Source organism: Homo sapiens, chromosome 9 (genome assembly GCF_000001405.40).
Source record: "Homo sapiens chromosome 9, GRCh38.p14 Primary Assembly".
In the NCBI taxonomy this organism is placed as follows: Eukaryota; Metazoa; Chordata; class Mammalia; order Primates; family Hominidae; genus Homo; species Homo sapiens.
In genome coordinates this window covers 68,656,503-69,115,253 of record NC_000009.12, presented here as the reverse complement: position 1 = coordinate 69,115,253, position 458,751 = coordinate 68,656,503, and the positions used below count along the sequence as shown (strand labels likewise).

Below are 458,751 nucleotides of genomic sequence, written 5' to 3'. Positions count from 1 at the left end.
CGGGAGGCGGAGGTTGCAGTGAGCTGAGATCACACCATTGCACTCCAGCCTGGGCGACAGAGCGAGACTCCGTCTCAAAAAAAAAACCAAAAAACAAAAAACCTTACCATTTGGCCAGACACAGTGGCTCATGCCTGTAACTCCAGCACTTTGGGAGGCCTAGGCTGGTGGGTGCCTGTAATCCCAGCTACTAAGGAGGCTGAGGCAGGAGAATCGCTTGAACCCGGGAGGCAGAGGTTGCAGTGAGCCGAGATCGTGTCATTGCACTCCAGCCTGGGTGACAAGAGCAAGACTCCAACTCAAAAAACAAAACAAAAAAAATCCTTACCTCTTACCTCCCATTCCAGGGGTTCTCTCTTAATGACAGTGTGGGGATCTATGGAAGCTATCAGGGTGCCCATGAACCCAGCACCCTGAAGTGTGGGGGAGTTAATGTTTCATGGTCTAACCTTTAACGAGTGGGGGACAGGAACTGATAAAACTTCCTCCCTTTTCCCCGCAAGATGAAGGAGCCCGAGACTCATTCTATACAACTCATATGGTCACACACAGCCAACCATTCAGGAACCTGAAGCAGCAGCCTATTCAGTGAGGCTCCCTTGAATTGTCTCTCCTGCTTCCCCATCCCTCACTTCTTTCCCTAGGATCACCACATTCTCCAGTCAAGCCTTTGTCTCTAGGCTCTGCTTCCTGGAAGACCCAAGCTAAGATGTGTATGTACCACTTGTATCTCAGAGTAACTAACTGAAGACTTGATGAGGGAATTATGTCAGTCAATAAATAAGGAATGACATTTGAATTACCAGCATTTTGTAAAACTCTAATAAAATAACAGATCCAGGCAGTGGTCATTGAATAGCCACTCACATCACAGAAAAGGAGATCACCAGGCATTATGTACCATCTGATAGAAATATACAACCACAAATGACATATTCTTGCCAAAAAGAGCAAACTAGTGTCTGACCCAGCATCTAGATCCAATTAACTGTTTAGAAAAACTCTTGAAATAGAGGAATGTGTTAAACAACACTACACTACTGCTAGGTACAGTAAATGAAGTCCAGGATGTAAAAAACTCTAAAAGAAAAATCACTCAGGCTGGGTGTGATAGCCCCTGCCTATAATCCCAGCACTTTGGGAGGCTGAGGCAGGAGGATCACGTGAGCACAGGAGTTCAAGATAAGCCTGGGCAAAATAGTGAGACCCTGTCTCAAAAAAAAAAAAAAATTAGCCAGATGTGGTAGTGCATGCTGTGGTCCCAGCTGCTTGGGAAGATGAGGTGGGAGGATCACTTGAGCCTAGGAAGGTTGAAGCTGCAATGAGTTGTGATCGTGCCACTGCACTCCAGCCTGGATGAAAGAGTGAGACCCAGTCTCAAAAAAAAAAAAAAAAAGAAAAAAGAAAAATCGCCCAGTTTCCTCAACATGCAGCAAGGCATTAAAAAAGATAGAGGAGGCTGGGCGTGGTGGCTCACACCTGTAATCCCAGCACTTTGTGAGGCCAAGGTGGGTGGATCATCTGAGGTCAGGAGTTGGGGACGAGCCTGACAAACGTGGAGAAACCACATCTCTGCTAAAAATACAAAATTAGTCAGGCGTGGTGACACATGCCTGTAATCCCAGCTACTCTGGAGGCTGAGGCAGGAGAGGCAGAAGTTGTGGTGAGCCGAGATCGTGCCACTGCACTCCATCCTGAACAACAAAAGCGAAACGCCGTCTCAAAAAAAAAAAAAAAAAAAAAAAAAAAAAGATGGAGGAGAAACCTACAGACTAAAATACTTAAGAGAGATCAGTGAAATACAATGTGTAAATCTTGTTTGGGTCTTGGGTTAAAAAAAAAAAACTCTAGGAAAAATTATGAGATATTTGAAGAAATTCTATATTCTCTAAGTTGGTAAAAATTTTAGGAAAATTATTTAATGGCATGTTTTATTCACATACCACTGATTTAGTATATAGAGTTGATGTTGCTACTACCTGTGTCTGAGTGGCATACTAATTTAATTTTTCTTTTTTTTTTTTTTTTTTGAGACGGAGTCTCACTCTGCCACCCAGGCTGGAGCGCAATGGCACGATCTCGGCTCACTGCAACCTCCACCTCCCAGTTTCAAGAGATTATCCTGCCTCAGCCTCCCGAGTAGCTGGAATTACAGGCGCTGGCCACCACGCCCAGCTAATTTTTGTATTTTTAGTAGAGACGGGTTTTCGCCATGTTGGTCAGGCTGGTCTTGAACTCCTGACCTCAGGTGATTCACCCGCCTCACCCTCCCCAAAGTGCTGGGATTACAGGTGTGAGCCACTGCACCTGGCTTTTTTTTTTTTTTTTTTTTTTCTTTTGAGACGGAGTCTCATTCTGTCGCCCAGGCTGGAGTGCAATGATGCTATCTTGGCTTGCTGCAAGCTCCGCCTCCCAGATTCACGCCATTCTCCTGCCTAAGCCTCCCGAGTAGCTGCAACTACAGGCGCTTGTCACCTTGCCGGGCAAATTTTTTTGTATTTTTAGTAGCGACGTGGTTTCACCGCGTTAGCCAGGATGATCTCGATCTCTCCTGACCTCGAGATCTGCTCGCGTTAGCCTCCCAAAGTGCTGGGATTACAGGCATGAGCCACCACCGCGCCTGGCGTTTTTTTTTTTGTTTGTTTTGTTTTTTTTAGGAGTCTCCCTCTGTTTCCCAGGCTGGAGTGCAGTGGTGAGATCTCAGTTCACTGCAACCTCCGCCTCCCAAGTTCAAGTGATTCTCCTGCCTCAGCCTCTCGAGTAGCTGGGATTACAGGTACCTGCCACCATGCCCAGCTAATTTTTGTATTTTTAGTAGAGATGGGGGTTTCGCCATGTTGGCCAGGCTGGTCTGGAACTTCTGACTTCAAGTGATCGGCCTGCCTCAGCCTTCAAAAGACCTGGGATTACAGGCATGAGCCACCGCACCCAATCTTGTTTAATTTCTTTCTGTATCTGAAATAAAATGAACATTTCAAAGAAGAATTGGATTGTTCTGGAATGTGTTCAGATAGGAAGACAGGGACTCTGGCAAGCATAGGTGGTAACTGACATCTTTGTTTTTCTTGTCATTGTAGGTCCATGTTGTATGTATTTCTTTGTCTGTGTTTTTCTGTAATCAGCAAAACAGCATTTTCCGTAGCTAATAAACATTTCCATTTTGACGACTGAGCATTGCAAAATCTGCCCAGGGAAATAAAATGGGACGCCTCCTTGGGTTACAAGGGCAGCACTATGAAAAATGGCGCAGGAACTCTGAGTTCTGACTTGGTGCTCAGCAAAGCCTCCCTCCCTGCCACTGGCAGCAAGACAGTCACGTAGAAGCAATCAAGCCTTTTTAAGAGACAAAGCTCTATTCTGTGCCTCTCGTGACAGGGAGCTCTTGTGTTCTGTATCCTGAGGTCCTGAAATCAATACTGAGCTTCACCTGCAGTCTGGGCAAACAAGAATGGGAAAGAGTCAAATCAAAGTGGAAAGTGGAGCACTCGTTTTGACAGGACCAATGTTTTCATTTTCTTTTCCTTAGAAATGGGGTCTTGCTGTGTTGCCCAGGCTGGTCTTGAACTCCAGGGATCAAATGATCCTCCCACCTCAGCATCCTGAGTGGCTGGGACTACAGGCACCACCGTGCTGGGCAGGACCAGTGTTTTCTCTTTTTTTTTTTAGACGGACTCACGCTCTGTCGCCCAGGCTGGAGTGCAGTGGCGCGATCCTCGGCTCACTGCAAGCTCCGCCTCCCAGGTTCACGCCATTCTTCTACCTCAGCCTCCCGAGTAGCTGGGACTACAGGCACCCGCCACCATGCCCAGCTAATTTTTTTGTATTTGTAGTAGAGACGGGGTTTCACCGTGTTAGCCAGGATGGTCTCGATCTCCTGACCTTGTGATCCGCCCGTCTCAGCTTCCCAAAGTGCTGAGATTACAGGCGTGAGCCACCGCGCCCGGCCAGAACCATCGTTTTCTTTGTAATGGGGGTGATGTGGAGCCCCAAAAGGAGCCCTGTTGGCTTTGCCACCTGCTGCCTGTGTGATGTGAGTTATGCATTTAACTTCTCCGAGTCTCACTTCAGTCTCCTCACCCTTTGACTCAGCACTCCATTCTTAAGCATCTATCTCAAAAAACAATACTTACACAAGTATTGAAAAAGATAGGCTAGGCGGGTGGATCACCTGAGGTCAGGAGTTTGCTACCAGCCTGACCAACATGATGAAACCCCATCTCTACTAAAATAATAATAATAATAATAAAATTAGCCAGGCATGGTGGCAGGTGCCTGTAATCCCACCTACTCGGGAGGCTGAGGCAGGAGAATCGCTTGAACTCCGGAGGTGGAGGTTGCAGTGAGCTGAGATCATGCCATTGCACTCCAGCCTGGGCAACAAGAGTGAAACTCTGTCTCAAAAAAAAAAAAAAAAGAAGGAAAGAAGTTCAAAAATGCTTATTCCTGTGTATCTGAAATAGCAAAAATTAAAATTACATTTTTAGCCACCAAAAGAATGGCAGGATAAACAATGTTACGCTATATGATGTGTTAAATGTTTTTCTGTATGGACTATTCAGATGTTTGCTTTGGTTCCAAAATGAGTATCCAATTAGTTAAAGTTACAAGTCTAAAACCCTTTCTCTAGGTTTTAACTTAACATGTTTGCTTGATTATTCCATTTTATAAAAGTAGCATTTTTTCACTTACATTTTATTATACAATATTTGATATATATAAAATAAGTAACATCTCTGTAAGCTTAGGAGTATATAATAAAATGAATACATGAACCCACCAAACAATTTATGCATAAAGCATTGCCATTGCTTTTAAAGCTACCATGTGCCTTCCAAATCCTAAACCCATCTTCTCCATCCATTTCGAGGTAATCACCATCCTAAATTATGCATTCATTTAAAAAAAAAAAACAGTTTTAACAAACATGTATGTCTTCCTAAACAATATGTTGTTTGGATTAGCTTGGTTTTGAGCTTCTTTATAAAAATGGAATCACACTCTATGTAGTCTTCTGCAACCAGCTCTTTTCACTGCAAATTATATTTCCAAGATTTATTCTGGTTGTTGGATATAGCTGTATTTCTTTTTTATTTATTTATTTATTTATTTATTGAGATAAAGTGTTACTCTGTTGCCCAAGCTGGAGTGCAGTGGCACAATCTCAGCTCACTGCAGCCTCCAACTCCCAGGTTCAAGTGATTCTCCTGCCTCAGCCTCCCAAGTAGCTGGGACTACAGGCATGGGCCACCATGCCCAGCTAATTTTTGTATTTTTAATAGAGACGGGGTTTCACTATGTTGGCCAGGCTGGTCTTGAACTCCTGACCTTGTGATCTGCCCGCCTCAGCCTCCCAAAGTGCTAGGATTACAGGTGTAAGCCACCATGCCTGACACGGAAAATTTATTTTTATTTATTTATTTATTTTATTTTTATGTATTTATAAATAAATATATAAATTTTCCTTTGGATAAAAAGATGCCCACCTCCTAGGTGGATGATTACCTTCAATTTTATTTTATTTTATTTTGATTTTATTTTTGAGATGGAATCTCACTCACTCTGTCATCCAGGCTAAGTGCAGTGATGCCATCCTGGCTCACTGCAACCCCTGCCTCCCGTGTTCAGGCAATTCTCCTGCCTCAGCCTCACGAGTAGCTGGGATTGCAGATATGCACCACCACACCCAGCTAATTTTTGTATTTTTAGTAGAGACAGGATTTCACCATGTTGACCAAGCTGGTCCCGAACTCCTGACCTCAGGTGATCCACCCACCTAAGTCTCCCAAAGTGCTGGGATTACAGGCGTGGGCCACCACTCTTGGCCAGACAACTACTTTGTTAGTGAACTTTAAAGAAAAGATTTCAGATGACGGCAAGATTAGATTTTGTATACCATAGGAGTGAGTCTTCTTTTCACTCACTAAGCAAATATATGTATCATTCCAGTAATTTGTGGATTTTGCATTCTAAGTATGTTTGAAGTTGCACAGCTACCAGCAAGTACATCTGGCTGGAACTCACCAAACCCTGTTTGTACTTAAATCGCTTCATAATTTCAAAAAGGGGTAACCATATAGCCCACCTCCCAGGATTACTAATTTGGTTTCTACCCATAGAAATTTGTACCTTCCACCCAGGTCGATTAAGTGGATTTTACATTCCTTTGGCTCTTATGATTTGATAATGTCTTTCCTTCCTCTCTCCCTCCCTCTCTCTCTCTCTCTTTCTTTCTTTCTTTCAGACGAGAGTTGTGCTCTTGTTGCCCAGGCTCGAGTGCAATGGTGCAATCGCAGCTAACTGCAACTTCCGCCTCCTGGGTTCAAGCGATTCTCCCGCTTTAGCCTCCCGAATAGCTGGGATTACAGGCATGCGCCACCACACCCAGCTAATTTTGTATTTTGAGTACAGACGGGGGATTTTCCATGTTAGTCAGGCTGGTCTTGAACTCCGGACTTCAGGTGATCCGCCCATCTCGGCCTCCCAAAGTGCTGGGATTACAGACATGAGCCACCGCGCCTTTTCTTTCTAATTCTTAAGACTTTGAGACTTGATGAGTTCTGCTTCTTTTCATATACTTCTCATGTTAAAACCACAAAACCCTATCAGATATTAATGGCAGTCAATGAATGTGGTAACAACCTAGTGGAAAGTATATGGGCATTTATTAGTCTTTCCACTATTTGGTATGTTTGAAATTTTTTCCTTTTTTTTTTTCCCTTTTTTTTGTTTGGAGACAGAGTTTTGCTCTTGTTGCCCAGGCTGGAGTGCAATGGTGCGACCTCTGCTCACTGCAACCTCCGCCTCCTGGGTTCAGACAATTCTCCTGCCTCAACCTCCCGAGTAGCTGGAATTACAGGCATGTGCCACAATGGCGGCTAATTTTTTATTTTTAGTAGAGACAGGGTTTCTCCATGTTGGTAAGGCTGGTCTCGAACTCCCGACCTCAGGTGGTCCGCCCATCTCAGCCTCCCAAAGTGCTGGGATTACAGGCGTGAGCCACCGCGTCCGGCTGAAATTTTTTCTATATAAAAATTTGGGGATTCATCCCACCAGTGGCCAAGTCTACGGCATTGAATTCAACCCTCCCAAAACTGTGGGCATTGATGATCTAACTGGGGAGCCTCTCATTCAGCGTGAGGATGATAAACCAGAGACGGTTATCAAGAGACTAAAGGCTCATGAAACCCAAACAAAGCCAGTCCTGGAATATTACCAGAAAAAAGGGGTGTTGGAAACATTCTCTGGAACAGAAACCAACAAGATTTGGCCCTATGAATATGCTTTCCTACAAACTAAAGTTCCACAAACAAGCCAGAAATCTTCAGTTACTTCATGAGGAGAAATGTATGTAACTATTAATAGTACGATGGGCAAATCTCCTAGTCCTTGCATTTAGAAGCTGGTTTTTCTAAGACTTCCAGTATGTATGAATTCTTTGAAAATTATATTACTTTTATTTCTACTGATTTTATTCTGGATACTAAGGATGTCTCGAATGAGTCAGATACTAAGATTCATCCTTAGCAATCATCTAGTGTGTTTTATGCAGTTATCCTTAAAAACATCAGCGATGTCTGAACTTTTAAAACATCTGTTAGAGCAAAATTAAAAGAGCATTTGGTAGTACTCTAACTTTTTGTTCAGTTAAGAAGTGGTTGATAAAGTTTCCATATTTTTCTGGAAAAGTTAAAAAAAAGTTACATGTCATTTGGGGAAAATGTCAGAAATTTTTGCATAGATTGATGCCAAAAAAGACTTTTCTAGCATTGTGGAACATGGTGAGACACCATATAAATTCCAGAAAAAAAGCTACTGGAGTTACAGATTTGTTGTAAGGTACAAATTCACTGCTGCCTTTACACTAAGAAATGTATATGCTAACCATATATGCTGTATTTATTTTGTTGTTAAGCATACTTTCAGTTTACTCATAATTTTCAATTTACTATAAAAATGTATCAATTAGCATATAGAAAAATATTACTTTAAGATGACTTGTTTCCTTTGAAAATACATTATGTACTGAGGGTTATGATTTATGTCAGAAATTTACATTATAAGTCCTTGGATAAGCACCAAAGTTGAATGAATTTTCTTTTTTTTTTTTTTCTTTGAGATGGAGTCTTGGTCTGTCACCCAGGCTGGAGTGCAGTGGTGCAATCTCAGCTCACTGCAAGCTCCGCCTCCCAGGTTCACACCATTCTCCTGACTCAGCCTCCCGAGTAGCTGGGACTACAGGGGCCTGGCTAATTTTTTGTATTTTTAGTAGAGACGGGGTTTCACTGTATTAGCCAGGATGGTCTCGATCTCCTGACCTCATGATCCGCCTGCCTCGGCCTCCCAAAGTGCTGGGATTACAGGTGTGAGCCACTGTGCCCGGCTCATGAATTTTCAACAAAATGTAATTAAAGTCTATATGTTTTCAGATGTTAAAAAAAAAGGCCGAGTGCGGTGGCTCACGCCTGTAATCCCAGCACTTTGGGAGGCCGAGGCGGGCGGATCACGAGGTTAGGAGATCGAGACCATCCTGGCTAACAAGGTGAAACCCCGTCTCTACTAAAAACAAAATACAAAAATTAGACGGGCGGGGTGGCGGACGCCTGTAGTCCCAGCTACTCAGGAGGCTGAGGCAGGAGAACGGCATGAACCCGGGAGGTGGAGCTTGTAGTGAGCCGAGATTGCACCACTGCACTCCAGCCTGGGCAACAGAACGAGACTCTGTCTTAAAAAAAAAAAAAAAAAAAAAAAAAAAGACTTGGGGAGGGGGATTGAATTGAAATGAATTTTAGTTGTCTTTAGTGGCTTTTCCTGATTTGGGGGTCACAACTTTTTAGTGTATTTCTGCCAGCCAACTCTAAAGAATGCTCTCCATTAGTTAAAAATGGTAAGCTAGTCCATATGGGCCAATATGCAAAGTTCTTCAAGACACATGGTTAAGGAAAAAGGCAATTTGCAAAACAATACATATAGTTTGACCTGTTTATTTAGTAAATACACATATATGCTAATAAGTAGGAAAAAGGCTGGAAAGAGGAGTAGCATCTTGGTTAACAGTGGTTAACTGGAAAGGTGAGAGACGTTATTTAGGGGAGTAAGGGAACAGTGGTGAAGACGAACCTGTACTTTATTTATTTATTTATTTGTTTGTTGAGATGGAGTTTCACTCTTGTTGCCCAGGCTGGAGTGCAATGGTGCAATCTTGGTTCACCACAACCACTGCCTCCCAGGTTCAAGCAATTCTCCTGTCTCAGCCTCCCGAGTAGCTGGGATTACAGACATGCACCACCATGCCTGGCTAATTTTGTATTTTTAGTAGAGACGGGGTTTCTCTATATTGGTTAGGCTGGTCTTGAACTCCCCACCTCAGGTGATCCGCCTGCCTCAGCCCCCCAAAGTGCTGGGATTATAGGTGTGAGCCACCGCGCCTGGCTATTTATTTATTTTTAATGGAGACAGGGTCTTGCTATGTTGGCCAGGGTGGTCTCCAACTCCTGGGCTTAAGTGATCCATCCACCTCTGCCTCCCAAAGTGCTGGGATTACAGACCTGAGCCACCACACCCAGCCCACACCTGTACTTTTTAATAATGTACTCTTTTGAATTTAATTAAAAGCCAAATACAGTAAAATAAACATAATGGGGTGGACTAGAAGATCTGCCAGTTACCACTGGCTGACACTTGCAGGGATCCTAATGGGATGGAGAAAGTCTTGAAGGGGACCCAGTGAGAGGTTGCTTTTAGGGTGTTCTGGTACTTCCTGAAGACTAAATAGGGGCAGCTGTACCTGTCAGAAACAGGCTGGCCAAGGTCACAAGGGTCACATGACTGCTGAGTGCTCTTTTGGCACTCCTTACCCCTCCCCAGCCACACCTGCCTGGCCTGAGGGCAGGGCTGCTCCTGAGCCTGGAGAAAACCTGGGTCCCTCCTCCCAGGAAGCTCCACCTTCTCTCTGAGCAGTGGCACAAATAGGTAAACACCCGACCTGTGACTACCAGTCAGGTGTTGAGAAGAAAGGAAAGAGGAATAGCCAACGACAGTCCCTCCTCCATGCTCAGCAATCACTGGGTGAAAGATTACTTTGGTCCTCTTTAACACACTTTACAGTCCACTCTACTTTGACATGATGTTGTAAGTCATTCAATTTACAAATCTCCATGGAGTTTAGAGTCAGTGGTTACCTCTAGATTCATGGCTAGAATGGCTTTAAAAGACATTTTTAACAAGCTTTTTTTTTCTCTTTTAAAGCCATCTTTAAAAAGTTTTTCTAAGAAAATATCAGTTCAAGTAAGTGGCATACTGTTTGCTTTATGGCATTTGGACTTTAGCAAACAACTCATAAATAAATATTTTGTGTTAGCCATTTGTTAACAGTCCAAAGATCACTGTAGTTTTATTTAAGCCTCTGGCAAATACAACTAATTTTAAATTCACATAGAAAAGCATAGTTTCTCTGAAGTTGGGATTACCTATGAATTTCCAGTGAGAAAGCCACAGCTATACAGATATAGATATAGATAGACATACACATAGATATATTCATTGGATGCCTTCATAGAAAATGAAGGTAATATTACTGATAGTGCGTAATGTAAAAACTTACTCATTGTGATGTTCAAAGAGTTGTGAACAATAATATAGTTCTGTAATAATACAACTGGTATTTATACGTATAGGTTAATAATTGAAATTAGAGATACAGCTGAATTGCAACTTTGCTTATTATCCATAGGGTAATAGTAGAGATAATAGGGACATGACCAAAATAATGGGCTCACATTTTAATGAGTATTTATTTGGCAGAGTATCCCTGTGATGTAAACTGTGGTTATATAAGTAGGCTAATTGATTAAAAATTCTTTCATTTGGCCAGGCACGGTGGCTCACGCCTGTAATCCCAGCACTTTGGGAGGCCGAGGCGGGCAGATCATGAGGTCAGGAGATTAAGACCGTCCTGGCTAACATGGTGAAACCCGGTCTCTACGCTAAAATACAAAAACTTAGCCGGGCATGGTGGCGGCACCTATAGTTCCAGCTACTCGGGAGGCTGAGGCAGGAGAATGGCGTGAACCTGGGAGGTGGAGCCGAGATCGCGCCACTGCACTCCAGCCTGTGCGACAGAGCGAGATTCTGTCAACAGCTCATTGAGAACAGGCCATGATGACAATGGCGGTTTTGTAGAATAGAAAGGGGGGAACGGTGGGGAAAAGATTGAGAAATCGGATGGTTGCCGTGTCTGTGTAGAAAGAGGTAGACATGGGAGACTTTTCATTTTGTTCTGTACTAAGAAAAATTCTTCTGCCTTGGGATCCTGTTGATCTGTGACCTTACCCCCAACCCTGTGCTCTCTGAAACATGTGCTGTGTCCACTCAGGGTTGAACGGATTAAGGGTGGTGCAAGATGTGCTTTGTTAAACAGATGCTTGAAGGCAGCATGCTCGTTAAGAGTCATCACCACTCCCTAATCTCAAGTACCCAGGGACACAAACACTGCGGAAGGCTGCAGGGTCCTCTGCCTAGGAAAACCAGAGACCTTTGTTCACTTGTTTATCTGCTGACCTTCCCTCCACTATTGTCCTATGACCCTGCCAAATCCCCCTCTGCGAGAAACACCCAAGAATGATCAATAAAAAAAAAAAAAAATTCTTTCACTTAAATCAATAACAACAATTGAAAAACACAACAAAAAAACCAGGGCAGGTGAAGGTGTGGTAAAGCTGGTACATGGCTATTGCCCATTGTAAACTGTCCCAGCTTTTTTTGTTTGTTTTTAAGACGAAGTTTTGCTCTTGTTGCCCAGGCTGGAGTGCAGTGGTGCGATCTCAGCTCACCACAACCTCTGCCTCCCAGGTTCAAGCAATTCTCCTGCCTCAGCCTCCTGAGTTGAGATTACATGCATGAGCCACCGCACCTGGCTGTCCCAGCTTTTTTAAAAAGCATTTTAATTTAAAATGCATTAAGACTTGCAAAACTGTCCAAATCATTTGATCCTGTAATTTCACCCTATCTTAAGACAATAGTCAAGGCTGGGCGTTGGTGGCTCATGCCTGTAATTCTAGCACTTTGGGAGGCCGAGGCAGGAGGACCACCTGAGGTCAGGAGTTCGAGACCAGCCTGGCCAACATGGTGAAACCCCTTCTCTACTAAAAATACAAAAATAGCTGGGCATGGTCGTGGGCACCTGTAATTCTAGCTACTCAGGAGGCTGAGGCAGGAGAATAGCTTGAACCCGGGAGGTGGAGGTTGCAGTGAGCCGAGATTGCGCCACTGCATTGCAGCCTGAGTGACAGCACAAGACTCTATCTTTAAAAAAAAAAAAAAAGACAATAGTCCAAATGCAGAGAAAACTATATGCACAAATCTTTTCATCAACACATTATTCATAAAAGCAAAAAAATGGCAACTGAAATATCCAACAATTAGGAAAAAATGAAGTAAATTAATGCAGTCACTAAAAAATTGTATATGCGTATATATATGTTAATCAGGAAGAGCATGTAACAACATTTATTCAATCAGCAAATATTTATTGAGCCAGCTTTACTATACCATGCTAAGTAAAATGGTGAAAAAGGTGGAGAAGATTTGGTCCTCATGGAACTTGTAGATAACACTTATGATATAATATTCAGTTGAAATTACAGAATACAAAATTCACCCAGTATGATTACCACGATGCAAAAATGAAATGCACAGGCAAAGGACAGGAGCAAAATAAGCCCTAGTGCAAACTGTATTTGTATTCATTCAGGGTAGTGACAGTACTAATGACTATTCTTCCTTTTACCATTTTAGAACTTATGGTAGATGTTTTTATTAAATATTAAAGTGATATAAAATGTGTAGAGACATCAAGAAATAATACTGTTACATTAAAAAACAGAATATAAGTAGAATAGCTGCATAGTATACCTGCAACTCTCCATTCAGATGAACAGGGATTGAAATCAATCGTGCAAGTATTATGAAAAGTAGTAGCATCTGAGCTAATTTATTTTCCTTTAACAAATGCATGTTAATGTTGTTAGTTCAAGGTCTTGTAATAATGTGTAATAAATATGTGTAATAAATAAATAAACTTTTATTTATTTGTTTATATGAGACAGGGTCTCTCTCTGTCACCCAGGCTAGACTGAAGTGGTGAAATCACCGCTCACCACAGCCTCGACCTCTGGGCTCAAGCAGTTCTCTCACTTTAGTCTTCCCAGTAGCTGGGACTACAGACGTGCGCCACCACGCCCAGCGAATTTTTGTATTTTTAGTAGAGATGGGGTTTCTCCATGTTGGCCAGGCTGGTCTTGAACTCCTGACCTCAAGTGATCCACCCACCTCAGCCTCCCAAAGTGCTGGGATTGATTACAGGCTGAGACACTGCACCTGTCCCCCACATGTACTTTTTTTTTTTTTTTTTTTTGAGACCTAGTTTGCTCTGTCACCCAGGCTGGAGTGCAGTGGCTCACTGCACCCTCCACCTCCCAGATTCAAGCGATTCTCCTGCCTCAGCCTCCCAAGTAGCTGGGACTACAGGCGTGTGCCACTAGGCCTGGATAATTTTTTGTTTTTTTGGAGAGACGGGGTTTCACTGTGTTAGCCAGGATGGTCTCGATCTCCTGACCTCGTGATCTGCCTGTCTTGGCCTCCCAAAGTGCTGTGATTACAGGCATAAGCCACAGCCCCCAGCCTTCCTATGCGTACTTTTAAAACAAATTTAGGCCGGCCGCAGTGGTTCACGCCTGTAATCCCAGCACTTTGGGAGGCCAAGGTGGGTGGATCACAAGGTCAGGAGATCGAGACCATCCAGACTAACACGGTGAAACCCCGTCTCTACTAAAAATATAAAAAAGTAGCTGGGCGTGGTGGCGGGCGCCTGTAGTCCCAGCTACTCGGGAAGCTGAGGCAGGAGAATGTTATGAACCTGGGAGGCGGAGCTTGCAGTGAGCCGAGATCGCACCACTGCACTCCAGCCTGGGCGACAGAATGAGACTCCATCTCAAAAACAACAACAACAACAACAACAACAACAACAACAACAACAACAACAAACCTTGTCCACTTTTCAAGGCCCATGTCTAAATTCACTCAGATTATTGAAGTCTCTCCTGACCTCACTCACTAGACATGGTCCCCAATGTATCCTCTGATTCTCTCTACCATACCCATGGTTTGCTTCTTTGCTAGCCTGTTGTGTATTATGCCTATGCAGTATACCTCTGGGGCTTGTCTTCCTCTTCTTCCCCAGGAGTCGTCTTTGTTATACACACTCATACATCCCCCCATACACATACTCCAGCTCCTAAAATCCTTGTAGATAGAGCTTATATCTGGTACCCTGACACATAGTATGTGTTCAATAAAAAATATGTGTTGAATTGTCTCCTCACCAATATATGATTTCTTTTCCTTTCTTTTTTCTTTCTTTCTTTCTTTTTTTTTTTTTTTTTTTTTTTGAGACAGGGTCTCATCACTCTATCACCCAGGCTGGAGTGCAGTGGTACAATCATGGCTCACTGCAGCCTCTACCTCCTGGGCCGAGGTGATCCTCCCACCTCAGCCTCCCAGGTAGCTAGGGCTGCAGGCAAGCTGACCACTCCCAGCTAATTTTTTATATTTTTTGTAGAGACAGGGTTTCACCGTGTTGCCCAGGCTGGTCTTAAACTTCTTGGCTCAAGTGATCTGCCTGCCCTGGCCTCCCAAAGTGCTGGGATTATAGGCATGAGACACTATGCCCGGCCAAGATATAATTATTTATATTAATAATAAGTCAAAAATAAAATAATGATTTTTCTTTTTTTTTAATTTTTTTTTGACAGAGTCTCACTCTGTTGCCCAGGCTAGAGTGCAATGGTGCACTCTTAGCTCACTGCAACCTCCATCTCCCAGGTTCAGGCAATTCTCTTGCCTCAGCCTCCAGAGTAGCTGGGACTACAAGTATGCACCACCACACCCAGCTAATTTTTGTATTTTTAGTAGAGACGGGATTTTACCATGTTGGCCAGGCTGGTCTTGAACTCCTGACCTCAGATGATCTGCCCGCCTTGGCCTCCCAAGGTGTTGGGATTACAGGCGTGAGCCACTGCGCCCAGCCTAAACATTAATTTATTGACTTGATATGACTAAATGTTCCCATCAAGAATGTTCTACAGATTCCTTCACTGATACATATCCACAGTAAGGAAAAAACAAACAGCCACTTACCCAGCCATCCTATGAACCACACTGTCTGGGTTGCTTCGTTGCTCACTTGCTGATTGGAATCCCAGGAGACAGAAACAGAGGTAGTCCAGCACATGGCCTGTTTGGAGAGCATGGTCCTCACTTTTCCTCAGGGATGGAACAGCCACAGGAGCCACGTTAACCTTCCAGGAGAAGGAGTATGTCTTGAGCATGGGTTTGGCATATTAAGGAGCCATGCCTGCAAATAAATTCCATCTCGAACTGAAGAGGCACTAACCGAGGAGCTGAGTTAATTATTCTTGCCTGTGGTTCCCAAGGCTACAACCTCCTTAGGATGCTGGGTAACAAGATCCTTTTCAACTCACTTGGGAGATATTAGTTGTCTGTTGCCTGCACCTGACCCCTGGATATGATTCATAGGGTTTCTGTCTGCTGCGGAGCCGGAGAAAGCAGCCAGCAAAGATATATTAGCTCCTATGTGGTGTTTTCACGCCCCACTGATGTGCCATAAAAACTCCCAGCTAAGGACCTCCTATTACGAATGCACCCGCTGTGTGTGAAGGAGGTGACTGATGTTAAACTCACATGCCAGAGAGAACTGGCCTATGAGGAAACAGGAAGAAAGTACTCTCTCTCACACACTTTTTTTTTTTTGAGACAGAGTCTCGCTGTGTTGCCCAGCTGGAGTGCAGAGGCACGATCTCGGCTCACTGCAACCTCTACCTCCCAAGTTCAAGTGATTCTCATGCCTCAGCCTACCGAGTAGCTGGGATGACAGGTGTCTGTCACCACGCCCAGCTAATTTTTGTATTTTCAGTAGAGACGGGGTTTTGCCATGTTGGCCAGGCTGGTCTCGAACTCCCAACCTCAAGTGCACTGCCCACCTCAGCCTCCCAATGTGCTGGGATTACAGGTGTGAGTTACTGCATGCAGCCAGAAGAAAGTATTCTCCATATCACTGCATTCACCTACTGGAGACTTCTTTCCTCAGGAAGCCAAGACCCAGAAGCAAAATGACTGGAAATCAAAGATGGACATTAAGAGCACATTCATCTTCTTCATCAGCTGCTGACAACTATTACTCAGGTGTGTAACATGTAGGCAAAACGTCTCTGCTATACCGGGGGCATGTCAGCAATTCGGTCCTGCCCAGATCTGGATTCTTTTTTTTTTTTTTTTTTTTTTTTTGAGACAGAGTCTCACTCTGTTGCCCAGGCTGGAGTGCAGCAGCACGATCTCAGCTCACTGCAGTTTCCTCCTGGGTTCAAGCGATTCTCCTGCCTCAGCCTCCCCAGTAGCTGGGATTACAAGTGCCTGCCACCATGCCCGGCTAATTTCAGATCCGGATTCTTGATTTCTAGAATCGCAGCTACTCATGAGACTGGTTGATGCAATTGCTTGCTTTTAGGAATTACGGAGAGGAGGGTTACATGGGTCCACAACCCCATAATATAATCTAAAATTTCACAGTTTTGTCTCTGAAACCAAAAGTTCGATGCCCAAACTAATTCGGCAGCAAAATCTGACCTGAAGTAATGTAAGTCTATTTATGATTCTCATTTGTTTTAGTAAAAATAGTCATACATTTCACTGGGATATATTCATGTGTTTGTTTATAGGATGTGACTCCAAGTCTTTCTTGGAGGTATCATGTCATAATATACAATATATGCAACGTATTTCGGAAAAAATTCTAAATTCCATAACACATAGCCCAAGAGTTTCAGATAAAGAGCTGTGGAACTGTAAACTTAAACCTCAGGGAGATCAACAGTTACCAGTGAACTATCCCACATGTCAAATTGCAGTTGTAGCACCTTAGAGTCTCTGCATTTCCTGCGCAAACATACATGACAATATATCTAATCCTAGTCCTGATTGGATACTGTATCAGCCTTGTAGAAAATTTTGCAAAATCATTATATACACTTCAACATTCTAACACTGTGAATTTGCACTCAACTGTGTTTACAGTGGCTGCCCTTCCTTAACAGGCCAAAAAACTCCATTTCCTCTTACTGCTTTTCATATCAATAAAAAAACAAGCATCCACCTAAGGCAAACATACTCAAATTTCTCTGTAAGTTTTCAGGGGAAGAAAATTAGGAGAGTCACTAAAAGGACAACAATATGGTCAATTTCTTTTGTATATCACCTAATTTCCTTTAGGTGGCTGTGGCAGGGTAGGGCTTGATTTTGTGACTCTAGTATGGTATCACCACAGCAAGTTAATCTTTCAAATATCCAGGTAAGTCAGAGATCATGATTTGGGTCTTTAACTGAACAGGAATTAGGTGCAAGATGTCGAATTCAGCCAGGCATGGTGGCTCACGCCTGTAATCCCAGCACTTTGGGAGGCTGAGGCGGGTGGATTGCCTGAGGTCAAGAGTTCGAGACCAGCCTGGCCAACATGGTGACACCCCGTCTCTACTGAAAATACAAAAAATTAGCTGGGCGTGGTGGCGGGCACCTGTAATCCCAGCTACTCGGGAGGCTGAGGCAGGAGAATCGCTTGAATCTGGGAGGCGGAGGTTGCAGTAAGCCGAGATCCTGCCATTGCACTCCAGCCTGGGTGACAGAGCAAGACTCTGTCTCAAAAAAAAAAAAAAAAAAAAAAAAAGATGTTGAATTCAGAACACCTGAAGGTTTTATGGATGGCAAAATTATTAGATTGGATGAATGGATTATGGCCTAGAGGTATTTCTGTTGACCGAATAGAGGAAATACAGGAATTTATCTTTTGCCCTCTGTACCCAATGTGCTCAATGATTTATGAGTAACTGCATTCGTCACAGGCAAAACATGTACCAACAGGCTAAAGGACATTCCAAAGGAAACTCATGACTCCTTATTCATATCTAATGGAAGAAGGAAACTTGGTAGGGTTCACAGTCTTGTACGTTTGTGTTCACAATCACCACATGCTGTTTGATGTAGGATCCCAGGACAGATACAAAAATCCTCTCCATGCTTAAAGCACAGTTCTTGTGCAGAGCACTGAATTGTCTGTCTCGTGGATCTGCATTGGCTTCTCTGCTACATGAATTACTTCTGGGAGGAACATGACTTCCCATCTGTTCTCCTTTACATTCTGAAGACGGGGTTTCAGCTACACAAACTGTATTGTATCATCTTTCTCCTGCACTATTGTGATAGTCTTAACTATTTCCAGGACCAGGAATGGAACATACTTCCCCTAAACTATGCAAAAGGATTCTTTTCTCACTTCATTCAAGCTTCTGCTCAGATGCTACTGTGTCACAGAGGCCTTCAACTACTCTATTAAAAAGAGCTCCACTCAAAAAAATTCTGGAGATGGATGGTGGTGATGGCTGCATAACAATGCAAATGTACTTAAGGCTACTGAATTGTATTATTATTATTATTATTATTTATTTATTTATTTATTTTTGAGACAGAGTCTTGCTCTCTTGTCCAGGCAGGAGTGCAGTGGTGCGATCTCAGCTCACTGCAACCTCTGCCTCCCAGGTTCCAGCTATTCTCCTGCCTCAGCCTCCCGGGTAGCTGGGACTACAGGCATGTGCCACCAAGCCTGGCTAATTTTTGTATTTTTTAGTAGAGATGGGGTTTCATCATATTGGCCAGACTGGCCTCAAACTCCTGACCTCATGATCCGCCTGCCTCAGCCTCCCAAAATGCTGGGATTATAGGTGTGAGCCACCATGCCCGGCCTTGAATTGTATTCTTAAAAATGGTTAAGAGGGTAAATTTTATGTTATGTACATTTTAAGACAATAAAAAGCAAAGAAAGAGAGAGAAAGGAAGAAAGAGAAAAGAAGAAAGGAAGGAAAGAAAGAAGGAAGGAAAGAAGGAAGGAGGGAGGGAAGGAAGGAAGGAAGGAAAAGAAGATACATTCTACTCAGCATGATCCATCTCACCTGCTTCATTTTTCTATTAGCACTTACTGATACTATAGATGTATGTGTCTACTATCTGCATTCCCCCAGTGAAAAGTGAGCTCCAGGAGAGCAAGTGCTTTATTTACTTTATTCAATCCTATATTTGTGACTCCCAGAACAGTGCCTGAGCATTGTAGAACTACTAAATGTTTTCTAAATGAGAGCAAGCAAGCAAGCAAAGTCCCAAACTAGTATTCCCATCTTTAGTTTTTCTCCCTTGGTCTAATCCAATTCATCTTAGACACTGACCACAGGGTTATCTGGGTTATATTTTTAAAACATAGATCCAGCCAGGTATAGCAGCTCTTCCTGTAATTCCTTTAATTCTGTGAGGCTGAGATGGGAGGATCGCTTAAGAGAGATATTACTCCTAATATCACCGTGGGTGTATACCCTGTGATATTATTTGTAATATCTAAGGGAGGTATTACTCCTAATATCACAGTAGATGTACACCCTGTGATATTATTTGTAGTATCTAAAGGCAGTATTACTTGTAATATCATAGGGAGGTATTACTCCTAACATCACAGTGGGTGTACACTCTGTGATATTATTTGTCATATCTAAGAGAGATATTATGCCTGTAGTCTTAGCTACTCTGGAGGCTGAGGCAGAAGAATCACTTGAACCCAGGAGGTGGAAGTTGCAGTGAGCCGAGGTCGTGCCACTGCACTCCAGCCTGGGAGACAGAGCAAGACTCTATCTCAAAAAAAAAAAAAAAAAAAAAAAAAAAAGAGGATGTAGGCCTGGTGCAGTGCCTCATGCCTGTAATCCTAGCACTTTGGGATACTGAGGCAGAAGGATTGCTTGAGCCCAGGCATTTGAGACTAGCCTGGGCAACACAGCAAGACTTCATCTCTACATTTTTTTTTTTCTTTTTTAAGGTTATGTCTTGCTCTGTCACCCAGGCTGGAGTGCATGGCGTGATCTCGGTTCACTGCGATCTCCGCCCCTCGGGTTCCAGGGATTTTCCGGCCTCAGCCTTGTGAGTAGCTGGTATGATAGGTACCCACCACCACATCCGGCTAATTTTTGTATTTTTTTTAGTAGAGATGGGATTTTACCATGTTGGCCAGGCTGGTCTCAAACTCTTGACCTCAAGTGATCCGCCCGCCTCAGCCTACCAAAGTGTTGGGATTACAGGGATTACAAGGTGTGAGCCACTGGGCCCAGCCCCTATAAAAAATTTGAAAAATTAGCTAGGCATGGTGATATGTACCTGTAATCTTACCTATCTGGGAGGCTGAGATAGGAGGACTGCTCGAGCCCAGGAGTTCAAAGTTACAGTGAGCTGTGTGATTGCACCACTGCACTCCAGCCTGAGTGACAGAATGAGACCCTGTCTCAAAAAAAAAAAAAAGATATGTTGAAGTACTAAACCCTAATACCTCAGAATGTGACCTCATTTAGAAATAAGGTTGTTGCAGATGTTTTAGTTAAATTAAGACAATGAGATCATACTGGAATAAGGTAGGCCTCTAATCCAATACGACTGATTTCCTTACAAGAAGTCAGTGAAGACAAAGGCACCAAAAGAAGAATGCCATGGGCCGAGTGCAGTGGCTCACGCTTGTAATCCCAGCACTTTAGAAGGCCAAGGCAGGGAGATGACCTGAGGTCGGGAGCCCGAGACCAGCCTGGCCAGCATGGTGAAACCCCGCCTCTACTAAAAATGCAAAAATTAGCTGGGTGTGGTGGCGCACACCTGTAATCTCAGCTACTCGGGAGCCAGAGGCAAGAGAATCGCTTGAACCTGGGAGGCAGAGGTTGCAGTGAGCCGAGATCACGCCACTGCACTCCAGCCTGGGTAACAGAGCGAAACTCTGTCTCGAAAAGAAAAAAAGAAAGAAAAATAAAGAAGAATGCCACAGGATGATGGAGGTAGAGACTGGAGTTACACAGATGCAAGTCAAGGATCGCCAAAGATTACCTGTGAAACCAGAAGCTGAGGAAAAGACATACAACGGATTATCTAGAGCCATCAAAAGAGCAGAGTCCTGCTCATACCTTAATTTTCTATTTCTGCCCTCCAGAACTGTGAGATAATAGATTTCTGTGTTTAAGACCCCCGTTTGTGGAACTTTGTTACAGCAGCTCCAGGAAACTAATACAGGGTTGGTGGTAAATTTGAGAGCTAATATGAACAACAGCCGGGCCCTGCTAACCATCCTCTACTGGGCCAAGGACTCCCTGACAGTGGGGTGCTGGAGGCCGCTGCTCCTGGCATAGGCTGGTACCATGTGCACATCTCTGCCCAACTTCTCGTCCAGTTCTGTCATATCGGGAGCTTGCAACCAGCCATTAGGGTGACCAATCAAGCTATTTCCTGGGGAATGAGGAATTTTCTGGGATTCAGGACTTTCAGGCCTAAAAATGGGAAAGCCCCTGGCAAACCAGAACAAGTTGGTCACCCTACCAGCTGTGGGAAGACTATTTATACCATGGAAACTGACAAATCCTACATACAAATCAGGGTTTTTCCCCTTTGGAGAATTGGTTAAATATTGACCAGTACACCACTCTGCCAGTAAGCTCTTGCAGTTTCAATTAGTCAAAGCCAAAAAAAAAAAAGCAAGCTTTTGCTAGATAAGTACTATAGTTACAACCCGAGCATTATGAATAACATTTTGTTTTGTTTTGCTTTTGAGACGGAGTCTGACTCTGTCACCCAGGCTGGAGTGCAGTGGCACAATCTCGGCTCACTGCAACCTTCGCCTCCTGGGTTCAAGTGATTCCCCTGCCTCAGCCTCCTGAGTAGCTGGGATTACAGGTGTGTGCTACCACACCTGGCTAATTTTTAGTAGAGATGGGGTTTTACCATGTTGGCCAGGCTGCTCTCGAACTCCTAGCCTCAAGTGATCCACCTGCATTGGCCTCCAAAAGTGCTGGGATTACAGGTGTGAGCCACCAGGCCTGGCCCATGAATCACATTTATAAAAAATGTTTAAATATAAAGCTAAAAAAAGGCCTCTCCCTAAACTTTACCTTCTCTTCCAGGTCAACGGTATTTATTTATTTAGAGCTACCAATATCAAAGCTCTTCTCAACTGGAAACATACAATTATAAAATCTTAGAATTCAACACAAGTTTGGAAATGTTAAAAATGGCCATTTTAAGGCCCCAACATCCTTTTTCCTAATAACTACATAACAGAAATACAGATGCTTCACACCCTTCTTTGGACTTACACACCTAGATCTAAGCCTTACAAACAATTGTACTTGTCACAATAATTTATGGAGAATCTGCAGTGACTTATTGAACGTTGGCACAGTGCTTAGCCCACCATATCTATGGCATAAATAAAATAACTTCTAGGTTGCTCCCTAGCAGCAATAACACCACTTTTCTCTTCCATTAGAGAAACTGTAGAGGAATTTGAGAGACTGAGTGAATCTTCACTAGATCCAGCAGCAGCGCAGAGGCCTCCCTCTCTCAACCAGGCACAGGCATGAAGATGTTCTTGTCAGAGGCGTGTGAACCAGAGCAACTTTATCTTAAATAGGAGCTGGGTAAAATAAGGCTGAAACCTACTGGGCTGCATTCCCAGACAGTTAAGGCATTCTAAGTCACAGGATGAGACAGGAGGTGGGCATAGAATATGGGTCATAAAGACCTTGCTGATAAAACAACAAGCCGGTGTTGGAGCCGGCCAAAACCTACCAACACTAAGATGGCCACGAGAGTGACCTCTGGTCATCCTCACTACTACGCCCCCACCAGCGCCATGACAGTTTACAAATGCCATGGCAACGTCAGGAAGTTACCCTATATGGTCTAAAAAGGGAGGCATGAATAATCCACCCCTTGTTTAGCATATCATCAAGGAATAACCATAAAAATGGGCAACAGCAGCCCTCGGGGCTGCTCTGTCTATGGAGTAGCCATTCTTTTATTTCTCTACTTTCTTAATAAACTTGCTTTCACTTTACTGTATGGACTCGCCCTGAATTCTTTCTTGTGCGAGATCCAAGAACCCTCTCTTAGGGTGTGGATCGGGACCCCTTTCCGGTAACACTCCGACAGCACCCTCCCTCCCTAACTCTCTAACTCACTCATCACTCTCCCAGTTCATCCTACTCACTGCCTGTAGCCAGATGATCTGCTTAAAATGTTCAGCTACTAGGTGGAATGATCTCCAACCTATATGGTACAGTAAAACAACAACAACAAAACCCAAGCAGTTTGTACTATGTACTGCCTTTTTTTTTTTTTTTTTTTTTTTGAGATGGAGTTTTGCTCTTGTTGCCTAGGCTGGAGTGCAATGGCTCCACCTCAGCTCACTGTAACCTCCGTCTGGGTTTAAGTGATTCTCCCGCCTCAGCCTCCTGATAGCTGGGATGAGGCGCCCACCACCACACCTGGCTAATTTTTTTTTTTTTTTTGTATTTTTAGTAGAAATGGGGTTTCACCATGTTGGCCAGGCTGGTCTCGAACTCGTGGCCTCAGATGATCCACCCGCCTCGGCCTCCCAAAGTGCTGGGATTACAGGTGTGAGCCACCACGCCTGGCCTATGTACTGCCTTTTATAATTTAAAAAGCAGTCTTATGTATGTTTATACAAAGGCAGCCTCTATAAGCATATAGTACACACTATGACCATAACTCTTTCCACAATGCATTTTATTGATATACTTTTCTATTTCTTTTCTATCTCTGTATTTCACTAGACCATGAATTCCTTGAGGGGAGGGAATGTGTTTGTTAACCATTGTATCCTAGCACGTGGCCTGGTTCAAAATAGGCAATCAGTAACGGTTGAATATATGAATTATTAAATAATGGCAAAAATACAGTCCTTCACAGTTTCCTTGTCCCAGTTAAATTTACTAAGCCAATTCTTTAATATAAACACAGGTCCATCAAGGGTGTGTGCCACTTCCTACCATTTTAAGTATTTTTTTTAATCAGGAAGAGCCAGAGGCAAAAGTCATGAAATTAACCACATGCGAGCATGCACACGCACAAACACACACACACATACACAGATAGGCGCAAACATCTAATTAGGAAAACCAAAACAAAACCAATTTACAAGCCTTGGCTCATCATCTCAATAGCTACTTGCACTAATCCTATAATTTATGTCTACTAAACACTGTTATTTTCCTTCTCTGGGCATTAGGCAACTTGGGAAAGGATTCCAGAAAAAATTCAACACTACTGACACTCATGATTATTAATATTATTAATACTGTTTATTTTTTTAATGGCCAGTCTTCTAAATGCTTGTATCCAACCTTAGAGAAGAATGTATTTTATAGGATTGCAGCCAAATGCAGCCCTGAACGCTATCTACTGGGAGTCTTCAGCCTTCCCAGTACTAACCTGACTTCCCAAAGCCCCTGGAGATCTCCCTTCTTTCCAAGGGGAGCCTTGGGATTCCTTCTTTTTTCACATCTCCTTGTCACTGAGACACCCCTGGAGCAGGACAAGGGAAGTGTCCACCTATTCTACCTTCCTCCTTTCTCAGGCCAAGTGTCATTTTCGGAGGGCGGGGGCAGGGAGTGGGGGGAAGGAGAGGAGGGGAGGGGTACGGGAAAGGGATGTAGTGGAGGGAGAGTTAATGCCTGGTTCTGCCTTCCTCCCTCCCCCAACCCAGCGGATTTCCTTCCCAGGGCAGTAGCCAGTGGCTCCAGGAAATAATTACCCTTATCAGCCCCCACTCTGAACAGTAAGAAAGGAAAGGTCTCAATTCTTCCCTGAAAAGGAAGGGAATCTCAGTCTACTTTTTGGTTTTTCAAATAACCTGTCTTAGCACCTCTAGGGCTCATCCTAACATCCCCAGGGCTCTTGATTTCTCTCCTGATGCAGTTCTTGGATCTTAGTTTACATAAGAATGCCCCAGTGGAGTCAAGGATGCAGCTTTTTCTTCTGCCCTGGAGTTTATCAGGGCTTTGTATGGTTAAATGACACTCTTTGGGGGTCTGATGAGTTTCTACCTTTTTGTACCACTTACACTTTTTACCTTGGGCATGGAGTGGTCCTGACAAATCTTTCTGAAACTCTGGTGAAAAATTCTAAGTGAGAGAAGGGGAGCCAGAACAGAAGCTGGGGTTTTCCTCCTGAGTGGTGAGGGGGCAGTGAACCACAAAGATGAAGACTGGATCTGGTGTGAAGGGATGGGGGCTGAGCTCCATTTACGTTCCAATGAGCATCTAGAAAGGTGTTTGTTTTACTGGGATGTTTTTATGGCACCCTGCAATATTTTAATTTTTCCCTTATTCATTCTTTTCTAAAATCCTTGGAAGATCCCACTAGGGCTGTTCTTGCCTTTAGAACTGTGAGACTAGTGAAGCAGAGAAGCTTCTCTAGGAGCAAATAGCAGGGTAGAACACCCCCACCTCCACCCTGACCCATCCAGACGCTGCTAACACAGAGCGGGAGGCCGGGTTGAACGTCCCCCTCCCTATTCCTCCTTTCAGGGTCGGGCACACACCTGGCTGGGATAAAGGAGTCAGGTCATTTGAAAGGCTCATCTCTCTATTACCAGGGGAGGGCGTCCAGGTTCCTGGCGTCTTGAACAAAGAATTAGATAAAATGCACAAAGCACAAAGAAAGCAAGGAAGGAATGAAGGGATTTATTGAAAATGAAAGTACACTCCACAGTGTGGGAGCGGGCCCGAGCATAGGGGCTCAAAGGCCCTGTTACAGAATTTTTGGGAGTTTAAATACCCTCTAGACGATTCCATTGGTTACTTAGGATACGTCCTATGTAAATGAAGAGGATGAAGTAAAGTTACAGGCATACGCCCTATGGAGAGGATATTTCCTGTCATAGCTGAAGTGTGAATCGGCTTATGTTTTCTGCCTCCAGACCCTATTTTCCTGCCTCATCTCTTTCTTTCTTCCATTCCCTGTGCCACACAGAAGGGTTCCTTTGGATTTCCAGGGACTGTCAGAGGTGTCCTAACCAGAGTGACTCCATCTTGAATAAAGGCCGAATAAAGCCAAACCTGCTGGGTTACATTCCCCAGGAACTGGGCACTCTTGGTCATGAGATGTTTATGATTGAGGGAATGAGTTAATGTTGCTAACTAAAGACTCAGAACTTATGGAAATGTCCCAGTATTTTAAGAACAAAAAGCATTCTTAAGGAATAGGTTTTGCCTTAAATATAATAGTGTACTCATAAATTCTTGCTGAAATCAATAGTAACAGGAAAATAACAGTACCAATAGCCTGTCACAAGCTGATCACAAGCCTTTGTAATAAAGTACACAATTCTTATACAACCTACATAAGCAAGCACTACATTTAAGGTAGCGCCTTCCTCCTCTTGTTTTCTGAGGATGCCCTACTCTGTAATTGAGTAGCCTCTAATTAACTATCTTAACTTCATTATACTCTGCGACTTACCCTGAATTCTTTCCCAGGCAAGATCCAAGAACACTCTTGGGGTCTGGAACAAGACCCCCTTTCTGGCGTCAGGACTGGGCACCAGATCTGGAAGAAGCAGGACTCAGGCCGGGTGCGTTGGCTCATGCCTGTAATCCCAACACTTTGGGAGGCCAAGGCGGGCGGATCACCTGAGGTCAGGAGTTCAAGACCAGCCCAGCCAACATGGCGAAACCCCGTCTCTACTAAAAATATAAAAATTAGTCGCCGGCCGGGCGCGGTGGCTCACGCCTGTAATCCCAGCACTTTGGGAGGCCGAGGCGGGTGGATCATGAGGTCAGGAGATCGAGACCATCCTGGCTAACAAGGTGAAACCCCGTCTCTACTAAAAATACAAAAAATTAGCCAGGCGCGGTGGCGGGTGCCTGTAGTCCCAGCTACTCGGGAGGCTGAGGCAGGAGAATGGCGTGAACCCGGGAAGCGGAGCTTGCAGTGAGCCGAGATTGTGCCACTGCAGTCCGCAGTCCGGCCTGGGCGACAGAGTGAGACTCCGTCTCAAAAAAAAAAAAAAAAAAAAAAATTAGTCGCCGGGTGCGGTGGCTCATGCCTGTAATCCCAGCACTTTGGAAGGCCGAGGCGGCCGGATCACGAGGTCAGGAGATAGAGACCATCCTGGCTAACATTGTGAAACCCCGTCTCTACTAAAAATACAAAAAAATTAGCCAGTCATGATGGTGGGTACCTGTAGTCCCAGCTACCCAGGAGCCTGAGGCAGGAGAATCACTGGAACCCAGAAGGCAGAGGCTGAAGTGAGCCGAGATCGTGCCACTGCAATCCAGCCTGGGCAACAGAACAAGACTCTGAGAAGAAGAAGGAGAAGGAGAAGGAGAAGAAGAAGAAGAAGGACTCTGCAGGTGGCACACAAAATTAGATGAAAAGAATAAGGGGACCTTAAAGGGGGAAGAAAAAAATGGGAAGTCCAAATGGAGAAAGATTCCTTAGATAATAGCTAGGTGATGTTATGAGGGGTCCTTGAGGGTCTAGAACAGGTCTCTCCTGCCAAGGGGAGAAGCAGGATGGATTGCGGAGAGCTAGTAGGCCAGGAGAGTGCAGTGGTTCTCTTTAAAGAAAAATCTCAGGACCCTTTATATTCTTGAGTTATAGAGGACTCCATAGAGCTTTTGTTTGTGTGTTATATCTATCCTTTTAATCATATTTAAAATTAAAACTGAGAAATTTTGAAAATGTTCATCTGTTCATTAATTTAGAAATAATAGCTGGGTGTGGTGACTCATGCCTGTGGTCCCAGCACTTTGGAAGGCTGAGGCAAGAGGATCACTTGAGCTCAGGAGTTCGAGATCAACCTGGGCAATGTAGCAAAACCCTATCTCTACAAAAAATACAAAAAAAAAAAAAATTAGCCAGGCATGGTTGCATGCACTTGTACTCCCAACTACTCAGGAGGCTGAGATGGAGGATCGCTTGAGCCTGGGAGTGCGAGACTACAGTGAGCCGTGATCATGCCACTGTATTCCAGCCTGGGGGACAGAGTGGGACCTTGTCTCAAAAAAGAAAAGAAAAAAGACATAACAATCATAAACTCACTTGTTTATATGGTTAAAAGAAAACCTTAGACAAATTAAATTTAACCGAGTTTAATTGAACAGTTTGAGAATTGGGCAGCCTCCTCAGCCAGAGTAGGTTCAGAGACTCCAGCACAGCCACGTGGTGGAAGAACATTTATGGACAGAGACAGAAAAGTGGCGTACAGAAAACAGAAGTGAGGTATAGAAACAGCCAGATTGTTTACAGCTCAATATTTGCCTTATTTGAAAGCAGTGTCAAGAGTTGACCTCCTTTGATTGGCCAAAATCCAATGTTTGTCACAAGAGTAGTTCACAGTCTTGTTTACACATCTGGGTAGGCTACAATTCACTAAGTACAGAGAAACCTTTAGGTCAAGCTTAAACTATATAAGGAGGCAGCTTTAGGCTAAATTTGATTTAACAATATTAATGACATATTTATGATAAATAACTATACTTTTGAAACAAAACATATTTGGTGTGAAGAATGGGATCATTGCAGGACTTTTCCTTAGTTCAGCTAAAGAGAAGGTTCTTGTCTATCCCACAGCCACAAAAATTTAGGCTTGCAGATGGTTTAAAGGGTGAGTAAAGCAGGGTTTTATTAAGTGAAAAGGGGAAATAAAGGGATGAGGGGAACAGGGATCCTCTGCAAGGCCAGAGTCTCCTGCTACAGTGCTTCCCACCAGGCTGCTAGAATCCCAGGTTCACATAGGAAGAGGAGGCGCCAGGCTCCTCCCTGCTGCAAACTCCCAAGGCTCCACCCTAGTAGGCAGGCTGGTTGGAGTTTCTCCAGGGACCCCCTCCCACCTGGCTGTCAAATAATTATTTTAGAGTTTTATAAAACTCTGAGAAATAAAAATGAAATCCTAAGTCCCCCAGCTGACTAAACGGATGCACCACCTCTTGGCCAAGGGGACCCCAGAGAAACCTTGAAAACTGAGTTCTTGCCATGATGTGTTGTTATACCCTCTCCATTGCTAAACGCCATTAGGATTTCCTTCCTACAGGTTAAACAGAAACCAGCCCTTTGGAAAGACGAGCTGCACCGCTGATATCAACCAATGGTCTGACACTGCCCCTTCCTTTTGCAGTTTCTGCACAACTAACCAGCATTCCTTCCTGATAACAGACTGCCCACAATGGAGTGGTTCTGGCCAGTTTACAGAGGATGTGCAGTGAGGGTTTCTGTGTCCTCTGTTTCACCTTTTGATATCAGAGGACAGAAAACTCCACCCTCTGATCATGCTAATGCTGCCATTTTTTGCACACGCGTCCCATGGAGAGGCATGAAGCTCAATTGAGCATGTGCATGTTTCTCCTTTCATGAATATTCATGACTGTAGTTTATTGAATATGTATATTTGGCCATCCTATTCAGCATAAATGCCCATCTTATTCTTCTGACCCTCAGTGTCTGTTTTTGGCTTCTGGCCAGAGACTACATTTCTTAGCCTGTCAGAATGGCCACCCTGCAGGCTGCAATCTTTTATGAGAAATGAAGCTTTTCTTTCCAAATTTATGAATCTCAGAATTCTTCAGCTGACAATTGTAATGTTTGGCTTAATAGAAAACAGCTGGATTCTTCTACTTGCCTCTTCATTCCATCTGTTGCAATATGTTGTTTTCATTGGAGTATATGAAGAAAACCCAGCTTAAAGAGTTATGTAGTTGGAAAAAGGAGAACATTACATATCTCTGAAGAGATCTGGGGGACCCAGATGTTCACTTTTTTTTTTTTTTTTTTTTTGAGACAGAATCTTGCTTTGTTACCCAGGCTGGAGTGCAGTGGCATGATCTTGGCTCACTTCAACCTCCACCTCACGGGCTCAAGTGATTCTCCTGCCTCAGCCTCCTGAGTAGCTGGGATTACAGGTGTGCGCCACCACGCCCAGCTAATTTTTGTATTTTTAGTAGAGACGAGGTTTCACCATGTTGGCCAGGCTGGTCTCAAACTCCTGACCTCAAGTGAACCACCCGCCTCAGCCTCCCAAAGTGCTGGGATTACAGGCATGAGTCGCCTCTTCACTTTGAAAGCTGTTGGGATGAAGAAGCTCTTCTCATACTCTAGCAACTCCATATGACATCTGTAATGATGGGTGAAAATGTGTAACTGAAACTTAATGCATAAATAATATTTTATAAATTTGTATTCAGTGAGCTATCAATAAAATGTTTTCTTTTTAAAGTTTTGAATTTATTGTTTATAATTTACCAAATAATAAACATATGTTGTTTAGCAAGTTGTTTTTTTGTTTTTGTTTTTGTTTTTTTTTTTGAGACAGAGTGTTGCTCTGCTGCCCAGGCTGGAGTACAGTGGCACTATCTCAGCTCACTGCAACCTCTGCCTCCCAGATTCAAGCAATTCTCCTGCCTCAGCTTCCTGAGTAGCTGGGACTACAGGCACATGCTACCATGCCCATCTAACTTTTGAATTTTTAGTAGAGACGGAGTTTCACCATGTTGACCAGGCTGGTCTCGAACTCCTGACCTCAGGTGATCCACCCACCTCAGCCTCCCAAAGTGCTAGGATTACAGGTGTGAGCTACTGCGCCCAGCCCATTGTTTAGCAAGTACTACAAGGCTTGTTTACAAATGTCAAAAGACAAAATTACAATGAATTTAGTTAAATGATCTAATTGGCTTTCATTTGCAATTCATGGATCAGGGCAGCCTGTCTTCTAAAAATTCAGAGAAGGTACTCCAGTGAGCTGGGCAGAGGAAGTTAGCTTTATAGGCAGAAAAGGCAGAAGAAAACAGAAACAGGGACCAAAAAGTGGACGGTCTTTTCAAAGTTACTCTCCTAATACGGTTAAAACAGAGAGGACTTCCTTATATGCCAGCTAAAACTGGCCTGTTTGGGGATTTGTCTATTATTTCTCTCCCCTAATTTCCCAGAAGGTAAGATAAACTACTTAGCTTTGGTTTGGTGACGTGGAACTTTAGCAAGAGTGACTCCATGTGGTTTGGTCTATTGGGGCCTAGTGCAGGAGCACAGTCCAAATCAATGGCTTCCTACAAATTTTATTTGACATAAATAATAACAGTTCTCCCCTCCTCATGGGCAACCATTTTCAATTTTTCTAGCTGATTATTTTGAGATTTCCCTTAACATATCTAAATAAAATGAGTTTTCAGGCCAGGTGCAATGGCTCATGTCTGTAATCCCAGCACTTTGGGGGGCCAAGGCGGACTGATCATCTGAGGTCAGGAGTTCGAGACCAGCCTGGCCAACATGGCGAAACCCCATCTCTACTAAAAATACAAAAATTAGCCAGACATCATAGTGTGCAACTGTAGTCCCAAATACTGAAGAGGCTGAGGCAGGAGAATCTCTTGAACCTGGGAGGCAGAGGTTGCAGTGAGCTGAGATCGTGCCACTGTACTCCAGCCTGGGCGACAGAGCGAGACCCCATCTCAAAAAAAAAAAAAAAAGTTTGAGTTTTTGGTTCATATTAGGAATTATCAGTCTCCTTCCCACTCTAGATGATGAGATTTTGTTTCCTTAACCATTTTTCTCCCCATTTTCTGGCCATAAACATTCACATTCCTCCAAATGTTTTAAACTGGATTGTTGGTCAAATCACTATTTAGCATTTTCATTATAATAATGATGAAAACAATACCCACTGTTGCATTGTGTAACATAACAGGACGTTTCCTATCCTGTACAATGCCTCGTGTTTCCTAGTGTTATTAATTGCTTTTCTGTTTTGTTTTCTTTTTCCTTTGTTTTTTATTACATCACATTTTTTTAATGTTGAGGCTAGTTTTATTACAGAATGTCCCTTCACCATGTAGGAAAGGAAAAATTTCTGTTCTACCCTCTTAAGTTTCCAGCTAGGCCTAAGAATTAAACTGACACAGGAAAGATTAACAGTAGAAAAGCACGCAAGTCTTATTACAATTTTACATGTACCTGGGAGTCCTCACAAGCAAATGTAGACCCGAAGAAGTCACCATAGCAGACAAGTTTATATATGTTTTAGACAAAGAAATGATAAATTTGTGAAGAAATGACAAGACAAAGGGGCTTGGGGAAATTACTAAGAGCTATATTGGGGATAAGTAGTGGAAGACAAGGGTTATTCCAATAAGTTTGTTCAGATCCATTTTGGCATTGATTCCCTATCTCTGGTGATAAGGATGTTTTTCTCTTTCTAGTAGAGGGAGGGCACCTTTATCATGGGAAATTTTCTAGCCTGTTTTTAGGTAGAAAAGAGGAGGTTGGAAAGCCCTTCCTGTACAGTCTGCTGTTTCTCAAGTGCTTTCAGCTAATAATAATCAGTATGCCAAAATGGCATATTTTTGGGTGATGGCATTGTCTGAACTGCTTCAACCAGAATTTTAAAGGCTTTTTGTTATTATTGAGAACTATGAAGCTATTGTGATGAATATTACTTTGTATATGACCTATTTGTCTTGTTTTGTTTATTTATTTTTTCCCTCTCTGGTTACTTATATTATCTTTTTTTGTCCCTCATGTTATGAAAATTCATAACAATGTGATTTTGTATGGGATATTTTTCTATATGTGGAATATACCTGGAATCTCATGCCCTTCACTTTAAGGAAATGTTCTTGAATTATTTCTTTGATAATTTTTTTTCTATCTTTTCTGTTCTCTCTTTCGTGATTCTTCTCATTTGGAAGTTGACTATTTCCTATCTCTTAGTATTTTTACTGTAATTTCTGAACAATTTCAACTCTGTCTTCCAACTCTTTCATTGTATTTTTAAAATTTCTGCTTTCACATGTTTAAATCTAAAGACTGTGTTTTTGTTCTCTAAAAAATTTACGAGCCTGTAGTCCCAGCTACTTGGGAGGATGAGATGGAAGCATTGCTTGAGCCCAGGAGGTTGAGGCTGCAGTGAGCCATGACCACACCACTGCACTCCAGCCTGGGCAACAGAGTGAAATCCTGTTTCAATTAAAATATGTATATACATTTTACTTAGGGAATGACTGAAACTTCATTTCCAATCCCTTCCCTATAGGTTTGAAGGCAAAATAATTGAAAGAGGGATTATTATGGGACTAAATGAAGAGTAGTCTAGTACAGGCTCCTTAGAACTTGAAAAAGGGGACTGCCAATAGGCTGAACTAAGAGATGGAGACCCCAACTCAGGAGTTATTTCTTTTTGTTTTTGTTGTTTTCCTTCGACTTTTATTTTAGAATCAGGGGGTACATGTGCAGGTTTGTTACAAAGGTATACTGTGTGATGCTGAGCTTTGGAGTGCTAATGACTCTGTCACCCAGATAGTGAGCAGGGCACCGAATAGGTAGTTTTTCAGCCCTTGCCTCTCTAATAGCCCCCACTGTCTATTGTTCCCATCTTTATGCCCATGTGTATTCAGTGTTTAGCTCCCACTTTTAAGTCAGAACATGCATTATTTGGTTTCTGTTTCTGTGTTAGTTTGTTTAGAATAATGGCCTCTAGCTACATCCATATTGCTGCAAAATACATGATTACATTCTTTTTTATGGCAGCATAGTATTCCACAGTGTATATGTACCATATGGTGGTATATATGTACACAATCTAATCCACCATTGATGAGCACCTGGTTTGGTTTCATGTCTTTGCCATTGTGAATAGTGCTGTGATGAACACATGGGTGTATTTGTCTTTTTGATAGAACAATTTATTTTCCTTTGGGCATATACTCAATAATGGCATTGCTGGGTCGACTGGTAGTTCAATTCAGTTCTTTGAGAAATCTCCAAACTGTTCTCCACAGTGGTTGAATGTATTTACATTCCTACCAACAGTGTATAAACGTTCTCTTTTCTCTGCAGTCTTGCAACATCTGTTATTTTTTGACTTTTTTAATAGTCATTCTTGCTGGTATGAAATGATATCTCACTGTGCTTTTGATTTGCATTTCTCTCATGATTAGTGATGATGAGGATTTTTTCATGTTCGTTGGTCACTTGTATTTCTTCTTTTGAGACATGTCTGTTCGTGTCCTTTGCCTACTTTTTAATGGGGTTATTTGGTTTTTGCTTGTTGATTTAAGTTCCTTATAGATTCTGGATATTAGACCTTTGTCAGATGCATAATTTGTGAATATTTTCTCCCATTCTGTAGGCTGTCTGTTTACTCCCTTGATAGCTTCTCTTGCTGTGCAGAATCTCTTTAGTTTAATTAGATCCCACTTGTAAATTTTTGTTTTTGTTGCAATTGCTTTCTAGGATTTAGTCATAACTTCTTTGTCAAGGCTGATATAAGAAGGGCATTTACTAGGTTTTCTTCTAGGATTTTTTTTTTCTTTTTCTTTTTTTGAGATGGAATCTTGCTCCTGTCACCCAGGCTGGAGTGTAATGGTGCGATCTGGGCTCACTCTGCCTCCCAGGCTCAAGCGATTCTCCTGTCTCAGCCTCCCGAGTAGCTGAGATTACAGGCACACACTACCATGCCCAGCTAATTTTTGTATTTTTAGTAGAGACAGGGTTTCACCATGTTGGCCAGCCTGGCCTCGAACTCCTATCCTCAGGTGATCCATCCGCCTCAGCCTCCCAGAGTGCTGGGATTACAGGCATGAGCCACCGCGCCTGGCTCTTCTAGGATTTTTTAGTTTGAGATCTTACATTTAAGTCTTTAATCCATCTTGATTTAATTTTTGTATATGGGGATAGGTAGCAGTCTAGTTTCATTCTTCTGTATATGGATAGCCAGTTATCCCAGCACTACTTTTTGAATAGGGAGTCCTTTCCCCATTACTTAATATTGTTGAGTTTGTCCAAGTTCAGATGGCTGTAGGTGTGTGGCTTTATTTCTGAGTTGTCTATTCTGTTCCGTTAGTCTACCTGTCTGTTTTTGTAGCAGTGCCATGCTGTTTTAGTTGCTATAGCCTTGTAGTAGAGTTTGAAGTTGGGTAATGTGATGCTTCCAGCTTTGTTCTTTTTGCTCAGGATTACTTTGGCTATTTGGGCTCTTTTTTGGTTCTATATGAATTTTATTTTATTTTATTTTATTTATTTTTTTGAGATGGAGTCTCACTCTGTTGCCCAGGCTGGAGTGCAGTGGCGTGATCTCGGCTCACTGCAACCTCCACCTCCCGGGTTCAAGCAATTCTCCTGCCTCAGCCTCTCGAGTAGCTGGGACTACAGGTGCCCGCCATCACGACTGGCAAATTTTTGTATTTTTAGTAGAGACAGGGTTTCACCATGTTGGACAGGCTGGTCTCGAACTCCTGACCTCAGATGATCCTCCTGCCTCTGTCTCCCAAAGTGCTGGGATTACAGGCGTGAGCCACCTCGCCTGGCCGCTATATGAATTTTAGAATAGTTTCTTCTGATTCTGTGAAAAATTACCATGGGCCGGGCACAGTGGCTCATGCTGTAATCCCTGCACTTTGGGAGGCCAAGGCAGGTGGATCACCTGAGGTCAGGAGTTCAAGACCAGCCTGGCCAACATGTTGAAGCCTTGTCTCTACTAAAAATACAAAAATTAGCCAGGTGTGGTGGCAGGCACGTGTAATCCCAGCTACTCGGGAGGCTGAGGCAGGAGAATTACTTGAACCCGGGAGGCGGAGGTTGCAGTGAGTCGAGATCGCGCCACTGCACTCCAGCCTGGGTGACAATAGCGAGATTCTATCTCAAAGAAAAAAAATAAAACAAAAATGACCTTGATAGTTTGATAGAAATAGCATTGAATCTGTAAATTGCTATGGGCAGTTATGGCCATTTTAATGATATTGATTCTTTAAGAAGATATTAGAGTGCCTATGATATACCAACAACTGTAGTGAGCCCTGGGAACCAAACATGAAAAGATTTGGACACTTACTCTCAAGGAACTTTCAGCCTAATTGTTGCAATATACCTGAGTCATGGAGTCTGAGAGTCTTGCCTTCCACATCCCCAACAAGGTAAGTTGGCTAATTATCAGGCCTTTGTATTTCAGAATGGGAAACCTATCTAAGCTTAAGAACAAACCCTAAAGGAATTTTTGAGGAAGTGGTGTGGTGGAGAAGAGAGAAATGAGACCAGGCAATGGGAATCCAGGAGAGAAAATGGGAAAGAGAGCTTAAAAATGTCCTTAGGAGGTTCAAGTTTTTCCGTGCCTGTGTGAGGTAACTCACTCCGTGGACACCCTCCCCACCTCCAACCATTCTTCTGTAAAATTTATATTTCTTGCTAACACTCTTGGAGTTGGGGTTATTTAGAGTTTATTTGAACAACTATCTTAAACATATAATTATAACACATTTATTTGACATTTATAGAGCTCTAATTGTGTGCAAGGAACTGTGCAAGATGCTAGGGCAACAGCAGTCAACAAAGGAGACACATAGTCCTAGCCTCATGGAAGGTACAGCCAAGCAGGGGTGACACATGGTAGGTCAGTGCTGGGAAAGACAAACATGGTATGCTGAGGACATGGAACAATCAAGGGCATCCAGGCAGAGGCTGAGTGGAGGAGGAGTTTGCAAGGCTGTGCCAAGAACATTTTTCAGGGTAGAATCTACCCCCCAGGCAGAGATGTGGGGAATAAAGACCAAAATGGAAACAGCACTGGCCAAGTCTGAGAGCCACGTGAAAATAGCACAGCACACTTAGGGATCTGGGGATTTGGGATTGCTGGAGTCAAAGTGTTGAGTGTGAGGGGGTAGAAAAGCATAATTATATGTAGAGTCAGTGCCTGAACAGTTCAGTCAGAAAAGCACATTTTTCAGGCTAAGAAACTTGGCCTTGGTCCTGCTTAGGTTTTACAGACAAGAGATTGCCTTTCTGAAAGCTTACCCTGGAGACTGTGTAGCTAGATGATGGGCTGAGAGAAAAGGAGGAAGGTGGATATAAGAAAGCTCCTGCAAAAATGCAGGTGAAAAATGATGAGGACCTCCACTGGGGACGGGCAGGAGAGGGCAGATTTAAGGGATGTTTGGTGAAACTTTCAAGGGGAACTGCTGATGGACTGGCAAGAGGAATCCCAGCAGGATCAGGTGGCTATGCTCTGGACGGTTTGCATAACTGTCAGTGGCACCATTCACTTCACATTGTAGTTATAATCTCTGTCAACAGTGGCACCTGGAGATGTGCAGTACACAGCCTAGGCAATCTTACAGAGAAATCCTGACTCCAAACTCATCTGTTTCTATTACTTTTGAGCTTTGGAGGGATTTAAAGTTTTTCTTTCTCTTAGGGTTTTATTTAAGCCATTTTCTTTTGGAAAAATCTCAGCTAGCATCATAGAGTGCGGTAGGAAAGGAATGTAATTGGGAAATGATATTGTCTTATTTTTCTATATAATTTAGCCACCTTTACACTTAAGATGGCAGACACGGGAATTACATTTTTTTAATGGAGTTTCCCTCTTGTCACCCAGGCTGGAGTGCAGTGGTGTAATCTCGGCTCACTGCAACCTCCACCACCCAGGTTCAAGCAATTCTCCTGCCTCAGCCTCCCGAGTAGCTGGGATAACAGGCGTGCGCCACTACGGCCAGCTAATTTTTGTATTTTTAGTAGAGGCGGGGTTTTACCATGTTGACCAGGCTGGCCTCGAACTCCTAACCTCAGGTGATCCACCTGCCTCAGCCTCTCAAAGTGCTGGGATTACAGGTGTGAGCCACCGTGTCTGGCCAGGAGCTAAACAATTTGAGGTCAAGATGTGGCGTTAACAATGTTCCCACAGATCACAGAAACACAAGTGGACAGCAGAGGCCCTTCTTGCACTAGTACTTCTACCTGGATGGGGCCTCAGAGGTCTGACTTTCCACAGGAGAAGAAAATCTTTGAGAGCCAATTTTACTGCTGGGTGCTGATGTTTTCCTCAACTGTCTAAATAAATCTTCAGCTAATAAACATTTCAATAAATCTGTTCTGGTGCCTTCCATTCCTTAAACTATACAGCCAGAGAAGATGGAACATATGAGCTTGGATTCTGTCTCTGTAGCGGATGCAGGGATATAAGTGAGCTGAGTTTTACACATTCCAAAGGGGCCACTGATCAGGTACTTCGGGATGCACTCCAAGTGTCCTGGCTAATTAAGATAAACCAAAGATTAGAAGGCATTTCTGGCTGGGTGCAGTGGCTCACGCCTGTAATCCCAGCACTTTGGGAGGCGGAGGCAGGTGGATTACTAGGTCAGGAGTTCAAGACCAGCCTGGCCATGATGGTGAAACCCCGTCTCTACTAAAAATACAAAAATTAGCCGGGTGTGGTGGCAGGCACCTGTAATCCCAGCTACTCGGGAGGCTGAGGCAGAGAATTGCTTGAACCCAGGAGGCGGAGGTTGTAGTGAGCCCAGATCGTGCCACTGCACTCCAGCCTGGGTGACAGAGCAAGACTCTGTCTCAAAAAAGAAAAGGCATTTCTTACTCTATACACAAAGTCATGAACTCGTCGTTTTGAACAGCATAAATTTACATGAAATTTCAAAACTTTGCCCCTCCTTCCCCTTTCTCCCTTGCTGGCATGTAGCTGTTTTAGTTTGTTCTAGCAGAAGATAACTATGTGCCAAGAATCCAACTGGACACGGACTAAAATTACTTTCATCTTAGTGTGTACCTTGGAAGCGTAAAGCGATTTTTCCTTGGCAACCTTGCATGGTTAGTCCACACAAACTCCATCACTATGAACATGGGTCTTCCTTTAGAGGTGGCAAAAGCATCTGTCAGAATTTGGGGCAGGTATAGCTGGATAAAGCATATTGTAAACCTATAATTTAATGCAAACTGTCAAATTTTAAATTGGCTAAAATAGTTTTAGAAGGTATGCAAAAGATCAAGTAAAATATAAGCATGGTAAGGCACACGATAAATGGTTCCAGGGAATCAGAATCTAATACGAAGTTAAGTAAACTGAGTATTTTGATTAAGTTCAAGGTTGAGTAGGGAACGTCATCCATATTTTGGGAGAAGTCCTCCAATGTGAATATGAAATTATGCTATGCATGTGAGAACAACAGTTGTCATGAACTGAGTACTTCTCACATCAGGATTGTGCTTTGCCTGTGGGCCCAGGCTCAACATGTTAGATATCTCCATTTTATAGATTAAAAAAAAAAAAAACATGAGGCCACTGTCAGTGTCTACAAACAAGTAAGAGGCAGAGTTTCGATTAAATTCTAAATTTGTGATTCAAAAACCCAGGTTCTCTTTTACACACCTCATTCCTTCTTTGTAATTCCAGAGAGCTAAATAAGTCATGCCAGAACATTTTATTTTCTATGTGGCTGAGGTTCTACCCACTCAAGAAGGTAAAAATAATAGAAAAAGCTTTCTGATGAACACCTGTGGCACACACCTGTAATCCCAGCATCTTGGGAGGACGAGGCAGGTGGATCACTTGAGCCTAAGTGTTAGAGACCAGCCTGGGCAACATGGTGAAACCCCATCTCTACAAAAAATACACAAATTAGCCAGCTATGGAGGTGCACACCTGTGGGAGGATTGCCCAAGCCCAGGGAGGTCGAGGCTGCCATGAGCTTTGATTGTACCACTGTCCTCCAGCCTGAGTGCCAAAGTGAGATCCTGTCTCAAAAAATAGAAAGGGGAAAAAAAAGTTTTCTAAGATTGTATTATGCAATTCCTCACCTCCTCCAGTATGTTACAGTGAATATTTAATAACCTTTTCCTGGAAACTCATCCTTCACATGGATGACTGGACCACACCATAAATGAGGCGATGCTCCCAGGGTCTGTGGTGGGGAGGCTATTGGTACACACAGTGGTACTTTTCCAGTTTGCTTGACAGAATATGATTTTGATTCTTCCCCTGGCTGCTGTTCATGTGTTTGAAGTCCCTTTATTTATTTATTTATTTATTTGAGACGGAGTATGGCTCTGTTGGCCAGGCTGGAGTGAAGTGGCATGATCTCGTCTCACTGCAACCTCCACCCCCCAGGTTACAGCGATTCTCCTGCCTCAGCCTCCTGAGTAGCTGAAATTATAGGCACGAACCACCACGCCCAGCCAATTTTTTAATATTTTTAGTAGAGACGGGATTTTGCCATGTTGGCCAGGCTGGTCTTGAACTCCTGACCTCAGGTGATACACTTGCCTCAGCCTCCCAAAGTGCTGGGATTACAGGCATGAGCCACTGTGCCAGGCCCCTTTTCTTTCCTTAAATGGGGATCTCCCACTGCCTTGGGAACGAGATAATCAAACCAATTAGAGCTATATGTAAAATGAAAGTAAAATAGGCCTGAAGGGCTGGCCCACAAGGACCCCATAAGAGCCCAGATTCCTTAACTTCCACTTTCATGTCAGAGCAGCCCCACTGCATACCTCTTTTGTGCTGTGTCCCAGATAAAGGAGTACATCATGTCACCGAGTTCTAAGTAAGTGGGGTGCACTGAAACTTTCAGTAGAAGCAAGATGCAAACACATACAAACATGTATGATGTTATTTATTTTCTCACTGGCACTGGCCTACTGCACTTAAACATTTCCATCAGACTCAAAAAATAATTTTATTTCAGAAAAAATATTTTACCTATTTAGCTTTTGTTTATACTGTTTTATTATTAATAGGTTTTTTTTTCTTTTTTTAAGAGATAGGATCTTGCTGTGTTGCCCAGGCTGATCTCCAATTCCTGGCTTCAAGCAATCCTCCTGTCTCAGCCTCCTGTGCAGCTGGGACTATAGGTATATGCCACTGCTCCCAGCTTGACTTAATGGAATGTGTTTTTATTCACCCATTGGAAAAGCCTTTGCTACATATTAATACAAACTTCTCATTAATAAACCCTCCTTTTTTTTTTTTTTGAGACGGAGTCTCGCTCTGTCGCTCAGGTACGATCTCGACTCACTGTAACCTCCTCCGCCTGGGGTCAAGCAATTCTCCCGTCTCAGCCTCCTGAGTACCTGGGATTACAGGTGCACGCCACCATGCCCAGCCACTAATAAATCCTTCTTTAAGTAAGAAAATAATATAACATGAGCATAACTTTGCATGAATTTTAATGTCCTGGAGGCTTGTTGCTTTGTATAAAGTGCAGGTCAGTAAAAATTAAAATGAGGTAATGTGGTATAATACGATTAACCCAGTAAGGGTACAATAAAGGATGGCTATTATTATTATTATATTGTTATTATTATTTTGAGACAGAGTTTTGCTCAGTCACCCAGGTTACAGTGCAATGGCACGATCTCGGCTCACTGCAACCTCCACCTCTGGGTTCAAGCGATTCTTCCGCTTCAGCCTCCCAAGTAGCTGGGATTACAGGCACCTGCCATCATGCCCGGCTAATTTTTTGTATTTTTAGTAGAGACGGGGTTTCATCATGTTGGCCAGGCTGGTCTTGAACTCCTGACCTCAGGTGATCCACCCACCTTGGCCTCCAAAAGTGCTGGGATTACAGGTGTGAGCCACCGCGCCAGGCCAAGGATGGCTATTATTTTCACATGAATTCAACTGAAATCACGATAGGGCAACACCAATAACAATGTTTCCTATATAGCTTAAAAACTGTTCTTTGTCATCCCCTCATCTACCCAATAGGGAATTAGAACTAGCCTGTTAGGTTGCTTGACAGGACCACTGAATGCTGGGAATCAACCATACTCTATTCTCTCATTTAACAGATGGGGAAGCAGAGGTCCAGGGAATTTGGGAAACTTGTCCACAAAGGGACAACTACTTTGTGGCTGAACTATGTCTAGGACCAGGGCTCTCTTTATCAACATGAGTATCTCCTTCCTTTATCTGCCCCTTCATGTTTACAAGGCACCTCCTCAGCTCCATGATTTTGTTTGTTACGCTACATCACTCAGCTCATGAAAACGGCTTTTTTTCCTCTTTTCTTGTCTTTGGAAGATTTTTTGCATTCTTGTAGCAGCTGATTCCATACTAACCTTTAAATTGAAAAAATATATATACACACAGACACGTATGTGAATATGTGGGAGAAACAGCACTAGGTCTCCCTGGACAACCCAGTGCAGGCCACACCTTGGCAGTCACAGAGCACAAATAAGAAATGATCTTCCCGTGTGAGTTGCTTTCGACACTTCAATGCTAAAGAGCTCAGAAGTGCTTACACTTTGAAAGAAGCCTGAAAACATTTGTAGGCTACCCTTTAATGTGTCTCATTTGGAGATAGAACAGTGAGCAGGTTGACCAGCTGCTCTTCATGTACTTCTTGCAGTAAATCCTTCAAAGAATGAAGAGTGAAGACAATTCATTTTCCCTCCTGGAATTTTTCCTTCTTATTATTTTGCTTTTTTAAAGGTTGTTATATTCAGGTATAGGCATAAGACATTATAAAAGATAAGGGGTATCATGTGAGGGAGGAAATCCGACAATCCAAAAAATCTTCCATAGAAATTAAAAATCAGAACTTGGGGGCAAGGTAGGAGGCAACACATTCTTTCTACAGAGCTGTGACACATAGCCCAACTGTCCTCAAAAGCAGGAATAAAAAAAATAAACAACAACAACAACAAAAAACAGACCTCAGCTGCATAATGAAGCTGGGGTCTTGGCCTGATAGCTTTTAATGTCCTTAAAACGGGGCTGGGCATCAAGCATCTTTTCCGGAATAGGCCAAGGAAGACAAGTCCAGTTTGGTTTTTAAGGCTTTAGTGAGCTCTGCGGCCAGCAGCTCATGGAGGGACACGCCGTCGTGGGAGTACACCCAGTTTTTCCCAGTCCAGTCATAACGCTTAGGTCCACTGGAAGACAAAACAAATGCATAGTAATTCCACAGCACAGCCCTTCAGATGAACCACTGATTCCACAAATGCTGCCCCCAAGAAATTGACTGGAGTAAAGCTCTAGAAAATAACACAAAATGAGCTAGTGTATATCTGCCTTCTTATCTTAGCATCTAAGAAGAGTTATACGATATATCTTCTGGAACAATTCCAAGAATGATTCTCAAAACCTGAAAAAACATTTGACCCTTACTGATAAGTCTCCAGGTATCACACTTTGATCTCCAGCTTTTGCTACCTCACATGTGATACCTGCTATGCTGGAGCAGTGTTTTAAAAATTAGGGCCATTTTTGTGCTACAGATGTAACTTGTGCCTTACCTATAATATTATTAGTTGTTAAGGTGAAATTCACATAACACATTAACCATTTAAAAATGAATAATTTGGTGGCATTTAGTACATTTACAATGTTGTGCAACCACTACCTCTGCCTAGCTTCAAAACATCTGCATCACCCCAAAAGGAGACCCAGTGCTGTTGTTCCTTGGTATCCATAGGGAAGGGGTTCCAGGATCTGCAGATACCAAAATCCGTGGGTACTCAAGTCCCTGATATGAAATGGTACGATACATGCATCTAACCTAGGCACATCCTTCTGTATGCTTTAAGTCATCTCCAGATTACTTATAATGCCTAGTACAATGTAAATGCTGTTAATAGTTGTTATATTGGTTTTTATTTGTATCATTTTTGTTTTGTTTTTTATTTTCAAATATTTTGATCCACGGTTGGTTGAATCAGATGTGGAACCCACAGATACACAAGGCCAACTATACCCATTAAACAGTTATTCCCCATTCCTTCCTCTCCTAGCACCCCAGCAATCACCTAAACTATTATTTTTAAAACATATTTTTCTTAATTCAGTGTTAAATTCATGACATTGAGAGCCTGGTGGGCTAGTTCATCCACCTCAAGCTCATCCAGTGAATAATGGCACATGCACGTTGCTTTGGGAATGCTGTATTCGTGTGGACAGATCGGAGGCTGGCTTCTGCCATGTCTTCTTATACCAGATGTACATTCCACTTCCTCATGGCCTCATGGATGATTGGCCACGGCAGCAGATAACACTAGTGCATGTGGCACCCTGATGGAGGTAAGAACAGAGTGCATGGGAGCCCAGAAGAAAGGGCACCTGAGTCTGCCTGAGCACTCAAGGAGGGCTTTTCCAAAGACTGAGGCTAGGATGAGGTCACCAGGAAGGGAAGCTTGGGCAATAAAAGTATCAAGGATTCCTGCATTATCAACCAAATGCTGGGGCTTGAACCTGTTCCCAGTATGGAGATAAAAATGAGTGAACCAAACCATCAGGGTCACAGGAAAAGGACTAATAAACCACACCAAGCCCAAGGACCGTCCCCTTGGCCCTATACTCTGATACTGCTATCGGGTTGCCAGGCAGAGCCTGAGTAACCTCTAGACCCCTCCACACTGCCTGAGGTGCTCTGAGCACAGGCACTGATGCCCACGTGTCCCTAGAATTCTCCTTTATTCTGCAACCTCCTCAGGGTGCGCAAGGTGGGAGGTAAGACTGCTGATTTCACAGGACCTGAAAACTTGTCAAATTAAAAAAAACAAACAAACAAAAAAAACAGGCTGCTGCAGTGGCTCACACCCATAACCCCAGCACTTTGGGAGGCTGATGTGGGAGGATTGCTTGAAGCCACGAGTTTCAGACCAACCTAGGCAACAAAGTGAGACCCCATGTTGACAAAAAAAATTATTTTTAATTAAAAATAAATAAAATTAAGAAAAAAAAAACAAAACAAAAATCAGAAATGCAGCCAGATGAAAGATATTTTGAACCAATGTGAAAGGCTGAGAGAAAAAAAAACAAAATTTTTTTTATATTAAACAACCTTTATTTGAAAAATAGTGCCTTACCATCCTAATGCTATCAATCAAACTTCAATAAGAGCAACTGCAGCATCAACCAATAACAGTTGCTAAATTAACAAGAGATCAGTCAAAAGTGCTTTAAAGGCAGCAGCACTGGCTGGTGTTTCCCTGAGCCTCTGGGCATTCAGGACCCAGGTACAGGGAAAACAGAATCAAACCAGCTGGTGTTCTGCATCCAAGCCCTCGCATCGTTACCTGCCTCCCTCCTGGTGGCCCTGGTGGCCCATGGTCCCCCTAGCACTTCTGAGCCCCTGTCAGCTGTGGGCGGGGCGCCAGGAGCCACAGGCCACTTGTAAAAGGTTGGAACTTGGTCTCATGGTCAGCTGGTTTCTTCCCATTGTGGTCATTTTCTTTTTGGAGTGCCTGGAGCACTCTCTCAATGGACACGGCGGCCCTCCAGCCTTCCTGGGCCGTTTTCTTTCTTTTTTTTTTTTTTGAGATGGGGTCTCACTGTGTCACCCAGGCTGGAGTGCAGTGGTGTGATCTCAGCTCACTGCAACCTCTGCCCCACAGACTCAGGCAATCCTTCCACCTCAGCCTCCTGAGTAGCTGGGACCACAGGCATGCATCACCACACCCGGCTAATTTTTGTATTTTTGGTAGAGACGGGGTTTCACCATGTTGCCCAGGCTGGTCTGGAACTCCTGAGCTCAAGCCATCTGCCTGCGTCAGCTTCCCAAAGTGCTAGGATTACAGGTGTGAGCTACCGTGCTTGCCCCCTGGGCCATTTTCTTACAGCAAATTGGAAGAGTCTTTCTTCAATTCCTGGGCCAGGTTTTGGGCCATCTTCATGTAGTGGTCATGGGTGTGACACATGTGGTTCAAGTTTTCATGCACCTTGCTTAGTCTCTGCTAGAGGTCGGGCAGTAGGCATCCTCCTCCGTGGACTCCCGCTATGGCCTCATCACGTTTTTGGTGCAGTTCAGGCAGAGCGGGCAGCATCAGCTGCAGCCTCAGGAGCTCCGTCTCCAGCTGTGCCCTTGCACCCTACAGAGGCCTACTCTCCAAGCTCTTTACTCCTTTGGATTTCTTCAGAGGGACTTGTAGCCAGGAAGCGGGGAGACCACCATGTCTGGTTTCCCTGTTCCCCTCCACTGCCAAGTCCCCATCATACCACCCTTGAGCAGAGGCAGGACATTCAGCGGGGTGAGTGTCAGAAAGTGACATTATTTATGCAATGTCTTGGGGGAGTGGAAAGAACTCACAGTAGCCGCTTAGCACGAGGAGGCCAGTTGCTTCACTCCAACATTCATGGCCTGTTTCATTCCTGCCTTGGCCTTTCCTTCTTCTCCTCCTTTTTTTGAGACAGTCTCACTCTGTCGCCCAGGATGGAGTGCTGTGGCACGATTTCAGTTCGTTACAACCTTCGCCTCCTGGGTTCAAGCAATTCTCCTGTCTCAGTCTCCCAAGCAGCTGGGATTACAGGTGCCTGCCACCATGCCTGGCGAATTTTTTGTATTTTTAGTAGAGACAGGGTTTCACTATGTTGCCCAGGCTGGTCTCAAACTCCTGACCTCAAGTGATCCGCCTGCCTTGGCCTCCCAAAGTGCTGGGATTACAGGCGTGAGCCACTGTGTCTGGCCCCTTCTTCTTCGCCTGCAAGCATTGCTTCTGTCTCGCAATTTCTTGGTCAGGCAGCTCTGCGGTTTGCTGATGGTCAGTGCCGTCATTCAGATAGTCTGCAGTTTGCCCCTGAAGATCCTCTCCATGGTGCTGTGAAGCATGCAGGACGCACTTTGCATCAGTCACTCGGGGAAGTTCAGGAGGCCTGCTTTTCATGCTTTTTCAGAAACTAACCTAGGTCCTGACACGAGGACCTGCTCATTTCATTTGGAACCCTCGAACAGAGGGTTTGGAGCAATCAAGGACTGGCCTCTGGCATGGTCAACGTAAGACCACCACCAGCCTGAGGTGCTGGCCGCATCTTGGCCCTGGCCTTTCTGTGGATCTCACCTTGGGCCGATTCTCCCCTTCTCAGCTTGTCATCTTCTGACTGTGAAGGCCACCACAGCAGTGCACGCCTGGGTCACCCAGGGTATTTATAGGTTCCTTGGCACTAGTCCTAAGATTCTGCACATCACTAGCACTGCCGCCCACAGGAGGGCCAGCAGCAGCTGAGTTGGCATGTCGTGGCGGCCAGCAGGCCCTCTGTGGCTCCCGAGGGCTCTGCAGCTCTGCCTCCACTTGCCAGTGGCCTGTGGGCCACAAATCACCACTCGGAACCCTGTGGGGTGTTCCGTCTCAAACAAAAACAAGGGCCCATCAGTCATTGTAGAACTTCTGTTGGGCTGGGGGGAGGGGAGGCACCCCATGTTCTAGAAAATTGTGTCCCTGATTTTGCTGTGCAAACAGAAAGTGACATTATTTATGCAATGCCTTGGGGGAGTGGAAAGAGCTCATAGTAGCCCCTTAGCACAGGCCACTCCAGGCTCCACCTGGCCCTACAGCACAGCTAGTGGGTCAAAGCAGGGCCAGGTCATAGCCCCGTGTCCACATGCGATCCTCTCAGGGTAGCATGGTGGCCTGCCTCTGTCCCTTCTGAGGCTCGTTACCAATTTCAAGCTTCCTTCTGCTGCAGGGAAGCCCGGTCCCACCTACAAAGAGTCTGTCTCCCTTGCTAGATTGAGCTCCTTGAAGATGGGACTGTGTTTTCTTCATCTCTGTATTTCCAGTAGCTCATCAATGCCCATTATACACTAGAGGCTAAGTCATTTTGGGCCCTGTTTTCTTGTTGACTCTATTCTGACTTAGGACATGTCACTTTCCCCACTGGACCTGCATATTCACATCTGTGAATAAGAGTAAGTGGGTAAAGACCCTTCTTGCTTTAAAGCCCCTCCAATACAGAGACCTCTGAAACCAGAAGCAGAAGCTGAGGAGTGGTGAATGGAGCATTTTCCCTGGCATGATGGCTGAGACCTGCAGATCTGGCTATGAGGGTGGTATCTTGCCAGTTGAATGCCTCTGCAGAATTTCACCCTACTTTTCAAAGCAGACTCAAGGATGATCTTTATTGTTGATAATTTCATGTTTTTGTTGTTGTTGTTGTTGTTTTGAGGCTTTGATATTGACACAACAGCTTCTGGAAATCTTTTCCACAGAGAGTATGGGGACTTCTTTAGCCAAGTTGGGCGGGTGCAGGCTCCAACTGCTCGGCAGCCACTGTCCGGGCCACAGCATGTCCACAACCTCCTGCTCCTCTACAGGGGTTTCTCCAGACATAACCGTGTGTCTGGTCATGCCATTTGCCACAGGTATAAAAACAATGACGACGGCCCGAAACTGCGGGATCTTCCCGCGGAATCCTGTGCCTTCGCAGGTACAGCTACACGGCGCTCCCGCGCTCCGGCCTGCTCCTTCCAAGAAGACAGGCGCAGAACGGCCTGGGTCCTGCTCCCCCGGAACCCCGCAGTCTGTGTGGGCAGCAGGCCGGGAGTGGGGAGAGCCGCCCTGGTGGTGAGGCCCGGAGCGGGACGGCTGTGTTAGGCAGCATCCTGGCCTCCAGTGACCAGCAGACTGACTCGGCCTCCATCCCCCGCTGGGAGCTGCCGTCTTGCCGCCACTTCCCACAGAAGCACTGAGAGCTTGTCCTCAGGGCCCGCTTCTCTGCCTCCCTTCCCCCGACTCCCATCCGGCGGTGGCCACTCTGGATCTGCCGGAAACGGCGCAGGAAGGGGAGGGGCCTGAGGTGGACCGGGGAGCCTGTGGTCTCTGGGTGTGGCCTGCTCTGGCCAAGGCACCTCTTCAGTCTCACCCAGTCTCAACCTGCCCCGTCCCCCATATATATATATATATTTTTTTTTTTTGAGGAAGATAGTATCTGTGACAGTAAACGGCATGCTCAGCAGATCTTTCCAAATTCCCATGCTTCTGAACACAGCTAGAGCGTATTGCTGGGCAGTGTGTCCAAATACGATATGGACGTTTTCAGTCTTCAGATATGGGGAAAGTTCTTTTGGGGTAAGTGCCTGCCCGATATCTACAAAGCCACTGATCCCCAAAAGTGATCGCTGGACCGAGCTGATCCACTTCGTTCCCCCGGAGATGAAGGATAAGAACACACAGGCTCAAGCACAGCCAGGGTCAGGAAGAATGACTGAGGCCACAGAGGCTAGTTGGCCCACAGAGGTTAAAATCCTCCAACCTCCAGCACACTAACTGGGTCTAAAAACCAATACAATCTGTGAATTAGGGCCTTCCTAGAATGACAGTGATTTCTAGTGCTGTTTTTGTTGAACTCTAGCACACTTCTTGGATGAAAGTGTGGGGAAAGGAAACACACTATTTATTCTGAACAAAGCATTAGAGATCACAGAATAATAAATGGGAAAATATTAATTACCTAAAAATGATGTCAATGTTAGGGGGTAGAGTAAGGTTATAATTTTTAAAAAATGCAAATACCGTTAGTCTTTCAAAGAATTCTATGCTAGTTTTATCTGGCCCTTTCCCAATTCACAGTCAACATGCTCTCTTTGGAAGTGCTAATGAATGACTGGATCTGAGAACGTTTTGTGGGCATTTCTCTTTTACTTTCTTACAACCACTTCAACAGCAGCCAGGCTGCTGAGGGATGAGGGATGTCTCTCCCTGCATGTTCTCAGGCTTTCAGATGCTATGCAGGCCACATTGTGTCTCCAACACAATCTTTTATTCCTCTAGATTGAAAGCACATCAATGGAAAAGGCAGGAGGGATTAAATGCCCTGGAGCAGCAATATATAACACTCTACCACCTCCACAGGGTACACAACCCCAACCTGCAAAGGGAATTCAAATAACCCTTTACCTGAGAGGCTCAAAACAAGTAGAGGTCAAACTTTAACTTGCTTTGAAGACAAAGTGCAACTTGTTCAAACGCTACAAGGTCAAAAGTAGCTTCTTTTAAAGTCAGGGCAATAATTTAATAGAGGAAAACTGTCTAGGCTGGATTTGGAAAAGTTATAAGCTACTCACTTCAGATCTTAATATCCTGATGCCTGCTTACAGTATCCAAATTGTCAGCAGGGAGAAGTTATGTAACTAGAGTAAACTTTTCTACTGAGAATGAGACAGGCTGCAAAATATCAGGAAAGGCTCACTTACAAGGATGCTAACATAAGACGATGACTTTTTTTTTTTTTTTGGGACAGGGTCTGGCCCTGTTGCCCAGGCTGGAGTGCAGTGGCGCGATCTTGGCTCACTGCAACCTCCACCTCCTGGGCTCAGGCTGAGGCTCAACCTCAGCCTTCCAAGTAGTTGGGACTATAGGCGTGTGCCACCACACCTGGCTAATTTTTATATTTTTAGTAGAGGTGGGGCTTTGTGACATTGCCCAGGCTGGTCTCAAACTCCTGAGCTCAAGTGATCCACAGGCCTTGGCCTCCCAAAGTGCTGGGATTACAGGTGTAAGCCTGCACCCAGCTGTGACTTTATTTTTATTTTCTTTACAGAGACAGGGACTCACTATGTTGCCCAGGATGGTTCTGAACTCCTGTCCTCAAGTGATCCTCCTACCTCAGCCTCTCAAAGTGTTGGGATTACAGGTGTCAGCCACTGTGCTCAGCCGACATTTCTTAAATGGTCCACAATGTCACATTTCGGAAGTCTTTAAGAATTACATATGTTGACTTCTGAACATACCTACATACCTGGATGGAGAAGATAGCCAGATTTGCTTGTTTGGCGTCTGCTTGTTGATCACATAGGTTCCTAGATCTCCACCCAGTTTGACAGTTAAGACACCACTCTAGGGGATTAGGTGGAAAAAAAGCATAAAGAAATTAAAACAAGAAAAAGTTAGCACTTTGTCATCATTGCTTCATGTTTTATCTCAACACTTTCCATTTCTACAAGTACACAAAATACACCATAAAGAAATGTCTTTTAGTATTTAGAAATAGGAGTTTGTGTAGGAAGAGCTTTGCTTTCAGAATCAGAATAGGATTAATCATAATGATGTTGTATCTCATAGAGCTTTCCCTGTTCCCTGTGAGGTCTGCAAGGTGAGAATGGTGGTGAAGCTCGGAGAGTTAAGTGACCTGTCTCAGGTCTTGGTGCTGGCATCTGGGACTGCTGGTTTGTTGCCCTCAACCATCAACCAGAACATACTAGAGGACATAAAAAAAATGCAGACTCTAACTCTATTAGAGTACCACGTCAACTCAAACATCAGACATGACAAGTCTATTACAGAGGAAGTAAAAGGAAGGTAAGGAAGTATGCAAACCATCTGCTTTGCTTGTCTTAGGAGAGCATTAGCTTCAGCTCTGTTGGTAGAAGGCAGAAACTCCAGATGAAGTTTTTTATTTCCAGACTCTTCCCACGCATCTAACAAGCTTCTCAGATACTCCTCCAAGGCTTTATTTTTCTCTAAAGAGCCTTGAATTCTTCAAAAGACTAGTTGGTGCATCTTTGACCAATAAATGCTCATTTAAATTTGAAAACACTCTTTCAACAAAAGAGTCCTTTACTTCTAAGGCCTGTGGTCTCTTTAGAATGGGTGAGATATGAAAGAAACAGCTACAGGGCTAGTTCTCTGTATTTGAACTGGTAAGCAGGGGGAAGCCTGCTGTTCCCCATCTTGTGCATGACTTGCAGAGATACACGGTGGCAGCCTTTTTCTGTGCATTCTAGAGCCTCCATCCAATCGAGAGGCTCTGAATGATTCTTATAACACACTTTTGCAAACACAGAGAGCTATTTAGGCCAGGCATGGCTCATGCCTGAAATTCCAGCACTTTGGGAGGCCGAGGCAGGCAGATGGCTTGAGCCCAGAAGTTCCAGACCGGCCTAGGCAATATGGCAAAACCCTGTCTCTACTAAAAATGCAAAAATTAGCCAAGTGTGGTGGCATGCGCCTGTGGTCCCAGCTACTTGGGAGGCTGAAGTGGGAGGATCACCTGAGCCCAGGAGGTTGAGGCTGCAGTGAGCTGAGATCACACCACTACACACCAGACTGGGCGACAGAGATCCTGTCTCAAAAGCAAAGCAAAACAAAACAAAAAACCCAAAAAACAAAGAGTTATTGAAATTCCAGAGGGTAGTAACAATAATAATATAACTGATAGGAATGGGACAAGGGGCACTACTGGGTTATTTTTTTAAAATAACATCTTTTTCTGATTCAAAAACAAATGTATAGAAATGATGGAGACGTCAGCAATGCAGACACTGATAAAAATATTAACCACTATTTACTCGGTTCCTACTGTGCCAGGCTTGGTGTTTGGCACTTTGTGTAAATTGTTTCCAACTTGACTACAATTGTTGGCGGTAGGATTCATTATTCCAGTTTCACAGATGAGGAAAACAGAGGTTCATAGTAAAGAGTACTCAGTAATTGGCAGAGCTAATCTTAAATCCAGGTCTCTGTGGGTCCAAAGACACTGTTCTTTCTATAAGATGAAGCATTCTCTCAATCCCATTAACCAGCGATAAAAGATATTCACTCTCAGGTATCAGCTGCCAGTTTTTGTTTGTTTGTTTTTACAACAGGGTCTTGCTCTGTTGCTCAGGCTGCAGCAGTGGCAGGATCATGGCTCACTGCAGCCTCAAACCCCTATGCTCAAGTGATCCTCTGACTCAGTCCCTGCCTCCAGAGAGCTGGGACTACAGACACCACACCTGTCTAATTTTAACATTTTTCTTTTGTAGAGATGAGGTCTCGCTATATTGACCAGGCTGGTTTCAAACTTCTGGCCTCAAGTGATCCTCCTACCTCGGCCTCCCAAAGTGCTGGGATTATGTTACAGGTGTGAGCTACTGCACTCGGCCCCATTTTTTTTTTTTTTAATTTTACTATAGTAAAAAGCACATAACGCTAAATTTACCATATTAACCATGTTAAGTGTACAGAACAATAAAGTATATTCACACTGCTGGGCAGCATAACTCTAGAACTTTTCACCTTGTAACACTGAAACTCTATGCCCATTAGACACTAATTTCCCCATCCCATAGCCCTTAGTAACCACCTGTCTACTTTCTATTTCTATGATTTTGACTAAAAAAAAGATGTTTTTTTAATTGAAAATAAAAATTATACATTTATGGTGGTGTTTCTGTGATTTTTGACTACTTTTGACTACTTCATCAGTGGAATCATAAGTATTTGTCCTTTTATGAGTTGACTGCCAGTTTTTGAAAGCATTTTTTAAAAGGGCTGGGATTATACAATACGTAAGTTTGTTTAAAAAAACATTTTTTTTCCTGAAACCCATTTTTACTGTTTTGGTATGACTATATTTCATTTATTTAAAAGTTTCTTAAAACTGAGGCTGCATGTGGTGACTCATGCTTGTATCCTGGCACTTCGGGAGCCCAAGGAGGGAGGATCGCTTGGGCCCAGGAGTTCAAGACCAGACTGGGCAACATGGTAAAACCTTGTTTTTACAAAAAATTACAAATTCACTGGGTGTGGTGGTGCGCACCTATAGTCACATCTACTTGGTAGGCTGAGGTGGGAGAATCGCTTGAGCCTCAGAGATTGAGGCTGCAATAACCGGTGATCACGCCACCACACTTCAGCCTGGGTGACACAGAGAACTTCTCTCAAAAACAAATAAATAAAAGTTTCTTAAAACTGTATAATTCAGGAGTTTTTAGTATTTCACAAAGTGTGCAAACATCACCACTATCTAATTCCAGCTATTTCCATTGTCCCAAAAAGAAACCCCGCACCCGTTAATACTATTTCCCACTCCTCTCATACAGAGTTTTATAAATTATTTTTCCATGAGATAAAGAGCTCATCCAACAATGATAGACTGGATTAAGAAAATGTGGCACATATACACCATGGAATACTATGCAGCAATAAAAAATGATGAGTTCATGTCCTTTGTAGGGACATGGATGAAACTGGAAATCATCATTCTCAGTAAACTATCGCAAGAACAAAAAATCAAACACTGCATATTCTCACTCATAGGTGGGAACTGAACAATGAGAACACATGGTCACAGGAAGGGGAACATCACACTCTGGGGACTGTTGTGGGGTGGAGGGAGGGGGAAGGGGGGAGGGATAGCTTTAGGAGCTATACCTAATGCTAAATGACGAGTTAATGGGTGCAGCACACCAGCATGGCACATGTATACATATGTAACTAACCTGCACATTGTGCACATGTACCCTAACACTTAAAGTATAATAATAAAAAAAAAGAGCTCAAAGAATCAACACACAATCATTGGTAATTTGTTCTCTTTGTGGCCCTTAAATGCTCCAGTTGTGTGTTGCACCCTATACTGGGGGGCCACAATCCAGCAGAAAGGGCAGAGGACTGAGTATAAGACGCGAGTTCCAGGTCTGGTCTCATCACTGATGAGCGGCGCCTGTCTGCCTTGATGTCTCTCCTGCCTCCTTCGAGGACTCAGGGCAAGAACTAGGGGCAGATGCGTGCTCAAGGTCTCCGCACTTGCGTCCATCACCACAATGCCTCAGCATACAGCAAATCAGGGGGTGCACATGCAACCACTGAAGCCAAAATTGACTTTTTCCTATCGGAATTGGAAATCTTTTGAGTGACTCCAGGTATCAGGCCACTCTTTTTCAAAGGGCATATTAATAAGCAAATGTGAGAGCCCTTCTAGCTCCACAGCTCTCAAGCTATTTTCACCCCCTGGCACCTTCTCTGCAGTCAACTTCCTCCCTCCCCACATGAGACCCACTCACCTCTACCCTGCTACCCCTCTGTGGGTCCCATTGCCTCGTGGTGCTTCCTGCCTCTGCATTCAGAGCTGCCTGACTGCTTGCTTGTCCCCTGACCTCCACTACTTTAAGCACCTTAGCAGCAGGAGATCTGTCTTTTCATGCTAGCATCTGCAGGTCTAGCACCTCCATCCCTCCTGCAAAAAGGACATTTGTGAATGAATGACCAACTGGTCAAATAGTGAATGAGCAGATGATGTCCAGGTAGTGTGATACCATCTGCCCAACTTAGGGCAAGGTTACACAGGGCAGAAAACCCCAATGCTCAACTTCCTCCCACCAGTCTGTTCACTGTAAATAGATTTTTTCCCCCACAGATCTTGAAACTATTTTGGAAGGAAAGTGGTGACAGGAAAGAAACTAGCTGCATTAGTTCAGCAGAAATTCTTAATGCTTTTGGAACTGACTACAAATAGACCAGATAAAGAGGGCTTTCTCTTCATCATCATCATTATTCCTTAGACAATCTGAGTCTATTTTGGGAGTGTGCATGCCCTTAAGTGCAGGGGGAATAGTCAAAATATGTAGCAGTTTCTGAGATGCAGGCACTAGCCAATTAGCACAGACAGTGGCCACAGCTGGTGAGTCTTTTTTTTTTTTTTGAGATGGAGTCTCGCTCTGTCACCCAGGCTAGAGTGCAGTGGCTCGATCTTGGTTCACTGCAAGCTCTGCCTCCCGGGTTCACGCCATTCTCCTGCCTCAGCTTCCCGAGTAGCTGGGACTACAGGCGCCCACCACCACGCCCAGCTAATTTTTTTGTATTTTTTTAGTAGAGACGGGGTTTCACCGTGTTAGCCAGAATGGTCTCGATCTCCTGACCTCGTGATCCGCCCGCCTTGGCCTCCCAAAGTGCTGGGATTACAGGCGTGAGCCACCACGCCCGGCTGGTGAGTCTTATTGACTCCTCCTAGTCAAGATCAGCCCTACCCATGTAGGAGCAAAAATAGCAATTACTGTTGTCACTAGCTCACTTGTAGAAATAGACACATATAAGATGGCATGTTGGGTCTGGAGACTTCACATACATATGACCTCCTTCATTTCTAAAGTAGATACCAACTTGCTAGGATGCACTTTTACCTATGCCATTTTAATTGATCCTCTTATAAATCTGAAGAGAGGAGGTTAATGTCACTCATCTCATAGCTGAGGAAACTGCAGCTCGCAAAAGTTAGATATCACTTAAGGACTCTTGGAAAGAAAATACAAATCCAGGATGCTAAGCCAGATCCTTTGTCTCCATATCCAATGAGATGGTGCCTCACTGGGCCAGGAACAGTGACTCACACCTCTAATGCCAGCACTTTGGGAGGCTGAGGCCAGTGGATCACTTGAGGTCAAGAGTTCAAGACCAGCCAGGCCAACATGGTGAAACCCCATCTCTACTAAAAATACAAAAAAAAAAATTAGCTGGACATAGTGGCACGCGCCTGTAATCCCAGTTACTCGGGAGACTGAGGCAAGAGAATCCCTTGAGCCCAGGAGGTGGTGGTTGCAGTGAGCTGAGATCGTGCCACTGCACTCCAGCCTGGGTGACAGAGTGAGATCTCTCTCAAAAAAAAAAAAAAAAAAAAAAAAAAAGATGCTGCCTCTGAGCAGGGGTTTTTAACTTGGGATTAAGTGGTCTCAGGGGGCTGCAGACACTTCCAGCTTGAAGCTGGAATGGTACTCCTGAGTATGTTAACTTAAGTGTAGCTAAAACTGCCTCCTTACCTATTTTGAGTTCGGATCTAAGGGCTTCTCTGTACATAGTGAACTGCAATCTACTCTTGTACCAATCACCGAGTTTTGGCTAATCAAAGGCGGCCAACTGTTCAAACCAAGTTTAAGGCAAACACCAAGCTGTAACCAACCTGGCTGTTTCTGTACCTCACTTTCATTTTCCTTTTTCTTTTCTTTTTTTTTAAGATGAAGTCTCGCTCTGTCGCCCAGGCTGGAGTGCAGTGGCGGGATCCTGGCTCACTGCAAGCTCCGCCTCCCAGGTTCACACCATTCTCCTGCCTCAGCCTCCCAAGTAGCTGGGACTACAGGTGCCTGCCACCACGCCCGGCTAAGTTTTTGCATTTTTAGTAGAGACAGGGTTTCACCGTGTTAGCCAGGATGGTCTCGATCTCCTGACCTCATGATCTGCCCGCCTCGGCCTCCCAAAGTGCTGGGATTACAGGCGTGAGGCACCGCACCAGCACCAGGCCCTCACTTTCATTTTCTGCATGTCACTTTCCTTTTTCTGTGCATAAATCCTAAATCCTCTCCAACCACGTGGCACACCGTGGAGTCTCTCTGAACCTATTCTGGTTGCAGCCTTCCCGATTTATGAATCATTCTTTGCTGAATAAAACTCTGTTAATTTGTTTAAAGTTTTTTTTTTTTTTAACAGGTGAGTATGGAAGTTTTTATTGGGAGAGGGACCAGAGCAGTCATCAGATTCTTAGAGGGAGGTCCTGATCCAAAAAAGATGAAGAACCCTCAGTTCTAAGACAGTAATATGCTGACACCTTAGTGAATAAAGAACATGTCAACAAGCAAATCCTTATTAAAATATCTAAGATGCCAGGACTCCACCTGGGAAAAAAAAGAGGTCAGCCTGGAGGTAACTTCAGGTAGTGGGGTGACTCTAACAGTCTCCAGGCAGATTTTACTAGGTCAAGTAGAGCGGACTCCACAGCTGCCTAGTGACAAGAGGTCCTTTCAGCTCTGGTAGAGTGTCTTCTGTAATGACCAGTGCCAGTAAGGGGTGATGCCTGGGCCAGACATTGGCATCCACCTGTTACCTGGACCACTTGATCAGACGACACACCAGTTAAGAAGCCACTTAAGTCTCCCACTCCACAGAGAGAAAAAAGAACAGATGTCCTCTTGGGTGTATCTGGATTACTGCTTTCATTTGTCTATGTGGCCAGTAGCGAGTTGGTAAAAGGTGTATAAATGCTGAGAGGCATCAACGAAAGCATGTTTTGGAAAAGTCTCATTTACATATGAATCAATATTTATTAAGTCCCTACTATGTACTTGGCACTGTTCCAGACACTGGGATCAAAGAATGGACAGTGTCCCTGCTGTTGAGGAACTCAGTGTGTTATAGGTGGTAGCTGACGTGTAAATAGACAATTATAACACAGAGGGATCAGTGCTCCACAGAGTCAACCTCAGAGTGCTGGGCAAGGGAGAAAGGAAGGACCGTGTCTGCTTGGAGTATCTAGGAAGGCTTCACAAAGGAGGTAACTTCTAGCTATATCTCAGGGGAGGAAAAGACTGCTCTCCCACAAAGCTCAAGTAATAATATTATCAAACATGAAATACATAAATTAGTTAGCACCTGAAGGACTCTAATCAGGAATTCATACTCTAGGGTACAGAGTTAGCATTTCAATGTAGTTAATCACAAGTCCAAACTATAGATGGCAGCCACTGTATAGCTTTAGCTTTCTAAATCTACACTTAAGCATTTGCTAATTAGTAAATGATTTGTTAGAAATAATTTTGCCCTTGAGTGATACTCAAGGTATATGAATTGGCTAGAAAAATATAGGCATCTCTTCCTTTGAAAGAATGGGTTACAGAATCTGGAAAGCCTACTAGCCTAATGTTGTCTTCAGAGAGACAATCTCAGGGCAGGAATCAGGAAGGTTCTCTGACCCACTACTGGGAGCAGAAGGTTTTGTCGCCTGGTTCAAATTGATTCAATGATGTGAGAAATAAAAACAAAATTCTAAGCTCCCAACTGACTCAACAAACTATCTTTTGGCCAAGGGGAGCCCAGAGATATCTAAAAAAAATTTTAAGTTTTGGCCATGATGGGAAAGGAGTTCAAACAGGACTCGTTCTATTCCCTCCCTAACTGCCATTAGTTTTTTTTCCCCTAAGGGCTAAATAGAAACTAGCCCTTTCAAAAAAATTATTTCAGGCCATGCATGGTGGCTCATGCCTGTAATCCCAGCACTTTGGAGCTGCCTGTAATCCCAGCACTTTGGGAGGCCAAAGCAGTTGGATTACCTGAGGTCAGGAGTTCAAGACTAGCCTGACAACATGGCAAAACCCAGTCTCTACTAAAAATATAAAAAAATTAGCCAGGCGTGGTGGCAGGCGCCTGTAATCCCAGCTACTCGGGAGGCTGAGGCAAGAGAATCACTTGAACCCAGGAGGTGGAGGTTGCGATGAGCTGAGATCACACCACTACACTCCAGCCTGGGCAACAGAGCAAGACTCCATCTCAAAAAGAAAAAAAAAAAAAAGACTCACTTCACCACTGGTATCAACTCATCACCTAATTCTGCCCTTCCTTTTTAGTGGTTTCAGCACAACTGACTAGCATTCCTTCCTGATAACCACTGACCACAGAGTGGTCTAAGACAGGGTCTTGCCCTGTCATCCTGGCTGGAGAACAGTGGTGCGATCATGGCTCACAGCTGCCTCGAACTCCCAGTCTTAAGTGATGCTCCTGCTTCAGCCTACCAAATAGCTAGGTTATGTAGATATGCAGTCTCATTTTGTTGCCCTGTAATACATGTTAGTGTTAAGTTTCTGCCTAAGGTGAACATGGGAGACATGCTGCACACGTTAGCTTACTCCACATGTGTGCATATTCATAGATCCTCCCTTTGTGAATATTCATAGATCCTCCCATAATCTGTTGAATATGTATGCTTAGCTACGCCTCTCAGCATAAATTCATGTTCCCTTTGCCCCTTCTTGGAAGTGCTTGTTTTTCAGTTATGGCCAGAGGCTCTGCTTCCTGCCTACAGGTAGTGGGACCCTCTTTAGAAATAGTCCTCCTTTCTAAATTTATAGATTTGTGGCTGGGTGTGCTGGCACACACCTGTAATCCCGGTGCTTTGGGAGGCCGAGGTGAGAGAATCGCTTGAGGCCAGGAGTTTGAGACCAGCCTGGGAAACATAGCGAGACCCATAAATAAAATAAAATAATTAGCCGAGTATGGTGGCATGTGCCTGTAGTCCCAGCTACTAGGGAGGCTGAGGTGGAACGATCACTTGAGCCCAGAAGCTTGAGGCTGCAGTGAGCTATGATTGTGCCACTGCACTCCAGCCTGGGTGACAGAGCGAGGCCCTGTCTCTAAAAATAATAATACTAAATACCATATTTTTATATAAATATATTTAATTAAATATAAATATATTTGTGACTTTTTCAGTTCAATAGAAGTAAACCAAAAGATGACTTTTGCCAGGTGCCGTGGCTCATGCCTGTTAACCCAGCACTTTAGGAGGCTGAGGCGGGTGGATCACTTGAGATCAGGAGTTTGAGACCAGCCTGGCCAACATGGTGAAACCCCATTTCTACTAAAAATACAAAACTTAGCCCTGTATTGTGGTACATGTCTGTAATCCCAGCTACTCAGGAGGTTGAGGCGGGAGAATCGCTTGAACCTGGGAGGCAGAGGTTGCAGTGAGCTGAGATCACACAACTGCACTCCAGCCTGGGTGACAGAGCTAGGCTTCAACTCAAAAAAAAAAAAAAAGAAGAAGAAGAAGTAAACCAAACGCAGCTGCTAGAATATTGGCACATTTGCTTCTAACAAAACATTCATGCAAAGTACTCTGGTCAAACTGGGGCTTCACTAATCCTATAAAAACAGGTTTCATGACTGTTTTTGTAGCTTGCTAATCAATGTCTGCATGTGTGGGCAGAGTTTAGCCTGCAACTTGGTTTCCCTGCAGTTACAGGCTCTAGTAGAGGCTAGGGGAGAGAAGGCCCTTAACTCCCCCACCTCTGATCAGGCTGTGGATGCTCAAGTTGGTAGGTCAGTTTGTAAGAGTTCCCAAGCAGCCCGGCCCTCTAGGGCTGCCTGTGCAAGCACTTTAAAGCCCTGCCCAGGCACTACTGCATTTTTTGCTGCTAACAGCAATTACTGAATCTACTTGAAAGGCATTCAATCCTTCCCTGCTCCATTGCTCCTTTTTTGTTTTTTCAATTCCCTCACTGTCCTTATAGTCAGGCTTGATACCTTCTCTAAGACTTGGTTGCCTCCTCCATTATGTGGAGTGCCTTCTCCATTCAGTGCTCCCGCTGCAATTTCCAATACTATTTCTATCGCTTTAGTCTGATGGCTGATTGTCCTCAACAATTCCATGATTGAATCCAAAATGCACGCTTCGTGACATTTTCTGGTATTAGTCAATTGCCATCAAGAGGATTAACATCTTTGAGGAGCCAGGCGCGGTGGCTCACACCTGTAATCCTAGCACTTTGGGAGGCTGAGGTGGGAGGATTACTTGAGTTCAGGAGTTCAAAACCAGCCTGGCCAACGTGGTGAAACACTGTCTCTACTAAAAATACAAAAATTAGCTGGGTGTGGGGGCGTGTGCCTATAATTCCAGCTACTTGGGAGGTTGAGGCAGGAGAACTGCTTGAACCCGAGAGGCAGAGGTTGCAGTGAGATCATGCCACTGCACTCCAGGCTGAATAACAGAGGGAGACTCTGTCTCAAAAAACAAACAAACAGACAAACAAACCAACCAACCCAGAAAACCATCTTTGAGGGATTTTCTCCCACTGGCAAAAAAGAACTACTTTAAGGCCTAAGCAATAATTCTAAACCCAAAGGCAGACCCTTGCCCAAATCTGCCACCTGGTGGCCAGTCGATAAAGACCAGCACTTCCCTGGCTTCTAGGATCTGGGGCTAATGTTTCATCCAACTCAGAAGTTCTCACACCAGGCCGGACCTGGTGGCTCACGCCTGTTATCCCAAAACTTTGGAAGGCTGATGGGGGTGGACCATTTGAGGTCAGGAGATCGAGACCAGCCTAACCAACATGGTGAAACCCCGTCTTTACTAAAATGCAAAAATTAGCTGGGCATGGTGGCAGATGCCTATAATCCCAGCTACTCGGGAGGCTGAGGCAGGAGAACTGCTTGAACCCAGGAAGCGGAGCAGTGAGCCGAGATTGCGCCACTGCACTCCAGCCTGGGTGACAGAGTGAGACTCCTTCAAAAAAAAACAAGTTCTCATACTAGCTGCATATTGGAATCATCTGTGGAGCTTAAAAATCCCAGTGCCCTGCCCAGGTCATGCCACACCCCAGACCAAGTAATCAAAATCTCTAGGAATAAGACCTAGGGATACACATTAGAATCCCAGGTGAGCTTTTCAAAAATATGCTTCCCAGGAATGCACCCGACCTACCCCATCACTGTCTCACAGGAGCAGGGCTCAAGTCTTTGTAATCTAAATAACTTTTGGGCAGTTATCTTATCCCTACTGAAGAACTACGGGTCTAGTTTGTTGTTCCCTCCATCTGCCTGCTGGACAAATACACACTCAGGCCCCTCTCTGATTTGCCTTCATGGGTATCCACTGAAGCTGGAAAATGAGGCTCAGAGAGGCTGAGTGACTTGCCCAGAGTCACAACAAGCCTGGTAGAGCTGGACTGCAGCTTGAAGCCTAGTCTTGTCTTATCTATCTTATCTATCTATCCAGCTATCTATCTATCTATCTATCTATCTATCCATCCATCCATCCATCCATCCATCCATCCATCCATCTATGACAGAGTCTCGCTCTGTCACCCAGGCTGGAGTGCAGTGGCGTGATTTTGGCTCACTGCAACCTTCACCTCCCGGAACCCTAGTCTTTTAATCCTACCTACAACTACATGCTACTTGATGCTTAGCTCTGCTGGAGGGAAATTCTTCATTTTAGTGAACTAAAATTCTTAGAGGGGGAAACAGAAAAATAAAAGAAGTCAAGAGGTACCCCAAAGGAGACATCATAGTCCTCAAACGTGTATGGCTTGTCTGCAAGGTCTTCAAAAAACTCTGCTAAAGAGTCCAGCGTTTCCTCTGCTAGTCTTTCATAGGTGGTCTCATCTAGAGAGCTGCAGAGGAAGCACAAAACCCAAAACATGATTACCAAATGCTTCCATTTTATTAATATCAAATTTATACATTTGTTATTTAAATTCATTAAATTGATGAAAATAACATGTAAAAAGTAAAAGTTTTTCTTTCTTTTTTTTTTTTTTTTGAGACAGAGTCTCACTCTGTCACCCAGGCTGGAGTGCAGTGGCTGGTCTGAACTCGTGACATCAAGTGATCCACCACGTGCCTCAGCTTCTCGAAATGTTAGGATTACAGGCGTAAGGCACCGTGCCCGGCCCAAAGTAAAAATTTAAAGGCCGGGCGTGGTAGCTCATGCCTGTAATCCCAGCACTCTGGGAGGCCGAGGCAGGCAGATAACACGGTCAGGAGATCGAGACCATCCTGGCTAACATGGTGAAACCCCGTCTCTACTGAAAATACAAAAAATTAGCCGGGCGTGGTGACGGGTGCCTGTAGTCCCAGCTACTCAGGAGGCTGAGGCAGGAGAATGGCGTGAACCTGGGAGGCGGAGCTTGCAGTGAGCCGAGATTGCGCCACTGCACTCCAGCCTGGGCGACAGAGCGAGACTCTGTCTCAAAAAAAAAAAAAAAAAAAAAAATTTAAACAGCACAGAAGGGGTTACAGAAAGAAGCAGGCAGCCCCCATTCCCAGAGGCAACTACAATTAATAGTCCTTTCTGGGCCAGGCAGTGCAGTGGCTCACGTCTGTAATCCCAGGACTTTCGGAGGCCGAGGTAGGTGGCTCACCTGAGGTCAGGAGTTTGAAACTAGCCAGGCCAATATGGCAAAACCCTGTCTCTACTAAAAATACAAAAATTAGCTGGGCTTGTGGTGCACGCCTGTAGTTCCCAGCTACTTGGGAGGCTGAGACAGGAGAATCACTGAAACCCCGGAGGTGGAGGTTGCAATGAGCTGACATTGTGCCACTGCACTCCAGCCTGGGTGACAGAGTGAGACTCCGTCTCAAAAAAAGAAAAAAAAAAAAAATAGGCTGGGCCTGGTGGCTCACGCCTGTAATCCTAGCATTTTGGGAGGCTGAGGCGGGTGGATCACCTGAGGTCAGGAGTTCAAGACCAGCCTGGCTGACATGGTGAAACCTCGCCTCTACTAAAAATACAAAAATTAGCTGGGCATGGTGGGGCGAGCCTGTAATCCCAGCTACTCGGGAGGCTGAGGCAGGATAATCTCTTGAATCCAGGGGGCGGAGGTTGCAGTGAGCTGAGGTGGCACCACTGCACTCCAGCCTGGGCAACAAGAGCAAAACTCCGTCTCAAAGAAAACCCCAAAAAACAGTTATTCTGATTCAGTAAATGCTATCACTGTTTATCCTTCTAAAGATATGATCAGATTTCATTAGTAATGTTCAACTTTTCACAAAGATGGTGAATGCCATCTAAAATCTATTGGAGATTTTTTTAATATTTAGATTTATGTAACTGGTTATGTAAATATATTTAAATACTGGGGGAAAGTCCTTCACTGTCTCAGAACCAAGCAAGATTCACCTGTATTTTGTGTTCATTTGCCTCTTAAAGGCAAGGGCTGAAGATAAGGTAGCAATGTCAACTTTATATTTTTGGCCTTAACTATGCCAATCTAATTAGAATTTTCTGTATCTAAAATGGTTCATTTTACTTACTGAAAGACATTTTGGTGTGGTTTATGTATAATATCAAAGAAAGATTATTTAACACTTCTCAAATTAAAAAAAAAAAAAGAAAAGAAAGAGACAGATCGTATCAAGAGCTGGCCATGGGCTGGGTGCAGTGGCTCATGCCTGTAATACCAGAACTTTGGGAGGCCAAGGGAGAAGGATCACTTGAACCCAGGAATCTGAGACAACAGAGACCCCGTCTCTACCAAAAATTAAAAAATTAGCTGGGCATGGCCCATGCCTGTAGTTCTAGCTCCTCAGGAGCCTGAGGTGGGAGGGATCACCCGAGCCAGGGAGGTCAAGGCTGCAGTGAGCTGTGATCGTGCCATTGCATTCCATCCTGGGTGACAAAGTGAAACCCTGTCTTTAAAGTAAAATAAAATAAAATAAAAAAGAGTTGGCCGGCCTGGCGCGGTGGCTCATGCCTGTAATCCCAGCACTTCGGGAGGCCGAGGCGGGCGGATCACCTGAGGTTAGGAGTTCGAGACCAGCTTGACCAACATGGAGAAACCCTGTCTCTACTAAAAATACAAAATTAGCCGGGCATAGTGGCGCATGCCTGTAATCCCAGCTACTCGGGAGGCTGAGGCAGGAGAATTGCTTGAACCCAGGAGGCGGAGGTTGCAGTGAGCAGAGGACGTGCCATTGCGCTCCAGCCTGGGCAACAAGAGCAAAACTCCATCTCAAAAAAAAAAAAAGAGTTGGCCAAGAAAAGAAGCAACTAGACTTTTCAGATACTGCTGATAGGCAAGTAAGTTGGACAATCACTTTGGAAAACTGTTGGACAGTATCTACTAAAGTTGAATGCATTTACATGCTATGACCCATCAGCTCCACTCTTTTTTTTTTTTTTTTTTTGAGACGGAGTCTCGCTCTGTCGCCCAGGCTGGAGTGCAGTGGCGCGATCTCGGCTCACTGCAAGCAAGCTCCGCCTCCCGGGTTCACGCCATTCTCCTGCCTCAGCCTCCCGAGTAGCTGGGACTACAGGCGCCCGCTACCACGCCCGGCTAATTTTTTGTATTTTTAGTAGAGACGGGGTTTCACCTTGTTAGCCAGGATCATCAGCTCCACTCTTAAGGGGTATACACAACAGAAATGTGTACCCAGGTTCACCAAAAGACATGTACTATACTAAAATATTTGTATCACAACTATCCTATAGCCCCAAACTGGAAACTGCCCAAGTATTCCTTTGTAATATCACAGATAAATTGTGGTATAGTCATGCAATGGAATACTACGCTGCAAAATAGAATTGTCTATAGGAACAGCATGGATGAATCTCACAAACATCATTGTGATAGAAAGAAATACACAAGTATACACAAACATGTTTATACTTAATGAGACAGTTTATATAAAGTAAAACAACAGGCAGAACTAATCTATGCTATTGGTAATCAGAATAGTTACTCTGAAGGGTTAATGACTAGAAGGAAAAGAGGGAGGGGTTAATGACTAGAAGTGAGCAGGCAGCTTGCTTGCAGGGGCTGGTAACATTCTATGTCTTGAGCTTACAGGGTATGTTCATAGGACTGTTCAATTTTTACAAATTCATCAAGCTGTATGCTTGTGACTAGATACATTTCCTTATAGATACTATTTTTCAAATTTAAAATTACTTTAAATCCACAGAGACAGAAAGTAGATTAGTGATTGCTGGGTTTTAGGGAAAGGCGGAATGGGGGAGTGATTGCTAATATGAATAGGGTTTCCTTCTGGAATAATGAAAATGTTCTGGAATTAGTAGTGACAGCTGCACAATCTTGTGAATATACTAAAAACCCTTGCATTATACATTTTAAAATGGTTAGTTTTATGGCATGTAAATTATAACAATAAAAATATTATTATAATAAACATCCTTGTAAGAGCTTTTGTGCCCCTGTGAGGATATATTAATATCTGTAGGTTATAAGATATGTATCAGACAACTCCACTATCTGAAAGTTTCCAGGGGGCCTAAAGTAAGACACCAGGGGCTGCTAGACAATTACTGTAAGACATACAGATTTGCCATATGACCCTCTTCCCCACCCAGTCCATCACCCACTTCCAGGATACAATGTGGGGAAGGCTACCTGACTGGATTGGTGAGGAGCTGTCCTTTAAAAAGAGTGGTTGGCCTGATAGGGTGTGTTTTGAGAGTGAGCTGGAGAGAAAGGGTGTGTTTTGAGACTGAGCTGGAGAGAATGCGTAGGAGAGGCTGGTTGACGTGTCTTGAAGAATTTGAGAAACGTAAGGACACAACCGACTTTATACCTGACAGTTATAAAGTCCAAAGTGAAGAGGTTGGAAGGTGCTACCTGCCGGCAGAGTTGGGCCCTGGCAGAAGCGGGCTGTCTTCCTACACATGGCAGGTCAAGGGTGTGCTTCCCAGAGGCCAGAGGCAGCTGGACTTGGGGCATCCTGCAAGGGCCCTATGCAACCTCCCAGAACTGCCAGAAGGAGTAAGGGGAAAGCAGCAGAGAGTCTGCTGGGGGAGGAATGCCGGAAGCCGAGGCTGGAAATGGATGCCACCAAAGCAAAAACCTCAAACATGCAGCATGCAGTGCCTCTTTGAGACTGTGGCAAAGTCAATGAACAGACACCGCAGGCGGGAGGCTCAGAGGTTCTTCAGACCTTGTGAGCCATGCAAAGCCCTCTGGAAATCTGAGTCTCAGATAACCTGGAGGGCCAACTGTATGCCTACTGAGCATATAGCTCTGGGGACAGGTAGAATGTTCCTGAATACCGGTGGCTTCTTGTTGCTTTTAGTAGATGTGACAAGAAAAGAATAAGCCAGGAGATGGAATGAAATGGAGCATTGGAGATAAAAGGCTGCACAAACGTGGAAAGTCAAAGGGAGAATCTAAGGCCTTTTTTTTTTCTTTTTTTTAGAGATGGAATTTCGCTCGTTACCCAGGCTGGAGTGCAATGGCATGATCTCAGCTCACTGCAGCCTCCATCTCCTGGGTTTAAGCGATTCTCCTGCCTCAGGCTCCCGAGTAGCTGGGATTACAGGTGCCTGCCACCACGCCTGGCTAACTTTTTGTATTTTTAGTAGAGACAGGGTTTCACCATGTTGGCCAGGCTGGTCTTGAACTCCTGGCCTCAGTGATCTGCTCACCTCGGCCTCCCAAAGAGCTAGGATGACAGGCGTGAGCCACCGCACTCAGCCAGAGAAGCTAAGGCTTTGAACAGCAAAGACTTCCCATTGAGCCAAAACAAGGGACTCAGTCCTGCTGCAAAAACCAGGCTGAGGGCATTGCTGGTCTCCAATCTTATTGTTTAACTTGACTTCAAGGTACCTGCCCTTAGGCTGAGACAGCTGGGCATGGGGACATGCAAGGAGATAAGGCAGCCTGAGACTCCCATCCACGGAGGAAATTTGGATGTGGTTCCTGGCACATGGGACTGCCTGAAAGTGAATAGCTCAGAAGCCTACTTTTGGGAAAAGCCTACTCTCAAAGAAAAATGAGTCTGGGCTGGGCGCAGTGGCTCATGCCAGTAATCCCAGCACTTTGGGAGGCCGAGGCGGGCGGATCATCTGAGGTCAGGAGTTCAAGACCAGCCTGGCCAACATGGTGAAACCCCGTCTTTACTAAAAATACAAAAATTAGCTAGGTGTGGCACTGCACGCCTATAGTCCCAGCTACTCAGGAGGCTGAGGCAGGAGGATTGCTTGAACCCGGGAGGCGGAGGCTGCAGTGAGCCGAGATCGCACCACTGCACTCCAGCCTGGGTCTCAGGGTGTGATTTCATAAAAGAAAAAAAAAGAGAGAGAGAGAGAGAAATGAGTCTGGCCTAAAATAGCTGACTGGAGTCTTAAAACACCCTGTGGAACCCCAAACTGTTATTAGCAGGAAGTGGGCTGTGAAGGCTCCTTGCCCCGGAGGAGGGCACACTTCCCACTGCCTGCCTGCCTTGTGGCCAAGGAAAATAACAGACAAGGAGGAGCCTCTCGAGAGGCTGAAGCAGGGATTTGTGGAGGAACATGCTCCTCTGCCAGGGCAGAGGTTGATCCAGTGCTGCCCAGCAGGGCTCCAGTGCTGCGGGCAGCTAGTGCTGTGCCTCTTTTCTGAATGGAGTTACAGTTGCAGTTATCCTGCCCCTCTCCATCGTGTGTGTGTGTGTGTGTGTGTGTGTGTGTCTGTGTGTGTGTGTCTGTGTCTGTGTGTAGATCAGAAGAAGCCATTCCTAAAGCTGGGAGAGAGGAGACTGCATGTCACCTGGAAATCTTGGACTCGGAGGTGGCTGTGGTGACCACATGGGCATCGGTTGGCTCTCTTGGGGCTGGGGGTAAATGCATCTGAGTGTGGAAGGAGGGTCCATGCAGATACTGGTTGGCAGGGGGTAGACTGTAGCCGTGCCTGACAGCTTTCCATGGGGAATGCCGTGCCGGCTTTTTCCAGGGCACTCGCTAGACTATATTTCCCAGCCTCCCTTACAGTCAGCTAAGGCCACACCACTAAGTTCTTCCCACCAGAATGTGAGTGAGGAACAAATGCCACTTCCAGCCCTTCTGTGCTTCTAGCCCTTTCTGGCCAATGGAACTTGGACAAGGTGACTGAGACTCAACAATGCAGAGGACAGTAAGGCACTGACAGATAAAGACCAAACTGGAAGCTGGAATGAGTGTAGTTCCTAATTCACTTCAGGAGGTATGCCAACCCTGTACTGCCCAGAGAGGAGGACACAAACGTTATTGGTTTGAGCTATTAAATATTTGGGTCTATTTGTGATAGCAGCATGGCCTGCTCTAACTATTAGGGTATTAAATAAAATAATATTGAAACTCTGGAAACAACCTGAATGTCCAACAGTAGGGGATGGGTTAAATGGATTATGTCACATCCATGCAATCTAATACTATTTCATTAAAAATAATGTGGTGGATACTCAGTCACATGGAAAGATGCCTAAGATTGTTGCTGCTCAGGAAGAAAACCAGGTTCTAATGGGAGAGGCAGGGAAGGAGAGAGGAAGATACCTATGACGTGGAAGGTGTTTTATCTTACCCTGGGTGGCCCAAAGTTCCAGATTTCCTCAAATTCATCAAATAGACACTCTGCTTTTTGACATTCCAAATCTGGTTGAGGCCACGTTGGTTCGAACTCTGAAAGCCAAAGTTAAGAAGTACGTTACTATTTTTCAGTGAATTATAACCCATTAATGCATAATTTATATATTGCTACTTCTACATTCGAGTGCCTGTAACCGAGTGCTCCATTTTTTCTAAGAAAAAGGGAATATGTTGCTTTTCTTAAAAAAAATTATCCTCTCTTCTCTTCTCCTCTCCCCTGGTTCCCGGTTTCCTACTTAGCCCTTCAGAAATGCAAATATAACCTTTCACCTCCCCTTCACCATACATTCCCTTCAGGGCAAGCTTTTCTAACTGTATGCTCTTCCAGAGCACAGATCTCTCCACATGACAGTAGATTCGCAGACCAAAGCAAACCCATCACGGAACTTTCACCTCCAGTGGGTGGTGGCCTGGCACTTCCACCCTTGGGGGTTGCCTCAGGACTTTCATTCACTGGGAGGGCATACTGAAAGCATGCCCACTTGGCCACTGCTACAGCTTATTACTAACCAGGAAGGTGCCAAGTCAACTGTCCTGTAGAGTATGCACGGAACTAGCAGAGGGACCCCCCCACTTGCCCTTGCACACTTCCCCCCTTACCTTATAAAAGTGTCCACTTTCTACTTCCAAGGGGAAGCAGCACTTTTAAAGAAAGGCAGGATGCTTTGTACCCCTCACCCAAGCTAGTTTCGGAGTAAATTCACTTTTTTTGGTACCAGGCCTTGCTCTTGTTAATTGGACTCTGCATCCGGTGAACAACTAACCTGCATTTTGGTTAAATAATCATGCTGAAGTTTTTTTTTTTGGTTTTTGTTTTTTGTTTTTGAGATGAAGTCTCGCTCTGTCGCCCAGGCTGGAGTGCAGTGGCACGATCTCGGCTCACTGCAACCCCCGCCTCCCGGGTTCGAGTGATTCTCGTGCCTCAGCCTCCCGCGTAGCTGGGATTACAGGCACCCGCCACCGCACCCGATTTTTTGTATTTTTAGTAGAGACGGGGTTTCACCATGTTGGCCAGGCTGGTCTTGAACTCCTGGCCTCAAGTGATCTGCCCTCCTCAGCTTCCCAAAATGCTGGATGTGAGCCACCGCACCCAGCCCTATATTAAAGTATTTTAGGAATATTTCTTAGGATTTTTTTTTTTTTACCTTCTTTTAGTGCATTACAGTGATTCTCCCTGTGTCTCTCTAAGCCCGTGTTTTCCAATAGGCTAGCCAACAAGCCACACGTAGCTATTTACATTTAAATTTAATGAGATAAAATATAAAGTCAGCTCCTCAACTGCACCACCAGTTTCGAGAATCCTGTGGCCACATGTGGCTAGTGGTGCAGACACAGCATTTCCATCACATCAGGAAGTTCTACTGGGCAGGGCTGCTGCAGGCTGTTCAGGTTACAGGGTGGTTAGCAGGAGGCTGGGAGGCATCCACAATGCTCTTAAAAGGTCACTAAGAGAGGCAACAGGAAATAGCAAGAGGCAGAATCCTGCTGAAGTCCAGAAGATTTGGCTCTGACTGCTGACTGCTGTCTGACAGATCTTATTATCATGATCTGCAGGACAGAATGTGACCTGTTGATTTTTTTTAGTCCCTAACTGCTGGACATCCAGGTGACAGGGTCTGAGTTGATTACCACCAGCTCTGCTGACCAGCTGGGGAGATGAAGGAAATAATCAGACAAGAGCCACTGGGGCACAAGAGTGGTGCAGCTGGAGTAGGGAGATGCAGGGGAGGTGACAGGGGAGGTGATGGAGCGAGGAGGGGGCGCCCTGGGTCTTGCCAAGGACCTCAGCTGGACGTCATCCTGGGAAGGCACCGAAGGGCTTTAAGAGATTGGTGATAAGGTTTACATTCTCCAAAGGTCACTGGTTGCCATGGAGAGAAGAGGCGAGAGACTGTTAGTTACTGCTCTTGAGCCAGCAGTGCCCTTAGCAAACTCAGAAAAGAGAAGGCAGAAGGCACAGGGCTGGGAAGTAAGTGGAGGAGGAAACGGGCTGGGGGACAGTGGATGGGGAGGGTGGGGCAGAGTGCAGACCTTAGAAACACATGTCTCTGAAGAAGTGAGAGGGCAGCCATGATAACCACTGTTAGAGCTATCGCACATTCTACAGTGTTCTCCATCTGCTTGACACTGCTCTCAGCCTTTATGTAAATGGACTCAGTCTTCATTACAATCCTGTGAGGGACGTACTCTTATTACAGTCCTTATTCTTGGTAGTTATGTGCTACAAAGTTGCCACAAACACTCAACGAGCAAATTATTTATAGGAGAAATACAAGGCTAGGTACCCTGTAAGCTGCTGGTCACAACATTGTTACCAATCGATCAATATATAACCTTATTTCTGTTTAAAGACACCTTATGTAATATATATAGTTGATTCATTAACACTGATCTTGGCTGGGCATGGTAGCTCACACCTGTAATCCCCGCACTTTGGGAGGCCAAGGTGGGAGGATTACTTGAGCTCAAGAGTTTGAGACCAACCTGGGCAACATAGAGAGACCTCATTTCAACTTGAAAAATAAAAAACATGAGGCCGGGCATTGTGGTTCGTGCCTATAATCTCTGCAGTTTGGGAGGCGGAGGCGGGTGGATCACCTGAGGTCAGGAGTTCAAGACTAGCCTGGCCAACATGGTGAAACCCCGCCTCTACTAAAAACACAAAAATTAGCAAGGCGTGATGACATGTGCCTGTAATCTGTGCTACTCAGGAGGCTGAGGCAGAAGAATTGCTTGAATCCGGGAGGTGGAGGTTGCAGTGAGCCAGGATCGCACCATTGCACTCCAGCCTGGGTGATGAGCAAAATTCCACCTAAAAAAATATCAAAAACATTATCTGGGTGTGGTGGGGTGTACCTGTAGTCCCAGCTACTCAGGAGGCCGAGGTGGGAGGATTGCTTGAGCCAGAGAGGTAGAGGCTGCAGTGAGCTATGATTACACCATTGCACTCCAGCAGCCTGGGCAACAGAGGGAGACCCTGTCTCAAACAACAACAACAACAAATTAATTGATCTCAGGACAACAGCACCTTAACTCATGCCTGACAAAGCTTCTCTAACACATGCATTTTCTCTGTAAGGAACATCACAGCCTCCTCGTGCTAAACTTTGCACTACACTTGGAGACAATTTTAACAGAGAAATAACCAAGAAAAAAGCATAAAAATCTGAAAAACATGGCACTAATCAGACTGTGAAAAGGACACAGTTTACACTATGACAGCTGAAATAAGAAGGCAGGGCAGCACTTTGTTGGACCTTGGCTGGGAACATGAGCCTGGAGGAGCTCACATTTTTTTGCCGCTCTGCACACATCTTTGAAACGACCCCAAAAGGCTAGGGGTACTGATTTTGGGGTAACAAATTTTAGCAAGTGAGCAAATTAACAAGTACAGACTCTTAACGAATGAGGATCAACTATAGTTGTGTTTTACAGATGAGGAAACTGACGCACCAAAGGGTAACTTGCCTACACAGATACACAGACATTAAGTGGCAGAGCTGGGATTGAACCCAAGCTGTCTGGCCCCAGAGTCTGTGCACAGTGGAAGGAATTGTTTTCCCAGGAATTAAAGCAGTGCTCAAAACATCCAAGGAAAAGTGTCTGAGAATGTGGGGCTCACCTCAGGGAAGTTTCCATCTCTCCAGGATCCTGGCCCCTCAAACCTTAGTTGTCTTAGTCGCTGATACCTTCACAATAGCTGTTTTTGTTTGTGTGTGTGTGTGTTTAATTTAATAGAGATTTGATGGTTGTTACTGGTGGGAAGGTCAAATGCAGTTACTCCTTCAAAGGCACAAGTAGAAGTCTTTCTTCGGCTGTTTTTAATCATAAAAAAGAACCGTTGCCAAATACTCCTTGCTTTATATTCTACCTGCTTTTGCCAATTTAATATTCCTCGGGCAACTGCTAAACCTTTTGGAACCTCAGTTTACTCCTCTGAAGGAAGGGATCGTGGTACTCACAACAAACCTCACAACCGTGAGCATAAAACAAGAGAACAGAAATACCCCAAGTACAGAGCCTGAGGGTATTCAGGCTCTGAACAAAAGAATGGAGAACTAGGTGAGAGGCAAACTTCCGCCTCTGCCTAAGGGAGGCTCCATTCTGTTCTGCTTGAGGGAGGCAAAGCTTGGAGGTCAAGGTCATAGGATGAGTGTTCTTCCTTTTTTTTTTTTTTTCTGAGACGGAGTCTTGCTCTGTTGCCCAGGCTGGAATGCAGTGGCACAATCTAGGCTTATTGCAACCTCCGCCTCCCGGGTTCAAGTGATTCTCCTGCCTCAGCCTCCTGAGTAGCTGGGATTACAGGCGTGCACCTCCATGCCCAGCTAATTTTTGTGTTTTTAGGAGAGACAGGTTTCAGCATGTTGGTCAGGCTGGTCTCACTCCTGACCTCATGATCCACCCACCTTGGCCTCCCAAAGTGCTGGGATTACAGGCGTAAGCCACCGCACCTGGCCATGATGAGTGTTCTTTCTAAAGCCACCTGGCAGCCATGTCTCCCTCTAACTCCAGGTCACCCGTGAGCCCTTGGACCACAAGTCATGGTAGGCTTGCCTAGCTTGAGGCTTCAGATGTGTGTGCTCACTCACACAGTGCCTGCTCATGGGATGCATTTGAGGAAATATTAGATAGTTTCTGGGCCTGAAGTCTCAGGCCCAGTGGTCAGGAACCACTTGACCCAATCATTGCCTACCCCCTGGTAAGGACTGGCCTGGATGGCCAGCAGGGAGCCCAGCTTTCCTTCCCAGGTGTCCCCTTGTCACCCCCGGCCCTGTCAAACCACAGCACTTGAAGAGTGAATCAGGACCCATACCTCGCAGGGGAGGATGAACTGGCACCACCACTTTTGGCATCAAATGAGTTGATTATTGGCTGCCCCTTTGCCCAGCAATTCCATTCTGAGAAATTCACCTGAAAGGAACTTCTGTCCATGCACAAGAACAGTCACAGCAGCACCATCGTAACAACAGAACACTGCAATCAACCAAATGTCACCTAAAGGAACCTGGATAGTGTGATTTACAGTGTGATATATTTACCCAACCAGATACTATCCAGCAGTGAGAACAAATAAAGGACAACTGCATGCATCAATGCAGATGACGCACAAAAACAGTGTTGAACAAAAGGGGCAAGCCATAGCAGAACAGATACAGCAGAATACCTTGTATATAAGCAATACATGGATTGGGGGAGATACAGAGGAGGTCAAACTCTAAGAAAAGGAGGGTACGATGAACAGAATTCGGGCTGGCAGATTCCTCCAGGGAGGACAGGGCAGTGATGGGGTGAAGACAAGGGCCTCCAGAGGAACAAACAAATTCTATCTCTTAACCTGGTGTCAGGGATACAAGTATTTGTTATTTGTCTTAGTCTGGGATGTTATAACAAAATACCAGCCACTGGGTGGCTTATAAACAATAGAAATGTGTTTCTTAGAGTCCTGGAGGGTGGGAAATCCAAGATCAATGCACCAACAGCTTTGGTGTCTGGTGAGGGCCAGTTTCCTGGTTCATAGATGATGCCTTGTCACTGGGCTCCGTTGGGCTATTTTAGAAGGGCACTAATCCCAATCATATGGGCTCCACCCTCATACCTCATCACCTCCCAAGGGCCCCACCTCCTAATATCACTTTGGTGATTAGGTTTTAACATATGAATGGTGGGGTGACACAAACATGCAGACCATAGCATTTATTATTAGTTTATAAGCAGTATAAATATTTATTTATTTATTTATTTTTTTCTTTGAGATGCAGTCTCGCTCTGTCACCCAGGCTGGAGTGCAGTGGCACGATCTCGGATCACTGCAAGCTCTGCCTCCCGGGTTCACGCCATTCTCCTGCCTCAGCGTCCCGAGTAGTGGGGACTACAGGCACCCGTCACCACGCCCGGCTAATTTTTTGTATTTTTAGTAGAGATGGGGTTTCATCGTATTAGCCAGGATGGTCTCCATCTCCTGAACTCGTGATCCACCTGCCTCGGCCTCCCAAAGTGCTGGGATTACAGGCGTGAGCCACCGCGCCCGGCAGCGTATAAATATTTACATATCCTTTTCTATGTGTAAACTTGTGTAAATTGTCTGCAAGACAATAAAAATGATTTGAAAGTGAGTGAGGGTATAACCTGCTTGTTAGGCCTAAAGCCAAAAGGTCATAGGATCACAGGTGGTGGTCTTGTCCCTCTAGGAAAATGGACAGATGTCTAAAAGCTGCCCAAGGCATGCAGAAGTGGATGCCACAGGAGCTTATTGAGTCATTTAAGAGACAGCATGCTATGGTTTGAATGTTTGTCACCTCCGAAACTCATGTTGAAACTTAATTCCCGATGTGGCAGTATTGAGAGGTGGGGCCTTTAAGCGGTGACTGGGTCATGAAGGTTCTTCCCTCAATAATGGATTAATCCATTCATAGATTAATGGGTTATCATGGGAGTGAAACTAGTTAGGCTTTATAAGAAAAGAAAAAGACACCTGAGGTAGCACACTCAGCCCCTTACCATATGACGCCCGGTGCCGCCTCAATACTCTGCAAAGTCCCCACCAGCAAGAAGGGACTTGACTTTGGACTTCTCAGCCTCCAGAGCAGTAAGAAGAAAATTTTTTACCATATAAATTGCCCAGTTTCAGGTATTCTGTCACAAGCAACAGAAAATGGACTAAGAAACATCCAGTTATCTCCTTCTCGAAGCTGTCTCCGGTATTTAAGAGGAAACGTTAAAGACGCAGCCCCGTCACATCCCTCCATCAAATGGACTAAGACACATCCAGTTATCTCCTCCTCGAAGCTGTCTCCAGTATTTAAGAGGAAACGTTAAAGATGCAGCCCCTGTCACATCCCTCCATCAAAAAACATAGGCTGCCTCGTGGAATCAGAGTCCTTCCCAGCCTCCAGGTAGGTAAGGCTGGGGCTGGGGGCTGTGGGGCTGTGCTTTTAAAAGCCGTTTCTGTGGATTCTTGGTTCTGCTGAGTAGCCAGATCTGAGAACCAATGATCAGGTACTAAATATGCTGTCCCATGTGGTGGTCACCAGCCCCCGTGGCTACTGAGCACTAGAAATGTGGCTAATGGGACTGAGGACCTGGATTTTCAACTTCATTTAATTTTAATTATTTGAGGTGATAATAAAGTAATAAAGTTATTAGGAGCCTTTTTTTTTTTTTTGAGACGGAGTCTCGCTCTGTCGCCCAGGTTGGAAGGCAGTGGTGCGATCTCGGCTCACTGCAACCTCCACCACCTCCCGGGTTCAAGCAATTATCCTGCCTCAGCCTCCTGAGTAGCTGGGATTACAGGTGAGTGCCACCACATCCAGCTAATTTTTGTATTTTTAGTAGAGACGGGGTTTCACCATGTTGGCCAGGCTGGTCTCAAACTCCTGACCTCAGGTGATCCGCCCATCTCAGCCTCCCAAAGTGCTGGGATTACAGGTGTGAGCAACCACACCCAGCCTAGGAGACATTTAAGTGTGTTTGGAACAACTTGACTATGTGAACCTTCATTTTTAATTGTGAATTTTATAAAAGTAAATACAGATAGAGCATTTACTTAGAAATTGTGAATTGAGATATGCTGGAAGTATATGAGTACGAAAAGAGTATGCAAGATATCTTATTACTGATTTTTTTTGTATGTCACAGAATCCCCCAAAATCTTGGCTCACTGCAACCTCTGCCTCCTGGGCTCAAGTGATTCTCATGCCTCAGCCTCCCGAGTAGCTGGGACTACAGGCACCCACCACCATGCTGAGCTAGTTTTTAGTAGAGATGGGGTTTCACCATGTTGGCCAGGCTGGTCTTGAACTCCTGATCTCAGATGATCCACTCGCCTCGGCCTCCCAAAGTCCTGGGATTACAGTCGTGAGCCACCGTGCCTGGTCTCATTACTGATTTTTAAAATACTGATTACATGTTGGAATGATAATATTTTGTATGTACTAGGTTGAATAAATATATTGTTGAAAATGATTTTTTTTTCTTTTTAACTAGAAAATGTAGAATTATGTGTGTGGCTCCCATTCTGTTTCTGTTGAACAGCTGCTTTAGAAGTAGATGCAAGGGGTGGAGAAAAGGGTGGGGAAGAGGCCTTCAAGTGAACTCAGTTTCTGATGAATTTTGGAGACCAGGGGGAGCTTAGGGTCAATCCAGGACAGTCAGGGCTTTAAAATAATTAAACAGGATGGTGGCCCCAGTTGCCACTGCCACCCACCCAACTCCTCAAATACCCAAGATGTGCAAGGGAACTATGGAACAGACAGGTTAAACAAATGTGATTAATTCAGTATAGAAAAAAAGAGGCCCAGCTGGTGACAGAGGTTGCTAACCATCTATCCAGAAACCCAGTGTCCACCTCCTGGGCGGCAGCGCCAAGTTGGGTGTGTTTGTCAGTCAATAGCCCTTAACAGCCACCAGGTACCATCTAAAAAACTGTACCACCTCTTGTCATTCTCCTAAATTAAAAACTCTGCTGATGGCCAGACGCGGTGGCTCACGCCTGTAATTCCAGCACTTTGGGAGGGCGAGGTGGGCGGATCACCTGAGGTTGGGAGTTCGAGACCAGCCTGACCAACATGGAGAAATCTGTCTCTACTAAAAATACAAAATTAGCCGATAATCCCAGCTACTCGGGAGGCTGAGGCAGGAGAATCACTTGAACCCAGGAGGCAGAGGTTGCAGTGAGCTGAGACTGAGCCACTGCACTCCAGCCTGGGCAACAAGAGGGAAACTCTGTCTCAAAAAAACAAAACAAAACACAACTCTGCTGACAACCCATGCTGTCCACACAGGCAGGGGTGGAAGCCCAATACGTGGCAGCTCAGATAGTGCACAGAAGCCAAGTAATAAATGTCTGCTTTCCTAGAGGAGATCTAAGGACCATCATGGCCACACTTGCCTATTTTTCCAGAGATGCTGGGAAATCCATTTTATTTTTTATTTTTATTTATTATTATTATTTTTTGAGACGGAGTCTTGCTCTGTCGCCCAGGCCGGAGTGCATTGGGCGATCTTGGCTTAATGCAACCTCTGCCTCCCGGGCTCAAGCGATTCTCCTGCCGCAGCCTCTGGAGTAGCTGGGATTACAGGCGCGCGACACCACGCCCGGCTAACTTTTCTTTATTTTCTTCTTCTTCTTCTTCTTTTTTTTTTTTTTTTGTATTTTTTAGTAGATACTGGGTTTCACCATGTTGGCCAGGTTAGTCTTGAACTCCGGACCTCAGGTGATCCACCTTCCTAGGCCTCCCAAAGTGCTGAGATTATGGGCATGAGCCACCGCGTCCTGCCAGGAAATCCATTTTCTAAGTCCTAACTTTTAAGCACTGGCAACCAATCCCAAAGTTTCTTCAAACACAATGTGGGCCAAATAACACGTGTGGGAAGTTCAAGCCTAAAGTACAAACTCCGGAGAGCAACACAAATATGGCTTGGACGTGGCCTGCCTCTTTCATCTCCCCTAATACATGCGGCGTACCAGCCACTCTGAAGGGATCCCCTTCCGCCTTCCTGGCCTTTGCCCAGACGGTTCCCTCCTCGTGAAACACCCTCTACCACTTCCTTGGCATCTTCAAGACCCTCATTAAATACCATGTCCTCCCCTTGAGGAATCTTCCTCATCCCCACAGCCATTCTTTGGGTTTCCTCCTTTCAAGCCGTGGCGTAACTGGGTCAGATATTTCTTTGTACCCCCCAAAGGAAGAAAGGGGAACTAATTTGAAGTTCTGAAGACTTTATCTATGTTATTCCCATTTAATCCTCACACCAGGTCCGCAAAATGGGCGTCACCTTTATCTTCTCCCTACAGAAAACAAAGCCACGTCTCAGAGAGGTTAGGGGAATCCCCCAAGGTCACACAGCTCTGCGGAGTGGGGCAGAATCTGGAATAAAGGTCGGGTCAGTTTCCAAAAGCCAGGGCCCCTGCTGCTCTAGCTATTCTGCAGCTCTGAAAGTTTCACCTCGTTCCAGGAAAGCATTTCGTTCAAAAAAATCCAGCCTTGAAAATATTAGGTGTGCGCGCGCCCGTGCGCGCAAACACACACACACAACACACACGCTATATACAGATACACACAGACACACACATTATGTGTATGTATATACTAGCAGATACCATCTATTAATATTACTGAAACAAGTTATCGCAGAGAAGTGACAAGCATGGAGACAGCCGCACACCCCTCGGAACCGGTCCCCTCCACCAGCCTGCCCTGCCTTCGCCCGTGCCTTGACCCGCAGTCGCACCGCAGGACAAAATGTCCCCTTTTCCTTCGGAAAGCAGAAGCCAGTGTAAATGCAACCGGGAGAACCAGAGAAGGGAGTTGCAAGGCCGCTTCCGCCGGGCCGCCCTGAGAAGGAGCGGGGTGAGCTAGTCCAGCGCGCGTACCCGGAGCGACCCCGGCGTGCGCGGCGCCTCCCTGCGCAGGCGTGCGGCGTGCGGCCCGCGGCGTGCGGCCCGCGGCTGTTCCCGGCGCGGATACTTACTGCGCGGCGGGGCGTGCAGGTCGCATCGATGTCGGTGCGCAGGCCACGGCGGCCGCAGAGTGGGGCCAACTCTGCCGGCCGCGGGACCCGGGTGAGGGTCTGGGCCTGGGCTGGGCTGGGTGACGCCAGGAGGCCGGCTACTGCGCGGCGCCCGAGAGTCCACATGCTGCTCCGGGTCTGCCGCCCGCTCCGCCCTCCAGCGCTGGGTGCTGCGGCGACCCCTGGTGGCCACTGGCCGCAGGCACTCTTCTGTGGGGGAGCAGCTAGAGGTTAGACCTCAGGAAGAACTTCCCAGCTTAGCACTATTCGTGCATTTAACAAAAATGGAGAGCCTGCTTTGTGCAAAGCACGGAGTGCAACCAGGACCCCTGACCCAAGGGAGACTGCAGCCTGGTGGCCCGCCGCTTCTAAAATTCTAAACAGGAGGAACTTGGGAGCTGCTGTCTTGCTGGGAAGTGGGTGCATGCACAAATTGAGGCTGCTTGGCCGCCGGTATGGGTTTACAGCAGTTGGGTATGTGGGGCCAGGAGACGGATGCCTTGTGTAAATCTGTACTCTGCCCACTTCCTAGCTGTGTGACCAGAGGGCAAGTTAATTAACCTCTCTGTGCCTTGTTTATAAAATGCGTTTTATAAAAGTTCCTACTTCATAGGATTGTGGTAAGGATAAAATGAGTTAAGCCCTGTAAAGTTTTTTTTGGACAGGGCATGTTCCTGTTAAGTGCACAATAAATATTGTTAATAGATTTTATTGATTGATTGATTGATTGAGACGGAGTCTCGCTCTGTCGCCCAGGCTGGAGGGCAGTGGTGCGATCTCGGCTCACTGCAAGCTCTGCCTCCCGGTTTCACGCCATTCTCCTGCCTCAGCCTCCCGAGTAACTGGGACTACAGGCGCCCGCCACCATGCCTGGCTAATTTTTTGTATTTTTTTTTTTTTTTAGTAGAGACGGGTTTCACCGTGTTAGCCAGGATGGTCTCGATCTACTGACCTCGTGATCCACCCGCCTCATTTATTTGTTTGTTTGAGACAGAGTCTCACTCTGTTGCCCAGGCTGGAGTGCAGTGGTGTGGTCCTGGCTTACTGCAACTTCTCCCTCCCGGGCTCAAGCAGTCTTCCCATTTCAGCCTTCCAAGTAGCTGGGACTACAGGTGTGCACCACCACACCCAGCTAGTTTTTGTATTTTTTGTAGAAAGGGGGTTTCGCTATGTTGCCCAGGGTGGTCTTGAACTTCTAGGCTCAAACGATCTGCCCGCCTGGGCCTCACAAAGTGCTGAGACGACAGGCGTGAGCCACCGTGCCTTGCCTATTGTTGATAGATTTTAAAAGAGAATTTTATTTCTGTTACATATTACAAAGGGATGCAAATTGTGAAAGTTTTCTTCACATTTTATATATGCTTTAGAGGATGTCAAATGTGAGCCGAGTGTGGTAGTGCATGCCTGTGATCTCAGCTACTCAGGAGGCTGAGGCGGGAGGATCACTTGAGCCTGGGAGCTCAAGGCTGCAGTGAGCTATGATTGTGCCTGTGAATAGCCACAGCATTCCAGCCCGGCCATCATAGCAAGATACTGTCTTAAAAAAAAAGAAAATGTCAGTTGTGTACACTTTCCATGGCAGAGAAGATGGGAAGGTACTAAAGTTCTTCCAAAGCCACTTTGTGAATCGTGAAGAGAGACATGTTTACATACTTAGGATGCTAAATGACAAGTGTCAAGAGGAATGTAAACTAACAGGTGTGAGTGTTGAGTGGGAGATTTATATAGAGCTAGGGATGGGGGAATCAAGGAAGTATTCATGGAAGAAGTGGTGTTGGCACAGGGCCTTCAAAAATAGGGTGGAGGAGGTGGGATCTGATTGCCTATCAAAGAGGTGGTCCAGGGCATTCTGGATGAGAGACATCCTTCTGTGTTTAATTAATTCTAGGCAGCTGCTTAAATACTGTTATGTATATGCCAGGCCTGGAGAAATCATTTTCCCCCTGCAAAGTATCTGGAGATGCTTTTGATTGTCACAACAGGCAGCTGTGGGGTGGGTATGTTCTACTGGCATCTAGTAGGTAGAGGCCAGGGATGAAACATCCTGTGATGTGCAGGACAGCCCCCCACCTGTGCAACAAAGAACTATCCAGTCCAAAATTCTGCCAAGATTGAGAAGCCCTCCTTGAAACCATAAAGGGAGAGCCCATAGGCATCAAAGGGTAGTGTTTTCATTGCCAGCCATGGTCTCAGACTCTGCCACACCAACAGTGAGGCCCTTCCTCACATCATCAGAACTGCATTATATACTCAGAGAGAGAAAGCTGCATCATTAGTTATTATTATTATTATTATTTGAGACAGAGTCTTGCTTTGTTGCCCAGGCTGGAATGCAGTGGTGCCATCTCTGCTCACTGCAATCTCCACCTCCTGGGTTCAAGAGATTCTGTCTCAGCCTCCAGAGTAGCTGGGATTGCAGGTGCCCACCACCACGCCTGGCTAATTTTTGTATTTTTAGTAGAGATGGGGTTTCATCATGTTGGCCAGGCTGGTCTCGAACTCCTGACCTCAGGTGATCCGCCCGCCTCGGCCGCCCAAAGTGCTGAGATTACAGGCGTGAGCCACCGCACCCTGTGCTACATCATTATTAGCTAGCATGCTTAGCAAGTTCTGGCATAGAAAGGTCACTAGCAAATGCTCCAGCTCCCTGCAAAGTTGATATCATTGCCCCATCTTTTTGGCCAAAGAAATAGACATAGAATAGCATATCAGAGAAGACGAAGGCTTCGCAAGAACTTGTCTTTCTCCACTTCCTTGGAGGTAGTCAAGAGGAATCAGGCACACTTGGTAAGAAGCTGGGGCACCGTGGCGTGGGCAAAGATGTTGAGGGACTCTGTGGTACACTGTAGCTGTTCCTCTCTTGGTTGCTTTTAGCCTCAAGTAGGCAGATCCTAATAGCTGTCAGGTTATGGGTAGGGGAGGATATCACCAGAATTCCCTTGCTCTGCCATTAGGATATTTTGATAGGATTTATCAGAGGGCTATGATTATCAAATGTGGTCGCTGGGCCAGCAGCCTCAGCATCACCTGGAAACTTGTTAGAAATACAAATTCTCAGGCCCTATTCTCGATCTACTGAATCAGAATCTCTGGGGTTTCAAGGCCCAGCAATCCATGGTTTAACAAGACCTCCAGGTGATTCTAATGTGCTTTAAAGTTTCAGAAGCACTGTGGTAGCATAGGCCTTGGGCAAAATTGTGAGTTAAGCCAGTGTCACCAGGGTGATCATTTTAAATCTAAAAATCTAAATCTCAAATGTGAATCTAACCATAGCCCTCTGCTTTCACCACCATCAAGATAAATTCCAACTTTCTTAGCATGACAGAGGAAGCTCTCTTGCCCACCTTAGCTCTCCCAGCGCCCTTACCACTCTCTTCTGTACACCCCACTCTGCATATTGGGAGGCATCTAGACATCTTTGCTTCTTCAAGCTATTTGTAGTTCCTAGAACAAGTGATGCTTTTTCCCTCTCTGGCTATCCCTCATGTTGTTCCTTAGTCTTCCATCCCTTTGCCTGGTATGGAAGATTGGATCTTCCAAAGAAGGCCACACCAATATTTGTCACATGTCATATGCTGTTTGGGACTTTGACATTCCTGTCACCCAGGGATGTTATCTATTCTCCTCCCTTCGAATTCGGGTTTGGGCTACAACTATTCCAACCAACAGGGTACTGCAGAAGTGCTGCTTGGTGACTTCCAAGTCCAGGTCATAAAAATGATGCATCTTCCTTCTAACTCCCTCTCTCTCTCTTTTTTTTTTTTTTGGGTTTTTGTTTGTTTGAAACAGAGTCTCATTCTGTTACCCAGGCTGAAATGCAGTGGTGTGGTCATAGCTCACAGCAGCCTTGACCTCCTGGAATCAAGTGATCCTCCTGCCTCAGCCTCCTAAGTAACTGGGACTATAGGTGTGCATAACCACACCTGGCTGATTTTTAAAATTTTAAAAATTTTTGGTAGAGACAGAGTCTCACTATGTTGCCCAGGCTGGTCTTGAACTCCTGAACTCAAGCAACCTCCCACCTCAGCCTCCCAAATTGCTGAGGTTACAGGTGTGAGCCACTGTGTCCGGCATTCTCTTTTTGGGATGCTGACACTGAGGACCAGCCATCATGTTTTGAGGAAATCCAAACTAGCCAAAGTAGAGAAACAATGTAGAGAGAGCTGAGGCCCCCTCAGCCAACAGCCAGGGTCAACCAGTAGACATGTAAATGAGTCATTCTTCAGATAAATTCCAGCCCCCAGCCTCCCAGTCTTCCAGCTGAATCCTTAGACATCATGGAGCAGAAACAAGGTATGCCTTATGTGTTCCATGTGAATTTCAGGCCCACAGAATCTCTGGGCAGAAAAGATGTTTTCATAGCTTTAATCCAGTATGTTTTAGGTAATTTATTACACAGCCATAGTAACCGGAACATGGGGCTACTTTCTTCATATCCTGTAGGACTCAACTCAAATGTCAGAGGTGACTTCCTCCAGAATCCTTTTATGAAACCAAACTTTCATATTCCCACAGGTGTGCCTTAGGTACCTCTCTCTGTTTCCACAGCCTGCAATGTAATTGTTAGTTTTCCTGTTTATCTAATATCTCTGACATAGACACTCTACTGGTGAATGAGTGATATTCTTTGTTGGCCTCCTGTTTCTTCAGTAGCAATCACTGTTGCTAAGGGAATGGGGTAACACAATTGGCCAGTTCAGGGACAGGGCATATTACCTGATGAAGGGCAGTGAGAAACCTTGCAGGACACCAAAACAAAAACAAAACAAGACAAAACCCAATCCTCTACAGATGACCAAACCTTAAGTCTCCAAATTCTCACTCATTCTTGCTTAGTCCTGGGCTTCAGCTCAGTGCTATGATTCAGTGCCTAAAGACTTAACTTCCTGTCAGGAGGTGACTTCAACTCTGGGGAAAAGAAATCCCACTGCATTTGCTTGGATTGATTGGTAAGAGAGATTGATAAAAGGATGTTCTTTGACATTTGCCAAGGGCAATTTTTTTCTATAATGAGGGAAGAGAAACAGCTGTTTGTCCCAGGAGACTGATTATGGCACTAGAGTCAAATCCACACTCTGGAATGCAATTTGATACATCACCTTAATATTAATATAGATTAAATTCATAAGATACTCAGCAAAGTAATCAATAATTCCAAAGTCAATAAATATTAAACATGTGAATGATGTAGATAATGAACTAATTATTGAACGTTTCAGTGGCCAGAAAAAAGGAGGTTTGGATTTATTTTCTGAGAGTGGCTCCCTTTAGGGTCCCTTGGGCAGTGTGTGATAGCTTTTGATCTGTGATCTGACAGATTAAGGGAGCTTCAGGCAGAGGCCTCTCTCTTGTACAAAAATACTCTTCTTGCTTACTGTTGAGGGGACAAGAGGAAAGAAGCATGTGATGTATCTGAAATATAGCCTTTAGAGAGTCATTCTTGTTTTAACTAAGGAATTTGCATTAATATGCCTAATGAAACCACCTTTGTAAAGGTTATGACAGTGAGAGAAATTTAGCTTGGCTGACTCCATCTTGCTTCTAGTCTCATAGGCTGGCTGTCCTCACTTATTCCTGGGCATATAACAAAGGCCACGCCAAGCTAACTGTGGGAGGAATTTAGTGTATAGTTTCACTTTGAAGCAAGAATGATAATAGTCCCTCCCTAAAACTGAGCCCCTCCTTTTTCGGGGACTGAAACTGCCTTTGTAAAACTAATGAAAGGCCACAAGATTAGGATTATGGGAGGGGTCTGAATTCTGCTAAGATGTAGGAATAGCTTGCCTTTCTATAATCTATGCTGGAGGTCACAAGATTTGTGACTTCCCCGTTTGCTCTTGTAAATAACATCACTATTGTAGAACCCAAGATTCGTCTTTTGAGATGATTTTCAGAACTGTGCATTCTGGGCACCAACTGACTTCACTTGGACTCACGACTCATGACTCAGCCAGTCCTGTGGCCCCCACCCTATGGTGGACTCAGCACATGAGGATTGTTTGCCATGCTTTTATCCCCAATCAGCAGCACCCATTCCCTAACTCCCTGCCTGCCAACTTATCCATAAAAACCCTAGCCTCTGAGTTCTCAGAGAAACTGATTTGAATAATGAACTCTTGTCTTTCATGTGGCCAGCCCTTGCCTTAATTAAACTGTTTCTTTACTGCAATACTGCTGTCTCAGTGAATTGGCTCTATCTGTCCAGCATGCAAGAAGTATAGTATAGTAGAAACAAGTAGACTTTGTGGGCTTAGACAAATGTATTTGCAAAGCATAATTTTCAAAAAGTTAAAAACAATTCTCATGCAAATTTGTAGTGAGCATGCATCAAAGATTAAATAATTAGTGGAGTTTTAGGTACTGAAGTGTGTTCTCCCAAAGTCCATAGGTTGAAATTTTAACTGCCAGGACACTCAGAATATGACTATATTTGGAGATAAAGCCTTTAAAGAAGTAATTAAGGTTGGCCAGGCATGGTGGCTCATGCCTGTAATCCCAGCACTTTGGGAGGCCGAGGCAGGTGGATCACTTGAGGTCAGGAGTTCGAGACCAGCCTGGCCAACATGGTGAAACCCCGTCTCAACTAAAAATACAAAGAAAAAAAAAATTAGCTGGGCATGGTGGCGGATGCCTGTAATCCCAGCTACTCAGGAGGCTGAGGCAGTAGAATCACTTGAACCCAGGAGGCGGAGGTTGCAGTGAGCTGAGATCGCGCCACTGCACTCCAGTCTGGCGACAGAGCAAGACTCCGTCTCAAAAAAAAAAAAAGTAATTAAGGTTAAATGAGGTCTCAAGTGTAGGTCCTAATGTGAAAGGAGTGGTGTCTTTATAAAATGAGAAAGAAACACCAGGAACACATGTGCACAGAGAAAAGACCACAGGAAGAGGCAGCAAGAGGGCGGCCCCCTGCAAGCCACAGGGAGAGGCCTCAGAGGAAACCAACCCTGCCAGCACCTTGATCTTGAACTTCCATTATCCAGAACTCTGAGAAAATAGATTTCTGTGGTTTAAGCCAGCCAGTCTGTGGTATTTTGTTATGGCAGCCCTAGCAAAATACAAGAGGGAGCCAGCAGGAAGGCAAACTGGTTTAAAGGAAGCTGGAAGAAACTGATCTATAATAGTCAGTGATAAAAAGAGCATTCTGGCGTAAGATTGCTAAGTGAGATACACAACTGGGTAGTGTCCTTCAGGTCTATAAAACTATAGTCTTTGGGGTTACTTTCTTAGACAAGAGTCATTTGCATCTTACCAGTTTTCTACAAGCTGACATTCTTTTCTCTTTTGTTTATTTATTTATTTTGAGACGGAGTTTTGTCACCCAGGCTGGAGTGCAATGGCGTGATCTCGGCTCACTGCAACCTCCGCCTCCCAGGTTCAAGCAATTCTTCTGCCTTAGCCTCCTGAGTAGCTGAGATTACAGGCATGTGCCACCAAGCCTGGCTAATATTTGTATTTTTAGTAGAGACGAGGTTTCATCATGTTGGCCAGGCTGCCTTGGCCTCCCAAAGTTTTGGGATTAAAAGCATCAGCTACTGTGCTTGCTGTTTATTTTTTTATTTTAATTTTTTTGTTTATTGTCTTCTAAAAATTGACATCCTTGAGACCTAATTAATGGCAAATAATAAGTCGAGCATAGTCACACTGTGCTGGAACAGAGTTTCTCAATGGTGACTATTTACTGATGTTTCTACTGATTATAGTCATGTGCTGCATAATGCTGTTTCAGTCAGTGATGGACCACATATGTGATAATGGTCCCCTAAGATTATATTTTTTTACTGTACTTTCTCTGTGCTTAGATATGTTAGATACATAAATACTTAACTACTGTAGTACAATTGACTATAGTATTCAGTATGGTAACATGCTGTACAGGTTTATAGCCTAGGAGCAGTAGGCTAGACTGTATAGCCTAGGCGTATAGTAGGCTAGACCATCTAGCTTTGTGTAAGTACACTCTATGATGTTCGCAAGATCACAAAATCACCTAATGATGCATTTCCCAGAATGTATCCCTGTTGTTAAGCAACACATGGCTAACTCTGTCGTGGTGGTTGTCCCATGCATTGTAAGGTGGTTTAGCAGCATTCTTGGTCTCCACCCACTAGATGGCAGTAGTATCTGCTCTCCCATTCAATAGTGACAATCAAAAATGTCTCCAGACATTGTGAAAAGGTCCCCTAAGGAGTAAAATTGCCCCTGGTTGAGAACCACTATTCTGGTCTAACTTTGAATTAAATATTCAAAGCAATCTTTTTGCCTTACTTCCAAGTTTTAGATAATTTTCATAACAGTGTTCAAATCCCTGCTCTGCCCCTCAACTACCTGTGTGTCCTTGGTCTATTTTTAACCTGAGTTTCAGTTTCTTCATCTGTAAATTAAAGCAAATACTTCTTTACCTCAGAGATTTCCATGAGGATGAAGTGAATTAGTATGTGCAAAACACAGACATCAGCGAATGCTAGCCCCACACTTGGCCTCATGGTTGGTCATGGTGTCTTTTAAGAGGCATGTTTATACACCTGTGGTCACAGAGGGCACCCCGGGGCCACTTTGGTGGCCAGGCACACACATCCAGGTCTGGGCTTTCAGGGGACTGCAGGCTAGTGCAGATCACCGGGAAGTCAGGACCCTGCAGCTGAGCTGGGTGCCTCCCTTCACATTCTAGGCAGGACAGAGGAGTGGGTGGCCTTGACAAGAGTTAGGGGAGAAGAGGGGAGCCAGTACCCCTACCTTCACCCTTGGCCATCACTGCAGGCCAGTTCTCTTCTCTGCCTCTGACCTGATGCAAGTATCAACACCATCACTACTTTCTTCCAGTGCTCAGGGACCTGATGTGCCCCTTGCTGGAGGAACCCGTCTTGCCTTGTCTCTTGCCTTAGGCAATATGGTACCAGAATATAGGGTCAGGAATTCCACGTGAAAGTATAACTAGCATCTTTGTTGCTATCCTTCAACCTTCTACATCTACTATTCAGAGGTGATCTTGTTGATGAACTGAGCTAATTTATGTGTGTGTTGTTAAAATAGGTTGTGGCTTGGTAGGCGTTGAGGGAAAAGGAGCTTTGATGGCCCTCGCCTCACGGGGAGACAAGTGCCTTTACTTGGAAAACCACTTTAAGAACAGCCTAGATCCGTCTGTGGGACTGCATTGTCCAACAGAGAACGTCTATGTCTGGGGGCCTGGGACTCTGGAAAGGGTTATTTTGGGGTTTCAGAGTGATTCAGTCTAAGGCGGGGGCACAGCCGTCTCCCATCTGTGGGGGATAATTGCTTGCTCTCCATTCCCTGCTTTTTTTTTTTTTTTTGAGTTGGAGTTTTGCTGTTTCACCTAGGCTGGAGTGAAGTGGTGCGATCTTGGCTCACTGCAACCTCCGCCCCCTAGGTTCAAGCAATTCTCTTGCCTCAGCCTCCTGAGTAGCTGGGATTACAGGTGCACGCCACCACGCCTGGCTGATTTTTGAATTTTTAGAAGAGACAGGGTTTTGCCATGTTCGCCAGCCTGGTCTCGAACTCCGGACCTCAGGAGATCCACCCACCTCAGCCTCCCAAAGTGATAGGATTACAGGTGTGAGCCACCATGCCTGACCCATTCCCTGCTTATTATAGAACACTAACAGGCAGACTGGGCTTGAGTCTCTGAGCCTGACACTGTTGCATAGTGGAGAGTCACTGGTTGCAGGGAAAGGAGAATCAGGCCAGAGCATTCACATGGTGTCTTCTCTCCAGGCTTCTTGGCTCCCCTCTTTCATCCCATCCTGCCTGGCTTCGCTGAATGAAAGCTCTATGAACTTCGCTCATCTGTGATGATTGTGACTTGCCAGTAATGCTAAATGCTGCACCAGGCAGCAGGGCACCCGGTGGGATGAGGTGGGAGTTATGGGGCATCAGGGGGAGGCTGTATGCAAAAGAAAGGGCCACCTGTCCTAGACCCACCATACCATTGGTCGACCCTGGGCAAGAAGACCTGAACTTCCCTGGATTTTAGTTTCCTCATGGATGAAATGGGGATACAAACACTGCCATGTTTTCCTCCTAGATTGTGAGAATCAAGTACAAACGTTTTTAGAAAGTGGGAACAGGACTTATGCTATGATATTCTGAGAGAACTCAGGCTAATTTTTTTTTTTTTTTTGAGATGAAGTTTCACTCTTGTTGCCCAGGCTGGAGTGCAATGGTGCGATCTCAGCTCATGGCAACCTCCATCTCCCGGGTTCAAGCGAGTCTCCTGCCTCAGCCTCCCGAGTAGCTGAGACTATGGGTGCCCGCTACCACACCCAGCTAATTTTTTGTATTTTTAGTAGAGACAGGGTTTCACCATATTAGCCAGGCTGGTCTCGAACTCCTGACCTCAGGTGATCCACCCACCTCAGCCTCCTAAAGTGTTAGGATTACAGGCGTGAGACATCACACCTGGCCCAGGCTAATTTCTTATGGTGGCACATCACTCACCATTTAACAAATATTAATGAAGCCCTACTGTGTGTCAGGCACTGTTCTAGGTGCCGATTATACAGCAGTGAACAAGACAGGCAAACATCCCTTGCTTCTTATGTTCTATTGTAGGGACACTGATGATAACAAAATAAGGTAAACAATGTGTTAGAAGCCGGGTGCCTCACACCTGCAATCTCAGCACTTTGGGAGGCTGAGGCAGAAGGATCACTTGAGCTCAGGAGTTCAAGACCAGCCTGGGCAACATATATCTCTATAAAAAATAAAAAATTAGCCAGGCTTAGTGGCATGTGCCTGTAGTCCCAGCTACTCAGGAGGCTGAGGTGGGAGGATCACTTGAGCCTGGGAGGTCAAGGCTATGATGAACTGTGATGGTGCCACTGCTACTCCAGCCTGGACAACAGAGTGAGGCCGTGTCTCAAAAAACAATGTGTTAGCTGGTCATCAGCGGTATGGAGAAAAAACAAGGAAGAGGGAGAAGAGGTGTAGTAGCCAGCTTCCAAAAGGTCCCTCACCTCTTGGGATTCCATCCCTTGTGTAGTCCCTCCCACAGTGTACCAGGGTTGGTCTGTGTGACCAGTAGTAGATGACCCAGCTGATAGTCTCTCCTGTCTAAGATCAGGTTATAGATGACTGCGGCTCTCTCTCTCTCTCTCTCAGATCACTTGCTATGTGGGAGCTGGTTGCCATGCTGTCAGAATCTATGGAGAGGCCCCTGGTGAGGACCTCCAGTACACAGCCCAAAGCCAGCAAGGACGTGAGGCTTGCCAGCAACCACATGAGTGAGCTGGAAGTGGGTCCTCTTGCCTCAGATGACTGCAGCTCTGACTGACAGCTGACTACAACCTCACGAGGAACCCTGAGCGAGAACCTTGGAGAAAGCCTTTTTCTCATGCCCTAGAGTTGAGAATGTAGATTGAATGTGCTCTGCTATGATTGCTGTTGTTAGGCACTGTGGGAAGTGCTTTATATACACTCTTGTTTAACTCTAATAGCCTTACTGAGGGTACTATTATTATCTCCATTTTATACACCAAGGCTCAGAGGCTAATTCACCTTTCCAAATCCTCCAGCTAATAAGTGTCCAAGCTGGGACTCAAACTTGGGCCTTTTAACTGTGCTGCTATTCTACCTCTCCCTTGCTCTTTCCAGACCAGGCTTGGGACATAACACTAACACCCTTTTCCTTTCATTTCATCTCTTGTCCTTCAGTCATTCCTAAACATTGACATTCATTGAGTTCCTTGGCTCTGGCCACAGTCCTTTCTCCCTTTCCCCTCTGGGGCATCAAATAGTGATTACAGTATCCACAGGGATGGCATATGCCATTTCACCATTTCACAGTTCCTGGAATCCACTTTTCACTTCTCATAAAGCTTCAGCAAGCCATTCTCATCTTGGGTTGCTTGTTTGCCTATTTGCTGTTACATCCATTCTCTTCTCCTCATCTGTTTCTTTCAAGGAAACCTGATCCATGCAAATTACGTTTCCTAAACTGCTTTGCCAATTTGTTTCAAGAGAGGTTCAGCCAACGAGAGGCGCCTGTGGGAGACTGGCAGGTGGGTGGCAGAGAGGAGGCAGGTATTTCTGCCCTCCTTTTCTCCTCCCGCCATTCCCTTCAGGCACCATTTCCAGCAGTGATTGGGTTTCCTCCATGGCTCCGCCTCTTGCTGGACAGACCACTGTGGTTTCAGTCTCAGCTCCGGGGCTGTGTTAACACCTTTTTCCTTCTGTTCCTCTATGCGTAGTTATGGTAAATGCAACTTTTCTGCATTTCTTAATTTTGAGTTTGTCTAATTCTCCCTGGTAGCTCTTTCAGTCCTTCCATCACCTTTGCAACAAATTCCCTGCATTAGATTATCTCTGTGAATTGCCGGACCTAGGTTTTGTTTGTGAGGCTGGACCCCAGCTGATATTCGTATCTGTACTTTGGACTTTATTGCCATTTTAAATTGTTCTTTCTCAGATATCTTCAACTATAGGATCCTGCTTTCTGATTACAATCTCCAGTTCCTTAACCTCAGGTCCTTTCTTCCATTTATCATGTTTGCTCTGTTCACCCACTCTGTTCTTCCACCCACTTACTCATCAACCTGTCAAGGAAAAAAGCCAAACTCTATAAAATATTTAAAGAGTTTTATTCTGAGGCAAATATGAGTGAACATGGCCCGAAGGCACAGTCTCAAAAGGTCCTGAGAATATGTGCCCAAGATGGTTGGGTTACAGCTTGTTTTTTTTTTTTTGAGACAGAGTCTCGCTCTGTTGCCCAGGCTGGAGTGCAGTGGCGCCATCTCGGCTCACTGGCTCACTGCAAGCTCTGCCTCCCGGGTTCACGCCATTCTCCTGCCTCAGCCTCCTAAGTAGCTGGGAGTGGACCGCCACCACGCCTGGCTAAGTTTTTTTTGTTTTGTTTTGTTTTTGTATTTTTCGTAGAAACGGGGTTTCACCGTGTTAGCCAGGATGGTCTCGATCTCCTGAACCTGTGATCCACCCACCTCAGCCTCCCAAAGTGCTGGGATTACAGGCGTGAGCCACTACGCCTGGCCACAGCTTGGTTTTATATGTTTTAGGGAGACATTAAGACATCAATCAATACATGTATACATGTGAGGTGTACATTGGTTTGGTCCAGAAAGGTGTGACAACTTGAAGGGCAGAGTGCTTGCAGGTCATAGGTGGATTCAACAATTTCCTGATTGGCAATTGGTTGAGAGTTAAGTTATTATCTGAAGACCTGGAAGCAATAGAAAGGAGTGTCTGGGTTAAGATAAGGGGTTGTGGAGACCAAGGTTCTTATTGTATAGATCAAGTCTCATAGGTAGCTTAGAGATTATAGATGCAAATATTTCCTATGCAGACCTTTAAAAGGTAGGTATTAGACTCTCAGTTAATCTCTTCAGGGATTTGGAGGGCCTGGAAAAGGAAAGATCCACTTATGTTAAAAGAGATTTTTGGGCCGGGCACAGTGGCTCATGCCTGTAATCCCAGCACTTTGGGAGGCCGAGGAAGGTGGATCACAAGGTCAGGAGATCAAGACCATCCTGGCTAACAGGGTGAAAACCCGCCTCTACTAAAAATACAAAAAAGAAAAAAAAATTAGCCGGGCGTGGTGGCATGCACCTGTAGTCCCACCTACTCGGGAGGCTGAGGCAGGAGAAGCGCTTGAACCTGGGAGGCAGAGGTTGCAGTGAGCCGAGATTGCGCCACTGCACTCCAACCTGGGCGACAAAGTGAGACTCTGTCTCAAAAAAAAAAAAAAAAGATTTTTTTACAGATGTAAATTCTCCCCCACAAAAGAAAGCTTTGCAGGGCCATTTCAAAATATAGCAAGGAAACATATTCTGGAACTAACTTTGGGAGGAACTTAGTTTATAGTTTAACTTTGAAACAAGGACGATAACAGCCCTTTCCCAAAACAAACCCCCTTCCTGCCTGGGGACTAGACTGCCTTTACAGAACCAACACATTAGCCACAAGATTAGAAATTATGGTTTAGGAGTCATGCAACTGAAGGCGGCCAGATTCTGAACCTCCCCAAATTGCTCCTGGGGATAACATCACTATTGTAAAATCTAAGATCAGGGCTTGAGATATTTTGCAGACCCTGCACTCAGTGGATCAGCTGGCACCACCCAGACCAATCAACTGGCTCATCTGATCTTGTGTACCCCCCAGCAGGAACTGACTCCGCACAAGAGGACACCTTTGATTCCCTGATTTCATCTCTGACCTGACCAATCAGCACTCCCGACTCACTGGCCTGTGCCCACCAAATTATCCTTAAATACTCTGATCCCCGATTCTTAGGGAGACTGATTTGAGTACTAATAAAACTCTAGTCTCCCATACATCTGGCTCTGTGTGAATTACTCTTTCTCTATTGCGATTCCCCTGTCTTGATAAATCGGCTCTGTCTAGGCATTGGGCAAGGTGATCCCATTGGGCGGTTACAAACTACAAAAGGGAGAGGGTATAATGAGGCATGTCTGACCCCTACCCCTTCCTGGAGTGGCCTGAACTAGTTTTGCAGGTTTCTTTGGACTCCCCTTGGCTAAGAGGGGGGTCCATTTAGTCAGTTGGGGGGCTTTGAATTTTAGTTTTGGTTTACAAACCCATCCATCATTGTTTTTGTTGTTGTTGTTGTTGTTGTGAGACGGAGTCTTGCTCTGTTTCCAGGCTGGAGTGCAGTGGCGCGATCTTGGCTCACTGCAACCTCCACCTCCTGGATTCAAGCAATTCTCCTGCCTTAGCCTCCGCAGTAGCTGGGACTACAGACGTGCACCACCACGCCCGGCTAATTTTTGTATTTTTAGTAGAGATGGGGTTTCACCATGTTGGCCAGGATGGTCTCGATCTCTTGACCTCATGATCTGCCCGCCTCAGCCTCCCAAAGTGCTGGAATTACAGGCATGAGCCACCACCGCGCCCGGCATCCATCCATCATTGTTTGTTGAGCGTCCACAGTTCCAGGCACTGTGGTTGCTGATGATATAGTGGTAACAAAGATTGATAATCAACATGTTCTCATGGAGCTCACAGTCTTGCGGAGAGAGATGATAACGTAAAAGTATTTACAAAGTCACATAAGTGCTAGATGGGGTAATTATAGGATACTACAGGAGCATATGAGAGTGGCCTGGTCTTGACTTGGTGGGGGTGGTGACAGCATGAGTTTCTGAGATCAGAGAGATGAAGAGTTGGCCAGGTGAAAGAGGGCAAGGAGGAAAGAGCATAGCAGAGGGGACAGTATGTACAGACCCAGAGGCCAGATGTCCTCATCTAGTACAGTGTTGGAGAGGCTGAAAAAGGGAGATTCTCAAACAGACTCAAGCTTGGATGCATTGGGCCCTAGCTCCTGGGGTTCTGCAGTTCTGAAAGGTCTGCAGTTTACCCCTAGGGTTGCAATCTTCTTATTCTTTTTTAACTCCAGGTTAGGCACTTCCATCCCTCACAGTTCAGGTTCAGCTCCAGCCCTCTTTGTCCCTTATAATGCATACAAACTCTTCAAATCTCCTGCATTTCCTGAATTATGGAACTGGTCACTGGATACCCCCTTTTCCTTGCTGTATTTGTATAGCTTTCTTTTGTCTTCAAGAGCTCTCTAATTATTAAGATAATTGAATTGGGACCTCTCACTTCTCAGCTCTTTGTTCTATAGGCTATAAAGCATTTTGGGGCTCCTTCTGGGAAAACATTAATCGATTTAAATCAAGGGCATGCACCCAAATGCTGCAGGGGCCAGGCAGGTGCCAGAAATGAGTGCCCTATGGAACACTTAGCCTTCCTGGGCTGCCTTTTTCTTTCTTGCTCTGCTGGAGACATGGCATAAGCACTATTTTACTTTTAACGCTAATGTAAAAAAAAAAAAAAAAACCCACAGAGCCAACAGGATGATAAGCAGCAACTGTCATTAGCTCTGTGCAGTGGTGATAGTTGGGTGGGGCAGGAAGGGCTGTGAAGTGCAGAGAAAATGCTTACATAGGTGCAGTAGCAACTCAGCATAGCTGAATGGTGTCCTGTGGAAACGTAGGCCTACTGTGCACAAATATTACAACAGGAGACTGAAATCTGGATGATCTGGGGTATATGAAACTGACGACTCTTTACATTGAGAAAACAATTATTAAAATTTGAAATACTCTGTTAGGCCTATAACTATATTGGGTTAAACAAAATGTGTTCATGGGCTCATCCAATGGTTCTAAAACTCGGCTGTGCATTAGAATCACCTGGGGAGCTTTTAAAAGTCCCAACGTTCAAGTCACATGCCTGGGCAGTTAAGTCAATCTCTGGAGGCAGATTCAGTCATCAGTATTTTTTTTTTTTTTTTTTTTTTTTTTTTTAGACAGAGTCTTGCTCTGTCACCCAGGCTGGAGTGCAGTGGCGCAATTTTGGCTCACTGCAACCTCCGGCTCCCGGGTTCAAGTGATTCTCCTGCCTCAGTCTCCTAAGTAGCTGGGATTACAGGTGCCTGCCGCCACACCCGGCTAACTTTTGTATTTTTAGTAGAGACGGGGTTTCACCATTTTGGCCAGGCTGGTCTCGAACTCCTGACCTCAAGTGAGCTCCCTGCCTCGGCCTCCCAAAGTGTTGGGAATACAGGCGTGAGCCACCATGCCCAACCCAGTATTCTTTTTTTTTTAATGTCTCAGGTGATTTCAATGTGCAGTTAAAATTAAGAACCACTGCTTTTGATGTGCATCGGTTTGTGAGCTCTGATTATAGGGCATATTTTGGCAGAAGGATGTTGTGAATGTTCTGCTCCACCTAGGGCCTTCTGTTAATTGGCAGGTGTGCTGTATCACACATGTTAAGTGCTGCAGATGAGATTTCAGAGGAAATCATCAAGCGCTCTCCTGTTCTGTTTCTCTTGAGGGCCTCAACTCTTCATCATGAAATGTAGGCTGTTACAGTGATAGCAGAAGAGGTCACCAAGAAACTCATATGCCATTATACTTTACATGAGTGCCGAAGCTCCTGTCGCAGTCCATATTATCTGTATCTAACATCTTGTCCTGGGTACAGTTTCCCATTCAGCCACTCGGCTGTACTGTCTGTATGTTGCATGATAATTACTAGGCATTATACATGTGCAGTCACATTGCAACCATGTGACAATGCCCACTTCTTGTGTAGGTGTGCACAAGAAATTCTCTTCAAGGTCTCAGAAGGACTGAGTACGGCAGGCCTCACAAGACACAGCCATGGTGGGCAAATAGCAGTGCCTGACATTCCTACCCCCATCCTCAGATAGTGGAGTTTCCCACAATCCCCCTCCTTGACTCTGTTCTCTCTCGGCTCACGTTCCTTGGCTAACACTCTCATACCACTTAAATCTGTGCTGCCAGTGCTTATCTGTCTACTAAGTTCAATCCCAGATTTCCATTGGCTAATTAGACATCTCTACCTGAATGTCTTAAGGACCTATGAACTCAATGTGTTCAATCCTGAATTCATTATTGTCTTCAATAAATTTGTTTCTTTCTTTCTCTTCCCCACCCCCGCCTTGTCCCATTTGCTTTGCTTAAAAAAAAAGCTTTGCTTCCTTTATGTGGAAAGACACATAAAGGAAGAACTGAAAAACCAGGGCTCAGGACAGAAGGCAAGGAACTTATTGGCCAACAGCTGTAGAAACATGGACAGCCTTCTAAGATGCTGTATTTGGATGGCTCCTTTACAAATGCCTCAAATCCCCCTGTGTCTCTGCTCAAGATTCAATTCCTGAGAGACATAAACTGATCGATCTATCTTGGGTCCTGTGGCCATCCCTGACTTTGACTCAGGTGAGTGGGTTAGATTGGGAACCCAACAGAATCAGATGAAATGAGGTAGAAGTAATCCCTCAAAGATAAAACAGAGTGCTATTGCCAGGAAACGAAGGAGAACTACAAAATATGGGGAAAATAATTTTATAAAAATTGTCTCCCTTTTGTGGATTTAAACAGTATATAAAAGTGACATATAAAATATAAGTAAATGCATTTGTGAGAAACCAATGTTTTACCTCATTTTTATTTTAATAAGTAAAGTAATTCATGCTCAAAATTAATTTTAGCAATTCAGAAGCTTATAAAGTGAGAAGTAAAAATTTTCCTTCCTTTAATTTATGCTTCTCTAAGTTCCTAGTGCTATTCCCTAGGGGTAATCACTTTTGGCAGTTCTTATATGTCAGAAGATATATTTTTAGGTAAGCAAGTTGGGCCTATTTCTAGGACTACTTTCTTTTCAGGTCCCAAAAACATTACAATGCTCATTATCATGTGTGTCAAGCCACTTCTATAAATATTATGGTGGCCGGGCACGGTGGCTCACGCCTGTAATCCTAGCACTTTGGGAGGCCGAGGCAGGCAGATCACCTGAGGCCGCGAGTTCGAGACCAGCCTGGCCAACATGGAGAAACCCCGTCTCTACTAAAAATACAAAATTAGCTGGGCATGGTGGCACATGCCTGTAATCCCAGCTACTCGGGAGGCTGAGGCAGGAGAATTGCTTGAACCCGGGAGGTGGAGGTTGCGGTGAGCCGAGATCGTGCCATTGCATTCTAGCCCGGGCAACAAGAGCAAAACTCGGTCTCAAAAAAAAAGAAAAAAAAAATTGTGGCAAAATTAGTGGTACCAAGGGATGAATGATTGCCCAAACTTTAAATAAATGTAGTACTTTATAAATTATTGTCATTAAGTTATTTCTGAACTTCCTGACTCCCATAATTTTTCATCTTTCATATAACAAAGGCCACGCCAATTTTTAAATCAGCATTTTATAGATCATAAATCTGACATAGAAACTTTGTGTTCAAAAATGTTCTTTTACAATATTCTGCTAATAAGGAGAAAACAAACTATTAATAGAAGCTGGCTTGTCAAAATCCAGGTATGATAAGTATTTCTGGACCAGAACATGCAGTGTTATGTAAATAATTCCCTGAGTGATAGAGATTTGTAGTTTATTTCTTATTTGAATCCTGGTGGAGTTTGTTCTTTTCTTTGCTCCCATCAATATTTTGGAGATAGAGAGGAAGTTAGAATTGAATGATCCAAGCCTTATGCAATTAGCCATTTGGAAACTGCTATATAAACAGTAAAGAGGAGAATCAGCTGGCATGACTGCCAGTGAGCAGTTTTTTGGGAGAAGAATGGTCTTGATTGCCTTTCATTGGGCATACAGGAAAGCAGAGTTGGCTTTCACCTCTTCATTTGGCCCCCTAGGCAAGCTCCAAGCAGATCATGCAGAGGTATTGTATCTTGCTACACAAATCTTTTCCTTCTGAAAGGGTTTATCTGAATGCAAAAGGATTCCTGTTTCCTTGGCATGCTAAGGACTCCCTTGCTCCCCAAGGCCATGGAGAAAAGCAGAACGGAAAGTGGAGAGAAATAACAAATGTAATTATTCTGCAGCTTGTTCTGGGATAAATACTTGATGTTCTGACCTGTAAACGAAGCATGGGGACATTTCTAGTGTGCAGCATATGTTCCCTCTAGACCCCTGTGTCTTCCTAATTGAACTTCAGAGATTAATGCCACAAGAATTTGTCATGGAATGGCACAGCCTGCTTCTAAACAAACTGTCCCACTTCCAAGGCGTCGGTCCAAGAGAATGGCTTCCCACTAATTGCTCTTTGTGTATAAATTTCTACTGAATAATCTGGAGGTAAGTCAGAAATGGGCAGAATTTTAGCAGATCTACTGTGATGAAAATGAAGAGGAAATCACTGAGATTATGGGGGAGACGTGGAATTTCCATCTGCCAGGGATTTGCCTTGACCCAAAGCACAAGGGGCAATTGACCCCCCTGCTATGTTCTTGAGGGAATGTGGGTTTCCCTTTTGTGGAAGTTCAGATGATCAACAGTAGATTTTTCTCCTTTCCTCTTCTTCCTCTCTAACCTGACCGTCTCTGAATATACAGTCAGTACCCAAGTACTGGCCCCAGATTAAACCGTAAACTCGGAACCAGGCCTTGCACACAATAGACACCTGCTTGACCAACATCTGCTGAACTGAGCGGCAAGAATTCACAGTCACAATAGAAACCTTCTACTTGGAGTCAAGTAATCAGGGATTCCTCTCCAATTTGCTTGGTTTCAGCCTGCAGGGCTAGGTGAAAGTGTGTTGTTTACTTGCACTAGCTACAGGCGGTGTAGCCAGGGTGGGTAGGCAGAATTAGCTGTCAAACTTAAAGGGCAAGATGGAGAGAAAATAGGAGGATAAATGGGTATTCCTGTAGCTCAGTGTTTATGATGTAGGACAGAATCTTTGTACAGAATTGACTGGGGAGAGCAGCTCAGAACCCACCCTGTGATGGCTGAGTGCTGGCAGTCTTCTGGAGGGTGTGTGGGGCGGCTGACATGGTGGCCTGGGGGAGTGATGGAAGGCCCATCATCTATGTACTTTGACTTCTCATAAACTCCTGTGGCATGTTTTTAATAATTGATAGAATAAGTAAACAGAAAGTCAATAAGAATATAGAAGACCTGAACACTACTACTAGCCAACTTGACCTAAGTGACATTTGTAGAACACTGTATCCTCAAACAGCAGAATACACCAGAATATACATTCTTCTCAAGTGCATATGGGCCATCTACCAAGATAGATCATATTCTGGGCCATAAAATGAGCCCCAAGAAGTGTAAAACATTTTAGGTCACACAGAGTATGTTTTCTAACAATGGAATTAAATCAGAAATCAATAGGAAAATTCTTGAAAAATCCCCAAGTATTTGGAAACGAAATAATATACTTTTAAATAGCTTATCTGTCAAAGAAGATGAAAAGGGAGCTTAGAAAATATTTTGAGCTGGATGAAAAGGAAAATACAACATACCAAAATTTGTGGGATGCTGCAAAAAATAATACTTAGGAGGAAATTTATAGCACTAAGTGATTGTAATAGAAGAAAGATTTCAAATCAGTGACCTTAGTTCCCACCTTAGGAAATAAGAGCAATTAAACCCAAAGCAAACAGAAGAAAGGAAATCATATGTATGTGTTAAAATAAAACATTACATGCAGTAAAACTGAATTTTGGGGGGAAGTATACAGTTCTTTGAGGTGTTTGTTTGTTTGTTTGTTTGTTTTTGAGATGGAGTTTCACTCTTATTGCCCAGGCTGGTGTGCAGTGGCACGATCTCTGCTCACTGCAACCTCTGCCTCCCAGGTTCAAGCAATTCTCCTGCCTCAGCCTCCCGAGTAGCTGGGATTACAGGCATGCGCCACCACGCCTGGCTAATTTTTTTGTATTTTTAGTAGAGACGGGGTTTCACTATGGTGGTCAGGCTGGTTTCGAACTCCTGACCTTGTGATCCGCCCGCCTCGGCCTCCCAAAGTGTTGGGATTACAGGCTTTAGCCACTGCGCCCGGCCAGTTCTATGAGTTTTAAAACAAATGTAGACCACCACCCAATACATTGTAACCACCAGCACAATCAGGATACAAACATGTCCCACCACTTCCCACATTCCCTCAGGCTGTCCCTTCATAGTCCAACCGTCCCCTAACCCCAAGCCCTGGCAATCACTGATCTGTTCTCTCACACTATAGTTTTGCCTTTTCTGGAATGTCATAGAAATGGATTCATACAGTAAGTCTCCTTTAGAGTTGGCTTCTCTCACTTGCATAATGCCTTTTGGATTTATCCATATTGTTGAGTGCAGCGGCGTGATCTTGGCTCACTGAAGCCTTGACCTCCCAGGCTCAAGAAATCCTCCCATCTCAGCCTCCCATGTAGCTGGGAATATAAGCGGAGGCCGGGCGGGGGTCGCAGCGCCGCAGCCAGCGCAGCCAGCCCCAGGGGGCGCCATCTCCGCCGCTGCCGCCGCCGCCGCCGCCGCCGCGAGACCCCCGCCCCTGCCGCCGCCACCGCCATGGGCAACGCCCCCGCCAAGAAGGACACCGAGCAGGAGGAGAGCGTGAACGAGTTCCTAGCCAAAGCCAGAGGAGATTTCCTCTACAGATGGGGAAACCCCGCTCAAAACACCGCCAGCTCGGATCAGTTCGAACGGCTCAGGACGCTGGGCATGGGCTCCTTCGGGCGGGTGATGCTGGTGAGGCACCAGGAGACCGGCGGCCACTACGCCATGAAGATCCTCAACAAGCAGAAGGTGGTGAAGATGAAGCAGGTCGAGCACATACTGAACGAGAAGCGCATCCTGCAGGCGATCGACTTTCCGTTCCTCGTCAAGCTCCAGTTCTCCTTTAAGGACAACTCCTACCTGTACCTGGTGATGGAGTACGTGCCGGGTGGGGAGATGTTCTCCCGCCTACAGCGCGTCGGAAGGTTTAGCGAGCCCCATGCCTGTTTCTATGCCGCCCAGGTCGTCCTGGCCGTCCAGTACCTACACTCGCTCGACCTCATCCACCGCGACCTGAAGCCCGAGAATCTCCTCATCGACCAGCAGGGCTACCTGCAGGTGACGGACTTCGGTTTCGCCAAGCGCGTGAAGGGCCGCACTTGGACCTTGTGCGGGACCCCAGAGTACCTGGCCCCCGAGATCATCCTGAGCAAAGGCTACAACAAGGCCGTGGACTGGTGGGCCCTAGGGGTGCTCATCTATGAGATGGCCGTGGGCTTCCCACCCTTCTACGCCGACCAGCCCATCCAGATCTACGAGAAGATCGTCTCTGGGAGGGTGCGGTTTCCCTCCAAACTCAGCTCTGACCTCAAGCATCTGCTGCGGAGCCTGCTGCAGGTGGACCTCACCAAGCGCTTCGGAAACCTCAGGAACGGGGTTGGCGACATCAAGAACCACAAGTGGTTCGCCACAACCAGCTGGATCGCCATCTATGAGAAGAAGGTGGAAGCTCCCTTCATCCCGAAGTACACAGGCCCTGGGGATGCCAGTAACTTTGACGACTACGAGGAGGAAGAGCTCCGGATCTCCATCAATGAGAAGTGTGCCAAGGAGTTTTCTGAGTTTTAGGGGTGTGCTTGTGCCCCTGTGGGTTTTCTTTCCTTTTTGTTTTTGGTGGTTTGGGGGATGGGAGGGTTGGATTGAACAGCCAGAGGGCCCCAGAGTTCCTTGTATCTAATTTCATCCTCACCCCACCCTCCAGGGTTGGGGGAGCAGGAAGCCCAGATATTTGGAGGAACAGAAACACCAGCTGCTCCCTCACCCCCCCCCATGCCTTCCTGGTCCCTCTGTGCTTCTCTCTTTCTCCTCCCACAGGGTCCCCCTTGCCCCAGCCCCCTTCTGCCTGTTTTAAACGAGTTTCTCAGCTCTATTCAGGCCAGGTCTTGCTGTTGTATCAAGGGACACGGTGTGGAAAGAGGGGCTCAAACTTAACTCCAGCCCTGAACAGGCACCACTTACTAAGAGAGGATGAATGAAAAGCACACCTACCCTTTGGCGTAATCCTGCCTGGGAAGGAGAGAGGTTTAGTGCCATGTTCAGTGGGCTGTTTGCTAGAATAAAAAATTAAAACAAAAAACAATTAAAATCTTATTTAAGTTCCACCAGTGTCCCCTTTCCTCCTTCCTCTACTTCCACCCCTCCCACCCTTCCCACCTTACCGTGTCTCCCCATTCCATTTTAACAAATCCAGGAAGCCGACTGACTTTGGAAGGAGGCTCTGGGGTTTGAACTTCCCCCATGAACTGCTGATTTCCCCCTCCCCCCTCCCCAGGGGCATCCTCTATCACTCTTGCAAAGGTCTCAGTTCTTTTAGGAAGCTCCACTCTCTTCTTCCCCAGCAGACTTTTCTTCACCCTTGGGCTTTGGGAGCCAGAAAAGCAGCTGCCCTACTCCCTGCCAAAGAGGAGTTGTCCCCCAAAAAGACAGAGTGGGAGTTCCAAGCCCAAGTCTTTCTTCACAGCAGCATTTCCCCGAAACTCCTTAATTTTATTCTCAGCCAGATTGTGATGCCCAGCCTCTCCTTATGGGAAGGCAGTCCTGCAAAAGGACATGGAAGAGGCCCAGCCCCTCCACCCCCACCTCATCGCCCAGGGTTCAAGGCTAGGGTTGCTGGGGAGGGGCTGCCTGTTTTATTCACCCAGCAGCTTCTGCCTTCTCCCATCCTGGGTGCCCCTCTCCAGCTTAGCTGTCAGCCATCCTTCACCTCTTCTCCCCTGCCACCCCGTGCTGTTTTCAATTTTTTTTTTTTTTTGACATGAAGTCTCACTCTGTCACCCAGGCTGGAGTGCAGTGGTACAATCTCAGCTCACTGCAACCTCCGCCTCCCGGGTTCAAGCGACTCTCCTGCCTCAGCCTCCCGAGTAGCTGGGATTACAGGGGCCCACTACCATCCCCGGCTAATTATTGTATTTTTAGTAGAGACGAGGTTTTGCCACATTGGCCAGGCTGGCCTTGAACTCCTGACCTCAGGTGATCCAGCTGCCTTGGCCTCCCAAAGTGCTGGGATTATAGGAGTGAGCCACCGTCCCTGGTCTGTTTTCTTTCTTAATAGAAAAGTGAGGAGCTGCTGGCAAGCCACCTCATTCATCTTCATATTTCCCCCTCTCATCACTTCTCCCCATCCCAGGAGGAGCTCTCAGGCCTGGGGTGGGTCCCCAGGTGGGCTCAGGGTGATTCAACCTGCTTGCTGTGAAAAGATGAGATTTCCTCTTGAACAGTGTGCTGTTGTAAACATATGTCAAAACTATTACCAATAAGGCCGGGTGCTGTAATCCCAGCACTTTGGGAGGCCAAGGCAAGTGGATCACTTGATGTCAGGAGTTTGAGAACAGCCTGGCTAACATTGCAAAACCTCGTCTCTACTAAAAAATACAAAAATAGCTGGGCGTAGTGGCATGCACCTGTAATCCCAGCTACTTGGGAGACTGAGGCAGGAGAATCGCTTGAACCTGGGAGGCAGAGGTTGCAGTGAGCCGAGATCGCATCACTGCACTCCAGCCTGGGTGACAGAGTGAGACTCTGTCTCAATACAACAAAACAAAAAACCAACTATTACCAATAAAGTTTTGTTAAAAAAGAACTGGCAAAACTAATCTATGATGCTGGAAGTCATAATAGTGACCTTTGAGGATGGCATTGGTGGAGAGGGGACATGAAAGAGCCAGCAGGTGGCCAGGCACGGTGGCTCACGCCTGTAATCCCAGCACTTTGGGAGGCCAAGGCGGGCGGATTACGAGGTCAGGAGTTCAAGACCAGCCTGGCCAACATGGTGAAACCCTGTCTCTATTAAAAACACAAAAAATTAGCCAGGCATGGTGGCAGCTGCCTGTAATCCCAGCTACTCGGGAGGCTGAGGCAGGGGAATTGCTTAAACCCGGGATGCAGAGGTTGCAGTGAGCTGAGACTGCACCACCGCACTCCAGCCTGGGCGACAGAGCGAGACTCTGTCTCAAAAAAAAAAAAAAAAAAAAAGCCAGTAGGTTAGCTGCAAATGTTTTCTATGCGCTTTAGGTGCTGGGCACATGGGTCTACACATATGTAAAAATTCACTGGACTATACAATTCATAGCTGTGCACTCTAGCATATGTAAGTTATACCTCAGTCATTAAAAAACGGTTGAAAATGTTGAGGTTTTTTGAGACAGGTGAGACAACACAGGCAGGCCACGGGTGATTCAAGTGGGGATAGAGTTTTGAGGATCACAGCCTCATGGTATTGAAACGGCTTTTGAGTTAGGTCTTAAAATAAAGGTTCTTAACATTTCTTGGGTCCAGGTCACTGTGAATTTGATAAAAAGTATAGTCTTTCTCTTCATGAAAAAAAAAACACCCCATATACACAAAAGCATACCCAACTTGTGTATATGATTTCATGGCCCTATTAACATTTATCTATGACTCTTCTAGAAATCAGTGGGTCCTAGGCTAAGAACCCTGCTTAAATGGGTAGATTTACAAATGGGAGGGGGGAAGAGTGGGATTCACCTATGAAAACCCATGTAGTAAGGGAGAGTGGTAGCACATATGAATACTAGAGAGAGGCAGAGGATCCTCAATCATCCACTTCTGCAGAATTCCCTGTTGACATCCTAACCTAGGATGTAAGACATCCTAGCTTTCCAGCACTGACTCTGCAGGTGAAACTGCTACTTATGCTGAGTAACTATGGCTCTGGGCTACATTTACAAAAGTTTACAGCATGCTTGCTTACAAGAATCAGCTTGTTTTAACTCGAAGTATTTAACACTGAGCATCTTACTCATCAGGAATATCTTTCTGCAGCCTTGATCATTTTGCTTTCTAATGATTTTTCTCTCAACCTCTTATGTCTCTGTTGCTAGGGACACTTACCAGGTGGTGTAAACTGTATTAATTAATTAAAATATTCATTGCTGAGTCCATTCCCATGTGAGAAGTGTACATCCCACACCTTTGACTCCAGACCTGTCAATGTCACTCATGTTGGTGGATGGAATGCAAGTAGAAATGCTGTCAGCTGCACTGAGACAGAAGCTTTGTGAGCTCTCATTGGTTCCACCATTGCTCTTTTTCTCTGCCATGAAAGTTGCCTGTCCCACATAGGGGCTGCTCTGGACCCCAGAATGAAGAAGACTCTTGGAGCAGAGCTGCAGCTGGTCCCCACATGTGAGGGAGACGTAAAACTATGTTGGTGAAAGCTCCTATGATGTTGGGATTGTTTGTTACCATAGCATAACATAGTGAAAGCTGACTAATATACCAGGACATTTGGGAAAGTCTTTGGATGAGTTCAGCAGAAGCTGCTATTGAAGTTTTTCCCATTTTTATCCATCATGAAATTCAGTTTATTTAGGATTTCTGAATATCTCAAATGAGGAGTATTTGGGTTATTTTTAATAAAAGAAGAAATGGAAAGACCATAAATCACTGGAATCGATGTACCACCACAATTGAGAACAAAATATTTTATTTCTCTCACAAAACTATAGTTTACAGTAGTATTTACTAAATAAATTATATAATTTCTCTTTTACAAGCAATAAACTAGATCACAAATATTTCAAAGACAATGTATGTACACGACATAAGGCCTTTTATAAATAGCTTTGCTTTTCTCATTTCACTAGTAAACAGTGAAAAAATCTTTATAGAAGCTAGTTTTCTATAAAGTGAAGGCAGACCTAGTATATTGATCTTTAAATGAAACCAATTTAAACTTTCAATGACATGAACTATAATTTTGCAAAAGAATTTATACTTAATTTACCATGTGTGTGGATGGATTTTTAAAAATATATAAGCAGATTACATATGTTGCTTATGTATAATCACTGGATGCATGCACAATGAAATAATGCAAAAGTCCATAGGAAAATAGCACTTCCAACTCCAAAAAGGTGATTGGCAATGGTACAGAAAGCAGCTTAAATATAGTTCATGCAGTTCTTCACAGTTCAGCAAGCAACAGCAAATGATAGAATAGGGTAGTATTTTTCACATCCCATCTGCTGATCAGCCTGAAGTTGACATCTTGAAAACTCTTAAGTCAGGTTGATGATTTCTCTGTGTGTAGTGGGGCTCAGCCAAGTTGCTGTGGATAATTCTGGTGCGGAGAAACTTCTCTGCCATAACTGTGCTCACGTCTCATCCATGTGCTTAGGTGATCACCATTTTCACTTACTGGGGGGAGCAAAAAAGCAGGTGTGAGACTAGATTTTGGCATCAATTTGTAACCTCTCCCCATGAGTCGCAACATAAGTTCGTTATTTCTCCCAATCACTTGTGTCTGGAAAATGGGGTGCATTATGTTTGGGATTCTTCTGCAATGATCAGCATAGCATATACTTCTTTGGTGGACCTGAAACCTGTTAATTACACCAATGTTTATCAAGATTGAGTCCTGACTACATCACAGCACTGTGCTCGGGACTTGGAAGGAAGCAACACTGACTAAGACACCCTCCTGCCCTCCAAGTGCACAGGGATGAGGGGATGTGCTGTGGTATATTAGATCTGAAGCCAAAAAGAACAACTTGAACATGGCCTTGAACTTGTAAATGTTTTTTTCCAAACAATATCACTGTGGCTGGGTGGTAACAATATGTTCAGCAAATGGTAGCTATTTAAATGGTAGCTATTTAAAATCAGAGCCAGCTAACTCAACCTGTGACAGCAGCACTATGATATATGTGGGGAAAGCAATATTATATTCAGCCTTTAGAGACAGACACATTGGGTCAAATCATCTGATTTCCTATTTTTTTTTTTTTTAGATGGAGTCTCACTCTGTTGCCCAGGCTGGAGTGCAGTGGCAAGATCTCAGCTCACCGCAACCTCTGCCTCCCACGTACATGAGATTCTCCTGCCTCAGCCTCCCGAGTAGCTGGGACTACAGCTGCCTGCCATCACGCCTGGCTAATTTTTTGTATTTTTAGTAGAGATGGGGTTTCACTGTGTTAGCCAGGATGGTCTTGAACTCCTGACCTAGTGATCCGCCCACCTTGGCCTCCCAAAGTGCTGGGATTACAGGCGTGAGCCACCTCACCCGGCCTGATTTCCTAATTATTTCATCTGTAGAATATTATGCAACATCTTCTTGGAACCTTGTTGTTTCATCTATAAAGTGGAGGTAACAAACTCTACTTTATAGGGTGGTGGTGAGGGATAAATTTTTCCATGGGGAAAATGAAGTGTTTTACACACACACGATATACACAAATCATATATTTATAATTGAGTACTGTACCTGGCATGTGCTAGTACCCCCAAAATTGTAGTGAAGAAGGTTGGAGCTGGGGGTCACAGAGACTGGTGCAGCTCAGCACCTTTAATTGGAGGCTTGAAAAAACTTGAGTAAAAAGTTTGAAATAACTGAAAATTATTAGGAAAGAGAACATGTCACATACAGGGAATTCTGTTTAACAATTAATATTTTATCTGAGACTATTGTGCACTGTAATTTTTATGAACTTACTATTTTGTTTTATACGTTGGCCGCTCCCTCTCATTCACCTAAGCTAGAAAGGTTTGCTTGGCTAAATGCACAACATGGTCACGCTGTTACTCAAAAATAATCTGTAGGAAGAGGTGAGTGTAAGGTGCTATAAGCTATAGCAGTGGGCAAGTGGGACGTTGCCCACATTCCCAGGATAGCTGTCTTTAAGGTGGACTGGTGGATTTCATTCAGCCTCAGTCTGATAACTTTGATGTATGGTGCAGGTCTCTCACAAAACCAGTGACATACAAAACAACCCACATAAAATGATGAGGTCCTACTGATTAGATTTAGAAGTCCTGCGTTCTTAAAAAACAAAGCAGAATAAAAACAAAAAGAGGTGATAGTTTTGCTTTCCTCGTTCTATAGATCACACTGGAGTTCTGTGTCTCATTTCCAGTGCCAGACTCTGAGAGGGACAGTGAGTAACCTGAGTGATGCCTGAGGAGATCCACCAGTGAAGGGCCCTGGAGCCAGGACCCCAGGGGAATGGCTAAAGGCCTGGGCTTTTTGGTCTAGAAAATAGGAGAGGTAGAGACAGGGCATAATAGTTGTCTTTGAGTCTCTGAAGACTAGCCTCAGGGAAGAAAGGCTTAGGTATTAGTTTAGTCCCGGTATTGCTGAAAGATGTGACACTGTCACCAGCAATAGTGGCACAGATGCTGTGATCCTGGGGTCGGGAGGTGAGTGGAATCTCAGAATGTGTGAAGGGCGTAGAGTTGTAAAGCTGCACCCCCTCCACTCTTTCTTCATTAAGGATCCTGAAATTTATGTCCTCCCCCAGCACATGTCATGTGTACATGACGCAAGCCCTCCCTAGATACAAGGGCCCAGCATGCCATCTGCTGAGACTCAGTGGTTGAGAATGATCCCAGAAGCCAGAACCCAGGACAACTGCATGGAAGCCAGTTTTTTCTCAAGCTAGAAGTGCTTTTTAACCGGAGTAAAAAAAATGAGTGGGCTGGGTATGATGGGTCACGTCTATAATCCCAGCACTTTGTGGGGCTGAGCCCAGGAGTTCAAGAACAGCCTTGGCCACATAGTGAGACCCTGTCTCTACAAAAATAAAAAATAAAATAAAATAATTAGCTGGGTGTGGTGGCATGTGCCTGTGGTCCCAGCTACTCAGGAGGCTAAGGTGGGAGGATTGCTTAAGCCCAGGAGTTTGAGGCTATAGTGAGCTATGATCACACTGCTGCATTCCAGCCTGGGTGACGGAGAGAGACCCTGTCTCTAAAGAAAAAAAAAAAGAAAGAAATGAGTGGTCACTAAAGAAGGAGCAGTTGCTGTCACTTAGGGATCAGCCCCAGGAGAGCTGAGGCAGAAACTGTTTATCCTGACCCAGCACCCAGAAGGCACAGTAGAGAGGACTTGGGCACTTGTGGGTAGCTTGGGCCAGATGACTATGAAGTTCTGTTTCAACCACAAGATCCCATTAAAAATTGTCTGTAAAGTCCGGGTGTGGTGGCTCATGCCTGTAATCCCAGCACTTTGGGAGGCCGAGGCAGGCGGATCACCTGAGGTCGGGAGGAGTTCGAGACCAGCCTGACCAACATGGAGAAACCCCGTCTCTACTAAAAATACAAAATTAGCCGCGTGTGGTGGCGCATGCCTGTAATCCCAGCTACTTGGAGGAGTATTGCTTGAACCTGGGAGGCGGAGGTTGTGGTGAGCTGAGATCGCACCATTGAACTCCAGCCTGGGCAACAAGAGCAAAACTCCATATCAAAAATAAAATAAAATAAAATAAATTGCTGTAAATTTATACCACTGAATAACTCAGAATACTGTAAACAGTTGGTGACTTATGCAACGGGAACGATCTGAAAAGAATTTAATACCTTGATGTCTCTCATAAAATTGGTTAAATTTATAGTTTAATAAAAAAACACACAGGGTCTTATAATAATAAAAGATACTCTCCTCAGTATTAAAAATAAAGAATGATTTCCAGCTTTGGTCATAAAATGTCCTTTGCATGCACACAGGAAGTTTAGTTTAGTTTTTTTTTTTTAAACTAAGGATGTCATAGAAGTTTCTATAAGCTCCTATAAACACTCACTCTCACCCTCAGGGCTCAAGAATGTCAAAATTGGGTGAGCACTGCCAACTCTCCACCCATGTTGTAATGTAATTCTTGGATGACATGATCTGGATACATGAACGTGTCTGTTTTGCATTAATTTATAACCCTGTTAAAATGAGATGGAGAGGTATCTGTGGGATCTGAAAGCACAGCGTCTTCTTGCTTGTAAACATGGCCACAGTGAGAAGTATGCAGAAACCATTTTATTATTCCTTCCTTAGCATAAAAGGTGCCATAATTTTCCTTCCTTCAAATTCATAACTCAGGAGTCCTATATTAGCCATCACTGCAGAGACACAAACATCAGTTCTCTACCCTGGAAGGAAACTAACTCATAGCTTGAGCTCATTCTTCAAAGTGTGGTACACGCAGAAGTCCCTTCTGCTCCCCAGCACGCAGATGGACTCTTCAGGGCATTATTGCCCAAAAGATTAGCAGCTTCTCCTCAAGGTCAACCAAGATTCAGACCCATCCTGACCGAATGGGTGTAGAGACTGAAATAAGGTTTGACCGCTCAGGGATCAGAGACCTCACGGGACTTGTCAGTGTTGTTCATCTTGGCCAACCTAACTGTGGTGAAGTTCCTCCCTCTCAGTGCTGGTGCTTTGGCAGAGGAGCTCAGAGACTACAGACCCTGGAGTGACATTTCAGCTCTGTCCCCAGGTGAACCTCTGTACACACACACACACACACACACACACACACACAAAAACACACACACACACGCCCACAAAGGTGCAGCATTTTTGCCTATGCACTGAGATACTCTGAGAATTCATGAACTATTTAAAATTCTGATACCTGACAGTAAAAAGTGTCGTTAATAGTTGCCATAAAAAGTAAAAGTAGAGTATTTCAGCCTAAATCCCAGTGTTATTCATCCCACACATATGTTGGGGTATAAGAAAGAGAAAGGTGTATTTTTATTTCTACCTAAAATAAAATGCTTGATTCTATGATTGAAACTACACAATAGTATGTACACAAGGGGTCAGAGATTACAAAGCTTTTCAATATTACAATTAAATAATTTTCAACATTTATTTTAAAAAGTTATTTAAAATTAAATAATTAAACACTAATACAGAGCAATAAGGGAAAACAGCAAATCAAAAGCAATCTGTCCACTAATTAACCCAGAAGCCCTTTCTAGGGGGCTGACTGTACTGTGAAGTCGGATCCCCTGGAGGGGAGCCCAGGCAGGAAACACTCCCAGGAGGGCTTCCCAACTCAGATGGCCTCGGTTTACTTTTCAGAGCCACAGGAAGGGCATGAGAAGGTGAGGAGTTTCTTTTCCAAGAAACTTTTTTCCTAGACTCATTCCTTCCACTCCTGCTTGCCTTTCTCAAGCCTTCCCTTGACACCCTTGCCCCCATCAACCGACTGGCTTACAAACATATCGAGAATTTCTGAACATCTGGGATGTGGTGTGAGGGAGTTTTAGGGCAGTGCTGAGAGAGGCGGAACTTCACCACAGTTAGGTTGGCCAAGATGAACAGCACTGACAAGTCCTGTGAGGTCTCCATGATCCCTGAGCAGTCAACCCTTGGGGTGATATCCCCCCCCCTTTTTTTTTTTTAACTATAATTACCTCAGGTTTCAGTCCTGAGGCCTTATTAAAGCAAGAGCTTTCTCTGGTGTCCAGGAAATCCTCACTTTGGTTTCAAGTTGAAATTCTTTGTCCCAAATATCTTTGACGAAAGCATCAGCTTTTCTCTCGGCCATCGTAGGCTTAGTCCCGTGTTTCATTTTCCTACACACAGCTCCTGTTTCTGTCATCAATTCTGAATTCTCTTTTTTTCCAGGTCTGCTCTGTTTCCTTTCTATTTCTATTGTCCTGATTCTTTTGTCTGATGTTCCTCTCGTTGCCATGAGATCACATCAACTCATCCCGCCTCCCTCTGCCCACGTTAGTCAAAACTCACACATCACCACAAATCCATATTAAGGCTCAGGATATCTCACCCCAACATCATCTCCTTGGCTCCGGGGTCCCCTTCATCTCTGGGTTCACCCGATTTCTTTCCCAGAGATCCCTGAATTTTATTTTATTATTATTTTTTGAGACAGAGCTTCCCTTTGTCACCCAGGCTGGAGAGCAACAGCATGATCTTGGCTCACTGCAACCTCCGCCTCCTGCGTTCAAGTGATTCTCGTGCCTTAGCCTCCTAAGTAGCTGGGATTACAGGTATGCGCCTCCATGCCCAGCTAATTTTTGCATTTTTAGTAGAGATGGGGTTTCACCATGTTGCCCAGGCTGGTCTTGAACTCCTGGACTTAAGTGATGGGCCCCTCTCGGCCTCCTAAAGTGCTGGGATTACAGGCATGAGCCACCATGCCTGGTTGAGATCCCTAAGTTTTAAACACAAGGTATCACCTTTGGGTTCTGGGAAGTCCAGAGTCTCTCTCTCTCTCTTTTTTTTAAATAAAGCTCTATATTTTATTATATTCATATCTATCCTCTATTGGGAATTACTTCACAAGGCACAATCATTTGGGGATGTAGTGCAGTGGGGGATTTCTCGTTGTATTGGATTCCAGTAGTAGCAGGGACCCAAAAGCTCACCATTTTGTTAGGCATGGAAACAAATACACGTGCTAGTGCTGCAGAATCAGGACATAGCAGTGTGAACAGAAGAAAATCACAGTGCTATGGAACTGCATTGCCGAAAGGAAACTTAGGCACGCTCAGATCCAAATTTCCTACCTTTGTACTTAAAAAATATATTTGGACGCAGCATTAGAGGTGACGTTACTCTCTTCCAAGGACCAGGGACTACAAGGCTTCAACCGAGAAGCCTTGAGGCAGAAGGCAGGACTTTCGCCATCCTTGAAGGATGTGTACAATTGGGATGAAGACAGCTATTTTGTTCCAGATCTGGTAGACTGTTGGTTGAATTCTGGGGTGTTGGCAGCACATGGAGTGCCAGGCCTCCTGCCGGCCTCCAGATGCCTCATTAAAGCATCCCACACTAAGCAGCAGGTAGATGAGCCATAAGGTGAGAGCAGACCCAAGACGCAGCTGACACTCGTCTGTGCCGTCTCCTGGGATGGATTTAAGATTTGGCCTCTCATTTCAAAACTGTTAATGTGGTAACATTTTAACACAGCTCCCTGACTGATTAATTTGTTTCCTAAGGACCCAAGAGAAGCCTGAGAGCATCAGTGATTTATACTGGTGGACAGTTCTGCAGTGGACTTTTCAGCACTTGAGTGACTCCTGCTAATTGTAAATCTGGGTGGTTACCTCATGATATGGTTTGGCTCTGTGTCCCTACCCAAATCTCATGTCAAATTGTAATCCCCATGTGTTGGGGGAGTGGTCTGGTGGGAGGCGATTGATTCATGGGGGCAGACTTCCCCCTTGCTGTTGTCATGTCAGAGTTCTCATGAGATCTGGTTGTTTGAAAATGTCTGGTGATTGCCACTTCTGTCTCTCTCCTGCCACTAAGTAAGATGTGCCTGGCTTCCCCTTCACCTTCTGCCATGATTGTAAGTTTCCTGAGGCCTCCCCAGTCATGTGGAACTATGAGTTAATTAAACCGCTTTCCTTTATTAATTACCCAGTCTTGGGTAGTTGTTTATAGCAGTGTGAAAATGGACTGATACACCTTATCATCTAACACATCACATAGATCTGTTGCTGCAACACAATCCACTCTGACCCCTGCTTCAGCCACATTTGAAAAATGTGGGGGGAGGAATATGGTACTGGTTTCATTTGAAAAGGAGCACTGCCTGAGGACAACGCCACTGGCTTCTCTCTCACCCACAGGAAGGAATGCACCAGAGGCCCTCTGCCAAGACCCAGAGGGTGGAAATTAGAAGCTGCACACCCAGGCTGGGTGTGGTGGCTCACACCTGTAATCCTGGCACTTGGGGAGGCCGAGGCAGGTGGATCACCTGAGGTCAGGAGTTCGAGACCAGCCTGGCCCACATGCTGAAACCCTGTCATTACAAAAAAAAAATAAAAATAAAAATTAGCCGGGTGTGGTGGCGTGCGCCTATAATTCCCAGCTACTCAGCAGACTGAGGCACGAGAATCACTTTAACCTGGGAGGTGGAGGTTGCAGTGAGCCAGGATTGCGCCACTGCACTCCAGCCTGGGTGACAGAGGAAGATTCCATCAAAAAAAGAAAAAAAAAAAAAAAGTTGTGCTCCCATCAAGCCTTTTCCATCTCAGCACTTTCCTCGGCGGCATTTTCCTTTACAAAAACACCCAAGTAGCTGTTACGGGCTAAACTGTGTTCCCCTAAAATTTCTATGTTAAAAGTCCTAACTGTTGTCACCACAGAATGTGACCTTATTTGGAGGCAGGGTCTTTATAGAGGTAATCAGATTAAAACGAGGCCACAGGTTGGGCCCTAATTCAATATGGCTGATGTCCTTATGCAAAGGGGAATTTTGGATACAGACACGTACAGGGGGAAGATGTGATGTGAAGACATAGGGAGATGAAGGCCACCTACAAACCAGCGAAAGGCTAGAACAGATCCTTGCCTCACAGCCCTCAGAAGGAATCCACCCTGCCAACACCTTGATCTTGAACTTCTGGCCTCCAGAATGACAAGAAAAGAAATTTCTGTTCAAGACACCAAATCTGGGGTACTTTGTTACAGCAGCCCTAGAAAACTAATAAAATAGCAACCACTGGGATTTAGGAAGTCTTTAAAAAAACCCCACATATTTTTATCTTATTATATTTAATTCTGTTCTCTACTAAAGTTACTTCAAAAGCCACAATCACCTGGGAGTTCCATGGCTGTAGGCGAGGACCTGTGGAAGACCGAAGGTGAAGAATGGCTTTCTCCACCCCAGATTTGTTGATACTTTGTTAAAATTGCTGCCTAAACAGTAGAAAGAAGCATTTTCTGTGTTGAATCCCAATCTGCCAAGGGAGCCTTTCAAAAAGGCTCAAGCAGAACTGGCCTTGATGGATGAGGGGGGCACACTTGGACCTGAGGGAAGGTAACACCTTCATTTTTGCGCCACATTGTAATTGTAGCCTCCAGTCCAACTTGAAAGGTGGTGGAGCTGGGCCTGTCAGAGTAAGCTGCCTTTGACCTCTGAAGGACATACCCCCGCCGCCTGCTGACCTTGCACGTACAACACTGAAAGGCTACAATCAAGTACATGGAGTGGGAACTCCATTGAGACACACACTTGCTCTTCATTACGTTTCAACTCTAGGGGCTCCATCACTCCTTCCCCGCCTTGATTATCAGTAGGTGGCAGTAGAGGGCTTGCTGAAAGCAGGAACTCATTGGCAAGCCCAGATCATAAACTTGAGGGTGTAGGAGCTTCCTAGGCTTTGCTTCTACATTAGAGGCACGTGTAATGGGACAGCTATCTTGCCAGGGGAGTCACACGGTTCCCCCTTACATTAGCATACAAGAATTCCAGGATGCTCAGAGCTGAAGGACCCTGTTAATAAGCTCAGGGGATCTCAGCTCTGGTGTGTGTAGAGGTTTAAAAAATACCAATGCCTCAGTCCACCCCCAGGGATTTTACTTCGAACACAAATTATGTCCCCAACAGGTGACTGACTCTGTTCATATAGTCATTTACCTGATACCTCTTTGTGAGGAATACAAACTAATTTGGAAACATCTATCTAACGTCACAGTGACAACCAGGGAGAAGGGAAGTGAACAAGAAAACGAGGCTATGTGTGGTAAGGAGCAGTTAATTCACAGGTCCCTCGGTAAGGTAGAGGGGTGGGCTGAATTGTGTCCCCCCAATATTCTTATCCACTTGGAGCCTCAGACCGTAACCTTATTTGGAAATAGGGTCTTTGCAGATGTAATTAGTTAAGATGAGGTCATACTGGATTAGGGTGAACCCTAAATCAAATGAGTGACATCCTTATAAGAAGAGAGGCCACACAGAGGCACAGAACATCACAGGGAAGAAGGCCATATGAACATGGCAGCAGTGACGCAGATCAAAGGACCAAGGGACATGTGGAGCCACCAGAGGCTAAAAGAGGGAGGGAAGGATCCTCCCCTGGAGCCTTCAGAGGAAGTGTGGCACTACTGACACCTTGATTTCAGACATCCGGCCTCTAGAACTGTGAGACAATCCATTTCTGTCTGTGGTCATTTGTGATAGCAGGCCTTGGAAACCAGCAGAGGCAGAAGCAGACCACGGGAAGCCAGGCCCTCAGCTGCCTACTCCTACTCGTGCCATTCATCACACTTGGGGGGCTTTATTTTTTATAAACCGAATAGTCCTTAAGCATTTTCCCATTCCCCCTCAGAGCCCAGAAGGGGAAATGGCACGAATGAGAACAGTCCTGTTTACTAGGTCCATGGGTGTGATCTAAACTTGTTTTCCTAAAAGTTCTTGTTTGTTCTAATCTGGTTCTTTCTAAGTCTGCTGTTTGTTTTCTGCAGGCTCAGGGCCTCGCAGACCCCAAGTTCACACCATTACAGGCTGTTCTTCCTCAAACACTATTCCCAAGAGTTGGAAAGTTTCCAGAAAATGGCAAACACTGGCTTTCTCTGACAAGGAAGACAAAAATAGAAACCACAAAGAGAAGCAATAGGAAGAGTCTAGAGGGATAAGGGAAGGGAAGAGAGGCCAGTCTTAGGAGGAAAAGAATGAAAAATGAGGGGCAACCCGCGCCTGGATGTATAATAATAAAAGACCCAGGCAAACTGGAGCAGAACTAGCTTTTAAGAAAGTGGAAATCAGCCGGGTGCAGTGGCTCATGCCTGTAATCCCAATTTGGGAGGCCGAGGTGGGCGGATCGCTTGAGGTCGAATTCGAGGCCAGCCTGGCCAACATGGGGAAACCTCATCTCTATTCAGCTAGGCATGGTGGTGTGAGTCTGTAGTCCCAGCTACTTGGGAGGCTGAGGCAGGAGAGTCACTAGAATCTGGAAGGTGGAGGTTGCAGTGAGCCAAGATTGCACCACTGCACTTCTGCCTGGGCAACAGAGATATCCTGTCTGAAAAACAAAAAAAAAAAAGAAAAGAAAAAAGAAAAAAAGAAAAAAAGAAAGTAGAAATCAAGCTAGCCTGCAAGCCAAGATTCACTGTAAAGCTAGGACCTAACAGAAAAAAAAAAAGAAAAAAAGCTACTGCAGCCCTGCAAACTGTCATTCAATTGCTAACTCTGAGCCTAATTGAACTGGAAAGCCAGTGTGCCTTTATAACTCCAGCTGGAATTCCCTACGCTAATCCTTAAACAGCAGTTTAATGCTGTTTGTTTTTTAAAAAAATCCTATGGGTGACCTCCTAATCTAGACTGACAGGTTGCCTCATTAATTTGAAGCTTGCGTCACTTTTATTTCAAGAATGGGAATAACTTGTAGATGCTGTGAGACTCGGGCAATGGGAGGTCCATTTTCTCAGCTCTTCCACATGTCTTAGAAATATTATTTGTCAATAACTTAGGGGCCAAGCATTTCTGGAAACAAACAAGGGCCCTAATTTATCCTTTCCAAAATCTCTTCACTTCTCAACAATGTGATCACCTGGCAGAAGGAAAGGGGCTTCTGGTCAAATGCCTTCTACACCAAACGCAGTGTTTGTCTTTTCTCCTTCCTACTCTGCTCTCACTAAAATCTACCAAAAACCCGAGCAGCATCTTTGGTTGGTAGGGGATCGAGTTCTCTCCTGAGAAGGAATAAGAAATGCCACTGTTTCAAATAAACACCCCTTGAAGCAGCGGATACTGGCTCCAACAAGGAATGATTAAAGAGACCCAATATAAGTCATTAACCTCAACGCTGAGGGATTCAAATCCAGAAATGCAGTTTCTTTTGCCAAAAAAGTTCCACTGAATTTTCTAAGACCCCTGTGACCTAATTTAAAGTGTTTTTCTTCTCTTTCTCACGCTTTTTCCATACATAATAGTATGATAAGCTGTTAATTCAATCATTTTCACTTCTCTGCCACCCTTCTTCCCATGATCAAAGAGTATTATTAACTACCCTGAAAACACATTAAATAATCAAGCCGTCCAACAGCTGCCCATCAGAGCGCTAATCTCCAATACTGGCGTGGCTAAAAAACAGCTTAACTGTTTCTTCTCCTTTGCTCACAGCTATTTTTGTATTTCAAACAGCCATTTTGCAGAGAAGCAAAACTGGATGAAAGTACATATTATTGAGAGGATGTTAATATGGAAAGTGTAAGGGCATAACCTTGGGTATGAATAGTAGAAGCAAGGAAGTCACTGTTTTCTGGCAGCCATCTTTCAAACTTCTATATTATTAAAAAAGCAATCCCATTATCTCCCACTTACCCAGCCATTCCCAGCTAGTCATAAAAGGATATTCTCTCCCAATACACTTTTCAGCAGAAATGGCTTTTTGTTGGTTGTTCCTCTTTCCACGAAAACCAAATTGCATTCTACATCAGGCAAAGAAGCCGCCTTAGAAACGGAAATAACAGCCACTGTGACAGCATCCGGTGCCTTAGAATATCTGGGACTATTTACAAAGTAGAATCTTGCTCTATTATGAAGACTGCGTGATTGCCCATTTTAAATCAATACAGCCTGCTCATCTCTGTGTATTCTTTTAAATACCCTAATCTGTGTCATCAACTCAAAATTCAATGAAAAACACATCTTTGGTCACTGGATAAAAATCATCTTAGAAAACACTTCCCTTGATTTGAATATTTGAAAATGAGTCAAATAGCTTGGGACTCTACAGTGTGAAGGTGAATGGCCTTTAAAAAGCCATGCAGAATAACTAGATACATAAAATCTGAACTAAATGTCTCACTAAGGATGATGGAACAATTAGCTGCCTTTTCAACTCACCAATCCTTTTTAATTTCATGTTGAGTTACAGGAAAAAGCAGGAGAGCTAGCCTAATGCACACACACATAATGTGTGGATGGATCCTTAAAAGGATATTTCATATGTTATCTGGTGGGCATACGTCATTTGGGTTTAAACTTATGTATTTTTACACAAAGGTAAATGGTATTATACATTACTGTATAAATAAAAGCACTAGGGGATTAGGCTACAACTACTAATAGAGAAATGCTATCTTAAAGGAGAAGAAGCATTACAAGAGAAACCTGACCACGTTTGGTGACAACACTGTACAGGAAGTCACTAGAGAAGCTTCCAACTGCCCTTCAGATAAAGATGGCTGTGATTCAGAGCACTCAAATTATGTCAAAAGGAAAAAAGAGACAATGCAAAGGCAAGATTGGTTTTCCTTTCTTGTGCTTTTCTTTTCCATTTTCTTTCTTCCTTTTTTTTTTTTTTTTGAGACGGAGTTTTGCTCTTGTTGCCCAGGCTGGAGTGCAATGGCGCAATCTTGGCTCACCGCAACCTCTGCCTCCTGGGTTCAAGCCATTCTCCTGCCTCAGCCTCCTGAGTAGCTGGGATTACAGGCATGCACCACCACGCCTAGCTAATTTTGTAGTTTTAGTAGAGATAGGGTTTCTCCATGTTGGTCAGGCTGGTCTCGAATTCCCGACCTCAGGTGATCTGCCCGCCTCGGCCTCCCAAAGTGCTGGGATTACAGGCATGAGCCACTGTGCCCGGCCTCCATTTGCTTTTTCATATGGAGATGCAAATGAAAATACTGAAGGGAGGGCAATGAGCTGTACCCTTTCTGATCTAGAAGAGCACGCAAAACAAAAAATAAAATTTTCCAGCATGAAAACACATTCTGGAATTACAAGTTAATGGTGCAGGACTTTCTAGATGTACTGCCATAAAATTTAAGTTTAAAGAATGTGAAAGTTTATGGTACAGGAGGTGATTAAACAGCAAAATTTGGAGAAACAACGGTAGATACTTTGGAAACCTTCCTTTTCTCTTTCTTTCTCTCTTTCTTTCTCCCCTCCCCTCCCTTCCCTTCCCTTCCCTTCTTCCCTTCCTTCCTTCCTTTCCTTCTTTTCTTTCTTTTCTTTCAATTTCTTTAGAGACCATGTCTCACTCCATTGCCTAGGCTGGGGTGCAGTGACTAGATCATGGCTCACTGCAACCTCAGACTCCTGGGCCTGAGGGATCCTCCAGCCTCAGCCTCACAAGTAGCTGGGACTACAGGCATGCACCACCAAGCATGGCTAATTTTTTTTTTTTTTTAATTTTTGTAGAGATGAGGTATCACTGTGTTGCCTTGGCTGGTCTCGAACTCCTGGCCTCAAGCAATCTTCCCACCTTGGAAAATCTTATTTCTATATCTCTTTGTAATTTAGAATGAACCTGATTTAATAATTCATTTTATAGATGAGAAAACTGAGATCACTGAATTCAAGGGAAACGATTAATGAGAGGCAGAGACCAGCACAGACTCCAGGTGCCTATTTGTCTCTAATTAATTTATGCTTCACTTGGTTTTGCAACAGGTGAAGAGACTAAGTTAAAATATGAGAAAAACTCTGTAGGGATCATTTCTGGGGGTCCATGAGGTCAAACTATTTTCCTAATAATACAAAGATGTTGTTTGCCTTTTTATTCTCATTCCCTTTCATGGATGTACGATGGAGCTTTCTAGAAATGAAATGATGTGTTATATATATCAAGAAGACAGATACAGAAACAGATGTGAGAATCTTTTTTCTTCCATTAAGCCAGACATTAGGGATTTGCAGAAATATAAAAGAATGCCACCTTTCTCACAAAATTTATTTTTGTTTTGGAAAATATAATAATATTCATAAAAACATTATTTAACATATAATAGATTACTGTTTTAAATTAATGAATACTTAAACAATTTTGGCTAGGTGCAGTGGCTCACTCCTATAATCCCAGCACTTTGGGAGGCCGAGGCGGGCGGATCACCTGAGGTCAGGAGTTCAAAATCAGCCTGACCAACATGGCGAAACCCCGTCTCTAGTGAAAACACGAAAAATTAGCTGGGCGTGGTGGCAGGTCCCTGTAATCCCAGCTACTTAGGAGGCTGAGGCAGGAGAATCGCTTGAACCTGGGAGGTGGAGGTTGCAGTGAGTCGAGATCGCGCCACTGCACTCCAGCCTGGGCGACAAGAGTGAAATTCCATCTCAAAAAAAAAAAAAAAAAAAATTCAGGAAAAAACAGTGAAAGAATTTTACAAAAAATATTCTCAATAAAACCCCCTCATTCCTTCCTTTCTGTATCCTTCCCTCACTCTTGTAAGACACATGATTCCAATGAGATGGACGTGAGACTTATATTTATGGTCAATAACAACAACAGGGTGCTCCTGGGTTCAAGTTTAGGCAGGACCACACATGGAGCTGAATTTGAGTTTTGGCTCACTTAGGAATATTGCACCTCCGTGACTGGTGAAAATCTAGTTTTTGTAAAGACACATGAAAGTGGCATGAATCCTTAGCTCATGAAGATGAGATTTTACTTAGCTTCTTTCTGAAAGGCTTTCCTGATTTCTGGTTCCAGATGAATCCAACATGGGACCAAAAATGTATTTTTTTCCCTATTTAATTCCCCATTTTCTTGGTTGGGGGTGGACCAACTTTTCTGTAAGGATTTTGTGATCTGCTACAATCTTATTTTTTTTAAAGCGGGGGCAATGGTAGGGTGGAGCATTGCTCAGTGCAAAAAAATTTGTTTATGCAAAAACTAGGATATTCAGAGAAAAAATCTTTTTACAACGGTTGGTGGGGGACCTGCTGTTTTACGTAGGGGGCGGTCAAGAAAAGCCTATCTGAAAAAGAGGTACTTGGGCTGAGACCTGAAGGAAGTGAGGGAGCATGGGATAGGTGGAAAAGAATACACAGACAGGAATGGCAAACACAAAAGTCCCAAGGCAGAGATGTGCTTGGTCTGTGAGAGGAACACCAAGGAGGCCAGTGTGGCTAGAATAGCATCAGCAAGGAAGAGGGAGACCCAGGGAGGGGGCAGGTCGGAGATGCAGGGGAGACCAGACCATGCAGGGCCTGGAGGACTTTTTTTTTTTTGGAGACGGAGTCTGGCTCTGTCGCCCAGGCTGGAGTGCAGTGGCGTGATCTCGGCTCACCGCAAGCTCCGCCTCCCGGGTTCACGCCATTCTCCTGCCCCAGCCTTCCGAGTAGCTGGGACTACAGGCGCCTGCCACCACGCCCGGCTAATTTTTCCTCTGTATTTTTAGTACAGATGGGGTTTCACCGTGTTAGCCAGGATGGTCTCGAACTCCTGACCTCCTGATGCTCCTGCCTCGGCATCCCAAAGTGCTGGGATTACAGGCGTGAGCCACTGCGCCCAGCCAGGACTTTTTTTTTTTTTTTTTTTTTTTTTTTTTTTTGAGACAGGGTCATGCTCTGTTGCCTAGGTGGGAATGCAGTGGCATGATCTCGGCTCATTGCAACCTCCGCCTCCCAGGTGCAAGTGATTCTCCTACCTCAGCCTCCTAAGTAGCTGGGACTACAGACATGCACCACCATGCCTGCCTAATTTTCCTATTTTTAGTAGAGATGGGGTTTCACCATCCTGGTCAGGCTGGTCTCGAACTCCTGACCTCAAGTGATTTGCCTGCCTCAGACTCCCAAAGTGCTGGGATTAGAGGCATGAGCCACCATGCCTGGCCAGGACTTTGGATACTACTCCAGTATTGCTAGGAGTAGCATCTTAGGTGACTGATGCCCTGCAGAGCACTTGTGAGAAATTACAGTGCTAGGTCAGGGATATGGAAAAGCATAAAATGCAGGCTCAAGGAGGCTCAGGGAGCTGCTGTGAGACATGCATCACTCGGTGCTGATTCCTGAAGTTGCACTTGTACACCAGGAGCGACACAGAGTATTGGCTCAGGTTTAGCAAAACTTAAAAAAACCCAGAAAATTCCAAAAGAACACTTCCCCTGTTTTATGTAATTTTGTGCAGGTAGGCCGGGTGCAGTGGCTCATGCCTGTAATCCCAGCACTTTGGGAGGCCAAGGTGGGCAGATACCTGAGGTCGGGAGTTTGAGACCAGCCTGACCAACATGGAAACCCCGTCTCTACTAAAAATACAAAATTAGCCAGGCGTGGTGGCACATGCCTGTAATCCCAGCTACTAGGGAGGCTGAGGCAGGAGAATTGCTTGAACCTGGGAGGCGGAGGTTGCGGTGAGCCGAGATCGCACCATTGCACTCCAGCCTGGGCAACAAGAGCAAAACTCTGCCCCCCCCCAAAAAAAATTTTTTTTTGTGCAGGCATACAAAGACGTAGCATACATGCAAGATGCACTTGGCACAGAAAATACTCTTTTACAGTGTAGCCCATCAGGGTATCTTTCTAGGCATTATCTAACAGTTCGATTAAGCTGATACAGGTAATTTGACAGGCACTAAAGGGTCACTCATGATCCTCAAAGCAGCCTTGTAAGGTAGGCAGGGTGGGCATTATTTCCCTCCTTAGGCAGTCAGAAAGGTTCCTTCCCAAATCACACAGCTGGTTGGTGACAACTGAGGAGAGAATCAGCCAAGATTCTCCAGCACTGAATTTGGGTTCTTCCCATGACCCAGTTCTGCGCCTCTCGGCCTACTAACTTACCAAGGGAGCAACGCCAACACACAGAAGATTCAAACATCAGGGAGCACGGCTGAGTCAAAGGGAAACATTTCCTCGCTGGGAATAACACTAAGGAGCCCTACTTTGCCTCAACATTAGAGGATTCGTTCTCTTGTTATACGTGGTGATTTCGTATTGACCTAGATGTTCTTTTGTGTAATAAATTGTAGGAAAACATTGCTTGTGAAAAGAAGCACCATTTGCAGAAGTGAAAGGGCGCCATCATTTCTTTTAAAACCCAAGCATGCCTGGTTTTATTGAACTTGTTCTTGTGTAAGCCATGGCCTGGATCCATTTACAAACCAGAAGTGGAGGAGAGGAAACTAAAAAATTACTTACTAAATAGACGTCAAGCACAGAAGCATTGTCATCCTGCACTTCCAGAGTGTTGGGCTCAGCGGTCAAGTAGATGGTCCCCTCTTCCAAGGTAAATGTTGAACTGGAAGGTAACCCTTTGCTGGAAAAATAAAGATGAATGATGGGCATGAGGCCCCCAGAACAAAATCTAAAGACACCTCCAAAGTCCTAAAGAGGGTGAGGTGGGCAGCTTTTGGGGATAAACAATTTTGAGAATTTGAAGGAAATATGGTTATGCCTGGAGACATGGTCACTTGAGTTTAAAGAGTTTGGGTTTAGCCCAGGCGCGGTGGCTCATGCCTGTAATCCCAGGACTTTGGGAGGCTGAGGCCGGCGGATCACGAGGTCAAGAGATCAAGACCATCCTGGCCAACATGGTGAAACCCCGTCTCTACTAAAAATACAAAAATTAGCTGGGTGTGGTGGTGCACACCTGTAGTCCCAGCTACTCAGGAGGCTGAGGCAGAAGAATCACTGGAACTCAGGAGGTGGAGGTTGCAGTGAGCTGAGATCGCACCACTGCACTCTAGCCCGGCAACAAAGTGAGACTCTGTCTCAAAAAAAAAATATATAGTATTCAGTTTTACTAGAAGTGCATTTTCTCTCTCTACCAGCACACGAGATACCTCATTGCATTTGGGAGAGGGGATCTGTGGGTCCCATGCCTTGTGAGTGGTGGGAGGATGTGAATCTAGGGGCTCATTAGTTATCTTTGACTTTGAATGATTAGTTCTTGCTGCTTCAATTTACAGTATTTACACTACCCTAGTTTACAAAAGATAACCTTGTGCATCATTAGCACTGATGATTTTTCTTTTTTTCCCCTTTTTACTCTTTTTTTCTTCTTTTTCAATTACATCAGTGGTTCTCAAACTTACATGTGCCTCAGAATCCCCTGGTGGGCTGGTTAGAATGAAATTTCTTGGATCCCTCCCACAAAGCTTCTGAGCCAGAGTCTGGCATAGAGCCCATGGATTTGCATTTCTGACAAGTTCCCAGGTGATGCTAACGCTGCTGGTTCAAGGACCACACTTGGAGTAGCAGTGAACCACATAAACACAGAGCACTGTGTTATGTCCTCTGTGAGGATAGCTGGAGCACACCCTTAGTAACTACGACAATACCAAAAGCCAAAGGAATGCAGGTAGACAGTATATTGGAGAGTCATCTGAAGAGAAGCCACCATTGTTTTGTTGTGATATAACCAGTGTTAACTGTTGAAACTGTTGAAGTAACTGGTCCTCTTGTTTTTTTTTTTGAGACGGAGTCTTGCTCTCTTGCCCAGGCTGTGGAGTGCAGTGGCGTGATCTCAGCTCACTGCAATCTCCACCTCCTGGGTTCCAGTGATTCTCTTGCCTCAGCCTCCCGAGTAGCTGGGATCACAGGTGTGCACCACCATGCCTGGCTAATTTTTGTATTTTTCGTAGAGACGGGGTTTCACCATGTTGGCCAGGCTGGTCTTGAACTCCTGACCTCAGGTGATCTACCCACCACGGCCTCCCAAAGTGCCAGAAATACAGATGTGAGCCACTGTGCCCAGCTTGCTCCATTTTTATAGTGTTAAAATTGGGTATTAATTTAGGGGCTCATGGATATACAAAATTTTTCCCCATTAAAATCAAAGTTATGTTTTTAACCTGTGGAAATTTGCCATGGGAAGGTTTTGCTGGAACAAAATATTTGAAAAAAAAAAAGAAAATGGAGAAGAGTGTGATATTGGTGTTGGGAGAGTTGGCAGAAGGCTGGCCATTGGCCATGTGGAGGGAACCAACAGCAGCCTATGGTCTTCCCTGGGTGGTAGAGCTGAGGGCAGGGCTGGGGAAGGTGGGCTTCATCTCTCCTCTTCCTCTGCGACCCCTTCCAGGTTTAAATCAGAGCTCACCTCTTCTGAAAACTCCCCATCTAAAGGCATCCTCTGAGGTTCCTGTCTAAGCCTCCAAGCTGAACAGGAGGCCACTGAGGACATTATAATCTCTGTCTTTCCCGCGTCTGGGAACCTGGGAACTGCACATAATCCTGTCTTTGTACATATTTACCTATTAATTGAAGATATGTGAAATATTAAAAGCCCTGACCTTTTTAATATTAAAAAAAAAACTTGTTAAAAGAATTGTGTGGATTTTTTTTTTTTTTTTTTTTTTTTTTGAGACGGAGTCTTGCTCTGTCAGCCAGGCTGGAGTGCAATGGCACGGTCTTCGCTCACTGCAATCTCTGCCTCCTGGGCTCAAGCGATTCTCCTGCCTCAGCCTCTCGAGCAGCTGGGATTACAGGCGCCCGCCACCACGTCCCGCTAATTTTTGTATTTTTAGTAGAGGTGGGGTTTCACCATGTTGGCCAGGCTGGTCTCAAACTCCTGACCTCGTGATTCACCCACCTCGGCCTCCCAAAATGCTGGGACTACAGGCATGAGCCACCATGCGCAACAAATTGTGTAGATCTTAAGAAGTAAGGTTCACTTGTATTTTTCCTGATTACAAAAGTCATAAAGAGGCTGGGCGCGGTGGCTCACGCCTATAATCCCAGCACTTTGGGAGGCCAAGGCGGGCAGATCATCTGAGGTCAGAAGTTCGACAGCAGCCTGGCCAATATGGTGAAACCTTGTCACTACTAAAAATACAAAATATTAGCCGGGAATGGTGGCACATGCCTGTAATCCCAGCTACTCAGGAGGCTGAGGCAGGAGAATCATTTGAAGCCGGGAGGCAGAGGTTGCAGTGAGTCAAGATTGCACCACTGCACTCCAGACTGGGTGACAGAGTGAGACTTCATCTCAAAAAAAAAAAAAAAAAAAAAAACCCCAAAAAAACAACTAAGTTTTTCCATTCTTGAGTTTTTATTTATGATTTTTATTTCTTTCCTAATATTAAGTGTATCAAATATATTAATATATATCAAATATATAAAAGAATATTCTGGAAGCTCTTATATATAAAAGAATATTCCGGAAGTGTCTTTCTTTTAAATTTTTTTTTAAACTTTAATTTTGAAATAACTTTAAACTCACAGAAAAAGGGAAGGAATGCTAAAAAGTCCAGGATACCCTTCCTATCATTTGACCATATTTGCTTTGTAATTATTTATTTATAAATACCCATAAGCATTTTTTCCCTGAACTGTTTGGGAAGACTAAATTGCATACAAGTCATTCCTTTACCCATAAGCCCATCAGTGTGAATTTCCTAAAAACAAGGACATCCTTTTATATAATACAGTACAATTATCGAAATCAGGAAATGTAAAATGATATAATACCATGATCTAATCTATAGTTGATATGGTTTGGGTCTGTGTCCCCCCATCCAAATCTCATCTTGAATTGTAATCTCATAATTCCCATGTGTTGGGAGAAGGACCTGGTGGGAGATAATTAAATCATGGAGGTGGTTTCCCCCGTGCTGTTCTCATGGTAGTGAATAAGTCTCATGAGTTATGATGTTTTATAAGGGGTTTCTGCTTTTGCTCCTCTCTCATTCTCCCTCGCCACTGCCATGTAAGAAGTGCCTTTAGCCTTCCACCATGATTGTGAGGCCTCCCCAGCCACATGGAACTATGAGTCCATAAAACCTATTTTTCTTCCCAGTCTCGGGTATGTCTTTATCAGCAGTGTGAAAATGGACTAATACAATAGTCCACATTTAAATTTTGCTGAAAATTTATGTTTTATTATTTATTTATTTTGAGATGGAGTCTCGCTCTGTTGCCCAGGCTAGAGTGCAATGGCATGATCTTGGCTCACTGCAACCTCCGCCTCCCAGGTTCAAGTGATTCTCCTGCCTCAGGCTCCCGAGTAGCAGGGATTATAGGCACTTGCCACCACGCCCTGCTAATTTTTGTATTTTTAGTAGAGACAGAGTTTCACTGTTGGCCAGGCTGGTCTTGAACTGCTGGCCTCAAATGATCTGCTCACCTCGGCCTCCCAAAGTGCTGGGATTATAGGCATAAGCCGCCACGCCTGGCCCCAACATTAATTAATTAATTAATTATTTTGAGACAGAGTTTCACTCTTGTCACCCAGGCTGGAGTGCAATGGTGAGATCTCAGTTCACTGCAACCTCCGCCTCCTGGGTTCAAGTGATTCTCCTCTCTTAGCCTCCTGAGTAAATGAGATTACAGGCGTATGCCACCCCACCCAGCTAATTTTCATATTTTAGTAGAGACGGGGTTTTGCCATATTGGCCAGGCTGGTCTTGAACTCCTGACCTCAGGTGATCCACCCGCCTCAGCCTCCCAAAGTGCTGCAATTACAGGCATGAGCCACAGTGCCCAGCCTCCAAAATTTATTTTTTTTTAAATGACGCTACATGCATATAAGTGTAAAATACAGCAGAAAGTAATTCTCTTTCTCCTGCCCTCTTGTGATCCAGCATTCTCCTCCCTAGAGGCAAACCCACCCACTTTGAAAGTATTTTTCAATCTAAGAGTTACCTTTTATTTTTGGAAGCTATGAGTAAGCCACTGGCATGGTTAAGACAAAATTAACATACAAAAATTAATTAGAATATTATTTGAGACTTGACAGGTATATTTATCAATTATTTCAGCTAAAATATAGTATGATTACAGAAAAAAGAAATATCAGATTTACTTAGTAGTATCATAAGGTCAAAATTTGATAAAATCAAATGGGCATCTTTCTTTTTTTTAAAACGTTGTTATTTATACTGTTTTTCAAACAGAATAGTTTCCTATCTTAGTAAGTAGAATATTTTGAATATCATTAAATTTGGGTGACAAAAATGAGGCTCATCGAGACATGTATCCAGATTATATAAAGAACTCTTATAACTTAGCAATAAAAAGGCAAATAACCAAATTTAAAAATGAGCAAAGAATCTGGAGAGTTCTCCAAAGAAGACATGAATGGTCAATAAGCATATAAAAAGATGCTTAATGTCCTTAGTCATAAGGAAAATGCAAATCAAAACTATAGTGAGATACCACTTTCACAACTACTGGGATAGTTATCATAGAAAATCAGAAAAATTAAACTTGTTGGAGAGGAGGTAGAGCAACTGAAGCCCTCATACACTGCTGATGGGAATGTATTTGATAAAACGGTACAGCTACTTCAGAAAACTGTTTGGTCTGTCCTCAAAGCAATATGATACACCAATTCCACTCCCACATACATATCCAAGAAAAATGAAAACTTGTCCACACACAAACTTGTATATGAATGTTTGCAGTAGCATTATTCATAGTAGCCAGAAAGTGGAAACAACTCAAACGTCCACCAACTGATGAATGGACAAATAATTCATAAAATGGAATATTATGCAGTAATAAAAAGAATAAAGCTCTGATATATGCAACAACATGAGGAAACCTTGAAAACATTATGCCAAGTGAAAGACGCCAGTCATAGAGGACCACATATTACATAATTTCATTTATGCAAAATGTCTAAGAACAGACAAATCTAAGGAGACAGAAAAGCAGACTCATGTCTCTGGCTTGATGACATGAGAGAGTTGGGTTCTGAGATTTCGAGCTCTCTGGTGAAGAGACTGTGAGTGCAGGCCCGTGGAGGCCTGGGGAGCCATCTGCAATGTCCCAGGGCACATGCTGGTATAGTGCAGGCATGGGCCAGAGCACCTCCATCCTGGGGATGTCCTGCCCAGAGGTTACACACTGCTGTCCCACAAACCCAGTCTGGCTGGAAGAACTGTTTTGAAGAAGAGATCTGTTGGCCAGGTGTGGTGGCTCATGCCTGTAATCCCAGCACTTTGGGAGGCCGAGGCAGGTGGATCGCCTGAGGTCAGGAGTTCAAGACCATCCTGGCCAACATGGCAAAATCCTGTCTCTACTAAAAATACAAAAATTAGCCAGGCGTGGTGGTGGGAGCCTGTAATCCCAGTTACTTGGGAGGCTGAGGCAGGAGAATTGCTTGAATCCGGAAGACGGAGGTGGCAGTGAGCCGAGATCGCACCATTGCACTCCAGCCTGGGCGACAGAGTGAGACTCTGTCTCAAAAAAAAAAAAAAAGAAGAAGAGATTTTAGTTTGAATTATTGCCAAATTGAGGAAAAGGAAATTCCCACAAAAACCCAGTTTCTTTTGAGACATGAGAAGAGTGGCCAACTGTAAGCCTACATTTCTGAGTAGCAGTGAGATTGCAGCTGCCTTCCTTAGACCGAGCATGTCCTCTGCATTGCTGCAGGGTCCCCACCTCACTCGAGCATCCCACCCAGCCTGTTACACTCATACACGCAATCCCTCCCCATGTGTCTGCCCAACATCTCTACTTCCAGGATGAGGCCCAGGGAGGTGCAGCGGCTTGCCTGGGTTACATGGTCCCTAAACAGAGTTAGGATCTGAACTCTTTTCCAATTAACTACCCTTTTTTACAGTCATTGCTGCTAACATTTTAGAAATTTGTCATTGCAGAAACAAAAGTAGTGTACGCAAATGTGCCTAGGAGCTTGAAAATAATTACAGAATACCCACAAAAACAAATATGGTATATGATGTTTGGTGTTAGCTGTGGAGATCTTTGTTCTTTTGGGAAGAGTAACAATGAACAGAAAGTTTTGAGGAAAAGTAAGCAAAATATGCTTTCTAAAACAACATATTTAAAACAATGGATATTAAGATTGAACAATGAAAATAATGCTACTTAAGCTTCCAACAATTTAATATTTAAACCAAATTATACATATAAAAGAATTTGGGAGAATATACAGCCCTAAATGAATAATCAGGCATTTATACAGTAAAGTACCATTAAATGTATTCTGAATAATCTGAAATTATTATTGTCTTGGTATTGAGTGTAAGCTACATAACCAATTAATTAATCTTTCTATTTGTTATCCTCATTATGCAGGATCTACCAAGTGAGACCACAGCACAGAATGGCATGTTACTTGCCTAAAAATCTTAGATTAGATACTACCTAGCACCCAAAAAAGGATGAGAATACATTTTCAGGAAACAGGCACCTGAGCTGAGAAAGCATTAACAGGCAGAGCATAAGCTTTGGAATCAGATGAATCTGACTTTCAATTCTGGCTCTTGGACTTAGTTGTATGTGATACTGGGTAAGTTTCTTAACCCTTCTGAGTAAGAGCTCCAGTTTCCCATATGTAAAATGAGAATAATAATACAGAACGAGTAGGGTTGTTGGAGTGATTTGTGGTAATGAATGTAGGATGCAAATATTTAGTTATTTAATTTGTATTTTTTAGAGACAGGGTATTGCTCTGTCATCCAGGCTGGAGTGCAGTGTTGCAATCTTGGCTTGCTGCAGCCTTGGACTCCTGAGCTCAAATGATCCTCCTGCCTCAGCCCCCAAGTAGCTGGGACTAAAGGCATGTGCCACCATGCCTGGTGTTTCTTTTTAAAATTTTTTTGGTAGAGATGAGGTCTCCCTATATTGCCAAGGCTGGTGTCAAACTCCTGGGCTCAAGTTATCATCCCAAAGGCCAAGAGTTTAAGAGTCTGGCTGCCTGCCGATGTGCTGCACCATTAAGTTTTGCCACAGTTCTCTCGATTCAGACTGTCTGAGGGCTAATTGCACACAATTTGCAACAAGCCACACAGGCCTGTAATGCACTGCCATTACAGGCATGAGCTACTACTGCTCCCAGCTGCAAATAGTTATTGAGTATCCATGTATGCACACTGCACCTAGAATGGATTCTAGCACCTAGAATACAGAGATCAAATTTTAAAAGTCTGTGCCTGATGGAACTTACATAGTATTAAAGAAGACAGACAATGAGATAAGTATTTAAAATATGTATTATGTTGGTCAAAAGTGCTAAGGAGAAAAAAAAAACACACACACAGAAAAAAGATAGGAAGTGAGTAGCAGAAGCCAACTCCAAACAGCAAACTCTCCTTGCTCTGCCATCATAGGATCTCAGGCATGAGCCACATCCTCCACAGGACACTTATCAAGCCCTCCCAAGTGTCCCTGGGTGGGGACAGACACCTCTGATCAACAGTTCTCTCTAAAGATCACATTCTAACTGCCACTCTTTTCTTGGCCTCAATAACCTCTTTTAAAGGCTGGAGGTGGGTAGTCAGCTGAGGGCTGTAGAGCTGATTTTCTGCCATTCAAAAACCAGTTTTGACCTTTGCAAGTGCTATAGTCTCACATTTACTTTTGTTTTGGGCCTCAGCCAAAACAGATACTAAAAATATTTCAGTTTAACACTGTCACATTATTTTTAGCAAAGAGAGATTAGTAAAGGTTATATGCACTACTGAAGAGAAAGGTGTAACTTTCCTAATCAAGAAATGTTTCACATAGGACATAAAGTCTTACCTAGGCTCAAGAACCTATAAACTGTATGCAGGAGTATGTATGTGCATGTCCATTGTGGCTTAAAAAATAATGAAATGTAATTATCAAAAGAGTAAGGAGATAACGCAAGAATAAGTCATCTAATTCAAATAAATGCATCCATAGTCTACAGCAAAGTCTTCTCTTGAAGATGCCCCAAGCAGTAAAGGTAATATAATTTTTTTTTTTTTGAGATGGAGTCTCGCTGTCACCCAGGCTTGAGTGCAGTGGTGCAATCTTGGCTCACTGCAACCTCCACCTCCCGGGCTTAAGCGATTCTCCTGCTTCAGCCTCTCAAGTAGCTGGGACTACAGGTGCGCACCACCATGCCCAACTACTTTTTTTTTTGTATTTTTAGTAGAGATGGGGTTTCACCATGTTGGCCAGGCTGGTCTTGAACTCCTGGCCTTGGGCGATCCACCCACCTCAGCCTCCCAGAGTGCTGGGATTACAGGCGTGAGCCACCGTGCCTGGCCAGTAATATACATTTAAAAAAAGGATTTTCATTTAAATGTCTATGCCATTGATCAATTTAATATTCATTGCTCCTCAGTTCTGACTTTGGGAAGTATTCTTGCTTTTGTCCTGATATTTTTACTGCATTGTTGATTTCCTGGGCACAAGCCTATTTAGAATCAATTTCTAATTTATCTGGCTGAGAGTTTCCTAGGTTCTGTTTTAGGGGTCACTTAGAAGCAAGGATACCTCTCTTAGGAGGAATATCCTGAAAATCTAGTGGTCAGGTCAGAGTGCCCACCATTTCTCAGACTTGTGGCTTGGGAAGATCCAGTTACAGCAGCAAATTTACGTGACTGGGTTTAGGAGTCTGGCTGCCTGCCTAGGTTCTGCACCATCAAGTTTTGCCACAATTCTCTCGATTCAGGCTGTCTGAGGGCTAATTGCATGTAATTTGCAACAAGCCACACAGGAAACTGTTAATCTACTCAGCTATGTTCTTCCCTTGTAAAAACACAGAAACTGCCAGTACTCTTCCCGGGCTCTGTGCTCTGCTCTCCGAACAAGTCATAAACTTCTCACAGGTGAGAGCAGTACAGGAGGAGCGATTTTTCTTCCTGGCTGTCTCTCTAGGAGAAAACGTTAATGGCACCCTGATGCCACACAGGCCTCTGTCATTTACAGAAAAAAAAAAAAAGATTCTTTTGGTTATCAGCAACATTAGTTTGGCTTCATTGGAGAGCATTAGCCTGGCTGGACTGCTGAAAACAGTCATTGATAATTTTATAGCCTGGAACACTCTGATTTCTGTTTGCAGACCTAATGAGTGTTTTATAGCTAATTCTCATGAGAGCATTTGTTGAGGGAACATATGGTACTATCCACAGTTTTTGTCTTTTAAAAGTCATTCTCTCACTGCCTCAATTTGTTTTAATCGAAGTAATAAACATCATAATAAAGCACACAACACAGATGACTTCTGATGAAAAGCAACAACCTCCTGCCCTCCCCACCCCCACCCTCCGCCATTCCCTAGGGGCAGCAGCCCTTTTTGGGATTTCTCTTTTAATATTTTCTGGCGATTCCCTTCATGTCTTTTGATGAATCAGGGGTTAAAAGATTCTTAACCTAAGGTAGCATCCATTGATTCACTATGAGGGACATTTACCCTCTTCTACCCTGTGTCTTCTTCCAACATTTGCTATTTATATTTTATTTTGTAACTGTAAATAACATACCTAGTGAGCTTTTTTATTCCATCAACCACACACCGTATCCTTTAACTCCCCACATTATTTCATCTTTGTCCCTGCTTTCCCCTCTCACTTTATATTAGACACACTTAAAAAACACCGAACAACTTTTATCTCTACTTTGTCAGGGCTGTTCATATTTATATCCTATCTTGCAGCTATAACAAAATTGCTCCCTCTTTGTCCACAGATTGGCTCTAAAATTAGAAAATTGACACATAGAGTTTATAGTATTGTGACTATATAAATATTGTATACTGCCTGGCCAACAGTGAGTTAGGGTTATATTTCCCTCTCTGGGTTCAGAGTCATAATTGCTGGGTCATGCAAAGAAAAATGTTTCCCAAATCAAAGTTAAATGGAGTCTTTTTTTTGCCCCCTAAGTTTGCTTAAATTCATGCCACATTTTAGGCTGCTTCATGTTAGGAGGTTTTTGCCCTTCAGAAACTGTCATGTGGGGAAGAAACCTCAGAGAATATCCAGGCGAAGGGCAGAGGCCTTGATACAAGCTCTGCGTCTCTGATTACTGGTTACAATGCTGGGCAAGTTATGACACTGAGCTCCTGGTTCCTCATCTGTGGGTGGGAAAGATGCCCAGCCCATCTCACAAGGCCAGCAAGAGGATCAGTTTGGATAGTACAAGAGAAAGAAAGGCCAAGAGAGGGTAAAGCTCTTTGGGATAAGCAAACAGGAGTATCAACAGGACTCTTACCTCTGAGACTCTGCCTGTTTTCATGGGGCTTTGATGAGGTCTGCTTGCATAGACAGATTTATCGTAAGACCTTGGAAAGAATTCCTTTTCTGCTCTTAGTTTAGCTACCAGAACATTAACTGATAACAAATGTAGACAGGAAAGCTCTACCTGCAGAGAACACCCACAAATACAGCCTGGTCTCACTTAATGGCTGCAAAGACTTGTTTAGTACCAGAGCCACACTCTGCTTAAGGGCAAGCCCATTCCAGCGTGACCCAGGCGCTTCTGAAGTGATGGTCAAACCAACACCTTGTGCCCCACTGGGAAAAAGCTCACCTTTGGTTGGGGCAGGGAGTGGGTGAGGATACTACAGGGTGTGGAAATTCTCAAGCACTAGCACTAGCGCTCCTGCTGCAGCCTGGACAGTATCAGCGTGTGGCACATCTCATGCTCCTGCCAGGACAGAGCGGCTCCTTCATGCTCAGCCCTTGGCTGAGTGTGTGGACACATCTACAAAACCCCCCAACACGGACCCAGGGAAGTAGAAAAGCTTTGACCACAGTCACTGCACCCAGAATGCTTAGCCGCCTGCCACCATACAGGAGGCTTTCAGAGATCTGCTTGTTTCTGCCTTTCTCACTTTCAGCCCTGAGCATGGCTGCTGCTCTTCCCCACTCTCCCACTTTTGCTATTTTTAGACAAGGAGACTGCCTGTTTCTAATGAAGGCAGCAGAGCAGCAGGCTCTCTCCTGGTATCAACCGATGGCTCCCCTCCCCGCAGTGAGCACCAGAAGCAGGAAGCCTGCTGCAGGCACAGCTCAGACAGCAGCACTTAGAACCCATAGGCAGGAAGAGACTCAAACAGTGTGTTTCCAGGTTTATTCATTGTGAGGACAGAAGCCACAATGGCTCAGAGAACTGGCAGTGACTGAGCTCCTGCCATGAGCAGCCTCAGAGGTGAGAAGAGGGCCTCCTCTCCCTTTGAGGGGAGTGACTCTGTGTGTGATAGGATATAAATATAAAAAGGGTTCCTCCTTTTTAAAGAGGAACCCTCATCCAAGTTCAGGGACCTTTTTCACCGTATATCGCTATGAGATTTGTTTTTCTTTCCAATATCATACCCCAACATGTACACACACAAGCACAGGTGTAAAGCTAGCAGGCATCGTTGACTGTGATGTTTATACTGTGATGACTGTATTACACATGTTATTTCATTTACTCATTAAAAAGAACCCTGTTAGGTGAGGTCTCTGGCTATTTATTTTGTACATTTGAGTATTAAGACTATCTTGTCTCACCTCTGGTGGCATTTGGATTTGAACGTAGGTCTGACTGGAGTAACCTGTCCTACACATATTGCCTTGAGCCATCCAATCACTGCAGAAAATTAGCCCTTTCCTGTGTTTCTAAGTTATCCCCAGCAACCATGGTTCAATTATAAAAGAGAAAAAGAGATACAGAGATCCATTTCCCAATGACAAATCTATTTCTATATACAAGTCTTGATTATTTGATTTCATCAAAGGAACAAGGAATAGTTGTTAAAGCACAACAACAGAAACCTTCGACACCCCTACTCATATCATATACAGAAATTAATTTGAGATGGATCACCGACAAAATGTGAAAGTTAAACGTAGAAAGCTTCCAGGAAAAAACGAAGGAGAAAAGCCCTTCGGGTCACGTCTAAGAAGGGGCAGAAGGGAACTTGCTGGTGGGATGGGGGAATGTTCTTTATCTTGATCTGGGTGATGGTAACTTGGGTACATATTTTTCAAAATTTATGGAACTACAAAGATTTCTGCATTTTTACTATATATAAATTTTACTTTAATAATGAACTGTCAGCATAATAAACAGTATCTGCTTTTCTCCCTACAAAACTACCAATCATCCATTCAAATGTATACTGAGTGCCTACTTCATTCCAAGTGCTGGGCTTAAACCAAAAAGTAAGCAGACATGGTCAGAACACCAACTTAGGGAGCTTCCCAAAAAGTTGGGGCAACAACCTAAGTGTGCCTTATCTGATGAATGGTTAAAGCAAATGTGGTATACATATACAAAGGAAGAGTATTCATCCTTAAAAAAGAAGGAAATTCTGCCATTTGCAATAACATGGATGAACCTGGAGGACATTATGCTAAATGAAATACGCCAGACGCAAAAAGCCAAACACTGCATGAACTCATTTGTAAAATCTAAGAAAGCTGAACTCATAAAAGCAGAGACTAGAATGATAGTTACTGGTGGAAAGAAGAGGAAGTGAGGAGGTGTTGGCCAAAATGTATGCCAGATGAGGAAGTTCTGGAGATCTGAGGCACAGTGTGGTGACCATAGTTAATAATCACGTATTGTGTACTTGAGATTTGCTAGAAGAGTTGATCTTAAGGGTTCTCACCACACAAAAGATATAACCACGTGAGGTGATAGATATGTTAATTGGCTTGATGTGGTAATCATTTTACAATGTATCACCTTAAATATATATAATTTTTATTTGTTAAGTATACCTCAATAAAGCTGGGGAAAAACCCTAAAAACCCCCAAAAGTTGAGGAGATATATATTAATAATAAATGTTAAAAAGAAGCCAATAGGCCAGGCGCGGTGGCTCACGCCTGTAATCCCAGCACTTTGGGAGGCCAAGGTGGGTGGATCACAAGGTCAGGAGTTCGAGACCAGCCTGGGGTGAAACCACATCTCTACTAAAAATACAAAAAATTAGCTGGGTGTGGTGGTACACACCTGTAATCCCAGCTACTCGGGAGGCTGAGGCAGGAGAATCGCTTCAACCTGGGAGGCAGAGGTTCCAGTGAGCCGAGACCATGCCACTGTACCCCAGCCTGGACAACAGAGCGAGACTCCGTCTCGAAAAAAAAAAAAAAAAGAAGCCAATAATTATATGATTATGAAATATATAAATGCAAAAAAATACGCCACCAAAATAACATCCAAGACAACAACAACAGCAAACCAAAATAAAAACCTTCACCATCAAAGTAATTTCTCTTTCTTTTTTTGAGACAAAGTCTTGCTCTATCACCCAGGCTGGAGTGCAGTAGCCCAATCTCAGCTCACTGCAACCTCTGCCTCCCGGGTTCAAGCGATGTTTGTGCCTCAGCCTCCCAGGTAGCTGGGATTACAGGCAAGCACCACCACACCTGGCTAATTTTTTATATTTTTAGTAGAGATGGGATTTCCCCAGGTTGGCCAGGCTAGTCTCCAACTCCCAACCTCAGGTGATCTGCTCGCCTTGGCCTCCCAAAGTGCTGGGATTACAGCCGTGAGCCACCATGCTAGGCCCATCAAAGTAATTTCTATTAAGCTTCACAATACTGGATGGCTTCTGCTCTCTAGGACAATGTGTTTTACTGTTCATATGTGGCAGAGTCTAACATTATAATTAGTTCCCTTCCTAGAGCTCATATCCATGGAATTAAGAGAGAATATATTTAGGTAGATCCCAGAGGTGAGGCTTAGGTAGATTTAAAAAATGGCAGTATGGGCCATCCATGAAACATTCCCAGGTAGACAGCACACATTGAAAACAGGGTTGACTGTGTTCTCTAGCTAGAGAAAAGCACCATGAAGGCAACAGGAATTGGGACCTTTTGAATCATAGGGCAGGGGTCCCCAACCCCCAGGCCATAGACTGTTACTGGTCTGTGGCCCGCTAGGAACCAGGCCGCACAGCAGGAGGTGAGTGGTGGGTGAGTGAGCATTACTGCCTAAGCTCTGCCTTAGGCAGTAATCAGTGGTGGCATTAGATTCTCAAAGGAGCATGAACTCCATTGTGAACTGCTCATGAGAGGGATCTAGGTTTTGTGTTTCTCATGAGAATCTAATGCCTGATGATCTGAGGCAGAACAGTTTCATTCTGAAACCATCCCTACTCTGCCGTCCAATCCATGGAAAAATTGTCTTCCACAAAACTGGTCCCTGGTGCCAAAAGGGTTGGGGACCACTGTCATAGGGCACCGATGGCCCCTGTGGCTCAGAGGAGCAGTACAATATGTGAAAGAAGGAGCTACAGCAAGAGGCAGGGTAGTGGGGTTGTGGTAGCAACATGGCACTAAGTAGCTGTGAGTACTGTATTTGGGTAAGACATTGAATTTTCCTGTACTCCACAGTTCCCTTCTCTGTAAAAATCAGGAGTTTGGATTTGATCAGGTCTTGCTAGCTTCCAAAAGTTTTGATTCTTAGCCTTAGTTGGTCTTCTCTAACTAAAGTTTGAGATCAGAGTGGCATACTGGAAATAAAATATGCTGAATTGGAAATGCCTTTTGCTGTGTAAGCTAATGGAACCAATAAAGGTTTAAGACACAGTGAACAGGAAACAATTCCTGGCCTAAGCACTATTATTTCTCTGTACTACACCTCAATGGCATAATTCCCATGGATAGTGGTTTGCTGCCAGATACTCTGCAATCTCTATACTTGCTGCTGTCAGATTCAAACAAACAAAAATTACTCAGAAAAACAAAGCTTTATTCAGAGCCATGTTGTTATGGGTTGAATTGCATCTCCCTAAAATTCATATGTTTAAGTCCTAGCCCCCAGTACCTCAGAATGTGACCCTATTTGGGAATGAGTTTGTTGCAGACATAATTAGTTAAGATGAGGTCATAGTGGAATAGGGTGTGTCCTACTTCGGTATGACTGGTGTTCTTATAAAAAGGGGAAGTTTGGACATAGAGACACAAATACACAAGGAAAGCTCCATGGAAGATAAAGGCAGAGATTTACAAGCCAAGGAATGTCAAAGACGGCCAGCACACCACCAGAAGCTAGCAGAGAGGTATGGAACAGATTCTTCTTCACAACCTCAGAGGGAAAACCCTGCTGATACCTGGATTTCAAACTCCTGGCCTCCAGAACGGTGAGACAAATTTCTGTTGTTTAAGCCATCCAGTTCATGGTACTTTGTAAGGGCAGCTTAGCAAACTAATACTGGTGGTATAAATGCCTGAAGGACAAGCTGGCCTCGGCAAATAGGCTGACTCACTGACTTTCCCTCCATAACACCACCTTGGGAAAAAAGAACTTCTCACTGACATGCATTCATAAATAAACACCTTAACTTTTAGGAAGTTTATATTTTAGGCAACTGAAAAAAAGTACAATTCATATTTCTTGCTAAACACTACATTTTCTGTCTTTAAAAAGTAAGACGTGGCTGGGTGCAGTGGCTCATGCCTGTAATCCCAGCACTTTGGGAGGCTAAGGCAGGTAGATTATTTGAGTCCAGGAGTTTGAGACCAGCCTGGGGAAAATGGCGAAACCCTGTCTCTACAAAAAATATAAACATTAGCTGGGCATGCTGGCACACACCTATAGTCCCAGCCACTTGGGAGGCTGGGGTGGGAGGGCTGCTTGAGTTCACAAGGCTGAGGCTGCAGCGAGCTGTGATCGTGCCACTGCACTCCAGCCTGGGTGACACAGCAAAACTGTCTCAAAACCAGCCAACCTAACAAACAAAAACCCAGAACAAAAAGCAAGGCCCTTCTTCAGTAAAATCCAACAAACATTTTTTAAACCTTTATTAGTGACCAGGAATTGCTAGATAGTGTTTGTGCCTTAGCTTTCAGACTCTACTCAGGTTGTCACCATGTCAATGTGCTAAAAACACACAGGGTTGAAATGAGCACCCTCAGCATGTAAGTGGTATCCTTCAGTCAAAACCCAAATTACTATTAGGTCTGCAGAAGCTGCTGAAAAAATAATATGAAAACAGATTAGAAAAGCAGCTTCGCTCTCACAGATGTACACTGTAATTATAACTGTTCAGAGCTATTGGAAAATCATAAGCAGAATTGACTTTCTGTCCTTGCTAGCTTCAAAGAGGTGCAGAATGACAGGAAAGTTCTCTCATTCGTGGCTAGGCTGACACCAAACGAATTACAAGTTCTGATCTGACTAATCAGAAAATGTCACAGAAGCTACTGGTCTCTGCTATACAGGTCGACACCTGTCCTGAGTCACTAGGAACGTAAGCAGTTTAGGGATAGACATACTTGTTCTGGTTTCTAAATCATGGTACAGCTTTAGTAATCTCTGGCAGTGGTTCTTTTATATACCCAAACCCTTCCTATAAGTTAAGGATCAAGGCTAGGCGTGTTAGAATCTGACATTAGTAACACTCCAATTGCTTAAATAGTGGTTCTCAAGCTTTAATGTGCATTAGAATTGACAACAGGAAGCTGCATTTTAAACAACTTGTTTCTGAAGCAGGTGATTCTAGAGCCTATACTTTAAGAAATGCTGGCTTAGAGAAATGGTAAAGCAGTGAGATGTGCAGTCTAGAAATGGCATAGTATGCTTCTAAGAATGACTGAGGACCAGAATGATCCATCTTAGCAAGAATGAAGAGGAAGGCTGGGTGTGGTGACTCACACCTGTAATCCCAGCACTTTGGGAGGCCGAGATGGGAGGATTTCTTGAGTCCAGGAGTTTGAAACCAGCCTGGGCAACAGGGTGGAACCCCATTTCTACAAAAAATTAGCCAGGCATGGTGGCACACGCCTGTAGTTCCAGCTACTTGGGAAGCTGAGGTGGGAGGATCGCTTGAGCCCGGGAGGTGAAGGTTGCAGTGAGCCAAGATCAGGCCACTGTGCTCCAGCTTGGGTGACAGTGTGAGACCCTGTCTCCCCTACCCCGAAAAAAATTGTTGAGTAACATATGGGTCAAAGGGCACTGCTGAAGGCCCTGCCTGTGCCTCCTGGCTTGGTGCTAGTGTTTAGACTGTCTGTAGGGGTTAGCATTCTGGCTTAGGAGGCTGGGGCCTGGCTGGTGTTCAGGAGCTCTGAATTCCACCCTTAGGTCAGATATGTAACCATTTACCACATCACACTGAATAAATCCTACCTTCCAGAAAGCACATATATGTAAACTAATAAATGATTAGGCCCTTGGTTAAGAACCACAAATACGCTCCCCATAATTTTACACTGTTTATAGACCTGACTTCTTGTTATGTATTAATGTGCTTAGCCATTTGTAAATACAAATATTAATGTTTACAAGCTGTCACTGAAACTATATACCCTTTTCCTATGTTTTTGACCTCCTCTTAAAAAGTCTAAATTATCCATTTTCAGAGTCCCATTTAAGCTTTAGTTATTTTGGATAATGTCTATCTTTCATAGGTATATCTAAATCCTATTTACATAAAATTTCTTAATGGCTATTACTAAAAATGCTCTCAAAATATTTATCATTGATGTATCTACATATCTACAGCCTCTCCTTAGATTTTTTTTTCTTGTTAATGTGTTTGTTTTATTTTATTTTATTATTTTGAGATGGAGTCTCGCTCTGTCGCCCAGGCTGGAGTTCACTGCAACAGATGAGGTTGTTGTATTACGTCTGAGCTGTTGCGGGAGCAGGCACTGGAAGGCTTTAGTTCTTGCCTTGTGGTCTCCCCTTCTAACCAGCATTACTTAGCTGGGGCTTGCTTGGGCAGTCACTTTATCTTTCTGAGCTTGTTCTTTATCCCTATCACAGTGATAAAAATCACTCTCGTTATTTACAACAGGGTTGATGTAAATAATAACATGTGCAAGTGTCTACCATCTGCTTGCCTTCGGAAGGCACCTATTAGATGTCCTTGCTCATGCTGGAGGTGCCTGAATTTACCCTCCTCATTGTCTCCTGGTCCCTGGAGCATTTGGGAGAATTCAGTGAGGCTGACTGTTATAAAATCTGTCCCTTGTGTTCAATACATTTTAGTTATTAGTATTATTGTTGAAGATAATTATATAAAGAAACACATGTTATAGACTTGACTGGCTCAGAAGGAGTTGTGTACAAGTAAAGGCTTAACAACCAGCATTTAGGAAAAAAACCCATGTGCACATATGTATGTACATAAAGTTTTTATACTTATATTTTTATTTTTTCAGACAAAGTCTTGCTTGCTCTGTCGCTCAGGATGGAGTGTAGTGGTATGATCTTAGCTCACTACAACCTCTGCCTCCCAGGTTCAAGTGATTCTCCTGCCTTACGCTCCCAAGTAACTGGGACTACAGGCACACACCACCACACCCAGCTAATTTTTGTATTTTTTGTAGAGACGGGGTTTTACCACGTTAGCCGGGCTGGTCTTGAACTCCTGACCTCAGGTGATCCACCCGCCTCGATCGCCCATTATTAACAATCAAATGGCTGTTCTTCATGGTACTGGTACAAAAACAGATATATACACCAATGGAACAGAACAGAGGCCTCAGAAACAACACCACACATCTACAACCATCTGATCTTTGACAAACCTGACAAAAACAAGCAATGAAGAAAGGATTCCCTATTTAATAAATGGTGTTGGGAAAACTGGCTAGCCATATGCAGAAAACTGAAACTGGACCCCTTCCTTACACCTTATACAAAAATTAACTCAAGATGGACTAAAGATTTAAACATAAGACCTAAAACAATAAAAACCCTAGAAGAAAACCTAGGCATTACCATTCAGGACATAGACATGGGCAAAGACTTAATGACTAAAACACCAAAAGCAATGGCAACAAAAGCCAAAACTGACAAATGAGATCTAATTAAACTAAAGAGCTCCTGCATAGCAAAAGAAACTATCATCAGAGTGAACAGGCAACCTACAGAATGGAAGAAAATTTTTGCAATCTATCCATCTAACAAAGGGCTAATATCCAGAATCTACAAGGAACTTAAACAAATTTACAAGAAAAAACAACCCCATCAAAAAGTGGGCAAAGGATATGAACAGACACTTTTCAAAAGAAGACATTTATGCAGCCAACAAACATGAAAAAAAGCTCATCATCACGTCATTAGAGAAATGCAAATCAAAACCACAATGAGATACCATCTCACGCCAGTTAGAATGGCGATCATTAAAATGTCAGGAAACAACAGATGCTGGAGAGGATGTGGAGAAATAGGAATGCTTTTACACTGCTGGTGGGACTGTAAACTAGTTCAACCATTGTGGAAGAGAGTGTGGCAGTTCCTCAAGGATCTAGAACTAGAAATACCATTTGACCCAGAAATCCCATTACTGGGTATATACCATAAGGATTATAAACGATTCTACTATAAAGACACACGCACAAGTATGTTTATTGCAGCACTATTCACAATAGCAAATAATTGGAACCAACCGAAATGCCCATCAATGATAGACTAGATAAAGAAAATGTGGTACATATACACCATGGAATACTATGTAGCCACAAAAAAGAGTGAGTTTATGTCCTTTGCAGGGACATTGATGAAGCTGGAAGCCATCATTCTCAGCAAACTAACACAAGAACAGAAAACCAAACACTGCATGTTCTCACTCGTAAGTGGGAATTGAATAATGAGAACATATGGGCACAGGGAAGGGAACATCATACACTGGGGCCTGTCGGGGAGTGGGGGGCACTCTATCATTAGGAGAATTACCTAATGGAGATGACGGGTTGAGGGGTGCAGCAAACCACCATGGCACATGTATACCTATGTAACAAACCTGCACGTTCTGCATACGTATCCCAGAACTTAAAGTATAATAAAATAAATAAATCAATAAATAAATACATAAATAATAAAAATCGCTGTTCTTAACAACTGGCTTGCAAAATTTGACTCTAGCAAGCAAGAAGATGTGGGCTCTGGCATGCTACTGCATGAAGGCAAGAGGAAAACATTAGGAGCCAATTTTAGCATAATATTTTGAAGTTGCTGCTTCCATTGGAGTCACTGTGGCTGCTGGCAACATGCTGGAGAGGTGGATATCAGTTAGGCAGCCACAGATCCTGGTGGGACCCCAGAAAAATCGCAGGGGGTGCTCAAATCCATATGTTTATATGTGATTTCTTAACAGAGAGTAAAAACACAATTTAAATGAACATGATTTTTGAAAGCAACAGCCCATTTTCTTCAATTCTAAAAATGGAAACCTGAAAAAGGGTACACACCATCGTGTATGGAATACGATATATAGTGAGGGAATAAAGTTCACAGTTGGGTGAACAAAAGTTCCATCCATCTTGGTATTCACAACCTACTCTGCCTTACCAACACTTTTCCACATATTGTGGGAAAGATTATCTCAGATGACTGCATGCATATTGCTTGGGTAGGACAATTTCCTACTAATTGCCAGGAACAACCAAACCCTAGTGGTAATCATCAAAGCTTAGGCCAATCCTGTTACAAGTACACAATGAATACGCATCTAAAAGACTTGGCGTAGTGCCTGGTCTTGACAACATGTAATTAACCCTAGCTATAATTCTGGATGGCACAGAGTTTCAGTGAGAAGCAATTTAAGGAAAAACACATGCTCCTTTAAACAATTTTAGATTTTATCAGTCAATGATTTTAGAAAGTTACCATCATCCTTTATAACATTTAAGAACATGTCAATGGAAAAGTCACTGGATTCAGAGTTGAGGAACTAGATTCTGGTCTTGATTCTGCTACTACCTATCTGTGTGATGTTAAGTAAGTAATGTCACTTCTATGCACCCTGGTTTTCCAATTTCTAAAGTAAGGGTGTTGGGGTAAGTAAGGGCTATTTTTTTAATGAAAAAATCCAACCTCCACAACTAAAAAAATTTCATGTCCTATGAATTAGAAATTCAACAAATATGTCCTCAATGTTACTCACTTGAACAGCCATTAAGACCCTTTTACGGATTTTCTAAAGTCACATTCTCTTTTGTTCTTCTGAACAAACACTGATTCCCCTTGTTTCCAAATGTATATTTGACCTTTCTTCAATGTTTATTATCAGTCTTCCCCACTGAAGTTTGTTTACTTATGAGAACAGGGCTCTCTTTCCGGTAGATCATAAAGCAATTCCCGGAAGGGCCTCGGGTGGGAGGATGTGCTCAGGTACAGAAGATATCTCACAATGTTGACCTATTAAGAAAATGGGTGGTCCTAGACTCTGGGCTGGTGAGCATTTTTCTTCTGCCTTCTAGCAATTTCTTATAAATGGCAAAGTCTTGTTTTAAAAATCTGAGTCTGTGTTTTTTTTTCTTCCCCTAGTACTGTTGAATAAAAAATTCTACATTTCCAAGCATACTGTGCCTGCGATCAAATGATGACACAATCAGCACCCCTAATAATAGTAATAGCTTCCCTTGATTGAGGCTCTGAGCCTGCCACATACATTATCTCATTTACAGTTTTTTTTTTTTTTTTTTTTTTGAGGTGGAGTCTCGCTCTGTTGCCCAGGCTGGAGTGCAGTGGCGTGATCTCGGCTCACTGCAAGCCCCGGCTCCTGGGTTCACGCCATTCTCCTGCCTCAGCCTCCCGAGTAGCCGGGACTACAGGTGCCCGCCACCATGCCCGGCTAATTTTTTGTGTTTTTAGTAGAGACGGGGTTTCACTGTGTTAGCCAGGATGGTCTCGATCTCCTGGCCTCGTGATCTGCCCTCCTCGGCCTCCCAAAGTGCTGGGATTACAGGCATGAGCCACCGCGCCCGGCCTCATTTACAGTTTTAACAACCCATCAGGGTAGGTATTAACATCCCAGTTGCACACATGAAGCACATGAGGCCCTCAGAAGCTACGCACTGTGCCCAAAGACACAGGTTTCCAACCCAGGTTTGTCTGGATAGTAAATATATAACCTCCCTTACAATGCCTCCCTCTACAAATAAAACCCCCAGCATGACACAGGCAAGACAGGCAGAGTGAAATCCAGTAGAGAATCTTGGAGAGGTTCAGTGCTTGGAGATTTCACTCTTAAAGTCTTTCATGAGACATAACTGGGAGCTGAGATAGGATGCCTCTTTTGAAGTGGCTGATGTGACATTTACTAAGCAAAACTTTATAGTCAACACATGCAAAAAAAAAATATATATATATATATATAAACAAGGATCCTAACACACTGTCCACCCTACAAGTATTTTCATGCTAAGATAAAAAAAAGAGCAGAATGTATTGAAATATCATGTGCTAGAAATGCATGGAAAATAATCTGTAGATACTATGTTTCACAACTGTGTGAAAATACAACTAATTTTTATTAAGCAGTTATTAGAACAGGTTTTTTTTTTTTTTTTTGAGACAGAGTCTTGCTCTCTCACTCAGGCTGATTACGGTTCACTGCAACCTCTGCCTCCAGATTGAAACGATTCTCCTGCCTCAGCCTCCCGAGTAGCTGGGATTACAGGCATGCACCACCACACCTGGCTAATTTTTGTATTTTTAGTAGAGACAGGGTTTTGCCATGTTGGCAAGGTTGGTCTCGAACTCCTGACCTCAAGTGATCCACCTGCCTCGGCCTCCCAAAATGCGGGGATTACAGGTGTGAGCCACCATGCCTGGCCCCAGAACAGGTCCTTAAATAGCTAGTTTGATCCTTGATTTAAACATCAAAACGATTCTATGGTATGGGGATTATGATTCCACTTTATATAGATGAGGAAAGGGACTTTTAGAGAAATTGTGGAAGCATGCCCAAGGTTATACTAACATAAATAGCTTTAATCAGAATTCTGAGCCAGATCTGAGTCTTCTCTTTTCTTTCTTCACACTATTAATACAAATTATAGTGAACTTTTTGCCCACTCAGCACTCCTTTCTTCTGTTGGTAAGAGCAGCTCACTGGGTTTTGGGGAGCAATCCTTCTGGTATTCTGTGTAGTCCTGTTGGGAATGCACATCAGAGCACCTCACCCCCATGGGGGTGAGCCTTTGACTCATCAATGTAGGCTCATCATACTCTCAGAGAAATCTGAACCTTGGGCAGTGTGATGAAGAATGTCAAGTGGTAGGAGCTAAGTAATAACACCAGTATGTCCATGAGTCTCAGGCTTCCCAGAGGAAGAGAATGTCTTCTAGAAGATGCTGTCCCTGAGTCTGAGATTGTCTAGAAGCAAGCTTGATGAAAGCATGGCGTGACAGATTCCCTGAACTGCTGGATTCTCACCCTGTAGCAGTGTCTGGGAGAGGGTAGAGGCTCGATAAATATTACTCAATGAATGGTTGAATCCTCTGAGCTGCTGTATTTCATATTCTTCCCTTGGCTTGGTAGTTGAGGTTTTTCTTTAGATTATGTGAACTAATTCTTAGCTTCCTCATGATTTCCTTTGCTACTTCAGTTTCTCTTGCTTGTAAGCAGAGAACTCTATCTGATACCTATTATTTCCACAGAGTTGTTACATATGCCAAAATATTTGAGGACCCAGCCTGATGGAGTTCTGTTTGTCTATAGCAATGACCTTCACCTACTATTCTCACCCAAGGAAGGAAGCTCTAGAAAACTCCTCAGTTGGAGCATCAAGGAACTACAATCTGTTATGAGAGATCATTTATTAGGTTGCATAAAGGTCCCCACAAAAAAGTCCAGCTACAATATGTGGGGAAGTAGTTTATTCCCACAGTGCCCTTGATTCATTCATAGGTTGAAACAACTACCACAGGTATCCAAAAATGGCACATATGCATGAAAAACAACTTTTACCCAACCCCAAATTCTGGAAACTGGGACATTTGAACTATAAAATTCAAAATTGTACATATTCAACCTTATATGGATTGGGATTCTATGGCAGGTGAAAATGTGATCTGCATAATAAATCAATCATAGTTAAACCCAGCTGCAAAAAGACCCATGGTATTAATATTTGACAGATTACTTATTCATCTTCTCTGCATACAGCTGTATACTGAGTTTCCCATCATTTCAAGTAAAGCCTCAAGAGACAGTTTTAGAACACAATCCCCCAACATTTACATTATAACAAAGTGTTACTATAATGCATGATTGTGGTACAGGTTTCTGTAATGTCATTTTGAAAGAGGAAGCACCCATGCCTTTTTGTTTATAACTAACCTCCATACTATATCCAGATTTTGTTCATTTTCCTTAATGCCTTTTTCCGTTCCAGAGTCCCACTCTGGATACCATGTGACATTTAGGTGTCACATCTCCTTAGGCTCTCATAGACTGTGATGGTTTTTTAGACTTCTTGTTTTTGATGACCTTGACAGTTCTGAAGAGTACTCATCAGGTATACTGCAGAATGTCCCACATGATTTGGGTTGCTTGATGTTTTTCTCATGGTTAGACACGGTATTTGTAAGTTTTTGGAAGGAAGATCACAGAGGTCAAGTACCATATTAAGTCAAGGTTATGCACTATTAACATGACTTATCATTGATAATGTTTACCTTGATTACCTGGCTGAGGTAGTGTTTACCAGGCTTCTCTACTGCAAAGGTACCCCCACCTCCCTTTCCATGCTGTACTTTTTGGAAGCAAGCCACTAAGTGTGGCCAACGCTTAAGGGATGGGGTGTTGTGTTCCACTTCCTTCAGGGTGGAGTAGCTACATACAGTATTTGGAATTCTTCTGTATGGGAATTTTGTCTCCTCTCCTCCATTTATTTATTTATTCAATCATATATTAATATTAGTATGGCCTCTTGGATATTTATTCTTTGGGTTATAACTCAAAACTGTGTTATTTTATTGCTCAAATTGTTCCAATTTTAGCTATTGAGAGCTCTTTCAGTCAGCTCCTGTGCCCTCTGACACACCCCCACTGTTTTGTTTTTTGAATACAAATAGCTTTTTTTTTTTTTTTTTTTGAGATGGAGTCTCACTCTGTCACCCAGGTTGGAGTGCAGTGGCACAATCTCAGCTCACTACAACTTCCGCCTCCTGGGTTCAAGCGATTCTCCTGCTTCAGCCTCCTGAATAGCTGGTATTACAGGTATGTGCCAGGTATGCATCATGCCTGGCGAATTTTTGTATTTTTAGTAGACACGGAGTTTCATCATGTTGGCCAGGCTGGTCTCGAACCCCTGACCTCAGGTGATCCACCTGCCTTGGCCTCCCAAAGCGCTGGGATTGCAGGTGTGAACCGCTGCGCCCCGCTGCCTTTTCTTCTTTTCAATAGATAAGGATACATACCTGTATTTTTGGATGGTTTAAGTATGGAACCACTGAAGAACTAGGCTGAACCTTCTCATCCTTAAACACAAAGCTCTTGTATCACTTTACAGTTAATTCAGAAGTTTAAGATTGACTACATTTATATCATTGTTCATTTGTGGGACAAAATCTGTATGACAGCTGTGTGTTAGCGTTTGGAACTGGCTTCGTTTCCTTAAGTCATTCCCAGCCTGTGATTGAGGTACTAGAGTTCAGGCAGAAAGGCTTGGTCTTGCAGAACTAGACTATCCATCAGAAGTGGCAATGGTGAGTTAAACTCTATTAGAACGTTAGCCTTTCCAGGGACACCCTCTGCCCCCATCTTCACCTTAGACTTTCAAATTAAATCACAGAACTAATTGAGTCATAGAATATGTATCTTATATATATTCTATTCATTGTACTAGTCATATATATTTTCTTATCTCATCCTCACAATAATCTTGTGAAGTCGATATTATTTGTAGATGAGGTGATTAAGGTGCAGGGAGGTAAAGTAGTGTAGCTGGTCAACAGCAGAGTGGCATTCTAATTCGAAAGCTTCTATGCTAGGTTACCTGTCCAAGCTGAAAACCATGGCCATATAACCTTACAATTTCCTCAAAGGATGCACATCCTGCCAAATGGTGGCAGCTTAAGGCTCAGGCCTACATAAGGCCACATGCCTGCAGGTCTGGTTTCACTTTGCTCATAAGGAAAGGGAGAGAAGGTTTGTACACATATAACAGGCTTATTTTTCCGTCTATCAGGCTCTGTATTTATTGTGATCAATCAACCTCCTCTTGGGAGCTAAGAGAATTCCAGAATTGCAGCGTTTACAAGGAAACCTACAGGCATTCTAGTTTAAAAAGCTCTGTGCTATTTCTCTCCCCTCTACGGTAGTCTTCCCAGATGGCTGCTCAGCTACAGTGAGAGGCTTAGCATTTTCAGGGTAGCCTATTTCTTCTTTAACCACATTATTAAACTCTTCCTTATATAGAACAATCCTTTCTTTGTAACTTCCATGCATGGGTTTTGATTCTGCTTTCTTGGGGAGAAGAATTCTCAGCCTGAGCTGACATGCCAGGCTCATCAGCTTCCTGGGCTATATGGGGAGTCAGGTCAGCCTGGGTCGGATTCTGCTTATTTTGTGGCAGACCCAGGAGAGTACCCTTCACAGCAAGGCAACCACAGAAGTGAGATGCCAATTTATTCAAAGTTCAATGTATTAATACATGTCCTGTTCTGAGATAGCTAAGATCGGATGTTTACTCATGATGAATAAATATTAGCTCTTTACTTCCCTTAGGGGCCTTTACTTCTCTTAATGGCATCATAATCATCCTTTTATAAACCCTTAAGAAACATTTCAGTCCACTGTGATAGTATAACATGCTCTATGGGTGAGGGTGGAACCACGTGAATTTCTAAGTGTCTATCAGGTTCAAAGTTCAAAACAAATAAGGAAATCTTGGACATGCCTGGATACAACAGCAGTCTTAAAGAAGAATGATGACTTACTGGCAAAAGAGAAGGAAGTTTAAAGACTGCCACTGGGGAAGAAAATGCTATTGATTTCATTTCCTTCTGATATGAATAACAGGTGCTCAGATGGATTGAGCTGAAAAACAAGTGAGATGGGGGAAAATTAAGTAGCTTTACAAAACGTCGGGAGCTTAGAAATAGGAGATATATATTTATTCAAGTTCTTTTTCTCTGTGGATCAGAACTCAAGCTTTCATTTAATTTGGCTTGAAGAATTTGACCCATTGAAAGCTACTGTCAGAGCAGGAAGAAAGCACCTGAAGTCACCACCACCCAATACTGACCACCCACGGTTGAAGGATCTATTGTCTAAAGTGTAATAGCTGTGTGATTTAACTCAGGATATACCTGAAATGTGGAATTTCAGGCAATGACTGTATAATGAATGCCCCCACTACCATTGTAAAGGTCCCTGATCTGGGGAAGTGTTAGTCACCGTAACAGCTGAACCAAAGCAAATTATCATTGGCAGGGACATCAAACGTGTCTTCCTTCTACAGATAATTTCAGGGCTGACTACAGGGTCATGTGACCTATGCAACTGCATGGATTCCTGGGCTTAGAATGGTTCCTTTCTTAGGTTTTGTTTTTTTTTTTTTCTGAGACAGAGTCTTGCTCTGTCACCCAGGATGGAGTGCAATGGCATAATCTCAGCTCACTGCAACCTCCACCTCCTGGGTTCAAGTGATTCTCCTGCCTCAGCCTCTCGAGTAGCTGGGGTTACAGGCATGCACCACCACGCCCAGCTAATGTTTGTATTTTTAGTAGAGATGGGGTTTCACCATATTGCCCAGGCTGGTCTTGAACTTCCGGACTCAAGAGATCAGTCTGCCTCGGCCTCGCAAAGTGCTGGGATTACAGGTGTGAGCCACACACAGGACTGCTTGCTTAGTTTAATGCTCTGATGTTGCCATCTTGAACCTGTTAATAATTTTTGCACATTAGTCCTCACAATTTTATTTGAGATGCTGCAAATGTAGCTTGTTCTGAATGGCTGTGATGCTTTGGAAAGGTCAAGTTATTATGAGTAATAATCTAAATCAAATATAAGTTTCTTTCATCGATGCAATGAGATAAAGGTTCTTTTCAAAAGTAAAAGAAGGGTGGCATTTTAAGTTGAGAAAGAAACAGAATCATAAGGTTTTAGAGACTGGAGATCTTAGAAATCATGGTAATTAACAAGCAGAATTTGGATCAAGGTTTTTGTCATATTGAAATGTTTTCATTAGAGAAGGAGACAATTTAGAATTGCCTTGAAGTTGTCAATATATATGACAATTGTGCTGTTAACTATGAATGGTTCTCTCTCTTATTTACCTGATAAACCTTTAAGAAATATGAAATGAATATCGGTGCAGCTCTAGGGACCAGAAATGAAAACAGGAATTAAGTCAGCTGCAAGATCAAGTATCATAAAGAATAGTAAGCTTGGCCACTGTCCCCCTGCCCATAATTTTAATTCTCTGAGTTCCAAATTCAGTCTAGATGGACTGAATGACTCCCTTAAAATCAAAGAACCATGTGAGAAGAGTAGGTAAAGCAATTAGTAAACCTCTAATTTTTCTACAGCAAGTAACAACAATAAAATCTATCTGTTCTTTATGAGGCAGTCAGAATTTGAGGACTTTAAATCATTTGCAAAGGGAAAGAAATGCTTCATGACTTGGCCAGAAGCTTACTTTACCTATTCATCTTAAAACAGCTAATCATAAGTCTTATGATTTTGAATGCATTTAACCAGTTCTCTGAATTCAGAGAGGATTGATTTTTCTACTTGCATATGAAAAATAACATTTCTGCCTTTAGTTAGGGGATAAATGTGCTCAAATCTTTTGATTTTACACAAAACAGGAGTATTCTGTGTACAAGGAAATGTTTATTTAATGTCTTTTTTTTCCCAAATCAGTATTTTAAATTAAAAAAATGATCTTGATAGTTCATACTGTAATGACCTTGAATAATTGGAGAGAGCAAAATATGTATTTCTGTTCAGGTAAAAATGGTGTGAACACATGCTTCCCACTTTGCTTCTTTTCTAAAAACTCATAAAAATGAGGGAAAAGCCTAGAACACACTTGATTCACAAAACTCTCAAAAGGCTGAAGAATTAGAAGCATTGGGAATCCATGAAATAGCATGTGTCGGGGTAAGAGGAGGCAGCTAAGTTAAGTATCTGTGGTTGAAAGTCTGGTTAAGCAGCAGGTAAATCATCTCCCAAAACTTCTACCAACATGCAACTGCCTTTTCTCAACCCTATTTTAAGAATGGAGGTTTATTCTCCGGAGTGGGTGGAACAGAAGGTCTCTAGATTGGGGATCATTAGTCACAGCACAAGGATAAGGGACCAACTGAAAATAAGGAGATAAGGAGGGTACTAGCCTGCCAGATTCAGAGACGGTCTCTTCCCCAACTCGGCTTCCATCAAGCTGACAGCCAGCCTTTATCATCCAGGCTGGAAAGATTGGTAGAGCCTTTTCTGGGGATCTAATCAACCCAAGAAGAAAGACAAATACCAGGTTTCCCCAACTACACAGCCCAGCCAAATCGCCCTACAGTGAAACCCACAGATGACAAGCCCCAGCCACGCACTTTGAACTTTTAATCATTTTGTTAGTGCCCCACTTCTTGTTTGAAATAGTTTTATTGATATATCATATGTATACCATATAATTAGTTGCTTTAAAGTATATTATTCAATGGCTTTTGGTATATTCAGAGTTGTGCAACTATCACCATAACCAATTTTAGAATATTTTCATCACCTCGAGAAGAAAATTGTGCTCATTAATAGTTACTCCATTTCCCCAAAATCCCCAGCACTAGGTAACTGCTAACTTACTTTCTGTCTTGATAGATTTGTGGTGACACGCTTTTTTTTTTTTTTTTTGAGACGGAGTCTCGCTCTGTCGCCCAGGCCGGACTGCGGACTGCAGTGGCGCAATCTCGGCTCACTGCAAGCTCCGCTTCCCGGGTTCACGCCATTCTCCTGCCTCAGCCTCCCGAGTAGCTGGGACTACAGGCGCCCGCCACCGCGCCCGGCTAATATTTTGTATTTTTAGTAGAGACGGGGTTTCACCTTGTTAGCCAGGATGGTCTCGATCTCCTGACCTCATGATCCACCCGCCTCGGCCTCCCAAAGTGCTGGGATTACAGGCGTGAGCCACCGCGCCCGGCCGGTGACACGCTTTTAAGTACGAACAGACAACCAACGATTATGAGAAATCTGAGAGAAGCTACTATTGTAAAAGAGATCGAAAATATCGAAAAAAGCTAACTAGAATAACCTAAGATTATGCAGGGATTAGAAAATGCCAAAAAACCCTTAGACCCCAACTATTATTTACTTCCTCAGATAAGTTACAGCAACTATGAAATAAAAGAACGGGATACTAAAGGAAGAAATTATCAGGACAAGAAGAGGTCCTGGAAAGTAAAAACGTAACAGTAGAATTGATTGAATTAGAGGGCTGTATGAAAATTTGAGGAAATCCCACAAAAAATAGAGTAAAAAGACAAACAGATGGGAGACAGAGAAAAAACAACAGAAACGTAGAAGACTAGTCTAGCGGCTTCAATTTTCAAATGAGGAGATACACAGAGAAAAGAAAAAACAGAGGCAATGAAATCATCAAGAAAATTTCCTAGACCTAAGAAAAAAAGACCAAAAAGGAAAAAAGAAAATTTTCTAGACCTGAAAGACTTGAGTATGCAGATTGAAAAGGTCCACTGAATACAATGCTTTACTACAGATGAAAATAAGACCAACTCCAAGACAATTAAGAAAAAGACATCTTTAAACTTTCAGAGATGGGGAGAAAATAGATAACATGCAGATGATCAGGAAACGGATAAATCTGAACTTCTGAACAGCAACTTAGGGAGCCTGAAGACAATGGAATAATGCCTTTGAAAACCACTTCTGAAATAAAATTCTATACTTTGCTAAACTATTTCTTATGAGTGACGTTAGCATAAAGACATTTTCAGACTTGCAAGATCTCAAAAAATTAACTTCCCATGAGTCCTTTTCTCAAAAAGATACTGGGGGATGTGCTCTGCAGAAACAAAGGACTAAACCAAGAAGAGGGAAATATAAACACTATGAAGCAGTGGAGCCAACTTTAGAGACAAAGTGAATTCCCAGAACAAAGGTGAAAGAAGTTCCCAGGATAACATCTGTGCACCAAACTTAGCAGACTAGACAAGGTCAGAAGACTCTGGGGAGAGATTATTCAGTTGAGTAACTCTGCTGAAATATCCGACGCGTCTGAACCAATTAGACATTTTAAAGAGTTTGAGATTCAATTATTAATAAATATGTAGACAACTAAAGAAAACAGAATGGAACATCATTTTGGGGAAAAGTATAAGGAAATATAATGAAACTTTACAACAGGGCACAGTTGCGAATATGTTTATGACATAAGGTAAATTACAATCTAATAGGAATTATGATGCAACTCTACTTGGAGAATAGAGAGGATGAGAAGGGTTACTGTGAAGGTGGGGTGATAAAAGGGAGCTATATCATCCTCTTCCAAAGTGAGAACAAAAAAACTGGAAATAGCAACTCAAGTATTTTGTTGAGAGAAATAACTAAAAAAATCAGATGAAAAAGGTGGTTGCCTTTGGTGAGGAGGAAATAGGGGTGGGGAATGGAATGGGGTTGGTGGTTTTAATAATAGTCCTGGAAGAACTATTTGACTTTCATAAAAATAAAACCTAGAAAAATATGAAAAGAAATATGAAGAGAATATAGTATTTTGTTCCATAGAAATATGTATAATGTAAAATGGCAATCACACTGTGATTACAATCATATAATGAATGACACACATCTGAAAATGTCTGATGGGGTTTACAGAGGCATTAATGATTGTATTAAGGTAGTGGAATTAAGAATAACCATTGTCTTTTCCAAATTTCCTCTATCATAAAGTTCCTGTATAATTTTCATAATCAGAAAATGAATTCACAAAGCAGAAAAAGTTTATTCCTCATTATAGACTGGAACTTGGTTCACAATTATTTCTGTCATTCAAATCTATGATTTTTCAAGTTATCAAGGAAATGGTGGTTTCTTTCTTTCTTATTCTTTCTTTCCTACACGTCAATATTGGGAGTACTATGAACCAACTTTCTAAAAATTATAAATTGATCAAAGGTGACGATTATACTTAGTTTCTCCTCTCAGTGCCATACATTTCTGATATAATATTTGCAATACCATAAAATACTTTTCTCTGTCACCAATTCTGAGGAAATGTGAAAAAAATCCTTCTAAATATCCAAAGTTAATACTGCTTGAACCAAAAAAAATTAACCTTTTAAAATTTGTGGTGTGAGACGTTTGCATTATGATAACTTTCCAACACTGTGGCCTGATTCTTGAGGCATCTCATGCAACATTCCACAGAGCCCATCTAATTTAAAAAATAATTAAAAATATTAATGTCTAAGTATGCGATTGAATAGGAGAAAAAAAGCAAAGAATTATATCTAGTTTATAACTCAAGAGCTACAAAATCATGAATGCTGCTTGGATGTCTCAATAAAAATGAATACTGAGAAAAATTTCTCTAAGATTTGCACAAACCGCTCTCTTGTCCGTAGGATGCTCTGTTTCAAATCCATTTCCAGAACAGGCTTTTAGTTTGAGGGGTAAATGATCTGGTGGGTGGTATTTTAAAGAGTCTAAACAATTACTTAAGAAGCAGAAAATATGTTTCATTAAAAAAAATCATTCTGGCTTTTCCCTTACAGTCTGTGTTTGGCACAATCACTGGTGCCTGTACAAAAGCCATAGTGTCCTGTCTTTGCTAACAGAACCCTAGGTTTTGATTTTAGGTAGTAGGTGGAGATCTGTAGTGATGGGATTCAGGATATTCTACCCATTATATGGCAACTTAGCATTTGAGAAAACAGCTCCTTGGCCAGTTGTGATGGCTCGTGCCTGTAATCCCAGCACTTTGGGAGGCCAAGGCGGGTGGATCGCTTGAACTCATGAGTTCAAGACCAGCCTGGGCAACATGGTGAGATCCAGTCTCTACAAAAAACACAAAAATTAGCCGGGCATGGTGGTGCATGCCTGTAGTCCCAGCTACTCAGGAGGCTGAGGTGGGAGAATCGCTTGAGCCAGGAGGCAGAGGATGCAGTGAGCTGAGATTGCACCACTGCACTCCAGCCTGGGCAACAGAGCCAGACCTTGTCTAAAGAGAAAAAAAAAAAAGAAAAGAAAACAGGTAATAAACCTAGGAAGGTCACTCTCTGACCTTCTCTCACCCTTCTTCCCTGAAGCAGGCAATAAAAGAATCCTCTGGCCTGCCTCTGTAGTAGGCTGTAAGACCCCACTTAAGAGGTGCCCTCCCTATAACTGGAGGAAGGAAATATACTTATCTCTGAAGACACAGGGACATGGTGACCAATCTAAACAAAGAAGCCTTGCTAAGTTTCACCAGTCTTTTACCATTAGATCATACCCCCTTCAGCCAATCTTACTTTCCACTTCTTCATCAACTCTAGCATAAAACTACACAGGTTTGCCTGTTTTTTTGGGTCTTCATTTCTGAAAGCTCCTCTGTCGTATAAAACATTAAATGCATTTGTATGCCTTTCTCTTGTTAATATGTCTTCTTTTATAAGGGTTATAGGCATGAACCTAGTGATGGGTGAAAAAAAGATATCTTTCTCTCCTCTGAAGTAGTCTCAGGGGAGGTAGGCCTCTTCCCAGCCTCCTTTGCAGCTAGAGTCATGCGATCCACTTCTGGCCATGAGCTGCTGAGAGGATGCTGCTGGGGGCACAACTGGGCAACCTCCCCCATAAAAAGCCTTGCAATGAGGAATTTCTCCCTCCCCACCTTTTTTTTTTTCTTTTTCTATTTCCTTCCTGCAGAAGTCCCTGGAGAGAGGACGTGATGTCTGAAGCTATGGCAGCCATCTTGTAACTATGAGGCCACAAACAAGAAAAGCAAAAACCAGAGTGAAGCATGGCAGAGCAGAAAGATGGAAAGAACCTGGATACATAAGAGTGTCACTGTGCAGCTGTACCCACCCTAGACTGCATATACCTGGACTTTAAGTAAATGACAAATATCCTTTATTCTATCTCAAGCCATTGCTTCTTCATCTTTTTTGTGTCATGACAATCACAGTGGGCGGTAATATTTGTACTGCCCTCTGGGGAACACAGAGGAGACTGCTGGCACCTGAGGTGAACTATGCTGGGGGCTTCAGCTGCCCCAGGACTCCTCCCTACCTTGAAGCCTGAGGGGATACATATCTCTCTGCACATCTCTTTGTGGCTCATCAATGGGCCTCACCATACACGTTGAAAAGTTCTAGTTTAAGCCATACTTACCTGTTACTTGGCTGAATGCACTTCTAAGTAAAACTTGGACTCAATGCTGCTTGTCAATGGAAAGTGATGAGATTTATAAGATATCATACATTCTCTAGCAACATATGAATATGCAAAAAATACTGATCTTAGCCCAAATCACATCATATGATTCTACTGACAGAACTATTTGCTATTTAACTCGTGTTCTTTCTTGTCAGTAATGGGGCCACTTCCTGATTAACTACAGGCACATTTCATGAGATCCAAACATAGAAATTTTTCTTTCTTTTTTTTTCTGAGACAGAGTCTCCTCAGTCGCCCAGGCTGGAGTGCAGTGGCACGATTTTGGCTGATGCAACCTCTGCCTCCGGGGTTCAAGTGATTCTCCTGCCTCAGCTTCCTGAGTAGCTGGGAATACAGGCACTTGCCATCATGCCCAGCCAATTTTTGTATTTTTCTAGAGATGGGGTTTTCCCATGTTGACTAGACTGGTCTTGAACTCCTGGGCTCAAGTGATCCTCCTGCCTCAGCCTTCCAAAATGCTGGGATTACAGGCATGAGCCACCTTGCCCGGCCTATAGGAATGTTTCAAACGATGCATTTGAGAGTACATTCATAATGGTTGAAGAATTATAGATTTTAGGGAAAAAAGTTTCATTTTATCTAGAAGTTCATCTTATGGGTCAAGTTATTATGTTTTTTATATGGTCTTAGGTTTGGGTACACAATGACCTTGGCAATAATTGATTTTTCTATGAGCCTGACATTAATGTTTCTAAGCAAGTCCCTTTTGTCAGCTCCACTGGTGCTTACCGTAGAGGGTTGATGGGTGCATTAAATAAAATAATATCTGTAAAGCTCTTGGCTGACTACATTGCATACAGTACACATCAAAGACATAGTTCTTAGGATTATTATAAACAAAAATGTAAAAAGAATGTGCATGAATTAATGGTAGTCATAACTCATTGGATACAAAATATCTTCCATATGGATACAGTAAAATACTACATAAATATTACTATAAAAGTGCTATAAAAATATGAAGCTCTCACCACTCCCCAGAACTCATGTAATTATTTTAACCCGAGGCCAGCTCTCAGGTGACCCACCTTCCTGTTTTGGCAAAGAAGTGCCATGCTCTGGTTACATCTGAGAGCTGTGTATTCTTAAACAAAAATATCCAGTTCCCCACTTTTCCAGAGATCGCACTGAGAGGGCTTTATGTGGGAGTCCCTTGTTTATTAAGAACTGTTTCTATGTCACGGGAGGCCAGGAAATGAATTTTAAATCTGTCTTAACCACAGAATGACACACGGGACAAATGACAAGAGCAAACTGGGGAGCTCTGCTCTCTCTCACAGTGCCTGGGCTGATGAGTTCAACACATCTGTTTGCACTTGAAAAGTCAGATGTACTAATTATTGTTACAAACACAAATAAAAGTGATCAATGTACATCTTCCTGAAATTAAACCCTTTATGAAGCAACATTGTCACTTTTGGAATGCCTTCTTGGTTCAGTCAAGCATGGGCATCTCAAATGTTGCATGTGGATAATTATGAAACATTTTCTGAGCACTTATGCCAAGGACAATGAGCAATATGATCAGGGATGTGCAGTTTTCACCCTGTAGCACTCTTCCTTTACTGCAGGCATCATACACAGCTCCAGGCAAGTCATTTTTCCTAACTCTGTCTGCCTAACTCACTTTGTGTAGATTTTTCATTGAATACCATTTGCTTTCTATTGTGACTATTTATACAAATATTATAGTCTCTCAAGGGCAATGATTTTCCATCTTTTCCATCCTTTCTAGCATCTTGTTTGGACTTGTTTGTGAGCACCAAGGAGACACCTCTGGGGACTTACAGATCTACTTGGACAGCACTTGACCATGGACCTGCCCCCCAGCAGATGGGGCAAGAGCCAGTGAAATTTGGGTATTTGACTGCAACCCTGTTTGTTCCCACATGTAGAGGAGATCTGGTGCAACTCCAGTTACTTGGAGCAGTATAACAGCACAGCCACTGCTGTCGTATCAACATTTTTCGCTAGTCCTCTCTCATGTGGGGCTTGTCTATGGGGCATGTTGGCATTGGGAAGTCCTCATTTCCTGATTTACTGTCTCATGATGAGATACCAATCAAAGCTAAGATACAAAGAACTCTTTGAAAAATAGCCTTTTCAACTTGTCCACACACAATCAGAAACATACTGATTTTGGATTAACTCATTATTAATGATTTTGTCTATTTTGAAAGAGGCTGCCCTGAACAAGGAGTCAGGAATTGTAGGTCTTAGCTCCACTTTTGCTATTAAGTTATGCTGCAAACCTTAGAATCTTCGCTGAGCAGTTCTCTGGGCCTCTCTTAATCTGTAGACGAAGAAACAGAGGCAGATGAAACACATCTCATCTAATTTTGCAGACACGCTCAACCCTCTACACTACAATAAAGGGTTAAAAAAGGACATAAACCTATAAAGAGGGGAGAAGATTGGAAGAAGCTAAGAGAGACAAAATTTAGGAGTCTGAAAGGCATATGAACAGGTAGTAATCAATTTAGCAAACTTGAGAGGAAAATCCTGAGCTACCACTGGGAAAAGCAAAGAAATATATAGCCAGGCAAAAACCTCTCCCCATTCCAACAGAAGACTGGAGGATTTTATTTTTTTTCTCCCTGCGGAAAACACAGAACAGGATGTGTGGACCCAGGGACACCAGAAGCAATTGAGGTAAAAGAAAGAGAGGAAGTAAATATGTATATACTAGATGCTAAGACACCTGTTCCTGCCAGATGTCCCAGAAGGCTGACAGCCAGGCCTTTCTCCTCCAAGCAAGAAACTGGAAGCATCTCCTATAGGGAGTCTGACCAGCTCAATAGCTTGCTGGTCAACAAGCTCTGCTCAAGTGCTTAAGTTTCCAGTCAGGGATTTTTTTTTTTTTTTTTTTTTTTTTAAGACAGAGTCTTGCTCTGTTGCCCAGGCTGGAGTACAATGGTGCAATAACAGCTCACTGCAGCCTCAACCACCCAGGCTCAAGCCATCTGAGCCTCTGAGTAGCTGGGACTACAGGTGTGTCACTGCACTTGGCTAATTTTAATTTTTTTTGTAGGGATGGGGTCTCACTAGTATTGCCCAGGCTGGTCTCGAACTCCTGGGCTCCAACAGTCCTCCTACCTCGGCCTCCAAATATGCTGGGATTATAGGTGTGAACCACCACACCTGGCCTCTAATCAGTTTTCTAGTCTCCCACTCAAGCCTTAGTTGAGCAGACAAATGAAGATTTCCAAAAATCTGAGGAAAACCTCCAGTATAGAACATGTAGACTACAAAGAGAAAAAGGCAGCCTGGATGAAAACCGAGACTAAAAAGGGAGAAGAAACAAAATTCAGGGCAAAACAAAAAACATAATCCTAATATCTTCAGGAAAAAAGAGAAATTACAATCATGAAAAAAGGAAAGATTGCTAAAAAATAAAATCTCAGCGAACAAAAAAAGAATTCTTATAAAACATGGTAATGGAAATTAAAAACTCAGTGGAAGGATTAGGAGATGAAGTTGAGGAAATCTCTCAGAAACTAGGACAGAAACATAAATAGATGGGACTGAAGACAGAAAAGTAGAGAAAATTGGAAGACAAATCCAGGATATTCTGTATGCATAAAAGGAATTACAAAAAGGAAAAAGAAAATAGAGAGGAGGAAATAAGAAAATAGTTTAGAAAATTTCCCCAAACTCAAAACATGAGTTTGCAGGTTGAAAAGGTCCCCTGAGTGCTTAGCATGCTGGCTGAAAATAGACCTGCACCAAGGCCTAGCATCATGAAATACTGAGACTCTGAGAGAAAATCAAAGAGTTTACAGGTTTCTGCAATAATAATAATAATAATAGGAAGAAAGAAAGAAAGGAAGGAAGAAAGGAAGGAAGGAAGGAAGGCAGGCAGGCAGGCAGGCAGACAGGCAGACAGGCAGGCAAAGAAAGCAAGCCATTTACAGAAGATCAGAAATCAGAACAGCACTGGATTTCTCAATGGTAATTGGAAACTAGAAGACAATGGAGCCAAGCCTTCACCATGTTGAAAAAAAAAATCCAAAATATTTGCAATCTAGAATTCTATACTAGTTAATCTATCAATCAAGTGTTAGGGTTAGAATAAAGACTTAAGACATGCAAGATCTCAAATATTTTGCCTGCAATGAATATTTTTCATACTGGAGGATTTTCTTCTGGAAAATGTGTTCCACCAAAATGAGGGAGTAAACCAAGAAAGAGGAAGAAGCAAAGAGGAAGATGTAGGAGATGACAAACAACGGAACTGATACAGACAAGAGGTTACTAGAATCCCCAGAATGATGGAGCAGAGAGGCCCCAAAGTAACATTTGTACATCAGGTCCTAGAGGGCAACCAGTTCAGTCCAGGCTGGTCAGAAGTGTCTGGCGGAAACTTCTGCAAGACAATAAAAGGAACAGAACCTCATGCACTTAAATGGTTTGAGAAGAAATGAAGACACTGGTGGAAAGCTTAGGGTTCTATTAAGGAAAAATACACAGAAAACTAAGCAAACCGAAGAACAAGGCAGTCATTTATTACAATAAAAACAAAAAGTCACACAGGAAAGGAAACTGAAACATAGTATATGACACTATTCACAAAGCCATAATAAAACACTCAATATCGATCGGACTACAGTCAAGATGTAACTATACAGGGAAACTGGAAGGGTGTAGGAGGAGGGGGTGGGAACAGTACACATACGTGGTATGTGTCGGGTGGAGAAAAGACAGCTAAATCTTCGTCTTCTATAGTGGGCAGTTATTAGCTAATGCCTACACCCAATAGATCAAGCAATAACAATATAAGCATGTTATTTAGAAAAACCAAAGTAATTGCCAAAGGAATCAGCTCAAAGAGTTGAAGGTGATTGCACATGAAGACGTAGGGGGAGGTGGACTACGGCTTGCTCTTTTTCTTAACACATGTTACACGACTATTTGTTAAACTCTGGGCATAGAGTTTTGTTACAAAAATAATTTATAAATTTTAAAATCAATCAATACCTTTTTTAATAAATAAAAGGGCTGGATGACATGATGGCCAAAGTTCCCTCTCATCTCCAAAGCTCCGTGATTCTTTCAGGATGAGTTTTACCACTTAGGTTGGAAAGGCAGGAGGGTGAACAGGGAAAAGGCGAAGGCTCGACCGGTTCCCTAAATGAGCTTTGACCTGGCCTTCGAATACCTGGCCTCTCTCCTGTCACAACTCAGTGACCACACAGAAAGCAGCAGGTGAGGGTGGTTGGAATTAGGAGGACACCAACTGAAATGCACTCATACATAAATAAAAGACAAAAAATCTTCTCCCAGACAAAGTGCTTAGTCTGAACCATTCTTCCAGTGTGATGAGAAGCAATGAAAGAAAAGACAGAGAAACTCTACCATTATTTTTTTCCCCATGTAGCCTTCAGGATGAAATTTGCATTATAGCCAAATCCTTCATTTTGAAAACAAATCTGGTCATTTTTAAGTTATTTGTGACCTTCCACACACTAATTTTTAATAGGGCTGGCTGGAAAAATAATGAGCTCCATTACTTCATTACACATGTCACCTTTATTACTTTATCCTTGAAAACAGGTTATTAAATGATTCCATTTTAGATTAATATTATTCTGAATGGAGAGTTTAACATTGTCTCCTAGTTCCCTCCTTACACTTACCTAATTCTCCTGCACCCATAACTATCATGAACTAAATGCAAAGGCAGGTTGTGGTAGAGGCGTTTGGTCTGTCTGTGGGGAGGCTGGGCCAGCTTGGTGCTGTGAAGTGAATGAGTCCTCAGCAGCAGGTTTATGTTAGTGGACTTCCCCAGTGAAATTCCTTCCCTCCCAAATCAACAAGTCATTTAAATTACAGGAGATAAGGCTCACTACTGTGGTGATGACTCCACAGGTAACAGAAGGATTAAACAGAGGATGTCGGGACCAACTTTCTACTTGCCTTGGAAGAAATTGTTTGTTACTCTTCCTGTATGTTTGAAGCATATCAGAGAAACAAAAATGAATCTTGGGATTCTTGCAGACCCCCCAGCTAGAGGACCTCTGGGTGGAGGAGACATGGCCAGAACTGGTAACATGAACCTGGAAGTTCACCTGTTACAGATCCCAGGCCCACACAGGGAACACTACTTTGTACACAACACAAGAGCTAGGCTCAGAAGGCAAATGGAAATACAGTGGTTGGGCCAAAGGGAAACGTCTCGAAGAGAGGCCATGGCAGGGAAGGCAGCTGAATGGGTATGGACAAGCTCCTGGGAAGGGTGCTGCCCTGTGTGAGGCTGCTGGCCAGGGGCTCTCTAGGGTGAGACGAAATTTGCATAAGGCCAGCTTCACCCAAGAGTGCAACTGTCACGTGGACAAAGCAAACAGCAGAGTGAAATGGTCAGGGTGGAGAGGGGGACTCTCAAGGCTCAGAAGGACCAAACTGACCTTTAAGCAAAGAGGGGGAGTCAGTGGAGGCCAAGGAATCTGAAAGAGAATTACCCTGCTTGACTACAGAACCAAGGATCTCTGTAGACTCAGGGAGGTCACGAATAGCTGCTGGGCAGAAATGTATGTTGGCTTCAGGTCAGAGGAACCACACTGGGAAGCAGGTTTGGGGCTGGCTGAAGCATTTCCCAGAGGTGTTGCTAACCTAAAATACCTTTGTTAAATGAAGTTTAGCCTAAAGCTGCCTCCTTACATATTTAAGTTTGGCCTAAAGGTTTTTCTGTACATCGATAACTATACAACAAGCGGAAGTGTAAACCAACCATAGTTTACATTTGTGCCAACCACTGAGTCTTGGCCAATCAGATGTAGCCAACTGTTCGGACCGTGTTCAAATAAGGCAAACGCCGAGCTCTGACCAAGCCAGTAGTTTCTGTGCCTCACTTCGGTTTTCTGCACGCCACTTTCCTTTTGCCGTCCATAAATCTTCTTCCACCACGTGTCGGCGCTGGAGTCTCTCTGAATCTGCTATATGATTCTGGGGGCTGCCCGATTCACATATTGTTCACTGCTCAAGTAAACTCCTTTCAATTTAATTCAGCTGAACTTTTTCTTTTAACACCTTTAAGGCAAAAAGTCACTTTTGCTTAGGGCCTGTCCAGGCATGTCTGAAGTATGAGAAAGGAACTGAGGTCCTGTTCTCCTTACTAGAATCTGAAAACATATCCACTTTGCTATGGTTTTATATTTCTGGCATTACATGTTATGTCCTCTTAATTTCTTCAGAGAGTCCAGCTGTGTCTCAGCTGAACCACAGACAGGTGCTGTTTCACTACTCAGAAAGAACAGAGAGGGGAGAAGAGTTTATTTCCAAAGAACTTTTATATCCTAGTGTGGGTAAGAATTTCTTAAGGAGCTTGCCAAAATGCAGACTTCAGGGCTCCATTTCTAGAGGTAGGTACCCTGATGTAGGAGCTAGTCACACTGAGAAGCATTTCTCTAGAGGCTCCACGAAGGAGGGCAGAGAATTGAAGAGTGTCTACAAAGGTACATCCACTACCAGCAAACCATTCTTCCAGAGACATAGCACTAGTGTTTTAAGTCAAGGGAAATAAAGATGTAGTGTTTTAGTTCCAGAATTAAGAGGCAAAGAATGGATAAAGAAGTCTTTTTTTTTTTGTCAGTTAAAATATTCAAAAATTGGCCAACAGTTTTCCCACTTTTTTTGGCAATATGATTTATCCATAAACTAAATCGATTTAAAAATCTTAGTAACACACAAAAAGTACCCAGAAATATTATCTCACATGAATTCCTCAAAAAATGTGAATGTTCTTTGAATTAATGCTGAATCCTAAATTATTCTTCATATAATGTCAGATATCTGAAAAATTCACTTCAATTTCCTGCCCTGGCAGAAATATATGAGGGATCATTTGAAAAGCTAATCACTTCAGAAGTAATTCTATAATTTGTCAAAAAGGAAAAAAGACATCTGGCAAAATCCAGGTGCAGACTAATGTGATGTAAATCCATGTTTTTTCTTCTATTTTTTTTTTTTCTGGGGGTGGGGAGGAAAAACTAAACTAACAGGCATATTATAAAACTTCTGCAGGTTCCTTTTTTTTTTTGAGGCAAGGTCTCGCCTCTGTTGCCCAGGCTGGAGTGCAGTGGCATGATCACAGCTCACTGAAACCTGGAACTCCTGGATTCAAGCAATCCTCCCATCTTAGCCTCCCAAGTAGCTGGGACTACAGGCACGTGCCACCATGCTCAGATGTGTTTTTTGTTGTTGTTGCTGTTGTTGTTGTAGAAATGAGGTCTTGCTAAGCTGCCCAGGTTGGTCTCGAACTCCTGGGCTCAAGAGATCTTCCTGCCTCACCTCCCACAGTGCTGGGATTAGAGGCATGAGCCATCACTCGCAGCCAGGTTCCAACTTTTTCAGCATGTGCCTCAGCCACAACTGGAGAGAGATGTGACACCACTCAGGTTCACTGGTAATGCTATAATGGTTTTGATTTTTAAAATGGAATATCCTTCTTTCAAGAGACTGAAGAATAAGGAAGGTTTTTGCTTCTCTAAACATGTGGTATCATTTGCTTGATGACTTCATTTCTTGACACTTGGGAAAAGGTGACTAAATCCTTTCTTTACTAAGAATGAAAGAATGTGACCACATTTTCCCCTCATTCTGTGTTTGCTCCAGACTAAGAAAGATTCAGATAAGATGTTGCAGGGGTGGTGGGTTCACAAATGATGTATTGGTAATAAAGCAGAAATGTTTTGTAAGGGCATGGGTGATGGCTATCTGCTCCCAAACTGTGTCACCTGCCTTATCAGAGGGAGTCTCACTTGGGTTCCTCAAGCTTACAAGCCTCTTTGAGGAATTCTCAAACTAAAGATCTATCCCATGTGTCTAGAATTAGCTAAGACATTTCTATGAGTATTTACAACCAGCACAGTACCAGGGAATGCATTACTGATTGTCAGACAGACTTATTGGTAAATACTGGAGTCTCTAATTGCACAGATCATTAAAAAATTTATGGCTACTTTACATAGTACTATTACAATGGCATGAGAATAAATTGGTTCCATGATTACTTCTATAAAAGCCTAAATTGATTCCTGTTCTTGCACTCACACTACCTTTGTAAAGCTTTGACCCTTTCCTCTCTCTCTCTTTTAAAAAAGATCCTGTGTCTATCTAGCTTTTGCTCCATGTGTTGTGGTTGTTTTTATCCTATCTCAACTCTACTTTGCAATGCTGGGGCCCAGAGTTGCAAACGATATCCCATAGGCCTCTTGACTAGGTCCTGTCAGTCAAGGCATTGCAGGAGTTGGATGAGAAGGTGGCAGGAGGACAGAAGCTGCTGGCTTTCTGCTCTCATTTATCTTTCTTCCATTTCAGGGCAGTGTCTCTGGAGGTGGCTATGTTCTTGCACTATCCCAGCTCTTCAGGTAGCATCCTCCGCCACTGTCCCTTCTCCAAGGCGGCAGCAGGTATCGTGGCAGAGCTCATGGTGGGAGCTGCCTCCTGCAGTTATTTACCTGAGTTTCTGGAATTTCCCCCTTCAGTCTTCCAGCCTCCCCACATTCTGTAACCAATTCCCTTTGAAATTCCAAGTGTGTTTTCCATTTCCTGAAAGGACTCTAACAAAGCACTCCATGATGGCTTTTTGTCAAAAACATCATGCCCTTTACAGTGAGACTTATGCGGCAGCTGCAAGGTATTAGTGTCTCAAATCACTTGGTTATTTTATTTCAACAAATGTTTTATGGGGCTTACTATGTGCCACAAGGTATAAATGCTTTCTAATTGTTATTTCATTTAATCTTTATAACAACTCTGGGGGCAGTAGTATAGTAATTCACACTTTACAAATGAGGAAACTGAGGCACATGACGAGCAAGTAACTTGCCCAATGTTAGATCACTAGAAGTGGCAGTTTGAGAGCTAATGTCCTAAGGGATGATTTAGCAAGACGCATGAGCATCTTTACCCACCACCATCTGAGGTGGTGGGGGTAGGAAGGTCTGTTTGCAAGGCAGGAGTCAGCAGATTAAGAAACATAAAAGAACAGGCTGGGCGTGGTGGCTCATGCCTGTAATCCCAGCACTTTTGGAGGCTGAGGCGGGCAGACCAAGAGGTCAGGAGATCGAGACCATCCTGGCTAACACGTTGAAACCCCAAACCCCGTCTCTACTAAAAAAAAATTAGCCGGGCGTGGTGGCACGCACCTGTAGTCCCAGCTACTCGGGAGGCTGAGGTAGGGGAATTGCTTGAACCCGGGAGGTGGAGGTTGCAGTGAACTGAGATCACGCCACTGTACTCCAGCCTGGGTGACAGAGACTCTGTCTCAAAAAAAAAACAAAAAACAAAAAACCATAAAAGAACAAAGAGTCTGGAGAGGTCGTCTTCAATGTTTAGCATCAACGAGTGCATCATCCTACTAGGGGCTGTGTAGCCCTAGACTGGTGTCTAGGTATGGCAGGTAGCTGCAAAGTTCACAGCAGGTAACACAGTTGTGCTGTCTTTCCCTTGAGATTAGGGTTAGGGGAATGGAATCACTAGGAAGTTTTTGCAACTAGCTGTTCTCCTTTCATTTTGTAAATATTAAAGATTCCTGCTGACCTTGCTGTATCAACAGAAGATATAGGATTTTCTAAACCCAGCAGGAACATATCTAATAAAAGTCTTTTCTCGATGATTACGTAGTGATTTGGAGTCCACCTGGAGAGTTGGAAATAACAACTTGAGGAAATAGCTATTTTAGGTTTCTTATAAATTTAAATTAATGTTAAATTTTTAAAGTGTTTGAACATTCTGTCTCTAACATCTTTGAAGATGAAAATCCTCACTCAAAATCCCATGGAAAAAGAAAAGGCAAAAAGATGAAGACGAGAACTTGTATGGATGTCACCAAATTTCCATTAAAAGCATCATCTAAAACTTATCATCTGAAACTGTATATTCTATATCAGTGCTGTAGCTGGAAGTCATGCCTCCACTTTTTAGCCATGTGGTCTTGAGAAAGTTACCTCATGTTGCTAAGCATCAATTTCCTCATGTGTAAGATGGAGACCGTAAATATAATAACTTTACAGAATTGCTGTGAGAATTAAATCACTTGATATGTATAAAGGGCTTAACATGGCCCTTAATAAGGTCCAATAATTAGCTGCTATTGTATTCGATTATTATTGGTGGTTTGAAGTAGGACTAATATTATGATAGAAAAGTTGCCTTTGCAATGCTGTTTTTAATAAGCAAAATTCACCAATAGCTGGTAGAACAAATACTATAGGTAGACATTAACGTAAGCCCATTGGCTGGGTGCGGTGGCTCACACCTGTAATCCCTGCACTTTGGGAGGCTGAGCAGGGTGGATCACTTGAGGTCAGGAGTTCGAGACCAGCCTGGCCAACATGGTGAAACTCCGCCTCTACTAAAAATACAATAACTAGCCAGGAGTGGTGGCGGGTGCCTGTAATCCCAGCTACTCAGGAGGCTGTGGCAGGGGAATCACTTGTACCCTGGAGGCGGAGCTTACAGTGAGCTGAGATGGCACCACTGCACTCCAGCCTGGGCCACAGCGCGAGACTCTCTCAAAAAAACCCAAAAAACCAAAACCCAAAAACCAAAACATAAGCCCACAACTTTGCCTGCTAGAAATATTTTAGTTATTAAGCAGCAAAAAAAAAAAAAAGGTCTCAAACACAGGACCAGAACTCATGTTAGGAAAAAAACCAACCAACCAACCTTGTATGTTTTTGGAGGCTATGATGCAGGAGTGGTACAGTGGAAAAGACAAGAGGCTTAGACCCTAGAGACCTGTGTTCAACTGAAGTCCTACTAACACGCTCGGATATACCATGTAAGGTTTCTGCATTTCCATTTTCTGATATTTTAGACAAATCTAAAGAAAGATCTCTAACCACTGGGATGGCTCTACTTGCATGTCTATAAACCTTAGTGGTAAGCAATTTGTGGGGAAGGGCTTCTGGTTAGAGTGTTTCCACCCCTGTTCTAGGTTTATGACACTGTAATGGCAGGAAGAAGAGGGCACAAGACTGTTAGATCTGATGGATTAGCCTCTGAGATCTAGAATGTTGGACTCATCATTTAGGGAGCCTTTGCCAATTTTCCCTCTACGTGTAAATGACCAGTGGCTTTTTCTCTGACATTTTTGCCCTTCTCACAATACTGCAAATGTCTGCAGGGTGAGCCCAACTGTTAGAAATAGCCACCAACCAAACCTGAGACTGGATAGAGTGGTGACACTGGTAAGACATCTTTGATGGGGAAAGCATAGGTGCACTGGAATGAAGTGTGACTTTCAATTCCTTATGCATAACCAGAGCTTTGGCTTTGCTACCAACTACGCAGGAAATCATGAAAATATTCATAAGTGTAACCTATTTCTACAACATTAAATGAAATTGTTCTTAACTTTGAGGTAAAACACATTTGCCTCTATATTTCTTAGTGCTCAATTTATACCTCTTTTTAAAAGAACAGACTTCTTACTAGTAAATAAAAATGCAAGTATCAAAAATTCAGAACTTAAATGTTGCTAGTTAACTAGGAAGCAATGCCCATGACAGTTTCTCTTTATTCCTATGATCTGCATGCTCTAACACAAGACTGCACAGTGCAACTTGTGAAAATATGTACTCCCAATCAGTAGGTTAGATACATACTTTTAAGATGATACTATTTTTTTTTCTTTCCTTCCTAGCCAATTTTTGGAGTACATTAAAAAAAGAATGGGTTGCTATCAGAGTTTTTGAAGTTACAAAGAATAATCCTTTAAAAAAAGGAATAATTCTAAGAGACAGCAGTTTCCCACTGCAGTATATAATTTAGGTGTGGAGGCATCCAGGCACTAATCAATACCTTGCCAACTTAAGGATTCTAAAAAGACTGACAGAATGACAACTGCTAGTTGAAGTATTTGCAGCTTATTTTAGCACAGATACATATAACATAATGTCAAAATCGGAAAACAGACCACTTTGCCTGAACAGAAAAATGATTCATAAAGAGAAAAATCTCACATGTAAATTATAACATCAATATTCAACATATTTTCTTTTTCTTTCTTTTTTTTTTCTTTTCAATGCATTTTCTTTCCAGGCTCTCTGGATTAGGTTTTGAAACTCAGTTGGCCAGATGAGATTTAGAGTAGTGTCTATTTATTGCCACATAGGACTAGGTGGGCTCTAAAGGAAAAAATGATAGAAACAAAAATATGACAATTTTTTCTTTTGTTTTGGTTTGTTGGTGAAGTTTGCCAGTTGAATAATGAGGGTTGGGCACAGTGGGTCAGGGAAATAGGGATATTGACTCCTGGGAGTTCTCAAACTGTTGTCTTTAAGATTTTTTTAGCACCTTCATGCCTCTTTTCCTTATGATTTCCCTAAGTCTGTGATTAAGACCCGAGGCCCTTCTGTCAGCTTCTTGTACACATCAAGGCTAAAAGCAGACATACCTACAGGAGCAGGCAGGTGACAGCACAGATGAATGAGGAAGAGGGTGGTCACCTGGGGTGGTCTCAGGTTTTCCCCTCCAGCTGATAAATGCCAGGAGGAAACAGAGCCAAAATTATATGGTGACGAAGACACTGATATTGCAAAAGAATCTGGGTATTTTAGCGAAGTTGTTTGGTTTTTAAAGGGTGGCTCATTGAAACAACATTCTAGGCTCACTGAAATGCGTTTGTCTGGGTTGCATCTCATTGGCAGGCACCAACTTGACTGTGGGTCCTGCTACAGTGCTGCTGGTGGCTCAGTTTGGTGGCATGTTCCAGGATGGATTTCCTGGTGCCAGCCTGGAGCCCATGCCCACTGCCTTTCCACAGACTTTGTAGGCACCCAATTCCCTAGATTAAATTCCTTTCTGGTTAAGATTAAGTGGTTTCTTGTTCTTGCAAGTGAACCTTGATTGATAGTGAAATATAAGATATCAAATTGCATTTTGGAGATACAGTGCCAAAGAAGATTAAAACAATGCACTTGTTTTAAATAAATATTTAAAAGAAAGGAAAAATATCATAGATAACTTTTTATTTTCCCCCTCCAAATCTATATGCTAGTCAGTATCGGTGTAAATAAAAGCATCAAGAATGACAGCACAGCTCTGGGAGCATGCGGAGGTGGAACATGCAGAGGTAGCTTCCAGGATGGCCAGGAACGATTGGGAGTCAGGAGGAGGCCCTGCCAGGCCCCGGGAAAACCTTATGAATACCCAAGAGTCTAACACCCCTGGTCAAGAGACTGGATACTTACCACCACCACCACCACCACCACCACTGCTACCAAAACACAAAACAAAACAAAACCCTTTTATTGTTGGCTGAAAATCTCACGAAATGATTGAAGAGCACATCCGATTATATGCCCCAATAATTATCATGACAGCAAACGGTAAGAAATCACCATGGCTTCACATGAGAATTGTTTTTGACCTTGCTAAGAACTTCCTGCAACCTTCCAGCTATCTTTTGAGCTGCTATTTATATTTGAGAGCAAAAGAACTTTATATAGACCCATGTGTTCAGCTGCACCAAACAGACAGGAAAGGCCGTTGCTTGACTAATTTACATACCAGGTTTAAACATTTGACATTACTACTAAGTATTACACATTAATTTAAGTCATTTTAAATTTCTCCAATCCAAGGAAACTGACCAAATCAAATAACTTTGTATAGTTTAGATGAGTTAAATAATTTTTAATAGAGCCTTATTTGTTGGCCCTTAGAGCAGAACAGTGCAAACTCAGGCCCAGCTAAGATTTGCGGCTCACCTTGCTACCCACTTGATCTACTTTTCTGGACCTAGACTGGCCGCCTAACCTCCTGCCTACCTAATCTTGTATCTAGCTGAGGGAGGAGGAAACAGCAACAAAAAAGAATTCCTATAGCAGGTCCGACTAGCAAACTTTAACTTACCAAAAGACTAAGCTAGACTCTATGGATATCCATATATTAAAAATAAATCTACCTTATTGATTCCTCTTCCTGGAAATCAACTGAACTGCTAGCCTGGAGATGGAAAATGACTTAAAGCGTAAGGAATTCTTCACCTGCATAAATCTGATCTTGATTATTGAGAGCTAGGTTTCAACAAGAACTAGTCTAACATTTAACAGATAATTGTTATTTTACTTATTTTTTAAAATTTGTTTCTATTTTTATAACACTTCATAGAACTTATAAAACAGTGCTTATATAAAAATTCACACAAAGTTGCTAGAGAGCATACAATTTCCAAAAATCTTATAGGTTACATGAGATATTTTGATTACAGGCATGCAATGAATAATAATCATATCAGGGCAAATGGAGTATCCTGCCTTCTGCTTCTGATGTTGTGTCTCCTTCTCTGATTCTCACCTTTCTTCTGTCTTCCCCTTACAAGAACCCTGTGATTATATTGGGCCTATCTGGATAATTCAGGATAATCATCCCATTTCAGGATCTTTAATTTAATCCCATTTGTAAAGTCCCTTTTGCCATATAAGGTAACATATTCACAGGTTACAGGAATTAGGATGTGGATAGCTTTGGGGGAGCAATTATTCTGTTTACCATAGTCACTAAGATCACACATACCAAAAGAGAATATTACAATATCTTTGCAGCTACCTGTGTAATATTAACTAAGAGTGCTCACTCTGAAGAAACCCATTCCTAAAAAATTTACTAAAATAAAAATGATGAAAGATTTGTCTTCTTCCATTGAGCCAAGTATATAATTTCTACATGACATAATGATCAACTGTAAAGAAAAATCATGAGGGTTTTCCCTCCAATGTTCTTTTGCCACAGTAAAAATCAAGCATGTTCTCTCTCCGACCTATGAGGCAGATGACAGGCACATCCTGGTTGTTAGAGACGTGTCCTCATTCAGAGATACTGGTTCAGGCCTGATGTTGATGTGGTAACAGCCTGATGGGTTATTTGACTGCACTAAGTATTACCTGTTTGAATAGAGTGTAGGCCTGTCGTGTGGATAGTGCTCATTGACGTATAAGGAAGAAGATGAAATTGTGGTTGCCAAGGAAGCAGCTTCAAACAGTGATGGAGTGCTAGGGACCAGGTCTGGCCTGTGTCGGGATCCCAGGGCTAGGAACGAAAGCAACACACACATTCATGAATCTCAAGGATAAATGCAGCTTTAGTATCTATAATAATTGAAATGAGTCAAAAGCATTCATTTTACCTATCAGGCTGCAAATTCAATTATGAATTAACTGCACTTTTTTTTTCTGAATTACAGCAGAAATGTAAAATAGCTTCTTGCAAACAGGTTAAACAGGAAGGAAATTGCATTAATTTACAAAATGGCTCATGGAAATGACATTATGAATGTTCTTTTAAAAACCTAATAAAGTGATTTACTATTTCAAAAAGATGGCATAAAAAAACTCATAGGAGTTAAAGCAGACAATTTGGCAGAGATTAAAAGGATGACTGGCAAGTGTATAAACAGACAGTGAACCTTTTTGCCCTCCCTGTGATATGCACATATCTATGATTCTCAGGTTGGATCTAAGAACCCAGGCTTTTCAAGAGCTGGGAAACAAATACTTCAACAGACTAACAGTCAGCTCTACCTTAACCCCATCTGAGCCCATAAATACTTTTAAACATTATCCAGGACTCTTATTGACATATTTTAACAGCAAAGCTGCCTTTTTTAAAAATGAGAAAACACTTATTTTTTCTTTAAAACTTAGGGGCCCATGAAATTACTTATGCGAGAGCCCATCCTTGTGAGGAAAGAGGAATGTTCAAGGCTGGGCAGTAACCCCTGCCCATCTCTCTGGAGTCTATGTGGATTCTTTCCATCACTCCCCCAAGACTGACCTAAAATAGATGCTAATAAATACAATTATAACTTTAAGGTATTCCTGGTATTCCTTTATAGGCACAACAAATTCAAAATTAGAGATTTTTAGTGTGTAAATATAAACCGACCCTAACAGGGATTCTCGTATGAGTGTGAGGTTTTGGATTTTGGATGTGAAGGGTATAGATGGTGGGGTAGGAAGCAACATGGAGGGAAGCCAGGCAAGCACAGGAAAGGCTGGACTCTAGTCTGGGAAATCAGACGACACACTGGGGTGGTGGAGCTCTGCCTCCAATTCAAGTCAAAATAGAAAACTGCAGCGATGGATAAAAGATGATCGTCATATAAAACCATGAATAACCAAAGTGCTCAACCTTCAAAAATTAGAAAGGCTTCAACTTTAATGTGACACCTGGCTTGCAATCTTCAATATTCTTGATCCCAACTTCTCATTAAATGGAAAGAAAAACATGAAAACTCTCCATAACATTGAAAACTGGGTGTCAAAAATAACCTGATATCAGATTCCAATGAATTGCCACTCCTTATAAGGTAGGTGGAGCTGGTCTTCGACCTAGGTTTTGGGCATACCAGCTTTACTTCACAAAGTAGACATGGCCTGAGTGACAGAGCAAAACACATCTGTCCAGTGACTCAGTCTCAGGTCACACATCATTGGGAAGGTGACCCCTCAACCCATGAGGAGCAGTTCTTTGAGGGAGAGAAGTGTTTCCTCATGCTCCCATATGCTTTTTTCTAAAGCCAGTGTCGTAGGTAGAACTCTAAGATGACCCGTAATGACCCACACTCTTGTAAATTCTCCCTTTGTTGTGGGGCCTGCAGACATGATGAGCTGTTATTCCTGTGGCTATGTGATGTGACCTAGCAAAAGGGATTTTGCAGATGTAACTCAGGTTGCCCTGAGTTGGCTAACACTGAGTTAGTCAAAGGGAAGATTATTCAGGGGAGCCTCACCTAATTGTACGAGCCCTTTAAATCTGGGTCTAGAGGTCAGAGACAAGAAGTCAGAGAGACAAAGTGTTTGGGGCTGACTTGTAGGACATTCTGTGTTTGAAGACAGAGGGGCAGCATGGTAGGGAATGTGGATGGACCCCAGGGCTAAACATGGCTCTTGGCTGTCAGACAGCAAAGAAGCAGGGATCTCCACCCAACAGCTACAAGGAGCTGAATTCTGCCGACAACATGAATGAGCTTGGAAGAGGATTCGTCTTCAGCACTTCCTGATAAGAACTCAGCCCAGCTCAAAACAACCAGCTAGCATCATAATGACGGGATGAAATTCACACATAACAATATTAACCTTAAATATAAATGGGCTAAATGCCCCAATTAAAAGACAGACTGGCAAATTGGATAGAGTCAAGATCCATCAATGTGCTGTATTCAGGAGACCCATCTCATGTGCAGACTCACATAGGCTCAAAATAAAGGGATGGAGGAATATTTACCAAGCAAATGGAAAAAAAAAATGGCAGGAGTTGCAATCCTAATCTCTGATAAAACAGACTTTAAACCAACAAAGATCAAAAGAGACAAATAAGGCCATTACATAGTGGTAAAGGGATCAATGCAGCAAGAAGAGCTAACTATTCTAAATATACATGCACCCAATACAGGAGAACCCAGATTCATAAAGCAAGTTCTGAGAGACCTACAAAGAGACTTAGACTCCCACACAATAATAGCAGGAGACTTTAGCACCCCACTGTCAATATTAGACAGATCAACGAGACAGAAAATTAACAAGGATATTCAGGACTTGAACTCAGCTCTGGACCAAGCGGACCTAATAGACAGCTACAGTACTCTCTACCCCAAATCAACAGAATATACATTCTTCTCAGCACCTCATTGCACTTATTCTAAAATTGATCACATAATTGGAAGTAAAACACTCCTCAGCAAATGCAAAAGACCGGAAATCATAACAGTCTCTCAGACTACAGTGCAATCAAATTAGAACTCAGGATTAAGAAACTCACTCAAAACTGCACAACTACATGGAAACTGAACAACCTGCTCCTGAATGACTACCGGGTAAATAACAAAATGAAGGCAGAAATAAAGATGTTCTTTGAAACCATGAGAATGAAGACAACGTACCAGAGTCTCTGGGACACATGTAAAGCAGTGTGTAGAGGGAAATTTATAGCACTAAATGCCCACAAGAGAAAGCAGGAAAGACCTGAAATTGACACCATAACATCAAAATTACAAGAACTAGAGAAGCAACAGCAAACAAATTCAAAATCTAGCGGAAGACAAGAAATAACTAAGATCAGAGCAGAACTGAAGGAGATAGATACACAAAAAACCCTTCAAAAAAATCAATGCATCCAGGAGCTGGTTTTTTGAAAAGATCAACAAAATAGATAGACCTCTAGCCAGACTAATAAAGAAGAAAAGAGAGAAGAATCAAATGGATGCAATAAAAAATGATATAGGGGATATCACCACTGATCCCACAGAAATACAAACTACCATCAGAGAATACTATGAACATTTCTGTGCAAATACACTAGAAAATCTAGAAGGAAGGGATAAATTCTTTGGACCCTCCCAAGTCTAAACCAGGAAGAAGTCGAATCCCTGAATAAACCAACAACAAGTTCTGAAATTGAGGCAGTAATTAATAGGCTACCAACCAGAAAAAGTCCAGGACCAGACAGATTCACAGCTGAATTCTACCAGAGGTACAAAGAAGAGCTGATACCATTTCTTCTGAAACTATTCCAAACAATAGAAAAAGGGGGAATCCTCCCTAACTCATTTTATGAGGCCAGCATCACCCTGATACCAAAATCTGGCAGAGACACAGCAAAAAAAGAAAATTTCAGGCCAATATCTCTGATGAACATTGATGCCAAAATCCTCAATGAAATACTGGCAAACCGAATCTAGCGGCACATCAAAAAGCTTATCCACCATGATCAAGTCGGCTTCATCCCTGGGATGCAAGGCTGGTTCAACATATGCAAATCAATAAACTAATATAATTTTAAAATAAGTTTATCCTATTTCCCAGACTACAGGCACCTGCAGTTTTGCATGTGCTATCAGAAAATCAGGTAGTATAGTGTGGGAGATGCCAGTGCAGGGGAGCTTAGGAGAAAGGGATGAATGTCTGCTAGGAATTGGAGACACCAATTCGGAGAGGATCAAGGGCACCTCTGTAACTCTCTTGCTGAAATCATTAACTCCAGGTAAAAGTTGGTTTATGGGAAGATGAGAAAGAAAGAAACCAAACAGCACATATGGATAAGTGCTGCTGAAGAAGGAATAGAAATAACACCACATCTTAAAGACTCTGAGGAAAAGAAAACCCCTAGAAGAGGTCTTAACTTCTGTAGAAAGTAGAAGACATTTTCAGGAAATGCTGAGATTCTCCAAAGAATATACTAATAGAAAAATCTAAAATGTCATTCTCCCATATTTGATTAGAAGGGAAAAAACAAATGATTAACTTGGCAGATAAAGTATTTGATAAAATTCAGTACTCCTTCCTGATTAATTAAAAAAAAAACTTTTAGCAAAGTAGGAATAAAAAAAGGAACTTCCTTGACTTGATTATGGGTATCAAATACAGCAAACTTCTTTTTCAACAGTGAAACATTAGAAGTACTCCCTTTAAAATCAGGACAAAGCAAGGCTGTCTACAATCACCACTTCTATTTATCATTGTACAAGAAGTCCTAACCAGCAAGTTAAGAAAGAAAAAAAGACAAAAAGGGTGTGAAGTCTATGCAATAGCAACAAATGGCCAGAAAACTCAATTCTTAAAAAAGATACTGTTTTTAAAAATCCAGAAAAAAATCTATATCAATATCTCTGCATTTATCCAAGAAATAAATCTAACAAAAGGTATATGTACAAGCCACACAAGAAAAATATTATAAAACTTTATTGAAATTCATTAAAGCGCTCACTTTGGCAGCACATATACTAAAATTGGAACGATACAGAGAAGATTAGCATGGCCCCTGTGCAAGGATGACATGCAAATTTGTGAAACGTTCCATATTTTTCCTTTCTGCCTCTTTTCTTTCCTTCTCTTGGTACCTGCTCATGGTTATGAAGCTTTCAAAGTAAAGAACGTGTAGTACCTCCTGAGTATTACCAGTGGGTACCAAAAAATAAATCATTAAAGAAGACCTAAATGAAGAGACAACTTATTGTTACATTGAGTGTATGTGTGTGTATGTGTACTCGTGCATATGTGTATGTGTACATGTACAGAATAAGGTCTAGAAGTAAAAGCAACAAAATGTTAGTATTTGTTACCATCAGGTAGTGGAAGCAGACATTTTTCTTTTTGAATTAGTATTGTCTAATTTTTATCGTAAACCATAAATTGTATTTTTTATGTGGTAGTTAAAATGTGCATGAACTGCATCTTACTGTAGCTATCCTATTTATTTATTTATTTATTTGGGACAGAGTCTTGCTCTGTTGCCCAGGCTGGAATGCAATGGTGCAATCTCAGCTCATTGCAGCCTCCGCCTCCTGGGTTCAAGTGATTCTCATGCCTCAGCTTCCCAAGTAGCTGGGATTACAGGCGCCCGCTATCACGCCTGACTAATTTTTTGTATTTTCAGTAGAGACAGGGTTTCGCCATGTTGGCCAGGCTGGTTTCGAACTCCTGACCTCAAGTGATCCACCCACCTAGGCCTCCCAAAGTGTAAGGATTACAGGCATGAGCCACTGCGCCCGGCCACTGCAGCTATCCTTTAAAAACTTAATTAATATATTTTATTTCTTAGAGCAGGTATTTTTAAATTTTTCTTCTGCAAATTTACTTGTATAAATAAATCACAAGAACGTTTGTCTTTTTAAAAAAGTTACATATCTTTACCTTCTTCATCAAGGCTGCTAAAACTTTGTCCTTCAGTCAGCAAATCCCGCTTCTCATCCTTCCATTCCTGGCTAATTGAGGACACAATCTCCTGTGAAGTGGCCTTTAGGGCGGCGATTGAATTGCACCGTTTCTTAGACGGTGAAGCCTTCAAAGCTAGACAGAAAGGAAAAGGACAAATACAGATATTTACTGTAAAATCACATTACTATTTTATTTAAAAGTGAATATTTTATTATTTATTAACATTTTAGTTATTATTTGAATAGAAGACAAGACGCTTATTTTATATATATGGAAAGGGAGATGAACTTGTTTCATCTGATGAATACGATGAATTGGCTATATTATTTGTCCAAAATGACTTGACTTAAATCAGAATTTCCTAGAGCAAATTAAAAGTTAAAATTTCTCTCCAGATTTTGCAATAAAGTCTTACTTGAGGTAAAATTCAAATGTTTTATTGCTAAAGAATCATTCCCCCCTCTCCAAACAATGTTTTTCTAGTGCTGGGAGGAGGATGGGTGAGTTGATAAGCACAGATGGTAAAGTATAGAGAATTCTCACGACCCTGGTTTTATTAACTTGGGACTGGGAATTTCTAAACATGCCAATGTTTAATCTTCTACTCATGTTGCCCAATTTAGCCAAGTTACTTCTGGTTGCTTTTTTCTTTCTGTGACTTTCCACTGACATTTCCTACCCTTTAGCTCTTTTCTAGGTCATGGTTTTATGTCAGACGTATAATTCACTTCCAATCTTTGTCTAAACAGCAGTCTACAACTTCAGAAGTGTGTTGGGAACCTGAACTAATGAAAATGTACTTCACCATCAATCATGCTTGCTGAAGCCTGGGACTTCATGGAGGACACGTCCATGGAAGCTGCTTAAGCGGCAGCAAGGCCATCCTTATTTACATTCACTATTTGCTGCAATAATTCTTCTTGGCTTAATATTGCTTGAGAATTTCCTTGGAGGGAGGGGGAGAGGGAAGTTGAGGCCTCTTTATGTTTTCCCCTGAATATGTTTTTGGCAGTGTCTCTCTTCCTTTAGAAGTTTGCATAAAGGGGTAGCCTGATAGTAAGTGTATTAGAGTAATTGTGTTTAGCCTTGGGAATCTCAGAGCTTAGATTACACAGCTCATCTGGGGCCTTCCCAGAGGCTGCTTGCAAGAACTTAATTGGAGAAGGACTTTGGGACACACAAATGAGAGAAGAATGGAGGACAATCTCTCCACTTAAAGAGAAGGGAAGGTTTATTTGTCCCTCGAGCAGTCTTAGAATCATAATAATATCATCATCCTAATAAATAACATTTGTGGAGGGCTTTAGAGTCTGGAATCCAACATTCACATTGCATATCTCAAACCATCCACATGTATGAGGAAGAGGAAGGCCCTTTTTTAGGCCCAGAAACTGAGAATAGAAAGATTGTGGCTTGCTCAGGGTCACAGAACTAGCAAGCATGAATTTCAGGTGTCTTTCTTTTCTTAAGTTGCTTTCTAGGTGGTTCATTTTCTAGTTCTTTAGCATTCTGTTTTCTGGTTAAACTGAGGGGAGAAAAAGATAAACCTTGAATTTGTTTTTCTTTGAGGGGAAGAAATTTTTGAATGTTTAAAAAATAAGTTATGTTTACCTTAATTCTCCACTCTCTCAAACAGTGGTTACACTTGTTTTACAAGGAAGAAGCCATTATTGTCACACTGGCCTCTGCCTTAACATTCTATCTGCTAACTTTTATTTATTTTATTTTATTTTATTTTTCTTTAAGTTCTGGGATACATGTGCTGAACATGCAGGTTTGTTACATAGGTATACATGTGCCAAGGTGGTTTGCTACACCTATCAACCTATCATCTCTATCTGCTAACTTTTATAGACCTTCAATAAACTCCTGTCTTTCAATATAGTATTTTAAAACTGCTTCTTCTTCTTTTTTTTTTTTTTGAGACGGAGTTTTGCTCTTGTTGCCCAGGCTGGAGAGAATGGCGCAATCTCGGCTCACTGCAACCTCCGCCTCCCAGGTTCAAGCAATTCTCCTGCCTCAGCTTCCTGAGTAGCTGGGATTACAGGCATGCGCCACCATGCCTGGCTAATTTTGTATTTTTAGTAGAGACGGGGTTTCTCCATGTTGGTCAGGCTGGTTTCGAACTCCTGACCTCAGGTGATCTGCCTGCCTTGGCCTCCCAAAGTGCTAGGATTACAGGCATGAGCCACTGTGCCCAGCTGTATTTTAAAACTTCTAAATCAGAGGATCTCAGATGTGGGGTGGAAACTAAGGGGTCTCTGAGACCCTTTCAGAAGATCTGTGATGTTAAAATTATTTTCATCATCATCATAAGACATTATTTGCCTTTTTCACTTTCATTCTCTCATATGTGTAGAGTTTTCTAGATGTTACATGACCTGTGATGTCACCACATATTGAATTCAGAAGCAGATGTGAGACTCCAACTTATCTTCTATTAAGCCAGACGTTAAGGATTTCAAACAAAAAGGTAAAACAATTCCACTTTTCTCACTAAATTATTTGTGGAAAATATAATTATATTTTGTAATTATTTATGTTAAAAATTGACTGATGTTAACACGCAATTTTTTTTGTTAACTGGTAAGAATTAATAAATATTTTTAAATTTTTCTCAATTTTAATTTCTAATATGTGAAATATAGATAGCTATCACCCACATAAATAAAAGCTCTTTGGTGTCCTCAATAATTTTTAAGGGTGTAATGTGGCCCTGAGACCAAAAGGTTTGAGAACTGCTTTTCTACATCATAGTTCTTAGGTCAATGTTATTTCTCTAAACGAAGAAACAGCAATGATCAAAAGGTTTTCGGCAGTACCAAGGAAATGCGATCAGGGTGAGAGCCGTGTAATGAGGAAAAGATACTCAGGAGACCTATACTCATGGCATTTCATGGAGTGAGGGCCAAAAGACTGGAAAAAGAAGTAACTCTTTGTTCTTTATCAGCATCACGTATAATGAGGAGCAGAGAAGACCGGAAAACAAACCTCTGCCAAGACCACATAGCACCACAACAAAGAGTTCACTTTTGTCTCAAGTGGTGAGTTTCTTCCTTAAAGGAATGATCTCACTCAGCAGATAAGAGCTTGGATTTTGCAGAAATTTAATTCTCAGGATCTCTTTTGACTGGGTAACATTGAGAGCTGGTTTGGGTGGCTGGTTGCTTCCTTTTGTGTGGCAGAAACGCCTAGATTTGTCTTTGGCTCAACCATGGCTGGCAGTAGGTATCCTGTGTCCATTTCTAGCCTTGCATTCTGCCACTCGACTGCCTCCATGTTCACTTTTCAGCTCACCCTTCTGCCATATTGGAACCTACCATGTTCATTCTGCCCTTAGGCCTTTGCACATGCTGTTCTTTCTCCTTGAGATGCCCTTCCTGTCTCTCTTCTTAATGAACTCTGGGTTACATTTTCAGGATTTAGTTGAAATATCTTTTTCTCTGTGAGCTCTCTTTTGGAAGAATTGGTCTTTTTTTCTCTTATTTCTCTCCGCGTACCCATAGTAGCATATGCAGAAATATTAGCAATTGTTTCATTACAGATCTGTCACATGTTTCAATCTCCGGCTCAAAAGAGACTATTAAATTATTGAGGGAGGAACTAATCAATATTTAAAAAGCTTTCTATATCATCAGTGCTTAGTGTAGTGCTAGATACATAATAGGTGCACGAGTGTTTGTTCATGAATGCATTATTGTTCTGAAGTTTTAGAACAGTTAATTTTCTCTAACAAATTAATTTAACTCTTATATTCTATTCAGGAAACTAAGCTTTAGTACTTTAGACAAATTATTCGTATGGAGAATTTCAGTGAAGTTTCAACATAATGGTGGCTAATATTTCCAGGAAATATTATAGGATTTTGTAGACATTATTACACCGGCAGCATGACTCACTTGTGGGTGGGATGAAGGGATTTAAAAAGGTTAAAAAACACTGACTTCAAAAAAGAAACTTGAAGACCAGGTACTATTTTCTTGGTGGGAGGGGAGTATGCCTTTAGGCATTAAGGGCTTTAAATTAACCATGGTTGATGGAACATCTTAAAGTTAACTCAAGTGTCTACTTTTCTAATAATTTAATTACCCTTTGAAATGGTGGTGTTAGATAAAAATTCCATTCATTCATTGCATTATTCATCAAATAACCATTGAGTGTCTACTGTGTGCCAGGAAATGTGTTAAGTGAAAGTTAAGGACTTTGGGCACCAGGGAATCCATGGACGTTTATTTCCTTTAGCATTATTATTATTATTATTATTAGCATGGAAGGGTTTTAACAGAAATCAGCAAGAGCAGATTTATATTTTAAACTGATTCCTCTAGCTGCAGTGTGTGTGTGTGGAAATTGGATTGAATGGGTACATGATGGGAGGCAAAGAGACCTGTTTGGGGCCACAACTTTATGCAAAAAAAAAAATAATAATAAAACCTGCAAACCAAAAAACACAGTGGCTGAATCAGGAGAGGTACTGTGAGAGAAGGGGCTGCAATCCTGATACTGCAGAGTGAGGACTGATAGGTGTTGCTGAGTAACTGCACGTGGGTGGTAAGCAGAAGGAAGGGGTCAAGGGATGATGGCAGCATTCTGGCTGGGTAATTGGGTGGATTGTGGTGGTCTTCCATAAGACGTGGACCCAGGTAGAGAGGCAGACTCTGGGGTGGTAAGTGGCTAAATTCAATTTTGGGCATGCTGAGCTTGTGGAATCTAGTGGATGCTTAAGTTTGGGGAGTGGACAGGCAAGGGGAATTGCTAGAAGTGTGGGGAGTAAGTTGCAAGTACACAGATGGTAACTGAACCCTTGGGAGAACAGGGAATTACCCAGAGTGCTGTATAAGAAGAGACCGAGTCAGAGCCTGGACCCTGAGGAGCAACCACAATAAGAGTAAGCAGGGATGAAAAGCTTCCAAAGGATACCAAGGAGGAGAAGAGAGGCTGGAAGGCAACCAGGGAAGTCCTGAGTTACGAAAGACAAGCGAAGAGCGTTATTTCACAGAGAACTGCTATCAGTGGTCTCACATGCTGGAGAGTTTTAAGAAGACTGAAAGAGGCTGGGTGCGGTGGCTCACACCTGTAATCCCAGCACTTTGGGAGGCCAAGGTGGGTGGATCACTTGAGGTCAGGAGTTCAAGACCAGCCTGGCCAACATGGCAAAACCCTGTCTCTACTAAAAATACAAACATTAGCTGGGTGTGGTGGCGCATGCCTGTGGTCCCAGTTACTCTGGAGGCTGAGGCAGGAGAATCACTTGAACCTGGGAGGCAGAGGTTGCAGTGAGCTGAGATAGTGCCACTGTACTCCAGCCTGGGCAACAGAGTGAGACTCCATCTCAAAAAAACAAAAACAAAAACAAAAACAAAAAAAACTGAAAGTTGTTCAATGGCTTGAGCAATGATTGTTGATTACTTCAAAAAGAACATTTTGGTAGAGTGGTGGGATCAAAAGCCACTGGAGAACACTGAATAGTGACAAGAAATAAAAAAAGTGAGACAGCAAGTACATCCAACTCTCATCTCCAATAGGGTGACAGTGAAGGAGGAAAAAGATACACCAGGAACTGAAGAGAGACAGATCGTTGAGGAGGTTTGTTTCTATGATATATGAGAATGAGCAGATAGAAGGATGAGGTGTGGAGCCAGAAGAGGGAGTGAATGGTTAAAATTACCCTGTAGTGGAGATAATCTCTACAGGGATCTGTCCTGGACCTTAAGGAGAAGATCGGACCCAGTATACATGGTATATTCATCCATTCAACAAATAAAAATTACAATATGTGCACCCTCCAAACCCACATGGCTTCATTAAGTGCTGGGGATACAGCAGTCACCTTACTTTTTTTTTTTTTTTTTTTTTTTAGATAGAGTCTTGCTCTGTCACCCAGGCTGGAGTGTAGTGGGGCATAATCTTGGCTCACTGCAACCTCTGCCTCCCAGGTTCAAGTGATTCTCCTGCCTCAGCCTCCCAAGTAGCTGGGATTACAGGCATGTGCCAGCACGTCTGGCTAATTTTTGTATTTTTAGTAGAGAAGGGGTTTCACCACGTTGGTCAGGCTGGTCTCGAACTCCTGACCTCGTGATCCGCCCACCCCGGCCTCCCAAAGTCTTGGGATTATAGGCGTGAGCCACCGTGCCCAGCTAGCTTACATTTAAATAAAGGGGACAGGCATTAAGTAAGTAAAACCTATAGCATAGGACCTAAAGTATAGGTCATTATAGGTCATGATAAATGTTAGAAAACATAAAGCAAGAAAAGTAGATAGGAATCACCTTTCCCACTGTAGCAGGACTATTTTCCACTGTAGCAGCACTATAAACATTATCACTACTACCTACGCAATAAACAAAAGTGATAAAGTACTTGACTGTGCTTTGAAGTGAAATATCTTATTCAATAAGTGGTATTAGGACAATAGTTAACTACCTGTGAAAAAACAAGGTTAGATCTCCCTCACTTCATACACCAAAATGAATACAACATAGATTAAAGAAAAGAAAACATAAACAACAATCTATAAAAGGTAAAAGAAAAATATGGGTGAACATTTATCTGATTATTCAATGGTGAAGTCCTTTGTAAGCATAAGGCTTAACTAAAAAGAATCCCACATTTATGGGATGTAAGATATAAGATGGCAACACTCCCCAAATTCAACACTATCTTTATCAAACTACCAGCTACCCTTTTTCCCCCAGAAATTAACAAACTGATTATAAAATTCATAGGGACATACAAGGAACCCAGAATAGCCAAAACAGTATGAAAAAGAGTAGCTGAAAGACTCACACTTCTTGATTATGAAACTTAACAATACAAACCAGAAGTAATGAGGATAGTATGGTACTGCTATGAGGGTAGGCATATTGATCAATAGAACAGATGTGAGAGTCAAGAAGTAAATCCTTATTATAATTGTGGTCAATCGACTTTCTTTTCCTTTTTTTTTTGTCTGGTTTATGTTCTCTCATGATTTTCAATAAGAGTGCCAAGATAATTCAATAAGGGGAAAGAATAGGCTTTTCAACAAATGGTGGTGAAACAACCGGCTATCCCACATGCAAAAGAATGAAGATAGACTCTACCTCATATCATATACAAAAAAATTAAATCAGAATGAATCACAAACCTAAATGTAAGAGCTAAGACTATAAAACTCTTCAAAGAAAACATGAAAGTAAATCTTCATGACCTTGGGTTAGGCAATGCTTTCTTAGATCACACCAAAGACACCAGCAACAAAAGGAAAAAAATTGGACATCAAAATTAAAAAATTTTGTGCTTCAAAAGACACTATCAAAAAAGTAAAAAGACAACCCACAGAATGGAAGAAAATATTTGCAAATCATATATCTGATAACGGACTTGTGTCCAGAATATACAAAGAACTCTTACAACTCAATAATAAAAAGACAACTAAAAATGGGCAAAGGGTTTGAGTGAGCATTTCTCCAAAGAAGATATAAATTGCTAATAAGCACATACAAGATGTTTAATACCATTAGTCATTAGAGAAATGCAAATCAAAACTACAGTGAGATACTACTTCATACCTACCAGGATAGCCAAAAGAAAAAAAGACAGGCAATAACATATGTCAGTGAGGATGTAGAGAAACTGGAACTCGTATATGTTGCTGGTGGGATTGTAAAATGACACAGCTGCTTTGGAAAGGAGTTTGACAGTTCCTCAAAATGTTATCAGAGAGTTACCATCTGACCCAGCAATTCCACTTCTAGGTACATATTCAGAAGAAATGAAAATACATGCCCATACAAAACCTTGTCCATGAATGTTCGTAACAGCATTATTCATAATGGCCAAAATGGAAACATCCCAAATATCCATCAACTGATGAATAAACAAACTATGGTATATCAATATAATGGAATATTCTGCAATAAAAAGAATAAATTACTGGTACATGCTACGAGGCTACAGATAAACCTCAAAAATATTCTGTTAAGTGCAAAAAGCCAAACAGAAAAGTTCACATTATATGATTTATATGAAATGCCAGAATAGGCAAAACCATAGAGACAGAAAGTAAATCAGTAGTTGCCAGGGGCTGGGAAGAGGACGGAATGGGGAGTGACTGCTAATGGGTATGGGGTTTCTTTTTGGGGTAATGAAAATGTTCTAAAATTAGAAAATCGCTGGGCATGGTGGCTCATGCCTGTATCTGAGCACTTTGGGAGGCTGAGGCGGGTAGATCACCTGAGGTCAGCAGTTCAAGACCAGCCTGGCCAACATGGTGATACCCCATCTCTACTAAAAATACAAAAATTAGCTGGGTGTGGTGGCTCATGCCTGTAATCCCAGCTATTTGGGAGGCTAAGAAAGGAGAATCACTTGAACCCAGGAGGCAGAGGTTGCAGTAAGCCAAGATTGCGCCATTGCACTCCAACCTGGGCGACAGAGTGAGGCACCATCTCAAAATAAATAAATAAATAAATTTAAAAAATTAGAAAATGGTGATGATTGCATAACTGTGAATAAATCAAGAATCATAGGCCTGTACACTTTAAAAGGGTGAAGCATACACATCTTAATTATATCTCAATAAAGCTATTATTAAAAAATAGATAATAAAATCAAAATGAGAAAATGTCAATAGATTTGATTACCCGTGAGTTAAACAACTTGTTCCATTAAAAACCTGAAAAATTATCCAAACCGGAAAAATCTGCGACACATGCCATATTTTATGAAACTGAAGATGCCATTGATTGTACCATTAATTTATATGCCCCTAAGAAAGAAAAACCTCCCAAGATGGGGAGTCTCCTAAGGGAGGCTCACCAAAGCTAGAACATTAAAGGGCTAGATCCTCCAAAACGCACCAGGGGCTGCAGTGAAACCCATGTTTTTCCAACCTTGGCACAGGGCTAAGAAAAGTGAAAAAAATCTTTCTTAAAAATTGGAAACACAGCAGGGCGCGGTGGCTTAAGCCTGTAATCCCAGCACTTTGGGAGGCTGAGGTGGGTGGGTCGCTTGAGGCTGGGAGTTCAAGACAGCCTGGCCAACACGACGAAACCCCATCTTTACTAAAAGCAAAAACCAGCTGGGTGTGGTGATGCATGCTTGTAATCCCAGCTACTCAGGAGGCTGAGGCAGAAGAATCGCTTAAACCCAGGAGACAGAGGTTGCAGTGAGCTGAAATCACGCCACTGCACTGCAGCCTGAGTGGTAGAGTGAGACCCTGTCTCAAAAAAAAAAAAAAAAAAAATTGGAACCACAAGCTGGTATTCATGTAGGCTTGCAGTCTCAATAAACACTATCTTATAGTCTATTTTAGGCCAAAGAAACCTTGGGCAAATAATTTACGGTGATGTCAATTTGACAGCAATTTTAAGATACCACTGAGAGAGTCAAATGTGGAAGAAAGTTTCCCTTAGAGTGAAATAAGGTTTAAAAAGGGGTTAATATCTTTAATACATGGAATTGATATTAATAATTCGGAAAAATAACAAACACCCAATATAAATGGTCAAATGTTACAAAGCTCAATTCTCAAAGGAACTACAAATGGCTAATAAACATGAATAAGGGTTGAACCTTACCAGTACTTACATGCAAAATAAAACAATCAGATAACATTTTTTACTTATCAGAGTGGCATAATTTAAAAACCACAATGCTGGCTAAGGGCTGGCAGAATACGGGCTCTCATGGCCTCGTGGGAACCTTCTGTGGCACAATCTATCTGCGCAGTTACGTGCATTTTATTACCCTAGTACCCCTTTCTTGGAATCCATTCTAAAGAAATAATCCTAAATTTGGACACAACGTTTATCTGAAATTATGTTCATAAACTATTAAGAAATAGAAAAAGGAGAAACAATGTAAATGCCCAATACTGAAAGAATGGTTAAATAGATTCTGGCAAAAAAAAAAATTAGATTACGTCACACTCATACAATTTTAATGTGTTGCAACTTCAAATGGTGCCTTGTAGAATATACAATGATATGAAAAATATAACATTATAAACTATTCATGTTATAATGTTATGTGAAAAAAGAGGACTATACCTAAAATTGTGTACCATTATGCTATCATTTTAACGTAAATACATAAAGTATAGAAATAAAGATTGGTAGAAAGTACATCAAAGTATTAGCAGTGGATATCTCTGGGTTGTGGCATTTCAAGAATTTTCATTTTTTTTTCATCTTCTTGTATTTTCCAAAATGTTTACATTGCAAGTGTTTGACTTTCATTAATTAAAAAATCTCCAATAAATATTACCAGGAAAATTTGTCTTATTTAAATATAAAACATGAACATTCTACTTTTTCAGTTGTGTATGGCTAAATTATCATGTTTTAGTTTATGAAATTGGACCACAGAATAGCAAAATGATAAAATAACTATATATAGGATTATTTTCTCCTTTCACATATCTTAAAAACTTCCCACAGATACAACATATTCATTGTAGAAAATTTAATAAATATCAATATAAAGGAAAATAAGAGCCCACATACTCCCTTGATCTGGAATAAGCACTGTTAGCTTTGGGTTTAGTTTGCTCTTCTGTTTCTAGTTATTCAAGGTTTAAAGTTAGGGTATAGATTTGAGATTTTTCTTTTTTCATTTTTTTTTTTTTTTTTTTTTTTTGAGGCGCAGTGTCACTCTGTTGCCCAGGCTGCAGTACAGTGGCATGATCTCGGCTCACTGCAACCTCCGCCTCCTGGGTTCAAGCGATTCTCCTGCCTCAGCCTCCTAAGTAGTTAGGATTACAGGTGCATACCACGACGTCTGGCTAATTTTTGTATTTTTAGTAGAGATGGGGTTTCACCATATTGGCCAAGTTGGTCTTGAACGCCTGACTTCAAGTGATCTGCCCGCCTCAGCCTCCCAAAGTGCTAGGATTACCGCGCCCGGCCTCCTTTTTTTTTTTTTTTTTTTAAAGGTAAGAGTTTATAGCTATAAATTTTCCTCAGAGCACTGCCTTCACAGCATCCCATAAATTTTTGGTATGTTTGTTTTCCTTTTCATTCATCTTGAGGTTTTTCTAATTTCCTTGTAATTTCTTCTTTAACTCATTGCTAGTTTAAGAGTGTGTGGTTTAATTTTCAAATACTTGAGAAGTTTTCAGTTTTCACTGTTTATTGATTCATTCCATTGTGATCAGAAAAGATACTTTGTATGATTTCAGTCATTTAAAATGTACTGAGACTTGTTTTGTGGCCTAACATATGATCCATCCTAGAGAATGTCCTATGAGAATAACTGCTGTTTTGTATATTCCCTTAGAATTCTGCTGTGCATTTAAGGTATACAGACTGATAACTACATAAAAGGTAAATACATCTATATTTAGCAAACTAAATGTGCTAACACATCATTTTTATTGGGTGCATACTATTCCATTATTTGACTGTATCATAATATATTTAACCAATATATTATATGGTTGGACATTTAGATACCTTCTAAATTTTTTCACCACTAAGCAGGACTCTAATGATTATGGCATCAATAAACACCTGACTGGGTTACTTAACCATAATTACTAAGTGATTACTGCTGCAGGGAGAGAAATGTGTTAGTTCTTCCAATAAAAATCTTGCAAAGATACATAATGAAATTAGCTGCTAAAAGTAAAAAAAAAAATTCATAAGAATCTTACCTTGAATTTTCTTGAAAACTCTGGAATTCATGAACTTAAGAAATCTGTCTGCATAAAAGCTTGGTCTATGAACAGAAACAGTGTCCTGAAAAGACAAAAACCCAGGATCACAGGGTCACCTCTTAATGTTCATCTCAAGTCAGAAGAGAGATCTATGCAATTGGTTCTCTGTTAGCCAACATTCTTAACCAAAGGTGGCCCAGAGATAGAAAACAGGAATGTCCTGTAGCCCGTGGGGCCCAGGAGTCTGGGGCTGAGGGAGGAGGGCACAGACTCAATCGGAACAAAGATTCTAGACACTCAAGACCAAACTGAGCAGAGGAGAGTCAGCAAAAAAAACTGTGCTACATAAATCAAAACAGCTGCCCTTATTCATAACATTGTGTCCCAGGAGGAGTTTTTAAGTTCTTTTTTTACATACAGGCAACCAGTGCATCAAATGTCATCTGGAATGAAGGGTAACTCCCTTAATCATGAACAAAAATTGGAGACATAAACAAAACTATCCTAATGTAAGAGTGACATTGACGTTTAAGTTAAAAAAAGTTCTGGTTTCATCTCCCAATAGCAAGGTGAGGAGATGCTAGGAGGATTCCTAGGAGACAAGGCTAACAGATGACTCCTTTGCATTGAATTATCTGCTGATTGCATAGAGTTGAATTGAATTAAACTGTTAACTCCATTCTTCTCTCATGCTTGGCAGGAGTCTTTAGGGCTGAAGGGTCATTTGATTACAAATCCAGGAAAGGGGATAGATGAAGGGAAAGGAGGTGGATGAAGGAGCTACTTTTCTATGTTTATTTAGTAATCATTTATCCAAATCATGTATCCAAGCTGTACACTTGTAGACATAGTAAATTTGCTTCTATAATGCTTCATTTTGAATTCAGGCTTATGGATTCCAATAGAGAAATTTCTTTTTTTTTGAGACAGAGTCTTGCTCTGTCGCCAGGCTGGAGTGCAGTGGCGGATCTCGGCTCACTGCAACCTCCGCCTCCCGGATTCAAGTGATTCTCCTGCATCGGCATCATCAGTAGCTGCGATTACAGGCACCCACCACCACACTTGGCTAATTTTTGTATTTTTAGTAGAGGGGTTTTGACCATGTTGGCCAGGCTGGTCTCGAACTCCTGACCTCAAGTGATCTGCCCTCCTCGGCCTCCCAAAATGCTGGGATTATAGGCATGAGCCACTGCACCTGGCCCTGCTACATCTTTTAAAATGTACTCTTTCTGGTATCCTGGCAGTATCTGCCTGAAGTGGACACATTCTTCCAACAAGGCAGTAATTTAGAAATATCAGCAGAAGGCAAGAGCCTGAGGGGTATCCATAGAGGATTAAAGTTCAGCCGTTGCCTATAAAGAGAAGTTACATTGTTGTTCGCTTTGGCATGAATAAACATTGTTTAAGTAAGAGCCATGTCTGAAAACAAACAAAAATAGGTTCATGATATATAACCAGCACAGAAATTTTCATTAAAAAGAAAAGAAAAGCAGATGATAGGTATATTTTTTAATTTATTTATTATTTATTTATGACATGGAGTCTCGCTCTGTCGCCCAGGCTGGAGTGCAGTAGCACGATCTTGGCTCACTGCAACGTCTGCCTCCTGGGTTCAAGCGATTCTCCTGCCTCAGCCTCCCGAATAGCTGGGATTACAGGCATGTGCCACCACGTCTGGCTAATTTTTGTATTTTTAGTAGAGACAGGGTTTCACCATGTTAGCCAGGCTGGTCTCGAACTCCTGACCTCAAGTGATCCGCCCGCTTTGGTCTCCCCCCAAAGTGTTGGGTTTTAAATAGAGAAAGGTGGGGGGCCCTTAGATGCACCTGGTTGGTACAAGACTAGACGATTCAGATCCATCTGGTAACAGGAAATTGAAATGGTCTCAGAAAACAGGAGGGGAATGGAATGAGGGTATTCACTCTCTCCCCTTCAATGTTCGAGGTACTATGTATGCAGTCCCTTCCTTTCTCAGCTGGAAGGAAACATTAAATTAACCTACCATATTGACCTTCTTTCATAGGAGGAATTTTTGATCTCAGTAAGATTGAGGTTAATTCTTTTTTTTTTTAATTAAAAAATTTTCTTTTAGAGACAGGGTCTTGCTATATTCAAGACTGGACTTGAACTCCTGGGCTCAAGTGATCATCCTGCCCCAGTCTCTTGAGTAGCCAGGACTACCAGCACATGCCCCTACACCCAGCTTAGAGGTTAATTCTTGGAAATAAATGTGTGAACCTGTTGTTTAAAAGTGCATTATGACTGAAGTCAGTCCTTAGCGGTGGACAAAATGTAGATCTTTCATGCTGAAAGGTTATTAACAGTCTTCCACAGAACTGAGAAATTATGGGCTCCTTTCCAAGAAAGAAGAAGAAGATCATCTATAATTTATTCTCTTTCAAAAGAAAGTATCTGCTAACATCTTAAAAGGAAATGTGTGACCAAATCCTTGACCAAAATATTCTTTGGAATTGCTACTTCAAGTTATTAACTTAGGCCAATAAATGTTGTTAGTAGCAGGAAGTAGAAATCTAATGTCTAGATGGGACTGCGTGTGTGTGTGTGTGTGTGTGTGTGTGTATGTGTGTGTATGTGTGTGAGAGAGAGAGACAGAGAGACAGAGACGGAATGGGAGAAAGAAGGAGAGAGAAAGATGGGAGAAACTGCTCTTTGTTAACTGATTTTTTTCTTCAGTTACATCAATTAAGACATTCTTGGCTGGGCGCAGTGGCTCACATCTGTAATCCCTGCACTTTGGGAGGCCAAGGCAGGTGGATCACCTGAGGTCAGGAGTTCGAGACCAGCCTGGCCAACATGGCGAAATCCTGTCTCTACTAAAAGTACAAAAATTAGCCAGGCGTCGTGGCACGCACCTGTTGTCCCAGCTACTCAGGAGGGTGAGGTAAGAGAATTGCTTGACCCTGGGAGGCAGAGGTTGCAGTGAGCTGAGATTGCACCACTGCACTCCAGCCTGGGTGACAGAGCAAGACTCCATCTCAAAAAAAAAAAAAAAAAAAAAAAAAAGACAACCTCAGGCAGCCAGCATGTATAAATGTTGATGTAGAAATCCATACCAATTAAAAAGTTTTCACTTTCTCTGTGTATTTGTTAGGCATTGTGTTGAACACTGAAATGCATTTTTTTGTCCCATGTTCACACCAAGCAGGTGTCATTACTATCCCCCTGGTACAGGTGAGAAACAAGGGTAAGAGGCCAAATAACCAGCATTGTGCCTGGTCACATGGCTAGTTCAGCAGTGAATGCAGAGTTCAAATCCAGGCTGTTCACCATCAGAGTCAGGACTCACACTTACTGTAGCTTGGTTGTGTGAGAACTTCATTTCAAATGCCCTACTGATCATCCCTACAAAAAAAGACCTCTCTCAAAGTTAGGTCCTTTGGATTTCACATAGACACAGATATCATTTTGTTTTTCTGGCCGCTAGGCTGGATGTCATGTATTTGAAGAGCTATTCAAATTTATGTTGTCCTTATTCTTAGATTTGAACTGATCTACTAACCTAAGATTCTGAGTTTATAAAGACCGTTGTTTCATTTCCTCTTAGAGTCTAGCAACACAGTTTCCTGCACATACTCTGAAGTCTCTGAGAAAGCAGAAATATATACAGTATAATAAGGAAAATAAGTCACTTACCCCATCATAAACAAGAGCTTTCCAGGAATGTTCTAACTTCTTCATTAACCTAAATATAAATGGAAAAATTGAAATGAGAATGTAAAATCACTCTCATTTGGTGATTTTTCAGAACCTTTTGTAGATTGATTTTGAAATAATAAAAGACCACTCCTCAAACTTCTTACCTATATGATTGCAGAATGTCAATAATGCCCATAAATAAAAGTAGTTTTTCTCCCCTATGGCTTTTAGCTGGAATGCCTCCCATTCTGTTGATGGAGCAAAAGAGAAAATATTTGATTACATATTATAAGAATAGGAAGTTAAAAAATCATTTCTAATAAATAGACTGAAAATAAAAATTGACAATTTTTAAGAATTCTGGGCTATCTCCCATTCATCTTTTTTTTTTGTTTGTTCCTTTTTGTTTTTGTTTTTTGGCCATCAGTTAAGGTCATCCTGGGAATCCAGAATGATGTATTAATACTTCCCTACAAAGGAGAATAATATCGTAGCTGCTAACCGTGAAGAGTTGGATGGGAAGAATCCAATTTAAAACTTATTCCTACTTTAAAACTATGAGCAAGAATTTTTAGACCATTATAAAATATTCCTTTTAAAAAATGCAATACTTTTTTCTGATCAAAAGAGTAATGTATGTTTACTTTTAAAAATAAAATACAGAAAAACACAAAGAAAAAATATAATTAAACAGTTATTCCTAGGATGCAAAGATAACTACTTAATATCTGGTATGCTTTTCTAGTATGTGTGTGTGTGTATGTATTTATTAGTCAAGAAAAGGTATTATTTATCATGTTTTATAACCTGATTTTTTTACTTGCTAAATGACAAACATTTCCTTATATTCAATGCTAGCGTGGTTTTTAATAGCCTTATTGTATTTCACCATACTGATATAGGATAATTTAACTGATTATTGGACAGTTAGATCGATTTGCAAGAAAGAACTTTTCAAAAAATATTTAATATGTGTTAATTTCCTTTACAAAAATGAAATATGCCCATGGTTTAGTCATCGTTGGAGAATTCTAGAAGGCAGGCACTTATGGCCTTGGAAAATGATTGCTTTCTTTCAGTCTCCTTGCTCAGCTAGTACACATAACTGATGCAGTCTGCCATTTCAATAACTTACTTTGGTTGCAGTTGTTTCTGTTAGTCAATATGCATTTTACACATGCAAATTAATCCTGTAGTTACTACCACATCTGGCTGAGACGAGAGACCACATCTGTCAGGGTGCAGGACTAGAACAACAGAATCCCCTTAGGCAGACAAAAAGCTCTGAATTGCGAACATCATTCTTATTGTGTATTTGCTTAAAACATCTTTACTCAGGCTGGGTGCAGTGGCTCATACCTATAATCCCAGCACTTTGGGAAGCCAAGGCAGGTGGATCACATGAGGCCAGGAGTTTGAGACCAGCCTGGGCAACATGGTGAAACTCCATCTCTACTAAAAATACAAAAATTAGCCAGGTGTAGTGGTGCATGTTTGTAATTCCAGCTACTTTGGAGGCTGAGGCAGGAGAATCGCTTGAACCTGGGAGGTGGAGGTTGCAGTGAACTGAGATGGCACCACTGCCCTCTAGCCTGGGTGACAGAGTGAGACTCTGTCTCAAAAAAAAAAAATAAATAAATAAACAATAAAACATGTTTATTCAAATTCAAAGTCTATTCCTTCCTCTTGTGGTGAATGTTTTGAATATGTAGTTAATGGGGACAAAAACATTTTCAGCCATTGTTAAAAAAAGAAACCAAGTGGGTGAAGGAGTAATAACTGGAGAAACTGCCACTCATCTAGTTATCTTTAGATGAATAGAAATGGAGACCAGTTTAACCCATTTTAGCACCAAGTAGAAATTAATTCCTAGAGTCCCACCCTAAGGTGAATGTGACTGTCTATAATTACCCAGTGACGTGGGCTGCCACAGTCAAGAGGGTGGGTAGGTGTGTGGCTGCACTTACGTGTCTGGGTTCTCTGTGATTATCCCATCTCCAGATTTCCCTGGACCCTGGATAGATTCCATGGCTGTTGAGTAGAGAACCTTCTGCATCCCAGTCCGCTTAGCATCAGGCACATTTTGTGGGGTCTCCTCCTCTTTCTCTTTGAGGGAATGGTCCAGGAAATGAATTCCCAACAGAAGGCTATAATCCATGATCTTGAAGCTTTCTAGCACCTGAATGAGAAAAAGAACCAGGAAGCCAGTCAACCCAAAGGCCTGTTCGTCTCATCTACTCATTATCAGAGAGCTCTAGATATACAGACACACAGCTCCTGTTATTCCTCCCAGCGGGGTGGCTGAGAGATGAAGAATCAAAATAAAAACACTTGAGGTTATTATTAGGCCACATGCAGGAAGGATTATCACAATGGCTCCAAGATGGGAATTTTATGCAAATCTGAAACAAGCACATGTTTTCTCAACCCTCCATGAAAGTTTCACTAATAGCACGGATTGAGTACTTTCCATGTGCCAGTGCTAGGAAGCTCATTTGCATTCAATCTCAACAACTCTATAAGCTAGGTACTACTATTGTCTATTTTACAGATGAAAAACTGGAGGCACAGAGAGATAAGGTAATCTGCTCAATATCACACAGCACATAAGTGACAGAGACCCAAGCAGTCAACTCCGGTGTCCACACTCTTAAGCAGTAGAGCAGAGAAACCAACAACCAATAGTCTCTACAAGCTTGTAAGTTTGTACGCTTGTATCTTCCTCAGCATGAAGACACAGCTAGAATGTATCTTTTCTAGCTGAATGTATCTTTTCTATGTCTGAATTCTGTTCTCATAAACTTCTTGGAAGTTAGTGGTCTTCTTCTCAAAACCTCTTTTTTTTTTTTATTTTTGAGACAGAGTCTCGCCCTGTCGCCCAGGCTGGAGTGCACTAGCGCAATCTCAGCTCACTGCAACCTCTGCCTCCCGGGTTCAAACGATTCTACTGCCTCAGCCTCCCAAGTAGCTGGTATTACAGGTGCCCGCCACCACACCCAGCTAATTTTTGTATTTTTAGTAGAGACAGGGTTTCACCATGTTGGCCAGGCTGGTCTCGAACCCATGACCCCATGATCTGCCTGCCTCGGCCTCCCAAAGTGCTGGGATTACAGGTGTGAGCCACCGCACCCAGCCCTCAAAGTCTGTCTTTCGAAGGTGCCGTTCAGTTCCCTGTAGCAAGTCCTTTAAAAATATAATCTCAACAAAGCATAGTACTTCATGTTTAATTATCCACTCAGCAGACAGTGGGGAGGCAAGGGAATTAAAAATAGTTGGATGCAGCCAGACAAAAGAGATGGCAATGCTCTGAAAAGAAAATGACAGGAGACAAAGGTCTGGGTCCGAGTCTGTTGAGATGGCTTCAGGGTATAGGTGGGGCTTTGACACTCAGGACCTTTTCAGACGGAAGAGCAGTGTTCAGGAAGAATGCCTGCAAACTGGGTGTTTTCCTCTATGATAAAGTTCTTTTTCTACTAGTCTGTATATGATTCTCCCCTACAACAGACTTCTTAATACCTGGTATTTCTCACACAAAGCTGCTCAGAAAAGCAAGACAACCCTGGTTGTCAGAACGGCTGTCTCTGAACCAACATGAGAAGCTGTTCCTATACTTTAGCTAGGAAACACCCTGAAGGATCATAGCCTATAGATAATTGTTTAGGGATAAAATAATCCAGAATTTCTTGTGCTTCTTGTTCTTGTTCAGCCCAACTGCCTTTTGATATTTATGATATAGTAAAGAGGGGATCAGGCCTGAAGATTCAGTTACCTGTGGCTGCCACTTCATGGATGCCACCTGAGAAAAGGCTTTGTGAAGTATGGCATATGGCCTTCAAGAAATAGGTTATTCTGTATTACAGGCATCTTTGCCATCAATGAGAACTGAGAGTGGGCTGCAAATGGGTATCAATTATTCCAGAGGGTTCACACTTCATCTTTCAAAAAGTCAAGTTCAGAAGGGAGTCAGGCAGGAGCTCAGAGTAGAATCTTATCACTTAAGAGGTTTGGGCTGTGGGATTTCCTAACCCAAGTGATCTAAGAATGGCTTGATAACAATGTGGAACCAGCCTTCCTAATGGAAGGAGGAGTGATGTCAAGTTGGAGGAGGAAGGGAGGGGTGATAGGAAATCCTTCTTACCACTGATCCAATGCTTGAGTACCAGACCCTTTGGCTGGTTCTCCATGGAGGTGTTATCAGTGCCTCACTGCACCATACAGTAGCACAGACCATGGGAGAAAGAAAGACTGTTTTATGTCAGAAGCACCAAGGGCCAGACTCTTAAAAGAAAACACTAACAGATATTAGATGCTTTCTTCAGACAGAAACAAGTGGTAGAAGGGCCTTAACCTTTCTAATTCTCAACCATACTGAAATGATGGCTTGGCAACAGTACCCCCCGAGACAGCTTCAACAACTCTTCACAATGAATGACCATTTGCAGATGCTAACTTCCCTACTCATATTTATCAGTGCTAGCGCTTCCTTTCTCGGAGAGACTTGGATAAGGACATGGGGGATGAGGGATGAAGAGCATGGACTCTGTGACCTTAGGCAGGTCACATCATCTCCTTGTGTCTCAGTTTCCTCATCTGTAAAATGCTGACACTATTACATATCATATAGGGTGCTTGTAAAAATTAAATGTGACAATGCAAGTCAAGTGCTTAGAAAAGTCTCTAGCATAAAGTGCTTAATTAATTGCTAGCTCTTATCACTATGATTATAATTCACGGTGACTCATCCCTCACACTAGCTCAAGAGACAACAGGTGTTCGCTTGAAGTAAACATTCCTAGAATTACACTTCTGAAAACAAATGTCACTAAATTAGCCAACAAAAATAGAACTGTATTGCTGGCCTGCTTACCAGTGTCATTCTGGCAAATCCTAATTCCTTTAGAAGCTCTGGGTTTGTGGATACCAAGGGGTATGGCCTGGATGGCTGACAACACAGGAATTTTCTCTTGTCTTTTTCTTTTTATTTATTTATTTATTTGTTTATTTTTTTTATTGAGATGGAGTCTTGCTCTGTTGCCCAGGCTGGAGTGCAGTGGTGCAATCTCGGCTCACTGCAAGCTCCACCTCCCGGGTTCACACCATTCTCCTGCCTCAGCCTCCCGAGTAGCTGGGACTACAGGCGCCTGCCACCACGCCTTGCTAATTTTTTGTATTTTTAGTAGAGACGGGGTTTCACCATGTTAGCCAGGAAGGTCTCAATCTCCCGACCTCGTGATCTGCCCGCCTCAGCCTCCCAAAGTGCTGGGATTACAGGCGTGAGCCACTGTGCCTGGCCAGGAATTTTCAATTGGCAAAAACACAGTCTTCTGCCCTGCACAGCCCAAAGCATCCTCCAAAGCAGTAAGCTGGCTTCAAAAGCAGGTCCTAAGAAGACTCTGACAATACTGTGGATGTTCCCAAAAGGCACCCAGAATCATTTACTCAAGTTAGGAGTGGTCAAGCTTAAAAACATTCCGGACACCATGATTTTCCTCCACAGAGTATCCATGAATGAATTCTGCTTGTTAAAAACCTTTGTTTTTTTTAAAAAAATGCTTTTTTTATATTGTCATGCAATATTCAACCTCTGCAAAGCATTTTCCTCAGCAAAGCATCCATGAATTAATTGTTAAGAAGATTTTTTTAAAAATGAAATACTTTTTCTTATATTTTTCCTGCAATATTCAACCTGAACCATGTGTTTTGTACTTGCAGTCTTTTTTCCCGGCCCATGAACAGGCCTAAGAGAACTGTGCAATTTTACAGGTGAGACAAAGTCAGGCTGTGTGGTCCAAACTGAACTATTGGATAAAGTAAGACACTATCCTGATCCTGTAAGGGGTCCGATTTTTTTTTTTAAAGAATAAATTCCAAGAGAGAATTAACTTTTGAAAAAGTGATAAAAAATATTAAAAAGAGCTTCATCTCCTCTGTACTCTTCTTTTGGATTGCCAGCATCTGGGAAGGGTGCTGAGTTGTCCTCGTGAGGCCAAGACCCCTACTTTCAGTGTGGAAGGCTTAAAAAAAGAAATTCTATCCCCATATGTGGAAAGCTGGCCATTGCAGTTAGAGTTTGGGTTGGGAAAAATCACCATCGATTAAGAAATCTGAAGGAACAAAAAGAGAAATGTATATGCATATATTTTAAAACAAATTAAAAGGCTTCTGTAATGAGAAACTCTGGGAACAGATTTTAGTCACGTACTTTTAAGATTTGCATCAATTAGGAACAAAATAGTTCCGTTACTCATATCATCCCAGTCCTTTAATTAAAAGAATTGATAAATCTGCCAACAACTTAACATGTGTGAGCTTTAAGAGTTAGCAACATTCTGCAACATGACAGACACCAGTTAGTCCAGTTCATCACTCAGGTGCACATTTCCAGAATGTCTGCCTGACCTTACTGTTGCTAGTATATTCTGTACCTGTGCATTTACTATTCAAAACTCAGGTTACAATGCAAATACAGGTGCCTTTCCGTCTAGCTCTGGCAGGACTTTACTTCCCTACTTGTAAAAAAAGGAAACAGGAATGATTCACAGAACTATTTAAAACTGAAAGCAAGTTGGAATACTGCAAGGCTTTCTATTGCCAAAGTCAGATTCTTTCTTCCTTCTCTCTCAAGGACTAATTTAAGTCAATAACAACATTGGAATGTAGTAAAAAAGTCAATGTCAAAGTCAATGTCAAAGCAGCTGCTAGAGTACCCTGAAGACACAATCAAAAACTACCTGTTCTTGAAATGAGAGCATATTCCTCAGGTTTTCATGACTGGTGATGCATGAGTGTTCCTGTAACTTCTGTAGATTTGGGGACCTAATGTGGAAATATCCTAACTCAGAATCATAGGCATTGCCATCCTCTCTTCATGACTAAAGGCTACAAAGAGCAGCTGGTCCTCCTTTTGCTTTTACATCTTTAACACCACATCACACTGCAAACTATCTTCTGTCTTACTGCTAGCAGGAGCTGGTGTGGCTGCAGGGTGGTTCAGTCTCCTTGCTCTGGAACCAGATGGCCTGGTTTGACTCATGGCTCCCCCACTTGCTTGTTTTTGGGCAAAGTATTTAACATTTCTGGTATCTATTCTCACCTGTATTATCTCTATAATAGGGATTCCTACCAAATAATTCCTACCAAAGTTACTGTGAAGATTAACTGAGTTAATCCGTGCCAAGTCTTAGGCACACAAAAAGCACTCAATTAATGTCAGCTATTCATGTTATTCCTCCACCTGCAGAATCGATCCCTATGACCAGCCCACCTTGAATCTCCCCTCTCCCTTAGCTATTGTGCCCTGGCTTCTCTTGGTTCTTTGTCTATTTGACTTTTCCACTTTTTCTTCCTGTGCCCTAAAGATGTTCACCCAAAGCTCTCTGTTTTTTCTACTTTCTAGTACTTACATTCATTGACTCTTTTGTTGGAAAAAAAAATGTTTGAGTGCCACGCACTGTGGAAGTTGATGGATCTTCAGGGATAAAACAACAGATAATTATTCCATACTCAACATTAAACAAGCCCGAATTACACATTGTAATAAGGCCTGGAGGGAAAAATCAGAGAGCTGTGGGAAGATCCCACAGGAAGTACCTACTTTCGACTGGGGGGTATTTCAGCAGTCCAGGTAAGAGAGGGTAATACTTGAATGAGTAGGGGCAGCTGGGGAGCTCGAGGGAGAAGTGGATAGATTTGAGATCTTCTTAAAGGTAGATTCCAATTACCATCTTTCTACAGAAAATTCCTAAATTGTTGCATTTAATCTGACTTCATTCCTAAGCTGCAGCCCAATATATTTCCTTCAGAACATCTCTAAACTTCTTTTTTAAATTAAAAAAATATTTTTTTGAAACAGAGTCTCACTCCATCACCCAGGCTGGAGGCAGTGGTGCAAACATGACTCACTGCAGCCTTGACCTTTTGGGCTCAAGTGATCCTCTCATCTCAGCCTCCCGAGTGGCTGGAACTACAGGCACATGCCACCACACCTGACTAATTTTTTGTGGAGATGGGGTTTTGCCTTGCTGCCCAGGCTGGTCTTGAACTCCTGGGCTCAAGCGATCCAACCACCTCGGCCTCCTAAAGTGCTGGGATTACAGGCATGAGCCACCATGACCATCTAAATGTCTACACATGGCCATGCTATAACCCTAAATTCTTACCTCACTCCAAAGCAGTTCTTTTTCCTCACTTCCCTCTTTTATTTGAAATCATTCTAATGCGATTTCATACTTCATGGCTACTTTTCCTTCACTGAGTCACCCAATCCTGCAGCTTCTATTATCAAAACGTTCCTTCTCTCTAATGATAATGAATTAATTTCAGTTTCCCATTCTTTTTTTTTTTTTTTTTATTTGAGATGGAGTTTTGCTCTTGTTGCCCAGGCTGGAGTGCAATGGCATGTTCTCGGCTCACTGCAACCTCCGCTTCCCGGGTTCAAGCAATGTTCCTGCCTCAGCCTCCCAAGTAGCTGGGATTACAGGCGTGTGCCGCCATGACCAGTTAATTTTGTATTTTTAATAGAGACAAGGTTTCTCCATGTTGGTCAGGCTGGTCTCGAACTCCTGACCTCAAGTGATCCACCTACCTCAGCCTCCCAAAGTGCTGGGATTACAGGCGTGAGCCACCATGCCTGGCCCAGTTTCCCATTCTTTCCTCACAAACCCATTCCTGACATCTGTGCTTGACCAGGTCACATCACATCCCTACTCAAAGCCTTCAGTCTCTCACCACTGCTTGGTGCCAGTGCTTCAATTTGACATAGAAAGTCCTCACTAATATGGCCCTAGCCAATGTCTTTTTGTTACTTAATGCCTGGCTAGAGACATTTGCCAGGCTAGTCTAACTGGAGCTCTTTACCCCTGAATGTGCTCTGAAGATGTAAACTCTGATGCTTCTGCTCATGTCGTTTCTTCTAGATGGTCCTTACCATCTTTTCAAATCCTACTGTTTTTTCAAAGCCTGTCCCCACTCCATGCAAATTTACTAATGATTTCAACAAACTATTGGGATATGTCTCCCCTCTGAAGACCCAAGCACATTATTAGTGTCCCTCTGTCATATAAAATTCTACCTCAGGTTACACCTATATTCTTTGTATCATACACACAAGACTTCATTTCTCAACAAAGACTGGTTTGACTTAGTGCATTTTGCTGTGTGCTCTGAACACAGTAGGAATGAATATTTGTTATACTGCTTTCCACATGTATAAGTAAGTGAAAACCAAAATATTCAGCAATAAAGAATGTAAAACACTACACCCTGTATCTTAAATATAAGAACTTGATACCTGTGCATCATGATTACAATGCCCATGAACAAATTTTTGGCACTAAAAACATTTACTGTGATTATGTGCTCTGTGTTGTCAGAAAAATAAAGATAAAAGCCTACAGTGCTTTCAAACCTACCCACACCATAGGTATTTTATATACACTGTGTCAAGGGCAAAAATCAAGCTGATATTTATAGAGATTCTTTTGATTTACTGTTTAGTAGGCATACAGCTAAATGGCAGATAAAAGGCAAAGTTGTTTTGCTATAAATTAGGCTGAGCTTTGAGTCTAGTAAGACTATCACATTTTTCTTTAGGAAGCCTTTGCAAGAACAGCATGTCACAGGCTTGGTCAACTGTGAAGGCTCTTTAATCATCCAAGAACGCTTGGTGCTGGCCCTAAGATGGAACACATCTCAAGGCCTTCTTAGTTTTCCTGTCCTCTGCTCCCTTGTCATAGGGGTTCTTATGGAAATTAACCCATTCAATACGTATTTTATTGCGCACCTACTATGTGACAGGTACTCTTTTGTTTAAAATTCCTTTGTGCAGTCTAGCAGACATATAATAAAATTAGAACATCCCCATTTTACCACTCCTGATGAATGAATGAGTCTAATCAGTGGTCATCAACAGGTACTAACATTGCAGAAAGAAAGGCATTCTGACATGATGTGCCTCCTGATGAGGGGAGACATCAAATATGAAGTCAGACCTAAATCTGACTGACTCAACCTGTAGGATCCTACAATCCATTTACAGAAAAAACGCACAAGAGAGGAGTGTGTTAAATGAAACAATGTGGTGTAATCAGCAAAATCCAGATGCTCTGGGATAAACAAACCAATATCTTCAACAAATACTTTCAAAATGAAAAAATCAGAGTGACAAGGAACTTAGCAAGTAGATTCTATTTAAATCCTGATCCAAACCACAAAAAGTTGTTTCTGAAACAATTAGAAATTTGAACACTGACATTTGATGATTAGTAAGAATTATTAATATTTTTAATCCATTATAATGGTATTGTAGTTTTTTTTTTTTTTAAAGAGTCCTTAGCTTTTAGGGATTCCTACTAAAGTACATATGAGTAAAATGATGTGATGTCTTGGATGTGTTTCAAATTATATGGGAAGAGAGGCAGTTAAACAAACAAACAAACAAACAAAAAAACCTAGATTGGCCATGAGTTAAAAATAGAGCACAGAGTATATGTGGATTCATTACAATATTTGGTCTACTTTTACATATTTTTATTGTATAAACTTTTCAAAATTAAAGTTTAGCGTGCTATTTTGAAATGCTTAGATAAAATGCACGTCTATACCTGTTTAGCATTAACTTACCCTTTGCCAATGATGAGCTAGAGATGGCAGAGAAAAAAACAGAAATTAATAATTTGGGATCTTAACTAAAGTGGTTAAAGCAGAAAACTTGCTATGTTCCATCTCACTTGATCAATCTTTGATGGAAGATCTGCAAAATAACCAAATTAACAAAATGTGGAGCTGACAGGAAGATGTATCAAGGGTCCTGAGTAATGTTTCCAGTTGGCCTAGAATCTAGTTCCTGAACAAGGAGTTAATGATTGGCAAATACATTTTTGTTAATTCAATAATGTCAGAAAATTCAAAATAGTGTCCTGGAGATTTTATGCAAATAGACATTTCTGAAAATACTGGTTTAGGGAAAAATGAATCCAAGGGCCTGCCATTCCTCACAAAGTAGACCCCTCAGAATACAGTTCTAGAATTCCTTGTATTGTGCCAGTTTAGTTAGAGCCAAACACTTTCTTTTCAATTTAATTAAATTTCTTCAGTAAAGCTCAGTGTTCTTTGCTAATGTCATAATGAGAAAATACAGGCTGTGACAAGCCATACAATTTTGGCTGGCAAAGCAGAATGAAATAAATATTAAATCCTTGTTTTGGCAATAATGTGTTTTTCATGGTGTGTATGCCGTGATTTAGAACTTGGGCTGTACTGGATTAACCTGTACCAAGGCTTTTTTTTTTTCCACACTTAAAAATAGCCATCCATCATTTAAAAAGATTTCATATACATGTATATATATAATGTGTGTGTATGTGTGTGTGTATGTATATATATATATATATTCACCAGCTTCCTATGCTGGATGAATTTGGTTTGTTTTCTTTATAAACACTTCATTTCTTCAAATAAAGATGTCTTCATAAATTATTTTGTAAACAGGTTTAAAAGTAATATTTTATGTTAAAATGTCACATCCTTCTCATTATATGATATATCTTCTTGTTGGCTTTACTATGAATGATTTACTTCATTGTGGCTTAACTGGTACGTCAGCAGAGAGCCCAGGCATAGGCCAGCTGTCTTGTGAGACTCAGAGGCCACACTTGGTCCAAGCACCCACATCCACGTCCATGTGTGAGGTAAAATTCTGGAACCCTCACCACTGTCTGCTACAGCCCACCAACTCTGGTAAACTGCCTTTCTTGGTAAAAAGAAAAAAGTACTTACCCTTCACCTTTCATATTACTCTATGGACAAAGAAAGAGAAGAAGAATGGAAGAATCTGTCCGTGATAAATAAGACCTTGATGGTTTAGACTTAGTGTTTAAACTCTAAGCTTCTTAGAAAAAGGACTACATCCTATTCATTTTTTGTACCTCCCACAGGTCTTAGCACAGAGCCTTCTACAGAGAGAAAATTCGGAACTGTTTGCTGAACAACATGTAATTAATTCGGCAGGAAGGTAAGGCAGAATTTATCAACTGAGATTCCTGTGGTTGTTTAAGGCTAAAGAAAACTGGCTGATCCATGCTCTAGGATTGTTGAAGCTTTCATAGAGCAGGAAAAATCTGAGGCCCGGGAAAGTCACCATCGGTATTGAGAAACAATATCTAAGAACAGCAAGTACCTACAGAGTGAGTTTTAAAAGAAGTGATGGAAAATCCAGGTTCTGAGAATTATCATTAGAAAAAAAAATCATTTGGAGTCTTATTTACTTTTTAATATTTATTTTAATATTTTTTTAAATATTTATTTTAATATATGCACATGATCAAAACTAAAGAAGGTACAAGAGTGGCTCAACATGACACAGTTGAAAGCCACACTTAGCATGAAGGTGACAGTTAAGGCAGAGCTGGAATGCGTGAGTATGGAGAGGCCTGTGGCAATGTTCTCAGCTCTGTGTGTCCACATGGGACAAGGACCCTATGTTTCCAATGGTGCTCACCTAAAAAATGGAGGATAAAACAGGGACAGTTCACACCTACCCTGAGAGAGTTCAACTTTGAATAAACAGAATATTTAACTGGAGGGGTGACTGTCTAAACCAGAAGAGACTGCAATATTACTAACTGATAAGTTTCAGTTTGAGGAAGTGGATGCTAGTAGGGAAAAGGATTCATAGATAATTAAGTAACTACATTTTCCCCGCACATCTGAGTGGACAGAGAGTAAATCTGCAATCTGGAATCACTGCTTTTTCTGGTCTTTGAAAATTTGATTGTAGACCTTTTTCTGAAATTGCTAACAAACTAGAAAAAAAAGTTGGATAGCCAATTCAGAATGAGGAATATCAGAGGATGGAGAATCTCTGTGTCTAAAGAACTCCCGTCATCATTTGAAGAGAGATCACCAAGTGCTTATGAAAATGCAGCAAACACTGAGTTGGTCGTGATAATGGTTTGTCCTTGGAACATCTGGAGCTGGCTGAATATGGGCAAAGTTTACAAATGAGGTCTTTGTGTGGAGAAATGAAGAGAGGAAGTTAACGAGATGTAGAATCATTCCAGCCAGGCTCGCATTAAGGCTGGATGAAGATATTTTAAATAAACGTTCAGTTTTAACTTCTCTGTAGCCTGAGTAGCTATGGACAATTGATCTGTCCAGTGAAGTACATATCCCTTTTAAAACACATTTCTGATGTATACATGTAGAAAGTTCGCAGATGTATCCTTTTTATGAAAAGTTGAATGTTATATATCAATTCATGAATAACAGATTGTCCTTGGCCATTTCATTCTCATGGAGGGAGACATTCCCCCCACGGACATTTTCTACCTTGTCACTTAGAAATGCAGTATTTGAAGGGACAAAAATGAGGAGAGAAGAGTTATCCTTGCTCGATCAAAACACTAAATTTGGCCGAGTACAGCGGCTCACACCTGTAATCCCAGCACTTTGGCAGGCCAAGGCAGGTGGATTGCTTGAGCCCAGGAGTTCCAGACCAAATTAGGCAACATGGTGAAATCCTTTCTCTACAAAAAATACAAAAATTAGCCAAGTGTGGTGGCATGTGCTTGTAGTCCCAGCTACTTGTGAGGCTAAGTTGGGAGGATCGCTTGAGCCCAGGAGAGAAGGTTGCAAGTGAGCCATGAGCATGCCACCAAGCTCCAGCCTGGGCAACAGAATGAGACTCTGTCTCAAAATTTAAAAAAACACTAAATTGAAAAATGTCTTTGAAGGAAGAACACTGGTGATATCAAAGGGACACTCAGTTGCAGGGTAGAAGGGCATGTAAAGAGTGTGGACTGATACTGACAGGGATGAAGAGCCATATACGTGGCCCCAAACCTCTCAGAAGCCAGTATGGGGTGATCTTTTCTGAAAGGTTCAGAACCACTGGATGTCCAAAGTACTTTACTTTTCACAAGGTAATCGTGCAGGCCCTGGTCCTACAGCACCATCGGTACTCCATAAATGTGCCCTGGATGTTGAATGAATAAAATTAAGCCCTATAAAATCAAACTGATTTTACTCTTTATTCTTTAAGCCTAAGTTGAAAGCTTCTGGGAGGAAGACAAGGTCATGTCTGACAGGTACACAATGCACTGGGTAATGTATCACAAGGCACATTTCTGAACCATTTTTTAAACTTTGTAATATTTTCCTAGACCTTGGAAACTCTCAAATATGCCTTAAATCTCTGTAACTCAGTCCCTCACTAGCTTCCAGAAGTTCCTCCCAAGGTATGGAGCCTCAATTCCATTTTGTAAATCACCAGGGTTTGCTGCCCCTAACATCTCTTTTGGATTGGCTGTTGGCAACTCTGCCCTGTTTTGCATCATGATCTGTATGACTGGCTTACGTCAGAATCCACAACCAGATCCACAGCAGCCAACCTCAAAGCCTTTCCAGATACATCTTCAAAGCCAGAGTTGCTACCATCAGGCCCCGTGTGGCCACTTCCCCTTCCTGCCATAGCTTTCCTCTCTGCACTCCCAGGATTCTCAACAGGGAGGAGAAGAGGGGTCCTTGGGGGCATTTCCTTCCCTTTGCTCCCTCCCCCAAATACTTTGTGGGTCTTTCCGCTTGGGGCCTATATTGACCTTACTCCTACACTTAGGGTCATCTAATCAGAGACCAGTAGGTTCTTTTTACAAAAAAGCCAGAAACTCTAAGTAGTAGATATAACATTGTTCTATTTCATAAGCCCAAAGATTTTAGCTCTCCTTAACTTGAATTATTGCATATATAAATTTCTGTGGGACAAGTTACTTAAAATGAAAACTTGCTAGACACATAACAACAAACTCAGGAAATGCTTCAACTCTCCAATCTTTAGGTAATATCTCTTTTAGGAAGAAAGGAAAAGGAGTTTATTTCTTAGAGCCGAGGAAATTACCTTCAGTCTCCCATTTTCATTCTTTCTATAGAAATTTTGATAATACTTTGGTTTGCAGTGAGAGTTTAAAAAAAAAAAAGCAAACTACTGACTTGATAATCCTTCCGTTTCTGTAGTGAATCAGAATTCTCAAAAGCTGCTCACACAGGATTCAACGTCACACATTGAGTCCCTAATCTCCTCCCCTGCAAGATTTCAAAAACAATCAACCCCCCTGTAACCGCTGCATTGCTCAGAAGGAAGCCTCGCTTTTAACTTAATAGGATTTCGTGTGCATGCACATTGGTAACAGTTGGCAAATGTCAATGGGCTTGATTATGCTTTTCATTAAATTTTTAAAATTAAATGTTTGGATTATTTATTTTACTTTGTGTTCCTTAGTCACTTGGCACTGTGTTCCTTCCTTGAAATAGGCTGCAAGATTTCATGAACTCATTGTCCTGTCCAAACCAAGCTCTCCACTAGGATTGAGCCCTTTCCTGACTCCTACAGCATCTGCCCCTGTATCTCCTTGTCAGAGTTAGGTGACCAGTCATTGAGCACTTCTAGCCCATGCTGCCTATATCTGTCCATGTTATTACTTAATGTTTTCATTTCAGTGGCCTTACCACCATTACACACAAGCTCCTTAAGGAGAGTGTAATGATGAAAGAACATGGGTTTGGAGTCAGAGAGACCTGGGTATAAATTCTGGATGCAGCACTGTGAGCTCTGTGGACCTGCGGAAGCTGAACCTCTCCTGAGGATTCACTTCTTTATCTGTCAAAAGGTAATCATACCACTCACTTCACATGGCTGTTGTGAAGATGAATGAGAGAACCTATATGTAATAGATTGTCTGGCTCAAAGTTTAAATAAATGTTACCTGAACCAACCCACAGATAAAGTAAGCCTTGGAAATGCATCCTTATTGTCCATGCAATAAAGTATTATGTATTGTATTGTATATACGTATTTGATGATTACATATTACATATGATTTGTTTTACATGTTAAGTTACTTTGGTATCTATAGGTTATATCCAAGATGGAACCCTCTCTCCACCAAAACCCAGAAGAGCATATTCTGTAAAATTTGGGAATTGTCTTACTTAGTAGAAAGTCAGGCATGAACAACAGCATAGAGTTATTTTGATTTTTGTAGCTACCCTGACACTATCTTGCATGGATTATTGTGTTCCTTCTGTTGCTGCCAGCAGCTCATTTCCATTCCCTACTTTCAGCAGAACTAAGCTGCAGCAAGCGGCAAAAGCCTAGACAAACACCAGCCCCCTCCCAAGACTACTGAACAGTTGTGGTGTATGGATGGTCTTCAATGGCGACACCAGTTGCCACCTAAATAAAAACTGAGAGGATGAAGAGGTCAACACAGTTGCAATTTAGTAATTCACTGGCCTTTAACAGACCTTGGACAAATGAGCAATACAAATGTACTCCAAACAATTAATCCACAAATTCACAATGTTGACATGATTTACCTTGGTTCTTTCCAGACAAACCATGTGTAGGTTATTACTAAAACCTGCTTTTATTATGTGCATTGACTAGGTAAGATTCACTATTCCAAGAATGTTTGCTGTTGCTATTTCCTAGGCTTCATCAGAAGATTGACACCAAGAGAAATGCTGTGTAAGAACTCTCGAGTGAGCTAAGACTGGGAAAATGAGGTTCCACAGTTCCCACAGAGCAGATTTTTAGTAGCAAACGTTAAACATGTAATCAAGTAATTACAATATAATGAAGCAACACCAATGGCTGTAGAATAGATTTAGATGAAGTCTCACAGGAGTGCTTATTATTAGAAACACACACGTTAAACTCCTGTATCGCAGGCCTTTTCTTAGGAATCTTGTCAGTTGCATAGTCTCACAGGCATATCACCAGGCACTAAACTTAACCACTGAGTTTTTCCGCTTTCTTTTCACCACTCTTTTCTATATCCCCAAACTGCTTTATTAGATTTATCTTTAGCTTTTCTGGGGCATATACTCAAGTAATTTTTTAGCAAGAGACTTAAATACACACTTACCAGAGTGGCTAAAATAAAAAATAGTGACAACAGCAGATGCTAGTGAGGAAAAGGAGAAAAATGGATCATTCATCCACTGCTGGTGGAAATGTAAAATGGTGCAACCACTCTGGAAAAGAGTATGGCAGTTTCTTAAAAAATTCAACACGCACTTACCATATGACATAGAAATTGAATTCAGGCATTTATCTCAGAGAAATGAAAACCTGTGCTCACGCAAAAGCCAGTATACAAATGTTCACAGCAGCTTTATTTGTAACACTCAAAAACTAGAAAAAACCCACATGTTCATCAGCGGGTGAATGTTATAAACTGTGATACATCCATACCAAGAAATATCACTCAGCAATAAAAAGGAGCACATTACTGATACAGGCAATAATTGGATGAATATCAATGGCATTATGCTGAGTAAAAAAAAGCCAATCTCAGGGGTTATATACTGTATGATTCCATTTATACAGCATTCTCGAAAAGATAAAATTACAGAGATGGAAAACAGATTGGTAATTGCACAGGATTAGGAAGAGTTGTGAGGGAAGGAGGTAGCTGTGGCTATAAAAGGGTACCATTAGGCATCTTTGAGAAAGAACTGTTCTGTACTTGACCAAGGTGGTGGTTATATAAATCTATGTACGTCTGAAATTGCACAGAACCTCCCCCACCACACATGTGCATGTAAAACTGGTGAAATCTGAAAAAAGCTGAAAAACGTCAGTAGGTTGTACCAAAGTCAATTTCCTCATTGTGATACTGTACTAAGGTTGTGCAAGATTGTGCAAGATATTACCACTGGGGGAAACTGAGTGAAGGGTGTATGATATCTCTCTGTGTTATTGCTTCCAACGGCATGTGAATCTATTATCTCAAAATACAAAGTAAAAAAATTTACAGGTAGAAAAATTTACAAAGCCCTTGCATATATGATATGACATCATTATTTCTGTTCTCACAATAAAACCTGGCTTGGCTAGGTAAGTCCAAAATCATTTTTTCTAAGACCAGAGAGTAGAAGGCATTCTTTTACTGTTTCTTAGGAACTCTTAGGATTCCTTCCAACTCGAACAATCTTTGATTCTATGAGTTGGTTTTATTTGTTCACCAACTTTAACTTTGCTTTATGCTTATACTGCTATGATATCAAACTATTACAGATAGCCAAAACTCATAATTTTAAGACAATGGAGCAAATCAAATATCTCATGGGTTTACAGTGTTTGTAAAACACACTTTGAAAGACAGTGGATTTGGCTGGGCATGGTGCTTCACACCTGTAATCCCAGCACTTTAGGAGGCTGAGGCAGGAGGATCATTTGAGATCAGGAGTTCGAGACCAGCCTGGCCAACATGGTGAAACCTTATCTCTACTAAAAATATAAAAACTAGCGGGGTGTGGTGGTCCACACCGGTAGTCCCAGCTACTTGGAAGGCTGAGGCAGGAGAATCCCTTGAGCCTGGGAGGCAGAGGTTGCAGTGAGCCGAGATTATGCACTACACTATAGCCTGGGCAGCAGAGTGAGACTTCATTTCAAAAAACAAAAACAAAAACAAAACAAGTAATTTAGGAGTGTGGAGTCAATGATGTCCCTGCACCCTTTTCATGTTTTGATTGAAGTCTAAAAACAAAATCGAATTCCTTATTGATGAGAGGATAATTTAAATTGAAGTATTTCTACCTTCAGGATATGTACGTCTCCTTTGTATTAGGTCTAAAGCATTTTTTCTTCCCCAGTGATAACTGAGAAGGCAAGCAATATCAAAAAAAGAAAATAAACTGTCTGAACAAAATGTAAAAAGTTTACTACCAGCAAAATTATAGCTGAATGGTAAGCAATAGCCATAATGTTAAATATTATATAAAATAACCCATTTTGTAACCCATGCAAACATGCCCATAGCTGTTAAGAATCTGATTCATAAATTCAGAACTTGCCTTACATAGAAAGACCCTTCTTTGCACATCAGAAAGTTTCAGTATTCTTGAGACTGGTTTCATTAAATTCTGAGAACCTATTAATATTTATGGTTACAGTCATTTGTGTGAAAAAAGAAAATTGGTTCCACACTCTTTAAAAATTAATAACATGCGGCTCAACAAAAATTATAATAAATGTAAAATAAGTCATTAGGTCATTAATTATCAAGACTGTCTCTGAAATGACTCTCACTTGAAGGATTAAAAATATTTGGGTTGTAAACACAAGTTCTCACTAATATACTTTGTCTCAAAGTCATTTCCCAGAGTTATTAATAAATATTTCAGCATATAAAAATTTATCAAATTAATTAAATGATATGGGATTCTAGATTTTACATAGATAACTTATATCAGAGAAAAAATAATCATGGTAAATTACAATGAATACAAAAATAGATCCTAATTGTTCTTTTAAAATTAATATATACATTTTCAATTCAAAAGAGTTTTCAATCACAATCTTGCAACATGTACTGAGTGTATAGAATAAGCCAGGTGCTGCAGCTGCAGAGAGGTGTAAAGAATGAGCTTTGCCCTTTGAGACATTTAAAGTCTCGCTGGAGAGACAGTACATACACCTAAAGAAGACAGGGGTCAGTGCTAATAAAATAAAGTCCATATTCACAATAGCAAAGACATAGAATCAACCTAGATGCCCATCAACAGTGGACTGGATAATGAAAATATGGTACATACGCAACACAGAATACTATGTAGCCATAAAAAGAATGAAATCATGTCCTTTGCAGCAACATGGATGGAGGTGAAGACCATTATTCTAAGTGAATTAACCTAGTAACAGAAAACCAAATATTGCATGTTCTTACTTCTAAATGGGAGTTGCACATTGAGCACATGTGAACATAAAGTAGAAAATGACAGACACAAGGGCCTACTTGAGGGTGGAGGGCGGGAGGAGGAGGGTAGAAAGATGGAAAATTTACCTATTAGGTACTATGCTTATTACCTGAGTGATGAAATAATCTGTACAGCAAACCCTCATGACAATTTACCCATGTAACAAATCTGCTCATGTACCCCTGAACTTAAAATAAAAGTTGGAAAGAAAAAAAGTCTAATGACCATTTACAACATTGCTTCCATGGGAAAACTCACTGCAATATAAATGTACTTTTGTTACACAAATGACTCTTGATAGGAGGACAACCAGTACAACTTTTCAAATAATCCCAAGTGATTCAAAATGGAGATAATCTACTTTATTAAATTCTCAGTGCAATTTTTGGCAGGCATTGCAGTGAAACTGGATACTTCCTCCAAAATAGGCAGAACTTAAAAAATAGCTAGATACACAAAAATCACCAAAGACAGGTTTCTTACCTAAACCTTTCTTTCTCTTTTTTTAAATCATTAGACAGCTGATTATTCCTCTGTTCAAATACATATTCCAATAAACACTTACTAAGTACCTACTAAGAACCAGGCATGTAGATATAAAGATAGATTAAGCCTTGCTCCTCAGGCTCCAGGATTTACATGTGAAAAAGTAACAGTGTATTAAGTCCCATGAAAGAAGTAAGCCCAGGATGCATGGGGAACCACAACAGCACGGTCTTGGAGGAACTGATCCCTGAGTAGTCCTGAGACGAGCAGGTGAGGGCCAGGTGTAGAAGAGGGGAAGAACGGTCCAGCAGAGTGAGGCATGCATAAAAAAACCAAAACCTTTAGAGAATGTGGCCAGTAGATTAGAAGAGCTGGAGAGTGGGGATCTGTATCAGAGGAGAGGGGAGAGAGAAGGCTGGAGACAGAAGCTGAAGAACGCATCTGGAGAATGTAGCAGGGACCAGATCAGGAAGGATATTAATGTTCCAAGCTGGGAATCACTGGCTTTCGCCCAAAAGCAGTGGGGAACCTTGGCCAGAGAGTGTTAAGTCTTCTGATCAGAGGATCAGTCTGGCAGCAGTGGTGGGGATGTGATGGAAGGCAATGATAATGAAAACCAGCAAAGAGGCTACAGCAAAACTCCAGGTGATGAATAACCACGGTCTCAATAAAAGCAGTGGCTGTGCCTACAGTGAGGAGGGGGCAGAGCCATGAGTTATTTGGTAGGCAGACTGGGACATGGTGATTTTACTGCATGCAGGGAAAGAGGGAGAGGAGGGAGGAAGGAGTAGCTTCAGGGTGCAGATCTGGGTATCTGGCTGCACGATGGTCATGTTCCCTGGGTCACAGAAGACTAGAAGAGGTGCAGGCCTGGCGGAAGATGAAGGGGTACCTGGGATGAGCAGTTTTCAAATAGGACACGCATCTCAGCTTGTCTGTCACGTGGGAGCCATTGGGGATGGTTTGAATAAATCCTGCTTTCTGGTTTTGATAGCAAGTGATCTGTGATGTCTTTGTAGTACTCAATGTCACCACTCTTTCCTTGGCTCAAATTAACTTGTGGGTATGGATGGCTGTGGCAGTGAGCATATAGAGGGTCAGACCAAGGGATAGGAAAGCCTTCAAGAAAGGGGACTCATCATTTACATATCCATTTCTCCCCCACCACACACAGCCAATGGGGAATAGCAATGTGGAGATGGGGTGCAGAACCTGACATCTGGATGCCTGCTTTTGGAAAGAGCCCTCTGATCCTGTGGGGGAATTGGGCTCAGCAGGGTTGAGGCATAAAAGAAGATCAGTTTTCTAGAATAGTTCCAAGTGGCCAATGTGCTACATGGAGGAGTTGGTCAGGAATGAACCATCCCAAAGGGCAGGCTTATTATACACAGGGGTCTGGGACTGGGCTTGGGGAAGCCAGGCAAAGGGACTCAGGGGCTGCCACAAGGATGCCAGGAGAAGATGGTATGTGTCAGGAGGACTCAGTGCAGGATGAGGCTGTTCAGGTCTTTTCAGACGCAGAGCTCAGAAACGGCAGCTCTGATTGGCAGTCAGGGAAGCAGTCCATGGGGAGCAGGGAATAAGCTAGGTCAAGCTGGCCCTTCCGGCCAGCACTCATGCTAAAGGAAATAGAATTCCAGGGTCTGAGATGTCAAGCCAAAATATGAAAGGAGAGGTGGGGGCGCCAAGAAGCAGGGGGAGGTCAGCCATAGGTTAAGAGGCTTAACAAATCCGTCTGGGAACAACAAAGAAGCTGGGGTCCAAAGGTCTGGGATTCTTGGATTTGCTACTGCTAAGTCCTTAAGAGCTCCCTGGCACCACCAGAAAGGGTCTTCTGACAATATGTGGCTCTCATATTATGTGGCCACTTTCCTCTTCTACCCCACATGCTCTCCCTATTAACTGCCCCAAAACCAAACAACTATAGCTCCCGGAACACATTGTGCTATTTCACACCCATTGTTTCATACCTATTGTTCTCTTATCCTAGAAATATGCTTCTACTGCTTTGCCTATCCGGAGAAAGCTTCTCATCCTTTAAAAGCAAGCTACAATGTTCCCTACTCTAATCTTCACAATATAATATCATTGCACATACTAGACTGTATGGCAATTGATAAAAAATAAAGGTCGTGCACCTCATGCTTGGCATGTAGTGTGCTTGCAATATGTGCTGATAAGTGAATAGAAGCATATATCCTAATATAGGTTTAGTTCACCTTTCTCTGCCTGGGGTGCTGATACAGTAATACATTTCTCTAACTGGTTTGTTTCTAGAGCCTTAGCCATACTGTCTCACAGGAATTTTAGCAGAGGAGATTCCTGATTGATAGGTGCTGGCCTCAGCTCAGACTAACCTTGCAGACCCTCTGGGTCTCTGCAGCCCCTCAGCCAGCACTGAGGCTCAGCTCTGCAAAGCAAGGGCAATATTGGGGCGATGTCAACCACATATCCTATTGCAATCATCCAGTGAGTTGGCCTTTCAGAGGATGACCTGAAGAGAGAGAGAGGTAACTCTAGGAAGGGGATTCTGAGCCTTGGGGAAGAAGGAAGGGAAGGAACAACGGGCTCCAAGAGATTCACGATCCATCACGAGGATGGGCATTTTTTGGGGGGAGGAGAGTTCACAGCATTCATACGATTTACTAAGAGGCCCTTGACTATTAAATATTAATATTCACCATTCCAGAAATAGGCTTTCCTTGAGGCAGCTCTGCTCAGAGCACCAGCTGTTGAATCCAGATCCCAGAGGACTTGGTCATGGTCAGGACAGATCAGGGAAGGGAGCTGAGTTCCCCTACAGCTCAGCATTTACACACTCCCATACCAGCCCAAGAGAAGCCTTTCTGAAGGCAGATGTACATATTTTGAAGAATGTCCAGGATCTGTGTCTTGTACAACTGCAAATGCAGTGAGTAAGAGGGAGTTAGCCTCAGGATACCTCTACCTTGACCTTTATGTTCCTTAGAACAACAAACCTGCCAAAGAATAAAAAATAAAAAGGCAAATCTCCAGGGTCTCACTTGTGATGAAAAGTTTGGTTTGACCTCGCGGTCTCAGTCCTGAGCTCAGGAAACACTAATAAATAGACAAATCCTGAGCAATGGCTCTTTTACATTTGCTTTTTTTTTTTTTTCTGGCAGAGAAGCATGTGGTATTAGAAGGCAGCAGATAAAGGCTTTCCATACTAAAGAGGCAAGAAGCACACAAAAGAGAAAGCAAACTTAAAACTGGAGAGGCTGACACTAAACTCTGGGGAATTGAGAGTCACTTTTTACCCACATCCTGTAAAGGGCAGAAAAAACACAGGAAAAAGATTTCTACTAAAATATGTGTGTTCTGTTTTTACGTTTTTTGAATAGAAAAACATGCATCACTCAAATCCACTCAGATATCTGAATATCTGCTGGACGTTTTTTGTTCGTCTGTTTGCTTGGTTCCTACTGCTCCTTCCCTGACTTCTGAAAAGATAATTAAAAAAAAATCCTCAGAGTGAGACTTTAAGTTTTAGTTGTTAGAAGCACATGCCTTTGTACCCAAACAGATGTGGGCTCTGTCATTGACTTGGTAAGTAATGCTGGATAAGTTTCTGAATCTCTTTAAGAACCCAATTCTTCAGCAATTAAAATGGAAGTATGAATAGTACTGACTCCAAAGAATTGCTGAGAGAATTAAGTGAAATGATGCATTAAAAAAACCTTAGACTAACCTGGCATACTGTAAGCATTCAATAAACGGTAGCTAAACAATAGGAGTAACATCTCTGTCAATAAAGAAAAACAATTCTAAGGACACATTTTTGTGCACAATCATGCAAGCTATAACAGGCAGAAAGGAAGAAATAAAAAAAAAAAAAACAGAAACAGTAGACCTGTGTTCCTTAGTGGAAATTCCCTACTTTATACCTTAGAAGGGGTGTCAGACTGTCTTCCTCACCTTCACGTGAGTTTGGGTCTGGCAGAGAAGTGTCTCCCCTCCCCTATAACAACATGGGTCATCCGTCCAGGCCCATGGAAAGTGCAGAAAACCACAGCCTGTGCCATCATGCTTTCTGCCCACCTCCACTACCCAACTTAGCCAAGTGGCTGGACGGTTCTCCCATGATTATTATCCTTCAGAAGTTATTAGCACTGCATTTTTCTTTTCTCTAAAAAAATTTTTATCTCTTTTCACCATGTTAGAAAAAATCTTCCCTTAGTTTTTTTTTTTTTTTTTTTTTTAAAGCATTGCAGCCTGGGGGAATTCCTCCCCACTTTGGACAATCACTCCAGCTAAGTTTGCATGGAATGGTGTCTGCCCTAATTGGCAAGCTTCATTCCTGCTCACCTCTTATTCAGACCACATAAAATAATTTCAGCAAACGTGCTGCTCATATCATAGTTTTGCATCCACACTGATCTCTAGGGAGCCATTATTAATCCCAAGTACATTTTCTTTAAACTTGTCTCCCCAGTTCGAGTCTTACTTCTTCCAAGATTTCTATACGGCTTTTCTTACTCAACACCACATTAAACCTAAATTCTATTTCTTTCTAGTTAAACTATCTTCCCCACAGCGGAGAAAGAAAAGAAAACAAAGCTTTCTTGTTTCATTTTATCAAAGAAAGCTGACTTAGCTTATTAGTAAAATCAACAGAGATGTAGGTTAAGGACTCTAGATAACTCCCTTATCATCTACCAATTCCTTCAATATCAGGGAAGCATGGCTCAGCGCCAGGATTGGGAAAGATAGGATTCCACATGTCTGCCACTTTGGACATTCCTTATTTCTATGCTTTCAATAAGTGGCAGCCACAGTTTACATGAGCACAGAGTTCAAAGGAAATCACAACAATCAAACTTCCTTACCCGGCAGTCTCTCTGAAGTGTTTTCATAAGCGCGTTGTATGTTTCCGTATCAAAATACAACCCTTCGTGCATGTCTTGCAGGAAATCTAAGTCCTTAAATGTGGGGTTGGATTTCTCTCTCTCTTTACGGGATGCTCTTCGCTTATACGTTGAGCCTTTCAAGTCATATGTAAAGTGCATTCTCATGGAGCGTGGCAAAACGTTGTTCATCACCACAATCCTGATATTAATGCCTCCTGATTGCATACAATACAGTCCGTAAAATTTTGGCAAAAGAGTCCTTGGATTCTGGTTTAAATTCTAGAAACCAAAAAAAGAAAAATATATTTACAATCTTCTATTTTGACAAAATAATGCTCCACTAAAGATGTGTTTTCATGCTGATATAATAATTAAAAATGGGATGTGATTATCTTTATTAATGTTCATTACTAAAATTTTGCTGTTTCTAATCTATTTCTTAAGTCTGCTTACTGGACAGCAATTTTATTATTCTAAACTCAGGGCAGTGAAAGTGACTGGATTGGACATAATGTCCCAAATTGGCTCCAACTAAAAACAGGCAAGGAATTGACTGGTGCCATGAGTGACTATTCTCTAAGGTAGCCAAAGAGAAAACGAATTGCCAAGGTATGAGGGATGAACATTTAAAATTTTAATAGCTCCTGCAAAACTGTCTTCCAAAATGGCAGACCAATTTACAACCACACTATGTAAGACTGTACATAGATTTTCCCATTACTCTTACCAGGGCTGAATAGTACCCAAACTTTAAAATCTTTGTAAGCATGATTAGTGAAAAATAGAAACCTGTTTTTAAAAATTTGAATGCCATTGATTACTTATGTATTTTTAGTCACCTTAAAGATAATTTTGCTCATTTTTTTCTGCAGGTTTTTGTCACTGTTGAAATTCTTGATATACTCTGGATATTTATCATTTCTCTCATCTATATGGGGTAGTTTCTTCTAGTCTGTTGTCTTTTTTATTATTTAAAAAAACAGGGAGGCTGGGCACTGTGGCTCACGCCTGTAATCCCAGCACTTTGGGAGGCCAAGGCGGGTGGATCACGAGGTCAGGAGTTCGAGACCAGCCTGGCTAGCATGGTGAAACCCTGTCTCTACTAAAAATTAAAAAATTAGCCTGGCCTGGTGGCGCATGCCTGTAATCCCAGCTACTCGGGAGGCTGAGGCAGGAGAATTGCTTTAACCCGGCAGGCAGAGGTTGCACTAAGCCGAGATCATGCCACTGCACTCCAGCCGGGGTGACAGAGCGAGACTCTGTCTCAAAAAAAAAAAAAAAAAAGAAAAAAAATAGGGAATACATGCCTACTTTTGTTCCCTTTTAAAGTAGATAAGAAATTAAAATAGTTTACAAAACGGCATGTAGTCAATGAAAAGTGTCTCTGCTATCCTTGATTCTTCCCCCAATTCTCAACATTTGAGAAAACCACTGCTCTCACTTTATTTCATTCCAGAAATATTCAAGGTGCTTATATTAATTTTGTGTCTGGTATTTTTGGTTATATAAATGTGTTGCCTTAAATTTTTTTTTTTAATTTTTTGAGAGACGGAGTCTTACTCTGTCACCCAGACTGGAGTGCAGTGGCATGATCTTGGCTCACTGCAACCTCCGCCTCCCAGGTTCAAGTGATTCCCCTTCCTCAGCTTCCCAAGTAGCTGGGACTACAGGTGTGTGCCGCCACACCCAGATAATTTTTGTATTCTTAGTAGAGACAGGGTTTCACTATATGTCGGCCAGGCTGGTCTCGAACTCCTGACCTCAAGTGATCCTCCTGCCTTGGCCTCCCAAAGTGCTGGGATTACAGGCATGAGCCACTGCACTTGGCCTAAATGTGTTGCCTTTTGATGTGGTCATGTTTATTTACTTGTTTCTTATTTGTGTGTGTGTGTGTTTGCTTTTTGCTTTTTGTTTAACAAAGCTTTTTTATATCCCAAAGTCATAAACTTTTATTTTCTTCCAAATTTTTAATAGTTTTGGTCATTACATTTGGTCTTTACTCCATATGGAATTAATTTTGTGTGTATGTGAAAGATCTGAAATAGAGAATTTAATTTTTTCCTCAAATGGATACTTATTGAACAGTCTGACATTTTCCAATTGAGTTTAAATCCCTCCATGTCAATACAGTAAGTAGACAAATTCACATAGATCTATTTCTGGACACTTTATTTGAATCCATTAATTTATCTGTCTAAAACTGTACTCATCCTACATCCTTAACATTAGTTACAGCCTTATATATTTTTTGTATATGCTATAGCAGGCCTACTATTTTTCTTCTTTTTCAAAAATGTTTTCTCCATTCTTACAATCTTTCTGTGTGATTGTTCATTTTAAAAAACATTCTTCAAATGAGACTTGCTCTCACTTTCAAAGAAATTGGCTTTGTCAAGCTATGTGAAAAATCCTATTAGAATTTTTGCTTGGAATTAGACTGGATTTATAAGTTGATTTGGGAGCAGTTGAAATCTTTACAATACTGAGTTCAGGAACAATGCAGATTTCTTCATTATTTCAGATCTTCTTTATGTCCTTCAATAACGTTTTGTAGTTTCCTTCATATTGGTCTTGTAACATTTGTTTTTATAGATTCAAGTATTTTAGAATTTTTCTTATTACATTCTTTCTGAACTGATTGTTTATGTTTTCCACTTACTATATCTTGCTTTCCCAATCAGAATTACAGTACTCACATGACTTTATTTACTTATTTTTCTAATAGGGTTCATTATAAGTTGTTGTCATCATGAACAGGATCTCTTTTTTCCCTTATATTCTCCCACTCTATATCATCTATATAATGGAATATAATGGATTTTGTAGATTTACCTTTTATCCTGCAAATCTGCTGGAGTCATATCACTTCTAAAAATTCCTGATTTACTTTCATGAGCAAAATGAAGGTTTGCTCATTTTGAATTCTGTCATTTAAAGAGAACAGTGCTTGTACTTTTTTCTATTTCTTTTTGTACTCAAGACTCAGTGCCAGAATTTCTAGCAAATTTATCAGAAAGGACTATTGATGGGAGGGGCACTCTGGTCTATTCCTATTGTTTCTAGAGAAAGGATTCTTGTATTTTTCCATGAGCTATCATGTGAACTTTTGGAAGACTGATAAATGTACAACTTGTATAATCATTGATTTATTTATCATTTTTTAAAAAAAAAAAAACTCCCCTGCCAATTTTTAGAATTTTAATTAAGTGAAGATGTTGAATTTTGAGGGCCTTAGCTTCTCCTCAACATCTATTTGGGTAACCACGTGACGTTCACATTTTTTCTTGTTAATGGGGTGGATTATATTGTTATACTAGCTTACATAATTGGGATAAAATCACTTGTTCAGCTAAATTTAATTTTTCTTTGATACAGGGTTTTGCTCTGTCTCCCAGGCTGGAGTACAGTGGCTTGATCATAGTTCACTGCAGCCTCAACCTTCCAGGCTCAAGTGATCCTCCCACTTCTCAGCCTCCCAAGTAGCTGGGACCACAGGTGCGTGCCACCATGCCTGGATAATTTTTTATTTTTTTGTAGAGATGGGGTTTCACCATGTTGCCCAGGCTGGACTTGAACACCTGGGCTCAAGTGATCCACCCACCTTGGCCTCCCAAAGTGCTGGGATTACAGGTGTGAGCCACCATTCCTGGCCCTTAACTTTTTATCTAATTTTAATTAAATATAAGTAGTCAAATATGGCCAATGCAGTTTTACAAGAGGACAAGTATATCTGAGCTCAGAACTATGGAATTTTAAGATTTACTAATTAAGCAGGTTATCAAATAATATTATATCAATTTGATCCTAATTTTAGATAATTTTAAAATGTGTGCATGAACAAAGAATAACTGAAAGCATATACACCATATTTTAGTAATATGTATCTCTGGGAAAGAAACTATAGTTAGTTTTTTTTTTTTTGGCTTTTCTATATTTTCTGTTCCTCCAAAAAAAAATAATTGCTCAGTATTGAAATATTTTAAAATCTGCCTGCATGCCACTAAGATTTTTATTGAGATTTTTTATTTTTATACTTCTATATGAGATTAATTTAAGTATTTAATGCTGTGTCTAGCAGATTTTGGAATTAAAATAATATTTTTACATAAAAAGATAACATGGCATCTGATGAATGCATTTTTAAAAACAAAGATGATATTTATCACCACTCATAGCAAGTGATTGGCAGAACTTGGGCTTCTGAAATCCAGACAGCTTCATGTAGCCCTTCCAATCATAGAAAATTAAGAACTGTTATCAAAGTACAATGAAACTGGAGGTATGAAAATGCCTGGACTATTTAGGAACAGTGGGGATAGTTTTGAAAATTTTGGAGTAAACGTGTAGTAAATCCGTCTAGGCTAAGTTACTGTTCCTTTGTCTCTAAAATATTACATGAAAGGTGATTTTTCACACTATCACATTTACCCATGAAATTCTAAATTCTGAAGTCTAGTAGCTGAGAACAGCTAATATAGAATATGTTCCGGTGTATTAGTGTAGGGGTTAAAAATGCATTCTCTGGAGCCCTTTTGCTTGCGTAGCCCCAGCTCTGCAGCTCTCCAGCTGAATCACCCATGGCAAGTTACTTAATTTATCTTTGCCTCAATTACCTCTTCTATAAAAAGGTGATAATTGTAGTATCCAAGGTTGCTGTGAGGATTAAATGAGTTAATGAATGCAAAGCACTTAAGGCCTTGCTTAACATGTAGTAAGCAATCCATGAAAGTTAACCATTTATACTATTACTGCGTACTGGCTGCAAAGAGCTTTGAAACACATTGCTTCCTTTATCTTTCCTTTATTTTATATCCTGTATCCTTACTTTATCACAACAACTATGTAAGATAAGTATTTCCCAGCTTTTTTTTTTTTTTTTTTTTGAGAAGGAGTCTCGCTCTGTCGCCCAGGCTGGAGTGCAGTGGCGGGATCTCGATTCACTGCAAGCTCCGCCTCCCGGGTTCATGCCATTCTCCTGCCTCAGCCTCCTGAGTAGCTAGGACTACAGGCGCCCACCACCACGCCTGGCTAATTTTTTTGTATTTTTAGTAGAGACGGGGTTTCACTGTGTTAGCCAGGATGGTCTTAATCTCCTGACCTTGTGATCTGCCTGCCTCGGCCTCCCAAAGTGCTGGGATTACAGGCGTGAGCCACCACGCCTGGCCACGTATTTCTCAGCCTTTAAAGACTGAGGGAACTAAGGCTGACCAGTTATGCTGCTTACTCAGGGTCACACAGTTAATTATTGGCTGAGCTGGGATTTGAACTCAGGATTGTGGGATTCAACAAGTATGCTCTGCCATTCAGTTCTAGTTTACTTTAAAAAATCTATTCAATGAATGTCATAGCATAATTTAAATGCAGAATAAAGCTTACCAAAGAGAAAGAAACATGCCTGAGTCACTGAAAAAAACAACAGAAAAAAACTGTTGAGGAAAGTAATTAAACTTCAAGTAGAAGCATTAATGATGTGCAGTTCCTTACCATGTAATAGCCTGGCAGTAGCTTCTGAAGAAACTCAGCTTCTTTGTGCTGAACTGTTTTGATGATAAATTCATCATCACTGGTCACAAAAAACAAGGATCCACTGGCTCCAGGGTTAGACAGTTCTATTAGAGGTTCACTGCAGATGGAATACTAAAAGGGTAAATGAATAAACATTAAAACATATACTTGATGTACGTGATGCCTCCAAGGAGGACAATCATAGCATTGCACATCTTAGCTATGTTGAAACAAGAAGCCTCTCTACGGGCTTTAAAAGAGGCTCCACGTATACCGAGAAGGCTCTTTTTGAGATTTCTAAAGATTTAATTGGTCTGTTTATCTTAATAATTCTATGATGAAAAACAGACATACACTCCTAACCCCCAGAGTCATGCGATAGAATCATGAATCATCCTATCAGTCCAATGAGATAATTCAAACAGTTGTGTTGACTAAGGTGCTTTGTTTCCAGCAAATGTCCATAAAATAACAAGTGAAGATGTGAACTGCACTGTGTTTTATCACTTGAACACCAACCCTATTCTCTTTTCATGATTTTCCCAGAAGATGTCATCTACTCATGGTTTCAACAAGGAGATGACTTCAACATCTGTATCTCTAGCCCAGATCTTTCGCTAGGGCTCAAGACCTGTTCATCTAACACTTTAATAGACATTTCTATTTTGGTTATACCACACACAATTTATATGCAATAAGTTCACAATCAAGTTCATCTCAAGGCTGTGGTTAGCCCACATGGTGCCTTTGTGGTAATTAGAAAGATGCAACTTTTTATCTTGGTAGATGCAGCTCTGGGCTAGGATACAAAGTTGGTGAGTAGAAGAAAGGCTGGGGCCAGGCGTGGTGGCTCACGCCTGTAATTCCAGCACTTTGGGAGGCTGAGGCGGGTGGATGACGAGGTCAGGAGATCGAGACCATCCTGGCTAACATGGTGAAATCCTGTCTCTACAAAAAATACAAAAAATTGGCCGGGCGTGGTGGCACGTGCCTGTAGTCCCGGCTACTCGGGAGGCTGAGGCAGAAGAATTGCTTGAACCTGGGAGGTGGAGGTTGCAGTGAGTCAAGATCACACCATTGCACTCCAGCCTGGGCGACAGAGCGAGACTCTGCTCAAAAAAAAAAAAAAAAAAGGCTGGATTCCAGTCTCCACTCCTTCCCCTCGGCCAGGTAGGAGAGCTTGAGCAGTGCACAGCCTGCACAACTGCATATGGTGACCCTAGATCATCTGCCCCCTGTTCTCTGCCTTTTCCCTTAGAGAATGGAAGCATTATTTGCCTTATTCCCCAAACCAGAAACTAGGGCATCATCCTTGATTCCTCACATTTCCTCATCTTTCCTAACCAGACTGTTGATGCTGCCTGCCCGCCTCTGCCAACACCCTTAGTTCAAAGGTTTCATCATTTCATGCCTGGATTGTTATGGCAAGCTTCTGGTCTTAATTGTCCACTCTCATCCCCTCTAGTACATTCACCAGGAAACTAGGCATCTTTCTAAAATGCAAATCTCTTCATGTTTTTCTGGGCTTTCACATCTTTTGCAGAAAGACAAACATTGCATGTTCTCACTTATTTGTGAGATCTAAAAATCAATGGTTCTTAACAGAGCTTCCAAGGCCATGAATGACCCAGCCTCCTCCCCAGCCTTCTCTCTCATGACTTCCTCCTTCAACTTTAGCTCTAGCCACAGAGACTAACTTCTCATGTTCTTAAAAGTGCTGCATACTCTCAACAGCCAGGCTTTTGTGTTTTCCTGTGCCTGCGACAACCTCCCTTCTACTTTCACCTGCCTACCACTCATTGCTGTATTTAAAAAATAACTATTGAGCATCTGCTATGTCCCAGGCACTCATAAAGTTTATATCCCAGTAGGAGGAAACAGACAGTAAACAAGTAAATACATTACACATCAGAAAGTGGTAAGTGCAGTGGAGAAAAAAATGGATCATGGAAAAAGCAGCAGAGAATACCAGCAAAGAGTGAGGAATGAGTTGCAGTAAATTCTAAATAGGGTGGTCACTGAAGGCCTCCTTGCAAAGGTGACATTGGAGCAGAGGTTGAGACCAGGCAGCAAGCCACATGGCTATCTGGGGAACGGGCACTTCAGGCAGAGGGAAGAGAAAATGCAAAGGCCTGAGATGTGGTGGGCTCAAGGCACAGCAGAGGCCAGTGGCTGTAGCAGAGAGGGCAAGGAGGAGCCCTGAAAGGGATGGAGCCAGAGAGGTCAAGGGGACAGACCACATCCAGTGCTATAGGCCACTGGAAGGACTTTGTTGTTTTCTCTAAGGGGGCCGAAAAGCCATTGGAGGGTCTGGAGCAGAGGACCACTCTGTTGGGTTAGGAAACCACCGTAGAAGGACAAGGGGAAGATGTAGGGAGCATAATTCATAGACTGTTGCCACAGCTTCAGCTTTCAGTGCCTGCTGAGGCAGCACTTGCTCTGGAAAACTCTTCCTGGTTCCGCGGATAAAAGATCAATTGCTTCCTGGCCCTGGATGTTCTCATCACAGAAGTCACCACAAAATCCTGCAATTGCCTGTTTCCTTTTCCTCGAGTTGCAGAGACTGTAAAACTCGGTGCAGCAGAAACTGTGACTATCTTACACTGTGATACAGTTCCAGGACCTGTGCCTTGGAACATGGTAGGTGCCTACATACATGGTTGGTACTCAAGAAATTTCCGTCAGATGGCTGAACTCCACCAATAATTGTATGGCTGTAAATGTCACCAAAAAATGCTAAAACCAGCAAAGAAGTCTGTTTTTGGTTTTATTAAGCTCAGTGTTTATTAATTAATAAGCTACATAATTGACTAGAGAAACACTGGGTGGCAGAGAAAAAGATAAGGAGGCCATGCAGGTGTGAGACAGACCCAGCCTAGCAGAAGCAGGGGCTTAAAGAACCACATCATCTTTAAATTTTTCTTTTTTTTTTTTCAGACGGAGTCTCGCTCTGACACCCAGGCTGGAGTGCAGTGGTACAATCTCGGCTCACTGCAAGCTCCGCCTCCCGGGTTCACACCCTTCTCCTGCCTCAGCCTCCCGAGTAGCTGGGATACAGGCGCCCACTACATGCCCAGCTAATTTTTTGTATTTTTAGTAGAGATGGGGTTTCACCGCATTAGCTAGGATGGTCTCGATCTCCTGACCTCATGATCCGCCGGCCTCGCCCTCCCAAAGTGCTGGGATTACAGGCGTGAGCCACCGCACCTGGCCAAATTTTTCTATTTTTAAATTTTCGATCGACAAATAATGATTTGTTTAATTTTAGTTTTTTTATTTCAATAGCTTTAGGGGTACAAGTGGTTTCTGATTACATGGATTAATTGTATAGTGGTGGAGCCTGGGATTTTAATGCACCCATCACCTGAGTAGTGGACATTGTACCCAATAGGCAGTTTGTCATTCCCCATCCCCTGCCCACCCTCCCTCTTCTAAGTCTTCAATGTCCATTATACCACTCTGCATGCCTTTGCATACCCATAGCTTAGCTCCCACTTAGAAGTGAGAACATGCAGTATTTGTTTTTCTATGAGATATAATAATTGTATATATGTATTGGGTATGTGATGTTTTGATCATGAATACATTGTAGAATGGCTAACAAATCAGGATGGCTAACATATCCATCACCATACACACTTCCTTGTGGTGAGAATATTTAAAATCCACTTTTTAAATTAATTTAGAAAGATATACATTAACTGTGTTCACCTCGCTGTACAATGGATCACCAGAGCTGATTTGTTCCATCCAGCAGACTTCATATCCATTCGCCAACATTTTCCCTATTCTCTATCCACCCACTACCACCTCAGCCTCTAGTAATCATCATTCTCCTCTACTTCAATGAGTTCGATTTTTCTAGATTCCACAAGTAAGTGAGATCATGTGATATTTATCTTTCTGTGCCTGGCTCCTTTCAGTTAGCACATTGTTCTCTATGATCATCCATGCTGTTCTAAATGACAGAATTTTGTTGTTTTTAAAGGCTGAACAGTATTCCATTGTGTATATACATCACATTAAAAAAATCCATTTGTCCTTTGATGGGCATTTATGTTGCTTCCATCTTTCCCATTTTGAATAATGCTGCAGTGGACATGGGAGTGCAGACATCTCTTCGCCATACTGATTTCCGTTGCTTTGGATAGATACCCAGTGGTGGGGTTGTTGGATCATATGGTAGCTCTATTTTTAGCTATTTGAGGAACCTCCCTACTGTTTTCCAAAATGGTTGTATGAATTTACATTCCCACCAACAGTATACAAGAGTTCCCTTTGCTCCACATCCTCACCAAACACTTGTTATCTTTTATCTTTTTTGATAACAGCCATTCTAACAGGTATGAGGTGATATTTCATTGTGGTTTTCTCTCATGATTAAGAATGTTGACCATTTTTTAATGTATCTACTGGCCATCTGTATGTCTTTTTTTTTTTTTTTTTTAAAGACAAGGTCCTGCTCTGCCACCCAGGCTAAAGTGCAGTGGGCTGATCACAGCTTATTGTAGCCTCGACCTCCCCAGGCTCTGGTGATCCTCTCACCTCAGCCTCCTGAGTAGCTGGGACCACAGGAACGTGCCACCATGCCCGAATAATTTTTTTGTGTTTTTGTAGAGATGGGTTTTTGCCATGTTGCCCAGCCTAGTCTCAAACTTCTGGGCTAAGCAATCCACCTGCTACAGCCTTCCAAAGTGCTGGGACTACAGGGGTGAGCCACCATGCTTGGCCTGTGTATCTTTTTTTTTTTTTTTTTGAGGAATGTATAGTTAGGTCCTTTGCTCATTTTTAAATAGGGTTATTAGTTTTCTTGTTATTGAGTAGTTTGAGTTCCTTATTTATTTTGGATATCAACCCTTTACCTGATGCGTTATTTGCAAATATTTTTACCCAATCTGTAGATTGTCTCTTCACTCTGTTGTTTCCTTTGTAGTGCAGAAGCTTTTTAGTTTGATGCAACCCTTTTGATCTATTTTTACTTTTTTGCCTGTGCTTTTGGGGTTGCATTCAGGAAATCACTGCCTAAATCAATACTGCGCAATTTTCCCCTATGTGTTCTTCTAGTAGTTTTACAGTTTCTGGCCTTCCATTTAAGACTTTAATCCATTTTGAGATGATTCTTGTTTATGATGTGAGGTAAGGGTCCAATTTCATTCTTCTGAATATGGATGGCCAGTTTTCCCAACATCATTTCTTAAAGAGACTATCCTTTCCCCATTGTGTGTGGTTGCCACTTCTGTCAAAAGTCTATTGACTATAGGGTGTGTGTGTGTGTGTGTGTGTGTGTTTATTTCTGGGCTCTCTATCCTATTTGGTCAATGTGTCTGTTTTTATACTAGTACCATGCTGTTTTGATACTACAGCTCTGTAATATAAACAGCCATATCTTGAGGATGTAGGCATCTGAAAAAACATCAAGGCTAAAAATCCCACAATTTTTGTTCTGAGCTTGTGAATATTTAAGTCCCTATCATAGAAAAACCTGAAAGGAGGGAGACTGAAAGAAAAAGGGAGAGGAGGGAGAGAGAAACTAGCAGAAACATGATTAAAAGGTAGCTTCTAGATACATCTTTTACATTATTTTGCTTTGAAAATACTGAGGATAAAGGAAACAAAATTATCCCAGAAAAGAAAGAAGCAAGTGTCTGCTGGCTTCCTAAGTCATTGGCAACTTTGATCGTCCACTTCCCCTTCTTTCTGTTAGCCTTGCTTCTTGACAATCTCTTGCTAAACAGCATTAGAGCCTAAGCCTACAGATGAGTTGAGGATAAGTTAGGAAAACAAAAATAGCTATCAGACTGCAGACAGGACACCATAAAAACCGAGAGGAATCAGAGAGCACTTGCCCAGCCATGTGTGCAGACAAAGTGTCCTTGTGGAAGAGCGATTTGTGAAAAGGGCGTGAGATTTGTATCAGTTGCTAGTTATGTGATTCTGAGTAAGGAATTTAGCATCTTGGAGTTTTAGAAGTTTCATTTCTAAAATAAAGGTAATAATATCTACTGGAAAGTCACTGGAAGTTTTTAAAGTGAATGCTTTTGAAAACCCTGGCAAAGAGTGACCATGTATTGCTGTTGTTAATTTTATGACATGATCACACACAGGTGAGAGAAGCACACGGCCTACAATATACTCATTCCACAGGCAGGTAAGGAAGAGCTGATACCACCCTAGGATACACTGAGGTTCTCAGCCTACTGCCCATGACTTCAGGGTGATCCAAAGAGACACTAAAACATTCTGAGTGAAGCAAGAAAATGTTGGGTTTCTCATTTACTCACGAATTTGGGACCCTGGAATATAAAGGTGTGGACTCCAAGCTCTCATAAAAAGTAAAGGCAGACCCTAGACTCTCTTTAGGAATTTGGATTCTTTGTTCCATGGCATTTGAATTCCTGACACAGAACTTCCTTATGGGTAGGAGTTTATGTTGTGAAAATATGAAAACAACAAAGGATGCAGAAATTAGAGGTTGCAAATTGAGAAATTAGGGGGTGATCCGGAAAGAGGTGTCTAGAAAAAACTGGATTCAGACCTGAACATCTGCTCCCAATTAAAGTCTCCAATTCTTCTATAAGCAGTGACATTAAAAAAAAATGCAGTGACATAATATGAAGACTATTTCATTGGTTACTACATTGTCAAATATTCTTTTATTATGTCATTTATACATAACACGAATGAAATAATAAATTGTTTTGATCCACTTTAATAACCCTTTGGGGGCTATTCATAGACTAGCATCAATGTGCAATAAACTGTGATTATGATACTGAACAGGAGTATCACCATTATGCTGTAGAATTCTATGGTTTCTCACTCTACAACTTGGTTACCACATTCTCTTCTAAGCCACCTTCTTTGCAACATTGCCTCTTAAGAGCAAATGAAGAGGAGAGATGGGAACATTTTAATTAGTCATGATCAAAAGCCCCCATGTGTGCTCCTGGGTTTTATGCACCTTCCAGGCACTTGTCATCTGTGCAAGCTGTTCTAATGTATTCATGCTCTTGCTTCTATTTCCTGCAGGGTCTCCCTGCTATATTCACTGGAGAAAAAGAAAAAGCAGAGCACAACCCAGCTGGGCCCTGCCAGTGTAAATTAACAATGTAAACTTGCCCCATGTGGTGGAGATAATTTTATGTGCCATTTCTTCCCCCGATAGTATGAAATATTCACTCTGCTCTCTTTCTTATTGGCGCAGGTGAGCCTGAAAAGACTCATATAAGTTCTACTGGATTTTTGAATATCCAGGCACATGATGGAGAAGGAAAGAACCCATAGCTGGTTGCCCAAGCAGAGATGGGAATGCTCTGGGGCCCTTTGGCTTTGCCTTGGGAGGTGTTTGTCTAGGAATAAGGAAGAAGGAAAGTTTGCACTGCTGTATGTACAGAAGCCCCTTCACCATACTGTCTCACAATCCAAATTATGCATGTTTCAACATGAAACTTGTAATCAGCATGCACAGGGTGAATTTTAATGGGATGGAGGGCATAAACAGAGTAATTCAGGCAGGAATCCAGATGCAACAGCAAAAAGCTAAGTAGAAATACACACATATCGCAGGTATTCAATATCACACCTAAGTATGGAGTTACCAATGGCTAGAGATTGTTCCCACACCTCCAACTTAACTCACTGTATCTTACAAGTGTGGGTTTGAGTAGCCCCAGTTTGACAGCCACCACGATGCACTTTGTGATTGGCACTGTATCCTTTGTTTCTTCACAGGGTTTTTCAAGCAATGTCTTATTTCCTATTTCTGTGCTTTCCTTTAGCTAAACTCTTCCACAATGTGTTTTGTTAAAGGTGTTTGACTTCTTTCAGCTGTATTCTTCAGAATGGACAATCACAGGTCAATGGGCTAGGAAGAGGCTAGTTTGAGTACATATTTGGTAAGAGGTCTGTGATTCTCATCAAATATGGAAAGCATGAGGCCAGCTGGTGAAGGGTCTTCAAGCTCTTGGGGAAGGATGGGGAGACCACTGTTTGGTCTAGGCTCTGCCCCCACCAATGTGTGTAACCTTGGGCATCTCCCTTTGCTGATCCCAGCTTCAGATTCCTCATCTGTAAAATGAAGGATTGAGCTAAAAAGTCGCTGAAGGTTATTATACCTGACACTCAAGCATGCTGTGTCATGCAAACGACCCTTTCCTCATCTATCACACTCCAGATCATTAGGTGCAGTCCCAGATAGAGCGGTTTGGAGGTGAGCTTCCAGAGACTCCAAAGTTTGTTGGGGAGCTGCCTCAGTCCTGTGCTGCAGGTGTCCCCAGTGCAGGCACAGGTGGGTGGCAGCAGCTGTTGGGGACCAGGTAGTTATGTTTAGCTAAGGCCACTGCCTTTGTTCTGTTTCTTGCAAGCCCCAGAGATGTGTCTAGACACTGAACCATGTGTGTGGTGAATGAGGGAGGTGGACAAATGGAATCAAACAAAAGCACACTTACATACCTGGCTCTATCTTTCCCTCTATTTTGTGTGTGTGTGTGTGTATGCGTGTGTGTGTGTGTGTGTGTGTGTATGCGTGTGTGTGTGTGTGTGTGTGTGTGTGTGTGTTTCAGATGCAGTCTTGCTCTGCCGCCCAGGCTGGAGTGCAGTGGTACAATCTTAACTCACTGCAACCTTTGCCTCCGGGGTACAAGTGATTCTCCTGCCTCAGCCTACCAAGTAGCTGGGACTACAGGCTCATGCCACCGTGCCCAGCTAACGTTTTTGTATTTTTGGTAGAGACGGGATTTTGCCATGTTGGCCAGGCTGGTCTTGAACTCCTGACCTCAGGTGATCCACCCACCTTGGCCTCCCTAAGTGCTGGGATTACAGGCGTGAGCCACCACAGTTGGCCTCTCTCTACCTTTTAAGTTATATTTACGTACATAAAAGCGAAAAGAATTGTGAAATTAACACTCATGTATCTATCTTCCAGCGTCAACTCATGGACAACTCATTCATGATCAATCAATGATCAACTCATGGCCAATCTTGTTTCTTCTAGACCTCCAACCACTCTGCTGCCCTACTTCCCTCAGATTTTTCTTTTTGTAGGGGGGCATTCAATTTAACAGTTATAGTGAGATGTAAGTCAGATAGCATTCAATTCACCCGTTTAGAGTACACAATCCTTCCGATTAATTTTTGAATTGATAAATAAAATTGTATACTTTTATGGTATACAACATGATGTTTTGATACATGTATACATTGTGGAATGGCTCAATTAAGCTAATTAACATATTATTTACCTCACATATTCATCACTTTATTTGTGGTGGGAACTTTTTCTTTTTTAAAAAAATGATATATAATAGTTATACATATTTTAGAGGTACATGTGATATTTTGATACCTATACACAATGTGTAATGATCAAATAAGAGTAATTGGGATATCCATCACCTCAAGCATTTATCTTTAAAATCTACTCTCTTAGCAATTTTCAAGTATATATTATTATTACCTATAGTCACCATGTAGAATAGATCTCCTGTATTTATTCCTCCTCTCTAATTCAAATTTTGTTTTTTATTTATTTTTATTTTTATTTTTTTGAGATGGAGTCTTGCTCTGTCACCCAGGCTGGAGTACAGAGGTCCGAACTTGGCTCACTGCAACCTCTGCCTTCCAGGTTCAAGTGATTCTCCTGCCTCAGCCTCCCGAGTAGCTGGGATTACAGGCATGTGCCACCACGCCCATCTAATTTTTGTATTTTTAGTAGAGACGGGGTTTCACCATGTTGGCTAGGCTGGTCTCAAACTCCTGACCTCAAGTGATCTTCCCACCTCGGCCTCCTGAGGTGCTGGGATTACAGGCATGAGCCACCGTGCCTGGCTGTCTAATTCACATTTTGTATGCTTTGACCAACTCCTCAGATACTATTGAAGTACATCCCAGATATCAAACCATTTCATCCATAGATATTTCAGTATATCTTCTAAAAGACAAGGATTCTCCTTTTAAAATAGAACCATGATATTATTATCCCACAAAAAAGTTATTTCTCAACACCATCAAATATCTTGTCAATCTTTATATTTCCTTAGTTTCCTATAATTTAGAAGCTTGTTTATTTGAGTTGCCTGGACCTATCTCTTAATAATGTTAATAATGTTCCTGATAAAAACTCTCCCCTCCAGCCATATTGGTCCACTAAATGTCCTTTCGAAAACTGAACACATCCACATCTCTGATTCTACAGTGCCCCTTCCAACCCTTCACCCCCTGAGCATCCATCTCTTTTCTACCTTTTAAAATCCCTCGTAGTTTTTAAGGCATGGTTAAAACCACATCATGCTCATAAGAAGACCTCCTAATCATCACCCCAACAAAGAGAAAGACCCCTACCTCAACCCTAGAGTATTTCATGTTTTGCTTCAGTTTTTACATTTATTGCCTGGTAGAGTTGATTGGTTTTCTACATAGACAAATTAGTATTCCAGTTTGATTTTAAGTTCTTTGTGTGTCATGACTTGCAGTTTTTTGAATTTCCCTACAACTATGAGCAAAGCATTTTAGATATAATTGGTGTTCAAAGTGTCCACTGATTGATTAATTTACCTTTTGCTAGGTACAGGGACAAAGACTTTTCTTGTGAGAAGTGATGAGCTTAGATTCTTATGCTCCTTTGTAAATACTCTAACCACATTATGAAAATAATTTTTCCAGCTTAAAGACTCATTAGGAAACTTGGGGAGGCTGTGTGGGAAGTTGTTCAGAAAAGGATCTTCCCCAAAGAAAGCAAATTTGTGAGGTCCAGATGAATGAAAGAATGGACTTCCAGCCTTTGGGGCAATGGATATGGGAGGGCTAAAGACAGGCATCCATCTGGTCATATTGACTGGATCAACAGTGTGAAACGCAAGTCTAAGGCATCTCTTCAGCTGGTGAGAAGTTCAAGGAAATTCAGAAAGAGAATCCATTAAATTTGAGTGTGTGGCAGAAGATAAGAGATCTTGTTTTCCATAATATAATATCAAAACCCCATTGGGTTTCTCAAATATATTTCCTGAATGATGGCAACCCTCAGTAATTACAGAATGGCTAGAAACCAAAGGGTGTTCTCTAACACACACACACACACACACACACACACACACACACACACAGAACAAATGCGTGTGCTTGTGTACTTGCATTGGTAGTGATGGGTAGAGGCACCTGAGGCTTCAATGAAAGGGGAGTGGTGAGAGAAAGAGAGTAATATATACATTTAAGGGCAGCAGTATGCTAGGGACTTTCAACCTTGCGCTCACCATTCTTTGGAGACTTATTGATGTGCCTTGAGGAAGCAGTATTGCTTCATTAGGCAGAAGTCATATGATTTTCTTAGGGACCAAATAAAGAAGATCATTCACAGATTTTCTTTTTTCCTTTACAAGAAGATTCAGAGGAGACATCCGAGAGTCTTCATCAGCACAGAGTAGAATCAGCTTTTAATTATTTACATCTTATCCAAATTATAAGATGCATATTAAGCACTCTTTGTTACACGTGTTGCTATACTTCCTCTGAAAAGCATTATCCCAGGATCTGGCTCAAGTCTTATTAAGATCATTCAGAATGGGATGAACAATAAATATTTGATGGCATTCTTCCTACAGTCTTTTGAAACCAATTCTGAGGAGCCCCCAGGGTGTTAACAGTGATCAAATTATGAAACAAACCATTTTTTCACTTGTAACAGAAAGTTCCTGGCTTCTTGAACAGGAATGAGGTAAAACTCTGAGGTCACATCAGACTACCTCTTACAAAAAGGCTGTTGTGTCTGTACCTCTTGTGTGCCAGAAGGCAGATGAAGAGCACAGACAAATCTGAGGATAAAATATGCCCTTGTACCAACTAAAAATATGTTTAAAAAGTCTGCCTGAAGAGATCTTGAGAACAAAACTATCCAGATTCTTTACAATGTTTACTCAAATTTGTAGGTCAAGGTGAAATGATTGTGGGCCAAGGTAGTTGAGAGGAATGGTACAAATAAGGCAATTAACATAGAAAGGCTTTCAAATAGAATCTAATCAGCAAAATTCACAGGAGTATTTAGAACTAATTATAACATATCTGTTAGAATAATTATCTGAAGTCACAACTGATATTATAGTTATTTAAATATCAATTACCACCACAGATTTTGCAGTTATCAGTAAAAGCTACAAAGTCACATCAAATTTCTTGAAGCTAAATTTATAATCATTATAAAACTTGGAACTTTTACTACGCCCCAGAGCTTTATAAAATGAGAGACACAAGCCACTTGTTGCTGTTGCTATGAGACAAATGTTTACATCACACATTTCTATAGAAGGAAGAAAAATGACAGGTTCTTACCAAGTAATCATCAGGCTTGATACCAAAAAGTTCTCTGAAATATCGGAATGCTAATGGAGCGTATGTCTTAAATCTAAAGTCTGGGTAGTGATGTGCTGGGGTCAGATTGCTCCCTTCGCTGAAGTCAAAATATTAAAAAGAGAGAGAAAGAAAGAACACATTAGCAAGGACAATTTTGACCGCAAATTGTAGCTCTATTAGTCCTGGGCCAATGTTATCTCTAGAAAAATCATCCCCTGAGAGCGGGTTTCTCAAAGTTCATGTCATAAAGGCCAATGATAACCAGGCAGAATAAGACGTTAGTTAGTGAGGTCACTCCGTGCAGGCTTTCCCTGTCAATCAGTGTCACATGCCTGAAAATTCATTTATCCCCTTGTGCCTTCTTCCTGGGAAGATCACTCCATTATCACCAGTGTAACCACATTGTAATGCTTTGGGTAAAAGATCTAGGCCTTAGAGTGTGGAGCAATTTCAAAAATGCATTTTTTTAACCACGAATTTTGGATATTTGACAAACATTGTTAACCAGGGATAAGTGAAATAATTCTTAAAACATCCTACCAACAGAGAGAACCATCACATGGAATAGGACCCCAATCTGAACTCTTTTATTTACATTTTCCAAAAAAGGAGACCTTACATATTTAAAAAATTTAAAACCTGATTTCCATTCCTCAATATATCATTATCTTCTTTTCCTTTTTCTGGGTTCATTTTGAAAAATTATACACAATATTTATGATATATAAAATGTACAAAGAATAAACCAGTGAATATCAATGAATCCAAAATGCTGCTTAAGACATAAAACATTATCCATACAGTTGAAGCCCCTTCTGTACTTTTTACTGCTCAGATCCATAGAGGGATCCACTGGCCTAAATGTTGATGTTTATCAATCTCATCCTTTTTATTCTTTGACTCCATACAATATTACCTAATACATGAGCTCAGTCAAACCACCTAAGCCACTCATTCTTAAATTTTTCAGTGTTTTTGTTCTTAAAATTTTCAGAAAAATTAGAACAATGCAATAGAATTTTATGTAAAGGTTCAAAATCCCTTTGATCTACATTCTAGGTGGGACATTGAGAGCCTATGCAAGTTTATCATGGTCTGCTTTTTATGGATACCACACAAAAAGGACTGGGCAAATGACAAAGGCTTTCAGCACAGAATAAACACTTTGGATCTACTATAGTTTAAGTTGTTCAGATCAATCAGATTCTTGCATCAATGCCTGGCACATAGCAGACACTCAATAAGTATTTGTTGAGTGAAGGAATGAGTCTTCAACATAATGTTAACAGAGAAGATTTGATTATTACATGGAATTTACATTAGAAAATCAATATGTAAGGCAGAAATTCAGCATAGTCACAGGTCACCCTTGAAAACTATTTAGGAAGTATCTATTCAATATAACCAACGCAACTAGTTTTTCCTCCTGCACGATTACAGATGACTGTTTTTTTTTTTTTTTTTTTTTTTTTTTTTTTGCTGAGTACCAGAGGATGGAGCTGGCTTGTGTTGTTAGGGGTCAGCACCATATAATAAATGGTTATCTTGAAAGGCTAGGATTACACTCAGGCAGCAGCCCGGCTACACACTAGGAGAGTGACACAGGGACTAAGACTGCCTGAGAGAAGAGCAGTCACATAGTAAGGAATGACCCCCAAATCATCCACTCATTCAAATGGTTATTGTTGAATATTCAGTATGCATGATGCCCCAGTGCTGTACCCAAACATTTTCTCTTTCTATATTTTGGGATTTAGGAGGGGATTAAATCCCATGGGACTGTCAAAAGGAATGATTCTGGAACTTATATGGCATGTAATAATTTATTAATATAAATGTAGATCATATAGAAATAAAGGGTAAAAGCAAAGAGGCTCAAAGAGACCTATAACATCCTTCCTCACTTTTGCAAGCGAGTAAAAATAACCACAAGGCCTTAGGTTCTGAAGCAGGCTGCTTTCAGTGGGCTAAGAGTGTTGCCAATTTCTTCTCTCTTTTTCACCTTCTATCCCATACAAAGTAACTCATTCTACTGGAGCAGATTTCCTTCAACATTCAAAGAGGTAAGATAAAACACCCATGTTCCACCTAAATGGAGTTTCTCATTTTGTTGCAGTTTTGGGCCCAAGATTTTATCAGAGAGGATGCTGCATTTACTATTATTATTTTCATTTTGGGTTAGTTCTGAGCTCCTTGGATTATTCATCTTTCCCTGAAGTTTCCATTAATTATAATAATTTTCCTTGGGTTCACATCTCTCTGACTGCTGTGATTTATTCAGTTATGGTATAAAACGATAGTGTTAGGTTTCCCTGGAGGTGAGACAGACACACAGACACACGTACACCCATACACACAAGAATGCTCATGTACACACAGCAGAGCAGCTTCAGGTAGAGAAGGGGAACATTTATTTCCTTAGGCATACAGAAATAATAACAGGTATTTGGTCATTCAAAAAAACCACTAAATCATTCCATGAAAAAGAATTAAATCTAGCTATCTTTGGGCCATATTAAGACATGGAGAAGTATGGGCCAACTGTGAGGCAGGCTTACCTACATGGGATAATCAAGAAATTATATTTGTATAAACAGAGAAAATGAAAAGGAGTGGGCATAATACTTAATGGAGGCATCATACAGAATGGATGTTGCTTCATGGCGTAATTAACATACAGGAAATAACAATTAATTGCTGAGGTTACACACTCTTGAACCTCTGTATTTGCGTGAATGGAAAGGAAAATTCTCAAATAGTGCCTTCTGTAAATTAGGTTCATAGTACATCAAAACTTCTTGTTTGTTTTCTCTCCTAGTAGGTTTTATTTTATGGCTTCTGTTTTCCTTTGGTTAATATTAAGACTGGGCTGTACTCTCTTAAGTCCTACTGGATACACTGTGTGGTAGTTAAGATGATGGATTTTATAGTCCAGGGAGACCTGGGTTCAAATTATCTCTGTTATTTAAAAGCTGAGTTTCACGAGGCCCAGTACAGAACCTCTACAAATTAAGTGGCTTAGTAAATGAAAAGGTGAAAGGTAAAGTACTTTGAATGCAGGGAGCCCCTAACACATTTGGATGATTGAGACTATATAGGAAACAGCCCTGAGCCAAACACTTCACATGAGGAATGTATTGAAAAAGTAGTTAAAAAAAAATAAGAAAAATAAATGCCAAAATGGGAAAATATTTACAACTCATATCACAGACAATGGGCTAATCTCCTAATATAAAGAGCTCCAATGAACTGCATAGAAGTCCAAAAAGTCCAGCCTGGGTAACATGGTGAAACCCTGTCTCTATGAAAAATACAAAAATTTGCTGGGCATGGTGGTGCACATCTGTAGTCCCGGCTGTTTGGTGGGCTGAGGCAGAAGGATCGCTTGAGCCCAGGAAGTTGAAGCTGCAGTGAGCCGAGGTCGCGCCACTGCACTCCAGCCTGGGCAACAGAGCAAGACCCTGTCTCAGACAAAAAAAAAAAAAAAAAAAAGATCAGAAAGTTAACTTAAAAAAATAGCTGACGATATGATCAGGCACTTCACAGAAATGAAAAGATATGACTCAAACATAAGATGCTTAACCTCATTCATAAAATAAATGTCACCGAGAGACCATTTTACCTGGAAGATTGGTGAAAATCCACGACTGTGATGTAGCTTGAGGGGCAATGCTATTCTGAAATATTGTTAGTGGGAATGTAAATTGAGACTTTTTTTCCCCATGAAGGACATTTTCACAACTTCTATCAAAATTACAAACATGTAACTCCTCGATCCAGCAAATGCATGCCTATGTTATCCTATGGATAAACTAGCATTTGTCCAAAACAATATATGTGAACATGGTTACTCATTATGGTAACCTGGATGGCCTTCAGGAGAGAACTTGTCTAATTAATTATGATTCAGCTACACAATGGAATTCTATGTGGTATTAAGAAAAGAATAAGGGTGCTTATTATGTACTGACATGGCAAGATCTCTAAGATAAATTGTTAAGTGGATGAAACATGATGCAGAATGCTGTGTAGGGGATGTCACCACTTGCATAAAAAAGAAAACAAATATTCTTTTGGCATGCATATACATAAAAAATCCTTGAAGGAAAAAACAGCCACAAGTAACAGTGATAACTGGAGCTGGACACTGAAAAAAAGGCACAGGGACAAAAGGAACTCTTCACAGTATTCCTTTTAAGAACAGGACAAGCCTTGCTGTGTATTATCATTCACAAAATTAAATAAATTTAAAAAGTTAGAGGTTAAAAGCCATAAACTGATTCCTCTTCCCCCAAACTGAGCCCTCCGTGCTCAGCACCACAGCAGAAGGTTTGTTTACCTCTGCATATTTAAGCTGTTCCAATGAATAACAAATACCAGCTTGACATGAATGAAGCTCTAGTGAAGGAAATGCAAATTAATGAGATCGCTGGCCCCTGCTGGGCCCGGATATTTGTCAGGGGAGCACGAGTGCAGAGAACAAAACAGCAAGTCCAGTGAAGGTCAGCCAGCAGGCAACAACCTTGGTTCTCTGAGGCCCCACGCTGGCACATTTACTGTGTGTAGATGTGGGTGCCAGCCCACAGGCGTTCAGCACAGAATCTCCACAGCACAGGTACCAAGTGCTTAGCAACTTCCACCATGGCAGAACTGCCAACATTCAAACACAATGACCGCAATCAACGTTTGCCTCCTGAAGTCCACAGGCTTTCCTTGCTTGAGACTGGAGTTACCTGTTGAGTAACTGTGCTCAGCATCCAGACTTAGCAAAAATGAAGTCAGAAAAAGAGTAGAACTCCTCACAGTTTAAGATTTACCTTATATTTCTTCAATGCACTTATGTAGGGTGTGGAAAAAAAAAAAAAACACCCGACAACTGACTTTCTTGTCTTGGCGTAAGTTGAAGCTTTGGAAATCTCAGCTATGGGGTTTTGAGCAGTGGTTCTAGATGCTTGGATCCCATGGGCCAGTAAAATTTCGACAACAAAAGTTTGGAATCCAACCTTGGATTTCCAAATTTATTTTGCCAAGTAAGAACCTAAACAATTAAGCAAGCACACGTTACAATCCCTATCACATCAGGGCATTTTTAGCTCCAAAAAAGGAGAAAGAAATTTCAAATAAAGAACAGAAGTTTCTCTGTCCTCTTCCCCACTTATTCACTAAGAAGCAGTTAAAGTTCAATCACAGACCAGCTCTGGCATTCTGATATTCACCTCTTCTGAGGCAAGTTCATTTTTAAGGCCAAAGCTACTGCTTGTCTTAGTCTAAAAATACATATATCTTAATGGCAACGTATGTTCAGAATTACACAATGTTGAAGCTTGAGGAAGCATTAGCCGCCATCTGGAATTCCCCATTTAGCAGATAAATCATAGTCCAGGGAGGGAAAACAATGGCCCAAACTGATCAGGAACAAACAAGATTGGGAGATTAGACTCACATCAGAACAGCAGAAAAGTCATAAGCAGATAGGAATGGCTTAACTTAGACTTGACGTTCCTCTGTTATTCCTCCTTTTCAGGATTCTGTTACAAGTTTCAGGGGTTTCTCCCTGCCCAAATATCCCAATTACTTCCACATGAGGCCTTCACACCACAGGGGCTGGTGGGTAGAATTTCACTTACAGAAGCTTTGGTCAGTTGGTGTTCTCCTCTCTATGTACTAATAACAACACAGCTTTGTTTATGGGGTTTTAGAGCCTGATGACCAAGTGCTAGTTTTGGTGGCACTGGACTGAGAGATGTGGTGGTAAGCAATGGGGTAAAACTAATTTAGCATCTCAAAGACAACACAAGGGGACCAGTTTTGGAGCTGAGACTCAGAGCTTTCTTGCCTCTAGAGCAGCATTTTCCATTTAGTGAGCTTTGTTTATTTCAAATTGTAACCAAACCATCAATAGTGGCTCTGAGGACTTTTGACAAAACTAGTACTTACGCAACTCCTGGGTGATAGTGGTCAGTGTCGCTAAAGGATGCTAAATGCCCTCACTTGTATTCAACAAACATGACCTTACCCTCTGTATGACAGGATAAATGAAGGGTGCTTTGTCTTGATGTGCAGACATTAGGAAAGCTTAAGTGGCACTACAGTTGGGTGAATGCCACTACAATCCAGTAACAAACTACTGATGGTACCCAGTCTTCAAGTTGGACCTTCGTACACAGCAGTCTGTAAAAGCGGCCTTAAGGTATTATTAATTGCCTCTGCCAATTCAGCCAAGGTGGATATCCCTTGGTTTCCACATACAATTCTTTACGTAACTAGAGAGAGAGAGACAGAAATTGGTCCTCTTTTTTGCCAAATTAGAGAGTGCTCATGAATGGAAAAACAAAACAAAGCAAAACAAAAGACACATTCCTTGCTGGTGCCAACCTCCTGTTGCTGAGCAGTTCTGTGATGGGTACACATGAACTGCATTGTATAAGACGAGGCTGCACCATCTTCAGAGACCAACCAGCTGACAGCCAATCTGTAAAAGTCAGCATCTGAAGACAGCTTAAATTCCCCAACCAAACAGTGCATTCCGGGATGTCATTTACTGGGAACATGTGACATCATCGGTTATATAAACATTAAACCATCCAAGAAGTTATTACCATACTGGAAAACCGTGCTTGAAGATAACTTCAAATAAAGTAGAATATTGTATAATATCCAGTGCATGCAATAAATCCTTTGAGCTAAAGGAAGAGGTATATGGCTTTTAGTAATAGGAAATCAGTTTCTCCCCATCCTCACCAAATACACGCTGAACAAAGACATAAAGAGTTTTGATTTGAAGGAGCATCATATTATGGCTTGCCCAGCAGCAGTCACTTCTCATTTTCTCCCAAGAAGACTAAGCTGGCAGCTTTGTCTTCTACCCACATGTACATAAAAACTGGTGCAGAATGTTTGTATAGATCAGGAGTTGGTAATCTTTTTCTTTTTTATTTATTTTTATTTTTATTAAATATAAAGAGATGAGGTCTCACTATATTGCCCAGGCTGCTTTCAAACTCTTGAGCTCATGTGATCTTCCCACCTCGGCCTCCCAAAGTGCTGGGATTACGGGCGTGAGCCACTGCAGCCAGCCTTGGCAATCTTTTTCTATAAAGGGCCAGATAATATTTCGAGCTCTGTGGGCCATACAGTCTCTGTAGCAATTACTCAACTCTGCAGCCATTGTAGATAGCAGCCGCAGACAATTTGTAAATGAATGGATGTGGCTTTATTCCAATTAAACCTTATTTACAAAAACGGGCAGTTAGCGGGGCCTGTCCCATGGGCTGTTGTATGCTGACCCACATGATATAAGACAGTGGTCCCCAACCTTTTTGGCACCAGGGACCAGTTTTGTGGAAGACAATTTTTCCACAGACAGTGGAAATGGGGGGATGGTTTTGGGATGAAACTGTTCCATCTCAGATCATCGGGCATTACATTCTCATAAGGAGCAAACAACCTAGATCCCTTGTATGCACAGTTCACTACAGGGTTTGTGCTCCTATGAGAATCTAATGCTGCCAGTGATCTGACAGGAGGCGGAGCTCGCCCTTGTAATACTTGCTTGCCCTCTGCTCACCTCCTGCTGTGCTGCTGGTTTCCTAACAAGCCATGGACTGGTACTTGTCCACAGCCCAGGGATTGGGAATCCCTGGTATAAGATGGACTCTTGGATAAGTTTATGTCATTATGCCTAGAAATGCAGGCAGTTGGCTAGTTTGTCAAACCTGTAACATTGAGTGATGATATGAGGCAATATTTTATATGAATCTTTGACATATATGTTTGCTTATCATTTAGGATAATGTTTTACCCTTGCCGTAGTTTCTTGGAATTCTTTTCCAAAAGGTGGGTATTCCCTGGCTGTCCAAATAAATCCTGAAGTGCATGTGGGTCAAACCCAAGGGCAGTCTGTTTTCTGTAATGATCTTTACATCAGGGTAAACTCCTGTTTTACAAGTGAAGAGACTGAAATATAGGGGCTTTAAAAATTCCTCAGCTGTGTAATTATTCTTGAATATGGAAAGATATTTAAACTTTTACCACCAGCTTTTAAACCATTTTTGCCACCTCCAGGTAAGGTAGTGATAGTGTCTCCTGGAGAACAGATTAGGGCTGGCTCTTAGGGGAACAAAGAAGCAGACTGAGGTCTATAATTCTAAGATAAAAGCTGGACACTTGTTCTGATTCAATAAAGCAGAAATACCATTCCCATGCTTTATTGCCACAATGTAGAGAAAAACAAAACTTTGGGGCCAGCTAACCCTGAGTTAAAATCTCGGCTTTACCATTTACTGGCTGGATAGCCTTGGGCTAAGTGACTTAATGTCTTAGGGTCAAATTATTTCATATACCAAATAGTGTTCTTATAAAGATGAAAGATAATAAAAATTAATATATGTTATATAAGTCAATTTACTATATGAATAAAACTATGCTTGATTCACAATTAGTTTTTAAAAATGTTGCCTCCCTTTGCCACCTTAGGTCCTTGTTTACATGGTACAAGCTTTATAAACCATCCTCCTTCTTCTTTATCCTATCAATGCATGAAACCTATCTATAACCTTGAGCTTCTGATCCCAACACAGAATTTGGGGTCAAAATATTAAGATATGATCATGATTTTCTTACTTATCTACTTTGAGATTTTGGAACACATTTTGGAAGATCATGGAGCCAAACAGTTAAAAGAGATTTTTATATCCTCTTTCAAATCTTAAAAAGGCCCAGGGCTTTTTCCATCTCCAAAATGAAATAATTCATAGGACAAATTATGTACTTGATATTTAAAAATAACTTTGAGCAGCTTCAAAATATATAAATAAGAAAAAAACACAATGCATTTGGTTGCTAGGGGAAACGGATTCTGCAACTTCAGAAAGCAGTAAATTAAAACATCTCAAGGTACCTCAAGTAATTAGTTCTATGACCCAGATAGACTCGTTGAGCCATCAGAGACTGCAGAATGTTTTGGATGCTTACAACCAGGGCCTGTCCTGCCCACCTACCCCTTTCTTCATCCCCATATGGGCTTGGAAATACTTAGAGAGAAAGCATTATTTGACTGATTTATTGAAGTTTAATTGACATACAAGAAAGTATACCATTTGTTACTTTTACACATGTGTATATACACCTGTGAAACCATCACCACAATCATGATACTAAATTTATCCATCACTTTATAGGGGTTTTTTGACTGCTACAGCAACTAGGAGATATTACTGGCAGGGCCTGGGGACCAAAGATCTCCTGAAAGGTACTGTCTTGCACAGAGTTGTCTTATCCAACAAAGCCAATAGCACCTCCATTGAGAAACACTGGGCCAAATCCCTTTGCTAAATCCACGAAGACACTGAGTCCAGATGATGAAACTGAGGCAAGACTAACATAAGTTTCTTCTGTTTACTGTAAATCCATCTGGTGTGCCTGTGTTACTTAAACAAACAAGATAGCATCTGCTGAAAGAAATTCTTGGTCTGAATCAAATGTTGAGGCCGGCACCTGCCAGGGTGGCGTGGGAGCCGGAGTCCGAGGGTGTAGAGCCAAACCGGGACAATAATTCTTTTTCATTTAAAAATAACAAGAAAAAAAAAATGCATCAAATGTTAAATATTGTATTGCCATTTTTTTTTGAAGGGAAGATATAGACTTTTATTTTCATGGGGTGTTTTTAGTAAGGTTGCTTGAATGAATAGAAAGCATTTCATGTACACTATAAGTAGTATGGATTGTTACACGAACCTGAAGGGACAGTCCAGTCATCCTACGTGGCAGCAGAGCCATGCTAGGACCCAGGCTATTTTTCACTCTGGTCAATTTGATTTTTTGGTTTTGACCCCAGCAATATTGCCTCACAAATCCATTTTTTTAATTCGAGTACCCACCAAAATCCTACCATCTGCACCTTTTTCCCTGGACTGGACTCTTGCCTGTCTTTCAGAGTAGATTCACACCTTCTGGTCCATGAACCTCCAGCCTTTGTCTTCAGTCACACAGAACATTCCCTCACAAACTCTACTATCTTTCCACTCACCAGCCCCCACCTTCCTCTTCCTACAAATCGTCACTAAAAGGTAAGGCAGACAGCATGTCATTTTTTGGTCTAGTACCTGATTATTTTAGACAGCCCAGAGAAAGGGTTGATTTGTAATTGTAATTGTATGCACAGTTCTCTATCGGACAATTTAAATCTAACTTAATCCAACTAAATGTGCCTACATGCAAACATCAATATCTATTTAGCCTTTCTATTTCATGCATCTATTTTAAATAGTTTTATTCTATTTTATATTTATTATGTAGTATTTTTATTACTCCATTGCATATGTGTGTAGATATATATTATATGAGTGTATATGTATACACACACACACACGTGTATCACTTAATAATTTTTAAAGTTTTTCTTATAGACTTTTACTCATTTTACACAATATTATTATAAAGAAAATGAGGGAGGTAATTTTTTTCTTTTTTTTTTTTTTGAGACAGAGTACCACCCTGTCGCCCAGACTGGAGTGCAGTGGCAGGACCTCAGCCCACTGCAACCTCTGCCTCCCAGGCTCCAGAGATTCTCCTGCCTCAGCCTCCTCCTGAGTTGCTGGGATTACAGGTGTGCACATTTATAGGCTGCAAATACTCTAAATTGCTATATTTTAAATGTGACAATGGATGCCTCTAAATAAGGGAAAGTCAGCTAGCTACTCCTCTGCCAGTGACACACCTGCTGCTGCTACCTTGGATGACAGTGAAGGCCAAAGATGCAAAGTGCTAATAGATGTCATTTTGACATTTAAGATGCTTTTAAAAAATGATTTGAGTTTTATTAGTTGTAAGAGTCGTGTAATAACTCCAAGAACAAAATTTGTTATCTACCAGAAAGATTCTCTCTCTCAAGTGGAAAGTCATGGGCGAGGCCAGTGGTTCTCAAACCTTTCTGTGCTGAGAATCACCCCGACGGCTTGTTAAAACAGATTCCTGGTTCCCACCCACAGAGTTTCTAATTCAGTTGGTCTGGGTGGAGCCCAAGAATCTGCATGTCTAGCAAGTTCCAGGTGTGCCAGTGTTTAGGATTTGGGGACCTCATGCCTGAGCCATGCTTTCCCCAAGTGCCCGTCAATGGTTGGCTGTGTTGATTGGACACTGGAAGTAGAAGAGGTCAGTCAGTGAGGATAGGGGGAGCACATGGAACGTCTTTATACCCCCACCTTCAGCTGTAATGCTCTCAGCACCCTGAGCTCACTGTCTCCACACTCCCACAGAAGTCCTCCATTTCTCCTGTTCTTTGTAGCCAAAGAACAACAAAGTTGAAATGTCTGGGTAGAGACCTTTGGAGACCATGAGAGCTCAAACAAACATCCTGCAAACACACTTACAAGCATTATGAGCCTAAAAAAATCATACCAAAAGATGAAGATAAACTCATGACCCCCTGGCTTTTAAGAGAAAAACATGTAGTTAATATACATTTTTTTTTTTTTGGAATGGTAGGCTGTTAAAAACAAACACAGAGAACATTTCCAACTATAGAAAGAAGAGTAGGATCATAAGCAAGGATTATATCTTGGGCCTTGCGGTTGTCCATTTTCTGCCTGGAATCTGGTTCTCATGGCTGCTAGAGGACCCTAGACAAGCAGACTTCAAAAGGCCAGTAGACCAACTTTATTCTGCAGCTAAGAGCATTTAAAGCAAAACGAGGTAGCTGACTTTTAAAAATTTATGGGCTCTGCTCCTTGGTGACTATGTGGGGGTTACTGCATGTCCACAAACAGGTTTTATTTTTAGGCAGTTGACACCTAGACACAGAGATAAATGTGTAAAGACAATTATTCTAAAGATACATATAGATTTTTAATAAGGTGATGAGGACACTAGTGGTAAACAAAGTGTCACTTTAGCTATGTTTACCCAAGCCTGGTAATAACATGACTTATTTTTAAGAGAAATGTTAAAATCAATTCTCACAGCTCCAAAGACAAGTCCCCAAATTGAATATCTTTATTTTTATTTTCTGGATCATTTGAAAAATCCTGTCACTTGTGGTGATACTTATTTAATGATTACTTCTTCTCTTCCTAAATGAACGTAGTAATAGAATTTTTAATTAATTAGTTTTATTGTGGTAAAATATACTCAACATAAAATTTACTATGTTAGCCACTTTTAAGTGTACAGTTTTGTGGCATTAATACATTCATATTACCATCATCCATTTCCAGATGTATTTGTTTTTAAATAATTGATCCCCTCACCCTAAAATGATGAAAGCTAGAGACAACATATATGGGTAACTTTGGTATTTTTGCAAACAGCAGGATTATCCATGTTTTCTCGAGGAAAGTTAAGTTAAAGTCATCATAAAAGAGAAGAGATAAGACTAAACTCAGATTTGAGGCCCAATTATGGGCCTACCAGCCCATGCTTTTAAATTAGGGGGAGCAAAAACCTAGCACCAGTTGCTGCTTCATGGAAGCCTTCTTTCTATAAACCCTTGGCGGACATTACTCTGTGATTACTGCACTCTTTCCCACTGAACCTCAAAATCTTTCTCCATATGGTCTTCCAGGCATTCATCACAACTAATTAGAATTAGTCCATAGATGAAACCTATTTACCATCTCCACATAAAAATTGTGAGACATCCTGATGAAACAGGAAGTAAACATCATTTGGACTGCCTTTGGCCCTGCCAAAGGCCCAATATTCACATCTGTACATATAAACATGTACATAGTAGAAAAGCCCTTCAATATGGGGTTGTCACAAAGAAGGTTCCTTAGCATGGAAATCATCACAAATAAAAATGTTCTTACCTGGGTAGGAACACACTTTCCACCACATAAAAGTCTTGCATAAGAACATCTCGTTCTGGCTTGGAAGTGAGATTACCCACTGTGTATCCTATTCCCAGCTGAATAGCACCTTTAATAGCAGATGATGCAGTCTGCAAAGAAAACAAGGGTCTCAACATTAGTCTTAACAGTCAGGGCCTTGTTCAATGGTACAGGCAACAAAACATGAGTGAGGTTCAATTCTCTTTCTTGCTCCAAAACAATGACGAGGCTGAGGTTTGGCAAGATGATAAGTTGCTTCTTTTGATGCAGAATCTATTCCAAACATTAAAGCTCTTTCTTTTCAAATGTTTTTTGTGATAATGTTTCTTATAATTTAATTTGGAAATTGCTTACTAGTCCCACCATAGATCCATAATAATTTCTTACATTAATCTGTGCTAAAACATACAGCATGGGGACACCAATATTTCCCATTTACTACTTTTCTAATATCATCCAATAATTAAGCTGATGTAATGTTAACTTGGAGAATAACTACTGTATACGTGTGTGTGTGCGTGTGTGTGTGTATGTGTGTGTGTATGAGTATACACATATATAGTTTTAACCAACATAATAGGAGAAATAACAGAATAACTCAATTTAGGACAATTAGAATGTATTTTTTTACGGTGAAGTGTGTCATACTTTTTATGCCTTGCACTGCCTAATGTAGTGCTACATACATGGTAGGAATTAAATACTTAAATCAGTGGTTCTTCACCAGGAACATCTGATGATATCTGAAGACATTTTTTGGTAATCACAACTGGAGGTGGTGGCATTACGTCTAGTGGGTAGAGGCCAGGGATGCTGCACAGGACAGCTCCCACCACAAAGAATCATCCAGACCAAAATGTCAATAATGCTCAGGTTAAGAAACCCTGACATGAATGGATGTAATAAAGATCATTTACTTTATAGAAAAGATACTTTCTTTCTGATTTAATATTTTTACTTAGCAAATCTAAGACCCATCCCCACCTCCCCACATGCTTTATATCTTTTTATTTCTTCAAGCTTTTAACACCAGAGAACACCTGTCTATTCTGGAAAAAAATGTCTTCTCTTGATTTCTATGATAGAATATGGTCCTGGAGCCACTTCTATATATATATATATATTTATTTATTTATTTATTTTTTATTTTTTTTTGAGACAGCATCTTACTCTGTCGCCCAGGCTGGAGTGCAGTCGTGCAACCTCGGCTCACTGCAATCTCTGCCTCCCGGGTTCAAGCAATTCTCATGCCTCAGCCGCCTGAGTAGCTGGGACTACAGGCATGCACCACCACATCTGGCTAATATTTGTATTTTTAGTAGAGATGGGATTTCGCCATGTTGGCCAGGCTGCTCTCAAACTCTTGGCCTCATGTGATCTGCCCACCTCAGCCCCAAAGTGCTGTGATTACAGGTGTGAGCCACCATGCCCGGCCCACTTCCAGCTTTTCTTATAGTCTCTCCTGTCACTTCTTCTCTGACCTCTCATATTGTATTTGCTATAATTGCAGTGTCCCCTGAATTCGGTCCTTGATCCTCAGGTCTCCTTAATTGCCCTGGTAATCAATCCATTCTTAATGACTTAAATACTGTTTCTATTCAGATGGCTCGCAGATTCTTTTCAATCAATTGGGATGCTGTTCTGTCAACACGAATGCAGTGTATACAGAGCCAGATTAATATCTTACAACCTCTCCACACCACTTCTGAGACTGGCTTCATTTCCCAAGGCAGTGTCATCTTCAGTTATCCAAACTTGACCTCCAAACAGACTACATCTAGAGCAGGGCTAGGTCTCTAGTCCATCTACAGACTACTTTCTCATAGGGGCATCATTTCATCACTTTGCTTATTCTACAATAAAGGTTATGTCACCTTTAGTGTGAGGACGACTATCTACATCCTTGACACTTAAGGAGGTAGAAAAATGTCTTCGTGTTTTTCTTTTTTCACATGCCCTTTTATTTAAGATCCTAGGGCAGCAAGATGGCAAAAGACTAAGACTTAAGCCCACAGTGCATTCAGTGTTTCTTAAAAAAAAAAAACAAAAAACAAACAAACAAAAAAACCCCCTGCTATTTTAATGCTCCCTCTCGGAGCTCTGCAATGCCACCATTTGGCGTCAGTGACCTTTTGTACCAGTAGCTCTGACTTTTAAAGGCTGAAATGGATTTTCTTCATTTTAACCTTGCATAAAAACTCAAAAGGCATCTCTTCTCCCATGCGTCACTCAGACTGGTAAGGCACAAGACGTGACATAAGCACTTCCCAGAGGGCCCGATACGCCACACTGTTCTAAGCCAGATCTATCAACAGGTTCACATGCTGCCCAAGTGCTCTGCAGCCCCCGCACCGCACCCCTGACGCTGCTTTCCAGAACTATCTGTATCTGCTTAACTCACAAAACCACCACGATAACATCATTTTAACACTTCTTGGGCTGGAACAGCCTGCCAAAGAGAGTAACCAATTCTTGTCTCCACCCTGGCAACAGAAGGTAGTCAAAGCTGTGACTAGTCTACACCTAGTGTTATCAAACTTCAGGAACATGAGAATCACTGGGTATACTTGCTAAAACAGATGACGGTCATGTCCCCAGAATTTCTGATTCCAAAGGTCTGGAGTGAGGACCAAATATATGCTCTTGTTCTAAGAAAAAATCTTTCTCCTCTGGTGTAAGGTTAAGTTTTGAGTCCCTGAGGAGTAAGATTTTGAAAAGAACCCTGCTGTTATATATTTAGTTAAATCAAAAACAGACTGGTAATAATATTACTTTCCTTTCAGAGCATTTAAATTTCAGGTGCTCTGATGGGAGAAATAATAAAAGTAGTTATTAATCTTTTTTGACCAACTAATTTATGCCAGGCACTTGATATATGAATAATAACAATTATGATCATAATCTATCATAATCATAGCACATACTAATGTAGTGTTTACTACTAAATGGCAGGCACTGTTCTAAGTGCTTTCTGGTTATATTAAGCCTTTTATCCTCACGACTGTATGAGGTAGGCACTCTTACTATTTCTATTGGCTCAGGAAGGTTTAGCAACTTACACGAGGTAACACAGCTACTGACAAGGTGAAGCTGGGACTCACCTCTAGGGAGGCTGGCTCCAGAGTCCCAAGTTACACTCCACTGTCTCTAAATCAGAATCTCCTCACTCATTTGACCCTCTCCAGAACCGTGAGGCATAGTAACAACTGTTCCCATTTTACAGAGGTGGATTTAAGGCTCAGCAAGGTTAAGTGACTTGCCCAAGTCCCTTTGCTAGTATGTGGTGGAGTCTGACTGCCAAATTCAGGCTGCCTCCATATCAGTGTTTGCAAAATGAGCCTAGAATCAAAGTCGGAAGTTCTCTTTTAAGTATGAATGTTTGACCTCAACAAAGCAAAAGCTCTGAGAGAGCCATTCCTTTTGGTGAAAAAAGGGTAAAAATTTTATTTCTTCCAATCATACCCACCCACGGGTAAGCCAAGGAAAAACTTGTAAACTTCTTGGTAAAGCTGTACAAACACCATCGTTAATGTCACCACTGGTAACATGGGGACTATTAACAAAAGGCGGCATTTTGCTGACATACTAGGAATGACACCTCAAAGTTTCCTCCTCCCCAGGTCTGTGTAAAAATTAAATGCTTTAATAGTGATATATTTGGGTATCACTAAAAAGCATCTTATATATGGAATCTAAAAATGTTGAACTCGAAGTAGAATGCCAGTTACCAGGGGCTGGTTGGGGGCTGGGGGCTTGGGGAGATATTGGTCCAAGGACAAAATTTCAGTTAGATAGGAGGAATAAGTCCAAGAGATCTATTGTACAATATGGTGACTACATTAATAACAATGATCGTATGTTAAAAATCACCAAGAAAGTAGATTTTAAGTGTTCTCATCACAAAAAATAACTATGTGAGGAAATGCACACTACCTCAATTAACTAACTCAACAGAGCCATTTCACAACGTATACATATTTCAAAACATCATGTTGTACACAATAAATACATATAATTTTTACTTGTCAATTAAAAAAATAAAATAGAAAAAAAGCATCTTGTCTGCTTTGTGGAAATGTCTGAGGCACATCCTAATATTAAGCCAGATGTACTTTGAAACTGTGAAAAAACACTGTGAAACACTACCTGGAGTGTCTCTGATGAGATTAGTAAATCATGATGATGACAAAGAACCTTCTGTGTGAAGTGTTGGTGATTGCAGTATTAGAACCAATAGTCCTTTCCCTGAAAACTCTAAGCCGCCAGAGCTCCCTTCCTTCCTCCAGGATACCACCAACAGACCAGTGACACGGTGGTGGGTTGCCGGCTTTGCACAACTGAGCTTCTCCACTTTCCTCTGCATGGCTTGGCATATGCTCTAAAAGTGCTAGGACAGGACTACTGCCCCTTTGAGTGCCAAGGGGAACCTTTGACTCCTTTAAAACATATAGGTTTAAGTTTCAGAACACAGCAAACAGAGTCTATTTTTAATTCAGGTTTTTGCAAGGGCTAAGTGGAGGCAATATGTTGCCTGGATACTAGAAAAACCTCTAAAGCATTTGATACTTGGAGAAAGGGAGAACCATATAACATCATAAAGGCAAACCACAAACGTTTAGTTTCACAGCTCCTCTGTATTAACCCAAACATGTTCAGATATGATGGTAATACTAAGAGGAAAATGAATATCAGCTTGCATTTGGGTAATATGTTATGGTTTTCAAAGCACTGTCTTTTAACGATCACATTTGATTGTCACAACTGTTACATAGCTACATAGGGTTTCTAATGCCATAGTATAGATAAGGAAACCGTGGCTCCAGGAGATGAACTTGGTCTAAATCCCTTAGCTAGTGTGTGCATACGCTGGTCTTCTAGAAGGCTCCCAATACGGCATTCTACAATTTTGCTTTACTTACCGGAGTTTTCTCTGCTAGAGATGGATCTGATAAAAGCTGAGAAGCAGCGAACAATGAGATAATAATGATGAAAGTTACAATAAGACCAAATGCCTAAGCAAACCATCTCTTAGAAAAGCAATGATCTGACAAGATTTTGACGTCCTTACATCAAAACTGCTTTCTACAGCACACTATCTATAAAATTAGGTCACTTAATATGCCATCTGATATCACTGGCTTTAAAAGGAAATATTAAAACATTTCATGTCAACAGCATTTTTCCACCTAAGGTGAATGGATGAACAAATGTTGGGATTATGGCCAATATAGATGTTTGCAGAGTGATTGTTTTCAAAAGCACAAATCTGATCATGTCAGTGCCTTGCTTGAAGCCCTCTAATGGGTTCTCAGTGCCCTCCCTGGAGGATTAAGTCCAAACCCCTTAGCTTAACACTGGAAGCCTATCTTAGAATATTACTCCCTGTCTGCTTCCCACCAACTCCCACGCCTGATATATATTTTAAAAACCAAATACTCTATCCTTTGAGCAAGCTGACCTTATGAACCCCTAAAAACTACATGTGAAAATTTTTGCTTGTGTGCATTTTTACCAGGGATGAGGTCCAATGCTTTCTCTGTTTCTGAGAAGATCTATTTTCCCAAAACCATAGATTTTGAGAGTCTAATTCTAAATCAGAGATATTCACTGACAAGGTGCCTTAGACTAGGCCATAAAGAAATGGTTCAGTATCACCTGTCAACAGCAAGAGAGGGCCAGGTGCAGTGGCTCACGCCTGTAATCCCAGCACTTTGGGAGGCTGAGGAGGGTGGATCACTTGAGGTCAGGAGTTCAAGACCAGCCTGGCTAACATGGTGAAACCGCGTCTCTACTAAAAATACAAAAATTAGCCGGGCATGGTGGCGCATACCTGTAATCCCAGCTACTCAGGAGGCTGAGGCAGGAGAATTACTTGAACCCAGGAGGCAAAGGTTGTAGTGACCCAAGATGGCGCCACTGCACTCCAGCCTGGGCAAAAGAGCAAGACTCAGTCTTAACAACAACAACAACAACAACAACAACAACAAAACAGCAAGAGAGTAATTCTTATATGGGTGTATGGGAAGGGAGATGCTGACCAGCCTCCCCATTTATTTATTATTTCTCCTTCATTCCTCTTCGGTAACCACCCCGGTTCTACAACATATGCTGGAGTGCAGTGGTATGATCACAGCTCATTGTAACCTCAAACTCCTGGGCTCAAGCCATCCTCCCACCTCAGCCTCCCAAGTAGCTGTGACTTCAGGTGTATGCTACCATGCCTGGCTAATCTTTTCAATTTTTTGTTGGGATAGGGTCTCATTTTATGGCTCAGGTTGATCTCAAACTCCTGACCTCAAGAGATTCTCCTGCCTCAGCCTCCCAAAATGTTGAGATTACAGGCGTGAGCCGCCACACCTGGTCCACGTTCCTTCATTTCTACAGCTCAAACCCAGCTCCAGGTTCTCCCTCCTCTCCGTGAACCTATACTCAAGAAACAAGTCATAGTCCACTTATTTGTCCCACTGAGAGAATTAAGGAGAAAGAAACAGGGATAGATTCCCACTGAGAGAACTAAGGAAAAAGAGAGAGAGATTGCATGAAACTGGTTGTAGGACTATGGAAATTATACAGTTTGTGGGTAGGCAAACCTCCTCCTCTCTGAGAGGAAGTGGGACCACCTCTTGCTTCTGGGTTCTTCAAATCATTTCTCAAGTTCTTCCTTGTATTAGTTTTCTGTTGCTTCTATAATAAATTACTACAAGCTTAGTGGCTTAAAAAAATGCAAACTTATTATCTTACAGTTCTGGAGGTCAGAAGTCCTAAAATCAGGGTTTTGACAAGGCTGCGTTCCTTCAGAGACTCTGGTGGGGAATCAGTTCCTAGAGTCCACCCGCATTCCTTGTGGCCTCTTCCTCCATCTTCAAAGCCAGCAGAATTGTTAAATCTCTGTCTCCCTCTGACCTCTGCTTCTCTCATCACATCTTCTGTGACTCTGATCTTCTCACTTCGCTTTATATGGACCCATCTGGATAATCTAAGATAATCTCCCTATCTCAAAATCTTTAACTTAATCACACCTGCCAAGTGTGTGAAGTTATTGGCAATGTCTTCTTAATAGGTTCCAGGGATTAGGACATAGATCTCTTTGGGGTCCCATTATTCTGTGGATCACACTCCTCTACTTCAGGATTGACCCTGGCATTTTTTCCCGTGTTGCCCCCAGCAGAGAGAAGAGGTTCCCTCAGAACCCCATTCAGTCAGAGGCTGTTCATTCTGCCAGCAAAGATCTGAGCACTTAGTATGAGCCAGGCATTATTTTAGGCATTGTGCGAAGCATAAGCCGAAAAAGAGACGTGGTTCTTGCTCTCATGGGAGTTTCTAGTCTAGTGGGGGAAAGAGACATTAAACAGACAAAGATACACATGCATAAAGACAAATGAAGTCAGTGACAGAAAGAACAGCGTGAAATAATTGAGGTCAGAAGGGCGGAGACCCACTCAAGAATGATGGAGTCTCAGAGGTCTCTCTGAGGAATGATCTGTAGGCTGAGACCTGAAAAGTGAGAATGGGCCAGTCAACAAGTCGTGTCAACAAAGACTGGCTGTGTCCTTTGTACAAACTGGGGACATAAAGGTGACCTGAACAGAGTCTTGCCCTTAAGGAATTGACATTTTGGATTACTATGTGTGGTGAGGAAAGACAAAGCACATTAGGAAATTAGGGGAGTTGATTTCCAGGGATAGAGAAGCAGTAAGGTTCGGGGACCTGAAAGCAAATCATATGAGTTCATTAGTCGGGTAACAGGGAAAGTGCCAGAACTGGAGGCTGGAAAGACTGGACAGACTGAGATCTGGGTCTTATAGGCCATCCTAATGGTTTGATGTGTTTCAATGAGGGAACAGCATTCTTATTTGAAAAGGTTCACTCTGGCTGCTACTTAGCGTAGCAGGAATTGATTCCCTGCTAGAGCCTCTGAAGGAACGCAGCCTTGTCAACACCTTGATTTTAGAACTTTTGACCTCCAGAACTATAAGATAATAAGTTTGCATTGATTTAAGCCACTGAGCTTGTAGTAATTTGTTATAGAAGCAATAGAAAATTAATACAGGAAAGAACTTGAGAAATGATTTGAAGAACTCAGAAGCAAGAGGTTGTCCCACTTCCTCTCAGAGAGGAGGAGGTTTGCCTACCCACAAACTGTATCATTTCCATAGTCCTACAACCAGTTTCATTGGAGGGATTATAGGCAGGAAAGTGATTGGGGGCAGTTGTAGTGGTTCATATAGAGATACTGATGGCTTAGAGAAGGGTGATGAACGAGAGGATGGGCAGAGGAGGTGGATTTGAGATATATTGGAGGGAGGGAGACAGAATTTGCTGCAAACTAGAAATAAGGGACAGAAAAGTACCAGCAATGCCTCCTGGCATTTTCCTTCAGCAGTTGAGAGGACTGAAGTCACTTTACCAAGCTGAGGAAACTGAAGATGGTACCTATTTTGGAGCAGAGATTCAGAGTTCCATTTGAGATGCTAATGAGACATCCAACTGGAGATGCTAACATACAAGTCTGGAGCTTGGGATAGAGGTTAGAGAGAATATTTCATTTTGAGAGTTGTTAGCATATAAATGATATTGAAAACCAAGGGGTTGAATGAGAAAACCAAGAGAGAGAGGGGAGTATCCAAGGAGAGTCCTAAACCACAACAACATTTAGAAAATAGATGGAAGGAGGAAAAGCTTTGGAGGAGACGTAGGAGTGACTAACACAGTAGAAGAAAATCAGGGAAATATGGCTTCACTGAAACCAAGAAAAGAGAGTTTGAAGAAAGGGGTGACAACCGTCTCCACAAGTAGCTCTTTCATCTGATAATATAAATACTACAACTTGATGGAATATCTAAAGCTATGAGTCAAATTCTCTATATTTTTCTCATTCATATTGTTAATTCATATATAAACCTAAATCTGGATCTAGCATATTTGACAAAATTATTTGATGGACTCGTCAAATTATGCCATCACTTAAATCATATTTTAGAAGTGATCCTTAACTTAGAAAAATAAGATACTATGTTAAGTTTAAAAAGCAGGACACAATACAGATCATAAAATTTAAACAAGAAAAACCAAGTACACGTGTACATATCCACGGAGGAAAATAAGACAGGAAGGAAATATACCAAAATGTACAATTATTTCTGGATAGCGGGATATTAGGTGATTTTTGCTTTCAAGTTTTGTACTTCCCAAGTTTTCTAAATTTTATGTTTTATATATTGGGATGGAAATGTCCTCCAATGAAGGTATTGCTACTATGTTTTAAAATACATTTTGAGGCATGACAAAGGCATGTTTAGGAGTTGCTCATCTTTTTAGCTTTTTCTTTTAGGTCAAGGCCTTAATGCAACAAACCTATGTAATGATTGTGCTTTTATAAAATGTAATCATAACAAGTTTATTTTTGTCTCCCACTGTTCCTCTAAATGTATTCTGGGGTTAGATTTTTCTTCTGCCCCAGCATGAAATATACGGCAGGTCTATGACCCTTCTGGTGGCTTCTGGAATAAAAGGTCCTGTCCAGGTATGGTGGCTTGCACCTGTAATTCCAGCATTTTGAGAGGCCAGGGCAGGAGGATCACCTGGGCCTAGGAGTATGAGATCAGCCTGGGCCGCATAGTAAGACCTTTTCTCTACAAAAAATCAAAAAATTGGTCAGGCATGGTGGCGGCACCTGTAGTCCCAGTTACTCAGGAGGCTGAGGCAGGAGGATTGCTTGAGCCTAGGAGGTAAAGGTTGTAGCGAGCTGTGATTGTGCCACTGCATTTCAGCTTGGATGACAGAATGAAACCCTGTCTCAAAAAAAAAAAAAAAAAAAAAGTTTTCTGTTTATTCCCAGTCATAGATCTGTAAAAATGGTCTCATCTAGACATCTGGTATGTACAGTCCAGCTTAATAATAATAATAATAATAATAATAAAAACTTATATATGCTTTTGGTAGCCATCTCTCTCTTCCCCCAGCTTGCCTGGCACAAGCCGGCCTCCAGCAGTGGGAGGGGCTTGGGAGCCTCTCTTCTCTTTTCTGACTGGTTGCTAGAGGGAGGAGAAAAGAGGTAGGAAAGGTGTTTTTTGAAGAGTACAGTTGTAAAATGTACCAGGAACTGAAAAGGCTGTCCAGGTATGTATCTTTTTTTCTTGTGAGGTGCTCTCATGGGGTCTGCAGTTCTCCCCCGCAAATGGCTATTGCATTCCTCTGCCTGGTAGTTTCCTGTTGTTTTTCCAGGTCTTCACATAGACAGGACTGGGGTGACCCCACATTAGCTCTCTCTAGAGCTCAGTGTCCTCCAATGGTCACATATCATTTGCCTGGAACACCCACCCTCCCCAAGGAGCCTTTTTTGGTTTTGCCGTCATCAGAGCAGCTGACCAAAACTTCTCTTCTGAAAACTTTCTGATTTTTCAGAAAAATACTATAGTCTATTGCATCCTCCAGGCTCCAGGGAGCACACAGCACACTCTTCAGTGGTCTCACAGAAGCCCCCTTCTCTAGGCTTGAGATGGTGGGCAGACCCTCTCCCAAGCCTCTCCCTTATGTGGGTTACTCATGACATATCAACAACTCTTTCCAAATTTCCTCTTCCATATCTCACAGTGGGCCAGCCAGGCCCTTTCATAGAGTGGGGTGATCATTCAACTGGTCTTAGACCACCTCCTTCCCCAAGTTCTACATGGCAGGCTGGCACCTGAACTTGGAATATGATTATGCTTCCATCCCTTCAGCTTGTATTGTGTGGGACTGATTCACAGGTCCCGCTGATCACATGGGGTTTGGGCCAGCTGCATCAATGGATTGCTCACTGTGTTCCATTCCACCTGCCATGTGACTGCCAGACTCATCATTCCAAGGCTCTCTTTCTGTTTTTCCTTTTAAAACCACCTCCCAGCATAGAAGCCTCCACTAATTTTTAACCATCTGTAGAAATGAATCCAAATTCTTTGCTTGGCCTTCAAAACTTTCTACAATTGAGTTCCTGTTAATGCTAAATGCTGTAATAAATCAATCCTCAAATACCAAGTCCTATAAAAAAAAACACACCCCTAAAATTCAATGTCTTGATTCAAGAGAAGTTTATTTTTTGATAGGACCTAGTCCACAGTGAGTGTCTCTGAATGATAATCCACTTGCCTTTGTCAGGTGATTCAGAGAGCCTGGCTCCTGCATCCCTGTAGCTCTAGTAGCCCCTAGGATCGTAAAATCCCCCCAGTCCAGCTGGCTGATAGGAGAAGTGAGAGAATATCCACTTCTTCCTACCTTTGCCAGGAAGTGACAGTGCAGGATATCTACCCCAGGCCTGTCCCTCAACCCTCCTTCACCCTGCTCTGTGCCCTGGGTTACCATCAGTAAGGCCACATCAAAGGGCTCCCTCTGGCTTCTAGTTGGGTTTGGCCAATGGGACACCATGGCAGAAGACTGGACGGAGGTTTGAGAGTGAGGTCAAAGTGTTTACTTCCATCCCTCCCTCCTTAAGGGTTTGACTCGGTCTGGTTGTGTCCTTCTAAAGGTTACAGCTCCTCTCTGTGGATCTTTCCAGATGATTCCTACTCTGGGATCTAGAAATAGTGCCATTCTCTTACCTTTTTATGGCTTGGGGGGCGGTGTGGGGGAGGCGGGTAACAAGGTACATTTTGCCTCAAGACACTGAACTACCCCTTATGGTTTCCCTGCATTTCTCCCACATCTTTGCAAACAGAGTCTTTCTTTTTTTCTTTTTTAAAATTTTACTTTGAGTTCTAGGATACATGTACAGAACATGCAGGTTTGTTACATAGGTATACATGTGCCATGGTGGTTTGCTACACCTATCAACCTGTCATCTAGGTTTTAAGCCCTGCATGCATTTGGTATTTGTCCTAATGCTCTCCCTCCCCTTGCCCCTCACCTGCCGATAGGCCCCGGTGTGTGATGTTCCCCTCCCTGTGTCCATGTGTTCTCATAAAAAGAGTCCCTCTTAAATTCCTTCCAAATTATCCGATTTAAGTGTGTCATCCTTTAACTGCCCAGGTCCTACAGACAATGACTCATTCATAGCACACCAGTAAGGATAAGCCACACGGCCTGGCTCAGATGCAAGGAGGGCCGGCTCTGCAGCTGCTTTCCAGACCCAGCTGTGCTTTGGAAGAGGGGGCACAAACTCTGGTGGACCAGTTACTGTTTTGGCCACAAGCCAGAGATCCTCTTGCCTCTATGCAAATCCACCACTTTAGCCAAACTGTCCCACTTAAACTTGCCTTGTGATTTCTGGTCTCTGCATCCACTGATCTCTGGGCTTTCCATGCTGTCCTTTTCCATTCTCTTTTCAGTATCCTACCCACTCTTCCAGGTCCAGCTTTACCAATCATGCCTCTACACAGCCTCTGTTCATTACAGGAGCTAAAACCGGTTACTCCCGTCTCCCAGTATGAATCATTTCATACGTGACTTTTGGGGTATTCTGTTATTTTCATGATTGGCAACGACATTTCTGATATAATTTCTGCAGCATCTGCATTTTCAAAAATAAGAATACTGGAGTTCCATTAAATGATGGCCTTCCCTAGGCTGGCACGAACACTCCATGTGGTGAATTTGCCTTATAACAAGGTTATTCTGACACACTAGGCACTAAACAACCTTGGAAGAAGCCCAACACAGATCCACTTTATATTTAACTTTCCCTTTTTATCAAGCAGCCTTTTAACAAGATCCCAGTATATCCATCTGTTTGATAGAAGATTTGCTTCTCAACATTTAATAGGAGAGGCAGAATAAAGAAAAAGTGTTTCATGGTTTCTTTGAAATGATCTCCACCTTAATTTGATTGGCAGCAAAGCATGTTCCCTCATTGGAAAGGAAGAGCATGTTAAGTAAACACTCCTCATTAACAGAAAAATACTGTACTCTTAAAGTATTCATAATACAGCAGCATCAAATTATGGACACTTAATTGCCCTAAAAAGAGACAGGCCATCAACTGCAGATGAAATTCTTGATTTAGGATAGAGCTGTTATATTTGCTGTATATATTTGCTGTTATATTAGTCTTTCAGAAATATTACACTTTAAACTGAGATATTCATTATAAATGTAACACAGTATAATATCCTTAATACTATTCTTACACACTAGGGAAGAATATTTCATTTGTCTGTGTATTCAAATAAAAATTGTTATTTATTTGATATAAATATCAATTTAGATTCAATAGATTAAAATAAGACAGGATTGACTTTTCATCCTAGAATCAACCAAAATAAAATTTGACACAATCTTAGCATGTTTGATTTCCTGGTAGAGGACTTGTTATTTGAAAGGTTATATATTAGTTCAGTGCTAAGCACTGTTTTGGGGGAAATAACACAATGCTTATAGCGGATGTTACTGGTTGTCTGCAGCATCTATTCTCTTCTTACTTAGCAGTTGTTCTTCAAGAGGCTTGACTTTACCCTCAGGGACATCTGGCTGTGTCTGGAGACAATTTGGGTTGTCACACCTGGGCAGTGCTCCTAGCACTGATTGGACAGAGGCCAGGGATGTGCTAAACATCCTACAATGCACAGAACAGCCCCCCTCAACAAACAATTATCTAGCCCAAATGTCAATAGTGCTGAGGTTCGGAAACCTTGTGATATAGTAATGGATTTCAACTGGGTATTTTGCCTGGTTCTCTTTTAGGTAGGTATCATCACATTACTATTTTCTGGCTATTGAGCTGGGACAGGAAATGATGTGTCCGACTCCTAGGTCACGTCCTCACCAGGAAGGGGTGTGCTGTGTACAGATGTGATGGACAGAGATGAAGTAGGCTTCTTTAATCGCTTTTGTTAGCTATACATTGAGAATGGTAGAAAAACAAGATAGAAACCTAGGCCCCTGAATACCCTGCAGAGGCAAGTAAATGACCTCTGCACTTCATGCGTGTGAGAAATAAACTTCAACTTAGCTTAAGCCATGGTCATTCTGGTTCTTGTTTTGATCTATATTCCAAGCGCATATACCCTATGGACCTATAACCAAATGCTTTTTACCTGAAAAACAATATAGGCTCAAAAATATATCAGACTGAAAGATAAATATCCATAAAGATACCATTGCTCAATTTAGAAAGGTAAATTGTAGCCCATGCTCATTGAGAAAAAGTTAAAAAAAAACTCTTAACTACAGAAAGTAAAACACCAATGTGCCCTTCTCACACTTATTCTTGAGGGTTAACTACTGTCAACTGTTTAGTGTGTGTTTGGGGCTTTTTTCTCTACACACTGAAAAATACATGTCTGTATACACGCATTACAGATAAAAATGAGGCTGGGCGTGGTGGCGCATGCCTTTAATCCCAGCACTTTGGGAGGCCGAGGTGGGTGGATTGCTTGAGCTCAGGAGTTCAAGACCAGCCTGGGCAATGTGGTGAAACCCTGTCTTTACAAAAAATGCAAAAATTAGCTGGGTATGGTGGCTCTTGCCTGGGGAGGCTGAGGCAGGAGGATTACTTAAGCCTGGGAGGCGGAGGTTGCAGTGAGCTGAGATCGTACCGCTGCACTTCAGCCTGGGTTGACAGAGGGAGACCCTATCTCAAAAATAAAAATAAAATTAAAATGAGACTGTACTATTCATACTTTGTTTCAGCTTGCTTTTTTTTCCCCCAAATACTATGCTTCCATCTATACAGATCTCATTATTTGTAATGGTTACATAGATTTTCATAGCTTGTATGTACCACAATTGTTTTAACTACTCTCTTATTGATAGACACTAGGGTTCTTGTTCTCTCTCTTTAATAGAAAATAATGTGGTGATGAATATCCTTGTTCATATACTCCTATACATTTATTTCTTGAATATTTCTTCAGCTTTGATTCCTAGAAGAACTGATGAGTTAAAAAAATGCACATTTATACTTTTGGTAGGTACTGCCAAGATGTCTTCTACGGATTTCATCAATTTACATACTCACCAACAGAGTGCTGTGTAAGAATGATTCTATCCTCATACTCCTACCAATACCAGTATCATCAATATTGTTAACTTTTGCCAGTCTTGTTGTTTTAGTCTCCATTTTCCTGATCACTAGTGAGACAGATTCTCTTTTTGTGTATTAATTGTATTATTTGCTCTTAACTTTATAATTTTCATTTTTTTATGGTTATACACTAATAGTCATGTTCAATTATTTTACAGCAATTAAAGTTAAACTGCATTTGTAAAATAGTCCCCATGGAAGCTCTAAAACAATAAAATTTCCATGCCTTCTCTTAAGAGTTTTGATTATTAAAATTGTATGCTCTCACAGGGCAGAAACTATAGCTATTCTTTATCATCTACCAAATAAGGTTCTTGTTTATTCCTTTTTATAATAAAATTTTACACTTCTCTAGCCTTTTTCATTTAAAATTTAAAATAGTCCTTTAGAAGAATTTACACCCATATTCACAATTAAATATATACTTTTGCAATAACAAATAAGGAGTGTGTTCCCTAATTGGCTCACTGGGATGCTGGACTCTTGGAGGAACATGTAACAGCAGCTTGTGGGTGAAGTGGGGGTTGAGAAACACACCTAGGCAGAAAGATATGGAGAAACTGCAATTGTGCCTGCCTACCTATGTCTTTTAAAGTCTTACACTGTAGGGCCAGAAAGGACCTGTAAGATGGGCTTCCCTGAAGTAAGAAATGATCAGGTATCTTTAGGTGGAATCTTTTCACATTACGGTAGTACCTTTCTTGCCATAACTCCACTCACTCTTCTTTTGATGGGGAATGAATGGAATATGTTCATGGCTCTTTTCACCATTCTATTAGCTAGCTGGCCTTTCCTGAGTACTTACTGTAGTCCAAGCCTTGTACAAAATTACTTACTCTTGATTTACATAAGATGAAACTGGCCCAGAAAGACAAATCAGCTTATCCAAGGCTACACAGTGAGGAGGTGGCAAAGCTGGCCCTTGAACCTAGATCTGTTAACCCTGAGTCCATGCTCATAACTGTCATACCTGATGTCATAACCCCACATAGAATTACAGAAATAGCAGCTTTGTAGTTTTGTGTTTCAGTTTAGCACAGGCCCAGCTAAAATATGTGGCTACTCCAACTGCTTGTTTATTGGCTACATGGGCCTGTTTCCAAGCAATACCAAGCCAGCTTCTACTCTTTTAATTTGCATTCTCCTTTGACTGGCAAATCCATGGTTAACTCTTTGCCCATAGGTGTGGAGATGGGTCAGGGCCAAAGTCAAACCTCTGCTCTACAGAGTTCTCCAGGGGCATATCACAGCCCTCTGCCATGTCAGGTGCACAGACACATGGGCACTAATTGAAAAGGTGTCCTATATGGGGCCAAAGTGGAAAGGTTTCACTATAACATTGGGAATCTTTAGAATAGGAATTAGAATCTAGGCTGTTTACCAGCTTTAAGTAAAACAAGATTAGGACAACCAACCTCCCCTCAAAGAAACCCTCAGCAACCTCCACCCTCTCATCCATCCCTTCTGGCCTAATGTTATCCCCACCTACACACACACACACACACACACACACACACACACACACACACACACACACAAAACCACTGCTGTTGTTGCTGATTTAGGGAATGAGAGGGGATGATTATAACTCCCTTAAAAAGGTGGAAACCAGCATGGAAACTTAATATACTCTGGAAATATCAGTGGCATACAAGATCTGGTTGTTATCTTTTACCGCCTATCCCAAGAGACTGCAAACCTTTCTTTTTCATCCCACCAACTGACCTCTTCAGTTTTAAAAAGAAGAATGTATTTAGCTAAGGAGGGGAAATAAACCAGCATCTCTCAGTGCTCTGATAGTGTTCACTGGGCCACTCGTCACTATTCTGCAGTTAATTAATTCAAGAGATAAATCTCTGACTTCATAAGACAGGAGGACTTAATTGCTATCCATTTACCCAAACAAAAAGAAAAAAATAAAAATGAAGCTTCTTATTGGGGTAGGGATCACTGGATGTTTTTTCCCACTTGTGCCTCAATTTTGGTCCTGCAGTTTTTTTCTTGATATATAAAAGACATAATGAGGACTATAATAAATGGTAGTGAAACAGGCCTAGAAGAAATCAAAATAGTTTTTCTCTTCCTTTCAAATCTCTACCAGTTTAATTCTTCCTCCTCTTAATTTTCATAGTAAGCTGTAAGGGTTGATGATAGGGAATTATACATACATGTATTATATCACAGATGTCATTATCTATGTTAGAGGAATAAATAACATTTACGAAATAGAAAAGCAAAGCTCAGGGATCCAAGGTTTAGAAGGAAGAAAGGGGCAGGGTAACTGTTGCTAAATGAGATGGAATCATACATAGAACAAAAACACTTTCAAATTGACGATGCAGTGATTTTATAGACTGACAGTGAGAGGCATCACTTGCTGTGACTTGCTGTTTACCAATCTCAAATCATTTTTCCATATGCCAGCCCTAAACACTCCTTATAGAATAGATCCAGCAGATGTAAGGACTAAGGAATGACATCAAGAAGGGATGAGGAAAATGGCTTCTCTCTAAATTCATAAGAATTTAGAGGCCAAGCTGTCTTTTCTGAAAGAGTGGGGGTGAAGACATCCCTCCTTTAATAATTGAGTTATTTTAAATGACTGGCATAGCAATTGTTTACAGTACCATGTGCTTTGTAGTTCTGGCCATATTTCTGGAAAACCACAGAAGAACAATGCCAAGAGAATTTTAAACAAAACAATCTGAAACATTAATATCAGTATTTACCTAAAGGGGCTTTAAAATTTAGAATGTAGGTGTTTCCTGGGTAGAAAAAGACTGGTTTTGAGTATTTGAAGACTCTAATGCAATGACTTCCATTGAGATATTTTAATACACATATATTTTATTGTGTTAAGTGCTTATTTTGTGTAAGATTAAGTTATTTGCAACATTTATTTCTCACCATAACCCGTATATTACCCCCACAGATGAGGAAACTTAAATTCAGATGGATTGTACATATGAAAGATAAATCCTAGATCATGTTTTACAAAAAGACTATTAAATGGAACTCTTCCTAAATGTGTACATAGACTAACATACACAAAGTTCATTTACATGTTTTTCAAGAATCTCCATAACCTGGGTAAAGCACTGAAGGTGGGGGATAATTTTGAATATTATGCATACTTTCAAGTTGGGATTAAGCATTTTTTGTCCATGTAACCTCACGTTTCAAGATCTAGGATTACATTGTAGTCAAGATGCTATTTTCCCCCCTACACACTTTCTCTTTTAGAACAGTGGAATACAGTTTCCAAAATCCTCTATTTCTGAGCCCTGTACATTTAAACAAATAAAACAGCCACGTTAGGCCTTCAGCTTCTCCCACCTGCCTGCAGCTCCCACGCTCCAAACTCACTGGCTTTTCCTCCCTGGCCTTCGGGATCCCTATCCTCCTTTCCTCATAACCTTTAAAATTACTATGTTTCTCCTGTTCCCGGAGGCCAGGATCAGCCCTTCCGCAAGGAAAGCAACTAAGGTCTTCGGAAGAGATGCACTCTCCTCCAAAACCCAGCTGGCTACCCAAGCTGCAGATAGGATGAAAGAGAACCCCCACGGCTCCACGGCTCTGGCTCTAGGCTTCTAGCTCTTCTTCTACCAACCAACTTTTTGACCAAAGGTAGAAAAAGAGAAGTATTCACAGACAATGACTGTGGTCCTGATTTCATAAGCCCCACCATATTAATTTACAAACATGGACAGACATTTGGGATCACCAACACGCAGCACAATCAGTTTCAGGCTCCTTCTGCCACCAGGGGGCTGTGAGACTCTGAGACAGCTTCATTATAGCACGGGGGCTCACTTTCCTCCTCTAGAAAATGAAGGCAGCTGGCTTAGAGAATTGCCAAAATTTCTTCCTCCTCTAAAATTCTACACGATATACGACTTTCTGATTTCATTTATTTTTCAGTATAGGTGGTCACTGGAAGCCACTTGTTTTGTATGATTTAACATATTTCATTCCACCATTTTCTAGATGTCTGTTTTTTTTTCCCTCCCACTTACAGTTGCTGCTCTAAAAATGCAACAGAAAGTAATTGTATTTTGCCTTCTTTGGATTACAACTCTTAGAGACCGATACTGAGAAAGGAGAACAGGCAGTCATTTTTCTCACAAGTGGAGCAGGAGGAAGCAGCCTTGCTTCACCCATGTGCAATTTCCAGGAGTACCAGCTGGGTAGAGGCTGGGCTGCTGCTTATTTCTGTTTAGTCCTTTTCTCTTGAACTCTGAGAGAGCGTTATTAAATTGTTTTGGTTGTTGCCCAGGTCATAAAAGTTGGTGTCAGAGCTACCAACAAACACCTTTGGCTCTCCCCCATTAGATCTCCCCCATTGGATCTCCCCCACTGGATCTCCCCCATTGGATCTGGCCACCAGACTCGGACATCTTTCTGGGCTGTCAGGTGATGGGCCTGTTCTCAGCAGGTTTCCAAGAACCCCTTGACTTGATCCCAACAAGCCAGTCTTCTAGTGGCCCAGTCCCAAATGCACGATTATTGGCTCCTGCTGCTACAACACAAGTGGAAGTGCCCGATGCATAGTTGATTGCTCAATAGAGGGCTGCTTCCTTCCCCCTTGGTTCCCCCTTCCCAGGCATGATTAGAGGAAACTGTGGTGGGTTTCTGCAGCCCAGACCTCTGACCCCACACTCTTTCCAACAACGCTAACCTATCTGCCATCTAACTACAATGCCTTGCTCAGAGCTTAACTCAGTGTTGGCTGAATGACTGAGTAGATGATATTGAATGAATGAAGATCATCTCAATGCCAAGCTTCCATGAGCCTATGGACACATAACCCCTACTGTAAGGCCTCTCTCTTGTTTAGGCCCTGCAGCAGCCAACTTTCAAGATGTACACAAGTAATCAGTTATCAGTCTAAAAATGTTTTGTTCTCTTACATGTTTCTTGAGTCCGTTGCACAAAAGGCCTGGCCAACTACTGACTTTATCTTCACCTCCAGTATTCTGTGCTTCCTCTAACAACCTCTGCCTGTCTCCTGAGCCACACATCCAGCTTCCCCTCTTCCCAGGCCCATGTTGGCAGGGCCCGTGTCTGTGCAGAATCCGTTCATCTTTCTCCCAGTACGAATATCAGATACTTGGCTCCAGAAGGTTACAAGAAGGGTTGCTTGGAAACAGGTTGGCTTGTAAAAGAAACCTGGCATGGTATATGGCTGAGGGGAATTTTCTACAGTCTCGTTGGGTAAGGAAATAGGTTTTCCCAACAGGAGTAGAGTGGCTCACTCTCCGAATTTAAGTGAGTGAAAGAGGCCTCAGTCTCCTCCATTTACCACCACCAACCGGGGCTGCCTGACAGAGGGATGGGTGGTCCTGATGCTGGACTTCCAGTTGCTGATACTTAACGGGCTTGCCTGGTTATGATGTGTGGCCATGGAGGGGAATCACCTTGCCATCAGCCCTACACAATAAGCATGATTGGAAATACTTGTGTCTGTATCCCATGATATAATTTCTTTGGAATGTAACCACCTGGCAATGGGGAAAACCCCCAAATATGGAAATTTTTTTTCAAAAATTTAAAAAGGAACAAGGAAATACAAATCATTTTTACTACATTGGTCTGTGAGTAGAACATGGCGCTGAGGGAAGGCTCTAGCAGCCTCCTAGTCATTTCCTCCCTCCTTGGACTCTTTTCCTTTTTCAGACACTGCTGCCATAGCGGTCTTTGCCAAGACTTGTCCATGCTGAGGCCCAATTCCTCCCCTGGCATAGGGTTCCCTGACTGGGGCTGCTTGTGTAAAGAATGGATCAGGGTAAGGCACTCCTTAGTTCTTTGTATTCACAATCACCTTTAAAAATTCTATGTTTGGTTATCTAAGCTTTATCAGGACCCCAAAGAAAAACAATACATAAAAATCCTCAACCATAGGACCCACAGACGTGAAGGGCAGAGGGAAGCTGGTTTTTAACTCTGGTCACTGAGAACAGAGATCTGAGACAGCAAGTGTGGAAGCAATACTGGGACCACCTTGGCTCACTTCAGTTCACAGACTATACCAGGTATGTTTATTCCACAAGCCAAGCTGTTTCTAAATTAATCAACTGTCTATATAGCCTTCAAAGCCCAGTATCAGATAAGTCATAAATTCCTGTAGGCCAGGATTTCTCAACTTTGGCACTATTGACATTTTGGATTCGAGACTTCTTTGATGTGTGGAGCTGTCCATTGTAGGATGTTCAGCAGCATCCCCGGTCTTTACAAATGGTGCCTGTAGCACCACTTCCTCCAGACATAAAAACCAAAAATACCTGCAGACAGTAATAAATGCCCTCTGGAGGGGTGGTGAGCAAAATCAGCTCTGGTTGAGAACTAAGACTTTGTCTAAGTGCAAAACTCCCATACCAAGGTACATCCCCCTTCTATCTATAGGTGGAAGTACAACATCAATGCTTGTTGTCTGCATATATGCTATCCACATCAATGGAGTGTCTCATATTGTAGGTGTGTCAAGAATAATGCTTTAATACTCCACAGTTTTAACTCACATTTTGTTTCACCAAGCCAAGTGCAAAACACTTGAAGTGATATTACTATTTTTAAAAAACAACCTTGGGTAATTTGGAAAAGAAAGTGCACTTGCTGTTGCTTTTGTCATGATCCTTGTCTTTAAAAGTGCTGCTGGTGCAGTGTGTGTACCACTGTCCACCCTCCCTGCCTGTCCACCCTCCCTGCCTCCATGGACACATGTGCACGTAGGCACTCACGCAAAGGCTACTGTGTCCCACAGCAGATGAAAGCCGGGTTCTCAAGAGTAAACCAGGCAGGGAGTATATTAGCCATCCAAGCATGAGAAATGCCCAAGTGGAAACCAACATGAAGGCATCTTTGGGGCACATGGTTTGATGGTGTCACCCCAGTGAGTCCATCAGAAGTGCTGGAGATGAGTGCAGTGGGCTGAGAAACGCTGAGGGCCAGGGCCCAGGACCTGAGCCACAGTGTGGCTTTCTGCACTCAGCATACTCTTGGACAAGGGACTTAAGGTATTTGGGCCTCTGTTTTCTCGTATGTTAAAGAACGGTTTTATCAGAGCACTTCCAACTCTAACAGTCTAAGTTTCTAAGAATACAATGCAGAAAATGCCACTTCCACCCACCCTACAATCCTTCTTCTTTCTAAATTAATCATTTCTGCTATTTCCACCTCAAATGATGGTCACTATTCTCAATTCAACAGAAACTGCAAAAAACACACAGAATATTCAATTACTTTCAAGAAAAAAGGTCTGTCTAATCCTGTCATCAGAAATGATGACTTTTATTCCTTTTTTTTGTCCCAAGTTAAATCTCTGTGGATAGCTAATGTTCCATTTTCAAAGAACTATTAAAAAATCCATCTAAGTTTATCCAAACTGTGGGACGAAAGATGGAAAATACCAGTCCCATGGTACACATGAAGTCACTGGCCTATTTATAGCTCTCAACTGTAACCTAGGGATCACTTGACTCTATACCCCACGTAGAGATTTTCCATATATCATTTCCTTCTTCTGGACATGCTTCATAAACATGATCTGCTTCTGTAAACACCAAAGAAATAATATAGCAAATGGTTCTGTGGGAGATGCATAATAATCCAGGAAATGAAGGGGGCCACATCGTCTCCAGCAGTGAGTTCAAAATTTGATTTTGAAAATTCTGTTCAAACATGAATTGCTTCATGTTAACAGTAGTAACCTGAGCCACATTTGCTTTTCAGTCACAACGTGTTGCATTTGAAGCCAGGTTCATGTTTATGTCCCAGAAAGTGATTTCTTATTTATGTAAGTTGATTACAGGGAGACTTAGGTATTGAAGGTACATTTATTGAGCACATCGATTTTATGGAAGGAGTGAAGTAGAAAAGGGAAAGAGAAGAGGAGAAGGAAATACAGACCTGAGACAGTGATGTCTACACCTCAGGATCACAGTTGGTATCTACTGAGAGTACCAGACAGACTGACAGTAATGACAAAGGCATAACAAAGAGCTGCAGATGCACAGAGGAGGACATTGTGAAATTATATGGTGGCAGACAGAACAATGTCTCCCAAAGATGTCCACATCCTAACCTCTAGAGCCAGCAAATATGTAACCTTAGAAGGCAAAATATAATGTTACTTTACAAGGTTGCAAATACGATCAAGGTTGATGAACAGCTGATCTTGAGTTAGGGAGATTGTCCTAGACTGTCCAGGTGGGCCTAATGTAATAATATGGGTTGTTAAGAGTTAAAAAAAGAAGAGGCAAAGGAGCGGGTGAGTGAGACATAATGTAAGAGGGACTCAATCTGCCATTGTTGGCTTTAAAGGTGAAGGAAGCGGCCATGAGCCAAGAAATGTAAGTGGCCCCTGTGGAAAAGGCTTCTCTCCTAGAGCCTCCATAAGGAACACAGCCACACTGACACCTTGATTTTAGCCCAGCCAGAAGAATACTAAATGTCTGTTCTACAGAACTATAACATAATAAATGTTTTTAAGTCCCTAAGTTTGCAGTAATTTGCGACTGCAGCAATAAGAAACTAATACATATAGCAAGTGTGAAATATTTTCTTTTTTTTTTTTTTGAGATGGAGTTTCATTCCTGTTGCCCAGGCTGGAGTGCAATGGCGCGATCTCAGTTCACTACAACCTCCGCCTCCTGGGTTCAAGCGATTCTCCTGCCTCAGCCTCCCAAGTAGCTGGGATTACAGGCATGCGCCACCATGCCCGGCTAATTTTTGTATTTTTAGTAGAGACGGGGTTTCACCATGTTGGTCAGGCTAGTCTCAAACTCCTGACCTCAGGTGATCTGCCCGCCTTGGCCTCCCAACGTGCTGGGATTACAGGCATGTGCCACTGTGCCGGGCCGTGAAATACTTTCAATACTTTTAGGTCCTGTTTACTTGAGGCACCCGAACATTTTCACTCTTTATCCCACTAGCCCCAAGAGTTGATGCTAATTGGCACTGGGTTGAAATGAAGGAGACTGGCTTGCATCTGTGTGGTCCCAGAAAGTGGTCCTAGAGGACAATTTGTTGAATAAATGAATGGGTGATGAGTTTATAACAAGGAAGAGTACACACTTGGCCATCTGGGTAGAAAATGGTCTTGTCATGACCTCTCTGGAATGGAGACGACCATGGCTGGACCTAACAGGAATACAGCACCCTGGCATTTCTCCTCCTCTTTCTGCAAGACGTCTCCATCTCAGGCTCTGGTTACATCAGGGCTCCCCTAGGCTTGAAGGGCCGGTGGGATGGCAGCACAGTGTCATGTTTTATACACATTCAAGTTAATTTTCCTAAATTCAAACTCTCATGACAGATTTTGATAATTTTCTGTTGTATTCACTTTGCCAAGAACATAGAAAAGGGGGAGAAAATCTCTACTTTTTCCCACAGAGGATTAATCTTCCTAAACCTATAGAGTCATTTGAGTTCCTAATCCACAGGGTGTTTAAGGGAGGGTGGGAAAATATGCAAGATATTATTGCCTTTGCACCAAAGGGAAACCAACTCAGGTTTTCTCGAAAGGAGATGTAACCTTCTCCCCACTCTTTACCTTCTTCTCTTTCCCCGTCCCAAGGCATCCTGCCTGGCCTTCATAAAATGACTGCTGCAAGAGATGATCACAGAATAAAACAAACAAAACCACCACCACCAAGAAATCAAGAGACTTCAATGGCATTTAGCAGTCAACCACACCCCAAATTTTGCAAATGAAGAAGCATAGGCCCAAATATAACATGAAATTACATTAAAATTCTCAATAAAAGGAAAACAGAGATGAAAAAGCACAGACTTTCAGGCAAAAGAAACACAAGCTTTTTCCCCTCTGCCAAAACCAAAATTTCTCAATGATTTCAACAAACTGCCCACCCCAAAATAACTTGCAAAAAGCACTAACTCTTAAGATAATTTCCACACATTACTCTGGTATGGGGAAGTGATCAGTAGACCCATAGGAAGAAATTTTAAGACATTCTCCAAACTATAAGGAAATAAAATGATCCCATTCATCTAAACTGATATAAAATCTGAATTAAATAATATTTTAAGAGAAACATGATTTTATTATTTGCTAGTACTTGGAGTATCTCAAAAAGCTAACTGTGTTTACAATAATTGCCTTTCCATGGTCAGCTTAAATTATATGAAAAAGCCAATATTCAATAAAGATTTTAGTTAATTAATTAAAAAATTTATTTCAAGTTTTATTTTAGATTCAGGGGTACAAGTGCAGGTTTGTTACCAGGTATAATGTGCGATGCTGAGGTTTGGGGTGCAATCAATCCTGTCACCCCATTACTGAGTACAGTATTCAATAGTTTTTTCAACCCTTGCTCCCCTCCCTTCCTCTCCCTTCAATTATGATTTTTAAAAAAGTTTTAGTAAAATTGGAGGCAGAAAAAAACTTTCTTAATGCAGAAAATAATGTTTCAAGCTAAAAGACAACAGTATACTAATGGAAGCACTAGAGTGACACTTCCCAAATGTACGTGACCAAGGGATTTTTATTTATGTATCTATTAATAACTTGTGTGTACAAAGAATGCACTCTTGGAAACAGTACAAGAGGCATTTGTTTTTTAAAACACAAGTAAGACAAGGCTGTGCTGTTATCACAAGAATTCTTTGATACTGTTTTTGAATATCAAATTAATAAGACAAGCCAATTACAAAATATTGGTTAGAAGGAGAAAAATGATAATTTACACATTATATGATTGCTACCTAGAATACCCAAGAATCAGTCATGAACCGAGTAGAATAGTTAAAAAAAAAACAGGTTGTCAGTTTACAAAATAAACTCACATAAATCAAGATCTAACGTATCCCCAGTCAGAAAATGTAATGGAAAAAAAAATCCCATGCGCAAAAGAAAAAAAAAACCTCAAAACATTAATAACAAAAAACCCCACATAAGTTACACAGACATATATTCAACTAAAAATAGGTATAAAATCTATGAAGAAAATAAAAGTTTACTGAGGAGCATAAAAGACAATAAATACATAAACATTTCATTCTTGGAAGGAAAAATACAAGTTTAAAGATGCTTCTTTCTGAATTCATTAATTTAATATAATTTCAACAAAAATCACAATAGAAATTTTTTTAGAGATAGTGACCTTATAATTCTAAAGTTCAATTAGAGGGAAAAAATGTAAAAACATCACTAAGAAATTTTTGAAAATTAAGAATACCATGGGAAGTCTTGCATTACAAATTATTAAAATTAAAGCAAGGCATTACTAGCACAAAATTACAAAATAAGAGCAAAGATAAAAGCCTTAAGGGAACTATTAACAAATTTGACTATATAAAAGCTTGGGTCAAAAAAAAAAAAAAAAAACACAAAGTAAGGAAAAGTAAAAGTCTAATTTAAGAATGGAAAAGCATCTGCAACAAAAATGCAAGGCCCTAAATATATTAGTGCTTACAAATCAGACAGCAAAGGGTATTCATAAATAATAATACACATAAATCAATAAAAATCATCTGAAAAAGTCTAACTTACAATAATAATGCAAATTAAAGTGAAAACTAAGGCATTTTCACCTATCTAGCTGTTAAAACATTTTTAAAGGAGCAGTGCTTAGTACTCTTGAGGACTCGGAAAAACAGGGCTCCCCTAATTAGCGGGGGGACGTCTAAGATGGGATAACCATTTTTAAAGGTAATTTAGTAAAGTGCTAAAATGCACAGAACCCCTTAACTTGGTTTCCTGAGGTCATGGGCCAAGTTCCTTGTGTTCACTGCTGTATCCCTGCCTAACACAAACAGGTGCCCAGATTTATCTACTGAGGGAGAACATGTGGGGAGACAGGCATTCTGAGGCTGGAAAGCTGGAAACAAAGATACTGTTCCAGGCCATCTGGGTGCTGAACGCTTTCCGGCCCAAGTGACCTCGCTAAGGCTGAATTTGGGTCAATAAGCAGGAAGGGCATGGATGTCTGTAACATTTCCTATTCCAGGAGTAGACTGTGGGTTTAAATTCCTCTCTCATGGAAATGGAAGCCTGAGGGGAAAGGGCTTCGGCCTGGTGCCCCAGATTTGACCAGACTCTGCTTTGTATACCAGCCACTGTGTGTCCCCACTAGGGACTCTGAGGGCCAAGGGATGCCTGAGACATGCTGCATCTGCTCGGCATGGCCACCTGGCTTCTGGTAAGACAGCCTTCCCTTGACCAGGTAAATCAGGAGCTTTATCATAAAGTGTAGTTTCTTCCCACCCATCTATTAACTCATCTGAAGCAATTCAGGACCCTCATAATAAAAAAAAACAAAAAAAATGCACACTTAAAAATAAGCTATACATATGTGTGTGTGTGTGTAGATGTATGTGTGTACATATCCCATATGCTAAAAACAAAATTTCTCCAAAAAATGAATAAAAAGCATAGAGATAAACATCAATGCAGCTTGAGTTGGCATACCCCAAATTCCAAAGGAAATGGAAACGTTTGATGTTTTTATTACATTGAATACTTCCTTGGAAAACAGGGTCTTGTTTTGTTTTTTATGAAGCAGAATCTCAGAAGACTCCATCCTTTGATTTTGTTCTCAAATGAAACTTTACCGCTTTAAATCTCTTTTGTATTTACAACTTTAAAACCCCTCTAATTTGTAATCTTAAAGTTATATCCAAATCAAATATTCCAAAGAACACTGGGTTGGGGGTCAGGAATGGGAGAACAGACTTGTCTCCAAGATTAGAATAATTAATAAATAAGTTAAAAATAAAGAAATAACCTGGGGCGAGGGACTATGCTGATTGTGCAGCTTAGTTTGTTCATGATTTTCTTTAAAACCCATGAACGGGTTTTAGATGTTGTCTGCCCACTCCCACCTTCCCTTACCCTACTGTCTTCAACCATACACCCTCACCCCATTCTACTGTACTCTCTGTCCTTCAAGAGGGTGGCACTTGCTTCTGCCCAGAAAAACTCTATTGTCCCAGGAAGAACAGTTTGAATGTGTAGTCAGAGACAGATGAGGAAAAAGGGTTCTTGAAGCCCAATATAGCTTCCTCAAACTAAATCAGACACTGAGAGATGGTAAAGCTACAACAGAAAATTTGTCGTTTTTATTTAATATGACGGAAAGCAAAAAAAAAAAAAAAATTCACTTTCTAGGCACAGGCTTTTTAAAAAGGTGTCTTTAATCCATGAAGGTTAGATTTCCTTTTGCCACAGAATTCCACTGCTTTTTGAAACAACCTTCCACCTTCAATAGTCAATAATAAGGACTACCACAGAAGGAGAATGGGGTCCCAATCTGCAATTGGAATGGGTTTGAAATTTCCAATTCCATACTTTGAACAGTATCCCAATATGGAGTAGGTGGCAGTATTATTGGGGCCTTCACTAAGTATTGAATTCTAGTAATACCTGGACTGCCAAGTCCCCATTCTCATAGGGCTTAAATTCCATTGGGAGTAGGTGGGGAGCCAGCATCAATAGTAGCAATTTGATATTTGTACAGCCAATTACCATCTTCCTGGTACCTTCTCATACAGTGTTAGATTTAATACTCAAGCCATACTATAATATTTCTATGCTCAGCCATTGTCTTGCACAAGGATGAGCTCATCAATGGCACAGCCAGCCTGATGGCCCTGGCCACACACTCCCTTCTCAGTCCACTGCTGGTGAGGAAGGAAGACGGAGAGTAAGGTCCAATGTTCTGTCTGTTCTCATCAATGCCTGTTTCTGGGTCCTAAGTGCAGCTATAAAGTCTACACTCCTCTATGATTTTGAGAGGGATACAGTTGATTTTAAAACTGCTAGGCTATTGTTCCCTCTCACTCTCTTTGAAATAGCAAACCTGAACAATCATTGATCTTGTTTCTTTCATGTTACAAAGAAAAGGGCATTGACTATGATGTTTGTTCTGGAGAAATGGGCTGCCAAACGATCCCAAATCCTGACCTCCCCTGACAAGTTACTGTCATCTAAGGGCTGCCTTTAATTGAGCCAACATCTGGAAAGAATAGAACCTTTAAGTGACAGTGTTGGAAAAAGACTGCCTTTTAAAATTCATTGCTGAAGTTCTTCCAGGAACAGCTGATCACAAGCCATCTGTAGACTACAGATGAGGGGACTTCAGGATGCCACATCATTAAGAGCCAACTTTCAAATGCCTGTACAGTGACCCACAACTCAGGTAATCACTACCATTTTGAAACAGAAAAAGCCAAGGGAATGGAACTGAGCACCTTCAAAGTGTTCTTTCTGTGAACATCCACAGTACAAATTCTATCCCTCTTCAGCCCCCCAGCCCCGCCCCATATTTCACCTCTAATTGCACCTCCAGAACTGTAGGCTCAAGAACATATCTCTTTGGAAAATCTATAACAATCTTAGAATTAAGAAGAAAAAAGTGATACATCCTTTGGATGCTGTACCAGACGCTGCGTGGGACCCTCTGGATGTCAAAATAATTGGGCAAGGCTCCTGCTCCCCAGCCACTCACAGTGCAGTTGGCAGGACATAACTGCCAACAATTATTACAAAACAAAGTCACCTGTGTCATAACAGGGTTAAGTGCAGGGTGCTGAGGGAGGCTGGGGAGGGTGACTGACAGCCACTGCCTGGGAGGGTGGACAAAGGCAATGATAGAGCTGTTTCTGGAATGAAGACATCACAGAGTGATCAGCTTGCGTGGGAAGGAATGGGGATGGAAAAGAGGAAGGTGCAGCATTCAGTGCGGCCGCAGTTAGGTGCGTGTCCAAGATAATGGCAGGAGATGGTCAAGACCCACCCAATGGGGATGGCTGTGAAGGACTCACATGCCACGCTATGGAGCATGGATATTTTCTGAAGGTACCAGAAGGCCAATGGAAGATAATAAGGCAGTGACTTGGCCAGCTTTGTGTATTTTAGGAATATAACTGTGGAAAAGGATCTTAGGAGGCAACATCAAAATATGGATGTTCCCCCTTCCTGAGGCCTCTCTTCTCCATCTATTTCACCAATGCCTATGCATCTGCAATTTGACAAATTGAAGCTGAGCCCCAGACCTCTTCCTTGAGTCCCAAGTCCATGTCCAGCCACCCACTTGCCTCTCTGACATTCTCAAACTCACATGTCCAAATTGGAAGACTTGTTTCCCCCCTACCATTCATCTCTGTCTCAACAGATGGTCACAGCATCCACCCAGGTGCTCAAATTAGAATCCTGGGATCAATCATTCCTACCATGCCCTCACCCCCACATCCAACCATGGCCCCGTCCAGTCAATATCAACTCTGAAATGAATCTCAAACTTGTTTTCTTCTTTCTCCTCTAGTCCACAACCTTTGTCTAGGCTGCTGCCTATTTCTCTAACTCAGGGCTTCTCAACTTAGCACTATTGACACTTGGGGCTGATGAGTATTTGTTGTCGGGGGGTGGGGGGGCAGTGTCCCTGGCCTCCTACCAGTAGCACCTACTCCCCTCAGTTCTGACAGCACTGTCTAATGTCTCCTGGGGGACAAATCTGCCCCCATTGGGAACCGCTGCTGTCACGCTACTCGGCCACTCTTCCCTGCTCAGAACCTTGCATCACACTGGCCTCCACCTCAGTTCCTTGAATCCACCAAGCTCCTTCCTGCCTCAGGGCTTGGCAAAGGCCATTCTCTCTGCCAAGCACACTCTTTCGTCCACTCTTATCTTGACTGCCTCCTTCACACACTCGCGATCCCAGCCCCTGTGCTGCCTCCTTAGGGAGGGTCCCCTGAATACCTTATCTAAAAGGCAGCAGTACCTTTGCCTATCTTTATTTTCTTCATAGTACTTTAAAAGTTAGTAATTATTTGATTGTGCATACTCTTTCTCATCTGTCTGTACCATGACAATGAAAGCATTATTAGGGGCAGGGACTATGTCTGTCTTGGCCTCTGTTCCACCCCTTAAGGCCTAGCACCATGCCAAGCTAAATAAATACTTGTCAACTGGAGAAATGAATGAGTACATGGACGTAAGTCAAATGTATGTCATACATTCTAGGCACTAAGCACACCCATAAAAATGGCAAGGTCACAATATGAAAACTTAGCTCAGGAAAATTAGAATGTTACCCAGACAGTCTACATTTCAGCCCTGTGCTCAATAACCAAACGATTCCTGATCTGCAATGAAGTAGACAGCAGTGCATCTTGGATGAGCAGAAAACACTGATTTAAGAGGAAGAGTAGCTCATCAACTCTGCTGGAAAGAACTGCAGCAAGACCTCATGAATAGTTTAGAAGTCTCCTAGTAATTGAACCCAATTTCTGTCTCTGGGTGTCTGGGTGTACGTGCATGTCAGAAGTTGGGCAGAACAGATAGAGGACTGAGAATCTTAATTTCACAGCCCCCACAGAGCCCACGGCCCATCTTCTTTTCCTTCCTTAATGATATGTTGAAGGGTTGCCTCTTTCATGCAGAGGACTGAGCTGCCACATATTCCTTTCTCTGGCATAATAAAAGCAGCTGACACAGGACCAGACAGTAAACAGAACTTGCCAGAAAATACAGTGTACCATTTGGGAGAACTGGATTCCCATAGAGGAAAATGACTTTCAAAATAGTCATCCTCCTAGCTAATGCTTTCTTTACCAGATGTTTTTAAGTGATTGAGAAGATTATTATTGAGTTGTGACTCTTTCTGTGACAGTCTACAGAACTGCCAGTTAGGTTTTAAAATGTGTTCTTCTCCTAACTTGACAATCCAAGATATGTCACCACTGTCAAGTGGATCTCATCCTTTACTGTCAATTTTGAGTTCTGCACTCAGGGATAATTTTTGAAATGATCACTTTAGTCATCTTCCCATTTCTAGTGTTATGCACAGTGCCCAAGGGATTTTTTTGTTTTTCACTTTAAAATCACTACATACTTTCTAGAAAAAGTTATTCTTGAGGCTACAGTTCAGATTCTGTGTTCAGAAGTGAGATACACTTTGATGAGAAAAATGGCTTTGGAACCAATGAATCAGGGAAAACATTTTAAAATTGTTAAATTCTAGTTGGGGCGTGGCTCACGCCTGTAATCTTAGCAGTTTGGGAGGCCAAGGCAGGTGGATCACCTGAGGTCAGGAGTTCGAGACCAGGCTGGACAACATGGCGAAACTCTGTCTCTACTAAAAATAAAAAAAATTAGCTGGGCGTGGTGGTGGGCACCTGTAATCCCAGCTACTCAGGAGGCTGAGGCAGGAGAGTGGCTTGAACCCGGGCAGCGGAGGTTGCAGTGAGCTGAGATCACACCACTGCACTCCAGCCTGGGCAACAAGAGCAAAACTCCGTCAAAAAAAAAAAGTTAAATTCTATTAATTTGTTCCCATTCCAAAGCTGTCTGAGTTTATCTTACTGACCCCTGCTACTATTGCAGATAATTGAGAATCACTGTTTTAATGTCTTGAGCAGCACTGCCCTCCAGACACCACAGCATTCAGACAATAATGCAGTGGGTAGGGTCTTACAGATCCTGAAGAAAGGCAGTTGGGGTTAAAATCCCAGACTTATTCTGCCACATACTTGCTTTATGCCCTGGAGCATTTAATTAACCTCTCTGTACCTGTTTTCTCATCTGTAAAATGGTCGTAATAGTATAACCTCATAAGGTTGTTAGGAAGATTAAATGTATTTTCTAAAGTGCTTAGAATGATAGCGGGCATGCACTAAGCACTTATGTTAACTCTATTATTAGCATTGCTTTTAAAATTGCTTTTGATTGGTAATAATTAGGCTTCAATTCACTGAATTAGTAGGCTTCTGGTTAAAATAAACTCAATATATTTGATAACATTCTTCCATCAGCCAATGATTCTAACTCCATAAAACAGCAAAAACTCTGAATAAGCACAAGGTATGTTCCCTACGACTATTGAGTAGATGTAAGACTAGAACCTAAATTACATTGCTGTTATCTTTTCCCAAATTCAGAACAGAGAACTTTAGAATTTTAAATTTTCATGTCCTTTTGCAACTTCTTAAGAGCCACCTTAAAAAAAATCTCTTTTATGTGCTCAGGCAAAGGAGGGCAGGTAGTGAGTGGTGAAAGTGGATGAGCCACAGGCCTCAGGGAAAGGGGGCCTGCTGGCCAGATCGGAACCAGGTTGGCTGAGCTGTGCAGGGAAGCGAGTGAACACCTGCTTATATTAAGCCTTTTAATTGAAAAACAAAAGCATCGTTGTGCCCTGAGAACATGGGCCACAGTTCAGACGGCCCCACTGGCTGCAGTAACACTGAACACCCCAACCTCCTCGCCTGCCATTCACACCAAACTCAACAACACTGTGGGGTTTTTTTGCCAGTGAAGGAAGCCGTGCAGGAAGTTTTGGGTGTAGAATACGATTTCCTATAGTTCGCGTTTTAGAGACAGCAATGTGACGTTTATTGGTATTAGGGACCAAAACACAGAGAGTCTACAGTTAATCAGAAGGCAGAAGTACAACAAACCTGGGTAACTTAACATATGGAGGCCCCCTCCAAAGCGAATGCTGAAAGAGGTCACTTCAGAATGAACCATTCAGGGCAACAGGCTAATAATGAGAGGGTTGGCTCGCTCAGCTGTTTTAATCTGAAGCTGCCAATTCTTTTTGCTTAATTATCTGTAATGTCCTGCTTAAAACTCATAAAGGCAGACTTGCAATCACCTGCTTTAGTACTTAGTGAGGAAGGAGACAGAAGCACAAGTGTTTGGAGGGGTGATCTGACAGGGCGGGGGGTGCATGGTAACGTGATATGATTACACATGCTTCTAAGTGTAACGGAATTATTTAAAAAATGTTCCCTCTGTAAATGATGCAGCTCACCTCCTTGCTGCTTAATTTTTAAAAACACAACAGCAGTTTACTATTTTTTTTTTTGAGATGGGGTCTTGCTCTGTTGCCTAGGCTTCAGCACAGCGGCACCCGTTTACTAGTAAGAGCACATCTTTCTCTCTGATTTTAAACACCTGTTGCTGTTGGGACGCATACAGCATCATGCCCCAGTACTGTCAGCTCACCTCCCATGCCCAGGCTTGACTGCAGCTACCCCCAGGAGACTAAGTAACCCTTCTCCCCGGGAATCCAGTGCTCCGTCCCCATAGAACTAATCTGGAAATCAGAGGCTCAGGGACTGCATTCTTGCTCATCAAAACAGTGACTTCACTCATTAGTATGCTACTTTTCCCAGTATTTGCTCAAGTCTGTTAAACTGTTTGATCCTCACAGCACTATAAGCCAGCTTGGGTAGATATTAATTAATTACATTTTATCAATGAGAAAAATTAAGGTTCACAACAACTAGGAAAAATGCCTACAGTTATCAACCAGTATCTGGAAGAGCTGGACTCACATCCGCCCTCCTCTTAAAAAGGGTAGTTTGATTTGAACAAGGCTTCTCAGCCTTGGCACTAACAACGTTTAGATAATTCTTTGTTTTGGGGGTCCATCCTCTGCATCATAAGACGCAGCATCCTTGACCTCTATCTCCTAGAAGCCAGTAGCGCCAGCCCTCACTTTGTAACAACTAAAAATATGTCCAGATATTGCCAAATCTTCCTGGGGGGTGGAGGCAGAATTGCTGGTTGAGAACCAGCAGGTTAGGGTATTTTGGATTAAGGTGGATTAGGAATCACACTTAGAATACCAAAGGGTCATTCATCCTAGAGACCAGCATAGCTGCTATTCATGACAACTGCTGCTTAGCACAAACGAGTTTGCTTGTTTTATGGAAGTGGTGGCTTTCCAGAATCTGAAGGAAAAGAAGAATGGTCAGGACAGAGAACACACTCCAGCCCCTCTTCCCTCCAAAATCCTGAAACGTTATTTGTTCAATTTTTGAACTGGTATTACCTTCACATAGTTCAAAATTAAATATGCATAGAAAGATGTATTATTTACTTATTTTTTGAGCCAGAGTCTTGCTCTGTCGCCCAGGCTGGAGTGCAGTGGCGTGATCTCGGCTCACTGCAACCTCTGCCTTCCAGGCTCAAGTGATTCTCCTGTGTCAGCCTCCCAAGCAGCTGGGATCACAGGCTTGCACCACCGTGCCCAGCAAATTTTTGTATTTTTAGTAGAGATGGGGTTTCACCATGTTGGCCAGGCTGGTCTCCAACTTCTGACCTCAGGTGATCCACCCATCTCGGCCTCCCGAAGTGCTGGGATTACAGGCATAATCCACCGTGCCCAGCCATAGAGCCACCGAGCCACCATGCTCGGCCATAGAAAGGTTTACACAGAGAAGTTTCCCACCAACTAAGGACCCTACTACCCGGTTCTCCCTGGAGACAGACAGTGTTACCAGCTGTCAGAAACATTTTATAAAAGACCCTGTATTTAAAGAAATACTTCCTTTTAGATCAAAGTGTCTCTGAGCTATTATCTTACTCATGGTGAAAAAGCAATAAAAGGCATCTTTCCTTGGAATGTGGTCACGGTCAGGTACTATTTCCTCCTTCCTCACCGCTGCCTGCCTCCACTGATAGGAAACTGTCTCAGACACTGGAATGAAGCAACAACCAAGGTCTTCAAAGATAAAACAAAGTGAAAAAAACTGGGCATTTGGGTCAAGGATCCTGTAGGTGTCCTGGTCTGGTCAGTTTCCCAATGGAGCTTTCTGAATGCTGTGAGCACGTGTGCCCGTCACAGTGAAAACCAGCTAAAAAGACTCTGCACACTGTAGGCGAGGCCTCGGTGCCACAGGCAGGTGGCCTCTGACCCCACGGCAGCCTGCGGTCATCAAAACCAGAATCTCCCAGTGGAGGCCTATTGTGGGCAGGCCCAGAAAGGCAGGAGAAACAGAAGAGGAAGGGGTGAGGGGCCTAGAACGACAACCTCAGGGTGAAGAGGTGAGACAAGAAGAAAGGCAAATGGCAGTGCACGTTTCCCATGACAGTCAAGGCCCTGGTGTTGGGAAACACTGACCCAGTCCAACGGACAAATGACAACATGGGACATCATGTGACTGGAGCTTCTAATCATCTTCCTAACAAAGAACTGCAAGGTAACCTGGCATATGTCACTGAACCACCCTGACATCTGTTTGTTTTGGAGAGGTGGGGCTGGGTCATTTCTTCACATATAAAACAGACAAAACTTGAATGTCTAGCATCAGTATTTGACTTGCATTGAGACCATCCTCTTTCAAGTAAACTCGTGCCCTGCGCCTCCTGCTTCCTTTTAGGTCTCTTGCCTTTTTAAACAACAAACAAACAAAATCCCAAAATAACACAATACTCTTTCCCAAACTTCCCTAGTTCCACCAATGGCAGAAAACTTCTGGTAGTCGCACTGATTGGAAATGTAATTTTCTTTTCAAAAATATTCCCCACATCTTTTCCTACTCAACTTTGCACCCAACTTTGTTGCTCAACTAACACAAAAGCCTTCCCGTGTCATCTCCCTCAACCCTGTACAACTTGTGCTCTGCCACTGGCTTTGCACAGGCCTTTCATTTGTCACTAGCCCCTACAACAATGTTACAGTACATCACCGCCTGAAAACTGCACTCCCCAGCATGGCAGTCATCAGCCACGTGTGCTTATTTAAGTTTAAATTTAACTAAAATTAAGATTAAAAATTACAGTTCTCAGACACACTGGCCACATTTCAAATGCCCTATAGCCACACATAGCTTGTGGCTACCGCATTGGTGCAAATTATAGAACATTTCCATCATTGCGGGAAGTTCCGTTGAACAACACTGGCCTAGAACATAAAATCCAAACACCTCAAACCAGCACCCAAGGGTAGCTGTCATTTAGAGCCAGCCCATACTTCCAAAACTGCCTACTACTTTCCCCAGACACCACCACTTAGCTTTGTCCAGGCCAGCCTCTCCTGTAATGCCAACAAATCATGCTCCTCCCTGTTTCTGTGCCTGTGCTCATTGGACTCCCTGACATCAAGACAAACACGTAGGTAAATCAGAATGCACAGTCACTTAAAAAGTGGAATTTTTGGCCGGGCCCAGTGGCTCACACCTGTAATCCCAGCACTCTGGGAGGCCGAGGTGGGTCGATTGCCTGAGCTCAGGAGTTCGAGATCAGTCTGGGCAACATGGTGAAACCCCATCTCAACTAAAATACAAAAAATTAGCCAGGCGTGGCGGCATGCACCTGTAGTCCCAGCTACTCGGGAGGCTGAGGCAGGAGAATCGCTTGAACCCGGGAGGCAGAGGTTGCAGTGAGCCAAGATTGTGCCACTGCACTCCAGCCTGGGCGATAGAGTGAGACTCCATCTCAAAAAAATAAAAATAAAAGAGAAATACCACTTGTCTTGGCACTTACTCAACACCGATTTGGGTCAAGATTTAATTTTTTCATGTGGGTCCCTCTTTTTTCTCCCAAATAAGTTGTAAGGTCAGGGGAGGCAGAGACAAGTTCTTACACTTCTTTTGCATCCTCCTTTTTTCTTCTCACTTTTTTACACCAACAGGGAGGTCAGAGGTTGTAAACTGGCCACTGCCTACGGGACAGATAGGGCCTGCAGGCAAACTGTTTTGCCCAGAGTGTATTTTTAAAAACATTTGAATTAGTTGCTGTTATTTAAAAATGGCAGATTTCATATCAAAATCTTCATCTCTCTTTTCTTGAAAAACATCAGAGTATCTGGCAACCCTGGGCGAGCATTCATTCATAGCTCTGTTGGCTAGAGCTGACTGCCTGCTGCCCCTTTTAAGGAAGGCGTGGGTTCTGTTTACCATGGTCCCCTCGTTTTCTCACTCCCTTCTTTGCTGCCTGGCCCCAGTAGGCTTCTGCATTTACAACTCTTGCGGAAAGCACTCAATAAATTAACTGATAATGGAAATACTCCACTCTGTAAATATAGCCAGGCAGCCTTTAATGCCTGTCTTAATGGGCAACTTGTTTGTTTTATGCAGCTAAAATCAAACTTCTTATTTTAGCCATTAGCTGAAGACATTATTAACCTCACGGACCAATGTTAGCTGTTCTTCCCGGGCTTGCCAAGAACTGAGAATGGATTCAGGAAATGGTCAACTGCAAGACAAAAGGCAGCCAGCCTCAATAATCACATGCAAATAGCTGAGACGCAAAGTGTAAAGTTGTCCCATGAACACTGAGTGTTCCCTAATAACACGTGGAAATCATAGCACTCATGACGCTGAATGTTACTGGCAGCTGCCCAGTAAATCTGGGGCTCCATACAGAAAGCCTAAACCTGCTGCTTAATTCTAACAACATTGGTTTCTTCCCTTTTGAACTCCTCATTATAGACTACTGTGTTCTAAAACTGTTTTCATGTCTTGCCTCTCCCACTCCACTGTGAGCTACTTATAAACTCCTGTGGTATATTTCTCACTCCTAGCATAAAGGACCAGGGGCCTTAACCTGGGATCCATGGACTGGCTTCAGTCAATGCAAAAACACAATGGGTCATCAAAGCTTCTTAGTAAATCTGTGCATACCTTATGATCAGGGCTTCAGGACTGGGAAAGAAATTTAAGGTATTTGTAAAGGGAATAAGATGTATGGTGGCCTTGACAACACTTGTGTAGTCTGTTTGCTATCATTTACAATTTTTTTGTCATTTGCATTTGCAAAGCACTGCTTTTATGCTTTCATTAAGGTCATGGGTGAACATGGTAAGCTACCCAGGGCCAACTCATGCATCATGCTGGTGGAAACCGAGTGAACAGGGAGCAAAATTGCCAGTTTTCGAGACCATCAGTCCAACCAGATACAAACACAATAAACATAATATTTAACCCATACTTATCCACCTTGTCTGAAAGGAGACTAGCGAATCTTTTAGACACCTTTAAATCAAGACTCATTAAATTTGAACATACTCTTTATGAGTAATTTAATGACTCTCTCAAAATAGGAAATGCAGTTAGTTTGAAATAAACTACATCTTTATGAATTTCTCCAGGTTTGTAAAAGATATGTTTCTTCTCTAAATATGTATAAACCATATGTTTAATAATAATGCTCAAATTATACTGGGGAATAATGTCTCACTTATAATCTGGTTTCCAGAATGTACTCTTCCTCATTTTTGAAAATAAGAATAATATTTGCTTATGTCCTGTTTTCTGACAATTTTCCCATTCTGAAATTCATTTAAAGCTCACATTCAGAGGTTTTCCTATTCTAGCTTTAAGTTCTTTCATCTGGGAAATGGTTTATCTGGACCTGGAGATAAACACATTTGCAATAGCTAACTCCTAAGTCCACCATGAACACCTTCTCTAGTTTGAAGATCAGAGAACTAAACCGAATAATTCAGCTGAGCTTTTACCTGCCAGTAAAACAACACTCTCTCTAAGCGATTCCTTCTTCTTGCTATTCATATCAATACCATATTTATTAAGGGCTGAAGTTCTAAGTGCTGTGCTGGTCTTCTTGGTGCTTTTTAAGAGAGGCTACGTACATCTCCTTCCATTGCTTATACTTTTTAAAACCAGAAATCATTAATAAGATCCTGATATTATTACACATAAAAAATTGTTCATTAAAAAAAATTTCTGGTCCCCTTAGGTTTTCTGTGTCTTTCCTTATTTCTCCTACCATAGAATTTGATTTTTAGTTTTTACAACCTAAAAAACATTGCTGAGTTAAATATCCTACTGGAGACATTAATCATAGAATTACCTATACTAATTATTGAAAACCTGCTTGACTAAATAAATTCTTGGGCAGGGTACACTTAGCAAACTCTGAGATGTCATGGTCACATTTTTTCTATAACTTTTGCAGCGACAAAGGATCTCCTGTGAGTCAGAATTTGGTCAAGAATTTCAGTGCATCTTGATGCTGATTGAGAATACCACCTGAAACTGATCTGAAGTAATAACAGGCTAGCAACGTAATCATCTCTGTGTTGGTCCATGCTTGAATGAATGTACACGGAATCTTGGGTAAACGAGACAGGATTTGGTTTTTCACTTGTGTCTAAAAATAAATAATAGTGTATTGTTGCCTCTGGCCCAATGTACAAATTTTATAAAATATACTGCGGCACTTCTGAGCTCTTGAATCTTTACCCAACTCTTTTCCAACCACACCATCACTTTGAATGACAACCTCCCAGTTTGTATTTCAAGGTTTGGCTGAGTGGAAAAATCAGATAAAGAAGATATGCCAGGAAAAAGGGCACATTCTCCCATATGAAAATGGAATAGAAAATACATCATGCTAGTTCCATGACCTGAATATGTGGTCAGAGCCCATAGCTCATGTACTTTATGACTAAACGTCTTGCAGGCTGTCCATCAAAGTATAAAAGGAAAAATTAAGAAATAATAAACCTTCAATACACAAACCTCCTACTCTTAAGAGGGCAAAATAGCAAGAACTTTGAAAAGCTAAAATGTATAGTCAATTTATAATCAGGAGTAGAGGTGCTTGGGAACATATTTTACCCAGTAACGTGTTTGAACATTAGCTTGGTAGCTGGGAGTCGAGAATTTATCAAAGACTGGTAAGTTAAGATACATTAGGAAGTCTGGAAAAAGACTTTTTGTGAAATGGGCTGAAGACATAAAATCTGAGCGGCTTAGAAAAGGTGGGGAAGAGGAGCATCTCACATTTTAAAAGTTTTAAAATACAAAGGTAGGAAATGTTTTAAATGTTGGTGGAAAGTAGTGAGTCCATTAAAGGATTCATATATTATACACAGAACACTGCATGCCCTCAGGAGCCTTCTTCTTAGGAATAAGAAGGGTCTTCAAACAACTCTCTTCACTCAATATTCTATATTATGGTGAATTGACCCCCAAAGATTCCCATGCTCTAATCCTTGGGACCTGTGAATATGTCACCTTCTAAGGCAAAAATGAATTCAAGTTGCAGAGGAAATTAACGTTGCTAATCAGCTGACCTTTTAGATAAAGAATATTAATTTTTATTAATATTTTCCCATATTTCTGTGAGCCTAGGAGGGCTCAATGCAATCACACAGGCCCTTTAAAGTGTCAGAGTGATACAGCCTGGGAAAGACGCCACCGGCCATTGCTGGCTTTGAAGATGGCAGGGAGCCATGACACAGGGCACGCAGGGAGCCTCTAGAAGCCGGAAAAGACAAGGAAGTGGACTCTCCCCTGGAGTGTCCAGGAAGGAATACAGCTCTGCAAACACATGGATCTCAGCCCAGGGAGACCCATGTCAGGCTTCTGACTCACTGAACTATAAGATAATGCATGTATGTTGTCTAAGCCACTAAATTTGCAGTAATTAGTTATAGCAGCAACTGGAAACTAAGATAGTAACTTACAACTGCTTGGGAGAAGGAAAGGCCTTTGATAATATTCACGTGCCAAACAGCAAAACGGTGTTCCTCTTTAGAAAATAAAATGCACACTCACCTTTTTATAGGTTTTTTCTTCATTTTGTTTTCCAGGTGCTGCCTCTCCATTTTCAGCAGCAGAAGACATCTACAAGAGAAACACACTGCCCTTTGAACTTCAATGTTACTCTGAAATACAATATATTAATAATATTGCTAACCAAAGGATCTATTTTAGTTAAGTATGTTTTTGTTATTGCTATTGCTGTTGTTCCTAAGGAAGACAGAAACATTTCAGAATACTAAAAAAGAAATCTGCATTCCTTAATCTTTCAAAAATAAATCTAAAACATTTTCGTAATATATTTTATCCCATATGCTCTAAGAAAGCATGTACATGTGTATAAGTTTCTTTCTACAAAGCTTTTTTTTTTTAGAGATGGGGTTTCACTCTATCACCCAGGCTGGAATTGGAATGCAGTGGTGTGATCATGGCTCACTGCAGCCTCAAACTCTTCAGTTCAAGCAGTCCTCCCATCTCAGCCTCTCGAGTAACTGAGATTATAGGCATGTGCCACCGTGCCCAGGCTACATAGCCTTTTAAAAAACTTTTCTTCTGGTTATGCATGCTCACTGTAAAATTATCTGGGAAGTACCAAAAAATATGAGTCAGAACAAAAAAATTACTCAATTCTACTACCCTTGGGCAACTCCTCTATTCACATTTTGTCATATTTATTTCTACCTTTTATTATGTGTATTTTCATATGAAAAAACTTACAATACTATCTTACCCAGTATTTTTCACTGAACATTTATGTAATAAACATTTTCCCATTTGATTACAAAAATATCTTTGTAAGAATAATTTTTTTCTAGTTGCAAGATATACCACTGTGTGGACACCACTGTGTGTTAATACTTTAGTCAATGCTAATATTGAAGGATAGTTGAGGCAGCTCAAAGAGTTTTGCTCCTGCAAATAGTACAATAATTATTTTATGCTTATATCTTTATCTAACTTCAATGTTTTCTTGGACTCAATTCTTGGAACTGCTAGGGCATACTAGGGTATTAAAAAATTTAAAGCTTTTACTACATATTGGTAAATTTATTTCCAGAAGAGTATACTCATTCACACTGCTATCAGCAGTGAGTGGGGGCTTGTTTCATTACACATTTAGTAATGACTGTTATCATCTTAAACAGCTTTGCTAATCTGACAGGTAAAAGAAATCATCTCCTGGTTTTAATTTGCATCTGTGAAAATTACTGGTGAAGGTTAACATTGTTTTCACATCAGTTTTAGTTCTTTGTATTTCTTCGAGTCTTCCATTGTTTCGTCCATTTATCTATGGAGGTCTTAATGTTTCTGATATTGATTTTTACCTATTATGGTTATTCATACTAGTGGTTTGCTTATTTTTATGTTTTAAGGTCATTAATTGCTTGCCAAGTGCATTATTAATATTCTTCTGTGTTAGTATCTGCCTTTTTGTTTGTTTTTGAGACAGGGTCTCACTTTATCACTCAGGCTGGAGTACAGTGGTGCCATCACAGCTCACTGCAGCCTCGACCTCCCAGGCTCAGACAATCCTCCCACCTCAGCCTCCCAAGTAGCTGGGACTAATTTTTTGTAATTATTTTGTTAGAGACAGGGTTTTGCCATGCTGCCCAGGCTGGTCTCGAACTCCTAAGCTCAAGCAATCCTCCTGCCTTGGCCTCCCAAAGTGCTGGGATTATAGGCATGAGGCACTGTGCCCAGCTTACCGTGTCCTTTTAACTTGTTTCATAATTATGATATAGAGAAGTTTACATTTTTACACACTCAAAACTATTGCGTATCTTTGTGAATTCTAATGCCTTAAGATAAAATATGTTTTTTCATTGGGAGATCTGATCTTCAAATGTGTTTCTCTCTCTTCCTAATGATAAGATTTTCACATGTGACCTATAATTCATCTGAATTTTTAAAGCCAGTTATGCTACTTCTGTGGTAAACAAGGATAACTTCATAATTAGGGAACCATAATTTAAGGGTCTTACCTTAAACTGCATGCAGAACATTTAATACACCAAGGAAGGGTAAAATTTCTGACTTTCTTTTACGCTTTTGAAGCATGCTTTAAATTCTGGGCTTTTAATAAACACGGCATATGCTAAACCTAGGGATTCATCAACCATTTCTGTGCCTTGGAACTAAGTGACTGAGTTTACCCACACTGCCATGAGCTTGATATGACTAAAAACCATCCAGGAAAATAAACGCAAGAATCACGGTGAGCCAACCTCACTAGATCTAGTACTGCCCACCAATCAAACCACCCTCTTACATAATTTTGCAATTCTATTTGCATCTATTTAATCTGTCCGTGTTAGAATAGAGTCTTCCAGGACAGATGTTTCACAAACTATTGTTTTCCATGCTGTATCAGCTTAAATTGACTTAAAGAATAATTCATTTTTCTAGTCTCTTTATAATCATATTAGGTCAGTTTTGAATAAAAATGCCAGAAGAATTAAAATGGTTTATGTATCAGGCTCAGGGTAAAATACAGGCCTTCAACTGTTTAACAGAGCCAACAGAATGAAGACCTCCCTAAAGAATGCCATTCCAGTAATTTCACTTTTAAGACTTTGCAGCTTTTAAAACCAAAAAACTACAAGAGCAACTCTGAAGGGTGCTTAAAAAAACAACCTTAATGAGAGGTTAACTAACTGGCATGAATGAAGGACGGAGGATGAGATGGTCTTAAAGTACTTTTTATTACTTTGTGAATCATCCCTGACTTGACAGTAGGGAAGAGGAGGAGAAAAACAGGTAAACTTCTATTTTTTTTTAAAACACTTCCTTTTAAGCAGCACAAAACATAAAATAATGATAAACGAAGGCCATGAACTATCATCTGGATTCAAGAGTTATTCATTTATTTTTCCTGTAGAGTGATGTTTAACAAAGGTCACATAAACCTATTAACCAGGGGCATTGGAGTCGGAGAGGCCATGTAGCAGGGACAAATAAGATGCTTGGGGATGTACTGGTAAACTGCAAAGGGCCATTACAATGGTCACAATGATGACTACTGTTTCTTCTTAGACTTGCTATGCTTCTGCACCACATCATCTGTAACTAATGAAGTCAAGGTAAGTATGAATTCAAAACATTGTTTTAAAAAACATTATATAATTACGTTGGGCATTGTGGCTCACACCCGTAATCACAGCACTTTGGGACGCCAGGATGGGATGATTGCTTTAGGCCAGTAGTATGAGACCAGCCTGGGAAAAACAGTGAGAACTCATCTCTATAAAAAATAAAAAATTAGCCAGGTTCAATGTCTTGCACCTATTTTCCCAGCTACACAGGAGGCTGAGGTGGGAGGATTGCTTGAGCCCAGGAGTTTGAGGCTGCAGTGAGCCATGATCGCACCACTGCACTCCAGCCTGGGCAATAAAGGAAGAGCCTGTCTCAAAAAGAGAAACAAAAGCAAATACTGTGTCATTTTAGATAAGGGACTTGAGTATATTTTGGTATCCACAGGTCCTAGAATCAATCTCCCGCAGATACCAAGGGCTGACTGCACTGAGTTTCCTTTTGGGGTGATGCAGATGTTTTGGAACTGCATAGAGGTAGTGGTTGCATAACATTGTAAATGTACTAAACTGTACTAAAAATGAACACTGAATTGTTCATTTTTAAATGGCTAATTTTATGTTATATGAATTTCACCTGAAAGACACAGCGAGACATCGTCTCTAAAAATTTTTTTTGAAGTTATAATCATGTGTATTTTCCATGTACACATAAAAGGAAGGAGGAAAGACATTCTCAGAAGTTCTGGTGATTATCTACAGATGATGGGATTATAAATGCTTTAGGTTTTCATTTTTATATTTTGTTAGATTCTCCAAGTATTCTACAGTGAACACTGCTACACTTAAAAATAAGGAAAATACTATTTAAAAATTTAACACACATAGTAATTAACAACAGAGACCACATCTCGGTTTTTTTTTTAACCCTTCTGGCATGCCAAAATTCATAAAATTTCTTGTTTCTGTTTGCTTGATGTTTTATTCAAATTTGATGTCAGAGTTAAAGGTTATGAGCTAGATATATGTTTTAGAATATTTGTAAAAATATTTACAATAAAAAGGTAAGGGCTCTATACTGATTTGATCAGAATTAATTAAAAATACAGACTTTATTTCCTTACCTTTGTAAATGAAATGGCAAGTCATCTGTAGTTAGTAGTGATGGGTGGCCTACTCATTGTCGAGACCGTTTTCTTTGCCAGGTTTCTGTTAAAATAGAAATTTCTGGTCATCATTTATTCATATCCCTACTACATCTCCCAAAAAAGATCAGAGGTAGCTATAGGGATACATGCAACATAAGCAGTTAAAATTAAAACAAAGGAAGGAATGTGGGTGAGGGAAAATAAACATGGAGAGCAAGATGATTCCATCAGCAAGGGCTGTGCATAGAACATAAGCCACAGAGTCTGGTATGGTTGTTGAATAAACTTTACAGTCTACAACTTGACTCTGAGATTCCTGGTTTCCAGAGGAAAGGAAAATACGATCAGTTACCAGATGCACAATGCGCAAAAGATAAAAGCAAAGCAGTTGCTCAAATGAACCACAGGTATCTGGAGATTCAAGCTGGAGTGGAAATTTCTCCTATGGATCTTCACAGAGGTGACACCATGTGACATGTGGACAATTTTTCAATATTATCCCTATGATAAACTACCTGTGATTTCCATAAGGGTTGATTAGATGACACAACTTCAAAGAAAAGTTCAAAAAAGCTGTTGTGCTATAATTATGTTTTATACAGAAGAGATACTTGCTTATTGTAATCAATTTAAAAATGTAGAGAGGTATAAAGTAAAAAGGAATTAGGCTAGGCATGGTGGCTCACGCCTGTAATCGTAGCACTTTGGGAGGCTAAGGTAGAAGGGTTGCTTGAGGCCAGGAATTTGAGACCAGCCTGGGCAACATAGTGAGACTCTGTCTCTTAAAAAAAAAAAAAAAAAAAAAAAAAGAATGAGGTCTTATCTCCCCCACCGTGCGATAGCCAATATAAACAGTCTGTTTGTTTTATAGCCTTTCAAAATCTTCCCTATGCTTTTTCACACACACATTTATTTCTGCCACTTGCTCTTATCAAAATATTTTAAAAATCTATATATCTATCTCATTTAAAAATAACTGCATATATTCACAAGATGGACATACCATTGTTTAACCAATCACTCTTCTGTGGATGAACATGCAGACTGTTTCCAAATTTGGCTACCTTAACCAGAGCAGGAATAAACAGTCTTATTCAAACATCTTTAATGTTCTAGTACTTTTATTTTTGTGGGAAAGAATCCTAGAAGTGGAATAACTGTGGGGCCAAACATAATAAGCATGTTAACTATTTGAATGACTATTGCTACATTTCTTTCCGGTGCAAAGGTTGAAGCAATCAGCCCAAATGTGCATGGTGAGTGCCTGCTTATTGACACACTGATCAGCACTGGTGTTCGCCATCTTTAAAAGTGTTTGCTCACCTGATAGGCATCTCTGGTTTTAATTCGCCTTCTCTCACTACTAACGGGGCTGATTCTTTTCACAGGTTTATTGGTGATTTACAATTCCAGTTCATGCCCTTTGACTATTTTTATACTGGGCTGTTTTATCTTTCTTTTATAAACAATTTGTGAGACCTCTTAGTATTTTAAACATTAGCTCTGTCCTAGAGGTTGCAAGTATTATTCTTCTTTTGCCTTTATTTATTGTGTCTTGTCATAGACATTTTAAATTTTTACACAGTCAAATCTGCCAATTTTTCCTTTATGGATTATAAATTTACTATCTTGCAATTTTTCCTTTTTGGAAGATGGATTATGAAAGAGAGCTCCCCCTAACCTGATGTTATACATGTATTCTCCCATATTTTCTCTTGATAGCTTTATGGGTCCATCTTTAATATTAGCTCTTACTTCAAATGGAATCTAATCCAAATGGAATATTGCCCCAGATGGACACCTAATTGCCCCCAAATCATTTACTTAATGATATTTTCCTTACCAGAAAGACAAGCCACCTTTAGCATACATTAAGTTTTCCTATATACATTGATTTAGTTATGGCATCTACTCTGTTCCAAACATTGACTTGTGGATTCCTAAGCTAATGCCATATTGCTTAAAATGCAGTAACATGATAGTATGCTTTGATGCCTGCTGGCACGACTTCCCCATGCTGACTGTTTTTCCTTCAAGTTTGGAAATTTTCTTGCATTTATATTTTTATGTGGCCTTTAAAAACATGTTGATTGGGCTGGGTGCAGTGGCTCACGCTTGTAATTCCAGCACTTTGGGAGCCGGAGGTGGGCGGATCACCTGAGGTCAGGAGTTCGAGACCAGCCTGGCCATTATGGTGAAACCCTGTCTCTACCAAAAATACAAAAACTAGCTGGGTGGGGTGGCAGGTGCCTGTAATCCCAGCTACTCGGGAGGCTGAGGCAGGAGAATTGCTTGAACCTGGGAGGCAGAGGATGTAGTGAGCCGAGATCGGGCCATTGCACTCCAGCCTGGACGACAAGAATGAAACTCTGTCTCGAAAAAACAAAAAACAAACAAACAAAAAAATCGTGTTGACTGAGCTGACAACACTTTTATCTTCCAAGTTGGGATTCTGACTGGGATTATATATAGTTATTTTAGAACAATTTTTATCTTTAGGATCATAAGTTTTCTCATTTGAAAAGATAGTATAGCTCTCTACTTCTTCAAATGTTAGTTTGTCTTTCACTACAATCTTTTTTTAAAATTTGTCTTATGTCTTACTAAATTCACTCCTGGATATTTTCATTTGTCACTCTTTTAAATAAAGTGAAATATAAATCCTTATATTTCTAGAAATATAAAAATATAAAATTAAAAATCCTTATGTTTCTAGAATAAATCTTTGATTTGATTTCTTAATCTTCTTAAAAGCATATTTTCATAAGTGATATTGAACAACCGTTGTGGCCATCTTTATCAGTTTTTGGTATGAAAGAATTTATACTTTTCATAAAATTGGAAGGCTTTCTTTATACGCACTCACGTTTTTTTCTGTTTATAACTCCTCTCGGGATTTATAACCTTTCTTTGAATCAAATTTTGGTAATTTATAGTTTATTAGAAAAACATCAATTTCCTCTAGATTTCAAATTTTATTGCCATAAACCTGAACATAACATTGTCTTATTGACTTATTTTAATCCTTCCGGGATCTGGGCAATTTTTTTTCCTCATTCCTAATGTTGCATGTGTATATGTACATTCTTTATATTATATACATATTTTCATTAGTCAGATTCTCTCCTTTTAATTGTTTTGAGGCCAATTACATTAATTTTAGCTTTCGTCATTAATAATACCTTCTTTCTTCTGATTCTTAAAAAAATTTCTTAGATGCAATATTTAGCTTATTTTTCACTCTTTTTTTTTTTAATAGTACCAAAAGCATTTAGGCTATAAAGTATTCCTAAATGCATTAACAATTTCTTCATAAGTTTTGATGTGAAATGTTCTTTTTAATTAACTTCCAGAGAATTTGTCATTTTGTATTTGATTTTCAATTTGATCCAGGAATCATCTATAAGAAGGCTTCTTAATTTCAAGCATTTACATTTTACTTATTATTATTATTTCACTGTCAATTTTTTGTTTTATCACAGTGGGATAAAAAAGGGGATGAGTAAAATAGCTTTTCTCCGCAAATTCATTTAGTTTTTTCCTGTGGCCATAGAAATAGATTTTTGTAAACCTTCTATAGACAAAAGAGAAAAATGCAGATTCTGTGTTTTTAGGGTATAAACACTATATACAAATACGAACCTGTATCATTATTTGTCTACTTTGTCAAATTATGAAATAATTATTATTATTAATTTTTTTGAGACAGGGTCTGGCTCTGTTGCTCAGGCTGGAGTGAAGTGGCATGATCTCGGCTCACTGCAACCTCCACCACCTGGGCTCAAGCGATCCTCCCACCTCAGCCTCCTGAGTAGCTGGGATTACCGGTGCACGCCACCACACCTGGCTAATTTTTTAAATTTTTTTGTAGAGATGGGGTCTCACACTATGTTGCCCAGGCTTGTCTCAAACTCCTGAGCTCAAGTGATCCACCTGCCTCAGTCTCCCAAAGTGCTGGGATTACAGGCATGGCCACCGTGCCCGGCCAAATTATGAAATAATTATATCAAAATTCCCTAATATAATTATAGTTTTGCCATGTTCTCCTGTATGTCTACTTCATTTTTTTGCCTTATACATTCCAGAACTATGTTGGTCAGGAAATAAAGGCAATGCCTATAACAATGTTTTGTTTACTATTAATTACATTTGTTGTTACTATACTTATTTTTACTCATTATTTCTTTGCTGGTTTGCTCATATTATCTTTTTGATTTTAAATCATTTAAAAACCTGTTTTTCAATTAAGAAAGCAAAATGACTATACACTATTTTCGCTGCCCATTTTTTCGCTCGGCTTGCTGTGTAGACATGGAGATGAGCTACCCAGATCTCCTGTAAGAAGGGAAGACTGCCTTACTGCATGCCTCTGCAGGGAGCCAGTTTAGCCTAGGTCATGGCCTTCCTGGGGCAGTCACCTCTTGTGACTGAGTGGCACGGTGGCACTCTTCCTCCAGCTCCCCATCAAGGTGGCCCAGGCTTTGTGTGTCTTGCGTGGGACTTTCATTTTGTGCGCCTTCCCTCATCTTTTTACAGGTTTTATCAGTTTCCTAGGGCTGTCGCTACAAAGTACGACAGTCTGGGTGGCTTCAAATGACAGAGATTTATTTTCCCACAGTTCTGGAGGCTAGAAGTCCAAAATAAAGTACTGGCAGGGCCATGCTCCCTCTGAGACTCGATTGAATTCTTCCTTGCTACTTTTTAGCTTCTGGTGGTAGCCATCTTTCTTGGAGTCCCTTGGCTTGCCACTGTGTTACTCCAGCCCTGGCCTCTGTCACCATTTAGCGCTTCTCTCCATGTGTCTCCCTCTTCATGTGGCATTTTCCTCTTCTTATAAGAACACCAGTTATACTAGGTTAGAGCTCACCCTCATGAACTCATCTTAACTTGATTATATTTGCAAAGACCCTATTTCCAAATAAGGTCACATGCACAGGTACTGAAAATTAGGACTTCAACATATCTTTCTAGGGAACATAATACACGGGTGTTAATTCCTACTAAGAATCTTGCAACCAAAACTGTGTGCCAGTGCTTGCTTCCAGAGAACCCAATCCATGACATCTCTTTTCTCTTTCTTGTCCATAGGTAGAGATACTTGGAATATTTTTACTCTTTCATTGCCTGCTCCACTCTAAGCTACTAAATATCTCCTCATAGTCAACACGTCTCTTCCACTTTAAGAAATCTTAATGAACAATTTGGACTTCGTAGTCACATTATGATCATTTATTTAGACTTGACCATAAGTTTTGCAACGTTCATTGCTCATCACTCTCTCTTTGGCTCTTCATCTCCTCCTACCTTGACACCTATGTCCTGATTCAATTCTCAGAAGTGGCATGTAGATGGCCCAGTCTGAGTAACTCCATGTCCAGAAATGTCTTCCTTTTGCACTTATGTAGGAATAGAGCTCTTGGCCAATGCAGGATTCTTGGCTCACAGGTCTTTTGTCCCATCTCTCTGTAAATACTGTATTGCTTACTGCTTACTTCCCACTTTGTAGATGAGTAGTTTCATGTTAGTCTGATGCTCCCTGCGCTAGAAGCATGCTGGTTTTCTCTGTCTGGAAACCTCTGAGGGTCTTCTCTTTTAACATTGTTCAAAATTCCATAATGATAGATGTGCCTTTTTTCATTCATCTTCCCCAGTAAAGAGAAACTGACAAGAAGTAAATACGTGGAGATCCAAATAGGAAGCTATGTGATAACCTGACTTAAACCACAAATAGAATTTAGGTTATCTCAATGAGGAATGAACAGGCTGCATATCTTTCAGGCAGTCCTCCATGAATATTATTTCTCCTAACCAGTCTTTTGATAAGAATTGGACAGTGGAGTACTCAAAGTTGTAGTCTCTGGCAAGAGCCTGGAATGCAGAAATTCCAATGGCCAAGTAAGGACATACTCACAAGGTTCATGTCTCCTTAGAAGATGTTACTATGTAATCTGACACAAGAGTCCTAGTTAAAACTTATTTTCAAAAATTATTTCTGATATGAAAGAGAGCTAACCTATGGTGTCATATGATTGGACTGTTTAGCACCAGCTCAGTGAGCAATAATATGTGCCAGACAATGACTTTTTTTTGACTATGTAGTTACTTATCTATTATTTCTGGTATTTAGTATCTGGATTCTGTGACCTTAAGGAATAAATAATTTATACTATTTCATAGCTTTCTATAGTTCTATGTTTTCACTCAATTTGAGAGAAGGGAAGATCATGTATTGAGCAACTACGATGTGTGAAATGCTGCCACATATGTGATTTCATTTATTCTTCAAAGAATCCGTTGGCACTCCCCAATTTAACATGTGCTATTTTGACACTTGTAAGTGTCCTATAAAGTCCATGGGATGCAGTCATTTTAATTTTGCTGAGCTGGGCTCTCTTGCTGTGAGGCTGGTTTGTAAAAGTGACGCCCTTAGTTGGTGAATGAACCTAGCAACCATCCATTCCCACCCCACGCACCTCCATCTCAGCCTGGCTTTGCCATTCTCTAAATCAGTGCTGGGCATTACAACCACCAGGGAAGCTTTTTGAAAATTCAGCTTCTGGGGCCACACACTGAAACCAGGGAATCACTACCTCTGCGTGGTAGACCTAGGGAGTCAGTATTTTCAGCACGCTTCACAGGCTTGGGATCATCTAAGCTACTGTGACCAGAAAAGGCAATAAAGAGAGTTTATCACTTCAGGATTGCTTTCAGGGTCTATTAGGGAAAACAGAAACCACTTTGGGTATATTAAAGAGGGGATATTTAATACATGGAATTGGTTATAAAAGTGATGGGTGAACTGAAAAGCTAAGCAAGAGATGGTGATGAAACAGATCACAATCAACATGATGCCACTATTGCTTTTAGGGCTGCAGGCACAAGAGAAGGTGGTGTTAACAGACCTCAAAAGCAGAGGTCAGCTGGGGTCAGAACATCAGGACGGGGGTTGACTGGCAGAAGTTGGAACTGCAGTAGGAGGGGTATGTTTAGAAGCATGGAGAAGACAGTCACTATTGGAGATGCCACCTAAGACACACAGGTTGGGGGAGAACATCCTGGTTTTTCTCATCTACCTTCTACCCGCCAATCCCTGTCTATGGCTCCCAGAGACCAACCTCATGAAAAGCATCTGAGCCCATAGGAAGCCTGAGAAATGCATCCTATATGGGATGACTTCCCTGTGATACAGAACACAGGAAGAGTAAGGAATGGCTCTAAGGACAAACGACCCAATGATGGGCCATAAAACAAAACAGAAAGTATAATGAAAGTGGGAAAGCAGTAGGGGAATAAGCCTGAGAAACATGATTCTCAATGGAAATGTGGATTGGGAGGTAGGCTAGGAACTGGTACACACGTTTCTATTGTTATAGCTCTGGGAATCCGTTAAGAGCTTAAATAGATCACTACCAAGTAGTCAGGGTCTACTGCAGCCCCTGCATTAAGTCTAGGAGGAAGGAGAGGAGCGAGGTTGTGACTTGGGATGATTTTCCTGGAGTCCAGTCAAGTGGTAGGGCTGAGATTTGATCCAGGGTTGTCTGACTTCAAAACTAATGCTCTTTCCACCATACACCTCTCTCTTTTACTTGTTTTCTCCTACTTAAAAACAATGAGAAGATTGTCTAATCAATATTGCACCGCATTTTTCAATTTGTAAGTGCAATCAAAAGGTTAGCCAATTATATTAATTTACATAATTTTTTCCTATAAAACTTGTTCTACATCAGTAAGCCTCAACCCAGAGGGCATGTCTTAATTGAAAAGGTGGTAGAGGAGCTTTTTAAAACTCTATAGTTACCGAAAGTTTTAGATATATTGTGCCTGGGGGCCATATGTGAGTCAGAAGCAACCCTTTCAACCTCTAATTCCCCAACTAGGGCCATAAAACTCAGTATTTTTAATTTGCCACAGATGAGTTTGCTTCTCATACATGGCCAAATAAGTGGGAGAATTGCTAATTACCTAATCACTTAACTAAGTAGGCCAATCTGTAGACACAAGAGGTTAAGGGACACTAGCCACGAGTCCTTACTCATCTTCCCATAAAAACAAACACTTTATTAAACACTGATAAAGTGAAGCAACAAGAATGAATTGGAAGAACGCTGGGATAGGCCTCCGAAGGCCTGGGTTTCATGTCCATCTCTGCTGCTGTCCACTTCTCTTCGATTATGAATTGCGCTAACTCCATTAGATAGTGCTTTTGTTTTGGTGCCTCTGCCAAGTTTCTTAGGTAGGGCCTCACTTCAAATCCTCTTTGGAATGAGGAGAGGACTCATTGATTATTTGGTCATTATGAGTGCAACTTGCCCTATGGGAATTGGGCTTCCAATAGGATAGCCATATTCAAATATTTTCATGCCATTCAGGCTGTGTATGTTAACATTTCCTAGCGCATTTCCCGAAAGACAAAGCAATTGGAAGATAATTTGGGCCTTGGTCACACCTGCATGTTAAAGTCAATCATTTTTGTTTTATTTATGCTCTTTTGAATTCATTTTTATTACCTAACACCAAATAAATTCACTCTTTCATTCATTCAATGAACATTTATGGAGCATAACATGTCAGGCAGTAAGCTAGGCCCGGGGCCATAATGACAAGGACAGGTACTCGTCTTCAAAGGAATCCTATTAGCAGGAGAGACAGGCATTGCAGTGGCTACAATTTACAATGTGGCATGTCCTTTACTCTGGGTTTTTGGAGGAGGAACTGCATAAGTCAGCCTGTGGGGCTCATGGAAAGCTTCACTTATGAAGAACACTGAAATTGGACTTAGAGCCGTTTGCTGGGGACATAAGGTTGAGAGCTAGAGGGTGGAAAAGAGTCTGGGCACCGTGTTGGCTTGCTTACAAAAAGACCCAGCACCGTGAAGGGTATTTAAATTTTCATGGGTGTACTCAGAGATCATGAGTCCTGCATTTTAACAATTTGCCCGCAAGTAGCCCGAGGTTTAGGATGTTACCTAAAGGGTTACCAACAGACTTCCTCATTGCTCCTTCCACCTATGATCGTAAGTCCCTCTTAAATTTTGTGCCAGAATAAAAAACAAATGTGTGGAAATTTATATGGATTCATGAAAACCTAGGGAGCTATTCTTAGGAAAACGTCAGCCTGGTAAACAGTTTTGCTGGGAAGATAGGAAGTATTATAGTTCTTCTTCTAGAGCCCTTACAAAGAGGCGTGGTATTTTTTTTAATGTGGGTTTGGCAACAAAAACAACAGTAACAACAACAACAACAAAAAGCAGGAGAAAGCAAAGGTTTAAAATGTGCTGGGTTATTTTCTGAGGCTTAAACAACAAAAAAAACACCAAACTGAAACAATCCTTAACATAGTTTCCAAAGCAGAAATGCCTGTATTTTTCAGACCAGAAAAAATTCTTATATTAAGAAACTATAGGCTTAGAGTTTTTTAAAGAATATTTGCATAAACTCTCAAAGAAATGCAGAAAATCTGTATGTTAAATATTTGTACAATGGAGGCCACTTCTACATACATATGTTCAGACATATGGTATGTTACACATTTGTATGCTTAGAAGCTGTAAAAATAGAACTATGGTGTCTTACATTCAATGTAAAGCTCTCCTATTCTTACTGATGAAAATAATTTAAATGAGGTTTCACTTCATGTATCTAATATTTATATAACCAAGCCACTGCCAAAACCAATTCCAAACGATGGCACCTGCTCGCTATGAATCCAAATGGAGACCAATCAAAACAAATTGCAGGGCTCTTATATTCTCTCATAAAACACATTCATCAATTCTCAGAATGGCTCTCCCAAAGTGAATAAACAGAATAGCTATAAATGGCAATGACAAAAGGATCAGCATCAAATGAACCACTTGTAATTCATTTTCCCAACAAAGGTTGTGCTAAAAGAATTCATAAGCCTTTTCAAGCCAAGCCTTCATTGCAAACATTAGACAGAAGAAAGTCGCCAGTGAAAACAGCCATGACGGATGTGTTGCTTTCAGACCAATGTAACTCACAGCCTTTCATGAAAAACACTGCTACTGCATGATGTCCTGCAATGATTTTCATTTTACATATACAAAGACATAGTATGTATCTGTGTGTATCTGGTGATAGTGTCGGGGTGGTGGGGAAGCTGGGAGTCGGGGGGAGTAATTAGTTAGATAGTCATGATATTTGGCATGGAGGCAAAGAATCCATGGAGATTTAACTAACACTGTTACTTTTCTATCTCTTCCCAGTCACATCTGGGATAATCACAAATAATCTCACATAGTTGAACTTCTTGCCTCTATAACTTGCTTACATTTTTTCTTCCCCTTTTGTTTTGTTTTGTTTTTGAGACAGAATCTTGCTCTGTCACCCAGGCTGGAGTGCAGTGGCATGATCGCTGCTCACTGCAACCTCTGCCTCCCAGGCTCAAGTGACTCTCCCGCCTCAGCCTCCTGAGTAGCTAATATTACAGATGCACACCACCACGCCAGGCTAATTTTTGTATTTTTGGTACAGACAGGGTTTTGCCATGTTGGCCAAGCTGGTCTCGAACTCCTGACCTCAAGGGATCTGCCTGCCTTGGCTTCCCAAAGTGCTGGGATTACAGGTGTGAGCCACTGTGCCAGCCTCTTCCCTAGTTTTTACCATACATTTGATACTGGGTAGACTTCACAATATTATATCTTTACTACATGGCAATATTTCTCATTTTTCATTCACCAGCTTATGCTTTTTGTCCACATTTTATTTCTAAGCTATTTTCCTCTTTTTTTCCTAAGAGTACATGCCTTGGGAATTATTCAATTATTACAACAATTTATGATACACTATATGCAAATAAAACCAGTTTTGATTGGCAGAAAAATGTTTGGTCTCAGAAACAAACAAACAAGTCTGTTTGCCTTTGTTCCTGTAGCAGCCTGCAAAGTATTTCTGCGTTTATGTCATTTTCTATTGAGAAACCAAAGCCACACAGATCCCCTATATGCCCCAAATACAAAGAACAGCTGATAGTTACCCTGCCAGGTGTCTGGGGGCTCTGTGCCTGTGGGGAAGTCTGAAAGGCCATAGCAGGGAAGCAGGAAGAACTGTTAAATAAATACAATCATTGCAGGGGATGGCCAATGCTGTTATGGGCAGAAAAGGACTGAGCAGGAGACAAATTTTGTCCAAAGGAAAAAATTTTTAAAAGCCTTTCTGTAGTTTGGGTGAATAAGCTTAATTCGTAACAAGCAATGAAAGTGGTTTCAAACTAGGCACAAATGTAAATGCCTAGATAGAAGCAGTCATGAAATGACCACTTAAGATCTATTCTTCAATGAGGAGGGTATTCATTTACTCAAACATGTATTCCCGGATGTCTTTATGTGAGGTACTTTGAGGTATACAAGATGAATGAGATGGTCCCTGTTCTCAAGGCACACAAAAGAGAAGCCAAAACTCAAGCACATGTAATAATGGGAAAGTCTTTAACAGGATTAGAGTTAATACTTTTACTTGGCTTTGCCTCTAACAAGTATTCAATCATCACAGTCAGAGAGCTTATATGGAATGTTCTTTAATATGTAATAAAAAATTAAAAAGCAAAAAAAAAAAAAAAAACCAAGGCCAAAAGAGATAATAAATCAGCCACTAATCACTGAATATTAAATTTTCCAAGTGTTTGACATGTGCTTGGCTGTGTGCAGGTTCAAGACACACTGGGCAGGCAGCTGCTTTCAACAAACCAACAATTTCCCTAGAGAATCAAAACTAAAAGGAGTTCAGAGGAGAGGGAGGTGACTGTGGTCTAGAGTCAGGGTCTACAGTCAGCATTCTTAAGTCATGGATGAGAGATGTCAGAGCAGGAGGGAAGGAGCAGGCGTGGAGAAGGGAAGGGCCATGGCATGTCTGGTAAGAGAAAATTATCCTGTGCTGATACGATGGGAATTCAAGGGAAGAGGATGATTAGCGGCGGGCTAGATGGCCCTGGGAGACAGCCATGAATGTGACAAATTAAGGAACATCTGCTGAAGGCTTCTGAATAGGAGGCCAATAAAAATTGTAAAAATAATATTGCTTAAAAGAAGGCGAGATAAAATGGGAAGCGAAAACCAGATTTGAAGGGTGACTCTAGAGCCTGCTGCAATAGTCATGAGGATGAAGACCTGAAAGACCAGGGCAGAGCTGCAGGCTGAAAGGAAGGAGCCCCACAAGATGTTTACAACAAAAACACTGTCAGAACCTGAGCAAAGCCAGGGACTGAGGAGTGCAGGGTTAGCAGTTAAGTCAAGATGGCAAGGCGTGCAAGCTTCACTAACCACTGAAGATCATGGAGTTCTCAGAGCAGCTTTCTCCCTGCCTGGTCATAACCTGTGCCACCTTTATCCCAGCTGCAGAAGGAACCAAGGAGGGACACTTGAACTAGGCTAAACCAGCAGATTATCCAAAGCAAGAACTTTATCTACAACACAGGGACTGAGTGAGTCAAGTGACTTTTCAGGTCAGGTAGGGTCAGGGCTAGCCAAGGTCCTGGGAGAGTGAAACTAGGAAAGCTGCAATTTAATCAGACTGTGGAAAGATGCACAGAGAAGGCCCTGTGTTTCCAGACAGACAGAGATACTGCTACAGCCTGACAACTCTCCAGCTGTGTAATGTCTAGCCATACTCCCTAGCAAGCAACTGGGTTCTGGGAGCGCCCCTGTATCTTCACAATCCATTCAGCATTCACTTGAGTTCTTTGCAGGAGTTTCTAGTCCTTACAGCCAAACTCTCCTTGACTAAGACAGAAAATGTTTTATCAATAAGCTGCCATAAGCCTAGCAGAGGTCATTGCTCCAATCTCCACTTGTCACTACCCCCTCTGGAGAGCCACACCCTAATGTGACAGGTGATGACAGCTCGGTGGTCACAGGAAGAGGCTCTGGTGTCACAACACTGCCCAGCTTCACTATTGACTCTGCCGCACACCAGCTGTATGGAATCCTCAAGTGGCTTAACCTCTGTGTGCCTCAGTTTCCTCATCTGAAAAATAAAACAAATAACAGTACCTCTCTCACAGGGCAGTCGTTAGTAATGTCCAAGATTTACAGCACTCCAATGTTCCTGGCACACCATACGCAGTCCCTGCACTCAGCATTGTGATGACTATTTTTAGCTACTCTCACCAGAAGGAGCACCACAGGACAGAGTGGACCCTCATTGCCCTGCTCCCAACCTTCTCGTGGCTACAGAAGAAACTCCAGGTATTCGAGGCCTTGCAAAGTGTGATGCTCACCCTCATCTCTGGCCGCTCCTCCACCATTCTTCCCACCCTTGAGGTGAAGGAGCCTCTACACACAGGGCCCCCTGCGCCCCACATGCTCCCTCTCAAGTGTCAGAGGGCTCCTTCCTCTGCAAATGTGGCAGGTGCTCTGACAGCCTCTTGCCTGCACCAACAGTGTTTGTTCTACTTGAGCTAGCCTCTCCAGGGCTGTGCCAATCTCAAATGCCTCCCCCTGAGGACTTCCTTGAAGAATGCAATGCTTCATCTGCTGTGCCCTCACAGCCCTCAGCCAACGCACTTGCATTCTGGACCAGTTAGGCGTTTAGGTGACCCTGGACTGCATGTGCTCTCTGTCCTATAAATAATCATTATCACAGCCAATGCATATGAAACACTCCTTTGTGCCAGGCACTCAGACAAGTACTACATGAATTAACTCATTTAATTCTTCCAACAACTCCAAGTAACAGGTTTCTGTTATTATCCTCATTGCTTGGTTGCAGAGGAAAACGAAGGCAACAGAGAGGTTAAATAACTTGCCTCTAGCTGGGTGAAGTGGTGCACACCTGTAGTTCCAGTGCTTTGGGAGGTCAAGGCTGGAGGATCACTTGAACTCAGGAGTTCAAAGCTGCAGTGAGCTATGATCATGCCACTGCGCTCCATCCTGAATGACAGAGTGAGACCCTGTCTCTCAAAAAAAAAAAAAAAAAAATTGAAAACTAGAAGAATAAAATATATAAATAACTTGCCCAAGGTCATACAGTTGGAGCCAGGATGGGAATGCACAGACTGTCCAGTTCCAAAGTGGCTCTTAACCTCTCTGCTAATACTGCCTATTTGAAGACTTCGCTTATTTCCTTAAGTCCGCTACCTGCCCCCTGCCTCCCCGAGGAATGGTGGGCCCTTTGTTTCCTGCCTTCCCACCTGTAAACTATGAACGCCCATACCCATCTTTGTCCCTCTCTGATGCACAGCTAAGGTATGTTCTCCGCTCCCCACAACACATACCTGTCTGGAGCTTTATCAGATACTCTTTTTCCTGAATCGACTACTTTCCCTCATCTGGCTCTTCACCCTGAGAATATGAGCATGTGAACTCCTTCCTGAGACCCTTCCTCCTGGCTCCTGAAACCTCTTCTTCACCTTGATGCTCCCTCCTGGCTGCGGCATCATCCCACTCCCTTTATGCTCAAAGTCAACTCCTCAAAAGACTGTTGTCCATTCTCCATCTTCACCCCCACCCCTCCACACGCTCATGGAGGCACAGCAATCCGGCCTCCTGGACAACCACCCCAAGTTCAAAGGTGGATTCCTCATTGCTTCACCCAAGCAGTCATTTCATTCATGACCTTCCTCAACTTCTCTGAAGCACGGACACTGAATACCTTGCACACAGCAGGCTCTCAAATCTGTGTTGAACTGATGAATGACCAGTCCTCCTTCACTGACTGTCCCTCTTCCCTTGGCTACCTGAAGTGGCCAACACTGTCATTTGCCTACCCCAAATACCCCAAATCCCTTTTCCCCATGTGCTTTATTAACAGGATCATAGCTTTATTTAGGAAGGTAATGTTCCCAGTTAAACAAACAAGAAACTTGTATTCCTAGACATTCTAGCAGTGAGGTATCGACAGACATTTACATCCAGAGAGACTTGTTAGAGGCAAACTCAGTTGGGAAGTGCATGTCTGCCACTTGGCATTTGCTCTTTGCCCTTTCTTCCACGGATGATGAACTTGGGAGACAGCATGAGCAGGGCCTCCATATATGCCTGGTTTTCCCTTCCTGGTATGCCTGGCTTTCCTCCACTTCTCTGAACACTTTTTCTTGGGCTCTCTGGCAGGCTTCCACCTTTTTTGACTGTTTCTTAAATGTTCCTGTTCCTCATGGTCTTCCGAATTCTTTTCTTCTCACTGCTTCTGAATAATCTCTTCCATCACCAATGGGTTTAACTGCAACCTACTTGTGATGACTCCCAAATAACTCTTTGAGCCCAGACTTTCTTGAGCTCAAGATTTATATTCCCAGCTGCTTTTAGGGTTTCTATAGTATCTCGCAGGCACTATAAATTTAAAATGCTTCAATTGCAGTTTATCGTATCCCATCCAGCTCAAAGAATGCCACCATTAGCACCCAGTTGTCCAAGCCTGAAATCAAGGGGCCATCCCAATTCCTCCTCAATACATCCTCCCCACAACCTATCAATTAAGCTCTTTCCAATCAATCTCCTTGATGTTCCTTGACTCTGAGTCTTTCTCTGCATTTTCCCTTATACAAACTTAATTGAGATCTCATCATTTCTAACACAGATTGCTGCCCTAGCCTCCTAATTAGTCTGCCTTGTTGGTGAACAACATTGCTAAAGGGACTTTTCTATATGCAAATCTGTCTAACCACTCTCCTTCTTTAAAATCCTGCAAGGGCTTCCCACTGCTTCAGGGCAAACCTCAGAGGTTTTGGCACAGCGTATGACCTCTCACGACTCTCATATCTCCTCCCAGCTCACCCCAACACAACTGCAGCCACATGGGATGACTGTCAGCTCTCAGAATGCGTGGTTCTCTTTGCATCTTACCTTTGCACACACTTCAATGCCTGGCACATCCCCTTCACTCTCAGGCTGAGTGCTCTTTGTCCTCCAAGATGCAGCTCAGGCATGACTTCCTCGTATGAATCCTCTCCTACCCCTCCTGAGGCAAAGGGCAGCGTTTCTTCTCTGTACTCACGTGCTCTGGGACTAACTCTATTGTGACACTTACTGACTATATTGTAATCCTCAGTTTAAATTTCTTCTCTTTCTAGTACACTATTGGCCCCTTGAGGGCAATAACCTCTGTCTATCCATCCATCCATCCATCCATCCATCCATTTTCTATCCATCACAGTGCCTGGCACATGAATAGACACAAAAATGGAAAGTTTAATGCATATATGCGTATTTCTGTTGTTCTTAGATAAGCTACCTTGAGTTCAGAAAGGATGTCTCATTTTTTAAGTCCTTACACATTAAGTAGATGCTTCATAAATGTTTTCTTCCTCCTTTTAGCACTGGATAATCAAGGAATGTTCAAGCATCAAACTGACATGAAAAACTAAGGATGGCTATCAATTTAGTATTTCGAATACTTCCATAAGATATCTTTTCTTGCTATTCCAGGTTCATTCCATAAAGTTTCAGTTTCTTTGAATAGTTTCTCTTTTGGAATAACTTTAAAAATCATTATAAATGCAACTCATATCTATTTTAGAAATATGAGAAAGAGACAGAAAATCACAAAGAAAATAAAAGGAGCCATCAATCTTCTCATCCAGAGATGCCCATTATTTATCTGGTGGGGTATCTTTTTCTAAGCTGTTTTCTGTGATGGTAACACACTGACTTCACTCTCTATCGCCTGTTTCCAGACTGGCACAAGGGCCGAAATGCGCTGCTAATATGCTGGGGCAAACCCCCATCATTCATTCCATCAGAACTCAACCTAACAGTCAAAAGACAAAACAAGGAGAGTCCGTGTGGTGGCCACTCTAAATGATGAAGGCTTCTTAACCTGAGATTGGGCTTGTTTTGGAGCATGCTGTTCTTTGGCTTCAGACCATACTCAGGTGTGTCTTCCGGACTTTCCCTTATCTCTTTGATGAGATTCCGTCCAGCCTGACCAAATGTACTTCTTTCAAGTGGTATATTATATTCACAGGAGTAACTCTGTAATCTTATTATTAAACTCTGTCAATCCCTGTGGTTTTGAAAGTACGAAAAAAATCCCAAATCTTTAGTCTTGGAATATATTTCAAATCTCTCCCACCTGGCAGGGTGCCTCAACACCCACCACTGTGCGGATGTCTCAGTATTACATGTACCCTCTTTTCTCAGCATCAAGGAACAGCATAAACCTATACTTCTTAAATTCAGCCCAACTGAAAGAAATCCAGGAAGTATTTAGCATTGTTGTGATTATTAGCAATCCAATATGAAAAAAAAAATGTGCCCTTTTCCTAGTGTTAATACCGCTAAGTATCCCTGGAATTCTAAGTTCTCTCATGCCCGGGCTTGTTATTTTCCCTTGGATAGCCCTCCTTTGAGAATTTTCAGCAGAATATAAAGGACTATATCCTGGCTCAAGCAAAGCACCCTCTCCATCCCCTCCTCACACACACAAATTAAATTTGCCTTATCAGAAGGAAGGCAGGGGCATCTGGGAACAGAGCAATGGGTTAAAATATCTATGGACCAATCCACCTGTGTGGTAGTAGCAGGTGCTGACTCAGCGAGGCCTGAGAGCCCTAGGAATGGACATGGAAGCCTGCAACTTGGATCGACACTTTTCCTATCTGGGATTTCTATATGAGGGGGAGAAGAGATGCAAGCACAGGGAGACAACTGCTCAAAGTATTCCAACACTTGGAGTGCTTACAGCTCAAGTTCCTCAAGAACTTAACAGTCATGGAGAATTTGGAGCAAGGGTACCCAAATATGACCTTGGGAAGCCTAGGACACCTTTGTTTGAATGACAAAAAGGCAACCTTTCTGATTTAGCAAATGCCTATGCCCTTGCAGAAAAATGAGAAAAAGATACCACCTCTGGGCAGACTTAACCCTGCAAAGAAAAAGGCCCCTTTTCAACAGCAGATACAGAGCGTGGCAGCTGAGAACAGGTTGGAAATCAGCCTCCATCTACCCTTCAGTGGAGCCCCATTGTGCACTGCACTAACTATAGAATCACACATAAAGGCCCGACATCCTCTTGACATAGATGCTATCCATGGATGACTGACTGGGATGGGTCTTCAAGGCCTTCTTACATCAGTAAGAAGGAAATGGTGAGGTCTGTTGAACCCAAGGTACTTCAAGCAACCCATGTTTCTTCCCCATGCCACAGAAAACAAGGAAAACTGGATTACTCATCCATTTAACAAACACCTGTGCATGTGCAGGCCCTGTCTAGATGCTGGATGAAAAGCATGGTACAAACCTCAAGGACTATTGCATTCGAAAGGCAAGGTCTACCCCCAACATTTGCAGGGCCTAAGCAAGAGAAAAAATGGTAGCCACATACCACATGCTGTGTGTGAGGCTTCTCCTCACTCACTGGCCCAAACCGGGCACCTGCTGCCCACAGGTATCTCCACCAGCCCCTTCACCATCACTATTTTCAGTTTCTCTAAGGAACCTGATATGGGAAGGCCAGGCTCATGTATGTTTTCTTTGGAAAAATATCTATTTAAGTCCTTTGCCTATTTTTCAATCAGGCTCCTTATTTTTTCTTTTGCTATTGGGTTGTAGGGGTTCCCTATATATTTTGAATATTAACCCCTTTTCAGATGTATAGTTTGTTAATATTTTCTCTCATTCCATGAGTTGCCTTTTCATTCTGTTGATCATTTCCTTTGCTCTTGAGTTTGATATTGTCCTAGTCCTATCTGTCCACTTTTGCTCTTGTTGCCTGTGATTTTGGTGTCATATCCAGGAAATTGCTGCCAAAACCAATGTCATGAAGCCTTTCCCCTAGCTTTTCTCCTAGGAGTTTCACAGTTTCAGGTATTATTTTTAAGTCATTCATCCATCTTGAGTTGGTTTTGCGTCTGATATAAAAGTCCAGTTTCATTCTTTCACATATGGATATCCAGTTTTCCCAACACCCTTTGTTGAAGGTACTATCTTTCCCTATTGTGTATTCTTAGCACTCCCGTTGAAGATCAATTGATTGTATATGTATGGGTTCATTTCTGGGGCCTCTATTCTATTTTATTGGCCTATATGTCTATTTTTATGAGAGTGCCATACTCTTTTGTTTACTGTGGCTTGTAATATATTTTGAAGTTAGGAAGTGTGATGCCTTCAACTTTGCTCTTCTTTCTCAAGATTGCTTTGGCTATTTGGGCTCCTTTGTGGTTCCATATGAATTTAATTTTTTTCTATTTCTATAAAACAATACCATTGGGATTTTGATAAGAAGTGCAACTAAGAGGACTTCATTCTTTTGCACAACTGTTGTGTACCCTAAAATTAGTCACTGATGAACAGAAGGTATGTACTACAGATAGAGAGTTTCAGTATTTTCAAGTATACTCCAAATGCTTTTTAAAATTACAGCCAACATATTGATGGAAGGTGTGCTTATCTCAAATATAATTTTAGCTGCATCCAGATTTCCCTAGCTTTGAACTTATATAGCCAACTGACAGCTCCCTTTAGAATCCTCAAAAACATATTAGAGATAGGTCCTAAACAAAACTCAAACACCTCTTTATTTCTGCCCCTGCAAACTTTCCCATCTCATTCAATGTCACTTCATTCCCATTTTTACTCAAGTCAGTAAACTTCATTTACAAAAATCAGTCATTCTTGATTTCTCTCTCTTTCTCCTTAGTATGCCCTCTCCCAAATCTTGCTGATTTCTCAAAACCATCTTTTGTTCTCCATCCTAATTGCTACACCTCAGCCCAGTCACCAATATCTCTTGCCTAGACTAATATAACATCCTCCTACTTGATCTTCCTGCTCCCATTCTCCACAAGGCAATAATGGTCTTAAAAAAGAAATCAGTTCAGGTTAGGCCTTGTGTAAAACCCTTTAATGTCTTCTTATGGCATTAGAATAAAATCTAGACTTCTGATCTTGCCCTATAAGACCCCGTGTGGTCTGTTGCCTGCCTAGCTCTCCATGCTTATCTGATGCTATGCTTCCTCTTGCTCACCAGCCTCCTTTCAATTCCCCAAGTGCATGCACATGCCTCCCCCTTGCCCATGATGATTCTCCCTGGCCACTCTACCCAAAGCAGGTGCTTCTCTGTGGTTCAAGTTCTCAGCCCATTGTTTATTTCCTTCCTAACATTTATTGTAATTGGCAATGATTTTACTAACTACTAACTACCTTTTATTGTTTTTGTCTGTTTCCTCTCACTATAATGTAAACTCCATGAAGCCAGCAGCTTAACATGTCTATTAGGAACTAGAGTGAAAGTTAATTCAGTTCAATGACTGGTCCACAGTGTCTACAGTAAGAGCTCAAGAAATATTTACCAAGTGAACAATCTTACAACCATCTTAAAAATTCACCCCAATTATTGCTCTCCAGACTTCTATCAATTAAGCTTCTAAAGCATAAACAAAAATTTCTTTCTTATAAGACAAACTCAAAACTTTCATTATACTTTGAGGAAGTTTAATTCAAATCTGGGCTCCAACAGATTATTTTCTTCAAATATTCACATTGGCTATCAAGTGGAACTCCACGGGGAATGAAAAAAAACCACCATGGATGCAAATTCAATTATTAAAAAAAAGGCAGTAGCATAACAGTACTCATGCCTTATTTAATGTGGAAAATATTTAAATAAGATCATTATGGCTCTCTTACAGCGTATCTATTTAGTCTAAACCTCTGGTTCCTTTCCACTATAAATCTACTTTGTTTGAAATCTCAGAATGTATAGCCCAAGGCTTTTCCAATGCTAAAACAAAACAAAACAAAACAAAACAAAACAAAACGGGCACAGTGATCTTTATCACATTTTGGAGTATTAATTACTAACAGCACAAAAAATTTAGCAGATAATTTGAACTATATATTCTTTATCTATTCTTTCTTCCAATCTCTTTGTGAATCTGTAGCCATAATTTCTAAGCAATTAAATCCAAGACAGGAAAATAGTATGTCATTGAGACAAGAAGTAGTTACAACAACTCCTTAATAAGCCATGTCCATTTCATCTGATCTTTCAGGGTCAAATGGTTTAGTAATTCCCTAAAAAGGAATAAACAATGAAGATTTTAAAAAACTGAGAAATATGGAAAAATAAAAACAATTAGCAAACACTACCACCATCACCAACAAAAAATTCAACCCAATACTTACTCCAAATGTTTTAAATCAACATTGCAATTCTTGTTTGCTGGAGAATCCTAGAATATACTCTGTTCTTTGCACATATTGAATGACACTCATCATGTACCCCTTGTCTCCCTGGGGAATGCCTATCCACTTATTAACCTGCTAAAGAGTTGCTTCCTCTGTAAAAACCTTTGCATTTCCTTCCTCTGGGTTCCTGTAGCATCTTGGACATATGTCTTTTACACAGCAACAAATAACAACAAAGCATCGTAGACATTAAACATATATGTGTGTACCACGCCAAGAGCAACTTAAGGACTTGTCCACTCGTCTTTGTAAGCCCAGGCCCTAGGACAGTGCCAGGTACATAGTAAGTATTCATTCACCACATTTATTGAAAAAATGAATAATTAACTCATCTCTTTTACTCCTTTTCCTAAGATCTATATATGGTCACCATATTTTATAACCCTAAAACTGACAACCATGATGTCATAAAGGGTTTTGGTGTCATTTTTAGGTGCATAAAATAGAAATATGCTAGTTTTGATGTCCAAATACTAGAATTTCTAAGATGTTTCACTGGGCTACTGGAGGGAATATTTGATAACTAACCTAGAAAACATGGGATCTCAAGTTGCCATAGCTATGAAAGACGGAAACGGTGGTGACCTTAAATCTGTGGGATAGATATCTAACTCTGGCTTCTTTCTCATCTCCCCACTTCCTATGCTCCAGCCTTTCTTTCATTCAAATGACACAATGGTAAGGATCACTGACTTCCTGGCAACCTCACTAGCCATGAATTACGGGTTGCTCTGGTTGAGGAGAAGACAACCTCGGAGCATCATTTCCTGATGACATTATCAAAACTCTCTAGTTTGGATCAAATGAGGAAAATGCTGTCTTAGATTCATGAAAAAATCTGAAATGCAGATTATGTTCAGAAAACTACACTTTTCTTCTTTTTTCAGTCACACACAGGAGCTCCAAACATGACCATCAAATAAATAACAAAACCGGTTCAGAAAGGAATGTTTTAAGAATGAACAAAGTTGAATTAGGTATTTTATATTGGCAAGTCTAAGAAATGTTTGTGGTCTTTAAATTTTAAAAGTTTGTTCAGATGTACATCAGAACATTGTAATTGAGGAAAAAATTGAAAACAAACTAAAGAGTAACAGTGGATTAACTGTGGTACATCCACAGAAAAAAATAACATGCAACTATCAAAAAAATGCAACTATCAAAAAAATGCAGAAGCATATTTAAAACATTCACTGTATATTACATGGGGAATAAAAGCTGTTTATGGAGCTGAATATACAGCAGGATGCTATCACCGTATGAAATCACATATACATATTTAGACATAGAAAAAGCCTGGAACAATATACATGAAGTGCAAACAATGGCATCTCAGTGAAGTGTACTACTTTTGCTTATCAGAACTTTCTACAATTTCTAAAATGAACCTGCATCGCTTCTCTCATTAGAAGGTGTAATTTGCCTGTTTCAGTATATTTTGTTATTCTAATCTTTTTTTCACATGATTAAAATACATATCTTATGAAAGTTTGCTCAAAAGTAAATGTCATTTAACTTCTCATCCTAATTATAGAACAAGGTTGATTGACTGTGTTAAAATTAAAGCAGATTTCTGAATTCTCTATGAAAATATGAATGAAATAGGAGAAACCCAGAAATTTTCATGAATGTTAGGAAAACTAAAAGGAAAGCTCACTGACTTCCTATATACCATCAAAATTGCAACACCATTTCCCTAGAAAGAGTTTTAGTCTGGAAGATTTCCTAAAGTCTAAAACATTTGCTAATGTGCAAATATTTTAAGACACATATCACAGATTTCTGTGAGCAACCATTCCACATATTTTCCAAGCGTTATCTATCACCATTAATAAACATTCACTAAGTTCTTTCTCAGTCAACTGGTATTAGGAAAGACAGATAAACTATTGTCCCTTTCCTTCAGGAAATTTGCCCTAAAGATAGGGGATTATTCCATATATTACATATATTCTTCGGGTTTCCATTTATTCAAGTTACCAGTTTTCTGAATAAATAACTTTACAATTTTATAGAGAATTCCTTTCTAATCCTTACTACTTTTTGTGATAAGAACCACTCCCATTTAACAGATGAAAAGACTAAGACACACAAAGATTAAGCAATTTGCCTAAAATCAGAAAGCTTGGAAGTCACAAGGTTAGGTGTGGAATGTAGTTCTACCAGCCTGTAGAGACACAGATGTTTTAACCATTAAAACACACACACACACACGCTCTCTCTCTCTCTCTCACACACACACAAAGTAAGGAGTACAGGCAGAAGGTAGTACACTGATTCAGAGGAAAACCAATACTACCTAGAGCCGGAAGGATCAGAGGACATTCCATGGAGTGCACGGCACTTAACTGACGTCTTGAAAGACAGAAATGCATTATCAGGAGAGATAAGCAGTTCCAGGAGAAGGCATTTTTCCCTGCTGGTTACAAATATGGCTTGGATGTCCCTCAGTCCTCTTTTGTAAAGGATCCAGACAGACTTCCCAACCCACAAGAAGGAACCTGACAATATTCTATGATTAGAAGGAAATCTTAGCAATTCAAAGTGAGGAAAATATTGTTTGTTTCCTATCATTACTGGTCCTCTCCTCTCCCACTATTCAGCAACAATTTTGCAAAGGAATAGGGAAAAATCTGCTCCTGAATAAAATCTAAGAAGACAATGAACTATTTTTTTTTTTTTTTTTAATTTACAGCACTCACTGAAGAGAAAAATGTCTCTGGGTTAGGAAACTGGGCCAAAGTTACAGAAATAATTGTGTCATGGGTGTGGAACTATATTTCAATTTATAAGTGGAAAAAAGTCATCAGGAGAAATAGATGACAAGGGAATAAGATGAACCAGACAAACCCATGAAGGAAGTAAGTCAGTAAAGCCCTTAGCTTGAACAGTTTACTCATGTTTGGAGTAAAAACATTTACTTATAAAATTGTTCCCTCTCACAATAATGCCAAAGAAAGAAAAGAAAGAAAGAAAGAAAGAAAGAAAGAAAAGAAACTGTCATTTATCCTTGATTGTTCCCCCAAGCTATAATCACATACGTGTAAAGGAGTATTTCTTGTGAAACACTTAATACCAATTTACCAATAAAAGGGGAGGAAGATGACCTTTCGCTTCAGTTCCTTTTTCACCTCAAGAATCTAGAAGAACCCACATCCTTCTTCAGCTATCTGGCTGTCTCCAATTGTGCTCACTGTATTCTATCTTAACTCCACTCAAGTCAGGCTCCAACTGCACCACTCCACCGCAATGACTCTCACACAGGTGACTTGTAACCTCTATGTCACTAAATGCAGCACTCAGTGATTAGACTTCATCTCACTTGTCAGATCAGCTGCAACTGACACACCATCACTCCATCTTCTCTCATGTCTTCTTCACATGGTTTCTAAAGCGCCGTGCTCTCTTGGTTTTCCTACCTCTCTGATTGCTCTAGCTTGGTTTCCTTTTCCTGATCTTTCAATGTTATAGAATGCTTCAAGGTTCAGTTCTTAGTCTTTTCTTTAATGACACTTTCCCCTTAGTGATCCCATCTACTCTCCTGACTTCACTATCCACAGGCAGATGACTCACAATTGTGTATTTCAGTCCAGCCCTCTTTCCTGAACTTGACTCAGGTATCTAACTGCTTACTTGATGCCTCCACTTGAATGTCTAATAAAGATTGCTTAACGTATGCAAAACTCAGCAGCTAATGCCACTCACCTCCACAGCCATAGCCCCTCCCCCCACCAAAAAATATCCTACTCCACCCATAGATTTCCATATTTCAGCTGATGGCAACTCCAATCCTTCCCGTTGTTTAGGCCTCAAACCTTTCAGTTATGCTTAACTTCTCTCTTATGCCCACCTTAAATCTACCAGCAAAATCTGTTGGTTCTATCTTCAAAATATACCTATAATTTAGCCACTTCTTCCACCTCCACCGCTACCACCCTCATCCAAGCTATCATCATCTCTTACCTGGATTGCTGGATAGCCTCCTAATTGGTCCCCCTGCCTCTACCACGCCCTCAGAGTCTATTCTCAACACAGCAGGAGTGTTCCTATTAAAATCTAAGACAGATCATGTCACTCCTGTGCTCAAAGCTCTGTGATGGCTCTCATCTCACTCATAAAGCCAGTGTCCTTCATACAAGATACTATGCCACCTATGTTTGCAATAATCCTCACTATTGCCCACCTCTCTAACCCCCCTCTAACTATTTTTCCCTTCAACAACTCTGCTTCAGCCATGCTGAGCTCCTGTTCCTTACACTATATGTGTATACACATACACTATATGTGTATACACATACACACATACACACTTTATATGTGTAAATTTACATAGTAATTTACTTATTTTTTATGTTTGTTACTGCCCCTCCTTCTACCCTGTTAGAATGTATGCAAAATGTGGGTTCTACAGGGCAGGAGTCTTTGTTTTGTACACCAAAGTATCCTAAGAGACTAGCCCAGTGTGAGGCACATAATCAGTGCTTTAATCAACATCGCTTAATGAATGAATTTCTAGTCTCAGCAAACTATAAAGGGCTCAGCCATGTGACTGAACTTGTTCCACTAAGAATCTTACTACATTCCTTTTTCTTAAAAAACATGTGGGCCAGGCGCAGTGGCTCACGCCTGTAATCCCAGCACTTTGGGAGGCCGAGGCGGGCGGATCACGAGGTCAGGAGATCGAGACCATCCTGGCTAATGCAGCGAAACCCTGTCTCTACTAAAAATACAAAACAATTAGCCAGGCATGGTGGCGGGTGCCTGTAGTCCCACCTACTCGGGAGGCTGAAGCAGGAGAATGGCTGAACCTGGAAGGCGGAGCTTGCAGTGAACCGAGATCGCGCCACTGCACTCCAACCTGGGCGACAGAGCGAGACTCTGTCTCAAAAACAAACAAACAAACAAACAAACAAACAACAACAAAAAAACACATGTGCCACAGTAAATGCTGAATAAATGCTTGTTGAATGAATTTCTAAATGGCACTGTGTTGTAAATGGAATAAAATCTCACCGCAAATATCATGAACTCAATAAAACAAAACAAAACAGAAACTGTGTACCATTTGTTCATCCATTTATCCATCTATTAATTCATCTACTCAACATAAATTTGCGTAACTATAATGTGCTCTGCATTATGTCCCTGTATTAGGGACATAAATAAAAGGCTTAGTCCCTATTTTTGCATGGGGCAAAGAGAAAAGAAACCATACAAATACAATTCAGACTATTAATTGCCTTTATAGAGGGAAGCCCTGGGAACAACAGGATCACAGAAGAAAGCACCTAACTGACCGTGGTTGTAGAGGCAGGGGCCATCAGGAAAGATGTGCCCCTTGAACTAAATTTTTAAGGAGTTAGTTAAGGAAAAACAGTTGGCAGGGGTTGTGGAGGAAGGAGGAAGAAGATGCCATTTTAAGCAGAGGACACAGCTTGTCTGAAAGCACAGCCAGTAAGCATATACAGAAAACACTGAACTGCAGGCAGCTCAGTTAGCTAGAGTACTGGAATCCAGGGGATATGTTGAAGTGGAGAGGTCTTTTACTCATACTGCATAGTTTGATTTAAACTTGAACTTCTGTGGTAGCCATTACAGTTGCATTCTCAAGTTTGTATTTTAGAAATAACTGAAAGCAAGTAGTATGGTAAACGGGGCCTTGAGAAAGACTATATAGAAAAGGTATGAAATTTAAATTCAGAGTTAGAAATGCAATATAAATTGGTAAAGAGCATCAGGAATTTTAATTCTTGACTCAAAGTAACCTGACAATTATAATTATATTATTTACCTTTTTTCCCCAAGAGGACTCAAAAGAAGAGAGCATCAAGGGAAAGAGACTCAAAGAAATTCTTAAACACATCCTGATTCAAATCCAAAACCTAAATGAAGTGAAACAAACAATGAAGAAAACCATCCTCAATGCCATTCTTTACTCAACAGGGAGTTCACAATAATAGTCCAAGAGAACATTTACAGTGCCAAAAGAAATACCCAATCCATCCATCATCCCCTCACTCCCACTCCCTCCCAAATATCTCATATTTTCCTTCCCAAAAGATACCAATACTCAACAGCTACTTGTCACTCCCAAGTTCTGATAATCCTCTTGGCATCTCGACATTAAAACCTTTCTTTGTCCTTAAAGCAAGGGAGATGGATTGCCGAATCCCAGGAGCGATTACCTCAAACAACCATTTTACTCTGCTGGGGCACAAAATATCTTTCTCAATTGTATTCTTTCACAACACGCCTTGCTAGCCAAGCCTTAAGAGGTTAGTTTGGTTTGGGGGACCACTGTAGGCAACTGGAAAAAAACCAGAATTATACCTGGCATTGATACAGAACCGAACTTCTGCGGGTAAACAAAAGCAATAGGTTCTCTGTTCTCTACTTTCAGTCATGTTGCCTTAAAATTTGTAAATGAGTATTTTTTACATCTCCCCGAGTATTTATTCTAGAAATTCAAAAAGGAGAAACAGAAATCAGGCACAAAGAGGTCCTAGGTACAAGTACCAAATACTTACTTCTCTCTTAGGGCAGCACTTGAAATCTGAACCGCTGATGCAAAATCAAAGCACAGCACACTTTCTATCTATATAGTACCTACATAGGTATATGCATAGTTCAGTATCATTTACAAAGCCCAAGTTTCTGTTTAAGAAAATGAAGGGAAAAATAGAAGAAAATCTAAAGTGGCAGGAAAGCTAAATATGGCTCCAGGAACGCAGAAAAAGGTCCACAAGGGTGAGTGAGTGGGTGCGTGTGTGTATGTGTGTGTGTGTGCGCGCTCATGTGCGTTTGGGTGTACATACACAAGACCCAATTATTTGACATTATCTGCTTAACCTTATTCTGTTATAAAATTATTTTCACAAACAAGCTACATATAGAACTAAAAGTCAGTGTTGAAGTGATTTCTAAATATTTACTGAACTTCTAAAAATAAGACTAACCCTTTGGAACCAACTGTGGTTTTTGATGGTTTGTTCCAAAATGTCTAATGTAGGGACATGATAGTATGAAACTGGAAGTCTAATCACCAATTCTGGAATGTTTTCAAAGGGAGGTTTTCCTTTTTCGGATCCTCTTACTCACCAGTGAATTGATTTTTCTATGAAGAAAAGTTTTTAAAAAGTAAAGTTTCTCAAGGATTGCTCAATTCCTCTGAATTTAAATCTCTACCTCTGGGGAGAGCCTCTCACAGGGAAAGAAGAGGTAAGCATGATCCTTCTTTGAATCTTGGTGTTACATTTTTCCTTTAAAAAAATGCCACAGTTTTAACTTAGAGTTTTTTAGGGGAAAGGAGGGGAGGGAAGGGTCAAACTGGTTGTCTTTGTTTCCCTAGGAATGACAATCTAGGAACAACCAAAGATACTGTATAAATTAAACATAGCTCTGTTTATATATATGTATATATTTAAAGAAAACAAAAAAATCCAAAATTTGTGGGATTGGTAATTTCAAATTTCAAATATAAAGTCAGTTAAAAAATATGTAAAGCAGAGCAGGGTGGGACCTGTTCATAAGGTGGAGCAAGCATCAGGTGCTCCGAGGAGTGAGGCCGGGTATTCAAGGGAGGGATACTTCAGGCTCGTGCAGTAGAGGAAGACTGAGCCTGGTCTTGAAAGATGGGGTTGAAAATCTGCAGAGTCCTGAGGCTTTCAGACTGAAAAAGGCTTTCCTTTCTCACCTGACAATCACAGTCTATCATGATTTATAGACTTTTCTTGATCAACTCCTCTGGAGATATTTTCCTGGAGAAACACTGGAGAAGTGTGGTACACTGTTCTGTTTGTGAATACTTTTTTGAGGTGCAAGAACAAGCTACTGAGGCAGAAAGTGTGCCTCCAGTTATCCCTACCCCTCACCACTGTCTCTTAAGTGTTTACCACCACAAGATCTTTTTTTGTGGCTGTGATCCAGATGGAGGTCTCCCCTCTATTTGTCAGAGTTTCTTCACTGAGTAGTGGACACATTTCAGGACTATGTTGGAGTCTGTTCAGAATTAGTGATGAAGGACAATGTGATTGTGATTTATGCGGCATCAGAAGAGACGCTTGGCAATGGGTTTCCAAGCTGACTCGTTGGCTACCGAGTCAAATATCCTCAAAGAAAAGATAAAGCCTCCCACTATCCTTCGAACAGTTGTCAACACCATCACAGGAAGCACCAATGTGGGTGACCAACTTCCCACTGGATAACTGTCAATGGTGCCTTGGCGAGGTACTGGGGTGAAATACACCAACAATGAGGCCTATTTTGATGTGATTGAAGAGATTGATGCCATTATTGATAAATCAGGTTCTACAATTGCTGCTGAAACCCAGGGGATGATTGATGCTGTATCAAGCTGATTGGAATGCCAGACCTTACACTTCCCTTCATGAACCCCAGGTGGTTGGATGATATCAGCTTCCATCCTTGTGTTTAAGTGCTGGAAATCTGAGCATATCCTTTCTTTCATCCCTCTTGATGGAAATTTCCGCCTGCTCTCTTATCCTGTCAGTGCAAAGAAACTGGTTGCAATCCCAGTGTATGTCAAATATAATATCAGTTTCTGAGACAGTAGTTCACTTGTATGCTTTGGAATAATGGTGGGACCCAAGCAGGCAATGGGGAAGACCACAGAGGGAGTGATAGTCACCAGCCAGATGCCCAAAGGGGTCCTAAACGTGAGCCTGACTCCACGACAAAGGATGTACACGTTCAGCCCAGTCACAGAGATGCTATTTTGGGATGTGGGAAAAACAAATCCCCACAAGCTACCAAGTTTAAGGAAGACCATGGGTCTTCACATTGGAGATTCCAAACCAGAACCATTGTTCTGTGGAACCACTATTTCCTTCTATACTCTTTAATTTTTTACCTATTACTAAAAAACAAAACAAAACAAAACAAAACAAAAACCTTCCTGATATCTTCCTCTAATATGATAAAATTAACTTGTAGTTAAGATGCAGCAGCTGGCTATTTCTGGACTTAGGGTCATCTGGATATGTATGGAGAAAAGTACAAACCCTTTAAGGGCATAAAATACATGACCAAAGCTAGAAAGTTCCAAGTTTGAACCTGAAGGGAGAGTCTGCAGAGGGAAAAGTCATGAACACTTTTTCATTTCTTATCTAAAAGTAAAAAGTATCGGCCTGTCTCCTAGGACAGTCCCCTCCTGGGCCCACACATTCCTTTTTCCCCTTAGCCTGCAGTGCTGTGGAACTAATCAAGGGAGGAAAGGGTCACCAGGGAGAACTGGACAGAACTGAAACACAGCAAAACCAGTTCTCAAGGACAAGGTGTGTGATGGGGGTAGAGATGCTTGATGCTTGTGTAACTATTTTTAACATGGTTTCTACTGAAAAAGACCAACATTTGTTGCTTGCTTGGCTTTAATTATCTAAAGCTGACGAAAGACTTCTTTGTTGATTTTTCAAGGTAGAAAGATTAGAAAGAGGCTGGGTATGGTGGCTCAAGCCTGTAATCCCAGCACTTTGGGAGGCTGAGGTGGGTGGATCACCAGAGGTCAGGAGATTGAGACCAGCCTGGCCAACATGGTGAAACCCCGTCTCTACTAAAAATACAAAAACTAGTCAGGCATGGTGGCACATGCCTGTAGTCCCTACTACTCAGGAGGCTGAAGCAGGAGTATCACTTGAACCCGGGAGGCGGAGGTTGCAGGGAGCCAAGATTGCACCCCTGCACTCCAGCCTGCGTGACAGAGCGAGACTCTGTCTCTGAAAAAAAAAGAAAGAAAGATTAGAAAGAAAAATTGGAAGAAAAATGAATGTTAGGTCAAGGAAAGGTCTGTTAAGGATCTGATCTATGCAGGAGAAGGAGGAGGAAACAGAATTAAAGAAGAGTTACGAGACATCTTTAAATGAAAGATTGGCAAGAAAAGTAAATAAATTCTGTATTAAGGAGGGATGGGAAGAAGAGTTGGTTTCTTTCTGGTCCTTCTGCTCATATATAAAAAACACTTGTACTTCTACAAAAGGACTGGAGACTTCTTAAATTCGAGTCCACTATTGACATGAAAACCCTAGTAGAATCATATTTTCCCTCGAAGACTGTGATGATATCAGACTAGTTTTCAGACACTGCCTGTTGCTGGCCTTTAGCACTTGGGTCTCATCGTCAGTGAGAAGGTGGCCTGCCTTCTTTCCATGGTGGCTGCCTAAAATGCTTCCTTCCCTAACCCAACTCAATTCTACTCACTTCCCTTTACAGAATTCACCAGCCTTTTTCCTATTACCTGATCCTTCCACAGGATTTTCTAAAAAGTAGGAGAGTTTCAATCCCATAACCGCAAAAGTAGGAGAGAAGCCAATCCCATAACCGCAGTGCAGCCAGAGGTTGCGTGTCATGGTATTGGAGAGGGCCGACTCATTTTCCATGAAGGTAGACATGGCTGTGAGTGATCTCACATCTGCATTTGTCCATGCGGGGGTGGTACTGAATCCCAACCTTCCGGTTGGAAACTCTTCCATCAATCGCCTTAAGAGAATGGTTACCGTGGAGGGTATGGTTGCTCCGTGAAGCTGCTTGGTAAGTGGTCATTTCCTCATAGACTTTTGTTTTGTACTCTACTCTACCATGTATTTACAACAGTTAGCTACCAGTCCCTTTTCGTTCTAAAACAAAAAATTTCCCCTAAATCTTTGAATAAAATTAATGCTATAGGGAAAAAATACATAAAGCTGTGGAACCATGATTTCCTTCTATACACTTTAATTTCTTGCCTATTACTAAAAAAAAAACTTCCTGGTATGTTCCTTTAATATAATACTGTTTTAAGGAATGATTACCTATCATTTGATTCAAAACAGAAGTAGCAGCACTAGTAAAATAAAGCAAGTTGCTAAAGTTAGCTGGGAAATGGTCTTCAAGTTAATAATAAAAAAAAGTTTATAATAATAATAATAAAAAAACCAAAAGGGCCTAAATTCAAAAGGAAAAAAAATAGACAGTAATAGGGACTTGAGAAAATGGCCTTGGTTTTCTCATCTCTTCAATGGGAATCCATAGCACCTGCCTCACAGGGTTGTCATGAGGATTTTAAACACTCATAAATGTAAAGCACTAAAAATAGTGTCTGGACCCATAGTGAATGCTCAAGAAATATTAACACATCATTATTATTATTACTGGCAAAAACTCACGTTATCAGGCCATTTATCACTTCCTACCCAGGAAGGCAAATGGTCATAAGGGAATCACAATCTGGTGAAAATCTTGGCTGCCACGCAATGATAGCCTTATTTCACAGACAGCATACTGAAGACACAGCTCAAGATTTCTAAAATCTGGAAGGAAGAAGTAGTCATTAGAGAAGGATCAGTATTTCTGATTTCTAGAAGGGGGCTATCACCTATAAAAAGAAGAATAAGGCTTGTTTTGCATTTGCCAAAGGTGGACTTGAATTGAATGGTGGAAGTTAGAGGGAAATGTCTGTTCACTATAAGAAAGGCTAACATCAGAAACAATCGCTTCATAAAAGGATAGCCTGCTTTGAAGGATATTGTACTGTTAACTGAGTGTGAAAGCAGGAGTTTCATCCATCAAGGATGCTAATTGCCCAGCATCTTTGTAAGCACATTGTGTACGAACCCATTCAATCCTCACCACAGCCACCCTGCTCCACTGTCTATATTCCTAACCACCACAATTCGCTGCCTACCTCCCAGCTCTGGAATCCTGGGCAAGTAACTCAACCTGTGTCTCCATTTCCTCATTTATAAAATGAGGATAATGATAGCACTTGCCTCAGATGATAGTGATAGATTAAATGCATTGATATATTTGCTTAGCACTTAGAACAGTCCCTGACACATAGCAAGTATTTTATTACTTTTTATACAAAGGTCATTTCAACTTTTAAGAAAATTTTTTTACTTGGATGGCAAGTTACAGAAGCCACAAAGAACTCTGTCTTGGCTACAGTGAGCAATCTGACACAATTTTTTACCAAGTAAGTGGCACTCAAGGCTTGCCTTCAGCCCTGATTCTCTAACAGCCATGAAAAATGTGGGCAAAACTGCTGGAGTGAGAGACCTACATTGAGACCAGATTCTCTATACTTTGTCATGGCTGATAAGGTAAAGCCCTGAAAAAAGTGGTCTAGTCCATAAGCCTCTGCTCCCTTCTCTTATCCTCAATGCCTCAGCCAATCATTCAAACTACACTTTCAGCAGAACCCTTAACTACTTCACACACTGGGCTTTACCTAGTACCCACTTAACCAATTCCCAAACCTAGTCAATCCAACCCACTTCCTTGTGCCTGCCATCCAACTGCAACCTGGCATCCATCATAGCCTAATAAGCCTTCTACTTGTCCTTAACTTACTCCTTTAGATTCTCAGAGGCAACATTAAACCTTTACTGCACTCAAGCTTCCAAATGATCTCCTGTCCCTATCCTCATGTATCTTAGATTCCTCAATAATTGGAAAATAGGCACAATCAGAAACAAATTCTACTTTTCATATACCTACCTCCATACTCCTAAACCCCTGCAACAACAAATCAATTCAACATTTATGGATATCTTTGCCTAGCCTTTTCACTCTCCCTCCTGTTTCAGAAGAAAAATAAGTTTCCAGACCTCCTTTCCAAGGCCAACTCTTTCTTCTGTTCTCTGGTGCTACTCAAGAAATGATCATCATCTTCTTGGTTCAATTGTCTGGCAACCATTCCCCTGACTCCCACCTCTGTTAGATCTTCAAAATTGTTCTACTAATCTATAAACACACCCTGAAAAAAAATGTTCTCAGACTCACTTTCCTCATTTAAGTCTTGATTCCTTCCCCAATTTTATTGCCAAATAAACTGGTCTCTTGCTACAGGTATGTAACTGGTTGAACTAATAAATGTGAATCACTGGAAGGCAATCTGATACAAGTTATTCTTGATTACAATCAATCTTTTAAGTATGCTTAAGGGTCCTAACATCCAGCAGCCTTGGAGTTAATGATCTTTAATGATTTCTCCCATTTATACTGTGTTTTTAACAAGCATAATAAAGGAAAATATACCAGAGGTTTATTAAGTATGACAAACTGTACTTTAAATAAATGTTGCTATTGACTTTAGGACTTCTTGCACAAAGTTTATAGATTAGCAATACTAATACCTTAAAAATGCTTTTTGAAGGATAATTCTTACACGAGCTAAGTAAGCCCTTACAGTCTACAGAATAATGATGGACGTTATGAACAATACTATGATAACGTAAATTGTCCACATGCCCTTAGAACCTTATCTGATTTAAAAACTTCCCATCTATATAGAAGAATAAGCTTACAGAAATAATGTTTCCATACCTTCGGGGAAAAGGATCTAAAATAGGAGAGAACATGATGTATTTAAGGAAAAGAAAGGCAAGCCAGTGAGGGCGAAGCACAGAAAACGAGGGGGGAGGAGGGAAGGACCAAATTCCTCAGGGCCTCCTAGCCCAGAATTAATACATTTTGGCATACTCATGAGAACAGGAAGCAAATGAAAAGCGTTCAGCTGGGAGATGGAAGGATCAGGTCCGCAATTTTAAAAGAATGACTCTAGTTGCTGTATGGAGAATGAATGGATAGCCGACCAGAGTGAGTGTGAGGAGCACAAGTGGGAGTTAGGAAGTTGCTTCAGAAGCCTAAGAGGGAAATGCTGGTAGCCTGGATCAGAGTGGCAATAGAGGTAGAAATAAGGAGATAGATTCTAGCTGATAAAAATCAGTAAGACTTGAGGAATGATTAGATATGGGGAAAAGTAAAGAAGAGAGGTGTCAATGACATGTTGGTTTCCTGCATTTATATACATATATACATGGAAATGCCAGTAACACATCTTGTACAATAGATATCAAGTTGTTAACAGAAGTTATCTGTGGAAAGGGAAGATGAATTTTACATAATTAAAAGCAGACTTTTAAAACCACACAGATATGTACAATGTTTAAATATTTTACAATCAGCAGGTATACATTGCCTTCATACTTAAACTCACGTGCAATTTGCCTCCCTGAAAAGGATAGGAATTATCCCAAAGAACAGACACAAGAAAAGTACATGACATATTTAAAGAATATCAAGTGGTCTAATGTTTGCAGAATAAGAAGGAAAGATGTATACTGGAACAGAGATGAGGAGAGGATTGAAGCTATTTCAGAATATGGCCAGATCATAAAGGTCCTTCTATCTGAGGCTAAAGAAATCATTCCTTAAAGAGTAGGAAATGGGGAAGCAAGTGAAGTTTTCAAGCAAGAGGGCGAAAAATATCAAGTTTAAATTTCAGAAAGATTACTCAAGAGGCAGTATAAAGACTGAACCAAAAGGAGACAGAAGACAGGCTGGGAGATCACTCAGGCAAGAACTTAAGGCAAAATCAGGGGCAACAGATAGAGAAGGGAAGAAATTTGAGATTCATTTCAGAAGTTGACAGGACTTGGTGATTAAGCTAATCCAACAGAGAAAAGGAAAAGTCAAAGATGCTTCCATAGTTTCTAGTTTAGGAAATCAGTGATGACATCAATTGAGCTAATGCAAGAACAGGTGAAGTGAGAAGATTAACAATTCCTGTGTTGAAGATAATGAAGTTCAAATACCTCTGGAGGCAGGGCAAGTTACCCAACAAGAAGTCAGGCTATTTAAGTTTGAATTTCAACAACAGGGTCGAGAATGGGAGCACATGAACACTATTACTCAGAAGAGAGAATTTTAAACCTGTGGACACAGTCTTACCCTCGATGCAATTTCACTCCATCTTGAGGCAACTGTCAAGAGTTGACCAGTTCCATTTACTCTCATAGTTGTAAAAATTCCACAAAATTGTTAAAGTCTCTGTAAGCGATAACTTTAAACAGTCAGAGCTTTTGTCTTGTTCTGAGTCATTTTTCCCCTTTCCTCTTTGTATGCCATTCTTTCTGTCAAACTATCTAGTTAAGGAAGATATGTGAGGTATAAGGATGCATAATATAAAAAAATTTTTGCTATTCTTATTAAACATTTTGTCTTAATTGTAAAGGTAAAGAAAAGAACATTCGACTATTCTAACTTTAGGAAAACCTAAGTTAAATAATGATTTACCTATGTGACTCTCCACTAATTTTCTCTTGCAAATCATCACCCCTTAATTAACTGACATCCCCAAGGCAGTCAACTCAAGCTGTAGCTTTAACCACAGAGGTTAAACAATTCACAGTCCTGTTGTTGCTGTCAGAAACCCAAGTTACACTGTACCTTTGTCTAATCAATGGTGCCCTAGTTTGGTGGGAGATGGAGAGGAAGGGACCTGTTGGCAAGGAAACAGCTGCTTCCTTCCTGAACAAGGGAAAACCAGTAAGGTGACAGATGGGCAGAGCAGAAAAGTAGCCAAAAATTGCTGTGGCTCCTGTTTGGCAATAATTTCTGGAACTGAGGCACAACTGAATATTTTAAAGTATATCAACAATTGAGAGAGTATTGTTTACCTGAGTGCGCCAAAGTTCAACAAGCCTTCCCACACGTTTCCCACATTTGAAAAACTTTTAAGTTTGCAGTAGTACAAAGAGCTTAGCCTTAGCCTATGTATAGTGGGCAAAGACTGCAAGGCACTGTCCCATTTCACTTTAGGATTACACCCAAGCAAATGCACTTTCCGGTTAAAAAAAAAAAGGAAAAAATTTTATTTTCTCTATAGTAGTTATAGTTGTATGACTGACTAGAATTACTATTAAAATCTCATTAAAAATGTTTTTCTTAAAAGTTTACTTTTATATACTTAATTTGAAAAGATTTGTTCAAACTTTTATAATTTGTTCTTTAATCATTCCCCCTCCCATCCACTTCAGTACCCAGAAAACTAAATATCCAAGAATTCCTGGGTAAAACAGACAACCACTAGATAGATATAACTAACGTATTTTTTTAAGCTGTATAGTTCTTCATCAAATGGAAATCGGCAACCACTGAAAATAACATTAAAAATTAGTGTGGGCATGAAGTATGGAATTTTAAACATCAGTTTACTATGCTGATTAAGTCAACATTTATATTTTCATCAGAACTTAATAATCCCATAAATAAATAGAGCTCTCAGTTATTTAAAAAAATCAAGGGATAACATATGTATTTAGACATATTAGCAGCGTAAAGATGTATGCTTCAACACACTTATTGGGGAAACGTCTGAAAATATTACTACACTGAATTCAAGGGTATCCAAAGGAACCTGACATAGAAGTTCTCTAGAATAACATCATTTCAGGGAATTTCAAAAAAGAAAAGGGGTCAAATAGGAAATAGCCTCAAATTAATTGACAAAGTTCAGTGTTTGCCCCAACTAGATTATTCTCTCTCTCCACTGCAAAAAGAAAGTCTCAGGATGAGTGAATCACTTAGACGAAAGTTCATCTAGTGGAATAAATGGAGAAGCCGCTTGGGCAGGTGACACAGGAGAGTCGGTGGTAGTGCTGACTTTCGCTGGTGAGTTACAAGAAGATCCGGCACTGCTGCTGTTTCCATCAAGGGTATCCGAAGATACACACACACCAGGATCTGACAGCTGTGCAACGTCAGAAGAAAGCATGTTGGTGATGCCCTGGAAAAATCTCTTTGGCTGATATTCAGTTTCCATTTCACATTTTCTTTTCAATGGTCCAAGAACACTTGGTCTAATGCAATTGATGGGGCTCTGGCTTCTCCGGGTGGTAAATCGGGTCGTTGGGCTGGGAATAGGGCTTGGAGGCAATCCGTTGCTACTTACAAAACTTTGCAAGGATGGCGAAAAACACTGCTTCCCAATTCCCCGAGTGGGTGACGGTGCTGGTGACACAGGAATGAAATCGATGCGCTTGGGGGAGGCGGATTTCTCCACGTCGTTGTCACTCAGGCTGAAACTTTCCTCCCAGGAGTGGCTTATCTGCATTGCGGTCTGCACCTCCCGTTCGTGGACCGTCTCTCGGTTGATCAAGTCCATGCCCTCTTCTTGTTTGATCTGGTGCAAGCGGCTGCTGTGCATGCGGACAGGGGAGGCCGGCAGCAGCAGGCCGTGGCGGCTCGGGAACGTTGTGCTGTTCCGCCTGGCGCTCGGCGCCTCGGCCTGGAACACCGGCGAAGTGTCACTGAGGCCGTGGATCAGGGGGGCGCTGTTAGACCTCCTGAGGCCCCCGCCGCCGCCGCTGCCACCGCCCTCCGCCGGGCTCCCGCCCGTACCCGGAGGCAGCTCCAGGTCTAGCTCCATCTTCTCCTGAGCCATGTCGGGGGCAGGGAGGCGGGGGAGGTGCTCAGTCAGGGACCTAGGATTCCCATTCCCCGCAGTCCAGGGCCGCCGCCGCTGCCGCCGCCACCGAGAATCTGTCAGCGGGCTGGCCCCTCTGCGCATGCGTAGCCCTTCGCGCAGGCGCTCGCGATGTCCGTACTCGCGGCGCCTGCTTAATGCGTAATATGTGCGCGGCAGTGGTAGGGGAGGGGCGAGGAGTGGTCGGGCCGCTAGTCCGTATATTCCTTCGGCAAATAGCTATTGAGCGCAAGCTCGCGTTGACGCATGTCAATAAGATTGTCATATTCTGGATTGCATACTCATAAAACAAAGCCCTGAAAGAGAGGCCCATGGTGATGTGGGGCTGTATGACGTGGAGTGGCGCTTGGCCTAATCAGGGAGGGCTTCCTCGAGGAAGGAACAATCTCCTGAAATCTGAAGAAGTGGGCGAAATGGGTGCGATGTAGAACTTTGCAGGAAGCGGGAAGCAACGGCTACCCAGCCAGTTGGCAGGCGGGAACCAGGAGGGGAGGAGAAAGTGTGGCCTGGAGTGGAGAGTGAGGGCTGGCCTGACGTGAGGTGGTGGACCAGACCACATTCTGGTCTTTATCTTGAGAACAATGAAAACTTAAAGGGTTTTCAAGCATGGGTGTAACAGCAACTGAAAAGCTCACTGGCCTGCAGTCTGGAGAATACATATTGGGAGATTAAAACCTTACAGAAAAAAGGCCAGAGAGGATGGTCATTTGCACTAAGGTGACAGTGTGGCAGTGGAGATGGAGAGAAAAGTAAATCTGAGAACTATTTAGGTTAGGGGAAGAAGCCAAAACAGAGGATGGTATTGCTATTGATTTACAGTCATAGTTCCAGCACAAGCATATGTGTGAAGTATGAAGGATTAAACCAGTAGGTCCTCACATTTTAAAAATGAAACCACAATTCTTGGCTCATGTAATTAATATAAAACCTTGATATCTCATTAAAAGTGAGTTTATTTGTTCATTTATTCAGTCAGTCAAGGTTTTTTTTTTTCAGCATACTTACTATGTGCCAAACACTGCTAGGAAATGGGCCCTAGTATGAACTTTTAATTCTTACTGAGGGGAAAATAGAGAAACGCAGGCTATTTTCAGATAGTGGTAAGCCTTAGGAAAAGTAAGATGGTGTGATGGAGCACTACTGATAGAAGTCAGGGGACAATTAGAGTTGAGATCTAAATGACAAGAAGCAGTAAGTCACGTGGACATCTGGGGAATGAGTATTCCAAGCAGAGAGAATAGCAAGTGCTAAGGCCGGAGGCAGCCATGAGTTTGATGAGTTAGCAGAAAAAGAAAAAAGGGCAGTGCCGCTGAAGCATAAGAGCGGGAGTGTTAGGAGAGGGTAAGAGTTGGATCTCATTCTGAATATGATGAAACGCCACTGGAGGGTTTTAAGCAGGGGACTGATATTATCTGGTTTATGTTTTAAATATCACTTAGGCTCTGTGGAAAACAGGCTGAAAGAAGACCAGAGTGGAGGCAGAAGGATGAATTCAGGACCTATGGCAACAGTACAGATAAGATTCTTGGACTAGGGTTGTAGCAGTGTCAATGGGGAGAAGCAGAGAGACTGAGGATATGTGTTGAGTTAGAACAAATAGGATTTGCAGATGGATTAAATTTAGATTGTGAAAGAAATAGATTATTCGAAGGGGACTCATAGCTTTTTTTATTTAAACTGGTGAGATGGTAGTATTATTTACTGAGAGAGGAAAATAGCACATTTAGAGTTGTAGAAATTAAGAGATCTGAAGCAGAAGAACACAAGGTGGAAAGAACCAACATTTTCTAAGTGCCTACTCCCTGCTAGGCACTTTAAACACTCCATAATCCCACTTAATCCTCACTGCATAGATATTGTTATACTCATTTTACGAAGGAACGATTGAGGTTCAAAAATTGCAAAAGGCACTACAGCCAGTACACGGAAGAACAAAGATCTGAACCAATTTGAATCAAGGACTCATTTCAAAAACCTGTATTGTTTTTTCTGAATTTCACATGGATTAAAGAGAGAATTTCGCATGAATTAGAGAAGGATGGCTAATTCTGAGACGAAACAAAGGTCTAAAACCAAAGTTGGGAAAGGCAGAAGGAGATGGATTTGGGAGACAAGGCAACAACAGAACCTAATAGCATGCTGTGCAGAGGATGAACAGGAGACACAAATGACTGAAGTTCAACTGTAAGTGGCTGAAAGAATGCTACAAATTATTCAATAAAAACAGGAGAGAGGAGGAAATGTCTACAAAAAAATTAATATTAGGTAAGTAGAAAAGAACATTAAATATAGAACTCAATTTATAATACCCACAGCATATTACTGTTAACTTCATATTACTACATTATTATCAATGTGGCTCAAATGTACCAGATATTGTTCGTCCATGTCTGGATAAACATAATAATTACCTTTACTAATAAAACACAAGGATGGTGATGAGCCCACAAAATAAAACATATATGCTATTTGGTTCTTGCCTGAACACACCTATTAGAGATCTTAGCTGGTTTCCCAGTTTCTACCCTTGTCCTTGTAGAGCTGGGGACAGAGAATTGACTGAGTCATGTATGATTCAGTGCTTTCAGGTCCTGGCACAAATATTAATACTGATGGAGAGGCTTTCATAACTGTTCCTTATAAAAAGCAATTGCAGTTCTCAACACCAAGTCTACATTTGCATGCCCCTTACTCTGTTTTTATTGTCCTCCGGAGTACCACATGACATATATGTATACATTTTCTTGCCTGTTTCTTTGCTGAGAAAGTAAGCTCTACAAGGGAAAGACCTTTGTTTTGTTCTCTGTTATATGCTTAATATCTAGAACAGGGCCTGGCACATTGTACTGAGTAAGTACTTGTTGAATCATTGTGTGAATGCATGATAATGAATGAAAGGATGGATTAATATAGCTTTGTCTAAAAGGGAAGAGAACTCTATTATTTGAAAATCCAGTCTAACAGGCTTTTCTACACTGATTCTAAGAGCTCTATACCTTGATATATTTTTTAAAGATCAGGAATATTATTATTATTTAGAGTGCCCTCCAGCCCATGCAGGTGTGTTACTGGAACTACCCATTATGTGACCTAAGAAACTGAAGCCCTAGGTTTTCTTTCTTTTTCAACGATATGCTAATAAAAATTTGATAGAATTAAAATGTTCAGCACTGAGGATTCTAGGCAGTGTTTAATATATTGAGTTACTACTTCCTTTCGAAGGAATCAAGGACAAATGAGAGAAAATAGCAGCCATAAAATGCAATGTAGCCAGCTGCAAATGAATAATGCCAGAGGCAGGATCCAAGGAACCTCCCTGGCTCATTTCCCCCTTCCGGTTTCACTCCCATGAATTAAATACCACACTTAGTCAAGATTCATTCTCACTGTGAAGCCACAAAACCAGACATCTATTCCACAGTTAAACTTTATTGTGATTAATATTAGATTTTTAAAATATTACTTATATTTTAAAAAATATTACTTATTTTTAGGTTAAAAATAAATAGTTTAGGGCCAGGCGTGGTGGCTCACGCCTGTAATCCCAGCACTTTGGGAGGCTGAGGTGGAAGCATTGTTGAGTCCAGGAGTTCATGACCAGCCTGGGCAAGAGAGAGACCTCATCTTATAAAATTAAAATAAATAAATAGCTTAAAAATGACCATAACAATATCTAGAATTGGGACAGAGTCCCAATCTGATATCTAATTTATAAGATCTCAATGAGGAATAAGTGGAACTAGAATGTTTAAAGTGACTAGCAGGGAGTAGGCACTTAGAACAATATTATTATTAGATAGTTTTCTTTTAATTTCTGAGGGCAATTTTTCACTATTAAATTTCCAAATATATGACAAGGCAAATTTCTACCTCTGAATCCAAATTGAATGAATGTAAAATACAAAAATGTGTGTATGTATATAATCTAAGATGGGCTGGCAAATACCTCAATGTTCCACGTTAATTAGCATCAACAACCTACAGTAAAAATACTGCAGAAAAAACTGTGCTTTAAAACCATAGGAACTTAGGGTTAACTGTTACAACCACTTAGGAAAAATATTTTGCTGTACCTATTAAAAGAAAATATATTTATAGCCCACGACTAAGGAATCCTGCTCCTGACAATATAACCAAGAGAAATGAGGGCATCTGTCTACTAAAAGACATGCACAAGAATGTTTCTTGCATTATTATTATTATGTGTAATAGCTCCAGACTCAAACAACCATAAACAGTTTAATTATACAATGGAACTCTTTACCCAACAACATGGATGAGTTACAATATAATGTTGAATGAAAGAAATTAAGTACAAAAGAATACATACACTATGACTTCAGTGTTATGAAGTCCCCAAACAGCCAAAACCAACTTAGAAGTCAAAATAAGTAGTCCCCTCCTACCCACAGTTTTGGTTAACCTGTGGCCAACGTTGGTCCAAAAATATTAAATGGAAAATTCCAGAAATAAACAATTCATGAGTTTTAAATTACATGCTGCTGTGAGTGAGTGCCATGATGAAATCTGGTGCCGTCGCACTCCATCTGACCTGGGACATGAATCATCCCTACAACCAGTGCATCCATGCTGTCTATGCTCCCTGCCCATTAGTCACTTAGTAGCCATCTCAGTTACCAGATTGACTGCTGTAGCAGTGCTTATGTTTGAGTAACTCTTATTTTACTTAATAATGGCCCCAAACACAACAGTAGTGATGCTGACAATTGTAATATGCCAAATAGAAGCTGTAAAGTGCTTCCTCTAAGTGAAAAGGTGAAAAAAAATATGCTGAGATTGCTAAGATCTGTGGTAAGAACAAATCCTCTATCCATGAAGTTGTGAAGAAGGAAAAAGAAATATGTGCTAGTTTTGCTGTTGCACCTCAAATTGCAGAAGTTACGGTGACAGTGTGTGATAAGTGCTTAGTGAAGATGGAAAGGGCATTAAATTTGTGGGTGGAAGACATGAACAGAAAGCATTCCAATTGATGGCAATGTGTTGCATCAGAAAGCAGTAAGCCTATATGAAGATTTCAGCAAGGGATCCCCTGAAATGAGTGACACCAAGCCACTTACTGCAAATAAGTGATGGTTACACCGACTTGGTAATAGGTTTGGATTCACAAATATAAAATTTACTAGAGAGGTTTTGTCTGCCAATGAAGAAGCTGCTGCCACATTTCTAGCAGAGTTGAAGAAGTTGATCAAGGAAAAAAGATACTATCTGAGTGAGACTTCAGTTGCAATGAAACTGGCCTCTTCTGGAAGATGTCCAGTAGAATCTACATTGATGAAAGTACAAAAGAGGCACCAGACATAAAACATGGAAGGATGAATTAGCTGTAGTACTATGTAGCAGTACACATACAGGATTTGGTTTCTGCAGTTTCAGGCATCCACTGGGGGTCTTGGAATGTTTCCCCTTGGATGAGGGGGACTATTATAGTGGTTACCCTTAGGACTGACTGAGAGGGGCTACAAGAAAATGTTCTATATCCTGATATGTGTGCTAGTTTACATGGGTGTACACATATGGAAAACATTATCAAACTATTTGAAATGTATACACGTTTCTATATAAAGTTAGATCTTAAAATGTTGTTGATATGGACAAAAACAGCATGGAATGTAAATGGAGAAGGACAGAATAGGATAAGAATGTATGTACTTCAATTGGAAGGAAGATATCTTATTCAAACACTAACCAGAAATCTAAACTGGAATGCTGAGCTTCCAAATCTCTCTGACACACAACAGTATCAGTGGAAGAGAACTAGCTTGACAGTAGAGAGAAAAGAGAAACACACACACCCCTAAAGTTGCATTTCATTGGGGCCCTAAACACCAGTAGACTCCAGCAACCTCACATAAACTCTGAAGACTTGTCCGAAGCCAGTTACAGATCACCAAGAATAGAACCATCAGCTTTTCTTGACCCTGTTCCCACAGTACCCTTAAAGTTAGTTACTTCTAAGAAAGCAATAGGAGGAAATGAAGCCCATTTTATTGCCTTTTATTTTCTCAACTGCAAGCTTTGTGTATTTTGTTCAAGCAAAGTCGGCTCTGTTGCCTTCTCAGTGGTATCCTCCTAGAATAATTCATGAAATGGAACAGAATTAAAGTAGCATCATAGGAACTCAGCGTGGGCTGTTAGAACATATGTGAAGAATAAGAATTGCATTTAAGGACACAATTCTGGCCACCAAGAACTTACTTGGTTATTCTGATGAAAGAAAATAATAGATTATCTCAGAAACTTACCAACCATTCAATTTGCAAATAATCATTGAGGGCCCGTTAAGTACAGACACCCTCTATGTTATCTACCTTAAAATTGCTTAATCTAATCCTTAAAACTTCAGAGCAACAGCAAAGATTAGAAAATCAAGGTAGAAGTGTACAAAGCGGCTACTGAGCCCTCTCAACTTTGATAAAGTGAAAAGGCATCACACCATTGCACGGAGACATATCCTTCTTATGGAGACAGTGAACAGATAGAAAGGGGCCTCAAAGACTTGATGGAAGAATCTTACAGGCTAGGCCCTCAGCACAATTCAAGTAAACAAGTAATTGTGGATTGTAGTTACTTTGTTTAGTTTTTTCCATGGGGGACTATAAAGGAAGATATTAAATTAAAATAGCCATCTAACCCCCAGTCTCTAATCCCTTAAGTCTTTTGAATAGAATAGAAAACAGGAGTGATATCTCTCCTTGTTCCTCAGTGGAACCTCAGAGGAACCTCCTTGGTGCCTTCTCTTTGACATTAAAACCCTCCTAGGCCATAATCGAAGAATACAATCGATAGCCCTTTCTTTGGTGAAATGCTTCTGTCTGTCTGTCTACTATCCTTCCCTTGAAGGATTAATCCATTTGCCAAGGGGGTGGAGGAACTGATGGCTTTATGGATAATGTATAAAGTTAACTTTAAAACATGCAAAGGCTGCAAATCTAGTTGGATTTATATACTTGGATCTTTCAGCTGGGTGGGTGTTTGGGAATCTTAAGAGCTCAGTGTATTAGTGCACAGCAAGACATAGCAAAGAAAGAACCAAACTTGGAGTCAGATTATCATACTTCCAGCAGTGGGACTTTGGGCAAGTCTGTCAACCTCTCTAGACTTCACTTTTGTCACTTATGAAGTGGGGATGCAGCCTTTTTGTTGTAAAGATAAAATAATATGGTGTCCATAAAAGGCCTTGCAAACAGTAAAGGGCCTATAACAGAGTTCTTTTTTCACATATTCAGTGCTGTGATCGCAAAATGATCCTACCCGTTTTCCACTACTCTTACCAGAAGGCTTTCTCTGTTCTCTTACTTTCAGTTTGATTCTGTGGAGGGAAATTCTTTCTTCATCTTCTTCCCTAAGGCTAAATAGTATTATAGAGCTATACATTTTCTGTGGTCTAAAAACTATGAATTGGAAGGTTCATATACAAGCAGGTAGTTTCTGAGTAGAATAATTGGGCAAAACCACATTTCTAAGATCTTTGCCAGCAGAATCTGTGTGTCTGGGAAGAGAGATGGGCACTGGGGCAGAGAGGCCATCAATAACTAAAATGCAGCTGGATCAGTGAATACTATTCCCTGCAGCAAGCCATTTGTTAATCCCCAACAGTAGCAGCTACCCTCCCCGGTAGCGCTGAACTTTTCAATTGGGACTAATCCCAGAGGCTTATTCTTATTTATTCACTTAAAACCCCATTTTGAATTACTGCTGTCATGTCACCATCCTTCTTGGCATACAATAAACTGCAGGAGGACACATGTTTGGCTGTGCCTGACAAACAGGTTGAACCCAGCCTCTCTCAGACAAAATAAGAAGAGCAACTGAGAGAAGATTCAAGAAGTCTCAGTAGTTACTGCTCCTTAAGGTGTGTCTTTCCCTCTACGTAGCTGACATCCAGAGGGATGTTTGGAGGAGTAGGTCAAATGTTCAAAAGAAGTTTGAAGCTGCTGCTGCAAACCTAGAGATTCATAAGCAACATGCCTTAGGGAAATTTTTTGGTTTTAGAAGGTGACAACTTCACAGCCAAGAATTCCTTAGCCTCTAAGACACTTTAAGATAAAAAGGAGTATTATGGAGAAAGCGGGCAGTTTCTTCCCTTTTCATGCACCTTTCCTTTGAGCTAAATATGACCAGTAAGTGCAACAAAAAGAAGGGTGGGTGTGTTCTAATTCCTCCTACCTCATACAAATTTATAAACTAAATACAACTGTATTTCAGTATCCACAACTTTTTCACCTGTAGCTCAATTTGATAGTAGGAAATGAATTTTTATCATCCACAGAGCTCAGCCATCTGAAAGTTCCCACTTATTAGGAAATGGTACAGATTTTTTTTCTTCACTCTCCTTTTGAAAACTATAAGTCTAAGATAGTAACCTTCAGCCCTTACAGTTAAGACCCTTTTCATCAGACAAGGCTGTCTTATCATTATCATTATCACATGATGGTAGTTCACACCCAGCCAGAGCCTTCTAAGTATTTTGTGTATATTAACTCATTCGATTTCTAGGATTCTTACCCTTATTTTATAGATAAGGGAAATGAGACAAAGAGAGGAGAGGTTAACTAAGTTGCCTGAGGTGACAGTAGAGGAATTTGAGCCCAGGGGTCTGGCTTCAGAAGCTGAGCTCTTATTCATCACTCCCTATTGACACACATGAAATACACTTGGGTTCCTCAAACCTGTCATTTTCATGGTGTTCCAGGTTTACTTTCAAGACTGTTGGTAGAGTTGAGGTGTACAGCACAGCCATTCTGCTTATCAGAAAGATAGATGAGGGGTCCATATAATTGTGTAGGCTTACAGATACTAGCGAGTTTATAAAATTAAGCAATTAGTAAATGCCCTATTTGTCCCAAAGCAGTTGTGAAAACTAATGCAAAGGGATAGAACCACAGCATGTCAGATCTGAAAGGGACTTTAGAAATCACCTTCACTAACTTTCATCAGCAGGGAGTCTGAGGTTCAGAAGGAGCCAATGATTTCTTCAGGGTGAAAAAGGCATCCGAGAGAGCTAGGATGCTTGATGAAGTCTGTAAGGATTGCTCCCTAATGTTTGGTCTCTAGATTCCTCTTTAACTTTAAACTCTTTCTCTATGAAAGAGTAACCACTCCCATGGTTTTAACTATGATCGATATGCTGATATCTCTCAAATTTCTATCTCTAGATAGGGCTGACATTTCCAGACTGTCATATATAGTTACTTACATACATTTCCGCTATATGTTCCACAGATTCTTCAAATGCATCTACACATGAGCTCAGTTCTACCCCAAACCCACTACAGCAGCGGTCCCCAACATTTTTGGCACCAGACCAGTTGCATGGAAGACCATTTTCCCATGGGATGGGGTGGGCAGTGGAAGGGGGATCTTCTACTTCAGATCATTAGGCATTAGCTTCTCATGTGGAGTGAGCAACCTAGATCCCTCACATGCACAGTTCACAGTAGGGTTTGCGCTTCTATGAGAATCTAATGCTGCCACTGATCCAACAGGAGGCGGGGCTCAGGCAGTAAGACTCACTGGCCTGCTGCTCACCTCGTGCTGTGTGGCCTGGTTCCTTACAGGCCGCAGACTGGTACCAGTCCACTTCTTTTGAGCATGAACTGCACAACAATCTCTCCAGACAACCAAGTCAATACTCAAATTATTCTAGATCCTTCTCTCCTTCATCCTTATTTTTACCCTGAGAAGTCAGACCCCCAGCAAGGTGCAGGAGGACTGGTGGCAAAAGGCAGGAAAAGAGAGGAAGAGAATCATGCCCCTCCTTAGGAGCTGAGATTTTAAACTTGCCACTCCCCTTCCTGAGGGAGAGGAGTAGGTATAATGAAGTCGGAGGCTTAGCTAATTACATAGCACTGGACACTTGGGATACCAGCTTGAAACAGTGATTTGACATGGTAGCGGGACATTTTATTGCCTAAGAGTGAGCAGAAAGAAAGGTTCTTGAATTTTCATTCAGAAGCCAGCGAAGACCTTTCTATTCCATGAGTGCTGCTTGTTGCATAAAGAAGGACAGAGGTCACTTGTGAGAAATGCTGAAGAAATAAGGACTGTTGATTTTTCAGGGCAGGAACTGGTGATCTGGAGAGAGCTCTAGTAGAGGCCTAGGAGAGAAGGCGTGGAAAACCCAGATGAGAGGAGCCACACCGTAGGCAGGTGGTAAGAAACTGGAGGCAGTGAGATAGGCTACGTTTTCCAGAATTTGGCTAATTCAAATTGAAAAAGTATTTTTCAAGTTCCAACTGGGTGCCAGGTACCCTGCTAGGCATTTTCATGAAGAACGAGAGGAAAGCAAGCAATGTCATGCCACCTTGACAGGCCACGGAAGTGTTCTTGAGGACAGAATTTCCTTAAACATTCATTCTTTCCCCAGAAATAACTAGAGGTAAGAAAAATACCGATGATACAAAAAAGGAAAGACAAATGGGACCAAAAGCCTAGAGTGTATTGAGGGCATAGAACTAAGGGCAAAATTATAGGTTATAAATATTTATTTATTTAAAGTCTATAAAATAAACCTTAGTTTTAGATTAGCCAAATCTGGGGAATTACATTGTTCTTTTCTCATAAATAATAGCTAGTTATACTTTCAGTGTGCTGCTTATGTTTAACCCAACCCACCATTAACAACATAAAAACATCTGCCCTTCAGCAAAAAGGAAGGGAAAATGCAATTAATGCTACTGCTTTTCGAATACCTAACAGATCTGACCATCAGATGTAGAATATAAGCTAGAAAAAAAAACACAGTATAAGTGACAGTGAAAACCTGTCCCATTTTTCCTACTTAATTTGCTCTTGGAAAATGTAAAATTGAAAGGCTCAATTAATCTTAATGATGTGTCACAGAACAGAAAGATTTCCCTGGGCTAAAAAGCATTCTGCACATGCCTCAGAATTCAAAAGAAAGAATGCATTGAGGAAGATGTAGACAATGGCCAGTTCCCCACAAAGATAGCCTCTCAATCTTCTTTTTCAATTTTTAAAATAATTTTTCAATTTAAAAAATAATACGGGGAAATAGGGATGCATTACTGGGAATAAACAAGTTGTACATTTACTGAGGCAAACACTTCATCATTTGTTCAAATGCTTCCGTGGCTTTTCCCAACAGGGCGACTACGACTAGCTAATTTTTAAAAGTACTGTTGTATGACCAAGAGTGGAGAAGGTTTGCCCAGTATCTTTACTTTATTATTAGCACCAGGGGTTTCTATTGAAATGCCTCCAAGGGCCAACAACAGATAGATAACTAATGGGTGACAGTACTGAGAGAATAGAGCATTTGCACTTAACAGACTGGAGAGACCCAGGCACCTAAAGGTGGCTGACAGCTACTGCTCAATTCCACCCAACAGCTGCCCTTGCAGAAAAGGATGCCATACATTGCCCAAGCTTCTAATTTTTTAATAGAGGTTAAAAATCTAGATTTTTAAAAATGTGGATGCTTACAATTTGTAGATGTTGAACTAAAAAACAAATTTAAAAGTTAAACATAGGGTAGACCTAATCAAAAGGTTCTAAAGGCTGTCTTAGGCTCTGAGGACAAGCTGTGACCTCTGACAACCCATTCTTCTCTCTCCTTACTTTACAGTCTATGCCTTCCTTCCCCAGGACTGTGAATTCCTCTTCTGCCCCTTGATGATCACTGCTCCATAAAGTCCTTTGTCATTTTTATGTATACCCAACTTCTGTCTCTGGCTACATGGTCTCTGAAAAAGGGCAGCCACTGTGTCTTGTAGGTAAAGTGTCCTGCAGCACTTAGTGTAGGGCCTGGGGTGTGTCACATACATATGAATGATGGTGGAAACTTCAAATCATGTATACATCCACTTTTTCCTTTTCTTCCCACTTCTCTTCCCACCGGCATAGTTATAACTAGCCATCCATCTTACTGATTTCTCTTGTTGTTTCCAATAATTTTTCAGTTGATTCTTTCTAGCTGTGCAATTGAAATATCTGCAAATAATGTTAACTTTGCAACTTCCTCCCCAATATTTATGTCTATTATTTCCTTATCTCCTGACTGGTACTTTCCGTGTACAGTTTATAATTTCAGTGAAAGTCAGCATTCTTATATATTTGATTTAAATGGGAATGCATTCTACTTATTTTACTAAGTTTTAATTTTTTTCTTTTTATTTGGGAATGTGTGTCAGTTTTTTTTGTTACTATAAACTTATAATTTTATTTATTCCTTTAAAAGTTCATTTTAGTGGCATATAATTTAGTGCAATAAAATTCACCCTTTTAAAGAATATAGTTCAGTTAGTTTTGACAAACTTAAACAGTCATGTAACCACTGCCCAAATTAATCTACTAGTGGATGTTGAATTTTAGTATTTTTGGCACCTATTAAGATGACCATACAGGTTTTTCTTTTTTCATCTAATATGTGGACTAGCTTCTCCATTATTGAGCCAAGCTTAAATTCTTGTGATGTACCTACTTGATCATGGTATTTATTTAATGCATTGCTAAATTATTTCTTTTTCTTTTTTTTTTTTTTTTTTTTAAGACAGAGTCTTGCTCTGTCACCCAGGCTGGAGTGCAGTGGCGCAGTCTCGGCTCACTGCAGCTTCCACCTCCCAGGTTCAAGCGATTCCCCTGCCTCAGCCTCCCGAATAGATGGGATTACAGGTGTGCACCACCACACCTGGCTAATTTTTGTATTTTTAGTAGAGACGCGGTTTCACCATGTTGGTCAGGCTGGTCTCGAACTCCTGACCTTAAGTGATCCACCCGCCTCGGCCTCCCAAAGTGCTGGGATTACAGGCGTGAGCCACAGCGCCCGGACTGCATTGCTAAATTCTATCTGATGGTATTTTATGAAAGGGTTTTGCATCAAGATTGATCTGCAGTGTGTGCACATACAGGCACATGCCCATGCCAGCTATCTTTGTGAAGTTTTGGTACTAAGATCATTTTGGTATCTTAAAAAATCTTGAAAGTCTGTCTTTTGCTCTATACTTAGAAAAAGTTGAAATAGTAATGTGACCATCTGTCAGGTTTACATGGGGCATTCTAGTTTATACTGGTTCTCTCAATTAAAGCTCCCTTCAATAAACTATATAGTTACCCTACTTAATATCAATATCCCTGACTATTTGAAGAATTTACTTGGGCTATCTGGGGGCCTGCACTTTGAATTTAGAAAGCATCTTTTGATAACATTTTTATTTCTTTCATGGTTACTGACTCTCTCCTGGGACCACTTTAATAAAGTAAATTTTCCTAGAAATACCACTTACTTCACCTATCTCCATAGTGTTTCATGTAGTACCTAACAATATTTTTTGGTTACTTCTCCTTTTTGATATCTGATATTGTTGATTTTTTACCTTTGTTTTGGTAATAAAGAGATATTTATTTATTGTAAAAAAATTTAAAATACAGACACATAGAAAAAAATAGTTGAAAATTACCCACAATCCCATCACCCAGAAACAATTACTTTTGACACTGTAATAAAAAGCATTCCAGATTTTTATCTGTGTACATACCTACCTATCTACATAATGCAATGTTTATTAACTTGCCCTTTCCATATTTGTTGTGAACACTTTTTCCATATCAGTAAATATAGACTTACATCTTCAATTTCAATGGCTGTGAAGTATGGCTATTCCATGACCTTCTTATACATATTTCTAATAGGGGATAAGCAGGTAGGTTAATTTTTTTCAACTATTTTTAACAGTGCTGCATTGAACATTATATAAGATCTTTGTACGTTCATTTTGTTGGACAGATTATTCAAAGTAGAAGTGCTAAATCAAAGATAGATACATTTATAACAATAGTTTTTGCTTATAAGAGATGTATTTATTTCATATATAAAAAAAGCAGCAAAAAACAAAGTAAAAGTTTCCTGCAATCCATTATCCAGTGGTAGCCTCTGTTAACATTTTGTTATAGATATCCACCAAGTCTTAGTGCACATTCTTTTTTAACCATATTATACATACCAAGTTGTCACCTCCTTACCATATTATGCCATCTTTTCCTACACAATATCATTCTATATAGCTACAAGGTACTCAGTGGATAAAAGAGCCATAATTTGATTATCTACTAATGGAAATTTAAGGTGTTTCCAATATTTGAGATTAGAAACAATGCTATCATGAATATCATTGTCTTATTTTTTGGCCCCTTGTCCAATTACTTCCTAAGGTTAAATTTCCAGCAGTGGAACTGCTAGATCAGAGGATATGTATAGCAAGGCTTCTTGTAAACACATCACCCTTGAGAAAGTCTACATCAATTGTCATTCCCAACAGATCTGACAGTGCTTGTTCTCCACCTCTACTTCAACCTTGGTATGATCATTCTTCTTAGCCTTAGACTTAGATAACAAAAAGTGGCACTTTTTTAAGTTTGCATTTTCAAAAGTTACTAACAAATTGGATATTTTAATGTGCTTTTTGGCCCTTCTCAATAAATGGCAAATCACTTTCTCTAATCTATTAGTATCTCTCTAAACACAAAATAGCCATAATAAATTATATTTGTTTCTTAAAATCTTAGGTCCTATTTTGATGGAGAATTTATGTTAAAAGAAAAAAATGCATGCCTTGTACATTTAAAAATAGCTCTGGCACTTCTGCTTGGAACTTTGCTTTAATCCAACTCAGACAAGAGAACGACCATTTTCTCCATGTTGCATTAATAAAAATTTGTACTAGGCATCATTATGAAATATTTGCTAGAACACAGAATTCAGTACAGCACAGGTACACCCTCAAATTTTCAGTAAAGTATAAGCATTTTAATAAATATTTTATGACACAGTTTCATCTCCAACTGCTCCATGGAAAAGACCATTAAAATGTTACTAGTGGCAAGTTTTGTTTCATCACAATGCCAACATCTATAATGTTTGAAATATTAAAAATTAGAAGCACAGTTTTTCTCAGAGCTTTCGTTTTTAAATAAGCACCCATTATGAACAATTGTAACTGATTTCCTTTGGAGTAAAAACATGTAAACACTCACTTTTTTAAAAAAACAGTTAAGAACAAATGACCTGCAAGTGAATTCAAGATAATGAGCAGTGACTGTAGCATTCCATCAAAGCATTTTTGTTGAAATGCTTTAAAACAATATTCAGAATGCATGTTCTAAAAGGCAGGGAATTTACATGGGCCTTCTCCACTTTTTTTTAAAATAAAAATTAGTTTTATTTTAAAATTAGTTTTATTTAGCTTAAAATGCTTCAGTATTTTAAATAACCATCACTAAGGAAATCAAGGTAATTACAATTTCAAAATCAATTACAAAATCAATTTTTCTTTGCTACATTGATGTTTATGGTTAAGAGACCACAGAATGAAGGTGAGGACGAGGAAAGCTTTAGTTTATCACCTGTAACTAGCATAAATTCTTTGTCTTTGCTAGCATTATTACTTTTTGTTTTGACAAATTATTGCCTAATTTGTCTGAGCTTACAATGCTTGGTAGAATGTATAAGGTAACATTATAGCATTAAACAGTAGTATGAAAATCCAGTAAAATAAATGTTTATATCCCTAAAGCATTCACTAGAAAGATACCCAAATTCTAAAGGCCTACAGTAGTAACTTGATGAGTTAAGCTTATTATTATACAAATATAGCAACTTCATGAGACAAATTTTATACTCCCAACTCATTCATTGAACTACAGGTCCTCAAACAGAATGGATCTCAAAATCTAATGTTAGAGATGATTAAAACAACAAGTTAGGAAAATAAGATGACATTTAGAAGTGAAAATGCCATCCTATGTAATCAATAGTACTGTGAATTCTCCCACAGTGGATGGGTTGAACTGACTATTCCCAAAAATAACGCACTGTTTAGGTGCTGAATGCAATGAATAGATGAACACTATGGAGACCACTTATTGTTGAGATAAAAGTAAACCCCAAAATATCACCAAAGAGCAGCCACCTTTAAAAAAATCAAGATGAACTGGAAAACCATTGACATCTCCTGAAAGCATGCTGAAACAAAGGTGATGATTCCAAAAAAAAAAAAAAAAAAAAAAAAAAGAAGTTATAGTAGAGGGGTGTCCAAAAAAGGGATATCTGTAAAAGGAGAGGGAGGAGAAGATCAGAGTGTAACCAGCATTTCCAGAGAAGGTACCAACCAGGTCCTGTTTCTCATCTCCCTGCCAGACATGTAGTAAGTGAGCAAGGCTAATCCACCAGCCTTTCAAAGCACTCATCTACATTTACTCTGACTCTCCTCATCCTCACTTAAGAAACCATGTGATGTTCACATAGGAGCTCAAGGAGATTTACCAATTCATAGGAAGGAAATACACCACCTCATTGCCATAATTATCACAGCATGCTGAGTGGTTTCTATTTTGAGTGTAAATTGATAAAATGGCATTTTTCTTCATCAGTCTCTCTAAATGATTTCAAGTAGTATGCATCAATTCATGGGGTCTAATCAGCCTTGCTAAATGATGACACGGAGTTTATAAATCTATAGAGCTGTGAATTGTATTTTTTTTTAACATCCTTCACAATTTCCCCAGCCAACAGTATTATGTCAAAACTCCTTAGCACAGAATCTGTAGCTTTTGCCTAATTTTTCAACCTCATGTAATATCATTGTGATCATCATCATCGTCTCAAAGGCAGCTGACATTCGTTGAGTGCTTTTTTATATATCAAGCCTAACCTAAGCATTTTACTGATGATATCTCATTTAAAACTCACAAAACCCCACAAGGTAGGTAGTGTTGTTTTATTGGTTTTACTAAATGGGGAAGTAAAGCACAGGAAGGTTAAACGCTTTGCCTCATTCACATGCCCACATGAATCTCACACTTAAGTCATACTCAAATATCTGCAAGTCTTGTAAATGTAGCATGCTTTTGCATACCTCTTTTCCTCTGCACAGGCTGCTGGCTTGGCCCAGAAAATCATCCAACTTTTTCTTGTCTCACCATTTCCTATTGATCCTTCAAGACTCTGTTTGAGCAAAGCTTCCTCTGAAAAACCCAGATATCCCGGTCCATCCTAAGAAAAGTCAGATGCTCCCTTCTTCTGTGCTCTTATTACCGTATGTACCCATTCACACATAACATGAGTCTGTTTGTGAATCTGTTCCCCACTGTGCACAGCCTCTGTCATAGAGAATGCCAGGATCCTTGCATTAAGCCTCATATTCGATAACTGCGCTACTCCAGAGGGTACCACTCATATAGACTACAGAGTGAGGAAAATGTTAACACGTGGAGTTGTACAGTATGGGAGCTCTAAGGATAGTATCCCCATTGTCTTCTAAAGGAAGTGGCACATCCCATACACTCATAAACGTTTCTAAGTGACTAAGTGGCTGAAACAGAGATCACAATAAATGTGAAATGGAACTTAACCACTGAGCCCTCTTAACCAATGTATTATCCTCTAAATCAACACTTCATAAGTGCAAGTCTAAATAATACCATTAACCTAAAGATAAGTGTTAGTTCTGTTGCCCACTATAAGTACACTCAGAAAAATCTCTGGTTTATCTCTTCTATATCAGCTTCCTGTGCATTTTCTTTAAATGTTAACAATGAATTTTGAAGATTTCCTTCTAAGCCTTTGATAATGGCATAATTAATCTGCAAATAGATGTGGCATTTCCAAAGACGCAGATAATTATAGTGAGAACTACACATAACAAATCTACCCAAGAGTGGACTGAAATGCAAATTAATACAGTCTAATTTTTCTATTTTAATGAGCATGTTCACTATGGGCATTATGAATCTGTATTCAGAAAAACAACATTCCACGACTTTCAGCCACCTGCTCAGCAGGGAGAAAAAATTGCACAATGAACTTTGGCAAACATTTATGATATTTTTGATTAGAAATAAAAAAAATTAAGCTTAGATAATGCATTTTATTTCTTTTAAAAGGACATAGTTTCTGTCTTTTTGTGGATAGGAACATGATCTTAGGTAAAAGAACCTTCTACACATAACCAGCTTTAAGAAATAGCTGGAGATTGTGACAGCTTTCCCTGAAGAGAATCTCTTCAGTTAATCCAGGACATTACTTAGCCCTAATTTTTTCAGTTGATTCCTGCCATCCATTAACTAATTCAGAGTGCGAAAAGGGAACAGAGGAAAATAAATTACTAGCTCTGCAATTATTGGTTAAAACTTTAAAAACTCAGAAAGATGGCAATGCGATAGGCAGAATAATGGCTGCCAAAAGATGTCCACATCCTTACCCCTGGAAACTGTGACTATAGTCTATCACACGGCAAGGGGAATTAAGGCTGCAGGTGAAGTTAAGATTGCTAATCAGCTGACCTTAAAATAAGATTATCCTGGATTATGCAGTGAGCACAGTGTAGTCACAAGGGTTCTTTTAAGAGGGAGGCACAAGAGTCAGTGTACAAATGGTATGATGTGAGAAAGACTTAACCAGCTACTGCAGCTTTGAAGACGGAAGGAGGCCATAAGCCAAGGAATGCAGCCTAACTCTAGAATCTGGAAAAGGCAAGAAGAGGAATTCTTCCCCAGAGCCTCCAAAAGGAAGGCAGCCTTGTAGACATCTTAATTTTAGTCCAGTGAGACCAATTTTGGCCTTCTCACTTCCAGAACTATGAGATAATACATTTGCATTGTTTTAAGCCACTAATTCTGTATAAATTTGTTACAGCAGCAATAAGAAATGAATATAGGAAATTTCACCTCAGAGAAGAAATAAATTATTTCTGTAATCTCTAAAGCATGTGAGTATTTCTTCCCCCAAAGGAGAGACAAGAACTCCAGCAGACTACCATATCTTAATGATCATTGCCTTCTCTACCATAATACTTTGCAGCAATTTTATAGCAATGGTCTGAAATATATTCGAATTGGTATGGAATTTTGAGGCTTTGTGCATGCAAGATTCATTCCATTTTACAAGAGCCAGAGAGACCTCAGAGAGGAACATCTGGTCCACTCCATGTAATTAATGTGCAAATGAAAATATCCACATCAGAAGGCTTGGGTAATACCATACTCCAGGCCTCACAGCTAGTTAGTTGCATAGCCAATATAAGAATCTTCATTCTCTCTCTCTCTCTCCAATTATTCTCCAATTCCTTATGCTACTAGTAACTAGGATTAAATGCTACATATAAAACTAAAACTAAAACCAAAATGATCACTATCTGCCAGATTACAACCATCAGAAAATATGTATGTGTTTTTATGAGGTAGAACATGTCAACAGGAAAATTTGAGAATAGGACTCTTTAGAATGAAGCCAAAAATACCTTTCCATCCCCTGCCAGCAAGGCTTGGCTGAGATGAGACTTTGGCATATGCTCATTTATTTTTAGCATATTTGTGAGCTCCTACGTATTATTATGCTAATACTAGAGGCAGAGCTTTAAGCAAAATAGTCATGGTTTTTTGGACTCAAGGAGCTTACAGTCTGGAGGTGAGGACAGAGAGATAAGCAATGGGGTCTCTGTTAGCTAAACGTTAAACCACAACTTAGAGGAAGAGTCCAGCAGAGTGAGCTGACCTTCATGGTTTGTCTCTCACTCATGGACTGTCCCAAAGTCCTAACAACTAGATAGGCCAACAACTCACTCTGAGAAATGTGGGTATGAATTCTCCTTTTCACAGAACTCCAGCCTCAGCAGCTAATGAGAAACACCACTAGACACTGGTCATAGATAACTTAACTCCCACGTTTCACTGTCCACCTCCATTGCATTTCATTGGAATAGTCCTGTTTGTTTGTCTGTTTTTTTCACTGAGGACTTCTGTTTGCTTCAGGTTGGAATGTATGGTTAAAGTAACTTTTTCAGAGAAAGAGTAGTTTGACAACAATATTTTTAGTTCTGATTAACTAGAGTAGTTGTTATTGATTTGTGAGAAGTACTAGGTAAAGCAATGGATGGATGACCCATTCCAAAAGAGAGCTGTGCTCATGGCTGAGTTACATGAACTGTGCCACAGAGCTGAGCTTGTAGCTAGCCACAGATGTTGTGCACACCAAAATTGTTTTATATTGTATTACTAAATTTAATACATTTAGCCCTACATTTGTTAGCCTTAATAAAGGGTAATCCAGATCTCCTAATGTCTTAACTAAGATAATACAAAAATGTAGCTTCTGACCAACCCTGTTTGCTGCTTGAAATATTTCTTTTCATTTTTTACAAAAGCCATACCTTAGAAGATTGCTGTCTGATGGAAATTTTAATGTAAGCCATACAGGTAATTTAAATTTTTCTGGTAGTCATGTTTTTAAATATACAATGTAATAGGTGAAATTTTAATAATATATTTTAAAACTCAGTACACAAAAAACATTTCAGCATGAAATCAATATAAAAAGTAATGAGATTCCACATTTTTTTCTATTAAGTTTTCAATATTTGGATTGCAGTTTATACTTACTGCACATCTCATTTCAGGTGTTAAATTTTCTTTGAAAATATTGATTGTATTTATCCATTCTGACAATCTGTTTTTTAATTGGTGTGTTTAGAACATTTATATCTAATGTACTTTTTGATATGGTTGGATTTAGGGATGCCATTTTATTACTTGTTTTCTGTTTGTTTCTTCCGTTTTTCATTCCTCGGTTTCCCCTTTCCTGCCTTCTTTTGGGTTACTTGTATATTTTTTAGTATTCCACTTTATTATGTTTTCTTGACATGTTTTAGTTTTCTAAATGGTTGCCCTAGAGATCACAATACACATGCTGTACTCAATTTTTAACAGTCTACTTAAGAGTATCTTACCACTTCAACTGGAATGTAAAAATCTTAACACGCCATGAGTCCCCTTACTCCCTGCTTTATGCTATAGTTGTCATATATTACATCTGCATTCATTGAAAACCTCATCAGACAACATTTGTTTTCTTTCAACCATTATGCATATTTTAGAGAACTAAAGAGGAGAAGATTAGTCTAGTGTATTTACCAGATATTCACCATTTCTATTTTTCTGCCTTCATTCCAGATGTTCTAAATTCTTTTCTGGCATCATTTCCCTTCTGTCTGAAGAACATCCTTTAGCAATTGTCTTATACAAGGTCTACTACTGGCAATGAATTCTCTTAAGTTTCCCTTCAGCTGAGAATGTCTGAAAGTTCCTTAAGGATATTTTTGCTGAATATAGAACTCTGAGTTGACAATTATTTTCTCTTAGTAGTTTTAAAATGTTATATCACTTTCTCCATGATGAGAAATACACAGTCATTCAAATCATTGTTTCTCTACAGGTAATGCATTCTTTTCCTCTGTTTTCGAGATTTTTTCTTGTCTTGGGTTTTCAGCAGTTTGATGATGATGTGTTTCAGTGAGATTTACTTGGGTTCATGTCTGGGGTTTTATGAGCTTCTTGAATCTGTAGCTTTATGCCAAATCTTGGGATTTTTCAGTTATTATTTATTCAAATCTTATTCCAGTGCCATACTTTTTTTCCTCTCTTTTCCTGGGGTTCTGATGCCATGAACATTAGATCTTTTATTATTATTCCACAGGTCCATGAGGCTCTGCTTCCCCTCTCCCTGCAATCCTTTTTCTCGTTGTTGTTCGTATTGTACAATTTCTGTTGAGCTATCTGCAAATTCACTGACTTTCCTCTCTTTCACCTCTGTTCAGTTATTGAGCCTACTTAGTGAGTTTTAAGAATTGTGGTTACTGCATTTTTGAATTCTAAAATTTTAATTTGGTTCTTCTTTATATCATGTATTCATTTGCTGAGAATTTCTTTTTGTTTCAGAAGTGATTGTTTTTACTTGTTGAGCATTTTTGTAAGAGCTGCTTTAAAAGTCTGTCAGATAATTCCAACATCTTTACCATTTCAGTATTGGCCTCTGTCAATTGTCTTTCCTCATAAAAATGGATAATTTTCCTGGTTCTTCATATGCCAAGTAATTCTCGGTTGTATCCTAGACATTTGGAACACTCTATTACAAGATTCTGAGTTTTGTTTCAATCCTACTGAGAATGTTGCTATTTTTGTCTTAGCAGGCAATTGTCGTGAATAGCTTCAGGCTTCAAGTTCTAAACCTCTTTCCGTGGGTTACGTTTCCAACATCAGTTTAGTTTTCAAAGCCTTTGTAGAGACTTCCACTTCTAGCCATAGTGAAGTAACAGGAACCAGATTTACCTCTCTTTTGTCAATTTGGTGGAGCTTCCAATTCTGGTCATTTCCCCTCATCGTCCTGCCACTATTTACTTTTCAGGGTCCTCAAATAGCTGCTTCATGCATTCTATCCAGGTTTTATAGCTGCACTCGGTGGCAGAGTCAGAGTAAACTGTGTTTACTTCATCTTATCTGGAACTGGAATCTTCTGACTTTATTTAGATTTCATAAAATTTGCAGTTGAAAAAGTAGACTTATATACCCAGTTGCTCCAAACATACATAAATGTTTTCTAATAACTAAATGAGTATCAGTTTTTAAATTAAAAATAATTTTAAAATCACATATTTCAGCCACTCTTTAAAGGGCTTAGTATCCACACATGGTCAGAGCATTCTTAGAAAGTCATATTAAAGAATTTACGAGAGAGAGCAGGAGTATAACCAAAGGTCTAAAACAAGCATCCTCCACTACCGACTCTTTCAGAGAGAAAGAGGTAGGAACTCACATTTTTCAAGGCCTTTTCTTTTTTTTAACATAATGAAGCCCCCTAGTTCTCTTCAGTCACGATAAACCAGAGCTAAGTTTAATGAAACTAGGTCTCTGAAGTTTCTCCTATCTGAGTTTTGCTACCTTGGCCAGTAATGCCAACCTCTTTCTTTTAAGCCACCTTCCATGTCACAAATGTAATTTTTTACTGAAATTTTAATCTTGTCTTTTAAAATAGAAAATTAAAATTCTAGAAATGTGCTGCCAAATACTATAGCCACTAGCTACTAGCCACATGCAGCCACTTAGTATTTGATAAGCCTGTAACTGACAGGGTGAACTTTAAATTTTATATAATGGTAATTAAAGTTTTTAAAAAATTGATGCTTGTTTCTGTTCTTGGGAAACTGCTAAGTATGTTGGAACAACTTGGGAATGTCAGTCTACTTTTTCAATTATGAAAGTTATGAAATCTAAATGCAGATTAAGTATTTCTAATGAAACCTGCGTGTCTAAACTAATATGTGCTATAAGTATAAAATATACACTGGATTTGGCAGATTTAGTCTGAATAAAAAATAGAAAATATATTAATAATTCTTCATAGTTGATTACATGTCGAAACTATATTCTTGATATATTAGGCTACATAAAATATATCATTAAGATTAGTTTTACTTGTTTCTCTTTTTAAATGTGCATACTATGAAATATAAAATTACATATGTGCCTCTCATTATATTTGTATCAGACAATGCTGTTCTAAATCTCTTCTAAAGATTGAGATGCATACAAGTATTTTAAGCTGAAATTCCAGAAAATGGAAATATAGGCAAAAATATAAGATATTTGTTTGGTGCAAAGAAGAAATGATAGAGAAAACATATAGAGAGAAGAATAACATGTACACATTATCAGAATCCTCAAACAAGGTGAAAGATAAAAGAAAATTCTTTTCTAATTCTCTTTATTTTCAATTAATTGAAATGCAAAAATGATTAGGACAAAAAGATGTTCAAAATTACTCTCTGCAATACTATCTTTGTTTGTTGGTAGGCTGTTAATTTACAGATGACCTTGTAAAACAAAAACTGTAAATGAAGAATGAATACACAGACTGCAGACTGCATAGCAGCTACTAGACATTTTTAGACATCTATTTTTTCCACAAATGTGTCAAGCTGACAAAATAAGAATATAAGCAATTTACAAACTCTTCACATTAAATTCTAATTCAAGCTCTTCCTTTTTCGGCTTTGGAAATGGAAATGGATCTGCTATAAGTTTCTAGAATTAATATTATACAATAGAAGGAGACATGCTGACCTGTCAAACAGGGAGGTCTTAAAAAATATTTACATAAAATAACACATGGCCAAAGGCCCTAAAAAAGTCCCTGGAATTTGGTCTTAGGAGTAAGACAATTTATGCAGCCTCCTTCTCCACACGATTCTTTGTGCACAACAGGAATGAGTCTACACTGTTAATAGTCTGTAATCAGTGCCAGACGACTGATCAAAGATGGCAAAGTAGGGCCAGCTTTCAGAGGCCACCCAGTTGCTGAAAGAAAAGGATTATTTTGTTCAGGTGACCTTAAGCTTCCTAGAGGTCAGGCAGGATGATCTAAGCATTGTTTTTCAGGCTCTCTGAGGACACCTGGATCAATGACTATTTGAAGACTGTGGGTGAACCATGCTGAGTTCATCCTGCGATTCATCCTCCGGCTCCACCCATTTCTAAGGTTGCACAGACCACCTCTTACTTCAGATTCCCACAGCCCAACTAGCCTAAATAACTTTAGTTGTCTTATTTAAATGTTCCACCATCTAGGAAAAACACATGTGATTGTAATGTTTAGATAAAAGGACAGTATACAAACCAGTATGTAGTGTGATAGCAATTACTCAGACACAAAACAACTGTAAATATCAACAGTGGTTATCCCTAGTAACAGGCTTATATTCCCTCTATTTTTCAATATTTTCCACATTTTAAGGAGGAAAAATCTTGTGTTACTTATACAGAGCAACTTATTCTTTGTATGAGGGAGCAGTAAGAAACAAAAAGGGTCTATATCTATGAAAGTACATGAATACATTTTGAATTAGTATCTTCCTCTGACATTAGCACCTAATATATTTGTGATATTTGCAAACTTCTTGTGATATCAGTAAGCAGAGGTATACTCATAAATGTGCTTTCAAGGTGCCATGGTGCTATCCAAAAACACAGATCAGTAGTAAAAACGAAAGTGGATTCTTTGGGAAAGCAGTCTCCAAAGTCAGCAAACAACAAAAGGAAAACATTTCTTTTTTGAAGTATGAGTGTAAACTTCAACCATTCAGTTACACTGTACATCTAAGGTCTTGACAATGCTGCATGAAAAATAAAGGCTTTACATTACATAAATGTTTGATCTACTTTCCTAACAATTATGATGCACTTCAAATTCTTACAGATCTTTCAAAGTTCAGCAAGGCAGAAAGAGCAACACAATAAAATGTATTTATTTATTGATCAATTGGTCACTGTTTAGACATAGAGTTCCAGGTAAATATAGTTGCCATTTTCACAGAGTTCAACTGCTACATGTCAAGAAGATCACATATAGATAACATGTTATTTAAAAAAAAGAGACTAGCACTGCCAGAGTACTGTAGGACAAGAATCACAAATCATTTATGATAGTGAAACTCTAGTGACATTCTCTTTAAAATCAGAAAAAAAGATGCCTCATATAACCTCTGTTATTTTAATATCTTTCTAGAAGTATTAGCCAAAGCAGTAAAAATTATAAATAATGTAAACTGGAAGATAAAATTATTATTTGGAAATGTTATGAAACTCCACTGACAAAATTCAGTAGAATCACCTGAAAATAAAATCAGAGCCAATATACAAAAATCAATAGCTTCCCTAATTTCTAGAAAGAGCCAGGTAAAAAATAAAATGGGGTAAAAATTCACATTCATAAAAGAAAGAAAGAGTATAAACAAATAGAATACATTCAAAAGATAGGTGTACAGAACTAACATTAAAAAATCATGGAACCGGCCGGGCGTGGTGGCTCACGCCTGTAATCCCAGCACTTTGGGAGGCTGAGGCGGGTGAATCACGAGGTCGGGAGATTGAGACCATCCTGGCTAACACGGTGAAACCCCGTCTCTACTAAAAATACAAAAAATCAGTCAGGCATGGTGGCGGGCGCCTGTAGTCCCAGCTACTTGGGAGGCTGAGGCAGGAGAATGGCGTGAACCCGGGGGGTGGAGCTTGCAGTGAGCCAAGATCGCGCCACTGTACTCCAGCCTGGGCGACAGAGCGAGACTCTGTCTCAAAAAAAAAAAAGAAATCATGGAACATAAAAGAAGACTTAAATTAATAAAATGATTCACCATCCTGCTGAATGTTAAAGCTTAACTGTAAAGATGACAATGTTCCCTTAAATAAACGCAGAAATGCAATGGAGTTACAATTAATATCCCACTAGCAGTTTTGTTTAGAACTTGACAAAATTACTCTAATGTTCTTATAGAAGAACAATCATGAAGAATATTCAAGAAGGGCCGGGCATGGTAGCTCACGCCTGTAATCCCAGCACTTTGGGAGGCCAAGGCGGGTGGATCACCTGAGGTCAGGAGTTCAAGACTGGCCTGGACAACATGGCGAAACCCCATCTCTACTAAAAATACAAAAATTAGGCTGTGTGCGGTGGCTCACGCCTGTAATCCCAGCACTTTGCGAGGCCGAGGCGGGCAGATCACAAGGTCAGGAGATCAAGACCATCCTGGCTAACATGGTGAAACCCCGTCTCTACTAAAAATATAAAAAATTAGCAAGGCGTGGTGGCTGGCGCCTGGAGTCCCAGCTACTCAGGAGGCTGAGGCAGGAGAATGGCGTGAACCCAGGAGGTGGAGCTTGCAGTGAGCTGAGATCACGCCACTGCACTCCAGCCTCGGTGACGGTGTGAGACTCCATCTCAAAAAAAAAAAAAAAAAAAAAAAAAAAGAAACAAAATTAGCCGGGCATGGTGGCACACGCCTGTAGTCCCAGCTACTAGGGAGGCTGCGGCAGGAGAATTGCTTAAACCTGGGAGGTGGAGGTTGCAGTGAGCCGAGATCATGCCACTGCACTCCAGCCTAAGTGACAGAGTAAGACTCAGTCTCAAAAAAAAAAAAAAATCAAGAAAATGTGGGGGGAAATAAACCATATTTAACCATTCAGATAGGGCTTGCACAACTAGATATCAAAATGTGTTATCAAAATGTGTCATAAAGCTATAGGAATTTAAACCTATTCTGTTCTTACCTATTCTGTTCTTTAAAATGTTAAAAAAAAAAAAGCCTAGAATTCAGTATTCATTACGGCATTTCAAATTAATGTAACAAAAAGATGGATTCTTAAATCAGTTTGGTTAACTGGCTATTCATTTTGGAAAATATGAAGTTAGATCCCTACCTCTCACCTTATACAAAAATAAATATCAGATGCAATAAGATTTAAATGTAAAAAATGGAACCACAAAAGTACTAGAAGAAAATTAAGGTACAATTTATGTAATGGTAGGATGGAAAAGACCTATCTTAGCATGCCAACAGCCAAAATCGTAGAGAAAAATATTAGATCTAACAACTAATCTCAGAGATTAAATCTTTGTTTCACAAAACTGAAAGGCAAGCAAATTGAAGGAAATATCTGCACCATATGGCAGAAAGAGAGTTAAAATTTTAACCAATAAAGAGTTTTTGTAAATTAACCTCAAAAGCAGAGCATTCCATTGAAAATAAGCACTACCCTTCTCATCTAATAGGTGAGGTAAGAAAAATCCAGAGAAGACTGACTAAAGGATACATTGGTAACTCCTGGCAAAAGATGAGATGAAATATGGGCTTTGCAGTCCCCTAGAAACATGATTTTTCTGCATTATCAGGTTTGTAAATCTAAAAAAAGAGAAAGGAAAAGAAAGAAGGAAGAGAAGGAGCAAGGCAGACAGCAAGGGAGGGAAAGAAAGAAAAAGAAAGGAAGAAAAAAAAAGAAAGAATAAAAAGGAAACCAAACCATATTCCAATGGCTATGGCTGAATGAATTACTTATGCATGTTTCTACAAATGTTAACTTAAAAAGCAATATCCTACCCTTGCACTAACTATGTAAGTGACCTAACTTCTCGGCCTTGTTGCTCATCTTAGAGCAAGCTGAACTTGAAGATCTCTAACACTGTCTAGTTTAACCCCACTTGCATTAATGTATGACATTATAAAGTTATGAGCAACTCAGAAAACAACCTACATACAATTCAGTGAACATTTATTGGGCACCTACTATGGGCAAGATACCATAATAGACACTGTGGGGATACAGCTTTGGCCTCTACTTGTGTAATCAATTTATTACCATAAAATTTTAGAGTTGGAATAACTGAATTTTATAAACGAGAAAACAAGCATGTTGGATATACTGAAATATAAAACCTTTAATACATTTATAAAATTAAAGAAAATTTATTCCATATATATAAAATGTTAAGGACTATCATATTCTTTAACAATTCTTTTAAATAATTAGATATGAAAATAGGGAATCTGAGCTTGAGGTCTAGCACTGTCAGAAATCCATTTTTAAGAAAATTATTATCTGAATTCATATAACATAAAACTAAACACTTTAAAGTAAACATTTAGTATGTTCACAATGTTGTGTAACTACCACTTCTACCAGTTCCCAAACTTTCTTTGCAGTGCAGCAATGAATTCCAGATGTGCTCCATCCTTGATCTTGACCATTTCCCAATGAAGCCCATGACTCTTTGAGGAATTTCTCAATTCACTCAGCATAACTAGGCAACTCATTCTATTCTAAAATCATTTAACAAATGTCTATGTAAATCCCTACCAACAAAATGAAGGGCCATATAATTACCCAGAAAAGTCAATCTCTGGAGTCATCCATGAGAACTAATCACAAAACTGCATTTTTAGTAGCTGGACTTTTATTACCTGAATTACTCCCTGCCTCTATTCTCTCATCTCAATCTTTGTGAAAGTTGGCACACAGTATTCAAAGAGTGTCCAAGCCTAAGCTCACAAGAGATCAATTCATAGGTTCTCTATGCAGACCCTTCTTTGGCAGGCAAGGTTTATGCAAGAAATGTTTGCCTATGAAAAGCTGATAATTATAGGTATGCTTTAGAAAGAAATGACAAGTGCCATGAATATTTACATAGTACCTTAGAAATATGCTTTAAAGCTAATCATAAAATTACAACTACCAACATTTTCTAAGAATTTATTATGCTCTTGACACAGGTCTACGTGCTTTCTATACATTATTTCATTTGAACCTTACAACCGTTATAACAATACTGAGGCTTAGAGGTTACACGACTTGCCCAAAGTCATCCACTTTACAATAACTACCAGGCATACTTCTTCCCTGAGACCGCATTGCCAATAATGATCCCTGAACCGTTTCTATAAAGAATTCCCACAGCAGCTGGGATAAACCAAAGCCACATGGCTTAACTTTGAAAGGCACTCCCAGGCAGTCTGTGGGGAAGGAGCAAAAGGTTCACCACCTTTGAAAGACTTAGGAATTCCAACCATTAGTCATCAGCAGAGGTGCATCAACAAACACTGGTTTTCAATCCATGTCAAAGATATTTTCATTATCCCCATGAAAGGATTAAAAACTGTCCCCTCTAATATCACAACCTGCCCCCTTGTGCCACCTTCAGCACTCCCAACCCCCTTCCCTAAACTGCTGGTTTCCCATAGTCTTATCACTACCTAAACACGATACCATTTACTAATTTATTGTGCATATAAGTATTCTAGTGTGCTAGAATGCAAACTCATTGAGAACAGGGATCTTCATTTTATTCACTGCTGTGTCTCCAGTGTTTAGAGATACAGTGACCTGGGTCACAGTTGGAGCACGTTCCTCTTCCTTACAAAAGTATATGATGGTATCTATTCAAATCACTTTCTAACATTTCACCAAAACCTGCTAAACGCTGCTAAATATTTCACACATTTGAATGGAGACACTGACACATTCATAAGTGAATGCAACAGCTACGTCACCGACGAGAAAGCTGTAATTATGGAATAATAGAACTATCACTGACAGATGGAAGGGTTTTGCTTGTTGTTACAGCTTATCCAGGGAATTATATAAAGAGTTCAGTGAGTTAGCATAACTGACAGGCAATCTACGCATACAAATCCTGGGGAGCTGAAAGGTGAGAGGGGAGGGCAATGAAGGAAGGATGTTTAATATTAAAACATGTGCATCTTTACAACAGAAGTTACTGTTTGGAAAATGTTTTCAATGGCCATTAGTTCTATAACAGAAACTATGGAAAACAGTGTGACAAAGTAGCATGGCAGAGCATGGGTTAATAACCATTTTCCTGCATTAAATACTTTGCAATTTGCCAGGCACTGTTCTGAAGCCTTTACACATATTACATCATTTGAATATCCTTACAACAACCCTGTGATGTAGGGACTGTTATTATTTTATAGATAATGAAACTGGGGCTCAGAGAGGGTGCCTAACTTGCCCATGGCCACACAGCTACTTAGTGATGGAGCTGGGATTAAGCTGTACTTAATTTGTACTCTACCTTGGTGTTTCTCAACAGGGTGTAGTTTTGTCCCCCAGTTGACATGTGGCAATGTTTGGAGACATTTGTGGTTGTTGTAACTAGGGGGAAGGAACTACTGGCATCTAGTGGATAGGAATGCCGCTGAACATCCTCAGGGCAGAGGACCGCCCCACAACAAAGAATGTTCTGGCCCCTAAGTGTCATTAGTGCCGAGGTTGAGAAGCCCTGCTCTCAAACTCTTAACCTCTGTACTTAAAGCTTGAGAAACACCTTTGATAGAAGGACTTCTGTCCTTTTTAGGAGGAAAACAAACTGTAACATGTGGTTACAGGTGGTCATGTTACCTTATAAGAGAAGTGCATTCACTTCCTGAGGCTGCTGTAACAAATTACACTAAATTTGGTGGCTTAAAACTACGAAAATTTATTCTCTCCCAGTTCTGGAGGCGAGAAGTCCAAAACCAATGTCACTGGGCTGAAACTGAGGTGCTGGCAGGGTCATGCTCTCTCTGGAGGCTACAGGGGGACTCTGTCCCTCGCCCCTTCCAGTTCCTGGTGGCTGCCAGAATTGGCACTCCTTGACTGGTAGCCACATCACTTCACTCCCTGCCTATGTCTTCACATCACCTTCCCCTGCATGTCCCTCTCTGTTCCCCTCTGCCTCTTTCTCATTAGGATGCTTGTAAAATATTTAGGGCCCACCTGAATGATACAGGGTAATCCCCTCAAAATTCTTAATTCAACCACATCTACAGAGACTGTTTTTCAAAATAAGGTAATATTTACAAGTTCTAAGAATTAGGATGTGGATATCTTTGGGGGACCATGAGTAGATATTATTATTCTCATTTTACCATGAGGGAACTTCAAGTCATGTGCCCAAGGACAAATGGCTAACAAGGGGTAGAGGCGGGATTTGAACCCAGCTCTGTCCACCTCAGAAGCTCATTCTTTTTTCTTTATACATTGTCACCTACAGAGGCTGGAGAAAAGATCTGAAACCTGGCCGAGTGCGGTGGGTCACGCCTGTAATCTCAGCCCTTTGGGAGGCAGAGGTGGGCGGATCACCTGAGGTCGGGAGTTCGAGACCAGCCTGACCAACATGGTGAAACCCCGTCTCTACTAAAAATAGCAGGGCGTGGTGGCACATGCCTGTAATCCCACTACTCAGGAGGCTGGGGCAGGAGAATCGCTTGAACCTGGGAGGCGGAGGTTGCAGTGAGCCAAGATGGTGCCATTGCAGTCCAGCCTGGGCAACAAGAGTGAAACTCTGTCTCAAACAAAAAAAAAAAAAAAAAAAAAGAAAAGAAATCTGAAACTCAGCCGCCGAGTGGTGCCTACTGCAAGAAAACTACAAATCCAGGCGTATTCTAAGCACTGTCTGTAAAAATTATGATGGCACAAACTTTCATGATATGAGTGTCTGAAGAATACAATCACCTGTAATCTTTGCATAGAACTATCTAGAGCCTTCTTCCTGAGTCTAAAGTAAAATGCAGCAAATTACAGCTATAACTACACATGCTTCTTTAGCATTTGTACTTTATTATGGACTAAAATCCCACATTTGTGAGAAGTCATTCCCAGTGGAGAGAAGGATATGGTGGGACTGTGTGTCTGTGGGGCTGGAGTTTCCATAATCCCAGAAATGTTTTGATATTAAAAATATTGGGCATTCAGCTGTAAAAAGGAATGAAGCACTGACTCAAGTCACAACGTGGATGAACCTTAACACATTACGCTAAGTGAAAGCAGCCAGGCACAAAATGACACAGATTGTACGATTCCTTTTATGTGAACTACCCAGAACAGTTAAATCCACAGAAACAGAAAGCAGATTAGGGGTTACCTCGGGCTACAGGGAGTAGGGAATGGGGAGTGACTGCTTAGTGAGGATGGGGTTTTATTTTGGAATGGTGAAAATATCTTGGAACTAGATAGAGGTAGTGTTCACCTCCATTTTTCATAATAAAATGGTTAATTTTATGTTCTATAAGTTTTACCTAAATAAATACATAAATGAAGCCTCTATGCTAAGCAAACTCTGGGGTAGACAATCCATTTCCTTACAATGTAGTGTTAAACCATACTGTGGATCAAATTCTAGAGGAGTGGCTTCTAGCTAAGATATTATGATTTTATATGACCCTGGACTGAATATGTCTTCTAGTACTCTACTTTTTGGATTATGACAAGAAGGTGTAAAAAAAACAGCAAATCTACAATTTTAAAATTCGCTTCTGATTTTTTAACTAAAGTAATAAGTACTTGCTGTAAAAAGAAGCTATATTATGCCAAAATTTATAGTAATTTCTAGAATAAAAATTTTACCTCCAACTCTCCTAAAATTAGTTGCCTGCTTGCATTTCCTTATAACAGAGCCAGATGAGATAATAAAATGGAAGTGCTGTGTTAACTCTGAAGCATATTTCAAATGCAAGCCATTATTATTAGTGTAAATAATGATACTCATCAAAAAGACAGCATAAAGGAAAACACTGCCATGTTACAGCGCGCACTTTATAACGACGTGGCAGTAATAACTAACCAACAAAATTGGTGGTCTATTATTTTACAATCAACAGACAGTAATTAAGCAACAAACTTCAACTGCTGCAGTTTCGATTTGATAATAACCAGATAGGACACACCAGAAGAATGTGCACATACGAGATAAGCCTCCTCCTCCTCCTGAAGCAAGTACACCCAAGTTGTTGCCCAGGAAATCTAGACTGCCCCCAGGGCCTTATACGGAGTAAAACTTGTTAAGGGAGGAATGTGAAATTCTCTGACTTGTGGCCAGAGTTAGGACTGTCTATGGAGTAGGCAGGGAAAGAATGAGAGGGAAGGCGATCGCCAAGCCTAGTTCAAGTCCAGCGCCTTCCTTCAGAATCCAGCTTCTATTCCTAAGGAGAAAGACATTCCCATAGCCCATGAATCCCCAACTGTGTGGGCCAAGGGCAGGGACAGGTCTGGTGTGAGGGGGTTAGGGGAGGCTATGACAACTTTGGGGATCTACTACCTGTAAACATGCTGCTTTCATGGGGCTGCATCTTGAAGAGAATTTCTCTTGCTGTGTACCATGCAAGATAGATTCTGGGCTGGGAACTAGTCTTTCCACTCCAGCCCGAGGCCAGGCTGCTGCTACCTCGGCAGGTTCTGGAAGTGGTAAGCCAGGCCTTGCTGCAAGGCCAGATGACAGCTGGACACAAAGGACTGCAGGAGAGGCACAGAGAGGACAAGACCAGAAGAGACATGGAAGTGCTGAGCTCTGGGCCATGCCTGCCATCAACCCCTTAGGTTATCTCACAGCTAACTCTCCTTGGTGTGGGTATCTGTAACATGGGGTGGCACCTCTGCTCCACTTGCCTCAAACTAAGTTCTTGTTAGAAGAGAGTGAGAGAAAAAGACAGAGCCAGAGGGAAAGAGAAAGTGAGACAGAGAGAGGAGAGAAAGGGTGAGGGGAGATGATGATGAACAGAAAAATATACCAAAAATTAAGCCTTGTCTCAGTACTTCCAAAACTCTGTGCATGCCATATAACTAAGAATCTGTTTGTTAAGAGTGAACACACTTTGGGAGGCTGAGGTGGGTGGACCACTTGAGGCCAGAAGTTCAAGACCAGCCTGGCCAACATAGCAAAACCCAGTCTCTACTAAAAATACAAAAATTAGCCAGGCATGGTGATGCATGCCTGTAGTCCTAGCTACTCGGGAGGCTGAGGCACAAGAGTAGCATGAACCCGGGAGGTGGAGGTTGCAGTGAGCCGAGATCGCACCACTGCACTCCAGCCTGGGTGACAGAGCAAGACTATGTCTCAAAAAAAAAAAAAAAAAAAAGAGTTAACACAAAAGAAGAGAGACATGTGGGGAAAGAACAGCTTAAACAAAAGTAACTTTTTAATTCATGCTTTCATTCATTTATTCAACATATATTTAGTGAGCACTGGTTAGTTTCCGAATAAAACAGACATGAATTTTCCTTTATGGGGCTTACCATTTGATGTGAGAGTAAGACACTAAATAGCTTGTATAATTTATTTGGAAACGTTATCATTTATAATATAAGATGTACTGTGAGGGAAATAAAGGGAATTGCGGTAACAGAAAACAGAAAATTAGGGGAGATCTACTTAGGTGGGGTTTGAACAAAGAAGTCTTTACTAAGGAAGGAACATTAAGGAATCCTAAAGGAACAGAAGGAGCTGGCAACACAGAGTGGGAGCAGGCAGCAGAGAGGGAGCTTCCTGGATGGAAGATTCAGGTGGAGCACAGGCCCTTGGAGCAGGATGGAGGGCAGGAGAGGAAGAGGCTGGAGTGAAGTGGACATTCCTGTCTACTCCCAGGAGCCTTTTCTATGCTGTGTGTCATGTGCATCTCCAAGAGCTAAGGATAAGCCCTGCTTCCCAAGAAAGTATTACAGAATGTCAAAATGGGATGTGTCAAACAAGCCGCTAAGATGGATGAGATACCAGGTTCCAAAGTGAAGTGCCAGGCCTAGATGCAGTTTTTCAAAGAACATAGCCCAAAACCTTTTTCACTGGTCTTAAACCTCTTACCTACGGTGTGGCTACAAGTAGGTCAGACTGCTTGTTGGTGGCTAAAAGGAGAGAATGATTGAAGCAAGCAGGCTGCAGTCCAGTCTGGTCCTAGCCTAAAGGACTAAGCTTAGGAAGAGATAAGAGTACCTGCCCCTCCCTGCTTCTCCCCCTTCCAGCCTCATGAGGGGGCTCAACAGGACTACCTGGAGAGCATGAGGCTCTTACGATGTGGAAGGCACTGTGACCTTGTTTGGGACTTCTGCCTAAGAAATCTGAAGAACTGGAGAGCTGGCTGGATGCTGACGGACAAGCCAAAGGAAACGACAGTTGCCCTGGGAGCAGCCTGCCCTCTCCCAGTTGGTGGGAACAAAGGAAGTGTGAGTGTTTCCCATGGACCACACCATGAGCATATGTACAGGGCTATATATTAGGGTCTTCCCAACAAGGGCCACCTGGACAGCAATAGAACCCAGCAGACAGGAGTACGAATGGATTGGTGGGCTTTCTAGAGACTGTGGAAACAGTCTGCAATTAGGCTGAAGAGAGTGCAGCAGCCCCACCAAGGAAATTGGAGGTGAGAGGCCCCCAGAGACAAGGTGAGAGGGTATCTCCAAAGAACCCACAAAAGGGCCCCACAAGAGAAAGAATCAACTCTAAACACCCACAACACAAAAAGAGCTCTCCTATGATACCGCCTGCCTAGTAAAAGCTTTCCTACACTCCTTCCTGTTCCCCACCCAGCCCCTCACCCCAGTCCAGAAGTCATAGCTACTGAGTAAGCAAGAGAAAAAGCCTCCAACCACAGCCCCCTCTCCCTGCAACAGGCCCTAGCCAGGGGAAGGGGAGCAGTTATAAATATGAATGAAGCTGGAAGCTTTAACTATCCCATGATACTAGACATTTTAAATATCTGGCAAATTAAAGTGGGGCTTTTTATTATATATGAGGAATCAGAATAGCCACGTGATATGTTTTCATCCAAAAAACAGGGGAAATGCTTTCCACTGAATAAATTTTAATGGGAGAGTGGGAGACTTGATGAAGTTGTTTTTTCGTGGCCTCCCATGAAACCTATTTGTTCAAGGCAGATTATACATAGAACCCCATTGTGTTAGCACATCTCGTGGAAAATGTACTTTCCAAAAATGAGGCCCAGCATGCCCCAGCTTGAGGATGAAGATCACTGTGGTTTGTGGGTCCACCTTGTAACATTGTCCATCCTTGGCCAGGCCATGCAGAGCCTTCAGTATCTATGGCAACTGAGGCTACGGACCTCCTGCATACATCAGTGGTTCTCGTTCTTACACCTTCCTCCTTTTCCAGGAAGACAAATGTGTTTCAGGAAGGAATCCCTATCACCAAGAACCCCCACTAAGCTCAGCCCTGATCCTCCTGAAACAAGCTCTGATTGAGTTCCCAATATTGTGCTTTATGAGTCTTCTTCTTAGATGTCACCCTAACAGGATTCCCGGTACATTCATCTGGCACCCAGTTGAGAAGGCCAGAGCCTCAACCCATACTCAGCAGGAAACCCAAGGAGAATCAATAGAAGGACAGGGGCCTCTTTAACTCCACCCATTCAATCTCCCATTGTCTTAGTGTCATGAAAAGCAAATCTTAACATGCAGGGCAGTAAAACATGACACAGAACTCATCTTCAATAAACTGGCACTTTGGTTAAGCAAATGTGAAAAGTCAACAGCCACAGCATCCTTATATGCCAGTGGGTTTTGGCAAATCAACATACACTGACCAAGTCTTTCTGATATTGGAAATATTGCTTACCAAATCTACACCATGTGAAAGGGATTTCTCCTCACACATATGCAGTGTTCTTATGAAAGCTCATTCAAAACTGACATTAAAAGACATTTTGGGCCAAGCCTGCCTCGTGCCTGTAATCCCAACAGTTTGGGAGGCTGAGGCAGGATGATCACTTGAGCCCAGGAGTTTGAAACCAGACTGGGCACATAGCGAAACCCCAACTTTATACTGGAATAAAAAATTAGCCAGGCATGGTGGCATGGAAATGTAGTCCCAGCTACTCAGGAGGCTGAGGCAGGAGGATTGCTTGAGCCTGGAAGGTCAAGGCTGAAGTGAGCTATAGTTGTGCCACTCTAGCCTGGGAGACAGAGTGACAACCCTGTTTCGAAAAAAAAAAAAAAAAAGTTTTGGTATTTGGGCTATTTTAAAAATGCACAGCAGAGGATCTGAAGGTTTCTGGGCCTGCTCCCCACTAGGTTCTGAGCTCCTTGAAGCAGGGACTATGTTTCATCCACTTTTGTACCCTCCTAGGGCCTAGTACAAAATCTGGTACATATGTGCGTTCATTCAAAGTCTGACAGCTGATGAGTGAGTGAACAAATGAACATTCTGGCTCATATTTTCAGTTAGATTTGTGTGAATACTATAATTAAATCTGTTTTTAAAAAGAGAGAGACCTACTATCCATCATTGTTGACCACTCTATTCTCTACAGACCATTTTGAGTGTGTTTATTTGAATCTTGCAGTCAGATGCTGTAGTGTTCTTTTGTGTAAAAGATTTTCCTGGGGCACCTCTTTCTACAGGCTCCTGAGGCCACCCACATCAGCTGCCCATTCACACCACTCAGAAACAGCAAAGATCCAGCATGGTATTGGGCTCCATCAAAGGGAATCAATGGGTCTCTCGAAGGGAATAATACTGCTTTAAAATAGGTATTTTCAAAAGAATTACCTTTCACCTCTCTCCTAGAAGGACCTTTAGAGATGAAGCAGGAAGAGAAAAGGCCCTCAAATGCTGAGAGGTATCAGGCACCAGAGAAAGGTCACAGGACTGGGGTTGGACGGCTCTGCAGTCACATCTCAGCTCTGCTGGGCCTTGGCTTCCTCATCTGTAAAATGGAAATAATAATGCCTACCTCAAACAATCATGGTGAAGAGGGGAATAAGTGAATGTATGAAGGCTCTTATTATAGCCCTTGACACATAATAAGGGCTCAAATGGTGGTTAGTTCTACATACAACACAAATTACATACCCCTATCTGTATATTTAAAGATAATTTTGTGTCTGACTGGTCCACAACTCTCAAAGGAGCTGAGATCCAAAACTCAGCTGTTTAGAACTTGGAATGCACTTTCCCATGGAAACAGTGCTACAAATCACAGAACTTTAGAATCAGAAACTAGATGACCTTATAGTACATCTAGTGATGTAGTAAAACTTCCCACTAAATGTAGGACTTCTTAATATAGGCTCTCTGATGTTGAAATTCTAAGCAAGGCCACCAAAACCAATGTAACCCATAATGTCATTGAAACCACATGCAAGGAAACAAGTAATAGTGGAAAATAATTTTTAAATATTCAGTAATATTTCAGCTTCACATGTTCTTCTAACCTCAGCTAAGATTATCTTCCAGTTCTGAAACTCATATAGAAGTGAGGAGACATAAACTTCTTATGAGTAGGGCCATGATAACCTACCCTGGTTCTCCCCACCCCCAACAACTACCACCCAAATCTTCCAATTAGTAATACGTGATAAGGACTCTATCAGCAGCATGAACAAAATGTAACGGGCCCATGGAGGAGAAAGTGATAACTGGGGGGCTAGAGAGGGTGAAGAGAAATGCCAAAGAGAGGAAGAGGTGAGGCGTGGAGAAGGGAGGCAGAGAACAGAAAGAAAAGGCTTGGTTACCAAGTTTCCCTTCTCTATCTCTTTGCTTAGAGTCAGCTCCATCTCACCTGGTTGTGCAGAAGCAAAACTATTTGTAGAGGTCATTCCACAATGGATTGGTGGGCTTTCGAGACGATTTGAGACACTGTTTGGTCACATGCTAATATCATTTTTTAGGGGTCACCCCTCATCCTCCACCTTGACCCCTGGCCATGGCAGTCTCTACCCACGCAGTGACAGCAAGAAGGCAGAGTGCTCTGGGATATTTCTACTGCTTGTTCTCTGGAATGGAATCAACTGACTGTACTTACAGCACATTCAGAAGCCAAGGGTGCTTAGTTTGGAGAGTGCATAACATTGCCTTCGATATGGAAAATTCCAAAGAAACTGCAAAAGTGACCAAGGAAATCTAGTTTTGGATAAAAACTCTAAGTTCTACTCAGATGACATGGGATAATGTTAAATGAAACAAAAATCAATTTATGAAAAAATATGTGATTCCAATTTTTGAAATGTATGTACACACACTGTTTTAGGCATTCTTAGATATATCTGCTCAGAAAAAAGGAAGCTAATACTCCAGAACATGAACAATGATTTTATCTGTGTTCGAGAATGAAAGAGTAGATATATTTTTTCTTAATTTTCTAAGTGTGGTTAAATGGGCAAGTAATTATATAAAAGTGGGTAAAATGGCATTTAGAAATACTAATTTGAGATTTTAAAGCTAAAAGACTTCTTAGAAATGACCTGATCTAAAACTTCCCCCAGTCCCTCTCAGGTTTGTAGGTAAAAGACCTCTGACACACCAAGTGGCTTCTGAGCCTGAAGTCTTCCAACTCGGGGATAACTAGCTACACCATGGCTTGAGCTCAGATCTTGTGACATTTATGGTCTGTGCCACTCCCATTATATCACGTTGCCTAGAGTCAGAGACTAATGAACTTCATAAGGAAATACGCCATGAGGAAGGCACAAGCCTTACTGTGCACACCTATATTTCTCACTAAATAAATATTTGCCTTTGAAGCATATCATAATTTTATGACATGCAAACAATTCAGTTGCTAAAGGAGCCCCAGTGATTTCATCAGAGCTACTGAACCAGAGTGCTAGTTATGAAGTTTGAACTCCCGCATTGCATAGAAGACCACTATCAGAGAGCTTCAGGATAAAAATGTATTAAAAGGCACCTTAGTCCTTATGCGAGGTATCTCTGTGATTATGGAGAAGACACAGGTTATTTCTGTCTTCTACTGTTGTGAACTACACATGTAACAGCCACTTAACTTCCACTGAACCCAAGAGACTGTAGAGACCCATTGTATCATACTGTATTAGAACTACTTAACATTTAGTCAGCCCAAAAACATGTATAGAAATCAGATAAACTAAAAACACTTTCTGAGAGTGTCCATGTCCTAAAGGCTTTAAGTACTTCTATTTATACAGCCTTGTTAGGAGCTACGCAACATCTAAATCTTACCAAAAGATCCGTCCCAAGATCTTCCATTTCTTCAGGGAGAAAATTCAGACACTGGATGCAAACACATATATAGCAGAGCCTTGGGCCACACAGAACTGGCTTTCTGTTTTGCTCCCTTTATCTTACTGGTAGGGATTGGGAATGCTTTCTAGGCAAAGGGTGGGGAGCTGGCTGATCAAGGACACAGTAGCAGGAAGGAATGGCCACAGGTAGTGAGGTCAAAGAACTGTTTTTCAGATAAGCAGAGACTCTATACCTGGTCACAGCCACAATGGGTAGCTTGTTCCCTGCCCAATGTGCTAACCAGGAGCATAATACATGACCCCAGAATGTACCTGTGGCTGGCAGACAGCGTGCAGGAGTCTGGGCAATACATCAGTCTCTTGGGTTCAGCAGTAGTAAGCCTAGACTGAGAACCTGAAATTAGCTATGCAGGTCACATGAGTTTAGGGCAAAGCCTCAAGCATGCATAGGCACAGCAGAGCAGAGAGTGCCTGAAATGAGCACTGAAAGCGTGAAAATGCTGCCTGGGGAGAATTCTCAGTGGAAGGAGCTGGAGGAGAAGCACAGGAAACAGCAGGCTGAGAAGTGTTGCAATCTGAGATATCACAGCCTGCAAAACATTCCTCCAACCAAAATTACTTTGGTATTAAGGGAAGCCCCAAGAAGGAGGCTGAAATTTATGTTTAAATATAAATGCTGCCTTCTTAAATATTTTAAAGTTTTAAGGAAAGAATATAATGTGCTAACGTGGCCTCTTGTCTTTGTCAGTCAAAATAAAGGTACCCAAAATGGATCAAGAACTATACTACTATATCCCTCAGTCAAAGATCTCCAACTCTGAGAGGTTAATCTAAGTATATAGACAAAAGAAGCCAAAGGCTAGATTGTATGAAGATGTACAAATGTTGCGTCCCATAAGAGCAGAAAACAAAGAGTTGATGATATTTGAGGACTGATAAGAGGGGAAAATCAGACTATGCAAGAGTAAATCGAGGCACATGAAATATTTTAAACTCCTTTACAAATGATAATGTGAAGATATGAAATAGGAAAATAAAATATGAAGTTTAAAAATTCAAAATTAAATGGTCATAAAGATTACAGCAGAATCAAAATAGTGGTGCTGGGGAGGAAGCTAGAGAAACAGTCGATGATCAAATGCCAACGGTGGCCAGGATTGTTCAGGGTCGGCTGACGGAGAATGAAGAAACTGAAGGCTGGACCCCATGGTAAAGCCATGGAGAACTTTTTTGGCCGGTGAAGAAGAGGGTATAGGCTCATCCAGAAATGTTGAGGCATGGGCCTGAGCCCAAAAAGAAGAAAAAAAAAATGTTGGCCTTCCTGAGATCAAAGTGGGCTCAAGTACACTGTTTGAAACTTGGATTGAAGCGTTGAAAATGTGGATAGTTTAATATGATCCTGAAGAAGGGTGATCTGAAGGAACTTGCAGATTAAAAGAAAAGGGGCCCCTTCTCAGAGAGGGCCTGAAAGGGTCTGTTTAAGCTAGAAATATGTGGAAGGGTCCATTTAAAAGTCTAGAAATTTGGCCAAACTCGCCAAGGAACATGAGAATCAAGTTGTACTGCCTCATATCACATGACAGCCGGAATGGAGCAAAGTGACTAACTTCACCCCACCCCTTGTCATCTCCAGCTTTCAGATGAGAATACGCAGATCCAAGGAAGGTGATGCCAACTGCTGGCCCAAGATGACAACTAGTTTATGGTGGTGACAGGAACAGTACTCACATCTTTTCCTCTCAGTCCAGCAATTCTTTATTATAGCATGCTCTCATAGCAACCATATGTAGGTGGACCCAGCATTCTCCTACCATACATGAATTAACCTTAAAAAGTCATTTTCACTATACAAGTGTTACTGTTTTTAATTGGTGAAATTCAAGACGGCCAAAAATAAAGAAAATCAACTGTTGTTTCAATTATAAATACAACCTCAATTTTAGAAGTTCTCATTATTTCTGTTAAATGTACCTAGTTGGTGTTGGCCTATTTTCATAGTTCATATTATGAAGATTTATTCTATAGGTTTACATCATCAGCCACATACATATGAATTTTTCAGATCTCTATCCAAGTTCTAAGGATCCTGCTTCAGTTTGGGGCCAAGAAAACCCTAAATACCTGCCACTAGAAACCTCTTTCTAGGCTGACGAACACTCAGTCATTACCTATGTTATGGCATATGAATAGAATCAGCTATGAATTTATTGCATTATTCTGTCATCCTCCAACATCTCTCTATTATGTGCGTAAGGAGACCGGTGAGAGATATTTGTCAAATGCTTTGATGTCTTTGGCATTATCTTCCAATATAGAAGCCCCTTTTATAAAAGAAAATGTGACAATTGGTCACTACGCATTAGTAGATTTATGCTGGTTCCTAAGGATCAATGCAATCTCTTCTCTGGACTCCTAAATAATTTATATGATGATAGTTCAGAAATTTTGCAAGGGTGCATTTCACACATTGAAAGTTTTAGGAATTCAACTTTGTCAAAAGCTATATAGAACAACATTTGCATATCTCTGGTCTTCTGGAACCTCTGCCACTCTCCAAGTTCACTCAACAATCACCAGCAATGGCTCAAAGATGATGCCTGCTAACTCCTTCAACCCTGCTAACCCTGAGATACAATCCAGTGTGCCCCAGAGAGGTAAATGCATTCAAATTACCTGGATTTTCTTTCATTGTCATCCAAATCCCTTTTAGTAACACCCTTTTAATTTTGGAAATCACTTCCTTTGATGGAGAATTGAAAGCAACATAGTTCTGCATACATCATCTATTCATGCTAGCCTTATGCCCTTACTTAAGCAATAGTCTAATCCTGTCCCCATTCTTCTAGCTCCAGATACAACTAAAAAGCAAAATAAACATAACACTATTCTCAAAATACAAATGACATATGCCGCCATGCACACTCCAAAAAGGTTCAACCTAGCCAGCAAGGAAATAAAATAAACACACCAATAAAATGTCATTTTGTAACAAACTGGAAACACACCTTTAATTGACAGAAAGCAAACCTGGTGACGTTGTAGGGAAACTGACATCCTTATATATTTACCAATAATTTAACTGTATTTGGAAGCAAATACATAAGATGTTCATGCTCTTTGTTCCAGGAAACCTAAACTTGGATATTTATCTTAAGAGACACAATCTGAAAGAAAAGAAGGTCAAAGTATATAATTATAGGAAGTATAGGAATATCAAAATGGCCCCAAACTGGATGCCTTCTAAGTATTCAACAATGGGAATGGTTAAGTAAACTACAAAACATCAGCTGTGGTAGGCTGAATAATGTCCCCAAAGATGTCCACATCCTAATCCCCAGAACTTGTGAATATACTACTTTACATGGTAAAAGGAATCTTCGAGATGTAATTAAATTAAGTGCCTCAAAATGGGGAGATTATCCAAATGCACCCAAAGTAATAACAAAAGTGTGTAGAAGTGGGAGACAGGAGGTTCAGAATAGGAGAAGTGGTGACTGAAGCAGAGGTGAGGTTTGAAGATGCTGCTGGCTTTAAAGATGGAGTGAGAGGCCATGAGTCAAGGAGTGAGGGTGGATTCTAAAAGATGGAAGAAGCAAGGAAATGGATTCTCCCTGGAGCCTCCAGAAGGAGTGCAGCTCTGCCAACACCTTGATTTTAGGACTCTGACCTCCAGAACTGTGAGATAATAAATTTGTATCCTTTTATGCCATTCCATTTGTGGTAAGTTTTTACAGCAGCAGTAGGAGACTAATACACAAACTATTATGCAGCCACTGAATGTTATAAACCTGAGGACTACAGAGCAACAGAAAAAAAATGTTAAAATACACAGATGGCAAAACTGTATGTACACAATTACTACATGTGAAATATGCATACAAATAGATCAAGATTAATAGATTAAGATAAAATATACTAGTAGAGTAAAAGACTTTTTAACTGGTCTTTCTACTTCTGCAACATTCAGAGTGACCAGAGTGGTCCTTTTCAAATATGAAATCAGATGACCCTATTCCTCTGCTCAAAAGCCTCCAATAGCTCCTCTCTCCTCAAAGAAAAAGACCAAGTCCCCACAAGGACCTCTATAGCCCAACTCCACAGCAGTACACAGCTCCCACGACAGCCACTCACATGCGCTTTCCGTGATTCCATCCCAGACACCACCTGCCCAAATTTGTGTTTGTCCTCACTCACTCCATCTCATTACCTGGCTGACCCTGCTCCAGGCTCATGGACCAACCTGCTGTTCCTGGAGTGTTCCAAGCCACTCCTGCTTCAGGCTTTTGCACTGTTTGCTCCCTCTGCCTGAAATACTCTTCCTAGTGGTATGCGCATGGCTCATTCCCTTGCTTCCTCCCTGTCTCTGCTCAAATGCCACCTTAGCAATGGGGCTTTCTTCAACTGCTGTATATAAGTAACAGTCCCATCATTCCACCTCAGAACCCCCTACTCCCTTATCCTGCTTTACCTTTCTCCAAAGCATGTATTATTGTCATATTTAAAATATCTATTTGTGGCCGGGCACAGTGGCTCATGCCTGTAATCCCAGCACTTTGGGAGGCTGAGGCAAGCGGATCACTTGAGTCCAGGAGTTCGAGACCAGCTCGGCCAACATGGCTAAACGCCATCTCTACTAAAAATACAAAACATTAGCTGGGCGTGGTAGCACATGCCTGTAATCCCAGCTACTTGGGAGGCTAAGGCACAAGAATAGCTTGAACCCGGGAGTCAGAGGTTTCAGTGAGCTGAGATCAAGAGGAGGTCAACTTATAACCCAGAGGAGCCTAAGTAGACATGACAAATCTAATGACAAATATAACGTGGTATTCCAGATGGGATCCTGGAACAAGAACAACCACCAAAAAAAAAAAAAAAAAAAAAAAAAAAAGACACTAGGGGAAAACAGCAAATCTGAATAAAGTATTAACAGTAGTATATCAAAATTAGTTAATGAATTGTGGCAAATGTATATACTAATATAAGATAAAGATAGGGGAAACTGGTATGGGGTATATAAGAATTCTCTCACTACATTTGTAATAGTGCTCTAAATCTAAACATGTTCTCATATAAAAAGTTTGTTAAAAAAAACTTCCAAGAGATCAGGACCACTGTCATCAAAGGCTCCTCCATCTTCCATGCCATAAAGTCATTCTTTCTTAATGGTTGGTGTTAAATCCAATATAGCAATTTATTTGTTGTATTCTGAAAAGTGACAAAAATAGGCCGAAAGGCACTAGGTTGTTTTTAGCCCAATTACTCAGCCAGCAGAAGCTGAGATGGTCACCTCCTATTGCCTTTTCCAGTTTTGCCATTTGCCCAGTATCAACAGATCAGCCTCAGCCTCCATCTGTTTGGCTAGTAGAAGGTTCCTACAACAATCAAATGATGGGCTGCTTTCCTTTTTCTTTTAACCTCACCAAATGTTCTGCAGAATAGTTCCTCCATCAGATTGTGGATTTATAGATAAGCATGTTCTTCCTTCCTTATCAATCCTGTTTCTCCCTTTTGTATAGACTGGAGGGACATTCTTATCCTTGTGAGTTTCAAGACCATTTGAGCAAAATGTCATGGGAGCAGGTAGCAGTCATCACATTAGAGGAAAAATAAGTAGAGAGAAAAAGGAGGAGGATCTTCTATATCCAGTCCATTTTATACATTCTGGACCCATCTGCCTGCTACCAGCAGTCTTCACTGGTCAACCACTCAACAAAGCAGTAGAGATATGTTGGACGTAGCTTTGAGCCTTTGTTCTTATGGTCCTTCCCTCCCAGTTAAGACATCTTTCCCTTTCTATTGTTTCTTCTAGCTTTATTAATTCTGTGTGCCTCCTACATAGGAGTGATCTTTCTCTCCTCTGAACTCTAATAAAACCTGTCTCACTTTGAGTTCCCAGGCAGTTGGTTGTGTCTCACATGCGTATTTCCTCAACAACACTGTAGTAAACTCTTTAATGGGGTGAACTTCATCTACTTTTCTGTATATACTTTGTGCCTTGATCAATCAAATTGTCCAATAAATATTAGCAAGAATTTGAGTACTTAACATTGAGTTTTTAACAATAAGTCAATGAGGTAGGAATATAATTACCCCCATTTTATAGCTGAAAATGCTGAAGAATAAAGTAGCTAAGTGACTTTCGTGGGGTTGCATGGAAGTTGCAGAGCCAGAATTTCAGCCCAAATTCAAGCTCTTAATCACCACAATACATTCTACTGCCTCCTAATAAATATACTAGTTAAATGATCCTTTAAAGAGTCTAAGTATTGCCGGGCACAGTGGCTCACGCCTGTAATCCCAGCACGTTGGGAGGCCGAAGCGGGTGGATCACAAGGTCAAGAGATCGAGACCAGCCTGGCCAACATGGTGAAACCCCGTCTCAACTAAAAATACAAAAATTAGCTGGGCATGGTAGCCTGCACCTGTAGTCCCAGCTACTTGGGTGGCTGACGCAGGAGAATTGCCTGAACCCGGGAGGCGGAGGTTACAGTGAGCTGAGATCACGCCACTGCACTCCAGCCTGGGCGAATAAGCAAGACTCCATCTCAAAAAAAAAAAAAAAAAAAAAAAAAAAAAAGAGTCTAAGTATTTCAATAAGTGGGGATCTCAGAAGAAAAGAGAAAAACCCTTGGTCTGTGACCTCAAACTGACTGAGAAAAATTTTATTCAATTGTTCTCCCCCAAATCTAAATGTCACACAGAGTTTGTGCATAGTATAAACAATAGGATTCAAGGGAAAGAGCAATTTTAAAAATTCTTTGGGAAGCACTGCGGTTAGCCCTCATTCTTCACACTGCTTCACACGTCAACCAGTTAGACTGGTAGACACAAAATGAACAAACAGAGAAAAACGAAATATGCAAGGCTCTGCAGTTTGGAGCCCAATGCCAGCCTGGCTCACACGCTTTGGTGGAACAGGCAAGAGATTAACCATTGTACTGGAGGAATAACCAGCACCTAGTGCCATACTGCATGTGTACAGACGGCAAGCAGCAAGGTTCTCTTCAGCAATCTGCTTCTCATTTCCCACTGGAAATTTTGTGGTTGGATGGTTGGCTTCTTAGAGGACTTCTAAAAATAAGTTACCACCAATTCAACTACACAAGTACATGAGCATTTACAATCACCTTGCGGCCCACACCTAGATCAAATAACTTTCCCTTCTGCTATGAGGAAGAGGGCACCAAAATTCAATGGATGTGCAAAGCATCAAAATTGGTACAGGTTCCAACCACATCATCGTCGTCGTCATCATCATCATCATCTCCCACCGCGCCGCCCCCCCCCCAACCCACCTCCACATCACCAGCAACGGATTATGAGCTTTTCATGGATGCCTGCCCACTGTGCCAGTAATCAATTGTAATGCCCACTCTTTCCAAGAAAGAATTACCCGGCTTTGCCTCAGGGACAGCAGACCTTTCTACTCCACTGTGTTCTTGCCATTTCTGTCATGTCAACTGCTACTTAACTCTGAGCTCTCCCAAAAAGCCATGCCCAGGGAAAACAATGGCCTTCTTACATTTGTTAGATGTGTCAATTTGTCTTCTTTTGGGTTCCACCTGCTTCTGTTTACCAGACCCACGTATCTGGTTTAGCTATCAGATGTGAGACAAGTGCCTCCTCTGATCTCCTCTGCACAAACAGTAGGTGGTCAAAGTTCTGAATTTCCAGAGGGATATAGATGAAGACTCTAAAACATGCTGTGGTTGATCCCTAACACCGGGAGAGTACAAGTTAGACGTGGGAAGAGAATGAATTTCCTTTGAATCCCAAATATGCCAAAGACTAAATGAATACTGATATAGTTTCAGATACTCTTGAATAGTGCTATTAAATAAACAACAACAAAAAAGATCCATGTAATTCAATCAGCAAGACTTTGGAGTAAAGGGAATTCCTTTTGACAACATTTTGTTTATTGAAAAATAAACGAGAGACCCTTCCTCCCGCAAGCAATTTACAATCCAACAGGGAAGATAAGACACACCTGCAAATAACTGAAACTACACCTTGAAAGGTGGTAAGTCCCAAAGGAGAGGTATAAATAAAACACTTATTTCCTCCACCTCCCTATTCCAACATCACAGTAAGAATTTCAGGAGTGGCTAGCAAGCAAATCTAGCTCGTGACTAGTTCACAGCAGCCCCACCCATGGTGCTTCGGTGGAGGCTCAGGAATCCCTCGAAGACAGAGACCAGCCAGAAGTGGCTGAGAGTCAACGCCATTACTTCCCACACCTCCTTCCACAAACATTAAAAAAGGGTTGCAGTTTGCTTATTATAAAATGCTTCCTGAAATACAGTGAAGTGAACAATAGGCAGTTTTCAAAAGTAAACAGTATAATTACAACATTTTATCACTTTTTAAAGTGTGTGACTGTCTCTCAGAGTATTTTCCTAGTATGCATTTGCCCTGTGTACCAGCCTTTCTTCAAATTTGGGTTATACAAACCATCACATGCACTAACCTCAAAGGCTTAATTTGCAATCCTAAGGCTGTCTAACTCCAGCCACATTCAGTACTTTTACCACCTTTCTTTTAATTGCATTATCTTCCCCTAATTGAGTGTGTTTGCCTGGCTCCTCCAACCTGTTGCAAATTCCCTGACAGCAAGGATCACACATTTGTTTTTGCGATTGCCTCCCCAACCACCCACTCAGTCTAAAACGTTAGCCCCTTTGCCCTCCGCACCTTTCAAAATACTTTGCACATAAAAAGTGAAAGGAAGTAGCATTTACTTAGTTCCTGCCACCCATATTCCTTTATCTCGGTTAACCCTCTCAATAATCTATGGAAGTGGTCAACATCAGCCTCATTTCAGAGGCTGTTCTTTGCTGGGAAGACAAAGGAACTGGATCATCACTGATCCTGTCCAGTGTACACAATGCAGTGTTAGCTTCACCTCTTCTGTTTTCCCCACAAAATATATACGTCCTATCCAGACATCAGGGATACCAGAAATCATATTGGCACAACAGATATTCACAAACTGATGTTAAATTGAAACATGGCAAGCTTTAGACATCAAGCGTTCTAGAACAGCCTCTAAGATTCTGAAGCAGCACTTGACCATAACACATGACCCTTGAAACCAAAATTATCACACATATTGAAAGGGATCCACAGGCATGTGCTAAAGGTAACTTTCCTTGACAGTGAAGATTATGGAAGTCATATCTGTTTACTGGTTAATGATTGAAGAAGCATATTTCAACTAAGACTTCAAGGAAACCAGTGGCCTGCCTGGCCCCATTTCAGGGTAATCCTTTCTCATGAAAAGAGGGGAGAAGAAATATTGGATAACTGTATTCAAAATTCTAAATTCAAAACAATCATGAAATCCATTCATCCTTTTCTTGTTTCCAACCTAGTCGATTTGAATTTGTACCCAGCATATACATAAAGCCTACCCACCCATTTTAAGGACTCAATGAATCTTTGGAATTTATTGTCCCATTCCAATACAACTTGGTGTGACAAGCTCAAGAGTTTTATTTCACAACAAAGTCCAGGTCAAAGTCCACTACAGTGACTTCTGTTGGCTGAAATTCTCTGCTTTTCTGCAATTTACTTGTATATGACATTACTCAAAGTGTGATATCTGTTAAGAATTTAGAAATCTGTTTCTATATAGAAAAAAATTTAATGTTGTAACTGGATATGGGCCGCGATAACAGATCTAAAAGTTTCTGTGAAGTTATTTTTTAATCCAAAAATAAATCTCATCTGCTGACATGGCTTACTTTTTGGGAATGAATGTTAGTTTCAATTAGTCTTGAGGAGTATTTCTTCAATTACTCCATCCTCACTTTCATTGGAAGCATAGAGTAGACCCTCATTGGCATCCCATTTCCTGGCTGTTCGTATCAGGTGCTCCAAATCTTGTTGACCCTGGATATTATTTTCTATATCCTATGATATACCTCCTTTAAGTGAATTATATTTTCTTCTGTTCTTCATGCCATATTCATATGCAGCCAAATACACAATTAAAAGGTAAACAAAATCATCAATGCAAATTGTATGTAACCATTCTATGCTTTTTCATCCTGATCAGTGTACTTGCTTATAAACAGTCTTTCACAACATTATGTCTCTTTTTTCACTTAATTTCACACAGACTTCTCCATAATATTCTATCTGCAAGTAATATTCTATTGTTATGAATTATTATGGTTTGTTTAATCATTTCCCCAAATGTTAGATATCGAAGTCATTTTTAGCCTTTCATGACTATAATGAATGTTGTTCTAACAAGATTTTTTTTTTTCTCCTTTGACTTATTTTCCCTTGAAAAGGGAAATTACTGGATCTAAGGGTATATTCAATGAAATGGCTTTTGTTAAATATTGTTGGTACCCTTTAGGAAGTATATACTAATTTGAAAGCTAACAAAAATCTACAAATACCAAATTCTACACAGCCATGCCAACATTGTAACTTATCATTTTATTTCTTAAGACTCAGTTACTTCAGATTGTATTGCTTTTACTATTACTATGGATGATTACTTTTGTCTATGTTGGTCCTTTTCATGTATAAAAATGATAGTACCTAACCTTTGGCCATTTATCCAAATAAAGGTTAGTTCTTGTATAATTATACACATACCTTACATATTCGGGATACTGACCATTATGTGTGTATAGATATAGATATGTTCCCTTTCTCACTGCCTTTTAGATAATCTTAGTTATATTGGTTTTAATATAAATTTTAATACAGTTGAACATGTTAAGAAATTATTTTCCTTTTCTATTCTGGAAAAATCAATTAGACTAGAGCTTTTTTCTATCTCCCAGAAATGAACCAAGATATGCTTTGCCCTAGGTAACAGAAAGCAAGAGTTTACTCCTACTCTTCAATAATCAGTGATTTAAAAATTATATATTTCAAGTAGAAGAATTTGAAAAGTTCTTATAAGAAGGATATTATAAGAACATGAATATATTTGGATATAAATATCTCCATTCATCTAAATATTTTAAATTCTTGTTAAACCTTTCTTCAAAATTCCTTCTTTCTCCCTATGCAACCCCCATATACCAGTACCCTAATGCATTTCTTGCAATTATTACTTTAGAGCTAAGAAAGATAATTTTTAAATGATGATTGAACATATTAATGTCATTAAACATAGGAAGAAATCATTAAGTGTGCCATGAATTACCACTTCTAAGTAGCTACAATTTAACTAGTGTCCTGGCTCACAATCACCATTAGGGAAGGTACCTATGAGTACAATGAATGCAAACACTTTCACTTACAGAAGGCTTGACTTCCCCAGCAGCTCATTAGTCACATCTTCACTGATTAGCAAAACACTCTCAGCTTTAAGCCTCTTCTTGAAATACTGCCTCTTCATGAGACACAGGGCAGGAGGTTCTCGTTGGATATCCTTTCCCTTCACTCAACCCTCTAATGGCTTCTCATCACACTAAGAACAAAATCCAAAGTCATTATCTGGTTCATAAAGCTCTACTTGTCTTGGTCCCAAGTATTCCCCTTCTGCTACTTCTCTCAGCTTTGGCCATTCAGGTTTCCCCCAGTATCTCAAGTGGGCCAAACAAGCTGTGCCTCAGGACTTGGCATTTACTATTCATCCCTTCTACTTGGAATGTTTTCCCCATATCTGCAGTTTGTTTCTCTACTTCATTTAGGTCTTCATCTGTTATGAACTGAATGTTTGTGCCCCCCTCCCCCACATAAATTCATATATTGGAATCCATACCCCCAATATGATGGTATTACGAGGTGGGGCCTATGGGGAATAATGAGGTCATGAGGGTGGAGTCCTCATGAATGGGATTAGTGCCCTCATAAAAGAGACATAGAGAGCTCACTTCCTCTCTGCTGTCTGCATGTGAGGATGCAACGAGAAGATGGCCATCTGTAAACCATAAAGTGAGCCCTCACCAGACACTGGATCTGTCAGCACCTTGATCTTGGACTTCCCAGCCTTCAGAACTGTGTGAAATAAATGTTCGTTGTTTAAGCTACTTGATCACTCAATCTACAGTATTTTGTAATAGCAGCCAGAATGGGCAAAGACAATATTCATGTGCCAGCTCTTTAGAGAGGACTTCTCTCACCTTCCTTTCTAAAATAACACCTCACCACCACCACTACCATCATTCTACTCCTTATCTTGCCTTATTTTCCCCATAGCATCTTGTATCAAATAATGCACTTATTTTTCTTTGCCACTGACTGGGGAAAGGAATAGTCCTAGTACCTAGAGCTGTGTTAATAGGCACTCAAATATTTGCTGAATCATGAATGAACTAAAGTTAAGTATCTCTTTAGGGGATGGCCTCAGAGAACAAGCCAAGTTTAATTAGGATGAAGGAGCACCCACTGTCTGTACTGTGGGGTATCACACCTACCTTCCTTCCATGAGACACACTGCAGTTTTGTAGGGTAGAGAGACGGCTCTGGGGCTGGGCCAGCTGGCTCTGAAACCTGACTGTGTCAACTCAAATAACATACTTAGTATCAGTGCTTCTACGTCTCCTTACCTCCTCTATTAAATGGTGATAATAGTATCCACTCCATGGTTGCTGTGATTATTAAACAAGTGTCACATGTTTATTGTTTAGAAAGTACCTAGAATGCAGCAAGAGCCTAAGTAAGTGTCAGGCGTTTATCAGCACTGACTGTCATTTCAGGACCCCTCCTTTCTTTATATAACTCTAAACATAGACCACTTCCCCATATTCTTTATTTTATATTATTCAGTCTTACCCTCTACCTATTATAATTACTTCATATTGTTTTTATCTTTATGTCCTAATTACCAATATGCCAATAATTTACTTTTTTCAGGGAAACGTATGTGCAAGGCAATAAATTAAACCAGATAGAAGACTTCGTGAGAGTGATCAACTCTTGCTTTTCCTATCCCTGCCACTAGTTTCATTCTCCCAAGGTAACTGTTCTTCAAATTTTGTTTTAGTCTCTTGATAGTTATCTTTACAACTGTTGATACCATGCTTGAATCTCTAGGTCTTGACCCATATCAAGGATTCTCCTCACACTGCCCTGGCCTCCTCTTGAAGTTTAATATATTCTTCTAATTCTTCTGTTTAATTTATTTGCAACGTTAAGTACTAAAGTCTTCATTTTTGTTTTCGCCAACACCTGTTCTGAGGTAAAACTATCTTCATTCATAGACAACATGATTGTCTATATAAAAAATATGTGTGCTAAAAAAAAAAACAACAACTTTACTAGAATCAATACAAGAGTTTAGCACCTTACCAAAAATCATATAAGAATGGCAAATAGGCACATGAAAAGATGCTCAACATGATTAGCCGTCACGGAAATGCAATTTAAAGCTACAATGAGCCACCAGGACACAACTATTTGAATATCTAAATTCAAAAGAACGATCATACCATGTGTTCATAAAAAGTTGAAGCAACGGAAACTCTCATATGAGAATGCAAGATGGCACAACCACTGTGGAATTCCAGCAACTTTTAACAGCTATAGCTTATCTTGCTATTTTAAGAAATGAGGATATTAGCACCCTCTCCTCCCTGATGCCACATCCCACCTCCTGCCAACTACACTTTTTCTTTTGTTGAGGTTGCTAATATTTGTACTGTAGCCTGCAATCATAACCAAGTCTGCCATGCTTAGTCCACAATCTGATTCTAAAAGCAGAAAACTGAGAAACGGCACCTGTATGATTATGATTGTGCCACTCTATTCACTGCCAGCCTAACTAAAGAATTAAGATTTGGGGCTCTTATTATAAATCCAATGTCATGAGTACAGATCCAATTTTGTGACACTTATGCCAATGGTGTTATACTCTATGAGTTTCCCTCATTTTTGGCCAGGTAATTCCAGTCAGATTCCTCTGTCACTTGGTATAGGTCATCAGACTATAATCATTTCAATTTTTTTAATTTGTAATTTTCATTGGTACATAGAAGGTGTATATATTTATGGGGCGCATGAGATTATTTTGATACAGGCATATGATGTATAATAATCACATCAAGGTAAATGGGATATCTATCACCTCAAGCATTTATCCTTTCTTTGTGTTACAAACAATCCAATCACACCCTTTTAGTTTAAATACTTCTATTATTAAATAAGATTTTCATTAGCATTTGAGAAATGTCCAGTTAAAGTCAAACAAACTGAAAGATTCCATAGGTGTTAAAAGTGTTTTCTGGGTGACTTCTAGGAGCTTCTCATATTACATCTAAATGGGCAGCACCAAGTAAAACACTAATCATCCTTGTATGCAAGGCAGAGCATTAGGCACTCAGAAGATACGATAAGTTGGCTACCACATACCATACAAACTAAACGGAATAAGCAATAAACTTATTTAATACTTAAGAGAATTATGTCCTAGTTTGGACCCTCTCACATGAATTATTTGCAGTTCACTAACATTATTTTTCTTTAACAAGTAAGTATGAGTTTTGCTTTCTTCAATAAACGTCCACATTCAGGGTTCGTCTCTTTTTAAAGATAAAAGCATGCCACTCTCCTCATCCATGCTGCTCTCCTCATCCATGCTGAAGGTGATGTTTAAATTCTGGAACTCTAATCAGACTTTAGCAGTGTCCCACTCCTATCTTTGGCCTTAGTGATGGGAGAGAATTCTCCTTTATGGGGACCTCTTGGCTCATATTTGCTTACTCGTGGGCTATAATGGTGGCTACCCTGAGCCTGATCTCTTTCTGCAATTCTTACAAAATAAATTCTCTAATGTGTGCAATGCTTTTGTTCTAAGGACCTCAAAGGTCCTCAGTTCATTTGGCCTCACAACATGTCTTTGAATGAGGTCAGGAGCCAGTGGCTAGATTTTCATTCCATAGATGAGAAAAAGAAAAAATGCACAAATAGGGTCAAGTCACTTGACCAGGGCGCACCAAAGTGTTAGCAGAGAGGCCGGATGAGTCAGACAGAATCCGTGTTTCTTGGATAAGGGCTCTCACTGCATCCAAATTCAACTTGTGCAAGTGTATGCAAAATGCCATTTTAAAACACAGGAAGTTTGACCAATGAGACCAGGAGATAAACTCTGCTCAGGAGAAGCTATAGTAGGTGTAGTGGAACTGCCAAAAGACATATTCTTCTTCTATAGAGTTTAAAATAGTGAGAATGATAAATGACAATAATTCTGCACTGGGTGTTGTAGATCTTCTTGCTAATTCACTTTTTTTTTAAGTCAGAAATAGAACATTCAGCCAAAAACACATTTTAAGCAGGCACTTTTAGTTTGAGGTACATCAACTGATATAAACCTGTACAAAATTTGAGTTGTTCACTTTGTTTCTTTATTCTTCTAGAGGAGAATAAAAATAATCAATAAAAAGTAGTAGAAGGAAAATTGAAAGCCTTTCCACTAAGATCTGGAACAAGACAAGCATACCCACTTTCAAGGGTTACGTTCAAAATAAACATACAAAAGTCATCAGAGTTTTTATATGTGAACAGTGATCAAATCGAAAAAGAAATCAAGAAAGCAACCCCACTTACAATAACTACAAAAAAAAACCTAGTAATAAACTCAACCAAATAAGTGAAAGGTTTCTGCAAGGAAAACTATACAACATTGATGAAAGAAATTGAAGAGGACACAAAAAATGAAAAGATGTCTCATGCTCAGAGATTGGAAGAATATTGTTAAAATGCTTATCATTTTAACAATTAAATCTGTATATCAATTTAACAATTGAATCTGCACATCGCTATACGGAGTAGATTCAATGCAATCTCTACCAAAATAGCAATTACATTCTTCACAGAAATAGAAAAAACAATCCTAAAATCTGTATAAAACCACAAAAGACTGAAAATAGCTAAAGAAATGTTGAGCAAAAAGAACCAAGCTGAAGGCATCACACTACCTAATCTCAAATTATACTACAAAGCTAGAGTAATCAAAACAGCATGGTACTGGCTAAAACAAAAAACAAAAAAAAAAAAACCCAAAAAAAACACAGACACATAGACCTACGGAACTCAGAAATCAATCCACACACTTGCAGCCAACCCATTTTCAACAAAGGCACCAAGAACATACACTGGGGAAAGGACAGTTTCTTTAATAAATAGTGCTGGGAAAACTGGATATCCATATGCAGAAGAATAAAACTAGATACCTATCTTTTACCATATACAAAAATCAACTCAAAATGCATTAAAGACTTAAATGTAAGGCCTAAAACTATGAAACTACTGAAAAAAATTTTGGGAAAATCTTATAAGATATTTGTCTGGGCAATAATTTTTTGGGTAAGACCCAAAAGCACAGGCAACAAAAACAAAATATTAATAGACAAATGAGATTGCATCAAGCTGAAAAGCTTCTGCACAGCAAAGGAAACAATCAACAAAGTGAAGAGACAACCTAAAGAATGGGAGAAAATATTTGCAAACTATCCATTTATCCATTTGACAAGGGATTAATAACCAGAATACATAAGAAACTCAAACAACTCAATAGCAAAAAAAAAAAAAAAAAAAAAACCAAATACTTCAATTAAAAAATGGGCAAAAGACCTGAATAGACATTTCTCAAAAGAAGACATACAAATGGCTAACAGGTATATGAAAAAATGCTCAACATCACTAATCATCAGGGAGATGCAAATCAAAACCACAACGGGATAACATCTCACCCCAGTAAGAATGGCTATTACCAAAAAAAATCAAAAAGTAACAAATGCTGGAGAGGATGTAGAGAAAGGGCAATATTTGTATACTATTGGTGGGAATGTAAAGATGTACAGCCATTACGGAAAACGATGTAAGTTCCTCAAAAGAAAAAAAAAATAGGACTACCATTTGATCCAGCAATCCCACTGTTAGGTATATATCCAAAAGAAAGAAAATCAGTATATCAAAGAGATATCTGCACTCCCCTGTTTACTACAGCATTTATTCACAATAGTCAACACATAGAATCAATGTAAGTGTCCATCAGTGGATGAATGCACAAAGAAAACGTCTCTCTCTCTCTCTCCCTCTCTCTCTCTCTCTCTCACACACACACACACACACAGAGGAATATTATTCAGCTACAGAAAAGAACGAGATCCTGTCATTTGTAGCAACATGGTGGAAACCGGAAGTCATTATGTTACCTGAAATAAGCTAGGCACAGAAAGACAAATATTCCATGTTCTCACTCGTATGTGGGAGCTAAAAATGTGGATTTCATGGAGGTAGAGAATAAAATGATAGTTATGAGAGGCTGTGAAGGGTAGGGGAGACGAGGGGATGAAGAGAAATTGGTTAAGGATACAAAAACACAGATAGATGGGAAAAGTTCTAGTATTTTATAGTACAGTAGGGAAATTATAGTTAATGATAATTTATTGTATATTTCAAATAGCTAGAAGAATTATAATGTTCCCAACACAATGAAAAATGTTTGAGGTGATATCCTCATTACCCTGATTTGATCATTACACAGTGCATACAGGTATCAAAATATCACAAGTACCCCAAACATATCTACAACTATTATATATTATATGATATACTAATAATAAATAAATACATACATGGTAATAAATAAAATTAATTAATAATTATAATAAATGAAATAAAAATAACAACAATATGGTCAGCAAATGAGCCTCCAAAGAGGAAAAAGGGAAAAAAAAAGTAGCAGGAGCAGCTAGAGTATAGAAAGAGCTGTTAAGGGCCGGGTGCGGTGGCTCACACCTGTAATCCCAGCACTCTGGGAGGCCGAGGCGGGCGGAACACTTGAGGTCAGGAGTTCGAGACCAGCCTGGCCAACCATGGCCAGCATGATGAAACCCCGACTCTACTAAAAATACAAAAATTAGCCTGGCGCGGAGGCAGGCACCTGTAATCCCAGCTACTCAGAAGGCTGAGGCCAGAAAATCGCTTGAACCCGGGAGGTGAAGTTGCAGTGAGCCAAAATCGCACCACTGCACTCCAGCCTGGGTGACAGAGGGAGACTCCATCTCAAAAAATAAAAATAAAAAATAAAGAAAGAGCTGTTAGGTTTTGGTTGGGGGAGACAAAGCAGGCAAAGATATGATCCCTGCTGTCAGGACTCGAATCTGCTTGGAGAGATAAGCAGAGAACAAATGAAACAGAAGCCTCTAGGGAAAGTTCCCAAAGAGTCACAGGAGCAAGAGGACCAAAGAGAATGTGTGCCTGAGAAATCACTTCTAGGGAGGCAGAGTGGGGATCAGTGGGCTCAGAGAGGTCTTCCGAAACAGTAGGCTGTACATGCTATCATGAAAATCTGATGCCATTTCCTTAAACAGAGAAAAGAAAACAACGGAATGAGCCACGCTACAGGGAAATGAAATTGCAAGTGAAGATCAACAAGTGATCTTCTGTCTTCTTCTTACACAATTTCAGGAACATTTCATTTAGTCTCATGGTTTTAATTGCTGGCAAGAGCTCATAATACTGTGTCTTCATCATGGCCTCTTCCACACTTACACACAGCTTCTCTTTAGACTCTCCACCTTCATGTCCTGTATCTCAATCTCATTCGATCTCATGCTCTCCCACAGCCCAGATGATATGACCACAACACAGCCAGTGTCTCCATCATGGATTGATCTTACAGCCACATCCTACCTGGATAGCCCCCAGGTATCTCAAATGCATGTCCAAAATAGGACTCATCATCACAGCCCTCCTGCCTCTGCTACCATATGTACGATGCCTCTACCTGGTATTCTCTCTCAGTTGAGCATCATTCCCCAATCTCTCCAGTCACTCAAGCCAAAAGCCAGAGAATCATCTACTACTACCATTCCCCAAAACTCATATCCAGGTGGTCATCAAGTCCTAGAAATTCTCCCTCTTGAATATCAAATCTACTCACTCTTCCCTATCCACACTACATTACTTCAGGTCCTTTTCATCTCTTCTGTGATTAGTCTCCCTATCTCCAGTCTCTTACCCTTCTAATTCATCCCCTAAACTATTGCTCATGTTGCCATTATGAAACAAAATATGACCTCATCACTTCTCCATCAAACTCTTCTAGTTGTTGCCTCATTGCCTGTAGAAGAAATGTTCAAACTCCTTAGCACAGCTGACAAGATGTCGATGGTCTGGCCCGATACACCTCTCCAGCCCTATCTTATTCCACCCACAGCCACCCTACCCATTATCACATTATACAGCTCCAAAATGCACTAACAAGCTTCATGATGTCATGCTTCATACGTGTTATGCCTGGTATAAAGTAAGAGTTTAAGAAATGGTAGCTGCTATCACTGTTATACAGCTATGACAATGACAACAATGATGATGACAATGATCAACAGTCAACTAGGGCCAGAATGTACCCAAACCAAAGCATTTCAGATTTCAGACACGGTAAAGGATCTAAGGATTTCCTGCCACGGCAGTGACAAAATCATTCTCTAGCAGCAGGTATTACAATTGCTTAAAGCGGGTAGATAGGGAGGTATGGAAGTTATTTGGGAAGTTTCTACACCAGCCCAGGTAAGAGACAGTATTACAATTGCTTAAAGCGGGTAGATAGGGAGGTATGGAAGTTATTTGGGAAGTTTCTACACCAGCCCAGGTAAGAGACGTATCTGGAGACAGAAGTGAGAATAGAAGAGAACATTTTTAAAAAATTGGTAGCTGCACAGAGACAGAGATGACCAAAGTAAAAAGAGTGCTAAAATTTCAAAGGTGGGTTAAAAAAAAAATGAGGGTGTGTTTGATAAAAACAGTATTTGGGAAGGGAGGTGGACTGAATTTTTAAAAGGTGACTGCACAGCTGCAAGTATAGAGTTTGTTCAAAGAGGTAAGAGTTGGGATCAAAAAATCAGCTGAGTAGCAAAGAGACCATGGGGCGTGGGGTTATTAAATTGGTCTAGACTTTTAAAGGTGCAAAAAGCAAGAGACAGAAGAAAGACTGTAATCTGGCAACAAACAAGGCTGCTCCTCGGGGAAGGAACTTGAAGCAGTGGCAAGGCTAGATGCTAGGCTACTGAAATTTTGTAAAGGAAGGGGGAGCTCAGAAGTCAAGGGAAAAACGGTTACAGCTTAAGAATTTGTTTTTATAGCTTAAGAATGAGTTCATTCAACAATGATAATAATACAGGCTGTCTTTGTGCTGGACACTGTTCTAGGTGCTGGAGACAGTGTAGTAAACAGAACAAAGTTCCTGCTCTTGTGAAACTTTACCTTTCAGTAAGGAGGCGGACAAATGAAGAAACAAACAAAAATGTAAGGTCAGAAAGTGCTGCTGCTGATCATTTCTAAAGCTTCCAGGCACATGTGTAGGATACTTAGCATTCAGTTCTAAAATGCTTCCAGAAGTCTTTTGACATATGTGGAAAAGACTATTCCTTCTATAAAGTTTACACAAAATGAAATGATGCATCATGTTTGCATTATAAATTGTCATGTAGGAGAGGGAGTTTCTGAGAAACTGCTAAACTAAATAATGAAGCCCAACTGTACAGACATCTTAAAAGCTGAATTTCCATTCTGTTTCCTATAAACAAATGTAAACAAAAGTCGTGTTTCTCTCTTAACCCTTAGCAGGAGAGACTGATTTCCCATTTGTTTCAGTTTCCATAATCTTCACAACTGAGTCTGAACAACACATCTTGAAAAAAATAAAAGGGCATCATTTAAATACAGCTTGCCACAGCAATGACACCGTTGCTTCTTTTTGTTCCCATACAATGCAGTCGTAAACCTCAGAACAGTCTGGTTCACATCACTCCTTAAAAATAAGTTAATTTTTCAGTATTCAGCTTCCTTGTTTTATTGTGGATATTGAACTTGTTTTCCAATGGAAGATGGAAATCAGGAAAATCTGGGGAACTTTGCTATGCAGTTTCTCCAAGGAAAAGAGAAATGCAGTAATCTATAACCTTTAAAGGCATAAAGCATTGCAAATAAAGCTGTTACCAAAATACTCATCAATTGCCACTATGTTTAACTTAAATGAAAAAGTCTATGAAATCCTGCTTTAGACCATAATATAGTAAACACATTATCAATATGTTACAAAAAGAAAGAAAAAAGAAAGCATGCCTATCACAGCCTGAAAAGGTATCACTTTATCTGAACAACCCAAAAACAGGGCAGAAGAAAACATGCTATTGGCTAATGAATGAAGCGAACAAGAAAGAACTAAAGCTTGCTTGCTTTACCAGTAGAACTCTTGAAGACCTCCCTCAAATACTACTTTTGATCCTTTTTTAAAATTTCAGTTTCAATGGATAATATGACTCTATCTGGCAAACACATTTCAGACAGTATGGTTATCTGGTTCCCAAAATCACAATGGACTTTCAATAGCCAACAATGAGTGAAGGGGCTCACTGCTGAGAGCCACAGAAGTAGGGCCAAAAAAAAAATTATCAAGAAAAAGCAGACAAGATTTTAGAAGACAGCAAAGTAGGGCCATTTGGTTTAGGGGCAAAGAGCCTTGCATTCCTGAATGAATACTAAATCTATCACTTTACAGTAGCATAAAAGACACACTCTGTTCTGTATAATCTTTTAAAGAATCAGGGACAGATGAGACAATGCTGGGAAAATTTTCTATACAAAACTTGGCCATAATAATTGCTGGCAGTTAAAGGAGCAAGCAATCAGGAAATGTTTTCTAGAAGTAAAACAGCCTGCCCAAAGGTTCTGCATAGCCAAGGGTTCCCTATTTTGAGCCCCTTCAATTTTGTGCTTCAGTGGCCAATGAAAATGAGCAGGCTTAATGTCTGAAGGAATTTCAGGAAGAAAAAAACTACACCGTCAAATTATTCTTTATTCTTCACATATTTTTAAAGTCAGAGATTGTTTTCCTTACAGTATTTAGGTTCTTACTAAAATAAATTAGTGTGAACTTTAGGGTGAGCACTATAGGAAAAAATACAGACATTTCCCAGGTTAAAGGCCATGTTTGATGATTGAAGCTTACATATGTTTTATGACAGACAAGGCAGCCATCTGAGTCACTTTTGTCCAACTCAAAGTTCTATCATATGTCTACTCTCCAAGTTTTACTATGCCTTCTTGATAAAACTTTGCAAGGGGAGTCTTTAGGGGGTTTTAAACTCACAACTTTCTGTGGTTTCATAGGAGTGGACAGAGCACTATATGTGGAGTCCTGTCAGCTCCTCAGTAAATGCACACCTCTAGGCTGACACACATCATAGGCAGTGCCAGGGGGATGGCAGATTGCACTCATGCTTTCTAAATAAATTGCAGGTCTCTGCCCTTCAGTAGGGAGTAAAGTCAATTCAGTGGCTCATGACCAGTGTATGGTGGAAGTTGGAGTTGGGAGGGAACACAACAGAAAATAACAGAGGACATTTCATGTGGTATGGCTAAGTACTGTTTCATGAAACCTTTATTTCTGTTATATGTATTATTTATATCTCTACGTATATACTAGGTTTCAACACAGGATGTGTTTCTTATAGCACACTGACTGGGCTACAAAGGACTATCCAAGGTACTGAATGTATCCCCCTCAAAATTCATATCAAAATCCTAACCCCAAGATGATGGTATTAGGAGGTGATTAGGTCATAGGGTGGGATTCGGGCTCTTATAAAGGAGATCCCAGAAAGCTCTTTCTCCCTCTTTCTGTCACATGAGGGTACTAGAAGAAGTTTGCCATCTGTAAGCTGGAAGAGAGCCCTCTCCAGAACCTGATCATGCTGGCACCTGATCTTGGACTCTTAGCCTCCAGAACTATGAGAAATAAACTGTTTTTGTTTATGAACCACCCAGTTTTTGACACTTTGTTATGACAGCCTGAACCACCTAAGACAAGTTGGTATTTTTCTCTTATTTACAGTTCAAATTTGACTAACTGGAAAAGCTATGTGCAAAGATTAAATGCAAGCTTGGGTTATGCCAACTTATATTAACCAGTTTTTATAGGATGCTACCGTCCAGTCTCTTATTCTATTCTAAAAATACCTGGATCATAAAAGAGAATCTTTTTTTCAGATTTTAGATTCAGGGGTTACACATGCAGGTTTGTTACCTGGATATATTGCATGATGTTGAGGATTGGGCTTCAATTGAACCCATCACCCAAGTAGTGAACACAGTACCTGACAGGTAGTTTTTCAACCCTTACCTCCCTCCTTCCCTGTCCCCTTTGGAGCTCCCAGTATCTACTGTTCCCAATTTTATGTCCATGTGTACCCAATGGTTAGCTCACACTTATAAGTGAGAACACGCGGTATTTGGTTGCTTCTGTGTTAATTTGCTTAGGATAACGGCCTCCAGGTGCATCCATTATGCTACAGAACATGATTTTGTTCTTTCTTATGGCTGCATAATATTCCATGGTGTATATATACCACATTTTCTTCATCCAATCCATCATTGATGGTCACCTAGGTTGATTCCTTGTCTTTGCTATTATGAATAGCGCTGCAATGAACGTGTGAGTGCAGGTGTCTTTCTGATAAAACAATTTATTTTCCTTTGGGTATATATCCAGTAATGGGATTGCTGGGTTGAATGATAATTCTATTTTCAGTTCTTTGAGAAATCTCCAAGATTTCTCACTGTTTTCCACAGTGGCTGAACAAATTTGCAAACCAAGCAATCGTGCATAAGCGCTCCCTTTTCTCTGAACCTTGCCAGCCTATGTTATTTTTTGACTTTCTAATCATAGCCATTCTGACTGGTATGAGATGGTATCTCATTGTGGTTTTGATTTGCACTTCTCTGGTGATTAGTGATGATAAGCATTTTTTCATGTTTCTTGGGCACTTCTATGTCTTCAAGGAGAATGCTTTAGCCTCCAACTAACTTCTTCCTTAACAACTGCTTCCCTCTTAAATAATTAGGTTCTATTAGCTTTTATATTTAGAATAAATGTTATATTCTGTGATGGGAGAGATCAGACAAACCTATTTAAGTCAAGTTATATGTTATGGCATCCCTTTTAAGTTGAAGCCATATAGTTCTCCATAGATGTGCAGAGCAAGTCAGATGTAACTGGCTGTATCCTTGAAGACAGGAATTCTTTTCAGGACAACCCCCTTTCAACTGCATGTCCATATTCTTTCCTCTAAATAATCATTCCCATTCCTTCACATCTCTTGCTCTGCTTTCCTTCCTTTTACTTTTACAATTCTAATTTTTAAAATAAGTAATCCACACATATGGGTCCAAATTCAGAGGTACAAATAAATATGGGATGAAAATTCCCCTCCCATCCATGCCCCTCAGCTAGCCAATTCACCTCCCCAGAGGCAAACAAAGACACTAGTATCTCAGGTATTCTTCCAGAAATATTTTATATCATGCCTTTGGGGCAACCTTCCTTGGGGATAATACCTGCAGCTACCATTATAGAAATGCGGCTCATGACAGGTGAAATTAGGCAGTGGTAATGAAAGTTGAAGATCAAGTTCATGGACAGGATCGGCAATATGAAGTGGTTCATTCATGATCTCTGTGCATTTCCTTTCTTTAGTGGGAATTTACGAAAAGGATTTTTTTAAGGTAGAAGTATTGGTATTCATTTACTTATTCACTCAAGACAATTCTACATGTGCCGACACTATGGGGATGCAATGGGCCCTGATGATTAGCAGCTGGTGGGGGCGAGGAAACTAGTCAAATAATCATACTGTTGAAGCCCTCCTGGAGAGGGAACCACTGGTCCTGTCCTAGACTGGGGATGGGTGGCCAAGGCCTCCTTTCAAAAGTAACCTTAGAATTGACCTGAAGCGTGGTCGACCGATGCTGAGAACATTCCAAAGGGGGCAACGAGAGTGCTGCACAGAGGGTGTGAAGCTGGCAGTTGCAAGTGTGGCTCAGAAACAGCAAGGGGCAGAGTGGTGGATCTGAGACTGGAGTGGCAGCAGGACCAGGACCGTGCAGGGCTCTGGAACCATGTCAATGACCCACATCTTCACTCCAGGCACAAAGGGAGGCCATTGAAGAGTCTGGGGCAGATCCCTGTGCTTCTCTCTGTCCAGCACCCCCAGCCCCAGGCCCCACTCCTTGGTCAGGAAGTTTTTCCTGCACCCATGTCAACTGGTTCCTGTTATGAGGAAATACAGAGAGAATGATTTTGAGTCATGTTTCTTTATCTATCCTGCCAGTTATGCAAAGCAACCCAGGCCTTTTCCTCAAAGCTGCCAGGATAAGCCACAGTCAACAGTCAGAGACAGGTGCCTTTTGGGAGAGGCTTAGATTTTATTCCTAGACCACAGGTGGTGAATTTCTCTGCTATGGTGGCCACAAATGTGATATTGCAGGGTCCTGGGGGAACTCAGGGGCAGAGTATAAGCAACTGTGGAAGTAGAGCAGTCTTTGGTTCTTTGTTGGAGTGAGTGGAGTGCACCTTGGGAACTGCCGGAGAACTCTTAAGAACTTGGTATTTGCGGTAGGGTTGGGCAAGTCCCTAGAGCTACACTGGAGTTTCCATCCTGTTCCTTTAAAAGTAGTTGACTGTAGTTATGAACCTGCCTCTGACTGGACTCCAGGAGAGCAAAAACATCAGGGTAGAAAGCTACTTGGAAAAACAAGTCCTCAGAGGCTGTCCAAGAGCTCAAAAGGCCACTGAGGTGGAGAGCCCTGGGGTCAGAATTTGTGTGCTTCCGTGAGGGTTTGGCAGGGTACAGGAAGCAGAGATCTGGCCAGCAGAGCCTCAGGTGCCCTCCAACCATCACAAGTGCCCTGGTTACAATATGGGTAATGGATTCTAGGAGACCCAGAGTGGACTCAGGATACCAGAGAGGTTCTGGCTCAGTCCTGCAGAGAGACAAGAAGTTGGGCTAGGATAGAATCCGCACAAATGATGAGAAGCAGATGGAATGGGAAAGATATTCAGGAAGCAAAATCAATAGACATTGGTGATGGATTAGATGTGGTGTGTGCAGAGGGTGGAGCCAAGGATGGCTCCCAAGTTTCTGATCGTGCTACTTGGTGACTAGCGGTGCCCACCACAGAGCTGGGAACCTTGCAGGAGTATCAGATGTGGAGAAAACAGATCATGATTCTGGTTTTGAACATGTAGAATTTGAGGTGCCTTTGGGATATCCAAGCGCAATGTCAATTATGCAAACTAGAGTTCAGAGAAAGACTTAGTTTGGAGATATAAATTTTAGATTCGCTTATGTTCTCCTTTTTAAAACTCTTATTTCAAAACTGTACTTTGAGGTGCTACACCATGAAACAGAGAAAAAGAGTATGGGCTTCATAGTCAGAAAAGCCAGGGCTAGAACCTTTGTGCCATCCCTTACTGGTTCTGTGCTCTGGTACAAGTTACTACTAACCTGACTAGGTTTCCCTTTCCTTCTCTTCAGTGAAGAAATGCTGCAGCTTGGAAGCACATGGTGATGAAAAGAAACAGCACTTGAGGAGTGCCTGGAACAGAGTAAGCTCTCAGCACAGTCAGCCTCCTTGACAGCCAGGACCATGTTTATATTAACACTTTCTGTATACCCCATAATACCCATCACTTGGCAGGCTCTGTGACTACCAAAAGCTTTTTTATATTGTATCTAAAGTCCTAGATACCCAATCTATTCACAATACTTTGCTCTCCTGTGATCCGCACAGTTCTGAGAAAAGCCAAGACTGGCAGAGGGAGAATTTTTCATTTCTCCCCTCATATTTCTGAAGGAGCAGGCAGATAGCACTCCCTCAACACATCCTGGGTTTACCTGGGAATACTGAACACTTCAGGAGGCTTATACTTGGAGCAACAGATTTACTATGTACTGGCAATATTGGGTATGCAGCAGAATCACCCGAAGGCCTGTCCTCCATCCATAGAGTTCATCTGCATTTCTTTTCTTTCTTTTCTTTTCTTTTGAGTCGGAGTTTCACTCTTGTCACCCAGGCTGGAGTGCAATGGTGCGATCTTGGCTCATTGCAACCTCTGCATCCCGGGTTCAAGCGATTCTCCTGCCTCAGCCTCCCAAGTAGCTGGGATTACAGGCACCTGCCACCATGCCCAGCTAATTTTTGTATTTTTGGTAGAGATGTGGTTTCACCATGTTGGCCAGGCTGGTCTCAAACCCCTGACCTCAGGTGATCCACCTGCTTCGGGCTCCCAAGGTGCTGGGATTATAGTTGTGAGCCACCGCGCCTGGCCTCATCTGCATTTCTAACAAATTCTCAGGTAGTGATGACTCTGTTGGTCTAAGGACTGCACTTTCAGAGTCACTGCCCTGGCTTCTTCCATGGTATTGGGACTGTTGATGTAGCTGATGTTCAAATAAATACCAGCTCAAATACCACCTTTATGTGAGGCATCATAGGAATTGCCTTGTATATGAACACCAAAGTGTCTTAATTAGGAATGAATATGTTTATGATTTAGGTACATTTAGAGCCCATTTTAACAGTGTAGCAACGTTTTGTTTTGTGCTTGATAATTTCCTCTTCTTTGTTCACTACTATTCATTTCTAAGTAAATGGAAGAAATCAGTCTTTAAATAGAGACAGTGTTTTCTTAATAATCATGCCAGAATTTATCATCTAAACAAGTGGTTTTCTCATCCTAAAGGGTTCGGTCATCATTGTAAAGGAGCTGCCATAGCTAACACGTAAGCACTGTCCTCTCAGTCTGATTCAGCTTGAGTAACCTAAATGATGGCCCACTTCATCTTGACAGGATGGATGGGGCTTATTCATGTATTCATTTAAATATTTACTGAGGACCTACCATGTGCCAAACACTAGAAAAACAGTGTTATGAACCATGGCCTCTGCCCTCAAAGAGTTTATAATCTTGGGTTGAATGTGAGTTTGGACACAGGGAAACAAGTGAAATACATAAATGAATAAGTATCCGTGTTAATCTGTTTTTGCATTGCCATAAAGGAATACCTAAGGCTGCATAATTCATAAAGAAAAGAGGTTTTATTTTGGCTCACAGTTCTGCAAGCCGTACATAAGGCACAGTGCCAGCATCTGCTTCTGGTGAGAGAGGGCCCCAGGAAGCTTACAGTCATGGCGGAAGGTGAAGGGGGAGTCCATGTAAAAGAGGGAGCAAGGGAGGGGTAGGAGATGCCACACGCTTTGAAACAACCAGATCTCATGTAAACTCATAGAGCAAGAGCTCACTCATTACCATGGGGAGTGTACTAAGCCATTCATGAGGGATCCATCCATATGACTCAAATTCTTCCCATCAGGCCCCACCTCTAGCATGGGGAATCACATTTCAACCTGAGATTTGGAAGGGACAAACGTCAAAACTGTATCAGTATCCCTGTGACAAGTGAACAAAACATATGGAGAAGGTCTCCTTTAGGTTGGAAGAACAGAAAAGTCGCCAGGAGGAGGTGATATTTAAGCTGATTAACTTAGAGAAGCTTAAAGTCCATTCTTGTCTCTGTACCCTGAACCAAACTCACTATTAAGCCACTCTGGGCATTTGAGAACTACGCTTACTGAATACTTTCAAATAAAAACAGAATATATTTAGTATTTATTTTTCTCCTAAAGAAGATAAATAATGCAAAATTATTCCTAGGCATTTTGGTTAAAAAAGTTGTAGTCTAGTGAATAAATATAATTTATGATTTAAAAAAAGGACTACTATAAACTATCAACATTAGCATCTATCAGACTGCCTAATATTTCTAAAATGGTTCGAAAAATAATAGAATCATTAGAATAATTATGGAACATCCCAAGATTTTGAAGAGTGATATTCATTTGGATATATAAATTGTTCAGTAAACACTCATTAAATCCTCACCACCTGCCAGACACAGTGCCAAGTTCCAAGAATACAAATATAAATAAAACATGATGCTTAACCTTTTCCATTGTCAAATATTTGCTGAACACCTATGATGTGCTTACTACTCCCTCAAGGAGGTCGTTGCATTGCTTTTTAATTGTTGTTGCTGTTTTGTTTCCTTACTTTATTACCAAACATATGATCAAGTGATCCAGAGAGCACAATGATGGGCATGGTTTAAAAAAGAAAGAAAAAAAGTGTATATTAAATTAAAAGCCCACTATGAAACATGTCGAATCCACTGCATGTCTTAAGTCTGTCTACGAAGCAAGGAAAGCACATTTTTATGGCTCGCTCTAATTTTATCCTCCCCCACAAACCCCTTGCTCAGCATGACTGAATGGTGAAGGCTTAAATATCACCTTTTCTCTTACAAACTGAATGAACTTTCTGCAGTCCTGTCTGAACTTTAGTTCCAATTCAAGATAATTATAATCTCTGGACCCCTAGTACTTACAATTCCAATCCTTGCCTGAACTTCCACTGAAAGACATACACACCCATTTTAAAACCAGGAGCAATACCAAACCCTCAATGCTTTATATTTCATTGCAATTTCACAATTGATTTTCTAAAAACATTAGAGAAAATGAGTCTCAAGAACTTACTGTGCATCCATCATGTAAATTACCCAAACATGTTACATATTCATTGTTTATTGAGTCCCATAAACAATACAGAAGACTTCCTACAAGAACACACACTTCATGTTGTTTATTCCAGTGCTAGTTTGTTTTAACTTAAAATGATAATACCAAGGCACTGTCAGCTTACTGAACATGCAACCTTGTCCCAATCACTCTGTTTCAAATCTTTCCAAGAGTAATCTAGTTTGGGCAGGATTCCTGTGTTTTCCTGTGTGATTATCTCCTTTATATACCTCTGATGAAGCGATACAGAAGTAAATACAATTGAGAATAGAATGTACAAAAGCAAGCCTGTTTTCCCTGACCTAATCTTATATATGAAAAGGAACCTGACTGAATACAATTCTCTGTCAATAGCAGCTGATTGTTTACGACACAGTACCCCAAAAATTTCATCATAAATTAAGTTTAAAGTTGATTTTTAAAAAGAAAAAAAATAAAACAGAAGCCTAGGTTTCCTCCCACCCCAGTTCTCTGGCACTCAGCAAAAAGTAACACATCCTGCTCTATTGATAAGACCACAAATGAACAGTAGAGCTACATAATGTACAGTTCTAACTGGCCAGCTTCTAAAAAAAAATGAAGGATTCCTTCCAACTCCCATTAATGCACTTGATACAAAGAGAACATGTTTCAGCAACAAATACATTTAGGACTTGATGTTTTACAGAATCTACTGAAGGCTCTGGCCATAGGGGGAAAAAAAAATTTCCAGGATATTAAATGTTCTGACTCACCATCTAACAGAAGTACAAGCAAAATGCAAATGCAAATTGAATGTATACATATTTATGACTTTACCAGCTGCATGACAAGGCTACCTTTGGCTTCTGGCTTTATATATCAGGAAGAGAAGTTGAGAATACCAGCATACATTTGTGTTTCTTTTCCTTTCTTTTCTGAGACAAGGCCTTGCTGTGTCACCCAGGCTAGAGTACAGTGGTGCGATCATAGCTCACTGCAACCTTGAACTCCTAGGCTCCAGTGATCCTCTCACTTCAGCCTCCCAAGTAGCTGGGACCACAGGCACGTGCCACCATACCCAGCTAATTTTTTATTTTTGCATAGATGGGGTCTTGCTATGTTGCCCAGGCTGGTCTCAAACTCCTGGGCTCAAGTGATTCGCCCACCTCGGCCTCCCATGGGATTACAGGTCTTTGGTTTCTATTTGAACAGTTTCCTCTCTCCCAGCACTGATTGGAGCAAAGTATTATTTCTGAGTCTGGTGATGCACATAAGCCAGAAGAATCATAGTGAATAGATAAAAACAAACATTTTGGCCGAGCACAGGGTCTCACACCTGTAATCCCAGCACTGTGGGAAGCCGATGCCTGTGGATTGCTTGAATCCACGAGTTACAGACCAGCCTAGGCAACATGGTGCAACCCTGTCTCTGCCAAAAATACAAAAATTAGCCAGGCATGGTAGTGCGTGCCTGTTGTTGCAGCTACTCAGGAAGTTGAGGTGGGAGGATTACCTGAGCCTGGGGAGGTTGAGGCTGGAGTTGGGCCACTGCACTCCAGCCTGGGAAACAGAATGAGACCTTGACTCAAAAAACAAAAAAAAAGTAAAGAGAAAAAAACATGTTATTTTTAATGGCATCTGCTTGGGCAAGAAAACTTAAACATATAAATGCTAAACCATTTTCAAATGTACTAACTCTCTAATAATGATAGTAAACAGAAGTTTTCTGTTAATCTCTATGATTTCTAAAAGTCAAAACTGTACCTTCACCATAGAACTCCTGGGACAAACTCAAATATGAACCTTCTTAAGAATTCCACATTGATCTTGGTCCTCCTGCTATCATCTTTGTGACCATAAGTAAGTCAATTCACCTAAGTTTTAGTTTTCTTACCCATAAACGGTACTTCTAAACTAATTAATATTTAAATTCTTTATCAGAAGGAAACATACATCAATCCCCAATGTAAATTGCAGATCCATTAATAATATTTAAGATCACTATATTCTTTCTTATCATTCTTCCAAACATAAAAACACTACTTGTCTGTATATAAAGAGGAGGAGTAGAAAGAGAAGATTGTTAAAAGGAACAGAAACTAGGTTGGTTTTGTTAACTAGGTTCCCCCTCTGAAACCACGAGACAGTATTAGCATCTCCTGAAATTTATTCAATACCCTGTTTTAAAAACAGAATGGTTGGTTTCCCCATGTCAAGACATACCCTTTCATAAAATGGGACAAGTCAATTTCTAGGAATGTATCTTTCAGCAGCTGTAATACTAACAACTAAAGGGGCGGGGGGGCGGCAAACAAAAGAGCATAACATAGATGACATGAGTCTACTGTCTAGGGAGAAAGAAAAGCTCTTCCCTATATGATGCCTTCAGAAAAGAGAGCAACAATGGGCTCTGTACCCGCCAGCTTCAGGAGGCACATGCCTGTAGGCAAATTATCTTATGTGTTGGGAATTTACATGGTAAGATGCTTTCTATGTTTTACAGCATATGTTTTCCTTATGAATGACTTCATTCACCCCCTTCATTAATTCAACAGCTATTTACTGAGCACTTACTTTATGCAAACCATAAAGCTAAAAAAAAAAAGTTATGAGCTTACAATTAGAATATTCAAGTAAGCCCTGACATGTACCTTACAGTACTTTAACCCCTCAGAATATTTTCAAGTCAAACAGTAAACTAAACAATATACTGTAGATGTTAAGCTAAAACGCACTTGTTAAGTTTCATTCCTTTGATGAAGTGGCATGTAGTAAAGGGGGGAAGGGATAAACTAAAGGTGAAAGAGTAATTAGCTAGGTCTCTTAGGTGATGTGGGGTACAAAGGTCTCCTTCCTCTAGAGAAAATGATAACATTGGATTACAAACACATTGGTAAACATCACAAAATGCTAAAGTTGGAAAGAAAAAACATAATTTCATACAAACGTTTTGTTTTATATGTGAGACACTTGAGACTTGGAAGTGATATGATGGCCCAGGTCATACGGCCAAATGTAGTCCCAGAACTAGAACCCAGGTCACTGGGGGCATGCTTAACAGTCCTTTGTGTATTGCAGTTTCCATGATGTGTCCTCATTGCTATCAGAACTGAAATGATGGCAGAATACACAAAGCAATGGACTGGACATCAGAAGATCCAAGTTCTAGTCTTGCAAATGCCACTAAATGAGATGTAAATCCATGGAAAACTCCCACTGCTTGTCTAAACCTCAGTTTCCTCATCTGTAAAATGTAAACAGTAATTTACAGTGAGACTATGCAGACCACAATAAATGCAGAAGAACTCTGCCATTTAAAAAACCACCTTATATAAGTACAGAGCAGGCACCTGGTTATGACAGAAAACCTAACTGTGATTCTAATACCAGCACTTGTTACCTTGATAAATCTCTGAATCTGTGAGCCTCATGTTCCTTCTGTGTTTACATGGTAAAAAGTCTTTGCCCTGCCTCCCTCAGAAATGTTTGGAATTAGGTGAGAACACTCAAAAGAATTTACAAATTGCAAGACACTGATGCAAATGTAAGGTGTTATTATTAAATCTCTCTAGTCTTAACGTGGACAAAAATGTAATGTGGTTCTATCATTTAGTGCTTCACAGTTTTCCTTCTCAGGTAAGATGTCATCATACATCAGTCTCAAACTCACCAGCTTTCTCATCAGTCCTCATAAGTCTCTGCCCACAGGACCATATCAGAACCACCGTTTCCCTCCGCTCAGAGATCACACATGAAACTCACTCAACCTCCCACTGGTTTACACTTGGCCGATTAAGGTTTTTTCCCAGCGTCTCCTTTCAGCTGGGAATGCTCTAGCAAAGCTTCCATGAACACTACCCTACTTCATCACATTAGAGTCCTAATGAAACCCATCCTTACTTCATCACATTAGAGTCCTAATGAAACCAATCCTTTCGCCTTTCTCCACTCCAACAGCTGCAGAACGCTTCAGTCTCTTCGCAGAACAGGGGAGAAGTCTCTGGCTGAATGTGCTTCATTAGAGGGACAAAAGGGGTTCCCCAAACCGAGACTCAGAAGTACTGACACAGAGACCGCTTCTTCCTTGCACGAGATTAACACATTCTGAGGTCCTACCGGTCCCTTAAGGATCATTCCCCTTAAAGCTAGGGCCTCCTGCATCTGAGAATGTCACAGAGAGGTAGTGATGATAGTGGGTGTTATTTCTGATCTGTAACACGCTCCCTTTAAAAAAGCATCAGAGTAACTAGGATTGCCTTGTTCGGAGCCCTGATTTCAGTAGATTCGATGAAAGAATTAATCAATCTACCCAAATAACTTCTCCGGAATAGGTTTCTACTCAGCCACGCTGGGCACCAGACAAGAGAGCTGGGGGTTGGGGGGGATAAGAAATGACAACACGCTCATCTGCATAGATGCCAGATAAGCAGACATTTGTTTTCTTCTGTTCTGGCGACTCCTGGCACCGGCATAGTAAATCAAACCCGGGCATTCTCCCTCCCCAGTGCCCCTACACTCCCAGCCCCTGCCCCAGATGTTGAAGCGTCACGTTGACCAGGCTGGGGGAGAAAGCCTGGGAAACGCAGAAGTCTGTTGCTGCATTTAGACTGGAACCATACCGCACCTGTTCAATCCGGCACCAGCGCCAGAAATGAGCAGAACACCAACTCGCAAGCCCCTCTTGAGATACCAGGGCGCCTAACAAGTTCACCGCTGTTTCGTACCGGGGGAGGGTGGTGGGAGACCTTTCCTTCCGCTGCCAAACTCTGCAGGTTCCCCGGAAAAGGGGAGAGTACTCCTATTTAAGTGAACCCAGAGTGATCTCCGAGTGTCACTGCGGCCCCGGGGATCCGGGTGACGAGCGGGTGGGTGTCCGTTGGGAGCGCGCAGCTGTGGCCCCCGCGGAACGAAGGTCCGCTTCGGTGGCCACGGGCGCCCTCTCCACGTCACCCCCAGCACAACGCAGACAGGCAAAGTGGAAGGGTAGAGAGACCGACGGGTTTCAGCAGAGATGCAGAGCCCCTAAGCGCAAGCCCCTCAGAAGGGTCTAGTGGGAAGGGGCCGGGGACGCACAGGAAACTTACCTCACCCGGGCAGCATTCGGGTGCCTCCGCTACCAAGACCAGTTGCGCCACAGTCTGCAAGTTATCGGGACGTTGTCGCTTCCCCACAGCGAAGGGAGAGCAGTGCAGGCGAGGGGCGGGAGGGGCGGGAGGGGCGGGAGGGCGGAGGGGGCGGCGGGCGGGGCCGGGGCCGGGGGCAACGCTGAGGGCGGGCAGGTGCCGGGGCTGGAGCCGCGGGGCCAAACTCGCTCCGGACGCGCCTTGGCGGGGGCGCGCGGCTACGAGTGTGCAGTGCGCGCGCGCCGCGGCGAGTGTGTGTGTCCCCGCTTTCCCCTTCCTTCCCCGCCGGTCCTCCGGCCAGACGGAGCAGCGAGCGGCCGCCAAAGCCCAGCAGCTCCGAGCGGCTCCACTGCCGGGCGCAGCCTCGCCGCGGCGCGTTCGGGGACCGGGAACCGGGGACCGAGAGGAGCAGCAGCGGCGCCCGCCGGGCTCGGGCGCGGGTTCCCGCTTGGTGCGCGCCGGAGTCGGAGCGAGGCGCAGAGAGAGCCGGCTGCGCGGCGGCTGCCGCGGCTGGGGAGGCTGCAGGCCCCGCCTGCCGGCCGCCCAGGCTCTTCCCCTTTTCTCTCCACCCACTTGCCCCATCCCCGCAAGCCCTGCAGCGAAGGCAGACCGGTTTGCAGCACCTGCCGCAACAGCGGCCGGAGCTTCAGCCGCAGTGGGCTGGGCGTCTCAGCCGGTGTGTGGGGACCGGGCGCCTGTCCCGCCGCCGCTGGCCCAGACTGAGAGCGGGGTTGGGGTGGGCCCCTGGAATTGGCGGGTGCCTCCAAGACTCCAGGGGTTCCCGGCCGTTCTCAGCGTCTTGAAGCCCTGCGAAACAGGGCTGTGGGGATAGGGCGTCCCCTTTCCCCAGGCCACAGAACTCAGCTACGCCTGGTCGCCCGCCTGCTAGACTCTGCCTGAGGCGGCGAAGCCGGCACTTGAGCGCAGGCGCCCCCTTCACGAGGAAGGGACAGGCCAGGATTCCAAGGCGTTGGTTGCTCCCATTCTAAGGACAGCAGGTGTTCCCAGCAAGTAAGACCTACCCAACAGGTAGGGGTAGGCTGGCGAGGAGGTCCTAGGAGAGAGAAGCTGGGGGATGTCATGGGAAAGCGCTGTGACGGGGCTGAGGGCCAATTCCTACTGATAGCGCTTAGTGGGCTGGGGGCACTTGCAACGTCACCTGATGTCAGTCTAGCTGCGAAGAGGGTAGGGGTCAGATCTAAAGGACTCCTTTGGGAAAATGCTATCATGAAAGCTAAAGCTAAATTCACTTAATAGGAACCAAAAGGTAGCGGATCCTTCGCGGCTGAATTGAAGCAAATGGTATTTTTCAGCCTCATCACTTCCTTCCACTTACCCTTCTTTACCAAAAACAACGCCGGTGGAAAACGTGGGATACATTCTGTCTGGGGAATAACAACATTTCATGATCCTTATCTTCAGAGATCTCTGGCTTCCAGTTTCTGTTTGAAGGATACTCCCTTAGTTCTCTGCAAATGAACACCTCTTTTCAGTTTTGTAATCTCTTTGTTTCTCTCACCCCCCACCTTGAGTGAGTCTGCTATGGTTTAATATCAGCCTTGAATCAAGTGCAATAATTTCTTGATAACAGAAGTATCTATTTTTTTTTAGCTTTACTGAGCCATAATTGACAAATAAAACAAATATCTGTTATTCTTCAGCTGTTTTCCCAGCCTGCTTCTTGCAGATGTGGCTGGCCATTACTGAGAGATTTAAGGTATGGTTTGTTTAGAACCCTGTGACTTGGGTCTGGTTTTCTCCTGGCATCCTAGACGCTTCACAGCTCAGAGCAGGAGGAACATACATCTAGTCCAGCCCTCCCGCTTTACAGATGAGGAAACTAAGGTCTCAAGACATTAAGTAACCCAAGGACCAGAACACAGTTTCCCTGACTCTCAATCCCTGAACAATAACTAGCAGAAATATTGTATTAACAAAGTTCAAGATGGGGTGGATAGACCAGTGGTGGAGGACAGAAGAACCGATCAAAGAACCGTTCATCTGACTGGTACGAATCACTGTATAGGGGGCAGCATCATACCGCTGTAACTAGCAGGCTAGTTTGGAATCTGGGAATGGTAATCCCAGTCTCTCCTTTTCCTGCTTCTCAGACTTCAGCTATGAAATCCAGAGTGGAAAATGAATTTGCCTCCCAGGGAGGCGGTGGTAAGTGAAAGTGCAAAGTCAGTTTCTGGTAATGCAGGGGAGATGAAGACAGGTAAAGCCAAACATTGGATCAAAAGTGATCACGCATTACGTATAAATGTCCAAATACATGTATCCATACACATGACCCTTTTCCCATTAATGAGCCTGGTATTGAGCCACTTCTGTAAAGCCCAAAAGCAAACAGCCTTAGGTTTTCAGAGAGAAGTGTCCAACCAGACTGCCCACTGGCTATTTAGAGAGCTAACTTTATGAAGCAGGATTCTAAGGAACTCTACCAAGAGCCTTACGATTGCATTATTACTGTGAATTGATTAATGGAATGAATGACCATGTAGTATGAGACCTGGTATTTCTTCCTGATTCTATCTCCAACTCTATCAACAGGGATTTAGGAAAGTCATCCTGTATTGGAAATAATACAACAACATCAATATCATGAGCAATAGTGACTTGGCCAGAAATTCTGGAAACCTATTTAAAAATCAGAAAATATTCATCTAATTATTTTGCTTAATTTTAAATGTAATTTTTTCAATTGATTCCTGACCTCAGTCCAAAACTTTAATAATGCTATTGAATACTCCTCTAACTATGAGAAACATGCATGGGTTCCTAGTAGTACATTTGATAGTATTAGTGGCCCCCCAATAAATGACCTCCTTTTTTCTCCAAGGTCTTTCCCTCTAACCTTGTAGTCCACTCCTATTCTGGGCCCAACCGTATGATTTACTTTGACCAACAAGACAGTAGCCGGCTTGATGTAAATGAACGCTGGAAAAATGTTTACACATTTCTGTTTCCAGTCTTGGAATTCTGACATCACCAGAATAAGCCTGCTGGAAGATGAAAGACCCTGTAGAGCAGAGCTGAGTCATAACAGCTGAGGCATCCTTGACCAGTCAGCCCTCACTTGACTGTGGAGGCACAAGCAAGTCTGAATGAGATTGGCTAGGCTTGGTCCAGATCACCAGAACCACCCTCCCAACTCATAGATTCATGAGAAACAATAAATGGTTGCTGTTTAAAGCCACTGTTTCAGATATTGATTGCTGCTTAACAAACAATCCCAAAACTTAGTTGCCAAAATCATCAGTCATTTACTATTTTTCATGATTCAGTGGGTCAACTAAGCCTAGCTGAGTATTGCCTAAGGTCACTCATGGTTTTTTTGTTTGTTTTTGTTGTTGTTGTTGTTTGTTTGCTTGCTTTTGAGACAGGGTCTTGCTGTGTCACACAGGCTGGAACAGGCTGGAGTGCAATGGCATGATTACAGTTTACTGCAGCCTTGATCTCCTGGACTCAAGCAATCCTCCCACCTCCGCCTCCCAAGTAGCTGGGACCACAGGCATGCACCCCAACGCCTAGCTAATTGTTTTTATTTTTTTGTGTGGAGATAAGGTCTCACTGTGTTGCCCAGGATGGTCTCAAACTCCTAGCTCAAGCAACCTTCCAACCTCAACCCCTAAAGTGCTGGTATTACAGGTATGAGCCACTGTGCCTGGCCTAGGTCACTCATTTGACGGCATTCAACTGGCCACTGGCAGCCGGACTGAATTGGAAGGTTCAAGAAGGCCTCATTCACATATCAGGCACCTCAGTTCTCCTCCACATGACCTCTCTCTGTCCATCCAGCTGGCTTGGGCTTCCTCCCAGCAAGGTGGTTAGACTTCTTCTATGGCATCTTGCTTCCAAGAGGGAGGAATAGAAACTGCCAATTCTCTTAAGGGTTGAGTTTGGAAGTTCTAGAATGTTATTTCTGCTTCAGTCTATTGGTCAAAGCAAGTCACAAGGCCAGTCAGATTCAAGAGGAGGGGAAATAGACTCTGCCTTCTGACTTGAGGGGTACTGTGTTATGTTCAGGAATAAAAGAGCTGATAGCAGCCATTTTTTGAAGACTACTTCATCCACTACGTGTTTGGGTGCTTTGTGACACCACATCAGATCATCGATATATTCTTCTTAGCTACGCCACTTTGAACCAGTTACACATTCTTTCTGGACCTTTCTATGAAATGCCGGAGGTTGCATTTCTCTAAGTTGCTAATGCACATTTAGCATTTTTTTTTTTTTTTGGTGATGTCTCAAGAGCAACTGAAGTCCAATAAATATTCAGAGGGAACTTGAGGAACATTGGTGAGCTATGGATAGTTCCACCTGTTCATCTGTCCTTTATTTTTTTTCCAATGAGAAAAAAACAGGAATCCAGATGAAAGGCATGCATTGCATTCGTTGACATTGAAGAGTAGAGAAGTAGAGCCAGCATCCTTCCCAAATCTCTAGGGACCATCCTCCTGCCACATTGCCCTCTCTTTCTAGAAACTTCATGTCTAAGCAGACAAGAAAGGCTAAACGCTTAGCTGATGCCCCTGTATAACTTGAGACACTAATTTCAGAGGACCAGTTTACCCTGGGAACCTTACATTCAAGCAAAGGCTTGACAACCTCATATGCATCGCCTTCCTTTTCTTCTTAATTCCCTGTACCCTCTTCTCTTTCATCCAGCTTTGCTTTCTTTTTTGCTGCCTTTTTTCTTTCTTTCTTTCTTAATCCTATCCATCCCCTTGTTCCTCTTTCCTCTCAGGATTGGAAAGAGCATTGAATTAGGAGCCGTAAGACCTGGTTTGTCACTCCAGCTCTGTCCCCACAACAGTGAAATCTGCATTCTTTCTTGGTGGCAGATTCCTTGTCTGCACCATGAGAGAGTTAGACAAGATGCTCTGAAAAGTCCCTTACATGCCTAACATGCCAAAGGAATGTTCCTTCTGCAATACATTTAGTGCCAAGGCTTGGAGGAGTTTGCATATTAAAGACTCAGAACCCTTTAGAAGAGGTGCACTTGTATCTTAAGCCTTCATGAGTGATTTACAATACCTCTCAGTACTTTTTTCTTGAGTTTTTAAAAGCTAGAATATATGCAAATCTACCAGACACATGTCCTATTTAACTTACTGTTCTTTGCCCAGAGGTTGGTATTATCTAGCTCTTCTCAAAACTCATTGATGTTTACATTCAGCTAAGAACAATAAGAAAACTGGAGGCCCAGTGTTAGCAGGCATACAGGTCTGACCCTGGAAAAGTTCTCCAAAATACCTGGTGACCCATCTAGGAAGCAGGAAGAAGAGCTAAGCAATGTGCGCCTAAAATTTCATAGCAAAAACATAAAATTATATATATGGAGATTATAATTATGTAAAAAATAATGCACATGAACGATAAATACCTGGAAAAGAACAATGTTTAAAGTTCTCATGTTAGGGTGGGAGAATTCTTTTTTTTTGTAATATTTTTGTCAATATTATTTATTTTTCATCCTCAGTAACCGACTCAATAGCTGTATGAAGGTAACAGATAAGCTTGATCTAGAGAGCACATGTGAAGTTTTTGTTTTTTGTTTATACTTTAAGTTCTAGGGTATATGTGCACAACATGCAGGTTTGTTACATATGTATATATGTGCCATGTTGGTGTGCTGCACCCATTAACTCGTCATTTACATTAGGTATATCTCCTAATGCTATCCTTCCCCCCTCCCCCCACCCCACGACAGGCCCCCATGTGTGATGTTCCCCTTCCTGTGTCCAAGTGTTCTCATTGTTCAGTTCCTACCTGTGAGTGAGAACATGTGGTGTTTGGTTTTCTGTCCTTGAGATAGTTTGCTGAGAATGATGGTTTCATTCCTACAAAGGATGGTTTCATGTCCTACAAAGGACATGAACTCATCCTTTTTTATGGCTGCATAGTATACCAGGGTGGGAGAATTCTAAGGTTTAAAAAAATTGATGTTATATTGTTTCTAACATTAAAAATATATATACACCATTAAGAATACCAGTCTAATTTCCACCAGCCTGTATAATCTATTTTCTTTTGAATTCAGTTACTCCTTTTCTCTTTAACATTTTTTCTCGTTACAAACTGACCCACATACATACTTTTTTTAAGGTGAGTTTTCACTTTGCCCACAAGTTACAAAAACAACATGAACCAAATAATGATTGATTCGAGGAGTGAACAAGAAGCAAGAGAATATCAGAATGGAGGAGAGAAAGGACAAAAAATAGAGAATTGCCGGGATAGCATAGAGAATCAAGCTGCATTTCAGAAAGATTCTTAAAGCATGCAAAATTTATACACACATTTTCTATATCAAGTCTGAACCTGGGTTTTAAGGAAGTTGAAAGTCATGGCCTTGATAAGGGAGAGAGAACCGTCGCGCCACCCACCCCCACCCTGCCCCGCTTTTTGGTTGGAGAGGCCAGTTTTAAAGCTTGAGGTAGAGGAAAGAGGCAGAAGTGAGTCAGCAGTGTTCCTCAACACACACCAAAATAATTATTGCAATCATTATACCATGAGTATCGAAACAACTTTCCTAAGGTCACAGAAATTATCTCTGGAACCAGGAGTCAAACCCTAGGCTGCCATTTTATCCCCAGAGCAGGAAGTGATCAGCAGAATATGCCCAGGGGTCTTCATGATTGAGCATAGATTTTTCATGCTCAACCCTTCTTTGTTATAACATGCAAAGTAGTTTGTTTTCTACCTACTCAAAACATTTTTAAAAAATCCTCATCAATTATGAAACATTTGACATCAAATTAGTCCAAATAAAAGGGTGACTGGTCTAGGAAGAATACCAAGAAATGATGGTATTTCAGCTCCTGGGATGGCTGCAAAAGAAGGAAAGGTAATGAATTCAACAAAGTCACTCAAACTTCCTAAGTAGAGGCAGTAGCTGTCTGCCCAAGACATAGCTGACACCTTCCTGGGGCCATTTCAGGGAGGGCTCAGTTGCTTACAGTGGACGAGGCAGATCCTACCCTGTGTGGAGGGAAACTTCCAGGGCAAAGACTCAGACTTTCTCAGCTTTGTTTTGTGAAGGAAGGTAGCATGTGTGACACTGATGACACCACAAACACTTGTTGAACAGACATGCATGTTAACGTTAGTCAACCAGTGAAGTCCACGCTCAGACGCTCAAGCCCTCTGTGACACTGTGCCATGTGAATACACTGGGAAGACACATTGATTTTCACTTTTATTTCTCAAAACATTTAGTGACTCTCCTGACTTGGAACCATTTAGGTGGAACCTTACTAGCAAGACTGTCTCCTCCTGACAATATTTGAATTTGAATGTTTTGCTAGCAAAATGGAGCTTCCTGTTCTGACACCCCTTATAAGATGTTGTCAGCAAGCTGTCACAGCAACCTAAAATATTTGGCTGGGATGGGAGAAAAGCAAAAGGAGCTGTGTTAATCAGGGTATGCAAACGGATTTCACATACAACCCGCAAGCCTCAGTGGATTAGTATAATAAAGATTCATTTCTTGTTCATGTCAACATTCAGTGTGATTTGGTGGTGGGGCTGGTTTTGTGCAATCAGCCAGAGACCCTGGCTCCTCCTGTCTCATGGCGCCATTATCTTCAACAAGTGGCCTCTGAAATCCTTCCTGAACTGCAAGACAGAATGAAAGATTTAGAATGCCAGGTGGAGGAGTGGCAATCATCACGTCCACTCACATTCCACTGGCCAGAAATTGATCCCACAGCCCCACCTACTTGCAAGGGGTCTGGAAAACTCCATGTAAGCGCTGTGCCTGGGAAGAAGAGAAGAGCCTGGACACTGGGGAGCACTATATTCTCAGCCCCATGCACTGAATTAAACACGAGCCATTCATCTTACATTTAATCTTGCACAGCTATGACTGGAGGCTTATGAGGGAGAGTCTTTAGTAGTCAGGATTCTTCTTCTGTGCTATATCCTGGTATTTCCCCCGGATTTTCACATTGGAAGCAGCCTGTTGTATGTGTGTGGTTTTGGATGGTACTGCTGTCTTGAAGTGTTTGTGGACATACATGGGAGCTTAAAGAGTCAGCAGCCTATATTGGTACAGAAAATTGAACATTTAAAGCAAGTGTAAAAGAAGTATTCTTCTGGAGCTCTTGCCAGGATGAGAGACTATTTAATTTCATTACCATAGGAGAAAATGGAATCTGTGCAATCAGCTTTTAAAGTTGTTGCAACCAGAAACTTTGGAGCCTTTGGGATAGGAAAAAAAGTGAAGAGAAACATAACTCATCCCTCTACCTGCAGTCAGCTTGTCCTGATGGCATGGGTGATTTCAGGAATAATAATTGTAATGAGGGAAAGAGAAACAGGATGGGGAAAGCAAGAGGAATACAGCTTTTTATAGCACATATTTTAAGGAAAAATATGGGAGTTGGCAGTGCTTTGGAGATTACAAATAATTTAACCCAAAAGGCAAAGCTATTCTGTGAAGATACAAGTTAGAAAGTATTGGAGAGTTGCCCAGCATCTTCATACTACTTAAAACTGTCTGTCTTTTCCAGTGTGAAGCAGGCAGAGAACATCAGACTACAGCAAAGGACTAGGCGATGACCTCTTAAAAGTCTGCTGTGTCCTAGGTTTGTGTTGCCCATAGGTTGGGAACAGTAGGTGTTGCATGTTTGTGTAGTTTTTTCTTAATTTTGGAGTAATGAATGTATGAAAGAAGCCCTTCTTTGTGACCATTCTGCATGCCAAGCGATATGGTGGCATTTCCTCTACAGACTTTCAGATGAAAAAATTAAATAAGAGGTTTATTTAATATGCAAGAGTTTGTCTGTGATATCCTGATAAGAATAAAAGGCATAAATTGAACATGTACATATACTACAACCTCAAAAAAGTACGCAAAGTTGAGAAAAGTCCTGAAAAGAAATCTTCCGAAATGTTAGCTATTGTTGCCTCTAGGTTAATATTGTATCTTCTTTAACAAAACTTTCTTGTGCTAATTTTTCAAATCAGAAAAAGATAAAGAAATTGAGGAAAAATGTAAATATTTGAAGATGACAAAAAATTATGTTTGTTTTTAAAACTTAGGAAAATTTAGAAAAACAAAAAAGAAATCACTCTTCATTTTCTTCACCCAGAGACTGCCAGGTCCAACATTTGTTATTTGCTTACCATGCTGTCAAATATCTTACAGTTTTTCTAGATTAAAATAATGTTCACAGGGCAAAGGATCTAAATAGACATTTCTCAAAGAAGATATACAAATGACCAATAAGCATTTGAAAATATACTCAACTTTATTAGTCATTAGGGAAATGCAAATTAAAACTACAAAGACATCTACTATACAACACTTTATATCTACTAGGATGGCTAGAATCAGAAAGAGAGATAATAATAAGTGTTGGTGAAGAGGCAGAAAAATTGGAACTCTCCTCCATTGCTGGTGAGAATTGAAAAAGAAGCAACCACTTTTGAAAAAATTCTGGCAGTTCCTCAACAGTTTAAATGTAGAGTTAAGATACAACCCAGCAATTCCACTCCTACATATCTATCCAAGAGAAATGAAAACATACATCTACACAAAAACTTGTACACAAATGTTCATAGCAGCATTGTTCACAATAGCCAAAAAGTGGAAACAACTTAAATATCCATTAACTGATAAGTGGATAAAGAAAATGTTGTATATTCATACAATGAGATATTATCCAGCAATAAAAAGGAATGAAGTATCAGTACATGCTACAATGTGGATGAACCTTGAAAATGTTATGCTAACTGAAATAAACCAGACACAAAAGGCTACATGTTGTTTAATTACATTTATAGAAAATATCCAGTATAGACAAATCTGCAGAGACAGAAAGAGGTTGCCTCTGGCTGGGGAGAGGGGGCATAATAGGAAAATGAGGAGTGACTGCTAACGGGTACAGGATTGGGGGTAGGGAAGGTGATAAAAATGTTCTAAAGTTAATGACGAATGCATAACTTTGTGAATATACCGAAAACCATTGAATTGTATACTCTAAATAGGTGAATGGAATGATATGTAAGTTATTTCTCAATAAAGCACCTTTTAAAAAAGGAAAAGATAATGTGCATGTATCAAAAATTTCAAAGCATATAGAGGAGTCTAAAATTAAACATAAGGTTTTTCTTCTTATCTACCCTCCAACTTGTGGTTCTAGCCTCGTGGGAAGACCACTGTTAGAAGATTCTGGTTTTTTATTCTTCTAGTAGTTACCGTTTTAACATTAAATAATATAATTATATATTATTTAATATATAATTCAATCTCTTAATTGAGCTGTCATTTTTAAAAGTATGTTTAACACTCAACTTTGAAAAGAAAAGAAAGTTGACACAGTTTGACTGTCTCCCACATCCTCTTTCCCTTTCTGCTTTCCAATTTTTCTGAATTTATTTTGGTAATAGTTTCTACTTTTATAACTTCAAATAACATACTCAAGCTTCTATTTCTTGATTTATCAATTTCAGACACCAGCTCTTATCTAGAAGAAGGTAGACTTTAAATGTTTCGTGGCTGTAAACTACATGGGAGAAGTCCCATTAAATAAAATATTGAGTCCTATCAACAGAAGAATGCTCTCTACTCGGTTTAATTATGACATTAAGAACTTAATTCAATGTTTCTCAAAGATGTTTCAAAATTTGGCTAAGTGATAACACGATTATCTGAGAATTGACTATGGTAGGTAAGAGTACTGACCATGTTGCCTAGGTACCAAGAATAAAGAGGCCAAATTCTAGCCTCACCTTAAATTCTTCATAGAATTTACTTGAGGGGTGTTATTTAACATATTTTAAGAAGAGAACACATCTACTGATGGGAATCTGTCAGATGATCACTGGAAAGTTGGACAGACAACCACTGGGACTTCCTTTCCACATGGAGAATGTGTGGTTCTAGAACTCTGAGTTTGTAGGGATGTTCTGCTGTCTCCTATTAGCACTGTATCTCAAGTCTAGTCATGGTGATTATTTTGGATCTTGGACCAGGTGGTGAATAGAGGATGGTAAAGTCTAGTTCAGGACTGGGGCATACTGTGGGACAGAGGAGATAGAGAAGAGTGGAAAGGGAGAGTGGCTTTAAGACACACCCCAGGTATTCCAGTGATACATAATCACTTGAAAGAAATGCTTAACCTCAGCAGCAAACAAACAAACAAACAACAAAAAACCCAACGTGAAGCAGCTCTAAATTCCCATTGCATACTCCTTACAAGGGAAGAATAGACATTAGCGGCCTATTTACTATATACCGTGCCTTGTGCCGATGCTTTGCCTGCACTATCTCATTCAATCCTCAACCCTGAAAACTCATTATCCACATCCACAGATAAAGCAACTGAGACAGAGAGTCGAAGTAAGGTCCCTTAAATTACCAAGAGCAAAGTAATAATTCAAAATCCAGTGTTGACAAGGCTTTGGGAGGACAGATACACTAGGTAAATATTGGTATAATCTTCCTAGAGAACAACTAACAAGAGGCATACAATGATTAAACCTAGGTTCTAGTCATCCCATTTTAGAGAATATGCTCTAAAAACAAAAATATGTAATTAAAAAATGATTGTACAAAACTATTCATTGCACTGATATTTTTAAAATGCTATCAGGCAATAAATCTACTAGCCAATAATTGAAGACTGATTTTGTTATAAACTATCATTAAAAAGTGGTCTTATTTGGACTATATTGATGTGCCAAGAAAATTGTACATAAGACAATGTTAAGACAAAAAAGTAGAACCCAACAGATAGTATGTGAACAGCAAACCGAGTATATAAAATGCCATGTATAGTATTAATTTGTCAGATTCACATAGCTCACAAGTCAGTGCAGATATTTGTTAATTAGATTATTTTTCCCATGAACTTAAGTGCATAACAATGTATTGATTTTAAATTCCCACAAGTAATTCTGTACTCTCTAGCACTGGGATTCATTTGCAGGTTTGAAGAAAGGTATGAGAGAAAGGGGAAGAACTGTTAAACACACGCTGAAAGCAAAGAAGGGTTGCCCCGAAAATCTCTCTTGTGAGTTCCTGAAGACTTTTCCTCTGGGAAGCCACGAATTCTGTTGTGATGTCAATAATGCTCTCTGAGGGAAATTCCCTGAAGGGGAAATAGTGATGTCTCTGCCCTGCCCCTGAACCAATATTTATAGACACACCCATAAATATTGTTCAAGAAGAATTTGTGTTGAAAGCCCATGCCTGCAGAAAAGACTGAGTTGTCTCATCTGAACAAACCCCCAACGTAAGACTAAGGTATTATTCCCATTCTCAGCACTGATCTTGCAGGCCCCCATCCTGAGCCTTCCAACAAACTTTCCTCCTGCCTGCAATGCTCTGATATGCCCATTCTACACAGTTTTAAGACCCCTCTTAATTCCTCCCTGTTCCAGGAAGTCTTCACAGGAAGACATTACCACCTCCTGTAATTCCTATAGCACTTAGAATTCACTTGTTCTGCCAACATTTCATAGACACCTGTCTATCTCTCCGTGAAATGGCAGACTCCATGTGGTGAGAAGCCCTGTGTTTTTTAAATTGTTTTTGGAAACTTCATATTACATTAATACTTAACAGAGTGCTTTAAAATACAGCACAAAGTCTTCAAACAATTATTTGTGAAGTTGCTACCTGTTTCTTTCAAAAGAGATCTCTTTTGTCCATGGTTGCTTTAGTGACTGTTAGTGTTTCAAGCATGGATTTGGGAATCAAATATTCTCTCTCACCCTTTTCTTGCAACTTCAGGCAAGTTTCTCAACTTCCTGGAGACCATTTTCTCATTCATTAAGTAGAGATACAAAATATTTCACAGAACTCTAGTAAGGATTAAAACTAGTCATTCTTCACGTGTCAGCTTAAACATTACTTTGTTCAGGATCCCTTTCTTGACACCTCTCCTCACCTCCAAGTTTAAATGAGAAATGTCTCTCTGTGCTTCCAAACACTCTAAACCAGTGCCATCCAACAGAACGTTCAGCAAGAATATTGTTCCATAATCTGTGCTATTTATAGGTAGCCACGAGCCACATGTGCACTTGAAATGTGGTTAATGTGACCGAGGGACTGATGTGTAAGTATTATTTAATTTTAATTGCTTTTAAATAGTCCCATGTGGCTGGTGATGCCCGGACTGGACCGCACAACTCTAAACAATTCCCATTATAGCGCTTGGTTCACGGTTGATTCTCTCCTACAAGATTGAGGTCTGTGATGAAATTCACCTGGACTATGATGCTCCCCATTATATCCATAGCACCTGGGTCAGGGGCTGTTGCACAGTAAGCTCTCAGCACACCAGTTATCATCATCTTCAATGTCATGTTGCCCAACTTTGTATCCCACGGTTTAGCCCAGCACACACTGTAGATGGTTCATCATTGTTTGCTAATTGAGTTAATTGATTTCTAGACTTACAAACAAACCAATAATCTGTTCCTGGACAATATTCAACCAAAGGGGGTTGCATAAATGTCTTTCTACATTACACATTGTATACAGGTATCAAAATATCACACTGTACCGCATAAATGTGTATAATTACTGTGTGTTCATTAAAAACAATTTTAAAATGTCTTTTAAATAATTTCTCTGTGTGCGGCATAGTGGTTAGAAGCCTCTGCCTGGATTCCAACGCTAGCTCCTCCACTTTCCAGCTACATGACCTCTAGTACATAATTTTTTGTGCCTTAGTTTATTAGTCTGTAAAGTGGGGACATGAATGGTCCTGCCTTATTGAGTTGTTTTAAAGATTATGTGTATTGAGGCTTATGACCACCATTTTACAGGCAATAGAGAGAACAAAGGGCTGCAATGAATTACCCTATTAACATTCAAGCTGCAAAATCCAGATTGTAGGGAATGATAGTCAGGAAACTGAGACAGCCACGCTGTGGGCTTTAGGTAGCAAATCTAAGGGCCAAGACACAACTCTGAGTTTGGTCATCTGGAAGCAAGGGAGGAGAAAAAAATATTTGGCATCATTAGCCTTTACAGTAGAGGGAAGCCTCTCAGCTGAGGAAGAAGTGCTGAGTGAGGAGTGGTTGCTGTGTAGCAATTAATAATGTGGGTCCTAAGATTGTTGGTAAAACTCAATTGCAAAGCTGCCTTCAACTTTGTGTGGACTTAAGTGTGGGTAGCATTTTAGCAAAGAGGACCCCGAAGCTTTAAATTCTGCCTGTAGGATGCTGGCATGTCAGGTGCAGGAGATGTGAGTTAATGGTCTCAACTGTTCCAAGAGTAGCAGCTGCAACAAAAGCTCAGCCCTTTCCTCATACAGAAATGAGAGTGTGAAAGTAGTGGGTGGGATAAGAAGAGAATGAAACCACTGGAAAAAAAAAATGCCTTTTTCTGCTGCTCTCAAGAGTTCCCTGGAGAACCCAAAAAGGACAATCTTTGGTTTCATTGCAGACCTTTCTGCCTTTTGTTCCTTGAAGTCCCAGACATACTTTTTTCTGTTTCATGAACATGCCAAACTATTTTATGCTCAAGGTATTTAAACTTGCTGTTCCCTTTGCTGGGAAGGCTCTCAATCTGGGTCTTCCATGGCCATCTTTTTCCCTTTAAGTAAACCTTCGTTCCTACGTTGTCTTCTTCAATAGGACATTCCTGATCATTGCATTGAAAGATTTCCTGTAATAGCCTAACCTTCCCTCTAACACACACACACACACACACACACACACACACACACACACACACACACACACACAGACATCAGTTTTATTCAATGTATTGATACACATGAGTGAAAGGCTTAGAATAGCACATTATAAGTCTTCGGTATTATTAGGTATCATTTTTTCCATAATACCATTTTGTATCTAAATGTATCTTGTATATTTATATACTGATTTTCAATGGTTAGTCTACCCTTCTTTCTTATTAGCTCCCCAAGAGCAGGGACCTTGGCTGTTTTGTACATTTCCATATCTCTAGCACCGAGAATAAAGCCTGGTACTTGCTGGGTGCTCAATAACCATTGTTGAAAGGGTACATTAACTACAGAAAAAAGTATGACACCGGGAAAAAAAGGCTAAAAGATAATCACTGATAATGTTGGGTAGTGAGCTTCAGAGGTTTGTTTTCTTCTCTCTAGCTTTTCACATATTCCAAATTTTTACAAATAGCATGTGTTCTTTTTAATCCTAAAAGAGTTTAATTTTTGCAAAAAGACTTACGTTGGCATGCCATACAAAAATGTCAGTTGATAAATTTCTGCAGGCATGTTGCAGATTACAACCTTTGGATCTGTATACAACCACTTCTTAAATCAGAAGTCTGACGTTCTTCAGGAAGAACTCTCAGCATTATGTCTCTTGGTATAATAAATACAAATGCAGGCCCTACTGAAAGCCCCCTGGGGGGGGTCTGACAAGTCACATTCCATCAGCGGCCACGTACCATGTGACCAGCCACCCGCCTCTTTATCTCTAGCTCCTTAAGTCAGGAGTTTCATTTGGCTCCAGACCTTGGCACTACGAAGGTCAGCCAAGGTCGGGGCTCAAGTAAGAATGACTCACCCTGCTCTGTGCTCTCCACTGGGCACAGGCTGGAGCATGATGAATGCTGTGATTTTCCAGGCTCAACTCCCAGGAGGTGAGGTTCATTCCCTGAAACACTGGACCATGAAAGAAAACCCAGAGCATCCACCAAAGTGTTGTTTAGCATTTAGAAAACAAAAAAGAAGCCTCTACTGTCTGGTCCTATCCAGTGTAGTTCTGAATCAAAGTTGACCACCCAGTATAAACACCACTTTTTAGGCTTGTGCAAAGGGGGTTAATCATGATGCTTTTTAAAAAATAATGATTGTGCAAGATTGCACACACGCACCCAAGTATTAACAATAATACAATAAGCAATTACAATATCAGGGCCAGGTTTTATAAGATTTTTGTATGCCTGATTTACTTTGGAGTCTCTTGCCTTTAAAAACAAACAAACAAACAAACAAACAGAATATTATAGATACAGTAAAACTACTCCCAATTTCACTCCTTTCCTTCCTTCCCAGTGGCACTCAGTAACATAAAGTAACTTTATCATTCCTTTACATGTTTTTATATATCCATATATTCATAAACTTTGTTAAATTTTTTGCCCATTTTAAACCTTTATATAAGTGTTACCTTATCTTATGTATGATTTTGCAACTTTAATTGTTGTTCAGCATTACATTTATGAGATTTATCTTTGTGGATATATGAGATTTATCTTTGTGGATATATATGTGGATACATTTGCTAGTTTTACATGTCAGCGTGGCTAGATCAGTTAATCAGTTAAACACTAGGTGTTTCTGTGAAGGTATTTTGTAGGTGTGATTAAAGCCTGTAATCAATTGGATTTAAGTAAAGAAGATTAGCCTAGATAATCTGAATGGACTTCATTCAATTGGTTGAAAGGCATTAGAAAGGCAATTGAAAGGCATAGCCAAGGATTCCCTGGAGAAGAAGAGATCCCACCTGTGAACCAAGCTTCAGCTTAGGACTGATGGTTCCAGCCTGCCCTTCCTGACAGTCTCCCCTATGGATTTCAGACATGCCTAGCCAGCCTCCACAATCACACACAAGCCAGTTCCTTGGAATAAACCTCTTAATATATATCTCTCACTAGTTCTCTTTCTCTGGTTGGGCTCTGACTGATGCAATATACTTGTCATTTTATTCATTCATTCATTCCTTTAGAGACAGAATCTTGCTTTATCAGGGTGGAGGGCAGTGGCATAATCATAGCTCATTACAGCCTTGACCTCCTGGGCTCAAGCGATTCTCCTGCCTCAGCCTCCCAAATAGCTGGGACTACAGGCTCCCACTACCATGCCTGGCAAAATTTTTTAATGATTTTTAGAGATGGGGTCTCACCATGTTGCCTGGGCTGTGATTTACTTTTTTTGTTTTGCTATGGATCAGGGGTCAGCAAACTTTTCTTATTAAAGGCCAGGCATTAAATATTTTAGGCTCTGTGTGTCATATGGTTTCTTGCAACTATTGAACAATGCTGTTGTAACACGAAAGCAGTTATACAGACAATACATCAGTGAATACAAGTGTGGCTGGGTTTCAATAAAAGTTTATTTATACATATAGGTAATGGGCTGGATTTGACCCATGGGCTATAGTTTGCTAACCCTTGCTGTGTAGCATGCATTGTATGAATATACCACAATTTGTCTATTCTCCTGTTCATGGACATTTTCTACATTGTTCCTCCATTACCACAAAATGCTGTACCTAGTATTCTTGTATTCATTCTTTGTGCACATGTGCAAGAATTATTCTCTATCTAGAAGTAGAATTGCAGGGTCATGGATTATGTGAATCTTCAACCTAACTAGATAGTGCCAAATTGCATGCTAAAGAAATTGTTTCAATTTATACTGCTATCAATAACAGTGCTTGAGAGTTTCGGTTTCCACATCTTCTGTACCATTGGAATTGTCAGACTTATATATCTGGTGGATACAAAATTGTATCTCATCATAGTTTTAACTTACATTTTCCTAATGAATAATTATGAGAAGCATCTTTTTATGTATTTTTCTCCATATATATCCTCTTTGATAAAGTGTCTGTTCAAATCTTTTGGCCATTTAAAAATTGGATTCTCTTATTGAGCTTTGTGGGCTCTTTATATATTACGGATACAAGTCATTTGTTGGACACAAGTCATTTATGTAGGAAAATATTTGCAAATATTTTCCACCAGTCTGTAGCTTGTCTTTTCATTTTCTGAAGTGTCTTTTGCAGAGCAGAAATTTTAAATTTTTATAAAGCTAAATTTATCAGTGTGTGCTTTTATAAATCATATTTCTAGTGACATATCTAAGAAAACTTTGCTTAAGCCAAAGATTTAAGTATTTGCTTAAATCTTTGCACATTTTTTTTCTATGGTATCTTCTAGAATTTTTATGGTTGAAACTTCTTGCATTTAGGCCTATGATAGTCTACGATGCATTTTTAGTTAACTGTTAACTATTTTGTATTATACAATACAGGATATAAGTTGAAGTTCTCTTTTTTTAGCATATGAATGTCCAGTTGTTCCAATACCATTTATTGAAAGACTTATTTTTCTACCTCATTCGTATCTTTGTCAAAAATCAAGTAACCACCTATGTGTGGGTCAATTTCTGGGCTCTCTGTTCTGTTTTATTAATCTATATGTTATATTTTTCTCAGTATCACACTGTCTTGATTTCTGTGGCTTTATAGTAATTCTTGAAATCAGGCACCGTGAGTTCTCAAATTTGTTCCTCTGTTTTCTTTTTTGTTGTTGTTGTCGTTGTTGTTTTCAAACAGAGTCTCATTCTGTCACCCAGGCTGCAGTGCAGTGGCACGGTCTTGACTGACTGCAACCTCTGCCTCCTAGGTTCAAGTGATCCTCCCACCTCAGCCTCCCGAGTAGATGGGATTATAGGCGCCACCACATCCAGCTGATTTTTATATTTTTACTACCTCACAAATATCACCTATAGTTGAGAGATGAGAAGGCAAAGAAAGAAGACAAAAGAGTGCTAGACAGGAAGGAACTATCCCAAAATCTGGATTACTTGGAGGAATGGTAGGGAAGTTGGAGGGTCTGAAGGATGGAAGTGGCTTTGCAGGCTGGGGTGAAGGGTCGGCAGGGATTGGTGGTGATGAGTGAAACCACTCAGCCTAGCAGATGAATGACCAGATGGCGACAGGAGGGGGCAGGATGAAGCCCCAATTGGGCGATTTAGGGGATGGATGACAGCCCAAGGAGCCAAGTAAGGAGCCTGAGATGATGATAATAAAAATCAATCAAATTATCCATCAATTATCCATCAAAAAGCAATCAAATTATCCATGCTAATTAGTTAGCCAGATGCTTCCATGCATTATCTCCAATCTTCAGTCCACCCTCCCAGAGAGATATCATTGTTCTGGCATTACAGATGCAAAAGCAGAGGGTCCGAGAATCCCAGTGTGGCAAAGCCTGTCTGCCTCTAAAGTACAGCTGCCTTGGATGATACCAGCCTGCCTCCCAACTCATGCCAAGTTTATTCACTCACTCAGCCAGCCAGTCAGCTAGCACCTACTATCTAAGCTATATGCTGAAAACAATAACAATATTTGTCACTAAATGTAACAGAGAACCCTAACTGCATTCTTGTAAAATCCATTTCCTTTCTCAAAATTTTGTTTATAGGACTGTTAGAGCCATTCCAATAATGTACTTTTTTTCATTTTTCTTTTTTTGTTTTTGACAGAGTCTCACTCTGTTGGCCAGGCTGGAGTACAATGGTGTGATCTTGGCTCACTGCAACCTCTGCCTTCTGGGCTCAAGTGATTCACGTGCCTTAGCCTCCCAAGTAGTAGCTGGGATTACAGGCATGTGCCACCAAGCATGGCTAATTTTTGTATTTTTAGTAGAGACAGGGTTTCACCATGTTGGCCAGGCTGGTCTTGAACTCCCAGCCTCAAGAGACCAGCCCACCTCGGCCTCCCAAAGTGCTGGGACTACAGGTGTGAGCCACTGCATCTGGCCCATCAATGCACTTTTGAAGGTGAGCCTCTCTTACTTGGGTTGATGGAGGTGCAGCCTTCCCAACTTAGCAGTTCAGAAATGAGGAAGCTCTCTTTCTGATGGACTGAATCTCCCACCCAAACTAGTCAAGAACAAGAGTAAATATCTGACCAATATAAGGTATGAGAAGTTTCAAAGCAGTGCCTAGTGCTCTTAGCTGCTAATTAGGTTCATAACCACCTGTCACCAGTTGGGGGCATGCGAGGAAAGAATCTTGCCCCTACAGCCCATGATGCATTGCAGGATCTGGACAGCGTGAACATTTAACCCAGGTCTGGTCCACATGGACACATTCAAATAACCTTTCAAGTTATGAAAAGCATTTTATTAATCAGGTGTGTGATCTTTTGGAGTTTAGATTCTAAAGATTATTTTTCATTCTAACGCCTTTTTGAGGACCAAATGTGAAGAAAAGAGGCTCAAATACAGGTGTCAGGATGAGATTTTCTTCTCTCATATTGATTCCTTCTTTCCTAGCCTGGTCCATTTATTCACTTCTACAAAGAAATAAGTTAAAATTACACTTCTATTGGTATAAGCCATGAAAATTATGCTCTGAGACGTGGCTACCATTTGTAGATGTGGTCCCTGGACCAGCAGCCTCAGCATCACCTAGAAATTTACTAGAAATGCGGAGTCTCAGGCCCCAGCCCAGACCTACTGAATCAAAGTCTGCATTTTAATGAAATCCACAGGTGATTTGTGTGCACACTAATGTTGACAAAGCACCAGTGTAGAAATACATAATAGAAGCCTCTACATGACGCTTAGAGACTTTGGACCTCTGGGATGGGGCCAGGTTCATGGAGAGGAATAAACAAAGGTGATGAGGAGGGAAAAAGAAGAAAGATGAAGATCAGAGAGAAGAGGGTGTCCTAATACCCACTCTAGATACACACTGGGCAAGCTGATAGGATGATACGTTGGGAAAAATAAATGCTTGATTCCATTGCCTGGATTCCACATACAATTGCCATTTGTTTCTGATAATGGACTGACTCCCCTTTCATCCTTACAGGTATTGTCAACATGACTAAGGGATTCCATGTGGCTCTAAAAGTTGGGCAGGGGAAACTTTCTTTATAAAGCTAAACTGCTTCTGCAAATGGGACACATAAAGAGCATAGTTTGGAATAAATTTTTCACCAGATGCTGGGTGCAGTGAATCATGCTTGTAATCTCAGCACTTTGGGAGGCTGAGTCAGGAGAAATTGCTTGAAGCCAGGAGTTCGGGACCCCAACTCTATAAAAAGCAAACAATATTAACTAAGCATGGTGGCACGCACCTGTAGTCCCAGCTACTCAGGAGGCTGAGCTGGTAGGATCGCTGGATTCCAGGAGGTTGAGGCTGCAGTGAGCCATAATCACTCCACTGCACTTCAGCCTGGATTACAGAGTGAGACCCTATCTCAAAAGTTAAAAATAAATAAATAAATAAATAAATAGTTTTCCACCAGGGACTCTGTTTGCCCAAAAATGTAAGTTGGGGATTTTCATTCCTAGAGTTACTTTCCCTCTGAACTCCAGACTCACTCCACCAACCGTCTTCTCAGCATCTCCCCTTGATGTCACACAGATAGATCAAACACAGCTTGAGCAATCTGCTCCCCATCGTGTCTCTTGTCACTTTGCATCTCTATAAATGGCATCACCTTCCATTAATTAAGTAACCATCCTAATTAAGACAGAATTCTGGGAGTCACTCTTCATTCCTTGATTCTACACTTTCATCATTCCCACACATCTATTCCACAACAAGTCCTATCAATTGCATCTCCAAAATATCTGTTTAAGCCATTCTCTTCTCTATATTCCCACTGTTTCATCTCAGTCTTGGCCATCATGATCTCTTGCCTGGACTCCTGTAACAGCCCCCTAATTGAACTATTTTCTTCCATTTTTGCCCTACTTCCAATCCATTCTCCTCTGAGAAGCAATTAGACACAACTTCTGAAATAACAACTTCTCCTCCTCCTCCTCCTCCTCCTTCTTCTCCTTCTCCTTCTCCTCCTTCTTCTCCTCTTCCTCCTCCTTCTCTTCTTTCTTCTTTTGAGCAGAGTCTTGCCTGTCTCCCAGGCTGGAGTGCAGTGGTGTGATCACAGCTCACTGCAGCCTTGATCTCCCAAGCTCCCAGATCTTCCCACCTCATCCTGTCGAGTAGCTGGGACCACAGGTGCATGCCACCACACTCGGGTAATTTTTGTATTTTTTGTAGAGGTGGGGTTTCAGCATGTTGCCCAGGCTAGTCTCGAATTCCTGAGCTCAAGTGATCTGCCCACCTTGGCCTCCCAAAGTGCTGGGATTACAGGTATGAGCATCGCACCCAGTGAATGATAAAGTTCTTAAAACATTAAGCCCTATTCCTCCCCGTGTAAACCCTCCCCATTGCATTTAGGGAAACATTCAAATCTTTACCATGATTTCTCAGCAATCTCCCCTCTACGACCCCCTTTTCCTATTACCCTGCTCAGTCCCTGCAATGGGCTAAATCTTATCCACACTGGTCTGTTTCTTGAATTGCCAAACAGGGTTTTACATATGCTGTTACCACTTCCTGGAATCTTTTCACTCATTCTTTCCAGGGTTTACTTCCTTCTTATGTTTTAATTAGAATGTCACCTCCTAAGAAAGGCTCCATTTCAACCATCCTTACTAAAATAAGCTTTCTCTGTAATTCTCTTACTTAGCCCCTTGTTTCCATCACAACATTTATTACAGATTAAAACAATCTTTGTTTGTTTTTCTATTTGTTTCTGGAGTTGCTGTCCTTGCAGCAGGCTGAGCTCCATAAAGGCATGGAGTTATCAGTCTTGCATGCTATAGTTTGCCCTGAACTCTGATAGTGCCTGGTGAAAGCAGTATTTCAATATATGTATTGTGAGTAAATGAAAGTCAAAATTATACACACAGGTTCACTGTGCATGTTCCAACATTAAATTGCAATTTCTTAAAATCTTAGAATTCTTGGTAGATGCATTTCTATGTGGAGAATTTCTGATTCCACCTTCTATTAAACCCTAAGAAGGATAATTTCTAATTATGAGAATTCTATGGGATCGCTGATTTCCTTGTGAGAAAGTATCACCTATTGATACATATTTTTTCCTGTGTATTAGACTAAGTGTTGGCTCAAATGAATTGCACTGGGGAATTTCTGAACTATTAAAAAGTTAAACCAAAGAATCACATGGCTCCTTCTCCATCATTTGTATAATTGCACTTTTGAAGATTTAATCTTCATAGGTGTTTTAGCTCTTGATTTAACAAAGAATAAGCATTTGCTAGAAAACCAAATTATCTACAACCTGCTTTCTGGAATGGAAAATTAAATGATTGCAGCTACAATATCATAGATTTGCTTTGTTTCTAGGATACAATCTATCCATGCAAATTAGTACAAATCTGTAGCTAGAAAGATTTGAGACTGGACTCAACAAAACAGCCTGCAGCAAATAAGCATTTTCATAAAATTTGAAATTGGGAGTCACTGCTCTGGTACAGTATATTATCAGGCATCTACTCTTCATGCCCTTGCTAAGCAACAGGTGGTCTCACCCGTTCTTTAATTTATTCTGCTGTGATGCTTTTCTTGTTCCTGTTTCATCTTGCTCAGTCTCCTTCTCTGGGGCCTTTTACCCCAGCTACAGGTTTGGTGTCAGTGTACCCCAGAGTCCTGCTCTCAACTCCCTTCTCAGTTTATATTGTCTCCTTAAACCATCTAGTTTATGAAACCACACTTTCATAGCTTCAATCCTCACCTGGAGACAGATGGAACCTACATTTCCTTCTTCTGCCTGGAAGAGCTCTCCTCAGAACCACAGATCTGTATTCCCAACAGCCTATTTGATAAATCCTCCTGAATGTGCTGCAAGTGATTTGGATTCAGTATTTACAAAATCAAACACACTAATAACCCCTGACCTTCAAAAAAAATCTCTGCTCTTCCTCCTGGGGAGGGTACCATCACTCACCCAGATATTCAAGCCAGAAAGAAGGGATCATCTAGGACTTCTCCATCTTAATTACTCCCATATTCTATCGTACTCCAAATGCTTTCCATTTTAGTTGCTAAATATTTCTTGGACATGTCTCCTCCATGCTACATCCTTTTCTTCGGTTCAGACTCTCATAGGATACAAAAAGTAAATGTTTTTATTTTTAGGTGAGTACTGTTCTAAGCACCTTATGTACCTTTTCATTTAATCGTATGCAGCCAATCTCATCAATTATTATTATAATCCCCATTTTCAGATGAGGACATTGAGGCACAGAGAAGTTGGGTAACTTGCCCAAGCCAGTAACAAACACAGCTGGGATTTGAATGCAGGAGTCCACATACATAACCACTAGGATATGCTGCCTCCAGTAATCTCTAGCCTGGAATACAATAGTCTCCTCATTCTTACTGCTGCCTCTTGTTTCTCATTCTAAAATCTTTCATATAGCCACTCAAAAGCTTCCTCAGTAATGAAGATTGGATTAAACTTGTTCAAAACCATTCAATGATTCCTCATCTCCTAAAAGGCAAAGTCCAAACTAATTGGCATAACCTGCATTACCATTCAGGGTTGTCCCAGCTGAGCTCTCCCACCCCCATGTCCTTGACTTTAGTCATATTCCAAATGTGGGAATTGATTTTCCTCTGTGTCATGTACTCCTCAGCTGGGACCCAAATCCCTTATCCCAGTAAACTCCAACCTAGTCTTCAAGATTCAAATATGACCTCTTCCTCATTTCTTTCCCTAAAAAATAAGGATTCCTTCTTTGGTTTCCCATATTAACTGTATTACTTAGCTATTGTCTCATTGTAATATAATTATTTGTTATTATTCATGTCTCTAACCTGGGCTGTGAGATTCTTGAGGGTGGAGAGAGTGCTGTAGACAATTTTACATTCTATGCCTTCTCAGTGTGCTACATAGTTCATTGAACTATTCACTGAGCATTTATTGTTTGAGGGATAAGAAACTAGGACTTGAGAGTATGAGAATGATACCTTAAACAATAGAACAGAATCTTCCCAGTGAATTTTATATGCATAATTTCTTGAAATTTCTAGCCATCAATTCCAATCATCTATCTAATATAGACAACCCCTGACTTATGATGGATCTACTTACAATTTTTTGATTTTAGGCTGGTGTGAAAGCAATACCCATTAAATAATACACTGCTCAACTTATGAGGTTATGTCCAGAGAAATACATTGCAAATTGAAAATGTCATAAGTCATGTGTGTTTTCACTTACAGTATTTTCAATTTATGATATGTTTATTGAGACATAAACCTGTCATAAGTCAAGGAGCATCTGTCCATGATTCTCTTCTGCAAAATCCACTCATTTAACAGGCATTTCTTGAGTGCCTTTTATGAATAAGTATCATGCTAAGATGTGGTCAACACAAAGAAGGCTAGTGTCTATTTCTGATATGAGCAAGTGTGTTCAGGGGTTTAGTGTAAGTGCAGGGGACTCAAATAAGAACACGCATTGTGACAGAAACCATGGAACAGGAAGACTCAAGGATTATGAGAGCACAGAGAAAAACACCAAACCCAGTGTGGTAGGGCGACAGCAAATGTCTTGGAGGTGGTGATAGTGATAGTGCCTTCCAAGTGAAGAAGAGACAGGCACCTACATTTCCAGAAAACAAAAAGATTATTGACTTTTCTGAGCTATGACGTAGCTTGATTTTGCCAAATAGGTAAACAAGAGACAGAAGATGAAGGGCATTTTTTGCCATGCTAAGAACCTTTGGCTTTATCCTAAAAGATGAGGATAAACTCCCCAGTTGTGAAGGATTTTAGACAAGGCAGTAACATGTCTTTTAAAAAATCACTCTGGGAGTGAGAAGCAGGGAGACAAGAGAGCTGTTCAGTCATCTATCTAGGTGAGAGATAATGGAATTCTAGCTAGAGATCTCTACAGTGGAGAATGAACATTAGGGGATGTGAGAAAAGTTAGTGGGGAAGAATTAAACAGCAAAGTGACTAATTGAACATAAAGATAAAGATAAAAAAGCGGGAAGGGTTAAGTTTGGTTCCCAGACTGGTAGAATGACAGAGCCATTCATATAGATATGGAATATGAGAGACAAAGGCCAGAGGGGTAAGAGAATGACTTCGTATTTGGAAACTATTGAGATTGTAGCACTGGTATGCTAGTGGAGTTATCCCATAGAATCTATTCAAAATTCAGAGAGGAAAAAAAAGAACTCTGAGTTGGAGATAAAGTACAGGAAATCAACACATGAATGTTAAGTGAAAGAGGAGGAGGAAAGGACTAAGGACAGGTCCCTGAGGAAAATCCATGCAAGGCATAAGATGACATGCTGATGAAGTACCCAGGTGTCCATCTTCAAAGTGAAAGAATCATGAAACCATAATGCTCCTAGATACACAGATATCGGTGTAGCCTTCAGGGGTATGCTAAGGCCATTGGAAGCAGGATTGCCTATGTGTGAGCCATATGCTCATCATCAGACCAATGGCTTCTCAGTAGCCAGAGTAGGCTCTAGCTTTAATGAATGAAGAACATAATTTTGTTTCTAATATAAAGTCATGGCTGGGTGCAGTGGCTCACACCAGTAATCCCAGCACTTTGGGAGGCTGAGGTGGGTGGATCACCTGAGGTCAGAAGTTCGAGACCAGCCTGGCCAACATGGTGAAACCCCCGTCTCTACTAAAAATACAAAAACTAGCCAGGTGTGGGGGCGGGCACCTGTAATCCCAGCTGCTTAGGAGGCTGAGGCAGAAGAATTGCTTGAACTCAGGAGGTGGCTGTTGTAGCGAGCTGAGATCATGCCATTGCACTCTAGCCTGGGTGAAAGAGTGAGACTCCATCTCAAAATAAGTAAATAAATAAAAATAAAAACAAAGTTAGAGAGATTAAATGTAGTTGAGGGATGGCATGAACATAGATATGCATAGCAATCATTATCCCTCGCAGCAAACTATTCTTAAATATTTTCCAAAATGTACTAGTATTTATATATTTGATTTTATCTAACCTCAGGTATGTATGTTTTCAGATTTTCATTTTGGGGGGAACACTGCTATACCGGGTGAAACTCATTAATAATACACAAGTCCAAGCACTTCAATTGTATTGAGGTTTCATTATGTTTCCTAAAAGAGAGGGAAAGAATGCATAAGCCAGATAATTGAATGAAGCCTTTGCTAGAGACTTATTTTGCAGCCATCTTCAACAATTCTTTGGTCCTCGTGGATGGGAATGTTTATCTATGTATTTGTGTAATATGTGGTCCCACAGAGTCCAAGCACCTGAAAAATCTAATTAGCCTGGTCTTGATTGACTGTGCATAGGATAATGCCATAGTCCTCAGTCTGCTCTTCGTCTCCTACAGCGTGCTTACTGATATGAAAATGAAGACACAGCAAGAGTTTCCATGAGCAGCTGCCAGACGGGCTTCTTGTGCTATCTTGTCCGTACAGAAAAATTGCCCATAAATAAGGGGGTCTGTCCACCAATCAGGGGCTGGGAAGTAGGCTGCACCCAAGGAGAAATCACAGCAGCAGGTTGTATGACTATAACGCAGTTACACCATTAGAGGCAGCATTTTGCAGCCCTTGCTGGGGACAGCCCACCAGCAAACAGCATTGCATGGTTAAGAACTACAGTGAAAACATCAGGAAGAGGAAATTTAAGACTTGTTTTGTTTTGTTTTACTATCATTTAGCAAAATGTTGCTGCCACATTTGGCACTGACCTTGAAAGTTTACAAAATCCACCCTATAAAATGGTCTAAACTACCTTTTGTGGGAGTGAGAAGAACGTGATTCGGACATTGATTAGCAAATCCAAGCAGAGGTGCTATTATCACGAAGCTAATAAAGCTTAAGTTTCCTGGCCCCTCGCTAGCATGAGCCCCTTCAAAGGCCTTGTATTTGTAATTTTGTGGTTTTCAGTTTGCATTCTGTATCTTAAAGAGGACCCCAGGAGTTGCAGAAACTTTAGTCCCATCAAATCTGGATCAGCCCATGGACTTCAGCCATAAGTTGTCCTGTGGCAGAGCCCCCTAATCGTTCCATAGGATCTATTCTCTTTCGTTAATTGAATGATCTAACCACCCACCCCACTCCAAGTTTTAGAAAGGCATGTCTGCCCATGTCTGTCTACATTTCTCAGCCTTTTTAGAGGCTAGGTGGGGCATGTGACCAGGACAAATTTGAGACAGGGTTTTGCTCTGTTTCCCAGGCTAGAGTGCAGTGGCACAATCTCAGCTCACTGCAGCCTCAACCTCCTGGGCACAAGTGATCCTCCTACTTCAGCCTTTTGAGAAGCTAGGGTTACAGGTGTGCACCACCAGACCTGGCAATTTTTTTTTTTTTTTTTTTTTTGTAGAGATGGGGGTCTCACTTTGTTGCCCAGGCTTGTCTTGAACTCCTGGCTTCAAGGCATCCTCCTGTCTCAACCTCCCAAAATGCTGGAATTACAGGCATGAGCCACTGCACCCGGCCACCAGGACATTTTTGTCAGATGAGAGCAGAAGTAACACGAGCAATTGCTGGGTTTTCCCTTTTGCAAGAGTGTGTGCTCCCCTTTTTTATTTCCCCTCTTTCTTTTGGCTGACAAAAGGCATTAGCTGGGAGCAGCCACGTTGGACCCAGAGACAGAAGCCATGTTCACGATATACTTCCCTCTGCACTATTACTTGAGAGAGATACAAGCTCATGTTTACTTAAGTCTCTGTACTTTGGGGGCCTTTCTTTGACAACAGCTCAGCCTGTGCTCTTCTCTCCCATTGGATTCACTGGGTCAGGGTTTACTTCAGAGGCAATGTGCAACGGAGAGAGTTGGCAGAGTACACCTGAGTCAAAGCCTTTGGAGGGTATTGAAGAGTCAGAAGCTGGAGAGACAGATATACAAGTAGTTAGGAATAGAATCATGATAAAGATTCCCTCTTATTCTCCTTTAATTGATAGCACTGTCATGAAGACAGCGATCCAGACTGAGAAAGAAATAGAAAATTTAGCTGAGATACAATGCAGGTTTTTCTGGCTGTCTCAGCTTTGTCTCTTCAAATATACAAGTGTTCAGAAATAGAATCATGATAAAGAAGGAATTCTGTATGGGTGTGGTGGCTCACACCTGTAATCCCAGAACTTTGGGAGGCTGAGGTGGGTGGATCACTTGAGGTCAGGAGTTCGAGGCCAGCCTGGCCAACATGTTGAAACTCCATCTCTACTAAAAATACAAAAATCAGCTGGGCGTGGTGGTGTGCACCTGTAGTCTCAGCTACTTGGGAGGCTGAGGCAAGAGAATCGCTTGAACTCAGGAGGCAGAGGTTGTAGTGAGCCAAGATCATGCCGCTACACTCCAGCCTGGGCTACGGGAGTGAAACTTTGTCTCAAAAAATAAATAAAAAATAAATAAAGAGAGGATTCAGTCAGGTAACTGGTGGGCTCAGGATCAGAAGGGGGGCAAGAGAGGTAGGTCCCAGAGCATTGGCTGTTGGTGCCCATGGCTTGACAGTGGGGCATGGGTATATTGGGCTGTGGTGTGAAGAAGAGTCCATGAGGAAAGCCGTGTAAGCCATCAGGCTTTGTGTCTCCTGACCTGCACCCCCAGCCTCAGCTGATGGAACCGAGGATGAGTGCTGCTCCTACGCTATGGCCTATAGGTTAGCCAGTCCTGCACCATTCCTCCCACCAGTATGTTCTACTCTGATAGGATTGACTATTGTGCTCATATCCTTTCTCATATGAAGTTTGAATGAGAGAGCTAGAAAGAGAGAGTGAAGAGTTGGCAGTGGGAGTAGAAACCAAAAGACATGAAGGAAGAAGACAGTAAGAAAACAATAAGACAAACTGACCCATCAAAAGAAGCAGGGAGAAGGGTCAGGAGAGGAAGCAGGTGGATGGAGGAACCGAGTCAGGACCATAGCTCACTTGCTTTTGAGATTCCAGAACTTTGGCTGCAGGTTTAAAGCCACTGCTCTACCCTCCACTTCATTAGTTCTTCGTGAGATTCTCTGGCTTTGCAGCTTCTGAAAAGATGTTTTTCCTTCTTTTTTGCCATGGATAGCCTTCAAATAAACCCCTTTAACTGAGATAAACTGTGCTGATTTGAAGAGTCAAAGCCGAGATAATCAGAAAAACTTGCATTTTATCTCCTCTAAATTTTCTATTTCTCTCTCAATCTGGATTCACTGACTTCATGACAGTGCTATCAATTAAAGAAGAATAAAAGGGAAGCCAGAGATATTTTCGGGACATGAAGGTCTGATGTTGAAGTTGAAAAAGTCAGGAAAGTGATGGAGTGTGTCCTTCGCTGCATATAATTTGTCCAGATGAACCTCGTAGCAGAATGACAAGATGTCATTGTTCATGTTTGCAGCAGATACAAATTTAGAAGAGTTTATGTGTATTTAGTCTCACTGCTGGAAGAGCTGTTAGAACATGACATGCTATTCTGGTTCCCTCCTGTGAATTCCTGCTATGCTAGAGGGAGGGGAAGAGGTTTTACATTGTGTTCCGAAGACATCTACTTTAAGGAGCTATTTTTCTGAAAAGGAAAGATGATAGCTTCAGTAATACCTGGCAGGCATCTGCAGAGCTCACAGCCATTTTTACCTTATCAGATTTGTCCTTCAACTCCTTGGAGAGAAAAATGAGTGAGCAGAAGAAGCATTCTGTCAATTTTAGAAAATAAGGCTCTCTAGCATTTCTGCCTGATCTCTCACTTTTCTGCTCAGCCCATCCTCATCTCCAGCTCCCTGCGCTGCTTTGACATCCCTGTTTGCGCTCTGGGACTACATGCCTCTGCACCTCCATCTCCAAGTATGAACATCCATTCCTCTGTCAGCCAAGACTTGACTTAAATTCCAGGTCCTTTTTGAATTGGGGTGGCTGGAGGCTCTTTCTCTAGCTACTGAATAGCATTGCCACGTACCAGATATGGCCTGGGAAGACATCTGAACACATACATATGTTCCCAACCAGGTGTTGGGCACTTAGAGCAGGAGTCAGCAAGCTATGGCCTGGGTGCCCAATCTAACCTACTCCCGATTTTTGTAAATGAATACAAAACTCATTTGGATGAATGAACATCTATTAGTATATAGCCACACCTATTTGTTTACATCTATAGCTGCTTTCATGCTTCAGCGGCACATTTGGGTACTTGTCTGCACACCTAAATTATGTACTTTCTGGTCTTTTAAACAATTTTGCTAATCCCTGACATAGAGGAAAGTGACCATGCCCAATCTAGCATCTGATACAATGAAAACACTCTGAAAATTCTTATGGAGGAAAGGGAGAAAAAAAAGAAGGAAGGAAGGAGGCTCAAGGAGATAAAATGAAATTACCCTCAAATCACATTTTGCACAATGAAATATTAGAACAGGATTCAAATCAGAATACACTCAGGACTGGCTATTTCCAGTAAGCAGGCAGGTGGAGGAGGAAGAATTAAAGGGATTGGAATAAAAGTGATTGTTCTAGTTCACTATTGCTGAGTTATCAACTACTCGGAAATGTAACAACCATTTTATTGTATCTCATGATTTTTGGGGTTAGACATTTGGTGGACAGGGTTTGATTGGGTGATCCTTCAGTCCCATGTAGTGTCAATGGAGATGACTTGGTGGTATTCAGCTGGCAGACAGGCTGGTTTTAAAGGTCCAGTTCAGCTGTACTATATGCCCGGTGCCTTGGTGGGTACGGTCGTAAGGCTGGGCTCAGCTGTGGCGTCTGGCTTCAGGATGGTCAGACTTCTTACATGAAGGTTCAGGGCTCCAGGAACAAGCAGTTCAACAAACAGGCAAAAGCTACATCACCTTTTTATGATCTAACTCCAGAAGTCACAAAAAGACACTTCCACCCTACTCTGCTGGTTGAAGTAGTCATGAGCCTGCTTAGATTCAAGGGGAGGGAACATAACCCCCAACTCTTAATGAGGAAAGATCAAATAATTTGTGGCCATGCTTAAACCACCCCAGGGGAAAGAAGATGGAATTGTTGGGGGCAAGTAACCAACATTTACTAAAGGTTTTAGTAGTTATTTCACTACAACCTTCTGAAAAAAGTATTATTCCCATTTGACAGCTTAAAAAATACATTTAAGATTAAATGACTTAATTAACTTACACAAAATGACTGAGCTGGTGAGTTACAGAGCTGTGATTTCAACTCAGGCATAACTCCAACTCTGGAACTTTTTCTATTATATCATGATGTCTGTCACAGAGAAATGAAGAAGAGTCAAGCATGGCAGACAGGGCAGTGATAAGGTTAAAAGGAAAAGCCCATGTCTTTGCCTTCCAGATCTTGGGAAATAATTGTTGGTGGCAGCAGGTGCCTGAGTGTCTTTCTGCAAAGACAGAATGCCCTGGTATAACAACAATAACAACACTTGCTGAAACCCCAGTCTGGAAAGTGCCAGACTGATCGCTTCTCCAATTCCTAGTCAGCTATGCCAGGCAGTCTCTGACCAGAGTCACCACACCTTTGACCACTCAAAAGGGTGATGCTGATAAACTACTCAACTATCTCCTATGCAGTAGGTGACTCTCACATCTTTGTCTTCAAACAGATCCTCTCACACGGGCAAGCTCCAGGCCCCAACTTCAAACTCCCTATAGGCCACATCCACTTCGATGTTCCCGAAGCTCAGACTCAACATGTCAGGACACACAGCATCATTTTCTCTTAGCACACTTCTGCTCCTCCTGCCCTCCTTGGTCTCCAGACCTGTGAATCCTCACCGATTGCTCCCTAACCTCCTCCTGAGGGGCAAGACAATATAGTCTGGTAGATTAGCACATGGGCTTTGGTACTGTGCTGCCTGGGTTTGAGTTCCTGTTGGCCTTAGTTATATGACTTCAGGCAAGTTATTCTATCTCGTTGAGTGTCTGTTTGAGATGATAGACTCTGAGATGGCAACAATAATAGTACCTCCTCAGAGCATTTTTAGAACTGAGCTAATATTTTGAAGTGTTTAAAATAGCTTGTGGCACATACTAGGCACGCAGTAAACATTAGCTATCATAATGCTCAATTAGTTTCCAAGTTCTAGTAGTTTTTTTTTTATATATTTAGGGTTGTTTTTCTTACTACCTTGACTATCTTAGCCCAACTCCTCATGACCTTATCCCCATGTAGTTGTGATTACTTTACAAGAGGGGAGACTCATGCCCTCACTTCTTCTCCATCAATCTGTGCTGCACATAGCTAGCTGAAAAATCTTCTCCATTTATTGGCTTCCTGTGTACTAGGCAATACACCAAGCATTTTAGAGATATTATCTATAACCTTTGCAACACCTCACTAAGCTGAGGACTCTATTATTCCTCCTATGACAGATAAGGACACTGGCCTCAGAGAAAATAACTTGTCCAAGGTCACACAGCTAGTAAGTGGCAGAGTCAAGATAAGAAACTTGTTGATGTTCTCTTATCACTCCATACTTCACTCTTCTATGACATCAGACTTCAATATTCAATATATCATCTCCCTGCTTAGGAACTTAAGTAAATAAATAAATAAGCAAATAAATCAATGACTTCAGGGAAGGAGAGCTAGAAACCTTCAAAAGTTTTTTATTATATATAGGATTTCATTTACCCTAATATTTAAGCACAGGACAATTTAGCCCCAAATTAATTTTCTAATTTAGGGCCTAATTTCTAACTGGGACTTCTCAGCCCAAACTCTCTATTCTAGTCTGTCTGACCTACTCATCACTCTACCACAGACCACAGTGCATTCCTGTCTCTGAGTCTTGGTGACATTCACCTAGCTGGATTGCTCTTCCCGCACTACTGCACATCCATCTAGCCAAATTATACCCAGGTCACACCTCAAACCCCACTTCCTCCATGGGCCAAAATAACAGATGCTGGTGAGGGTGTGTGGAAAAAAGAACTCTCATACATTGTTGATAGGAATGTAAATTAGTACAACCATTACAGAGAACCATATAGAGATTTCTCAAAAAAAAAAAAAAAAAAAAACCCTGAAAATAGAACTACCGTATGATTCAGCAATCCCACTACTGAGTATTTATGCAAAGGAAAAGAAATCAGTGTACCAAAGGGATACATGCACTCCCATGTTTATTCACAATAGCAAAGATATGGAATCAACTTGTATCCATCAGTGGATGAATGAATAAAGAAAATGTGGTTTATTTATGCAATGGAATACTATTTGTCCAAAAAAAGAATGAAATCATGTCATTTACAGCAACATAGATGGAACTGTAGGTCATTATATCAAGTTAAATAAGCCAGACACAGAAATAAATATTGCATGTACTCACTTATATGTGGGAGCTTAAAATATGGATCTCATGGAGGTGGAAAATCAAATGGTGGTGACAAGAGACTGGGAAGGATTTAGATGTGTAGATGAAGACAGATTGATTAATGGGTACAAACATACAGTTATACAGAAGGAATAAGCAGTAATATTCAATTGTAGAGTAAGGTGACTACAGTTAACAACAATGTATTGTAGCTAGAAGTGAGAACTTGAAATGTTCTCAACACATAGAAATGGTAAAGTTTATGGTGATGGATCTCCTAAACATCCTGAAGTAGAAGTACACATTCTACGCATGTGACACAATGTCACATGTACCCCATAAATATGTACAAAACCCAAACCAACAAACAAAAAAATAATCACAAAGGGCCTGAGATTTCATAATAGCTACTGGAAAGCTAACAATTTAGCCAGCCAAGTTTCATGGATGCTGGTAGAAGGCATAGAACTCCTGGGTCAGAGACAAAGGACAGTTTTTAACTCACAGCAATGGTAGTAGCCAGAGTAGCAGCATTTTTGGGCCAGTTCTTCAAGTCCTGATGCCCCTGGGGTAATGTGGAGAGGGTCAAGTGACACCAGCACACACAGTAAGCTGCACTATAAGGAGAGGAATAGAGAGAACTTAGGACAGCCTCATGTTTTATAATGGATGGTAAACACGCTTCCCTTTTACTATCTCTAAACTCCAATGCTTGATGCTTCCTAGAAAGACATTACCTCTCTCTCTCAATGTGTTTACTATACAAAAATCCTTGAAAAGTTAGCCAAGAACAAAGATAGTCCATGCCTCCGCTCACAAGATATATGGAAACAAGAATCCCATGAAGAATGGTCTTTTGACACTGACAACCCAGGCTACATTGATGTTGCCTTCCTCTGTGTTTCTAAAACAGTATTTGTCTAGCTTGAGTGATGTGCAAAGCACTTCTGAGAAAACAAATTCTCATAGGCCTCCTAGGGTTCTCTTAAGCACTTATATTGTAATGTTATTTAAGTACAAGTAAGCCTAGGTGTATTCTCATTGTGCTCGTAGCTCTTACATACTAGAAAAAAGGGCAAGGAGTATAAATGCAAACCAAAACAAGAAAAGCAATCAATTTCATATTTACAATATTAAATTATTTTTACAGAAATTATTGCTTGGCTAAAACTAAATTGTCGATGTAGGCTTTAGTACTAAAAAGAAAACAAGTCCATATCTACATTTACCCTGCTCTTGTTTTTTTATTTCAACAATATCAGTGTGAATAATGCCTATTTGCAAAATATTTTGTACAAAACAGTATTAATAACAATAAGCTTTTGTTTGCTAATTCAGGGTTATTATACCTTATAGTTAACCTAAGTTAAAAAGCAATTTTAAAATAAACAAAGAAAAAAAGAAAAAAGAAAACAAAACAAAAAAGCAATTCTAATGTTACACTGCTTTATAGACTCTGAAAAGTTACATTCTCTTAAAATTTCTTAGCTTTACTGAATTACCAAATGTGTACTAAATGTGTTTGTCTAATTTAGTTATTGGTGGCATCAGCATATCTGGGTTCTTTTTTTCCTTGCAGATGTCAAAAACAAATTTCTAGTTTTATTAAAGAGTTGATAAGAATATTGACAGAATCCTGTACATATCAGAAATAGAATTTTATGAATAATTTGATCTTCAGTCAAGTTTTCTTTCTATCGCAGTCACTTTGACTTTACCTAGGATATTTAAACTCCTGTGAAAGCTTTGCTCATCCAGAGGAGTCCCATGTCCTTTGGCCATTCATTGGCTGTAGCACCTCATTTACACTTCACATCCACTAGAACAGTCGCAGCCGTATGTTACTGCTTGACCACAGTATGTTAGTGTAAATGATGGCAAATCTAAAAGTCTCAAGTTATTGAATAACATGAGAGACTAAAATATTACTATAGAAATAGGTTTTGTGATGGCAAATCATCACCAGACAGGATTTTGATATGAGGAGAGAGGTGGGCACAGCCTTCTTCCTGACAATTTGACATTGGAACATAGCTATCCATAATAATAGTGCTCAGACACTAAAAGTCAGTAAAAGTCAAAATCTCTAATTTGTGGAAATTGCTTAACAATTATACATACATAAATGTCATATGCAGAACATACTTAAATCACTTTTTGATTATCCTAATCAGAAAAAAATAACATTAGAAAATTTTTGTTGAGAATTGAGGATCCCCAAGAGTCTGTCCGAAGGCCCGCAGGAGTTCATGGACAAAGTCTGAGAAACCTGTTGCCAGGAAGCATCTTTGCCAGTGGTATGCGCCACGGGTCTTTTCATTTCTTACTTCCTTCCTAGCTATTTTCCATCTCCAGATTTTATTGCTTTTCTGTCTCTTAGAACTGACCTCCAACTCTTCACACAACAAACACACTGACCTTTCTCTCTTCCCTCTCAGTCACTTCCTGCGGCTTTCTCAGCCTAATGCAGCCCTCTTCCTCATGAGTGGCCATTCTTTTGGCATCTACCCAGGAGGCTTAACAACAGCGACTGTTTTCCTCAACTGGAGAGACACTTAGGCACAAAGACATCAAGGGCTTTGCCTGAATTCACTCCTCGGGCCAGGGATCAGGCCCACCTCTTCACCTCCTTTTACATATTTACTCCGATAGGCGGGTCCCCGCAGTCACGATTACACACAGTGAGCACCAGACCCTGCAAAAAGATAGCACCAATGAGGAGGGTCACAGTTCCTGCTACAACAGCTTTTGTTGTTGTTGTTGTGTTTATTGAGATCAGTGGTTTTTAAACATTTTTTTTTTAACAACTGTGGTAAAATACACATAACTTAAATTTACCATCTTAACCATTTTGAAGTATGTAGTTCGTTGGTTTTAAGTACATTCACTTTCCTGTACAACTGTCACCACCATCCATCTCCACCATCCATCTCCAAAACTCTTTTCTTTTTATTTGCTTTTTTTTTTTTTTTTTTTGAGACAGGGTCTTCCTCTGTCTCCCAGGCTGGAGTGCAGTGGTGTGATCATGGCTCACTGCAGGCTCAGCCTCCTGGGCTCAAGAGATTCTCCCAACTCAGCCTCCCAAGCAGCTGGGACCACAGTCACCTGCCACCATCCCTGGTTAATTTTTAAAATCATTACTACTATCTGTAGAGATGGGGTCTCTCTATATTGCCCAGGCTGGTCTCAAACTCCTAGGTTCAAGTGATCTTCCCGCCTTGGCCTCCCAAAGTGCTGGGATTACAAATGTGAGCCACCGCGTCCGGTCCAGAACTCTTTTCATCTTGGAAAACTAAAACCCGCACCTGGTATACAACAACTTCCCATCCTTTCTCCTCCAAGTCCCTGACAAACACCATTCTACTTTCTGTCACTATGAATTTGTCTACTCTAGGCACTTCATATAAGTGGAATCACATATTTGTCTTTTGGGAACTGGCCCTTCCCCTTTGATATAAAATACAATGCACGCACAAACATCAGATTAGCCTGAGACCATGCTGGCCTTGGGAAAGGCCCTTGCTGTTCTGTACTCCCACACACAGGGCTGTTCTCTCTGCATACCTCTTCCCCCCACCTCTTGTCATGCAGACTTGTCAGCTAGTTGAAAGTTGACTCCATTCCTTTGGCCCCCCAGGTTGAGAGTGATTAGATTAGACCTGGAAGAAATAGCTGCTCTCACTGTGGAATAATGAGCAGTGGTTCTTACCCCCTTTTTTTTGGTTTTGGCTAAGAGCTTTTGAGGATCTAATGAAAGCTGTGTGCCCTCTTTCAGAAAATGGCACAGACATGAATACTTTCCCATGTAGCTTCAGGGGCTTGTATACCCTGATTTGATTTGGGTTCCCTCAAAAAGAAGACCCTGAGGTAAAGGATTTGGGAACAAGTCATTCATCTGGGAGGCAATCCCAGGGAACATGATGAGGCCTGAGACAGGAAAGGGAGGAAAGCCGGTGAAAGGTATGCTCATCAGCGGGTACCACTGTGGACAACAGAGGCCCGCTGGCTCTGGGGACCCTCCAAAACAACGTGCAGAACATACCTCAGAATCGTCCCACCGAGGGGTGAAGAAGCTAGGTGCTTATTCACCAACTCACATCTTTTATTGGCTGGAGGTCATAGTGTTAACTCTCAGGCCATCCCAGCCTGCTCTGACCTTGGGCAGGTGTGCTCCTGCAGCCACACAAAGCCCTCAGCAACCAGGAAGGCTGGCTGGTTTATGGAATTACTCACTGAAGCTGAAGGTAACCTCTGGGTGGGCCGAGGAGATGGAGGAGTGGGGGTGGGGGGACATGAACACTGTTTGCTGTGGCTTCCTAAAAGCTAATCCACACATCCAGGTTAAGAGCCTTTGGAATAGGCTTACTAACATCCTTCCAGCTATAGTAGCCTGTTGTTCAGTTTTCGCAGTGGACAACTTGCTTGTACTCTCAGGCCGAATTCTTCAAGCAGATATTTAAGAGAGTCCTCTTCCAGGCAGCCTGTGGCAGGCATCCTTGCTGAGACTGCACCAGCCACATAGCTTAACATAGCCCCATCTGTGGGTCTGATGGAGCTATCATTATTTACTCTAGATGTTCATTCTGACAGCAGTGAGTGGTAAGGCCCAGCCCAGTGGACTCATGTGTTTAATTCTGTAGTTTATGAGAATAAAGCACACAGTGGGAACCTGCAAAAAGTTTAAATGAAAATGGCCTGGCTGCCACCTCAGATTGTATTCTCTGTTGTTCATTTCCCTGCCTTATAATTAAAGCCCACAGAGGAGGCAATTTCATTAAGCAATAAACCACCACCAACATGGGGACCTTAATGATAAAATGCAATTTACAAAAACAACAACACCCAACCATGAGCATCAGGACTTTTTGATGGTGGCTTTCCTGATTGTCACACTGCGGGATGTGGAAGCAGAGTAGAAACAATTAGGATCTGGAATCTTGGCTTCTATTTAGGATTAAATTATGTCTCTCCAAAAATTGTGACCTGTGAGTATAACACTTTTTAGAAATATAGTCATCCCTTGGTATCCACGGGGGATTGGTTCCAGGATCCCTGTGGATACCAAAATCCATGGATGCTCAAGTCCCTTATATAAAATGGCATAGTGTTTGCCTCTAACGTACGTGCATCCTCCCGTATACATTAGATCATCTCTAGATTACTATAATACTGAATACAAAGTAAATGCTATGCAAATAGTTTTACACTGTATTGTTTAGGGAATAATAAGAAGAAGAAAGTCTGTACATGTTCAGTAGAGATGCAACTCTTCTTCTTTTTTCCAACTATTTTCGATCTGCAGTTAGTTGAATCCAAGAATGCAGAACCCATGGATATGGAGAATCAACTGCAGAGTCTTTACAGATGACCAAGTTAAGATGAGGTCCTTAGGGTGGGTCTTAATCCACTAAGCATGTGTCCTTATAAAAAGGAAATTTGGACCTACAGCTAGGCATGCATAGAGGGAAGACAGTGTGAAAACACAGGGAGAAGACAGCCTGAGAACAGATTCCCACACGGCCCCCAGAAGGAACCAGTCATCTGACACCTTGATCTCAGGCTTCTAACCTCCAGATCTGTGAAGACAATACATTTCTGCTGTTGATGCCACCAGTTTGTGATACTTTGTGACAGCAGCCCCAGGTAACTAACACAAACTTTGAATAAGGGAACGTGCTGCAGTCCAAGCTTAGGGAGAGTGATGGGGCAGCGAGAGAGCATGAAGAACATCATAAGGGGTGAGGCTGGGAGTCTGAACCATCACGGCACATGCCACTGAGTCACCAGGAATCAGGGACAAGAGTCAAGAGAGTTAATACCGGGTACAGGCAATTGGAGAAGAACTCACTCTCCATGAATGGGCCTGTTCTCTCCCCTCTTTCTCTTTTGCTGGGAATTCCCTCTACCTTCCTCCACAACTTAGAGGAACTAGCCTCTTGAAGAAGTCCATGTCCCTTTCCCTCTTGCTGGGACTGCATTGAAGGGCCTCCTATGTACCCACAAGACCTGCATCTTATCCCATCAGAGTGTTTGTCTCTCTGCATTGTAATGGCCTCCCTGGAGTTCCCCTTATTGGCTGTAACCTCTCTGAGCACAAGTGCCAGGTCTTTTCCATTATGTATCCCCATCACAGGGGAAGAAAATGCTTGTTGAAGAAACAAATGAATGATGGAGGAGGCATAAAAAGCATGGACTTGATATTAAGATAAAAATTAGCATCTTGGGGACATTTATGTATTTCCTGGGCTTGAAGTGATTGTAGGAAGTGGCTTCCTAGGTCAGATGTTGGTCAGCAGAACCAGCAGTTGGGAAGGGTTTGTGTCTGGTTGAGGTTGGCAACACTGTAACTAAAGCCATGTAGCATGCATTCATTCATCCGTTCATGCACAAGCGTGCTTCCAGTGCTGTAGTGTCCCAGGCACTGAGCTGGGTGCCAACGATACAAAGATGGGAGACTAAAATTCCTTGAGGGCTTTACAGATTGGTGGTGGGAAAACACATGTAAACAAGAAAGGGCAAAGGATATATTTTCAAAGATGTTTGCTGGATCATTATTTATACTATAAAAAGTTGGGGACAACCTCAGGGCCTATTTATGGGGAATTCTGACTATAGGAGAAACATGACCATATATTCTGGTTGATAATTTAGAATATATCTTACATCCGGGTAGTTATTACCCTGGCCCTGAAAAGTGTTGCTGCAGAAAAGTGTTGCCGCATAGCTGACACAATAACTGTGCCTTAAAAGTCCATCCCTCCATTCTGTCAGGCCAGCAGCTTCAGGAACCTGATAAGACCAGTGAATTCAATGAGCCCAAGCCTATCACCACACTTGATTTGCTGCAAAATGAGTTCTTTGGTCAGAGACAATCCTGTATAGGGTACTATGACAATGAATGAGGCATTTTGTAAGTCCAGGAGTACTGGTTTTGGTAGAATTGTGGATAGAAAAGGTAAATCTATAGCTGCTACTCCTGCCATGATGGAAGGGGTCCAGTGTAATCAACCTCCTGGCAGGTGAATTGCTGCACCCCCAGGGGATGGCGCTGCATGGGGGCTCAGTATTGGTCTCCACTATTGGCAGGCTTGCTGAATGTCAGTCCATGTTGCTGAGCCCATGGGTAACCTCCATCCCTGCCTCCATGACTGATGACCCCATTGAGCAGACAGGAGTTATTAGAGGAGAAGGCTGATTGACATAGAATAGGGTGCCTTGTTCACCTGGTTATTGAGATCTTCCTCGGTTGAGGTTGCTTTGTACTTATTCAGAGAAATCTATCTACATAATCCTTTTCCAGGTCTCCTTGTCACCAATCTTCCAAATGTGTTCCTTCCAAGTCTCTGGCCATTTAACTACTTCCCATGAGTCAGTGAGTCATACCACTGATTATCATGAGGCATACTCCCGATTATCAATTCTTCCAGAAAAGGATAAGCAAACAGATACATTGCTCAATATTCTGCCACTAAAAGGATTTCCCTTTGCCTCTATCCTTAAGGGCTTTGAGAAAAGTTGTCATGCTCACCTAGCTGCCCACTTTCAAGTAATGCTAGCATATTGGGCAGGATGGTCTGTAAACCAGACCTAAATAATTCTTCTTCAGTCATTCAGTTGTAGGGAAAATACCATGAGAATGTGGGTGCAGGTGGGTAAAGAAGAAGTGAGTAGCAAGAGTAGAAGCCATTCTCAACCATTTGTTTAGACAACTTACTTCTGCCTTCAGGATAGGCCTGAGTCTCTTCCACTCAATGAAGTGCTGTTTTGCATGCTCAGTGTTGTGATGCAGTGGGTCAGATAGCACTCAATGAATGATGGGCAACTCAAGTCCCATGTCCATTTGGTGGCCCATGATCAAATGGTCAGTCTATACTAGGGCTCAATTGCAAGCCAGAAACCGTTTCCCAAAAGGACAATAGTTGCTGACAGGGGATTGTATATCTACTCCAACATCCTGAAGATATGCACTATGATTCACCTAAAGGAGCATTTCCAAAGGCTCCAGACAGCATCCATATTGGCCACAGACTCTTTAAGCACTAATAGATTTACTGGGTCATATGGCCCAAGTGGCAGAGCAGCTTTAATGGCAGCCTGGACATCCATCAGAACTGAAAACCTTTCAATTATTTGATGAATGGGTTAGAGCACTCCCAAATAAGATATATGTGGCCTCCAAAATTCAAAGAGGCCCACTAGCCATTATGCCCATTCTTAGTGGTAGGAAGACCCAATGCAGCAACTTGTCCTTCACTTTGGAAAGATTATCTTGACATGGCCTAGACGACTAGATTCCTAAGAATTTCACCTAGGTGGCAGGCCCTTGAGTTTTTGCCAGATGTATCCCACTCTCTGGCATGAATGTGTCTTGACGTGCTGTCTAGGGTAATGGCTATTTCCTACTTTGCAGGTCCAAGGAGCATGATGCCATAATGTAGAGGGCCAGCGTCATATTCTGTGGATTGAAGATGCAATACAAAATCCAGACTGGATTTTGACAGAGGACTGGAGAGTTCATAGAGTCTTGAGGCAGGCAGTGAAGGTGCACGGCTGAGACTTGCCAGCTGAAAGCAAAGGGCTTTTGATGGTCTTTACTAAGATGTATGTGGAAAAGCATTCACTGGGGCACTTGTCATCCTGGAGCCCATGTAAAGGGTGGGTTGTGAAACCTGCTGAATTTGAAAGACTCCACATTATTTCCCACGTTGTATGCCTTGTTACTATTTCCATCGGTGGTGTGGAACGTCAGCTGATCTTGTATTCCTTTTTCTCGGCACAGCTTCGTAACTCCTTTGTATCAAAATGAAAATCAGGAATATTAGAAGCATCTGACTTCTAAAAACAACAGGTACTTCATGGCAGGGAATGGTGTGAATCTATGGATTATGTTGCATACTGGAATGTGGAAGAGCAAAACATGCCAAGGTTATAATGAAATTCAGATATTCACTGTGGGTACTTTCCTAGGAAAATTGTCTAAAACAAACAAGCACTCATATATAGAATCACACATTCTCACTGACCTCCATTGCATTTTGGAACTGTATGAAAAGATACAAAGATGAATGTGGTGGCCCTTTCCAGAGGTGCTCACTGTCCAGATGGGAATGCAAGATTAAATTAGCCGGAATGAGTTCCCCGGGCTGCTAGTTAAGAGGAGATTTTTGATGAAGGACTTTTAAATGGGCGCATCAAATACTTGCTGGGGAGAATATCACTCCCTGATAAAAGGGACATTGAATAATAGAACAGCTAGCCAGGAAGGGACTTTAGAGGCCATGCAGTACAAGCCTCTTATTTGACAGATGAGGAAAATGAGACTTCTTGTGTGGAAGTGATAGGACCACAATCACACAGCTAGAAATTTTAGAGTTTCAGTGAAGTTTAATATCCTGGCCCTTCCTTTCACAAACTATATAATCAAAATGAGCAAGTTGCTTGACTTCTCAGTGCCTCAGTTTCCTGATCTGTAAAATGAGGTAAAATGAGGATAATGACAGTACCTACTCACAGAGTGGTTGCAAATATTTCTCTAAAGGAGATATTTAATGTCAAGCATGGGGCACAGTAGTACATAGCAAACAATAAATGTGCTATGTTATTAATTGTAGTAGTAGGATAGGCTTCTGATTCTCACCCCAGTGTGATTTCTAATAGGCTATCTTTAAAACGGCTTTTGTCAGAATAGAAGGTTCTAACTTGTCTCCAAGGGGATTAGACTTCTAACAATGACCTTGTCAGGTGGTCTCTCATCACCTCTAACAAACAATGATCTTTAAAGTATAATGGCAACAGCTTTACTTTCACCTCCCAAATCTTGGGCAATGTCACTCTTGGCTGATGTTAACACAGAATCATTACAGAGAGGGCATTCTGGGAAACAGATTTCTCAGTTGACAATAGGACGGCACAGTGGGCCCCTTCCAACAATAAACTCCATGTCAGTCCTTCTTCCTGTTGAAAATAAGTGACAAGATGTGCCATTTTATTGTATCCCTACATACTGCTAGCATCACATGATGTATCAGCTAGTGACATTTTTTGTTGGTAATGTGGTGGCTTGCCTCGTTTAGAGGCTCAAAAAAACCATTCCTAGACACCCAGAACACTCATCAGCTTCTTTAGAAGGCAATGTAGCCATTTGAAATCTCTTTGAGGTTTCAGCTGGCAACACAGAACAACTTGTATCATTAAAAGGGATTTGAAATATGCAGTGCTAAATTGCAATGTATAATAATACATTTCTTCTCTTTGAATCCTCTGTTTTAAGAGAAAATATGCCTGAAGGATTAGAAAACAGCTCTTTCAAGAAATTTCTCAACATGTTTATTTTTAATTTTTAAAATTTAATTTTATTTTTATAATTGCACATGTTTATGGGGTATAGTGATATTTTGATACATATAATGTATAGTGATCAGAGCAGGCGAATTAATATATCCATCATCTCAAACATTTATCTTTTTTTTTTTGTCTTGGGAACATTTGATGTCCTTCTTCTAGTTATTTGAAATGATATGTTATTGGTCAGGCACAGTGGTTCATGCCTGTAATCCCAGCACTTTGGGAAACCGAGGTGGGCGATTGCCTGAGAACAGGAGTTCGAGACCAGCCTGGCCAACGTGGTGAACCCCTGCCTCTACCAAAAACTACAAAAAGGTTAGCTGGGCATGGTGGCACATGCCTGTAATCTCAGCTGCTTGGGAGGCTGAGGCATGAGAATCGCTTGAGCCCAGGAGACAGAGGTTGCAGTGAGCCAAGATCACACCAATGCACCCCAGCCTGGGTGACAGAGTAATACTCTGTCTCAAAATAAAAATAAAAAAATTTTTAAAAATGAAATGATATATTACTGTTAACTATAGTCATCCTATAGCACTATAGAACACTAAAACGTATTCCTCCTATCTAACTGTAATTTTACATCCTTTAAAAAGTCTGTCTCTGTCTCTCCCTTCCCCTATGCTTCCAAGTCTCTGGCATGCTCTGTTCTACTTTTTACTTTTGTGAGATCAACTTTTTTTTTTAGCTTCCACTTATGAGTGAGAACATGTGGTGTTTAACTTTCTGTTCCTGGCTTATTTCACTTAACACAATGTCCTTCAGTTCCATCCAGGTTGCCATGAATAACAAGATTTCATTATTTTTTATGGCTGAATAGTATTCCATTGTGTATATACACCACATTTTCTTTATCCATTCATCTGGTGCTGGACACCTAGGTTGATTCCATATCTTGGCTATTGATTAGTGCTGCAGTGAACATGGGGCTGCAAATGGCTCTTTGATCTACTGATTTCCTTCTCTTTGGATAAATGTCCAGTAGTGGGATTGCTGGATGGTATGGTAGTTCTATTTGTAGTTTTTTGAGGAACCTCCACACTGTTCATGATAATGGCTGTACTAGTCTACATTCTCATCAACAGTGTAGAAGAGTCCTCTTTTCTCCACATCCTTGCCAGCATTTGTTATTTTTTTTCTTTTTGATAACAGCCATCCTAACTGGGATAAGATGATATCTCATTGCAGTTTTGATTTGAATTTCCCTGATGATTAGTGATGTTGAGCATTTGTTCATATATTTGTTGGCCATTTGTACATCTTCTTTTGAGAAATGTCTGTTTAGATCACTTGCCCATTTTTAAATCATATTTTTTCTATTGAGATATCTGAATTGCTTGTATATTCTGAATACAAATCCCCTATAAGATAAGTAGTTTCCTAATATTTTGTCTTATTCTGTAGGTTGTCTTTTCACTCTGTTGATTGTGCAGAAGTTTTGTAGTTTGACATAATCCTACTGGTTTATTTTTGCTTTTGTTGCCCGTGCTTTTGAGATCTTACTCATAAAACCTTTTTTTTTTTTTTTTTTTTTTTTTGAGATGGAGTCTTACTCTGTTGCCCAGGCTGGAGTGTAATGGTGCGATCTCAGCTCCCTGCAACCTCCACCTCCCGGGTTCAAGTGATTCTCCTCCCTCAGCCTCCCGAGCAGCTGGAACTACAGGCACACACCACCATGCCCAGCTAATTTTTGTATTTTTAGTAAAGACAGGGTTTCACCATGTTGACCAGGATGGTCTTGATTTCTTGACCTCGTGATCCACCCATCTTGACCTCCCAAAGTGCTGGGATTACAGGTGTGAGCCACAGCGCCCAACCCATAAAATCTTTTCCCAGATAAATGTCCTGAAATGTTTCTCCCATGTTTTCTTCTGGTAGTTTTATAGTTTTGGGTTTTACATTTAGGTCTTTGGTCCATTTTCTGACATGTTTATTTTAACGTCAAATAAAGTGGTGTGTTCTCTTTTGGTGATTCTCAAGAGAAGATACTCGGTAAGAATTAGGTCAGCCCCAAACAGAGATTTATTTCAAGTAGTTCTTAGTGTGATAATATCTTAGGTAGCACAGATGCATTCAAGTCTTTCTTGGATGCCATTTTCCAATACACTGGATGGTAAAAAGAGTTTCTTTAAGTCTAAAGAAACTTAATAGAAATCTCTGCCACCTACTAGCTTTCGGACTTTGAAGAGGCTAACATAGCGAAACCACCATGGTTTTCCCCATCTTTCCCGGGATGGATCACTTCTTCTTATCCTTTCCTAGGGCATGTATATGTTGCCAACTTTCTGTGAGAAATTAATTTATATTAATGTAAAAACGACATAGTAGGCAAGTTTTGACCTTTAAGAAAAGAATAGCTTCTCATTTGCTTCTTCTCTCGCCCATTTCATTCTACTCCAAGGAGAGATTGTGCTAACCTGCTTTGATCAGCTTTCCCAACAATGAGTGGGTGAAATTCCAGGGCTGGTCGGAACCCTGAATGGGTTCCAGGGCAGTGCATGGACTGGTGTGTGTCTCTCTTTACTAATTTCCTCCTGGCTGGAAAGGTAAAACTGTAGTGGGCTGCTTGGGATTGCATCAGCCATGTCTTTTTTTCTCCTCCTTAATGTTCTTTCTTCTATTGCAGCAAGCAGGCCTGAGAGGGTTGTGTGGAGGGTCAGGTGGGGAGTAGGGAGACAGCTCTAAGCATTCCCAAATTCCCTTCCCTCTGTCATTGGAGATAGGTGGCTTTTAACTGGGATGCTAGGCTCTGAATTTCATATTTAGACACCAGGCATGGTGGTGCACGCCTGTAGCCCCAGCTACTCAGGGGGCTCAGGTAGGAGGATCACCTGAGCCCAGGCGATTGAGGCTGCAGTGAGCTGTGATCAGCCACTGCTCTCCATTCTGAGCAACAGAGTGAGACTCTCAAAAAAAAAAATATATGCATATATATATTTCTTTTGGTGTTGTCACTTTTCTTTAATTTGGCCATTCTAGCAAATGTGTAGTCTTTCCTTTTTAATTATATATATATAATATTATATATATTATATATAATATTATATATATTATATATATTATATATAATATTATATATATTATATATATTATATATAATATTATATATAATATATATAATATTATACATATTATAATATATAATATATATTATAATATATATTATATATTATAATAAATATATTATATATATATAAATTATATATACATATATAATATATATATAAATTATATATACATATATAATTTATGGCAGTGAACTTAGAATAAGACTCCTTGACTTTTTTTTTAGTTGAATAGGTAACATAAACTTTTCCTCCCATGTCGCCTATGAATGAACCTGGCCTTAAACAGATACATAAATGAATTGACCTTAATTATGGATATATTGTCTCCTTTTAAAAAAAATTATTTAATAGGCTAACTTTTAGAGTACTTGTAGATTCACAGCAAAATTGAATGGAAAGTACTGAGAATTTCCACATACTCCCTCCCCATCCCCATGAGTAGCCTTCCCCTTATCAACATCCCCTACCAGAGTGTTATATTTATTACAACTGGTGAACCTACATTGATACATCATTATCACCCAACGTCCATAGTTTACATTAGGGAGCCACTTTTGGCATTGTATATTCTGTGAGTTTGAACAAATTTATAATGATGCATTTCTACCATCATAGTATCATACAGAGTAATTTCACTGCCCTAAAAATCCTGGGCTCTGTTTATTCATCCTTCCCTCCCCTCAACCTCTGTCAACCACTGATCTTTTACTATTTACATAGTTTTACCTTTTACAGAATGTCACATAGTTGGATTCATACAGTATGTATCCTTTGTAGACTGGCTTCTTTCACTCAGTAACATGCAGGAAAGATTTCTACATGTCTCTTCATGGCTTGATGGCTCATTTCTTTTCAGCTCCCAGAAATATTACATTGTCTGTATGTATCATAGTTTATTAGTCCATTCACCTCCCGAAGGACGTCTTGGCTGCTTCTAAGTTTTGGCAATGATAAGTGAAGCTGCTATAGACATCTATGTGCAGGTTTTTGTGTAAGATGTAAGTCTTCAACTCTTTTGGGAAAATTCCAAGGAGCACAACTTAATCGTGTGTTTAGTTTTGTAAGAAACTGCCAAACTGTCTTCCAACATAGCTGTACCATTTTGCATCCCTACCAGCAGTGAATGGAGGTTCCTGTTGCTCCACATCCTCACCAGCATTTGGTGTTGTCAGTGTTCTGGAATTTGGCCATTCTAGCAGATGTGTAGTGTTTCCCTTTTAATTTTTTAAAGATCAATATTGACACTCCCTTTAAAATGGAGGCTGTGTGTGTGTATCTCTGATTTCATATTGACCATTCTTCAATTAGATAAGGAATAATATTTTTCCAGCCCGTTCTCCTCCCTTTGAATGTTGTATGAAAAGAAAGTAAAAGTTACCAAAGCAAATTCAAGAAATTGAGAGGAAACAGCATTGTTCTTCCTCAGAGAAGAAAGTAAAATCATCTTTGAGAACAATTTGGGTGGCCTGCATTATCTGGAAGCATTTATGTAAGCTTGGATTTGCCTGTTCCAATATTTGGTAGAACTCGCTATTAAAATAATTTCGACCTGGTGGTAGTTCTTCACTTTCCCCTCCATTTTCTCCTCTTTCTTCTTCCTTTTTGGGGTGGTAGAATAGAGTTTTATATAATTATAGATTCAGTGTCTTCAATGATTATAGATTCCTTTGGTTTTCCATTTCTTCCTGACTCCGTTATGCAAAATTGTATTTTCCTTGGAAATTGTTCACTTTGTATAAATGCTCAAATTTATTTGTATAAAGTCCATATGATTTTATTATTTTGATATCTGCTTTATCTTAGTTTATCTTCCCTGTTTCATCTATTTGTACTGTCTTTTTAATTCTTAAAAATTTTCCCCCAAATGTATCCGTTTTACTAAACAAAATATTTGATTTGGTTGACTTTCTCTATTGTGTTTAACAGGAAGAAAAACTTATTTTCCACTCCTATGATTTATGTGTGAATTGATTTCCCTAAATAATCCAGATTT

At 41.4% G+C, this 458,751-nt stretch overlaps 4 protein-coding genes, 1 long non-coding RNA gene and 2 pseudogenes across 19 annotated transcripts, besides 35 other annotated features; 4 read left to right on the top strand and 3 right to left on the bottom strand.

Annotated features, from left to right (window-relative positions):
* Positions 24,040-25,009: an enhancer, noted in NCBI's record as "OCT4-NANOG-H3K27ac-H3K4me1 hESC enhancer chr9:71705161-71706130 (GRCh37/hg19 assembly coordinates)". NCBI's record gives its function as "activates a minimal SCP1, AML or CMV promoter by ChIP-STARR-seq in naive H9 embryonic stem cells {active_cell/tissue: H9 hESC(naive)}" and the evidence as "EXISTENCE:reporter gene assay evidence [ECO:0000049][PMID:30033119]".
* Positions 26,287-26,787: an enhancer, noted in NCBI's record as "H3K4me1 hESC enhancer chr9:71703383-71703883 (GRCh37/hg19 assembly coordinates)". NCBI's record gives its function as "activates a minimal SCP1, AML or CMV promoter by ChIP-STARR-seq in primed H9 embryonic stem cells {active_cell/tissue: H9 hESC(primed)}" and the evidence as "EXISTENCE:reporter gene assay evidence [ECO:0000049][PMID:30033119]".
* On the bottom strand, positions 36,178-79,502 carry FXN (frataxin). Of its 2 annotated transcripts, none has more exons than NM_181425.3 (5): positions 79,307-79,502; positions 68,772-68,869; positions 61,994-62,114; positions 50,211-50,316; positions 36,178-42,642 (listed from the first exon to the last, which is right to left on the bottom strand). In NM_181425.3, the coding sequence occupies exons 1-5, from the start codon at positions 79,469-79,471 to the stop codon at positions 42,542-42,544; spliced, it is 591 nt and encodes a 196-aa protein (NP_852090.1). In that variant the 5' UTR covers positions 79,472-79,502; the 3' UTR covers positions 36,178-42,541. The 2 variants fall into 2 exon arrangements, with proteins under 2 accessions (NP_852090.1, NP_000135.2); NM_000144.5 differs by having other exon boundaries at positions 50,219-50,316.
* Positions 46,300-46,799: an enhancer, noted in NCBI's record as "H3K4me1 hESC enhancer chr9:71683371-71683870 (GRCh37/hg19 assembly coordinates)". NCBI's record gives its function as "activates a minimal SCP1, AML or CMV promoter by ChIP-STARR-seq in naive H9 embryonic stem cells {active_cell/tissue: H9 hESC(naive)}" and the evidence as "EXISTENCE:reporter gene assay evidence [ECO:0000049][PMID:30033119]".
* Positions 48,050-48,649: an enhancer, noted in NCBI's record as "H3K27ac-H3K4me1 hESC enhancer chr9:71681521-71682120 (GRCh37/hg19 assembly coordinates)". NCBI's record gives its function as "activates a minimal SCP1, AML or CMV promoter by ChIP-STARR-seq in naive H9 embryonic stem cells {active_cell/tissue: H9 hESC(naive)}" and the evidence as "EXISTENCE:reporter gene assay evidence [ECO:0000049][PMID:30033119]".
* Positions 59,420-59,919: an enhancer, noted in NCBI's record as "H3K27ac hESC enhancer chr9:71670251-71670750 (GRCh37/hg19 assembly coordinates)". NCBI's record gives its function as "activates a minimal SCP1, AML or CMV promoter by ChIP-STARR-seq in naive H9 embryonic stem cells {active_cell/tissue: H9 hESC(naive)}" and the evidence as "EXISTENCE:reporter gene assay evidence [ECO:0000049][PMID:30033119]".
* Positions 59,920-60,421: an enhancer, noted in NCBI's record as "H3K27ac hESC enhancer chr9:71669749-71670250 (GRCh37/hg19 assembly coordinates)". NCBI's record gives its function as "activates a minimal SCP1, AML or CMV promoter by ChIP-STARR-seq in naive H9 embryonic stem cells {active_cell/tissue: H9 hESC(naive)}" and the evidence as "EXISTENCE:reporter gene assay evidence [ECO:0000049][PMID:30033119]".
* Positions 68,889-69,884: an enhancer, noted in NCBI's record as "NANOG-H3K4me1 hESC enhancer chr9:71660286-71661281 (GRCh37/hg19 assembly coordinates)". NCBI's record gives its function as "activates a minimal SCP1, AML or CMV promoter by ChIP-STARR-seq in naive H9 embryonic stem cells {active_cell/tissue: H9 hESC(naive)}" and the evidence as "EXISTENCE:reporter gene assay evidence [ECO:0000049][PMID:30033119]".
* Positions 70,187-70,481: a silencer, noted in NCBI's record as "tiled region #4997; HepG2 Repressive non-DNase unmatched - State 19:H4K20". NCBI's record gives its function as "represses a minimal TATA promoter and a strong SV40 promoter by Sharpr-MPRA in HepG2 cells {active_cell/tissue: HepG2}" and the evidence as "EXISTENCE:reporter gene assay evidence [ECO:0000049][PMID:27701403]".
* Positions 77,950-77,967: a repeat instability region, noted in NCBI's record as "repeat instability region; expansion of the (GAA)n trinucleotide repeat region is associated with Friedreich ataxia". NCBI's record gives the evidence for it as "EXISTENCE:Southern hybridization evidence [ECO:0000078][PMID:8596916]".
* Positions 77,950-77,978: a tandem repeat, named in NCBI's record as "Friedreich ataxia repeat instability region".
* Positions 78,267-78,561: a silencer, noted in NCBI's record as "tiled region #187; K562 Repressive non-DNase unmatched - State 2:TssF". NCBI's record gives its function as "represses a minimal TATA promoter and a strong SV40 promoter by Sharpr-MPRA in K562 cells {active_cell/tissue: K562}" and the evidence as "EXISTENCE:reporter gene assay evidence [ECO:0000049][PMID:27701403]".
* Positions 78,934-78,983: an enhancer, noted in NCBI's record as "active region_28445". NCBI's record gives its function as "activates an Ori minimal core promoter by ATAC-STARR-seq in GM12878 lymphoblastoid cells {active_cell/tissue: GM12878}" and the evidence as "EXISTENCE:reporter gene assay evidence [ECO:0000049][PMID:35858748]".
* Positions 79,144-79,613: a silencer, noted in NCBI's record as "silent region_19931". NCBI's record gives its function as "represses an Ori minimal core promoter by ATAC-STARR-seq in GM12878 lymphoblastoid cells {active_cell/tissue: GM12878}" and the evidence as "EXISTENCE:reporter gene assay evidence [ECO:0000049][PMID:35858748]".
* Positions 94,183-94,688: a transcriptional cis regulatory region, noted in NCBI's record as "candidate enhancer chr9.764 targeted for multiplex CRISPR interference". NCBI's record gives its function as "positively regulates FXN gene expression with high confidence in K562 cells {active_cell/tissue: K562}" and the evidence as "EXISTENCE:mutant phenotype evidence [ECO:0000015][PMID:30612741]".
* PRKACG (protein kinase cAMP-activated catalytic subunit gamma) lies at positions 101,141-102,750 on the top strand. Its single transcript, NM_002732.4, has one exon. It carries the CDS (start codon positions 101,162-101,164, stop codon positions 102,215-102,217), a length of 1,056 nt encoding a protein of 351 aa, NP_002723.2. The 5' UTR covers positions 101,141-101,161; the 3' UTR covers positions 102,218-102,750.
* PIP5K1B (phosphatidylinositol-4-phosphate 5-kinase type 1 beta) lies at positions 106,078-410,014 on the bottom strand. 14 transcript variants are annotated; one of them, XM_017015189.2, is made up of 18 exons: positions 409,492-410,014; positions 386,320-386,489; positions 372,597-372,753; positions 329,028-329,171; positions 296,709-296,793; positions 292,571-292,639; positions 251,287-251,417; positions 238,460-238,577; positions 226,121-226,273; positions 220,616-220,915; positions 197,495-197,706; positions 195,692-195,775; positions 195,525-195,573; positions 191,868-191,952; positions 180,209-180,364; positions 174,464-174,608; positions 123,997-124,114; positions 106,078-106,807 (listed from the first exon to the last, which is right to left on the bottom strand). In XM_017015189.2, the coding sequence occupies exons 6-18, from the start codon at positions 292,637-292,639 to the stop codon at positions 106,805-106,807; spliced, it is 1,623 nt and encodes a 540-aa protein (XP_016870678.1). In that variant the 5' UTR covers positions 296,709-296,793; positions 329,028-329,171; positions 372,597-372,753; positions 386,320-386,489; positions 409,492-410,014; the 3' UTR covers positions 106,078-106,804. The 14 variants fall into 14 exon arrangements, with proteins under 14 accessions (XP_016870678.1, XP_047279907.1, XP_011517386.1 ...); XM_047423951.1 differs by lacking the exon at positions 329,028-329,171; XM_011519084.4 differs by lacking the exons at positions 386,320-386,489; positions 409,492-410,014 and adding an exon at positions 372,900-372,989.
* Positions 116,061-116,190: an enhancer, noted in NCBI's record as "active region_28444". NCBI's record gives its function as "activates an Ori minimal core promoter by ATAC-STARR-seq in GM12878 lymphoblastoid cells {active_cell/tissue: GM12878}" and the evidence as "EXISTENCE:reporter gene assay evidence [ECO:0000049][PMID:35858748]".
* LOC101927069 (uncharacterized) lies at positions 139,413-162,166 on the top strand. Its single transcript, NR_110647.1, has 3 exons — positions 139,413-139,590; positions 158,043-158,228; positions 160,309-162,166. It is a non-coding gene; the product is annotated as an uncharacterized LOC101927069 (long non-coding RNA).
* Positions 145,327-145,621: an enhancer, noted in NCBI's record as "tiled region #10428; HepG2 Activating DNase matched - State 5:Enh". NCBI's record gives its function as "activates a minimal TATA promoter and a strong SV40 promoter by Sharpr-MPRA in HepG2 cells {active_cell/tissue: HepG2}" and the evidence as "EXISTENCE:reporter gene assay evidence [ECO:0000049][PMID:27701403]".
* Positions 148,664-148,753: an enhancer, noted in NCBI's record as "active region_28443". NCBI's record gives its function as "activates an Ori minimal core promoter by ATAC-STARR-seq in GM12878 lymphoblastoid cells {active_cell/tissue: GM12878}" and the evidence as "EXISTENCE:reporter gene assay evidence [ECO:0000049][PMID:35858748]".
* Positions 164,172-164,791: an enhancer, noted in NCBI's record as "NANOG-H3K27ac-H3K4me1 hESC enhancer chr9:71565379-71565998 (GRCh37/hg19 assembly coordinates)". NCBI's record gives its function as "activates a minimal SCP1, AML or CMV promoter by ChIP-STARR-seq in primed H9 embryonic stem cells {active_cell/tissue: H9 hESC(primed)}" and the evidence as "EXISTENCE:reporter gene assay evidence [ECO:0000049][PMID:30033119]".
* Positions 164,792-165,411: an enhancer, noted in NCBI's record as "H3K27ac-H3K4me1 hESC enhancer chr9:71564759-71565378 (GRCh37/hg19 assembly coordinates)". NCBI's record gives its function as "activates a minimal SCP1, AML or CMV promoter by ChIP-STARR-seq in primed H9 embryonic stem cells {active_cell/tissue: H9 hESC(primed)}" and the evidence as "EXISTENCE:reporter gene assay evidence [ECO:0000049][PMID:30033119]".
* Positions 167,841-168,517: an enhancer, noted in NCBI's record as "OCT4-NANOG-H3K27ac hESC enhancer chr9:71561653-71562329 (GRCh37/hg19 assembly coordinates)". NCBI's record gives its function as "activates a minimal SCP1, AML or CMV promoter by ChIP-STARR-seq in naive H9 embryonic stem cells {active_cell/tissue: H9 hESC(naive)}" and the evidence as "EXISTENCE:reporter gene assay evidence [ECO:0000049][PMID:30033119]".
* RNU6-820P (RNA, U6 small nuclear 820, pseudogene) lies at positions 179,277-179,380 on the top strand (annotated as a pseudogene).
* Positions 182,024-183,223: an enhancer, noted in NCBI's record as "MED14-independent group 3 enhancer chr9:71546947-71548146 (GRCh37/hg19 assembly coordinates)". NCBI's record gives its function as "activates an origin of replication core promoter dependent on BRD2, BRD4, P300/CBP and CDK7 cofactors, and independent of MED14, by STARR-seq in HCT116 cells {active_cell/tissue: HCT116}" and the evidence as "EXISTENCE:reporter gene assay evidence [ECO:0000049][PMID:35650434]".
* Positions 218,956-219,105: an enhancer, noted in NCBI's record as "active region_28442". NCBI's record gives its function as "activates an Ori minimal core promoter by ATAC-STARR-seq in GM12878 lymphoblastoid cells {active_cell/tissue: GM12878}" and the evidence as "EXISTENCE:reporter gene assay evidence [ECO:0000049][PMID:35858748]".
* Positions 242,528-243,112: an enhancer, noted in NCBI's record as "OCT4-NANOG-H3K27ac hESC enhancer chr9:71487058-71487642 (GRCh37/hg19 assembly coordinates)". NCBI's record gives its function as "activates a minimal SCP1, AML or CMV promoter by ChIP-STARR-seq in naive and primed H9 embryonic stem cells {active_cell/tissue: H9 hESC(naive and primed)}" and the evidence as "EXISTENCE:reporter gene assay evidence [ECO:0000049][PMID:30033119]".
* Positions 267,258-267,437: an enhancer, noted in NCBI's record as "active region_28441". NCBI's record gives its function as "activates an Ori minimal core promoter by ATAC-STARR-seq in GM12878 lymphoblastoid cells {active_cell/tissue: GM12878}" and the evidence as "EXISTENCE:reporter gene assay evidence [ECO:0000049][PMID:35858748]".
* Positions 289,238-289,739: an enhancer, noted in NCBI's record as "NANOG-H3K4me1 hESC enhancer chr9:71440431-71440932 (GRCh37/hg19 assembly coordinates)". NCBI's record gives its function as "activates a minimal SCP1, AML or CMV promoter by ChIP-STARR-seq in naive H9 embryonic stem cells {active_cell/tissue: H9 hESC(naive)}" and the evidence as "EXISTENCE:reporter gene assay evidence [ECO:0000049][PMID:30033119]".
* Positions 325,410-326,689, top strand: LOC100421655 (adaptor related protein complex 3 subunit mu 2 pseudogene; annotated as a pseudogene).
* On the bottom strand, positions 329,688-335,189 carry PABIR1 (PP2A Aalpha (PPP2R1A) and B55A (PPP2R2A) interacting phosphatase regulator 1). Its single transcript, NM_138333.5, has one exon. It carries the CDS (start codon positions 335,087-335,089, stop codon positions 334,226-334,228), a length of 864 nt encoding a protein of 287 aa, NP_612206.5. The 5' UTR covers positions 335,090-335,189; the 3' UTR covers positions 329,688-334,225.
* Positions 334,453-335,281: an enhancer, noted in NCBI's record as "H3K27ac hESC enhancer chr9:71394889-71395717 (GRCh37/hg19 assembly coordinates)". NCBI's record gives its function as "activates a minimal SCP1, AML or CMV promoter by ChIP-STARR-seq in primed H9 embryonic stem cells {active_cell/tissue: H9 hESC(primed)}" and the evidence as "EXISTENCE:reporter gene assay evidence [ECO:0000049][PMID:30033119]".
* Positions 334,929-335,168: a silencer, noted in NCBI's record as "silent region_19930". NCBI's record gives its function as "represses an Ori minimal core promoter by ATAC-STARR-seq in GM12878 lymphoblastoid cells {active_cell/tissue: GM12878}" and the evidence as "EXISTENCE:reporter gene assay evidence [ECO:0000049][PMID:35858748]".
* Positions 335,286-335,700: a silencer, noted in NCBI's record as "fragment chr9:71394470-71394884 (GRCh37/hg19 assembly coordinates)". NCBI's record gives its function as "represses an EF-1alpha promoter that drives an FKBP-Casp9 reporter gene in an ReSE screen in phorbol 12-myristate 13-acetate-treated (for megakaryocytic differentiation) K562 erythroleukemia cells {active_cell/tissue: K562(+PMA)}" and the evidence as "EXISTENCE:reporter gene assay evidence [ECO:0000049][PMID:32094911]".
* Positions 359,035-359,585: an enhancer, noted in NCBI's record as "OCT4-NANOG hESC enhancer chr9:71370585-71371135 (GRCh37/hg19 assembly coordinates)". NCBI's record gives its function as "activates a minimal SCP1, AML or CMV promoter by ChIP-STARR-seq in primed H9 embryonic stem cells {active_cell/tissue: H9 hESC(primed)}" and the evidence as "EXISTENCE:reporter gene assay evidence [ECO:0000049][PMID:30033119]".
* Positions 371,031-371,225: a silencer, noted in NCBI's record as "fragment chr9:71358945-71359139 (GRCh37/hg19 assembly coordinates)". NCBI's record gives its function as "represses an EF-1alpha promoter that drives an FKBP-Casp9 reporter gene in an ReSE screen in phorbol 12-myristate 13-acetate-treated (for megakaryocytic differentiation) K562 erythroleukemia cells {active_cell/tissue: K562(+PMA)}" and the evidence as "EXISTENCE:reporter gene assay evidence [ECO:0000049][PMID:32094911]".
* Positions 408,197-408,346: an enhancer, noted in NCBI's record as "active region_28440". NCBI's record gives its function as "activates an Ori minimal core promoter by ATAC-STARR-seq in GM12878 lymphoblastoid cells {active_cell/tissue: GM12878}" and the evidence as "EXISTENCE:reporter gene assay evidence [ECO:0000049][PMID:35858748]".
* Positions 408,797-408,886: an enhancer, noted in NCBI's record as "active region_28439". NCBI's record gives its function as "activates an Ori minimal core promoter by ATAC-STARR-seq in GM12878 lymphoblastoid cells {active_cell/tissue: GM12878}" and the evidence as "EXISTENCE:reporter gene assay evidence [ECO:0000049][PMID:35858748]".
* Positions 409,575-410,500: an enhancer, noted in NCBI's record as "H3K27ac-H3K4me1 hESC enhancer chr9:71319670-71320595 (GRCh37/hg19 assembly coordinates)". NCBI's record gives its function as "activates a minimal SCP1, AML or CMV promoter by ChIP-STARR-seq in primed H9 embryonic stem cells {active_cell/tissue: H9 hESC(primed)}" and the evidence as "EXISTENCE:reporter gene assay evidence [ECO:0000049][PMID:30033119]".
* Positions 409,637-410,156: a silencer, noted in NCBI's record as "silent region_19929". NCBI's record gives its function as "represses an Ori minimal core promoter by ATAC-STARR-seq in GM12878 lymphoblastoid cells {active_cell/tissue: GM12878}" and the evidence as "EXISTENCE:reporter gene assay evidence [ECO:0000049][PMID:35858748]".
* Positions 445,621-446,173: an enhancer, noted in NCBI's record as "NANOG hESC enhancer chr9:71283997-71284549 (GRCh37/hg19 assembly coordinates)". NCBI's record gives its function as "activates a minimal SCP1, AML or CMV promoter by ChIP-STARR-seq in naive H9 embryonic stem cells {active_cell/tissue: H9 hESC(naive)}" and the evidence as "EXISTENCE:reporter gene assay evidence [ECO:0000049][PMID:30033119]".

Bases quoted from the DNA above. Each gene is read 5' to 3' on its own strand.
- FXN (NM_000144.5), bottom strand. From the start codon at position 79,471: ATGTGGACTCTCGGGCGCCGCGCAGTAGCCGGCCTCCTGGCGTCACCC. The intron at 62,115-68,771 runs GTAAGATAAAAC...CTTCCTCTGCAG, and splicing joins GGAACTTTGGGCCACCCAGG to CTCTCTAGATGAGACCACCT. The intron at 42,643-50,218 runs GTATGTAGGTAT...TTTGTCTTCCAG, and splicing joins TGGCTATCTTCTCCATCCAG to TGGACCTAAGCGTTATGACT.
- PRKACG (NM_002732.4), top strand. From the start codon at position 101,162: ATGGGCAACGCCCCCGCCAAGAAGGACACCGAGCAGGAGGAGAGCGTG.
- PABIR1 (NM_138333.5), bottom strand. From the start codon at position 335,089: ATGGCTCAGGAGAAGATGGAGCTAGACCTGGAGCTGCCTCCGGGTACG.
- PIP5K1B (XM_017015189.2), bottom strand. From the start codon at position 292,639: ATGTCTTCTGCTGCTGAAAATGGAGAGGCAGCACCTGGAAAACAAAAT. The intron at 220,916-226,120 runs GTAAGGAACTGC...TTTGGTTTCTAG, and splicing joins TACTGCCAGGCTATTACATG to AATTTAAACCAGAATCCAAG. The intron at 124,115-174,463 runs GTAATACTTAGT...TTATTTTTCCAG, and splicing joins CCTACACTCTATTCAAACAG to CAAAGGGTTACCTTCCAGTT.